Source organism: Leucoraja erinacea, chromosome 19, assembly GCF_028641065.1.
Source record: "Leucoraja erinacea ecotype New England chromosome 19, Leri_hhj_1, whole genome shotgun sequence".
Taxonomy (NCBI): Eukaryota; Metazoa; Chordata; class Chondrichthyes; order Rajiformes; family Rajidae; genus Leucoraja; species Leucoraja erinaceus.
Genome location: NC_073395.1, coordinates 8,503,866 through 8,942,353, shown reverse-complemented (window position 1 = coordinate 8,942,353; position 438,488 = coordinate 8,503,866). Strand labels below are relative to the sequence as shown.

Here is a 438,488-nt window from a genome sequence, read left to right as displayed (position 1 = left end):
CCAGATCTACAAAATGAGCGGCACGGTGGTGCAGAGATAGAGTTGCTTCCTTACAGCGCCAGAGACCCGGGTTCAATTCTCACTACGGGTGCTGTCTACACAGAGTTTGTACGTTCTGCCCTTGACCTGCGCGGGTTTTCTCCGGGTACTCCGGTTTCCTCCCAGACTCCAAAGACACACAGGTGTGTACAGTAGGTTGATTGGCTTCGGTGAGAATTATAAATTGTCCCTAGTGTGTGTAGGATGGCGTTAGTGTACGGGGATCGCTGGTTGGCACAGACTCGGTGGGCCGAAGGGCCAGTTTCCGTGCTGTACCTCTGCAGTTTAAAGTCAGCCGAACGACAAAATCAACTGGTGAGGCTCGCTGAAGTAAAACTATATTTTCTCGTGTATTCATCTGAGCAAATGTTCATGAAATTGTAATTAAATTTGTTAAGTCCCTAAGTGAGCATGTCTTCAGGCCTTGTTGACGCTTTAGAGACACACGTTCACTAATCCAAACAAAACAGATATTTGCAGAAGAAAGGATTTGTCGTTAGTTGTGTTTTAGATCAACCAATGTTCAAATGCCAAGAATTGCCATGGTGCTGAAAGGATGTGACACTGTGCGCAAATCACAGCAGGATCTCATACACTGCATATTTATTCTCACGGCAGAAATGAAATTAATTAACTCTTAATGTTTAGGAAATGTTTTCTCTAACGCAGAACATGTTCGCTGAAAAATGAACGGAAAGTGATAAAGCATCAAGAATTGTGCAAACGTAATCAGATTGTCACTTCTGGTTACTCACGCCCGACATCACCTTGCCCACCCCCCATCCCCCACACATGCACAATGACAAGGGATTTGGCCAAGAACCATAATGTGGTGTTGGCAAATCAAACCCAAATCCTTGCAGAACATTGGCTCATGACTGCCCACACGTTAGACCTTTGCCAATTGGCAAAGGGGTTCCAGCAGGTTTCATTGCACCTTGAGGGGTGATGACAGGACCCGAGGCTCTCTACTTCTCTGCTGTAAGATGGCGGACTTGCTAAACAGCGCTGAGAAAATGTTTGGCTGCGTGTGTGTATGCCCTTTTAAAAACAAAAGTAGGAATTCCCATCAAACTTGAAATGGGCAGAGCAAGAAGTAGATAGACACAACATGCTGGAGTAACTCAGCGGGACAGGCGGCAACTCTGGAGAGATGGAACGGATGACGTTTCGGATCGAGACGTAGAGAATTAGATCGGGTTTTGGTTTAGTTTAGGGATATAGTGTGGATACAGGCCCTCGGCCCACCGGTGCAGCCAGCGATTCCCGCACAATAACAACAATCTACGCGCACTATGAAGACATGGGTTTACGATTTTTGGTTTCGCTGACAAAATTAATCCGCACTTGCATTGTGCCTGTAATCAAAAGTTGAGATGTATCGGAGAGGGAGAGAGAGAGAGAGAGAGAGAGAGAGAGATATAAAAATTAATCAAGAAATTGTGTCTGAATGGCGCCAGCATTTGAATGATGAAGTTCTGCCAGTTTTCAGGAAGAGAATATTATTCCTCTCATAAATGTATCAATCTCGAATGAATTTATTTCACTGACAAGCATTTACTGATTTTATCAACGGAGAGAAGCCAGTAACTTAAGCTTTCAAGGAGATTGCCCGGACAAACAGTTCATCTATTTTACAGTACTTTTGAATGGAACCATAAAATGATATTTGAATAAATTTGGTAAACATTGAGAAAGCAATAAATCATTTGTGGTGAAACTGATGACCAAGATGAGTGCCGGTGATATTTTTTGGGGTACATTTAATTCACCTGACATTGGTCACTGAAAGTGAAACCTTAAATCTTATACAAGGGTCCAATATCTTCAATTATATAGAGGTGAATCAGACAGTACTCCAGTTTATTATTGAATCCTTTTAAACAAAGAAGTGTTTCACAAAAGATGGATACAAAAAGCTGGAGTAACTCTGCGGGACAGGCAGCATCTCTGGAGAGAAGGAATGGGGGGCGTTTCGGATGGAGACCCTTCTTCAGACAGAGAGTCTGGGGAAAGGGGGACGAGGGGGAAAATGCTTCAGGTCTTATAGAAACTTACAAAATTCTTAAGGGGTAGGACAGGCTAAATGCAGGAAGATTGTTCCCGATGTTAGGGAAGTCCAGAACAAGGGGTCACAGTTTAAGGATAAGGGGGAAATCTTTTAGGACCGAGATGAGGAAAACATTTTTCACACAGAGAGTGGTGAATCTCTGGAATTCTCTGCCACAGAAGGTAGTTGAGGCCAATTCATTGGCTATATTTAAGAGGGAGTTAGAGGTGGCCCTTATGGCTAAAGGGATCAGGAAGTATGGAGAGAAGGCAGGTACAGGATACTGAGTTGGATGATCAGCCATGATCATATTGAATGGCAGTGCAGGCTCGAAGGGCCGAATGGCCTACTCCTGCACCTAATTTCTATGTTTCTATGTTTCTATGAGAGATATAGAGGGTACTTCGGGAAAAATGAATGGAAGATTTGCAGAAAGCAACGGTAATCAAGAAAATGTGGAGCCCACAATGGTGCATTGTTGGCTGTGGGATAGGTGATAACGAGTTATACAGACAGTAGAACTCAATAGGACGACAGTAAAAATTGTATAACGACTAGGTTGGAGGAGGGACGGAGAGAGAGGGGATGCAAGGGTTACTTGATGTTAGAGAAATCCCTACATAGTCTTCAGACTTTAGAGATACAGCATGGCAACAGGCCCTTCGGCCCACTGAGTCCGTGCCGACCTGTGATCACCCCGTACGCCAGCACCCTCCTACACATGAGGGACAATTTTACAGAAGCCAATTAACCTACAAACCTCTACATCTTTGGAGTGTGGGAGGAAACCGGAGCACTCAGAGAATACCCACGCAGGTCACGGGGCGAACGTGCAAACTCTGTACAGACAGCACCCGTGGTCAGGATCGACCCTAGGGCTGTAAGGCAGCAACTCTACCGCTGCGCCACCGTGCCACACTGTTTTAAAACTTTTTTTAATGTTTGCAGCGTTTACAAAGTAAGAAATAACGAAGCAGTGGGCAGGTGCTATAGACCTGCACGGGAAGGTAGACGCTCCCGCCCCCACGAGTCTCGGGCAGATGGGGCTCGTCAGCCTGGGAAGGCGGTCCATCTAGGCGAGGGGAAACTCTGATTTAAAACCTCCACTGCCTTGTGGCCACATCCAGCCATGGCAAAGGCTCCAGGAGTAAACCTCAAGAAAATCCGGAGTCGGGGCCCCTAAGGGAGTTTGTCGTTGTCTACAACCTCCTGCGACGGCGCTGGTACCAAACTGTAATGGCCCTGCTGGTCCTTTGGATCGATCAGCGACGTGGAGAGGGGGGGCGTGCTGCATGGGCAACAGCCTGTCCTCCATATGACATCGATCGCCCAGGCTTGCATCCGACCGTAAGCGACGCTGCTCTAGCCCAGGTTTGGAGCAAGCCTCCAACAACTAGGATGCATCACCCATGGTCAGTCGTGACTGAGGGGGGTCTACAAATATTCCACACTTCTAGTAATGTTTGTTGTCAGTACGTAGAGGCTAAATATATCAAGCTCTATGAGGTTTGATAACAGCTGTGTAAATAATGCCACAAGTCATGACTGATAGATTTATTTCAAATTTAATCACTAGAGTGAGACATTTTAAACTAATTAACCTGTAGACCTGTGTAATACCTGTTATATGCAAAGCACACTCTCGTGTGACTGAATATAGAAGTGGATTTGGTTTTAAAGGTCTGTGCTTCTTCATTTAGGAGTGGGTGCTGGAGAGTGTGAATGGATTATGTTTAGTTTAGCGTCGGAGACCCTGGTTCGAACCCGACTACGGGTGCTTGTCTGTATGGAGTTTGTACGTTCTCCCCATGACCCTCGTGGGTTTTCTCCGAGATCTTCGGTTTCCTCCCACAATCCAAAGACGCACAGGTTTGTAGGTTAATTGGCTTGGTATAAATGTAAAAAACTGTCCCTAATGTGTGTAGGATAGTGTTAATATGCGGGGGTCGCTGGTCGGCACGGACATGGGCGGCCGAAGGCATATACTTCTAAACAAAACTTAACTAAACCTCAATTAATTCATTTCACTTGCACTTTATGCAAAGTGAATAACGAATATAAAACTGATATCGACTGATATTGACTGATATTGACTGATTAAACAGCAATTTCCTTTAATTGGTAGCCTTTTTTAACTGTTATTTGATACCAAGTTCATTAAAAAAACTCATTTAGGATTCACTATGAATTCAACCAAAGCAGTTCTCTGTTTTCAATGTCCCCATTTTTCACGTTACTTTTCTTTCCTGTGTTACCATGTACTATTAATTAGGTTTTTTTTAAATAAATGTATACTCAGATCATTTTTTAAAATACATACTCCAGAAGAAGGAATATAAACAAGTGTTACAGTATTGTTACTGTAATACTAGTGATGTAATTATGAAAAACTATTTTGCATAATTCAGTCTTCAGTCTTGGGCGGCATGTTGGTGCAGCGGGTAGAGTTGATGCCTTACAGCGCCAGAGACCCGGGTTTGATCCTGACTACGGGTGCGGTCTGTAATAAGTTTATACGTTCTCCTCGTGACTGAGCGGATTATCTCCGGATGCTGCGGTTTCCCCCCAAACTCCAAAGACGTACAGGCGTGCAGGTTAATTGGCTTCGGTAAAAATTGTAAATTGTCCCTAGTGCGTAGGATGGTGCTAGTGTATGGGGATTGTTGGTCGGCTTGCACTGGATGGGCCGAAGGGCCCGTTTTTCGTGCCGTATCTACAGTATCTCTAAGTTAACAAATCTAAATTAAAAGCAGTGTAGGAAGGATCTGCAGATGCTTGTTTACACCAAAGATAAACACAAAAAGATGGAGTAACTCAGCAGATTAGGCAGCATCTCTGGAGAAAAGGATTAGGTAACCTCTTGGGTCGAGACCTTTTCGGTAACGTTTTGGGTCGAGACCATTCTGCAGACCTCCAGAGATGCTGCCTGATCCGCTGAGAGGGGGAGTGGTGGAAGAAGGGGCAGCGGGAGGGATTATTGTTTACCTAAATTGTAGGTAGGTAGGTAGGTAGGTTGGTAAGTAGGTAGGTAGGTTGATAAATAGGTAGTTAGGTACTTTATTGTCACAGTAAAATTCTTTGTTCTGCATGCGGTACATACGTATGCAAAGAGCTTCCACATAAAGTGCGCTGACAACGTTACAAGAGCATTCAATATAGTTGATATGTTGGGGTGTAAGCTGCCCAAGTGGAGTATGAGGTGCTGTACCTCCAGTTTGTGTGTGGCCTCACTCTTGCAATGGAGGAGGCCTAGGACAGAAAGGTCAGTATGAGTAATGGGAAGGGGAGGTAAAAGTGTTAGCAACCGGGTGACCCAGCAGGATTTGGCTGACTGAACGCTGGTGGTCGCTATGCTTTGTCTCACCGATGTACAGGAGTCCACATCAGGAGATGGTGGATGCAGGATATAAAAGTGGTTGTGAATTCAAAGACTAGCCAAAAGAACCATTCAATTTTATCTACTTCAGGCACTAATAGATTGTGTTCACACTTGTGATGTTATTAATTAATACAATTTCCTTGTGTCTCCCAGTTTGCCAAATATGATCAAACTGTTAGTATGACCATAAGCAGGGCTACTTGAGATAATTTACGAACTGTAATGACGTTAGTGTACATGGGTTTCACAGGCAGAGTCTCCGCATTTAGTACGGAAGACCCGCCGGATCGCCGCTTCAAAGGGGAGCCGCCGAGCCAGTCCTCGCGGTCGAATGGAAGAAAGGAGCAGCACGCTGGCGCAGTAGGAGCAGGGGACCCGCTCAGTGACTTCCTCCTGCAGGCCATGGAAACAGGCCATCCGGCCAAGAACAATGATTCCTGCACACTGACACCATCCTACACACACTAGGGACAATTTACAATTTTACCAAAGCCAATCAAAATACAAACATGTACGTCTTTGGAGTGTGGGAGGAATCCGGAGATCCCAGAGAAAAGTCACGTGGGTCACGGGGAGAACATACAGACTCTGTACAGACAGCACCCGTTGTCAGGATCAATCCCGGGTCTCTAGTGCTGTAAGGCAGCAACTCTACTGCTGTGCCACTGAGCCTACCAGGTTTGTTCATACTCTACTGAACTGACTCGAAGATAAAGAATCTCGCTGTGTTAGCACTTTGCACATGTGACAATAAAAGTGGCATTGATTTAAATCCTCCATTTAACGTGGACACACAATTCTCCAGGACATTGCAACTACACCCATCACCCAAACTGCAGTTTGGATACATTGGCTAAAGCAAATTGGAAGATTAGAATTCAATAAAATCCAGGTTAAATTATTGGACATGGTTTCTGAACAATATAGAAGCTCATGACTTTGCACAAACTTTATTGAGGTTGGGAATAGTCTTAGACCTTGATTTGGTATTAATTAGACCTTTTGCAAAGCAATGAGGCAATGTACTCAACAATGTTCCCCACTCACTTTCCCCGAGTACACACCTGCCGAGGATGGATGCACTGGCTCAGGAGAGGAACCAGAGGAGGTTTACAAGAATGATCCCAGGAATGAGTGGGTTAACATATGATGAGTGTTTGACGGCACTGGGCCTCCACTCGTTGGAGTTTAGAAGGATGAGGAGAGGGACCTCATTGAAATGTACAGAATAGTGAAAGGCCTGGATGGAGTGGATGTGGAGAGGATGCTTCCACCACTGGGAGAGTTTAGGACCAACGGTCATAGCCTCAGAATTAAGGGACGTCCCTTTAGGAAAAAGATGAAGAGGAATTTCTTTAGTCAGAGGGTGGTGAATCTGTGGAATGCAATGCCACAGAAGCACGTAGAGGCCAAGTCAATGGGTATTTTTAAGGCAGAGCTAGATAGATAGATTCTTGATTAGTACGCGTGTCAGGGGTTATGGAGGGGAAGGCAGGAAAATGGGGTTAGGCAGGAGAGATAGATCAGCCATGATTGAATGACGGAGCAGACTTGAATGGCTTAATTCTTCTCATTCTTCCCATTTCTGAGGTAGGGGGTGATTCACCATTGTTATTCCTAATCCTGCATTGCACTGCTCCAGTTTCTACATTCCTTTACTAAGTATAATCAAAATGTAAACCCTTTTGGCTTGTATAATGCAAAGGGCCATCTGCTTTAACATTAGATATGTGACAAATGTGATTGGAACTGGTGGTGCGGTAGACATTCAATAGTCTTAGTTAGAGAATTAGTCTTGTAGAACATGACAATAGTTTTAGGAATAGTCTTAGAGAGCAGGGATTTTTACAGCCATTATATAAAATGGCATTATGCGGCCAATTTTTTTCTCTCTCAGAAACATGGTTAAACATTTGGACCTTGATCTGGTGTGATTTAAATCATTTGCAAAAGAATTAAACAATGCACTGAACCATGATTATCAGGCAGGTTTCCCATTCGATTTCCCAGAGAATATCTCTGGCAATCAGAATGAAGTTACACATGCAACAATTGACTTCAGCGCCTGTTCTAAAGTGACAATTGTTATTCCTAATCTATCCCACAATGATATTTGGCAGCATGAGAAATTGCAGGTGCTGTAATGTTGAGCAGAAACGCAAAGTGCTGGAGGAACTCAGCGGAGTCAAGCAGCATCGGTGGAAGGAATGAGCAGACAACGTTTTCGGTTGTATGGACATTTTAGTTTAGTTTAGAGATACAGCGCGGAAACAGGCCCTTCGGCCCACCGAGTCCGCGCCGACTGGCGATCCCCGTTCACTCAGTCTATCCTACACACACTAGTGACTATTTACATTATTGCTGAAGCCAATTAACCTGCAAACCTGTACATCTTTGGAGTGTGCGAGGAAACCGGAGCACCCGGGAAAAATCCACACAGGTCACGGGGAGAACGTACAAACTCCGTGCCGACAGCACCAGTAGTCAGGATCGAACCTGGGTCTCTGGCGCTGTAAGGCAGCAACTCTACCGCTGTGCCACCTTTGCAAAGGATTGGTTAGAACCAAGTCATAGAGCGATACAGTGTGGAAACAGGCCCTTCGGCCCAACTCGCCCACACCGGCCAACAATGTCCCAGCTACCCTAGTCCCACTTGCCTGCGCTGGGTCCATAACCCTCTAAACCTGTCCTATCCATGTACCTGTCCAACTGTCTCTTAAACGATGGGATAGTCCCAGCCTCAACTACCTCCTCTGGTAGATTGTTCCATACACCCACCACCCTTTGTGTGAAAAAGTTACTCCTCAGATTCCTATTAAATTGTTTCCCCTTCACCTTAAACCTATGTCCCCTGGTCCCTGATTCCCCTACTTCTTCTTGCGTATGGCGTGCACAGCCTAAAGTTGTAGGACAACGTGATTCCCCTACTCTGGGTAAAAGACTCTGTGCATCCACCCAATCTATTCTCATCCCTCCTGTTCCTGTATTGGACTGTACTATGTTTTATGTTACTTTGCTAAGTAATATTAAAATTCATACCATTGGGAGGAACTCATGGATTTGACCTTCGCATGATGAGTGTAAAGTTATTTCCTCGACCAAAGTCTCTGAAGCACACATCGTGCTAAGAAAAATCTAGTGTGTTGGCACCTCAGGGCAGTCGTTAATAGTTTTATACCAACTAATGCCTGCACAAAGATGTAATGCCTCAGACATCAATTCTATTATAGCCTCTGGCTGCATCTGTCTTTTCGTTTGGAGATTATTCTCATTGGGACTTTGAGTGTCACTCATAGATGAGATAAGGCATCAGTATGGGTGTAGCAAGGAATGTGCGTGGAAATGAAGGTCACAGTTTAATTCACAGTTAGTGCAGAAGAGAAATGTAGCAAAAAAAATCCTTCTGTCACAACAAGTGATGTGCACTTTCTAACTTTACCTATAGGTGGCGTCATGTAGCTATGCTTGCAGTCACTCTAACAGTATCTACACAGAAGTGCCAAAACAGCTTGGTCTGAAGAAGGGTCTCGACCCGAAATGTCATCTATTACTTTTCTCCAGAGATGCTGCCCGACCTGCTGAGTTACTCCAGCTTTTTGTGTCTACCTTTGGTGAGCCACTCTGTTATGTTCTGTGCTCCTCCTCTGAGCAGGTTATGAAATGGTTGTAATAAATGCTGGTGGACCCAACATTTGGGTGGCACAGTGGCACAGCTGCTGGAGATGCTGCCTCACAACGCCAGAGACCCGGGTTCGATCCCGACCACGCGTGCTGCCTGTGTGGAGTTTGCACGTTCTCACTGGGACCTCGTGGGGTTTCCTCCGGGTGTTCCGGTTTCCGTCCACATCTCAAAAGCGTACGGATTTCTAGGTTAATTTCCCTCTGTACATTGTCCCTAGTGTGTAGGGAGTGGATGAGAAGGTGTGATATCGTAGAACAAGCAGAGATGGTGTCTGACCTGCTGAGTTGTTCCAGCACTTTGTGTCTTTTTTTTGTAAACCAGCATCTGCAGTTCCTTGTTTTTACATTCTGAAGGCAGCATGAGAAGGTAGATATGGAATAGGAATAGGAATATTAAGGCTGCCAAATGTTGTGAACACTGCCCAGGCCATCACCGGCTCTGACCTCCCTACCATCGAGGGGATCTATCACAGTCGCTGCCTCAAAAAGGCTGCCAACATCATCAAGGACCCACACCATCCTGGCCACACACTCATCTCTCTGCAGCCATCAGGTAGAAGGTACAGGAGCCTGAAATCTGGTACATCCAGGTTCAGGAACAGCTACTTCCCCACAGCCATCAGACTATTAAACACAACTTCAAACAAACTCTGAACTATAACAACCTATTGCACCTTATCTGTTTATTTATGTGTATATATATATGGTCTATAGTATTTTGACACACTGATCTTTTCTATATTTATACCTACAATATTCTGTTGTGCTACAGCAAGCAAGAATTTCATTGTTGGTGAGCACAGTGAGATTCTTTGCTTTCATACACAATGTATACGAATAGCAGCCACCTACAGCGTTGGCATTGGTATGGTGGCGAGGAATGCAAAAAAATAATTTAATTAAAAAAGACACAAAGTGCTGGAGAGTTCAGCAGGTAAAGGAGCATCTCCGGAGGACATGGCTAGGTGATGTTTTGGGACAGGACCCTTTTTCATTATGTATTTCATTAGCTGGTCAAGACACAAAATTCAAGAGGAGAATGTCACGCTGAAACTACAAAACAGCCTGTCTCGCAGTGTGAGCGTTGTGTACAGTTCAGGTCAATAGACGATAGACAATAGGTGCAGGAGTAGACCATTCGGCCCTTCGAGTCAGCACCGCCATTCAATATGATCATGGCTGATCATCCCCAATCAGTACCCCGTTCCTGCCTTCTGCCCATATCCCCTGACTCCGCTATTTTTAAGAGCCCTATTTTTAAGGTCAAACTATTAGAGGAAGAAATTAGGGCACTGAAGAGGCTGGGAGGAACTTTAGGACAATGTTGTCACACTGAAGAGTTCTAGCTGAGAGAAAATTGGCTGGGTGGGAGAGTTTGCCAAATGAGGCAGAGTAGAAACGTAATCAAAGTGCACCAGGATATGGGAAAGCTGGTCAGAGTGGATATCTCACAGCAATGATGCCAACAACCAGGGTGCAGAGATCTTTAAGTGTTAGGAACTCAGGATTGGGGGAAGTTGAGGAAAATGTTTCCAACCCTGGTTTAGGTTTGATCGTCCAGCGCGGGGGAGCTGACATCCCCCCGATGCACGAGCAGAACGCCTCGACACAGAGGGCCCGACGTTGCCGGCTACGGGAGTCAAGATCGTCACGTCAACGGGGGCTCGAGGCCCACGACCGAGGAAGAACTAAGGGAAGGACTTGAACTTTATTTCGCCTTCTTTCACAGTGAGGAATGTGTAGGAGTCACTGTGGTGGATGTTCACTTAAAAAACTTACAAAATTCTTAAGGGGTTGGACAGGCTAGATGCAGGAAGATTGTTCCCGATGTTGGGGGAAGTCCAGAACAAGGGGTCACAGTTTAAGGATAAGGGGGAAATCTTTTAGGACCGAGATGAGGAAAACATTTTTCACACAGAGAGTGGTGAATCTCTGGAATTCTCTGCCACAGAAGGTAGTAGAGGCCAGTTCATTGGCTATATTTAAGAGGGAGTTAGATGTGGCCCTTGTGGCTAAAGGGATCAGGGGGTATGGAGAGAAGGCAGGTACGGGATACTGAGTTGGATGATCAGCCATGATCATATTGAATGACGGTGCAGGCTCGAAGGGCCGAATGGCCTACACCTATTTTCTATGTTTCTATGTTTCATGTTAAAATGAGTTTTTGTGTGATCTGTTCCTTTTAATTGTATGACTGACCTGGCCAATGAAATTCCTCGTATGTTGCAAAACATACTTTGGCGGATAAAGAATGATTCTAATTCCGATTCTGATATCTAGCCGTCTAGAGGGAAAGGGTTAAATTCTTAAGTTATGACAGTGATCAAATGAAGCGTGAAGCTTGGCTAAAAGCACTGAACTAAGCTGATCTGGCTAATATTAGATGTGTCAACTAACATTTTGTAGTCATATCCTTGAAAGATACTAAAACTGAGCTGACATCTGCTGTCACAGACAAACTGTAGGAAGCCTCTTTGGCTGAACCATACTAAAACTGAATTGGCGAATAGGTGTGCCATTTGGCCCTTAAGAGTAGGGATGCATCTCATCACAGCCTGGTTCGGGAACAGCTTCATCCAAGACGTCAAGATATTACGGAGAGTTGTGGACTTAGCCCAGACCACCACGCAAACCAACCCACCTACCGTTGACTCCATCAACCAGCATAATCAAGGACCAGTCTCACTCCCTCTTCTCCCCTCTCCCATCAGCTAAGAGGTACAGAAATTTGAAAACGCGCACCTCCAGATACAGGGATAATTCCTTCCCAGCTGTTATCTGGCAACTGAACGGTTCTCTCATCAGCTAGAGTGCGGGCCTGACCTCTCATCGAGCTGACCAAGGCTCCCGTTACACCGTCCACCCGATTTCTGCCAGTTACCCAATGAACTGGCGCCACTTGGTGGAAGCTTCAGGTTGTGCATGCGGTGACAGGGAGCAGCATGATGGTGGCATGAGTACTGGACCCATCACCCGCACACCACGTGTGAGGCCGGGAGCTCTTGCACCTCTCCAGCCTGTGAATACCCCAGGTTTTGTATTCAAGAGAGAGTTAAGGGCCTGTCCCACTTGGCGATTGTTTTCGGCAACTGCCGGCATCATTGACTGACGTCAGGTCACCAAAAAATGTAGATGTGACATGTTGGTCAGTGTGGCCAAGTGGGGCCAAGGGCCTGTTTCCATGCTGTATGACTCAATGACTCTAAAAGTTTCAGTAGAGTCTTAAAGAATGTGCAGGTGTCAGTGGTTATGGGGAGAAGGCAGGAGAATGGGGTTGGGAGGGAGAGATAGATTGAATGGCGTAGTAGACTTGATGGGCCGAATGGCCTAATTATACTCCTATCACATGATCTTCTGAATGTATCACGAGAGAACAAATGAATTGGAAGAATTACTAAATAGTTATCAGCAGAATCTGGCTTCCTCGGTTTATAAATATAATGCTCTTCCATTATTGAAAGAGGGATAAATTATTTACTGTTCATAATTAACCCAAGAGCTGTAGGGAAGTTTATTTCATTCACGGTTAAATCTGAAAAGATTGAAGTCAGGACTTTAGTCACAGCACGGGGAAATATAATTGAATTATATATTCATGATTATCCAAGTCGAGTTTCAACTCCTGCTTCAACAAGTGGGAAAAACCCGGAGAGTTGTTGCTTTATTTAGTAACAGAACGTGAGGTATGGTGGTGCAGCAGTAGGGCAGAGACCCACCATCGACCCAGACTATGGGTGCTGCCTGTACGGAGTTTGTTCGTTCTCCCTGTGACCACGTGGGTTTTCTCCGGGTGCTCCGGGTATCCCCCACACTCCAAAGACGTACAGGTTTGTAGGTTAATCTGCATCTGCAAATTGTAAATTGCCCCTAGTGCACAGGATAGAACTAGTGTATGGGTGGGCGGCACGGACTCAGTGGGCTGAATGGCTTCTTTCCACTCTGTATCTCTGAACCAAACTATTCCTTCAAATCTCACCCATTGACCAGGCTTTTGCTCATGTGCCCCCGATACCTCTTTAAGTGGCGGATAGTCACATTTTGTGAGGCACATTTGGGACCAAGTTAGAAGGTGCGGCAGAAATGCAAATTCTCGTTGTCATTTGCAGAGCACTCAAGCGCACAGTGCCGTGTTCCTGACCTTGCTGTGTCAGGTTAGGTTAGCTAAGCACTCAGTAAATGACATGCTTCCCAGGACAGTCCACAGCCAAACCACTCTGTAACCCATTCACTGTAGTTTTAGATAAACTTTCTATTCTCTCAATGTTAAGTGGCATTAATCATTCCAGGTAAAATCAAGGATTTTCATCGTAACGATGTGGATCTCACTGTAGTGTCTCTGATGCCCAAAGCATAAATCGATCTCGGTATACGAATAAAACAAAGCAACTTTGAGGCCCTATTCAATGGCCTGATACTATCATTTCTCTATCACCATAGTTTAGTTTAGTTTACAGAAACAGCGTGGAAACAGGCCGTTCGCCCACCGATTCCACGCCGACCAATGATCACCCGTACACTAGTTCTATCCGGCACAATAGGGACAATGGGTGGAGGCAACGGCTGGAGGCCTTGCAGCAAACCGAGTGTGTGGACCGGAATGGACTTTGGAAATGGCGCAAACCCCGGGCGACTCTTGCTGGCGGCCTGACTATTCCTGTACACTTTGTTAATCGGGGATATGGTAACACTTTACTGAAATGTATTCCAAAACAGAATTTCACTGTGCATTTGTACATGTGGCAATAAAGCACCGGTGTGCAAACTCAGAGTCAGTTAATGAAATTGTATTTCAACAGGTCTTAAAAGATTAATGTAGAAATCGATCACCTTTTGTTTTCCTAATCACCTTCCAGCAGCAAAATGTGGCCATTAACACTAATCTGGTGCCGCTTTTGTCAGTCGGAAGATTAAAAATCCTTGACTAAATTTAGAAAGGACCGTGAAAGCAATTGGTTTCATTGCCGAGGGGTGGACAGCCTTGTTAAATGCAACAGAATAAAGACAGAGAGCGGAGAAGGGTAGATGCCCAGAAAAAATCAAAACAATAACGGTAGAGTTGCTGCCTTACAGCGCCAAAGACCCGGGTTTGTTCCTGACCACGAGTGCTGTCTGTACGGAGTTTGTACGTTCTCCCCGTGACGTGCGTGCGTTTTCCCGAGATCTTCGGGCTTCTCCTGCACTTCAAAGACGCACGGGTTTGTTGGTTAATTGGCTTCGGTAAAAAAATTGTAAATTGTCGCTCGTGTGTGGCATATTGTTAGCGTACGGGGATCGCTGGTCGGTGCAGACTAGGTGGGCTGAAGTGCCTGTTTCCGCACTGTATCTCTAAACTAAACTAAACGACAACGAACACGAACATTTTAAAGTTAGACGCAAAATGCTCGAATAACTCAGTGGGTCAGGCAGCATCTCAGGAGAAAAAGGTTGGGTGATGTTTTGGGTCGGGAACCCTTCTTCAGACTGAAAGTGGTGGGATAGAGGTGGTGGGAGAGAGGTGAAGAGCTGGTGACGAGAAAAGACCAGGACAAGTTCAGCCACAAATGATCTCATGCAGGGCGGTGCCTGGTGGGTCCATTGTTGGGGGAAGGACTGATCTCAAGAGAAACAATGTGGGGAAATGTGGAATTGGTAAAAACAACTAGGGTGGAGGAAGGGAGGGGAGTAGGAGAAGTTACTTGAAATGAGAGAATTCAATGTTCATACCATTGGGTGTAGAGGGATATAAAAAGTGGAACCGCAAGGATGACTAGGGTGGAGCGGGGGAGGTGGGGGGGAGAGAGAGTGAATGCAAAATGGAGATATCAAGAGTCTTACCACTGGGTACTAAGCTGCCAAGCAAAATATGATGTGCTGTTCCTCCAATTTGCGATTGAATTGAATTGAATTGAATTTGACCAGAAATATATACAAGGAAATTGCCTTGGGGCTTTGCTCGCAAGTAACAACAGGATGTACAGTAGACAATAAAAAATAAAATATTATGATTTAAACATGTGGGGAATGAAATGGCCTCACTCTGACAGTGGAGGAGGCCCAGGACAGAAAGTTCACATCGGAGGTTGACATAGGTTGACATGCAGGAGTCTTGGTTAGATATTGTTTTTCGGCACTCAGCGAAGGGAACAGTAATAATCCTAACAATGTTTTAAGCAGTGTCGCCCACTGCGTGCCACTAAGTGTTTGCAAGGTCTAACTTGCCGTCTGCTATCGTGCAAAATCTGCAACTAGCAGCTTGTCATTTGAATGCACTGTCAACTTCTGGGGAACCATAGATAATTAATTTTACCTTTTAGTACGTGCTTGAACATTTCAGACATTTCCATCGTTTAATAAGGAGTTAAAAAAAAAATGCTTAAAAAGAGAACATTGCAGATGCTGGAATGCTGAAATAAAATCGGGATGTAACAGATACACTCTGCAGGACAGGCAGCATCTGTGGAGAGCAAATCAGAGTTACGGTTTCAAGTCGAGCACCAAGTCCACGCTGTCCTGTGAGCCCCGTCCACTAGCACTATCCGACACTCACTAGTATCACAATTTACAATGTTCGCCAAAGCCAATTAGCCTACAAACCTGTACGTCTTTGGAGTGTGGGAGGAAACCGGAGCACCCAGAGAAAACCCACACAGTCACGGGGAGAACGTACAAACTCCGTACGGACAGCGCCTGTAGTCAGGATCGAACCCAGATCTCTGGTGCTGTAAGGCAGCAACGTTACAACTGTGTCACCGTGCCACCCAGTCTTGGCATCATGTTCGGCACAGACACTGTGGCTGACGGGCCTGTTTTTGTGCTGCACCATCCAATGGTCTCTAATATAGTGTGACAAAATTGGCTCTTTTAAATTTGAGAAACAGGGCTTTAGTGTTTAATTTAGTTTTGTTTTGTAAAGGGTATCTTAGCTGAATAGATATGGTTATCTTGAGAAAGAGACGTGGAGGCGCGCGTGACATTTGGGTCAATTACTCTCTCATGTGAAAGGCTATTATTGAGCAAAGCTAAATTAAATATTTTTGTGAAGGGAATGGTTGTGAAAATCCCTCCCAACCTTCCTTCACATTTGAAGCTGATTTCCTGGCTGCCATCGGCATAGGTGGGACCAAAGACAATTTGGGTTAACAGGGTGTCATTAGTCCTTTGTGGAATTGTCAATGAGATCACAGGACTCTTTCAGAGACAAAGCTATCAGCAGCTGTAGCTGACACTAAACAGGAACATTGGCCTGTGTCACCGCGCCCTGTATTATCTGGTCAGCCTCGAAAGCTGCATTTATAAATGGGTTTGGCAAAAATGAAAATTGGGTTCAATCTTTAGATGTTAGGCTTTAGAGATATAACGTGGAAACAGGCGCTTTGGCCCACCGTGTCCATGCCGACCAGCGATCCCCACATACTAGCACTGTCCTACACACGAGGGACAAATTGCAATTTAGAGAATTAACACTCCGTCTTTGGAGTGCGGGAGGAATCCAGAGCACCCGGGGAAATCCCGCCTGGTCTCGGGGAGAACGTGCAAACTCCTTACAGACAGCACCTGTAGTCAGGATCGAACCCGGTTCTCTGGCGCTACCAGGCAGCAACTCCACCGTTGCGCCATCGTGCCGCCTTAACGTTTGCAGTGAAGAACTGCAGCACTTGGCACTTGTGAGGTTCGTTCCTAACTGCGGTGTTTGTACGTTCTCCACGTGACCTGCGTGGGCTTTCTCCGAGATCTTCGGTTTCCTCCCACATTCCACAGAAGTACAGGTTTGCAGGTTGATTGGCTTGACCGTGCAAATGTAAAAAAAAATGATCCCTAGTGTGTGTTGGGTAGGGTTAATGTACGGGGTTAGGTGCAGACTCGATGGGCAGAAGGGCCTGTTTCCCCCGCTGTATCTCTAAACTGAACTAAACTAAACGCCTTGCCTAGCGCAAAATGTTGCCGTCATTCAGTGCAGTCAAGAACACCAATAGCAAGGATATATTTCCTACACTAAAGACCTCCTTTGCTTTTGGAAGCATTCAAGTGTTTGGAGAATTTGGATCTTGGATTTATTTTAACCATATCGTAATATATTTCCAGTAATTTTTACTGCTTTGAGGAAACGCGTTAAAGCACATTGATTGTTTAATCCCAAAATACACAACAGTCATCTTTAGTGCTAAATATACTCAACATCCTCCAAATGGAGTATATTTAGGAAGTTAGCTAAAAATTCAAAGTATGCATACTGTAAGTTCCTTCAAGAAGCATAACATATATATACAGGCTTCTGGCTCAGAAATGGATTCATTGCAGTGCTTATAGTAGGAGTCACTTACCTCTACATCCATATTACATTTTACCTGGCGTACATTTCACTTCCCATTTTATATGCTATTCACCTCAAACGCTCAAGGGCAGCATGGTGGCACAGCGGTAGAGTCGCTGCCTCACCGTGCCAGAGAACGGGGTTCGATCCTGACTACGGGCGCTTGTCTGTATGGAGTTTGCAAGTTCTCCCCGTGACCACGTGGGTTTTCCCTGGGATCTCCGGTTTCCTCCCACACTCCAACAACGTACAGGTTTGTAGGTTAATTGGCTTGGTATCATTGTAAAAATTGTCACTAGCGTGTGTAGGGTAGCGTTAGTGTGCGAGGATCGCTGGACAGCACGGACATGTTGGGCCGAAGGGCCTATATCCGCGCTGCATCTCCAAACTAAACTAAACGGGTTTCGGCCCGAAACGTCGCCTATTTCCTTCGCTCCATAGATGCCGCTGCACCCGCTGAGTTTCGCCAGCAATTTTGTGTAGCTTCTCATGGCAGGCAGCAAGTTTAACGTTCAAATAAATCTTTGTAAAAAGATTTGTGTGAATTCAATTTAAATTTACTTGAGTTCAATGATGAATTCACAATCAAACAGCAGCTTTCATGACATCCATTCATCCACACATTCAGTCTCAGCCTCTGAAGTTCATGCATTTAGTAATCAAGAGAAACTTGATCGTCAATTTGCCCCACATTAGATTCCGACAGAAAAATCGAGTTAAATGTTCATATACTCTCTTTGAAATTTATAGATAGCTCAGTTTAGTTTAGCCCACCTAGTCCACACCGACCAGCGATCCCCGCACATTAACACTATCCTGCACACACGAGGGACAACTTATACTTATGCCAAGCCAATTAACCTACAAACCTGTACGTCTTTGGAGTGTGGGAGGAAACAGAAGATCTCCGAGAAAACCCACAAAAGTTTATCTCGGAGATGAAGAACATATAAACTCCAAACAGACAGCACCCATAGTCAGGATTGAACCCGGGTCTCTGGCGCTGTAAGGCAGTAGTTCTACCGCTGTGCCACCGTGCCACTGGTCTACAGCTCTACATTTATCGACAGCTTTTGTCATCCCCCATATAATTTCTGTGTATTTTTAATTTAATTGGCACTCTTTGAAGTGTTGTGCTGGGAATGATGGTGTAAGTCAAAGTTGTAGCTGTGAATACTCATCAATGTCACTTTATGATTGAATAATTGGTATTGGTAAATAAGAGACAAAATTGGGCTGATCTCTGGAGAATGTGCATAGGTGACATTTTGGATTTGGGGACCCTTCTTCAAAGAAGGATAGGATATGAAACGTATAGAAACATGGATAGGTGCAGTTTTGGGTAGAGACCCTACCCCAAAGAAGATAGTACTCGATGTCAGGATCAAACCTGGTTCTCAAGCAATGTGACGTAGCAGTTCCTGCAGGTTCACCACTTTGATGCCTAATTTTTAATGTTCTTAACAGCCCACCGAGTCCGTGCCGACCAGCGATCCCTGCACATTAACACAAGCCTACACACACTAACCTACAAACCTGTACGTCTTTGACGTGGGAGGAAAGCGAATATCTTGAAGTAAATCTGAATGCAATTGCAAGCTAATATTCTCCTAATAGACAATAGACAATAGACAATAGCTGCAGGAGTAGGCCATTCGGCCCTTCGTGCCAGCACCACCATTCAATGTGATCATGGCTGATCATCCCCAATCAGTACCCCGTTCCTGCCTTCTCCCCATATCCCCTGACTCTGCTATTTTTAAGAGCCCTATCTAGCTCTCTCTTGAAAGCATCCAGAGAACCTGCCTGGTATATAATACTAATTAATTAAATCTACTCCAAGTAAACTCTGAACTACGAACTGTTTGATTGCATGGGGTTTTGACTTTAGGTTTTTTGTTTTTTGCACCAATTGTGTATTTTTATAAATGTATTGAATTTTTGTTACATCTGTTTACCATGTTATCTATTGAGTACTCATATTATAAACCGGTGTGCTGCTGCAAATAACAAGTTGATTGTTCTGCTTCACTATACATGTCTGTAAACACTCTAGACTCTCTTGAATCTTGAACAATTACCCAAGAAGGAAAGATCATGTGGTGGATGAGCAAGAGAATTTTGGATCTTTTCAGTAGCAGGAAATCTGTTTTACTTTCTTGGCCATCTGAGAAGATATGACACGTCCAGGATAATTCCCTTGAAATTCAACAGATGCGCCAAAGAAAATATCTTGATGGTAGGATTTGAAAATTCAGCATTGACATCAGCCAAAACCAAATCGGCAGATCCATGGGTGTAAGTATGAAAGTCTGAGGAAGATTTAGAGATACAGCGTACGATACATGAGATATCAGTCTTCTTCTTCTTTTAGTGTCCATCTTGTTACAAATGTTGACCTTGCTGTCATTGTCCGTCCTAAAAAGGACCCAAACTTCCGGCGACAATCAGTGGAAGTCATCACTTGACCCCGCAGATGATGGGTTGTAGCAGAATTAGCTCAGGATACATCCAGTGGACGTGAACGCATCTGCTATGGGGCCAGAGGTATCAGTCAAGTTAAACAAAAGCTTGAGAAGAAACCAAAACAAAATCTGGTGGAGAATCTGTGGAATTCATTGCCACAGACGGCTGTCAAGTCAATGGATATTTTTAAAGCGGAGAATGACAGGTTAATTGAATATTACGGGCGTCAAAGGATATGGAAACAATGCAGGGGAATGGTGGTTGAGAGGGAAGGATAGATCGATTGAATAGGTATTGAATAGTGGAGTTGACTCGCTGGGCCGAATGGTCTAATTCTGCTCATATCTCTTATGAACGGGGATAAACACGAGCAGCAATAAATGCAATTGGTAAATCGGAGCTGCTGTAAAGATAATTAATTGATCCAAGTTTCCCGGCAACCATATAGCAACAATCTAACCTGGTCCCTTCATACTGAGTGGTGATCAGGATGGCTTATCGTTATGTTTACTTTCTTAGGCATCTTTAATTTAGTTTAAGGTAGGCAAAAATGCTGGAGAAACTCAGCGGATGAGGCAGCATCTACGGAGCGAAGGAATAGGTGACGTTTCGGGTCAAGACTCTTCTTCAGACGTCTCGGCCCGAAATGTCGCCTATTCCTTCACTCCATAGATGCTGCCGCACCCGCTGAATTTCTCCAGTATTTTTGTCTACCTTCGATTTTTCCAGCATCTGCAGTTCTTCCTTAAACTTTTAATTTAGTTTTGTTTAGTTTAGAGATACAGCGCAGAAACAGGCCCTTCAGCCCACCGAGTCCACACCGACCAGCGATCCCCGCACATTAACACTAGCCTACACACACTCGGGACAATTTTACATTCATACCAAGTCAATTAACCTACGGACCTGTACGTCATTGGAGTTTGGGAGGATATTAAAGATCTCGGAGAAAACCCACGCAGGTCACCAGGAGAACATGCAATTAAATTGAATTGAATTGAATTTATTTGTCAATCAAAAAAACAAAATGTGAGCGAAATGTCGTTACCATACAGTCATAATAATAAATAGCAAACATAACACACAATTACATAAATTTACACAAACATCCATCACAGAGACTCTCCTCCAGGCACCTCCTCACTGTGATGGAAGGTAAAAAACATCTTATCTCTTCCTAGTTTAATCTAATCTAATCTAATCTAATCTAGTTTCTTCTCCCGCGGAAGGCAGTCAAACTCCATACAGACAGCACCCATAGTCAGGATCGAACCTGGATCTCTGGCGCTGTAAGGCAGCAACTCTACCTCCACGCCACCGTGCCGCTCTGAGACGATATGGCAAGTCCACGATAATTCTCTTGAAATTCTACAGATGCGCTAAGGAAAATATATTGACGATACTATTTCAGTCCTGTTTGACAACTGCTCTGCCCTCGACTGCCACAAACCTACAGTGAGTGGTGAACACAGATCAGTCCATGACAGGCTTCCTGTTTTCACTTTAGAAACATAGAAACATAGAAAATAGGTGCAGGAGACGGCCATTCTGCCCTTTGAGCCATTCAATATGATCATGGCTGATCATCCTAAATCAGGACCCCGTTCCAGCTTTCTCCCCATATCCCTTGATTCCATTAGCCTTAAGAGCTAAAGAGAATTTCTGCCAATTCTATCGCAGGCTCGTCACTTCCTTCCACCCAGTCCATCTCCAGCTTCCTCCCACAAACAGACAAATAAATAAACAAAGTCATACACTGTGACTCCCGAGACCAAGTAGTTCAGAGCCTAATTGGAGGTTTGGTGTTTAATAGTCTGATGGTTCATAAGTTCACAAGTGATAAGAGCAGATAGGAGCAGCTTTTGGTGCCCACCAAGTCTACTCCGCCATGCAATCGTGACTGATCCACCTCTCCCTCCCGACCCCATTCCCCTGCCTTCTCTTGGTTCTTGGTTACTTGGTCCTCCAAAATATTCCAAATGGAATTTAAACTGGAGGTGGTGGAGGGAGGACTTAAGCCAGAAAGGGTTATTGGGAAGAAAGAGCTACCTTAAATTTAGTTGCATCTGGTTGTGTAACTATTAGAACTATTAGAGCATAGGTGCAGGAGTAGGCCATTCGGCCCTTCGAGCCTGCACCACCATTCAATATGATCATGGCTGATCATCCAACTCAGTATCCTGTACCTGCCTTCTCTCAATACCCCCTGTTCCCTTTAGCCACAAGGGCCACATCTAACTCCCTCTTAAATATAGCCAATGAACTGGCCTCAACTACCTTCTGTGGCAGAGAGTTCCAGAGATTCACCTCTATTTTAGGGTTGTCCCCATAGCCCCTGACACCCTAGTTGTAGGGAAGAAGCTACTCCTGAACCTGGGTGTTATTGTGTTCCAGCTCCCTTACCAGGGGGGAAATGAGAGCGTGGCCAGGATGGTGTGGGCCTCAGACGATGCTGGCTGCCTTTTTTGAGGCAGTGACTCTTGTAGATCCTTTGGATGGTGGGGGGGGAGGAGGTCGGTAGGGGAGATCCAAACTTTGCCTTCATGGCACCCTGGGTGACACCTCTTAAGACTGACGTAATTCCCAGCCAAGTAAATGAACAGCAGGGACTTCAAGGCACACAACAATGCTGGAGAAACTCAGCGGCTGCAGCAGCATCTATGGTCAGGCAAACGCCTCCGTTGCCATGCGGTGAGAACGGAGAGGTTGAGAAGGAGTTTCTTCCCAGAGGCAATTCGGACTGTAAACGCCTATCTCACCAGGGACTAACTCTACAGAACATTTTTCCTTCCATTATTTATTATGAAAAAGAATATGTGTGTTATAATTGTGTTTATAATTTGTTTGGTTGTTTTGTTGTTTGTCTTTTGCACAAAAGTCCGGGGGCATTGCCACTTTCATTTCACTGCACATCTCGTATGTGTATGTGACAAATAAACTCGACTTGACTTGACTTGACTTGACTTGACTTGACTATGGAGCGAAGGAAATAGGTAACGTTTCGGGCCGAAACCCCTTGGGTTTCGGCCCGAAACGTTACCTATTTCCTTCGCTCCATAGTTACCTATTTCCTTCGCTCCATAGATGCTGCTGCACCCGCTGAGTTTCTCCAGCATTGTTGTGTACCTTCAATTTTCCAGCATCTGCAGTTCCTTCTTGAACAGAAGGAACTGCAAGCTGGATTTGCCATGCCAAAATGTATCCCCCCCTGAGATACAGTGAAATAATGTTTGTCTGTCTGATGCAGAACCGTTACCTTATTTGTTGAGACGTCGGGCATTGCAGATGTAAGATCTATTTACGAACCCAGATTCAGTCGATAACGCTGATACCCAAAGGCGCATCACATATCACCCAGGCAGACCAGCAGATGAAGTGAAATGGAATCGGTCATCAGCCCACACAAGGACTGACACTTTGTATTAGCTGTGGCATCAGCAGCAATGCCCCCGGCATGTCGTGCAAATCTTGCCTTGCATCAACAGGAGCAGGAGGTCTGCAATGTTAAGGTAATAGACAACGCATCGCAGGAATGGATGACAGCCCTTCAGTCCACACAGTGAAGGTGCTGGTTCATCTGGGGAGACGGCAGGAGAGTGGGGTTAGGTGAGAGCGATAGATCAGCCATGATTGATTGGCGGAGTAGACTTGATGGGTCGAATGGCCTAATTCTGCTCCTATTCCTTATGACCTAATGATCAGCTGAGCCATGTCGTACAAGACACTTTAAGAGATTTGGCATTTAATAGTGGAGTTCAAAATGTTTTAACCCTTTGTTTTTGTTTAGTTCAGTTTACTGTCACGTGTTCCGAGGCACAGTGAAATGCATTTTGTTGCATGCTAACCAGTCAGCGGAAAGACTATACATTATAGTTCATAAGCACTAGGATCATATTTAGGTCGTTCGGCCCATCAAGTCTACTCCACCATTCAATCATGGCTGATATATCTTTCCCTCTCAAACCCAGGTTCCTGCCTTCTCCCCATAAACCCTGACACTCTTACTAATCAAGTTGTAATCAACATGATTACAATTGACTAGGCTCTCACTGGGGTCTACTTGATATCCCGCAGCTCCACTCTTGCTCCCCTTCTCCCCATTCATAACAAGGACAGAGTCCCCCCTTGTCCTCACCTTCCACCCCATCAACCGTCGCATACAGCACATGATCCTCCGACATTTTTGCCACCTCCAACGGGATCCCACCACTAGCCACATCTTCCCTTCTCCACCCCTTTCCGCTTTCCACAGAGACCTTTCCCTCCACAACTCCCTGGTCAATTCATCCCTTCCCACCCAAACCACCACCACCCCAGGTACTTTCCCTTGCAACCGCAGGAGATGCAACGCCTGTCCCTTTACCTCCCCCCCTCGACTCCGTCCAAGGACCCCGATAGTCTTTTCAGATGAGGCAGAGGTTCACTTCCTCCAACCTCATCTACTGTATCCACTGTTCCAGGTGTGGACCCCTGTACATCGGCGAGCTCAGTCCACCTGAACCTATCTGATCTCCCCGTTGCTCAACACTTTAACTCCCACTCCCAGCACCTCATATTTTCCTTGTGTAGCTTACACCCCAGTGGTATGAACATTGACGTCTCTAACTTCAAGTAGCCCTTCCTTTCCCTCTCTCTCCATCCCCTCCCCCTTCCCAGTTCTCCCACCAGTTTTACTGTCTCCGACTACATTTAATCTCTGTATCGCCCACTCCCCTGACATCAGTCTGAAGAAAGGTCTCGACCCGAAACGTCGCCAGTTTTTTGTGTCTATCTTCAATTTAAACCAGCATCTGCAGTTCTTGCCTACACATGATTACAATCGAGCCATCCACAGTGTACATGTACGGTACATGATAAAGGGAATAACGTTTAGTGCAAGATAAAGTCCAGTAAAGTCCGATTAAAGATAGTTTGAGGGTCTCCAATGAGGTAGATGGTTGCTCAGGACCACTCTCTGGTTGTTGATAGGATGCTTCAGTTGCTTGACAACAACTGGGAAGAAACTGTCCCTGAATCTGTGACCCTTCTGTGTCCCTTGTGTGATGGGAGAGTGGAGAAGATAGAGAAGGAAGAATAGCCCATTTCACCCCCACAAGCCTGGCCCATCATTTAATGAGATCGTGGCTGATCTTTTTAACTTTGGAGCCACTTTCCTGTGCTTACCTCAAATCGTGTGGCTGTCATATTATTTAAACTTGGCGTCGAAAATATACAGTGACAGGGCCCCTGGAGTCCACTTGTGCAGAGAATTAGAAAGGTTCACTGGCCTCAGCTAAATGAGACTGCATAGGATGTCTAAGAGGCTGGAGAACATGGACAGGGGGCGTTTTGGGTCATGGCTCTTCTTCAGACTGCTACATTTTGAAGAAAGGTCCTGGCCTAATACATCAGCAGCCCATTCCTTCGAGAGATGCTGCCTGGCCTGCTGAGTTCCTCCAGCACTTTGTGTTCTCAATACAATACAATACAATACAATACAATACAATACAATTTATTTGTCACTTGAACCTCATAGAGGCTCAAGTGAAATGTTGTTTCTGCAGTCATACATACAAGAAAAAAAAGACCCAAGACACAACACAATTTACACAGACATCCATCACAGCGCATCTCCACCTCGCTGTGATGGAAGGCAAAAAAAAACGTATCTCTCCCCTGCACTTCCCTCTCCCCCCGATGTCAGAGTCAAAGTCAGAGCCCCCGGCGGGCGATAACAATTGTCCCGCGGCCATTAACGCCGCGCCGGGTGATGCAAGGCCGCGCTCCGGGTCTTGTTGTTGGAGCCCCGGGCGGGCGCTGGCAAAGTCCCGCAGCCGTTGAAGCCACGCCGGGCGATGATGTAAGGCCCCGCTCCAGGTGATCTTCAACCCCGCTACTCGGGCGGGAGAAGTCGCCGTTGCGGAAGCCCCGAAAAGCGGGATTCTCTGTAAGATTCCAGCATCTGAAGTTCTTTGTGTGCGGATTTTCCATGCCAGCTGTCATAGGCTCTTAACTGAGCAGGAGTATTGATATAAAGCCAAGAAGACACGAGATAATTGAAGATTTTATCCATTATTTTTTGTATTTTTATCTCTGGCTTTTGTCCAGCCATCTGCCCATCAAGATCCCCCAAGGGCGTTTCCATTAGTGGGAGAGTCTAGAGGTCACAGCCTCAGAATTAAAGGACGTTCTTTTAGGAAGCAGATGATGAGAAATCTCTTTTGTCAGTGGGTAGTGAATCTGTGGAATTCTTTGCCACAGAAGGCCGTAGAGGCCAGGTCAGTGGATGTTTATAAGGCAGAGGTAGATGGATTCTTAATTAGTATGGGTATCAGAGGTTAAGGGGAGAAGGCAGGAGAATGGGATTATAGACAATAGACAATATTAGGAGGAAGAGAGATCAGCCATGATTGAATAGGGGAGAAGGCATGATGGGCTGAATGGCCTAATTCTATAATTCCTTGTTTCTGCCCTTTACAGCATTTTGTGTCTACCTTCGATTTAAGCCAGCACCACCTGCAGTTATTTCCTATAGAGATAGATAGATAGATAGATAGATAGATAGATAGATAGATAGATAGATAGATAGATAGATAGATAGATAGATAGATAGATAGATAGATAGATAGATAGATAGATAGATAGATAGATAGATAGATAGATAGATAGATAGATAGATAGATCTACAAACACACACAAAAACATTCAATAATAGGTCAAAAAGACAAAACCCCTCACGTCTATGTAGTTACAAGACACAGTATTTGCAGTAAAACTCCAATAATTCAGCACTCAATTGTTTACAACCCCTGATGGTTCAGTATCTGGCTGTCTTGTTTGTCTGAACTGTGAATGGAAATTGGCTGATATGATAGCTGGTATGATGCATCTGTTGTAAAACAACTGAGATACAGAGTTAAGTGATCTCTTCCATTCAAAGGGGTAGCCATTGTCTATTGTCTATTCTGTGCCTTCACTTAGCCTTGAGAGGAGAAAAATAAACTTGAGCCTAAAGCTGTGGATGAGGGTGGATGTGGGGCTCTGTGATCCTGCCTTCTTATCCACATCTACAAGGTGATCACATCTATAAGGTGATCACTTAGAGTCATAGAGCTTGGAAACAGGCCCTTCATCCCTACTTGCCCATGCCAACCAAGATGTGTCCACAGCAGTCTCACCTGCCCGTGTTCGGCCCATATCCATCTAAACCTTTCTTGTATGCTTGGGTGGAGGTGAATACTGTCTTGGTCTCATAACCTCCAAGGCACTCTGGAGAAACTCATTGCAGAAGCTTGAAAACTTCATAACTATTTGACGTCAGCTATTGAGGACACAAGGAACTGTGGATATTGATATTCAAAAAAACCCTACAAGTGTTGGAGTAACTCAGCGGGTCCAGTAGGACATGGGCAGGCAAGGTTTTGGGCAGGAACCGTTCTTCAGAATGGATGGGCAACGTTTTGGGTCGGGATCCTTCTTCAGACTTCTTCAGGCTGTTTGCATTAGTACCACCTTTAACTTGGGAGCTCCGCAACCGCAGCGCCATGATGTTGGTTGCAGCAGGGCCAGCACTCCGGGCTCCCCGACGGCGGGTCCAGTAGGAAATGGGCAGGAACCCTTTGGGCAGGAAACCGTTCTTCAGATGGTTAGGGGCAAAGATTTGGGTTTTGGGATCTTTCTTCCAGACTTTGTCCCCACCGCCAACCTCTCTTCCAGCCTTCTTCCCCCCCTACCACAATCAGTCTGAAGAAGGATCCCAACCCGAAACGTCACCCAATCTTGTCCTCCAGAGATGCTAACTTGGCCCGTTAAGTTACCTCGACGCTTTGTATCTCTTTTTTTGACATTTGCTGGGGAATCATTTCAGTAAAACAAGTTAGTCTAAAGTTTATTTGTCGATTTTCTTTTGCCACAGAAGGCAATATATGGTGGAATGCCCAGGAGACAGATGGACAGACTGTGACGCTGATCTTAAGGCAAACAGTTCAGAAGGCTGGGAATAGCTAATTAAGAACATCAAGGACATATAATAGAAATCACATATGCTGCCCTGGTGTTACTTTGTACAAGGTGCAGCTGCAGAGTAGATTAAGTTACATATGGCTGATTAATAAAGGAAGCTATGGTGTTGAAGGAACTGTGTGATTGATCTCTGTATGCTTGGCTCCAATACTCCAAGTGGTTTGTACACTTAATATACCACCCAAGAAAATTCTGAATGAGTGGAAATAGATCGGATAGACGCGGAGAGTCTCTTGCCCAGAGTAGGTGAATCGAGGGCCAGAAGACATGGGTTTATGGTGAAGGGGAAAAAATTTAACAGGAATCTGAGGGGTAGCTTTTTCACACAAAGGTTGGTGGATGTATGGAACGAGTTGCCAGAGGAGCTACATTAGACAGGTACGTGGATGGGACTGCATTGGAGGGATATGGACCAAATGCTGGTAGGTGGGACTGGGACATGTTGGCCGGTGTGGGCAAGTTGGGCCGAAGGGCCTGTTTCCACATTGCATCACTATGACCCTACAACTCTAGGACACCGACCTGGCTTCAATATCCCTGACACATTCTGCGTTTCTTGGGCTTAGATTAGAGATACGGTGCGGAAACAGGCCATTCGGCCCGCCGAGTCCACACAGACTAGCAATCCCCGCACATTAACACTACCCTGGTCACAATGTAGGGACAATTTACACTTATACCAAGCCAGTTAACTTACAAACCTGTGCGCCTTTTGCGTGTGGGAGTGGGAGGAAACCGAAGATCTCGGAGAAAACCCACGTGATTACGGGTGGAAACGTACAAACTCCATACAGACAGCACCCGTAGACAGGATCGAACACTGTCTCTGGTGCTGTAAGAGCTGTAAGGTAGCAAGTCTATCGCTGCGCCACCGTGCCGCCCAGTCCCATTGGGAATTTTCCATTTGGTGCTATCTATTGCCAAGTTCAATGTTTGACACTCTGGTATGTTATATTGGTAAAGGAATTTAGTTTAGTTTAGTTTAGAGGTACTACATGGAAACAGGCCCTTTGGCCCACCAAGTCAACTCAGACCATCGATCACCCTTTCACACAAGGTCTATGTTACCCCATGTTCATACCCTGCACACCAGGGGTAATTTACAGAAGCTAATTAACCTAGAAACCGTACTGGCCAGCATGGTGGGACAGCAGTGGAGTTGCTGCCTTTACAGCGCTAGAGACCAGGGTTCAATCCTGACCACGGATGCTGTATGATGGAGTTTGACGTTCTCCCCGTGACCTGCGTGGGTTTCCTCCCACACTCTAAAGACGTGCAGGTTTGTAGGCTAATTGGCTTATAATTGGTAAAATTATCAATTGTGCCTTGTGTGTGCAGGATTGTGCAAGTGCATGTGGATCGCTGGCCGGCACAGACTCGGTGGGCCGAACGACCTGTTTCCACGCTGTATCTCTAAACAAAAACTTAACTAAACCTGCACGTGTTTGGAAACAACGTCAACGTCACTGTATGTCGTTGCCACTTGCGGGCGGAGCACTAAGGCAAATTCCTTGTATGTGAATACTTGGCCAATAAACTTATTCAATCATTGATTGATTCATTCATTCATACATATATTCATTCATTCAAAGTGGATGGAAACCAGAGCACCCGCAGAAAACCCACTCAGTCAAAGACAGAACGTACAAACTCCAGCACAGGATTACACCTATGTCTCTAGCGCTGTGAGGCAGCAGCTCTACCTCTGCGCCACGGTTCCAACTGCGCCTATTTTCTCCAGCTGTTTGCCTCACAAACAGGCAAAAGTATTCAGCATGGAAATGGTCCCATAGTACCTAGATATTAACATTGATTCATATTTCAATTTCTTCAGACTGACTCAAGTTGAAAATGATATAAGGAAACTGATAGTATTGAAATGCCTTTCTCACAAGGAAACTAGCTTGAGGTTTTTTTTGTTGCAAAAATTTTGAATGATAAGTGCAATCATTTTTACAATTAATGCTGAGTAATTTATTTTATGATTTAGATATAGCCTATGATGCATGTTATTGCATGGAAAATAATTAAAAGAGGATGGGACAAATATTGCATCCTGATAAAAATCTACTGAATAATGGATAATTGTGCATTTTATTATTAAACTAATTCTGGCAATAAACTATCCATATAGCAACTTTCATTGTGTAAATGGCTAAGGCAGCGGTATCTCTGGTTCTATCTTGTTATTAATGACGCCGTTTGAGGGCAGCCTCTGCCTACAGTCTGTCTGTTTTTTTCATCTGTTTGTTATTTTTAGTCCGTATGTTTTGGAGGTTTTGTTAGTCTTTTTCTGTGGGGAAGGGGGTGCAGGGTAAAGGGGGAACCGTTTCTCAGTCTCTTCCTGGCGAGGATGCGACTATTCTCCGCCCCCTCGCATCTTCGCCCCCTCCTCGCGGCCTTTCCTGCCGGTGACCGGCCAAAGCTTCAGCAGCGGCAGCGCTGAATTAACATCGCGGAGCGGAGCGGGCGGTGCCTTACTGGGGATTGCTTGTTGAAGCTCCGGAGTATTGGGCCTGCTGCTTCAACATCGTGGAGCTGTGGCGCGGAGATTCCAGCTGTGCGGGCGGCGCCGAACAACATCGCAGAGTCCCGGCGGCCCCTTTGCCGAGGGCGCCAGTGTGAATCTCCGCCCAGCACGGCCTGTGGACTTCGGGAGCCATGGTCTCCGGTAGGAAGTGACCAATTTGGAACTCCTAACCGCTGAGAGTGTTCTCCGTTCCGACGTCGGAGTTTCGATCTTCCCGGCGAGAGGGCCTGAAACATCGGGGCCTCCGACCACGGGTGAACACGGAGGAAGATGGCTGGACTTTATTGCCTTCCCTCACAGTGGGAAACATTGATTCTACTGTGTGAGGATGTCTATGTTAAATTCTATCGTGTGCTGTGTTCCTTTTTTATTCGTGTGGCTGTATGACAAGTTTCACTGTATCAATGTGTGCATGTGACAATAAATGTCAACTTGAACTTGAACTTGAACTAATGTAAAGAAGACTTTCAATTATTAAAGGGCCTGTCCCACGAGCATGCAACCTGCATGCGGCAAGCACGACCAAACCGGAGCGGGGGCCGCGCGGAGGTCGAGTGAGTGACGTGAAGTTCGAGCGAAGTCCGCTGGAAGTTCGCGCGTGACGTACGGCGTCGAGACGCTGTGCACGCCCGTTGAGGCGGTGCGTACGGCGTTGAGGCGGCTGCGGGCTGGCAGGCCGTTGCCACAAGGAATTTTTGAACACGGTCAGTTTATCGGAGCCCCGCGCGATGTCGGGACCAGCTCCGCACAACTCCATACGGCTCCGGTGATCGAAGTGGGACCGGCCCCGCGAGGCCGTACGGCTCAAGCGACCACGTTAGGTCGCGCTTGACGCATGGAGTCGCATGCTCGTGGGACAGGCCCTTTAATGTTTTCAGTTACCATGGTTAATTAGTCAGTGCATTAACGCTGCAGTAAATATCATGGAACACAGAACAGTATAATCCGGAATAGGTCCATCGACCTACAGTGTCCATGCCGAAGCTAATGGTTAAGCTAATGTCCAGATTAGACACAAAATGTTGGAATAACTCAGTGGGTCAGGCAGCATCTCTGGAAAAAAAGGAATAGGTGATGTTTCAGGACGAGACCCTTCTTCAGACCGAGAGTCTATCTTCTGTTTAAATGTTGCATCTCAATCCATTGTCTTAGCTCAGTAGCATCCTTCTTCCATCTATAATGTATTCCTCTTCCAGACACTTCATTTGGTGTGGCACAGTGGCGTAGCTGGTAGAGCAGCTGCCTCACCATGCCGGAGACTTGGGTTCGATCCTGACTACGGGTGCTGTCTGTGTGGAGTTTGCACGTCCTCCCTGGGACCACGTGGGTTTCCTCCTGGCGTTCTCCACACATCACAAGGCTCAATGTCAACGTTTGAGACTGCAATTGCTAATATTTTCCTAAATTACATGGTATTGGGCAGCACGGCGGTGCAGCGGTAGACTTGCCAGAGCCCCAGGTCCCGGGTTCGATCCTGACTACGGGTGCTTGTCTGTACCGAGTTTGTACGTTCTCTTCGTGTCCTGCGTGGGTTTTCTCCGAGATCTTCAGTTTCCTGCCACACTCCAAAGGCGTACAGGTTTGTAGGTAAATTGGCTTGGTGTAAATGTAAATTGTCCCTTGTGTGCGTAGATAGTGTTAGTGTGCGGGGATCGCTGGTCAGTGCGGACTCGGTGGGCCGAAGGGCCTGTTTTCGTGCTGTATCTCTAAACTAAACTAAACTACAGAACGACACAAGATTCCACAACATGTGATACTCCTCCTACGCTACTAATGCAGCAAAGACACAATTGGTCTGACTCTGCTCAAATCTCTTGGGGGCAAACAGAAGAGCTGCAGTTTAGACAAAAAATGAATGACGAGCCAGCGTGGAGAGAAAAACATATTCAGGAACATGCCGTGGTACATATGTTAACAACAGTTAATAAATCTGACATTTAAAAATGGGACGTAGGAGAGATGGCGGAATTATGTGGTACATAGGCATGTTTCTTGAAAGTTTAAAATGAAATTACATTTGGAGTTGCATTACTGAATTCTTGCAAGTGGTATGGAGGAAAGCATCATAGAGTTTAGACTGTGTTCCATGGATTGATACAGCTGAGACTGGAAATGACACATGACTCCATTGAGTTCAGTCAAGGAATGACACTTCACGACAGCCAGCAACATAAATTCCTTTGAGAATGCAAAAGAAAGCCAAACAATAGATTCAATCTGTAGATTTTCAAAACTGGAATGCAGTGTAGCGCATGTTGCTGCAGGACATATGTTTGATGTATGCTCACACGCTCAATATGGATAGTCTGGTGTAAACAAGATGCATGTTTTAGCAGTTCTCTGTGTTTTTTTTAATCAATTAGCGATATTCCTGGCATGATCCTATACATACATTACAGCCGCATTACCAGATCCAATATTATAGAAACATAGAAATAGGTGCAGGAGTAGGCCATTCGGCCCTTCGAGCCTGCACCGTCATTCGATATGATCATGGCTGATCATCCAACTCAGTATCCTGTGCCTGCCTTCTCTCCATACCCCCTGATCCCTTTAGCCACAAGGGCCACATCTAACTCCCTCTTAAATATAGCCAATGAACTGGCCTCAACTACCTTCTGTGGCAGAGAATTCCAGAGATTCACCACTCTCTGTGTGAAAAATGTTTTCCTCATCTCGGTCCTAAAAGATTTCCCCCTTATCCTTAAACTGTGACCCCTTGTTCTGGACCCCTTGTTATGGTTTATAAGCGTGGTGGTGCAGTGGTAAGGTTGCTGCCTTACAGCGCCAGAGACCCGGGTTCGATCCTGACTACGGGTGCTGTTTGTGTGGAGTTTGCATGTTCTCCTTGTGACCCGCATGGATTTTTTATTAATAAGCAGATGGTTGGACAAAGTGCAGAGATTAAAACAGAAGGTCATAGAATCATAGAGTCTGACAGCATGGAAACAGGCCGATCGGCCCAACATGCCCACATTGGCCAAGATGTTCCCTCTACGCTAGTCCCACCTGCCTGTTTGGCCCATATCACTCTAAACCTATCCTATCCATGTACCTGTCTAAATGTTTCTTAAACATTGCAGTAGGACCTGCCTCAACTACCTCCTCTGGCAGCCCGTTCCACACACCTACCACCCTTTGCGTGAAAAAAAATCACTCCTCAGATTCTCATTAAATCTTTGGTCCACTGGTTCATTGTTCCACTACTCTGGGCAATAGACTCTTTGCATCTACCCAATCTGTTCCTCTCTGGTGTAAGATAAAAGGATTGAAGAGTTGTGAATCAGAATTTCCACAACCCGCTGAGTTACTCCAGCATGTTGTGCCCTTTTTTGTAAACTAGAATCTGCAGTTCCTTGTTTCGCCACCTACATATCACTTGCCATGTTTTGCCCCTACCTCTCTTTACAAGATTTTTCCCATGTCCTACAATCAATGTGAAGCAGTGTCCCGACCCAAAACATCACCTATCATGGTTCCCAACCCATCATGTCATCTGTCCATTCCCTCCACAGATGTTGCCTGACCCACTGCGTTACTCCAGAGCTTTGTGTTTTACTCATGATTTCAGCATCTGCAGTTCCTTATGCCTTGAAATCCATGCTAATATATTATTCCATTTCACAACCCCTCACCTTGTTTAGTACCTTGTTGGCTGCCCTTTGAAAGTCAGAAGCAAATATTTTCAATAACTTTTCCATATTCATATAGGCAGTTACACAATCAAAAAACAAAGACGGCACGGTGGCACAGCGGTATTGTTGCCTTACAATGCTTACAGCGGCAGAGGCACGGATTCAATCCTGGCTGCAGCTGCTTGGCTGTACGGAGTTTGTACGTTCTCCCCGTGACTTGCGTGGGTTTTCTCCAAGAACCGGTTTCCTCCCACTCTCCAAAGACGCACAGGTTTGTAGGTTAATTGGCTTTGGTATATATGTATCCCTAGTGTAGGATAGTGTTAATGTGCGGGGATCGCTGGTCGGTGCGGACTCAGTGGGCCAAAGTGTTCCCATGTTGTATCCCTAAACTAAACTAAACTAAGCTGGCCCTGATAATGAACAATGGGATAAAGGCAGTGAAGAAGAACAATTATTGCTCATAAAATCAAGTATTACAATCATTTTGGTGTTGAGTTTAATTTATTGTCACATGTACCGAGGTACTGTAAAAATCTTATGTTGAGTGCTAACCAGTCAGTGCAAAGACAATACATGATTACAATCGAGCCATTTATTGTGATTAAGGGAATAACGTGAATAGCGTCTAGTGCAAGGTAAAGCCAGTAATTCCGGTCAAAGGCAGTCTGATGGTTTCCATTGAGGTGGATAGCTCTCTAGTTGTGGTAGGATGGTTCTGTTCCCTGATCACAGCTGGGAGGAAACTGGATCAAGCTAAGAAACAGAAAGTACATACGTTCATGTGATAGGAGCAGAATTAGGCCATTCGGCTAATCAAGTCTACTCCACCATTCAATTATGGCTGATCTATCTCGCCCTCCTAACCCCGTTCTCCTGCCTTCTCCCCCATAACCCCATCCTCGTCGCCGTGATGGCGATCCCTCAACGTCGAGCATGATGTCCACGTTCTGTTTGCTTTTCCTTCTGTGGCAATGAATCCCACAGGTTCACCACCCTCTGAAATTCCTCCTCATCTCCTTCCTAAAGGAATGTCCTGTAATTCTGAAGCGATGACCTTCAATGTGGAACCCGAGCAGTAAATCTGAATAAGACAAAAGGCGAAGATTTGATGTTTAAAGTAAAACAAGAAAATACGTAGAATGTGGCGGCACGGTGGCGCAGCAGTAGAGCTGACGTATTAGACCCCACGTTGACTCCTCATGCGCCCTTTACTGAAGGAAAGGATAATGAGCCTTTTTGTTAGTACGGGTGTCAGGGGTTATGGGGAGAAGGCAGGAGAATGGGGTTGAGAGGGAAAGGTAGATCAGCCATAGTGAGTGACAGTAGACATGATGGGCCAAATGGCCCAATTCTGCTCCTATGAACCTATGAGCTTATGAACAAAGTCCAATGTCCACAATGGGGTCGTTGTGAATCGGACAGTACCTTCACTTATGGAGGGGCTGTACAGAAGCCTGATAACAGAGGGGAAGAAACTGTTTTGGAGTCTGGTGGTGTGCGCTTTCAAGCTTCTTGTCTTGTAGAGAGGTGGCCTAAAATATCTGGACTAAAATGGGTGAGGGGTGTTGGCACACACCTTCCTGCGTGCAAATCCATGGGGCTAGCATGGCATTTACATCCACTGATTCTCTACCGGGATGCGCCGTGGTGACGGCAGAAGGCTCCCGGGATGTGCCGTGGAGCCGAATGAAGAAGCTGCTGTGAAGAAAGACCCGGCGGGGCCGCAGCCTGCAGGGGAGAAGCTCAGAAGCCGCTGAGCTATGACCCCAGAGACCTGAGGTGGAGCGAACCGCTGGCGACGAAGGAAGCGGGGGGTGGGCCGGAAGGAGAGGGACCGGGATATTGCCTCCAGTATCTTCAAGGTCGGCTCCAGGACACAGAGGCCTTTGGTTTGGAAATGCTAAAGCTGTGTTGCCTAATTAAAGTTGCCTTGCCTAATTAAAGTTGCCTTGCCTAATTAAAGTTGCCTTGCCCAATTAAAGTTGCCTTGCCCAATTAAAGTTGCCTTGCCTAATTAAAGTTGCCTTGCCTAATTAAAGTTGCCTTGCCTAATTAAAGTTGCCTTGCCTAATTAAAGTTGCCTTGCCCAATTAAAGTTGCATTGCCTTCTATATAATTAAAAGTCTAATCTTGACCACTTCCTGTTTGTGCTTTATATTGATTTTAAGAAAAAAACGCTACTACGCACGGCTGTGATATTTGGCCATCTTACTCAAAGACCCCCTCCGCTCATCAGGTGCTGAGGATTTTTCCCCATCGATTAAAAATAAAAGAGTTATTAGTGTTTAAAAAATGTTGAGGTTCTCTCTCCTGTCAATCACGCCATGCAGGGCAGGCCCCTTCTGGTGGGAGGGGGGAGGGACTATAAAACCCAGAGGTGTGGACGTGGCTCAGTCTCTGCAAGATGGAGGAGGGAGAGATCACAACTCGCTGTCTTTAGTTGCCTTGCACCTGCTTGAAATGGTATGAAACTGCACTTGAATTTGGTGGCCTTGCACCCTTCTTGAAATAGAATTTCAAGGAATAGCCGTGAGTCGACTGCCAGCCCACCAGCCGTGAGTGAGCTGCCAGCACAACAGGCTTGAGTGACTGAGCCGCCAGCCCAAGAATCCATTCGGCCCACAATGTCCATACTAGCCCTCTGGAAATCGGTCCCTTCAGCCCACAACAACCATACCAGCGCTCCAGAAAGCCCCCCCACCCCCCACCAATATTGGAATTGGTGGATAGGTGGAATATTGCGTTGGGGGACTAGCCCTCCCGTGTGATGCTGGGACCCAACAGGTCCCACTTAGTCCAGTATCTATATATAAAAAACAAAACACCACTCATTCCTTCTCTCCAGAGATACTGCCTGTCCCGCTGAGTTACTCCAGCATTTTGTGTCTATCTTTACGAGATTTTAAAGTAATTCAATCTCGAATGATAATTGTCCGGACTCATAATTCGCATGGTTTTCCAGTATATGGTGGATCAGATTCAGCGAAGAGGCTACACACCTACTCTTTTGTCCTGCGTTTAATTGCAAGCTGTGTGCTACAGTAATATTGTTTTGGGAGATTTAAAAAAAAAAAAAAACAGGCAAGTGATTAAGATATCTTGCATGTGTTTAATAGAGCAGTGTTTCTCAGATGAGCGGCGAGGGAGAGGCTGGTGCAGGGAAGTTTAACACCAGCTGTGGGAGCTCCCTCCAGCGCTCAGTCACCACGTGTTGCGTGCTCACCAAAGCTACAGGTTGACCACCTGTGAGTGTGTTCTTCCTGCTCGGGCTTCATCCTCTGATAGGTTTGTGCCAGACACTCTCGGAGCACCAACTCCGCCCTATCGCGGGCTCCACTTTATTAAGGAGGCGCGCAGATACACAGAGGGAGAGAAAGGAGGGGGGTAGGAAAAGGAGAGTGAGAGAAAAGGGGATAGAAGAGGGGGAGAGAAGAAGGGAGAGAAAGAGAAAGGAGAGAGAAAAGGAGAGGGAGAGAGATAGAGGGGGGGAGAGAGAGAGAGAGAGAGAGAGAGAGGGAGAGAGAGAGAGAAGGGGAGAGAGAGAGAGAGAGAGAGAAAGAGAGAGAGAGAGAAAAAAGGGGAGAGAGAGAGAGAGAAGGGGGAGAAAGGAGAGCGAAAGGAGATAGAGAGAGGAGAGGCAGTGTGTATATATGTGTGTTCGTGTTGTCCTCAGAGTGACAGAGTGCTACAAGGTGCCCTCTTAAGGACTGGTTTCACCTTGGTGCCCTGTCCTTCTGCTGTTACTCGGGGATCAGCGAGAGAGAGAGGAGGGGGACAAGTACACGATGTTGGACCCGTCTTCCAGCGAGGAAGAGTCGGACGACTTGCTGGCTGGAGATTTCTCCAAGGAGCCTTCGCTGGGCGGTCTGAGCGGCGGCGGCGGCGGCGGGGGGACGGGATCGGGGACGGGGGGCGGCGGCGGCAGCAGCAGCAACGCCAGCGGGCGCTCCATGCCCCCCAGTCGGGGCAGCGGCTCGGGCAGCGCCCGCTCCGTCAGCCCCAGCCCCAGTCCGTCGCTGGCCAGCGAGAAGGAGAAGGAAGAGCAGGAGCGGCTCCAGCGGGAGAAGGAGGAAGACGCCAAGAAGAGGAAGGCGCTGCAGCTCTATGTCTTCTTGCTGAGGTGCATCGCTTACCCTTTCAACGCCAAACAACCCACCGATATGGCCAGAAGGCAGCAGAAGGTGTGTGTGGTCCCTTACCCCCTCCTCCTCTCTCCCCCCTCCTCTCCCACCCCACCCCCCTCTTCCACCCCCCCCACTCCCCTCTCCACCCCACTCCCCTCCCCTCTCCACCCCACTCCACTCCCCTCCCCCCCACCCCTCTCCCTCTCCCACTCCCCTCCTCCTCTCCTCCCCCTCCCTCTCTCTCCACCCCACTCCCCCCTCTCCCCTCCCACCCCCCTCCCTCCCCTCTCCACTCCCCCCTCCTCCACCCCACTCCCCTCCCCTCTCCACTCCCACTCCCCCCCCCTCTCCCTCTCCCCTCCCCCTCCCCTCCCCTCTCCACTCCCTCTCCCCCCACCCCACCCCACTCCCCCTCCCCCCCACCCCACTCCCCCCCCCTCTCCACCCCACTCCCCCCCCCTCCCACCCCACTCCCCTTCCCCCTCTCCACCCCACTCCCCCCCTCCTCTCTCTCCACCCCACTCCCCTCCTCCTCTCTCTCCACCCCCACCCCTCCCCTCCCCCTCCCCTCCCCACCCATCTCCTCTCCTCCTCTCCACCCCTCTCTCCTCTCCTCCTCCCACCCCCCCTCTCCTCCTCCTCTCCTCTCCCCTCTCCCCCCTCTCCACCCCACCTCACCTCCCTCCCCTCTCCCCTCTCCACCCCACTCCCCTCCCCTCCCACTCCGCTCTTCACCCCCCTCTCCTCCTTTTCCCACCCCCTCAGTTCAGTTTATTGTCACATGTACCGAGGTACAGTAAAAAAGCTTTTGTTGCGTGCTAACCAGCCAGCGGCAACACAACACATGATTACTATCAAGCCTTTGCAGTGTATAGATAGATACATGATAAAGGGATAATGTTTAGTCCAAGGTAAAACCCGATCAAAGATAGTGCAGGGTCACCACTGAGGTAGACAGTAGTTCAGGACCGCTCTCTGGTTGCGGTAGGATGGTTCAATTGCCTGATACCAGCTGGGAAGAAACTGTCCCTGAATCTGGATGTGCATGTTTTCACACTTCTATACCTTTTGCCGAATGGGGGAGGGGAGAAGAGGGAGAGGTTCTAATAAATAAGTCTCCGACGCAGTTAAAAACATTAATCACAAACAACAACAATAAGAATAATAAAGTTGTCTGCACTTGCAGTCTGGTCACAATTCCCAAATGCTCTTAGGGTTGTGCAAGTTTAATCTATTCGATGAGCACAAATACTATGGGTGTTGGGGAAATAAATGGGAAAGCAACAGTTCCTAGTGTCATTGTCCAGTTATAATGAAAGGTCAGTGACCCGAAACATTAACCTGCCACTTCACCCAACATCAATCCTGTCCGACAAAGGCACTAAGAACTGCAGGTGCTGGAATCTTGTACAGAACAGCCAGTGCTGGAGTAACTCAGTGGACAAGACCAACAGAGATGCTGCCCTTAGTTTCTCCAGCACGTTGTTCTACACAAGATGCCAGCCAGCATCTGCAGTTCATTGCGACTTCATTGGAAAGGAATGCTGTTGGGTGAAGTGGCAGGCTGTATGTTTCAGGTCACTGATCTTGATCTCTTGATCTCTGCCAAGAGGCACCCTGACCTTCCTGTTCTGATTAAATGTCGTCGACTTGAATTTAAGTTTAGATTTAGTTTATTGTCACGTCTAGCGAGGCACACGTGCTAACCAGCCAGCGGAAAGACAACACGGGATTGCAGTCGAGCCATCCACAGTGTACAGTAGAGATTTAAGAGTGTGGAGCGATTGTAATACGTGATTGTCGAGATCTCCTTCTGTGGCAAGCATGCAAATAGTTACCTGGATTGGACTCCATCAGGAAGGAAACTGGTCTGCCAACAGTCATAAAACACAACAAGATACATGAAATTAACGTGACCAGTGGAAAGTCCAGGATTGGAGATGTACAAAGATTGGGAGAGGGGTGGATGCAGGGAGTCAGTCTACCCCACGACGGAAGAATGAGGAGTTGTACAGTTCGATAGCCACTGGGGGAAAAAAGGATCTCCTGTGGTGTTCTGTGCTGCATCTTGGTGGAATCGGTCTATTGCTGAAGGTGCTCCTCAGGTTGACCAGTGTGTCATGGAGGGGGGTGAGCTGTATACCAGGAAGTTACCCGACTTCCTGAATCAGTGAGAACTCGTGAACCCGCTAAATATTCCAAGAATATGCTGTTTTTAAAAAAATATATATATTTCGCTTAAACACTGCTTGCCAACTTGAACTACTTATTTCCTGTCACTGAGGGAACTGTAGCGTGACACAACATACACTGTTCAGTTCATAATTTCCCTGCCAGCTCTTCAAAAAGCAATTCCATTTGCTGTACAATCTCGCTCTTCCTCTTCAATCCTGTGGTGTTATTCCTCTGAAATATTCATCAGTTCCTTTTTTTATTGTTTGTATCTACTGTTGACTCTGCTTCTGAAATCCTGTTGTGTAGGAAGGAACTGAAGATGCTGGTTTACACTGAAGCGAGACACAAAATGCTGGAGGTAACTCAGCGGGACGGGCAGCATCTCTGGAGAGAAGGAATGGGTGATGTTTCGGGTCGAGACCCTTCTTCAGATTGAGACTTGAGTCTGAAGAAGGGTCTCGATCTGAAACATTCCTTCTCCCCAGAGGTGCTGCCTGTCCCGCTGAGTTACTCCAGCACTTTGTGTCTTATCTTCCGTCCTGAACTTAGTAGATTCTACTGTAGTAATGAACAAGAACAAGATAATGTTGCAAGTACTCAGCAGGCCGATCAGCTTCTGTGTCAAGGACTCTTCATCAAGTCTTGGGGGAGGGGGGGAGGAAAGGGGGAAATGTAGTTTTACTTTGCAGCGAGGGGTGAAGTCACAGTGAGACTGTTTGTCATGGAATGTAAACCAAAATTGTCAAGATAATAACATTTAACATTGTGTCAAATGTGGAGGTGATGAAAGATTGGGACAGAAATGTACAATCACCTGTGGAGAGTGGATGAAAGGATTATTAGATTCTATAAGTCCACAGAGAATTTGGTAATTGTGCCATTCGATCGTGTAGTATATATTTAACCAATAACATAATTGTGATTCATGGAGTCCATGGAATAAGGCCATGTTTGCGTGCCTCTCACCCAATTCCTGGCACACAAACTCTAAAGTTGCCTCGCACTTCTCTGTCTGAAGAAGTGTCTCGATCCGAAACGTCACCCATTTCTTTTCTCCAGAGATGCTGCCTGTCCCGCTGAGTTACTCCAGCATTTTGTGTCGCACTTTCCCACTCTCACCTTAAAATTATGCCCTCCAGTAGTTGATTTTTCCATCCTGAGAAAAAAGGTTCTGACTGTCCACCCTATCTAGCCCCATAATTTAATATACTTCTATCGGGTCTCCCCGCAACCTCTGGCATTTCAGTTCCAAAGGATTAGTCAGTAGTAGTAGTATGTTCATCCAGAATAATATTAATGTTAATCTCCACCTAATTACTGCCTGTAGATTAACTAGTAATCTAGCTAGTGGATTACTATGTCTTTATTGCATAGTATTATCACTAAATTAACTATGCAGGGTGGGATTTAATATATCAGGTAACTGAATCGTCCTACAACAATCAGAGAGCAGTCCTGAAGTACTATCTACCTCATTGGTGACCCTCGAACTATCCTGGATTTGACTTTGCTGGCTTTACCTTGCATTAAACGTTATTCCCATATCATGTATCTACAGTATACACTGTAAATGGCTCGATTGTAATCATGTGTTGTCTTTCCGCTAACTGGATAGCACGCAACAACACACGTGACAATATCTGGAGAGTTAACCAGAGAGTTGTGAATCTGTGGAATTCTCTGCCTCCGAAGGCAGTGGAGGCCAATTCTCTGAATGCTTTCAAGAGAGACTTAAAGCCCTGTCCCACGGTACGAGTTCATTCCAAGAGCTCTTCCGAGTTTGCCCTGATTCGAACTCGGAGATTTACGGTAATGGCCACTCGTTGGTACTCGGGGCTCTCGTGGACATTTCCCAACGTGTTGAAAAATCTTCACGAGTCTTCCCGAGTATCTGCGTGTGACTTTGTGTCATCCGCAAACTTGGAGATGTTGCATTCAATTCCCTCATCCAAATCATTAATATATATTGTGAATAGCTGGGGTCCCAGCACTGGTGAAGGCAGAACAGGGTACTGATTGTGGATAATCAGCCATGATCACAGTGAATGGCGGTGCTGGCTCGAAGGGCCAAATGGCCAACTCCTGCGCCTATTGTCTAATAAACTAAACAAAACTAAACTCTGGATCATTAGTTCAAGCCTCTGAATTGTGGCCTGCTCAGAGTGAATGGAAACATTGTGATGAGGTGGAATTATTGATGTTGGTCAATATATTCTTCAAACAAGCTTTGAATTTAATGTGCATGTTTGAGTTGTCGTATGTAGTGCATGGTGTGGTCTCTGTGGAATAGCCAACCCCAGTGATGTTGAACTGATGTGGCGTTCGGTTGACAATACCAGCAAAGCAATTTGGGCCAGGGACGTGTTGACGAGGCAAATTAGACGGACAATCTTCCGTTTGTCTTCTGCATTCTGCACCTTCATCCACTCGTGGTGACTTCACTAATGCTTAATCATTCACCACAAAACCTTCACAGCAATCAACAGCAATGGCATCGGAATGAACATTAATTGTACCGAGTGTCTGTAAAAGTCCACGCTGATGTGGATTTGTTCTGCAGCTGAAGTGCAATGGTGTCAGTTCACTTAAAGGTCAGAAATGGATTGCTTTCCTGCATCGTAAGTAGTTGCCTTTGCAATCCATCAGTACCAAACTGCTCAAGATTCGGGTAAGTTTAATTCTAGCTCGTATCACGGCGATCAGTTTATCAAGAGTCAATTCTATTCTTGTCATAAGTACCGAAACCATAAGAAAAACGAGCTGACTTAGGTCATTTTTTTCCATCGAGTCTGCTCTGCCATTGAGTTTAGTTTAGAGAAACAGCACAGAGGCAGGCCCTTTGGCCCACCGAGTCCATGTTGACCAGCAATTCTAGCACTATTCGACACAGTAGGGACAAATTACAATCTTTACCAAAGTCAATTAACCTACAAATCTGCCCATCTTTGGAGTGTGGGAGGAAACCAGAGCACCCGGGGAAAACAAGATACAAGATACATTTAATTGTCATTTGGACCCCTTGAGGTCCAAACGAAATGCCGTTTCCATGCGGTCACAGGGAGAACGTACAAACACACTGCACTACAGTCAGAATCTGCCGCTGTAAGGCAGCAACTCTACCGCTGCGCCACTGTGCCACCCCTAACATGATCACGGCCGATCTATTTTTCCCTTTCAACCCCATTCTCTTGCCTTCTTCCCACAATCTTTGATGCCCTTACCAAATCGCGAACCGACTCAATCTCTGCATTAAAACAGCCCCATGACTTGGTTTCCACAGCAGTCCGTGGCAATGAATTCTGCAGATTCGCCAACCTCTGACTAAAGAAATTCCTCCTCGCCTCCATTCTAAAAGTAGGTCTTTATTCTGAAGTTGTGCCCCCTGGTGCTGGACTCTCCCAATACTGGAACCATCCTCTCTGCATCCACTTCCAAATGGAACAATGAAATTCTTACTTGCAGCAGCATAATTCGTTTGTGAATGCATTACCCTATGGATAATATAATAAACATGAAAAATTCAATAAATAAACCCAACCATAGCGCATGATCAAAACAAAGCATTCAGCATTTTGTGTCTATCTTCAGTGTAAACCTGCCTCTGCAGTTCCTTCCTACACATTTCGTCTGATCCACTGCGAAATCTCCGCAAGGTATGGCTACTTTGAAGACGTTCTTTTCCCATCTCCGACAAGGATTCTACAACACCCTCTCTCGCTCCTCCCCCTCTGTGCTATTCCACAATTTCCTTGATCTTCATCTCTTTTGATGTATCGTTGTCACACACTTTACCCTTCCTTATCTCTGTGTCGCCCTCACCTCTGACTCTCAATCTGAGGAAGGGTCGCGACCTGAAACGCCACCCATTCCCTCTATTCAGAGATGCTGCCTGCCCCGCTGAGTTAGTCCAGCGTTTTGAGTCTTATCTTCGGTATAAACCAGCATCTGCAGTTGCTTCCTACACAAATGCCCTAATGCAACAAGGCACTTCATAGTTGGGAGTTTATTTGGACTTTGTGTTGTTCAGAAGCCCGATGGTTGATGGGAAGAAGCTGTTCCTGAACCTGGACGTTATAGTTTTCAGACCTGCGCATACCTTCTTTCTGATGGGAGGATTTTTAAAGACTTGGTCTATGAAATCAGGTGGATGGCCATGGTGGCGCAGCTGTAGAGTTGCTGCCTTACAGCGCTTGCAGTGCTGGAGACCCGGGTTTGATCCCAACTACAGGTGCTTGTCTGTGTGGAGTTTGTACGTTCTCCCCGTGACCTGCGTGGGATTTCTCCGAGAACTTCGGTTTCCTCCCACACTCAAAAGACACACAGGTTTGTTGATTAATTGGCTTGGTGTATGTGTAAATTGTCCCGTGTGTATTAGTAGATAGTGTTAATGTGCGGGGGTTGCTGGTCGGTGCGGCTTGTTTCCACGCTGTATCTCTAAACTAAACATCTTTGTCTTGTTGACCTGCTGTTCCTATTATCAAATGCACGAGAGTTTTGTTTTTGCTGTTGCTCTCCTCTTGCGTATGGTGTGCACAGCCTAAAGTTGTAGGACAACTTGTTCTATTTGATCTTATTTGAGTGTGCATGCTGGGTTGATTGCATTTGTCGAAACAGGGCGGACCACGTGAAGGTTACAATCTTCCATCCCTTTAATGTTGTTAAAATCCTATTTCACATGGTATGTGGAATGTGAAGATAATATTCTAGCTACAGCATTGATAAGCGGCGAATCTGGAGTTCATGTTTCATTGATGCTTGCATAAGATTACTTACACCCGAGCTGTATCAAACTCTCCTTGATGAACAAACTGAAGTGTAGTATATGCAGCTCTATAGCATTGTTTGCGCCTGTTAAGTGTGTAACTGATAGATTGGTAATTAGCAGGCATGTTATTGGGAGCTCACCCTTACGAGAACTCATTATATTGTGTATAACAAAAATATTTTTCCAATTCACTGCTATTTTCGGTTTAAAATGTGATATTTACACCAGTTAAATGGAAGATCCATTAACAGGTTAGCACTTAAACATGTTGAGAATGTGTTGTCTACTGTATAATTAACAGGAAAATACCACTATTATTCACGGAATTAAGCACTTTCTACAAAAGTAAATGGAGCTCTTCAGCTTCGAAGGTATTATAGAAAAACATTTAAAAAAAACGATATTTAAATCTGAGGCAACTACTTATTAGCTCTTAATTAATATGCAGTTGTTGCTTCCTCTTGTCTTGACATATGATACAAATTGTTTCCAAATGCGAGCGGTGCACCCCATGGCATTGTTGAACGTGGGAGTTTTGTAGTAATTAAACTTTAAATGCCTTTAAAATAAGTCTCTTCAGAAACGGGACTTTGGGCAGTTGTAAGTTTTGCACTTCAGCGTTGGGTGGGATTGTACTTTATCTAAAACTCTGCGGGTCAGACAAGGAATAGGCAATGTTTCGGGTCGAGAGTCTTCCTCAGACTGTCTGTAGCAGTTTGAATAAGGGTCTCGACCCAAAACGTCACCTATTCCTTTTCTTCAGAGGTGTTGTCTGACTCGCTGAGTTACTCCAGCTTTTTGTGTCCATCTTCGGTTTAAACCAGCATCTGCAGTTCCTTTCTACACATCTCATGTACTTTACCTAAGCCAGTTTCAGTTTGCGTTAGTGTCACGTGCACCGAGGTACAGTGAAAGGCTTTTGTCGTGTGCTAACTAGGCAGCGGGAAGACAACATGGGATTACAAACCAGCCATTCACAGTGTACAGATGCATGATGAAAGAATAACGTTTAGTGCAGGTAAAGTCTGGTCAAAGATAGCCCGATAGCAGTTCAGGACTGCTTCCCGTTTGTGGTAGGATAGTTCAGTTGCCTGATTATAGCTGGGAAGAAACTGTCCTGAATCTGGAGGTGTGCGTATTCACACTTCTTTACCTTTTGCCCGATGGGAGAGGAGAAGTGGGAGTGGCCGGGTGCGAAGATCCTTCCTGCGTGCTCCTTTCCCATAGCTACACCACCCTTTGGCAGCTCTGAAGATCCTATTGAGTTAAGGCCTTACTGCCGTGATGTCCTATATCCACTCACAAGTCCATGGGTAGTGAAGCTGAGGCCCTGTCTCTTCACTGCCTCGACGGCCTTGTGAGAGTCTGTTCTGTAAAAGGGAAAAACAAAAAGTGCAGGTGCTGGTTTTCACACAAGGAGACAAAGTGCTGGAGCAACTCGGCAGGTCAGGCCGAATCTCTGGAGAACATGGATGGGTGATGTTTCGGGTCGAGATCCTTCTTTAGACCCCTTCAGTCGCAAGGGTCTCGACCCGAAACAATCTCACCTATCCATGTTCTCCAGCGATGCTGCCAGACCTGCTGAGTTACTCCAGCACTTTGTCTTAGTTTGGGGGTACGGTGTGAAAACAGGCCTTTCGGCCCCCTGAGTCCATGCCAACCAACGATCATCCTGTACACTAGTTCTATCCCCACAATTTACAGAAGCCAATTACCCTACATATCTGCACGTCTTAAGAATGTGGGGGGGGAGGTGGGAATTGGTGCACCCTGAGAAAACTCAAGTGGTCACAGGGAGAACATACAAACTCCATACAGACAGCATCCGCTGTCAAAATCGAACCCAAGTCTCTACCGCCCTGCCACCACAGATTCTTTTTAGTTCTGTAAAAGGTTTTTTGAACAGCTTCTGAATGTCTCTAGTCTTAAATGACTTTTTCTAATCAATTACATATTTGAAAATTAAAATCATTTAACAGCTCATTTTGATGTAAATTTTTAAACATTAATTTTTAAACATTACCAACAATTTGCCTCCACCTTTACATTCAGGCTTTCGCAAATATTACTCTTTCCAAAATTTATGTCAATAACTACCTGTTCTGTTGCCTCGCATTAATCTGGACTACCTGTTGAAAGTGATCCAAATAATGGCATCCAATTTCAAAAAGCATGGTTTATGTAATTTCTGAGTGGATCCTGAATAACAAATGCCTCGTCTAAATTGCATATTTTAAATAGAAAGAGACCACGTCCGATTTCATTTTATAATAAGCTTCTGACATGTTGGCAGAAATGCCACGTGTATGTATTAATACATCATCTGATTGCTTGCTTGCGTTCCATTTAGTCCACTATTATATTTGAAGAATAGCCCCATTTAATATTTGCCACCATTAAAATAGTCGTAAGAGCATTATATGAACGCATTAAATTTTAATATAACGCAATAAATTTGCTTAGAAAATCAGATAAACCTATTAATATGAGCCTGAACGAAAGAGTAGCTTGGTGTCAATAACTAGTCCTTGGCTGATTGCCCAAAGCTACTGCGGTCTCTGTGGGTGATGAAAACCTTTTGGTAGCAGAGCAGAGCAGGCACTGCACACTCCTTGGACTGTAAATGGTGTCTGGTCCTTTTTTCTTGAGGATGGCATTTGGCTACAGGACTGCAAGTTGGCAGCTTTTGAGGGGGGGGGGGGTGGCAGGGTGGGTTGTTACTGGGAGTGAACCTTTTTTTGGACTGAGATGAGGAAAAACTTTTTCAGCCAGGGATTTGTTAATCTGTGGAATTCTCTGCCACAGAAGGCAGTGGTGGCCAATTCACTGGATGTATTCAATAGAAAGTTAGATATGGGGCTAACGGAATCAAGGGATATGGGGGGGAAAAAGCAGGAACAGGTTGTGAACCAGCCAGCGGAAAGACAATACGTGATTACAATCGTGCCGTTAAGAGTGTATAGATATCATAGTTAAAGTAAGAAATGTTACTGTAGGAATAGAGATTTATGGATGTGGTGCAAATGTAATATGGGGTTTGTAGATAGGGTTGCCAACTGTCCCATATTAACCGGGACATCCCGTATATTGGGCTAAATTAGTTTGTCCCGTACGGGACGGCCCTTGTCCCGTATTTGACTGTTACTACTCGGGTCGAAGGGACTGTCGGGTCGGAGTGCCGCCTCACCCGTCCCGACGTAGTGCAGCCCATGGAGTGCAGCAGCAGTGGTGGTGTCGGACCTTCGCTTGCCGCCGACACCACCGCCCCTCCTTCTCATGGCCGATCATCGGTTCAGGAGTTGGAGGGGGTGCTGGACTTTGCGCGTGACAGTCGCGCGGCCCGGGCCAGGACTCCTCAGCTGGCCCGCCGGCTGGGCTTTGTGTGCAGTCCAGCACCCGGGCCAACTCATCATTCACCCAGCCACGACCGAGTCGGTCAACGAATTGCAGTTGGGAATTTGAGCCTTATTTTGACCTTTTTGTCCCTCATTTGGGAGTGAGAAAGTTGGCAACCCTATTTGTAGATCTGGTTCTGTGGCTAGAACGCAAATAGTCACCTGGACTGTGCACAATTTTGGAGTAACCATCAACTTTGTGATTCACACTAGATTGCCTGTTTGGCCTGTATTCCTGTATGAGATGGGAGTTCTGAAATTGCCGCCTGCACCTTGCCAGGCTTTTCCTGTCTATATTAATTCCCCAGTTGGGAAATCCACTCGATAGATAAAGTGCCAGTTTAGATCTGATAAATAAGCAACAAGTCCAAACTTTAATGGCCGCCGGAGACAAAGGCAAGTCTAGGGGAACTTGCTATTGATTTTAGATTTCGTCTTTAAGTGTTTTGCAAATATCCAATGATGCAAATACAATTTAGGAGAGTACGCTTAGACTAGGATTAAGACTACTTTGCCTTGCAATTAAATCATGACTGTTCTGATTGTCATCCCATATATATATTACACAATACATTATAATATTACCTAGCAATAATAATGCAAGGCCAAAACAATGTCTTGTCTATGTTGTTTGGAGCTTAATTGGAGGTTGTGATGTTTAATAGTTTGATGGTTACCATATAACCATATAACAATTACAGCACGGAAACAGGCCATCTCGGCCTTTCTAGTCCGTGCCGAACACTTACTCTCACCTAGTCCCATCTACCTGCACTCAGACCACAACCCTCCATTCTTTTCCCGTCCATATACCTATCCAATTTATTTTTAAATGATAAAATCGAACTTGCCTTCACTGGAAGCTCATTCCACACAGCTACCACTCTCTGAGTAAAGAAGTCCCCCCTCATGTTACCCCTAAACTTCTGTCCCTTAATTCTCAAATCAAATTGTAGAGAACAAGCTGGATATTATAGTTTTTGGGCTCCGATACATTCTTCCAGAGGGCAGGAGTGAAATGAGATGGTGGCCAGGGTGGTGTGGGTCTCTGATGATGCTGGCTTCATTTTTAAGGCAATGACTACTATAGATCCCATTTATGGTGTTGAAGTCAGTACTGGGCTGGGCGGTGTTCACGACTTTGTGCAATGTGGACATGAGTGTGGAGCTGCCTTTACTCCCATGCTTTTCAAGAACCCATCTTCCCGTTTCAAAGGTGCTGGTTCTTCAAAGTGTTCTTAAAGCCCCATGACCATTTTGGTGGGGGCCTGAGGAGTGGGAGAGGTTTTGCCTCAACTTTCTTAAATTAATTGTGTTACTCTAGCATTTTATGTCTTTCTTCGGTTTAAACCAGCATCTGCAGTTCCTTCATACACAGCCCATTCTAAGTGTTAGACAAATAACATTGTGGGGGAAGGAACTGCAGATGCTGGTTTACACCAAAGATTGACACAAAATGCTGGAGTAACTCAGCGGGTCAGGCAGCATCTATGGAGAAAAGAAATTGGGTAACGTTTCAGGTCGAGACATTTCATCAGCCGAATTACATCCCCTGAACTGCTTTCAGTTTGCTATTGTCTTTGTCTCAGATCCTGGACACAGTTTCCCAGTTTCCCAATTTGGTCTAACGATACCCTATTGCTTGTCTCCATGCTTCAGTTAATCTTTTCGGAAACACTTTGAGTTGTGGGACCATCATGACAGCCAGCTAAGCTGGTAGCATGCTCGACATTCTGTCCAAGCATTATGGATAGGAATTATCCTGACTTCCTTTTTAGTTTGTTATTTGTGTACACAAGACGTAGTTGTTTGGATGAGGATTGTAGTGCATTTGGTCAGAGCTGACTAGGCCCACCAAAGACAAATCTTCTATCAAAAAAACACAATAAATAAGTAGCAAGTACCGTATTATAAGCAACATGATCTGGGGCAACTTTGAACTAACTGTACAAGGGGCAAAACATTTTTCTCAAATGTACCAAGAAGCTGATTTTCTAGTTTGAAATCTCATGATGATTGATCGTAGGCGGACACGAGTGTGACACGTGTGTGACACGTGTGTATCTGACTGCATTTCCATTTCTCAGGCTTTTTAGCTGCTTGTCCTGCTGCCCCAGTGATTATGAAGTAAACGAGGCAGATGGAACCATGCTATCTAATTTTACAGTAAAGCTTATGATTGTTTTGGGCAGATGCTTGCATGTTTCCTTGTGGTTCAGTTAAGAGACACATCACTGAGGCCCACTGAGTGTGCACTGACTTTAAAAATGTCTTACTAAAGTGATCAAAAATCAGCCTTTTTGTATAGTTTGCAAATAAACTTCAGATGCGATTTTGTGCTTTGGTAGCTATGAATCTACACGGGTGCATTTGCACTGTATACTTTGCTGGGAATCCCATGCCATTTTCTTTTTCAGGTGGAACTATTATGTTTGATGGGGCAATGTTTTGTTTCTTTAGCATCTGAATCTAATTTATTGACTTCCATCTGAGTTTTCCCGCAGTGACAAAGTATTTCACCTTGCACTTTAGTTCTATGTTTCTCTCCAGAATTGCTGCCTGACTGAGTTTTTCCATGATTGTTATTTGGGTTTCCATTTACATTTTGCTGTTATATTGTCAAAAGCGATGCCCAAGAAAAGGACAGTTACATACATCTTTTACCTCTTTCTTCCCCCCCCCCCCCCCCCCTCATTTTTGAGCAAAACTTGTTTGAACAGCAAAACATCTTTCAGTTTTTAGTTTGGGATTTAGAGGTACAGAATGGAAACAGGCCTTTGGCCCACCAAGTCCGAGCCGATGAACATACACTAGCTATTCTACGCACTAAGGATGATTTACAGAAGCCAATCAACTTACAAACCTGCATGTCTTTGGAATGTGGGAGGAAACCGGAGCTCCCCGGGGTCAAAGAAAGGACGTACAAACTCCGTACAGACAGCACCCTTAGACGGGATGGAACCCGGGTCTCTGGCGCTGTAGGGCAGCAACTCTACTACTGTGCCACCGTGCCACCCTGCGATTAGACTTTGTATCTCAAAAATGATATTTTTTCACTGCTTATGGTTCAGTTTAGAGATACATCACTTTAGCCCACTGACTGTCCACACTGACTTTAAAAATGTTTTTAAGTCTTAAACCCGACCGTTTGAAATTACCACCTGATGCAGTGTTTGTATAGGAAGGAACTGCAGCTGTTGGTTTAAACCAAAGATAGACACAAAAAGCTGGAGTAACTCAGCGGGACAAGGCAGCATCTCTGGAGAGAAGGAATGGTTGACGTTTCGGGTCGGGACCCTTCTGCAGTATTTGTATCGGTGTTGGGAGAGTTGCAGGAAAGCTGCTGTGCAGTTGACCCAGCTAAATCCTACTGCAAGGTGTTGCCAGGTGGAGCATTTGTTTTCTCTGCACCAGCGACTATTATGCCAGTCCCAAGTGAGATTTCTTTCTTGCTGTCAAACAAATTCCAACCCATTTTCCATTGCATTAGCAGTTTGCACGCATCTGGGACCTCTTTTTCTCTTTGGAAACTGCACTCCTTGGCAGCTTTAGCCTTGCACTCCTGAGACTGACTTGCTGTTACCAGGAACTAATTTGGGGTGGCACAGTGGCGCAGCGGTAGAGTTGCTGCCTCCCTGCGCCTGAGACCCAGGTTCAATCCTGACAACGGGTGCTGTCTATACGGTGTTTGTACTGTACGTTTTCCCTGTAACCTCGTGGGTTTTCTTCGGGTGCTCCGGTTTCCTCCCGCACTCCAAAGACGTGCAGATTTGTAGGTTGGTTGGCTTCAGTAAAATTGTAAATTGCCCCTAGTGTGTAGGATAGTGCTAGTGTACGGGGTAATCGCTGGCTGGTGCGGAGTCGGTGGGCCGATGGGCCTGTTTCTGCGCCATATCTGTAAAGTCTAATTCCTGGAGAAAGGGACATGTTAATGAATTGGTAACAACTAGTAAACTTGACTTGTTCTCGTGTGTACAAATGTTTTGGTGTTAATATTGATTCGGTTTTGATCCCTGCAATGATGTTGTGTCATTATTAAAAACCAATGAATACAATAACTCGCAGCGATGTGTACTTCTGTGCATGGACCATTACGTAGATTAGAAGCCAATGGCTGACGTTGACTGACGCAGCTGTGAGCACATAATTCACCCAAGTGACTGGACCGTACATGTATTGATGGCACCTTGCGCGCAATTTACTTTTGTATTTGACTTGAAGCTGAAGGAGGTGCTGACTAGAGAGTTGAACCTGCCCTCTCAACAACCTCCAATCGCACCTCGTCTGCTTCAGTGCCACGGAGTTCTTTTAAAAAATATATATATATATTTATTAGAAGTAAGTACAATACAGTGGTACCTTTTTACAGGTACCCAAAATTATGTTAACAAATTACATTCTCTGAACAACTTTTTTTTTTTTTTTTTTTAAAAGGGAAAAGTAAGAAGAGAGAAAGGAAAAAGATGTTGTGGAGAGTGAAGGATAGACTAGCGGGCGTGAGTGAAAGGCAGATAAAGAAAATAGTGAAGAAAAGAAATAAGTGAGGTGGGAAAGCAGGAGGGAGTTTATTCAATCGCCACAAGGAGATGATGATTTTTTATATTCTAGATCATCTTTCACCCAGACCTGAAACTTTTAATTTTCACGATACTGTGGTACCACATGAATCCAAGAAATCAATAAATGGGGACCAACTCATTAAGAATTGATCTTGTTTGTCTAGTAGGAGGAGTCTCATTTCTTCCAGATGTGCTGTGTCCAGCATATTACTGATCCACATTTTACTTCCATGGAGTTCAATGCGACAAAATCCTACAGCAGAAGGAACTGCAGGTGCCGGAATCTTGAGTAAAACGCAAGGTGGTGGAGGAACTCGGCGGGTCAGGCAACATTTCTGGAGTACATGCACAATGTCTGCGCCGAACATGCTCCAAGACCAACTCTCATCTGCCAGCACACTATCCATATCCCTTCATTCCATGCATATCCGTGTTACAATCCACAAGTGTCTTGCATGTCATCATCTTATCTGCTTCCACCAACACCCATGGCAGCATGTTCCAGGCACTCATCATCATCTGTAAAGAGATGATATAACAGCTGGTGGAGCTGCTACCTCACAGCGCCAGAGACCTGGATTTGATCCTGGCCTTGGGTGCTGTTTGTGCGGAGTTTGCACATTCTCCCTGTGACCGTGTGGATGTTCCGGTTTGATCCCATGTCCCAGAGACGTGTGGGTTTCTAGGTTAAATTGGCCACTGTAAATTGCCCCCTAGTGTGCAGGGAGTGGATGAGAACATGCAAATAGTGTGGACATGTGAGCAATGGTCAGAGGACAGACATAAAATACTGGAATAACTCCGCAGGTCCGGCAGTATCTCTGGAGAAAAAGGATAGGTGACATTATCGGGATCCTTCATCAATGGTCAGTGCGGACGTGGTGGGTCGAAGGGCCTGTTTCCATGCTGTATCTCTCAAACTAACCTAATTGTGGGAAACCAGATTGAGCAAATTATTAAGTTGCAAAGATAGACACAAAATGCTGGAGTAACGCCCGCTGAGACGGGCCGTCCCGCTGAGTTACTCCAGCATTTTGTGTCTATGTTCGATTTAAACCGGCATCTGCAGTTCTTTCCTACAAATATTAAGATGCAAATGTTGCTGTTCAAGACTTTAAGAACTATATAGCCTGTTGCTAGTCCAGTTTCATCAGTTCTTTCCTACTTTTGGAGTAAAGATCTTCTTCCTTGCGTAAACAATTCCAGCCACCTGTTTGTTGCCTATGGCCAAGTCCCTGACCACCCTTAATGACTGAAAACCAATATTGTTCAAGATGGCCCTGACTGTCTTAAAGCTAATGTGGTGTGAATGCAAACAATCTGTTGTCCCTCATGCCTGCCCTATCTGATGCTGCACCTTGGAAACGTTCACCCACCAGAGTCCATCTGGGATCATAACTCCCCATTGTTTCCAAATCAACGTCGAAATAAGATCAAAGATAGGCACCAAATGCTGGAGTAACTCGGTGTCACATCACTGTCTCCACACTGTTAGCTCGATACCCAAATCTTTAGGGTATCTTCATAGGGTAGCTTTGGGGCAGCGCGGTGGCACAGCGGCAAGATTGCTGCCTTACAGCACCAGCGACCCGGGTTCATCCTGACCACGGGCGCCATCTGTGCGGAGTTTGTATGTTCTCCCCGTGACCTGCGTGGGTTTTCACCGGGTGCTCTGGTTTCCTCCCACGCTCCAAAGATGTACAGGTTTGTAGGTTAATTGTAGAAATTGTAAATTGTCCCTAGTGTGTGTATGATAGTTTAATGGCCCTATCCCACGGTACGAGTTCATTCCAAGAGCTCTCCCGAGTTTTCCCTGATTCAAACTCGGAGATTTACAGTAATGGCCGCTCGTCGGTATTTGGGGCTCTCGTGGACATTTTTCAACATGTTGAAAAATCTTCACGAGCCTTCCCGAGCTTACCTGCCATTAGCTAGTCTTCCCGAGTACCTGCCATTAGCTTTACGAGCCGCTAAGAGACGTCCCCGAGCTCCGACATACCCGCTAAGTTCATTCTCCATGCTTACCAAGAGTTTGATTTTTTTTTTACTCTGGAGAGCTCTTGAATGAACTTGCACCGTGGGACAGGGTCATTAGTGGCGGCCAAGTCAATGGATACTTTTAAGGCAGAGATATATAGATTCTTGATTAGCACGGGCATCTGGGGTTATGGGGAGAAGACAGGAGAATGGGGTTAGGAGGGAGAGATAGATCGGCGGTGATTAAATGGCGGAGTAAACTTGAGAGGGCCGAATGGACTCATGCTGCTCCTATCACTTATGAATTTATAACCTGCCCATTTTGGGAATGTTTCTTTTCGGATCCCAACAAGCAATGACTGGAATCACCGGATGCAAACCTGCAATAACAACTCCACGTAGACTGAATGCATTTGGTTATATCCCACTTGTTTTGCTTGTGACAACTTTAAATCTCTTGGTCCGGATGTCATGTGCAGGTTCCAATAATTCCAGGTGGATTAACAAAAGGTTTCAGTGGAGAAAAATCGGCCTCATAAATTCCACGTGCGTTTTCCATAAATAAGAAAAAGCCTCAATGACGCCCAGAGGTGATTTGTTGCTTGTAATCTTATCGAGGGATTCGGGTTACGTCGTAAACCAGTTCAATGTTTATTCAGATAATGTTTATCTGAAACTTGAGATAGGATTATTGACTTCTGTTCATTTAAGTCGGCCGAAACAAATCGACCTTTCATTTGAAACTCGTGAAAATAAATCAAATGAATGGCTCCTAAATGATCCTGGAATTTCTCCTGAGTCTGATTGTATTCCCACAACAACATACATAATTCTACTGTTTTGCTTTTAGGTTAATTAAGGTTTTTATTTATTGCCACTACCTCATGCTTTTTATTTGGAACCAACAACGTATAATAGCTTTCACTGTTGTAGGTTGTATGTAGGTAAAATGTAAAGGGAAAGTATAGCGTTAGTGGCAGGGATCTATATCTTAAGGGGTTGGACAGGCTAGATGCAGGGAAATTATTCCCGATATTGGGGAAGTCCAGAACAAGGGGTCACAGTTTAAGGATAAGGGGGAAATCTTTTAAGACCGAGATGAGAAAATCATTTTTTACACAGAGAGTGGTGAATCTCTGGAATTCTCTGCCCCAGAAGGTAGTTGAGGCCAGTTCATTGGCTATATTTAAGATGGAGTTAGATGTGGCCCTTGTGGCTAAAGGGATCGGGGGGGTATGGAGAGAAGGTAGGTACAGGATACTGAGTTGAATGATCAGCCATGATCATAGTGAATGGTGGTGCTGGCTCGAAGGGCTGAATGGCCTACTCCTGCACCTATTTTCTATGTTTCTATAATGACACTTGATGTACAAATGGATCTTGAGGTTCAAGGCTCCTATGGATCTTGAGGTTCAAGTCCATAGCTCCCTGAAGGTAGCAACATCTAGGCCAGGGGTTCCCAACCTTTATTTTGTCCCTGGCAACTTTAATAGCACATAACAATGTTATTTCACTTATTTATGCACAATTAATAATGAACGTATTCCAGAACCAAACACAGTCAAAGAGAAAAAATATGTACCAATCCAGAGTCAACAAATTCACCCCAGGTTGGGAACCCTTGATCTAGGCCTTTCACTATTCTGTAGGTTTCAATGAGGTACCTCCTCGTCCTTTTAAAATCTAGCGAGTACAGATCCAGTTCCTTCAAGTGCTCATCATATGTTAACCCAATCATTCCTGGTATCATTCTCGTCTACCTCCTCAACCTGTTACAGCTTGGTAAAACCTTTGGTAGGCAAAAATGCTGGAGAAACTCAGCGGGTGAGGCAGCATCTATGGAGCGAATGAAATAGGCAACGTTTCTGGTCGAAACCCTTCTTCAGACTGATGTGAGGGTGGGTGGGGGGGGGGAGAGAAAAAACCTTTGTTTGATTGTATTTGGAGTGTTGTGTACAGGTCTGGTCCCTTCATCACAGGAGGCTTTGTGAGGGTGCAGAAGAGGGTTAGCAGAATGCTGCCTGGATTTGGGTGTATTAACTACAAGGGGAGGTTGGACTAACTTGGGTAGCTGCCTGTGGAGTGTAGGAGGCTGTAGAGAGATCTTATAGAAGTTTAGACGATTATGAGAGGCACAGATAGAGCTGACAGTCAGAACCTTTTTTCTTTTTTCTCTGGGTAGAAATATCAGATACTAGAGGACAGCGCTATAAGGTGAGAACGGCAAAGTTTGATAGAGATGAGCACCAGAAGGTTATGGGGCCTGCATCATTGGCAATATTTAAAGAGGTGTAAACTTGGAATGTGAAACCTGATGGTTGGGTACAAAGGGCAGATAGATGGCTCATCCCCGACCTGTATCTCTAGCTCAAGGGTGCATGGTGTCTCTTTGAAATCACCCCTGCCTTGACGTGGCCTTTGGCCTTTGTTTCCCTGCACCATGAGGTATTGGCTGTCCAAAGTGAAGCAGTTTAAAAGAGGCTCTAGTTTCTTGGCACACTGTCTGTTCACTTTGTGGGTGTGTAAACACTTTGCAGCCACGCGGGACTCGTGGTGCTCTTGGCCTTGCTGCTGTGGCCCTTGCATGAGATGAAGCAATGACTTGGGCCTCGCCGGCTTCAACGCATAACCTGCAGCCCATGCTGGGCTTCTATGGTGCTCTGCTGGAACATGGAAGTCCGAACTCCATTCCAAGTGCACTGGTGTTTCACAGCAGTCCTGCGTGGAGCCACGGGCTAGCCTTTGCCCGATCTGGCCCCAGTTACAGTAATTATTGCAAAGAGCCTCAACGGAAAATGTCGCCATATCTTGGCATCGCAAAATTCTTTGAAACAATGGAAGGAAATGGTCGCAGTCTCGGATTTCCCCTCCTCACTGTTACAGCCTAGACACAGGCAGGAACACTCTACCCTGGATATGTTGAGCAGATTTGGATATTTTACATGCTTTTTTTTTGCATTGATTTGCTTTTGTAATTTGCATGTATGAAGGTTCATGCTTTAATTGTGGTGGTAGTTTGAACAGAATCCCACAATAACTATTGTTTCATTTCGTGCTGTGAAATAATTTAAGATCATGAGCATAAAATAAGATGCATTCGGGTGAAAAGAAGCAGTGGGAGGATTTGCATGCACTCTTCATTCTCCTGACTGTGGTTTATAATTGAATTTTCTTGTTTTTTTTCCATTTCTCTACGGTTATACCTACTGATTGATGGTCAAAGGCGTATCTTGGAGATTAAACCTTGTATCCTGACTTGTTGACCAATTTCTAGAGTCTTTGTCCATTTTTGTTTTTTTGTCAAATAACTTGACAGTAATTGTATTGACTGCATGACTGGACTTTGGTATTCTTGGTCAGGGTCCCACCAATACTTCCCACCTCAATTTTATTCTGTGATTTTTTGCAGTCACTGAATAGGGCAGATAAAAACGCGTTTAAAAACTGTACCTTGAACAGTGCAATTCCAATGTAATTTTTGGGGAGGACTAAGTGTTTGTTTTTTGAAGGGAAATGATGATTTGAAGGATGATGGACACAAAACTGGAGTAACTCAGCGGGACAGGCAGAATCTTTGGAGGGAAGGAATGGGTGACGTTTCCGGTCGAGACCCTTCTTCAGACTGGGTTACTCCATCTTTTTGAGTCTATCTTTGGTTTCTGCAGTTCCTTCTTACACATCATGATTTGGGGACACTACCTGAAGGGAGAGGACTTTAGACTTCAGAAATACTGCAAAGAAACATGCTCTTTGGCCCACCAAGCCAAACTGACTAGCTATTATCCCGTACACTAACACTATCCTGCACTCTAGGGCTAATTTTTTTTACAACTTGCAATAGACACTAAAAGCTGGAGTAACTCAACGGATCAGACAGCATCTCTGGAGAAAAGGACTAGGTGGTGTTTCGGGTCAAGGTCCTTCATCAGACCTTCTTCGGTTTAAACCAGCATCTGCAGTTCCTTCCTACAACCTATAAACTTGTATGTCTTTGGAGTGTGGGAGGAAATACACAGTTTAACAACAACTTGGGCCCGAGTTACTCTCCAGTTTAAAAAAAAAAAAAGCAACAGTCTGGATGGATTCAAATGTGTAGAATGGAACTGCAGATGCTGTTTTATGCTGAAGAAAGACTCAAAATGCTGGAGTAACTCAGCGGGTCAGGCAGCATCTCTGGAGAAAAGGAATAGGTGACGTTTCAGGTTGGAACCCTTCTTCAGACTCTGTAGGAAGGAACTGCAGATGCCGCTTTTATACGGAAGATGGATACCAAATGTTTTAGGCTTTGCCGACAACCCTAAACTGGGTGACGTTGTAGATACATGCAAATGAGCTTCAGTGTGACTTGGATGGGTTGAATGACCTTAAATACGAGGGACGAAACACAACCCTTTTGCGGTTGGACGCATAATTATAGAAAATAACATAAAATATTAATTCCTGACAGAAGTCCAGAACTAGGGGTTACAGTTTAAGGAAAAGAGGGAAGTCTTTTGGGACCGAGATGAGAAAATCATTTTTTACACAGGGAGTGGTGAATCTGTGGAATTCTCTGCCACAGAAGGTAGTTGAGGCCAGTTCATTGGCTATATTTAAGAGGGAGTTAGATGTGGCCCTTGTGGCTAAAATGATCATGGGATATGGAGAGAAGGCAGGGATGGGATACTGAGTTGGATGATCAGCCATGATCATATTGAATGGTGGTGCAGGCTCGAAGGGCCGAATGGCCTACTCCTGCACCTATTTTCTATGTTTCTATGTAAGTCGTGCATTTGCTCTTTGTAAACCATATCTCCTATCACAAGTGTCGAGTTACAATCTGCGCAAAGTGCAGGAAAAATTATCGTTTTTATACAAACGTTAAATTAAAAAATTTGATTTTGCGTTATGATAGAAATTTGACATTAACTTTGTAAATGCTCTTTTTTTAAGAACTCTTATACCCTTTGATTTGTACACATTGTGTATTGATCTTTGGAAATTATTTCTGCTCTTAATTGAAAATTATAATCTCCCATTTGACTACCGTGAACACAAAACTGTTTCACACATTCATTCTTCTAATGTTTGACACTTCACTCATGCCCAGGCAACCATTTATTGTTCTCGTGAGGTGCCCGTAGTTGCTTATTGGAAATGGTAACTAAAGTGTTATAAGCGCAGAAGAGATTCACACGCATGGGCCCCAGCTATGCCTGCCTACAAGGCGTAGCTATGGGCACACGCATGGGCCCCAGCTATGCCTGCCTATTTGTAGGTTACGTCGAGCAATCCTTGTTCAATACATACCAGGGCCCCATCCCCAACCTCTACCTCCGCTACATCGACGACTGCTTTGGTGCCACCTCCTGCACCCGCACACAACTGACTGACTTCATCCACTTCACCACTAATTTCCATCCGGCACTGAAATACACCTGGACCATTTCCGACACTTCCCTACCATTCCTTGACCTCACTATCTCCATTGCAGGTGATAGACTTCTAACCGACATACACTATAAACCCACTGACTCCCATGGCTATCTGGACTACACTTCTTCCCACCCTGCTTCCTGTAAGGACTCCATCCCCTACTCCCAATTCCTCCGTCTACGCCGCATCTGCTCCACGGATGAGGCGTTCCACACCAGGACATCTGAAATGTCCTCACTATTCAGGGAAACGGGGGTTCCCCTCCTCCACCATAAATGAGGCTCGCACCAGGGTCTCTTCCATACCCCGCAACACTGCTCTCTCTCCCCCCATCCCCGCACTCGCAACAAGGGCCGAGTCCCCCTAGTCCTCACCTTTCACCCCACCAGCCGTCACATACAAAAAATAATCCTCCGTCAGTTTCGCCACCTCCAACGTGACCCCACTACTCGCCACATCTTCCCATCTCCCCCCATATCTGCCTTCCGCAAAGACCGCTCCCTCCATAACTCCCTTGTCAATTCTTCCCTTCCCTCTCGGTCCACCCCCTCCCCGGGCACTTTCCCTTGCGGCCGCAGGAGATGCAACACTTGTCCCTTTGCCTCCCCCCTCGACTCCGGTCAAGGACCCAAGCAGTCGTTCCAGGTGCGACAGAGGTTTACCTGCATCTCTTCCAACCTCATCTATTGCGTCCGCTGCTCTAGATGCCAGCAGATCTATATCGGTGAGACCAAGCGGAGGTTGGGCGATCGTTTCGCCGAACACCTCCGCTCGGTCCGCAATAACCAAGCTGACCTCCCGGTGGCTCAGCACTTCAACTCCCCCTCCCACTCCGCCTCCGACCTCTCTGTCCTGGGTCTCCTCCATGGCCACAGCGAGCAGCACCGGAAATTGGAGGAACAGCACCTCATATTCCGTTTGGGGAGTCTACACCCCCGGGGCATGAACATCGAATTCTCCCAATTCTGTTAGTCCTTGCTGTCTCCTCCCCTTCCTCAGCTCCCCTGCTGTCTCCTCCCACCCTCCAGCCTTCTGGCTACTCCTCCTTTTCCCTTTCTTGTCCCCACCCACCCCCACCCCCGATCAGTCTGAAGAAGGGTTTCGGCCCGAAACGTTGCCTATTTCCTTCGCTCCATAGATGCTGCTGCACCCGCTGAGTTTCTCCAGCTTTTCTGTGTAACCAGAGATTCAAAGCATGTTGGAGCATGATAGTATAGCGTTACTGCAGCTTCACACGAAGACTTTGCTCCACAATGTCAGCTGGAGGTCAGTGGTAGATCACCTGCCTCAGAGCAGGGAGTTAGTGGAGCATCGACGTCCTGTTGCATTGTACAGTATTTATGTGCATTGCATGACTTAACTGCAGGTAACTGCAGATGCTGGAATCTTGAGCAAAACACACAAAGTGCTGGAACAAAACACAGTGACCTCAATGGGTCAAGCCGTTTCTGGAGTGAATCGACACGTGATGTTTTGAGACATAAAGTCGTACAGTTTAGTTTGTTGTCACGTGTACTGGAGGTACAGTGAAATGCTTTTGTTGCGTGCTAACCAGGCAGCAGAAAGACAATACATGATTACAATCAGTCAAGTCAAGAGAGTTTATTGTCATGTGTCCCAGATAGGACAATGAAATTCTTGCTTGCTGCAGCACAACCGAGTATAGCAAGCATAAATACAGAACAGTTCAGTGTGTCTATATAGCAAAGACCATACATATACACATAAATAAACAGATAAAGTGCAATAGGCTGTTATAATTCATAGTTTGTTTAATGGCATGTTTAATAGTCTGATGACTGTGGGGAAGAAGCTGTTCCTGAACCTGGATGTACCAGATTTCAGGCTCCTGTACCTTCTACCTGATGGCAGCGGAGAGATGAGTGTGTGGCCAGGATGGTGCGGGTCCTTGATGATGCTGGCAGCCTTTTTGAGGCAGCGACTGCGATAGATCCCTTCGATGGTGGGAGGTCAGAGCTGATGATGGACTGGGCAGTGGTCACAACATTTCTGCAATCTTTTCCGCTCCTGGATGCTCGAGTTGCCGAACCAAGCCATAATGCAACCAGCCAGCATGCTCTCTACTGTGCACCTGTAGAAGTTCGAGAGAGTCCTCTTTGACATACCGACTCTCCGTAATCTTCTCAGGAAGTAGAGGCGCTGATGTTCTTTCTTTATAATTGCATCAATGTGCTGGGACCAAGAAACATCCTCGGAAATATGCACGCCCAGGAATTTGAAGTTCTTGACCCTTTCCACCATCGTCCCGTTGATATAAACAGAATTGTGGGTTCCTATCCTACCCCTTCCAAAGTTCACAATTAGTTCCTTGGTTTTGCTGGTGTTGAGAGCCAGGTTATTGTGCTGGCACCATTTGGTCAATTGGTCGATCTCACTTCTATTCTCTGACTCGTCACCATTCACAGTGTACAGATACATGATAAGGGAATAACATTTAGTGCAAGGTAAAGCCAGCCAAAGTCCAATCGAGGATAGTACGAGGGTCACCAAAAATGTAGAGCATGGAAATGGGCCATTCGGCCCAACTAGCCCACACCGGCCAGCATCTCTCAGCTACACTGATCCAACCTGCCTACGCTTGGCCCTTATCCTTCCAAACCTGTCCTACTCATGTGCCCATCTGACTGTTTCTTAAACGTTGTGATAGTCCCAGCCTCAACTATTTCCTATCCCAGGTGGATAGGACAGGTTTGGAGGGATATGGACCAAACGCAGGGAGGTGGGACCAGTGTAGCTGGGACATGTTAGCAAATTGGGCTGTAGGGCCTGTTTCCATGGTGTATCACTCTATGACCATGACTCTATGATTTTAAATCATGGGTTGTTTACAATAAGGAAGATAATAAGTGGAGGCAGTGTGGCACCTACAGTCCCATGTTGATTAAACTATAGCAGAGCCTTGATCATATTCCAAAAAGAGTTTGGCATTGGTCCAAACAGATTAACGAAGCAGTCACAAATGGCACATTTGCTCTTTGTGTAAAGGGCTGAGCTGCCTTTCTGTTTAGGAACCTTTTACTTTCTGTTTATCATTTAATCTTTGGGTAATAATTTGCTTGGAACAGCAGGGGGAATGAGGAGGATATTTATCATCTGGGAAGCCGGGCCAAATTGGGTAGAGCAGCAAAAAACGGTTGAGGCGCAAGTATACAAATCACTGAGAAGTGACAGGTTAAAGAAGTCATTGGAACAACGAGACATTATATTTGGCATCTGTTGATTATTGCCACGTGTACTTCTACAATGGACGATTTTGTTTACATGCTATCCAGTTCAATCACACAATGCATGAACACAATCAAGCGAGTACATTAGTACAATAGCTAGTGCAAAGAGAAAAGTACCAGAGTACAGAACATAGTGTTGGTGTTAGAGTCACAGTTACAGAAATGATGTGGATTAAAAAGTGCAAATCAGTTCAGTTTAGTTCATTGTCAGGTGTACCGAGGCACAGTGAAAAGCTCTTGTTGCGCGCTAACCAGTCAGCAGAAAGATAATACACGATTACAAACGAGCCATCTACAGGGCTCGTTTGTAATGATACATGTTAAGAGAATAATGTTTAGTGCAAGGTAAAGCCAGTAAGGTCCGATCAAGGATATTCCGAGGGTCCCCGATTAAAGTTAGATAGTAGCTCGGCACCGCTCTCTGGTTCTGGTGGGATGATTCAGTTGCCTGATAACAGCTGAGAAGAAACTGCCCCTGAATCTGGAGGTGTGCGTTTTCACGTGATTATGCTGCTGGACTCAATAAAATGGAGGTTGGTTTGTGTGATGGTCTGGGCTACGTCCAACGCCTGCAGTGCTGAGTGCAGTGTTGAGTGTGGAACTCTCTGTCTCAGAGGGCGGTGGAGGCCGGTTCTCTGGATACTTTCAAGAGCGAGCTAGATAGGGCTCTTAAAGATGGCGGAGTCAGGGGATATGGGGAGAAGGCAGGAACGGGGTACTGATTGGGGATGATCAGCCATGATCACATTGAATGGTGGCGCTGACTCGAAGGGCCGAATGGCCTACCCCTGTTCCTATTGTCTATTGTCAAGGATTGAGTATATTCCAAAATTGAGTATAGAAGCTGGGATGTAATGTTAAAATTGTACAAGGCATTGGTGAGACCAAATCTGGAGTATGGTGTACAATTTTGGTCGCCCAATTATAGGAAGGATGTCAACAAAATAGAGAGAGTGCAGAGGAGATTTACTAGAATGTTGCCTGGGTTTCAACAACTAAGTTACAGAGATAGGTTGAATAAGTTAGGTCTTTATTCTCTGGAGCGCAGAAGGTTAAGGGGGGACCTGATAGAGGTCTTTAAAATGATGAGAGGGATGGACAGAGTTGATGTGGACAAGCTTTTCCCTTTGAGAATAGGGAAGATTCAAACAAGAGGACATGACTTCAGAATTAAGGGACAGAAGTTTAGGGGTAATATGAGGGGGAACTTCTTTACGCAGAGAGTGGTAGCAGTGTGGAATGAGCTCCCAGTGGAAGTGGTGGAGGCAGGTTCATTGGTATCATTTAAAAATAAATTGGATAGGCATATGGATGAGAAGGGAATGGAGGGTTATGGTATGAGTGCAGGCAGGTGGGACTAAGGGGGAAAAAATTTGTTCGGCACGGACTTGTAGGGCCGAGATGGCCTGTTTCCGTGCTGTAATTGTTATATGGTTATATGGTTAAGGCCTGCAACAAGCTAGGTTGGGAGATTGACACTGCACTCTTAATTTAAGAGAGGGCCGTTCAGTAGTCTGCTTACAGCAGGGAAGAAGCTGATGGTATGGACCTTGAGGGGAGAAGGGGGAATGACTGACGTGTAAGTGGTCCTTGATTATGTTGGCTGCTCTCCAGAGGCAACGTGAAGTGTAGATGGAGTCCATGAGACCGGCAGAAGGGATTGTGTGATGGACTGGACTACATCCGCATCTCCTTACAATTTCTTATGGTCTTGGGCAGAACAATTGACCAACCCAGAACATTGACGCATCCCGAGAAGATGCTTTCTAAGGTGCATCTGCAGAAAATGGTAAAAGTCATTGGAGACATTCCAAACCTCCGAGGAAGCAGAGGCGTTTGTGAGCTCTCTTGGCTGCAGTTTCAACGTGGTTAGTCCAATCATAGGAACTTGTAGCTCTAGATCATCTCCACTTTTAGAGCTGGGGTCTGTACTCCATCTCGCGTCCCAAAGTCAATAATTAACCACTTCGTGTTACCAACATTGAGGGAGTTTAGACACCAAAAGCTGGAGTAACTCGGCGTGTCAGGGAGCATCTCTGGAGAAAAGGAATGGGTGATGTTTTGGGTCGAGACCCTTCTTCGGACTACCTGACCCGACCCGAAATGTCATCTATTCCTTTTCTCCAGAGGTGCTGCCTGACTCGCTTTTTGTGTCTATCTTTGGTGTAAACCAGCATCTGCAGTTCCTTCCTGCACATTGAAGGAGAAGTTGGCGTCTTGACCCCATGTTACTTGGATCGCTATCTCTTTCTAATGTTCCAGACCATCAGTTGAGCTTAAACATTTGAATAAAAGTCTGAAAGGAAATCGGTGGAAAATTTTGCAGTGTTGTTGAACAACTATACGACGGACTGCAGTTCAAAGTCTCAAATGGAATTTTTTGTTGGCTGTTCTTGAATAAAGGAATTCCTTCCAGCGTAAAAGTTTGATTTTGGAGCTGGGTTTGTTGGTAAATAAACTTGCTCTCCTCATTTGATGAATCCATGACTTTTGGCTAAATAGTCTGAATCTGACAGCTGATGATGCTATCAACATTGTGAGTTACTCCCTACACAATGCCAGTCTGAATCACTTGCTCAAGTCATGAACACTTATGGTTTGGACCGTGGGATCGTGAGTATAATTTGCAAAAGTTGTAAGCAGCAGCAATTTGGGAGTTGGATGTAATGAATTAGATTGTAACAAAATGCAAAAAGGCATCAAACCAATTGGAAGAGCAGAGTAATTGGCAAATTAATTTCAATCTAGATAAATGTGAAGTTATGCATTTTTGCGATGCAGAATGAGTCGTGTATTCTCTTTGAAGGCAAGAACCCCAGCAGAGCAATGTGAAGCAATATAGGAAAATACAACTTGGAGTAACTGTGGGCCAGGCAGTGTTTCTGGATCGAGGGAAGAACCTTCTTTCCACCCAATGGGTCTGCACATGGTCTAGTATACATAAAAATTTAACACAAACATCCACCAAAGCATTCATCACTGTGGTGGAAGGCACAAAGTTTGGTCAGTCTTCCGCCATTTTCCCCCGTAGTCGGGACCACAACCCTCCGTAGTCGCAACTGCGGTCGTCCAGATATGCAGACAAGGTAAGTCCCGAATCGGTGCCTCCCCACCAGAGACGGCGGCTTCAAGATGGTGTAGGCCAGCAGTCGAAGATCTAAAGTACCTGCCGTGCCGCAGCCAGAAGCACCGATCCTCTATGTTAGGCCACGAGGGAGGCGACATGGAAAAATTGACGACCAAAGCGGTTTCAGCCTTGCGACCCCCCCCCCCCCCCCCCCCCCCACACACACACACACCGAGAAACATTAAAAACACACGTTGAGACACATTTTAAAAAATTGAAAAAAATTGAAAAAACGAACACGCTGCTGGCAGGGCAGCCGGCTCGCAAAGCCCCCGCCAACCAGTTGTGTCCGGATCACGCTAGAATTGTGATAGAAATTACATAAACATACTGTGCGTGATTTATTATCGAGAGCTGTGGGTTGACCATTTAGCGTCAAGAATATTATTCGGACATTTTAATTATTGTAAAACTTTTATATTTGCCAATCTTTCTCGACTGCAAAATTTTCATTTCGAATAATATCATGGGAGATCAAATAATTGCCTTATGATGACACTTTCTGAAGAAAGTACCTTGTTTTCTGTCGTTAGTGTGGGAAGAGAGGCAAGACTGCAATCTTCAATTTGTTTTCATTTTTAAGAAATATTTTGCCAATGAATAAATTCACTTGAAGCTGCAACTTAAACTCTGCAACAATTTAATTCCGCTCTTTGAAATTCTTAACATCATATGCCCTTAGTTAAAATGTCAATTTGGAGGATTAGACACTTCTACAGATAATCAGAAACTATTCTGACCTTAATATTTCCATAAAAATCGATTTAAATTGCATTATAAGATTGGAGCTACATATCCTTGGTTGTGGTAGTAAAAAATCTGGAGAGTAAAAGCAGGCAATTTGCTTTATAAAGATGTTAGTGATGCTAACCATGACCCATTTACTGATTACCCGGACAAGACCTTGATTCATTCTTCCATATTTTTTATAACCATTCTTCTCGTCATAATAAATGATGTAGTTATCTGTGACAGCACAGACCATGCATCCAATTTTATCACCATTGGAAGATTGGTTAAGAACTAAGTGGACGAGGGATTTTAAGATCGCAGTTTTTAAAACGGAAAACTATTAAATTTTGGAGCTGCCAATTGCCGGGATTGATATTCCCTTTCATCAACCGGTGAGATGACGGGACATTCATTGTCAATGATGGCTCTTCGCCTTTCCTCCGATTCGACGACCTCGAAAAGATCATCCACTCATTTATCTCCTCCTGTCTTGATTACTGCAACTCCCTTTACACTGGCATCAGCCAATCATCCCTGTCCCGCCTGCAACTGGTCCAAAACGCCGCAGCGAGACTCCTGACGGCCACTCGAAAAAAAAAGACCACATCACCCCGATTCTGGCCACTCTCCACTGGCTCCCAGTGCGGTTCTGAATCCATTTCAAGCTCCTTTTTTGTTTACAAAGCCCTTAAAGGGCTCGCCCCCACCTACATCATAAATCTGCTTTCCCACCATATCACTTCCAGGTCCCTCAGATCGGCAGACTTGGTTTTACTGACCATCCCGCGGTCTAGGCATAAGCTCAGGGGCGACCGCGCTTTTGCGGTTGCAGCATCTAGACTGTGGAACAGCATCCCTCTTCCCATCAGTACTGCCCCCTCCATCAACTCTTTTAAGTCTAGACTTAAAACTTATTTCTACTCTCAAGCAAGCCTTTCTTGAGGTCCTTTGAGGGAGCGCTGTATGTATTTATGTATGCATTGTTGATCTATGTACCACTGTATGTAGCAAGTTAGTAGCTGCACTGACGTAAAGCACTTTGGTCAACGAGAGTTGTTTTTAGATGTGCTATAGAAATAAAATTGACTTGACTAACCAGGCCATCCGCCAATCTACATTAAGCCTTGTATGTATCGCGCGGACTGGAAGAAAATTGTACAATTTGTCTCCTTATTTCAGTTGATTTTGGCAATGTTTTCCCCTCTGCGAGGCGTTAAACGAAATGTCATCCTTGCTGATGAGGGAGAATGGCAAAACAAAATGATTCTACATTACCGAGATTGGGTCAGAACATGTTGGAGGTATTGAACAGATCAGACAGCATCTGTGGGTGTCAGGGGTTATGGAGAGAAGGCAGGAGAATGGGTTTAGAAGGGAGAGATAGATCAACCAGGATTGAATGGCAGAGTTCAAGTTCACATTTATTGTCACTTAACCAATGAAGGTACAGTGATATTTGAGTTGCCATACAGCCATAATAAGTGAAAAGAACACAATATACACATAAAATTAACATAAACATCCACCACAGTGGAGTCAACATTCTTCCTCCTGGAAGGCAATAAAGTTCAGTCAACTTCCTCCTTTGTTCACCCCTGGTCGGGGCCTTTGAACCCTTCGCAGTTCGCCACTGCAGACGGTCCGATGTTCAGGCCCTCTCGTTGGGATGATTCAAACTCTGACGTAGGGACGGAACGGAACGCTCCACATGGCGTTCCCAAGTCGGCCGCTTCTTACCGGAGACAAGTGGACCTGATGGGCCGAATTCTACTCCTATCACTTATGAACTTATGAAACCTCTTAATACTTGGGTGGATGACCATTCGCCCAAAACTGGAAGTTGGTAATCCCTGTCACGTCATTCACTTAGTTCTTTCCATTACCCCTCACTCAGCCTCTGCTCTGATCAGTTTTTGAATTTAAAGTTTGTTTTTGTGTTGATGCTGAGACATCAACTTTGTTCTTTTCTCCATGGATGTTTGGTGACCTACTGAGTATTTCCAGCATTCTGTTTTTATTTCGTATACGTTGGCACCTGCCATGTTTTGCTTTTGTATAGTTTGGTTTATTATTGTCATGTGTACTGAGTAGAATAGGAAGCTTTTGTTTGTATTCATGTATAGTATTATATGATTTAGTTTTGTTCACTGTTGAGTGTACAGAGGTTGAGTGAAAAGCTTTTTTGTTTTGTTGCGTGCTATTTCGTCAGTACCAAAATTATACGTGATTACAATCAAGACATCCAGAGTGTACAGATACAGGATAAAGTCGCGTTTAGTGTAAAGTAAAGTCTGATTAATGATAGCCCGAGGGTCTCCAATAAGGTAGATGGTAACTCGGGATGGCTCTCTTGTTGGTGTTTAGATGGTTCAGTTGCCTGATAACAGTTGGGAAGAAACTGTCCCTCAATCTGGAGGTGTGCGTTTTCACACTTCCGTGATGGGAGACGGGGTAATGTAGATGGGAGGTTGTTTTGTGTGATGGCCTGGGCTGAGCCTACATTTCTCTGCAATCTCTTGCGGTCTCGGATGGAGCTGTTCCCAAACCATGTTGTGATCCATTCCGATAAAATGCTTTCTATGAGGCATGTATAGAAGTTGATGGGAGTTGTTGAGGAAATTACAAACTTCCTAAAGCCGTTCTAAGAAAGTAGAGGTGACGGTGTGCTTTCTTGGCCATTGCTTCAATATGGCTGGTCCAGGATAATGTGCTGGTGATATTTACTCTCAACCCTCTCTACTTTGGCGTTGTCATTGTCTACTGTGGTTTGTGTACCGCTTATTCTTCCTGAAGTCTATCTCCATTGTCTTGTTGATGGTGGTGGTAAAGAATGAAACGATAGTGGCATTTAAGGGGATCTCATGCAGACACATGGATACGCAGGTAATGGAAGGGTATGGATCGCATGCCAAACTTCCTAAGCCTTCTAAGGAAGTAGAGGCATTGGCGTGCTTTCTTGGCCATAGCTTCGATGTGGCTGCTCCAGTACAAATTGCTGGTGAATTTTATTCCCAGGAACTTGAGTCTTTCAATCATCTCTAGTTTGGCACCATCAACGTAGACTCGCGTTAGTACCGTTTCACTTCCTGATGCCAATTGCATTCTCCTTTGTCTTGCTGACATTGTGGGGGAAATTGTTGTTGTGGCATCAAGTTACAAGGTTCTCAATCTCCATTCTGCACTCTGCCTCGTCGCCTTACGATATCCGGCCCATTGCGTTGGTGTCTTCTGCGAACTTGTAGATTGAGTTGGATTGGTATCTGGCTGCACAGTTGTGAGCGCCTGAGGACTACAGTAGGGGGCTGAGAACGCACCCTTGCACGACCCTGGCATTAAGAATTATCGTAAAGGATGATTTGTCCACTATCCTCGCCGATTGTGGTCTGATGGTCAGGAAGTCCTGGATCCCATTGCAGAAGAGTGCTGATATCAAGTTCCACAAGATTAGATCTGAATACTGTGGAATATTAAGGAGGATTTTGCATCATTTGTGAAATTGTTTCCTTTTGTAAGACATTGGACATATCCTAATTTCCTCTGGGCACCTTCCAATGATCATTTGATTGACTATAATCTAACATAAAATATTGATACTATATATATATTTCCTGCAACATTTTTTTGATATTTCACTCGATACAACCAATATAATTTCTTATGAAAGTTTAAAAGCAGAATTCACTGGAGTGCAATACTTTATTTGTTTACACTGTGTGCACTGATTATTTAACCTGTTCAAAATTTACAGCTTTTCATTTACAAGATAGTGTAAACCTCCAAATTATTCATAAGCGCAGATAAATTCTTGCAATATTCTTTTAGTTTAGAGATACAGCGTGGAAACGGGCTCTTCGGCCCACCGAGTCTGCACCGACCAGAGATCCCCACACATTAACACTACCCTACACGCACTAGGAACAATTTGCAATTTTACCAAAGCCAATTAATCTATGAACTTGCACGTCTGTGGAGTGTGGGAGGAAACCGGAACAGCCGGAGAGAACCCACGGGGAGGATCTGCAAACTCCGTACAGATAGTACCCGTGATCAGGATCGAACCCGGATCTCTGGCGCCTGTCCCACTTGGGCGTAATTTACGCAACATAATTTGCGTGTCATGACGCACGACGCGTGCGTCATGCTGTGCACGTGATGTGCGTATGGTGCGTGGTGACGTAGGCAGTGACGTGCGGTCACGCGTGGTGCCCCAGAATTTTGGGACGCGCAAAATCTTCGCACGCCATCTGGGTGACGCGCAAATTACTCCCAAGTGGGACAGGCCCTTTAGGCAGCAACTCTTCCACCACCACCATGCCGCCCTATTTATTTTTAGTAGCTGTTAAACTCTGCTTTTTTTGAAATAGCAGCCTGAACAATGTGCAGTCCAAACTCTTCTGTTAATAACGCTATTTGAAATATTGATATTTGACAAAGCTATTTGACAAATGCTTGTTTGGAAAAAAAATTCTATTTGGAAAATTGATAATATTTACGAATGCTATTTGAAAAATGCCTCCATGTGAGCATCCAGCTTTTAAGTGGCAGTTGCACCCTTTTTCCTGGGATGGAGAAAATTAAATGTTACTTTACAGTGAGAGGTGCAAAGTTTAAAGGGGCTGTGAAGGGCAAGTTTATATTTTACACAAAATGCTGGAGTAACTCAGCGGGCCAGGCAGCATCTCTGGAGAAAAGGAATAGATGACGTTTCAGGTCGAGATGCTACATTGGAGTCTCGACTCGAAACGTCTCCTATTCCTTTTCCCCAGAGATGTTGCCTCATCCGCTGAGTTACTCCAGCATTGTGTGCCTATCTTTGGTGTAAACCAGCACCTGCAGTTTACTTCTGACACACTTTATTTTACACAGGTGGAGTATGCTGTTGGGAATGGTGGTTGGGGCAAATACAATGGTGGTATTTAAGAAACGTTTGGATTTGCTTGTGGACATGCAGGGAATAGAGGCATATGGATTATGCGCAGGCAGAGAATAGTCTTGGCATCATGTTCTAAAAGCTGTTTGTTACATCGTTTAATAGGCCCATTCTTTGCAAAGTGAACTAAAATGTCACACACGTCACCAAATGGCATCACATAAAATAATGCATGAGCAAAATATTGCAAGAGATTAATCTTATTCATTGCTATTTTCCTACCTACAGAACTATAATGCATGTCTGCTAAAGATATGAACATTCTAGCTTTTTAAAATTCACAGCTTGTAAAATGCTTCCGTGTGCTGTCACACACGTGGCCAGGCCTCTTTGGCCTCTGACCCTAAACAAACCTTGTCAGCATAACATATAAAAATCTCACTTGGTAAACCGGAAAAAAATATGAATCGTATGTACAGCACAAAACAATATACCTGTAATGCTTTCAGAATGAGAAGAGATGTATTCCACAATTTTTCATCTTTTTTGGTCACATACGTGACTAAGAATGTGGGGGGGCCTGTACGGTATCGATAAGCAATTGCTTGTCAATGTCAGTGGCCTCTCGCAGTGTAACTAGCAGCCTGCGTTCTTAAAGAGACAGCGGTGTCTCAGTACTGTGGTGTTGTGTATTTCTCCCCTTGTTTTAAACGCTGTCCAAACACCTAGTCTTGGAAAATAAGCCCCTGGGGAAGCTGGAGAACATTTCTGTTCACTGTATTCACGCTGCTTAACCTGTTGAGCACTCCTGACTTGTCTATGTTTTCTTTCAAAGAATTGGGTAGCTTAGTCAGAATTTCCAACTGAACGCACCATCTGTTTTGTTCAAGACGGTGAAAACGACTTGGCGTTAAACCAAAAGAACGCTGGCTGACCTGCTGATTCTTTCCACTTTTTGTTTGCTCTTTACATTTCAAGTTTCCAGCACTTCCTGCTTTAATGTTGTTCAGCATTGTCATCACGGTGCCTGATCCCGTGTGTAACTGAGTTCATGAACGTTGGAGGGGGTTGAAAGAACCAGAGTGTTTCCTCCAGGGTTTAGAAATATAGAAACATAGAAAATAGGTGCAGGAGTAGGCCTTTCGGCCCTTCGAGCCTGCACCGCCATTCAATATGATCATGGCTGATCATCCAACTCAGTGTCCCGTACCTGCCTTCTCTCCATGCCCCCCTGATCCCCTTAGCCACAAGGGCCACATCTAACTCCCTCTTAAATATAGCCAATGAACTAGCCTCAACTACCCTCTGTGGCAGAGAATTCCGGAGATTCACCACTCTCTGTCACTGTGTGAAAAATAATTTTCTCATCTCGGTCCTAATCCTTAAAAGAGATTTCATTGACCTTTGTCAAACTGGTGGTGAAATGCCTGAAAGGCTAGATGCACAAAGTATGTTTCCCCTAGTTTAATTTAGTTTAGTTTCTGAGTTACAGCGTGGAAACAGGCCCTTCAGTCCACCCTGCCGACCAGTGATCATCGTACACAAGCACTATCCTACACACTAGGGACAATTTACAAATTTTACCGAAGCAGATTAACCTACGGAGCCTGGAACCAAGGTAACAGTTTCATTGAGCACGGCACGGTGATGGGTCCTTCGACCCACAATGTTTGTGCCAAACATGATGCCAAGCTAAACTGATCTTATCTGCCTGTACATCATCCATATCCCTCTATTCCTAGCACTTCATGTCCCTCTATTCCATATGCCTATCTAAAAACCTCCTTCAACACCACTATCGTATCTGCCTCCTCCACCACCCCAAGCAATGCGTTCCAGGTCCTTACAACTCGGTTAAAAAAAACCCAACTTGTCTTGCAGATCTCTTATTAAATGTTCCTCCTTACACGTCGCAACCATGCCCTCTAATATTAGATATTTCCACTCTGGGGGGGGGAAAAGGTTCTGACTGTCCACCCAATCTGATCCTCATTATTTTCTTTCAGGTCAAGAGGTAGGAACGTTAGGATCGAGATGAGAAATTTCGGTTGAGAGTGAACCTTTGTAATTCTCTATCCTAGATACCGATGGAAACTCGCCAATGCGGTGATTACTAGATATTTGGGCAATAAGGGAATCTTGAGATATGGATAGAATGGAACCTCAGATGCTGGTTTACACCAAAGATAGACACAAAATGCTGGAGTAACTCAGTGGGACGGGCAGCATCTCTGGACAGAAGGAATGGGTGACGTTTCGGGTCGAGACCCTTCTTCAAACTGAGGAAGGGTCGAGACCCGAAACGTCACCAATTCCTTCTCTCTTGAGATGCTGCTTGTCCCGCTGAGTTACTCCAGCTTTTTGTGTCTATCTTGGGATATGGAGATGGGCTGGAAAATGTGAAGGAATGACAGTACATTTTCCAATCAAGACAGCAGATAATGTGCGGTACAATTTGAAAGTGGTGAATATTCTTGTGATATTCTCTTCTAAAAGAGTTGCGGAGGCTAAACTGCAGTATATATTTAAGGTAGAAAATGTCTAGACAATTCAAAAAAATGTCTAGAAAATTTCTAGAAACTAGAATATGGAGGGGTATGGGAGGACCATGAATATGGTATGGAGATGGAGAATCAGCATGGTTATATTGAACAGCGGGGTAAGCTCAATGGGTCAAATGGCCTAGTCCTGGTCCTACATTGCACCTTTTTGTACAGCATTCACCTGGTTTTGAAACCATAGTCTACTAGCTGTGAAGTGGAAGAGCTATCTACTTAAGCCACTGCAAGCATATGGCAGGTACACAAAAATACTGCTAGGGGCTATTAGTCTGAAGAAGGGTTTCGGCCCGAAACGTTGCCTATCTCCTTCGCTCCATAGGTGCTGCTGCACCCGCTGAGTTTCTCCAGTATTTTTGGCTACCTTCGATTTTCCAGCATCTGCGGTTCCTTCTTAACCGCAAGCATATGGCACGTGTGTGTCAGAAGTTCATAGGCGATAGAAGCAGAATGAGGCCATATGGCCCATCAAGTCTATGCCATTCAATCATGGCTGTTCTATCTCTCCCTCCAAACCCAATTCTCCTGCCTTCTCCCCATAACCCCCGACACCCGTACTGATCAAGAATGTCCTCCTTACGCCCTTAGACAATATCTGAAAACTTGCATCGTGCATCCAAGTCGTGCATCCCTGTTTTTGCCAGGTGTAAAAGAATTGTTAGTAAAATGCATAATTTAGCATTGCTTTCTCTGTAGAGCAGTGGCCAGCACAAAACGGCTGTGTAATCCTGTCATTTAACTAAATGGGAATAAACATGTGTCATTAATTTCACTGTTAATTGCTGTTTATTTTATGAAGAGCCAATTCTGGAAAATTAGCTTTTCTTAAAAAAAATTGCGCTTGTGCATGTGCTTGGAAGCTTTTAATGACGCAACAAAAGAGTGGGGGAAATGTGAGGCTACTTGTGGAGTGGAGATAATGTACTGCCTCTCACTTCTGCTTGTACTTAGTTTAGCTTAGAGATACCGTGCGGAAACAGGCCCTTCAGCCCATCGAGTCCCCACCGACCAGCGATCCCCACACAATAACACCAGCACACTCTCTCTCTCTCACACACACACACACACACACACACACACACACACACACACACACACACACACACACACACACACACACACACACACACACACACACACACACACACACACACACAGTTTACATTCGTACTATCCAATTAACCTGCAAACATGTACATCTTTGGATTGTGGGAGGAAACCGAAGATCTCGGAGAAAACCCACGTGGTCACGAGGAGAACTTACAAACTCTGCACAGATAGCACCCGTAGTCAGGATCGAACCTGGGTCTCTGACGCTGTAAGGCAACAACCGCACCACCGTGGACTGTTGGAATTTGATGGTTGTACTTCCTTTGGAAATATTGCCTGGCAGGTGGATGTAAAACATGGAGCTTAGACCTAGCAAGTGTGAGTTGTGGCACTTTGGGAGGTTATATGTAAGGGGGAAGTATACAGATAATGGTATGACTCTTTTTAATTATGTCCCTTGACATCTTTAACATACGATTCCCGTTCAATCAGTGGAAGCAAATTCATTCACAGGCAAAGCTGAGAAATTCATTAAGATGATGTGAGAAACTCCACGGTAACTTTGCAGGGTCCATAACATCAGAGAGCAACGCACGGAGCCCTGGCATTATGTCTAGTACTTGTGCAGGATAATGACTATAGACCATTCAACCAGACGGCACAGGAACTGGCCCCTTGGCCTACAATAAACCCAAGTTCATCTCATCTGCCCGCACGTGGTCCATTTGACTTCTTTGTAGACATTTGGAAAAGGATCGGCTTTGGGAACCGTACGGAAGAAATTCATGAGAAGTTCAGTAATTGTACTTTGTTCATGAAATAATTAGTTTCACATTTCAGGGATTCCCCACCATTGTTAGGTATTGTCTGTTCTGAAGCTGCTAATTAGCCCGAGCCTGATTTGTAGGTGACATGTATGCTCCTGTACTAATTGTTCTTTACTGGAATAAACTGGGAGTTTCACACACTAATCTGCTTGACTGCAAGTGCATCTTTAGGCTTTTAACTATCTGTCTTCTGCCATAAATTTATCACTGGCTGCCACCCTCATTGTTCACTTCATTCTCACCAACATCAACAGTTGCCCCCTCAGAAAGCTTTTTATCGGGATGCATCGCAGCATGGTTTGGGAACAGTCCCGTCCAATACCCCGCAAGGAAATTGCAGACAGTTGTGTATGTAGCCCAGACCATCACACAAACCAGCCTCCCTTCCATTGACTCCATCTACACTTCACGCCAAAGATCCTATAGCGGAGCAAGATAGACCACTCCTTTTAAATGCAATGGGCTGACGTGTAGTATGCAACGGAACGTGGGCCTTTTTTTCATCCATTACCGACCCGACTCGCAGTGTAATCAACGTTGTGGGGGAACAGTTTGTGTTAATAAATTATAATTCTGAAAATGAGGAGTAGATTTTTATCAAAGAACTTTGATTTTTACGAGGATGTTTCAGTAACCGGCTTCCGTCTCCGCGCTAGTTATCTTTGCTCCGCTACGGGATCTTTGGAATCTCGCGGAGACAGAAGCCGGTTACGGAAATGGGGCCGAAAATTACCCATGAATCTGCCCAGGACCGTACCACGTCTCTTTTTCGTCGAGTGATCTATCTTGCTCGCTGTAGGATCTTTGCTTCACGCTGCCTCGGCAAGGCCGCCAGCATAATCAAGGATGACTCTCACCCCCCGTCGCTCCCTCTTCTGCCCCTCTCCCATCAGGCGAGAGGTACAGAAGTGTGAAAACACACACCTCCAGATTCACCACCTGAACTACCATCTACCTCATTGGAGATGTTTGAAATATCTTTAATCAGATTTTACTTGACTTTTTCGTGCCCTAAGCATCTTACTTTTGTCCTGTATCTGCACACTGTGGATGACTTGATTGTAATCATATATTGTCTTTTCACCAACTGGATACGAAAACAAAATAGCTTTTCACTGTACCTCGATACACTTGACAATTATAATCTAAACTAAAACTAAACTTCAAGTTCAAGTGCAGTTCTGCGACGTGTCTTTAACACTTGATGCACTTAACAGCAGGTTCACAGTGACCTCTTTACAACAGAAAGGCACTGAAATGTTGCGTTTGAACAGTAATGGGCATGCAACAAATACCCACACTGAGTGTATTGCCTGTATGGTCATGAGTAGTCGCCCAAAGAGTCTTACCTTTTTCTGGTCGCCGTTAGATTTTCAAGATTTTGAACATTTTCGGCGACCTACTGCGACTATGACGGGTACCGGCAGTCACCGAAAAAATCGCGTAAGTGGGACAGGCCCTTTAGTTCCAATGATCCCTAGCAAGGAGTGATATCTCTGGATAGTTGCTTTAAAAAAATTCGGATACAATTCGCACATTGCAATAGGAATAATTTCCATGGGGATGTTTAGATCAGAGATACAGCACGGAAACAGGTCCTTCAGCCCACCGAGTCCGCACCGACCAGCGATACCCGCACACTAACACTATCTTACACACACTTGGGAAATTTACATTTATACCCAAGCCAATTATCCTACAAACCTGTACTTTGGAGTGTGGGAGGAAACTGAAGATCTTGGAGAAAACCCACGCAGGTCACGGGTAGAACGTACAAACTCTGTACAGATAACACCCGTAGTCAGGATCGAACCCATGTCTCTGGCACAGTAGGACAGCAACTATACCACTGCGCCACTGTGCGGCCCACAAGGCAAAATTCTTTGGGTTGGAGGGGGGGGGGAATGAGTCATGAATATGTGAGGTGGAGGGATATAAAAAGCCTCCAGAGAGAGATAAGCAGCGTTTCTAGTTTCTGCAGCCATCGAGGGATGAATTGCTATCTTCCACTGTCAACTTTTAAATAAAAACAGAAAATCTCTGCGGGTTTATAATGTCACCACCACAGTACAATCGTAAAAGGTCTTTCTTTATCATGTTAGCGATTGTTTTTCGAAAAATTCACAGCCGCATAGTTTTAGGTATGCAGCCCTTTTTATGGCATTCACATCATCTCATAAATTACACCAGTCAAATAAACTGTCTTTGTTTTCTGCTTGACAGCCTGATTCATCTGTTTTATCTTCGCCTATGGTATAAGCATCCTTCAACGCAGTCTGTGTGTGAAACATGCTGGTGCTAGTGGTGTATTTATTAATGAAGGTATTGGATGTGGATCATCTGTATACGTAATGAATGCACGGCCTCTGAGGCACAGACACTGCTGGAGGCTGTTGGCTCATTTGTTTTGTAGTCTGTTCTCACTCCAAATCATAATCTATTGATGTTTCCATAAGTGGGAAATCACTTCATTGATGCGTATGATTAAGTATTTTGGATGAGACCGTTAGGCCTGCCTTAAATGAGGCATTGACCCAGCCAGTCTAAGGTTGTGTAATCCTACTTCTCCCCTTCAACAGCTATTTTGAATGGTATAATTCTTCATGCTCGTCTAAGTCGGGCTGTTCTCTTATTGCTGCCAACTTGTGTCTACAGCCTCGCTACGGCATTAGGTTGGAGATTATTTTCGTTATAGCTGGCAGCTGGTGCCGATCCACTACATCATCTTCCACACGACTTCATTTCTTGTGCATTTCCCACGGGTATCTTAGTGATATCTCGCTTGGATTCACCATCCTGACCAGATAGACACAAAAAGCTGGAGTATCTCAGCGGGGACAGGCAGCATCACTGGAGAGAAGGAATGGGTGACGTTTCAGGTCGAGACCCTTCTTCAGACAGGTCTCGACCGGAAACGGGTCTGAGGACCAGTCCGAAGAAGGGTTTCGACCCAGAAATGACAACCTTGCATTCTCTCCAGAGATGCTGCCAGCCCCCTGAGTTACTCCAGCATTTTGCGTCTATCTATGGTTTAAACCAGCATCTGTAGTTCCTTCTCACCATTACTTGCATTCAGTTTTGGTCATTATGTGAAAACGCTCACCTCCAGATACAGGGACAGTTTGTTATCGGGCAATTCAATCGTCCTACCACAACTATAGAGCAAACACAAACTAAACTCAAACTCCTGACTGCTTCCCTTCCTTCTCCCTACTCAATGCTGGATAAAATATTTTTGAAGAAGATGTTCTTGGCCATTTTACAAATTTTACAATTGATCCGAGCTGAGGAAATGGTAAACTCGCTACCTGGTCTTGGCCAAAACCTCGCTACCTGGTCTTGGCCAAAACCTTGAATGCAAACTGAAGCTTTCAATGAGGGGGCAATGAAGATTGCAATATAATCTATAATTAAGGTGTGGCACAGTGGCGCAATGGTAGAGCTGCTGCCTTACAGCACCAGAGACCCGGGTTCAATCCTGACTACGGGTGCTGTCTGTATGGAATTTGTACGTTCTCCCTGTGACCTGCGCGGGTTTTCTCCGGGTGTTCAGTTTTCCGCCCACATTCTAAAGTTGTACGGGTTTGTAGGTTAATTGGCTTTGGTTAAAATTGTAAATTGTCCCTAGTGTGTGTAGGATAGTGCTAGAGTACGCCGCAGACTCGGTGGGCCAAAGGGCCTGTTTCCACGCTGTATCTCTCAACTAAACTACTCTCACAGCTATTGCATGTGTGTTGCTACGTCACCTAACCATGTTCTCTAGAGATGCTGCCTGACCTGCTGCGTTACTCCAGCACTTTGTGTCCTTTTGTGTATTAACCAGCATCTGCACAGTTCCTTGTTTCTGTTGTGAAAGTAATTGACTGGCAAAAGTTCACAGAAGCCTTTAACATGCAGACTGTTAAGTGACAGGAAGGAGTGATGTGTTATTTTGAAAAATAAATGGTAGGTAGCAGCATGGCTGGTTTCTCCCATTTGCTTAGCTTAGTTTATTAGTTGTATCTGTACTAAGTGGACGGCTCGATTGTAATCATGTATAGTCTTTCCACTGACTAGATAGCTTGCAATAAAAAGGCTTTTCACTGTAGTTCGGTGCACGTGACAATAAATTAAACTAATTTAGTCTAGCTTATTATTGTCGGGAAATAGGCACTGTTCGTTTTCGGCATGCTTTATCAATGATGTGGGCACTTTTAGCAGGAGCTGTTTATCCTTTAAATGTAAATTAAAATGGTCACCCTGCCGTGCAATAAATTTTACAATTGATCCGAGCTGAGGAAATGGTAAACTCGCTACGTGGTCAACCTGCTGAAGGCGAGTTAGCAGAACAAAGTTCTGATGTAATGCCATTTAATTATTGTACATTACTTTAATTGTTCTGTGATTTTTAATTGCAACAATTGGTCAATGTTGAATTGTACGTTGATGCAATTGAGCATTGCATCCCTGTTTGTAGATACCTGCTTTTAATTGTAGGATCCACGCTTGTAAGGCAGGAATATGCAGCCGTATGTTTTCAGTGTTGCCATGTAATCCAATCAAGTTTCCCGAAGAGCTCATACTTGAGACGTCTTGAATTTATTATGTTTAACCTCTTGGTTTATTAGTGGGTGGCAATTTAAGTACTGCTACTCTTGAGAAGATGAAATGTGGAAAAACAAAAGGAGGTTATGGTTTTTGTTTTATCAGCAGCGGGATATTACATGTGTAGGAAGAAACTGCAGATGCTGGTTTGAACTGATAGGCACAGAATGGTGGAGTAATTCAGCGGGACAGGCAGCATCTCTGGATAGAAGGGGTCGTAGGGGGGGGGGGGAGGTATAGGAACAGGCGTTGCATCTCCTGCGGTTGCAGGGGAAGGTACCTGATGAGGGGGTGGTTAGGGTGGGAAGGGACGAGTTAAACAGGGAGTTGCGAAGGTAACGGTCTCTTATGGAAAGTGGAGATGGGATGATGTGACTAGTGGTGGGATCCCGTTGGTGGTGGCGAAAATGTCGGATTATGTGCTGTATCCCACGGCTGATGGGGTGAAAGGTGAGGACTAAGGGGTCCATGTCCCTGTTGCGATTAGGGGGAGGGGGAGCAAGAGCGGAGCTGCGGGGTATCGAGGAGACTCTTGTGAGGGCATCATCTGCGATGGAAGCCCCAACTTCACATATTCTTTGTGACATTTATTTCGCTTGGAAAGTACAATGGAATTGTTTTCACTTTGTGACAAAGGATTAAGCCAATCAATAGGAAATAAATATGTTGTGAATATTGATATAAACTTTTGAAAACTTTTTTAGATTTTCACTTGATATATGGGAAGGCTATTTAGGACTTTAGAGATGCAAGGTGGACTCTCCCAAGTCCATGCCACCCAGTCATCTCCCCGTACACTGTCACTATCCTACACACTCGGGACAATTCACACTTTACAGAAGCCAATTAACCTCCAAGCCTGCATGTCTTTGGAATCTGGAAGGAAACCGGAGCACCTGGAGAAAACCCACGGGGAGAATGTACAAACTCTGTCCAGACAGCACCCACAGTCAGGATCGAACCCCGGATCGCTGACGCTATAAGGCAGCAACTCTACCACTGTTAGTAAGTTAGAAAGGCATGATCTGCTGCATACAAAGCCAGGCTGACTATCCCCAGTTTGCACATTCCCTTCCCAATGGGAGTAAGTTCTAACACAATTGTGAATTTTGACAACATTTGGCCACTGGTTCCTTCCCCATATCATCTCACCAGCAGCAAGAAGATAAGGAACTTGAGTGATGAAGCAAGTGATATTGCCGGATGCTTACAGCTAACACTTCAGCTAACAGCGTCAGCAGTGGAATGAGGCTAGGTGGGTCATGGTGGTGATGTCAGACTATCCGTGCCAATACAACAAGCCTTTAGCTTAAAGCAACAGAAACAAAATGTTCAGGAAGGTGTCAAACTGAGAATTAACCTCTAACCCGGCTCTTCAAGCTAATTACAAACAGTAGGTCCTTTTTTTTCTCTTATTTATATCACAATTTTCATCCAAGCTCATCAGAAGATGGAGCCTTGCTGTTGGGAGAAGCCTCGTGCTCCCCAGTATCTTGATCAAATATCTTTGGTCTCGACTGTGGCCATCACCAGGATACTTCAATGTCACAGATGCCATTGTTCAGGCAGGTCCTGGCTTTTAGAATTAGCTCTGGCCCCGTGACGGGGACTTCCCACAATATTCACTAACTCGCTCCCTGACTAAGAGGAGGCGAGGCAAATTGAAAGTTTCTTTCTTGCCATGATAGATGCAATCAGCTAATTTTGCACAGGCAGGCGATGGAAACTTGATCACTTTGCGGCTGAAGAGCCTGATCGTGTCCGAAGAAGGGTCTCGGCCCGAAACGTCACCCGTTCCGTCTCTCCAGAGACACTGCCAGTCCCACTGAGTTACTCCAGCATTTTGTGTCTTATCTTTGGTGTAAACCAGCATCTGCAGTTCCTTTCCATCCCTATCCCAAGATTCTGAAGCCAGGTCTTAAGAGGCAATCTCGGGAAAATTTAGGAATGACTTCTGTAAGTTGTAAATTGTCCCTAGTTTGTAGTGTAGTGTTCGTGTACGTGTGATTGTGTGGACTCCACTGGCCTAAGGGCCTGTTTCCACGCTGTATCCCTCTAAAGTCTAAAAGTGACAAAGGTGAACTGTGATGATTGGGTAGTGCATGGATTTTAGTAAAGCATTTAAAACCATACCTAATCTGTCTATGCAAACTGAAATTAGGTCGCAACCAGTCCCAGAAGCAGGCTGAGAATTAATTTGCTGGATTCATGCATTTAAAAAGAAAAAAATGCATTTACATTAGCAAATGAAATGTAATTAAACATTCAGTCTACCAGCAAACAGACGGCAATGTAATTTTTCATCATATGCTGGGTCGCTGAATAGAAATTCCAAGCACGCGTTGGTTTCAATTAGGTTGTTGACTGGCTGTCTGTATTTCACAATCAAACTTGTATTCCAATATCCTGCTTTGTACATAAAACACAATTTGCAGACTAACTTTATTCCCCAAGGCTGTTTGTGTGAAAATTTATGATCTCCTGGTGACCAGTGAAAGCAAACGACTCTCTCCAGCTGAAGAAGACTGTGCCCAGGCTGACAATGTCCCGCAACTCTGTAGAAGAACGGACAGAGCAGTCTGTACTTTCTGAGGAGGCTCCGCTTTTTATAATATAACCCACCCCCTCCATGACACACTGGTCAACCTGAGGAGTACATTCCGTAACGGACTGGTTCCACCAAGATGCAGCACTGAACACCACAGGGGATCCTTTCTCCCCGTGGCTATCAAACTGTACAACTCGTCGCCCTTCTGTCATTGGGTAGACTGACTCCCCAACCCACCCCCCCTCCCCAATCTTTGCACATCCACAATCCTGGACTTTCCACTTGTCTCTTTAATCTTGTTGTGTTCCATGACTGTTAGCAGACCAATTTCCCTCCTGGGATAAACAAAGTTCTATCGTAACACACAGAATCCACTTGAGTTTGTTGACTCGGGAAGGGAGCTTTATTTTTTTCATTATCACTTTAATGCTTGCGCAAGGATGATGCAGAAAATCATCATGCCCACTTTGCTTTTTTTATGATCCTCAAACTTGGCTTAAGAAAAATAATGTGTAGGAAGGAATTGCAGATGCGTTTTTGTGTCCACCGAAAGTGGACACAAAAACGCTGGAGTAACTCAGTGGGTGAGACAGTAGCTCTGGAGAAAGGTGTAGGGATGTTTCGGGTCGAGACCTTTCTTCAAACTGAGAGTCGGGAGAGGGAACCGAGATATAAGGAACGGTATCATGGAACGAATTAATGAAAGATATGCAAAAGTACAGCTCAAAGCCAGCAATGATGATCAATGAAAGGTGGAGCCCATAAAGGTCCATTGTTGGCTGCGGAGAAGGTGATACCGAGTGATACAAACAGTGAAACGCAACAGGACACCAGTGAAACTAGTTCACTGAGGGTGAGAGAGATAGGGAATGCAAGGGTTACTTTGAAGTTAGAGAGATTAAAACTCATCCCGCTGGGTTGTAAGCTGCTCAAGCGGTATATGATGTTCTGTTCTTGCAGTTTGTGTTTGGCCTCGCTCTGACAGTGGAGGAAAATAGTGATGTATGCATGATCGTTTTTGCAGAGTCCTTTTTAAGTGCAAAAAAACTGCCTGGTGGAAATTGGGGGGGAGGAGTTGGATAAAATGTTACGGCTAAAGCTCTCACAGAGGCCAGTAGGTGTGGTGAGCATGCTGCCTGGTAGCATCGCAGCCCGGTTAAGCAACTCGAATGATCAGGAATGAAGATTACAAAAAGTGGTGAGCACTTCCCAGCCCATCATGGTTACTGACTTCCCCACTGTCGAAGGAATCTAAGAGGCGCTGCCTTTCTGAGACTGCACCCCTTACAAATTCCTTTGATGGTGGGAGGGTCGGCAGGAGTGCGGCAGAAATGCTCAAGGGCTTCCAGCAATCTGGGCGGTACGGTGGCGCAGCGGCAGAGTTGTTGCCTTGCAGCCTCGGGGACCCGAGTTTGATCCTGACTACCGGTTTGTACGTTCTCCCCGTGACCTGCGTGGGTTTTCTCCGGTTGCCTCCCACACTCCAAAGACGTACAGGTTTGTAGGTTAATTGGCTTCAATAAAATTGTAAATTTTCCTTGGTGTGTAGGATAGTGCTCGCTGGTCGGCACGGACTCGATGGGCGAAGGGCCTTTTCCCCTGCTGTATCACTAAACTTAACTAATCTCCCAATTTTCACTCTTAAGGCCAAACCAATTCTTCAGAGATGGAGCAGTATTTGCTGCGTCAGTATTTCCCCATTTTATTTCTCGGTGGAAGAATGTTTAAATCTCTTGGTTTTATTAATTATTTCTATAGCTGGTACTGTAATTTCAGAGGTTATCTACAATGAAGATACACAGCAAGATTCTGTTTTCGGTTGGTTGCATTCATTTTATATTGAACAAAATATTGTGGTATCTGTAGGATCATTCAATATTCTGTATTAATGGGTGGTTAGACAGAATCGAGTCTTATTACATTGAATTGGATTTACTGTACGAAGATGGGGGGGAAAATCAAATTACATGGAAGATTAAAAATTGGGAAAGTGTTATCAAGGCCAGTCAAAAGATTGTCAATATCTCACAAGAAAGAAGACACGAGTCTGAAGAAGGGTGTCTGTACGGAGTTTGTGGGTTCTCCCTGTATGGGATTTCCCCGGTTGCTGAGGTCTCCTCCCACATTCCAAAGATGCACGGGTTTATAGGTTTATAATTGGCTTCAGTAAAAATGGTGAATTATCCGTAGTGTATAGCACAGTGCTAGTGTACACGGATCGCTGGTCCGTGCGGACTCAGTGGGCCAAAGGGACTGTTTCCGCGCTATTTCTCTAAACTAAAAGGTCTCGACCCAAAATGTCACCCATCCATTTTCTCCAAAGACGCTGCCTGACCTGATGAGTTACTCCAGCGCTTTGTGTCTTTCTCTCAAGAGGTTGTTGGATGAAATCATTCTTTTTGTTTTACAGAATAGTGAATGGCTTGGATAGAGTGGATGTGGAGAGGATGTTTCCACTAGTGGGAGAATCTAGGACTCGAGGTCATAGCCTCAGAATTAAAGGATGGTCTTTTAGCAAGGAGATGAATTGGAATTTCTTTAATTAGAGGGTGGTGAATCTGTGGAATTCTTTGCCACAGAAGGCTGTGGAGGCCTTCAGTGGATGTTTATGAGGCAGAGTTGGATAGATTCTTGATTAGAACAGGCGTCAGAGGTTATGGCAGGAAGGCAGGAGAATGGGGTTAGGAGGGAGACAGATCAGCCGTGATGGGCCGAATGTCCTAATTCTGCTCCCATCACATGACCTTGTGAAAATGGCTGTCGAATCGTTCCAGAGATTCCACCCCTCCTCTCCTCTTCCCCCCCCCCCGCCGCCTTCCTCCAGCTTGCAGACACTGATTGAGGCACACCACTTCCTGGTTTTATAGTCCCTCCCCCCTGCCGCCAGCAGGGGCAGCAGAGAGATTGGGGAATTTTGTAAAATCATTAATATCTCTGTCATTTTTCATTGACGGGAAAAATCTTCGGCACACATACGGCGGAGGGGGGCTCTGAGCGAGGTGGCCAAAAATGATGGCCGTAGGTGGCGGCGATCTCTCGGAAATCGCAGCACAGATGGCCATAACCGGTCAAGAACAGACTTTTAGTAATATAGATAACCATATAACAATTACAGCACAGAAACAGGCCAACTCGGCCCTTCCAGTCCGTGCCGAACACTTATTCTCCCATAGTCCCATCTACCTGTACTAAGACCATAACCCTCCATTCCTTTCCCGTCCATATACCTATCCAATGTATTTTTAAATGATAAAATCGAACCTGCCTCCACCGCTTCCACTGGAAGCTCATTCCGCACAGCTACCATTCTCTGAGTAAAAAAGTTCCCCCTCATGTTACCCCTAAACTTCTGTCCCTTAATTCTCAAGTCATGTCCTCTTGTTTGAATCTTCCCTACTCTCAATGGGAAAAGCTTATCCACGTCAACTCTGTCTATCCCTCTCATCATTTTAAAGACCTCTATCAAGTCCCCCCTTAACCTTCTGAGCTCCAAAGAATAAAGACCTAACTTGTTCAACCTTTCTCTGTAACTTAGTTGCTGAAACCCAGGCAACATTCTAGTAAATCTCCTCTGTACTCTCTCTATATTAATCTTATCAAGGCTTTCTTCAACCTCCGATGTTCCAGACTCTATCCAAGTCTATCCAACCTCTCCCTGTAGCTGAATCCCACTAATTCAGGCAGCATTCACTTAAACCTCAGCACCCTCTCCAAAGCCTCCACATCTTTCCTGCAATGGGGGCGACCAGAACTGCATGCAATACTCCAAATGTGACCAAACCAATGCATATTGCCCAAAATGATACGAGCGTAATCCACGCGCCCACTGTGATCTACGAGGAGGATGTATACTGCCAGGTCTTGGTGATTAAAATTCCCTACGTCTCATTCCATCTGCCCATCTAATCCCTCGCTCTACAATTTGGGAGGTTGTTAGAAAAATCACTCCGGTTTAAAATTCACACCACAAGTAGCAAGTTATTTTTGTGTGTGTGTGTGTGTGTGTGCTGCATTTATTGGTGACGGGTCTGTCCCCAGAGCGAAGAAGAATTAATGCAAGGCCAGCCAAAGAGCACTTTCCTGAACTCCAGTGTGCAGATAGAAACTGCAGATGCTGGTATACCAAAGATAGACAGAAATTGCTGGAGTAACTCAGCAGGTCAGGCAGCATCTCTGGAGAGGGAAAAGGACGGGGACGTTTCTGGGAGGGCTCCTCCTTCGCACCTGTTTCAGATATTGCAGAGTTTAGTTTCGAGATACAGCGCGGAAACGGACCCTTTCGGCCCACCGGGTTCGCACCGATCATTAACACAAGCCTACACACACAAGGGCCAATTTACACTTATACCAAGCATACAAACCTGTACATCTTTGGAGTGTGGGAGGAAACCGGAGCACCTGGGGAAAACCCATGCTGTCACGGGGAGAACGTACAAACGCTTTACAGACAGCACCAATAGTCGGAATCGAACCCTGATCTCTGGAGCTGCAAGGCAGCAACTGTACTGCTGCACTGCAGCCCAGCACTTTGTCTATCATCCCGGCTTTGCAATATATTTAAACAGGATCAAGTGATTTGGATATGTAGGGAAACGGAGTCTATGGTACAGGTTGGTATTGAACCAATTTAATACCAGAACAGACTCGCGGGCTTGAATAGCCTCTCCGGACGTGGTCTATTATTTGGTCATGGTTTTTAAAATGACTGTATGAGGTGTATCTTTCTTTCCTGTTATTAAAAAAAAAAGTGATCAAATGTATGTTTGTCCCGAGTTCTCCTTATTCAATTCCACCTCCTCTTTATTGGTGGTGCTTGTGTTGCCTGGTTGATAAGGCAAGTTGGCTGGCAGGGGATGTGAGCTCCCAACCCACAGATAATGTTGGACATGGACCAAATCCCGCTAGTTGGAACCATGCAGCAAATCGCGGCAGATAATGCGCCCACTTGGCACAAAGCTTCAAGTGTATTTCTAAGGTTGATCGGTGTTGAAGTCTGATGCGCCATAACCTCCATCATTGATCATGGTTAGTCATCATCGTAAAGGAGGCTTTGAAGCTGGCTTTTTGTGATAAGGCCGATATTTAGTTTTTAGTCTTTAGTTGAGTTCAGAGATATGGTGTGGAAACTGCCCCTTCGGCCCATTCAGCCCGTGCCAACCAGCGATCACCTGCACACCAGTTCTATCCTCCACACAACGGACAATTTACAGAAGCCAATTATCCTGCATCCCCGCACATTCCTGCTATTGAGGGAGTGCAGCGTTGGTTCATGAGGTTAATTCCCGGGATGGCGGGACTGTCATATGCTGATAGAATGGAGCGGCTGGGCTTGTACACTCTGGAATATCGAAGGATGAGAGGGCATCTTATTGAAACATAAGATTATTAAGAGTTTGGACACGCTAGAGGCAGGAAACCTGTCCCCGATGTTGGGGGAGTCCAGAATCAGGGGCCATTGTTTAAGAATAATGGTAAGCCATTTAGAACGGAGACAAATAAAACATTTTTTACAGAGAGTTGTAAGTCTGGGGAATTCTCTGCCTCAGTGGAGGCCGGTTCTCTGGATGCTTTCAAGAGAGAGAGTTAGATAGAGCTCTTAAAGATAGCTAGTCGAGGGATATGGGGAGAAGGCAGGAATGGGGTACTGATTGTGGATGATCAGATTGAATGGCGGTGCTGGCTCGAAGGCCCGAATGGCCCACTCCTGCACCTATTGTCTATTGTCTATCTTTGGAATGTGGGAGGAAACCGGAGAAAACCCACGCGGTCACAGGGAGAATGTATCTGGTGCTGCCAAGGTTACAAAAGTAATCATTAGAGTCCCGATGGTCCTTCTTTGTTCTTGCCACTTGAGTATGAATTAATTTAATGTGACATGCCAGGACATGGAGTTTATTTTGAGGTTTGGCCTGATCCTGTCGATTTGGGGTGATGGAGGAAACCGGAGCACCCAGGGAAAACCAAAGGGAGAACGTGCAAACTCCACACCGACACAGCGCCCGAGGTCAGGATTGAACCTGGGTCTCTGGTGCTATGAGGCAGCAGCTCTACCAGCTGTGCCACTCTGCTGCTTTGTTCTAATCATTCCAAAGACCTGTTATCTCAGACCATTTGATTTGATTTGTGAACAATGGATAGATGTGTCAACTTCAGAATGACAAAAGCTTAAAGATTTCAACTTACTGCTTGGCAGCAGAATTGTTCTTGAAGTGCTTGCTATTAGCTTGTAGTAAGTAAAGATTCTATGATCTTTGGTTGTAAGAACTTGCCTGTAGCTGTGTTGAGTGTGTTATCTGCATAACTCGGACTTGGGTGTAACCAATACTCCCTGAGCCAGCTTTGTAGAAAACGCCAATTTCTGTTGACAATATGCACCAATGTTGAGTCTTTCATTAGCTTCAGTATCTTAATTCAGATTCAGATTCAATTTTAATTGTCATTGTCAGTGTACAGTACAGAGACAACGAAATGCATTTAATAGATGCTGGTGGCCGTGTTAATTATTCTCGCTTCTTCCAGATAATATTAATTCGCAAGCCACTCATTTATATCTAATTTCTTTTGGAATAAGACTTATTTATGGAAGCTTTGACTTTTATTTACTTCGAGAAGCCGTGTTGATTTCCTATCATCGGTGATTAGCTTAATTTAGAGATACGGCGCGGAAACGGGCCCTTCGGCCCACCAAGACCATGCTGACCAGCGATCCCCGCACACTAACACCATCCTACACATGCGAGGGACAATTTATAATTTTACCGATTAGCCTATAAACCTGTGGAGTGTGGGAGGAACCTGGAGCTCCCAGAGAAAACCCACGCAGGTCATGGGGAAACCATACAAACTCCGTACAGGCAACACCCGTGGACAGGATTGGACCTGGGTCTCTGGTGCTGTGAGGCAGCAACTCTACCATTGCGTCGCTGTGCTGTTATTCAAACTGGGCAATTGTTAAATAATACATTTCCAATTACCTTGCTCAGGAAAATGCGATTGACAATATTTCTTCTATGTGCAGATCATTTAAGTCAGAAGGCTGAGCTGGTGTAATGGGACCAATCTGTTTCTTTACATGCCATGTCGAGCTTGCATTAGCAGCCGGTTTAACCAGTGTGATCTCTCCCTATAATTAACAAGAGATGGGTGTCATTGAGTGTAAGGCTTTGCCATGTACTCGCATGCCTTAATGTTGCCTGGGGAGATTTTCTTTCTTCATTCAGAGGATGTGGTTGTTCACAAGGCTGGCTTGTTCTTTTCTCCCTGAAGTTGCCGGTGTGCAATTGTCTTGAATTACTGCCCTTGGTGTGGTGAAGTGATTTCATGCAGTACTTTTGGGTAGGAAATCCCAGGGCCGTGACACTGGTGCCACAGGTTCAGTGGTGCTTTTGTTGCGAAGTGCAAACGCACAGCAAATTTATTTTCTCCCAAACAGCTGAGTGGAGTGTTCTCATACCTGAGCACATCTCCGATTTAGCAAGTTGTACCGAAATTGGTACACGAAATTGTAGTTGTACAGGGTCTTGGTGAGACCACACCTGGAGTATTGCGTACAGTTTTGGTCTCCAAATCTGAGGAAGGACATTATTGCCATAGAGGGAGTGCAGAGACGGTTCACCAGACTGATTCCTGGGATGTCAGGACTGTCTTATGAAGAAAGACTGGATAGACTTGGTTTATACTCTCTAGAATTTAGAAGATTGAGAGGGGATCTTATAGAAACTTACAAAATTCTTAAGGGGTTGGACAGGCTAGATGCAGGAAGATTGTTCCCGATGTTGGGGAAGTCCAGGACAAGGGGTCACAGCTTAAGGATAAGGGGGAAAAACCTTTAAATACTGAGATGAGAAGAACTTTTTTTCACACAGAGAGTGGTGAATCTCTGGAACTCTCTGCCACAGAGCGTAGTTGAGGCCAGTTCATTGGCTATATTTAAGAGGGAGTTAGATGTGGCCCTTGTGGCTAAGGGGATCAGGGGGTATGGAGAGAAGGCAGGTACGGGATACTGAATTGGATGATCAGCCATGATCATATTGAATGGCGGTGCAGGCTCGAAGGGCCGAATGGCCTACTCCTGCACCTAATTTCTATGTTTCTATGTTTCTATGAAATGGTCTGCCGATCCCACGTGCAAGAGGCACTGTTTTTTTTGCGGAGGTCCTACCGGTAGGACTGGTGGGCTCGCTCACCGCGGGACACCGAACTCGGGGCCCGAGCCACCGGCGATGACCCTGCTGCCAAGAATGAGGAGGGACGTGGAACACCGAGGTCGCAGTCCCCGGCGGGCTGAGGTTGCGAAGAACAAAGGGGACACATGGTAGCAGGGCCACCGAGAACAAAGGAGGGACCCGGTCGGTGTTGGGACAGGACGGGGAGGTGGGGGGGTCTACCCTACAAAATCAGTGCCCCGTTCCTGCTTTCTCCACATATCCCTTGATTCCATACTTTGTAATTTTCTCTGCACCTTGTGGCAACTCTTTTGTGTACTGTGTTTGCCTTTTGTGTAGTCCAGCCATTGCCTTTCCTTAGACATGCGTGTCATGCATGTCAAAAGATGCGTGTTAGATTTTAAACTAAAAAGGTTTAGTGAGATAAACTTGTCAAATAATAAAATGATAATTCTACTTATTGGTTGGCTGTCTGTTGTTCTGCTCCGCATATTGTTGTATTAAGGTCTTGCATCTTCCCTTTAGTTTAGAGAGACCATGCGGAAACAGACCCTTCGGCCCACCGAGTCCGCACCAACCAGCGATCCCTGCACATTAACACTATCCTACACACTCGGGACAATTTACACTTACACCATGTCAATTAACCTACAAACCTGTATGTATTTGGTGTGTGAATAAACTGAAGATCTCTGAGAAACCCCACACGGTCAAGGGGAGAACGTACAAACTCCGTACGGACAGTGCCTGGTTGGGATCGAACCCTGGGCTCTGGCGCTGTGAGGTTCTATCGCACCTGTGTGGGCGCACGCGTACACAGCTATGGCCATAGCGTGTGCGCTCTGTTACCCACCTCTCCCCTCCCTCCTCTTCCCATCCTCTTCTCCCCTCCTTGCTGTATTTCCCTAACACCCCCCCAAACCAGCCACTCCCATGAATAAAGTGGATTAACACCAATTAAAATTGGTCTAGATTTGTTTTGTTTAAAGAGATACAGTGTGGAAACAGGACCTTCGGCCGACCCATCCACACTAACCACTAGCACTATCTTACACAACTGGGAACAATTTACTATTTTTACCGAAGCCAAATTAACCTACAAACCTGTTTGTCTTTGGAGTGTGGGAGGAAACCAGAGCACCCGGAGAAAACCCACGTGGTCACAGGGAGAACGTATGGACAGCACCCGTAGTCGGGATCAATTGGGTCTCTGGTGCTGTAAGGCAGCAACACTATCTTTGCATCAGCATGCCGTCTGGTCAAGATGAATTGGCTCAATGAGGCATCAATGATTTTCTTGTTCATTATGGCACTTGCGCTCACTTGGATGAGCTCCTTGAGTGAACGCATCCTTCTGTCGTATTATGTGGCTGTCAGTTTCTCTGCTGCATGGGACTTGAGTGTGCTAAAGGTGCAAGGACAGATTGGAAACGGGAAATCTTGGCCCATGTAAATCTTGAGCAAGCTGCTCAGATGAGAAGACGAAGGCGACTTGTTTATCGAGCTGTTTCATTTCGGCTTCCCGGATACAGACAAAGATATGAAATTAGTTGCAATATTGTCGGAAAATTGCCCTTTGCCATAACGATGATGTCTGCAGAACGAGTGGCTGTTCCACCTAACGTTACATTCGAGAGAGCATGAACCTGATCACAATTAGGGCGGCACGGTGGCGCAGCGGTAGAGTTGCTACCTTGCAGCGCCAAAGACCCGGGTTCGATCCTGACTACGGGTGTGGTCTGTACAGAGTGTGTATATTCTCCCAGCGACCATGTGCATTTCCTCCCACATTCCAAAGACGCCCAGGTATGTAGGTTAATTGGCTTCTGTAAATTGTCCCCAATGTGTTGGACAGAACGAGTGTGTGGGTGATCATCGGTTGATGTGTACTCGGTGGGTTGAAGGGTCTGTTTCCATGTTGCGTCTCTCAACTAAACTTGTCTATTTTCTATTGCCATATTTACCAGACACCAAATGTCAATGTGCAGATAAGAGACAATGAAATGTTCAAGAAGGAACTGCAGATGCTGGAAAATCGAAGGTAGACAAAAGTGCTGGAGAAACTCAGCGGGTGTGGCAGCATCTATGGAGCAAAGGAAATAGGCAACGTTTCGGGCCCGAAACGTTGCCTATTTCCTTCTCTCCATAGATGCTGCCGCACCCTCTGAGTTTCTCCAGCACTTTTGTCTACCTAAGCGACAATAAGATTTAGGTGCACGCAGTTATGGGGGATTTATTTGTTATTTTTCATTCTGGCAAGTCTAGGTTTAGGTGACTTCTTGTCTTAGGTGGGTACTGAGGTACAGTGAAAAGTTTGTTTTCCATACCATCCAAACAGAACAGGTAAAGGGCCGGTCCCACCAGCATGCGACCTGCATGCGGCAAGCGCGACCTAATAGGCCGGTCCCACCAGCATGCGCCTGCATGTGGCAAACGCAACCGAGGTCCAGTGGAAAAACATTTGTTGCCTACTCAAACTTGCATATGTAAAATCTGACATGGGGTCCTTGCCCTGAAATGTTAATTCTTCTCTTACCGCAGATGCTGCCTGACCTGCCGAGTGTTTTCTGTTTTTGTTTCAGATTTTCAGCATCTGCAGTTTTTTATTTTTTTGAGCTGGCTTCAGTTAAATGTATGTTTTTTTTGCGGTGTGGTTGCAAAGTAAGAAACACCACATTTATTCACCATGCAATAACGCCACTCTGAACTGAAGTGGTTTGTGATAACTGCACTATACCTTGCTTTCCATTCTGCATTTCCGTGCAGAGACCATTGAAGATTGAATTCCATCATGCATAAGTTCATAAGTGATAGGAGCGGAAATAGGCCATTCATCAAGTCTACTCTGCCATTCAATCATGGCCGATCTATCTCCCCCTCTTAACCTCTATTCTCCTGCCTTCTCCCCACAACCCCTGCCACCTGTACTAATCAATAGTCTAATTTTCTGCCTTGAAAATATCCACTGACATGGCCTCCACAGCCTTATGTGGCAAAGAATTCCATAGGTTCACCACCCTCTGACTAACGAAATTCCACCTCATCTCCTTCCTGAAGGAACGTCCTTTAATTCTGAGGTTGACCTCTGGCCCTAGACACTCCTACTTGTGGGAACATCACATCCACTCTTTCTAAGCCTTTCGCTGTTCTGTACATTTCAACGAGGTCCCCCCCCTTCCTTCTCCCACACCCACCCATCCTTCTCAACTCCAGCGAGTACAGGCCCAGTGCCGTCAAACAACCCACATCCTAATTATTTTTTTTCACACGCGGGTTTATTTGTCCCTTGTTCCCTGAAAATGGATATGCAGAAAATAATTTATTTTAATTACCTTCAATGTAGATTGGTGAATTCCAGTTTGTAATTGTTTAATTAACAGCAAGTATGTGAGATAATAGTTTAATCAACTGAGAAGCCATCTAATAATGATCATGTTATTCATCAGGGCTCCAGCTCCTGGTTTTCCTGTTTTAAAAGAGTCCTGCAAATATGGTGAAAGTCGATCGATTTTTTTTAAAATCCCATTTTATATATTTTTTAAATTATATTGACCAACCCCCTTGATTTTCCATGTTTAGTTTAGAGATACAGTGTGGACACAGGCCCTTCAGCCCACCGGGTCCGTGCCGACCAGCTATCTCCGCACATTAACATTGTCCAACAGGCACTGGGGATAATTTTATATTCATACCAAGCCAATTAACCTACAAACCCGTACATCTTTGGAGTGTGGGAGGAAACCCATGCAGTTCACGGGGAGAATGTACAAGCTCCGTACAGACAGCACCTGTAATCGGATTTGAACCCAGGGTTGGTATAAATTGGCTTGGTCTAAAGTTGTCCTTGGTGTGTGTAGGATAGTGTTAATGTGCAGGGATCGCTGGTTGGCGCAGATTCGGTGGGCTGAAGGGCCTGTTTCCGCATTGTATCTCTAAACTAAACTAAACATCTCCATGGGGCTTCAGGAGTTCCATTCAAACACTGGTAACCTATAGGCCTACTGATTCTCCCAGTTGTCAACCGTTTTAAGTCCACTTCCCATTCCCACACTGACCTTTCTGTCCTGGGACTCCTCCATTGCCAGAGTGAGGCCACACACAAACCAGAGGAACAGCACCTTGTATTCTGCTTGGGCAGCTCACAACCCAACGGTATAAGCATTGACTTCTCCAATTTCAGATGAGGGGGATCTTATAGAAACATATAAAATCATAAATGGACTGGACAAGCTAGATGTAGGAAAAATATTCCCAATGTGGGGCGAGTCCAGAACCAGGGGCCACAGTCTTAGAATAAAGGGGAGGTCATTTAAGACTGAGGTGAGAAAAAACTTTTTCACCCAGAGAGTTGTGAATTTATGGACTTCCCTGCCACAGTGGGCAGTGGAGGCCAAATCACTGGATGGATTTAAGAGAGTTAGATAGAGCTCTAGGGGCTAGTGGAGTCAAGGGATATGGGAAGAAGGCAGGCACGGGTTATTGATAGGGGACGATCAGCTATGATCACAATGAATGGCGGTGCTGGCTTGAAGGGCCGAATGGCCTCCTCCACCTATTTTCTATGTTTCTATGTTGCTTTTAATGGAATACCTTAGAGAAGGAGAATGTTAGGGGTAGAGGTTTAGTGACAGGACTCTAGGTTTTGTTGTAAACGGTGGGGAATTTGAAATTGGAGATGCACGAGAAGAAAAATGTATCCCTTGGAACAGTTAGCATGAGGCATTAGTAGTTTATTGGTGGTCAAACAGAGCGCAGCATTATTACGAGTTTTGTTTATTCCTCTGCATCTTCTGAGGGTGGACTGATGCACCAATGAACAGTTACAAGCATTTCCTGATTTTGTTTCAGATTTCCAACATCTGCAAGTTTTTAATTTTTTTTTATTTTCTCTCTCACTAGTGAAAGCTTCTTTTGACTGTCAGCTGTGAAAGTGGTGTCAGTAGATTTACTTGTGGGTCCTGTGTTCTTGAAGGTCTTTGTGTGTGCTTGCGTGTGCACGTGTGTGTGCGTATGTGCATGTGTGTGCATGTATACACACTTGCAATGGTCTCTTATGTTTACATTTGCGTAACAGTACAAAATTTAGCGTAGAATTGACTCTAGTATCTCTGTGTGCCACCTTCACTGAGTTTAATCAAGCTTTACTTTCTTGCTAAAATACATTCTTTTTGCTTAAACTGTTTAATTGGCTTTGTGTGTGTGTGTGCATATGCTCACGATGTGAATGCAATACACTCGATGCATTAATATAATTTGATCTGGGCTGGAATTAAGATATCATTTTTCAATTGATCTCAAAACAAGCAAATAAATTGACCCTAGCATCTTTCTACGGTAAAGTTTGACAGGAAGACAAATATTGCGCTCAGAAGTGTAATTACAAAAGGCGGAAATATTGTTTAGTGTGATAGGAAGGAACTGCAGATGCTGGTTTATACCAAAGGTAGACACAAAGTGCAGGATTAACTCGATGGGTCAAGCAGCATCTCTAGGGGGAAAAGGATAGGTGGCGTTTCGGGTCAAGACCCTTCTTCAAACCCGACCAGAAACGTTGGCTATTATTTTCTCCAGAGATGCTGCCTAACCCGCAGATATACTCTACCAGCTTGTGTCCATCTTCAGAAAGGTGGTTTGTTTATCTTGATCAGAATTTGAAGGGGGAAAAAATTACAAAACAATTAAATATACTGTGGTAGTATTAATTTATTTGGCTATTTGGAAGGAGAATGAAAAACAATAATTTTGTACTTCCTCAGAAGCTGTCAGCAGAGGCTTTCTCCTGACAAAGAAAGATACAGAGAATAGTCCACTTTTTTCGGCCTGAGTATGTTGGCATGGAACCGATTTGACTCTAACCTGTCTGCATGGCCATTGATGGAGGAGTTCTAATACTGCCGAAAAGAAAAAGTATTTCCGACCAAGGACATATTAATTTAATTCATAAATAAACAGTAGCAACGTGTTTCTACATATTTTAAGGGTACAAGCTGTAGTTTTATGAATGCAAATTAGATGGGCATTGGACTTCCTTCAGCCAGTGACAGCTTCTTCCATCAAGTGCTTGTTTACTTGGCTGTAGCACAATTATCTCAAACTGTTTTATGAATGCAAAATCCTGCCTCCCACAGTAAACCAGATTATCTATTAATTTCTTCTGCATAAATCAACATATGAAACCGTGAAAGAGTGGAGTTAAATTTCAAACTTTATGAAGGAACGCTGAATTTTCTGCACAATAACCCTTGTGTAATTTATTTTAGTTTAGAGAGACAACGCGGAAACAAGTTATTTGGTCCACAAAGTCCGTGCCGACCAGCGATCTACGCACATTAACACTACCCTACACACACTAGAGCCATTTGTTTTACATTTATACCAAGCCAATTCACCTACGTAAAGACCTGTGCATTTTTGTAGTGTGGGAGCAAAAGGATTTGAGTATAGGAGCAGGGAGGTTCTACTGCAGTTGTACAGGGTCTTGGTGAGACCACACCTGGAGTATTGCGTACAGTTTTGGTCTCCTAATCTGAGGAAAGACATTCTTGCCATAGAGGGAGTACAGAGAAGGTTCACCAGACTGATTCCTGGGATGTCAGGACTTTCATATGAAGAAAGACTGGATAGACGCTGCTTGTACTTGCTAGAATTTAGAAGATTGAGGGAGGATCTTATAGAAACTTGCAAAATTCTTAAGGCGTTGGGCAGGCTAGATGCAGGAAGATTGTTCCCGATGTTGGGGAAGTCCAGAACAAGGGATCACAGTTTAAGGATAAGGGGGAAATCTTTTAGGACCGAGATGAGGAAAACATTTTTCACACAGAGAGTGGTGAATCTCTGGAAATCTCTGCCACAGAAGGTAGTTGAGGCCAGTTCATTGGCTATATTTAAGAGGGAGTTAGATGTGGCCCTTGTGGCTAAAGGGATCAGGGGGTATGGAGAGAAGGCAGGTACAGGATAATGAGTTGGATGATCAGCCATGATCATATTGAATGGCGGTGCAGGCTCGAAGGGCCGAATGGCCTACTCCTGCACTTATTTTCTATGTTTCTATGGGAGGAAACCGAAGATCTTGGAGAAAACCCACGCGGGTCACGGGGAGAACGTACAAACTCCATACAGACACCACCCGTGGTCAGGATCGAACCTGGGTCTCTGTCGCTGCAAGACAGCCACTCTACTGCTGTGCCACCGTGCCGCTCTGCACTAGCAGAGTGCCAGCTGTTAAAATGCAGCTTTGAAACCAAATTTATTGATGTGGTGTGAATTCTCAGAGATTCTCCAATCTTCGTGATGAAGTGGTAGAGAATATGGTTTGTTGGGTTTGGAAATGCTTAAGCGTAATATGCGTGAAATTTGAATGTTACAAACTAATGAGGCTAGGGCCTGCTATCCAGGCAGTGTCCATGTGAATTTTTACTACACCTTCAATCAATGGTATCTTTCCTGTAGTGTGCTGATTAGAACAGCACAATGCTTCCTGCAAGGAGGCATAGAATCTGTTCAATCTTTTGTTCAGTTTAGAGCTCTTTGCAATGCAGGTATTCTACACACCATTGGTATTTGCTGAATAAATGGCAAGCAATGGAGCAGATTTGACAATTGAACACGATTCTATAATTTTAGCATCAATATCCCTATTTATTTATTTTTAAATCCCCTTTGGGGGTTGACTTGAAGAAAAGGTTTGTTTCACCCAAAGGCTGAGGTTCACTGGTTTGCATTTACTGTCGTGCATCGGAAGACTAGCGGGTTTGTTGTTGATCGCTAAAGCAAGGCAATGTTTACCACATTTCTTCGCTGCCCATCTGTGCATCGCAGGCATTAAAGAAGCAGAACCTGTGGGTTAATCTAGAAGACAGATGGTTGGAGACATGTGGAGACTCGGCCTCAGTGATAATGCTGCACTTGATTCCTTTGGCGATGTTGGAATGGGCCAACGAGAGTCAAATAGCGTTGATCGGATTAGAAAATAACATTGCAACAATTTTTTTTTTTATTTTTTTTTTTAGCTAGCTTTTGGTACAAAATGACATTTGACCAGCTCACTGGTGCAATCACATTGAATGAGCAATTTCCTGCTGTGATTTTTTTTTTTTTTTTTTTTGGATTTTAAATGTCTCTATATGGAAAAAAATATAAAAAGGTCTTGATTTGATCTGTTATTTTTTTAAGTTATGGAATGACCAAAAGGAATAAGTGGTGTTTCGGGTCGGTTCCCTTCTTCAGACTCAAGAAGGGTCATTGTATTCGACAGCTCAAGTACAAAGTTCGAACATAATCTGAACCAGATCTGATTTTTCCCTCGGCCCAGTTGAAACTCTATCAGGACCCCTTAGCTCAGGTCAAGTTGCCAGATATTGATAAAGGCAGGAACATGGACAAAGGAGGTTGCTGCCAAAAGTATCCACGGTGATAAAGTTACTCGAATAGTAAAGTTATTTGCGGCTCATCGTTGGAGTCTTAAAGCCAGGGCAACTCTTGAAGGCCTCGTTGGGTGGCACTGTGGCGCGTCTATAGAGTTGCTGCCTTACAGCGCCAGAGACCCGGGTTCGATCCTTTTCTGTACAGAGTTTGTACGTTCTCCCCATGACCTGCGTGAGTTTACTCCAGGATCTTCGGTTTCCTCCCACACTCCAAAGACGTACAGCTTTGTAGGTGAATTGGCTTGATATAATTGTAAATTGTCCCGTGTGTGTGTGTTAGTGTGCGGGGATCACTGGTCGGCGCGGACCCGGTGGGCCAAAGGGCCTGTTTCTGCGCTGTATCTCTAAACTAAATTAAACTTAATCTAAACTTCAAGGCATATTTCATTGACATGAATTATTTTGTGCCTCCGTTTTGCCAATTTTTCAGAGCTCAATGGTGCTGTTATGGCTTTCTTGAAGCCTACAATGCATCAGCGCTGGCGGCTCCAAGCCCCATTTTAATGACGTGAGTTGCATTGAGACAAGAACTCCACTCAATATTGGCCAGATTGATTAATACAGAAATATGTTCACTCTGCAGACATGCTGCCCATAATGCAGACGCGTTGTGGAATACTGCACAATAAATTAACTCATAAGTCACAGCAGGTGATTTGATAGTATATCCAAGTGCCAAATGCATAACTCATCTGGCCACAGTATATAAGACTCAAATCTCATAAGTCTTTAGACTTTGGACTTTGGAGATACAGCATAGAAACGGGCCCTTCGGCTCGCTGAAGCCCATGCGATCACCCCGCGCACTAGCACTATCCTACACACATTGGGGGCAATTTACAATTTGCAGAAGCCAATTAACCTACAAACCTGCACGTATTTGGAGTGTGAGAGGAGACGAGAGCTCCCAGAGAAAAGGAAGAAAGTGCAAACTCTGTACAAACTGCACCCGTAGTCAGAAACAAATTGCGGTGCTGCAGCTGCCACTCTACCGCTGCGCCACTGTGCTGCTCGAAAGTCCTTGAGGATGAAATTAATGACCTGTCTTTTCACATCTATTTTCCTACTGGATTTGGTTTCCAAGCTATCATTTCCAGATGCTTTGATCCTTGAGCCTCCTGCATCCCAACCCAGCCTTGTTAACTCAAGCCTGCCGCTCATCTGTGGGTCAGTGTGGTACCTGTAGCAATCGGTTGTGCCTCCTCCTCTTCCTGCTGTGTCAATAGGTGTAGAAGTAGGCCATTCAGCCCTTCGAGCCAGCACCGCCATTCACTGTGACCATGGCTGATCGTCCCCAATCAGTACCCTGTTCCTGCCTTCTCCCCATATCCCTTGACTCCGCTATCTTTAAAAGCTCTATCTAACTCTCTCTTGAAAGCATCCAGAGAATTGGCCTCCACTGCCTTCTGAGGCAGAGAATTGCACAGATTCACAACTCTCTGGGTGAAAAAGTTTTCCTCATCTACGTTCTAAATGGCCTACTCCTAATTCTTAAACTGTGACCCCTGGTTCTGAACTCCCCCAACATCGGGAATATGTTTCCTGCCTCCAGCGTGTCCAATCCCATAATAATTTTCACCTTCAGTGGAAAGAAGTTACCCGAACAACGGATTACAGTTGGATTACCCAGAATAGGCGAATCGAGGACCAGAGGACATAGGTTTAAGGTGAAGGGGGAAAAATTTAATAGGAATCTGAGGGGTAACTTTTTCCACACAAAGAGTGGTGGATGTAAGGAACAAGCTGCCAGAGGAGGTGGTTGAGGCAGGGACTATCCCAACTTTTAAGAAAGTTAGACAGATACATGGATAGGACAGGTTTGGAAAGATATGGACCATATGTGAGCAGGTGGGACTACTGTAGCTGGGACATGTTGGCCAGTGTGGGCAAGTTGGGCCGAATGGCCTGCTTCCACACTGTATCACTCTATGGCATAATTTGTTTGTTGGGTGGAATCCAATTGGAGAATCAGCCAAATTATTTTTTTTAAAACATCATGCAAACCAACCTCCCTTTCATTGACTGCATCTCCACATCACGCTACCTCGGCAAGGCCAGCAGCGTAAAAGGACGAGTCTCACTCTGGACACTCCTCCTTCTCCCCTCTCCCATCAGGCAAGAGGTACAGAAGTATAAAACCGCATACCAGATTCAGTTACTGTTTTTTCCCAATTGAACCATCCCATCACCAATGAGAGAGTGGGCCTGACCTGCCATCTACCTCATTGGAGACTCTCGGTCGAGTCTTTCTGCTGACTGGGTGGTACGCAACAAAAAAGCTTTTCATTGTACCACGTAGTCAGGATCGAACCTGGGTCTCTGGAACTGTAAGGCAGTAACTCTGCCACTGTGCCGCCCTGCTACACCCTACAGTTCTGGCATCTGGATGCCACCACAAAAACTGGCAAAAAAACATTAAGCCGCGTTCTTGGGCAACTGCATCTGCTCTTACAGTGGGAGTGAGGGGACGAAGTGTCCAAACAAAAGATAAGACGCAAAAAGCTGGAGTCACTCAGCGGGACAGGCAGCATCTCTGGAGAGAAGGAATGGGTGACGTTTTGGGTCCAGGCCCTTCTTCAGACTCATGAATAAGATTCAGACTGCTGAAGAAGGGTCTCGGCCCGAAACGTCACCCATTCTTTCCCTCCTGAGATGCTGCCAGTCCCGCTGAGTTACTCCAGCATTTTGTGTCTCATCTTCGATTTAAACCAGCATCTGCAGTTCTTTCCTACACAGGTTAAATATGAGACTCTATTCATAGCCAGTGAAGCCTGTCTGTGTTTATTCTGGACTTGTTTAACTATATACGTCCAGAAATGCTATCAAATTTGTGTTGTTTCCTGTTATAATTTATGAGGTTTTTTTTTTTCTGTCAACCTCTGGATTGTACCTGCTAAAATCCAGACTTGAAGAGTTAAAACTGTTAAAGCTGACTGTTGGCATTGTGGTGGATACAATGAAAAACAATTGAAAGAAGCCGTTATAGCCCTGTCCCACTGTACGAGTTCATTCAAGTGCTCTCCCGAGTTAAACGTAGCGGGTACGTTGGAGTTTGGGGACGTCTCTTAGCGGCTCGTAACGCTAACGGCAGGTACTCGGGGAAATGCGGTAAGCTCGGGAAGACTTGCGAAGATTTTTCAGCATGTTGAAAAAAATCCACGAGAGCCCCGAGTACTTACGAGCGGCCATTACTGTAAATCTCCGAGTTCGAATCAGGGCAAACTCGGGAGAACTCTTGAATGAACTCGTACAGTGGGACAGGGCTATTACTTTCTTGGCGAGACCAGCTTGCATTGAAAAGATGCTGTGTAGCCATCTAGAGTCATACAGTGTGGAAATAGACCCTTTGGCCCAACCCGCCCTTACCGACCAACATGTTCATTTACACGTCCCATCTGTCTGCGTTTGGCCCATATCCTTCTAAACCTGTCCAGTTTCTTAAACATTGTGATAGTGCCCGTCTCAACTACTTCCTCCGGTAGCTCGTTCCATGCGCCCACCAACCCTTCCACCAAAAAAAATGACCTCTCGGGTTCCAATGACATCTTTTCCTCCCTCGTCTTAAATCTATGTCCTCTGGTTCTCGATTCCTCTTCTCTGGGCAACAGACTCTGTGCATCCACCCGATCTATTCCTCTCATGATTTTGTGCACTTTGAACTTGCTATCGTGCGGTGAAGGTACTCCCATTATGCTATTCGGTGGGAAGATCTTGATTCTGATCTTGCCTATTATTTGTAAGGAAAAATATCTTAGATGGTGCAGCGGTAGAGTTGCTGCTTTACAGCACCAGAGACCCGCGTTCGATACCGACCATGGGTGCTGTCCGTACGGAGTTTGTGCGTTCTCCCTGTGACCTGCGTGGGTTTTCTCTGAGATTTTGGGTTTCCTCCCACACTCCAAAGACGTACATGTATATAGGTTAATTGGTTTGGTAAATGTAAAAATAGCCCCTAGTGTATTGTGTGTCGGATAGTGTTAATGTGCGGGGATCGCTGGTCGCTGTGGACCTGGTGGGCCGAAGGACCTATTTCCCCACTATCTCTAAAACTAAAAACTAAAAAACTAAAACTCTTTCTCTTCTGTTTTGCAGATGAACAAGCAACAGCTCCAGACAGTTAAAGAACGGTTCCAGGGTTTCATGAACGGTGAAACACAGATCATTGCTGATGAAGCCTTTTTTAATGCAATTCAAAGCTATTATGAGGTATGACTCTTCATTTCCTGACCTTTGATCAGCACCTCTGTCCTCCCCTCTCCCCTCTCCTGATGACATTCATCCATTATTTTCAAGAGAGAAAATAATGGGGCTAAAGGGCCCGTCTCACTTGGCGATTTTTTTTTGGCGACTGCCGGCGTCATATATCAGCGTCGCCAAAAGGTTTTGAACATTTCAAAATCACGCGGCGACAACCAAAAATGTTGCGACACGTGAAGAAACAGCGTGTGTCATACGACATCACGCCGCGTCACATCGTGTATTTTTCGGTGACCTGATACATCAGTCAATGATGCCGGCAGTCGCCGAAAAAATCGCCAGGTGGGACAGGCCCTTAAAAGAATCAGAGGATATGGGGTAAAAAACAGGAATGTGGTATTGACTTTAGATGATTATCCATGATCATATTCAATGGCGGTGCTGGCTTGAGGGGCCAAATGGCCTACTCCTGAACCTATTTTTCTATGTTTGCTATGATGAAAATTCTTTAATCGACTGGGCTTATAGTCACTGAAATTTAGAAGGATGAGAGGAGATCGGATAGATACATATCAAATTCTTAAGGGATTGGACAGGCGAGATGCAGGAAAAATGTTCCCCATGTTGGGGGAGTCCAGACCAGAGGTCACAGCACTTGTGTAGAAACATACAACTTGTGCAGATGGAAGGAGAAGCAACTGATGTGGCCAAGCCTGCACCGCCATTCAATATGATCATGGCTGATCAAAAGATCTCATAAAGCTCTCATAGAGTTTCACAACTTGTGCAGATGGAAGGAGAAGCAACTGATGTGGCCAAGATTATTGCCAATTGCCATCAAGTTAGACTTGGACTTCTTTGTGAATCCAGAGATGATGCGTTGCACTTCTCAAAGCGTCTTGGCGAGGGAACGTTATTTAACTAATGAGTTCATTTTTCCTCTGAAATCTACGGTATTTCACAGTTGATTTAAATGGGTGTGCGCAATCTGTCAAACATCAGTTTTCCAACTGATGGCTTGCGCTGCAAGTTGCAATCCTTGTTGTGTCACTGAGTGGATAAAAAAAGAAAATGTCTTGTTCAGTATTTCAGAATTGATGCTTAAAAGAAATTGTGAGCAGTGGAAACGATGGGCCATTTTGCTTTTAATATTTTCAGATTAAAGTCTAATGGGGTTTGGAAAGTGTTCCTGTAATAACTGTGGCCACTGCTACTAATTTGGATATACCCGTGGAGAAGGAAAACGGAAGTCCATTTGAATAGAGACACAAAATGCTGGAGCAACTCAGCGGGACGGGCAGTATCTCTGGAGAGAATGAATGGGTGGCATTTGGGGTCGAGACCCTTCTTCAGACTGAGAGCCATGGTGTACAGATACATGATGAAGGGGATAACATGAATAATGTTTAGTGCAAGATAAAGTCCAGGAGAATCTGATCATAGATAATGGGTGGGTCTCTAATGAGGTGGATAGTAGCTCGGGACCGCTCTTTAGTTGTAGTAGCCTGGAGGTGTGCGTTTTCACACTTCTATATCTTTTGCCCGATGGGAGAGGGGAGAATATGGAGTAGCCAGGGTGCGACTCGTCCTTGATTAGTTCAGCATCTTGCTTCAGCACAGTTACCCCAGTACTTTGTGTCTATCTTCGGTATAAACCAGTATTACCTTCCTACCTTCCTCCGCTCCAGAGATGCCGCCTGTCCCGCTGAGGTTTACCCACTCCGCAGGTATATCCAAATTAGTAGCAGTGGCCACAGTTACCACTGTAACACTTTTCAAACCCCATCTAACATTACTCTGAAAATGTTAAAAAGCAAAAAAGCCGATCATTGTTGTCTTCCAACTTGCTCTCCAATATTCAACGGTGTGATCTTCAGGGATACGATGTACAGCTTCAAAGGGTGTCAAAGATGGTCTTGGTGGGATTTTTTTCCGTCTTCAGTCAGCTGGTGTTCAGAGCTGTGCCTTGATCTCCCAAGAGATTAGACACAGATTTTACAATAAGTTTCTTAAACAGGAGTGAGGAAACCACGGCCATCCCAGAGCACTTGATGTCCATCGATCCAATTGCAGTGGACAACAAGACTCTTTTAGTTTACTTTAGAGATACAGCGTAGAAACAGGCCCTTTGGCCCACCGAGTCCGCTCCGACCAGTGATCCCCGCACATTAACATTATCCCACACGCACTCGGGACAATTTACTTTAGAGATACAGCATGAAGACAGGCCCATTGAGTCTGCACCAACCAGCAATCACCCTATAATGTCAGCACTATCCAACACACTAGGGGCAATTTACAATTTGCAGAAGCCAATTAACCTGGACGTCTTTGGATTGTGGGAGGAAACCGGATCACCCGGAGAAAATACCCACACGGTCACAGGGAGAGTGTACAAACTCTGTACAGACACCACCCGTAGTCAGGATCAAACCCGGGTCACTGGAGCTGTAAGGCAGCAACTCTACCGCTGAACCTGGTGTAGGTTTGACACGTGCATTCCCCAGCCTAAGAGTTGAGTCATTGGCTAAATGGCACTGCCCTACTGATGAAACCCATGGGTTCACCAGCAGTCCAAAGAATGGTCCCTTCCCAAAAAATCACCTATCCATGTTCTGCAAAGGAAGCTGCCTGACCCGCTGAGTCACTCCAAGCATATTTGTGGCTCTCCTTCAGTTTGAACTAATTGCATTCATGTACGGTATTATCTGATCTGTTTGGATCAGATAATAGCTTTTCATTGTACCTCAGTACACTTGATGATAAGAAACCGAAGATAGACACAAAAAAGCTGGAGTAACTCAGCGGGTCAGGCAGCATCTCTGGAGAAAAGGAACAGGTGACATTTCGTGCCAAGGTCCTTCTTCAGACTGATGAAGTCGGGTCTCCTGTTCTTGTTCTCCAGAGATGCTGCCTGTCCCACTGAGATACTGCAGCTTTTTGTGTCGACGGTTTAAACCAGCATCTGCAGTTCCTTCCTACACAATTAGAAACCTACAGGTAGAAAGACCGTATTTCTGACTTATCAGAGACTGCTTGGAAGCAGAGCATCTTTGTAGCAGCTGCTCCTGTGAGCAGAAACACTTATTTGGAAATAATGATGTGATACTATTTCTGGTTGTAAACTGATGGAGTGTCTCACAGAGTAATTATCCATTCATTAAAGTATTCCACGCACATTTCTGCTTTGTCGCTGTTCTGTGACAGAAGTAAACATCTCTTCTCATTGATTACAGGAAACATGATCGCGGGTAACGTTTAAAATAAATATGGATTTTTCTACCTCAGCGATCTTCTTCAATCTAGCATTTTTTTTTTGTACACAGTGGCACAGCGGTAGAGTTGCAGCCTACTGCCAGAGACCCGGGTTCGATCCTGACTACGGGAGTTTGAACGTTCTCCCCGTGACCTGCGTGGGTTTTCTCTGAGATCTTCAGTTTCCTCCCACACTCCAAAGACATAGAAACATAGAAAATAGGTGCAGGAGTAGGCCATTCGGCCCTTCGAGCCTGCACCGCCATTCAATATGATCATGGCTGATCATCCAACTCGGTATCCTATACCTGCCTTTCTCCATACCCCCTGATCCCTTTAGCCACAAGGGCCACTTCTAACTCCCTATTAAATATAGCCAATGAACTGGCCTCGACTACTTTCTGTGGCAGAGAATTCCACAGATTCACCACTCTCTGTGTGAAATTTGTTTTTCTCATCTTGGTCCGAAAAGATTTCCCCCTTATCCTTAAACTGTGACCCCTTGTTCTGGACTTCCCCAACATCGGGAACCATCTTCCCGTACAGACAAGACGTACAGCTTTGCACGTTAATTTGGTCAGTGTGAAATGTAAATTGTCCCTCGTGCTTGTAGGATAGCGTTAATGTGGATCGCTGGTCGGTGCGGACTCAGTGGCCAGAAGGGCCTGTTTCTGTGGTGTATCTCTAAACTAAACTAAATTTAAAACATTTATGTCGTCTTAGAAACACGGCAAGCAAACAACCTCAAATCACCATTGTATACCATCTGGTACTCGAGTATTAGCTCAATTATAACATTTTAAACCTACCATTTCTCTGGACAGGGGAATATTAGACTAATTACCACCATGCACACAAAAGATTTTATAATTATAATGTTTGAGAGATGTTTTGCATCAATACTTACGTAAGTTATTCAATTGTTCAAATATCACCAGAATCTCTGAATATAGACACAGAATGCTGGAATAACTCAGCGGGTCAGGCAGCATCTGTGGAGAAAAAGGACAGGTGTCTTTTTGGGTTGGGACTGATCTTTGCACTGATTGTGTATTTGGGGGGGTTGTAGGAAGAGAAACTGGAAGTGTGGTTAAAAAAAAAAGTGGAACATATTGGGGTGGGCAACAGATGACCTCGAGCAAGGAGGTTCTCTGATAGGTTGATTGTTGGCTAGAGATGGTGTGACCACAGGAGAGATACGTTCTTGTGAATTGTGGAATTGGATGTTTCTAGTGGAGGAAGGGGGGGGGGGGGGGGGGGGGGGGGGGGGGGGATAGAGGCGAGTGTAGAAGTTACCTAAAATTAAAGGATTCAACATTCATACATCTGGGTTGTAAGATAGCCATGAGGAATATGAGCTGCTGCTCCTCCAATTTGTGTGTGCCCTCACTCTGGCAATGGAGGAGGCCCGGGACAGAAAGGTCAGAGTGGAAAGGGGAATGGTCCGTCAGTCTGAAGAAGGGTCTCGACCTGAAACATCACTTGTACCTTCTCTCCAGAGATGCTGCCTGTCTCGTTGAGTTACTCCAGCTTTTTGTGTCTATTTCAGGTTTGTAGGTGAATTGTTCCTTGTGTGTAGGATAGTGCCAGTATACGCGGGTGATCGCTGGTTGGCGTGGACTTGGTGGGCCGAAGGGCCTGTTTCCATGTTCTGTCTCTAAAGTCTAAAGTCCTGTGCGTGACTTCAGACCCACCAATGTGGTTGACCCTCAATCCCTTCAGTTGCCGGACAACTAGAACTAACTGTAATGTTGGTATCTTCTGCAGTTTCCAAGTACAGGAAACAAAATGCGTGTTGGTGACACTTTGTATGTTGTAATGATAATAGCTCCAAGTTTCCTACTTCCTTCAACAAATTCATCAAGCATTTTGTCTTTAAAGTCATAATCTTTTAAATGAGAATGTCACTTTCGGATCCAGATTGGATCCAATTTGTTTTCCCGAGGCTGAATTCGGATATATCTGGATTCGGATATAATTCACAGTTAGTATTCAGTCTGATTAATGAAGGACATTCTATCTGCTTTATTGAATAATCGTTAGGCCCTTTCTCTGAGGGAATAGTCTTCTTCTAAAGTAATATTATTAATAATAATAAGTGGAATATTTTATATTGAATTCAGTGAATTAAAGATAATCAGTTTTGGTGCTAAAATTGACTAGGGCATGTGAAATAGGAGTCGGATTTGAGTAAACACTTAATTTTTTTTCGGCACCATGGCAACAGAAGCACGATTATCACAGTTGTGGAGAGCTGATTAATTAAAACGACCTCTGGTGAAAAGTAGCCACCCAAGGCAAATGCTAGCAGGACCATTTATACATGACCTACCATTGCTTAATTGCACATCACAAGCATCTGAAAGGATTCGCTCACCCAGTATCTCCTGCACCTCTCTTCTTACATAACAGCTCCAAAGTTCAAATAAATTAACCTTTCACGGTTCCCAGCCTCTGTCAACCGCTTGTTCCTGACTTTTAAAGGCTTCGGCAGTGTCATTACACTGGCTCACGATGTGGTGATCCAGCAGGGTACTAAAGCCTTCAGGTCATGGAATTAAGGGTGCTTCAGGAATGGGCTCACCCACAAAATACTAGGATGTGGAACTGCAGATGCAAGTTTACAGAAAAAAAAGGACTCAAAATGCTGGAGTAACTCAGCGGTTCAGGCAGCATCTCTAGAGAAAGAGGGTTTGCGAGAATGATCCCAGGAATGATTGAATGAAGAGCGCTTGAAGCCGCTGGGCCTGTACTCGCTGGAGTTTCGAAGGATGAAGGGCGGGGCCTCATTGAAACTTACCGAACAATGATAGGCCTCGAGAGAGTGGACGCGGGGAGGATGTTTCCACTAGTGGGAGAGTCTAGGACCGGAGGCATAGCTGCAGAATAAAAGGACATTCCTTTGGGAAGGAGATGAGAAAGAATGACTTTAGTCAGAGGATGGTGAATCTGTGGAATTCATAGCTACAGACGACCAAATTAGAGAGGCCAAATTAATGCATAGTTTTAAGGCGGAGATTGACAAATTTGTGATTTGTAAGAATGTCAGAGGTTGTGAGGCAGAGATAGAAAGATTCTTGAATAGTACAGGTGTCTGGGGTTATGGAGAGAAGGCAGGAGAATGGGATTGAGGGGGAGAGATAGATTGGGATTGAGCCCGGGTCTCTGGTGCTGTAAGGCAGGCAGCGTATGGTTGTAATGTGACCTAAAGTGAACCATTGTCGTGTAAGAATGAACTGCAGATGCTGGTTTAAACCGAAGATAGTCACAAAATGCTGGAGTAACTCAGGGGGACAGGTAGCATCTCTGGAGAGAAGGAATGGGAGACGAAGGGATGGGGAGCCATTGTTCATCGGGCTGTATGAAGCATATTTAAATGCCTTGTGACCTTCTGTGAACTGTGCTTTATCAAACTATCCAGCTGTTGTAGCGACAGCCATAAGTCGCCGATGATGACACTCGCAGGAAACATTTTTCACAAGGATGGACTAATTACTGTTGCTTACTTGCCCCAAAGGATGTGAACCAATTTTCAGGTCAAATTGGTGGGCTGCCTGTTGTCATTTTCTTTTTGGAAGTAACAGCTGTACCTGGAAAAACTACACCAGATCAAATCATTATGTGGTAAACGCCATCGCTTTTTACCCTCGTCACGTTATTGAGTGCCTCTTTCCATGTCACCTTTTAGCATTTTGCTCTTTTGTCAATGGAGTGTTTCAACTTAGAAAGCTTTTTCGCGACATCTCTGGAGAAATAGGATGGGTGACGTTTCGGGTGACGGGTCGGAACCCTTCTTCAGACCTGACCCAACCCGACACAAAATGCAACCCACCCTTTTTCTCCAGAGATGCTGCCTGACCCGATGTGTTTACTCCAATACTTTGTGTCTATCTTTGGTATCAACCAGCATCTGCAGTTCCTTCCCACGCAAGCATTTGATTGGGATGCGTCGCAACATGGTTTGGGAACAGCTCCATTCAAGACCGCAAGAACATTGAGAGTTGTGGATGCAATCCAGACCATCGCACAAACCAACCTCACTTCTGTTGACTCCATTTACAATTCACGCTGCCTCAGCAGGGACACCGACAGAATCAAGGATCAGTCTCACCCCGGTCACTCCCTCGTCTCCCCTCTCCCATCAGTGCAGAAGTTTGAAAACCCACTGAAGATACACAAAATGCTGGAGTAACGCAGCGGGACAGGCAGTATCTCTGGAGAGAAGGAATGGGTGACGTTTTGAGATCCTTCTTCAGACCCACCTCCAGATTCAGGGACAGTTTCTTTCAAGCTGTTATCCTGCAACCGTGCCACCATTTCATCAACTAGAGAGTGGTCCTGATCTCCCATCTGCCTCATTGGAGACCTTCAAACTATCTTTAATCAGACTTTACTGGACTTCATCTTACCTACACGTACACTACACCCTTTATCCTGTATCTGTACACTGAGGATGGCTTGATTGTAAATCTCTATAGTCTTTTTGCTGACTGGAAGATAAGCAACGAAAAAACTTTTCACTGTACCTCGGTATACGTGACAATAATAAATGAAACTAACTCAGTAACCATGTTCGTGAATAAATCCGGGCTGTTCGACAGTAATCGATTAGTTAATTTTCAGAATATATAGGAGCATTCTTTAGTAGGCATTAATAGTTAGGCATTAAGTTGGTAGGCATTTGGCCTATTAAGTCTAATCTGCCATTCAATCATGGCTGATCTCTCTTTCCCTCTCAACTCATTCTCCTGCCTTCTTCCCATAACCCCTGACACCCTTACTAGTCAAGAATCTATCTATCTCTGCCTTAAAAATATCCCTTGACGTGGCCTCCAACCTTCTGTGGCAATGAATTCCACAGATTCACCACCCTCTGATTGAAGAAATTCCTCCTTTAGCTATATTAGTTTGTTGTTTTAGAGATACAGGCCCTTCGGCCCACCGAGTCCATCCCGACCAGCGACCCCTGCACGTTAACACTATCCTACACACAATAGGGACAATTTACATTTATACCAAGCCAATTAACCTGCAAACCTGCGAACACGCTTTGGAGTGTGGGAGGAAACCAAAGATCTCAGAGAAAACCCACGCGGCCACGGGGAGAACTTACAAACTCCGTACAGACAAGCACCCGCAGTCGGGATCGAACCCAGGTCTCTGGTGCTGTAAGTGAGCAATTCTATCAGTGCGCCACCGTGCCGCCCAACACCATGTCCCATTTCTAAAGGTACATCATTTTATTACAAGGACATGACTGGTCCTAGATGCTCATCCACTAGTGGAAACATCCTCTCCACCTCCAGGCCTTTCATTATTCGGCAACCTTCAATGAGGACAATCCCCCTCATCCTTCTGAACTCCAGTGAGTACTGACCCAGTGCCGTCAAAGGCTCATCATATATTAACCCACTCATTCCTTGTACACGGAAAAGCTTTTGCATCCTCTGCCACGATTCTACCTGGCAGTCTTATTTGTGGAGGATTGACACAAAATGTTGGAGCAGCTCAGCGGGTCAGGCAGAATCTCTGGAGAAAAGGAATAGGTGACATTTCGGGTCGAGACCCTTCTTCAGACGCAGACTCGTCAGTCTCGTTTGTGGACTTTGCTCGTGGCCCTCCTGAATCTTGTATCCTCGAGAAAAGACAAATATTCAGAGCACCTACTGCTTTGAGTACGTTTTGTGTCAATTACCACATGAGCGTGTAATGTTATTTACCTGTTCGGCCAGCTCTGTGACAGTTTAATTGGGGCCATGGAACAGTATTCCTGAAATGCAGTGCTCAGTGAAGTCTTTAAGACACAATGTGTATTATTATCTGTTGGCCTCTGACTGGGCGGGGTGTTGTTCCCAACAGATAACTTCTTTCAGGAGACAGAGCGCAGCTGCGGTGTGTTGGAGGAAATATTGGACAAAGCCATTGCAAATCGGCCTGTCTGTGACACTTAACATCAAGCTGCCATTTGAGATGTAGAAGTGGCAGTTGACATTTGCTACTTGCAGTGCTGTCACTGTGGCTATTAAGCCTCTCTGTATCAATATAGTGCAGGCAGCATAGCTCAGTCAACAAGCGGTGAATCTGTGGAATTCTGCCACAGAAGACTGTGGAGGCCAAGCCAGTGGATATTTTTACGGCAGAGGTAGATAGATTTTTGATTAGTGACAGGGGTTATGGGGAGAATGGGGTTAGGAGGGAGGAATAGATCAGCCATGATTGAATGGCGGAGTAGGCGATGGGCCGAATGGTCTAATACTACTCCTATCATTTACTACCTTATGACCTCACAAACTTCTCTAACTGCAATTGTTCTGATATCCAACTACCGCCTGCAATCTGTAGACACAGTTCTCACTTTGTGCATCCTTTTGTTTTAGTTTAGTTTAGTTTAGAGATACAGTGCGGGAACAGGCCCACCGAGACCGCACCGACCAGCGATCCCCGCACATTAACACAACCCAACGCACGGGAGGGACTATTTTAAATTCATACCAAGCCAATTAACCTGAGAACCTGTACGCCTTTGGAGTGTGGGAGGAAACCGAAGATCTCGGAGATAACCCACGCGGTCATGGGGAGAAAGCACATACTCCCTACTGACAGTACCTGTAGTCAGGATCGAACCCGGGTCTCTGGCGCAGTAAAGCTGCGACTCTACCGCTGCGCCACCCAGCTATGAAATGCTCCACATTTCAAGAAGGAGTCGCCAGCCTTTGAGATGCAGAGGGCCATCGGGACTTGCCCCTCGAATAGGCTTGTCTTGTCTGTTGAGCCACAATCCTCATGGATCTGCACTGCTGTTGTGTGAGTGAATCTTCTCACACAAACTGAGCAAATGGCTCATTTGCTGCTTGAAAATTGTCGGGAGAGTAATATTGCCAAAGTGTTTTGATAGGCTTTTTTCAGTTCAAAATGCTGCTTGTTTGTGTCTACAGCTCTGCGTGTGAGAACTCAATATTAATGGGAAATTTGATTTTCAAACTTCCAGAGAAGTGTTCCTCAGAGTTGGTCTTGGCATCATGTTTGGGACAGACATTGCAGTCCGTAGGGCCTATTCCTGTGTCATTATCGTTCTATGTTCTACATCCTCAATGGATTCTAATGCCTGTGCAGACTTGCAGTATACAGTATATAACGATAGTATATATAACTTATATGACTCCTGTAGTTTAGCCTCAACAATTAACCAGTGCTGAAGCAGGTTCTTCAGCCCATCGATGTCCGTGTCGACCAGCGATCCTCGCACAGTAATGCTATCCTACACACTAGGGACAATTTACAATTTTAGTGAAGCCAATTAACTTACAAACCTGTACGGCTTTGGAGTGTGGGAGGAATCTGGAGAACCCAAAGAAAATCCACGAGGTCACGGGGAGAAAGTACAAACTCGGTACAGACAGCACCCGTAGTCAGGATCGAACCAGGGTCTCTATCGCTGCACCACTGTGCCGCCCTTCTTCCCTGCTGTTATCTGACTCCTGATGGGCCTCTCACAAATGGGAAGAATGAATGAACCGAATTACTGTCTCTGTTACAATGGGCATTGGGAACTGAGAGCAGTGAATTTTATGATTGTGCGAGACCTCTGAAAACGTGCTTAAATTTTATAGAAGAATTGCAAACCAACACTATGAGGCCATGAGTTAAAAGGGGAACTATCCTCCAAAGATGACTCATTTAGTGCAAAGCTTTTGTTTTTAAGGGATCATTTTCAGAATGGGCTGCAGAGAGCAGGTGGACAGCAAGCCATTGGCCTCGGGTCATTCATCTTGAATCAGTGGAAGCCATCACGTCACAGTAGATGATGGTGGTAGCAGAATCAGCTCAGGATACTTCCAGTTTCCAGCCTCTGGTCCTTTTCAGGACGGACGATGACAGCGAGGCCAACATTTGTAACAAGATGGGCATGAAAAGAAGAAGATTCATCCTGAATGAGCTCTGGAATAAATAAAACAGAAGACTGGAAGAACCCGATGGGCCAAGCAGTATCTGTGGAAACAAGAGGTGTAAGTGGACTATTCAGGACGTGACTCTGCATCAGAGCTGATTCCAGCATCTACAGTCTTTTTTGGCTTATTTCATCAAAATAAGATTGAGAATTTATCATCTACCTGCCACTACCAGCTTACTTATTACTACTTTACGGGTGTGCGGTGGCGCAGTGGTAGAGTTGCTGCCTTGTAGCGCCAGACACCCGGGTTCGTTCCCGACTACGGATGCTGACTGTACGGAGTTTGTACGTTCTCCACTTGACCTGGGTGGGTTTTCTCCGGGTGCTCCGTTTTCTGTTTAGTGTGCGGGGGGGGGATCGCTGGTAGGCGTGGACGCGGTGGGCTGAGGGGACTGTTTCTGTGCTGCATCTCCAAACTAAACTTCACCAACAAGTGACACAAAATGCTGGAGTTACTCAGCGGGTCAGGCAGTATCTCTGGAGAACATGTCTAGGTGTTGTTTTGGGTCGCGACCCTTCTTCAGCCTCCAAAAATGCTGCCTGGCCTGCTGAGTTACAAACTCTGTACAGACAGCACCCGTCGTCGGGATGGAACCTGGGTCTCTGGCACTGTAAGCGGTGTTATGCCCCTGTCCCACTTAGGAAACCTGAACGGAAACCTCTGGAGACTTTGTGCCCCACCCAAGGTTTCCGTGCGGTTCCCGGAGGTTTTTGTCAGTCTCCCTACCTGCGTCCACTACCTGCAACCTCCGGGAACCGCACGGAAACATTGGGTGGGGCGCAAAGTCTCCAGAGGTTTCCGTTCAGGTTTCCTAAGTGGGACAGGGGCATAAAGGCTGCACTCTACCCCTGCTCACTGTGCCGCTTGGACCAGAGCAGACTGAAACAGATGTCGAGCCACAGATGCACAAAACAGCCTGGAAAGATGACAGACAATGTCTACAATACTCTAATGAGAGATTAGAGTTTGAGTTTATTGCATATTTGAATGAGCAATAAATTCCTACCGGAATGTTTGTCATTTAATTTACCACTACAACGTCATTACAACAATTTATGTTTTTTTTTCCTATTTTAATATTTGCCTGATTTAAAGCATAAAGTCTCCTTCTCGGCTCCAGCTGCATGATACCGTCTGGCATTTTAGAACGAAAATTAAATTACACTATATTCGTGTAGACTACATGCACTCGGTTTATTAACGGCGATGATTGCAGAACACGAACTACATTTTCAGACTATTTTTCAACCAGTACGACTTTTCATGCATCATTTATGCACCGCTTGAGCTGAAGAGCGTAGCAAAGCTGGCCTGAAAATTGGCCATTGAAATTGGCCCAGTGTAGGCTGGCGATGTCACAGATTATTTGGGACAATTTCAGATGGTCTCGAGAAGGGATAGCAGCTAGTTAATTCAAATGAGAACCAGTGCAACATCGAAAATGGCGTTATCTTCTCAATTTGTGGTAAAAGAAGGCTGTTCTGGGGGTCTGGACAACCAGGGCAGATGTTTGAATATGCAAAGATTTTCATGTCAATTGAGATGTGCTTCCATTGTAAATAGATCATTCTGTGGAACCATATATCTGCACTCGGAATGTTGAGGTTCATAAGTTCATAGGAGCAGAATTAGGCCATTCGGCCCATCAAGTCTACCCCGCCATCACGTGGCTCTTCTCCAGGTGTTCCGGCTTCCTCCCACATTTCAAAGACGTGCGCATTGTAGATTAATTGGCTTCTGTAAGCTGCCCCCTTATGGTTAAAAGTGGAATAACACTGAACTAGTGTACGATTGATCGATGGCCAACGCGGGCTCGGTGGGTCAAAGGGCACCCGGAGAAAACCCACGTGGTCATGGGGAGAATGTACAAACTCCACACAGGCAGCATCCATAGTCAGGATCAAACCCGGGTCTCTGGCTCAGTGAGGCAGCAGCTCTAGTGTTACGCCACCGTGCCGCCCCAAACTCAAAACTAAACAAAACTAAATATAGATTCTAAATGAAATGCACACTTTTGTCCTGGTGGATCACTGCTACCCCTACAACACACACCATAAACTTCAACGACATTAAATGGGTTGCGTGATTCAGCATCGATCCATTTGATGATGACCCGCTGTTGCCGATCAAGGTTCAACCCAGTCCTCAGATTATGTACCTTTAGTGCTTTTATAAAATGGATTTTTAGCAACAGTCTTATCTCAATTCATTCTGATAATTCTTCCTCTTTCGTGTCCATATTCCATGTTACAAATGTTGACATCGCTGCCATCGTCCGTCCTGAAAAGGACGCAAGCTTCCGGCGACAATCAGTGGGAGCCGTCACTTGTTGCAATAGATGATGGTGGTACTGTAGCAGAATTAGCTCAGGATACTTTCAGTTTCCAGCCCCGTGACGTGGATGTTTCTGCTATGGGGCCTCCGATAATTTATGCATTATTTCCTTTTTTTTTAAATTAGCTTGGTTTGAAAATGAATAAGATTAGTTACCTAATTTATTTGTTGACTTTTGGAACTGGATTTGGTCATCAAATTATTTTGTGTGTGGCAGTAAGCAGTCTGAGACAATGCAGCAGCATCTTCCTCCTCCAGCTACATAGAGAAGTTGCGCAATTCCCATATACTTTACACAGAGGGTGGTGGGTGCCTGCAACGTGTTGCCTGAAATGGTGGTGGAGGCAGATATACGATAGTGGCATTTAAGAGGCTTTCGGAAATAGACACAAAATGCTGGAGTAACTCAGCGGGGCAGGCAGTATCTCTGGAGAGAAGGAACGAGTGACGTTTCGGGCAGAGGCCCTACTTCTGACTGAGAGTTGGAGGAGGGGGAGTCTAGAGATATGGAAGGGTGAGGTGCGAAAACGAAAGATCAAAGGGGACGATGATCAAAGAAAAATGTAGAATGGTTCGTTGTTGGCTGAGTGGAAGGTGAAAACGAGGCATACGATCAGTAAAATTAATCAGGAGGACGGTGAAGCTGGTCGGAGAACTAGGATGGGGGACAGACGGAAAGAGAGGGAAAGCAAGGATTTTTTCAAGTTAGAGAAACTTATACCGCTGGGTTGTAAACTGCACAAGCGAAATATGAGGTGCTGTTCCTCCAATTTGCGTTGGGCCTCACTCTGACAGTGGAGGAGGTCCAGGACAGAAAGGTCAGTGTGGGAATGGGAGGGGGAGTTAAAGTGTTTGGCAGCCAGGAGATCATGTCGGCCGAGACGGACCGAGCGGAGGTGTTCAGTTAAGAGTTTTTTGGTTAGGCACATGGATATGCCAGGAATAGAGTGATATGGATCAAATGCAGGTAGAGGAAATGTGTTTATCTTGACATCATGTTTGGCACAGCATTGTGGACCCAAAGCACCTTTGTTGCACTGTTGTTCAATATTCTATGTTCATATTTGATAACTGGGCACTTTTCAGCTGGTCAGTCATGGACAGCTTATCATGGTCTTTGAAAGGACAAGACTGTTCCTTCCATTGCTTTGTGAAGCTCATTGCCTTTGGTCTGGGACTCTTAGGTTAGTTTAGTTTAGAGATACAGCGCGGAAACAGGCCCTTCAGCCCACCGATTCCACACCGCCCTGCAATCCCTGTACATTAACATTACCCTATATGCACTAAGGATCATTTTACCTTTATACCAAGCCAATTAACCTACAAACCTGCACGTATTTGGAGTGTGGGAGGAAACCGAAGATCTCGGACAAAACCCACGCAGGTGTCGGGGAGAACGTACAAACTCCGTACAGACAAGCACCCGTAGATGGGATTGAGCCTTGGTCTCTGGCGCTGTAAGGCAGTAAATCTACCGCTGTGTCACCGTGCTGACTCGTCTTCAGACTGATTGTGAGGTGGGGGAGAGGTAATCAGTCTGAAGATGTCCCAGATGTCGCCTATCCATGTTCTCCTGTGATGCTGCCAGACCCGCTGAGTTACTCCAACACTATGTGTCTTATTTTGTAAACCAGCATCTGCAGTTCCTTGTTTCTAAATTGCCTTTAGAGGTTGAGTTGCAGTAAACCCAGTCACATGGCCAACAAAATCATTGAACTCTGCAACAAAAAATTCAATTCACTTGCGTTTAAATGCTTTAATTGCACAGTATACATTCGACAAACCCACGAGAATATTTGGAGATATAATTAGAAGAGAGCTTGTAATGAAAAAAAAAAAATATATATATATATAGCAATTTATCAATGCATTGTGAAAGTAATCCTGGTATGGTATGATTTATGTGAAATACTGTGAGATTTTTTGATTTTGGTTCTACAAAGATGCAAGAATTAATTTAAAAAAAAAGCTCTGCTCTGAATATAAACAAATATTTGGATCTTGGTGTGAGAGGTTAAGTTTTGAACTTTGAGCCTGTTGGATTTATTTAAGCCTGTCATGCTGCACTCGGAGCAGTTAGCTGGTCTAGTTTAAACATGTAAGTAACATTTCAGATTCAGATTCAGATTCAGATTCAATTTTAATTGTCATTGTCAGTGTACAGTACAGAGACAACAAAATGCATTTAGCATCTCCCTTAAAGAGCGACATAGCAAACGATTTGAATAAATAATAATAAGTGTCCGGGGGGGGGGGGGGGGGGGGGGGGGGGGGGGGGGGGGGGGGGGGGGGGGGGGGGGGGGGGGGGGGGGGGGGGTGGGATTCACCGAGGTACGTTGTTGATAGAGTGACAGCCGCCGGAAAGAAGCGGTTCCTCGACCTGCTGGTTCGGCAACGGAGAGACCTGTGGCGCCTCCCGGATGGTAGGAGGGTAAACAGTCCATGGTTGGGGTGAGAGCAGTCCTTGGCGATGCTGAGCGCCCTCCGCAGACAGCGCTTGCTTTGGACAGACTTAATGGAGGGGAGCGAGGATTTGTTATTGAAAAGGGCAACAACGTGTGTCTTATTTTCATTATGTCAGTGCACACTGAATATAGAATTGTCCTCAAGAAAGTAATTTATTTTACTGTTATTCTGTGTCATTGAAGGCATGTTGCAGGGTTGCGGTTAGAAATGTCGAGTTGCTACAGGAGGCCAGTTTATGTTTAAGAAGGAACTGCAGATGCTGGAAAATCTGTCTGAAGAAGGGTTTCGGCCCGAAAACGTTGCCTTTTTCCGTCGCTCCATAGATGCTGCTGTACCCGCTCCAGCTTTTTTGTGGCCCTTTAGTTTAGTTGAGTTTAGAGATACAGCGCAGAAACTGGCCTTGCGGCCCACCGAGTCTGCGCCGACCAGCGTTCCCCGCACGTTAACACTATCCTACACACACTAGGGACGTTTTTTACATTTACATTACTAAGCCAATTAACCTACAAACCTGCATGTCTTTGGAGTGTGGGAGAAAACTGCAGGTCTCGGGGGGGAAAAAGGCCCACGCGGTCACGGGGAGAACGTACAAGTTCCATACAGACAACACCTGTAGACGCGATCGAACCCGGGTCTCCGGCGCTGTTAGCGTTCTAAGACAGCAACTCTACAGCTGTGCCACCGTGCCGACCCATGTGGGAATATTTCCCACCTGAGCCACTCTTTACACTTGCCCTCAGGAAAGTAATTTATTTTTCCGGTGTTGTGTGTCATTGAAGGCATGGTGCAGTGTCGGAGTTAGAAGTGTAGATTTGTTATAGGAGGACCTTTATGTGGGAATATTTTGGGATGGGGGCGATCTTCTGTTCTTCGGGCACAGCTTTCTCACTGGTCCTCTCGCATCCACCGCTGTGGCGTTGTCGTGGAAACACATTGAGCCAGGAAGCAACCAGACATGGAGCTATTTGAACTGCAATGACATTCAGGCAGGACCCCACTGAAAGAAAAATTTAAGTCCTCATAATACCAAAGAATAAGCACTTCTTAAATGGTCATGTCTGCTGTGTGTGTGTGTGTGGTGAATGCACATTTGGTGTACTAACTGTCTCTTAATTGGCAGAGACTGTTCAATATTGTGGTAACAACTGCACTCGGACAAGAGCATCATTTTTGTTATCTTGTCACCTCAGTGTGTCTGCAGGTATTGAAAAAGACAAATATGTACTTTATAAAATAGCAAGCCATGAATAGGTGCATTGATTTTTTTTAGTTTTAGTTGTTAGTTTAGAGATACAACGCGGAAACAGGCTCTTCGGCCCACCGAGTTCACGCTGACCAGCGATCCCTGTACACTAGCACTATCTTTCACACACCAGGGACAATTTACAATTTTACTGAAGCCAATTAGCCTACAAACCTGTATGTCTTTGGAGTGTGGGAGGAAACCGGAGCTCCCGGAGAAAACCCACGGGGAGAACGTACAAATTCTACAATAAAGCATCCGTAGTCAGGATCGAACCTGGGTTTCTGGAGCTGTAAGGCAACAAATCTAATGTGGTGCCATCGCGAATAGTGTGTGTTTGTTCAAACACTCCATTCTTCCTCAGTACACTAGACAATAGAAATATCTATCCTTTTTAATACATTATTTTAATAATATTTGAACAGCCGGAATCCAAAATTCAAGCACATCACGTCATGAACTACTTTTAAAGTCCAGTAAATTTACATAGGCTATTTTACATATAACAGTCCATTGGCGATACCATATTTAGTTTGTTTGTTAGTTTTAATTGAGAAAATGCTCTTCGGCCCACCAGGTCTAGACCGACCATCGATCACCCGTCCACACTAGTTCTATGTTATCCCACTTTCTCATCCACTCCCCACGTACTAAAGGCAATTTACTCAGGCAGATTAAACTACAAACCCGCCCGTCTCTGGGAACCGGAGCACTCAGAGGAAGCCCCTGCGGTCACAAAGAGAACATGCGAACTCCACACAGAGAGCACATGAGGTCGGGATTGAACCCGAGTCTCTGGCCCAGTGAGGCAGCAGCTCCGCCAACTGTGCCACCGTGATGTCCTTGTGATAATTCGACGCCCGAGTGCGAATATCTGTGCTATTTCTCTGCTCGGTATGGGATGTTAAACTGAACTAAGGATTGTTAACCTTAAAATATCAAGTCAACCCAAAATGTTGCCTATCCATGTCCAGCAGAGATGTTGGCTGACACAGTTACTCCAGCACTTTGTGTTTTTTGATCAGGTATCTCCCAACATCTGCAGTTCCTTGTGTCTACCTACGTCCGTATGTTCCTTTGTTTTACCCTTCTCTCCTCTCACCAGCTCTGCTTTCACAACTGTACCCCTCCACTATTCCCCTCTTCTGAGGAAGAGTCCATGACTCAAAACAAAGTCTGCTTTTTCCACAGATCCTGGAACTTTTATCTGTGCACGGTGAATGGTGTGATTGTATTTGTGTATAATCTTTTCTTTGACTGGAAAGCACACATACAGAAGCTTTTCACTGTACCTCAGTACACGTGACAAATATAAACTGAACTGCTTTCGCGGCTGAGTTCAACAAGCCATTCTGATTTTATTTCAGATTCCAGTTTCTGCAGTTTGATTTATTTTGCAAAATCGGTGGATTGGGTGAAGTAGGATGAGATGTGGTTGATGCCGATCGCAAACTAAATTTGGGAATTAGCATTTAAGATGCATGTTATTAGATCACAATTCAAGATACATGTTACTAGATAACAATTTAAACCATATGATATTAGATTACAATTTAATTTATATGTCACTAAATTATAATTTAAACTCCATGTCACTAGATTACAATTTAAACCACATTACTAGATTCTAATGTTACTAGGTTACATTACCTAGTTGTAACCTATATGTTACTAGGTTACAATTTAAAATACATGTTACAAGTTATGAAATGTCACTAGATTACAATTTAAACTACATGTTCCTGGATTACAATTCAAGACAGATGTTACTGGATTACTATTTAAAATACATGTTACTAAAGTACATTTTAAGATGCATTGTAACGAGTTAAAATACATGTATTTAGATTACAATTTAAAGTGCATGTTACTAGATTACAATTTAATCTACATGTTATTAGATTACAATGTAATCTACTTGTCACTGGATTGCGATTGACTTGTGCTTGTTCTTTGCTTGCACTCAACTAGATATTCCTCAAGAGTGACCGGGTGGCTCGCATGGTCAGCAGCGGAGGGTGCTCGGCAAACGACTTCCGCGATGTTTTCAAAAAGAACATCGAGAGGCGGGTCCGCAGCTTGCCGGAGATCGACGGGCTGAGCAAGGAGACGGTGCTGAGCTCCTGGATGGCCAAGTTTGACACCATCTACAGAGGGGAAGAGGATCTCCGCAGCAAGCCAGCACGGATGCCCATGAGTGCGGTGTCGGAGCTCATTCTCAGCAAGGAACAGTTGTACGAGATGTTCCAGCAGATCCTTGGGATTAAGAAAATCGAACATCAGTTGCTTTATAATAGCTGCCAGGTAAGATGCTAAATTAGGTTCCCATCCTGATCGTAAAATACACTGTTATAGTATTATACTATGGAGGAGTGCACATCAGTTCATCAGTTCATCATAACTGATACGTCACAATAGTTATCGTGCGTTTTGATTCAGTGTGTAGTGCGTAAGTTGCATCAACCAGAATATACGTCATGAAATACTTAAAGATGTCCTTATAGTAAGGAAAAGATTCTTATCTGTGCAACCTTTCAGGACTTGAGCGATCCCAAATGGCTTACAGTCCGCTGAATGTTGCTTAGAAGTAAAGTGTTCTATTACTCAGAGCAGGGAGGATTCTCTTCGTGACAAGGCCTTGCAAGCACCAGAGATATCAATTCTGAAATTGTTTATTTCAACTGCGAGTTGAAAAGTAAATGTAAGCCAGGCCCGCAGGTGAAATCCTGAACTCTCCTACAAGGCATTGCTTAGGGAATATTTATGCTTAGTGCTGGGTAGCGCAGCGGTAGAGCTGCTGTCTCACAGCGCCAGAGATCCGGGTTCGATCCTGACGACGGGTGCTGTCTGTACGGAGTGTGTACGCTTTCTCCAGGGTGCTCTGGATTCCTCCCACACTCCAAAGACCTACAGGTTTGTTGGCTAAGTGGCTTCTGCAAGATTGTTCCTCGTGTGTAGGGTAGAACTAGTGTACGGGCCAGCGCAGACTCGGTGGGCCAAAGGGCCTGTTTCCACGCCATACCTCTGAACTAAACTAAAGCTCGGCTAAGAGAACAGATGTGAGCAGAGTTTCTTGTCTGGTCTTCAAAGGGGAACAGCAGGAGGGACATTACACTGCAGTGCATTGAATCTGCCTGCCAATGTTTGATTCCCCACTGAGAAAGCAGTGAAGGCCAACACCAGGGGCAGGAGATAATCTGCATCTGCAGCTACTGTGGGGTCTGGCAATGTATGCAAACTCTATTGATTTGGACGCCTTTTCGCTCTATCTTTTGTACTTGAGATTGACTTGATTTTATTTATTTATAGTATGATCTGGTCTTTCTAGACAGCTTGCAAAACAACCTCTTCACTGTACCTCGCTACACGTGACAATAATAAACCGAAAGCTAAGCTAATGGGATATGTTGGTGGGTGTGGGCAAGGTGGGACGAAGGACCTGTTTCTAAGCTGTATAACTCTATGCATCTATGACTGTAGCTGTATTGGTTAGAGTAAATAACACTCGTTCTTTCAACTTTATGAGAGAGAGATGCTACACTGATTTCTTGATTAATAATAGACAATAGACAATAGGTGCAGGAGTAGGCCATTTGGCCCTTTGATCTAGCACCGCCATTCAATGTGATCATGGCTGATCATCCCCAATCAGTACCACGTTCCTGCCTTCTCCCCATATCCCCTGACTCCGCTATTTTAAAGAGCCCTATCTAGCTCTCTCTTGAAAGCATCCAGAGAACCTGCCTCCACCGCCCACTGAGGCAGAGAATTCCACATTCACCACTCTCTGGTGATAATGGTGTTTCTTGATTAATAAGGGTGTCAACGATTATGGGGAGAAGGCAGGAGAATGGGGTTGAGAGGGAAACATAGACCAGCCATGATTGAATGGCGGAGTAGACTCGATGGGCCAAATGGAACACCATGTTTAGGACCAGAGGTCATAGCCTATTTATTAAAGGATGTTCTTTTAGGAAGGAGATTAGGAGGAATTTCTTTAGTCAGGGGGTGGTGAATCTGTGGAACTATTTGCCACAGAAGGCTGTGGAGGCAAAGCCAGTGACTATATTTAAGGCAGAGATAGGTAGATTCTTGATTAGTGCGGGTGTCAGGGGTTAGGGTGGAGAAGGTAGGTGAATGGGGTTCAGAGGGAGAGATAGATCAGTCATGATTCAATGGCGGAGTAGACTTGATGGGCCGAATGGCCTATTTCTGCTCCTATCACTTATGAATGGCCTAATTCTGCTCCTGTGACATGGACTCCATCTTGCAGGGTGGGATGACAGGTTAATAACTCCAGAGTTTGGTGGCGTTTTGTGGGATGGTGACTGAGGGAAGGGAGGAGCATATGCAGGGCCGTAACTTTTTTAATTAGTTTCCACCCCCTGGCTTTTCACAATAGCCTGAGCCCTATAATGACCTGCTACTCCGCAGTGTAAAGGATGCCTGCAGAAACAATGACGTTGTGGCCTAGATCTCCAGGCCCGTGTCCCAGGTCAGGTCATGGTGTTCCAGACTGCAGCATTCTTTGATTTTTAAAAGTCGTTTTTATTTTTGGCCAACAGTGGAAGCGACAGCCATTCATCATGGGGTGACAGGCTGCTGGAGATTGGATTCAAAGGGCCCTGCTTGAGTATCATGTGAGAGACTTGACCTGTGCCAATGTGAATAAATCCCCACCTCTGAAACTACAGTGGCCTGTTAGACTGGTCACTGTATTGTGGGCAGTTTAGCACAGTCAAACAGGCACAGTCTCTCTCCATCCCATCCCTTGTACTGGTCTCACTGGCGTCCTGGTCTATAACTCATTTCTGCCTAGCCTACAGCTACCAATGGACTGTTCCCTTGATCATCGGTACATTTTCTGCACATCTTTCATTTCTGTGTTCTATATCTCTTTGTATCATCGTCTATATCTCTTGTTTCCCTTTCCCCTGACTCTCCGTCTGAAGAAGGGACTTGATGCTGCCTGCCCCGCGGAGTTACTCCAGCATTTTGTCTCTATCTTTGGTAAACCAGCATCTGTAGTTCCTTCCTGCACAATTTTAGGTTAGATAGACTGAAGATGGATCCCGATCCGAAACGCCACCCATCCTTTTCTCCAGAGATGCTGTCAAACCGGCTGAGTTACTCCAGCACTTTGTGTCTATCTTCGGTTTTTACAAGCATCTGTAGTTTAGTTTAGGAAAGAAATGCAGATGCTGGTTTAAATCGAAGGTAGACACAAAATGCTGGAGTAACTCAGTGGGACAAGCAGCATCTATTCAGATGAGGAATGGGTGACGCTTCTGGTCGAGACCTTGCTTCAGACTCAAGTCTGAAGAAGGGTCTCGACCCGAAACGTCACCATTCCTTCTCTCCAGAGATGCTGCTTGTCTAGCTGAGGTACTCCAACATATTGTGACTACCTTGTAGTTTAGTTTAGTTTATTGTCACATGTACAATGAAAAGCTATTGTTGTGTGCTAACCAGTCAGTGGAAAGACTGTACTTTAGTACATTTGAGCCGTCCCCTTAGTGCAAGGTAAAGTCCAATTAAATACAGTCATAAGTAATAGGAGCACAGTTATGTCATTTGGCGCATCAAGTCTACTCAGTAGTTCAATCATGGCTGATCTATCTCTCCCTCCTAACCCCATTCTGCTGCCTTCTCCCCATAACCCCTGACATCCGTACTAATAGTCTGAGAGTCTTCAATGAAGTAGATAGTATTCATCTTCTAGGTGAAGAAGTAAAGACTATATGGTAACAAGTACTATTCACAAAGGTTGTGACGGCTTGCTTGGGCATAAGTTCGATTATGAAAGCTGGTAAATTGGTAATTGATCAAGAGAATCAGTCCCCCCTTTGAACCTGCAAGGTTAGGGTTAGGGTTAGGGTTAGATTAGATTGGGGCAGGAACAAAGCATACTTGGAGTTGAAGGTCCACGTTGGACAAACTTGGATTATTTTCTCTGGATCGTCGGAAGCTGAGGGAAGACCTGATAGAAGTGTTGAAATTGTGAGAGACATATAGACAGGGTAGACAGTCAAAACCTTTTTCCCCAGGGTGGAATTGTCAATGAAAAGAGGGCATAGCTTTAAGGTGATAGGGACAAAGTTATAAGGAGATGTAGGGGGAATTTTTTCTTTACACGCAGAGTGGTGGGTGCCTGGAATGTGTTGCCTGGAAAGGTGGTGGATGCAGATACGATAGAGGCCTTGGAGAGGTTTTTAGTTAGGCACATGGATATGCAGGGAGTGGAGGATGAGTCAAGAGTTTTACTGTCATCTGTCCTGAAACAGAACAATGAAATTCTTACCTGCAGCAGCACAACAGATATGTAAACATAGTACTCTGTAAAACACATAACAAAAAATTCAGTATATATAAAAAATCAAACCGACAAATAGACGATAAGAGTCCAAACATAATGTCCCCAAGTCTAAATAGTTGGCAGCCTATATGGGAGGTTGTAACGTTTAATAGCCTGATGGCTGTAGGGAATAAGCTGCTCCTGAACCTGGACAATGCAGTTTTCAGGCTCCTGGATCTTCTTCCTAATGGAAGTGGATTATGGGCAGGCAGAGGTGATTTAACTTGGCATTATGTTCGGTGCGGACATTGTGGGCCGAAGGGCTTGTTTCTGTGCTGCACTATTCTATATTTGCTGTTCTACTAAAAACTGTAACTAAATTCAGAACAAAAGGTGTTATGTGAAGCACAAAATGGACTTGTAATAAATAACTATTTGAAGTTCTGGCAGTCCACCGGTTTCAATGAGCAAATATTTTCCTTAAGTATTCTTATATTTACCATTGCCTGGGGAGCATTTCTTCGATGAAATTAAAAAAATTCTCAAGAGGTAAGGGTGCCACGGTGGTGCAGCGTTAGAATTGCTGCCTTACAGCGTTTTCGGCAGCAGAGACCCAGGTTCGATCCTAGCTTGGACGTAGTTTTGTATGTTCTCCTCTTGACTCGTGTTGAGTTTTCTCCGAGATCTTCGGTTTCCTCCCGCACTCCAAAGACCTACAGGTTTGTAGGTTAATTGGCTTGGTGTAAAAGTAAATTGTCCCTGGTGTGTGTAGGATAGTGTTAGTGTGTGAGGATCGCTGGTTGGTGTGGACTCGGTGGGCCGAAGAGCCTATTTCTGCGCTGTATCTCTAAACTAAACTAAATTCAGACCAAAAGATGTTATGGGAAGCGCAAAATAGTCTTGTAATAAATAACTATTTGAAGTTCTGGCAGTCCACTGGTTTCAACGGGCAAATATTTTCCTTAAGTATTCTTATATTTAGCATTGCCTGGGGAAGCATTTTTTTTGGTGAAAAGTTTTTAATTCTTAAGAGGTAAGTTAAAACTTAATATCACATTTATTGCTTCTTCCTTTTCTCCTTCACACTCTGAGAATGTAATTCATCGAACATCAGATCACTGTGAGCTATATAAAAATGTCTTAATGAATGAGCATCCACTGCAGCTTTCATACCTCTCTGTATAAATTTATTGATTACAGTTTTATTTCTGACTGATTAAAATATTTTATTTTTTTTCATCCACGCACTACCCAGTTAATTTATCTCAATTAAACTTTAATCTTACAGATCTTGCTTCTTGGTGGGGAGTCACCATTAAGACAGGATTAGTATCAAACTGGAAAACGAATTGCTTGGACAACGAATTAAGCATCTATTTAATGGAACTGCTTTTATAACGGTGCTTCAGCAAGAATCTCGGAAGATAAAACAGGAGATGCTGGAAAAAAAACCCAGCAGGTCAAGCAGCGACTAGGGGGAAGAAATAATGTCATAGCTAAAGGATTTGAGTATAGGAGCAGGGAGGTTCTACTGCAGTTGTACAGGGCCTTGGTGAGACCACACCTGGAGTATTGTGTACAGTTTTGGTCTCCTAATCTGAGGAAAGACATTCTTGCCAAAGAGGGAGTACAGAGAAGGTTCACCAGACTGATTCCTGGGACTTTCATATGAAGAAAGACTGGATAGACTTGGCTTGTACTCACTAGAATTTAGAAGATTGAGGGGGGATCTTATAGAAACTTACAAAATTCTTAAGGGGTTGGACAGGCTAGATGCAGGAAGATTGTTCCTGATGTTGGGGAAGTCCAGAACAAGGGGTCACAGTTTAAGGATAAAGAGGAAGTCTTTTAGGACCGAGATGAGAAAACATTTTTCACACAGAGAGTGGTGAATCTGTGGAATTCTCTGCCACAGAAGGTAGTTGAGGCTAGTTCATTGGCTATATTTAAGAGGGAGTTATATGTGGCCCTTGTGGCTAAAGGGATCAGGGCGTATGGAGAGAAGGCAGGCACAGGATACTGAGTTGGATGATCAGCCATGATCATATTGAATGGCGGTGCAGGCTCGAAGGGCCGAATGGCCTACTCCACCACCTATTTTCTATGTTTTTATGCTTTCATTCCCCGAGTAGTAATGGTAATCAAAAGTTGGACATTGGAAAGTTAAGAAATGGCCATTACAAATACAGTCAACATTTTGGGTCAAAGAACCTTTGTCAGAATTGTTGACCTGTTGGGGTTTTGCATTATTTTCTGTTTCTGTTTCATATTTCCAGTGGCTGCAAGTGTATTGAATTGTCTTCATATGTTTTGCTTCAGTTAATTATTGTCACATGTACTGAGGTGCAGTCCTAAGCTTTTTGGTGCGTGCTATCCAGTCAGCGAAAAGACTAGACATGATTACAATCAAGCCCATCCACATGGTTCAGATGCAGGATAAAGGTTATTATGTTTAGTGCGAGATGAAGTCTGATTAACAGCAGTTCGAAGGTCTCCAATAAGGTAGGTCAGGAAGGTAGACAAAAATGCTGGAGAAACTCAGCGGGTGAGGCAGCATCTATGGAGCGAAGGAAATAGGCAACGTTTCGGGCCGAAACCTTTCTTCAGCCTGAAATGTTGCCTAGTTCCTTCACTCCATAGATGCTGCCTCGTCTGCCTAGTTTCTCCAGCATTTTTGTCTACCTTCGATTTTCCAGCATCTGCAGTTCCTTCTTAAACAGGTAGGTCAGGAAGTCAGGACCACTCTCTACCTGGTGAGAGGACAGTCAGTTGCCTTGGTACGCGTTACAATAAATTAAACCAGAGGTGGGGAACCTGCGGCTTAATGCCGCATCTAGGCCATTAAGTGCGGCCTTTTCAATGAATCCAAATTTTGTAAAACAAATCAGTTTATTTTTATTAATATGTTTTTGTTCGTTTTTTATTATTATTATTTTATTCTTAAAATGAACGTATTTAAAATACCAAAGAGTAAAAGAAGATTCAACAAAATAATCCTATATCTAATTGAAGTTTCTTGGATGTGGCCTTATTAGATTACAGCTAACTTAATGGGGCCTTCCAACATGAAAAGGGTTCCCCACCCCTGAACTAAACTAAGACTAAATTAAAACTCCAAAGACGTGCTGGTTTTGAGCCATTTACAGTGTATAGATACATGATAAGGGAATATGGTGAGGAATAGAGGCTTAAGAGTGTGTGTTGCAATTGTAATATGAGAAGGATTAAAATGACCAAGAGCATTAATGCAGTCTCAGTGGTGATGTGTTCCAACATCACAATAGTGACTGCACTCTGACAGAACGCCACAGGAGATCTTTCTTCCCTGTGGCTATCAAACGTTTCCACTCCTCCCCCTTCTGTCAAGGGGTAGACTGAGACTCCCTGACTCCCCCCCCCCCCCCCCCCCCCCCCCCCCCCCCCCCCCCCCCCCTCACATCTCCAAAGCCTTTCCCACTCGTCACTTTATTTCATGTTTCATGTATTTTGCGTTTTGTATGACTGTTGGTAAATTAATTTCCCTCCTGGGATAAATAAAGTTCTATCGAGTCATACCGTAAGGTTATTAGCTATGCAGTGTTTTGAAGCATTCATGGACACGGAAGCTTGTTTATAAATGTTAGACCTCCATCTAGTTTAGTTTAGAGATACAGCTCGCAAACAGGCCCTTTTGCCCACCGGGCCCACACCGACCAGTGATTCCCGCACACTAACACTATCCTACACGCACTCGGCACAATTTACATTTACACCAAGCCAATTAACCTACAAACCTGTACGTCTTTGGAGTGTGGGAGGAAACTGAAGATATCAGAGAAAACCTACGCAAGTCACGGGGAGAACATGCAAACTCCGTATAGACAGTACCCGTAATCAGAATCAGAACCCGGGTCTCCCCCGCTGCTCCACCATGCCGCCGTCTCTCCAATGATTCTGTACTTTGCTTGATTTCTTTTTAATTTGAAGTGTATAAAAAAAAACCCCTCTGACTACGCAAGCCGACACAGTTGAAATAGACTGGTAATTGTAGCTTTGCCTTGGGTTAAAATGGACAGTGAATTCAGTTACATCGCAAGAGGCGCCAATCTCATTACAGCAACTAATGAGCAGTGTCGCTATTTGAGGCCATTGATGCTGATCATCTTTAATAAATGAAAAGCTGTCCAAATTGGCACTGATTATCTTTCTAAGAGATTTTCTCAAAGGCCACAAAATGTCACACACACACTAGGCTGTACAACTACTGCTGGGTTTCAGCAGAGGAGTGAAAATGCTGTTTGCTCCCTTGGGAGAGAAGCAATTACTTCAGACTGTATTGATCTCCTGTTCTGCTGCCTCACCCCCATTAATCGACAGCATTGTAGTTAATGCTGTGTTACATTTGGAACAGAGGAATCGGGAGCAAGTATAGATCACCTCGCCCTTTATGTCTACGGAGCTAATCATTAAGTTCACGGTTGATCTTTACCCTGCTACCATCTCCATGTCCATGGATCCCATTAGTGTCCAGAAGTGTATCAATCTGTGTTTGGATTGCTCAAAGACTGAACCATCACAGCCCTTTGGAGTACAGAATGCCAAGAGTTTCCACTCTTTGAATGAAGTTTTTCTTCATCTCAGTCCCAAGTGGCTGACCCATTACCCTGAGACTCTGGTCACAAGATTTCTCACCCAGCTGAAACATTTTCCTTGCATTCAGCCCTGACGGCACTTTTCAATGAGATCTCCTGCTCTTCTCAAGACTGCACGGCAGTAGAGCTGCTGCCTCACAGTGCCAGAGACCCAGGTTCGATCCCGACTATGGGTGCTGACTCTGCGGAGTTTGCACGTTCTTCCTGTGACCGCGGGTGCTCCGATTTCCTCCCACATTACAAAGACGTGCAGATTGCTACATTAATTGCCCCTGGTGTGTAGGATACAAGATTGTGATAACATGGAACTAGTGTAGGATGGTTGTAGGTTGGCGCGGACCTGGTGGGCCTATGGGTCTGGTTGCATGCTCCATTTCTAAACAAATATGCAGGAGAACCCATATGTAGTCAATCTCTCCTTGAATGGCATGCAGTCTACTCAATCTACTGAATGGCATGCAGTCTACTCAATCTCTTCCTGCATGGCAAACCTTCCATGCACTTGCATCGTTCTCGCCAATCTTTGTTCATAAGGCCATAAATTATAGAATCAGAATTAGGCCATTCGGCCCATCAAGTCCACTCTAGCATTCAACCTTGGCTGATTTATCTTTCTCTTTCAACTCTCGTCCGCCTTCGCTTCATAACCACTGACACCCTTATTAATCAAGAATCTATCAATCTCCACCTTAAACATATCCATCGACGGCCTCCATAGCCTTCTGTGGCAATGAATTCCACAAATTCATCACCCTCTGACTATAGAAATTCCTCCTTACCTCCTTTCTAAAGGTACTTCCTTTTATTCTGAGGCTATGGCCTCTGGTCCTAGACTCTCCTACCAGTGGAAACATCCTCTCCACATCCACACTTATCCAGGCCTTTCACAATTCGGTAAGTTCCAAATATGGTCCCTCCTCATCCTTCTAAACTCCAGTGAGTAGAGGCCCAATGCTGTCAAACGCTCATGGTACGTTAACCCAATAATTTGTGGAATCATTCCCGTACTCCTCCTCTCGACCCTCTCCGATGCCCGCACATCCTTCCTCAGATATGGAGCCCAAAACTGCTCACACTACTCCAAATGTGGCCTGACCAGTGTCTTATAAAGCCTCAGCATTCCATCACTATTTTTGTATTCTTGTCCTTGGTTGCACTTTATGGGATGTATATCCTTTTTAAGGTATGGAGACTAAAAATGCATGCAATATTCCAGATACAGCCTACTGAATTGACATAAGAGCTCTTAATTTCTGCACTAAATCCACTCACAATAAAGGCCAACATACCATTTGCCTTAATTGCTTGCTTCAACAGCATGTTAGTTTGTTATAACTTGCGGAAACGGACCCTGTATTTCACCATTTCTTCATGTCTGAAGAAGGGTCCCGACCTGAAACATCACCCATTTCTTCTCTCCAGAGATGCTGCCTGATCCGCTGAGTTACTCCAGCTTTTTGCCTCTATCTGCCATCTCAAAAATACTGGGCTTTTCTGTTTTTTGACACTGAAGTGGATGATTTTACATTTTCCTCTTTATATTCCATCAATTGTTTTCTCGCCCACTCAGTTAGCTTGGCTATATCCTCTTGAAGCCTCTATATATTCTCCTTCATACTCCCTCTCCCACAATCGGCAAACTTGGAGAATGACACTAGGTCCCCTCAGCTGAACGTTTTGGTATGGATGCCAATGGCTAGGGTCCAAATTTTGGTCCAAATAGGCGCGGACAGGGTGGGCCGAAGGGCCTGTTTCCGCGCTGTATCACTAAAACTAAAAACTAAACACAGGAATTTAACTTGAAGAAAACGAATCAACCAGCTTTGTGTGGCATGTTTTTTTTAGGAGTGAGGGGGTGAGTTGGTGGGAGGTGGGAATAAAGAAGAGTGGCTTCAAATGGCAATCATAAGGACGAATGATTAGCATTCTGTACAGCGACATTTAAGTAATGGTATTGTACTAAATGATAATGACAATGCCTAATTAAATTCAAGCCTGCCATTACAGATTCTCGCAGATCATTTGAGCAGTTTTCCAATAATCCATGTTTTAGATTATTATTACAGGCAGAATAATGTGAGTGCAGAAAGGAACTGCAGATGCTGGTTTAAACCGAAGCTAGACACAAAACGCTGGAGTAACTCAGCGGGACAGGCAGCATCTCTGGAGAGAAGGAATGGGTGACGTTTTGGGTCGAGACCCTTCTTCAGAGTGTTGTTAAATGATTCCGAGAAGGGATCATCTGAAGCGACAGCATAAATATTTTATAGTCAGCACCACAACTGTCTTCGTTTGACATTTTAACCATTGAAACTCACATTACTTTCTCTATACATTGCAATGGCCCAACAGTCTGCAATCCCCCTAGAGGCTAGGATAGAATATGCAATTTATTCTTCTTAACCTCCCCTTGGTCAAAGCAATGTATTAGTGTGGCTGCAGTATATGATGGAGGTTTCCTCCACCAAGCCCAGTCTTGTGGTCAGTGGTCTGTCATAGCATGGCCATAGCACATCAAGCCACCAGGTCTAACATTTTGCTCAGGTTGTGCAAGAAGAATATTACACCACAAATGGAACTCATATCGAATCACCTCCCCATTCAATGTCAACTTTGCTGACCTGTGCTTCCTCCATTGCTAAAGTGAACCCACATACAAACTGGAGGAACAACACCACACATCCCACCACCTTCTGAACCTTCAGAATTGTTGTCGTTGGCAGGGCAGTACTTTGCATATCGCCAACTTGGACAATGTTTACATTTTTATCAATCCAGTTAACCTACAAATCTGTTCCTCTTTGGAGTGTGGGAGGGAACAGAAGATCTCGGAGAAAACCCACGCAGATCACGGGGAGAACGTACAAACTCCATACAGACAGCACCCGTAGTCGGGATCGAACCCGGGTCTCTGGTGCTGCATTTTGTTGTAAGGCAGCAACTGTACCGATGTGCCACCGTGACTGCCCGGGCAGCTTATGGCAATGTTATGGATTTCCAAGTAACACTCCTCCTGCCCTCTTGCGCTATCTTTTGCACCCTATCCCACCCCCCCCCCCCCCCCCCCCCCCCCCCCCCCCCCCCCCCCCACCCACCCCCCCCCCCCCCCCCCCCCCCCCTCTCCCACCCATGCTGGGCATCCATTTTCCCATCCACTCACACACCCTACTCCGTTCCTTCATCTCCCATCCTCAAGTACCTCATAACCATTTTAACAGAATCAAGGGATATGGGGAGAAAGCTGGAACGAGGGGTACTGATTTTGGATGGCGGCGCTGGGTCGAAGGGCGAATGGCCTTCTCCTGCACCTATTTTCTATGTTTGTATGTTTATCCCCCTGTCTCATCTCCCCCACCCCCTTCCCCTTCGACCCAAATTCCAACCTCTGCCTTTAATCTTCTCTCCATATCTGACACCCTTTTGTGTCCTTGATCACTTACTCCACTCATCTGCCTATCCACCCCCCTCACCTGAGTCCACATAACTTATAGTGAAAGGCCTGGATAGATTGGAAGTGGAGAGGATGTTTCCACTAGTGGGAGAGTCTAGGACTAGAGGTCAAAGCCTCAGAATTAAAGGACGTTCCTTTAGGAAGGGGATGAGAAGGAATTTCTTTAATCAGAGGGGGGTGAATCTGTGGAATTCTTTGCCACAGAAGTCTGTGGAGGCCGTCAATGGATATTTTTAAGGCAGAGAAAGATAGAAAATTGATTAGTACGGGTGTCAGGAGTTATGGGGAGAAGGCAGGAGAATGGGGTTAGGAGAGAGAGATAGATCAGTCATGATTGAATGGCGGAGTAGACTTGATGGGCCGAATGGCCTAATTCAGCTCCTATTACTTATGACCTGAACAGGTTTTGTCCCGCTCTCAGCTCCCTTTTCCAGCCACCCCTGCTACAATCAACCTGTAAAAGGCTCTCGACCCAGTGTCGTCTGTCCATTCCCTCCACAGATGCTGCCCGACTCGCTGAGTTCCTCCAGCACTCTGTGTTTTATTCCAGCTTTCAGCATCTGCAGTTCCTTGTGTCTCTCTCCAGTCATTAGCATCTGCTATGCATTCGGAAAGAGTGCCTTTCCCTTTAGACAAGAACCGATCAGCTTTTGATCATCTCTAAATTACTTATAATGCATTACTTTATTTCCCCCAAGCCTTTGATTGAATATTGCAAACTTTTATAAAGTTTCTTTTCTTTAGTATTTGTGCAATAATACTTAAATACATTCCTTTTCTCCCAATGGTAATCCGTTTTATCAGTTGTAGCAGTGCTCCTGAACACATGACCAAATGTCAATTTTGGCCAAATGTCAACAAAGCCGTCTGTAACTATTTGAGGTGACCTTGTTGAAAAGAATCAAAGCCTTTTTTGGTTTGGTTTAGTTTAGTTTAGAGATGCAGCGTGGAAACAGGCCCTTCAGCCCACCGGGTCCGTGCCGGCCAGTGATCCCGCACATTGACTCTAGGAACACACACTAGGGACAATTTTTATTTTTACACCAAGCCAATTTACTTACATACCTGTACGTCTTTGGAGTGTGGGAGAAAACCGAAGATCTCGCAGAAAACCCCCACAGGTCACGGGGAGAACGTACAAGCTCCGTACAGACAGCACTCGTCGGGATCGAACCCAGGTCTCCGGTGCTGCAAGCGCTGTAAGGCTGCAACTCTTCCGCCGTGCCACCCTAGTTCATATTTGGTTCATTATGACTTTTGTTGACCTCAACGGTTTAGCCAACTTTGTGTCTGTCAGCTTCCAAATACCTTTCAAAGTTTAACGTTACGTATGAAATCAGTTTGCTGCAACTTTTCAGGCAGTGGGTTAGAGGTCCTGTTAATGAATGAAGAAAGATCACCTTACTTTCTATGTATAGACACATATAGTGCTGGAGTAACTCAGCGGGATCAGGCAGCATCTCTGGAGGAAAAGGATGGGTGACGTTTCAGGTGGGGACCCTTCTTCAGACTGAAAGTAGAGGGGAGGGGAAACTGGATGTGGGAAAAGTCCAGAACAAAGCAGGACTGGCAACAGGAAGGGTGGAGGCCACAATGGTCTATTGTTGGCTGGGGAAGAGGTGATAACGAAGGGATGCAAACAGTTCTACATTATCCCACTTTTTCATCCACTCCCTTCACACACGGAGCAATTTACAGAGGCCAATTAACCCACAAACCTGCACATCTTTGGGACGTGGGAGGAAACCCGAGCACCTGGAGGAAACCCACGCGGTCACTTGTATCATACCTACTTCAATCTATTTATTTGATTAATTCTCCCTCCTTATTGTGGATATCTGCAACGTTGTGCCTTGGCTGATAGAGACTGCTTGTACATATTGGGATGGTGGAAAACCTTGCTAACAAATGCCAAATACATCAACAAATCTCCAGAGCACGTGGAACTTGGTGAACAGCAGAACAAACAATGTTTCTCCTTACTCAATGAAACTTTAGTGAGTTTAGGGCAGGTGAAATCTAATGGGCCCAACACACTTAGGCGATTTTTTTTTGGGCGACTTCAGGCGACTGCCACAAAATTTTCAACAGTGGCAACAATTTTTGCTGTCGTAGGTTGTCGCCAGGTGTCGTGGTTAAATTCCATTAAACTAGTCCCTGGCAGTCGCCTAAGTGGGACAGGCCCATAAGGAGGGCGATATGATAGCATGAATGAATTTGGAATCAAATCAGGTTTAGAAAGAAAAACAGAATGAAAGAACGTTTTCAATGAGTGAAGCAAAAAGAGAAATATAGGAATTTGCTTTTTACTTGGTCTTGAAATCGCTCACAATTTTAGTTTAGTTTAGAGATACAGCGTGGAAATAGGTCCTTCGCCCACCGAGTCCGGACCGGCAAGATATCCTCGCACATTAACACTATCTACACAGACTAGGAACAGTTTACATTCACCAAGCCAATTCACTACAAGCCTGTACGTCTTTGGAGTGTTGGAGGAAACCAAACATCTCGGAGTAAACGCATGCAGATCACGGGGAGAACGTACAAACTTCGTACAGGCAGCACCTGTAATTAGGATTGAACCGGGGTCTCTGGGGTTGTGAGGCAGCAACTCCACCGCTGCGCCACCGCGCCGCCCTGGGGTTTTGAAAGAAAAGCAGAGTGGTAGAAAGTTTGTCAACGAGGGAAGGAAAAGGCAGGCAAAAATGGAATAGTCAGAATTTGCTTGTCACGATCTCCTGAAACCGTTCACATTCTGCTGGATTGAGACACCACATAGGCCAAGGGAGGTCAGTTTCTGAAAAGATCAACTAACGTTCTTCCAGAGCGCTGTGAATGACCCCGCAATTTTGTAGAGTGGAGATAATGATGGTTCATAAACACCACAGCGGCGTGCGTGAGTCCCAGGAGCACTGATAAATGTCAGTCCTGAATGGTTCGCACAGTGTTAGGAAGATATTTATACTGTCAATTACCGAGCATTTTGTTTCAATTAAAGTTAAATCATAGCGGAATTCATGCGGGGATTGTGCACCAGACCCCCTGCTTACACAATCGAACAGTGGAAGAATGATACAATTCTTTCCGGAAAATTTGGAGCAATTCTCGAACCATAGGGTATCAACCCCTCACCACGAGATTGGTGCCGTAATCAGTGCAAATGAGTTCATTTTGCATTATTCTCACAGATAAAGCTGCCCCGTCATATTCCTGGTGTTATTATCAGGGACGGCGTTCTCTGGTCAATCAGAAATAATCCTTATAGTCTTTCTCTTCAGCTCCTTCAAGGGCGAAATGATTGATAATTCAAGGTGCTGTCACACAAGTAACAATTGCTTCCTGCTAAAAATTTTTTTCACTGGAATGGAAAAAAAAACCCTTCTGAATTCTCGTCGGGCTGGTGGACTATACACAGCACGAGAATAGACTAAAACACAAATAACTGGAGGAGAGGATTCATTTTTCCTCATTGACAGACGTTTATCTGGCCAGGGAAGATTGGAGAAAAAGAATGATGGGTAGCAATGGGCAGCGTTTTATGGAGAAGATTAGGGTACTGTCTAATTAGAGAACAGGTTGAAGGACAGATGCAAGCTTGATAATATGAGGGAGCTGAGCTGGAAGTTTAAAGGAATGATAGGGCAAAAATGCAGCAGGGTGGCGCAGCGGTAGATTTGCTGTTTTACAGCGCCAGGGACCCGGATTTGATCCTGACTATGGATGCTGTCTGCAAGGAGTTTGTACTTTCTCCCCGTGACCTGCGTGTATTTCCACCCATACTCCAAAATCGTACAGGTTTGTAGGTTAGTGGGCTTCAGTAAAGATTGTAACTTGTCCCTTGTGTGTAGTGTAGTGCCAGTGCACAGGGATCGCTGGTTGGCACAGACTCAGTGGGCTGAAGGACCTGTTTCCGCCCTGTATCTCTAAATTAAAACTACACTAAAATGTGAGAAAAGATTGACACTGCAAGGACAAGATAAAGCAACAGACTCTTATCTAGATGTTAACACGGAAAGGGTTTGCCAAGGGGTGAATAGAGAGCAGATTGAGCAGATGGCATCCAAGTTTAATGAGGGAGAGGACTTAAGTGTCACTCCAGCTGCAGCCTTAGTTCCTTGGATGTTAGATGAGATTAAAAGTAGGTAAAGAAGAGGCGTTAGAAATGTTGGCGACTTGTATAGGTTGTTCAACTGTGATGTGAGTTACTGAGTGGGGAAAATCTAGGAGCAGATTTATTTCACCCATCTTATTTCGATATGTGAGTGATGCTGGAATACTATAATTGTTCAAAGGTAGAAGGGCTAGAGGAAACCCCCCAAAAAGTGTCAGTTTAGCATCAGTAGTAATTTTTGGAAACATTATTAGTAAGTTCAAAACATTATTTTTCCCACTAAAAAAGTTTCCAAAAAACACTACTGATGTTAAATTGACCTAAGTTACATAAAGAAATCCCAACACAGAAAGGTTATGAGCAAATCGCATGTAACTTAGGTAGACAAAAATGCTGGAGAAACTCAGCAGGTGAGGCAGCATCTATTTCCGTCAAAGACCACCAAGAGATACTTCAGTTTATCATGAGATTTCTGATCCTAACCTAACACATTGGCTAATACATCATCCTTTACTTTAGTATTAGACTTTGCTTTAGAGATATATGCTCCTATACCTTCTTCCAGAGGGCAGGAGTGAAATGAGAGCATGGCCAGGGTAGTGTGGGTCTCTGACGATGCTGACTGCCTTTTAATGCAGTACTGAGGAAAAAAAAATTCAGCCAGAGAGTTAAGGATCTGTGGGATTCTCTTCCACAGAAGGCTATGGAGGCCAATTCATTGGATGTATTCAAGAGAGAGTTAGATTTATCTCTTTGGGCTAACAGAATCAATGGATATGGGGAGAAAGCAGGATATGGGAGTTTTAGTGTTCCCATTGAGACATTTTTTAATCCAGATAGAGCCTTCGTTCTTTCCTCCCTTATATATTTTAAGAACCCGGGCTCTATTTTATCTATGCGTTTATGCTATCTTTTAGTTCGTCCTCTCTGTGCAAGTTACTGTTTGGAATATTTAATATTTTTTAACCCTCAAAATCAAAATCTGTGCAATCTATTCTTTCGGAACAACAGGTACAAAATCTTTAGAGTCATAGAGTGATACAGCGTGGAAACAGGCCCTTCAACCCAGCTTGCCCACACCGGCCAACATGTCCCATCTACATTAGTCCCACCTGCACGTATTTGACCCTTATCCATGTACCTGTCTAAATGTTGCCTCCATATCCTACTGGCAGCTCGTTCCATACACCCACCACCCTTAGCGTGAAAAGGTTACCCCTCAGGTTCCTATTAAACCCCGCTCACAAACCTGTGCCCTCTGGTTCTCGATTCCCTTACTCTGGGCAAGAGACTCTGTGCGTAGACTCACTCTATTCCTCTCATGCTTTGGCACACCTCTCTAAGATCACCCCTCACCCACTTTAACCCAACTTGTCACTGTACTTTTGATCCCATGAGCTTTTATCTATACGCATCAATCTGCCATGGGCATTTTGCCAGGCGTCTTTCTGAAATATCACATGAACATGTTACTTTCTTCAACGCTTCTCATTGCCTCCGCAATAAACCCAGTCACCAGTTGGTCAAACATGACTTTCCATTGACAGATCCATGTCCCCCCACCCTTGACTCTAACCTCTGCTGCTCGCAAACTTGATTTGTTTTCCCTCAAAAATTTTTTTACAGTAATTTGTCTGCCGTCAATGTTTGTTCTGAATGACTCGATCTGTCTTTGTCACTTCAAGAGAGAGTCAAGAGTAGACACAAAGTGCTGGAGGAACTCAGCGGGACAGGCATCATCTCTGGGGAGGAATGGGTGATGTTTTGGGTCGAGACCCTTCTTCAGCCTAGAGTCAAGAGTGTTTTATTGTCCTATGTTGCGGATAGAACAATGAGATTCTTACTTTCAGCAGCACAACCGAATACGTAAGCATTGTACTCTGTAAACAATATATTAAATGAGAGAGAAAAAATAGTTTTGTGTGTATGTGTGTGTGTGTATATATATATACACACACATACACACAAATACACACATATATACACACACGCACACACGGGCACACACACACACACACACCCAACTTGCCTACACTGGCCAACACGTCCCAGCTACACTAGTCCCACCTGCCAGCATTTGATCCATATCCCTCAAATCCTGTCCTATCCATGAACCTGTCTAACTGCTTTTGAAAACCAGTCAGCGGAAAGACGATGCATGTTACAGTCAAGCGGTCCACAGTGTACGGATAGAGGATAAAGGAAATAGTGTTTAGTGCAAGATACAGAAGTGTAAAATCAAATACCTGCAGATTCAGGGACAGTTTCTTCCCAGCTGTTATCAGGCAACTGTACATTCCTACCGCAACCAGAGAGCGATCCTGACCAACAATCTACCTCTTTGGAGACTATCTTTAATCGGTCTTTACTGGACCTTATCTTGCACTAAATATTATTTAGAAATATTCTAAATATTCTAAATATTTCTAAACATTTATTTAGAAATACCGGTCGGTTTCAGAAGGGTTTCGACACGAAACTTTGCCTATTTTCTTCGCTCTATAGATGCTGCCTCACCCGCTGAGTTTCTCCAGTATTTTTGTCTACCTTCAATTTTCCAGCATCTGCAGTTCCTTCTTTAACAAACTAAATATTATTCCCTTTATCATGTATCTGCACAGTGTGGATGGCTCGATTGTAATCATGTATAGTCTTTTAGCTGACTGATTAGCATGAAACAAAAGCTTTTCACTATACCTCGGTACGCTAAACTAAACTAAACTAACTAATGTCCAGTAAAGTCCAATTAAAGATAGACCAAGGGCCAAAGAGTCCGAGGGCATTGAAACTGGGTCGGGACTCGTCTTCAGACTAAAGAAGGGTCTCAACCCGAAACGTCACCTATTCGATTTCTCCAGAGATGCTGCCTGACTCGCTGAGTTACTCCAGCTTTTTGCATATATCTTCGGTTTGCGTTTATCTGCAGTTCCTTCCTGCACACAGGGACATGTTGGAGGTGGGTCCCAGTTTGATTTCCTGCTGTATTTGAAGCTGGAAAGGTATCTCTTGTTGGTTTGGTTTGCCATTATCTGGCAGCACAGGATGAAGCTTGCAAAGCTCTTATGCTGAATACTAAACTACAGTGGCAATGAGCTGTGTGTGAGAGTCCCGATATGCTCTATTATCACTGATCGCCGCATGGCTCACGCTGAAGCTTATCAGAGAATATAAACTCCAGCCAAATGCCATTGGCTATTAGAAGCTGTGCATCTTAGTCTGGCTTCCTATCTTCAAATGCGATCTGCTTCTTTTTGAGAGGAAAGTCTTTCCCAGACAGATTATAATTCCTTCAAACTTGCAAGAACTGTGGAATCAGAAGATCAGAATGGCAGCAATGGGAACCGAGTCCTTTGAGTACTCAGTGATGTGTAGGAAGGAACTGCAGATGCTGGCTTACACTGAGGGGAGAGACAAAGTGCTGGAGTAACTCAGCTGGTCAGGCAGCATCTCTGGGGAAAATGGATGGGTGACGTTTCGGGTTTGACCATTTCTTCAGAAAATTATAAATTGGAGGAACAGCACCTTATATTTCGCTTGGGCAGCTTACAGCCCAGTGGTATGATCGTTGATTTCTCAAATTTCAAATAACCCCTGCATTCCGTCTCCCCTCCTTCTCCACCCTAGTCGTTCTACTAGTTCCGCTGTTCGCATCCCCATATCCCTTCATTATCACCTCTTCCCCAGCCAAAAATGGGCCATTATGGGCTCCACCAGGTGTTGATGAACACTGGCTGAACTGGAGATGTCTCAATCGACTGTCAGGGGTGACAATGCACAAATGGGGCTACATCGAGGGTACAACAACCTGTGACTGTGGCACACAGACCCAGACAATGCAACACCTACTGCGATGCCCATTGCTGGATAATCCATGTACCACTGCAGACCTTGCGCACTTCAATAGCGCAACGATGTGTACAGCAGTGGCGAGCCACTACTGTATATAGTATAAGGACAAGAAAGACGATGACCCTTCCTCTTTCATCTGTTGCCGGCCCCGATTTGTTCTGGCCTTTTCCTGCCACCTGTTCCCCCCCGCCACTCTACATTCAGTCTGAAGAAGTTCCGACCCTGAAAAGTCACCCATCTATTTACTCCAGAGATGCTACCTGAACAGCTGAGTTGCTCCAGCGCTTTGTGTCTATCCTTTGAGCACTCCATTCCCTGCATGTCCATGTTAAGTCAGCACAAACTCTTTGAGATCCTGGCTCGCCCATTCCCTGTAGATGTGGAATGTGGCAGGAAACCAGTGCTCCTGGAGTAAAGGCACGCTGCCACAGGGAGAACGTACAAATTCCACACTGACAACACCCGAGATCGGGATCAAACCCGGGTCTCTGGCGCTGTGAAGGGCCTGTCCCACGAGCATGCGACTGCATGCGGCAAGCGCGACCTAACGTGGTCACCTGAGCCGTACAGCCTCGCGGGGCCGGTCCCACTTCGATCACCGGAGCCGTATGGAGTTGTGCGGAGCTGGTCCTGACATCGCGCAGGGCTCCGAAAAACTGACCGCGTTCAAAAATTCCGCGCGGCAACTGCCTGCCAGGCCCGCAGCCGCCTCGATGCCGTACGCACCGCCTCGACGGGCGTGCACAGCATCTCGACGCCGTATGCAGCGTCTTGACGCTGTACGTCACGCGCGAACCTCCCGCGGACTTCGCTCGAACTTCACGTCACTCACTTGACCTCCGCGCGGCCCCCGCTCCCGGTTTGGTCGTGCTCACCGCATGCAGGCACATGCTGGTGGGACCGGCCCTGTACGGGGATCACTCAACCTCCGCGCGGCCCCCGCTTCCGGTTTGGGCGCGCTTGCCGCATGCAGGTCGCATGCTCGTGGGACAGGCACTTGAGGCAGTGGCTCGACCAGCTGTGCCACCGCGCCACTCTACCATACCCTAAATGATCAATTTATAGCTGTGATCACGATATGCTTGATGCTGCTCTCCAGACAATGGGAGAATGCAGAATTGGGATATTTCCTGTAAAGAATAATAAATGTTTCTTTAATGGGTATTTTAGTTTTGTCTTTTTGTCTCATCTTTGTTGCCGAAGGCTCTTATATGTACCTGTAAAAAGTCCAAAATCAAACAAATCTTGCAAACAAACTAGAAGCAACTATGATGAATGCAGGTTATTAATACCTGGGTTTTATGCATTTGATTTCCATATCTTAGTTTAATATGTCTTGTGGATTTGATTGCCTTAAGATATGTTTCACTGCCGATGTCTCAGCTTAATAGATTCCTCAGTTGCATTTGTCTTAGTCTGTGCGATGGTTTTGAATTCTGAACATTAATTTAAGAAGCTCACAAATTTGATCCCTGCACCTTGGTTCATGGTTCTGCTGGAGTTCTGTCTGAATTTGAGACATTTGTGATTTATTGTCTGGGCCTAAGGTTGCGTGGCTATAAAATACAAAAAAAGTGGACAATTCTTATAAATTGATCATCTCTTTGCAGATAGCAATGCTGAGAGCTGCAAATCCAATTATTCCCCCATTTTCTTATTAGCTACAGCCTTCAGGAGACGTGGTTGAATGATTTCTGCACTCCATTTTTATCATATTTTGCCTTCATGAATCACTTTCAGATAAGGCAGTCAGAATAACTTAAATCCAGCGCATCTTTCAAATGTCAATCAGCACATCCAAAGAAAATATTATCTTCCAGGCCTTGTATGAGGATTCTCAACTTTATATGGTTACTTTTGTCGTCTCTTGTAACTCAATTGCATTACAATGGATACTCAACATTAATAGCTGTGATATTATGCTTCCCGCTCTTTGTTGATATCATAGAAACATAGAAATTAGGTGCAGGAGTAGGCCATTCGGCCCTTCGAGCCTGCACCGCCATTCAATATGATCATGGCTGATCATCTAACTCAGTATCCCGTACCTGCCTTCTCTCCATACCCTCTGATCCCCTTAGCCACAAGGGCCACATCTAACTCTCTCTTAAATATAGCCAATGAACTGGCCTCGACTACCCTCTGTGGCAGAGAGTTCCAGAAATTCACCACTCTCTGTGTGAAAAAAGTTCTTCTCATCTCAGTTTTAAAGGATTTCCCCCTTATCCTTAAACTGCGCCCCCTTGTCCTGGACTTCCCCAACATCGGGAGCAATCTTCCTGCATCTAGCCTGTCCAACCCCTTAAGAATTTTGTAAGTTTATTGGAGTCATTAATTGTGACTGCTACCTGGTGGTCATATTAGGTGGAGCCAGTTCTGTGGGTTTGAGGGTAGATGTAGAGCCTTTATCGGACTCTTCATACACTGTCATATGGTTAGTAGACCGTGGGAGAAAAGGGGGAAGAAGGTAAATGTTATTTTCCTTCCATCACAGTGGGGAATGTGAGGTTGCCAAAAAACAAGATGGAGGTGCTGCCTGCACTGGTGAGGACTCGGAGGGAATGCCATGAGTGCAGTGATCCCGATGTTTGCGGGGACATGGCTCCATGAGGACATCCTGGAGTCTAGTGCGAGTGTGGACGGCTTTCTAACTGTTCGGGCGGACAGGGACTGCAGAGAGAGTGACAGCGGCCGGTACAACTCTGCTCACATCACGGTGAAGGAGCGTGTGTGTGGCCCGTACATTGAACTGATGGCTCTGGGTCTCCGCTTATGCTGTGTGCCCTGGGGATTGTCACAACTTGCCCAAACGACACGAGTCCCACCTGCCTGCACTTGGTCCATATCACTCCAAACCTGTCCTATCCATGTACCTGTCTAACTGTTTCTTAAATGTTGGGATAGTTCCTGCCTCAACTACCTCCTCTGGCAGCTCGATCCATACACCCACCAGTCTTTGTGTGAAAAAGGTACCCCTCAGATTCCTATTAAATCATTTCCCCATCGCCTTAAACTTATGTCCTCTGGTCCTCGATTCCCCAACTCTGGGCAAGTGACTTCTTCAAGAAGATCTTGAGAACATCTTTGAAGAGACTCCTATGATCTCCTGCAAATTTCTTGCCAGGAATGGTGGCTTTCCACTACTTCCTGTCAGTAGCTCCATGTTTCTAAAAGATTCAGGCGGCAGAGGATCAGAGAACCTTCCTGCTTCTTATCAAATTGTGAGTTTGTTGCCCAGTTCTGAAGTTTTGTCTTTGCATACGGTTTCTTTAGTTTTTCTCAGTTTTCGTTTTAGAGATACATCGCGGACACAAGCCCTTTGGTCCACCGAGTCCACGCTGACAGAGCGATCCCCGCACGCTAACACCATCTGACACACACACACACACACACACACACACACACACACACACACACACACACACACTAGGGGCAGTTCACAATTTTCCTGAAGCCAATTAACCTACAAGCCTGTATGTCTTGTGCGTGGGAGGAAACCCAGGCGGTTGCTCCTCTCTGCTAATACACTTGACTTGTTGGAATTGACTGTGCTGTGGGAGGACCATCTGGAGGAGGCCCACGAGAGGAAGGTGGCCAAGTATGAAGAGCTGGTCATAGACTGCCGCAAGCAGGGCTGGAAGGCAAGGTGTATGCCCATCGAGGTTGGCTGCAGAGGTTTTGCAGGGCAATCGCTCTACAAAGCCTTGAGTGCACTTGGCATAAATGGAGTGGCGAGGAGAAGGTCCATCAAGAACACCAGAGGCAGCGGAGAAGGCCTCGAGATGGCTCTGGATCAGGAGAGGAGGTCCATGGGGAGGAGCGAATGCCACCTGAACACAAGTCGTGGTCTGATCAACCACGGCTGGGTCGCCTGGGTGAGGGTGTCTGATGTTGAAAGACCCGAAACACCTAATGACCCCAGGTTACATCACTGATGATGTGTTCAGGAGCATTTATCGATGTATTTGTATCAATGGTCATGGCGGTGAAATTTGTCCTTAAGGAGTGAATGCATTCACCATGAGGACTGAAGATTGAAAAGACTAGGCTTGTATTCACTGGAGTTTAGAAGGATGAGGGGGATCTTATAGAAACATATAACATTATAAAAGGACTGGACAAGCTAGATGCAGGGAAAAATGCTCGCAATGTTGGGCGAGTCCAGAACCAGGGGCCACAGTCTTAGAATAAAGGGGAAGACTGAGGTGAGAAAAAACGTTTTCACCCAGAGAGTTGTGAATTTATGGAATTCCCTGCCACAGAGGGCAGTGGAGGCCACGTCACTGGATGGATTTAAGAGAGAGTTAGATAGAGCTCTAGGGGCTAGTGGAATCAAGGGATATGGGGAGAAGGCAGGCACGGGTTATTGATTGAGGACATTCAGCCATGATCACAACGAATGGCGGTGCTGACTCGAAGGGCCGAATGGCCTCCTCCTGCATCTATGTTTCTATGTTTTCAGAGGTTCAGATCGGTAGTTTTGTTTTACAGATACAGCATGAAGCAGGCCCTTTGGCCCACTGCCTCCATGCCGACCATCCATCAGCCGTTCATTCCCTGCATGCTTTTAGTTTTGTCTAGTTTGGAAATACAGCATGACCGGCGACCACCAACGTAATAGTTCTATCCTACACCGTAGGGACAATATATAGAAGCCAAATAGCCTACAAACCTGCACGTCTTTGGAATGTGGGAGGAAACCGGAGCACCCAGAGAAAACCCACGCGGTCACGGGGAGAATGTGCAAACTCCGTACAGACAGCACCCAGTCTGGATCGAACCGGGGTCTCGGGCGCTGTAAGGCAGCAACTCTAATGCTGCGCCACAGTGCCGCCCAAAATCCTTAATTGTGTTGCACTCAGAAAGGATAGCACAAAACACATTAGATACATTAGTGTCCTGAGAAATAATGAGAAGAAAAGAGGCTTAATGACTGACAGTGTGATTCTGAAACTTGCAACTTCTGCAGCCTGTTTGGAGAATCGGAGTGTCAGCTTTGTTATAAATAATTAGAAAAATACACGGTTAAAGAAACATGGTAAAATATTGCTTCTGGTTTGCTGTTTTTAACAAAGTCAAAAGATCTCAAAGGGCCAGATTTGCATGGATGAGATCAGTACAGTGTCACATTGATTCTGGGCCATGCTCCGTGATCTTTGCCAGCAACTCAGCGTGTTCACACTGTGGATGATGCTAACAACAACCTGGTGAAATGTCACCATTTGTGACACCATTGTACGTAGAATTTCTGACGATTCTCTTGCTTTCCAAATCCAGGCCACCAGCTGTTTGTTTCAATGGACTTTTTATTTGTTGGCATCTTAATGTAACTACACTACAGATCACGCATGGCACATGCAAATTATACATGAGGTGATGATGGTTGCTCTGTTCCGCAAAATCAGCTGTGTTTTTGATTCTCTTTGTGGCGATTATCGAACATAAACACTTATGCCCCTGTCCCACTTAGGAAACCTGAACAGAAACCTCTGGAGACTTTGCGCCCCACCCAAGGTTTCCGTGCAGTTCCCGGAGGTTGCAGGTGGTTGCCGGAGGTTGCAGGTAGTGGAAGCAGGTAGGGAGACTGACAAAAACCTCCGGGAACCGCACGGAATCCTTGGGTGGGGCGCAAAGTCTCCAGAGGTTTCCGTTCAGGTTACCCAAGTGGGACAGGGGCATTAGGAATGAGGTTTTGATTAGTACGGGTGTCAGGTGCTATGGGGCGAAGGCAGGAGAATGGGGTTGAGAGGGAAAGATAGATCGGTCATGATTGAATAGCGGAGTAGACTTGATGGGCCGAATGGCCTCATTCTACTCCTTTGACATGAACATATGGACGTTGGAACGTTGTCTGTGGAACTGATGCGCTACAATGCTGAGAACTATATTCTGCACTCTGTAATTTCCCCTTTGCTCTATCTATTGTACTTGAGTTGAACAGATTTTATCTAATGTATGATTTGCAGAGCATTCAAAGAAAATAACAATAATATAGAGATGCTGGAAATCTGAAATAAACACTGGGATGCTGCCATAGTGATGGCTGTTGCTATGATTCCATTATTCAAACTAGGTGTCTGGGAGACATTGGAGGCAATGCTAGCCTTTCATATGAAAGTCACAAAAGATCCACACAGTTTTATCTCCACCTGTAGTACTTTCTCCGTGGTGGTATTGTTCTGGTTGTACAGGTTCAGATAGACAATAGACAATAGGTGCAGGAGTAGGCCATTTGGCCCTTCGAGCCAGCACCGCCATTCAATGTGGTCATGGCTGATCATCCCCAATCAGTACCCCGAATGCCCTGAAAGTATGTATGATGGTGTGAAGGGGGGAGATTTACTGCGGGGAATGAGCAGGGAGTGAATTTTATTGCGTATATCTTTTATTGAGTCGCGGGAGGTATGGTGGGGTCGAATTGCCTTCTTCATCCAATGCCGTCCCATCATTCTGAGAAATGTTAGCATTCAAGTAATAGAGAAATCCCTTTCAACAACCTGTGCAGGAAGGAACTGCAGATGCTGGGTTCACACTGAGGATAGATGCTGCAGTAACTCAGTGGGGACAGACAGGCAGCATCTCTGAAGAGATGGAATAGGTGATGTTTCATGTCGACCCGAAATGTCACCTATTCCTTTTCCCCAGAGATGCTGCCTGACCCGCTGTGTTATTCTAGCATTTTGCATCTATCTTCACTTTCAACAACCTTCTCCTTTTGGTCGCCTCTGGCTTCACTGTATAAGGTCACTTCCTCCATGAGTGTACGTGAAAGGACTGGAAACATAGAAGTACAGATGCTGGTCCACAATAAAAGACACAAAGTGCTGGAGTAACTCTGCGGGTCAGGCAGCATCGATGGAGAACATGGATAGGTGACGTTTCAGCACGGGGCCCTGCTTCAGACTGCCCAACCCGAAACATCATCCATCCACGTTCTACAACAATGCCGACTGGCCCGTTGAGTTTCTCCAGCACTTTGTGCCATTTTCTTTGTGAAAGGCCCATACTGTAAAGAATTGGACAAGTACATGAAACGTGAAATGCTTTGGAATCTCTCCGTATGTTACCTTTTGAATGAAGTTTAACAGAATTAATTTTAATAGAACTAAGATTTGTTTGTTTGAAAACAATTTATATTTTAGTTTTCAGTTGTTAATCTGTCTTTAATTTAGTTTAGTGTAGTTTAGAGATACAGCGCGGAAACAGGCCCTTCGGCCCATCGAGTCCACACCGACCAGCGATCCCCGCACATTAACACTATCCAACACAAACTAGGGACAATTTACACATACACCAATCAATTAAACTACCAACTTGTACGTCTTTGGAGTGCGGGAGGAAACTGAAGATCTCGGAGAAAACCAACGCTGTCACGGGGAGAACGTGCAAACAGCACCCGTAATCGGGATCGGACCCGGGTCTCCGATGCTGCAAGCGTTGTAAGGCAGCAACTCTACTGCTGCGCCAACAGGCCACCCTGTCCTTGTAACTGAAGCAATATAACATACATGTGATTTATCTTAGCTATATTTCACACATGTTCGATGCTGTACCCTATCTCTGATATATTGGTGACAGTTTTCCTACCATGTATGGAATGTTTCAGAATTCGTGTGGGTTTCAAATTCATTGATAAATTGAGCTACTCAGTTAGGAGATACATAGATGACAGTTACATTCTGTATGTTTCAGGGCGAACCAGAAATTATCATTTCATATGTTGAATAATAACCTTACTCCAAAATAAATTGTTTGTCACTTAAGTCTGATGGATGATTGATGCTCCACTATAAATATTTAACACCTGCACCCACATAAATGTTGGTTTATGCCTGAGCAAGCAGATGGGACTAGATTCCCGACAAAATGCCGGCTTTAAAAATAATCTAAATATTTCACAATGCTGTGGTATTTAGTCAGTGGTGTTAAATATAATTCACAACTTTGAATGGCACTGTGGCACCTGGGTAGAGTTATTGCACTACAGCACCAGAGACCCGGATTCGATCCTGGCCATGGATGGCTCTCTGTGCGGAGTTTGCACGTTCTCGCTATGACCATGTGGGTTTTCTCCGGGTGCTCCGGTTTCTTCCCACGTTCCAAAGACGTGCAGATTTGTAGGTTAATTGGCTTCTATCAATTTGTCCCAGTGTGCAGCACAGAATTACAGCGTACGGGATTACAATGAGCCGAAGGTCCTGTTTGCGCACTGTATCTCTAAATCTAAACTAAAAACTAAAACTAGACAAAGAACATTGTCACGGGCATCTCTAAAAAACAGAACAAACCAACAAGAGGCTGGTCAAAGAAACTGAGAAAAAAAGATCATATTGGGAGAAAGGGAATGGGATTTGAGAAGGTATAAACAAAGGAGTATCTTAAGATAGGTCCCGACCCAAACGTCACCCATTCCTTTTCTCCAGAAATGCTGCCTGACCTGCTGAGTTACTCCGGTACTTTGTGTTTTATCTTCTGTTTAAACCAGCATCTGCAGTTACTTCCCACACAAAGTTTCCCACACAGTAGACTTTCGGCCTTACAGCGCCCGAGATCCGGGTCCAATCCTGACTACCGGTGCTTGCCTGTACGGAGTTTGTACGTTCTCCCCGTGACCTGCGAGGGTTTTCTCCGGGATCTCCGGTTTCCTCCCACACTCCAAGAACGTGCAGGTTTGTTGGCCTGGGTAAGAATTGTACATTGTCCCTCCTGTGTGTAGGATAGTGTTGGTGTGCAGGGATCGCTGATCGGCGCGGACTCGGTGGGCGTGTTTCCACGCTGTATCTCTAAACTAAACTGAACTAAAACAAAGGAGAATAAATCTTTGCAAATAATATCCGTGACTTATTGTTTTCTGAAATCTTTAAATTTCACACATCATTGTAGACATTTAGATTTGTTTCAGTCCAGGGTCATAGTTGAATGTTCACACGATTTCTCAGACAAGCATTTAATGCCCCGGAAGGTAGACAAAAATGCTGGAGAAACTCAGCGGGTGAGGCAGCATCTACGGAGCGAAGGAAATAGGCAACATTTCGGGTCGAGACCCTTCTACAGAATGCCCTGGAGGTCAGTTTCTTTAGTGAAGCTTAATTGCTGGGGGGGAATGGAAACGGATGATCATCAGACCACAGTGGACCCTTGATGCTCATTAACGCTCCGGTTCACATCTGTGCTGTTTACTCCTGCAAGAATCTGCATATAAACATCATTATTCATGCCGCGCAATGTTCCTCAGGAGAGCGAGGCAAAAATGAACGGTAACCAGGGACCAAATGAGGAATGAACCCCTCATGAAGGCTAGCGATGCAGTTATAGGGTGTGCGGGATGAGGCAAGATGTGGAGTATGTTTGCTCCGAGCACCGATGGGTGATTGTTTTGCCATGAGATTACACATCATTAAAGTGGCCTTTTTATTGAAACTCGTCAAAACGTCCAGCTTGCCTCGGTTATCACGGGGAGATTGCCTTGACACACAACATGGTTCACCATTTCCAGAAGCGCAAAGAAAAGCAGAGACGCTTTGTGAAATGGTAAAACAGAAGGAGTGCATCTGGTTTGCAAGGTCTCAAGGATGTTCCTGCTCCAGGCTTAACTGTTTCCAGGGGGATTCGGGGATAAGACGCACATTGCGAATGACAATAGGGAGAGGATGAATAGGCTGGGATTCTATTCCTTGGAGCGCAGGTGGATGAGGGATGAGTTATAGAGGAGTATAAAATCACGACAGGAATGGATCGGATGGATGCACACAGTCTCTTGTCCAGAGTAGGTCAATCGAGGACCAGAGGACACAGGTTTAAGGTGAAGGGGAAAAGATTTAATAGCCCGAGGGGTAACATTTTTCACACAAAGGGTGGTGGGTGTATGGAACGAGCAACCAGAGGCGGTAGGCGAGGCTGGGACTATCCCAACGTTTAAGAAACAATTAGACAGGTACATGGATAGGACAGGTTTGGAGGGATATGGGCCAAACGAGGTCAGATGGGACTGGGACATGTTGGCCGGTGTGGGCAAGTTGGGCTGAGGGACTTATTTTCACGCTGTATCACTCTTTGACTATGAGTCTATGAGAAGCATAAAACAGAAGGAAGTGCATCTGATTTTCGAACGTCTCAAGGATATTCCTGCTCCAAACTAACCTGTTTCCATGGGGATTTGAGGAGAAAGTGCACAATTTGAATGACGATACCATACTTACCACCAATGTCGGTCATGAAGTGGATGCAGAGAAGGTTGGATGGGACATAAATGGGCTAAAGAATGGGCGAAGATATAGCGGATGGAATATAATGTGGCAAAATGCCAAGTCAATACATTTTGGCATAAAAATGTAGAAAAGTTGAGTAAAAGCTGAGTTCAAAACAACGAGAGACTGAAACCTATTCTTGTTTAGAGGAACATGGTCTTTAGACTTTAGAGATACATCATGGAAAAAAGCCCTTCGACCCACCGAGTCTGCGCCGACCGGCGTTCACTCTGTCCATTACACAATGCTACACTAGGGATAATTTACAATTTTTACCGACTACCAATTAACCTACAAACCCACACACCTTTGGAGTGTGGGAGGAAACAGGAGCACCCTGAGAAAACCCACGCAGGTCACGGGGAGAATGTACAAAGTCCGTACAGACAGCACATAGTCAGGATTGAACCTGGGTCACTGGCACTGTAAGGCAGTAACTCTGCCACTGCGCCACCGTGCCGCACTGCTACACCCTACAGCTCTGGCATCTGGATGCCATCACAAAAATTGGCCATTAAGCTGCGTTCTTGGGCAACTGCATCTGCTCTTACAGTGGGAGTGAGAGGATGAAGTGTCCAAACAAAAGATAAGACACAAAAAGCTGGAGTAACTCAGCGGGACAGGCAGCATCTCTGGAGAGTAGGAATGGGTGATGATTCGTGTCAAGACTTCTTCTACAGAATAGTTAGGAATAAGGGAACGTAAAGATATAGACAATGATGTAGAGAGATAAAGAACAATGAATGAAAGATATGCAAAAAAGTAATGATGACAAAAGAAAAAGGCCATTGTTAGCTGTTTGTTGGATGAAAATGAGAAGCTGGTGCGACGGGTGGGGGAGAGACAGAGAGAAGGAGTGCTGGGGTTACTTGAAGTTAGAGAAAAAAATATTCATATCATCGGGCTGTAAGCTGCCCAAGCGAAATATGAGATGCTTTTGCTCCAATTTGCGTTTAGCCTCACTCTGACAATGGAAGAGACCTAGGACAGAAAGGTCTGTGTATGGGAAGGAAGGAGAATTAAAGTGTTTAGCAACGTGGAGATCAGGAAGATTCAGGCGGACTGAGCAAAGGTGTTCATCGAAACGATCGTCCAGTCTACATTTGGTCTCGCCGATGTCAAAACAAGTCAGGTTTGAATGCCCATGAATGTATTATGACAATACATTCCCCTAAGCTGCAAAGATAAGTCAGGTATCACACATCCCACTGTGCTAGGGAACATTTCATGTCGGCAATTTTTTTTCAAATGTATAATTAAAACACTAACCATACTTGACATATGATGAAAGAATGGGTCGACTGGGCTTGTATACATTGGAATTTAGAAGGATGAGAGGGTATCTGATGGAAACATATAAAATTCTTGAAGGATTGGACAGGCTAAATGCAGGAAAAATGTTCCCGATGTTGGGGGAGTCCAGAGCCAGGGGTCACAGTTTAAGAATAACAGGTCAGCCATTTAGGACTGAGATGAGGAAAAACCTTTTCACCCAGAGCGTTGTGAATCTGTGGAATTCTCTGCCACAGAAGTAAGTAAGTAATTTTTATTTATATAGCACTTTTTAAATCAAATCACGTGCTTTACAGAGAAAAAAATTAGATTCCCATACATCCATATACAATAAAAAAGAAGAGAAAAAAAAGACACAATACACTATAGGATTCAACATGAACGTCCCCCCACAGTAGAATGTAGTGGAGGCCAATTCACTAGATGTTATCAAGAAAGAGCTAGATTTAGCTCTGAGTGCTAAAAGAATCAAGGGCTGTGGGGAAAAAGCAGGAGCGGGGTACTGATTTTAGATGATCAGCCATGATCATATTGAATGGCAGTGCAAGCTCAAAGAGCCAAATGGCCTACTCCTGCACCTATTTTCTATGTTTCTTTGTCTTGATTGTATTTTAAAAGAATATTCTTTCTGAGAAAGAGATTAGCTCTTACAACAATGACTTAACACATGCCCAGTATAATTATGGGAAGGTTTGATTTGAAACAGTTAATTAGAAAACACAACACCAATGAGATTTCCCCTGCAAATAGCCCCTTTGATCTGTGAACGCATCCTGGTTCTTTTAACAAACTTTGCTGAAGGCTTTTTCATAGACATAAATGTGTGCTTTAGTAACTGGTATCGACTTTGATCTCTCAAAGAATTCAATGAAAAAGCATTTGGTATTGTGGAGACCTTCAAATGGAATGTCTGATGAGAAGTAACAGAAATTGTATCAAGGAAAAATGTTTGACTGGAGTTTGGAATATCTGTCTAATTTCAAAGTATCAATGTTCAGGGTCTAAGCTGAGCAATTATAGGGTTTAGTTTAGTTTAGTTAGAGATACAGCGTGGAAACGGACCCTTTAGCCCACCGAGTCCACACAGACCAGAGATCGCCACGTACACTCATACTATCTCACACACTGGGAACAATTTACAATTCTTACCAAAGCCAAAGAAAGTAAAAAAATTGTCCATCTTTGGTGAGAGGAAACCAGAGCACCTGGAGAAAACCCACGCTGTCACAGGGAGAACGTACAAACTCCGTCCAAACAGCACCCGTAGTCAGGATCGAACCCGGGTCTCTGGCGCTGTGAGGCAGTAACACAACTGCTGTGCCACTGTTCTGCCCTTGCAGAGAGATAGAGCATTGGAACAGGTCCTGCAGCCCAACAAGTGCCCAATGACCATCAAACACCCATCTACCTGAATCTATACTAAAATAATCCGACTTTATTCCAGTCAGTCTGAAGAAGGGTCTCGACCTGAAACATCACCCATTCCTTCTCTCCAGAGATGCTGCACATCCCACTGAGTTACTCCAGCTTTTTGAGTCTATCTTCGGTTTAAACCTGCACCTGCAGCTGCTTCCTAGCTATAATGGCATATCTGTTAACAGTTAACAATTTCTAAAACAGGCAGATTATGTCTTGACTTTGTCTGTAAAAAGATGGCAAAGTACTGAGCTGTGTGCTTATCTTTTTTTTCTTGACAGCAATAACAATTGATTAGAATTAAAAGAAGGTTCTACCTGTATTTTCAATGCTGCATACGGTTATCAGGTTTTCATTTGTAAAACTGAAATTTAAATCTGCAGTTTGAAATGGCACAGGAACAGAAGCAGCTGGAGATGAGTTTATTTTTATCCCAACGCTGGGATGAGCCGAAAAACTATTGAATGACTCGTCCTTTCATAGTCAAGAGTAAAGAATGTTTTATTGTCACATGTCCCAGATAGAACGATGAAATTCTTCCTTGCAGCATCACAACAGAATATGTAAACATAATGCTCTGTGAACAATATAATAAATGAGAAAAAATGTGTGCGTGCATATACAGTACTTTGGTGGTCTGGTAAACGACTCCTGGAGTTTTCAACAATACTTTATTCGAAAGTTCAAGTTGCAGCATACAGGTTTAACAGACACGTCTGGCCACATCGGTGGTGCGCTCAGCACTGAACTGGGTGATTTCACCAAAGCAAATGCGCGTAGATCCCCCCTCACATGGAAAAAACCGCGCAAAAACACGCACAGCTCCGGCCCGAGTCACGTGCTACTGCGGCTTTCCGAAAAGTAAGGCCGGGTTCGATCTGACTGCGTGCGATAGATCAGGCGCCGCTACAGTAAGTACTAATGTATATAAATAAAAACGCGATAATATATTTTGGATCTAGTTTCAGCTCATCGGCCGACCACACCCCCATTCACCCGATAGATAAAATAGATCTACGCTCACACAAATCACATACACACCCACACCCATAGATATAGACACACACACACACACCCACACACACACACATAGATACACACACACATAGATACACACACACACACACACACACACACACACACACACACACACACACACACACACACACACACACATATATTTATATATATATGCAAGCACACACACGAACAAACAAACAAACAATAATAGTGCAAAAAGACAAACCCAGTGCCCTCAAGTTTATGTAGTTCAAAGCTAATTTGGAGGTCGTAGTGTTTTATAACCTGATGATTGTAGGAATGAAGTTGTTCCTGAAGCTGGATGTTACAGTTTTAGTAGCCAGAACATTGCAGGCAGAACAGTGGATGCCATGTCAAGTAAATCCCAACAGATGCCGACTGGTTTGCTGGGTGTTTTCAGCGTTCCCTGATTGTGGTTCAAGTCAGCAGCAGCAGCAGCGGCACCGTTTTGCCTTTCTCCGCACTGACCCCCGTGATGTGTTCTGCCTTGTAGCTGGATAACTCGGACGAACAAGCAGCTCAGATCCGCAGGGAACTAGACGGGAGGCTGCAAATGGCGGAGCAGCTGGCTAAGGTAAGTCTTCTCTGCCGATGATTATCGATAAATAGTTTCGTTTATTGTCAATAAAGATAGACACAAAATGCTGTGCCGTTTTGGATGGCGAATGGATGACATTTCGGGTCGAGACCCTTCTTCAGACTAACGTCACCCATTCCTTCGTCATCCAGAGATGCTGCCTGTCCCGCTGAGGTATTCTAGCATTTCGTGTCTATCTTCGATTTAAACCAGCATTTGCAGATCTTTCCTACACATTTAGTTTATTGTCACGTGTACAGTGAAAAGCTTTTGTCGTGCGTTAATCAGTCAGCGGGAAGACAATACATGATCACCATCGAGCCATTCACAGTGTACAGATACACAGAATAACGTGAATAGCGCTTAGTAAAAGATAAAGTGCAGTAAAGTCCGATCAAAGGTAGTTCGAGGGTCTCCAATGCGGTAGATAGTCGTAAATGCACAGATTAGTCGGAGAAGGCGTTTGGGCCCTTTAAGACTGCTTCACTGTTCACTTCAAGTTCAGCGAATTTATTGTCATGCGTTCCTGTATAGGACAATGAAACACTTAGAACTGAGTCCACATTAAGTCTTTCACCACATTTGCTATCAAATACCTCGTCGTTTTCGCCTGAAAAATATTGAAAGAATCCGCCACTTTTTGAAGGGAGTTCTAAAGGAAAAACAATTTGCTTCATCTTCATGTTAAATGTGTTTTAATAATAATAATGACAAGGGCGGCACAGTGGCGCAACGGTAGATTTGCTGCCTTACAACGCCAGGGACCCTAGTTCGATCCCGACCGCAAGTGCGGTCTATGCGGAGTTTGTACGTTCTCCCCGTGACCACGTGGGTTTTCTCCAGACTTCCAGCTTCCTCCCTACAAGCTAAAGACTTACAAGCTTGTAGATTAATTGGCTTGGTAACACTGTACATCATCCCTCGTGTGTGTAGGATGGCGTTGGTGTATGGGGATCACTGGACTGTGTGGACTAGATGGGCTGAAGGGCCTGTTTTTCCTCGCTGTATCTCCAAACTAAAACTAAACCGCCCTTTTAAGAATCTCCCACAAAAACAAAAGATCCTCTCGTACATATACTACCTTATCAATACCTCTTCCAATCACCAGGGGGATTTTTTTTAACTTGGCCCCTCAGTACTTAGAAAATAGGTGCAGGAGGAGGCCATTCAGCCCTTCGAGACAGCACCATTCGGCCCATCAAGCCAATACTTGTTGAACGTGTAGCTGTACATTCACAGTAACAACTCTTTCTGTTTCAAGGAGCGCAAAACTCTCAAGTTTGTGCAAAAGGACATGGAAAACATGTACATCGAAGAGTTGAGATCTTCCGTCAACCTGCTCATGGCTAACCTCGAGAGCCTTCCGGTGGCCAAAGGAGGCCCAGAGTTCAAGCTGCAGAAGCTGAAGCGGTCTCAGAATTCCTCCTTTCTGGATATCGGAGATGAGAATGAAGTTCAGCTCTCAAAGTCAGACGTGGTGCTGTCGTTTACGCTGGAGGTGAGAAAGTTGTTCAGCCGTTGCAAATTGATAAGCTGTTATCATTTTTAAGCAGGTGCTGCCAAAATTGTTCAATGATTAACTTGCAGCATGGTGGCGCAGTGGTAGAGTTGCTGCCTTACAGCACCTGAGACCCGGGTTTAATCCCGACGACGGGTGCTGTCTGTACGGAGTTTGCACGTTCTCCCCTTGACCTGCGTGGGTTTTCTCCGAAACCTTCGGTCTCCTCCCACACTCAAAAGACGTGCAGGTTTGTAGGTTGATTGGCTTGGTCTAAAATGTAAATTGTTCCCCAGTGCGTGCAGGATAGTGTTAGTGTGCTGGGATCGCTGGTCAGCGCAGACTCGGTGGGCAGAAACATAGAAACAGAGAAAATAGGAGCAGGAGTAGGCCATTCGGCCCTTCGAGCCTGCATCGCCATTCAATATGATCATGGCTGATCATCCAACTCAGTATCCTGTACCTGCCTTCTCTCCATACCCCCTGATCCCTTTAGCCACAAGAGCCACATCTAACTCCCTCTTAAATATAGCCAATGAACTGGCCTCAACTACCTTCTGTGGCAGAGAATTCCAGAGATTCACCACTCTCTGTGTGAAAAATGTTTTTCTCATCTCGATCTTAAAAGATTTCCCCCTTATCCTTGAACTGTGACCCCTTGTACTGGACTTCCCCAACATCGGGAACAATCTTCCTGCATCTAGCCTGTCCAACCCCTTAAGAATTTTGTAAGAAGGGCCTGTTTACGCGCCTTATCTTTAAACTATACTGAACCAAATTTGTTAGCACGTTGACACTTGTGGATAAAACGCGGGTGAATTAGTCGCCTGCTTGAGTTTTCACTACCTGCTGCTGACAGCTGTCTAAATAACCGAGCACTACAAGACGTTTGATTTGGTCTTAATGGCTGCAAATCAAACAACTTATCAGCCCCAATCCACTCCACTCAGAATAGAGTGATCGGTTTGACATTTTTGGTGCTAATTTGATAGTTGAACTGTCGGAATGGAGAATGAGGGATGGAAATCTCTCACTTATAGAAACTTACAAAATTCTTAAGGGGTTGGACAGGCTAGATGCAGGAAGATTGTTCCCGATGTTGGGGAAGTCCAGAACAAGGGATCACAGTTTAAGGATAAGGGGGAAATCTTTTAGAACCGAGATGAGGAAAAACCTTTTCACCCCGAGGGTTGTGAATCTGTGGAATTCTCTGCCTCAGAAGGCAGTGGAGGCCAATTCACTGGATGTTTTCAAGAGAGAGTTAGGTTTAGCTTTTTGGGCCATCGGAATCAGGGGATACAGGGAGAAAGCAGAAATGGGGTACTGAGTTTGAATGATCAGCCATGATCATATTGAATGGCAGTGCTGGCTCAAAGGGCCGAATGGGATATTCCTGCACCTATTTTCTATATTTCTATTGTTCTATGATGCATGCTTCATTATCTTCCAAGATCTTCAGAGAAGAGATGAGGAGGTTAAGTGAAGACGAGGAATGGACTTCATACAGTTGACTGCAATCTCTTCATGTCTCCAAGAGAGATGCATGGAACTGCAGATGGTGGCGAACACTGAAGATAGATACAAAATCAGTGGGTCAGGCAGCATCTCTGGAGAAAAGGAATGAGTGACGTTTCGGGTTGAGGTCCGAAGAAGGGTCTCGACCAGAAAAGGTCACCTATTCCTTTTCTCCAGAGATGCTGCCAGACCCACTGAGTTACTCCAGCATTTTGTGTCTATCTACAGATGTTGGAAACTTGAGCAAAATGCTGGAGTAATTCAGCAGATCAGAGGCCATCCTTAGAGGGAATGGATAGGCTACGATTCTTCTTCATAGATGATGCCTCAGGTCGGGTCCCTTCTTCCGTTTTACACCAACTATTGAGTACAAAGAAGCGTCCCAACCCAAAACATTGCCGGTCCATCCCTGCCACAGATGCTGCCTGACCCGTTGAGTTTCTCCAGCACTTGGTGATTTGCTCTTTACATCTTCCTTAGCATGAAGCTACAATGTCTGAGGCAGAGCAGTTTGGTCAACCCACACTCGCTCCCTTTCGAACTAAGTGTTGTGCGTTTGCAATGTGTGAAATGCTTGCAAGCGGATGGAAGTTAGCAAGTTAACCTGGGCATAGTAGAACGGTCATGTCTGCACTCCTCTGAAGAAATTGCTTCAAGAACAGCAGCAATGGTCATCGCCTTCGCAATGTCAAAGGCCTGTCCCACTAGGCGGTTTTTTTAGGCGACTGCCGGTGACTACGACAATGAAATTCACCAAAGTCGGCACCGGCAACAACCTACTTCAGGCGAAGACAAGCTACGACAAACTCACGATCACCGACTGTCGCCGAAAAGTTTTGAACATTTCAAAATCCAATGGTGACCAGAAAAAATGCTACGACTATTTGGGCAACTGAGGAGACCACTCACGACCATACAGGCGACACCCCGTAACAACAGCCTAGTCACCGACAGTCGCCTAAAAAATAACCAAAATGGGACAGGCCCTTCAGACTTCTGAGTAATTGTCATTAGGGCACTAGCTCCCTAAGCCTTATGAGCAGGACATCAAAAGAATGGAAGGTACACAAAAATGCTGGAGAAACTCAGCGGGTACAGCAGCATCTATGGAGCGAAGAAAATAGGCAACGTTTCGTGCCGAAACCCCTTCTTCAGACTGAAGAAGAACTTATAGGGAAAGACTGAAGAAATCTGAAGAAGGGTTTCGACCCGAAACGTTGCCTATTTCCTTCGCTCCATAGATGCTGCTGCACCCGCTGAGTTTCTCCGACAGTTTTGTGTACCTTCGATTTTCCAGCATCTGCAGTTCCTTCTTAAACATCAAAAGAATGGATGTGGATCATCCCGTGTATTAAAAGGAAAGCTTGTCCATGTTTATGTTTATTGTGGAGATAGACACAAACTGCTGGAGTAACTCAGCAGGACAGGCAGCATCTCTGGAGAGAAGGAATGGGTGACGTTTTGGGTCGAGACCCTTCTTCAGACTGGGAGTCAGGAGACGGGTAGACGAGAGATATAGAAGGATCCTCCACCCCACCCCCGTCTGGTCTGCTTCAATGAGTCAATGATACTTTGATGCTTTCATGTCCGCTTGAGCCCAAGCCTCACCGTCTCGCCCCCCAGGTCCATAGGACTGCACCCCACAGGGTCCACACTCTATCACCCGGCCCTCACTGTGACCCTCCCCACCACACTGATCCACCGGCTGGCTCTCGCTTCTCTGCCCCCTTCATGCCTCCCTCTACTCGGCGCTCCGGCCCCTCGCCCTGCCCCGCTCCCCCCGCGTTTCCCCGCGTCACATTCCTGCTGCGCTCCCCCTTCTCTCTACCCGCCCCTGCCTCACCCTATAATTGTCCCTAGTGTGTGTGTGCGATAATATTAGTGTGCAGAGATTGCTGGGCGGTGCGGATTTGGTGGGACAAAGGGCCTTTTTCCGCCCTGTATCTGTAAACTAAACAAAACTAAACACCAATGAACCATTAAAGCATCATTGAACCAAAGGTGAAAGCAAACTAATGGATGAGGCGTTAAAACAAAAGGGGTGGAGGGGCCCTTTAGTTTTAGAATCCTCTGCCCAGGGGAGAAGCCTGCGTTTGTTTGTTTGTTTGTTCGGTCCAGTTAAGGCACTGTGTACAGGGCAGCCAGCCAACAGTCGCTTGTCTTTTTCTTTTTATTTCACTTTCAATTTAATTTTAATTTCAAGTTTTCGTGTACCTTGTGGCGTGTTGTGAATGTCGGCAGAACAATTTCCCTCCGGGGATGAATAAAGTTCTATCGTATCGTCAGGACTCTGCTTGGCCATACCTTGCAGAACAGCTGCCCCATCGCACTGATCATCCTGATGCCGTGGAGCAGATGAATGTTCAGCTCCTGTCAGTTTGGTTTCCTTGACGGATACGAACAGGTTTGAGGCCAAAGTGAAAACCGGCGCGGAGTATAATAACATGGCGTGAACAGCAAGTGGTGCATTACCATAGTAACTGGAGTGTTGCTGAATCCTGGTTACCAGTTAACAAGCTTCTCTTGAACTGCTACCTTACCGTTAAGAATTGTTAGAGCGTGTTGGAAGGAACTGCAGGTGGTGGTTTACGCCGAAGATAGACACGGAATGCTGGAGTGCCTCAGCGGGGACAGGCTGCATCTCTGGAGAGAAGGAATGGGTGACGTTTCGTGTCACGACGGGACCCTTCTTCTGCTGCAGATATAGAAAGCCACCCAGTGTATCTCTTGAGCTTATATGCAGCAAGCAGTTGACAGATAAATGTGTGCATGGAAACATAGAAAATAGGTGCAGGAGTAGGCCATTCAGCCCTTCGAGCCTGCATCGCCATTCAATATGATCATGGCTGATCATCCAACTCAGTATCCTGTACCTGCCTTCTCTCCATACCCCCTGATCCCTTTAGCCACAAGGGCCACATCTAACTCCCTCTTAAATATAGCCAATGAACTGGCCTCAACTATTTTCTGTGGCAGAGAATTCCACAGATTCACCGCTCTCTGTGTGAAAAATATATATTCTCATCTCGGTCCTAAAAGACTTCCCCCTTATCCTTAAACTATGACCCCTTGTTCTAGACTGCCCAACATCGGGAACAATCTTCCTGCATCTAGCCTGTCCTACCACTTAAGAATTTTGTAAGTTTCTATAAGATCCTCCCTCAATCTTCTAAATTCTAGCGAGTACAAGCCGAGTCTATCCAGTCTTTCTTCATATGAAAGTCCTGCCACCCAGGAATCAGTCTGGTGAACCTTCTCTGTACTCCCTCTATGGCAACAATGTCTTTCCTCAGACATTCTGGTCATCCCTGTTACTTTTGCTCACTACTTCCAGTGCCAGCTCATTTAAGAGCCACCCCCACCCAATATTTTGAGGTCAGTTTTTTTTGACTGATATTCTCTCAACACTGACAGAACAAGCGTGGCCCAGAACCACAAGTGCAAAGGTAATGTTTGCCCACCGTGCAAAATTCCAGCAGCTGCAGTTGCTAATTCCAACAGGTGTAGGTGGCACAGCGGCAGAGTTGCTGCCACACAGCGCCAGGGACCCGGGTTCGATCCTGACCACTGGCGCTGTCTGTATGGAGTTTGTGCGTTCTCCCTGTGACCATGTGTCTGGGTGCTCCGGGTTCCTCCCACACTCCAAAGACGTGCAGGTTTGTAGGCCAATTGGCTTCAGTAAGAATTGTAAATTGAAAAACTGAAGCTATGTAAGGAATCTGAAATTAAATTGTTGCTTACTATTATTTGTATACATGCTTCTAATAAAAGCTTAATTTAAAAAAAAAAAATTTTAATGTGTAAATTTTCCCCAGTGTGTAGGATAGTGCTAGTGTACAGGGTGATTGTAGGTCGGCGTGGACTGGGTGAGCCAAAGGGCCCGTTTCCCACACTGTATCTCTTAACATCTAACGTTTCACGTGTCTCCACTAGTTTGGGCGCTTCTACAGACTGCAAGATTCAGTATACATTCTTCAGGAGAAAGTGCATTTTACCCTCGTGCCCAGAAGTGTAGAAACGATGAAATCTGAGACTTACCGGGGCAACACTGTGGCACAGCTGTAGCGTTGACGCTTGTTGTTTAGAACATCGACCATTACAGCACCAGAATTGGCCATTCGGCCCACAAGGTCTGGACCAAACATGCTGCCAAGACCATGGATTATCGAGTGGAAAAAGAATACATTTTGTGTTGATTTACTTTGCTTTTTTTTTAACGCTAATTTACACACGAGAATGAATTTTATTTGGCATCTCAGATTGTTGGGTAGCAAATTGTGAATTTTGTACGGGATAATGTTTGTAAAGCAAATGGCTGCAACGCGAGGGATACCTCAACAAACCCACCACCCTCTTAGTGAAAAAGTTGCTCCTCAGGTTCCTATTAAATCTTTCCCCCCCCCGCACCTTAAACTGAATTCTTCTGGTTCTTGACATTCCTGAATTGGGGGAAAAGACTGTACATTCACCCTTTCTATTCTCCTCGTGATTTTATAAATTTCTATAAGATCACCCCTCAGCCTCCAACACTGCCCATAGCAATAGTCCTAGCCTGCCCAACATTTCCCTGTAGCTCAGGCCCTTGAGTCTTGGCAACATCCGCTTCACTTATTTAGTTTACTTTAGTGTAGAGATACAGCCGGGAAACAGGCCCTTCAGCCCACACTTGATGTTAGTTCCTGTGTTTAGTCTTGTGTTTAAAAGCCTGGAACAGTGAAGAATGCAGGTAAATAGAATGAAGAGAGAATTTTCTTACTGTAATTCTTTTCTCTTCACATTGTGTGAGGAATGGGTGACGTGGCTTATGAATTCATTACCCCACTCTCCGCACCATCCTGTTCGATCCCCTATACAATGGATCTAGTTATGAAATTCCACAATAAATGAAAGATTTAATTGGAACCAGGAAGCAGAGGACGTTGGTTTAATGTGTGATGGGAAAGATTTAATAGGAACCTGAGGGGAAACTTTTTCACACAAAGGGAGGTTTAGGTTTTAGTTTTAGCGATACAGCTCAGAAACAGGCCCTTCAGGCAACCGAGTCCACACCGACCAGCGATCCCTGTACTCTTACACTATCCTACACACACTAGGGATAATTTACAATCATACCAAGTCTATTCACCTACAAACCTGTATCTCTTTGGGGTGTAGGAGGGAATCGGAGGTCCTGGAAAATAAAAACACGCAGTTCACGGGGAGAACATGCAAACTCCACACAGGCAACACACGTAGTCAGAATCGAACCCGGGTCTCTGGCGCTGTAAGGCAGCAACTCTACCGCTGCACCACCATGCCTCCAAACATGTACTCTCTCCAATACAATGGGACATGTCCCGTATCCATGGATAGTTCCTTACTTACTATTATTACTGACTTGTAATATGCTTTGACAATGTATGGGAGAAAATGAATAAAGTCAGATTTCCCTGATCGGATCATTTCTAATCCAGAGAACCCCTTATATTAATACATGTAATATCGGCAGCTCGACTGTGTGTTTACAATATTATTGCTGATCAGATTGTTAGAATCTAAGGAATCTACAGTCCAAGGATTGAAATTGGTAGCTCTTAATCGCAGGAGCCCCTGCATTAATGCGTGTTATTTAGGCAGAAGATACAACACAATAACGCTGGAGTAACTCAGCGGGACAGGCAGTATCTCTGGAGAGAAGGAATGGGTGATGCTTCGGGTTGAGACCCTTCTTCAAGCAGATTGACTTAAAATTCCTGTGTGTGCAAAACTGTTGCTGATCCTAACGCTTCTGTGCTGCATTTTTTCAGATTGTTATAATGGAAGTTCAAGGATTGAAATCAGTGGCACCTAATCGTATTGTGTACTGCACAATGGAGGTAGAAGGTGGGGAGAAGCTTCAAACGGACCAGGCAGAAGCATCAAGGCCACAGTAAGTCGCTTTTCATTCATATTTCGCTTAGGTAGCTTACAACCCAGCGGTTTGAATATCGACTACTCTAACTTCAATTATTCTACCACCAATTAACACTAACACCATCCTGGCCACACACTCGTCTCCCCGCTGCCTTCAGGTTGAAGGTACAGGAGCCTGAGACTGCAATGACCAGGTTCAGGAATAGCTACTTCCCCACAGCCATCAGGTTATTAAACTTGGCTCGGACAAAACTCTGAACATTAATAGCCCAATATCTGTTATTTGCACTTTGTCAGTTTATTTATTCATGTATGTATATATTTATATAATGGTATATCGACATTCTGATCTGTTTTGTAGTAAATGCCCACTATGTTCTGTTGTGCTGAAGCAAAGCAAGAATTTCATTGTCCTATACAGGGACACATGACAAAAAACCCACAAACTTGAATTAACCCTTGCTTTCCTTCACTCTCCATCCCTCCCCCATCCTAGTTCTCAGACCATTCTGACTGTCTCTCTGATTACATTTTATCTTTGTATGCTTCGTTGTCAACTTCTCCTAGCTGACAATGATCTATTCTACATTTTCCTTGATCTCCGTCCCCTTAGGCGTCTCGTTTTTACACCTTCTGTAGCTCTTTGTCTCCCTCTCCGCTGATTCTCAGTCAGAAGAAGGGTCTCGAGCCGAAACGTCACCCATTCCTTCTATTCAACGATGCTGCCTGACCCGCTGAGTTACTCCAGCATTTGTGTCTATCTTGATTATAAACTAGCTTCTGCAGTTCCTTCCTACTCATCCACATTAAGTCATGCTGCCTTGATCTTGCACCCTCATCTCTTGATTATGATATTGAATTGAATTGTATTGAAAGATACAGAATGGAAACAGGCCCGTCAGTCCACCAAGTCCACGTTGACCATCGATCACCCGATTCTGCTGGTTCTATATCATCCCCACTTTTGCATCCATCGCCTACAGCACCAGAGACCCTGGTTCGATCCTGACTACGGGTGCTGTCTATGTGGAGTTTGCATGTTTTACCTGTGACCACGTGGGTTTCCTTCCACATCCCGAAGACGGTGGGATTGTAGGTTAGTTGACCTCTGTAAAAGTGCCCCCAATGTGTAGGGGATGGATGCAGTATTAGAGTTTGATAGCGCCTGAGACCCAGATTCGATCCTAACTACAGGTGTTGTCTGTACGGAGTTTGTACGTTCTCCCCGTGACCTGCGTGGGTTTTCTCCAGGAGCTGCGGTTTCCTCCCACACTCCAAACACACACACAGGTTTGTAGGTTAATTGGCTTGCCAAAAACTGTAAATTGCCTCGGGTGTGTAGAATTGTGTCAGTGTAGGCTAGGTTGGCCGATGGGCCTGTTTCCTTGTTGTATCTCTAAACCTAACACAAAAAAATCCTTTTATAAACATAGCTGTCAAACTGTTTAATTTAGAATCTTAAATACACCACCAGGAAGTGAAAGCACCTGATGGACCTCGGATAATTTAGCAATGTATAGCAGTTGAACAAATTGCGTTGTTTGTTCATCTCTGTGTTCAATAGAAACAGAAACCAGAGAGAGAGAGAGAGGTCAGATGCATCATGTTGTTCAATATTACATGTAAAATGACTGCTTGTGGCAACTGTTTGTACAACGATAGTCTTTCAGTATGAATGCAATGTGAATATGTCTCATCCTTTATCTCAACACACGCCAAAACCAGCAAATTGAAAGGAAAGAAATAAATAAATATTTATTTAATTACAATTTTCATTAACAGTCAGCTGTCGAAAGAAAACATCCTGCAATATTTGGAATTGTCGTGCTGAATGTGTTTCCTCGCGTGTAGGCGGATGAGATTAGTTTATCTCGGCATCGTGTACAGCACCAACACTGTGGGCCGAAGGGCCTGCGCCTGTGCTGTCCCTTACCATGTTCCAAAGCTATAAGATACCATTATTGTAATATTCTGAAGGGAACTAAATTTCAAGCCGTGTCATGCACAACGCAGTCGCGATTGTGAGGCGCAAGGATAACCTGGAGGAAACCCACGTGGTCACGGGGAGAGCGTGCAAACTCCACACAGGCAGCACCTGAGGTCAAGCTCGAACCTGGGTTTCTGGCAATGTGAGGCAGCGGCTATACCAGCTGTGCGACGGTGTTGACCTATGCGAGGTTCGTTCAATGGTCTGATAACAGAGGGGAAGAAGCTGTTCCTGAATCTGATGGTACATGCTTTCAAGCTTCTGTAGCTTCTGCCTGGTGGGAGAGAGGAGACGAAGGAATGACCAGGGTGTGAATGATCCTTGATTATGTTGGTTGCTTGAAGCAGCATGAAGTGTAGAGACCATGAAGTCTGAGATGGAGGTGGCACGGTGGCGCAGCGGTAGAGTTACTGCCTTTCTGCTCCAGAGACCCAGGTTCGATCCTGTCCACGAATGCTGTCTGTACGGAATTTGTATCTTCTCCCCGTGACCTACCTGGGTTTCCCCAGAGTTCCCTGGCTTCCGCTCACACTCCAAAGACGTACAGTTTTGTGTTTTAATTGGCTTCTGTCAATTGCAATGAGTGTGTAGGATACACCTGGTCAGCGCAGAACCGGTGGACCAAAGAGTAGATTTACATGCTGCATCTCTAAACTAAACTAAACTAAACTAAACTAAACTAAACTAAGCAAAACAAATTATTTAATCAACTAAAAACTAAGGGTGGCATGGTGGCGCAGCGGTAGAGTTGCTGCCTTACAGCGCTTGCGGTGTCGGAGCCCCCGGTTCGATCCCGACTGCGGGTGCTGTCTATGCTGAATTTGAACGTTCCCCTCGGGACCGCACGGGTTTTCTCCGAGATCTTCGGTTTCCTCCCACGCTCCAAAGACGTACAGGTTTGTAGGTTAATTGGCTTGGTGTATGTGTAAATTGTCCTCAGTGTGTATAGGATGTGCGGGGATCGCTGGTCGGTGCAGACTTGGTGGGCCTAAGGGCCTGTTTCCGCGCTGTGTCTCTAAACTGAACTAACCATCAAATTAGGTGAAACCTTTGATAAGAGGGCACGATTCTCACTATTTTCATGACGTGTCTGAAACGCCACTTCAATTCTCAATGGCCAATTTGAATGCACATACAACGTGACAGTTCTATATAGAATCAGCTCCTTGAAACTTTCCAACCACCAAACAACTGAGCATTTGCACTTTCTAAGCATTACTCACTGGTGTGAAATAAATTACCATAGCAATGTTCCAAATACCCACCGCTCTCTTGATTAAAAAAAAATGCCCCCTCAGGTTCCTATTAAATCTTTCCCCTCTCATCTTATACCGATGCTGTATGGCTCTTGATTAATCCCTGTGTAATGACCCCTATGCATTCCCTTTATCTATTCCCCTCTTGATGTTATACTCTTTTTATTAATAACTTGGCTGCAATTTTTTTCTGCCATGCAGGATGCAGTCTGAAGCGAAATGTTGTTCTTATTTGTGCGTATGGTGTGTGGCTTTATTCTGCAAATGATAAACTTAGCCCACTGATAAACATTGGCTAAATGGAATGTAATTGCGAGAGTAATCTTGTGTGCGTTTAGATTTTTTTTTTTGATGTGAAGAAAAAGCCTCCCAATAACTGTAGAATGGTCTTTTTGATGGAAAGATCAAAAGTTATCACAGTCAGGATGCCCTGTTGTGAAACTCTTCACAATGGAGCCCTCGAGCCACTCCGTTTTTGTTGTTGTAAATAAATGATGCATTTCTTTTTATTGAGAAGCCGCAGAAGGAGACGGAAGACTGTTTTTTCATCAGTTAACAGGACAGAAGATGAAGAGGCTCATCAAATGGAAATGCTGCGATGTGTAGGAAGGAACTGCAGATGCTGGCTCAAACCAAACTGCAGATGCTGGTTTCGACACAAAGTGTTGGAGTAACTCAGTGGGGACGGGAAGCATCTCTGGAGAGTAGGAAGGGGTGACATTTTTGGGGCGAGGCCCTTCTTCAGACAGGGGACAGGGAAACAAGGGACATAGATGGTGATGTAGAGAGATAAAGAACAAATTAATGAAAGAAATGCAAAAATGTTACGATGATAAAGGAAACAGGCCGTTGTTAGCTGTTTGCTGGGTGAGAGCGAGAAGCTGGTATGACTTGGGTGGGAGAGGGATAGAGAGAGAGGTGAATGCAGGTGTTACTTGCATTGATGATAGAAGTAACTAACACTTGATGTTAGTTCTAGCGATTAGTCTTGTGTTTCAAAGCCTGGAACATTGAAGAATGCAGGGAAATATAATTTAGATTAATGAAGAGAGAATTTTCAAACAGTAATTCTTTTCTCTTCACATTCTGTGAGGAATGGGTGACGAGGTTTATTAATTCATTGCCCCACTCTCTGCACCATCCTGTTCGATCCCCTATACAATGGATCTAGTTATGAAATTCCACAGTAAATGAAAGATTTAATTGGAATCGAGAAGCAGAGGACGTTGGTTTAATGTGTGATGGGAAACATTTAATAGGAACCTGAGGGGAAACTTTTTCACACAAAGGGAGGTTTAGGTTTTAGTTTTAGCGATACAGCTCAGAAACAGGCCCTTCGGCCCACCGAATCCGCACCGACCAGCGATCTCCACACACTAGCACTATCCTACACGCATTAGGGACAATTTACAATTTTTACCGGAGCCAATTAACCTACAAACCTGTACGTCTTTGGAGTGGGGGAGGAAACTGGAGCAGCCGGAGAAAATCCACGCAGTCACGGGGAGAACATAAAACTCCGTACAGACAGCGCCCGTAGTCAGGATTGAACCCGGGTCAACTCTACTGCTGCGCCACCTTGCTGCCTGTAAGGTGGGTATGTGGAACGAGCTGCCAAAGGAGGTCGTTGAGGCAGGTACTATCGCAACGTTTAAGAAATATTTACTTTACAACTCAACTCAACCATCATTGGCACATGAGTTAAGTTAAACCCCAGCTGTCATTTAGAAGGATGAGAGGAGATCTTATAGAAATATATAACATTGTTAAGGGATAGCCCAGGTTAGATGCAGGAAAAATGGTCCTGATGTTGGGGGGTGGGGGAGGAGAGTCCAGACCAGGGTTCACAGTTTAAGTATAAGGGGTAGGCCATTTAGGACTGAGATGAGGAAAAAACATTTTCACCGAGAGAGTTGTGAATGTGTGGAATGCTCTGCCACAGAAGCAGCGGAGGCCAATAAACTGGATGTTTTCAAGAGAGATTTAGCTCTTAGGGCGAACGGAATCATGGGATATGGGGAGAAAGCCGGAACGGGAGCCATGATCATCTTGAATGGCGGTGCTGGCTCGAAGGGCCGAATGGCCTACTGCTGGCACCTATTTTCTACGTTTCAATGTAACACCTGGTATGAAATAAACGAAACGTTGAATCGACGAGCAATTGAGTCAAGAGTTGCTGTGGAAACACAAAAGGCCACCAGGAGTGAAGGCTCCCAGCTACAAAATTGAAGCAGATCTTTTTAGATTAATCCAATATTGGCTCAAAATAGCTCACTGGGTTTTGAAATGACAGGATCACAAAAAAAAAGATGAAATGTGATTTATTAAACCCACAGATTCTGGAAACTAAATGGCAACTGGCGGCACTGTTGGTGGAACCACTGCCTCACAGCACCAGAGACCCGGGTTCAATCCCGACCTCGGGTGCTGAATGTGTGGAGTTTGCACGTACTCTATGTCTTCTTCTTCTTCTTGCGTATGGCGTGCACAGCCTAAAGTTGCAGGACAACTTGTTCTATTTGATCTATATGTTTGTGCATGTCATGTTGATTGCATTGGTCGAAACAGAATAGACCACATGAAGGTTGCAGTCTCCCACCCCACGTTCTCTCTGTGAAAGCGTGGGTTTCCTCCGGGTGCTCCCATTTCCCCCCGCATCCCAAAGGTGTGCAGGTTTATGGGTTCATTCGTTTCTGCAACTTGCCCCCTAGAGAGCAAGGAATGTATGCGGAGGTGGAATAACATAGAAGTAGGTTGAGCGCCAATGGTCAATGTGGATTTGATGGGCCGAAGGGCCTGTTTCCATGCTGCATTTTTCAATCTATCAATCAAAAAGACCGCAGTGTCAATCGCCCCCCAATGCTAATGGATCATCATTTCACTGCAAAACAGGCAGCATACCAATATTTCTTCTACTCTGGGTCCGTAAGCACATTAGATGGTGCTTTTGATGCCAGGTTTCAGTCCGAAGGTTACTTCCTAGTAAGGGGCGCCTAATTACTTGAACACTTCAGGGGAACTCGTGGCTGACTGGCCAAGCTGCAGGTTACAAAGATATTAGAGTGCGAATGGGCGATTGTTTAATCTCCTAACGCCAAAACAGCAGGCTTTGAAATATGAAGCGATTTCCTCCCCTAACTTTAAACGCTCAGTGTCCAAAGGCAGATGTAAAATATACATGAGAGGAAAAAAATTCCTTGAATTTAAGGATCAATTAACTGTTTTAGAAGGCCAACCTATTTTGAGGATGTGGCATTTTAATGTTAACAATCCCATTTTATTATGCTCTATTAACTGTATGCTGCTTTGGAAAATATTCTAGGTGACAATTTTTCCTCACCTTGCTTCAAACCATTCTTAATTAAATGTTTAATGTGGCTCTAATCCTCTGGCATGTTTTGAGGTCCATTTGACCAGGGAGGAACAGAGAGAAATTAGTGTCTCAAAATTGCAACATCTCATGATCCCTAAACATTGAACATGGAATTCTTTCATTTTAGGTCACCTCTAACAACCCTCCCCTCCTCTTTCTTCCCCACACCACCCCTTTCTTCCCACCTCCCCTCCCCTGTATCCCACCTGCACTTGCACATATTTCTTCCACCCCCCTCCCCCTTCTTACATTCCTTCCTCTGGCTTCACAATTTGCAACTCTTCAATCCTTTTGTCTCACACTTTACTTTTCAATCTCTGACCTTTACGTTCCAACCATCTGCTAATCAACGCAAACCATCGCCTGTATCCACCTATTATCTTCCACTGAATATTGTATAGGTTGGGTGAGTGGGCAAATGCATGGCAGATGCAGTATAATGTGGGTAAATGTGAGGTTAACCACTTTGGTGGCAAGAACAAGAAGGCAGATTATTATCTAAATGGTGTCAGATTAGGAAAAGGGGAGGTGCAACGAGACCTGGGTGTCCTTGTACATCAGTCACTGAAAGTAAGCATGCAGGTACAACAGGCAGTGAAGAAAACAAATGGCATGTTGGCCTTCATAGCGAGAGGATTTGAGGTCCTACTGTAGTTGCACAGGGCCCTGGTAAGATTGCACCTGAAGTATTGTATACAGTTTTGGTCTCCTACTTTGAGGAAGGACATTCTTGCTATTGAGGGAGTGCAGGGTAGGTACACCAGGTTAATTTCCGGGATGGTGGGACTGACATATGATAAAAGAATGGACCGACTGGGTGAGAGGGGATCTTATAGAAACATATAAAATTATTAAGGGATTGGACAGGCTAGATGCAGGAAAGATGTTCCCGATGTGGGGGGAGTCCAGAAGCAGGGGTCACAGTTTAAGAATAAGGGGGTAGGTAGGCCATTTAGGACGGAGATGAGGAAAAACTTTTTCACCCAGAGAGTTGTGAATCTGTGGAATTCCCTGCCGCAGAAGGCAGTGGAGGCCAATTCACTGGATGTATTCAAGAGTGAAAAATATACATCCTCTAGATGAGCTGTGATGCATCCTCAGTGATGTGACCTGGGGTCATTGGGTGTTTCGGGTCTCACAACATCAGACACCCTCGCCTAGACGACCCAGCCGGGGTTGATCAGGCCCCGACTTGCGGCCCAGCAGCAACCGCCCACGGATCCGCCATCTTAGTAACCACTCTGCGGTGGTTGGGAGATTCCAGTGCGTGGAGGGACTGGGCTCTGTGGGGTGAATCCTGGCCGGGCTCCTCCTGTGTCTCATCAGGTTCAAGGCCTATGCACTGCACCTCTTTCATTCCCTCACTCCAACCACCCCACCCCCTCCCCCCCTGCAATCAGTCTGAGGAAGGATCCCGACCCAAAACGTCACCTATCCATGTTCTCCAGAGATGCTGCATGACCCGCTGAGTTACTCCAGCACTCTGTGTCCCTCGTGGACCCCCAAGCACAGCACATTTGTAGACGCCACCACATTGACTTCAACCACTGAGTAAATGCTCCTTCGTTGCTTAAGCAGTCCGAGCTCTACAATATTTACTCATCCTGACACATCTATCATCTCACTCTCCCCTCTAGAGTCCTCGTCGACAGCCTTTCCAGACCCCAGCAATATTAAAACAGTATTTTGCTTTACTCCAGAGTCTTGCGACTGCTTTCAAAACCACTTTTGGCTCTGTGGTGTTGCCCCCCCATCCATTCTCAGAGCTGCAGCAATCTGCAGCCGTAGAAGATAACAACTCACTTAGTCCAGTAAACACAGGCTTGGTTTCCCCGTTCGCGCAGTTTATTTGGTTTTCAGGCCTCGTTGAAATGCAACATCCCCGCTGATCATAGGGATTCTCGGACCAACAAATCTTTCTTTAACCAACAGCAAACCTGGTTCCAAAAGCTTGTGCTGTATATGAGCTTTATGTGTATTTGTGAGTATGTGTGTATATATACACACACACACACACACACACTGAACCTTTTTTTCTCGTTTATTATGTTGTTTACAGTGTACTAATGTTTACATATTCTGTTGTGCTGCTCAATTGTTCTATCTGGGACATACAACTATAAAACACTTGCACCTTAACTTGCAGCTCAATTGCAAATAAATATACTTGGTGTCGTTTGTGAAAATTGATTTGCAGGTTCTGCAGTGAAGCAGGATATCGTTAATCATGTGCGGGTTTCAGCAGAATGTTTCAGGGAGGGGGGTTTTGTGTAATAACACCCGATATAGCCACTTTTAAATACATTAAGGAATTGGTCATCTGAAGAAGAAATGCAGCTACAATTGAGACGGGAAATAATTAGCTGCTGACTATTATTTTAATGACATTAAACGTACACTTGCTCGTCAAGATGATGGAGAGCAGTGCTCTCAATGCCACATTTCTGCTCTAAACGCACCTAATAGTAAATATTTCATGTTTTTAGCGTTTAGTTTTTTTTTAGTTTAAGGGTACAGCGCAGAATCAGGCCCTTTGGCCCACCGAGTCCCCACCGGCCAGCGATCAACCTGTACGCTAGCACCATCCTACACACTTGGGACAATTTACATTTATACCAAGCCAATTAGCCTATAAACCTGCACGACTTTGGAGCGTGGGAGGAAAACCGATCTCCTGCAGAAAACCCACGCAGGTCACGGGGAGAACGTACAAACTCCGTACAGCAAGCAGCTGTGGTCAGGATCCGTGGTCGGATTCGAACCGGGTATCTGGCGCTGCAAGGCAGCAACTCTGTCGCAGCGCCACCGTGCCGCCCGCAGTGGTTCCAAAGACATGGTTGGGAAAGGGGAAGAGGTCCAATGAGATTAAAAGGCCATGGGACATTGGGGCAGGATTAGGGCTGTTTCCATGCTGTATCCTTCAAACTGCTCGAGGAATTCAGTAGGATCAGGCAATAATCTCAGCAAATAATGCTGCAAAATATATTCTCCACTCTGTATCTTCCCCTTTGGTATACCTACCATGCTTGACTTTGGCTTGATTGCATTTATGTATAGGTATTGTCTGATTTGATTAGATAGCATTGGGCGGCACGGTGGCACAGCGGTAGAGCTGCTGTCTCACAGTACCAGAGACCCCGGGTTCGATCCTGACATCAACTGTGTGGAGTTTGCACGTTCTCGCTGTGACCGCACAGGTTTCACCTGGGTTCTCCGGTTTTCTCCCGCATTCAAAATACATGCAGGGTAGTAGGCTAATTGGCTTCTGTAAATTTCCCCTAATGTGTAGGGAGTAGATGTGATAACATGGAACAATTTATCGGCAAGGACTCAGTGGACCCACTGCCCACACGCTGCAGACTGCAACACCACGGGATCTGTCTCCCAGATCCTACCGCTTCCCCCCTCCCCCCTACAGGGAACCTCAGTAACGATTCCACTGGGTCTTCCCCCTCCCCCTCCTTTAATAAGGTAAGCAGAACTTTAAAAAATGAGCCTGAAGATGGGTCTCAACCTGAAACGTCACCCATTCCCTTCTGTCCAGAGATGCTGCCTGTCCCTCTGAGACCCTCCAGCATTTTGTGTCTACCTTCATTGGGCTGAATGGCCTGTTTCCACGCTGCATCTCTAAACTAAACAAAAACAGACCTTTTTACTCAACCTCGATAAAGTGCGGCACGGTGGCGCAGCAGCGTCAGAGACTCGGGAACGAACCAGACTACGGGCGCTGGCTGTGCGGAGTTTGTACATTCCCCTCGTGACCGCATGGGTTTTCTCCGAGATCTTCGGTCTCCTCCCACACTCTATGTTGGTTAATTGTGCTTGGTATAAGAGTACATTGTCCCACCCAAGTGTGTGTAGGATAGTGTTAATGTGCGGGTATCGCTGGTCGGGGAGCCGAAGGGCCGGATTCCGGTGCTGTACCTCTAAACTAGACTAAACACATGACAATAATAAACCTAAATTTAAACTGTGAGTGAAAATCAAAAAAACTGGAGATGCTGAAAATCGTTTTACATTTTGCATTTTGATTTGCCACATGTCCACATGTTTTACCAGATGCCGCTTTGGTTATTTACCATCTTCTTTATGCTCACTCCGCTTCCAAGTTTTGTCATGTTTGCAAATTGAAAATTGCCAACTGACCCGTGGGGAATTTCACTCTCTCTCTCTGCTCCTCCCGTCCAAGAGCACAATCTGACCATCGCTGTGCGCTTCCCGTCATTCAGCCAATTTTCTATCCAATCTGCTGCTTCCACATTTATTTCACGGCCTTCTGACTTGATGTGCAGCTCATCACTGGACGCCTTTTGCAGGTTTAGTTCAGTTTACTCTAGAGATACAGCGTGGAATCAGGCCCTTCGTTCCACCTAGTCCACGTCGACCAGCGATCCCCGCACACTAACACTATCCTACACACACTAGAGACAATTTACAATTTTTACCTAAGCCCACCATCCTATAAAAACCAGGGCATCTTTGGACCTGTAGGTCTTTAAGGAATACTATTTACCTCATTGTCCCTCTAATACTTCATCAAAAAATATATACATTTGGCTAATTACGATATGCTTTAACCAATTTATGCTGCCTTTCTTAAGTCAATTCACATTTATCCAAACGTCTGATAATTCTGTCCCTATTATTTATTTCTAACGCTTTCTACAATGCCAGGGTTACATTGATTTGCCTTTCATTGCTGGGTTTATTTACTAAAATGCCGATTTAGTGTCAGGCTACTGCCAGGCAAGATAAGAATACTGGCAGCTACAACACAGACTATGATCTAGAAATGTGTTGGAAGAAACTGCAGATTTTTGTCTGACTGTACCTGATTCCATTTTATTGATGTTTGCTGTGTTGTCTCCGACCAGTCTGACTGTCCCTGATTGCCTTTTATCTCTGGTAGACAAAAATGCTGGAGAAACACAGCGGGTGAGGCAGCACCTGTGGAGCCCTTTATCTCTGTTTGCTTTGTTATTACCTTCTCCTGGCAAACAATGATTTATTGTACATTTTCCTTGCTCTCCACCCTCATTAGAAACATAGAAACAGAGAAAATAGGTGCAGGAGTAGGCCCTCTTAAACATCTAACTCCCTCTTAAATATAGCCAATGATCTGGCCTCAACTACCTTCTGTGGCAGAGAATTCCAGAGATTCACCACTCTCTGTGTGAAAAATGTTTTCCTCTTTCCTCTTGTTGTCTCTTTCTCACACCTGACACTTCCTTATCTCTGTATCTCCCCCTCCCTGTCCCCGGAAGAAGGGTCTCGACCCGAAACATCACCCATTCCTTCCCTCCAGAGGTGCTGACTGTCCCATTGAGTTACCCCAGCATTTGGTGTCTATGATCTGGAAATTCGTGCAGTGGGCAAAAACTATTGATAGACACAAAATGCTGGTGAAACTCGCTGGGACAGGCAGCATCTTTGTAGAAAAAGAATGGAATATAGGTGATATTTCAGATTAGATCCCTTCTTCAGACCTCACTTCTAGACTTCACTCTGAAGAAGGGTTCTGGCCTGATTCGTCACCCATCCCTTTGCTCCAGAGATGCTGCCTGACCCGCTGAGTTACTCCAGCATTTGTGTCTCTCTTTGGATGGACTTGGATTGTTTTCTCCAGAATGTCAGAGGTTAAGAGGAGACCTGATAGATGTATAAAAGAATTATGAGAGGCATAGGCAAGTTAGACAGGCAGAACCTTTTTCCCGGATGGGTGGAAATGTCAAAGACTAAAGGGAATAGCTTGAAGGTAAGAGGAGGCAATGTTTTACAGAGATGTGCAGGACAAGGCTTTTTTACACAGAGGGTGGTGAATGCCTGGGACGTGCTGCCTGAGCTGGTGGCGGTTACAATAATGGCTGATACAATAATGGGTAAGATGCTTTTGGAAAGGCACATGGGTATGCACAGAATGTGTAAGAAGGAACTGCAGATGCCAGTTTAAAACAATACACACAAATAGCTGGAGTAACTCAGGGGGGACAGGCAGCATCTCTGGAGAGAAGGAATGGGTGACGTTTCGGGTCAAGACCAGTCTGAAGAAGGGCCTCAACCCGGAATGTCTTTCCTCTTGTGCAGAGAATGGAAGGATATGGATCATGTGCAGGCTGATGAAATTAGTTACAATGACATCATATTTGACATAGACATGGTGTGCTGAAGGGCCTGTTCCTGAGCTGTGCTGTTCTACATTCTATGGCACGGTCAACTCTCCAGCTCCCTGCCTCTGTGAATGTTCCAATATGATTTATTCCTTCAGCGCCCAATTCCTGAACCTGCAAGCTTACATTCAGCCATCTTTATTTCCAATTGCCACTTGGCAGAGCAAAACAAATTTGTTTAGGGTTAATAAAATTCAAACACTATGTGTAGTTACTCAAAAAATAAAACTGCAATGGGCGTGAAGTTACTTCAAACATAGGAACAAAGAAACATAGAAAATAGGTGCAGGAGGAGGCCATTCGGCCCTTCGAGCATGCACCGCCATTCATTGTGATCATGGCTGATCGTCCCCTATCAATAACCGGTGCCTGCCTTCTCCCCATATCCCTTGATTCCACTAGCCCCTAGAGCTCATCTAACTCTCTCTTAAATCCATCCAGTGACTTGGCCTCCACTGGCCTCTGTGGCAGGAAATTTCATAAATTCACAACTCTCTGGTGAAAACGTTTTTTCTCACCTCAGTCTTAAATTACCTCCCCTTTATTCTTAGACAGTGGCCCCCTGGTTCTGGACTACAAAGATATGTGTCAGTAGTTTAGTTTAGTTTATTGTCATGTGAAAAGCTTTTTTATGTTGTTGAGTGCTAAGCAGTCAGTGGAAACACTATGCATGATTACAACCAAGCAGTCCACAGTGCACAGATACATGATAAAGGGAATAACGTTTAGTGCAAGATAAAATCCAGCAAAATCCGATTAAAGATAGTCTGAGTGTTTGCAACGAGGTAGATCGTAGCTCAGGACCACTCTCTAGTTGTTGGGATGATCGTTCAGTTGCCTGATACAGCTGGGAAGAAACTGCAACATGAGGACTAGCAATGTAGAATTGTAAGCTAATCATGCATGTTAAGGGACTGAATTCATTGTGTACATTGCCAAAATCCTCCCTCCAATTTAATTATAACTGATGACCTCGATCAAACTGTGCATCTGCAGACACAATTGCATTTATTTCTTGGCATCAAAGTATTCTCTGATGTACAGACAGTGCTATTTGCCAACAGAAAACCTTGTGATTAATAGATATTTCAATGTCATACATTTTCACTATAATGTGGAAAGCTTGTACAGGTGCACTCGGCATTAAGAGTTAGACAAACCAAACTCCTGGGAGAAAATGTTTCTGCCGAATTACACACGCCAACAGTTCAGCAAATCTGTGCCCGGCATCGAAAACTAAATGAAAATTGTATTTGAAGGCAAAATTGGCAGAGTGACTTTAATTTTTCTGCCTGAGCCAAACCTATTTTTTCACCTAAACATACAATATACAAATTAATTATTCTGAATTCTGTTTGAAGTAAGTACAGTATTGGATTGTCCAGAGTTTTGTCATGCCTCAATACCTGCAAACAGAGGGATGGCGCCTTACAATACTTAAAGCGCCAGAGACACGGGTTCGATCCCAACTGCAGGTGCTGTCTGTACAGAGTTTGTACGTTCTCCCCGTGACTGCATGGGTTCTCTCCGAGAACTTAGATTTCCTCCCACATTCCAAAGACCTCCACCATTGTAGGTTAATTGGCTTGGTATAAATGTAAATTGTCCCTAGTGTGCAGGGCAGTGTTAATGTGCGGGGACTGCTGGTCGGTGCGAACTTGGTGGACCGAAGGGCCTGTATCTCTAGACTAAAAAACTAAACTAAACTAAAAGACATGGAAACTAGAAAACACGAGTTTGCAAATCTAAAGGAGCATTTGATAACACCTCATACTGGATCTTGGTGTTTTTCTATAGACAGTGCATTCAGAAATGCATTTCAGTTATTTCTTTTTAATTACTTTGCAAACATTTTTGTTTTTGCTTCTTCATTCCAGGGTATTGTGTGTAGATTGATGATTAGAAAAAAAAGAATTTAATCCATTTAAAAATAAGGCTGCAACATAACAAAATGTGTAAAAAAGTGAAGGCATCTGAATACTTTCTGAATGCACTGTACTTAGGGGAAGTGTTGGTCCCTTTAAGGGCCTGTCTTACGCGATTTTTTCGGCGATTTGCCGCCGCAGGTAGCCGAAAATCTTCAACATGTTGACATGTCGCGGGGTGACGCCTGTATGGCCGTGAGTAGTCGCCCAAAGAGTTGTGCCTTAATCTGGTCGCCGCTGGATTTTCAACATGTTGAAAATTTTCGCCGACCTGCTGCGACTATGACGGGTGCCGGCAAGTCGCCGAAAAAATTGCGTAAGTGGGACAGGCCCTTGAGTTTTACCCTGAGGATGTGCCACAATAGTCCAAGGACAGTTGGTCAGATGGTAAAGTCAGAAATATAATAAAAAGAATCTACAGATACTGGTTTATATCAAAGTTAGACATAAAGTGCTGGAGTAACTCAGCGGTTCCGGCAGCATCTCCGGAGGAAATGGATAGGTGACATTTTGGGTCGGGACGAGTCTGGAAAAGGGTGCCAACCTGAAACGTCATCGAAGGATTTTCTCCAAGAATGCTGCCTGACCTGCTGAGTTACTCCAGCATTTAAGTCTATCTTTAATAAAAACAGAAGGTTGGATACACTCTGCTAGGAAGGTGGCTTCATCGAACTAACATTTTAAAAGGTTTCGGCCCGAAACGTTGCCTATTTCCTTCACTCCATAGATGCTGCTGCACCCGCTGAGTTTGTCCAGCATTTTTGTGTACCTTCGATTTTCCAGCATCTGCAGTTCCTTCTTAAACATTCTAGCTCAATGGCTTTTCATCAGAACCTTGCATGAGTTCCTTTCTGCAGATGCTGAGTACTTCTCTTATTTCTTTTGGAAGTACTCTTATGGGCCTGTCCCACTTAGAGGACTGCACGAGACTATGTAGTCACCACATGTTCGCGGGTGGTTGCCAGCGAGTTCCTTTCATGGTCGTGAGGAGATCCCGCATTATGGCAACTAGTCGCGGCCTCATTATGGTCGGCGTGAATTTTTCAACATGCCGAAAAATTCACGCCGATCATAAAAAGAAGCCGCCATGGAGAGTAGCGAGAATTCTCGAGCCGTAGGTGGGTCGCCAGGAGGTCCTAGTGGGTTCGCCAGGAGGGCGAAGGCTCTCGGAGGTTCTCGTAGGTTGGAGCCGGTGCTGACTGGTGAATTTCATTGGCTCAATGGGGGAAAAAGTAGTTTACAGAATTAAGGATAATCGACCGGTAACGTTAAATGTCCACCAAGCTTCACAGCCGTGTATCTCTAGCTTCTTAAAAATTGTCTCCACTCCTTCACCCCCGTCTTATAAAGGACTTACCGTACACTGTGCTTTGGCCGTCTTTTTACAGCGCCAACCTTCCTGTTCACCGCAGTTTGTGTCTGTATCACCTTGGCTTTGCACTCTGTGATATTTTTGGACAGGGCAAGCGGGGGGAACGCTGTCTTAAAAAATTCACACGGGCTGGTGAAGGAAGCAATGTGTGTGTGTTCCGCTCTGACAGTCGCCGGCAGTCCGCTGAAAAATCGCCTAAGAGCGACAGGCCCATTAATCTTTCCCACCCTTTCTTCAATGATTTCTTTAATAATGTCTCCCACGCACACTTCCACACAAGCCTCTCTAGTTGTTGGTAGGATGGTCCGGTTGCCTGATAACAGCTGGGAAGAAACTGAATCTGGAGGTGTGCGTTCTCACACTCGTTCTCATTCTCACTACACCTTTTGCCCGATGAGAGGGGGGAGAAGAGGGAGAAGAGGGAGTGGCCAGGGTGCGACTGGTCCTTGATGATGCTGCTGGCCTTGCCGAGGCAGGGTGAGGTATAGATGGGGTGATTGGAAGGGAGGTCGGTTTGTGTAATGGTTCTGGGCAGCGTCCACAATTCTCTGCAATTTCTTGCGGTCTTGGGTTGGAGCTGATCCCAAACCAAGCTGTGATCCATCCCGATAACATTCTATCCATGGCATCACGTTACACACTATATTGTTACACCCCACAATGGATTGCCTTCTGCTCGACTGCACAACCGAGGAAAGGCGCAGATTTAATCTCTGTTATGTGGTTTGCTGCACAATTTGTTTGTCATGTTGTGGTCGATTTGATTGCAAGTCCTGATGGCACGAAGAACCGTAATGAACGGTGGTTTGTCAAAGCTGGCTGGCAGCCAACTTAGCCTCAACTCTAACGCGGTCGAATAGCCTCCCGCTGTTCCTGCACGGGAGGAATAGCCACTCAGTTGAGTTACCAGAGATTTGATCAATTCTGTGTATCAAGGCACACTCCACATAACGTCTGACAATGACGGGAATTGGCTCATTAGGTTTCTCAAGTTGCAGACCATTTAGCACTGTTGTCGACTGCAGGTTCACATGCAGCTGTTACAGTGGTTTCTTGACAAAGCCTTGAAGGGAATCATTTCTCTATCCCGGCAGCTATCAGCACGATCAGAGAATTAACCGCAGAGCTCTGCGGTGGAGCGACTGGTAGAGGCCGCTCAAGCTTATTATCTCCAACATGGTTTTGCGTTTAGAAAATTTGTGGGGATTGATGACTTTTGTGAAGTTTACGATATGGGAAACGTACCGAGTGACACTGAGCAGCGGGAAAACCTGCAGGTTTAATGAATCTTAAGTTGCTAAATCAGTACAATAAGCTGTGCCTATGTTCTTTGTAGTCTAAATGTGCCTGGATCCTGTCAGTAGCAACAAATTCTTTGCCAGCTCGTGCAATGACATCGTGGTGCAATCAGAACACCCATCACGCAATGGACTGCAATTGGATCCTGATCTAATTGCACTCATTAAGATCAATATCCGCTGCTCTCAATGGGGTGGTGGAATAAACTACATTTAGCTTTCTCTCTCTTTGATGTCCCATTGTAATTGTTCACTGCTAGTGACATAAATCTCCAGTTAAACACCACCCTTGCGTATCTCACGAACGATGATTAAAGATACAAGAGAGAGGTCTGGTGTGGTTGATAGTCCATGTACTCGATCGGCAACCTGTCTCATGGAACCCCAGATGACTGTGATGATAAACACAGGGCCCAAAATTTTCACACAGAGAGTGGTGAATCTCTGGAACTCTCTGCCACAGAGGGTAGTTGAGGCCAGTTCATTGGCTATATTTAAGAGGGAGTTAGATGTGGCCCTTGTGGCTAAGGGGATCAGGGGGTATGGAGAGAAGGCAGGTACGGGATACTGAGTTGGATGATCAGCCATGATCATATTGAATGGCGGTGCATGCTCGAAGGGCCGAATGGCCTACTCCTGCACCTAATTTCTATGTTTCTATGAACCCAGACCATCGCGCAAACCAACCTCTCTTCCACTGACTCCATCTGTCAGCACGGGTGTCAGGCAGGAGAATGGGGTTGAAAGGGAAAGATGGATCAGCCAAGATTGAATGGTGGGGTAGACTTGATGGGCCGAATGGCCTAGTTCTGCTCAAGGTTTCAAGGTCAGTTTATTGTCACATGTACCGGTTAAGGTACAGTGAAATTGGAGTTGCCATACAGCCATACTAAGTGAAAAGCAACAAGACACACAGCCACATAAAATAAAAGTTAACGTCAATATCCATCACAGTGGATTCCACATTCCTCACTGTGATGGAAGGTAACAAATTTCAATCTCCTTCCTCTTGGTCTCCCGCGGTCGGGGCAGTCAGACCATCCGCACTCAGGTTGATCCCCATTCTCCTGCCTTCTCCCCGTAACCTTTGATGCCCTTACTAATCAAGAACCTATCAATCTCGGCTGTACAGGCGACCATGAAGCAACATGTGTATTGTATCTTTTAGATGACCGGAATACTTTGTAGCCTTGTCGCCATCCTTTATGTGGCCACTTCTTGCATATTTGTGTATGCAAAACAAAGGCATGTCACGGCTAATAATAAAATATCATTCATTCATTCATAGTTAAGATGAACAAACTAAGATCAGTGACTAGATGTGTAGGAGGGAACTGCAGGTACTGGTTTACACCGAAGAAAGACACAAAATGCTGGAGTAACTCAGCGGGCCAGGCAGCATCTCTGGAGACAAGGAATGGGTGAGGTTTTGGGTCGAGACCCTTCTTCAGACTCAAGATAGACTTTTGTGTCTATCTTCAGTGACTAGACGTTGGGCATTGACACTCTGAAGTTCTCGATGTTTTTGATTATTTGTACTGAAAAATAAGTTTGATTTTGGTTGGAAATAAAGTCTAGTCTGTTACATTGGCCGTCTTACGCACCCAGGAAATTCGGCATGGCGTCGAAGACTCGTTCCAACCTCTATAGATTCACCCATCACGAAGAAGAAAGAAAAGTTGTAAAACGTGTTCCACCAGATTCCAGAACAGATTCTTACCTGCAGTGATCAAACTCTTAAACAGCCTCTCACAAACTAAGGGTGTATTCCCGATCCTCCAATCTACTTTGTTGGAACTCTTGCACTTTTTTAACCTGCACTTTCTCTGTTGCTGCAAGACTACAGCTTTTTACAGTCGGTAGAGATGAGGGTGGAGTATTGCTGGTTTTCAAATGAGAATGATTAGTTAGTCGAGAAAATGCAGCTGTGGGCATCTTGAGCAAAAGACAAAGTGTTGGCGTGTCTGTCTATTCCCTTCACAGATGCTGCCTGACCAGCTGAGTTCCACCAGCACTTTGATTGATCGATGTATTTCCTTTGTACAGCAGTATCAAGTTATCCATGTATCCATTGCATGCAGTGAAACATTGCAGTTCCTTCGTGAAACATTCTCCGTCTGATCGGTGAAATTACAAAGTCAAATCTAACCAGGCTAAAGCCGTAGCCACTAAATGATGAAAAATCTTTCAATTTTCAGATGGGGAACGCAGGGAGATTTTACCACCACTCATCCTCGTCCAGTTGTCAAGATTAAGTTCTTCACGGAGAGCACAGGAGTTCTTGCCCTCGAAGACAAAGAATTGGGGAAGGTAAGAGGAACTTTTGCATTTGTGACTTTCGCTCTCTGTCCTGAGCCATCCTGGTCTTGTCATTTTCTTGATCTGTAATCGACATTGTGTACAGTTCTGATCGCCCTGCTATAGGAAGGTTGTCATTCACTGGAAGAGGCACAAAAAAGGTTTATGTTTATAAGGATGTTACTGAGTCTGGAGGGTTTGAGTTATAAGGAAAGACTGGATAAGAATCTCATTCAGGGCAACACAGCAGATAGAACTGCTGCCTCGTGCCACCAGAGACCAGGGTTTGATCCTGACTTTGGCTGCTGTCCATGTCGAGTTTGCACGTTCGCCCTGTGATCGCATGGGTTTCCTCTGGGAGCTCTGGCTTCTTCCCACATCCCAAAGGCATGTGGGTTTGAAGAGTAATTGGCCTCCGTAAATTGCCCCAAGGGTGTAAGGAGTGGATGCGAAAGTGCGGTAACATAGAACTAGTGTGAACGGGTGATCGATGGTCAGCGTGGACTCGGTGGGTTGAAGGGCCTGTTTCCATGCTGTATCTTTCTATCGATCAATCAAGCCAGTACCTTTATCCCTGTAGCAAAGGCGGCTTTATAGAGGTGACCTTATAGAGGTTTATGAAATCATGAGAGGCGTAGATAAGGTGAATAGCCACAGTCTTTTTCCCAGGATAGGGGGGTCTAAAACTAGAGGGCATAGGATTAAGCTTTATGGTCAGAGGGACAAAGTTTAAGGGAAGTGTGCAGGACATGATGATTATGCTGAGGGTGGTGGTTGTGGAGGCATTGAATGGCATTGGCATTGAATAATGGCATTGAAGAGACTTTTAGATAGACACATGTAAATGCAGAGATTGGAGGGACCACCACCAGGGGGCGCCGCACGATTGGCAGCCCCGCCAACAGTCTGTCTTTTTTTTTGTCTTTTTTTTCATGTTTAGTGTGTTTTTAAAGTCTGTGTAAATGTTCTCCATGTGGGGGGGGGGGGGGCAGGGGGGGAGGTGGAGGAGGTCAGGGGGAACTTTTTTGTCAGTTTCTTACCTTGCCGGAGATGCAGTTGTTTTCCGGATCGCATCTCCGGTCGCTCTGCGGCCTACCATCGATGGAGCTGGAGGCCTCCTCGGACTGACTTTGGGCCCCACCGCGGGGCGTGGACTTAACATCGGAGTCGATCCCTTGTCTGGGATCGCTCCCACCTCGGCCTGCGGACTTTACATCGAGAGCTCGCAGTCTCGGGAGAGGCTAGTCGGGAGCTTCAACGACGCAGAGGCTCGACCAGCCTCGACTCGGGGTTCGATCGCCCGGCATGGGGGAGTTGACATTGCCCCGATGCGTAGCGCCAAAACACCGCCAGCTACGGGTCAAGATCATCCCGTCAACGGAGGGCTCGAGGCCCCCGACCACGCGAGAGGAAAGAAGGGAAGAGATTTGAACTTTTTTTACGCCTTCCATCACAGTGAGGAATGTGGAGGAGTCACTGTGGTGGATGTTTATGTTAAAATGGATTTTGTGTGTTCCGTTGTTTTTTATTTGTATGACTGACATGGCAAATGAAATTCCTCCTATGTTGCAAAACATACTTGGCTAATAAAGTATAATTGTATTGTGATATGGATTAGGTACAGGCAGATAGATTAGTGTATGTTCAGCCCATGGACATCATTAATTATAGCATCATGGTCAGTCCAGACATTGTGGGCCAAAGGGCCTGTTCCTGCGCTGTATTGTTCTTGCGTAAGAAAGAACTGCAGATGCTGGTTTAATCTGAAGATAGACACAAAAAGTCTGAAGAAGGGTCTCGACCCGAAACGTCATCCATGCCTTCTCTCCAGAGACGATGCCTATCGCGCTGAGTTACTCCAGCTTTTTGTGTCTACCTTCTGTACTGTTCTTTGTTCCTCAGGAAGCAAGAAATTGTATAAAAGGGGAAAGAAAGAAAGTGACAGAAAGGCAAATATAAGAAAATATATATTGTTTTAAAGAATTTTCAGCACCTAATCGAACAGGATTGATGCGAGTCTCAATCTAACTGCTGCTCAATGAGAAAGTGGTGATTGGCAATAACTCACATCGATGATATTGTTGAGGGTGTACTTCCATTTGGAAATTAAAGACATTAATTTAAGTGACAAATTCAGGTGTGAACTTTCTTGCAAACACAGCATCTATATTGCATGCCATTTCTGGGTGGGTTTTGCTGTAAAGGTACCACACTCAGTGAATCTTACAGACAATGGAGCAGGTTTGGCCATTCAGTCCATCGAGTCCACCCCACCATTCAATCGTGGCTGGGATCTATTTTTCCCTCTTAACCCCATTCTCCCGCCTTCCCTCTGTAGCCTTTGATATCTTTACTAATCTATCAATATCATGATCACATTGAATGGTGGTGCTGGCTCGAAGGGCCGAATGGCCTATTCCTGCACCTATTGTCTATTGTCTATTGTCTAATGTGTAGGAAGGAAGCGCAGATGCTGGTTTATACCGAAGATAGACACAAAGTGCTGGAGAACCTCAGTGGATCAGGTAGCATCTGGAGAGAAAGCCTGAGGAAGGGTTCCAATCCAAACATCACCCATCCTTTTTCTCCAGAGATTGTGTCTATCTAAGAATCTATCAATCTCTGCCTTAAAAATTCCCAATGACTTGGCCTCCACGGCCGTTTGTGGCAACGAATTCCCCAGATTCAGCACCCTCTGGCTAAAGAAATTCCTCCTCATCTCCATTCTGAAGGTACGTCCTTTTATTCTGAGCCCGTGCCCTCTGGTTCTGGACTCTCCTAGTACTGGAAACATCCTTTCCACATCCACGCTATCACGACCTTTCACTATTCAGTAAGTTTCAACGCGATACCCCCTCATCCTTCTAAACTCTTGCGGGTGCAGGCCCAGGGCCTTCAGTCCTGGCTGGATTTTTACTTTAACAATTAACTGTGGATCTGCACCTGGACTTGCAGCATAAATAGGACAGAGCGCAAATCCCACCCTTAGAAACATAGAAACATAGAAAATAGGTGCAGGAGTTAGGTCATTCGGCCCTTCGAGCCTGCACCGCCATTCAATATGATCATGGCTGATCATCCAACTCAGTATCCTGTACCTGCCTTCTCTCCATACCCCCTGATGCCTTTAGCCACAAGGGCCACATCTAACTCCCTCTTAAATATAGCCAATGAACTGGCCTCAACTACCTTCTGTGGCAGAGAATTCCAGAGATTCACCACTCTCTGTGTGAGTTATTTATTTATTTATTTATTTATACCAGCAGTTCTGGCTCACATACTGTCATGTATTTCCACAAAATTAATTTAGTTTAGTTACACAGAAACATAGAAAAGTAGGTGCAGAAGTAGGCCATTTGGCCCTTCGAGCCAGCACCGCCATTCAATATGATCATGGGTAATCATCTAAAATCAGTACCCATTCCTGCTTTTTCCCCCATATCCCTTGATTTCTTTAGCCCTAAGTGCTAAATCTAACCCCCTCTTGAAAACATTGGAGATGCAAATTCTCCTTGATCCCACCGAGTCTGCACCAACCAGCCATGCCCACACATTAACACTATCCCACACGCACCAGGGCCAATTTTACATTTACACCAAGCCAATTAACCTACAAACCTGTACTTCTTTGGAGTGTGGGAGGAAACCGATGATCTCGGAGAAAACCCGCGCAGGTCACGGGGAGAACGTACAAACTACGTACAGACAGCACCCGTAGCCGGGATTGAACTCGGGTCTCTGACTCTGTAAGCGCTGTAACGCTGCAACTCTACCGCAGCGCCACCGTGCCGCCACGGTCGGGAGAATGCCCTTCACACACCAATATTCTCAGCACAGGTGATGTTGATTGTTAGTAACGTATCATATTGGAAGTAAAAAATATCTTGTATACATTGCGTCGTCTATATATTTAGCGTGCCTATTCATAAATTTAATTAATTCAAGAGGCAGCTGCCTACACAGATGCAATCCTTCATCAAGTCAACAAACCACGAGGTGTGCTGAGCATAACGAAAGTGGGCTCAAAGATTCAATGGATATTTATTGTCACGTATGTAATTAAATATTACACAGTGAAATTCATTTTGCAAATAATACCAACACCGCCATGTTTGGTGGCGTTTTATCAAGGTCAATGTCTGGATTGCTGCAAGCTTGTTCTACTGAAGCAGCTCCCGATTCTCTCCATTGCCCACAACAAGCTCGGACCCCGATAGATTAAAACAATTCATTCCCTCTGAGATGGAGTCATAGTCATACAGCATAGAAACAGGCCCTTCGGCCCAGCTTGCTCACAATGGCCAACATGTCCCAGCTACACTAGTCCCACCTGCCTGCGTTTTGCCATATCCCTCCAAACTTGTCCTAGCCATGTACTTGTCCAACTGTTTCTAAAATGTTGGGATAGTCCCAGCCTCAATTACCTCCTCTGGCAGCTTGTTCCACACACCCACCACCCTTTGTGTGAAAATGATACCCCTCAGATTCCTAATAAATCTTTTCCCATTCACCTTAAACCTAATGTTCGAGAATTCATCAATTGCCAAACACCTTTAGAACAATTTGTCCGAAGAAGGATCCGGACCCGAAACGTCACCTGTCCATTCTCTCCAGGGATGCTGCCTGATCCGCTCAGTTACTCCAACATTTTGTGGCTGCCTTTGGCATAAGCCAGCATCTGCAGTTCATTTTGTTAGTTCTTTTGCAAATCTTCTACGTCCTTCAACTTGTTCACTTTCAAAGAGGTTTATAAAAAGATAAAAAAGAATAAAAAGGTAGAGTTTGCACGTTCTGTCCTGTGACCACGTGGGTTTCCTCTGGGTGCTCTGGTTTCCTCCCACATGGGCGGCACGGTGGCACCTTGGTAGAGTAGCTGCCTTACAGCGCTTTCAGCACCAGAGAGCCGGGTTCGATCCTGACTACGGCTGCTGCCTGTGCGGAGTTTGCACGATCTCCCCGTGACCTGCGTGGGTTTTCTCCAATATCTACGGTTTCTTCCCACACTCCAAATACATACAGGTTTGTAGGTTAATTGGCTTTGTATGAATGTAAAATTGTCCTTCGAGCATGTAGGATAGTGTTAATGTGCGGGCATTGCTGGTTGACGAGGACTCGGTGTACCGTCGAGCCTGATTCCGCGCTGTATCGCTAAAAACAAATGGCAGACCTCTACCGGTTTGTATGTTCATTTGCCTCTGTAAAATGTTCCTTGGCATGTCGGGCGCTGATGAGAAAGTGGAATAACAAAGTGGGTACGAGTGATCGATGGTCAGCATGGATCTGGTGGGCCATTTCCATGCTGTATCTATAAAAGTAAAAATATTTGCCAAGAAAGTTTCTCAAGCAAGCTTGGCAAAAATTCCGTAGTATGTCAATAACTACTTTCTGAACTTTCCACATCAGTGGCATGAGAAGTACTCTGTACAATCGTAAGAATACGAAAAATATTCATACATTCACAATCACAAACAAAACAAATCAATTTTTACTACCTAAATCCCTTGTTCCAGTATTTACATTTTATTGGCATCTAGTGTGGAAAAGCTCACCTGAATAATTCAATGTGTAGAAAGTTTATTGTCTTCAGTCAGCCTCAGAATATATTTTAAATCGCTAAATATCAAAGTAGTAATATTCACTGTTGTAATGTTTCATCTGTAAATGTAAACTTGACCCTGTTGTTTACAAGGGTTTATCATTTTACCCCCCCCCCCCACCCCCCCACCCCACCACCCACACCCCCCCCCCCCCCCCCCCCCCCCCCCCCCCCATGTGCTGTTAGTTTAGTTTATTGTCACATGTACAGTGAAAAGCTTTTGTTGCGGGCTGGCCAGTCTGAGCACTGAGCTGCCTCTGAATGAAATAGATCTAAATGTACCTTTATAGGAGCAATTTTTGTTATTGCGACACGATACGAGACGATATGATACAATAGAACTTTAGTTATCCCAGGAGGGAAATTGATCTGCCAACAGTCATAAAACACAAAATACATTGTTTAGAAATTGAAAGCACTTAAATGCCACGCTGTTGAGAATATTTATCATCATACGATTGCTTGGCAAACACGAGACCTCTAAACAGATATTGCACAATGCACGAATCTCCTTCAGCAATTGCCGTGGGCACAAGAAGATAGACTCAAAATGCTGGAGTAACTCAGCAGGTCAGGCAGCATCTCTGGAGAGAAGGAATGGGTGACGTTTCGGGTCGAGACCCTTCTTCGGACGTATCATCCCTGCCCCCACCTCAACGAGTTCCGGGTCCTCCACGACGTACAGCTTTTCTACCACTGGCTCGAAGGGCCGAATGGCCTACTCCTGCACCTAAGTAGTCAAAGTATCCTTTATTGTCATTCAGAGCTTTCGGTCTGAACGAAATTTCGTTGCCTTGCAGTCATACATATAATAAAATAACAAAACACACAATAAACACAAATTTAACAGTGGATGTTAAATTTGTCTATTTGTCTAATGTCTACCGTCGCGTCAACCTCCGTGCCTTCAGTTCAGTTTAGTTTATTGTCACATGTACCGAGGTACAGTGGAAAGAAAAGAAAACATGCTAACCAGTCTGCAGAAAGACAATACATGATGACAATCAATCCGTTTACAGTGTATAGATACATAATAAGCAAATAACATTTAGTGCAAGGTAAAGCCAGCAAAGTCCGCTCAAGGATAGTCTGAGGGACATCAAAGAGGTAGATAGTAGTTCCGCACCGCTCTCTGGTTGTGCTAGCATGATTCAATTGCCTGATAACAGCTGGGATGAAACCGTCCCTGAATCTGGAGGTGCACGTTTTCACAATTCTATACTTTTTGCCTGATGGGAGAGGGGAGAAGAGGGAGTGGCCAGGGTGCGACTGGTCCTTGATTATGCTGCTGGCCTTGCTGAGGCAGCGTGAGGTGTAGATGGAATCAATAGAAGGGAGGTTGGTTTGTGTGATGGTACGGGCTGCGACCACAATTTGCTTCCTTTTTCTCTGGGAAGGAGTCCTCACCACCCAGTGATGGCCCTTTCTCCCGTCTCCACCAGTCCCCCTCCTCTTAGAGTCTACCAGACGACCTTCTATCATCTTTGGACCTGTTCATTTCTAACTGCTGGCGTGACATCAACTATCTCAACGTTTCCACTCCCCTTCCTTACTCTAACTAAATATTAACTGCGTGCCTAATCACATTCTACCCTGCTGAATCTAATATCCAGAATATAGAATGATCGAATAATAAATTGTTCACTGTACCTCAGTGTACATGATAATTAACCAAAACCTAATTAACCATTATTAACACCTAAATAGACACAAAATGCACAAAGTAACTCAGCAGGACTGGCAGCATCTCTGGAGAGAAGGAATGGGTGACGTTTCGGGTCGAGACCCTTCTGATGTAATCTCCTCATTGCTTCACGAAGTTCAGTATTTCCTTTATTCCCTACTCTTAAGTATCTGCACTGGTTTCTCCCCAGCAAATTGATTTCACCTTCCAAGGTTACCTGCACAATCTTCAGTTCCTTTTCGCCATTACACCAGCTCCGCTTTTGACAGTGGCCGCAATTTCCGTCGATCAATTGGTTTCTGGGAACAGCGCAGCCAGTTTGATTTTTCACCTCACGGTTTTCACAAACCTTCCACAGACCCTTCCATTGAATTAACCTTCCCTCCACTTCTGAGACAGCCCTTGATGTCCGTGGAGCGTCGCGGGAGGTGTCTCAATGTTAACGGGCAGATGCAAGTTAGATTTGCTGCAGGAATATTAGAAGTCAATGAAAGAAACTGTGCTGATCAGAAAGGATGTTGTGGAGACTGCAACATCATCGCAGTGCACCTTTTGAAACTAAAGCCCCTGTCCCACTTAGGAGACCTAAACAGCAACCTCTGGTGACCTTGCACACCACCCAAGGTTTCCATGAGGTCACCGGAGGTTTTGGTCACTCTCCCTAATGGTCAAAAGTGGTCGAGGCTTCATCCAGGTTGCTGCTATTTTGCCATAGAGGGAGTGCAGAGAAGGTTCACCAGACTGATTCCTGGGATGTCAGGACTTTCATATGAAGAAAGATTGGATTGACTCGGCTTGTACTCGCTAGAATTTAGAAGATTGAGCGGGGATCTTATAGAAACTTACAAAATTCTTAAGGGGTTGGACAGGCTAGATGCAGGATGATTGTTCCCGATGTTGGGGAAGTCCAGAACAAGGGGGAAATCTTTTAGGACCGAGATGAGGAAAACATTTTTCACGCAGAGAGTGGTGAATCTCTGGAATTCTCTACCACAAAAGGTAGTTGAGGTCAGTTCATTGGCTATATTTAAGAGGGAGTTAGTTGTGGCTAAAGGGATCAGGGGGTATGGAGAGAAGGCAGGTAGAGGATACTGAGTTGGATGATCAGCCATGATCATATTGAATGACCTACTCCTGCACCTATTTGCTATGTTTCTATATTTCTATGTTCATCATGATTAAAACCGGCCTCGACTAAAAATAGGTTGCCGTATTAAAAATCGATATTTTTTAGTCGCAGGTCTAGTCGAAGCCGGTCTTCTTCATAGTTGAGGAAGGTTTTCAACATATGCGTGGGAGGTAGTAGGAGGTTGCAGGTCACCTCGACCTTGATTTTTCTTTTTTTTGGGTGGCGGGCAAAGTCACCAGAGGTTGCTGTTTGGGTCTCCTAAGTGGGACAGGGGCTTCATTAATCGTCTCGTTTCATCCTGCTGACGTGACGCTTTTTGTTTGCTGTCTTTCAGCTCGTTCTTTACCCGACTCCCAACAATCTGAAGACACCAGAATTGCTCACGATGGTGACACCAAAAAATAGCCAAGATTCAGATCTGAAAATGAAACTGGCGGTAAAGATGGATAAACCTCCAAACATGAAACACTGCGGGTAAGTCTGCAACGTGAGCAGGTTGGAGATAAAGCAGTGCATTGGCTCTGACAGAGCTGATTTTGGGTACTGGTAAAGCCTTGGGATAATGGTGAGGGAAAGACAGCACAGAGTGCAAGCACTACACATCGTCTGAAGCAGGGTCTCAACCCGAAACGTCACCCATTCCTTCTCTCCAGAGATGCTGCCTGTCCCGCTGAGTTACTCCAGCTTTTTGTGTGTCTGTCAAGGAACTGCAGATGCTGGTTTAAACCGAAGACAGACACGGAAAGCTGGAGTAACTCAGCGGGACAGACAGCATCTCTGGAGAGAAGGAATGGGTGACGTTTTTGTGTCTAGACCTTATTTCAGACCGAGAGTCAGAGGAAAGGGGAACGAGATATATAGAGGGTACTTAGTAAACTTAGCAAACGCCTCCGTTGCCAATCCTGTGAGAATGGAGAGGTTGAGAAGGAGTTTCTTCCCAGAGGCCATTCGGACTGTAAACTCCTATCTCACCAGGGACTAACTTTACTGAACGTTTTTCCTTCCGCCCACAATATTTAATATGTAAAAGAATATGTGTGTGTTTATGATTGTGTTTATAGTTTGTTTGGTTGTTTGTTTGTTTGTCTTTTTGCACAAAGTCCGCGAGCATTGCCACTTTTCATTTCACTGCACATCTCGTATGTGTGCGTGACGAACAAACTTGACTTGACTCGAATAAACTTGACTTGACTTGACAAATGAATGGAAGATTTGCAGAAAGCAACGATAATCAAGGAAATGTGGAGCCCACAATGGTCCATTGTTGGCTGTGGGATAGGTGATAATGAGTTATCCAGACACTGAAACTCAACAGGACGACAGTGAAACTAGTATGATGACCACACTCACCTGGAAGATTGTAGTGTGTATTAGTTTAGTTTAATTTAGAGATACAGTGCAGAAAGGCCCTTCAGTACACCGAGTCTGCACTGACCAATGTTCCCTGCACATTAGCACTGTCTTACATTTATTCCAAGCCAATTAACCTACAAACATGTACGACTTTGGAGTGTGGGAGGAAAGAAAAGATCTGGGAGAAAAGCCACGCAGGGGAGAACGTGCAAACTCCGTACAGACAGCACCCATAGTCGGGATCGAACCTGGGTCTCCGTCGTTGTAAGCCCTGTAAGGCAGTAACTCTGCCGCTGCACCACCGTGCCGTGTGTTGTGATATGTCCTTTCAAGAGATGGCCGCGTGATGTGTGTGTAAGTGATGTGTAAGCATTTGGGATAGTACAGCCTTATGGTGCATAGTGTTGTTCAGTATCTGACAAAGATAGACACAAAATGCTGGAGTAACACAGTGGGCCAGGCAGCATCTCTGGAGGAAAAGGATAGGTGACGTTTTGATCTGGGAGCCGTTCTTCAGACTTCCAGTCTGATTTCTGTATTACTGCCCAAGTTTCCTCTGCGGGCTCCTGTTTCCATCCACATTAGGAGGATTCAGAGGGAACGAGAGATCAGCCTTGATTGATTGGCGGAGTAGACTTGATGGGCTACCCATCATTGATCCTATCACTTATGACCTTATTCCAAAGACTTGGCTGCTATAAACTACCCCCTCACTGTGCATTAAAAGAATCAGAGAGGAATTGGCAGACATGTGAGAGAGAATCAGATGGAAGTAGAGATCAGAGGGAATGGAATTGATGGAATCTGGTAGCTGGTCCAAATAGCTGACCTCAATGTCATAATACGTAAGTGATAGATAAATAAATAATGTTCCAGTGAAGTGTAATGAGATGCTTGGCTCTGATAAAAAATATGGACCAATACAAGTTTTTGTTTTGCTGTGCTCAAGAGTTTGGATAGTACAAGACGTTATTGCAGAAGTGACATAACCGATTGGAAAACAACATGTAAACCCTTTCCGTTTTCCTCTCTGGAATTCCAAGCATGAGAAGCACTTAAAGTCCTGTCCCACTGTACGAGTTCATTCAAGAGTTCTCCCGAGTTTAAAAAAAAATCAAACTCGTGGTAAGCACGTAGAATGAACGTAGCAGGTACGTCGGAGCTCGGGGACGTCTCTTAGCGGCTCGAAACGCTAACGGCAGGTACTCGGGGAAACGCGGTAAGCTCGGGAAGACTCGTGAAGATTTTTCAACATGTTGAAAAATGTCCACAAAAACCCCGAGTACCGACGAGCGGCCATTGCCGTAAATCTCCGAGTTCGAATCAGGGCAAACTCAGGAGAACTCTTTGAATTAACTCGTACCGTGGGACAGGGCTTTAAGCATCCAAACGTTCATAGCTAATGGCATCATTTCAGATTCCACACAGTGGCTCAGCTACTCCTTCGTGGCTATCATTAGAGAAATACATCTCTCCACATACAATCCATTAGACCAACATTAGACAATAGTGGGTGGCACTGTGGCACAGCAGTAGAGTTGCTGCCTCACAGCGCCAGAGATCCAGGTTCAATCCTGACCACGGGTGCTGTCTGTACGGAGTTTGTGCATTCTCCCCGTGACCTGCGTGGGTTTTCTCGGGGAGCTCCGGTTTCCTCCCACGCTCCAAAGTCGTACATGTTTGGAGGCTAATTGGCTTGGAATAAATGTAAATTGTCCCTAGTGTGTTCAGGACAGTGCTAATGTGCCGGTAGGCTGAGGATAGACACAAAAAGCTGGCGTAACTCAGCGGGACAGACATCACCTCTGGAGAGAAGGAATGGGTGTCGTTTTGGGTCAAGACCCTTCTTCAGACAAGTTAAGGGTAAGGGGAACAAGAGATATAGATGGTGATGTGGAGAGATAATAAACAACGAATTAAAAGTGACGATGATAAACGAAAAAGGCGTTTCGGGTTGAGACCCTTCTTCAGACTAATTGGCTTCAGTAAAATTGTCCTTAGTGTGTGTAGGATAGTGCTAGTGTACGGGGGTCGCTTGTCGGCACGGACTCGGTGGGCCACAGCGTGTTTCTAGACTGTATCTCTAAACTAATAAAAACTAAACGAAAGAGTCAAGGACCAATTTTTAACGGGCTCCTCCACTGTGCATCTGGTTGTACAAGGAAAGTGAATCTTTGCCATCAATGCTGGCATTGACTATGAATGATGGACAGATTGACTGAACTAAAGGCTGGACCGATGTCATGGTATCAGGCTGAATAAGACAATTAAGGGTGATCGTGACGATGTCTTTCCTTGTGTCACCACAGGGAGTTTCCTCTGCAGTTACCACAATCACATTTGTTTCCTTTCATGACGAAGGCCATGATTATAGCCCGTCTCTTCCCGGATTAGATTGTGCAATTTGACCGAAACGTCAAGCATTTCTTCAGTCTCACTTAAAGGTTGCGGTTTGCCCACTGACCCGCTGAATTACTCCAGCTTTTTGTGTCCATCTTCGGATTAAACCAGCATCTGCAGTTCCTTCCTACACATTTCCTGTACGTGTTGTGACCTCATCACAACACCCTCACCAGAAACATTTCACTTTTGTGGGAAAGATACAAATGAAAGGGTTGGTCATTCATCACAGTCATGTACAGCCTCCACTGGTGAGAATGTGACACCATATACCATGTTGTCAGATCATTCTGAAAATACATCACAAGTGACTAAAGTCAGTGTCACTGACAATAATAGCAATGGATTCTTTAGTCAGACGGTGGTGAACCGGTGGAATTCATTGCCACAGAAGGCTGTGGAGGCCAAGTCAGTGGATATTTTTGAGGCAGAGATAGATACATTCTCGATTAGTACAGGTGTCGGGGGTTACGGGGAGAAGGCAGGCGACTGGGGTTAGGAGGGAGATAGATCAGCCATGATTGAATGGCGGAGTAGACTTGATGGGCCGAATGGCCTAGTTCTATTCCTAGCACTTATGACCTTATGATGGCAAAGTGTGACAATTCAAAATTAATTATGAACAAGGAAGGCTGGCGGGGAAGAGGATTTGATAAGCACCACTTCCAGTCTGTCTGAAATACTGTTTTTAAGTTTCAAGAACATGCCTCTCACAACAATGCTAATGGTTGTGGTGGGAAGAAAGGGGGGTCCGAAATATCCCACAAAGTACCGAGTGTTCTTCACATTGAATATTCTCAATGTGTAGTGCACTCAATTGCCACTCAGTCCGACTCATACAGACATGTTTAGAGGCAACCACTTGTATTTATACAAAGCCGTTCACATGGGAACACGTGGAACATCGGCAAACAAAATTTGAACTCGCAGCAGATGGGAGATAGTCAGGAAGGACGTGAAGAGCATATATAACATTTCAAAATAGCACAGAGGAACAGAGGCATAAAGGGGCAGGAAATTGCAGTCTGGTTTAGTTTAGTTTAGAGATACCGCGCGGAAACAGGTTCTTCGGCCCAGCGAGTCCGCGCAGACGAGAGACCCCCCCCTTCCATCTTATACACCAGGGACAATTTACAATCTTAACCAAAGCCAATTAACTTGTACATCTTTGGAGTGTGGGAGGAAACCGGAGCAGCCAGCTCGGAGAAATCCCACGCAGTTACAGGGAGAACGTGCAAACTCCGCACAGACAGCAGCACCCGTAGTCAGGATCGAACCCTGGACTCTGGCGCTGTAAGGCAGCAACTCTACCGCTGCGCCATCCACTGAAAGAGAAATTCACATCGAACTGCCTGATCAGAACAAGCGTTGGCACAGTTGAATATCTCATCCAAAGGCCGCAATTCTACAACGATCCTGCTGATCCTGCCTAGATATTTTATAACCCAAAGTACACAGATGGACCAGCAACCTATGACTAAGATGTGTCCGTGATGGTGAGCCGTTGTTGTCATTAGCAACATTTTCCACGAGTTCCATGGGTCAGATCGTGCTTTGTTGCAGGCGGCAGGTCAATTAGGCATTTGTCTCAGTCAAAAAATTGTGCCAGAAAAATTAATGGTAGCTGTACTAATATTCAACAAATGCTCGGGACCAACACAAAAAGATGTAACCATGGAAATCGTAAATGCATTGGTTTTCATTTTCAGAATTCTATGGTTAATGGAATAGTTATCACAATTTAGGGGGTGGCCACCAATTGTTAGAAAACATAGACATAGAATTAGGTGCAGGAGTAGGCCATTCGGGCCTTCGTGCACCGCCATTCAATATGATCATGGCTGATCTCCAACTCAGTATCCCGTACCTGCCTTCTCTCCATACCCTCTGATCCCCTTGGCCACAAGGGCCACATCTAACTCCCTCTTAAATATAGCCAATGACATGGCCTCAACTACCAACCTGTGGCAGAGAGTTCCTATTTTTACTCTGACTTTAAGTTCTCCCCATCTCGGTTCTAAAGGACCCCTCCCCCTTATCCCCCCCTCCCCCTGTGACCCATTTAGCTCGTAGGGTAACAGAATCAAGGGATATGGGGGGAAAGCAGGAGCAGGATTCTGGATGATCAACCATGATCATTTTGGCTTATTGATCATATTGATCATGAGCCCTGCTTGCATGAAAGGCAGAATGTCCTCCTCCTGCACCTACATACATGTCTCCCCATCTCTCATGGAAGACATCCGTACCCCCCCATATCTGACTTTACCCCCCCCCCCCCCCTATCTTTCCCCCCTCCCCCCCTCCTCCTATCTTGTTTTCCTCTCTTTCTTTCTCTCTCACATATGTCTTAAAGTCAGTTACAAGGAAGACGTTTCTTTGTGGAATCGTCTGTAGTGCCGGCCCGATGAATGGCAAGTCTCTCATTCAAGGTGAAAGTGCACAGTGTTCATCAATAAAATGTGGGGGAAAGAATTGTCATTGTCATTATGAATTTAATCTCCCAGCACAGGACGGTTTGAGAAGGTGATTGAAGGGAAGAGATTTGCCCTGAAGTTTTTTGTATGAAAGGGGAGAAGGCGGGGAGAGTCTTAAAGGGGGTTAAAGGGAAGAGGTTTCTTTGGGGAATCGTCTGTAGGGCCGGCCCGATGAATGGGGGAGGGGGAGATGGGAGATGTGAAAGGGGACACAGGGTTCATCAATAAAATGGGGGGGAAAGAATTGTCATTGTCAGAGGGAATTTATCTCCAGCACAGACGTTTGAGAAGGTGATTGAAGGGGAGAGATTTGGGGGGAAGTTTTGTATGAAAGGGGAGAAGGGGGGAGGGGGGGGGGGGGGAAAGGGAGGAGAGGGGTGGAGGAGAGAAGAGGAGGGGGGAGGGGGAGGGAGGAGGAGGGGGAGAGAGAGGGGGGGAGGAGGGAGAGGGGTGTATAAGTTCTCGGAGATGGGGGAGGAGGAGTCAATTTAATTGGAAAGGGACCCCTAGAGGTCCAAACGAAATGGGTTTCTGCAGCCATACATTACAGGGGACCCAGGGGGGAATTAGAGGGGATGGAAGGCCAGAAAAAAAAACTTATCTCCCCACTGCACTCTCTCCCCCCCCGATGTCAGAGTCAAAGTCAAAGCCCCCGGCTGGCGATGGCGATTGTCCCGCGGCCATTAAAGCCACGCCGGGTGGTGCGAGGTCGCACACCGGGTCTTGGTGTTGGAGCCCCCGGTGTGCGCTCGTAAAGTCCCGCGGCCGTTCCAGCCGCGCGGGGCAAGGGGGTTAGGCCATTCGGCTGAGCGTCTACTCCCCAATTCAATCACGGTTGATCTATCTCTCCCTCTTTCCCATCCTCCTGCCTTCTCCGGGTGCTCCGGTTTCCTCCTACACTCCAAAGACATGCAGGTTTGTAGGTGAATGTCTCCACCTAATGTTCAGATGTTGTAATGACACTTTTGTGACTAAAGCACAAGAGCTGAATTGCCCCATCCATTTGCTCACATTTGACCCATATCCTTTTAGTTTTTAGTTTACATTAGAGATACAGCGCAGAAACGAGCCCAGCGAGTCGGCGCCGACCAGCGATCCCCACACACTAAACACTAACACTGAATTTTCAAGAAGAAATAATAAATTATTTTTAAAAGGATGTTGGGCAAGCAAGTGCCCAAAATATCGGGCAATTGTTACATTTATGTCTGGCGGTACCCAGTGTTTGTAAATGTTACAACCTGATGAAATCGCAGTGCTTCGTATTCATGCAAATGAAAACAGTAAATGCTGAATGAACGCAGCAGATTATGGAATCTTAGTTTTAGTTTAGTTTAGAGATACAGAGCAAAAACAGGCCCTTCGGACACCGAGCCCGCACCGACCAGCGATCCCCACACACTCTCAACACACACTCGGGACAATTTACACATACACCAAGCAAATTAACCTACAGCCTGTACCTCTTTGGAGTGTGGGAGGAAACCGAAGACAATAGACAATAGACAATAGGTGCAGGAGTAGGCCATTCGGCCCTTCGAGCCAGCACCGACATTCAATGTGATCATGGCTGATCATCCCCAATCAGTACCCCATTCCTGCCTTCTCCCCATATCCCCTGACTCTGCTATTTTTAAGAACCCTATCTAGCTCTCTCTTGAAAGCATCCAGAGAACCTGCCTCCACTGCCCTCTGAGGCAGAGAATTCCACAGACTCACCACTCTCTGTGAGAAAAAGTGTTTCCTTGTCTCCGTTCTAAATGGCTTACTCCTTATTCTTTAACTGTGGCCCCTGGTTCTGGACTCCCCCAACATCGGGAACATGTTTACTGCCTCTAGCGTGTCCAAACCCTTAACAATCTTATATGTTTCAATGAGATCACCTCTCATCCTTCTAAACTCCAGAGTGTACAAGCCCAGCCGCTCCATTCTCTCAGCATACGACAGTCCCGCCATCCCGGGAATTAACCTTGTAAACCTTGGAAGAAGTCGGAGTATACCCACGCAGGTTACGGGGAGAACGTAGAAACTCCGTACAGACAAGCACGCGTGGTCGGGATCAAACCCAGGTCTTCTTGCGCTGATCTCTATTCCACCGTGCTGCCCTAACAGATGAATGAGAGACCTGTGAGTCACTCAAAATAGGTTACCAGGTTAAATGAAGCATGTAGTGGCTTGAAAAACTGTAACAAGCTCGGTTTTAGAAAGTGATAGGTAACGAATATCTTGACTTTACTTCAGACTTTACTTTAGAGAGACAGTACGGACACAGGCCCTTCGGCCCACCAAGTCCGCGCCGACCAGCGATCACCCCGTACACTAGCACGCTCCTGCACACTGGAGACAATTTACAATTTTACCTATGCCAATGAACTTACAAACCTGTACGTCTTTGGAGTGCGGGAGGAAACCGGAGATATCGGAGAAAACACACGTTGGTGGAAACCAGAGCACCCGGAGAAGACCCACGCAGTCACAGGGAGAACTTACAAACTCCATACAGACAGCACCTGTAGTCAGGATCGAACCCGGTTCTTTGGCGGCATGTAGCAAAATAAAAGATTCATTTGAATATGTAAAAGATTGAAAGGTGCTTTCGTGATCTACACACACATGATGTGGCTACGTACTTCTGATGCTTCGAAAGCCAGTGTTGTACTTGTTTAGTTTAATTTAGTTTGGAGATACAGCGCGGAAACAGGCCCTTCGGCCCAACAAGTCCGTGTAGAGATTGTTAACAAAATGATTAACTAACCTTCAAGTGTTCTCCCCATTACTGAGAACTCTGCTTCCACTGCAGCAAAGTGTGGTCTGTTGGAAGTCCAACTCAGTTCCTACCAGGAACAGTGAGGCCTGTTTGCATCACTGAGAATAGGAAGGAGTGATGGATAGATCTTGCATCCACCAGGATTCTGAGGAAGCTCCGGAAGAAGAAACATCAGAGGATAAAGTGATGGTAGAAACATCCAGTAGGGTGTGGCTCTTCTGCAGAACAAGGAGATAAGAGGAAGAGAAATGCAGGTCCACCACCACCACCACCACCGATTTTCCAGGATCGTTGGTTCCAGATCCTTTCTGGATTATCCCTCTTGCCAGCCCAACAGAGGTACCGGCTTCCGAGAGGAGTCCAACGGTACTGGATCTGTCCGCCTGGGCCACCGAAGAGCCGAGATATAGGCCCGCAAAGTGGGTGGCTATGCCAACAGATCTGCCGCTCCAGCCGAGCTGGAGTTCCAGAGTCCCGGCCGATTGGCTGCGAAAGTCCCGATGAATCGAGTTCGGCCGCCTCACCTGGCCTAGGCGCCACATTGTCGTGAGGACATCCGGGTGGGGGGGGGGGGGCGGGATTCAGGTGCACTCTCATAATTTTGTCCGGATGAAAGGAAGTGCCGGATCACCAGTTGACGGGCAATCGTTGATGGACCTGTACTTGATTATGAAGTCTTGTTGACTGTGGAGGTCATCTGCCTGGCAAATCCATGGACGTGAATTGAGAGATGAGGGTCCCTTTCACTGTTATGGTGGGGAGGGTTGTAGAAAGTGTGATGCGGTGAAAACCAAATCGCAAGACATCTTGGAAGGGAAGGCAAGGAAAATGTCAGAGATGACCCAATTGCAGATAATCCAAATGTCAGTTGCAAAATCAGAAAGACTGCGTGTTATGGTGATGTAACGCAGAATTATAAGAGCCCTCCAGAACGGAAAGGTCACGTCGGGGGGAGTTCCCCCCTGCCACGGGTACAATGTAATCCCGTGCTACCTGCTCCATGGTCGGATAGTTGGCGACTAAACCGTCTCGCACACCTGGTTTGCCAGGTGAGAAACCCCAGCAGGACCTGTCGAAGGGTGGATGAGCTTCTAGCGAGCCAATGGCCATCCACACTTCAGTAGAAGTTGCGATCACTGTCGTACATAGCATTGTAAGGAACGATGATAAAGCACACACGCCAAAATCCTATACTTCCAGCGGTGGAAGTCCGCAGGAACTGGAGAACAGAGATGTGTGGTGCGTCCGTCACCGTTCCCGTTGGAAATCAGCACCACTGCGTTGCTAATGTTGTCAACGATGAAGAATGGAGACTGGCCCTTCAGCAATAAACTCATCCTTGCCGACTAACATGCCCCATCCATTTGCCCACATTTGACCTATAACCTATTAGTTTTTAGTTGACATTGGATATACAGCGCAAAAACAGCTCACCGAGTCCGCGCCGACCAGCAATCCCCGCACACTAACACTACCCTGCACACACTAGGCACAATTTACAATTCATACCAAGCCAATTAACCTCCAAACCTGTACGTCTTTGAAGTGTGGGAGGAAACCGACGATCGCGGAGAAAACCCACACAGTCACGGGGACAGCGTACAAACACCGTACAGATGGCAACCACAGTCAGGATCGAACCCGGGTCTCTGACACTGTGAGGCAGCAGCTCTACCGCTGCACCACCGTGCCATCCCTCTAAACCTTTCCTGTCCATGTATCTGTCCAAGTATCTTATTAATGTTGTCATTGAACCTGTTTCATCTATGTCTGCTGACAGTGCTTTGAATGTACCCGTGTGTGTGTGAAAAAGTTGCCTGTCAGGTTGTTATTAAATCTTTCCATTCACCTCAAACTCTATGTTTGAGAAATATACTTTATTCGAGAAATATATATATCCAATACATGATCCTTACAAGACTCCATCCAACATTCTCGGAGGCTACACATACATTCAATACTGTTTACACAAATGTATCCCCCACCCTTGCCACTCATGTGGCCCACTGGCAAGGAATCCATTCCCTTATTTTTTATGGGGCATCTGGAAAATGAGTTCTAGTGCATCTCATACGTTGTAAACCTCTGTACCCGGGTTTGTGATTCACCTACTCTGAGTACGTGGTGATTGTGGGACAAAATTAATGTTCAACACGTCATAAAAGTTGATACACATTTGGGACTCATAAAGTGGCAACTTATGTTCATGTAAACTGGATCTTGTTCAGAGAAAGAGAGACAAGTTCAAGCAAGTGGAGGAGGATAATGGGCAAGGCTGACTCAGCCGATTGCTGAGTAGAAGCACAAGGTGGAACTAGAGTTTACATTTCCCATGGTAATGCTGGATCCTACCTTGTGGCTTTTAATGAGGAACATTCAGCTAAATGCTTAACGCTGGAACAAGAGCACCATCTAGGGTGCATCTGCAGATCTCGGTACAAATGCCTCTGTTTCCAATGTCTTGGTTTAATCTCCGATGCTCCGATGCAATGCTGTTCACAACACTCACAACATAGAAACATGGAAAATAGGTGCAGGAGTAGGCCATTCGGCCCTTCGAGTCAGCACCACCATTCAATATGACCATGGCTGATCAGCCAGAATCAGTACCCTGTTCCTGCTTTCTCCCCATATCCTTTGATTCTGTTAGCCCTAAGAGCTTAATCTAACTCTCTTTTGATTACATCAAGTGAATTGGCCTCCACCATCTTCTGTGGCAGAAAATTCCACAGATTCACAACTCTCTGGCTTGAATTTTTTTTCCTCATCTCAGTCCTAAGTGACCTACCCCTTATTCTTACACTGTGACCTCTGATTCTGGACTCCCCCAACATCGGGAACATTTTTCCTGCATCTAGCCTGTCCAATCCCTTAAGAATTTTAAATGTTTCTATAAGATCCTCTCTCATCCTTTTAAATTCCATGGAATATAAGCCCGGCCGATCTTTCATCATAACCAGCTAGAACCTATCAGAAAGATACGCGATCAATGTTCGTCATAGTGATCTGGAAAATGAGTTTTATTGCGTCGCAAACGTTGTAACCAATATTAAGTTCAATGCTCCAGAATTTCTTCCAGTAAACCGGTGGCGCAGAGTAGAGTTGCTGCCTTACAGCGCCAGACACCCTGGTTCGATCCTGACTACAGGTGCTGTCTGTACGGAGTTTATAGCTTCTCCCTGTGACCATGTGGGTTTTCTCCGTGTGCTCCGGTTTCCACCCACATTCCTAAGATGTACAGGTTTGTAGATTAATTGGCTTTGATAAAAATTGTAAATTGTGTGTAGGATAATGATAGGGATCGCTGGTCGGCGCGGATTCGGTGAGCCAGATGGCCTATTTCCGCGCTAATTAGATTCAATTTATTTGTCATTTGGACCCCTTGAGGTCCAAACGAAATGACGTTTCTGCAGCCATACATTACAAACAAATAGACCCAAGACACAACATCATTCACATAAACATCCATCACATTGCTGTGATGGAAGGCCAAAAAACTTATCTCTCCACTGCACTCCCCCCCGATGTCAGAGTCAAAGTCAAAGCCCCCGGCTGGCGATGGCGATTGTCCCGCGGCCATTAAAGCCACGCCAGGTGGTGCAAGGTCGCACACCGGGTTCTTGATGTTAGAGCCCCCGGCGTGCGCTCGCAGAGTCCCGCGGCCGTTCCAAGCCGCGCGGGGCGGTGATGTCAGGCCCCGCTCCAGGAGCTCTTCAACCCTGCAACGCGGGCGAGAGAAGTCGCCATTGCGGGAGCCCTGAAAAGCGGTCTCCCTCCAGGGACCCGCGGGCTCCCGGAGCCGCCGTCCGCCAGACCCGCATTTGCAGCCTCCGAATCTCCGGAGGTCGGGCCGCAGCAGCAGCAGCGCTCCAACACCGCTCCACCAGCTCTGGACTCGGCCAGCTCCGCGACGGTGGGGTGAGTCGTCGGCACCAGAGCCCCCGGTCTTCTCCTGTTTGAGGCCGCTCCTCGTTGCAGCCCCAACGACAACGGAGACCCGACAGAAAGGTCGGGACTCCCGTGCAGGGAGAGATTTAAAAGTTACCCCCTCCCTCCCACCCCCCACACACACACACACACACCAACAAAAAATAACAAAAACTACATAGAAACATAGACAAAAAATAATAAAAACGCAGACGGGCTGCAGAGGCCGCTGCTGACGAGAGTCGCGCCGCCTACCGTAAGTGGCCTATCTCTAAACTAAGCTAAACCCGAATGGGTTCTGCATCTGTTAAGAGTGAGAAAATATATATTTTTTATTATCACACACCCGCCTCCCCCCCCCCCCCTCCCTCCCCCAATCAAAGCAAAAAACAGTGATTCAGGAATATGGAAAAAATGTTGCCACGTTTTTCCCAGACTTGGACTTCTTGTGTGCCAAAGCAGAGCTTCATCTCTCTGGATTCCTGCAAGGATTCTGCCACACCTACCCCTGTAGGTGAAGCACTCACGCACCTCTCAGTTTCAGTAGACCAAGCTGTACAATTCATGTCTGCACATGTCAGCTATTTGCAGACTTTTCATGTGTAGGGAGGAACTGCAGATGCTGGTTTACACCGTAGATAGACACACAATGCTGGAGGAAGCAGATCAGGCAGCATCTCTGGAGAGAAGGAATAAATGACGTTTCGGGTCTGTGGTGATCTGTGGCCGGCCCTGTTTCATTTTATCTGACGAAGGGTTCCGACACGAAACGTCACCTATTCCTTCCCTCCAGAGATGCCACTTGACTTGCTGAGTTACTCCAGCATTTTATGTCTATCATACAGACCTTTCATCCTCTTTACTATGCGACTGCATTAAATTTAATTATGGAATTAAAAACGGTGCGGGAAAGGCCGTTCAGCCCACCATGCCAGATCTGGACGTTTGGAAGCATTGGCTCCAGTCATGATGGTCTTTGGTTATCACCCCTGTTGGAGTCATAGAGTCATACAGCATGGGAACAAACTCTTCAGCCCAATTTGCCCACACTGAATGCAGATGGGATGATTTGCTGTTGATCAAATAGAGTGATACAGTGTGGAAACAGGCCCTTCAGCCCAGCTTGTCCAAACCGACCAACATGCTCCAACTACACTAGCCCCACCTGCCTGCATTTGGCCTATGTCCCTCTAAACCTATCCAAATGCTTTTTAAACGTTGTGATAGTACCTGCCTCAACTATCTCCCTTGTCATCTGATTCCATCCTTTGTGTAAAACAAAGTTACTCCTCAGGTTCTTATTAAATCTTTCCCCCTTCACCTTAAACCAACTTAAACCTCTGATTCTTCATTTCCCTACTCTGGGTAAAAGTCTCAGTGCATTTTCCCCCACCTAACGCCCTTGGTCCTTTGTAATTGAGCTACGATGTGGACTTAAAGTATTGGTGTCTGACTGTAGATGCTTGCGAGTTGCATGGAGATGGATGGTAATTAATTTGAAAATGATTACCAGTCCAATTGAACAGCAGATAGAGCCCCCCAAGCCCGTGACCACTGTTGGCCCAGCAAAACAGATAATATGGTAAGGCTCTGGAACAAAGGGCATCGGAAAATCAGTAGTGGACCTGTACTTACAAATATGCCTTCATTTTCCCATCAATCAGTAAATGTTGACTCTGAGAGCTTTGATTATGTGGACTTTAATTGCAAGCGGTACAAATACAGGAGTTTCGCTCTGCATATGCAGTGGTTAGGACAATGTAAAGACCCTTGTAAACAAGAGGTCATTCTGAAGTCTCAAAGGCGTGGATAGAGTGGATGTGGAGAGCATGTTTCCACTAGTGGCAGAGTCTAAAGGCAGACGCCATAGGCTCAGAATAAAAGGACGTAGCATTGGAAAGGAGACGAGAAGGAATTTCTTTAGTCAGAGGGTGGTGAATCTGTGGAATTCATTGCCACAGACAGATGCGGAGACCAAGTCAATGGGTATTTTTAAGGTGGAGATTGACAGATTTTTGATTATTACGGGTGTCAGGGGTTATGGGGTGAAGGATAGAGAATGGGGTTGGGAGGGGGGAAAGATAGCTCAGGCGAGATTGAACGGCGGAGTAGACTTGATGGGCTGAATGGGTGGAACATCAAGATACGAACTAAGTGTGTACGAGAGAGAGCCAATTGTCTGAAATAACTCATTTAATCCAAATGGAGTAATGACAGCAACACTATAATAGAACCAAAACCCATTCATTGATATTCTGCTAATTGCAAATAATGTCACACTGGGACCTTGACTAACGTAGAGGACCCTGCTTGATACTAATTACCCATACAAGAGTCAACATCTTGTCTCATTATGTTGGCAGGTTGGGTGGTAGTGGATATGATGGGAGAATTTTGACTTGAAAGATACCTTGCCCTTAATGAAGTAATCACTGCATTCCTACACTATAGCAGGTTGTGTTAATAGCTCTAGGCAATAAAATTGCATTTTAAGTCATAACATGTCAAAAATGAACTAACCAGCTATCATACTTTCAACTGAGAGGAAGATATAGATTTTTTTCTGCATTCCAGGCAGGTCCAATTTAAAAGTAGTGAGAGAGGCATCACATTCAGATGGATCATGCTAAGTTTTGCTGGAATTTTAAATAATTGAAACTATAGACCTGGGCTCATGGGCCCATGCTGTGAAATGCAGAGAGCTAGGACTTACTGACTGGTGCAGAGGGCCAAATCTGCCAGTTCCCGCTTCATGTTTAACAAAAACTGTTAAACAAAGTGCTGCAATACAAAGTGCTGGAGGCCAAATCACTGCCTGGATTTAAGAGAGAGTTAGATAGAGCTCTAGGGGCTAGTGGAGTCAAGGGATATGGGGAGAAGGCAGGCACGGGTTATTGATAGGGGACGATCAGCCATAGAAGCATAGAAAACATAGAAATTAGGTGCAGGAGTAGGCCATTCGGCCCTTCGAGCCTGCACCGCCATTTAATATGATCATGGCTGATCATCCAACTCAGTATCCCGTACCTGCCTTTTCTCCATACCCTCTGATCCCCTTGGCCACAAGGGCCACATCTAACTCCCTCTTAAATATAGCCAATGAACTGGCCTCAACTACCCTCTGTGACAGAGAGTTCCAGAGATTCACCACTCTCTGTGTGAAAAAAGTTCTCCTCATCTCGGTTTTAAAGGATTTCCCCCTTATCCTTAAGCTGTGACCCCTTGTCCTGGACTTCCCCAACATCGGAAACAATCTTCCTGCATCTAGCCTGTCCAACCCCTTAAGAATTTTGTAAGTTTCTATAAGATCCCCTCTCAATCTCCTAAACTCTAGAGATTATAAACCAAGTCTATCCAGTCTTTCTTCATAAGACAGTCCTGACATCCCAGGAATCAGTCTGGTGAACCTTCTCTGCACTCCCTCTATGGCAATAATGTCCTTCCTCAGATTTGGAGACCAAAACTGCACGCAATACTCCAGGTGTGGTCTCACCAAGACCCTATACAACTGCAGTAGAACCTCCCTGCTCCTATACTTAAATCCTCTTGCTATGAAAGCCAACATGCCATTCGCTTTCTTTACTGCCTGCTGCACCTGCATGCCTACCTTCAATGACTGGTGTACCATGACACCCAGGTCTCGCTGCATCTCCGCCTTTCCCAATTGGCCACCGTTTAGATAATAATCTGCTTCCCCGTTTTTGCCACCAAAATGGATAACCTCACATTTATCCACATTAAACTGCATCTGCCAAACATTTGCCCACTCACCCAGCCTATCCAAGTCACCTTGCAGTCTCCTAGCATCCTCCTCACACCTAACACTTCCCCCCAGCTTAGTGTCATCCGCAAACTTGGAGATATTGCCTTCAATTCCCTCATCCAGATCATTAATATACATTGTCCATGATCCATGATCACAATGAATGGCGGTTCTGGCTCGAAGGGCCGAATGGCCTCCCCCTGCACCTATTTTCTATGTAATAACTCGGCGGGTCAGATAGCATCTCTGGAGAAGATGGGTAGGTGACGTTTTGGGTTGGCAACATCACCTACCCACATTCCCGAAACATCACCTATCCACATTCTCCAGAGTTGCTGCCAGACCCACTGAGGAGTTACTCCAGCACGTCGTGTCTTTCTTTCCAAACCAGCACCTGCAGTTCCGTGTTTCTCCATTTTACTATTCTACGTGGTATAGTGGCTTGAGCAAGCTCATCGCCAGGTCAGACCTGACACAGGGTCCAAGACTTTAAACTTCAGATACAGAGCGGAAGCAGGCCCACCGAGTCTCAGCCGACCAGCGATCACCCGCACGCTGGTACTATCCTACACACCAGGGACATTTTACAGTTTGACCAAAACCAATCAATGTACAATCCAGCACGTCTTTGGAATGTGGGAGGAAACCAGAGCACCCGGAGAAAACCCACGCAGGTCATGGGGAGAACATCAAACTCTGTTCGGACAACACCTGTAGTGAGGATCAAACCTGGGTGGCTGGCGGTGTAAGGCAGTAATTCTACTGCTGCACCACCGTGCCACCCAACTCATTCAGTGGAAACAGTTGGAGCAAAGGTTTACTGAAAAAAGGAAGGCAAATTATTTCCTCAAAATTATTTTACTTCAATATAATACATAAATATGAAAACTTTTGCATTATGTAATTTCTCCTTTACTCTATATATTGCACTTGATTTTGATTATTACATTTATGTATATTATCTGATCTACTTGCAAAACAAAGCTTTTCTCTGTACCTCAGTACACGTGCCATAATAATAAACCTAAACCAAATATCTATACTATTACTAAGTCTCATCTTCATCTCTTCCTGTTTACGTTGTAAATACATTTTAGAAAAAACGCTACGCTATATCGCTATGATTCTTTTACCATCTTACTCACCACCCTCCTCTCTTCCAACTGCCCCAAGGTTTGTTCCGATTGGTGAAATAATAAAAATGTTATGAATGTTTAAAAAATCGTGAGATCAGCATATTGGTCTTCTCGCCTGTCAGTCAGTGATGAAGGTAACGCCCCTTCCGGGGGGGCCAAGAGAATAAAGCCCCAGAGGCTGGACATGAGTCAGTCACCCCGGAAGACCGTGAGTAAGAGTTGAGTCCAGAATTGTGAGTCTACGCCGTGAGTGAACTGAACTGTGAGTCTGCAATGTGCTGCTTGAACTGAATTGAATGGTTGGTCTGCACTGTGCTGCTTGAACTGAATGTCACGCTCATTCCGGAAGTCCCGCTCACTGCAGAAGTCCCGCTCAGGGGAGAGGCCACGCTCAACCGCGTGAGTAGATTCAAGAGAGTTTTACTGTCATATATATGTTGGGTGTGAGTGTGTGAGAGTATGTGATGGATGGTGTGAGTGTGTGTGTGAGATGGAGTGTGTGTGTCTGTGTGTTGGAGTGTGTGTGTGTGATGGAGGGTGTGTGTGTGATGGAAGGTGTGTGTGAGTCCACCAGCCGTGAGTGAGTCAACTGCCAGTCTACCAGCCGTGAGTGAGTAGACTGCCAGCCCACCAGCTGTGAGTGAGTCAGGTGCCAGCCCACCAGGCCCGAGTGACTGAGTTGCCAGCCCATAAGGCCCAAGTGACTGAGCTGCCAGCCCACCAGGCCCGAGTTACTGAGCTGCCAGCCCACCAGGCCCGAGTGACTGAGCTACTAGTCCAATAATCCATTTGGTCCACAATGTCCATACTAGCCCTCAGGAAACCAGTTCCTTCGGCCCACAGCACCCATACTAGCGCTGCAGAAAGCCCCCTCTCCCCCACTGGCCACCAATATTGGAAGTGGTGGAGAGGTGGAATATTGCATTGGGGGACTAGCCCTCCCGTGAGAACATGGGATCCAACGGGTCCCACTTAGTCTCGTAGCTGTGTGAATATAAGCTCTTTGCATCACAGAATTTGCAGCTTTTTTGTGATTTCAGTTTTCCAAAATGGCGCTAGGGAGGGAGGTAACATTTTGCGAGCAGCATGTCAGAGAACACTTGTTAATTCAGCTACCAACCTTTCAAAGCAGCAATTTGAAAGCTGGAGGTATCGCGCGGAAACTACTGGGCTTTAAGTCTTTTTAATGCATTTGTGGTCTTATGATCGACTGGTGGATCTTGTGGACCCAACCTCTTGGACTGAAAATACAGCACATGGAAACATTGGGAGGGGGTTCCAATATGACAGAATATGTGGTGAGCAGGGCAGGTCACCAGCTAAGACAGAAGCGTTGGGGCATGAATCTGCTCCCACCCCTTCCTAGCATCTTTCTTGCCAACGTACGATTGTTGGAGAGCAAGAAAGAAGGCCTAAGAGCAATGCTGTTGTACCAGAGAGACGGGAGAGACTGCTGTATTTCACGTAGATATGGCTCACCCCCAACATCCCGGATGTGACGTTCCAGGCTGAGGGTTTTTTCCATCCACCGCATGGACTGGATGGTGAGGGAAAGATGTCAGAGGTTTCGGGGAGAAGGCAGGAGAATGGGGTTAGGAAGAAGAGATAGATCAGCCATGATTGAATGGCGGAGTCGACTTGATGGGCCGAATGGCCTAATTCTGTTCCTATCATTTATGAACTTATGAAGAGGAACAGGTGGAGGCATCTGCTTCATGTTAAACTCACCATGTTGCTCGGGCGTGGCGGGCTTAACCTATTCCTGTTCCCCAACCCTACAACATCCGACGGTCAAGGGCCGACCGTTCTACCCGCGGCCACTTCACCTACAAACCTGCGCGTCTTTGGAGTGTGGGGGGAAACCGGAGCACCCGGAGAAAACCCACGCGGTCACAGGGAGAACTCGCAAACTCCGTATGGACAAGCACCCGTGGTCAGGATCGAACCTGGGCCCCTGGCGCTGTGAGGCAGCAACTCTGCCGCTGCGCCACTCTGTAGAAACAATTTAACAACACAGAAGCACACTGTGTCATTAAATGACATTTCTTAATTACTTCGAACGTGCAATTCCTGCGATGAACATGCCCAGAAATAAATGCAATTGCTTTGATTATTTAAGGGAACGGAGAGATTTGGCTCACGGGCAGTGCCAGTGAAAGTAGCAGCTTTAAGCCACACAGTGGCAGCAGCTTGCAAGTTATTTTGCTCTGACTTTAAAAATATATATATTTTCCACCTTCCAAACGCATTGAAACCGCTTCTTGTCAGTTTAGCCCAGGGGCTGGGAACTACACTATGTTGTAACAAGTATCAAAAATGTAATTTTGATTTTAGTTGCCTTTTAATTCAATCTTTGTCCTCTTGGGAAATACAGTCTGGGCCTAATTCACGCCACAGGCCAGCAGTTTGCTGTGAGATTGTGTCGTCCGTGTAATTGTGGCAAAAATATTGAACTCTTGCCCACCAGTGTTCCATATTTAATGCTGGAGGATTGAAAATGATAAATCTGAGTTTAATTATAATATTCAGTTAAGAGCAAAATCTAATTTCTGCATCTTAAAATACTTGTGTCTATTAGTATTAATTCTCTTCACAATCTATTTCCAGTGTATTTTGTCATTGAGGAAGGTGTCTGCTCAACAACTAATAAGTTACCTTAAAGCCAATTTAATTTTAGTGCAAGGTATATAACTAGGAAGATTTTCTTTCAACCAGTCGATGCTGAAACGTCACCCATTCCTTCTCTCCAGAGATGCTGCCTGTCTCGCTGAGTTAATCTAGCGTTTTGTGTCTATCTTCGTGTGAATTTTATTATTTGGTTGTAAATTGCAAATTTGAGTTTTTCTCCGGTTGCTCCGGTTTCCTCCCACACTCCAAAGACGTGCAGGTTTATAGGTTAGAACTGCAGATGCTAGTTTAAATCGAAGGTAGACACAAAATGCTGGAGTAACTCAGCCGGACAGGCAGTCTGAAGAAATCTGAAGAAGGGTCTCGACCTGAAACGTCACCCATTCCTTCTGTCCAGAGATGTTGCCTGTCCCGCTGAGTTACTCCAGCATCTTGTGTCTACCTTCAGGTTTGTAGGTTAATTGGCTTCTGTAAACTGTAAATTGTCACTAATGTGTATGATAGTGTGTTGGCGGATGCTCGCTGGGCCGACGGGTCTGTTTCCGCACTGTATCTCTAAAGTCTAAAGTCTACAGTAATTTTTTCTGTGCATAAAACAATTAAACATATCTATTTTCCCACAACAGATAGGATGTGAGTTAATATGAGTGAGTGTTCGCTGATCAAATCATCACACAGAACAAAACAGTATTCTCTATACTTTACCTGGAAGTAGGGATGGTCTTATTTATGATGCCACATTAAATACATGCATGCTCTGTATGCTTTTATTGAGACCCAAAGGTAACATTTAACACACCATAATCCAATGTAGCAATAATCTGAAACCAGTCTTTCTCATTGACAGGTAACAGATGAGACTTTTTTTTTTTTTTGCATTTGATTGTCATCCAAACATTTCCATCGTGCATTTAAAATCTTAGAGTGAACAAAGGTGACACCAGATTCCAGTTCCACCATAAACTGGATGCTGTGTAGGGAAGAACTGCGGAAGCTGGTTTATACCGAAGATAGACACAAAGTGCTGGAGTAACTCAGCCGGACAGGCAGCATCCCTGGTGAAAAAGGATGGGTGATGTTTCGTGTCAGAACCCTTCTCCAGACTTCTGCTTCTGTCTAATGAAGGGTGCAGACTCGAACAGTCACTCATTTATACATGAATGAATGTGTAAATTTATACATGACCACTTGGGTTTTCCCCGGGAGCTCCGGTTTATCCCACACTCCAAAGACATACAAGTTTGCAGGTTAAAATGCCTTCTGTAAATTGTAAATTGTCGCTCGTGTGTAAGATGCGGTGTTCGGGGATTGCTGTTTGCCGCAGGTTTGCTGGGCCGCTGGGCTTTTATCCCAGCTGTATCTCTAAAGTATAAAATAAACAAATGACACATGATTGTAGCAGGAAGGAACTGCAAATGCTGGTTTAAACCGAAGATAGACACAAAAAGTTGTAGTGACTCAGCAGGACAGGCAGCATCTCAGGAGAGAAGGAATGGGTGATGTTTCAGGTCGAGACCCTTATTCAGAAGAATGGTCTTGACCCTAAAATGACCCACCGATACTGCCTGTCCCGCTGAGTTACTCTGGCTTTTTGCGCCTGTAGGCTGGCGGATGGGTAAACACTTTGCACTTAAGCTGTACTGACCCAGACTGTCAAAAATGATGGTGAAAATAGGCAAACGGACAGAAATAACTGCAGCGTTGGTCCACAGTAGACACTAATAACCTTGTTTTGTGCTTCATTAGAGTGTTGATGTAGATCGGTGAGAATGAGATGCATCGTCTCAGCTGAACCGCTGCCTCAAGGTGCCAGATTAGATATAGAACTGGGATCATTAGTATCATCTTCGCTTCCAGCATATAGAGTATATTGTGCCAAACAATCGGTATTTAAGCACTTTAGATTATGACTGACAAGCGTTTGAGCAATTCTTTATGCACTCTTGGATGTTTCTGAGTTAATTATAGATGTTCCTAACTATAACTAGTACAAAGGCGTCTTAAAAACACTCACAGTTTCCTTCCTTGATCGCACACCAAGATGTCCCAGTTGTTTTCAGCATCCATCAGGTGCTGATTTCAGTGTTTGTCAATGCTCTAAATGGCCCTGTTGTGACTGAGCATTTTATTGTTGATGTACTACTTTTATTTTGCTTCAGCAGTGTGACGGTTTACCTCATGGGTGACCCTTGGACGATCTCAGCTAGAATAGCAAACTCAATGCTCGCAAGAGGGCTCGTATACAAAAACAGGGATGTAATTAAGGATAAGCGGGAAATCTTTTAGGATGGCGGTGAGAAAAACTTTTTTCACACAGAGAGTGGTGAATCTGTGGAATTCTCTGCCACTGAAGGTTGTTGAGGCCAGTTCATTGGCTATATTTAAGAGGAGGTTAGATGTGGCCCTTGTGGCTAAAGGGATCAGGGGGTATGGAGAGAAGGCAGGTACAGGATACTGATGATCAGCCATGATCATATTGAATGGCGGTGCAGGCTCTGGAGAGGGTCCAGAGGAGGTTTACAAGAATGATCCCAGGAATGAGTAGGTTAACCTATGATGAGCATTTGTCGGTGCTGGGCCTGTACTCACTGGAATTTAGAAGAATGATGGGGGAACCTCATTGAAACATACATAATAGTGAAGGGCTTGAATAGAGTGGATGTGGCAAGGCTGTTTCCACGAGTGGGAGAGTCTAGGACCAGAGGTCACAGCCTCAGAATTAAAGAGTGTTCTTTTAATTTAAGTCTTTTTATTTGAATTTTGAATTTAACATCAATTTGCATACATACAGTGATAACAGACAGTGATAGTCAGGACATAATTGTACAACATAATTAAAGAGTGTTCTTTTAGGAAGGAGATGAGGAGAAATCTCTTTAGTCAGAGGGTGGTGAAGCTGTGGAATTCTTTGCCACAGAAGGTTGTGGAGGCTGAGTCAGTGGGTATTTTTAATACAAAAAATATATTCTTGATTAGTACAGGTCAGAGGTTATGGGGAGAAGGCAATGGGGTTAGGAGGGAAAGATAGATCCGACATGATTGAATGGCAGAGTAGACTTGATCGGCCGAATGGCCTAATTCTACTCCTATACCTTATGAGTTATGACCTTATGATCTTTGATCGGACTTTACTGGTTTTTATCTTGCATTAAACATTATTCCCTTATCATGTTTCTGTACACTGTGAATGGCTCGATTGTAATCATGTATCGTCCTTCCACTGACTGGTTAGCATGCATCAAAAGCTTTTCACTGTACCTGTGACAATTTCACGGTACACGGTACCTGTACACGGTGCACGTGACAATAAACTAAACTGAAACTAGATATTAGAAAGAATGGGGACAGAGCTTGGTAACATAGGGCAGAGCTGCCTTTCAGCATTGTTCACCGTTTTATCTTCACAAACAAAAATGAAACAACAACAGAAAAAAAAGGCCTGGATAGAGTGGATGTAGAGGGGATGTTTCCAATAGTGGGAGAGTCTAGTAACAGAGGGCACAACCTCAGAATAAAAGAACATACTTTTAGTTTGAGGTGAGAAGGGCTTTCTTTGGGCAGAGGGTGGTGAATCTGTGGAATTCATTGCCGCAGATGGCAGCGGAGGTGAAGACATTGGGTATTTTTAAAACGGAGATTGATAGGTTCGTGATTAGTAAGTACATCAAAGTTTGAAGTTTGACTTGTTTGGTGGAAGGGCCTAGTTCTGCTTTTTTGTCTTATTATCTTATGAAACATCGAGTGGATGTGAATATGAAACATAGTCAGGCAGCATGTGTTCCGGGTCAGGACTCTTCCTCAGATTCATCTCCACCCACTTTCCAATCACTCCTCCTCCCACCTATATCCATCGATCACTTGCCAACTTTGCCCCACTCTCACCTCTCTTCTCCAGCTTCCCCATTTCCCCTCCCTTCTCCGCTCGAAACGCCACCTGCCCATTCCTTCCGCAGATGCTGCCAGACTCGCTGAGTTCCTCCAGCAGTATCTTGTGTCTATAAAGCGACCATTAAATGAAATGAAGGTAGACAAAAATGCTGGAGAAACTCAGCGGGTGAGGCAGCATCTATGGAGCGAAGGAAATAGGCAACGTTTCGGGTAGGGTTTCGACCCAAAACGTTGCCTATTTCCTTTGCTCCATAAATGCTGCCTCACCCGCTGGGCTTCTCCAGCAGTTTTGTCGACCTTTAATTTTCCAGCATCTGCAGTTCCTTCTTGAACATTAAATGAAAGGATCTCGGGATACTCCATATAGAAACATAGAAACATAGAAATTAGGTGCAGGAGTAGGCCATTCGGCCCTTCGAGCCTGCACCGCCATTCAATATGATCATGGCTGATCATCCAACTCAGTATCCCGTTCCTGCCTTCTCTCCATACCCCCTGATCCCCTTAGCCACAAGGGCCACATCTAACTCCCTCTTAAATATAGCCAATGAACTGGCCTCAACTACCCTCTGTGGCAGAGAGTTCCAGAGATTCACCACTCTCTGCGTGAAAAAAGTTCTTCTCATCTCGGTTTTAAAGGATTTCCCCTTTATCCTTAAGCCTTGTCCTGGACTTGTCCTGGACTTCCCTTGTCCTGGACTTCCCCAACATCGGGAACAATCTTCCTGCATCTAGCCTGTCCAACCCCTTAAGAATTTTGTAAGTTTCTATAAGATCCCCTCTCAATCTTCTAAATTCTAGAGAGTATAAACCAAGTCTATCCAGTCTTTCTTCATAAGACAGTCCTGACATCCCAGGAATCAGTCTGGTGAACCGTCTCTGCACTCCCTCTATGGCAATAATGTCCTTCCTCAGATTTGGAGACCAAAACTGTACGCAATACTCCAGGTGTGGTCTCACCAAGACCCTGTACAACTGCAGTAGAACCTCTCTGCTCCTATACTCAAATCTTTTTGCAATGAAAGCTAACATACCCATATCTTTACCCGTTGAAGAATGGAAGATAGACACAAAGTGCTGGAGGAACTCAGCGGGCCAGGCAGCATCTCTGAAGAAAAAGGATGGGTGGCGTTTTGGTTTGGGACATTTCTTTAGACTGGGCGGGCAAGTCTGTGATCCTTAGTAGAGACCGGGTAGGCAAGGAAGCATTTGTGGAAGGCGTAGATCTGGCGTAGAAAGAAATAAAGTTTGGGGTTCTCCCCGCGGGCCACGGGGAGAACTTACAAATTCCGTACCGTAGTCAGGATTGAACCTGGGTCTCTGGGTCTGTAGGGCAGCAACTCTGACGCTGCACTATCTTTACTATCCCAATTAGACCACATTAGGGCCATATCCTTCCATAGCTTGCCTATTTAAGTATCGGCCCAAATGCATCTTAAATATAGTTGTTGTATCTGCTACCATCACTTCCAGTGGCTACCAATTCCAGATGTCAACCGTTCTCTGTCAAGTCAAGTCAACTTTATTTGTCACATACATAAAAAATCTTCCACAAATCCCCTTTAAAATCAGTCTGAAGGAGGGACCCCAACTCGAAACGTCACCCATCACTGTTCCCCACGGATGCTGCTTGACCTGCTGAGTTATTCCAGCACTTTGTCTATTTCCTTGGTAAACCTGCTTCTGCAGTTCTTGTTTCTACCCCTTAAAATTCCTTCATCTTAAGTCTACACCTTCATCTTTCTGACAATATTTTGGATAATATTCTCTGCAAGGCCGTCTGATTCATCATTTAGCACATAGATCCAGCAGTTTATTTCTTTGCCCAAATGAATTAATAAATAATATTAGACGGGGCGAGAGAGAGAGAGGGAGAGAGAAAGAGGTGGAGAGAGAGAGAAACAAAAAGGGGTAGAGAGAGAGAGGGAGGTGAGGAGAGAGAGGAGGGGGATAGAGATGGGGAGAGAGTGGGAGAGGGGGTGATGTGGAGAGAGGGAGGAGGGGGGGAAGAGAGAGGGAGAAAGAGAGAGGTAGAGAGAGAGAGAGATGGGGAGAGAGGGGGGATAATGGGGAGAGAGGGATTAGGGGGGGAAAGAGAGGAGGGAAGGGAGGAGGAGAGGGGGAGAGACGAGGGAAAGGAGAGAAAAGGGGGGCAGAGAGAAGGGGGAGAGAGGTGGGGAGAGAGCGAGGGAATCCAATTTAATATGAAAGATCAGCATCTCAACACAATACCATTTATTTGTCATTTGAACTTCACATCAGATTCAAACAAAATTTGGTTTCTGCAGCCATACAAGAAAAGAACCAAGACACACACCAACACAATTTCGACAAACATTCATCACAGTGAATCTCCTCCTCACTGTGATGGAAGGCAAAGTCTTGTCTCTCCCCTGCTCTCCATTCTTCTCCCGATGTCAAAGTCAAAGCCCCCGGCAGGCGCTAGCAAGTCCCGCGGCCATTTAAAGCCGCGCCAGGCGATGAAAGGCCCCGCTCCAGGTCACTTTCAACCCCGCAATTCGGGCGGGAGAAGTCGCCGTTGCCGGTGCCCCGCAAAGCGGTCTCCCATCGGGGACCCGCGAGCTCCCGGTGTCACCATCCACCGGAGTCGGGTCGCAGCGGCGCGCCACCGCAGCTCTCCACGCTCCGAACCGGCCAGCTCCACGACGATAAGTCCGCAGCCCCGCCGGCTCCGTGACCTGAGCCCCCAGGTCGTTCCGGTTGGAGGCCGCTCCACTGTGCTAGGCCCCAACGACAACGGAGACCCGAACAGGGAAAAGGTCGGGTCCCCATGCAGGGAAGAGATTTAAACGTTTCCCCCCCCCCCCCACACATACACATTTAAAAACCAACTACAAACTATACCCTCAACGGGACAAAAAAAGAAAAAAAAGACAGACAGACTGCAGAGGCCTCAGCGACGTTGGTCGTGCCGCCCACCCAGAGTCACTGTCGTCGCCCGCCCAAACTCCTTCATAAACAAGGCCTCACGATTGTGATTATACTATTCGTTACTTCAGTGAAAGTATCCTCCTGCTTCATCCGAATCCGAAGGGCAGCGTTGTTTTCCGAGTGAGGTTTCTCACTTCCTGATCATTGCTGGCGTTTCATGTTTTGTGACAGAAGTAATTGGCATCTGTACTTCTGCGGTGCTTGTGTTAATGGGTTGGCACTACTTGCGCCACATCATGAGGTCTTTTGACGGGCTGCGGTGGTGAATTGGATCGGCTCTCCGTGTCTATTCAAGCCGGGACACGCTCCCTACCTCCCCGTCTTTTGACCGCCTTCAGAATCCGCGTCTAAATGTTGAAACAAATGCAACGCCATTATTCTTTCACATGCACGGTGTATTATTTCTGTATAATTTGTGTATCTGGAAGTTTGCTGAACGCCACTGAAGGATGTGGGCTTACGTTCCATTGCGAGGAGCTCCATATGGTGCCTGGCCGACACTTAACACCCAACCATCAATAGTCAAACACTTACTTAATTGTCAATTATCGCACGTTAATATTTACAGTTTGGGGATCCTGTTTTACGCGTTGAAAGAAAATCCAAGCAGATAAGAAATTTGAAGGTTATGAAATGTGCCATTAAAATCTTTTTGGCGGGTTTTTGCATTCACGAGGCCAGTTGTCGTGAGCAGTTCAATAGGAAATATTTTAGCGGCCAACATTAGCATTCCTTCTCTCCAGAGATGCTGCCTGTCCCACTGAGTTGCTCCAGCATTTTGTGTCTACCTTCGATTTAAACCAGCATCTGCAGTTCTTTCCTGTACATTTTGTTCGTTCCACTGCAAAATCTCATCAAGGTATGCCTACTTTGAAGAAGTTCCCCTCCTCTCGCCGACGAGGGTTCAGCATTCCTTCCCTCCAGAGATGCTGCCTGTTCCGCTGAGTTACAAAAGCATTTTTTTTTTCAATTTAAAGGAATGAATAAGTTTATTAGCCAAGTATTCACATACAAGGAATTTGCCTTGGTGCTCCACCCGCAAGTGACAACATGATATACAGTGACAGTTAGGAATGATACATAAAACATTAAACATTAATAATAAAACATTATTGATTAAACATGTGCATTAAATAAAATACCAGAGCAAAAGGAGGCTACAGATTTTTGCTTATTGAGTAGAGCTACTACTCGTGGAAAAAAGCAGTTTTTATGTCTGGCTGTGGCAGCTTTGATAGTTCGGGGTCGCCTTCCAGAGGGAAATGATTCAAGGAGTTTGTGGCCAGGGTGAGGGGGGTCAGAGATGATCTTGCCCACTCACTTCCTGGCCCTTGCAGTGTACAGTTCATCAATGGAGGGAAGGTTGCAGCCAATAACCTTCTCAGCTGATCGGACAATTTGCTGCAGCCTCCAGATGTCGTGCTTGGTTGGTTAGCCAAAACAGACCATGATGGAGAAGGTGAGGACAGACTCTACGATGGCCATGTAGAATTGGACCATCATTGCCTGTGGCAGATTGTGCTTCCTCAGCTGCTGCAGGAAGTACATCCTCTGTTGTGCCTTTTTGACTGTGGAGTCGATGGTAGCCCCTCACTTAAGGTCCTTGGAGATGATGGTTCCCAGGAACTTAAAAGACTCCACAGATGTGACTGTGGTGTTGATGGTGAGTGAGGTCAGGGGAGGGGGTGCTCTCCTAAAGTCTACTACCAATTCCACTGTCTTAAGAGCATTGAGCTCCAGATTGTTGCGATGGCACCAGGATGGCAGTTGTGTCACTTCCTGTCTGTAGGCAGATTCCTCCCCATCCTGGATCAGTCCAATCAACCTTGTGTCGTCCGCAAACTTCAGAAGCTTGACAGAGGAGTCAGTGGAGGTGCAGTCATTGGTGTAGAGCGAGTAGAGGAGAGGGGAGAGTACACAGCCTTGTGGTGCTCCTATGCTGAGCGTTTGCGGGTCCGAGATGTACTTTCCCAACCTCACATGCTGCTTCCTATCTGTCAGGAAGCTGGTGATCCACTGACGGAGGGGTTCAGTCACAGTCAACTCGGAAAGTTTCGAGTGTAGTAGCACTGGCACAATGGTGTTGAATGCAGAGCTAAAATCAACAAACAAATTCCTCGATTTTGAATCTACCTTCGCATTCTCAAGTAGAGTATCATGCATCTATGCATTGTAAGCGGCTCGATTGTAATCATGTATTGTCTTTCCTGGATAGCATGAAACAAGAGCTTTCCACTATACCTCGGTACACGTGACAATGAACTGAACTGAACTGAATGCACCATTACCACGAGTAAGATAGGATTTTGGGGGGTGAAAAATATAATTGGTATATCCCTTTTTGCGGAGTTTTTTTTTTTCCTAATAGAGCGATTGTTACTCTTTCTTTCTTTCTTTCTTTCTTTCTTTCTTTCTTTCTTTCTTTCTTTCTTTCTTTCCTTTCTTTCCTTCTTTCCTTCTTTCCTTCCTTCCTTCTTTCCTTCTTTCCTTCTTTCTTCCTTCCTTCCTTCCTTCCTTCCTTCCTTCCTTCCTTCCTTCCTTCCTTCCTTCCTTCCTTCCGTCCATTTCTTAACTTTCTTCTTTTCTAATGGGCTTTCTTTTCCCAACACTTTCCTGCACCTTCACGACTCTTACTTCTTTTATTTCTATCTTTTTTAAAGTTCAAAAATGAAGGGGTACAACAAATGTAATGAGATATATGTGGTGTGTATTACTGCAACTTATTGTACTTCTAATAAAAATAAAATTAAAAAAATTTTTTTTAAAAAGATAGGATTTTTAAATTATATTCTCCCCGATGATTATATCATATCCTGTCTCAGAAAAGCAGACGTGGGATTTGGATATTTTGAATAATTTTATGTGATAGATGTACAAGTGAATTCGGAAGAAGAACAGCCTCAGGTAGACACAAAACACAGCAGATGCTAGAATCTGGTGTCAAAAAACAAACTGCTGGTGGAACTCAGCGGGTCAGGCAGCATCTGTGGGGGGAAATGGGCAGACGATGTTCCAGGTCAGGGGTCTTCCTCTGGACTGATAGAATGGAGGGGAGATGGCCAGTATAAAGAAGTGAGGCCACAAAGTGCTGGAGTAACTCAGCAGGACAGACAGCATCTCTGGAGTAATTGAATGGGCAATTTTCCGGGTAGAGACCCTTCTTCAGTATTAAGAAATGAGAGGACATAAAGTGCTGGAGTAACTGAGCAGGACAGGCAGCATCTCTGGAGAACATGGATAGGTGACACTTCGTGTTAGGACCCTTGGCAGCAGAGAACTTTTCTTAGGCTTCTCTTTATTTTAAAGTTACATGAAACTTCTCTGCGCTCATTTAAATGTTTTTTAGAATTGTCAGGTCTTGAATAATTATGTTAGCTTTGAGTACTCTTTTTTTTTTAAAGTAATTAAGTATTGGTGTTTAACAGGATAATGTGCGTGCTAAAACTACGATCTATTGCATTACTTGGTTTGCAATGAAAGATTGGTAGCTTCTTTCTGCATCTTTATCAGACGCAGAGTCTGCATGGTTCACAATAACGGTTTGCATAACACAATGGTATTTTTACCAAAGACACTACCTCACTGTCTAAGCTTGACATCTTCTGCTCTAGCTGATTAAGACACCCATCCTCCCTCCAAGTATAAACAAGGAACGGCAGATGCTGGTTGTGGGAGAAAGATCCCGACCCGATACATCACCGATCCATATTTTCCAGGGATGCTGCCTGACCCACTGAACTACTCCAGATTTTGTGTCTTTCCTTGCGTTATGTTTGGCAGTAGTAACTCCAAACGGAATAGAAAGGAGGGAATGTGTAGGAAGGAACTGCAGATGCTGTGGTGGACGGAATGCCATTCTCAGGATCACAGACGACAGATTCCCTGTTATGTGTAGGAAGAAACTGCAGATGCTGAAGATATTCACAAAGTGATGGAGTAACTCAGCGGGTCAGACAACATCCCTGGAGAAAATAAATAGGTGATGTTTCGGGTCGAGACCCTTGTTCAGACTGCTCCAGTCTCCAGTCTGAAGAAGGGTTTTGACCCAAAACGTCACCTGTTCCTTTTCTCCACAGATGCTGCCTGACCTGCTGAGTTATTCCAGCATTCTGTGCCTATCTTTCTTATATATATGAGGGAGATAGCATTTGTAAAACAAAGGCAAATAAAACATTATTTTGCTTTGGAAGTTACTGCTGATGCTGGTTTACACCAAAATAGACACAAACTGCTGGAGTAAATCAGCGGATCAGGCAGCATATCTGAAGAAAAGAACTAGGTGACGTTTCAGTCGAGATGTTTCTTCAGAAGAAGGGTGTCGACCCAAAACATCACCTATTCCTTTTCTACAGAGATGGTGCCTGACCCGCTGAGTTACTCCAGCATGTGTCTATGTTTGGTCCATTATTTTGCTGCCCTCTCCAATCAATATCCTTGTCCTTTGGGTTGTGAGGCTCTGTATCTTGTTATCTTGTTTATATCTTGTTTCAGAAATAAAAAATAAAATAATTGCTATCAAATGTGTAATTAAGTATAACAACTGACTTGTCCACTTTAAACAAGGGCGCGAGTGTGCAGCAGCCTGTTATGGCCCTTCCGCCATTTTGTCATCGGTTGCTAAGAAACAGAGGAAGAGCATTTCATCAAAGGAGCTTTGAGAGCGAGGGGCTCTATTTTTAACACTTTTACTTTTTCTCTCTCTCTCTCTCCCTCTCTCCCTCTCTCTTTCTCTCTCGCTCTCTCTCTCTCTCTCTCTCTCTCTCTCCCTCTCCCTCCTCTCTCCCTCTCTCCCTTCTCTCCCTCTCTCTCCCTCTCCTCCTCTCTCCCTCCCTCTCCCCTCTCTCCCTCTCTCTCTCACAGTGGAATTGTGGCAACCCAGTTTTAATGTCCATTCCCCCATCAAACAAGTGATGGCTCAAGTGGCCATTGTCAGTCCAAAGTATACTGTTCCCAATAAAAGTTTGCCTCAACTTTTCTTCCCAACACCACCTCGAATGTTTCAACGTGGTGGAACGGTTTTGGCGTCAACTATCCAGTGCCCTGGCCTTGTTTACGTTGCTCTCTCTCTCTCTCTCTCTCTCTCGCTCTCTCTCTCTCTCTCTGTCTCTCTCTGCCTTACTTTTTTTGCATCGGCAAAAATAAAGGAAGGAATGCAGTATCCGGATGGCTCCTTTCATGCAGCGAGTATAGAATGCGCTGTGAGGACTCAGGGTGCCCCCAGGCATTGGGTCCAACATTGAATGCTGCAATAGCCAGAGATATCCTGCATTGTTGTCAGCTAAATGGAATCATGAGAGCCTGAAAGGTATTTGAGAATGAAGTGAAAAATCATTTTCACAAGTGGATGATTACTTTTGCCAGCTGTTAACTGAACTCAATCAGAATGTCCTAGATTTCTTAGACTGCATTAATTGGTCTCTGGACCTTGACTGGGAAATTTGCGCTTCGGCAGAAGGAAAATAGTTCCAGGTATTGATTTCCCCGCGCATTGATTTTCTTTCAGTGCATTTTTTTATTTCGCCATTTGAGTTTATGAAACCTTGCACAAACAATGGGCCAATAATTCAAGTTAGATTTTACTGCATACCTCAAGAAAAAAAAGGGGAGTGCGAGAATAGATCATGGTGATCTACCAAAGAAAACAATCTTCTTTTAAACGCTGACTGAAATATGTATTTTGTACTTCTGACATATTTATATTCTCTTGATGAATATAACCTTGCTCCATAATGGTTTGAATCAATTACATGCAGCCAGTCTATCACAACAGGGCCGTTATTTCGATTAGAATCTTGGGGAGACAATATTGCAGAGCGAGACACAAAAAAGCTGGAGTAACTCAGCGGGACAGGCAGCATCTCTGGAGAGAAGGAATGGGTGACATTTCGGGTCGGGACCCTTCTTCTTCTGAAGGTCTGACGAAGGGTCTCGACCCGAAACGTCAGCCATTCCTCTCTGCGGAGATGCTGCATGTCCCGCTGAGTTACTCCAGCTTTTTGTGTCTATCTTCGATTTAAACCAGCATCTGCAGTTCCTTCTTACACAATAATGCCAAGCTTGTCTTTCCTGAGTCTAAAATGAGAAAGTGATAGTGGAAAGTTCCATTTAAATGGGTATCTTCTTCTTATCGAGTCCACACACAAGATTCGAAGTTGTTCAGCCGGAGCTGAACACACAAGACTCTCGGCATCGGCGCACATTGGTGTCTGTCTTGTCGCTTCTTGTGCTTGGTGGTGGAAAGACAAGGGCCGCGACGTGACCGCTCATTCCTTGACCCCCATTTAAATGGCAACTTTCACACCAATCGAGAGACCATTGAAATGGACAATGCTATAAGGTTGCAAGTTGATGTATTGATCACTTTAGTTCCAGTTTCTGTCTAGTGTATTGTCACGTGTACCGAGGTACAGTGAAAGGCTTTTGGTGCGTGCTAACCAGTCAGCGGGAAGACAATGCACAATTGCAATCGAGCCATTTACGGTGTATAGATACATGATAAGGGAATTACGTTGAGTTCAAGGTAAAGCCAGTAAAGTCCGATGAAAGATAGTTCGAGGGTCACCAATGAGATAGCTAGTAGTTCAGGACTCTGGTTGAGGTAGGATGATTCAGTTGCCTGATAACAGCTGGGAAGAAACTGTCCCTGAATTTGGAGGTCATAAGATAATAAGTGATAGGAGTAGAATTAAGTCATTCGACCCATCAAGTCTACTTTGCCATTCAATCATGGCTGATCTATCTCTCCCTCCTAACCCCATTCTCTTGCCTTCTCCCCATAACCCCATGACATCCATACTAATCAATAATAGTAAGATTAAACGAGTACTTACCAGTACGAAGTTTGATCTGTATTTTATGAGGAGTTACGATGAGGGATTACGTGAAGAACCCACCCAGCGCGCAGGCGCGGCATACTTCCAAGCAGCGGTGTGGAATCACAGATAGACACTAGTTGAAGTAAAGATAGTGAAGACCAACGAGACATTAGTCCGAATTTGATCTATATAATGAGGGTGGGAGCGGAGGGCACGTAATCCCTCATCGTAACTCCTCATAAAATACAGATCAAACTTCGTACTGGTAAGTACTCGTTTAATCTTACTATTTTACTTCGGAGTCACGTGAGTGACTACGTGAAGACTTCAAAGGTCTGTGATTTCAAACCGTGTAACAGTTATATCACTCACTGCCGAAAGATCATCGAGGGAGGAAGTGGTAGCTAGAGACCAACAAGTTTGTTTAGTTATAAAAGAAATATTTATTAACTATAACAAAAACAAAATAGCTCCCATGGGCTTTAAATCATAACTTTGCGGTTTTTAAAACGGTATCCGCAAAGACGTCCTGTTCCATCAGCGGTTTGTTGTAAAATCGTTGGAATGTCGATTCCCTTGACCATCCCGCTGCTCTGAGGATGTGGTCGAGGGGAACCTGCATCCTATCCGCCGCTGAGGTGGACGCTGCCCTGGTTGAATGGGATTTAAAAACATTTGTGTTAATCCCTGCCATGCTGAGGACCTGTTTCAACCATCTGGATAATGTTTGGCTGGTTACCCGTCCAAAAGGCTTTCTGTGGCTAACCCATAAGGCTTTCTCTCTCCCTCTTAGCGTTTGGGTTGTGTCTAGATAATGATGAAGGTGGGTCACCACACACAGCCTAGGTTCTGGAGGGTAAGCCCGGAAGATCAACGGGGAGTTTGATGTACCTGGTCTACTTTGTTTTACCAACCCCGGCATAGTGAAAGTAATGGTATCTGGGGTGGTCACCATGTAGTTCAGATTAAGCTGATGGAGCGACTGGACCCTTTGAGCTGAGACAAGCGCCATGAGCATGAGGGTTTTGTAAGTGGCCTGTTCCAGGCTCAGGGATCCCACCGGAGGCCAACCTCGAAGGTGTGTGAGAACTACACTCACATCCCACATGTGAGTGTATCTAGGTGTAGGGGGTTTGGTATTAAAGATCCCCTTAAGGAGTCTGATGACTAGAGGGTGGGATCCCACACTATGCTGTTCTATCGGCATGAGATATGCGGACAGTGCGCTCCGAGCCGTGTTGATGGCACTGTAGCTCATCTTGAGATCATGGTGCAGGTGGGCCAGGAACTCCAGCACATCCGAGATCGAAGTCGTCGTGTAGGATGTCCCTGCGTCCAGACAGTACTGTTCCCATTTCCTGATGAAGGTCAGGTACTGTTTCTTGGTGGAAACTCGCAGGGATGCCGACATGGTGGTGATTGTTCTGTCTGATAACCCCAATCCCCGGTAAGGCCTGTTCAAAATCTGGAAACCAGGAGTTTCAATTTTTGGTGGCATGGATGGCTAATGCCAGTTACCGGGTGAGTCAATAATTGGGGGTGGTGTTGAAGGACCATTGGTGTCTCTACCACCATGTCGTGGAACATTGGGAACCATGGTTGGGTAGGCCAGTCGGGCACGACCAGAATGCCAGAGGCTGAGTCTGCCTGAATTTTCTGGAGTACCCGACTAATGAGGCAGAAGGGAGGGAAAGCATAGAAAAAGAAATTTCCCCAGTCCAGCGTGAAGGCATCTACCGCTGCTGCCTCTGGGTCTGGTTCCCAAGCCACATACATGGGTAGTTGGTGATTTAACCTAGACGCAAACAAATCTATATCTGGCGTACCATATTGCTTGATAATTTTAGCAAATGATTTTGGGTCCAACATCCATTCGATGTTGTCGTTGAATTTTCGTGACCTGGTGTCCGCCACTAAATTTAGCTTGCCTGGTAAATAGGCAGCTGATAGCCAAATATGTCTCTCGACACACCATTGCCAGATTATAGCAGTTAATTTGTCGCATGATACTGATTTAATGCCACCCATGTGCTGGATATAAGATACTGCCGTAGTGTTGTCGATCATAATTCTAACATGCACGTGTCGCATACCAGATGCATATGCTTTTAGCCCATAAAAGGCGGCGAGCATTTCCAAAAAGCTAATGCCCAGTGATTGTAGTAGCGATGCCTCTGAGTTAGTCCATCTGCCACCTGTGCTGTCTTTGGAGTTAGTAGCTCCCCAGCCTAAAGCACTGGCATCCGTTGCAATGGTTATGTTAGGATTGGTTACGGTGATAGGACTGTGACTGTGCCAAATATTGTCAACCCACCACTGAAGTTCTGATTTGGCTTCAGCGGGTAAATCCATTTTGCGATCATAATGCCCCCTATGAAGGCGTAATGCATGAGTCCTTGCTCTTTGTAGATTTTGATAATGCAAGGGCCCATGTTGGGCAGCCGGAAATGCTGCTACTATAGAGCCAATAACTCTGGCTACATGCCGTATTCTAGGTTGCGGTGTGGCAATTAAATGGCTACAAGCTTCAATGAGTGAAACTGTTTTGTTTCTGGGCAGAGTGACAGTCATGTGAATCGTGTCAATAGTGAAGCCTAAGTAATCCATGTTAGTAGTAGGCTCCAATATTGATTTATCTGGGTGGAGGATAAAACCCAAAGTTTCAAGGAGTTGTTTAGTGGCTAACACTCCTGCGACAGCTTGTTCCCGTGTTCTTCCTAATATGAGAACATCGTCCAGATAGGCCACTACTAAATGTTTTAGTTCTCTCAATTTCTTCATGGCCACTTTAAGAATTTTCGTAAATAGTCTGGGAGCTGTCGTTAAACCATTGGGCAAAGCTCGGTACTGCCATAGCTGGCCCCTCCAGATAAATTTCAGATATTTAAAGTAATCTTTATGAATGGGTACCAAATAGTAAGCATCTTTGATATCTATGCTTGCCATGTAGTATCCCTTGGAGATCAGTTGTCTGGCAGTGACAAATGTCTCCATTTTGAAATGTTGATACTCAACAGACTGATTAAGTGATGTCAGATCAATAATAATGCGACATCCACCATCTTTTTTTGGTTTTGAGAGAAAAATATTTGATACAAATTCTTGCGGCTCGTGTGTGGTCATTTCTATGATGCCTTTAGCCACGAGCCGATCAAGTTCAGCTTGTCCTTCTACCTTCTCAACTGCCGAGGGAAGGAACACCCTTTGGGGCATGTGCTGAACTGGCGGTTCTACGCCTGGTTTGAATTCAATCTTGTATCCACTAATACTGTTGAGTATAAACTGATTGTTTGTAAGGGAGCACCACACATGCTTGAAGAACCTCAAACGTCCCCCTGTTAATACTACACCCTTTGTCTGTGTATGTTGACAGGAACCAGACCCACCTACCTCCATGTTCACTTGTGGGGTCGTTTCCGGTGGGTCTGGCCCAAGGTTGTCCGTGTTGGTGCTGCGGTGGGGCGGCGCATCTTCCCACGGCTCCGCCCTGGGCCCCGCTCTAAAAAAGAGCACTGGGGGTAGTGGGAGGCGGTCACCAGGCTTTCACCAGCTCGGTATCTGCTGGTGGCTGCCGAGGCGTGCGGCCAACTGGGTGTCTTCGCCCTGCTCGGTCCTGGCCCTGCCCTCATGAGGCCTACTGGTTTTGCCGCCTCTTCCAACTCCTTGAGCCTTTTGGCCAGATCCGCACCAAATAGCAGCGCCTGTCGTTCGGGCGCTGGAGCTTTACAGAGGCCCGCATATGTTGGGTTGAGGGCAGGCCTGATGTTGTCCCGCCGTAGGTTGTTTAGCTCGTACGTGGTGCCGCACATCAGTGCGAGGGCATCCTGCTGGGGTATGGTCAGGTCTTCATCCCCAACGGACCGAGCAAAGGCGGTGACGGCTGCTGAGTGGAGCTTCAGGACTCGCTGCATTTTGACCTCCTGAGCCCTTATGTGCTGCCCCAGCTGGTTCCAGATCTGCCCATTTACCGTCTTGACCCTCAGCGCCTCGCAATTTTCGGGCGCGATGTAGTTGTCAAGGGCCTGCTGGACAGCCTTGTCCTGCAGCGGGTTGTTGGACAGCCTGTTTATAGTTGCCGCCATTCTGGGTGGCAACACCATCCCAGTTGTTGGTGGTGCCGCATATCGGCCCACTACACCCAGTAGCTCTTCTTCCGGCACGCCCGGCATGCTGACGATATCCTCCGCCTGCCCTTGGGATAGGCCAGCCCAGTCCTGGCCTCCCTTACTGCCCTCGAATATAGAGGGTACAGAAGGGTGTGGAGAGGAGGAGGCCAAAGCCCGTCCTCCTGGGAGATGCCGCATCTCCTCATTAATCATACGTTCGAGGAGCTGCCTCATGCAGCTTATCCGAGCGTCTCCCCTTTTCGGTGGGGGAGAGTGTTCCCGTTCCTCCGAATCATCGGAGGACACCGGCCGGTCGGTTTTCTGTGTCGCCTTCCTCCCTGTGCGGGGCGTTGAGATCTGCAGCACTGGGGGCGGCTCGGTGTCGGGTGAGCGGGAGCGTTGAAAAAGCTCCTCCGCTGCGAGAGGCTGCCGTCCCGCTATGGACCCGTCCTCGGGTGGAGTAGGGCAGGCAGTCCTCCTGGCTGGTCGCTTGCGAGAGGCCATTATTCTCTCTAGCGCGACTCTGTAACAAAAAAGGCACTTACCTGAGGTCTCGTCTTTATGCTGCAGCTGGAGAGCCTGGCTCCAGCTGCTGCCGCTGTTGCACTGCTGACGTAATGCCGCGCCTGCGCGCTGGGTGGGTTCTTCACGTAGTCACTCACGTGACTCCGAAGTAAAATCTATCTATCTCTGCCTTAAATATATGCATTGACTTTGCCTCCACAGCCTTCTGTGGCAAAGAATTCCACAGATTCACCACCCTAGTGTGCGTATTCACACTTCTATGCCGTTTTGGGTCAGCACTCTTGTTCAGAAGAAAAGGGTGGGTGATGTTTCAGGTCGGGGTCCTTCTTTGAATTGGAGAGAGGGGAGAAGAGGGAGTGGTCAGGGTGCGACTCATCCTGAATGTGCTGCTGGCCTTGCCGAGGCAGCATGAGGTATAAATACAGTCAATGGAAGGGAGGTTGGTTTGTGTCACAGTGTGGGCTGCGTCCACGATTCACTGCAATTTCGTGCCGCCTTGAATGGAGCTGTTCCCAAACCAAGCGGCTCAGCATCCTGATCAAACACTTTCTATGGCGCATCTGTAGAAGTTGGTGAGAGTTGTTGGCAAATAATTAATCCTTATCCAACAACTGGATTGAGTAAACCTTAACCAACTCAAGGAGTGAATGTTGTTCATTCATGATTGGAAGGAAGTTAACAATAAAGATTTAGACAAAGATCGGTCTGGAGAGAATGGGTATAGAAGCTGGGATGTAATGTTAAAATTGTACAAGGCATTGGTGAGACCAAATCTGAAGTATGGTGTACAATTATAGGAAGGATGTCAACAAAATAGAGAGAGAACAGAGGAGATTTACTAGAATGTTGCCTGGGTTTCAACAACTAAGTTACAGAGATAGGTTGAATAAGTTAGGTCTTTGTTCTCTGGAGCGCAGAAAGTTAAGGGGGGACTTGATAGAGGTCTTTAAAATGATGAGAGGGATAGACAGAGTTGATGTGGACAAGCTTTTCCCTTTGAGAATAGGGAAGATTCAAACAAGAGGACATGACTTCAGAATTAAGGGACAGAAGTTTAGGGGTAACATGAAGGGGAACTTCTTTACTCAGAGAGTGGTAGCGGTGTGGAATGAGCTTCCAGTGGAAGTGGTGGAGGCAGGTTCATTGGTATCATTTAAAAATAAAATTGGATAGGCATATGGATGAGAAGGGAATGGAGGGTTATGGTATGAGTGCAGGCAGGTGGGACTAAGGGGAAAAAAGAGTGTTCGGCATGGACTTGTAGGGCCGAGAGGGCCTGTTTCCGTGCTGTAATTGTTATATGGTTATATGGTTAATGAGTAATGCGTCAGTTATTACTATTGTATTGAAATCAGAAAGCTGTGGATTCAAATCCCAAAGACAGTCTTGAAAGGGTTGTCTTTTGAGTGAATAATTAAAACTAAATCATGATGTTATTTCAAAGGAAAGAGATGATCTTCCTCAAGATTTTCCCCTTGCACCAAACGTTATTCCCTTTATCATGCATCTGTACACTGTGGACGGCTCGATTGTAATCATGTGTTGTCTTTCCGCGGACTGGTTGGCACGCAACAATAAACTAAACTCAAACTCATGATGTTGCGATGGTCTGCATTTCGTTGTCTCTGTACTGTACACTGACAATGACAATTAAAATTGAATCTGAATCTGAATCTGTCTGACCAAAATTAATTCCCTAACCATAACCATAAACTTCTCACTGTCAGATTATTCTGTGTTGGGCTCAGCGGTCGACAAAATAGCTGTTGTGTTTCCTACCAAATAATAGCCCCCCTGCTTCTAAAGTTTTTTTTTTGCTGTGAAACATATGGGGATATCACTTGGTCATGAAAGGAAATAACTCACTGTCGAATTATACAGAGGAAAAGCCTGACATGGACTTCAAAGTTAACTAGTAGAAAGGTTTGGATACAATGTGTATACTGATAACTGTTCAATTTAAGGGGCTGCACTTCTCCCAAATGTCAATAGTTTTAGAAAAGATTTAAGATTATTCTGAGAATATGCTATGTGCATCACCATTTTTATTTTCTATTTTTTTTAATTACTGTTTTTAATTGCTTTTGAATGTTTTTTAATGCTTTGTGTAAAGCACTTTGAATTGCCTTGTTGCTGAAATGTGCTATATAAATAAACTTGCTTGCATTAGTAGAATCTCCAAGTAATTTCAGGACCTTCAAAAAACTATGTTGAGAAGGTTACAGTCCTTCATCTTCCTGTATCATACCTGAAGTTGCTTCACTAGTGATCGATGCCCTCGGGAGATACACAAACAACATATATGTCAAAGATAAGGCACAAAGTGCTGAAGTAACTCAGCAGGTCAAGCAGCATCTCTGGAGAAATAGGATGGGTGACGTTTCAGGTCGACACCCTTATTCAGAAGAAAAGTGTGGGTGACGTTTTGGGTCGGGATCCTTCTTTGAATTGGAGATTAACAGATTTGCGATTATTGAGGGTGTCTGGGGTTATGGGGAGAAGGCAGGAGAATGGGGTTGAGAGGTAAAGGTGGATCAGCCAGGGTTGAAAAACGGAGTAGACCTGATGGGCCGAATAGCCTCCTTCTGCTCCAAGAACTTATGAATGGTATAAACCAGCATCTGCAGTTCTTTGTTTCAACAGATATGTCACACAACTTTCCAGACATTAATAATCTTGCAAGAATATGGAAAATGTTCCGAACTGCGATGGATTAGTCATAATTGGTTGCTTCTCAAACCATAGCCCGCCGATGGAACAATGAGTTCACCCATCGGACAAAAATGCAGTCACGTAAATTCCCTTTTAAACTGACTTAGAAACATAGAAATTAGGTGCAGGAGTAGGCCATTCGGCCCTTCGAGCCTGCACTGCCATTCAATATGATCATGGCTGATCATCCAACTCAGTATCCCGTACCTGCCTTCTCTCCATACCCCCTGATCCCCTTAGCCACAAGGGCCACATCTAACTCCCTCTTAAATATAGCCAATGAACTGGCCTCAACTAACCTCTGTGGCAGAGAGTTGCAGAGATTCACCACTCTCTGCGTGAAAAAAGTTCTTCTCATCTCGGTTTTAAAGGATTTCCCCTTTATCAGCTGTGACCCCTTGTCCTGGACTTCCCTAACATCGGGAACAATCTTCCTGCATCTAGCCTGTCCAACCCCTTAGAATTTTGTAAGTTTCTATACCCCTCTCAATCTTCTAAATTCTAGAGAGTATAAACCAAGTCTATCCAGTCTTTCTTCATAAGACAGTCCTGACATTCCAGGAATCAGTCTGGTGAACCGTCTCTGCACTCCCTCTATGGCAATAATGTCCTTCCTCAGATTTGGAGACCAAAACTGTACGCAATACTCCAGGTGTGGTCTCACCAAGACCCTGTACAACTGCCCCCCCTATAACTGACTTCTGAAATAACTGAAGGATTTTGTTTAGAAACACTAATGTTTGCAAGTTCCCCGGGTAAACCAGGTTAATCTATCTGATCATCTCAGCTTTGGAACTTCAAGGGTACCAGTAATACTGTGTGGGAAAGAACTGCAGATGGTGGTTTACACTGAAGATGGACACAAAATGCTGGGGTAACTCAGCGGGACAGGCAGCATCTCTGGATGGTGGGAATGGGTGACGTTTCGGGTCGAGACCCTTCTTCAAAACTCTTCAGAGATGCCGCCAGTCCCGCTGAGTTACTCCAGAATTTTGTAACTATGCCCAGTGGCAGACTGGCCAGGGTGTCAGCTTGCCCGATGGCAAGTAGGCCCCTAATGAAGTGGGCCCCCTTTGTCTCCTGGCAACCAATATTTTTAGACCCAGTCCGCCACTGACTATACCAGTAATATATTTTGTCCATGTAAATTGTTATTGTGTTGTGTCTGCATTACCTGGTGAAAGAATGTGAGAAAGGATTTGACCCCTGGGATTACCTTCCTATAATGATACTAAATTTGAAAATCCTTATGCTGTAAAGATGTGAGCCATGTTAAATCCCAGCTTTGTGTGGATGGTGCTAATTTCTTTGTTAGCTAATCCTGTGTAAAGTAAGCAGATTGCAGGCTTTAGGCAGCCTGCCATTAGGAATAAATGGGCACTTGAGACCAGTTATCTTAATCGGGCTGTCAAACAAAGGACTGGTTGGAATTGTGAGCTTTGTCTTTCTAACTTGAAGCAGGTCTGGGAAATGGCTTTTGGGCCCTGCGTACGGAATAGGGTTTGGAGATAGAATCTCCAATATATCGACAAAACCAAGCGCAGACTGGGCGATTATTTCGCTGAACAACTCCGCTCAGTCCATCTAGGCCTACCCAATCTCCCATTTTTTTAAATACTCCCACTCCCCCTCCCATTCCCACACTGACATTTCCGTCCCGGGCCTCCTCCACTGCCAGAGGCCCAACGCAAATTGGAGGAACAGCACCTCATATTTCGCTTGGGTAGTTTACACCAAAGATCCTATAGATAGGCCAAGATAGGCCACTCCTGCTAAATGCAATGGGCTGACGTGTAGTACGCAACGGAACGGAACGTGGGCTTTTTTTTTCATCCATTTCCGTAACCCGACCCGACCCGACTCGCAGTGTAATCAACGTTGCGGGGGAACAGTTTGTGTTAATAAATTAAAATTCTGAAAATGAGGAGAAGATTTTTACCAAATAACTTTTATTTTTACGAGGGTGTTTCCATAACCGGCTTCAGTCCACGCACTAGTATCCTACGGGATCTTTTGTGCGGAGACGGAAGTCGGTTACGGAAATGGGGCCTTAAATGACCCATGAATCTGCCCATGACCTTACTACTTATTTTTCGTTGAGTGGACCATCTTGCTCGCTGTAGGATCTTTGGTAGGAACCCGGCGGTATGAACATTGATTTCTCTAACTTGAAGTAACCTTTGCAAACCCTCTCTCTCTCCTTCCCCCACCCTAGTTCTCTGACTAGTTTCACTGCCCTGATTAATTTTACTGATTGGATGCCTCATTGTCACCTTCCCCTCAGCGAACAATGATCCACGCTGAGTTACTCCAATATTTTATGTCTATCTTCAGAGATAGAAATGTTTGAGGTAAAATCCAGTTTAGTAGGTATCGGGCCACCACCCTTGAATCTAGGTGCATTGCCTCTGGGTTACAAGGCAAGAGACACATTTAGTTCTCCCGGTGACAAAGACGATGCGTCTTCATTTGAGCTATTCTCAATAAGGCTTGACGCCTATATAAAAACATAGAAACATAGAAATTAGGTGCAGGAGTAGGCCATTCGGCCCTTCGAGCCTGCACCGCCATTCAATATGATCATGACTGATCATCCAACTCAGTATCCCGTACCTGCCTTCTCTCCATACCCTCTGATCCCCTTGGCCACAAGGGCCACATCTAACTCCCTTTTAAATATAGCTAATGAACTGGCCTCAACTACCCTCTGTGGCAGAGAGTTCCAGAGATTCACCACTCTCTGTGTGAAAAAAGTTCTCCTCATCTCAGTTTTAAAGGATTTCCCCCTTATCCTTAAGCTGCGACCCCTTGTCCTGGACTTCCCCAACATCGGGAACAATCTTCCTGCATCTAGCCTGTCCAACCCCTTAAGAATTTTGTAAGTTTCTATAAGATCCCCTCTCAATCTCTTAAATTCTAGAGAGTATAAACCAAGTCTATCCAGTCTTTCTTCATAAGACAGTCCTGGCATCCCAGGAATCAGTCTGGTGAAACTTCTCTGCACTCCCTCTATTGCAATAATGTCCTTCCTCAGATTTGGAGACCAAAACTGTACGCAATACTGTGTCCTAATATGTCCTATTACAGTACACACTTTAATGTGACAGATTTGGAAATAGAGATGGTCATATTATCTGACAGAATGTCAAGAGTAATTTATGCAGGAGTTGTCCAGGTGAGTAAAATAACTCCTGGAGCTTATTTCTTCTGGCAATGGGTCCGTAAAGAGACTAGCACAACAATGAATATTGTTTGATTATAATTAGAAAATGGTCAATGCACATTTGCACACATGTGCCCAGGCTACACATGTAGTTTATTGCGTTCTGGTTTAATTTATTTATTTGCATCGTTCCACCTGGCTGTTATCTTATTTGTGAACATAGACACAAAATGCTGGAGTAACTCTGCGGGACAGGCAGCATCTCTGGATAGAAGGAATGGGTGACATTTCGGGTCGAGACCCTTCTGATGTAATCTCCCCATAACTTCACGAAGTTCAATATTTCCTCTATTCCCTATTCTTAAGAATCTGCGCTGGTTTCGCCCCAGCAAATTGATTTCACCTTCCAAGGCTACCTGCACAACCTTCAATTCCTTTTCGCCTTTACACCAGCTCCGCTTTTGACAATGGCTACAATTTCTTCTGACTTCAGTCTCGATCCAAAACGTCACCCATTCCTTCAATCCAGAGATGCTGGCTGTCCAGCTGAGTTACTCCAGCATTTTGTGTCTATCTTCGGTGTAAACCAGCATCTGCAATTTACTTCCGACACATCTTATTTCTGAAGCTCCTTAGCCAATGTTGTCTTTTAAAGCAGTTATTTCAGCTTATGTTGCCTCTCATGGAATTGAAAGTGTCGTTGATAGAAGGATGCTGCTCTTGTCCGTCCTCTGTAGATGGTCCATTCATTCACCGACGGAACGCCACAGCAGCTCAGTGCAAGTGCCCGAGAGACCACTAGTCATTGCATTAATATTGGAGTAACTCAACGGGTCAGGCAGAGAGAAAGAATATGTGATGTTTCGGCTCAGAACCCTTCTTCAGTTCCGACCCGAAACGTCACCAATTCTATTTTGTTATATCATTCCTGAAATGTCGATACATGAGGCGTTTAAATGTCAGACTTTCACTATTGGAATAGGTATTGGTGCTGACTTTAATTGAACTGCACTTGTACCAAAGCAAGACTTGTTCATTGCTGCCAATATTTCTGAGTGTGAGGGAACTAGCAAGAAAATACAGATCATCTACTGCAATTTGTTCCACTTGACACCCCACCTTTCCCCTCCAGCCCACAAACATGACCATTCCTGTTGGAAAACTAATTAATCTTTAGATTTTAGAGATATAGTGCAGAAACAGGCCTTTCAACCCACCAAGTCTGCGCCGACCAGCGATTGCCCCGTATACTAGCACTATCTTACACACTAGGGACAATTTCCCAAGGGCAATTAACTTATAAAGCTGTGGAGTGGGATATGAAACCAGAGCACCCGCAGAAAGCCCACACGGGCACAGAGAGAACGTGCAGACTCCATACAGACAGCACCCGTCGTCAGGATCGAACCCCGGTCTCTGGATTCCACCGCTGCGCCACTCCGTTTCTAATGAAGATGAATAAAATAGCAGGCACAGACACCTCACTGCAGTTGCTCATACAACTAACAGTGGAAGAAAAAAGTGTACGAGAAGGCTCCAAAAATAGCCATGGAGCTGCGAACAGAATATTTTTGTTGTGTTCTCTATCTGCAGGCAAACCGCAGGGGTTTAGAACACCTATTGCATATAAGCAGGATGGAACCTAAAATTCTTGATTTGGAAATGAGTAACGAAGCTATCACCTCTACCATTTTCATATTTTAATAAAACGCGTGCCAATTTCAGCTTCCTAAAATTTCAATAGAAATCCACGATATATATTTCGAGATATATATTTAAAAAAATATATATTTTATTTGCTTTTAAATCCCTAACTGGTCTTGCCCCGCCCTACTTATCTGAGCTTCTACACCCTTATACACCCGCACGCTCTCTCAGGTCAGATAATCAGCTGCTCCTGAGTGGGCCTAAAACTAAGCGGAAGCTCAGAGTGGACCGTGCCTTTGCTGTGTCGGCACCCAAATATGGAACGATCTGCCTCTCCACATTAAACAGGCCTCTTCTCTGTCTGTTTTTAAATCACTTCTTAAAACCCATCTCTTCTCCGTGGCCTTTGATACCCAGTAAGATGTCGACTTTATTTACTTGATTTAATTTCTTATTTTGATTACTTTATTGCGTGGTTATTATTTTTACTCATGTTTTATGTCTTTTAATTGATTGTTATATTTCATATGTAATTTTTGCGCTTTATGTGAGCTGTTATGTTCTGTTCTGTTATGTTGTCTGTTTATGATGTCTTGTTTATTCTTCTGTACAGCACTTTGGTCAACATTGGTTGTCTTAAAGTGCTTAACAAATAAAGTTGGATTGGATTGGATATTTGATACAGAAGCCCAACCAAAGCACCTTTTTGCATCTTACTACAGTCCGTCGTCAGTGTGGACGTGAGACGTGGTACTTTTAATTCACACCCTGCCTGTGGGCATTGTTGGTTTAGGTTCAGGTATATCATTGTCACATAAACAATGGTCTGCATGACCTCGGTGGGCCGAAAGGCCTGTTTCCATGCTGTATCTCCAAACTGAACACCAGAATAGGCTAAGTGAAACAATATATCTTCTTCTTGCGTATGGCGTGCACAGCCTAAAGTTGGAGGACAACTTGTTCTATTTGATCTTATTTGATTATGCACGCTGGGTTGAATGCATTCATCGAAACAGGGCGGACCACGTGAAGGTTGCAATCTCCCACCCCAAGCAACATGTAATAATGCTGTTCTACATTTTCTCAACATCTCACAATGGGGCATGTTGGTCGGTGTGGGCAAGCTAGGCTGATGGGCCTGTATCAACACTGTATGACTATCTTTATAACTGGTTTGAAGTACAACATGAGCTGCAATAGTGGTGGTAGAGTGTCGTGTTTGATTAAAACTCCAACTTATTCGCTGCTTTCTATATTTTATGAATAAGTCAATGCTGGGTAATATATGGGAATGGCAGTGCGATCTCCGCAGATGCACAGATGTGGCACTGGCTGCAGCAAAGCAATGGCAGAACGTCGTCTGGTACACGAGCAATCGAAGTGTGATTCTTGCATCAAACATTATTTCTTCCGTCGTGGAAGCGGGAAGCCAAGGCCTCCACACAGGCCGACTGCCTGCCCTTCTTTCAGCTTACGTCTGTGCCCCGGTGTCCCTGGAGAGGGAGCATGCGGTGTCCAGAGGCACCATGGTCACTCTCTGGAATCTATGGGCACCATACGCACTTGAATGCTTCTTAGGATTTGTTTTTTTTTTGTGTTTAGTGATAGTCACGGCATTTTCTTCTTATCGAGTCCACGCACAAGATTAGAAGTTGTTCAGCCAGAGCTAGACGCACTTCTCGGCGTCTGCACACAATGGTGTCCGTCTTGTCGCTTCTTGTGCGTGGCGGTGGAAAGATTGGTGGAAACAGGGTTGCAACGAGAACGCTCTTTCCTTGACCCCCATAGCCACTGCTGCCATGTGCTAATTCAACTTCCTCTGAACAAAATCAGGTGTTGTGCATCAAGTAAAGGTGGGAATATTTTATCAAAGCGAAATATTGATCCTTGCTAATGCTCTTTGAACATTGTGTGAGCTTTCTCCAATTGTGTTTGATGGATAGGAGTTCAGTTTTGCTTAGCCTCCTAAAGCCTGAGACACTGAACGTTACCATTCTGATCGACTGACCTTTCCAAGGTTGATTGTTAGATCTGGTACCATTGCAGCCCGCATGGCTCAATAACCTGTTGGACCTTGCGCTGCACGGTGGTGCTGCGGCAGAGCTACCCGCATTACAGCGCCAGAGACCCGGGTTCGATCCCGACTATGGGTTCTTGTCAGTATGGAGTTTGTACATTTTCTCCGAGATCTTCGGTTTCCTCCCACACTACAAAGACCTACTGGTTTGTAGGTTAATTGGTTTAGTGTCAATGTAAAATTGTCCCTAGTGTGTGTAGGGTAGTGTTAATGTGCGGGGATAGCTGGTCGGTGTGGATTCGGTTTCCGCGCTGTATCTCTAAACAAAACTAAACTAAACCTTCAGAAAACTCCTCATATTATCACCTTAACATAAACAAATACCGTTGTATTACTCCAGATGATCTGTTTTTTCATCCCTGGAATAATCTATAACATATTGTGTTGAAAATGGCTGTTAATGCAAAATGTTGTTTCTCGATTTGCAGATATCTTCACGCACTCGGGCAGAAGGTTTGGAAGAGGTGGAAGAAGCGGTACTTTGTCCTTGTTCAGGTCAGCGTTCTTTCTTATTCAACATTTGAGATGTGGGCTTGGTGGCAAAATTGACATTTTACTGCTAATCTCAAACTGCCTGAGAGGAAACATAGAAACATAGAACATAGGTGCAGGAGTAGGCCATTCGGCCCTTCTAGCCTGCACTGACATTCAATATGATCATGGCTGATCATCCAACTCAGTATCCTGTACCTTCTCTCCATACCCAATAATCCCTTTAGCCACAAGGGCCACATCTAACTCCCTCTTAAATATAGCCAATGAACTGGCCTCAACTACCTTCTCTGGCAGAGAATTCCAGAGATTCACCACTCTCTGTGTGAAAAATGTTTTTCTCATCTCGGTCCTAAAAGACTCCCCCCTTATCCTTAAACTGTGACCCCTTGTTCTGGACTCCCCCGACATCGGGAACAATTTTCCTGCATCTAGCCTGTCCAACCCCTTAAGAATTTTGTAAGTTTCTATAAGATCCCCCCTCAATCTTCTAAATTCTTGCGAGTACAAGCTGAGTCTATCCAGTCTTTCTTCATATGAAAGTCCTGACATCCCAAGAATCAGTCTGGTGAACCTTCTCTGTACTTCTCTGTATGGCAAGAATGTCTTTCCTCAGATTAGGAGACCAAAACTGTATGCAATACTCCAGGTGTGGTCTCACCAAGACCCTGTACAACTGCAGTAGAACATCTCTGCTCCTATACTCAAATCCTTTTGCTATGAATGCTAACATACCATTCGCTTTCTTCACTGCCTGCTGCACCTTCATGCCTACTTTCAATGACTGGTGTACCATGACACCCAGGTCTCGCTGCATCTCCCCTTTTCCTAATTAGCCACCATTCAGATAATAGTCTACTTTCCTGTTTTTGCCACCAATTTATCCACATGATACTGCATCTGCATCAGGAAGTCATAGTAAACTGATTTAATGCAGTTTAGATTGGAGATATTCATAAGCATAATCATACTTTATTAGCCAAGTATGTTTTGCAACATACGAGGAATTTGATTTACCATACAGTCGTACCAATAAAAGCAACAGAACACACAAAATTGCAGCACCTAGACTGTGGAATAGCATCCCGCTCTCCCTCAGAACTGCCCCCACCATCGACTGCTTTAAGTCACAACTCAAAACCTATTTCTACTCCCTAGTGTTTTCGAGCCCCTCTGAGGGGTCGCTGTAAACAGTTTATTTATGTATTGTTGGGTCTGTCTACCGATGTATGTATCAAATTAGTACCTGCACTGATGTGAAGCACTTTGGTCAACGCGAGTTGTTTTTAAATGTGCTATACAAATACATTTATTATTATTATTATTAAAATACATTTTAACATGAACATCCACCACAGTGACACAGCGGGGGGTGGTCGGGAGAAACTTTTTCCCCAATCTCTTACCTTGCCAGAGATATGATTGTTTTCCGGTTCGTATCTCCGGTCGCTCTGCAGCCTAACATCATGCAGTTAGAGGCCTTGCTCGAGACTGACTTTGAGCCCCGCCATGGGGCCGTGGACTTACCATCGGAGCCTGCGATTCCCTTGCCCGGGATCGACGCCTGTGGATTCCAACATCAAGGAGCTCGCAGTCTCGGGTAGAGGCAGACGTCGGGAAGCTCCAAAGTCGCAGGAGGTTCGACCAGCTCTGACCCAGGGTCCGATCGCCCGGCGCGGGGGAGCTGAGATCCCCCCCAATGCGGGAGCTTGATCGCCCCAACGCAGAGGGCCCAACCACCAGCTACGGGAGCCAGGATCGCCCCCGGAATGTTCGAGGCCCCCGACCGCAGGAGAACAAAGAAGGGAAGAGATTTAACTTTTTTTTCGCCTTACATCACAGTGAGGAATGTGGAGGAGTCACTGTGGTGGATGTTTATATTCAAATGGATTTAGTGTGTTTCGTTGCTTTTTATTGGTATGTCTGTGTGGTAAATCCAATTCCTCGTATGTTGCAAAACATACTTGGCTATAAAGTATGATATGATAATGATCAGACAAATGTTTAGATCAATGTTTAATCTAATCTTTTTCTTCAGCCTCGCTCTCCTGTACATATCCCACTGGAATCTCACTCCCTTGGTATTCAGGTTGTTGTCGGAAGTGAGGAGCACCTTGAATTAACTCTGTTTATCTGGTGAATGATCATCTACTTACTGTCTCACAACAACATGACATAAGAAATACTATATACCATTGGGAGGGAGAAGTGATTGATGATTAACAAGGGTGACTTGGATTCATAATCAAAGCTCCTAAAACATTGGGCAGCATGGTGGTGCAGTAGTAGAGTTGCTGCCTTACAGCGCCAGAGAACCGGGTTCGATCACGACTACAGGAGTTTGTACGTTCTCCCCGTGACCTGCGTGTGTTTTCTCGGAGATCTTCGGTTTCCTCCCACACTCCAAAGACGTACAGGTTTGTAGATTAATTGGCTTGGTATAAATGTAAATTGTCCCTAGTGTGTGTAGGATAGTGTTCGTGTGCAGGGATCGCTGGTTGGTGCGGACTCGGTGGGTCGAAGGGCCTGTTTCCGCGCTGTATCTCTAAAACGAAAAAAAATAAAAAACTACATTTGTAAGCTCGGAAGAACTTGAAAAGTGTTAAAGTCCTCCTGTAGCACCGGGGAATTACACCGATACGTTTAAACTCTGTGCCAATCAGAGGTTCTAGCCCAAGGAGATATACTTACACACTGTAATTATTCCGTCTAATTTTGCAAATGGGAAAATGGTCTTGTGTTATTTTTTGTGCCATTTGCTGATCTTAAGGGAGCTGGTATCCTTGAGGCTAAATTTGCTTTGCCTGTTGTTTCAGGTTAGTCAATACACGTTTGCTATGTGTAGCTACAGAGAGAAGAAGTCAGAACCCCAGGAGTTAATGCAGCTGGAAGGATACACAGTGGACTACACAGAGCCGCAGCCAGGTATCACTGTCAGAGGGAAAAAACAATTGACTAATTTGTGCTCGGAAATCAGAATGTTTCAATGCAATAGAGGGAGGGGTGGGGGTGGAATCCATTGGAGAGTTTGCTTTCAAAAGTGTTTTTGTGTTATAAGAGGCATGTGGATCACAGTTGGGCTGTGCAGTTTCCGAGGCAAAGTGCAAATTGGCAGCCCTCTTCAGCTTCACACGTATTCTTTGCTGCTGCTGTTTTTGGATCTGTTTTAATCACGCACCGCGCGGAAAATAAATACAAACGGTACCTTTTGTGATGTTTCCAGTTCAACATGTGCTGTAAGGTCGCCTAGACTTGCGGCAGGATCTTGATCGGTTGGGCAAGTGGGCTGAGGAATTGTTGGTGGAGTTTAATGCAGAGAAATGCACGGGGGTTACATTTTGGGAGCATCAACGTGGGCAAAACCTACACTGTGAATGGCAGGGCTCTGGGAAGTGTCGGAGAGCAGAGGGATTTAGGAGTACAGGTGCACAGATTGTGGAAAGTGGCATCGCAGGTAGATAGGGTGGTCAAAAAGGCTTTTGGCACATTGTCCTTCATCAGTCAGAGCACTGAGGATAGAAGTTGGGGAGGTTATATTGCATTTAAATAAGACAATAGACTATAGGTGCAGGAGTAGGCCATTCGGTCCTTCGAGCCAGCAATGCCATTCAATGTGATCATGACTGATCATCCCCAATCAGTATCCCATTCCTGTATTCTCCCCATATCCCCTGACTCCGCTATCTGTGAAAGCCCTATCTAGCTCTCTCTTGAAAGTATCCAGAGATCCGGCCTCCACCGCCCTCTGAGGCAGAGAATTCCACAGACTCACAACTCTCTGTGTGTTGGTGAGACCACATTTGTGTTCAGTTTTGGACGCCATGTTTTAGGATAGATGTTGTCAAGATGGAAAGGGTGCAGAGAAGATGTACGAGGATGTTGCCAGGACTCGAGGCCTTGAGCTACAGGGAGAGGTTGAGCAGGAAGATGAGGGTGATCGAATAAAGTCTGACCAAGGCTTCAAAGTGGGGGATAAAGTCACACAACATTGAAACAGGCCGTCTGGCCCACTCCAGACAGCAGGAGTACGAGCTGAGGGCCGCACTGAAGCTCTGGTGCAGCCAACGTCAAGACTCCGTTGGGGGAGGACCACAGTCTAGGGCCATTCCGCTGCTGGACATTGAGAGGCAGATTATGGTGGAGATGACCCTCAAACAAGGGAAGAGATATCACCCTAGGAGGCCATATGAGTGGCAAGGGTGCCGGGTATAATGTTAGCTTGCTGAACACTACAATACGCATCAATGTATATATATATATATATATATAGCCGCTGTGGATGTCAGAGGGATTTTGCACAGTTTTTGTTTTGTATATTTCTTATTCTGAATAAAAAAAAATTTTTTTTTTTTTTTAAAAAAACTGATTGTTGATAAGAGAGAAGATGGGAAGATAGTTAGCACACAACAAAAGCTTTTCACTGTACCTCGGTACATGTGACAATAAACTAAACTGGAACTCCGAGGAACTCAACATAACATCACCTCAGGAAGAAAGCACCTCCGGCAGTGCTGCTCTTCCTTAGTCCCACGCAGAAGTGTTAGTCTGGATTTTCATGCTAAAGTCCCTGAATTGGGATATAAACCCTCTAGCTCAGCAGACAAGAGAGCTCCCCAGTGAATTAGAGGTGCTGCTTTGAGAAATGCAATGCTTATTCACATTGAATGTGTTGAGAACATGCAATGAACTACACAGGTTATGCTTGAAGTATTATGTTATTTTCATAAGCTCATAAATTCTAGGAGCAGAATTAGGCCATTCAGCCCATCAAGTCTACTCCGCCATTCATTCGTGGCTGATCTATCTTTCCCTCAAAGCTAGACAAAAATGCTGGAGCATATTTAAACCCACCTGGGTTTTAATTGTTTGGGGATTTTGTGATCCCTCAGGATGTTTTTTGAACATTGCCCTTCAATAAAGTTCTACTTAGGAAGAGCAAGGCATGAGCGCAGATTGGTAAGAGTGTAGATTTCACACTTACCGATTCACCCATTGAGTTCATTAGGCCATAAGTGATAGGAGAAGAATTAGGCCATTCGGCCCATCAGGTCAATTCCGCCACTCAATCGTGGCTGTGTAGGAAGGAACTGCAGATGCTGGTTTAAACCGAAGATAGACACAAAATGCTGGAATAACAGCGGGTGAGGCAGCATCTATGGAGAGAAGGAATAGGTCACGTTTCGGGTCGAGACCCTTCTTCAGACTAAAGTCTTTCTTATATATATCTTTCCCTCAACCTCATTCTCCTGCCTTTGCCCCATAACCCCTGACACCGTTACCTGCAACGGGCGGCACGGTGGTGCAGCGATAGAGCTGCTGCCTTACAGCTCCAGTAGACCCAGATTCGATCCCGACTACGGGTGCTGTCTGACCGGACTTTTTACGTTCTCCCCGTGACCGCGTGGGTTTTCTCCGAGATCTTCGCTTTCCTCACACGTTCCAAAGACGAACAGGTGTGTAGGTTAATTGGCTTGGTATAAGTGCAAATTGTCCCTAGTGTGTGTGTAGGACAGCGTTAATGTGCGGGTATTGCTAGTCGGTGCAGACTTGTTGGGCCGAAGGGCCTGTTTCTGCGCTGTATCTTTAAACTAAACTAAACCATCAAGGTGTTAAAGGATGTGGAAGATTTAAATACTGCAACAAATCCCATCCAGAGGAATAGATGGAGTTAATGTGTGGAACAAGAGCTGAATGTACAAAAGGAACCGTGCGTATGGAATGGCCGTGAGGGGGGGTAATAGAACAATGGGGACCGCTGTGGGGGGGCCGCTGTGGGGGGGGGAACAATGGAGGATCCGGCCTACTTTGTCACTCTGGCAGAGCCTTAGCGGGCCGCTATTTGTATACATTGGGTGGGCAAGCAAGGAATCTCACTGTGCCTTGTCACAGGTGGCAGTAAAGTATCTCTATTCCATACTTACAGGCCTCGATGATGGACGAGCATTCTTTAACGCTGTGAAAGAAGGTGACACCGTGGTGTACGCGAGCAATGACGAACAGGACCGAGTGCTGTGGGTCCAGGCTATGTACAGAGCTACAGGCCAGTCCTACAAGCCCACCCCACCATCCCAGGTCCAGAAGCTGAACGCTAAGAAAGGTAGCACACAGCTACCAGATGTACCCATCTCACAGTTCTGTAAGTATCCCAGGAACAAACTCAATTTCAATTCTCATTTAGCAGAAGCCTCATTTGCAGCCGCCGTTCTCCAATCTCACCGTATACTTCCTTCCTAATGTCCCAAGGCAAATAATAATGAGTGTTTGTTATTCGGTTTAATTACTATAACGTGTTTATGGCCTTCAAAGTTTCCATTTTTTAAACGTTGTGCAGAGATTATTTGCGACGAAGGTATGTAAAATTTTGCTGATTTAATAGTGGGTAGGAATATGGATATTAAAATGGGAGCACGGTGAAAGAATTTTGCACAGATCCTGAAAGAAGACCAAACAGTACAGAAAGCATGAGTGGGAAGGAACTGCAGATGCTGGTTTATACCAAAGATAGACATAAACAGCTGGAGTAACTCAGCGGGTCTGACAGCATCTCTGGAGAAAAGGAATAGGTGATGTTTCGGGTCGAGACCCTTCTTCAGACTGAGAGACGGGGGAGATGGAAAAGAGACATATAGACGGTGATATAGAGAGATATAGAACAAATGAATGAAGGATATGTAAAACAAGTAACAATGGTAAAGGAAACAGGCTATTGTTATCTGTGGACTGGATGAAAACGAGTTACAGACAGCGAAACTCAACAACGTCTTTGAAGCTGGTACGACTAGGGTGGGAGAGGGATAGAGAGAGAGGGGATGCAAGGGTTACTTGATGTTAGATAAATCAATACTCATACTGCTGGGTTGTAAGCAGCCCAAGCCAAAAATTAGATGCTGTTCCTCCAATTTGCGAGTGGTCTCCTCCATGAAGCAGTTTGGAGAAACATATTTAAGCCTCAGTGTTCTCTTTTAACTTCAAATGTTGTTAAAACTATGCTTTTGTACCATTTGATGATTCCTTGCACATTTCAAGCCTCACTGGTTTTGCCTATCAGATACAAGAGATATGAGGCCAAGGTTTATAATGGATACATAGGAGAATAGTAATTCTGTAAATCCCTAGCTTTGGGTGGCAAGGTGGCACAGTGGTAGAGTTGCTGCCTTACAACGCCAGAGACCTGGGTTCGATCCCGACTATGGGTGCTGTCTATACGGAGTCTCTACATTCTCCCCGTGACCATGTGTGTTTTCTCCGGGCGCTCCGGTTTTCTCCCACAATCCAATGATGTACAGGTTTGTAGGTTAATTGGCTTCGGTAAAATTGTAAATTGTCCCTGGTGTGTAGAATAGTCAAGTCACATTTATTTATATAGCACATTTAAAAATCAACTCTCGTTGGCCAAAGTGCTTTACATTTGTTATAAGAATAGTATAAACAAACTACATACATGTATACATTTAGCCCTCGCTCAGAGGACGTCAGGAAAGGCTTGGGAGTACAGTTCTTAGTCTAGACTTAAAGGAGGGGGCAGTTCTGATGGGAAGTGGGATGCTGTTCCACAGTCTAGGAGCTCTAGTGCTAGTGTATGGGGCGATCGCTGATCGATGCAGACTCGGTGGGCTGAAAGGACTGTTTCCGTGCTGCGTCTTTAAAGTCTAAAGTTATAGAAATTACATTGGCAAACACTGCAAACTTTTCAGCGCCATGCAATTGAAATCTAACTGAACCCGACTGCATTAATAATTGACTATGTGATTCAGATTCAGATTCAGATTCAATTCACCATGCCGCTCCAGGAATACTGTCTAGGCACATTCCAGATGATTTACCCTCGACCACCTGAGTAGGTGGCAGGGTGGTGCAGACGCTAACACTGGTACATCACAGCTCCAAGGACCCAGGTTCAATCCTGGCCTCAGGTGTCAGCTTGCAGTCTGTACCTTCATTCTGAGTGCTCCAGTTGCCTCCCATGGACAAAGAATAACCTAGTTGGTTAATTAGCAATTGTAAATTACCCTAATGTAGGTATGATTTGAAAAAAGGTTAAAGCGCTTGTCAAAATTTGTGTCTTGGCTCTGGTTGATAGGCAGGGTAAAAACGGAGTACTACATACAAGGTTACTGGGGAACGGGACCTTTGAGGTTGCTCTGATAGGGGTTAGCATGTACTGATGGGGGCTGAATGGTCTGTATCATTGCACATAAATATCTCCCCAACCCAGCCTCATTCTGAATGTTAATATCAAATTGTTGCAGCATTTTACCAAAGTTGTATTGCTTCCAGTTTTACTTTTAGCAAAGTTGCAAATGTGATTATTAAGGTATCATTGGATCTACTTGCCACATAAAGGATTGGGCAATTGGCTTTTACTTCTGATAACACGAGAATGATCCCAGGAATGAGTGGGTTAACATATGATGAGCGTTTGTCGGCACTGGGCCTGTACTCGTTGGAGTTTAGAAGGATGAGGGGAGGACCTCATTGAAACTTAGCTTATAGTGAATGACCTGGATAGAGTTGATGTGGATGTGGAGAGGATGTTTCCACTAGTGGGAGAGTCTAGAAACAGAGGACATATCCTCAGAATTAAGTAAGATGAGCAGGGGTTTCTTCAGTCAGAGGATGGTGCATCTGTGGAATTCTTTGCCACAGAAGGTTGTGGAGGCCAAGTCAGTGGATATTTTTTATTTTGGCGGAGATTGACAGATTCTTGATTAGTGCGGGCGTCAGAACTTATCGGGAGTAGGCAGGAAAATGGGGTTGAGAGGGACAGATAGATCAGCCATGATTGAATGGTGGAGTGGACTCGGTGGGCCGAATGGCTTAATTCTTGGACTATAACTTGTGAATAAAGTCTTAACCTGTTAGCTTAAGATTCACCATTTTCTTTTCCATCCATGTTATAACCATATAATATAACCATATAACCATATAACAATTACAGCACGGAAACAGGCCATCTCGACCCTTCTAGTCCGTGCCGAACACGTATTCTCCCCTAGTCCCATATACCTGCGCTCAGACCATAACCCTCCATTCCCTTCCCATCCATATAACTATCCAATTTATTTTTAAATGATAAAAATGAACCTGCCTCCACCACCTTCACTGGAAGCTCATTCCACACAGCTACCACTCTCTGAGTAAAGAAGTTCCCCCTCATGTTACCCCTAAACTTCAGTCCCTTAATTCTCATGTCATGTCCCCTTGTTTGAATCTTCCCTACTCTCAGTGGGAAAAGCTTTTGAGTGTTTGGCTGCGAAGGCAAATTTTTAGAGAAAGGCCTTGTGTGTCCAGGCACTTTGTACGAGCTGTGATTGCTTTTTGACATATTCCCAGGTCACTCATATCACAGCTGCAACAGATTGAAAAGGAAACTTGGAGAAACTCGTGTTGATCACAGAACTAGCGCTAGGTGGTTCTCATGTTTCTTCCAAGTATCCCATGTTATATCCGTCTCCAGTGTGATGGACAGTCCATAGTCTAAGTACTTTGCGTTGTTACCTATGGTATTCTATAGCTTCAAATATCGATTTACAAATGCACGGTGGCGCAGCGGTAGAGCTGCAGCGGACTGGACGTGCCTTCAGAGAGTGGTGAGGACAGCGGAAAAAATCATTGGGACTTCTCTTCCTTCCATCATGGACATGGGGTACAAGCGCTGATTTCTGAAGGTATCATTGGATCTACGTGATGTCTGATTAGAGCTAAGGGCTCTAATTACCAGAGCCCCCACACACCCACAATTTGGACTGTTCATACTGCTTAACTCTGGGAGGAGGTACTGCAGCATGAAGAGCGGGACAACCAGGTTCTGCAACAGCTTCATCCCCCAGGCCATAAGATTACTGAACAATCAACAAAACCGAGGCTAGAACTTTTTAAATATCGACACTTTTTAAAAACTTTTTATATATATTTATTTTACAGAACCATGCACATGAGGCATTTTTATGGACGCACCTAGAACTTTTAACTATTACCTGATTTTGGAGAGTAAAATGCAACGAAATTTTGTTCAAGGTGCACTGTGTCTAGGTGTATATCTGAATGACAATAAAGTTTTCATTCATTCATACAGCACCAGAGACCCGGGTTCGATCCCGACTATGGGTGTTGTCTGTACGGAGTTTGTATGTTCTCCACGTGACCGCGTGGGGTTGTCTCCGTGTTTCTACCCACACTCCAAAGACGTACAGGTTAATTGGCTTTGGTAAAAATTGTAAAGTGTCAGATTCAGATTCCCAGTGTGTAGAGACAACGAAATGCATTGTGTATGCAAGTGTACGGGGTGATCACTGGTCGGCGAGGACTCGAAGGGCCTGATTCTGTGCTCTATCTCTAAACTAAACTAATATAAACTAAAATGTCAACAGCCCATTTTGGAAACGCAACTATACAGCTCAGTTTATTAAGAATGTTTTCCCTTTCACTGAAGAAATATTAAATCCAGCTTCAGTCACGTGACCTCAATCATATGCAAGAGTAATGAGGCTTATTTGATAGTCGACCTATTCACCCTACAGAAAACCTAAAGCTCCTGCTCATTGTCCACCATCCCAACCAACTGTTGGTGCACCGCTTGTCAAGAGATAAATGATTACTGGGGTTTCTATTGGGAGAGAAAAGTTGAATCAACTTAGTCATCTTACAGAACTCCAGGGTAGACAAAAATGCTGGAGAAACTGAGCGGGTGAGGCAGCATTTATGGAGCGAAGGAAATAGGCGACGTTTCTGCTGAAGAAGTTCTCCTCCTCTCTCCGCCTACTTTACAGAAATCCAGTGTCATTGGGATGAAGGCAAGAGTAATGATGTTCATAAGTCATAGGAGCAGAATTAGGCCATTCGGCCCATCGAATCTACTCCGCCATTCAATTATGGCTGATCTATCTTTCCCTCTCAACCCCATTCTCCTGCCTTCTCCCCACAACCCCTGACACCCGTACTAATCACGAATCTATCTACCTCTGCCTTAAAAATACTCAATGACTTGGCCACCACAGCCATCTCTGCCAATGAATTCCACAGATTCACCACCTTCTGACTAAAGAAATTCCTCCTCATCTCCTTTCTAAAGGTACGTCCTTTTATTCCGAGACTGTGCCCTCTGGTCCAAGACTCTCCCACTCATGGAAACATCCTCTCTGCATCCACTCTATCCAGGCCTTTCACTGATGTGAGCAATGGAATGATTCACAGTAGTTCAGGAGAACAATAACCTCATGTAACAATTTGCCACAATTTCCTGTATCTAGCCTGTCCAATCTATGTATGAGATCTGCGAGAACCTATGGATTAAATGTCTAAATTAGCTGTTCATTTGCTCCAAGCTGTCCACTAGATCTCTGATAGCAGAGAGCCTGGCACAGTGATGTTGACTAGTCAAGGGCTGGGTCAAGTGGTAAGTATTAACCTGAGATTTTTAAGGCTTTGTTGCTCCATTTCGAATGATTATGAGACCAGAATATCGTATGCCAAATATGATAGGCTGCATCTTTGTAAATGCCACATGATTATCTCTATGTGTCTTGTGCTATGTCTTGGTAAATATGCCAAGTTTATTTTTATTGTATCTGTGTTTCACCCCTTCCTTTTCCAGGACTTTACATCCGCTGTTGGTAGGTCCGTGCACCAGAGGTGTCTTATTAGTCTGCTGTTGCTGAAGGATTGAATGCTGGTTCATTTTATTCTATAATAGGTTAAACTCTCTTGAAAATAGCTCAGTGCTGATTCTGCCCAGTGGTCATGTGTTTTCTATATCTGTGCAATGATGTCACACCAAATCATTCAAATACCATTTTCCCGGCACTGATGCACGTGAAGTTGTTTGAATTGTTAACATCACTGTAGCTCTGTTATTTGTGTAATAACTTTGAATTGTATGTGTGTGTGTGTGTGTGTGTGCACATGTTTGCGTGTGTATATGCGGGCTTGTGTGTATATATATTATATGTGTGTGTATATATATATATATATATAGAGAGATATATATATATACCATAGATATATATATATAGATATAATATAGATATGTGTGTATGATATATATATATATATATATATGTGTGTGTGTGTATATATACTGGTATATTTGTTTTACCTCCCGATATGTTCAGCCCACATCAACTAATTCTGCAACATCACTGCCTTGTTGCCAACTACGATGTTTGCTTTGAACATTATGGTACCCATAGAATATGTGGGGTTTAATCTTAGATTTTTCTTAAAGCAATGAAAAATATTTTTTTCTGGCACGAGTCACAAACATTGACTGGACATCTTTGAACCTGGCGGCTCATTGTGGCCACCTCTGTCCAAGCACTTGCCAAAGTGTTCTGCCAAGTACTTCAACCTGGCATCAAAGGCCTTTAATTAATTGAATCACGTCTGATCGGCACAGCCCTGTGTTTATCTACTGTTGATTTGTTTCACCTCAATATGCTTTATTCTTCTTGCTTTGCTAACATGTAGCTGGAGCCAAGGGTAAGTGCGAGGTGTGAGCTGCCAACTGTTCCATCCGTCTCTCTCCCTCTCTCTCGCTCTCACTGTCTCTCTGGTGGGCTGTGTGAGCTAACATTGCAGGCTCATGTTAACGTCTTGCTTTGCCACTGTGTGTTAAACACTGCATGCCTTTTCACATGTCTTCAGTGCTTCGTCACATTTGTGCTTTAAACTCGCTCAAGCAGCAACTAGTTCGCAACTTAATCCCTTGATAGTCATTTTAATTTTACTCAAAGACACCAATATTTACACGTCAGTTTGTAAGTCGCGTTCTTGTTTTTGTGTTTTCATTGCCATGCAATTTATCCGGAAATTGCCCGATAATCATCTTGTTGCTGTAGCCAATTCTAGGTTGAGTGAATCGTGATTGCCGTGAAGATTTCCGAAATATCAATAGAAGATGGATCGAGGTTTATGTCACACAGTGGCACAGCTGGTAGAGCCGCCGCCTCACAGCGCCTGTGACCAGGTTCGATCCTGACCTCGGGTGCTGTCTGTGTGGAGTTCTCATGTTCTCCCAATGATCGTGTTGGTTTGCAACGGGTGCTCCAGTTCCATTCCAAAGACGTGCGGGTCGGCTAATCGGCTTCTGGAAATTGACTCTAGTGCGTAGGGAGTAGATGCTAAAGTGGAACGACATAGAGCTACAGTGAATGGGTGATTGATGGTTGGGGTGGGGGCGGTGGGCCAAAGAGCCTGTTTCCATGCTCCAACTTACATTCAATCAATGAGTACATTTTTCAAATAAAATAAGTAAATGATCAATGAATTTGCAATCAAACTCTCAATTATCTTAAGATAGTAATTCAGTTCACCAGATAAGGGGATCTATCAAAACATAGGAGAATGATTCAGTAGGTGCAGCATGCAGAACATGTGTAGTAGAATCGTACCTGAACTGTACCCAATATATTCAAAACTTCTAAATCATGAAATAAAGCAGAAACTATCCCTGAAATAATAGGGACTCTCATATATGATTGCATACGACACGATATAATACGATAGAACTTTATTTATCCCAGGTGGGAAATTGGTCTGTCAACATTCATAAAACACATGAGAAATCACAGCTTAAGGATAAAGGGGAAATCCTTTAAAACCGAGATGAGAAGAACTTTTTTCACGCAGAGAGTGGTGAATCTCTGGAACTCTCTGCCACAGAGGTTAGTTGAGGCCAGTTCATTGGCTATATTTAAGAGGGAGTTAGATGTGGCCCTTGTGGCTAAGGGGATCAGGGGGTATGGAGAGAAGGCAGGTACGGGATACTGAGTTGGATGATCAGCCATGATCATTTTGAATGGCGGTGCAGGCTCGAAGGGCCGAATGGCCTACTCCTGCACCTAATTTCTATGTTTTCTATGTTTCTAAATGAAATTAAAGTGAGGAGTGCAAGGCCCAGGTTTGGGGGGATGTGCAAAGATTAGGAAGGGAGGGGGGAGGGGAGTCAGTCTTCCCCACGACAGAAGGGGGAGGAGTTGTACAGTTTGATAGCCACAGGGGAAAATGATCTCCTGTGGCGTTCTGTGCCGCATCTTGGTGGAACAGGTCTGTTGGTGAAGGTGCTCCTCAGGTTGACCAGTGAGTCATGGCGAGGGGTGAGCTGTATTGCCCAAGATGCGCTGCAGTTTGAGGAGCACCCTCCCCCACTCCAATACAGTCATTGAAAGTAGGCATGCAGGTGCAGCAGGCAGTGAAGGAAGCGAATGGTATGTTAGCATTCATAGCAAAAGGATTTGAGTATAGGAGCATATGGAGGTTCTACTGCAGTTGTACAGGGTCTTGGTGAGACCACACCTGGAGTATTGCGTACAGTTTTGGTCTCCTAATCTGAGGAAAGACATTCTTGCCATAGAGGGAGTACAGAGAAGGTTCACCAGGCTGATTCCAGGGATGTCAGGACTTTCATATGAAGAAAGACTGGATAGACGCGGCTTGTACTCGCTAGAATTTAGAAGATTGAGGGAGGATCTTATAGAAACTTACAAAATTCTTAAGGGATTGGACAGGCTAGATGCAGGAAAATTGTTCCCGATGTTGGGGAAGTCCAGAACAAGGGGTCACAGTTTAAGGATAAGGGAGAATTCTTTTAGGACCGAGATGAGGAAAACATTTTTTTTCACACAGAGAGTGGTGAATCTCAGGAATTCTCTGCCACAGAAGGTAGTTGTGGCCAGTTCATTGGCAGTATTTAAGAGGGAGTTAGATGTGGCCCTTGTGGCTAAAGGGACCAGGGGGTATGGAGAGAAGGCAGGTACAGGATACTGAGTTGGGTGATCAGCCATGATCATATTGAATGGCGGTGCAGGCTCGAAGGGCCGAATGTCCTACTCCTGCACCTATTTTCTATGTTTCTAATAAATCCAACTCCACTCCCAGGAACGAGCCAGCCTCCCTGATGCTTACATGCTTGTGTTACGTACGTACAATGCACCTCGAAAGTCCTTGGATCCAGATTACTGCAATGTGGTTAATTGTGTGGATAAAGGACATTTAAGTGGAGGTGTTCAGTGGATGCAAGAATGTTTGCACAACTTTGTCCAAAGATTGACATGGTCATGGTGGGCCCAATGGCTTTCCTTTTGTATTTTATGTATCAATGGTCTGGATCCAATCAAAGTGCCGACACTCTGCTATGAATTGATCAACAGTTACACTTATTTCAAGGACATATATCAACTACATTGATGACAATTCAAAGTCAAGTTCTTAAGTCATGGGAGCAGAAGTAGGCCATTTGGAACATCGAGTCTACTCTGCCATTTAATCATGGCTGATCTATCATTCCTTCTCTGCCCCTTTCTCCTGCCTTCCCCCCGTGACCCTTGACACCATTACTAATCAAGAATCTGTCTATCTCCATCTTAAAAATATCCAATGACTTTGCCTCCACTTCCATCTATGCCAATGGATTCTACAGATTCAACAACCTCTAATGGGGAGGCTAGGCTCTATGGTCCTAAAGTGGAAATATCCTAAGAAAATATAATGGTTTCTTTTGACAGATGTAGATGTGGATACAAAGGACTGCAGATGCTGGTTTACAAAACAAAATGGGCGCTGGAGTAACTCAGTGGGTCAAGCAGCATCTCTGGAGAAAAAGGATAGGTGACGTTTCGGGTCAGGACCGTCCTTAAGTCTGAAGAGGGTCCCGACCCGAAACATCACCTATCCATGTTCTGCGAAGATGCTGCCTGACGCGCTGAGTTACTCCAGCACTTTGGGAAGCATTAAAACACAGTGGATAATTTTAGGCCATTTGCTTGGCTTCAAGTGCATCCTTGTTTGCTTGTTAGTTTAAATCAGCAACGCCCGAGATGCCAAACAAGCACGTTGTGTGTTTTCATTGACTCGCCCTCATACCTGGAGTCTTATTAAGCCCTGCTGTTAATGCCGTCAGGAGCTTTTACATCCTACATCCATCCACCTTTGAAAGATCTGTCACATAGATTTTACTATATCAAACGTGTGGCACTGCAGATCCTTCAGATTACATGACACATGTCCTCCATCCTCCATGGTTGCTGAATGTTAGACTTGACATGGATCAATATGATCTGGGGCTAAATTTCTGAAAGTGACTAAATATGTTAACATCACATCTGCAGATCAATAATGAGTTTTATCGCAACATTTGCTATTATGGGTCCATCCTTAAGCTTTTTGTCTCCCTTTCTAAGAATTTTTTTATTCTGACGAGCACTTCAGTGCACTTTCAGCAAGCAATTATCGAGGAATCCAAACTCAGCAACGCTGCGCGGGTTACATTAAGGATTAGACTTTTTGAATAATGAACATATATTGACCTACTTTGGAATTAAAGGAAGAAGTCAGCTCGGCATTGAAAGAGAAAAAAATCAATTCAAAGCAGATCACAAATTGCCTTCTGCTAGGATGGATCCAATACGAGATGAGTTTCTCGGGAATAGCTGCCCCTTTTATGCAGCAGTGGAATGCATTTTCCCTCTTTATAAATTGGTTGACAGCTAAAGCGCATTTGAAGTGCGGACAAATAGGTAATGCCGAACGGAGCAATTATTGTGCTTCACTTTTTCCTTGATAAACACCGCGGGCGCTGAAAGCACCCACGACTATATCTTCAAAAGGCACAAAATCAATGGGAGTGTGTAAAGGCGCGGCAATGCTGGGCTGCTGCCATTTAAAGGACAAGAGTTGGAAGGAACTGCTGCACTGAAATGAATGACAATTTAAAGGTGTTTGAGGCAGACTAAACTAAGTTATATAGGAAATGTACAAAGGGCAGAAGATGTCCCGAAATTACTATTTTGTAATCATCAACTCTGAATTGGAGTCATGGCAAAGGCCACGGCTTCAAGGTGTTACGTACATTGGGGAAACTAAAAAGATATGAAGATCGACACAAAATGCTGGAGGAACTCAGCAGGTCAGTTAGTTTTTTCAGTGGGATTGAGCATCAAGGACGTTCTTAATTCATAGACGAAGGATACTAACCGCCAACACCGTTACTAATCAATAATATGTCAATCTCTGCCTTAAAAATATCCATTGGCATGGCCTTCACAACAATAGACAATAGGTGCAGGAGGAGGCCATTCGGCGCTTCGAGCCAGCACCGCCATTCAATGTGATCATCACCAATCAGTACACCGTTCCTACCTTCTGCCCATATCCCCTGACTCCGCTATCTTTAAGAGCCCTATCTAGCTCTCTCTTGAAAGTATCTAGAGAACTGGCCTCCACCGCCCTCTGAGGCAGAGAATTCCAAAGACTCGCAACTCTCTGTGAGAAAAAGTGTTTTCTCGTCTCCTTTCTAAATAGCTTACCCCTTATTCTTAAACTGTGGCCTCTGGTTCTGGACTCCCCCAACATCGGGAACATGTTTCCTGCCTCTAGCGTGTCCAAACCCTTAATAATCTTATATGTTTCGTCCTTCTAAACTCCAGAGTAAACAAGCCCAGCCGCTCCATTCTCTCAGCATATGACAGTCCCGCCATCCCAGGAATTAACCTTGTAAACCTACGCTGCACTCCCTCAATAGCAATAATGTCCTTCATCAAATTAGGGGACCAAAACTGCACACAATACTCCAGGTGTGGTCTTACTAGGGCCCTAGACAACTGTATAAGGACCTCGGAGGTTATACAGAAAAGCTGGAGAAACTCAGCGGGTGCAGCAGCATCTATGGAGCGAAGGATGTATAAGGACCTCTTTGCTCCTATACTATACTCCTCTTGTTATGAAGGCCAACAGGCCATTCGCGTTCTTCACTGCTTGCTGTACCTGCATCCTTACTTTCACAACGGTTTGTGGCAATGAATTCCACCTATTCTCCACCCTCTAACTACAGAAATTCCTTTGTTTAAGAAGGAACTGCAGATGCTGGAAAATCAAAGGTAGACAAAAATGCTGGAGAAACTCAGCGGGTGAGGCAGCATTTATGGAGTAAAGGAAATAGGCGACGTTTCGGATCGCGACCCTTCTTCAGACTGATGGGGGGGTGGGGGGGGGGGGGGAACGAGAACGCAGCGACCACCTGAAATTGGAGGTCAATGTTCACACCGCTGGGGTGTAAACTACACAAGCGAAATATGCGGTGCTGCTCCTCCAATTTGCGGTGGGACTCACTCTGGCCATGGAGGAGGCCCAGGACAGAAAGGTCGGATTCAGAATGGGAGGGGGAGTTGAAGTGCTGAGCCACCGGGAGATCAGGTTGGTTATTGTAAACCGTTTGGTCTCACCGATGTAGAGCAGCTGACACCTAGAGCAGCGGATGCAATAGATGAGGTTGGAGGAGGTGCAGGTGAACCTCTGACATGCCAGGAAAGACTGCTTGGGTCCTTGGATGGAGTCAAGGGGGGAGGTAAAGCGACAAGTATTGCATTTCATGGGACTAATTGACCAGGGAGTTACGGGGGGTGCGGTCTCTGCAGAAAGCTGAAAGGGGAGGAGATGGGATGATGTGGCCAGTGATGGGATCCCGTTGGAGGTGACGAAAATGTTGGAGGATTATTTGTTGTATGTGACGGCTGGTAGGGTGGAAGGTGAGGACAAGGGGAACTCTGTCCTTGTTACGAGTGGGGGGATGGGGAGTGAGAGCAGAGTTACGACCCTGGGGAGAGCCTCATCTATAGTAGAAGAGGGGAACCCCCGTTCCCTAAAGAATGAGGACATCTCCGATGCCCTGGTTTAGAACAGCTCATCCTGGGTGCAGATGCGGCGTAGACGGTGGAATTGGGAGTAAGTGATAGAGTCCTTAGGGGAAGCAGGATGGGAAGGAGTGTAACCCAGATAACCATGGGAGTCAGGGGGTTTATGGTAGATTTCGGTCAGTAGTCTGTACCCTGCGATGGAGATAGTTAGGTCTAGAAACGATAGGGAGATGTTCCAGGTGTATTTGAGTGCCGGATGGAATTTCCTTCTCATCTTTCTAAAGGTCTGTCCCTTTAGTTTGTACCCGCTTGTCCTAGACTCTCCAACTTGTGGAAACATCCTCTCCATATCCACTCCATCCTGCCCTTGCACTATTTGATGTAATTATCCTAAGTTGCATCAGAACGACAGTAACAGTTCAGATTGCATTGACTCGAAGCTGCAACGTTGCAGCCCGTGGAGACGAAGAAGCGCATTGACTGCACCCACGCATCTTCTGCATATCACTGCACGTGTGCAAGTACCAAACGTTGTCGTCAGTTCTGCCTTCTAATGATATTGAGAGACTTGCAAGTCGAATCGGTCGTAAGAAAGGCAGACGCAATGCTAACATTTATTTCCAGAGGATTAGAATACAAAAACAGGGATGAAATGCTGAGGCATTATAGGAGGTTGTGACTGGAGAAACTCGGTGGGTGCAGCAGCATCTATGGAGCGAAGGAAATAGGCAACGTTTCTGGCCGAAACCCTTCTGCAGACTGATGGGGGGATGGGCATTTTTGTGTACCGAGGCATTATAGGACGCTGGTGAGACCACATTTGGAGTATTCAGAGGAAGGATATGCTGGCGTTGGAGAGTGTCCAGAGGTTTAGGAGAATGATCCCAGGAATGAGTGGGTCACTCATCACTTATGAACTGATGGACTTATGAAGCTTTGCGTTGTTTGTACAGCAGTAGCTCAGCGGAGAACACACTATAGTGCATGGCGCATCACCTTTGCTGCTTAATCTTTGCAATAAATCCCAGATCAAGGCTGTTCCATCATAGTAAAAGCTGCCATAACTATATTTCGAATCAAGCTTCTCTTTTTGAAATCATTTCAACATTGCCGCTGCCGACATTTGAATCTGAATTTAAAAGGAACAAGTTTAGTTTAGTCTAGTCTAGCCTGGTCGCACGCTGACTTTCATCACTCACTTTATTGTTGTAGATGCCGACCGGGCTCAGAAGCAAGGGATGGACGAGTTCATCGCTGCTGATCCCTGCAAATTTGACCACTCAACCCTTTTCGAAGTGCTTCAAAGGAAAACGCTGGAGCACAGGCTGAACGATTCATACTCCTGTCTGGTAAGCAGCCCGCAGAGCGGAGGTGTTGGGGACAAAATTACTCATCTCACCAGACTCGTGGTTGAAAAACCTCCTGCCAGGAGTAAGATTAAGGATTTTCGCCAGTAGGTTTCAGACTTGAAAATAGTTGATGGCCACTGTTGTGTCACTGAACGGGGGAAGGTATTGAGCAAAGGGACGTACGTTAAACAGGGGGTCATACAAGGACTAAACATCTCGAAAGAACCAACAAAATTGCATTATTAACATCCAGCCTCAATCAGCAGGTTTATATCTTCTATAACCCTTTTGGTCATTGTAACTTTGAAAGGGAGAAAGGAAGGAACAATAGAATTTAGGAGATTGAGGGGGGATCTTATAGAAACTTACAAAATTCTTAAGGGGTTGGACAGGCTAGATGCAGGAAGATTGTTCCCGATGTTGGGGAAGTCCAGAACTAGGGGTCACAGTTTAAGGATAAGAGGGAAGTCTTTTAGGACCGAGATGAGAAAATCATTATTTACACAGAGAGTGGTGAATCTCTGGAATTCTCTGCCACAGAAGGTAGTTGAGGCCAGTTCATTGGCTATATTTAAGAGGGAGTTAGATGTGGCCCTTGTGGCTAAAGGGCTCAGGGGGTATGGAGAGAAGGCAGGTATGGGATACTGAGTTGGATGATCAGCCATGATCATATTGAATGGTGGTGCAGGCTCGAAGGGCCGAATGGCCTACTCCTGCACCTATTTTCTATGTTTCTATGTTTCTATGATTGATGGCACTGGACCTGTGCTCGCTGGAGTTTAGAAGGATGAGCAGGAACTTCATTGAAACTTACCGAATAGGGAAAGGCCTGGATAGAGTGGTTATGGAGAGGATGCTTCCACTGATGGAGGAGTCAAGGACCAGAGGCCACAGCCTCAGAGTAAAATGACGTACATTTAGAAAGGAGATGCGGGGGATTTCATTTGTTAGAGGTTGATAGATTCTTGATTAGTTAGTGTGTCAGGGAGAAGGCAGGAGAATGGGGTTGAGAGGGAAAGGTAGATCAGCAATGATTGAATGGCAGAGTAGACTTGATGGGCCAAATGACCTAATTCTGCTCCTAGAACATGAACATAAACTGCAAATGCTGGTTTATACCACTGTTAGCACAACCTAGCAGGATGGACGTTGATTTGGCTAATTTCTAGTAACTCTTCATGCCTTCATAATATCTGTCCCAACTACCTCCTCCAGCAACTTGTTCCATACACCTACCATCCATTGCGTTAAAAAGTTCCCCCTCAGCTTTCTATTAGATCTTTCTCTCCCCCCCCCTCCTCACCTTAAACCTATGTCCTCTGGTTCTTGATTCCCCAACTTTGGGGATGAGACTCTGTGCATCTACGCAATCCTTTCCTCTCATGATTTCTGTACACCTCTATATGTTCACCCCTCATCCACCTGCGCTGCAAGGAATAGTCCTAGCCTGAACCTCTCCATATAGCTTAGGCCCTCGAGTCCTGACAACTTCCTCGTAAACCTTCTTTGCACCCTTTCCTGCATAACAACATCTTTCCTATAACATGGTGCCCAGAACTGAACACAATACTCTAAATACACCCTCACCAATATACAAGGAATATATACACCTCTTATACAACTGCAGCATGACCTCCCAAGTGACGAAGGCCAATGTGCCCAAAACTCAGGAACTGTATCCAGTGGATAGTGGAAAGTCTTTGACGTGTCCCTGTCTGAATTGCTCACTGCTTTTTTAACGTACTGGGCTGATCCAGTTGAGTCTCTGATCAATGGCATATCGACCCAGGGTATTGATGGTGGCGATGATAATCCCTGTGAGATATGAGAAGTTGAGTTTAGTTTAGTTTAGAGATACAGCGCGGAAACAGGCCCTTTGGCCCACCGAGTCCACACAGATCCCCGCACATTAACACTATCCTACACAAACTAGGGACAATTCACATGTATACCAAGCCCATTTACCTACATACCTGTGCGTCTTTGGAGTGTGGGAGGAAACCGAAGATCTCTGAGAAAACCCACGCAGGTCACGGGGAGAACGTGCAAACTCCATACAGACAGCGCCCGTAGTTGGGATCGAACCCGGGTCTCTGGCACTGTTAGGCAGCAACTGTAACTGACGCTGGGCACTGTGCTGCCCGTGAATAGATAGCATCCACTAATTTGTTGCTTTATAATGGAGGGCCAATATTATCATCTCGTTATTTGCTGATCCGCAAGTACAGTATGAAAGTAATATTCAATTTCGCTGAAGTGCTGTTAATCCCCAAATACAGGGGATAATTGGTGTTAATCAAAATACAAGCACTATCTTATGCTCATGGGAGAGTAAGACTAACACTCTCAGCAGCTGCAGAGAGAAGAGGACCATTGTTACAAATTGGCTCACAAAACCACCATCATTATCAAGCAAATAATTGGCATCGGTGCTTGAGACATTGGAACAGACCAGGAGGAGTCTCGCTGTGTGCCATCCACCATGTTTCCAGAATGAGAACTGTCTGCCCGGCTCTCCAAAGAATTACTTTACAAAAGAATATACGGTCTTCAAAACAGAACTGATCAGGTGGTGGGTGTATGGGCCAAGCTGCCAGAGGAGGTAGTTGAGGCAGGGACGATTTCAACATTTAAGAAACAGTTAGATAGGTGCATGGACAGGACAGGTTTGGAGGGATATGGGCCAAATGCGGGCAGGTGGGAATAGTGTGGCTGGGACATGTTGGCCGGTGAGGACAAGATGGGCCAAAGGGCCTGTTTCCACACTGTATCACTCTGTGACTCTATCAACAAGTATTCACTGACATAATCAATCTGCCCAATCTTCCAAGGAAGTGAAGGTATTGATGAGCTATCGTAGGGATTGCATCAATCCTGGGCCCAGGCCAGATCGTCAGAGATATTAAGTCCCAGCAGCTTGAATCTATTGAATATATTGACTTTCTCCACTGCTGTCCAGTTTAGTTTAGTTAGAAACATAATTCAATAGAAACATAGAAACACATACATCATTGTAATGTACACTATTTCTAATAAAATACAAAAAAATAATAATTTAAAAAAAAAGAAACAAAAACATAGAAACATAGAAAGTAGGCGCAGGAGTTGGCCATTCGGCCCTTTGAGCCAGCACAGCTATTCAATATAATCATGGCTGAAAATCCAAAATCAGTACCCTGTTCCTTCTTTCTCCGCATATCCATATAGTTTTGAGAGAACAAGGAAACAGGCCCTGCGGCACACCGAGTCCACGCAGACCAATAATCACACATACAGTACACGAGTTCTATTCCACACACCGGGGACAATTTACAGAAGCCAATGAACCTCCAAAACCTGCACTTCTTTAGAATGTGGGGAGAGACTGGAGCACCCAGAGAAAACCAATGGGATCGTAGGGAGAACGTACAAACTCCGTACAGAGAGCATCCCGTGGCAAGATTCGAATCCGGGTCTTTGGGTTTTTTAATGCACAATATCATTGTGCCACTGTGACAGCCTACCTCTTTTCCAGCATTCGCCCTCTCCACTGCCATCCCCATCAGTATGAGAAGAGACCTGACCCGACTGTCATTTTCCCTGCTCTCCAGAGATGCTGCCTGACATGCTCCAGCACTTTTTGTCTTCTTTCAAAAATAATATAATCCCTGTCTATCAGATGGTTATCCTAAATTGTGGTTCCATCATAACATCCCTCTGTGGTGTTACCTGCAGAAAATTCGCATTCCACCTAAGTTATTGAACAGTTGAACAGGATTATTTATCAGTGATGTTAAATCTGAATTAAAGGATGTCTTGATTAACGTTTGCAAGTAAACATTGTCCTTTGACTAATTTACTCTTTAATCCCCTGCAGTTTCTTTGTAAAATATTATAGTTTTGAAATGTAAAGATTAAAACAGAGATAGTTAATTGCAAATTCAGGTGTAACAGTGGCAAGACAGCCTTTGAACGGAACACTAAGTGTTGGAATAACTCAGCGGGTCAGGCAGCATCTCTGGGAAACATGGATAGGCGACTCAACTTTTTTATGTTCTAATATGTTGTGTTCGGAAGTTTGAGACATAAATTGCCTTTGATGTGGAGTATGGCACAGATTACTGAGTGATAAGAGGGAAGGCCAAACGTAGGCAGATGGGACCAGTGTGGATGGGGCATGTTGGTCGATGTGCGAGCAAGTTGGGCCGAAGAGTCTGTTTCTACACTGTATAACTCTGTGAAACAAGGAACCATGGATGTTTGCTTACAAAATAACTGTCTGAAGAAGGGTCTTAACCCGAAACATCGCCCATTCCTTCTCTCCAGAGATGCTGCCGGTCCCGCTGAGTTACTCCAGCATTTTGTGTCTATCTTCGGTTTCAAACCAGCATCTGCAGTTCCTTCATACACGGTAAGAGGTTTAGCAATGTCATTAAGGGACAGAGAAGAGGGAGTTACAACTTAGGAAAAATGGCACAAAGCGGGTCAGGCAGCATCCCTGGAGAACATGGATAAGTGACATTCGGGTCAGGTCTCTTCTTCAAAATTATGTGGTCGGGTGTAGATAGGGAGAATGCTGGAAAAGGGTGGCACAGTGACACAATGGGTCGGCGCCCTTCTTCAGACAGGTTTTTGGTAAACCAATGTCTACGTTTCCTTGTTTAATAGAGTGATACAGCATGGATACAGACCCTTCAGCCCAACATGCCCCATCTACATTAGTCCCACCTGCCTGCGTTTGGCCCATACCCCACTAAACCTATCCTATCCATGTACCTGTCTAAATGTTTCATAAACGTTGCGATAGTACCTGTGTTTCAACAAGTTATATCTTGGCATGTTAGATATAATTCATAATTGTATAATTCTGATGTGATTCCACCTTTTAAGAGGAAATCTGACGAATATTTAAAATGGCGGTGGAATTATTGGTTGGTGGGGATGGGTGTTATTGAGGACTGGACTGCTCTACAATGTGGCAGAATACACACGATGGGCTGAAAAGCCAACTTTTGCTGTAAATATCTATGCTTAAAGGGCCTGTCCCACGAGCATGCAACCGCATGCGGCAAGCGCGACCAAACCGGAAGCGGGGGCCGCGCGGGGGCCGCGCGGAGGTCGAGTGATCCCCGTACAGGGCCGGTCCTACCAGCATGTGCCCGCATGAGGCGAGCGCGACCAAACCGGAAGCGGGGGCCGTGCAGAGGTCGAGTGATCCCGTACGAGTTGACGAAATTCGAGCGAAGTCCGCGGGAAGTTCGCGCGTGACGTACGGCGTCAAGACGCTGCATACGGTGTCGAGACGCTGCGCACGCCCGTCGAGGCGGTGCGTATGGCCTCAATGTGGCTGCGGCCCGGCAGGCCGTTGCCGAGCGGAATTTTTGGACAGTGTCAGTTTTTCGGAGCCCCGCGCGATGTCGGGACCAGCTCCGCACAACTCCATACGGCTCTGGCGATCGAAGTGGCACCGGCCCCGCGAGGCCGTACGGCTCAAGCGACCACGTTATGTCGCGCTTGCCGTATGCAGTCGCCCTTTTGTCTTCCTTTAAGTTTAGTTGTACCACTAACATGATAGACACATTTTATTGTCCTGTATGTAAGGTACCTAACAGAGAATGACATAGACAAGTTACTCCTATGTAAGAATGTCAGGAGCAGAAATAAACTTTTTGAAGTATGCGTGAACAGAACACCTCACGACTGCTACATCACCATGGCAACACCATTTGTCTTGCTGTGACTGACTGAAAGGTGAATATTAGCCAGGAAAGGGGGGTGAGGGGGACACAGCCCTGCTCAACTCTAAAATAATACACCATGGTCGGCACAGTGGCGCAGCAGGAGAGTTGCTGCCTTACCGCGCCAGAGACCCAGGTTTGATCCTGACTGCGGGTGCTGTCTCTATGGAGTTTGTACGTTCTCCCAGTGACCTGCGTGGGTTTTCTCCGGGTGCTCCGGTTTCCTCCCACACTCCAAAGACTTGCAGATTTGTAGGCCAATTGGCTTGATAGAATTGCAAATTTTCCCCCCTGAGTGCGTAGGATAGTATGAGTGCACCGGATATCGCTGGTCGGCGCAGACTCGGGGGGCCGAAGGGCTTGTTTCTGCGCTATATCTCTAAACTAAACGAAAGCTGCTGCACACTTAAACCATCAACAGGCCATTCAACCTTTAACTTCGCTCCACTTTACGACGAGTGTTTAGGATATGCAACACATTTTAATAAAATAATGTCAATTGCAAATGCAGCCCTCAGTTGAATGCCACAGCTTGCCATTAAAGTTGTGAAAGTTGAATGTTTTAAATTCAATACATTCCTGCTGCAAAGTATTGAATGTATTGTCTTATTTTCTATATATTGTCAAAATATCTTTTCTTTCTCTCCTGCTGTCCTTGGCATACAAAGAAAAAAATAAAATAAGTTGTTTCATTGATTGCATGTGTGAGATGATTAAGCTCTTTGTTCGATGTCTGTTATTCCCATGGCTCGATTAAATATCCAAATGGAAACACAGTCCCTGAGATACACGAACTTCATCACTGCTAATAACAACCCTGTTACAAATTACATCCTTGCTCCTTTTGTACTTTTATGAGTCTTGTGATTTTTTTGTTTTGCCCATTTTATTCTTTTCCCAGGTTTGTCAAGGTTGGGCAAAATAATAGTGATTCACTGAAGCTGCAAGGTACTTTTACACATAGAACAAATGTACCTCCAAAGTTTGTTATGCCAACATTTAATAAGCAGAAAGCTTACAAAGTATTTTTGGTAGTCACAGGGGAATTTGCCTATTTTTTAGTTTAGTTTAGTTTAAGGATACAATATGGAAACTGGCCCTTCGGCCCACCAAGTCCACACCGACCACCGACCACTGACCACTGACCACCTGTATACTAGTTCTATCCTTATCCCAGTTTCACAATCTTCTCCTGGTGGCTCATATCTCCCGGTGGCTCAGCACTTCAACTTCCCCTCCCACTCCAAATCGGATCTTTCTGTCCTGGGCCTCCTCCATGGCCAGAGTGAGGACCACCGTAAATTAGAGGGGCAGCATCTCATATTTCGCTTGGGCAGTTTGCACCCCAGCAGAATGAACATTGACTTCTCTAATTTCAGGTAGTCCCTACTCTCTCCTCCCCTTCTCAGCTCTCCCTCAGCCCACTGGCCACCTCTTCCTTTCTTCCACCAGCTTCTCGTTCTCACTCAACAAACAGCGAACAATGACCTGTTTCCTTTCTCATTGTTACTGTTTTGCATTTCTTTCATTCATTGTTCTATATATCTCTGCATCACCGTCTATATCTCTCGTTTACTTTTCCCGTGACTTTCAGTCTGAAGAAGGGTCTCGATCCAGAGCGACACCCATTCCTTCTCTCCAGAAATGCTGCCTGTCCCACTGAGTTACTCCAGTTTTTTGTGTCCATCTCCAGAGATGCTGCCTGACCCGCTGTTACTCCGGCACTTTGTGTCTTCTTCCATAAATCAGCAGCTGCAGTTCCTGAGTCTACTTTTTCCAGGCGCAGACGGATTGTATAAAGATGAGTCAAAAGAGGCTCCTTGGGCATTTCCCACTTCGATTTCATGTCCCCTCATGAATCGACACCTATTGACAAGAGATTATAAAGAACATTTTGTAGGCTTTTGCACAGACTGGGGAACAGTGGTGCTGCGGTAGAGCTGCTGCCTTACAGTGCCAGAGGCCCCGGCTCGATCCTGACTATGGGGGGGGTGGTTGCTGTCTGTGCGGAGTTTGCACGTTCTCCCTGTTTCCTCCGGGTCCTCCCATGTTCCAAAGACATACAGGTTTGTAGGCTTTCTGTAATTGGCCTCTTTAAATTTTTCCCAGTGTATAGGGTGGGAGAACATAGAACCACAGTCTGGGTGATCGATGGTCGGCATGGACTATCCGTGGGCCTAAGGGGCTGTTTCAATAGTGTATTTCTAAACTGAACTCGAGAGAGCTCTTGAGCAATGCCTAAAGGTTTAAGCGACGTTTTATTCTTTGGTTCATTTTGTACTCAGTACATGATGGCTGTTCAGAACTGTGCAGCCCTTTCTGATATTCAAGGACAGAACATACTTGCTGACAGGGGAATTGAGAGCGTGTTCTTGTGTGCCAAGTGTTCACAAGATTCTCAAGTGAAGGATGCGGATCAATGGCAGTTTCAAGTCTCAACATGGGGCGTAGAGTGGTGAATATTTCAATCTTTCTCGATAGACCGCTAGCCTTGTATCGGTTTTGCAGTTAATTCAAAGAACATCAGTTGGAAGTTCCAGAACCTGGAGATTTTTAAATGAGATGTCGTGTTTTATATTCTCAAACAAGAGGACTCCTGTTGTATGTACCCATACCAGAGATAACGTCTTATGTTTTGGTTGAAGGTTGGATGCATCCATCAAATGCACTACACACGTCACCCTTCACAACTGCGTAACTGAGCAGTGAATTGACCATGAACTTAAGTAGCATCTCTCACATACTCTGGCTGCATGAACTCAATGGACCACTGTTAATGTGTGCAGCAAATATGCATCAAGTAGGGTCCCCACATACAACACTGTCGTGGAGACCAGACTGAAGTACAATATGTAGAGCGAAAGGGAAGATGAGAGTCCAAATTGGAGAAACAGCACCTTATATTTCGCTTGGGCAGCTAACACCACAGCAGTATGAACATTGACTTCCCTAACCCTTGCTTTCCATCTCTCTCCACCACACCTCCTTCCCAGTTCTCCGACCAGTCTGTCTGTCCCCCGGGTTACAGTTTATCTCTGTTTCCTTTGTTGTCACTTTCTCCTCGCTAACAATGATCTATTCTACATTTTCTTCTCCTTTGACGTCTCATTTTCACACCAAACCCTTCCTTATCTCTGTCTCCCTCTTCCCTGACTCTCAGTCTGAAGAAGGGTCTCGACCCGAAATGTCGCCCATTCCTTCTCTCCAGAGACCCTGCCTGCCCCCGCTGAGTTACTCCAGCATTTTGTCTTTGCCTTCGGTGTAAACCAGCATCTGCAGTTCCTACCTACACATTGAGTACAGAATATGCAGGCACCTCGCGTTTCACGTGCGGTTAATGTGCTTGCAAAGCATTGCGCGATTTAAAAATGCATAAATTAAACATATATGCGATATGCCGTCAGCAGTAAATTTAAGTGCATTATTCCAAAATTGCCAGCGTGCAAAACACTTAGGTATTAAAGGAACAAACATGTTATTTTTTAAAATGCATAAATGAAACACACATAAAACGAGAGGTCCCTCAGCATCATAGAACATAATTCCAGAGACAAAGTCCAATGTCTGCAATGGGTTAGAGGCGACTCGGGCAGTACCCCAGCTTATGGAAGAACCATTCAGAAGCCTGATAACAGAGGGGAAGAGGCTAATTGACCCAACAGCTGTCTCAGTCATCCCCTTTGTTACTATGTTAAGGGTCCAAAGTAAATGCAAATATATTATGAATTCAGGTGTGGATTACAGATAAGCAGGAGAATAATACAAAAATCCATTATCCAGGGCGGCAGAATTGCTGCCTTACAGCACTTGCAGCGCCGGAGACCTGGGTTGCTGTCTGTGCGGAGTTTGTACGTTCTCCCCGTGACCGCATGAGTTTTCCCCCAATATCTTAGTTTCCTCCCACACTCCAGAGAAGTACACAAGTATGTAGGGAAATTGACTTGGTAAATGTAAACATTGTCCCTGGTGTGTAGGATAGTGTTAATGTGCGAGGATCGCTTGTCGGCGCGGACACGGTGGGCCAAAGGGCCTGTTTCCGCGCTGTATATCTAAACTAAACTAAACTCAGTGTGGCTATATTTTCCCACTGTTTAAATCTTCAGATTTGCTATTATCTTTTGAACCATGAGACTAATTGTAAAGTGTGCAGCACTCTTATAATTTCCGATCTCCTTCTGCTTTTTGCCGCAGGGTTGGTTTAGTCCCGGCCAGGTGTTTGTGCTGGATGAATACTGCTCTCGGTACGGGCTACGAGGCTGCCATCGCCATCTCTGCTATCTCAAGGAACTGATAGAGCGCGCAGAAGGAGGCACCATGATAGACCCCACTCTCCTCCACTACAGCTTCGCCTTCTGTGCCTCCCACGTCCATGGCAACAGGTAATCCATTAAGTCAAAGCTCACCAGCAAATATAGTGTGCGGGAAATGTGGTGACGTACGTGCAAGAGGAGGAAAGACTTGGAGATCCTCCACTCCTTCCCAGCTGGGTTGATCATGCAAGCAATTATGTAGGAAGGAACTGCAGATGTTGGTTTAAACCGAAGAACAACACAAAACGCTGGAGTAATCAACAGGACAGGCAGCATCTCTGGAGAGAAGGGATGGGTGACGTTCCGGGTCGAGACCCCTCTTCAGACTCAAAAAGGGTCAGTCCGAAGAAGGGTCTCGACCCGAAACGTCACCCGTTCCCTCAGCATCTATCAGGAGAATGAAGGTTCCATCAGCATTTGGATTGGCAATCTATTCAAATTTTGAGGTTACATTAACGAGGACTGATGAGGGTAAGGCAGTGGATGTTGTCCATATGAACCTCAGCAGGACCTTGACAGTCGTACATGTTAGGCTGGTCTGGCGTTAGATATGGTGTAGTATGGTGAGCTCAACACTTGGATTCACCTTTGGCTTGGAGGATAGTTAAATGTATTGAGGTTATTTTTCTGGTTGAGGCCTTCTCAACACATCCCCTAACTCCACTACATATAACATTATTAAGGGATTGGATAGTCTCGATGCAGGAAATATGTTCATGATGTTGGGAGAGTCCAGAACCAGGGGCCACAGATTAAGAATAAGGGGTAGGCCATTTAGAACTGAGATGAAGAAAAACTTCTTTACCCAGAGAGTTGTGAAATTGTGGAATTCTCCACCACAGAAGGCAATGGAGGCCAATTCACTGGATGCTTTCAAAAGAGAGTTAGATAGAGCTTTTAGGAACAGCAGTCAGGGGATATGGGGAGAAGGCAGGAATGGGGTACTAATTATGGATGTTCAGCCATGATCACATTGAATGGCGGTGCTGGCTCGAAGGGGCGAATGGCCTACTCCTGCACCTATTGTCTATGTATTTATGACTCTGACTACATTAATCTTCCTTCATTCAAATTGAGTGCAATACTGCTGTTATGCCCATTGTGCTGAGTGTGTGCTTATAACTGATTGAATAGTTTACACTGGTTTGATTCTGAATTAAACAATCTATGGAAGAAAAGAGCCTGAAATCATTCAAACTTCAAATGGAGCAGTGTTAACAAAGCTGAGAAACATGGTCGTAACAAGCTCTGGAGGCTAAAGCTACATTGTACCAACTTGCCTTTCCTTGGTGCTCTTGCAAGAAGAACATTTTAAGCCAGGCCTTTCAAACAACAGTGGCAGTGTTTTGGAAGCACAAGGGTTGCTGGAAACCTGAAGCGGGGCATGTACCTCTGCATCGGCTGCTGTGCACGTTAGAGAGGCCTGGGAGATTTTTGGAGGGTTTGGTGAAGACTTCAAATAACAGTTTCCAGCCACTTTCCCCATAGCCTCTCACACACCTGGCAAATCATCCATGCCATCAAACCATGCAGCTAAAATAGGTCCTTGCTTATATAATTTTATATATATTATAATTATTATTTTTATAATTTATTAATATAATATATGTTATATAATATATTATACATATAATAGCATAATATAATATATATGTATCATATTATATTATACATATAATAGCATAATATAATATATATGTATCTTATTATATTATACATATAATAGCATAATATATATATGTATCATATGTATGCTATTATGTGTATATCATTTTATATGTACACATATATGTATATTAAATGTATTGTTTCATGTATATTCTGATATACATATGATTTATAATTATATATATCAATTTTTCCAAGTTGTATTTTAACATAATTAGATATATTTTGAGCATACATATAATATATATATTATATTATATGTATGCTATTATATGTAATGTATATTATTATATGTATACGTATAATATTATTTATAATTATATATAATTATATGTTAAAATAGACGATGTAAAAATGGAAAGCGTAAAATGCAGAAATTGAAATCAAGGTGATTGCAGAAATGTGAACTTCACTTGCCTTGTTGCAGTGACAACAGTCCAAAAATACCATATAACCCTCTCCACCCTTTTACTCTCCCCTCCCCCCTCTTTTTTCTTCCCCCAACCCCGCTCGTCCTGTCTGGATGAGCACCCATTTCTCCCTTTCCTTTTTCTCCCTGTCCAGCCCCCCCACCCCACCTCTCTTCCAGCATTCTCGCCCCTACTATAATCAGTCCGACATGAAGCATTGCCTCGCCATGTTCTCCAGGGATGTGGCCTGACCCGCTGAGTTACTCCAGCACTTTGTATGTTTTTTTTGTTGTAAACCAGCTCCTGCAGTTCATTGTGTCTCAAAGGTACCTTGCCGCCTGCAATGAAATTTCTATTATCTGGCATTATAAAAGATGCTGTATCAGTGTGAAATCCTTTTTTTTTTTGTTCATCTTTTGCTGGTGATAAGTGTTGTGGGCTTTTCTGAACAATCAAAAGAAAGTAGTGCGTTTATTTTGAAGATATTGTACCATGGCAGAAACCCTTGGCTTCGTTACACGACATGACAATGCTTGTTCCAGGGGCAATCTAACTCTACAGCTGAGGTGACAGTATCTCAACACCTTGCTGATACTTGTTTCAAATGCGGGTTGTCTGAAGTGACATCTTCCTGGCTCACCTTCGTCACCTGTCAGTTCACATCCACTTCGCCGGCTCCTGACGGGCCTGGCTTGGAATTGTCGCCCACTGGAGGGATCTCGAGCGAGACAGTGTCCTCCAGCATCTTACCACTGACTCCAACCTTTGTTGACAGCTCAAAGCAGAGTGCGCGTCAATCGAGGATTACCACCTTCAGTTCGTCATTGAGCTGAAGAGAGGTGACACACTTCCACCTTCTCTACACCGGGACCCGCTTCAATCATATCATATTTGCCTCACCGTTTCGAAGCGGGGACCCGTCACTGCTCTGCTTTCACATCCTAGCTTCAACCTTGTCATTCCACTCGGCCAGGCAGGTCAATCAAGTCTGACAGAATGACATTTGCAAATAATAAAGCAGCGCGTCACGTTTTGTGACAAATGTTGCCGTTAGAAGGTGACAATCTGTGTCACCCGCGATGCCTTGCGGAGCTGAAAGGAGCATGTGTATCGCTGTCACCGGTTAACCTGGTGCCATCTCCTCTGATGTGCAACCCTGTTATTCTGACAGCAGAACTTTGCTTCATTTCATTGGCAACATTTCCCTGAATCAAAAGACAGACACAAAATGTTGGAGTAACTCAGCGGGACAGGCAGCCTCTCTGGAGAGAAGGAATGGGTGACGTTTCAGGTTGAGAGCTGAAAGTCCCAGAAAAGGGGAACGAGAGATATAGGCGATGATGTAGAGAGATGGAGAACAAATGAATGAGAGATAAGCAATAAAAACGTTGGTTCTTAGCTCTGAAATTTTCATGCACTGCAAATCCTGGTGTAGAGGTTAATGAGACTTGACTGTTGCCTAAATCAGTACAAATTGCTCTACAGTTGCAGAGTAGTGCTCAACCGGAGACCAAGATTGATGTCAGAGATTCAACGCCTACTTAGAATTAATAATTATTTTTTCTGCTGAAGATTTGTTTTGACAGACATCATGTACTGTAACCTGTTGAAACTAATTATTTTTAAACTGCAAAGAGGTCGGGTAGATCACTCTTAAGTGTTCCTGCATTTTAAATTTTTAAAACTTGATCTTGAATTAGTTTGGTAAATGGGTTATGCCAAGCAAAAAAGCTATGATTTTTTTTCCAGATAGTGGAAGTGATTTTATGTTTAAAATATTTGAATACATAGAAAACTTAGAAAATAGGTGCAATAGGCCATTCGGCCCTTCAAGCCAGCACCGCCATTCAATATGATCATGGCTGATTTCAGTACCCTGTTCCTGCTTTCTCCCCATATCCCTTGATTCCATTAGCCCTAAGAGCTAAATCTAACTCTCTCTTGAAAACATCCAGTGAATTGGCCTCCACTGCCTTCTGTGGCAGAGAATCCCATAGATTCACAAAACAATAGTATTTATTCCTGCAGAAGGATCTCGACCCGAAACGTCACCCATTCCTTCCCTCCAGGGATGATGTCTGCCCCACTGAGTTACTCCAGCATTTTGTGTCCATTTTCAGTGTAAACCAACATAAATTTTGAAATGTTAACCCCTTCCCAATCATGGTCGCATATCAATACCATTTTACTCACATTGATGTCAATGGTTCAATAATTCTTTATTATCACATGTACCGAGGTACAGTGGAATTCTTTTTTTTTTTGCATGCCGTCAATTATTACTACACATAAGCATCGATTAATCACAAATTGAGGACAAAGTGTATATAAATAGTCCATTGATAGCATTTGACAGAGTTGCCAGATTTTGGCGTCATTTTCAAAGTCCAAGCTGCATCTGGCCATAAAGTGCCGTTGCAGCCGTCACCTCCACTTGGATCGTCCAGTGAACCGTCGTCCCTCTCCTCGCCCGGCCGCCATTCAACCTTTGCGTCCCGGGGGCGCCTCCCGCAGCTAACCCGTGAGAGTGCGGAAGGTAAGGTCCCCTGTTTAGGAGCCAGGAGTGCATTGACACAGCGGAAGCATGAAGGACAATTGTGAGCGGCACGGTGGCGCAGCGGTAGATTTGCTGCCTCACAGCGCCGGAGACGTGGGTTCGATCCCCGACTACGGGTGCTTGTGTGTACAGAGTTTGTACATTTCCCCGTGACCTGCGTGCATTTTCTCCGAGACCTTTGGTTTCCTCCCACACTCCAAAGATGTACAGGTTTGTAGAACAAGGGGTCACAGTTTAAGGATAGAGGGGAAATCCTTTAGGACTGAGATGAGAAAAACATTTGGTGAATCTCTGGAATTCTCTGCCACAGAATGTAGTTGAAGCCAGTTCATTGGCTATATTTAAGAGGGAGTTAGATGTGGCTCTTGTGGCTAAAGAGATCAGGAGGTATGGAGAGAAGGCAAGATACAGGATACTGAGTTGGATGATCAGCCATGATCATATTGATTGGCGGTGCCAATCGAAGGGCCAAATGGCCTACTCCTGCACCTATTTTCTATGTTTCTATGCAGGTTAATTGGCTTGGTATAAGTGTAAATTGTCCCTAGTGTAGGATAGTGTTAATGTCCGGGGATCGCTGGTCGGTGTGGACTCGGTGGGCCAAAGGGCCTGTTTCCGCGCTGTATCTCTAAACTAAACTGAACTAAACTGATCTAAAAAACAAATCATGTCTACTATGGGATAGGATGACTGTAGGCATCAAGGACATATTAAGGACTCGTGTATCATTAAAAGTGGATAGACACTAAAAGTTGGAGTAATTCAGCTGGACAGGCAGCGTCTCTGGAGAGAAGGAATGGGTGACGTTTTGGGTCGAGACCTTTCTTCAGAACATAGCATGGACATGTTGGGCCAAATGGCCTGTGCCTGCGCCCTAATTACCACGTGACCCTATGCAATTTTCAATGGTGTTATCTTTTCTCTTTCAGGCCTGATGGAATTGGAACTGTAACGGTTGAAGAGAAGGAAAGATTCAATCAAATTAAGGAAAGACTTCTCAGTCTCCTTGAGAATCAGATCACTCACTTCAGGTAATCGGCCTTTTGGTTTCAGAATATTCACTCACTCGAGATTTGTGAACTTCACACATCTAAGCCTGGTGGCTGTGATTTTCTTTTCCGAGACTGGACGTGTTTGAGGCGAGCAGAGAGCGGGCACGATAACCACACAAACTCCTCAATGTAAACCCCATGTTAAGTCGATTTATTGGCCGTTCTTGATCTGCATCTCTACCCTTTGCTGCTTGCACAGACAGCAGGGCAGTGGGTGAATGTGCACAAAATGTACTCCCTGCATGTAACTGGTGTTGATTTTCAATGCAGTATATTTATCCTTGGGCTTAGTTTGAGAGTTCAGATTCTGCACCAACTTACTACTAAAAGTTGCCCATCCCCTTGATGTAACGTAAATATAATCTGTTCTAAGTCCCCCCCCCTCCCCACCCTTACAACTACCTCCCTCCCCATTTGCCCTCTCAATTCACTGCAGTCCTGAACTACTATCTACCTCATTGGTGACCCTCGGATTATCCATGATCGGACTTTGCTGGCTTTATCGTACACCAAACGTTATTCCCTTATCATGTATCTATACACTGAATGGCTCGATTGCAATCGTGTATTGCCTCCGCTGACTTGTGAGCATGCAACAAAGGCTTTACCCACTGTAACTGGGTATACCTGACAATAAAATAAACAGTAGAACTCTAGAACTGCGGGTTGGTCATAATTGCACCAGGTTTACGATGGACAGTCCAAACCTTTTCCCGCTGGGTGGGAATGGGAATGTCAAAGTCCAGAGGGCATAGCTTTAAGGTGAGAATTTAAAGGAGATGTGTTGCGGTATGGCTTTTTACACAGAGAGTGGTGGGTGCCTGGACCACGCTGCCAGGGGTGGTGGTGGAGGCAGGAAATCTGAGGCTTTTAGATGGGCTTGTGGATATGCAGGGAATGGAGGGATATTGATCGCGTGCAGGCAAAGATGAGTTTAACTCGGCATCATGCTCGGCATGGACATTGTGGGCCGGTTACTGTTCTGTTATGCCGTGTGCTCTATCCTATTTATGAGGAAGCTATATAATTTGGATTAAAAATATGAACGAAACCACTGATGTTACAGCGGCAACTATCAATTGCCTCCTTGCATTGTACGACAACTCACTCAAAGAATTTCATTGTCATTGAGTTCATTGAGTTGGGAAAAAAGAAAGATTAGTAGTTCTGAATCTTAAGATTAAGATGGAGTACATTAAGGTACAGCAAAATCACAAAATGGTGGAAATACCCTGCAAGTCAGACTGCCTCCGTGAATAACGAAACAGGGTCAACATTTCAGATTGGAGATCCTTCTCACTGTTTTTTCTTTTTGGAATTACAGTACAGTCATAGAGATATACAGCATGGAAACAGACCCTTCGGCCCAACTTGCCCATGCCGAACAACATGCCCTATCTACACTCGTCCCACCTGCCTGTGTTTAGCCCACATCGTACTAAACCCATCTTATCCATGTACCTGTCTCTAAATGTTTCTTAAACGTTGTGATAGTACCTGCCTCAACTACCTCCTCCGACAGCTCATTCTATACACCCACCACCCTTGGTGTGAAACGGTTACCCCTCGGTTTCCTATTAAATCATCCCCCCCAACCCACCCCCCTCACTTTAAACCCATGTCCTCGGCATCTGAAGTTTTGTTTTGTGATTTTGACTTACATTATATTGTAGGACCCGTACAATTTTATATTTCTCTGGATGCCTGTAATTTTCTCCGCTATGTTCAACTCTGATTAGCTTGTAACCCTGGAGATGAGAGCAGAATATTAGCGTTCGAGCAAACCAAATTCCTTGTATTTTACAAATTAACATCCTTTGGACAGAATGATAAGCAAAACAGGCTTGGCTAATAAATTATGATTATGATTAATAGAATCACACAAATTTCTCCATTGAGAGTTTTAACGAGGGCTTTGAGGGCATTTATTAAAATAACAGACAAAGTCATTCCATGTGAAATACAATTTTTACAAATCCACATCCTTTGGACAGAACGCTAAGCCTGACAGTGCACCGCTAAATTGTCTCGCCTCCACTCCAACACTTACCCTGGCAATTACACTAACACTAGACTTTCTGTCCAATTTAAAATAATGACAGACCCTGCAATCGTTGCAAGCAAAAGAGTTAGTGTGAATTGGAGAAGATTGAATGTTGTGTGCATCTCAATTTCAGCTCATTTGATCTCAATTCCATAATCTTTAGAAAATGAGCTTCAGTTTGGAGCTCTCTTTAGATCCAACGTTTTTGTGTCAGGTGAATGGATTTTTAATTCTAGCCATTTCAATACAGTCACCAGCCAGTGGCAGAGATTGTCTGAAAGCCTTGCATTGTGCCGACTATATACCTCAGTAGCCTGCCAGCCCAGCTATGCTGTGAGACTAGCAGAAATAGAGTGATAGAGTCACAGAGCACAGAGCACCGAAACTGGTCCATTGGCACAACTCTTCCAGTTCAGTTTAGTTTATTGCCACATGTACCGAGGTACAGTGAAAAGCTTTTGTTGTGTGCTATCCAGTCAGCAGAAAGACAATACATGATTACAATCGAGCCATTTACAGCGTGAAGATACATGATAAGGGAATAACGTTTAGTGCAAGGAAATGCCGGCAAAGTCCGATCAGGTCTGAGGGTCACCAATGAGGTAGATGGTAGGTCAGGACTGCTCTCTAGTTGTGGTAGGATGTTTCAATTGCCTGATAGCAGCTGGGATGAAACTGTCCCTGAATCTGGAGGTGCACTCCATGCCGACCAAGATGCAGATCCCATTGACCCAAAACATGAATCACGGTGGTGGCGGCACAGTGGTGCAGCGGTAGTGTTGCTGCCTTACTGCGCCAGAGACACAGGTTCGATCACAACTGCATTTGCTGTCTGTTCGGAGTTTGCACGTTCACCCTGTAACCTGCGTGGGTTTTCTCTGGGAGCTCCGGTCTCCTCCCACACTCCAAAGGCGTACAGGTTTGCTAATGGCTAATTGGCTTGGTATAATTGTAAATTGTTCCTAATGTGTGCAGGATAGTGTTAGTGTATGGGAATCGCTGGCTGGTGCAGACTCGATGGGCCGAAGGGCCTGTTTCCCTGCCGTAACGCTAAACTAAACCAAAAAAAATGTGATAAGTTCCTGACAGATTCAGAATGAAAGACACAAAAAGCTGGAGAAACTCAGCGAGTCAGGCAACATCGCTGGAGAAAAGGAATAGGTGACGTTTCTTGGTTTAAACTCAACTTTTTTCATCCCGTTCACCCCTGGCAACTTTAACAGCACATATCAATGTTATTTCACTTATTTAAGAACAACTAATGATGAACAGATACCGGTATATCAGAACCAAACACAGTCAGTCAATGAGAAAAAATATGTACAAATCCAGAATCAACAAATCTACCCCCTGGGGTAGGGAACATTTACCCCAGGTTGGGAACCCTTGGTTTAAGCCATTATCTGTGGTTCCTTCCTACAGATCCAGAATGATGATCAGGATACTTCATTGTCATTATCTATATACCGAGGCACAGTGAAAATCTGTGTTTGCGTACAATCCATTGGAATCTGGTATTATACACTTGAACTGGATCTGGGATGCTTATCTAAGATGTATCTAGTTGCTTATGTAAAGTGATACTTGTGTTGAACTGGACACAAAAAAGAATTCCACAGTTCCTCAGTACATGAAACCATTGATTGACCATTGAATCTTTGGTATAAACCAGCACCTGCAGTTCAATTTTACTACATTTCAGTAGAGAAAAAGCTATCTGAATACTTGACTCGGTGTAGTAATTTATTCTGACATACTTTTAACTGATTCTGACATAAGTTGCAGGTTGTTAACCAATCTTTGACTGCATTCCAATTTGTTTGTTAATTATTTTGTTGCAATTTTTCTACCATATGTGATAAACATTTTATAAAACAAAGGTCTAATGCGTTAAGTGTGGCCTAACTAACTTAGAGTTTTTTCTGCATTAATTGTTGTCTGATATATTTTTCAATCACTTGGTTAAGAAGAAACGAAAGTGTACTTTAGAGAGACAAATGTGGAAACATAGAAACATAGAAATTAGGTGCAGGAGTAGGCCATTCGGCCCTTCGAGCCTGCACCGCCATTCAATATGATCATGGCTGATCATCCAACTCAGTATCCCGTACCTGCCTTCTCTCCATACCCTCTGATCTCCTTAGCCACAAGGGCCACATCTAACTCCCTCTTAAATATAGCCAATGAACTGGCCTCGACTACCCTCTGCGGCAGAGAGTTCCAGAGATTCACCACTCTCAAACAGGTTCTTTGGCCCACAGAGTCCATGCTGATCATCAGTCAACCATTCACACAAGTTCGATGTTTTTCCACTTTCTCACCCACTCCCTGCACGCGAGGGCCAATATTACAGAGACCAATTAACCTACAAAAACCCGCACGTCTTTGAGATGTGAGAGGAAACTGGAGCACCCGGAGAAAATCCACGCAGTCGCGGGGAGAACGTGCAAACTCAACACAGACAGTGCCCAAGGTCAGGATCGAACCCGGGTCTCTGGCGCTGTGAGGCTGCGGCTCTTGCAGTTGTGCCACTCTGCCGCTCTACAAAATGCGTTGCTCGCAGAAGCGTTCACAATCTTTCAATGCAGCTGGAAATGAATGTCTTTCCTTCAATTGGAGAAATGATCATGTAAACCACCTTTCCTGCAGCACATGGAAATTCACCAACAGTTGTGGTCTGGAATATTAATAAAAAATTGTTGTCATTAAAATCAGAGAAATATCTATTTTCCTGTCATATGCTGCAAATGTTTTCACTTCACACAATGAAACTAATTTTGCAGGAAAAAGCCTTTCAGACATCGTAGGTGATTGTGTTGCTGCAATATTATTCCTCTCTATCTGCATTGTACATTTAGAATATGATGAAATAATCCTAATATTTAACTTCCATCTCTTTTTCTTTCCCAACTCTGCCCAATTATATTCCAGTAATTTTTTATTTTTTTTTTTTAAAACGAATCTAATATTTCTAAGGTGAAACTTCCTCACCAATTCATGAGGTGTTTCTGCTCCTAATGTCCATTTTGGTTCAGCTTAACTTAGCTTAGCATAGAGATGCAGTGCAGAAACAGGCCCTTCGGCCCATCGAGTCGGCGCCGAACAGCGATCCCCGTGCACTATCACCATCCGACACACTAGAGGCAATTTACAATTTTACCAAACCCAAGTAACGCTCAAACCTGTACATCTTTGGAGTGCGCGAGAACCGGCGGTCACGGGGAGAACGTAAAAACTCCATACAGACGGCACCCGTGGTCAGAATCGAACCTGGGTCTCTGGCGGTGTAAGGCAGTACCTCTAGTGCTGAAACCCCTTAGAAATTCATTGCATAACATATAGCCACAATAAGTGTTTGATCAGGTGTTAGATTAATTATGGTGAGCATTTCACAGGCCAATTGATGCAAAAGGCATTAAATACTGAAGATAGACACAAAATGTGGGAGTAACTCAGCGGGACAAGCAGCATCGCTGGAGGGAAGAAGTGGGTGACGTTTCGGGTCGAGACCATTCTTCCATTAAATACTGACATGCTGTTCATACTAAACAGGCTGCATAATTGAGAACGCAAGTCAGAAATAGGAGTAAGTCCTGCAGAGTTTCTTTGTAAAGCCACTGATTTTGGTCTACAGATCCATCAAGGTCAACACCTCACATGTAGAAATGAGTGGGTGTGGGTTGCCAATAAGACCAGAGTTTAGATTTATGACTATGTGATAATCTGAATATACCTAGAACAGTTCAGCTGCAAAGCCTCCAAATATCTAATTACTCTCATAGAAACATAGAAAATAAGTGCAGGAGTAGGCCATTCGGCCCTTCGAGCCTGCACTGCCATTCGATATGATCATGGCTGATCATCCAACTCAGTATCCTGTACCTGCCTTCTCTCCATACCCCCTGATCCCTTTAGCCACAAGGGCCACATCTAACTCCCTCTTAAATATAGCCAATGAACTGACCTCAACTACCTTCTGTGGCAGAGAATTCCACAGATTCACCACTCTCTGTGTGAAAAATGATTTTCTCATCTCGGTCCTAAAAGACTCCCCTCTTATCCTTAAACTGTGACCCCTAGTTCTGGACTTCCCCAACATCGGGAATAATCTTCCTGCATCTAGCCTGTCCAATCCCTTAAGAATTTTGTAAGTTTCTATAAGACCCCCCCCCCCTCAATCTTCTAAATTCTAGCGAGTACAAGCCGCTACAAGTGTGCCTTCAGGTAAATGAATCTTCCAGTTTTTGAATTATTCTCAAGATTCATGTTGCTATTCAGTCTCCAGGGATGTCGCCCTTCAAATTAACTATCTTATCATTAACCAATTTTAAAGCACATTTTTATAGACTATAATTATCATTGAGTTAATTTTTTGAAGTAAAAAAAATATACCCATGCAAACATAAATGTAATGCAATTTGTTTTAATCAAGTACAATCTGTTCCCTGGTGATTCAGTATTGGTGTAGCCTATTACATGGAAGTCTGTAGCAAGCCATGCTGAAGTCTGCCCTGACCCATGTTGTTTATTGCTGTTTAACTTTAAGACATCTCAATCCTTTTGTTACTCTCCTAGGTACTGTTTCCCTTTCGGAAGACCAGAAGGAGCACTCAAAGCCACCCTCTCGTTGCTAGAAAGGGTAGGTTCAAATTATCATGGAAAATGTAAATTCGATGTTTGTTTGCATGCTTTTTAGTTTTGTTTAATTCAGTTTGGTTTATTGTCACGTGTACCGATGCGTAGTGAAAAGCTTTTGTTGCCTGCTATCCAGTCAGCGGAAAGACTGCACATGATTACAGTCAAGCTGTACACACTCTACAGATGCAGGATAAGAGGCCTGTCCCACTTTCACGACCTAATTCACGACCTCTGCCGAGTTTGCCCTTGACTCGTACTCACAACATGGTCGTCATGTGGTCGTAGGTAGGTCGTAATGCTAGTCGTAGGTACTCGTGGCATCAAGTAGGTCGGGGCGTTTTTTCAACATGATGAAAAATGTCCACGAGTAAAAAAAGGTCGTGAATTAGGTTGTGAAATTGGGACGGCCCTTCAAGGGAGTAACGTTTAGTGCAAGGTAAAGTCCGATTAAGATAGTCCGCAGGTCTCCAATGAGGTAGATGGTAGCTCAGGACCGCTCTCTAGTTAGTGATAGGATGGTTCAGTTGCCTGATAACAGCTGGGAAGAAACTCTCCCTGAATTTGGAGGTGTGCGTTTTCACATTGCCAGAATTCTGATCCTTGCCATTGAGGGAGTGCAGCGTAGGTTCACAAGGTTAATCCCCAGGATGGCGGGACTGTCATATGAGGAAAGATTGGAGAGACTGGGCTTGTATTCACTGAAATTTAGAAGGGTGAGAGGAGATCTTATAGAAACATATACAAATATAAAAGGACTGGACAAGCTAGATGCAGGAAAAATGTTCCCAATGTTGGGGGAGTCCAGAACCAGGGCCACAGTCTAAGAATAAAGGGGAGGCCATTTAAAATTGAGATGAGAAAATACTTTTTCACCCAGAGAGTTGTGAATTTGTGGAATTCTATGCCATGGAAGGCAGTGGAGGCCAATTAACTGGATGAATTTAAAATAGAGTTTTAGAAACATAGAAAATAGGTGCAGGAGGAGGCTATTCGGCCCTTCGAGCCTGCACCGCCATTCATTGTGATAGAGCTCTAGGGGCCAGCGGAATCAAGGGATATGGAGAGAAGGCAGGCATGGGTTACTGATTGTGGATGATCAGCCATGCTCACAATGAATGGCGGTGCTGGCTTGAAGGGCCAAATGGCCTCCTCTTGCACCTATTTTCTATGTTTCAGCGCTGTATCTCTAAACTAAACCAAACTCCCTGCATGTGGCTATCCAAAAGCCTCTTAACACCACTATTGTATCCGCCTCCATTAACAGATGTGACAGCCTGTTCAGGGCACCCATCAGCCTCTTTGTAATAAAATCTTGTAATGCTCATCTCTATACGTTTTCCCCTCACATCTCCTTTAAACTTTGCCCCTCTCATCTTAAAGCCGTGCCCTCTAGTCTTTGACATTACCAATAATAAAACCTCACGTGATCTCACCCTTTTTGATTCAGGGACGTGTTGGATATAACTATCATGAAAATGCATGTCCTTCTTGACATGAGCTCACCTGCTGTTCTGTCCTGTATGAAACCTGTACTGCCTTATTGCTTATTGATTCAGCCAGCTGATATCTAGTAGTTAAGGGTCATTACACAACTTTAACTACAATCTTCAATTCCTTAAGTTCTTTAAAAGACCATGAAGTCTCGAAAGCCGGCATCTCTCATTCTCTAATCTTTTGTCATTGAAGCAGTTTCATTTTAATGAGAACGTTACTCCATTCCACTTACGATTGTCCCTGTCTTTCATTCAGCAGTTATGACCTTGTGCGTTTAGTTCTCAGCTCTGATTGACTGGCGATCCTGGTTCCATGACAGCGATCGTGACATCTAGACCAAATTGAATTTGTAGCTTTCGTTCTTTCATGGTTTTTCTTACACTTAATGCATCTGTAAAGAATTTTTGCTCGTGTTAAATATCCTGCTCTATAATTTGTTTTTGGTGAGAGATACAGCGCAGAAACAGGCCCATCGGCCCGCCACGTCCGCGCCGACCAGCGATCCCCGCACCATAACACTATCCTACGCACCCCAGTGACAATTTTACATTTATACCAAGCAAACCTGTACGGCTTTGGAGTGTGGGCAGTGGCGGTCTGGGTCTAAAGATATTGGTTGCCAGGAGACAAAGGGTGCCCACCCACAACTACAATGCTATCATTTAACAGGGGCCCACTTGCCATCACTTGCTATCACTTCATCAGGGGCCCACTTGCCATCACTTGCTATCACTTCATCAGGGGCCCACTTGCCATCGGGCAAGCTGACACTCTGGCCAGTCCGCCACTGAGTGTGGGAGGAAACCGAAGGACTCGGAGAAAACCCACGCAGGTCACGGGGGGAACGTACAAACTCCATACAGACGCTAAGCACCTGTGGTTCAGATCGAACCCAGGTCTCTGGCTGAAAAGCAGCAGCTTCACCGCTCGCCACTGTGCCAGTCATACCTTTCTTTAAATACAATTGATTGTTTCCTTTGATAAAGGTACTGATGAAAGACATAGCCACCCCAGTTCCACCTGAGGATGTCAAGAAAGTGGTGCGGAAGTGTCTGGAGAAGTCTGCTTTGATCAACTACTCTCATCTTTCGGAATATGCCAAAATAGAAGGTTGGTGTTTCTGATATAACTACCGCGTGCAGTCGAGAGGGAGAAACGGGTCCATTAAATGAACACTCTGTGACAGGCCTTTTCTCCCATTGAGCAAAACCCAGGCCACTGCAAATGCAAATGTCTCATTAAAATCCCAGCTGGTGAACTGTAGTATCTTCTATTCACAACTTTAATCTGCCTCATGGGGTTTACTTCCAGAGCTGAAACCCTTTCAACAGAGCTTTCCTCTTTTCCAGTCATTTGTGAAGACCTCGCTAAGTAACTTGTTCTTGTTATTTTACATGGCCTTACGTTATGGTCTTTTTAATCATTAATGCCTAATTTACATTCTCCTCTTTATCTTCCCTCTTTCTGCCACTTCAAGCAGCACATGGAAAAGACCCAGGTAAATGGAAGCCAGAATGCATCAATAGATGTATAGGGAGGAACTGCAGACGCTCGGTTAAACCCAAGATAGGCACAAAAAGCTGGAGTAACTCAGCGGGTCAGGCAGTGTCTCTGGAGAAAAGGAATAGGTGACGTTTCGGGTCGAGACCCCTTCTTCAGACCCGCTGAGTTACTCCAGCCTTTTGTCTCTATGCATCAATGGATGATTATACCTCCGAAGCAACTTCACTCAATATCTCCCAGATATTTCACCCGGATTGTATTTCAGCGTGTCTTTCTTTCAACTGAAGCAAGAATGTTATTAATATCTTGATGTCCCCAAATATAGAGGGCAGCATTTTGTGGAAAGATACCATGTACTTCTTGTTTTGGTTCCAGCAATATCCCCTAGCGAGTCCAGGATTTCCTTGCAAGTTCTCAAGGGTGTAGAAATCCCGAGCTTTTCAGAAGCTTTTCACTGTTCAATTTAGCAACTCGGAGAATCCAAAATGCCCACTCGGGGTCCGGCAGCAGCAAGCAAAACTGTGTCAGTTCCTCAGCGATTTAACTGGGTAATTCACCCGTTAGACTTGTGCAAGGTTACACACAAAGTGCTGGAGTAGGAAGGAATTGCAGATGCTGGTTTACACCGAGGATAGACACAAAATGCTGGAGTAGTTCAAAGGGTCAGGCAGCATCTCTGGAGATAATGGAGTGGTGATGTTTCGGGTCGGGACCTTTCTTCAGGCTGATTGTAGGAGGGGGTGGGAACTGGAAGCAAGAAAAGACCAGGAGAAATCAGTGCAGGCAACAAATGAATCCATGTGCAGGAATGAACTGCAGATGTTGGTTTAAACCGAAGATAGACACAAATAGCTGGAGTAACTCAGTGGGACAGGCAGCATCTTTGGAGAGAAGGAATGGGTGACATTTTGGGTCGAGACCCTTCTTCACACTCCATTAGGATAGTGCCCTGGTTAGATCTGGAAAATCTTGTTTTATTCCACTGCTGTTAGTGGACTAGAATAGTGGTAAGGTAGCAAGTTAGTGCTAATATATTTCAATTTTCTTAAAATTGATTTTGCGATACACGATTTGTTCATTAATGTTTTATTTTAATGTTGCTTTATTTTAATTTAATATTTTCATTCAGATTTTTTCAAATACTTTAATACATTTCAATTACTCTGCCTAATAATTTAAATTATATTTTCTTAAAATATAACAGTTAAGTCATTGATTAAGTCATCTATATAATTTTAAAACTAATTTGTCTGAAAGTTTTTAAATTATTTAAATTTTAAAATGATTAAATAATGTCACACGGGAGGTCTGGTCCCCCGACGTAACCCGTCCCCCCAACACAATATTCCACCACTCACCGTTCCCCAAACGCAACCCGTTCCCCCAAAGCAATATTCCACCACTCACCCATAGCCCCCAACTGCGCAGGGGCGGTTCATTTCCCCTTATCCCCCTGCACTTCCTCCTCTTCCACTTCATCCTCCCTCTTTTTAAAGTTCAAATAAAATAAAATAAAAGCACTTGCTGCTAGGACTTAAAAAAAATAAATCCAATTCCATTTCCCCTGCCTCCCCCAGCACTCCCTCCCCATCCTGTTCAACCTCCATCTACCAGGACTCAGTGTTCTGTGATTGTAACATTGTGACAAATGAGATTCCATTGTGACATCATAGCTGTAACTGCCATTGCAACTGCTGCTGCAGTGTTCAAGTCATTCTTTCCCAAACTGGATATTGTAAAGTTGAAAATGTGAATAACTTGTAAAATATAACATCAATCCGAACGAAACTTGATGAAAACACACCACAAGACAATTGTGAGCGCTATCGTGTTCCGTTTTGGCGTAATTTTCAGGATCTCACTCACACGCAGACATCCAAATAAACAAGATGAGAATTTTTGTAATATATAGAAAGGTTATTTACGGAGTTTGTACGTTCTTCTCGTGACCTGCGTGGGTTTTCACTGGGAGCTCAGGTTTCCTCCCACACTCCAAAGATTTGTAGGTTATTTGGCTTTGGTAAAATTTGGCTAATTGTCTCTAGTGTGTGTAGGATAGTGTTAGTGTGTGGGGATCGCTGGCTGACGTGGACTCGGTGGGCCGAAGGGCTAAAATATGCGTTGTTTCTCTAGAACTTAAACTAAGAAATAAAATTGAGTTTAAGGGTAATTTAAAAACTTTCCAAATAGCAGCTTCCTCACAATAGATTTCACTAAAATGAACATTTACATTTTGAGAAGGAATTACATATTTTGTGGTCCATAAGTAAAGAGGTGTGCATTTATCAATACTTTCACTTTAGACTTTTAGGGATACTATGTAGGAACATCCCACCAAGTCCGTGCCGACCAGCGATCAGCCGGTACACTAGCACTATCTTGCACACTAGAGACATTTTACAATTTTACCAAAGCCAATTACCACAAACCTGTATGTCTTTGGAGTGTGGGAGGAATCCGGAGCACCCGGAGAAAACCCACGCAGTCACATGGAAAACATACAAACTCAGTACAGACAGCAGCCGCAGTGCGCATTTGTACTATCAGTGAACATAGAACATAAAACAGTACAGCACAGGAACAGGCACTTTGGCCCACAATGTCTGAGCCGAACATGATGCTAAGATTATCCTTTTTCTGCCTGCACATAATCTCTCTGCCTCCATTCCCTTAACATCCATGTACCTCTAAAAAAGGCATCTTAAACGCCACTACCATATCTGCCTTCACCACCATCCCCCGGCAACGTATTCCAGGCACTCACCACCCTCTGTGTAAAAAAACATGCCCCGCACATCTCCGTTAAACTTCTGCCCCTCTCACCTAAAGCTGTGCCCTTCGATGCTTGCTATTTTCATCGTGGGAAAAAAGACTGTGACTGTCTACCCTATCCCTGCCACTCATCATTTCACAACACAGGAAATCTGTCTGGGCCATTGTAGAAGGATTGATAGTGGTCCTAATATTAACACAAGATTAATGCTGCAAGTGAAACACATCTAGATAATTCATTTGTAAACAGGATGCTCTGAGACGACATGTATAATTGAACAAAATCTACAGAGATTTAACAGCTAGGCATATTAACGACATCTCATGAGATCTACAAGGTGGAACGCACTGGGGCTAAAAATAGTAAATGCGAATCCATAATGAAAAGTAATTTGTTCCATAATGTGGAATAGGAAAATGATTTATGTGTGCTAATTGGCCAAAGCCAAAAATGTTATCAAATGATGTTAATTATTATCAAAGCAAATAAGAGCTTTGTGTATTAATGAGTGTTAGCTCACACTCTGATCCATTAGTGAGATTCAACTCATAACTTTCATTTCCTTTCAATAGCTTGCTACTTAACAGGTTTGTGCAATGTTGCTTTGCACACTGTTTCAACTCCCTCATCAGCGTGCTTAGTTTAAACAGGTTCACTCATCTTCTTCTTCTGCTTGCGTGAGGCGTGCACAGCCTAAAGTTGGAGGACAACTTGTTCTATTTAATTTATTTGTTTGTGCACGTCCGGTTGATTGCATTAGTCAAAACAGGTTGACACAGTGAAGGTCGCATTCTCACACCCCAACAGGTTCATTCAAGGTATTCCACATAGGAATTTTGACCACATTAAGTTCAACATCTACAAAAATAAAAACGGTTTGAAAAAAACATTTTTTTCCTAGTTTATCGCAAAGTATAAAATGCACCGAAATTGGTTCAAATAAAAAGATGCTAGGAATAATGCAAATGATAGACACAAAAAGCTAGCGTAGCTCGGCAGGACAGGCAGCATCTCTGGAGAGAAGGAATGGGTGACATTTCGGGTCGAGACCTTTCTAGTCCACCCAAAATGTCACCCGTTTCGTCTGAAGAAGGGTCTCAACCCGAAACGTACCCATTCCTTCTCTCCAGATACTGCCTGTCCCACTGAGTTACTCCAGCATTTTGTGTCTATGTTCGGTTTAAACCAGCATCTGCAGTTCCTTCCTACACATTAAAAGTAGTGCATATTGTCATCAAGCTGATAGTTTGGTTCCTTCTTTAATAAGAGGCATCTTTATTTCCCCCCACCCTACAGGGTGCTTTACAGCATTCATTTACCCCCATGGGGAATGAGCATTTGATAATTGTCTAGGATTTTACTCTTTTCATTATAATGACCTATTTGCGACAGTTACTCAGACTTGCTCTCCAACCCCCACTCAACATTTCCAGAGCAGGAACTCACCATGTTGGAAGTCTGAGGGGTGCAAGCACAATGCCATGGCTCCAGTTCATCTGAACGGCAAATTATTTTGCCACTTAAACCCAATTCATGTTCATTAGGCCATTGGGCCCATCAAGTCTACTCCGCAATTCAATCATGGCTGATCTATCTCTCCCTCCTAACCCCATTCTCCTGCCTTCTCCCCATAACCTGCCAGAGGTTTAGATTGGTTTATCACTGTCCTCTGAGGACCATTTTAGCCCAGAGTTCCCAGTGGCAGACCCCCTCACATCAAGTTCCCACACACAAAGTGCTACAGTGTGGAAACAGACCCTTCGGCCCAATTTGCCCACAATGGCCAACATGTCCCAGCTACAGTAGTCCCACCTGCTTGCTCTTGGCCCATATCCCTCCAAACCTGTCTGATCCATGTACCTGCCTAACTGTTTCTTAAACATTGGGATAGTCCCTGCCTGAACTACCTTCGCTGGCAAAAGTTAAAAATACTATTCCTTCCAAGAATATCCCGTGCCCAAAATATCGAGTCTTTCATGTCATCCAAATTCAGTAGCTCTTAGGGAAGTTTCTGAAGCACAAGCGACACGAGTAGCTGCCTTATAACAACAGGGACCCGGGTTCCATCCTGACCGCGGGTTCTGACTACGGAGTTTGTACGTTCTGCCCGTGACCTGCGTGGGTTTTCTCCGGAATCTCTGGTTTCCTCCCGCACTCCAAAGACGTTGCGGGTTTGTAGGTTAATTAGCTTGGTATAATTATAAGTTGCCCCTGGTGTGTGTAGGATAGCGTTAGTGTGCGGGGATCGCTGGTCGGCACGGACTCGATGGGCCGAAGGGCCTGTTTCCACGGGGTATCACTAAACTAAACGTCATCATCCAATAGCCGTGGGTCCAATCAATATGGCACGGATATCATAAAATGTAAAGAGGGTGGGATGTAGAACACCGTAAGGTATGTTCACACTCCATTCCGTATTGCGAATAGGATGATTCATATAACATATGTCTCTGCTGAGAACTGTTTCCCATTGACAGCCCCCTTTAACACGCCAGTCAGACAGGAGTGGTTTTGAACCCACAGTGTGGTCCCGCTGAATGCATTGAGGATTTCTGAAAAGTAATGCTATCTTTGTACTTACTCCAAGGTTGATCATTTGCACCAGCCACTTGAGCCTCGCTCTCTCCAGTTTATCGATTCAGCTGCACCTTTTCAATGCTCCTGCAGCCTTGCTATGTGGCCTGACTGGCCTGTTGTTCACTACCGGTCACCCATTTGCACGTTTAAGTGCTTTCCCCCCCCCCCCATTATTTTGTCCAATGCTTGTTTCACAATAATTGAACAGCTCTGTTGAGACTTGCATTTCCATTACTACAACTGTTCAAAGTGCCCTTTAACCAACACTCCCATTATACTGCCAACGCTGTTAATTGAACTGCCTGAGCTGCCTGGAGCCAGTGGTCTCAGTGCAGTTCAGCGGCGTGCATTCTTTTAAGATATTGTGCGTTTATGCTTCATTGCTTTCCTTTGCATCAGCCTCTTCATTATTCTATTACATGGTTGTCGTTTGTTCTCTCTCCCTCGTTCTTTTTTTTATTTTTTATGTACACATTAAAACCCCATCTTCCTCGCCGGAACATCACAGTGCTGTCACCCAAGTCAAAGCAGTTTCCCTGGCAGCTTTTGCCAGCCCAAAAGCAGACCAGCGCGGCCTATCTGAAGCAAAGTGGCATTTCCAGGCAAAACACAAGTACCGTACTCATTTCCTTTTTCTCTCCAGCAACCTTTGGCAATGTAGTTGACGTAGGGTGTAGTTGATCTGCGTGGCTTCTGCATGTTGGGATTATCTTAATTAAGCATTAAAGATCTTTCCTCCTATCCTGTTGCGTGACAGAAAACGCCCTTGTGTGAGGCAAGTGCCAAGGCTTTCTTTCCCTTCCGTTATTTCATTGCCACATCGCCCCAAGGAGATCTCTTAAAATCAATTGTTGTTTGAGATGACGTCTCGTTTCCCTATTGTTGTGCAGCGGTAGAGTTGCAGCCTTACGGCGCCAGAGACTCAGGTTCGATTCTGACTACCGGTGCCTGTATGTACGTTCTCCCCATGACCTGCGTGGGTGTTCTTCGGGTGCTCCGGTTTCCTCCCACGCTCCAAAGACGTGCAGGTTTGTAGGTTAATTGGCTTGGGTAAAGATTGTAAATTGTCCCCAGTGTGTAAGCATACTGCCAGCGTATGGGTGATCGCTGGTCGGCTCGGCATCGGTGGGCCAAAGGGCGCTGTGTCTCTAAACTAAACAAAGATCGGCCCAAAGAGGGCTCCACTACAGCGGTCTTCCCACACAGAGCAGTTTCTGGGGATTAGATTTTTAAAAGGTTAGTGTTAACAAGCTGGCAATTGGCAAAGATAATTGGGTTTTAAACCTATTGCTAATGATGATAAAATGAAGATTAGTGTCAGATTTGTAACAGCCTCACTAGAGTGTGCCTTTTGGGAGCTTAGTATTACTCATATCATAACCAAGGTCAGTGCTTATTTCATAGCTCATCTTAATGGGTTCTATGCATCTGTCTAGCAGTAGTAGTTTTGCACAGCAAAGATAGATGCCTCTCAGACTCTCGGCATAGCTGTTCCGAGAGACTGTGAACGAAAGCTGCCAGATATGAAGAAGCACAAAGGCTATTAACTGGCAAGAACAAAATGAAATGAAAGCTTATGCTAAACATAACATTGTTAGTCATGTCAGAGAATAAACATTGCTCGATTAACTAACAGTCTGACTGGTTAAGAACCAAAGAGTGTGTTTTCCTCAGTTGCATTGAAAAATAAACCGGTTTCCCCCCGCTTTATTCACATCAGTAGTTTATTCAAGAATCAAAATCACACCATAAAAAATGATTACAAATGCAAATCTTTGATCAATTGAACAATTTATTGTTTACATCAAATTATCTTGAGGTATAATATTTTAAAATGACTTGGTTGTATGGAGAGACAATGGTATGGAAATTTTTATGTCAAGTTTAGAGATACAGCATGGAGACAGTCTGTTCCTCTCACCGAGTCCATGCTGAACATTGACCATTTTACACTAGTTCTATGTTATCCTTCGTTCCCCTCCACTCCCTCCAGGCTAGAGGCAATTTTACAGAGGCTAATAAGTTTAGTTTAGTGTAGAGATGCATGGAAATAGGGCCTTCGGCTCACCGAGTCAATGCCGACCAGCGATCCCCGCACACGAACACTATCCTACACACACTAGGGACAATTTACAATTATACCAAGCCAATTCACCTCCAAACCCGTACATTGTTGCAGTGTGGGAGGAAACCGCAGCTCCCGAAAAAAACCCACGCGGGTCACAAGAGAACGCCCAAACTCTGTACAGACAGTAACCGTAGTCAGGATCGAACCCGGGTTTCTTGCGCTGTAAGGCAGCAACTCTATGGCTGTGCTATCGTGCTGCCCTGTGAGCAATTAATCATCGAACATGCATGTCTTTGGGATGTGGGAGAAAACTGAAATGCACGGATGAAACCCACGCGGTCACAGGCCCAGACAGCACCTGAGGTCAGGATCGAACCTGCGTCTTTGGCACTGTGAGGCAACAGCTCCACCAGTTGCACCACTGTGCCGCCAAGTTGAGCCTGACATTGGAAAACAAAGATCACAAGCTGCAGGTCAAAGTGCTGAAACAGGCACAGTAGTGTGAACAGCAATAGACTCTTATTTTATATTAAATTATTCCGAGGCCCAAATCCAATCTAACATAACGGGTGGAGTCACCCGACTTTACAGAAATTATGCATTAATCGCTTAGCTGTTTTTAGGTTAACTGGCCTCCTTAAAATTGTTCTTAGTGTGTGGGGAGTGGATGCAAAAACGGGATACCATAGACCTAGTGTGAACGGGTGTCTGTGGTCGGCATGGACTCGGTGGGCCGAAGGGCATGTTTGCACGCTGCATCTCTGAATTAAACTAATGAAAACTAAACTAATCAACAGTAAAAGATGCTAGTGCAGATCAATGCACGATGCCCATGGTGGTAGAAAATAAATTAATACAGGAAAATGCGGAGAAGGTGGAGTGGTCACAAATTAGGGTGGCACGGTGGTGCAATGGTAGAGTTGCTTCCTTGCCGAGCCAGAGACCCGGGTTCATTCCTGACCACGTCAGGATGGTCTGTACGGAGTTTGGACCTTCTCCCCGTGACCTGCCCGTTTTCTCCGAGATCTTCGGTTTCCTCCTGCACTCCAAAAACATACAGGTTTGTAGGTTAATTGGCTTTGGTAAAATTTTATTTGCCCTTCGTGATGGGGAAAAGATTTAACAGGAAGCTGAGGGGTAACATTTTCACACAAAGGGTGGTGGGTGCATGGAACAAGCTGCCAGAGGAGGTGGTTGAGGCTGGGACTATCCCAACATTTAAGAAACAGTTAGACGGGTACATGGATAGGACAGGTTTGGAGGGAAATGGACCAAACGTGGGCTGGTGGGACTAGTGTAGGAGACATGTTGTCAAGTTGGGACGAAGGGCCTGTTTCAACACTGTATCAGTCTATGACTCTAGTGTGTGTAGGATAGTGTTAGCGTGCAGGGATAGCTGGTCGGCATGAACCTAATGGGCCGAAGGGCCTGTTTCCCCCCCTGTAACTCTGAACTAAACTGAACAAAAGCAGATCCTGATAATTACATTAAAGCAAGAGAAGAGAAGAGCAAAACATGATTGAACTTAAAAGATTGCTGTTGTAGTCCCAGGATTGCAGCCTAAAGAGACAACAGTCTGAATATTGTGAACTTGCTTCAAGCAGGCCATTCATTGCCAGCAGTTACATTAACCCTGGAAATCTAGACAATCAACTGCAGATTGGTGCGATTATTTGAGTGGCTTTTCAGCCTTTCACCAAAATAGGCATGTGCTACAGTTCCACTGTTAAGATTCCTGTTTGAAAAGCAGAATGCTGTTCCTTACTATGGGGTAAAAAAATGGCATTTTCATTGCTAGTTTTGCAAATTCAGCCTTGTCACTTGACCTCTCATTACATTGCTGGAATGCTGTTCACTGGAACAGTTAAAGAAAAGCTGGAGTCTGGGCTGAGGTGCTTAGAATGTGTGCTGTTTAGTGCTTGCCACTGCGTATTATTGGCATTGAGATTGGTTATTATTCTCGGGCGCACCGAGATACAATGAAAAGCTTTTGTTTGCGTGCTGTCCAATTAAATCAGATCACTCTGTACACGAGTACGACCAAGCCTTACACACGTACATCAGACAGTGCAAATAGAAAAATATCAGAGAGCAGAATATAGTTTCATGGCATCGCAACGTTTACAGTTACTGGGGGGAAAAGTCCAGTGTCTGCAACGAAGGCAGGTTGGAAGATTGGGACAACTCCAAACATATGGGAGGTCCGTTCAGTAGTCTGCTTTCAGCCTTTTATATCTTCTCCCCAAGTGGACTGACCGAGGTGAAAAATGTCCTTGATTATGCTGGCTGCTTTTCTGAGGCAGCGTGAGATGTGGAAAGAGTCAACGGTGATTAGTCTGGCTGGACACACAATGTTGGAGTAACTCAGACCGCATCTCTGGAGAGAAGGAATGAGTTACGTTTTGGGTCGAGAACTTTCTTCAGAAGTGAGAAGTCTGGACTGTGTGATGGACTGGGCACCTCTACAACAGTGTGAAGTCTGGTCTGTGTTGGACTGGTCCAGATCCACAACTCCCTACAATTTCTTGCGGTCCAAAACGAGCCTTGATGCAACCCGACAGTACGCTTTCCACGGTACATCCATAGTTGTTGGTGAGAGTTGTTGGAGTCATGCCGAATTTCCTTGGTCTCCCGAGGAAGTCGTGGTGTTGATGTACGTTTTTTGGCTGTACCTTCAAGGTGGTTGGTCGAGGAAAGATTGTTGGTAATATTTACACCCAGGGACATGAAGCACTCAATCATTTCCTCTTTGGCACTATTGATGGGTGTTTTTGGAAGTCAATAACTAACTCCATCTTGCTGACATTGAGGGAGAGGTTGTTGTCTTGATACCATGTTACCACGCTCTCCACACCCTCTCTGTCGTCTATCTCGTCACTGTTCGCGGTCCGGCCCACTACAGTGGTGTCTTCTGCCAACTTGTAGATGGAGTCAGAGCAGAACTTTGGCCACACTGTCATGAATGTATGGGAAGTATAGATAGGGGCTGAGAATGCATCCTTCCAGTGAGAACTATGATGGGTGATGTCTTGTCTCCTAGCCTCACTGATTGCGGTCTCTGGGTCAGAAAGTTACGAGGAGGGGGGTACTGCCATATAGACAATAGTCTATAAATATGATTCTGTCCTGCTATCTAGATGTTCCAGAGATGAACGTAAGGCCATGGAGATGGAGTCTGCCGTGGCCCTATTGCAACAGTAATTTATCATTTGAAGGCCACTTTAGTAACACAGAATGTTCTTGACAATTACAGCAGGTAGCAATGATATCCATTAACTGAAAAGAATGACAAAATGTTGGTGCAGCAGTAGAGCTGCTGTCTTACAGCGCCAGAGACCGGGGTTCAATCCTGACTATGGGTGCTGTCTGTACGTAGTTCGTACCTTCTCCCAGTGACCTGCGTGGGTTTTCTCCAGGTGCTCCGGTTTCCTCCCACACTCTAAAGACATACAGGTTTATAGGTTTATTGGCTTCGGTAAAATTGTAAATTGTCCCCAGTATGTGTTGGGTAGAGCTAGTGGACGGGGAATTGCTGGTCGGCGCGGAATCGGTGGGCCGAAGGGCCTTTTTAACGCGCTGTATTTCTAAGCTAAACTAAGCTAAAAAAAGACACAAAGTGCTGGAGTAACAACAGCTCAGGCAACATCCCTGGGGACCATGGAAAGATGACATTTCGAGTCTGGATCCCCTTAATGCTGAATACCGCACAAAATCGAATACTTCAGCTGTGATGGTGTGAATTAGAAGTTGCGGTTCTTAAATATCTGACCAGGCGGCAAGGGTTCCAAGCCAAAGACAAGCCAAGTCCCTCAGCATACTTGTATAGTTTCGAATTGAGCTGGGCTTGAGTTCATTCAGGTCACGGGCTCATACGATAAGTGTGTAACCACAGTACAGCCGGTTCACACATGGCTTGCAGCCTCACCATGCCAGTGTTCTGTCTCCCCATGTTTAACCATGCTCAGGAAGACTCATACATGTTGTCCATCCCCATGCAATATACCAACACCTTGCCGCAAGATCTCCCTCTGCTCTCCGAGAGGGGACTTTTTTTTGTGCAGGAGCATGGACATGGTAGTCTTTATTCATTCCGAGATAGCTTCACATTTCCACTGTTAATATAGTCAGGGACCGCGTTCCGTGACCAGTTGAGTGCTTCTGGGCGTGACGTAAAAAGTAGCTTGGAGCGGCATAACAACACTTGCAGAGAAACCAAGTTAAAGTCTAAAGTTGAAGACCTTCCAGCCAAAAAGAAAATGTGTTTTTTTTATTGTGTAGTAGGTGCGAGATTGAGAGAAGAATGAGTCAATGAATCAATGCCACTTTATTCTCACATGTGTTCTGGTACAGTGAAATTCTTGGCATACAATCTGGTAAAATTACACTATGGATGAGAACAATCAAAAATAAATACAAAAGTGCAACAATTGTAGTGTAAGAACAGTAGACTATTCATGCAGTGGCGCTGAAGTAGAGTTGCTGCCTTACAGCGCCAGAGACCCACGTTCAACCCTGACTACGGGCGGTGTCTGTATGGAGTTTGTTCGTTTTCCCAATGACTGGTGCTCTGGCTGCCTCTCACACTCCAAAGACGTACAGGTTTGTAGGTGAATTGGCTTCTGTTAATTGTAAATTGGTCCTAGCGTGTGTAGGATGGTGCTAGTGTACGGGGTTATCGCTGGTCGGTGCGGACTCGCTGGGCCAAAGGATCTGTTTCCACGCTGTATCTCTAAATTAAGCTAAACTATACTTCGCTGAGGCAGTACTCAATGGGAATGATGGCACAGCCAATAGACCATTCGGCCCTTCGAGCCAGCACCGCCATTTAATGTGATCGTGGCTGATCAACCACAATCAGTACCCCATTCCTGCCTTTTCACCATATCCCCTGACTCCACTATCTTTAAGAGCTCTACCTAACTCAAGGATGATGCAAGGATTCCCATGGCGAAAAGGAGCTGATAAAAGCCAATTGATTAATGTTCCCCAATCCTGTAGACTTATGTGCAAATTAATTTTGCCATGTAGAACCCTTACATAAAAACTGCAATGAAGAATTGTCACATTTTCCAAATGGCTGGGAACAAAATCAGAATGTTTGAAGTACAGGCTCGAAAGAGTTAAGAGATGTTCTCTAATTAGAAAATTAGACTTTTGGACATTACACTAATTCTATTATAATCCTAGCACAAAAGGAGACAGATTCTTTACACTGTCAGAAGGTTAATGATCACTATCTAACTGAAGCTGAATATTTTAATGAGCCAATATTTGTTTAGCCTATCATTTTCAATTAACACCCGTCAGAAACATTCAGGGAACAATCTGTTCAAAACTTTCAAAGCTTTTGCTTGGAAAAATCATCTGCCTTGTATATTACAGACAGCCCTAATCAAGGCCTTTTTTAAAAAAATAATAAAAGATAAAAATATATTATTACCTTTGGAAGCAGATCGAAGGATGGGGAGGGATTGAAGAGAGGCTGTTGCTTGGGCAATTAGAGGAACATTAGGAAAACATAGAAAATAGGTGCAGGAGTAGGTCATTCGGCCCTTCGAACCACCACCACCATTCAATATGATCATGGCTGGTCATCCAGAATCAGTATCCCGTTCCTGCTTTCACCCCATATCTCTTGATTCCGTTAGCCCTGACGGAAACATTGTTCTCAGATAAATGTAGTATTACCGTCGTCGTTCGTGAGTTGTGACACTTGCTCATTCTTGCAACTCATAATGCGTTCAATGTCTTTTCATTTAAATGGTAACAGAAGCATTAAGCCAAGGGACTCCGAACAAGCGACTGGACGATGTCATTCGACTGGCAGAGCTCTGCATTGAGGTGCTTCAGCAAAACGAGGAACACCATTATGAGGTACGGATTCATTTTCCCTCAACGGAATAAATATAAAATATAGAAATATAATGCCATCAACAAGAACATTGCTCATTAATTATCTGAACCTTGCCAATATATAAGACCAACCTCGATTTTAATAGAAGCATTTTAGGGTGTCACGGTGGCGCAGCGGGTAGAGCTACTGCCTTACAGCGCCAGAGACCCAGGTTCGATCCTGACGACGGATGCTGCCTGTACGGAGTTTGTTCGTGCTCCCCGTGACCTGTGTGAGTTTTCCACGGGTTTCTTCCAACATTCCAAAGACGTGCAGGTTTGTGGGTTAATTGGCTTCAGTAAAATTGACCCTGATGTGCAGGTTAGAACTAGTGTAAGGGGATCACTGGTCAGTGTGGACCCAGTGGACCAAAGGGCCTGTACCCACGCTGTATATCTAAAACGAAAAACTAAAACTAATGGAGATAATGATTCAGTGCGGTGACCTCTCATGAGAGGCCACCTCAACCCCATATGCTGCTGAAAGATTGTTGGGCTGTAAAATATAATGTTTTACTCTCCACGGTCTTCACTTCCAGAGTATATTCCATAACATTTTGATCCACCTTAAATTTCCAGATCATGTTTAATTTTGTGGGCAGATATCTTTTGCTGAAATGGCCACCTATTGCGTTGAGTACCTTTTGTGCTGCAAGCTATGATTCAAACGACAGGTCGCTAATATAACAAGATCACTAATGATCTTTTCAAACGTGTTCCTACTAAATCGTGTTTACTTTGAAGGGTAACTCAGTGATCACTGACACTCGTTCAGAATCTGAAGGTGGTTCCTATGAGTTAAGGGCCTGTCCCACTAGGGTGTCATTTGCACGTAATTTACTCGACATCATTTACGTGTCACAACGCACGACACGCGCGTGGTGCGTGCATGTTGCGCATTATGCGCTCATTGTGATCATTACGCACGCATGGTGCGTGGTGATGTAGGCAGTGACGTGCGGCTGCGCGCAGTGCCACAGGATTTTGAGATGTACAAAATCTTCGCGCGCCATCTGTGTGGCGTGCAAATGACGCCCAAGTGGGACAGGCCCTTTAATAAACAACATCAGCATAATGGTTGTACCTTTGAACATGATGGTAAATTTATTTATTTTTTAAGATTGACCTTTTTCTAGTTCAGGCTAAAAAATCAACGTAAAAGATTGCAATAACAAGGAGCTGCAGATGCTGATTTAACAATGACAGACGCAAATGATGCTGGAGTAACTCAGCAGGTCAGGTAGCATCTCTGGAGAACGTGGCCAGGTGACATTTCTGGCCAGGACACTTCTTAAGACTGATTCAATGGAGGGCAGGAAGGAAAGGTGGAAGAGAGGAGGGGCAGGATGGGGCATGGCTGGTTAGAGGTGAATACAGACTAGAGGTTTTGTTTTGGTGGCAAAGGCCAGGAAAAAATAGATGAAAAGTACATCGGCGAGACCCAACGTGGACTCGGCAACCACTTTGCTGAACACTTACACTCTGTCCACCAAGGCATACTGGATCTCCCAGTTGCTAACCATTTTAACACCCTTGCCCGTTCCCACGCTGACCTTTCTGTCCGTGGCCTCCTCCATTGCCAGACTGAGGCCACATGCAAACTGGAGGAACTGCACCTCAAATTGTGGCCTCTTCCTGCTCTGTATTTTTAATTGTACCAAGTTCTAATGTTGATGCTGGGCACAAAGTGGCAAGTCTAGTTCTAATATTAATTGATATTAGAGTCAGTCAAAGCAGGACGCTGTCACGAGGCAGATATATGACTAGTATCCTGTGGCACTGTATTTTCCAAGACATCTACCAAATGTCAGCTGGCTTCAATTAGTAACGTCTTCACCTCTATGTCAGTGGGTTGCACATTCAAGATACAAATAGGCCCTGACCTTCTTGTGAACGTTTGTGTCATTGCATGATCCAAATCATTTCACAGGTCATGGAGTCATAGAGTCGTACAACGTGGAAACAGTCCCTTGGGCCCAACTTGCCCACACCAACCAACATGTCCCATTTACACTTGTCCCACCTGCCTGTGTTTGGCCCACATCCCTCCAAATCTATACTATCCATGTACCAGCCCAAATGTTTCTTAAACGTTGCGATAGTGCCTGCCTCAACTACCTCCTCTGGCAGCTTGTTCCATAACCCACCACTCTTTGTATGAAAATGTTACCCCTCAGGTTCCTATTAAATCTTTCCCCCTTCACCATAAACCTATGTTCTCTGGTTCTCGATTCCCCTAATCTGGGCAAGAGACTCTCGTGTGTCTACCCAATCTATTCCTCCTGATTTTACACCCTCTCTACGTCTAGATAAAGGTAATCACAAAATGGGAGCTAAGCAAATAAGGATCTTAGAGGAGGTGACAAAATGTATGTGGCGCAGCGGTAGAGTTGCTGCCTTCCAGCGCCAGGGACCCGGGTTCGATCCTGGCGACGTGCCCTTGTCTGTTCGGAGTTTGCACGTTCTCCCCATGACCTGCGTGGGTTTTCTCCGGGTGCTCCGATTTCCTCCCACACTCCAAAGACGTACAGGTTTGTAGCTTAATAGACTTTGGTAAATTGTCCCTAGTGTGTGCAGGATAGTGTTAGCCCGGTTGATATTATAATGGGATCTGTGGTAATATTTTCTTAATCTGTAGCGAGCTGCAAAAACCTGAAGAGAAATAAAATATTAATGTAAAATGCATATCACACACATTTTTTCATTTTTTGCCAAAAAATATAAAAGCTGCACTCTTATATATTTACCTGTAAAATGTGTACACTGCAAGGTATTGTCGAAATAATCTTCAGCCACGACTCTTAAAACGAGATTGATGAAGCTGTCCATATTTCAGTTATTCTATTATGCAATAATCAGTGTTAAAAATAATTACATTTTGAAAGTGTCAAGCAAATAATTAAATTAATTGAAACCATTTTAAAAAAATCAGCAAATATCAGTACTAATGGAAACTATTCATTATTTTTCTTGGCTGCATGCACCTCCACTGCATCTACTGGCAACAGAATGGAAGTGGCTTAACTATGAGGGATGTGCATGGAGGTTAATTGCGTTTTTGGTCTGGCTGAGGTCTTTCTTCACACAGCGCTTCATGTGGAAAACCTCAGAAAATGGCGCTGCTAAAAAAATTTGTATTAACGGCTGGAATTGGACTGGAATTGATATTCAGACCCACAATTGGTTAACAAATGCATGTTGACAGGAATGCATGATGTGATTCTAAAATTACAGCTATTAACCTTTGTTCAAATGTTTGGATTTTTTTCTACTCCCCAACCTCTTTCACAAATGCGGATTCATAAAGGGAAGAGAGGTACGTGACCCTTGGTGAACTCCACCATTGGGCATTTCTTCACGTTTGCTTTGGCGCGCGCTTTCTATTCAGAGCCATCGTACGGAGGCGAATCTCGGACAAGGGCAATACAATAATGTACAATATCATTCCGTGCCCTCAGTACGGGCCCACCGCCGATTTTCCGGCACCTCCTTTAATCTTGTTTCTTGGTCCTCCAAAATATTCCAAATGGAATTTAAACTTGAGGTGGTGGAGGGAGGACTTAAACCAGAAAGGGTTATTGGGAAGAAAGAGCTACTTTAAATTTAGTTGCATCTGGTTGGGTAACTATAGTTGGGTGGAGATTATTCCATGCTTTAATTGTGCGGGGGAAGAACGAATTGCTGTACGCATCTGTCTTTGTAGCTGGGATCACAAATTGGATCGAATCCGGACAAAATCACCAGAGCGCATTTGAAAGTCCCTCCGAAAATATGCCGCCTCGGCCGGGTGAGGCGGCCGATCTCGACCTCATCGGGACTTCCGCGGCCAATCGGCAGGTCGAATTTGCCCCCAGCAGCCAGGGCTCTGGAACTCCGGCCCAGTAGGAGCCGGATGATCCGTTCCCACAGCTGACTTCCACGGCCGACTTTGCGGGCCGGTATCTCGGCTCCAAGGCGGCCTAGGCAGAACGTTCCGGTACAGTTGGACTCCTCCCGGAGGCCGTGATCTCTGTTCGTCTGGCAAAACGGATAGTCCAGATAGACTCTGGAACCAAGGGGGCCGGAAAATTGGTGGTGGGTCTATATTGGTGTGATGGGCTCGAGGGCACTACACTGTGCTCTGTGAAAAAGCCTTGCCATGAGATATCGATTGACTTTGATTTAAAATAAGAAATACACTGATGAAAAGTAATTTACTTTCTCTAAATTGAATCTATATTTATTAATAAAGACAATTTAGTCCAAAGTTGTAACAGTGGTGATGGTGTCCCATTGCAACTTTTTAATGATGGTCCTATTTATAATTTATATGTGAGCACACACACGTGTGTGTGTGTGTGTGTGTGTGTGTGTGTGTGTGTGTGTGTGTGTATCACTCTCACCCCCGCACTCTCCTCCCTCTCCCTCTCAAGTCTCCCCCTCAGCTCTCCTCTTCACTCTCCCCCTCACTCTCTCCCTCACTCTCTCCCCTCACTCTGCCCCTCACTCTCTCATCAAGAGCAAAATACTTTATTGGGTTTATCATTGTTGTTCCTTCCCAGTCCGTAAATAGAAGTGTCATTGTAATATATAGCTGAAAATAGAAACCCTATATATCATAGCAAACCAACTTGCCTATTGACCAAAGGTTTAAAAAGCAGCATGCCATTGTGCACGACTTTAGGCAATTTCTAGTCAAGGAAGCCTGGCAAAAGTGATGAAAATGGGGACTCAGTATGAAGTGTTGTATAGCTCGAAGATGCTGCTGGATTTGGAAACGAACGTGCCGTTCTGCACTCGGTGGTATAAATTTAGAAGTGAATTGTGTCATTTTGTTTAATGTTATTTCCATGGCAGCGTAGCAAGTGGCAACAGAGACAAGGTATTGAACAATTAGCTGGCGTTTTTCCCATTGTGTAGGGAAGGAACTGCAGGTGCTGATTTACACCGAAGATAGGACACAAAATGCTGGAGTAACTAAGAGGGACGGGCAGCATCTCTGGATAGAAGGAATGGGGGATGTTTCGGCTCGAGACCCTTCTTCAGAATCGTTTGAGTAGGTAAGGGAAGTGGAAAAGGTCAGACGGTTGAAAGGTTGGGCCTTTTTATTTCTAACTGCTGGTGTGACATCAAACTTTGTGTCAACTTTTCCACTTCCTCTCACCTACTCGAGCACAAAGAAGGGCCTCGACCTGAAACGTCACCCATTCCTTCTACCCAGAGATGCTGCTTGTCTCCGCTGAGTTACTCCAGCATTTTGTGTCGATCTCCCACTTTGTTACCCTGGCTCATGGTTCCTAATTGTCTCCTAGGCTTTTTCTTGGTGGCCTGATCTGATGGCGGAGCACGCAGAGATATTTTGGTCCCTATTTGCAGTCGACATGGATGCCACCCTTGAAGCACAGCCCCAGGACTCCTGGGACACCTTTCCCCTCTTCCAACTTCTCAACAACTATTCGAGGAACGAGCGTGAGTACCTGGCGTTTTCCTTCTTGCTTTGCTCAATTCCTGCATTGACATTTTGCCGCAGATCTTTACAGAGTGTCTTTGTTTCAAAATCACCATTTGGTTAAGCGTTTCGTGAATTGCATTGTAAGCAGCATGTGAAGTAAAATGATGTTAGACACAAAATGCTGGAGGAACTCAGCGCGACAGGCAGCATCTCTGGAGAGAAGGCATGGAAGACGTTTCGGGTCGAGGCCCTTCTTCAGACTGAGAGTCAGCGGGGGGGGGGGGGGGGGGAGTCTTTTGGTTTGAATTGATTTGGTTTAGGATCATTATTTCCACATATACTGAGTTACAGTAAAAAGCATAGATTTCAAGTTCATTGTTGCATGCTATCTAAGCAGAACAGATATAGCCTTCATGAATACAATCAAATCAAACTCAAGAACAAAAATAGATAGAGCAAAGAGGAAGATGCAAAGTGCAGACTATGGTTCTCATGGTGGTAGCACATCAGTATTCATCGACAAAGTCCAATGTCCACAATGGTGTAGAGGTGAATCGGACAGTACCCTGGCTGTATGCTGGGTGTATCAGACAGTATCCTGCCGCTAGAGGCAGGAAACATGGTCCCGATGTTGGGGGAGTCCAGAACCAGGGGCCACAGTTTAAGAATAAGGAGTAAGCCATTTAGAACGGAGATGTGGAAACACTTTTTCTCACAGAGAGTTGTGAGTCTGTGGAGCTAGGTTCTCTGGATGCTTTTGAGAGAGAGCTCGATAGGGCTCTTAAAAATAGTGGAGTTAGGGGATGTGGGGAGAAGGCAGGAACGGGGTACCGATTGGGGATTATCAGCCATGATCACGTTGAGTGGCGGTGCTGGCTCGAAGGGTCGAATGGCCTGTTCCTGCACCTATTGTCTATTGTCTTATGGAAGGACCATCAGGAACCAGATAACAGAGGGTAAGAAGCTGGTTCTCACAAGTTGCCCACTCACTTCATGAGTGGCCCATTTTGTTCTTGTTGTGCTGGTGGTTAATGAGTTGCCCATTTGGTTTATGAGTTGTTTCATTGATTAAGTCCACAATTAATTTTCAAGCCTGGACGAATAGCAAATAGCTGGCCCCGCAAATATTCCTGCGGTTTCCACCCACACGCCAAAGGCGTACAGGCTTGTAGGTTAATTTTCTTCAGTAAAATTGTAAATGGCTCCTAGTGTGTGGGATAGTATTAGTGTGCGGGGTGATCGCTGGTCAGCACGGTCGGTGGGCCGAAGGGCCTGTTTCCGCACTGTATCTCTCAAGTCTAAAGGGCCTGTCCCACTTAGGCGAATTTTACGGCGACTATAAGCGACAGGGCTGCCGCCACGTGGGTGACGCCTGTGTACTCGTGAGTTCTCTCCTCAAATCGCCTAAAGAGTGGTAACTTTTTTTCTGGCCGCCGCTGGATTTCGAAACGTTCAAAACTTTTCGCCGACTGTGGGGCTTGACGTAGCTTGTCTTCTCCTGTCATAGGCGCTGTCGTGGGTTGTCGCCAGGTGACGTAGGTTGTCGGCAGGTGATGGACGGTGGGTTCCATTGGCGACTACCTACGCCAACGCACGTCAAGCGGCGACAGGTACCGATGACTGAATTGTCTTCAGTTGTCGCCGATAAGGTCGTAGCTTGTCGTAGCTTGTCACGTGGTAGACGTAGGTTGTCGTAGGTTTGTCGTAGGTGGACGTCCTAATGGGTCGCCGGTTGTGGGTAGCTTGCCGCACCTTAACGTCAACTAGGTGGTAGTTTGTCGTACTCATTGTCATAGGGGGAGGTCCAGTCACCGGTTTTTCGGCGACCTGCTACGACTGACTGTCGCCGCCAGCGGTCGCCGAAAAAAATCGCCAAAGTGGGACAGGCCCTTTGGAAAGTGATCTCACCACATTCAAGAACATTAAATACCGCATGATGCTAACCGTGAAAATGCATGGCAGAACACCTTCTTTACGATCATCAAATGACCATTCGTGAGGGACACAGCTCCCCAGTGTATCTGACTCAAAGACACATCTGTAATTAGCAGATTATTTTAACGTCAGTAGAAAACCAGGCAGTGTCGTTTTGAAGCCCTTAAAAACAAAATACTCATTGGACAGTTGTTCTCCCCTTTCATGCAGCATTTCAAAACCAGCATACATCTCCACTGCAGCATGACACTTAAAGCTATGAATAGGTGAATGATAAAAACATGTTCTCGTGACAATAAAGAGGCAAGTGTTAATAATTAGCTGGGAAAGTGAAGTGGAATCAAATTAGTCATAATAAAACCCAGAGTGACTGGGAGAGTCATCTCTCATTGACTGAATCTAATTATGAAAATGAAAAAGTCTTTCTCTCTGTGGATTACATTTGTGTTGAGACCGTGACAAAGATAATGCTGTTTTAAAGCAGAAACCAAGAACTGCAGACGCTGGTTTATACCAGCCTAATTCTGCTCCGATCACTTATGGTCTTACGATGATCTTATGATGAGCTATTGGATGAAAGCAAATGACCAAATTCTGATGTTCTGATTTTATAAATAGAAATGAAACTGCCCACACTTAAGATAGACACAAAGTGCTGGAGTAACTCAGCAGGTCAGGCAGCATCTCTGGAGAAAATGGATGGGTGACGTTTCGGGTCGGGACCCTTCATCAGACTGAAAGTGGGGTGGAGGGAGAGAGATAGAGATAGATCAGCAAGTGATCTAGTGGGTGACATTATGTGGAGAGCGTGGATGTGGAGGGGATGTTCCCAGTTTCAAGTCGGGACCCTTCGTCATCCAGAGATGCTGCCTGACCCGCTGAGGTACTCCAGCACTCTGTGTCTATCTTTAATACTTTTTCAAGTTGATACAGCTCGAGTTTCCGACTCGGATAAGTGTTTCAAATGAAAGTGTCTCAAATACAGACTTGTTTTCCAGAGTTGTGTTTAAGTGTTGTTGCTGAAATTAGGACAGTGAGCTACAGAGAAAGATAGATAATTAATTTGGAGACTGTGTTATAAATAATTCACTAATTTAGTTTAGTTTAGAGATGCAGCGCAGAAACAGGCCCTTCGGCCCACCGAGTCCGCACCGACCAGCAATCCCCGCAAATTAACACTATCCTACACACACTGGGGACAATTTCTATCTATACCAAGCCAATTAACCTACAAACCTGTACATCTTTGGACTGTGGGCAGAAACTGAAGATCTCGGAGAAAGTCCAAGTGGTCACGGGGACAACGTACAAACTCCGTACAGACAGCACCCGTAGTCGGAATCGAACCTGGGTCTCTGATGCTGTAAGTGCTGTAAGGAGGCAACTCTACCGCTGCGCCATCATGCTACCCCTGATTATTACAGATTCAATCTGATTATATGTTCATTAAGATTAAATAGCCCAACTACAGTACTTTACGGAAAGTTATGGAGTAATAATGTGAGCTACTTCAGTAGCTATTTGCATTATGCTAATAAGCACCTGTTAGAACTACGTCTATACTCAATTAAAATTAATTTCCAAACTTCCTTCTATAGTTTGTTGCTTAGTTTAGAGATACAGCATGGAAACAGGTTCTTTGGCCCATCGAGTCCGCGACGACCATCGATCGCCCGTTCACACTAGTTCCGTGCTATCCCACTTTCACACCCACTCCCCACACATTCGGGGCAATTGTAGCAGAGGCTAATTAATAATCCAACCCACACGTCTTTGGGATGTGGAAGAAAACCGGAGCACCCGGAGGAAACCCACGAGGTCACAGAGAGAGCATGTAAACTCCACACAGACAGTACCCAAGGTCAGGATCGATCCCGGGCCTGTGGCATTTTGAGGCAGCAGCTCTACCAGCCTTATACTACGCCTTAAACTCTGAAGAATACTTCAGTAGTGAAACAGAGAAAACCAAATTGGTTGAAAAGCATGTTTTATTTTCACCAATACTGTGATATAAAAAGAATGATTTGTTGAAATTTAAGAAACATTCCACATGCAGTTTGATTTTCCCAGCTTATCAAATAAATTAAAATGGACAGTAATGAAAGAGCAAAAATTGCTCGGCGTATGTATTTTATGATGACAATTATTACTTAGCCACGCTTCAGAATTGTGCAATTTCAAATGATATCTTTCTCATGATTTTTTCTCGCAAATACCAAATCTTTGTGACAGTTACTAATGAGGTTGTGGATTATTTAAGGTATAAACAAAAAACCTAATCTGATGTATTTTTCACTTAATTAACTAAAGGATCGCTTCATTTATTCTGTGCTCTGCATATATTAATTACCACTTCAAGTAAACAATGCAGTCTTCAATGGGAAGAGCAAAACTGTCACTTGAAAGGGAAAGGACTGTTGCTAAATAAATAAGGAGGATTGTAGAATACAGGTGCCTCGACACAAATACAGGGAATACTCAGAAATGAGCATTGACAGCAACAGAAAGAGCAGAGACAACCCGGGTTTCTATACAAGGGGCAGAGAGGGAGAGAGAGAGGGAGGGAGAGAGAACGAGCGAGAGAGAGAGAGAGAGAGAGAGAGAGAGAAAGAGAGAGGAAGACACAGAGAGAGAGAGAGAGAGAGAGAGAGAGAGAACGTGTAGCAGTCAATAAAGGGCTATAGGCCTATTGCAAGTTTATGTTCAGGGACATACCTATCCATACACTGTATACTTGTATTTATACTTCTGCATTTCAAGGTTCAAGGTAGGTAATTTTATTGATCACATACACCTGGGTGTAGTGAAATGCTTCTTGCCAATGCAGCACATAAAGAAAGAATACAGACATAACAATAATAAAGACATTTAAACATAAAAATATCCCCCCACAATGGTTCCCATTATGAGGGAAGGCACAGTGTCCAGTCCCCATCCCATGTCCACCAATAGTCGGGCCTATTGAGGCCTCCACAGTTGCCTTTAAGGAGGCCCGATGTTCCAGGCTGTTCTCGCCAGATGATTGTACTCCGGCGTCGGGAGAGTCCTCTCGGCAGCTTGGGAACCCTGGAACGGCCGCTTCCCTCACCGGAGACCGCGGCTTCCGAAGCCAACAAGGCCGTGCCTTGTATGTATGTCATGTTTTATACTTTGGCAATATAACAATGTTTTTTTATCATGCCAATAAAGTTTTTAAAATGAAAAAAAATTGAATTGAGAGAGAGAGAGAGAGACGAAGGCAGAGAGAGTGAGAGGAAAAAAGAGAGAAAGAGCAAGAGAGAGAGAGGAAGAGAGTGGAAGACAGAGATTGAGGAAAAAAGAGAGAAAGAGCGAGAGAAGAGAGAGAAAGAGAAAGGAAGAGAGAGAGAGAGAGAGAGAGAGAGAGAGAGAGAGGGAGAGAGAAAGAGAGAGGAGAGAGAGAGAGAGAGAGGAAGACAGGGAGAGGGAGAGAGAGAGAGAGAGAGAGAAGAGAGAGAGAGAGAGAAAGAAAGAGAGAGAGAGAGAGAGAGAGAAAGAAAGAGAGAGGAAGACAGAGAGAGAGAGAGAGAGAGAGAGAGAGATAGGAAGACAGTGAGAGAGGAAAAAAGGGAGAGGAAGAAAGAGAGCGAGAGTAAAATATTTGCATCTCAGCTTCCTACGAAAACCTTTCCCCTCCTCCCTTAAACCTGCGCACTCGGGTGCTTGTGGAAAGATTGAGAATATTGCAAACACAAGTGGCATCAGGGAGAGAGCATGAACATATGAGGAGACAGAGCAAGGAGACATGGAGTTGATGGGAGGATACAGACAGAAAATAGTTACAGGATTAGGCCATTCGGCCCTTCGAGCCAGCACTGCCATTCAATATGATCATGGCTGATTAAGAGGCTTCTAGACAGGCATGTGGCTATGCCGGGAATGGAGGGATATGGATTATATGCAGGCAAATTAGATCAGTTTATCTTATAATTATAATTAAAATTATAATCAGTATCAAAAATATAATCAAACACCTGTCTCACTCCAATCATTCCTCTTTCTCCCAAAGATCCTATAGCGGAGCAAGATAGACCACTCCTGCTAAATGCAATGGACTGACGTGTAGTACGCAACGGAGCGGAACGTGGGCCTTTTTGTCATCCATTTCCGTAACCCGACCCGACTCGCAGTGTAATCAACGTTGCGGGGGAACAGCTTGTGTTAATAAATTAAAATTCTGAAAATGAGGAGAAGATTTTTACAAAAAATAACTTTTATTTTTACGAGGATGTTTCCGTAACCGGCTTCCGTCTCCGCGCTAGTATCCTACGGGATCTTTGTTGCGGAGACGGAAGCCGGTTACGGAAACGGGGGCCGAAAATTACCCATGAATCTGCCCATGACTGTACTACGTCTTTTTCGTCGAGTGATCTATCTTGCTCGCTGTAGGATCTTTGCTTTCTCCCTGCTCCTGCCCAGCAGAATGTAAAGGCGCCTGAAAGCGTGCACCAGCAGACTCAGGAACAGCTTCTTCCCCTCTGTTAACAGCCTTCAGACGGGTCCTTCCATATACAAGGGTACTGTGTGATTCACTTCCACCCCATTGCAGACATGGAACTTTGCCTGCAGAAGTGATTCGTTCCAATACTGAGAACTAACTATCTTCTGCACACTATATCCTCAGATCAGATCAACACGGCATCATGTACGGCACAGACATTGTGGGTTGAAGGGCCTGTTCTCCATAGAGCTCTATGAAGGGCCTGTGCTCCATTGAGCCAGACATGGTGACATTGAATTGACATTTAGTTGATTCTCCACCCTTATAATTTGCAGCACAGGAATCCAGGAACTAATTATTATTTATCCATTGTCAATGGATGTCAAACCTGTATTCTGTAACCTGGCACCGAATCCTTACACCCAAATAAAACAAACATATGATTCCAGAAGTCTAACCTAGTAGAACATTACAGCATAGCTCAGTCAACCCCTTGCTGTGATTATTGTCATCTCCTGTCTATTTCTATTTTTGCTCTTCATTGTCTGTCATCAACCTTGTGGTTAGAGTTACCTTTAAAAATCTTTCCATCAGATTGCACTAGCACTATCCTACACAGACTAGGGACACACACACGCACACACACACACTTGCAATTATACCAAGCCAGTTAGTCTACAAACCTCTCCGTGTTGGGAGTATCCCGGACTGAGAAACCCCACGCAGGTCACGGGGAGAACGTGCAAACTCCGTACAGAGAAGCACCAGTCGTCAGGATCAAACCTGCTTCTCTGGCTCTGCCTTCTTCTTATCGAGTCCACACACAAGTTTAGAAGTTGCTCAGCCAGAGCTGAACACACCTCTCCGCATCGGCACACAATGGTGTCTGGCTTGTCGCTTCTTGTGCATGGTGGTGGACAGATTGGTGGAAACAGGTCCTCGACATGAACGCTCTTTCCTTGACCCCTCTGGCTCTGTATGGCAGCAACTCTACTGCTGCGCCACCATGCCGCCCACATAATAATCAAAGTTTATTAAATAATAACCGTGAAGCGAATGCCAAAAAAATAATTGTAGTCTTTGGTCTAATGTAAATGTAATAATCAAAATGTAATCAATTAATAACTGTAAATCTAATGCTAAGAAACAACTAATGACTGTAGTCCAACCAAAGATACAGTCCGTAGTAGCTCCTATGTGTAAATGTGGTACAAATGTTAATATAATAATCAAAGGTTTATTTTTTTATTTTTTATTTTTTTTTAGAAGTAAAGTACATTACAATAATCCAAGCCAAATATAACTTATTACATTTATTGTACCACTTCATTTTTTAAGCTTTAAAAAGAGAAACAAGTAAAGAAAATGAGAAAGAGTCGTGATTGTGTGAAAAAGTGATCAAGAAAAAAGACCCATTACGCGAAGAGTTAGAGAAAAACGTTAAGAAATAGGCCGTAGAAAAGAAAAAAGAGAAAAAGAAACAAAAGTTCTATTAAGAAAACAGAGCAGAATGGGATATACCAACTTTGTATTTTTCATCCCCCCTTGCCAGATCCTGAAACCATTTCTTTTCAGAGTACTGTTGCACCTTATACTTGTTGTAAGTCGATAGATGTCTTTTGTAAGTCGATCCATGTCTTTTGGAAGTGGTCTGATTTGCCTGCAAGAAGTTTATAACTTGTTAACTCTAATACTAATGCCAAAAACAACCAAAGTCTGGAGTCCATCCCAAGACACAGTACGTAACAGTTCATAGCTGAGTTAGTGTTGTGCAGTGTTCAAGTGTTCTGCTGGTTCATGGGAAGAAGCTCTTCTTGAATCTGGTGATCACGGTTCTTGAACATGGTGGGACCTGGATGGGTCTCCAAACTCCTTCACAAGATGTCCTGGTTACTTCCGACCAGGAGCACCAACACTGCATGCAAAATGGGCAAGTGTTGCAGGGTTAACTGGCACTTAAGTTGATCATGGGATTTATTTCAAGAGGGCTTGTATACGAAAACAGGGATGTAATGCTGAGGCTCTATAAGTCGCTGGTAAGGCCACATTTGGAATATTGTGAGCAATTTTGGGCACCATATCTGAGGAAGAATGTGCTGGCTCTGGACAGGGTCCAGAGGAGGTTTAAGAGGATGATCCCGGGAATTAGTAGGTTAGCCTATGATGAGCGTTTGTCTGCACTGGGTCCGTACTCGCTGGAGTTTAGAAGAATGATGGGGGGAACTCATTGAAACATACAGAATAGTGAAAGGCTTGGATGGAATGGATGTGGAGAGGATGTTTCCACTAGTGGGCGAGTTCAGGGCCAGAAGTCATAGCCTCAGAATTAAAGGACGTTCTTTTAGGAAGGAGATGAGGAGAAATGTATTTAGCCAGAGGGTGGTGAATCTGTGGAATTCTTTGCCACAGAAGGCTGTGGAGACCAAGTCAGTGGATATTTTTATGGCAGAGATAGATAGACTTGTGATTAGTGCAGGTATCAGAGGTTATGGTGAGAAGGCAGGAGAACGGGGTTAGGAGGGAGAGATAGATCAGCCATGATTGAATGGCGGAATAGACATGATGGGCCGAGCAGCCTAATTCTACTCCTATCACTTATGATCTTATGCATCGGATAGGCAACCTCATTTTCTGCAATTAATCTTTCTTTAAATGATCATAGGTAACTAAAGAGATATGTTACACAAGAGGATAGACACAAAATGCTTGAATAACTCAGTGGGACAGACAGCATCTCTGGAGAGAAGGAATGGGTGACGTTTCGGGTCGAGACCCTTCTGCTTCGACTCCTCCCACTTCATAGTCACTCTACACCTCCATCCCCCACCAAGAAGGTCTTAAAGCCCCTCCGTTTCTCCCTCAGCCGCAGAACCAGCCAATTTCCATCTACTAACACTCTCCCCTTCATCAAAAAAAAAATACAATACATACAAAACTGTACATGATTTTTAGAGATAGAGCACGGGAATAGGCCCTTCGTTCCCCCCCCCCCCCCCCCCCCCCCCCCGAAGCCCACGTTGACTATTGATCACTCATTCACACTAGTTCTATGTTACCACACATTTCTCATCTAAATCCTCCACAAACTAGGGGCCATTTTATAGAGGCCAATTAGCCTACACCTTGATCCACCTTTCATCGGCTAGCTCTTAACCACACACCTTCCCCTCACCTCTACTCCCCTCCACTTCATCCGGGTCACAACCCGAAACATTGTCCGTTTCGCTCCACTGATGCTGCCTGATTCTGCTGAATTCTCCCAGCAGTTTGAGAGATACAGCATGGAAACAGGCCCTTCGGCCCACTGGGTCCATACCGACCATCAACCACCCCTACACGCTATTTTTAATCCTATCCCACTTTCTCTCTCATCCACTCCCCACACACCTGTGGCCAATTGATCTTCAAATCTTTGGGATGTGGTAGGAAACCGGAGCACCTGGAGGAAACGCACACAGTCACAGTGAGAACGTACACCCTCCACACACAGACGCCATCCAAGGGCAGCATTGAAGCTGGGTCATAGTTGCAGCAAGACGTGTAACAATTTAAATTCTAACTTTGCGTTAGATTCGATACCAATGAACTTGGGTCCAAGTCAAAAGTCATGGGCACAGATTATTTCTATTTCTCATGCGTGGTTGAAATAGTAAACCCTAAATGACTCTTCACTGAGTGGCAATAGCAGAGTTATAAAACAATTAACTGTAACTCTCCTTCTTAGACTCAACATACAGAGCATCACAGCCCAGACCCCCCCCCCCCCCCCCTCGCCTCTACCCAGCCCAACCACACCAGTAGAAGTGATCCCTGCTCTAAATGATTGATCAGCACAATCACCTTCAACACCACACACAAGCTCGCTGGTTGTTTAGTTCAACTCCGCTCTGTGCCCTAATATGCCATCAGTAAAGCCGAGGGGGTGACTTGCTACTGCGGCTGTTTAATTCAGTCAGGGATGGCTTCAGAAATTGGACTCCAGGCTTGCCTTTGCACAGCAGAAGTAACATCTGTGCGGAAAATAATGTGTGCCTCCTCTGCAGAAGATCTTGTTTTGCCTGGTCTTAAGGGATGTGATAAGTAGTTAGAGCAACTGTGAAGGCAGAGCAGCAGTCACAATGTCTCAGCGGGTGGCAGTGGCAATAGTAATGACAGTGATACTCGCTGCTAAGCACAAAGCACATACAGTGTGCTTTTGTAGAAACAGCCCTGTTTTTATAACAATGAAGCGGTGTGCTTTTTACTGCCGGGGCATTCAGAGATGGAAAACAACACCTGAGGAAGAAAAAAAAACTCAACGACTCTTGTGATTTACCTTTCGTATCACCACATACCCAAACCTCCGCAGCCTCTTCACTTGCCCGCGAGGTTTATTGCAACGTACCGATCGTTGAGAATCAGAATCGTGCACAATTTGAAGAAAACACCAGTCGGCAAGAAAGAATTGACATCAGGAGGCAAAAGATAATTGACTGAGCAATAACGAAGGCAACATGATCAGAGTGTGATTATTAAAATAGCCTTATAAATGTGATTAATGTATTTAGAGAAAAAAAGATTCATTCTGTCTTAATTCGTTTAGAATTAAATCATCGAGCCTCTTTCAGTCCTTACTGTTTTTAATAATCAAAAGCATATCGCCGCTAATGAATCTAACGTAAAACGGGCTTAATGAACCAAGGGAGGGTTTTTGTGGTTTCTTTTATTACATTTCACCTTCTAACAAAGTGTAAATTATTTAAATGGATTACCTCACTTGCTTTGATCACAAATCTTATGTCTCGTGTTTTGACAATTTTTCCACTACCCTTTGTCTGAGAGTAGACAATAGACAATGGGTGCAGGAGTAGGCCATTCGGCCCTTCGAGCCAGCACCGTCATTCACTGTGATCATGGTTGATCATCCACCATCAGTACTCCGTTCCTGCCTTCTTCCCATATCCCTTGACTCCGCTATCTTTAAGAGCTCTATCTAACTCTCTCTTGAAAGCATCCAGTGAATTGGCCTTCCACAGAGTCACAACTCTCTGGGTGAAAAGGTTTTTCCACATCTCCGTTCTAAGTGGCCTACCCCTTATTCTTAAAATGTGGCCCATGGTTCTGGAACCCCCCCCCAACACTGGGAACATTTAGATAGGCCGTATAAGACCATAAAGACATAGGAGCAGAATTAGGCCATTCAGCCCGTCGAGTCTACTCCATCATTCAATCATGGCTGATCTTTCTTTCCCTCTTTATCCCATTCTCATGGCTTCTCCCCCTAACCTTTGAAGCCCTTCCTAATCAAGAACCCAACAAATACTCAATGACTTGGCTTCTCCAACCATCTGTGGTAATGAATTCCACAGGTTCACCACCCTCTGGCTAAATAAATTCCTCCTCATCTCACGATGAGAAACAAAACAGGCCATTGTTAGCAGCTGTGGATAGACACAAACAGCTGGAGTAACTCAGCGGGACAGGCAACATCTCTGGAGAGAAGGAATGGGTGATATTTCGCGTCGAGACCCTTCGCGAAGCGATATGTCACCCATTCCTTCTCTCCAGAGTTGCTGCCTGTCCCGCTGAGTTACACCAGCTTTTTGTGTCTATCTTCGGTCTAAACCAGCATCTGCATTTCCTTCTTACTGTGGCCTGGGTGAGAATGAGTACAGACAATGAGACTCACCAAGACGACTTTGAAGCTGGTATGACAAGTAAGCGGAGGGCTGGAGAGAGGGGGAAAAGCAAGGGTTACTTGATGTTAGGGAAAGCAATATTCATATCACTGCGATGTAAGCTTTCATTCATTTGTTCTATATCTCTATACATCACCGTCCCTATCTCTCCTTTCGCTTTCCCCTGACTCTCAGCCTGAAGAAAGGGTCTCGACCCGAAACGTCACCTATTCCTTTCTCCAGTGATGCTGTCTGACCCGCTGAGTTACAGTCCTTTTGTGTCTACCTTTCGTTTAAACCAGCAACTGCAGTTCCTTCTTACAGGATAGCTTGTCTATTTTACTGCTCCTCAGACTATGTGTGCTCCCCCACCCCCTCCCCCAGCTAATTATTTATCCATTTACTCCGCAGATTGCTTCTGATAACTTTCTTCCTCACGCACTTAAATAGCTCTGCGTGTCAAAGTGGCTCACCGCTTTTCTCAGTTCACAGAATTAATACATTTATCGTTTTTGAAAAGACAAGTACCTGTATGAAACTCCAAAGGCTTAGATGCGAAACCCTTGAACTCCTCATGAACTTTCAATCCTAGTGGATCCATTTTAGAAATAGGCTGTAACAAAGTCATCTGCTGTGATTTTTTTTTTCTTCTTTATTTGAGTGGAACACTCACAAAATGTTGTTGAATTGATGGGCTCGGCTTAGGTTTGCCAATGGCAACAATAGCACTTGAATGTTCCAAAGATGCTTCAGTTGCGATTTAAACTCCTGCAGTTTCCATTCCGAGTATAATTTAGACTGCCTTCATTTTCCTTGTGATAAGTTCATAAATTCTGGGAGCAGAATGCCGCCTGAGGAAGGCTCTCGACCTGTTCCTCTTCTCCACAGATGCTGCCTGACCCGTTGAGTCACTCCAGCTTTTTGTGTATGTCTGGTCATGGGCTGATCTACAGTATCTTTTCCCTCCCCTGCCTTTGCTCCATAACCCCTTGATTGAATGTTGAAGTAGACCCGACGGGCTGAATGGCCTAATTCTTCTCCTACATCTTATGGTCTTATGCGTACTCTACCCTCAGATAAAGGGTTGTGGAAAACTAGATTGGTAAATGCTGTCAAAACACGAGACATAAGATTTTACATCGAAACAAGTGAGGCAATTCAGTAATCCATTTAAATAATTTACACACCGCTAAAAGGTGAAATGTAAATACAGATTACCCATTGTTTTAACGGACCGTAGGGAAGGGGGAGGGGGGGGAAAGGTGTCCGTAATTGCCGATTGTCCGCTATAACAGAGTTGGGGTTCCCCGCCCCCCCCCCCGTTGACGTCACTGCCCGGGCATTGGGTTGCAATCCCAGTCGCCAGTGCCAGATTTAGATGAAGAGAGGCCCTAAGCTGTTCCACTTGTGAGGCCCCCAAAGACCGGACAGCCATGGCGGCCAAATCTCCCACAATTCAAAGCGAGGGAGAAAGTGCCCAGCGCCGACCAGTTGCCGTTGCAGTGCGCATGCGCAGGGCGGCCGATGATGTTTTTTTGTGACTGCAAGCTAAAAATACAAAAGACTGTTTGTTACGTTGTTTAATAGAGTTAAGTGTCGATCGAAGCAATTGCTTGTCAATGTCAATGGCCTCCCTCAGTGTGACGAGCAGCCTGTTTTCAAGGATTCTTGATTCTTCAAGGATCAGTGGTGTCTGATTACCATAAACCTCTGTCCACCATAAACAATAGACAATAGGTGCAGGAGTAGGCCATTCGGCCCTTCGAGCCAGTACCGCCATTTACTGTGATCATGGCTGATCATTCATAATCAGTACCCTGTTCCTGCCTTCTCCCCATATCCCCTGACTCTGCTATCTTTAAGAGCCCTATCTAGCTCTCTCTTGAAAACATCCAGAGAATTGGCCTCCACTGCCCTCTGTAGCAGAGAATTTCACAGATCCTCTGTGTGAAAAGGTTTGTCCTCATCTCCGTGCTAAATGGCTTATCCCTTATTCTTGAACTGTGGCCCCTGGTTCAGGACTCCCCCAACATCGGGAACGTGTTTCATAGAAACATAGAAATTAGGTGCAGGAGCAGGCCATTCGGCCCTTCGAGCCTACACCGCCATTCAATATGATCATGGCTGATCATCCAACTCAGTATCCCGTACCTGCCTTCTCTCCATACCCCTTGATCCCCTTAGCCACAAGGGCCACATCTAACTCCCTCTTAAATATAGCCAATGAACTGGCCTCAACTACCCTCTGTGGCAGAGAGTTCCAGAGATTCACCACTCTCTGTGTGTCCAAACCTTTATGTTTCAATAAGATACCCTCTCATCCTTCTCATAACAAAACCTGTTATAAAGTGGTCCATAATAACGAGAGTAGATTGTACACATCTTTTGTATGGTGTTTATTTCAAATCCTTATTTACGTAGATCCAGTTGTCATAGTGATACAGCGTGGAAACACGCTCTGTGGCCCAATTTGCCCACGCCGACCAACATGTCCCATCTACACTCGTCCCACCTGCTCGCACTTACTCCCTAACCCTCTAAAGCTATGCTATGCATGCACCTGTCCAACCGTCTCTTAAATGTTGCGATAGCACCTGCCTCAACTTCCTCATCTGGCAGCTTGTCCCGTATACCCGCCACCCATAAGTTACAAATTGTGTTTGTATCATAAATGCTTGTTCACAAATCTGCGCTGTAATTAATTTCACGCACTTTGTTTCTTCCGTAGCGCTTTTGTGCAATGGGAAATATCACAAACATTTGCAAGAATTATTTATTCCTCTGGTGGTGCGTTACATTGACCTGATGGAGTCGGCCATCGCCCAGTCCATTCATAAAAGCTTTGAACAAGAAACATGGCAACCTGTAAAGTAAGTCCCCGGAGATGCATCCGTTGAAAGATTTACATTATCCATACATGCCTGTATGTTGGTTCAGAGTTAGATATAGGATTGCATGCTATGGTGCCATGTTAAAGTGTGGCTCTATAATAAACAGAGTGACACTCTGCATCAAGTCACGATCACTCACGAGTGTGCCGGTGGTTTAGAGATGCAGCGTAGAGATGCAGAGTTTAAAGATGAGAGAGGCAAAGTTTAAAGGAGATGAGAGAGGCAAAGTTTAAAGGAGATAAGCATTGCAAGATTTTATCATAGAGAGGTTGATGGAGGCCCTGAACAGGCTGTCAGATTTGTAAGTGGAGGCAGGTACTATACAGGTGTTAAAAGGCTTTTGCAGCAGATACACACGTGCAGGGGATTTAGTTTGAGTTCAGTGATTCAGCGTGAAAACAGGCCCTTCGGCCCATCAAGTCCGTGCCGACCAGCGATCCCCACACACTAGCACTATCCTACATACACACGAAGGACAACCTGTACGTCTTTGGAGTGTGAGAGAAAACCGGAGCACCTGGAGAAAACCACGCATCTTACATGGAGAACGTACAAACTCCGTACAGACAGCACCTGCTCCGTACAGGATCGAACCCGGGTCTCTGGCACTGTAAAGGGCCTGTCCCACTTTCCCGAGTTATTCACGAATTCTCCTGAGTTATTCACAAGTTCTCCTGAGTTTTCAAACTCGCAGAATGTCCGTAGGAGGTCGCAGGAGTCCGTGGATATATCGTAGCGGCTCGTTATGCCAGTCGTAGCCGTCGGGGCTATTTTTTGACTCGTGGACATTTTTCATCATGCTGAAAAAACGTCCCGACTTACCTGATGCCCCGAGTACCTATGGTGGCATAACGAGCCGCTATGATATATCCACGGACTCCTACGGACTCGTTACGAACATTCAGCGAGTTTGAAAACTCGGGAGATTTTGTGAATAACTCGGGAGAATTTGTGAATAGCTCGGGAAAGTGGGACCGGCCCTTAAGGCAGCAGCTCTCCCGCTGCGCCACCGTGCCGCCCCAAAGTGTGCTTTATGTTAGGATCTTAGTTAGAGGATTCCAATTGACCCAACAAAAAGCTGTCACACATGGAGAGAACACAAAGAGTGTTTGGAATAGCGACCATTGGTAAAATGCTTGTTTTCATGCTTTGATTCCTTTCAACGGTATTAAGATATCAAAGATAAGTAGGGATATTAATATCCTGGCAGTGTTTGAGGGGGGTACTATTTTAAAGGGTGGTCAGTTTAATTTCATATCTTTGGAATATTGTTTCACAATGTATGAATTCTACAATAACAAGCCCTTAATTGTATTTTCCAATAATACATGCCATAGATTAATGTTCTTCCCTCCTCATGTGTTACTTGAAAACCAAATGATTAAGTGGAGCATTTCACACAGTGAGACAGCTATTAACTTTATTTTTGATAATCGAAATCAGCAAGGAAAGATGGCTGTTAGATTTTTATTGTTTATTTAAGATTCATAATTTCTAGATGCCACCACATTCCTTGCATACTCTATGATATCCAAATAAAAGTGTAGTGAAATGAAATGAAAAGGTATATGGACGGGAAAGGAATGGAGGGTTATGGTCTGAGTGCAGGTAGATGGGACTAGGTGAGAGTAAGTGTTCGGCATGGACTAGAAGGGCCGGGATGGCCTGTTTCCATGCTGTAATTGTTATATGGTTATATGGAAAAGGAATTTTAGACATTGATTTCTAGTTAGCATTATAACTTATCGCATATAGATCAACATAAAATGCGATGGGGGCAAATATATCCTCTGCATATGTTGCTGTGCTTTCTTGGTTAGATTTTAGAATTGTTGTTGCTTTTAAAATTGCATTGGTGGTATCACACTGATATTGCATTGGGGACACTTAGTTTAGTTTAGTTTTAGAGATGCAGCGCGGAAACAGGCCCTTCGGCCCACTGAGTCGGCACCGACCAGCGATCCCCGCACATTAACACTACCCCACACACACTAGGGGCATTTTACATTCATACCAAGCCAATCAACCTACAAGCCTGTACGTCTTTGGAGCGTGCGAGGAAACCGAAGATCTTGGAGAGAAAACCCACGCGGTCACGGGCAGGCACCGTGGTCTGGATCATCCCCGGGTCTCTGGCCCCTGCGAGCGCTGTAAGGCAGCAACTCTACCGCTGCGCCACCGTGCCGCCACTTAATACTTTCATTTAAAATGATTTCAAATCGATGTGAAAGTGACAAGAGAATGACAATAAACAAAATCCGTTATGAAGAGGTCCATGATCATGAAGGTAGACTGTGGGTTACGTAAGTTTTCCCCTCTCTTATAAGGTGGTGTCTTCTGACAGTCTGCATGTCTTTGCTCGAATAATCGAAACAACATTTAAATTGGAGGCGAGCCACGTTATTATGAAGAGGAAAGCGGTCACCTGAAGTGGAGAGCACGCACCCCTCCACAGCATCGATTGGATATCATTGTCACTTAATTCTTACAGTTTGATGTCTCTGATTTTGTCCTGGTTCTCTCTCCCACAGGAACCTCACCAATAACCTTGTTAACGTGAGCCTACCAAAGGTCCCAAGTCTGCCTCTTAACCTTCCACAAATGCCCAGCTTTTCTCCATCAACTTGGATGGCTTCCTTATATGATTCCACGTGTGTATAACGGCAGCATTGCCTAGCCTCTTGCATGTTGTGTATGTTTTTTTGTTGTTGTAGCTAAAGTGCATGTTTGGTTTGCAGGTATGGTACAGGCTAATGTGTTTCAGATCGTGCTTGAGTCTTTGTGGCTTCTGTGCACTTGGACGTAAATAGGTAATCGCTTGCTGTTTATCGAAGAAGTGGCGCATGCAAAAGCTACTGAGAGTAGAATAGAAATGAAATGAAATGGTTTGGACTGTTCCCATTTTTATACTGAATTGAAATAATTAAATACCCAGTTGTTAACAATGTTGTGTGAAGAACGGATTGAAGGACAGAACTGATTTTCACTTTATAGACTTTTACTTGACATATCTATCATAGTAAATGGAACCGTTTCACCTTGACTACCAAAGAGGCTTCAATTCGTTTTCATTTTGCACTTTGTTGAGCAAAAATTAAAAGGCTACCATGAAATTTTGATCTTCTCTTGAAGTGTGTCTCTTGAAGTGTGTTACCAACAAAGAGCTTCCATGCCTGTCCAGTTTAGTTTATTGTTACATGTACCGAGGTAAAATGCTTTTGTTGCGTGCTAACCAGTCAGCAGAAAGACAGTGCATGATTACAATCGAGCCATTCACAGCCATTTACAGGAACAGGCAAAAATATTTTGATCTTTGATGATGTCGGGGAAGCTCCAAATGAGGTCTGATATATGCTGAGGTAGGTTAGTAGTTGTGAAGGCCAGTTTACGAAGCTGATAGTTGTCGGAAAGAAGCTGTTTCTTGCCAAGTGATGTGGGGCTTCAGGCCTCTGTAGATCCTATCCAATATTAGCCGTGAGAAGGGGGAATGGCTTCATTCAAGATTCTTGATGATAGATGCAGCCTTCAAGAGGCAGATGTCTTGATTGTTTTAGTTTTAGTTTTCGAGATACAGGGTGGGAACAGGCCCTTCGGCCCCACCGAGTCCACGCCGACCAGCGATCCCCGCGCACTAACATGATCCTACACACACATTAGGGACAAATTACATTTATACCTGGCCAATTTACCTACAAGCCTGTACGTCTTTGGAGTGTGGGAGGAAACCGAAGATCTCGGAGGAGACCCACGCCGGTCACGGGGAGAACGTACAAACTCCGTACACACAAGCACCTGTAGTCGGGATTGAACTCGGGTCCCTGGCGCTGTAAGGCAGCAACTCCAGTTAAACGCCACCATGCCGATTGTGGGGAAGGCTGTGCTCGTGATGGCCCAGGCTCGGTCCACCACTCTCTGCATGCTCATACTCAATGTCCCTAAGCATTAGAATTGCTGTATCAGACAATGATGCATCCAGCCAAGATACTTCCTACAGTGCATCTGCTGTTGTTTGTTTGCATGCCAACCCTTTAAACCTCTAAGAACATAGAGGTGCTGGTGTGCCTTTCTGACCATCAAATCTACTCCCCCATTCAATCATGGCTGATCTATCTTTCCCTCTTATCCCCATTCTCCACGTGTACCAAGGTACAATGAAAGGCTGGACACAAAAAGCTGGAGTAACTCAGCGGGTCAGGCAGCATCTCTGGAGAAAAGGAATAGATGACATTTCTGATCGAGACCCTCCTTCGGACTGATCTGGGTCTGAAGAAGGGTCACGACCCGAAACGTCAACTATTCTTTTTCACCAGAGATGCTGCCTGACCCGCTGAGATCCTAGAGCGCTGCGCGATGATGCGCGCAACTCCACACTCATCCACGCCACTCCATGCGCCCGTCCCGTGCTACCCACTCACTACCAGGTCGAGTAAATGGCACGCAAATGACGGCCAAGTGGGACAAGTAATGAAGTAAAATCTTCAAAAATAATTAAAATTAGAATCAGATCCTTTATTTGTCATTCAGACCTTTCGGTCTGAATGAAATGTCGTTGCCTGCAGCCATACATGTAATAATAAAACAAAACACACAATAAACACAAATTAACATCCACCACAGTGAGTTCACCAGACACCTCCTCACTGTGATGGAGGCAAAAATCTTAGGGTTACTGTCTCTTCCCTCCTCTTCTCCCTCTGCGCTGAGGCGATACCCCACCGGGCGATGGTAAGTCAGTCCCGCGGCTCACCGAGCTCCGCGAACGGTCCGGTTCAAGCTCCGCGGCCCGGGGGTGGTCGAAGCTGCCGCCCTCCAGTCCAGCGGAAGCAGCTGTTGCCGCGGGAGCTCCGGAAAACGGGCACCAGCCTGTGACCTGCGAGCTCCCGATGATGTCGCCTGCTGGCCCGCAGCCGAGCCTCGGATTCAGGTCGCCGCCGCCAGAACGCCGCCTCAGCCACCGGAGCACCACCCCCGCGCCGGGCCGCCCTCACAGGAGTGCCGTCTCAGCCCCGCGCCGGGCCGCCCTCACAGGAGTGCCGTCTCAGCCCCACGCCGGGCCACCCTCACGGGAGCGCTGTCCCAGCCCAGAGCCGGGCCGTCCCCACGGGAGCACCGTTCCAGCCCCGCGCCGGGCCGTCCCCACGGTAGCACCATTCCAGCCCCGAGCCGGGCCGCCACAGGCACAAAAAGGAAACAAATAGTGAAAATCTAACTAGCTAGATGAAGTACACAGGGAGTTGAATTTGATAAGCGGTGTTACTGTTTTACACACTGCATGTCTGGTGTGCCAAAACATGTTCATTTGATAATGGCCAATTAAATGTGCCAACTACATGCATCTATTGCTGAAACAGTCTGCAAGAAAAAGTCCGTTCAAGATGTAATGCCATCGGGCAAAAGGTATTGAAGTGTGAAAAAACACACCTCCAGATTCAGGGACAGTTTCTTCCCAGCTGTTATCAGGCAACTGAACCATCCGACTGCAACCAGACAGCAGTGCTGAACTACTATCAGACGATCTTTGATCGGACTTTGCTGGCTTTACCTTGCACAAAACATTATTCCCTTATCACGTATCTGTATACTGTGAATGGCTCAATAGTAATCGTGTATTGTCTATCCACTGATAGTAACGAAATGCTGGAGTAACTCAGCGGGACAGGCAGCGTCTCTGGAGAGAAGGAATGGGTGACGTTACGGGTCGAGACCCTTCTTCACAGTCTGAGAGTCACAGGAAAGGGAAACGAGAGATATAGACAACGATGTAGAGAGATATTGAACGAATGAATGAAAGATATGCAAAAAAGTAACGATGATAAAGTGTTAGCTGTTGCTGCCTGTCCCGCTGAATTATTTTGTGCCTATCTTCGGTTTAAACCAGCATCTGCAGTTCCATCCTATGCATTTTGTCCATCCGCTGGCTGGTTAGCACACAACAAACGCTTTTCACTTCTTCTTCTTGCGTATGGCGTGCACAGCCTAAATGGCTTGTCCCACCTAGGCAATTTTTTGGGCGACTACAGGCGACTGCCTCAACATTTTCAACATGTTTAAAATTTTTCGGCGACAGTGGCAAAACATTTGCTGTCGTAGGTTGTCGTAGGTGCTACCATAGGTTGTCGACAGGTGTCGTAGGTGAATTCCATTAAAACTAGTCCCTGGCAGTCGCCTAAAAGCCCTGTCCCACGGTACGAGTTCATTCCAAGAGCTCTCCCGAGTTTAAAAAAAATCAAACTCGTGGTAAGCACGGAGAATGAACGTAGCGGGTACGTCGGAGCTCGGGGACGTCTCTTAGCGGCTTGTAGCGCTAACGGCAGGTACTCGGGAAGACTCGCTAGCGGCAGGTAAGCACGGGAAGACTTGTGAAGATTTTTCAACGCGTTGAAAAATGTCCACGAGAGCCCCGGGTACCGACGAGTGGCCATTACCGTAAATCTCCGAGTTCGAATCAGGGCAAACCCAGAAGAGCTCTTGGAATGAACTCGTACCGTGGGACAGGGCTTTAAAGAGTCGCCTAAGTGGGACAGGCCCTTAAAGTTGTCGGTCAACTTGTTCTATATGATCTATGTGTTTGTGCACATCGTGTTGATTGCATTAGTCGAAATAGGGTGGACCACGTGAAGGTTGCAGCCTCCCACCCCAGCTGTGCCTGTGGCAATAAACTAAACTGATAATAATCGTGTTGTTCACAGCGATCCATAACAGGGTGAACGTGCAAAGTCTGCCCTCTCTAGACAGATTAATATATGTAATCCTAATTTTGCGTGTTGCTCCGTGTTCAGATTCAAGCCCCAACCAGCCTGACATACAAGTCACAGTTGCGAAACATTTTATTTCTTAGTTTGAATAAAATTGAGACAAAGGCTTTCAACTGGATTGGCTGGTGATCAACATGAATTTTCGAAAATACCGTGTCAATGTGGTGCAAATATTTCAGATGCAGTAAAAAAGAACTGAAAGGAACAAAAAGATCGGTGATTTCATGGGTATTAGAAAAAGTCGACGATAATCCCTGAATGCTAAATCTTGGCTTGTTGCCTTCCTGTACAGATGTTTCACATAATTGCAAGAAGGAATTTAGTTGTTGCAGACACTTCCTGCACAGTTGATAACTAATCAAAACTGTGGGACTGCTTGCAATTAGAAGATGCTACCTCTCACAGCCAGCGACATGCATAATGCAAGAGCTTGAAACAACTTGGCGGCCTGCTCACCGGTTTGTTGGCTTGAGTTCTGTAGACCAGACTCCCCACCTAACAACACCAGAGAGGTCCAAAACCAAATATTCTACAATATTATTATGGGCTTGTCCCACTTACGCGACTATTTCGGCGAGTGGCGGTACCCGTCATAGATCGTTGCAGGTCGGCGAAAATTTTCAACGTGTTGAAAATTCAGCGGCGATCGGAAAGACGCTACGACTCTTTGGGCGACTGAGGAGACGACTCACGACCGTACAGGCTGGCGACATGCCATGGGGTGAAGCCTGTACGGTCGGGAGTAGTCGCCCAAAGAGTCGTACCTTGTTCTGGTCGCCGCTGGATTCTCAACATGTTGAAAACGACATATGACGGGTGCCGGCAGTCGCCGAAAAAGTTGCGTAAGTGGGACAGGCCCAATTCTCATTTTTCACCCAGCCCACAGCAAACAATGGATGCTTCCTTGATCATCATTATTTTTAGGCATGTCTTCCATTTCTTTGTGTAGGAAGGAACTGCAGATCGATACCGTGAATGCAGATCTTCTACAAGATAGATACCGTGAATTTTCTTTAAGTTAACCCTGCCTCCTATTGGAACTGGTTACTACAATGTCTTGATTTGTAAATTAATTAAGAATCGCCCCTATACAGTTTCCAGCATCTGTAGTATACGCAGGAAGGAACTGCGGATGCTGGTTTGAACCGAAGATAGACACAAGAAGCTGGAGTAACTCAGCGGGCCAGGTAGCATCTCTGGAGAAAAGGAATGGGTGACGTTTCGGGTCGAGACCCTTCTTCAAGTCTGAAGTCTCAAGGCTGAAGAAGGGTCTCGACTCGAAACGTCACCCATTCCTTCTCTCCGGAGATGCCGCCTGACCCTCTGAGTTACTCCAGCTTTTTACGTCTCTCTTCCATTTCTTTGTTCGATATCGCTCTGTATCGCCATCTATATCTCTCGTTTCCCTTTTCCCGAACTCACAGTCCGAAGAAGGGTCTCGACCCGAAACGCCACCCATTCCTGCTCTCCAGAGGTGCTGCCTGTCCCGCTGAGTTACTCCAGCACTTTGCATCCATCTTCGGTGGAAATTAGCATCTGCAGTTCCTTCCTGCACATACCACAGATGCTGGAACCAATTTTGAGGCGATTCTTAATTGATTCGCAAATCAAGACATTGTAGTAACCAGTTCCTAATAGGAGGTAGGGTTAACTTAAAGAAAATTCATGGTATCTATCTTGTAGAAGTTGCCAATCACCTGCTGTCACATGATATCTGTGATGTCTGCCAATTAGAACTATCAAGTATCCTTCTTTCACTGTGAAGAACATGACTCTGAATGTGTGTGCATATGTTTGGTATGTGCCTTTTGTCTTCTTTGCACGCTGTCTTTGCGAGGAAATTGATTGCTTCATATTTCCTTACACAAATCTGGATCTGTGTGGTTAGCAATTGTATTTTGCTGATCCCTTGCTGAATAGGTTTCAGTTCATTTTGGGAGATTTAGGTTTCCATTGTTTTCACAATGTTCATAAGCCGACAAAAGTTGGGCAAACTCTTAGTATGTTTGTCAACACAAAGATTGATCGCTGACATGAGGGACAATAAGCTAATTAAATATGAGGTTAAAAAAAACTCAATACTCTAATTAGTTCTCAATTCCCTGTTCCAAAATACAAACCCATGTGTGTTCCTCTCCTGTAGCCATTTCCCACATGCAGGTTGTTTGCCTCATATCCTTTAAAAAGTTGCAGAGGGCTGCATTTGAAATTTTACATTTTAATTTTCCTGGTCCTCCAAAATATTCCAAATGGAATTTAAACTGGAGTTTCTAAGGTGTTAGCTATACTTTATCTATACTTGTGCAGGAAGGAACTGCAGGTGCTGGTATACACCGAAGATAGGCGTAAACCAAGTGCTGGAGTAACTCGGTGGGTGAGGCAGCAAATCTGGAGAAAAGGAATAGGTGACGTTCCGGGTCGAGACCCCTCTTCAGACTCTTCGGCTGACTGAAGAAGGGACTCTTATAGAAACATATACAATTCTTAAGGGACTGGACAGGCTAGATGCAGAAAAAAAGTCCCCGATGTTGGGGGAGTCCAAAACCGGGGGCCACAGTGTAAGGATAAAGGGGTGGGCCATTTAGGATCGGGATTCATTACCAACAATTCTTGAATAAAAAGTTATTTAAAGTGAGGTGATCATCATCAGAAATACATGAGCACTTATGTTTCTAATCAGCAAATTTAACATGGGTTGCAGGCCTGGTAACATGGAGCTGTTTTTATTTTCAGGAGGGATAACCATTAAAATAAGCTGCAGTTTAAAATCAAAATGGATGATTGTTGTGCTATGTTTCTATTCTTTGGAGTTCTCTGCCATAGAAGAGAGTTGAGGTTAGTTCATTGGCTATATTTAAGAGGGAGTTAGATGTGGCCCTTGTGGCTAAAGGGATCAGGGGGTATAGAGACAAGGCAGGTACAGGATACTGAGTTGGATGATCAGCCATGATCATATTGAATGGCGGTGCATGCTCGAAGGGCCGAATGGCCTACTCCTGCACCTAATTTCTATGTTTCTATGTGCTCAATGTATTAAAATTCTTGTGAAGGAAGTAACTGCAGATGCTGGAGTAACTCAGCGGGACAGGCAGATCTCTGGAGAGAAGGGATGGGTGACGTTTCAGGTCGAAACTATTCTTCAGAGTCCCTCATCTTTACTATGGATGTTCAGTCACACTGCACCTCCACCCTCCACCACGTAGGCCTTAAAGCCCTCCGTTTATTCCTCGACCGCAGAACCATCCAATTTCCTTCTACTAACACCCTAGTCCTCACCCTTGACAACTTCTCCTCCCAAGTCCTCCAAGTGAAAGTGTGGCTATGGGCACCCGCATGGGCCCCAGCTATGCCTGCCTCTTTGCAGGGTGCATCAAACAATCCCTGTTCCAGGCGTACACTGGCCCTATACCCGAGCTCTATCTCCGTTAAAATTCTTGTGATGTTAAAGTGGATTACACTATAATAGACTGTCATGTCATACACTCTAGTCAACCAAACGTCACCAACTAACATGAACGTGCTTCACTCTGTGACCCTCCACAGTGCAGATTTAAACAATATGATCTGGAAATCACCATGAACAACATAATCGTCTGAGCTTTTAATGTAGTGGTATCAAATTCCTTGCTCCATTATTTGAACATATGCATTGAAAATAAATGGCCTAATGCTTTAATTAAAATAATGGAAATAGGAACTTGATAGGAGTGCATCAAGTGGTTATTTGAAAACATTGCCTGGGATAATTTGCACTCTAAAGAATATCAAAATCATCTGAAATTATTTTATTTGACTCGCTGCACCAATTTCTGTTTCATGGTAAACTGTTTTTACAGCCTGTACAAAAATCCTTCCTCTGCCACATAGACTTTGGAACGATCGCATTCTCTGTAATATAGTGGCAGAGGGTGGATAAAAGAAATATACAGAGCGGTCGTGATCTTATCACGTTTAGATAACCTAGTTCTAACAAGGAAATGGATAAATAGCTACGGTGAAGAATTTAAAGTATTAAACTTTCCAGACAATCCATAATTTTGGTATCACACCAAAGACAGACACAAAAAGCCACTTTTATCCACTTTGATAATATAACTGGAGCCAAGGAATAGGTGACGTTTAGGGTTGGAGCCCTTCTTCAGGCTGGAGAAGGGTTCCATCTGAAGAAGGGTTCTGACCCGAACGTCACCTGTGCCTGACCCTCTGAGTTACTCCAGTACTTTGTGTATAAATCTTTGGTATAAACCAGCATCTGCAGTTCCTTCCTACATATTGATAACGTAACTGTCTAGCTATAAAACAGTCAATTCAAACAGTGGGGGTAGTTGAGGCAGGGACTATCACAACGTTTATGAAACAATTAGACAGGTACATGGATAGGATAGGTTTAGAGGGACTTGGGCCGAATGCAGGCAGGTGGGACTATTGTCGATGGGGCGAGTAGGTCGGTGTGGGAAAGTTCAGCCAGAGGACCTGTTTCCACACTGTATAACTCTAAAATGCCCAGTCACTCAAGAACCAATGTGTAGGAAGGAACTGCATACACTGGTTTAAACCATAGATAGACACAAAAAGCTGGAGTAACTCAGCGGGACAGGCAGCATCTCTGGAGAGAAGGAATGGGTGACCTTTCGGGTCGAGATCCTTCTTCAGACCCAATTCAGGCACAAGAACCAATGCTGTCTTCCACCAGTGCAAAAGTGTCTGTGCTATTTCAGCAACCCCTCGGTGCCTAGGGTTAAGCAGCTGTACAGGGTTAAGTGGCACTTGCAAGAATTGTTCTTGCTCACTCAGTTTCCCTAAGGGTGCTTTTGGCCGACTTTACTAGTGAACTAGTGATCTTTAGATCTGGATTCATGCTCTACCTGCAAATGATTGTCATTGACTGATCCAATGGGAATCTGACCCACAGGGTCAGTTGCGAAGACACAACGAGCTTTGTGATTTATTGCCAGCTGTTCGCCGTGGGTGGGTGCTGAAGGCAAGAGTGTTGGGACCTATTGTTTAGTGCTTTCAATTTATCTTGGAGTGGAGTAATTATGTCTTATTTATGTTGACATATTTGTTCTGTAAATTTCCCACATGGGTTTATCGTCACATGTTTAATTGGAATTAGTGGGAGAGTCTAGGACCAGGGGGCCTTCGCCTCAGAATAAAAGGACGTACCCTTAGCAAGGAGATGAGGTGGAATTTCTTTAGGGTGGTGAATCTGTGGAATTCATTGCCACAGACGGATGTGGAGGTTGTCAATGGATATTCTTAAGGCAGAAATAAATAGATTTGTGATCAGTGCGGGTGTCCGGGGTTGTGGGAAGAAGGCGAGAGTGTGGGGAGAATGGGGTTAAGAGGGAAAGATAGATTAGCCATGATTGAATGGCGGAGTAGACTTGATAGGCCGAATGACCTAATTCTGCTCCTGCAACTTATCAATGTATGAATGAAATACTTTTTATTGTAGGAAAATAAAATGTCAAGTGATATATGATCAGAATTGAACCATCATTTCAGCATCTATAAAGATGAACATTTTTGTAAACTCCCAGCCAGTAGCATGAATATAGTTTAGAAACAGACTTCCTGGTGGGCTGGGAAAGAAGGGTCTGCAGATGCTGGATTACTCCGAAGATAGACACAAAAGGCTGGAGTAACTCAGCGGGACAGGCAGAATCTCTGGAGAGAAGGAATGGGTGACTTATAGAAACTTACAAAATTCTTAAGGCGTTGGACAGGCTAGATGCAGGATGATTATTCCCGATGTTGGGGAAGTCCAGAACAAGGGGTCACAGTTTAAGGATAAGGGGGAAATCTTTTAGGACCGAGATGAGGAAAACATTATTCACACAGAGAGTGGTGAATCTGTGGAATTCTCTGCCACAGAAGGTAGTTGAGGCCTGTTCATTGGCTATATTTAAGAGGGAGTTAGATGTGGCCGTTGTGGCTAAAGGGATCAGGGGGTATGGAGAGAAGGCAGGTACAGGATACTGAGTTGGATGATCAGCCATGATCATATTGAATGGCGGTGCAGGCTCGAAGGGCCGAATGGCCTACTCCTGCACCTAATTTCTATGTTTCTATTTGACATTTCGGGTCAATCGCGACACCCATCCCTTCTCTCCTGTCCTGCTGAGTTACTCCAGATTTTTGTGTCTATTTCTAGGTGGGCTATTGTTTCTCCTGTGTACACTGTTCAGTTTAGGGATACAGCAGGGAAACAGGCCCTTTGGCCCACAATGTCCTCACCTACCATCGATTACCCATTCACACTAGTTCTAGGTTATCCCACTTTCTCATCCACTCCCTACACATTAGGGGCAATTTTACATGGCCAATTAATCTACAAAGCCACAAGGCTTTGGGTCGTGTCAGGAAACCTTACCACCCGGAGGGAACCCATGGAGTCACAAGGAGAACGTGCAAACTCCACGCAGACAGCACTGAGGTCAGAATTGAACCCGGGTCTCTGGCGCTTTGAGGCAGTGACTCTACCGGCTACATTACAGTGCAGGGAACCTGAGAAACAAAGAACAATTGGTGAATATTAGGGACATCAATAAAACCTACAACTGGAACTAACATCAATTGCCAGTATAGACAGCAGCCGCAGTCAGGCTCGAACCTGGGGCACTGGCGCTGTGAGGCAGCGGTTCTACCAGCTGCACCACTGTGATACACTGGTGCATACTAAGGGAAGAAGTAAAATCCATAGCTATAACTAACAGCGATTGGCAATATACGAAAACAACTTAAAAGTTAAAATAACCTGCAGTTGCATGCAATTTTTATGATCCCTGTCCATTCAATACACAACAAGATCTGATGTTGAGTCCATAGTGTAATAGTGTAGTTTGGAGATACAGCACGGATACAGGCCCTTCGGCCCACCGAGTCTGCGCCGTCCAGCGATCCCCGCACATTAACACAAGCCTACACACACTAGGGACAATTTTACACTTATACCAAGTATACAAACCTAAGCCAATTAACCTACAAAACTTGTACGTCTTTGGAGTGTGGGAGGAAACCGAAGATCTCGGAGAAAACCCACGCGGTCACGGGGAGAACGTGCAAACTCCGTACAGTCAAGCAACCGTAGCCGGGATCGAACCCGGGTCTCCGGCGCTGCGAGCGCTGTAAGGCGGGAACTCTACCGCTGTGCCGCCGTGCATTGGCGATGCCTAGAGTTGCAAACCGTGGAGGTTTTGCACTTGTGGGTGTCGGACTCAGTTGATTAAATGGCTGCCTGATGATCACTTCCACTTGTTTCCCAGGCGAGCTGCAGCCCCACATACGTCTAAATAAGTAGCAGATGTAGACCAGTTATGCGGGCAGTATCTTTGACCACTTGTGTCTTTGGCTGAGATAAATAAACTAATACCGAACAACCAGGATATTGTTGTGGGGGCACTATAGTCCACAGATCAACCCTAACCAACCCTTCAATCATAAAGTCAAAGGAAGGTACCTCTCTTCACCAAAATGTAAATTGCTGCATAGATATGTCCATGATTAAGCTAGTGTTTGAATAACCCTGACCATTAAGTTAATCCTTTAATCCCTTAACACCTGCTTCTCAACATCCCTGAAGCATTCTCCCTCTCACATCCTTTATTTTACCTTGCACAATGCATAATATATATATTACCTAACGCTAAACATTTTTAGGCTAATTTGCCTTTTTCCTTATTCTGAACACCATCAATAAATAGACCTGATGGAACACAATGGCAAACAATCATTTGTTGAACCCATTGTTATTTAGAACTGAGAAAGTGGGTTAGTGAAAGGCGTGCAGAATTTGAGAAGAACGTTTGCATCAAGCATAAAACACAAAGTGCTGGAGTAACTCAGCGGGCATCTCTGGCGAAAATGCATATGCAACGTACCGGGACGGGACCCTTCTTCAGACACGCTGAATGACTCCAATACTTTGTGTTCTGTGCCCCAGAAATGCTGCCTGACTCGCTGAGTTACTCCAGCACTTGATGTTCTGGAGTCTGAAGAAGAGTCTCGACCTGAAACGTCGCCCATTCCTTCTCTCCAGAGACGATGCCTGTCCGGCAGAGTTACTCCAGCATTTTGAGTCTATGTTCGGTGTAAGCCAGCATCTGCAGTTCCTTCCGCCGCCTATCACTTGTCAGGCTTCGTCCCATCTCCTCTCCTTTTCCAGCTTTCTCTCCCCTACTTCGGTCAGTCTGGGGAAGGGTCCCGACACAAAACGTTGCCTATCCATTTCTCTCCACCGATGTCGCCTGACCCACTGAGTTTCTCAACCACCTTGTGCTTTACTCTGCAATTCTCTATCCTGGAGGACTGTAGGGACCAGGAGGTTATTAAATTGAGCTGTACACATTTTGTAGATCGCGTGATTTCCCTCGATCAACTGGCAGGGAAGAAACGGTGAGGCAAAGACAGATCAGCCATGATCGTATTGAAAGGCAGGGCAGGCGAGGAAACAGATGCCCAATTCTATCTCCTGTGGTCTTGCATTCTCATATTCCATCCCATGGTACCAGCGCTGTGTGGTACGTTCTCCCTGTGATGGCGTGGGTGTTCCCCGGGTGCTCCGGTTTCCTCTCACTCTCCAAAGACGGACGGGTTTGTAGGTTAATTGGCTTCGGTAAAGATTGTAAATGGTCCCTAGTGTGTTGGATAGTGCTAGTCTGCGGGGATCGCTGGTCAGCGCCGATGCAGTAGGCTGAAGGGGTGGGCAACCTTGTTCTTCATAGGGACCAGGACGCATGCATGTGAGCGGATGGCGGGCCACATCTATCACGTGTACACATGGATCCCACCCCGGATGGCAGGCATCAAATCACGTGTTCGCAGAAGGCAGACAAAAATGCTGGAGAAACTCAGCGGGTGAGACATGCAAGCATTTTTGTCGACCTTCGATTTTTCCAGCACCTGCAGTTATTTCTTAAACGTGTTCACAGAAGGTGCACGGCCGGGCCAGCGGCTTTGCGCAGAATGCAGGAGAGCCAGGGCTTGGCGCTCGGGGGCGCCCGGATGATTACGGGGAAACCTGCCAGCGGGCTGGATGATTTTGGGTTACGGGAGCATTCGGCCCGGGGACCATGGCTTGCCGACCCTTGATGTAGAGCCAGACAATAAAATCGTTAGTGAGGCCACTTGTAACTGCGTTAGAAAATAGAAAATAGTTCACAGCGAGAGAATTTGAATATAGGAGCAAGTAGGTCCTACTGCAGTTGGACAGGTCCCTGGTGAGCCCACACCTGGAGTATTGTGTGCAGTTTTGGTCTCCTAATTTGAGGAAGGACATTCTTGCTATTGTGGGAGTGCAGCGTATCTTCACCAGGTTAATTCCAAAGATGGTGGGACTAACATATGATGAAATAATGGATCGACTGGGCTTATATTCACTGGAATCTAGGATGTGAGGGGATCTTATAGAAACAGATCAAATTCTTAAGGGATTGGACAGGTTAGATGTAGAATGTTCTCGATGTTGGGGTAGTCCAGAACCGGGGGTCACAGTTTAAGAATAAGGGGTAGGCCATTTAAGACTGAGATGAGCTAAAACGTTTTCACCCACAGAGTTGTGAATCTGTGGAATTCTCTGCCACAGAAGGCAGTGGAGGCCAATTCACTGGTGTATTCAAGAGAGACATTCTGTAGCTCTTAGGGCTAATAGAATCAAGAGATATGGGGAGAAAGCAAGAACGGGGTACTGATATTTGGATGATCAGCAATGATCCATGGGACTAGGGGAGAATAAGTGTTCGGCATGGACTAGAAGGGCCGAGATGGCCTGTTTCCGTGCTGTAATTGTTATACGATCATATTGAATGGCGGTGCTGGCTCGAAGGGCCGAATGGCCTACACCTGCACCAATTTTCTATGTTTCTATGGAACAGTATGATAATACATTATTGTCATTTGTACCTAGGTACGGTGAAATTCTTTGTTTTTGCATACAATCGGTAATATCATTCAGCAGACCTCACTTTGACTTTGATTTTGACTTTGACATAGGCAGTACACAAAGAGTCGCCACATTTCTGGCACCAACAAAGTTACAAAAAGTTCTACGAACAGCCTTATCTACTCGCAGCGGAAAGAACTCAGGCTTACCTTTCATAACTGGATGTGACTGAAGCTCTGACTTCAATGGGGACTGATGGTTTGTCACGTCATCAGAAGCCTTTTCATTATTCGGGTACAACAGTACCACACGGGAACAGTCCCGTCAGCCCACAACCTCTGTGCCAGCTATGGCGCCAAGATACTGCGCGGAAACAGGCCCTTCGGCCCACCCAGTCCGCACCGACCCGTGATTCCCGCACACTAACGGTATCCTACAGTGGGGCCAATTTACATTTATACCAAGTCGATTAACCTACAAACCTGTACGACTTTGGAGTGTGGGACGAAACCGAAGATCTCAGAGAAAACCCACACAATCAAGGGGAGGATGTACAAACTCCATACAGTGAGGACCGAACCTGGGTCTCTGGCGCTGTAAGGCAGCAACTCGACCACTAGGCTACCATGCTGCCCGCTGTCTATGTTTGTATTGTGTGTAACTTTCCTGTTGTCCGCTCGTGGCCTCCCTGTTTTGATGTCTGGTTCCTCTTCAGTGATATCGCAGTGCTAAAGGTTTCATAGCCACAATGTTCTTTCGCTTTAGGAATGGTTCTTCCACATCGGAGGATCTCTTTTGGAAGCTGGATGCTCTACAGATGTTCGTCTATGATCTACACTGGCCAGAGCCTGAATTTTCCCAACATCTGGACCAAAGACTCAAACTCATGGCCAGTGACATGATTGAGGCCTGTGTGAAAAGGTAGGTGCAGCTGACTATACTAGAATTACATTGCAGATACAGGCAATAGCAGTACACTTCACAGCCTGCGTTCCAAACTTTTATTTTAGTTTAGTTTATTGTCACGTGTACCAGAGTACAGTGAAGAGCTTTTGTTATGCATTAATCAGTCAGACAATGCATGATTAAAATCGAGCCATCCACAGTGTACAGATGCTTGGTAAAGGGAATAATGTTTAGTGCTAGGTAAAGTCCAGTAAAGTCCGAGTACATTTTATCTCTGTACTGCCCACTCCCCTGACATCAATCTGAAGAAGGGTCTCGACCCGAAATGTCACCCTCTTCTCTCCAGAGATTCTAAGTTATGCCCCTGTCCCACTTAGGAAACCTGAACGGAAACCTCTGGAGACTTTGCGCCCCACCCAAGGTTTCCGTGCGGTTCCCGGAGGTTTTTGTCAGTCTCCCCTAATGGTCAAAAGTGGTTTCCGCTTCTTCTATGTTCCGGCGATTATTTTAAAAAATTAAAAACCGGCCGCGACTAAAAATAGGTTGCCGTTTTAAAAATCGGTAATTTTTTAGTCGAAGCCGGTTGCGATGCTAGTTGAAGGTGGTTGCCGGAGGTTGCAGGTGGTTGCCGGAGGTTGCAGGTAGTGGAAGGTTCCTGACCCGAAACGTCACCTATCCACGTTCCCCAGAGATGCAGCCTGAGTCGCTGAGTTACTCCAGCATTTTGTGTCTATCTTTGATGTGAACCAAGCCACGTATTATAAAGTCCAATTGGAGACTTTCTTCTCTCCCCCCAGATATGACAACAAAAGGGAAACCTTGTCTCTCGGGAATATAATCCTTTCAGTTGCAATTCCCATCGATGTGCTTAAGGAATGGTTGCATTAGAGTGACAACTTAATGAAAGCCTTAGGCTTCTGAAGCTTGGTTACGTGTATATAAAAAGGTGTTTGTTTCTGTTTTATTGGATTACTAAACTCCAGTGACAGCTCAGAGGGTTGATCCGTGAAGCACAGGCATGTTTGGTTCAGAATGGAGACCATGTGGTGCTTGATGTCTATACTGCTGGATTATGTTTTAGTTGAAGAGATCCAGGGCGGAAACAGACCCTTTGGCCCACCGAGCCCGCGCCGACCAGCGATCCCCGAATACTTATTAGTACGGCTGTCAGGGGTTATGGGGAGAAGGCAGGAGAATGAGGTTGAGAGGGAAAGATAGATCAGCCACGATAGAATTGCGGAGTAGACTTGATGGGCCGAATGGCCTAATTCTGCTACTATCACTTATAAATGCACTAACACTATCCTACACACACAATGGGGGCAATTGACATTCATACCAAACCAATGAACCTACAAACCTGCACGTCTTTGGAGTGTGGGAGGAAACCAAAGATCTCGGAGAAAGCCCACGCGGTCACGGGGAGAACGTGCAAACTCCGTACAGACAGCACCCGTAGTCAGGATCAAAGATACTGGAGCTCAATGATCTTTGGTCAGGATCGAACCCGGGTCTCTGGTGCTGTGAGGCAGCAACTCTACCATTGCACCACCGTGCCACCCTAAAGGATCCATTTTGATAAGCCACACTTACCAACTCCCATCCCACAGTCCTGTAGGTTATGGCTCATCACGTTCTCATCTGTGTAGACTTTAAAACAAAAGGCTTTTTGCCTGCGTCCCCAATTTAAGCAATGGGTTTTGGATTATTTGAGTGAGGATTTTCCTCATATCTCTGCTAATCCTACTATACATTATCTTAAATCTGTCCCCTTTGGTCATATATCTCTAGCAAGAGAAAAATCCCATTATTCTTGTCCTTTCCCAATCTTACAATTGCTCAGTCAAATCTATCTATTGTTTCAAAGAAATAATTTTCTAGCCCTGTTTAGCCAGTCTCTCCCCATTATGAAATTTCTCTTATCTTAACGACATCCTCTAAGTAACCATCATATATTTCAGGTTGCAGTATATAGTGACTGATAACATAAACAGCATACAAGCTGTGGCCTTAATGAAGTGTTTTATACAATACTACCATAAACATGGTAGAGTGAGCAGCACGGTGGCGCAGCGATCGAGTTGCTGCCTCACAGCGCCAGAGATCCGGGTTCCATCCTGACTACGGCTGCTGCCTGTAGGGTGTTTGTGTGTTCTCCCTCTGACTGTGTGGGCTTTCTCCAGGTGCTCTGGTCTCCACACTCCAAAGACATGCAGGTTTGCAGGTTAATTGGCTGTTGTAAATTGTCTGGGATGATCATTGGTTGGGATAGACCCGGTGGGCTGAAGGGCCTGTTCCCACACTGTATCTCTGAACTAAACTTCCCACTCACTTATTCTGCGCTTCAGCTGATGATGTAAAGTATCGTGTATGCATTCTTAATCACCTTACTCCCTTGCCCTGTTGCCCAACAAAGACATCCGTTCTAATTTGGCAAACCTTTTGTGCATTGTTATTTGTATTTTCCACAGGGAATAGTGTGCGCACGCTTGCACGCCACACGCACTACCCCACGACACATACTCTATAACACACATGTCACACCATAATACAACACACCCACATCACAATGGACACCGCAATGCAGCACCTGCACATCTAACCACAGCACCAGCCACCTCCCCACACTGTAAAGCACCATCACACACAACACATCACACTCCAATGTTTTATGTGTCATTCTTAACCGTCACTGTATGTCGTGTTATCACTTGCGGGCAGAGCACCAAGGCAAATTCCTTGTGTGTGAATACTTGGCCAATAAACTTATTCATCCATTCAAATCACTCAATTCCATAAGCATAATTGACACAAAAAGCTGGAATAACTCAGCGGCACAGACAGTACCTCTGGAGAGAAGGAACGGGTGACGTTTCGTGTCGAGGCCCTTCGTCAGACTGGAATTGATTTGCAATTGAAGCATCCATGCAGCCTGGAAACAGGTGCTTTTGTCCAACTCATCCATACCAACCAAAATGCTCCATTTGCCTGCGTTTCACCCATATTCCTCCAAATCTTTCGTCTCCGTGCATCTGTCTTTTAAATCTTTTATAATACCTGCCTCAACCACCTCCACTGGCAGCTCGTTCTGTATGCCCACCACCCACAGCGTGACAAACATTTCCCCTCAGGTTCCTAATAAATCTTGTCCCTCTTACCTTAAATCAAAGGTTCCCAACCTGGGGTAAATTTCACCTACTCGGGGGGTAAATTTGTTAATTCTGGAATTGTACATATTTTTTCTCATTGACTGACTGTGTTTGGTTCTGGTATACCGGTATCTGTTCATCATCAGTTGTTCATAAGTAAGTGAAATAACATTGTTCTGTGCTATTGAAGTTGCCAGGGGGTAAACGGGACGAAAAAGGTTGGGAGTCCCTGCCTTAAATAAACCTCTGGTTCTCGATCTCCCTGCCCTGGGTAAAAGACTCTGTGCATGCTTCACTGTCCTCCACTACTTGGCTTTGAGCGGCCTTGCATCAAATCAGTCATCCCTGAATGACCGTGCGTGCTCTCTGTGTTTTCATCAAACAGAACAAGAGTTGCGTTTGAAGCCAAGTTGCAAAAGCTGAGCAAGTCAACAGATCTGCGCGTCCCTTCTTCTGTCTGTACAATGTTCAACGTGCTTGTGGATGCCAAGAAACAATCAACTAAACTCTGCATTTTGGAAGGAGCGCAAGAGGTAGGCCTGGGTTGTAGGTTATCATTTCAATCATAATTTGTCTTTTCCACTCTGCTGTTTCTGCACGTGTTTGCTATCGCTGCCATTCCATGTGTCTGCTGTCACTCGCATCCAAACGTAGCACAAATCCGATGATTTTAAAATAACTCTAATTACAATATAGCTCTAATATGCTCCTCTTAATAAGGAATCATGAGAGGAATAGATCAGGTCAGAATAGTACAGTCTTTTACCCAAAATAGGGGAATTGAGTACCAAAGGAAATAGGTTCACGGTGAAGGGGAAAAGATTTAATAGGAATCTGAGGGGTGACTATTTCACACAGGTGGGTGTGTGGAACAGAAACAGTTGGACAGGTACATGGATAGGACAGGTTTGGAGGGTGATGGACCAAGCGCAGGCAAGTGGGACTAGGGTAGCTGGGACATTGTTGGCCAGTGTGGGCGAGTTGGGCCGAAGGGCCTGTTTCCACACTGTATCACTCTAAGATCATGGCTGGTCTGGCTCTCTCCTCAACTCTGTGTCCTCACTATAGAGTCATAGAGCCATACAGCGTGGAAACAGGCCCCTCGGCCCAACTTGCCAATGTTTGGTCCATATCCCTCCAAACCTATTCTATCCATGTACCTGTCTAAAGGTTTCTTAAACACTGCAATAGTTACTGAATCAACTAACTCCTCCAGCAGCTTATTCCATACACCCACCATCCTTTGTGTAAAAAAGTTAAATCTTTCCCCCCTCCCTCACCTTAATGTCACCTGGTTCTCGATTCCCCTACTCTGGGTAAAATAATCTGTGCATTTACCCGATCTATTCCTCTCATGATTTTACACACCTTATATGATCATCCCTCATCCTCCTGCGCTCCAAGAGGTTATCTCTAATAACCTTTCAACTACTTGTCCAGGGTCTATTTCAAATCTGCCATACAAATATTCAAAGACACTGTTTTGAGGACGATAGTTTCAATGACACACTAGTGTGTGTAGGATACGATTAGTGTGGAGGGATCGCTGGTCAGCGCGGATTCGATGGGCCGAAGGGCCTGTTTCTGCGCCGAACCACTAAATTGGGCTAAACTAACCGAACCGCCAGCACTAATGTAAATGACTGGTCAATTGCCCTATTAGACCTGGAGTCCTAATGTCAATTAAATCTGGGACACCAGAGACTGCACATGTTGCAATCTTGAGCAAAATACAAAGTGCTGGAGAAACTCTGCGGATCAGGCAGCATCTGTGGTGGGAAGTGGACACTTGAAGTTCCACCAACCATCTGTCCTTTACTCCATCAGTCTAATGAAAGGTGCCAATTGGGAATGTGGTCTGTCCATCTCCCCCACCCCCCCCGCCCCCTCCCCTCCCCCCCCACACAGATGCTGCCTAGTCGATTGAGTTACCTCCGGCAGCTTTTTTTCTCAGTCAATTAAATCTGGTTGATTTGCACATAATATTCAACAAGTATCGAAGATAGACAGAAAATGCTGGAGTAACTAAACATCTCCCGATAGAAGGAACGGCTGACATTTCAGGTCGAGACCCTTCTTTGGGCTGAGTCAGGGGAGGGGGAGAGACAGTTAAGATATAGAGATAAGGATGTGTAAGGTGTGAAAACAAGACAAAGGGGATGAAGATCAAGGACTATGTAGAATGCATCATTGTTAGCTAGGAGAAGGTAACAACAAAGCAAGCAGAGATAAAATGTAAATGAGGAAAGGATTCAGCCTAGTTGGAAAAGGGGGGAGGGATGGAGAGAGAGGGAAGACAAGGGTTACTTGATGTTAGAGAAGTCAATATTCATACTGCTGGTTTGTAAGCTGCCCAAGCGAAATATGAGGTGTTGTTCCTCCAATTGGTGTAAACTTGAATAAGTATTAAATGCTTAGCAAGTGCCAATGGATATATCAATGCACAATGTTATTCAACCCAAAATGTGTGGGGGCAATGGCAACAGGAGAACATGTCTCCCAGCACAGGAGTAATCCACACTGCTTATATTTAATGTGTCGGAAGGAACTGCAGATGCTTCCTCTTATATTTAACATTGTTGGGGTGAAAAGTGGAAAATTGTTCGTTTCCACGGCACAAAAGATGAAACATAATTTGTTTTTATCGCTTGCCCCTGTTGTGTCTGAATATGTTTCGTAATTTTTTTCATCCCGTTGCACTTTTAAGTTCATTATTTAAGAATATGCATTTTATTTTTTTAAGACGAACGCACCTGATTTGCAGATTGACTTGAATTCTTTTTTAATTTTTATCATTTTCCATTTGCTTTTCCCTGTGTTCTGGTTTGTTCTCTCCATTTATGTTTCCTGTCGCCAATTCCAGAGTGGTAAGCAATGGGTAAGTGCCATATTTTATCATTCATGTCATATATATTCATTCTTGTGAAACTTGCTCCTTAAAAAAAATACACTGCGCTGGGTGTTAGCTCATTAATTAATTAATTAATTAATTAATTAATTACTTAATGGGTGAATGAATGAATGATTTGAATGAATGAATGTATGTATGAATTAATGAATGAAGGATTGAATGAAGGTAGGACTGAATGATTGAATGAATGAATGAATGAATGATTGAATGAATGAATGAATGAATGAAATGAATGAATGATTGAATGGATGAATGATTGAATGAATGGATGAATGATTGAATGAATGAATGATTGAATGAATGAATGAATGATTGAATGAAGGATGAATAACTACTTTATTGTCACATGTGACAAATTCACAGTGAAATTCTTTGTTTTACACACCCAAGGTAAAACCCTGAAGAAGAGTCTCGACCCGAAACGTCACCCATTCCTTCTCTCCAGAGTTACTCCACCATTTTGTGTCTACCTTCAGTATGCAAACAGTCACCACATAAAGGGCACTAACAAAGTTACAAAGTATACCACGCCAGGTCCTCCTTTGTGTTCCCCCTCCCTCATGGAAGCCCCACCATGCCAGGTCATCCTTTGTTCCAGTGGAGGGAACTCCAGCTTTGAAAGGCTAAAGCCGATGCTTTGTGTTTCTGATAAGATGATCTGGAAATGTCTCACCCCAAGGAAAGTTCATAATAATTGGCTTCCACGAAAGCTATAGAGCAAAGAAACCAAACACTCATTTTTGTTTGACCCTGAATAATATCATTTTGTTACGAATTATGACTATGCTCCCAAGCCAATGAGCATTTTAAAGAGGAGATTGATGGGTACTCGATTAGTAAGGGCGTCATATGTTACGGGAAGAAGGCATGAGAATGGGGTTGAGAGGAAAAAATAGTCACATGGTGGAGCAGACTCGATGGGTTGAATGGCCTAATTCTTCTCCTATGTAAAACTTGCAGAATAAGATAAATTCAACATTTCATAACTGCATTTTATTATCATATTTATAGGGTCTAGAGAGAGTGGGTGTGGAGAGGATGTTTCCAATAGTGGGAAGAGGCTGGGGCCAGATGGCTCAGCCTCAGAATAAAAGGACGTATCTTTAGAATGGAGATGAGGAGGAATTTCTTTAGCCAGAGGGTGGTGAATATGTGGAATTAATTGCCACAGACTGCTGTGGAGGTCAAGTCATAAGGTATTTTGATAGCGGAGATTGATAGGTTCTTGATTATTACGGGTGTCTAAGGATACAAGGAGAAGGCAGGAGAATGGTGTGAGCAGAAGGGCATGTTTCCTTGCTGTATCTCTAAAACTAAAACCACATTTCAATGGACAACAGACAATAGGTACAGGAGTAGGCCATTCGGCCCTTCGAGCCAGCACCGCCATTCAATGTGATCATGGCTGATCATCCCCAATGAGTACCCCATTCCTGCATTCTCCCTATTCCTGCCTTCTCCCCTTTCCAGGGTGCTACGGATAGATATGGAAATAGACTGTTGAAGCAAACATCAAACCAAGATTACTATTAGTGTATAGTTTAATTTAGAGATCCAGCGCGGAAACAGCCCCTTCGGTCTACCGACACCACGCCGACCAGCGATACCCGCACAGCGATACTCGGGACCATTTACTATTATACCCCGCCAATTAACCTACAAACCTGTACGTCTTTGGAGTGCGGGAGGAAACCAAAGATCGCAGAGGAAATCCACGTGGTCACGGGGAGAACGTACAAACTCCGTACAGCCAGCACCCGTAGTCAGGATCAAACCCGGGTCTCTGGCACTGTAAGGCAGCGACTCTACTGCTGCTCCACGGCATGTGCAGGTGAAATTTTTATCCACTTGCAGAAATTCAAAACACATTATTTTAAAACTAGTCAGATATCATGGCTTTATTTACGAAACTTCTTCTGCGCTTAGCCTCAAAATAAAATGTCCAAATCTGTATTCTCACATCGTAAATGTTGTACGGGAAGGAGAAGAAATAAGGTTCCCCTTTTATGGAAGGGAAAGTTGTTTGGTTGTGTTTCAGTCGGCATGGTGGCGCAGCGGTGGAGGTGCTGCCTTGCAGCTGTGGTAACATTGTAAATTGTCCCTGGCGTGTGTAGGATGGCGCTAGTGAACGGGGATCGGTGGGCTCAAGGGGCCTGTTTCCGTGCTATATCTCTAAACTAAACTCAACTCTACAGTCTAGATTTGGCACAAAGTACTGGAGTAACTCAGTGGGACAGGCAGCGAGAGAAGGAATGAGTGACGTTAGTCTAGGTTTGGCCATAGGGCAGCAGCATATCTTTAAAAACTGGGTGTAGGCCTGTGCTTTTGGAACGTAAACTCCAACAAAAGGCAGCAACTAGCATTTGTATTCTGCTCCAAGTGTGAAAGAAACAAGTTCTCAGTGCTCAACAAGGCAGAAAAATGGACACAAGCCTTGAAAAGGAGGTATTAGCCAGCGAGGAATCAAAGGCACCAACTAAATGAAAGGTTCTTGTGCGGCTTTTGAAGGCAGGAAGGGAAGGGTTTGCGGAGTGGGGGGTAGAAAAACAAACTGATTTTTGCGGAGAAAATTGCAGAGGATGGATTCATACTGTTGAATGAACAAACTTTGATTTGACAGCAGAGAGTTGGAAACACACTGTTAAGTAGAGATGACTTCTGAGTAGCTGACCAATGTGTGTGCGTATAAGGTACTGACTGCTCTTAATTGTTTTGAATCACTAGACGTAAGGAGTGAAGATGAAGTTAAATGGTAGATTAAGTTTTTCAATATCCCCTCTCGTGAAAAGCATCCACGACCTGACTCTATAACGTTCTTCAGCTTTTGGCTGGTTAGCGTTTAGTAACAAACTTCACTGCAAATTATCGGTGGGGGGGGGGGAACAGACCGACAATGATGCTGCACCTGGTAACAAAAGATGGAGGCTTTTAGATTAGTTATTAATAATAACAATTTGAAGGCAGGCAGTTCACAGAGAAGATTGTAGATCTCGGGCAATGCTTTAATTCGTCGATGTATCACCTGTTAATTTGTTTCTGTCTGGTCAGCAGAAGAAGAAAAAAAATTAATTTCGCCTTAAACTATATTTATTGTCAGCAAGAATTCAGCGAACCCAAGTGAACTGCTGTTTGCTATCTGAATACACGGCCCCTTGTGCAGTTAACAATCAGGGTCTCCCATTTTTTTTTTTTTTCTCACAGAGCAGCTTAAATGACTTATGAATGAGAGTTGTCAGACATAAAATGTTGCATTAATTGAATCTTCTCCTCGCCTTTCACTCAGCCAACTGCACGGGTCTTTAGAAAAAAAAAACACATGGCAGTCCTAATTGCAATGAAGCCGACAAAAAGAGTATCCTTCACATTCCTGTGCCTGAATAAGGTCTACAACTCGATTCACTCAAATAATAGACCTATTAGCTGCTTAATACCACAGTGTACATGGGAAGCATTCTGGCACTGATTGTAAAACACCATTGGGTGTGGAGGTAGTGTTCAAGGTTTTCCATTTGAAGTTCTCCCCAATTATAGTTTTTAATTGTGTTTGATGTGATACAAGACATTGTTTTCACCGCCCTCCCCCCCCCCCCCCCCCCCCCCCCCCCCCCCCCCCCCCCCCCCCCCCCCCCCCCCCCCCCCCCTCTTTCCTCGGTCGTGTTGCAAGACGTCATTGTCGTTTTTTTAATTACAGCAGCAGTATCACTCAAAGATCGACCTTTTGATTGAAGAAACCTTCAAAGAAATGATTTCACTTCTGGTTTCAAAGGTAAGAAGTGGCTGGAGCACCTTGCCAATGTCATACCCGAGATATAGGAAGGTGCTGAGTTTCTATCTATCAGATAATGTGCATTCATCTAATGGTTTAAACCATGAGCATGCCAGGCCTCTAAATGATCCACATTTCTGCCTGGTACCTACCGTGTTAAGATATGAAAATTTATCTCGTTCTTATTCCTAAAGCCAAAACGGAAACCACAATGTTATACAAATCCTGGGATTGCTTGATATGAATTGGGGTCGGCACGGTGGCGCAGCAGTAGAGTTGCTGCCTCACGGTGACAGAGACCCGCGTTCGATCCTGACTACCAGTCCTGTCCGTACAGAGTTTGCACGTTCTCCCCGTGACCATGCGTGCTTTCCCCTGGTGCTCCGGTTCCCTCCCACACTACAAAGACATAAAGGTGTGTAGGTTAATTGGCTTAGGTAATAATTATAAATTGTCCCTGGTGTGTAGGATGGTGCTAGTGTACGGGGTGATTGTTGGCCGGCTTGGACAGCCAGTAAAGTCCGATCAAAGATAGTCCCAGGGTTACCAACGAGGTAGATAGTAGTTCAGGACTGCTCTCTAGTTGTGGTAGGATGATTCAGTTGCCTGATAACAGCGGGGAAGAAACTGTCCCTGAATCTGGAGGTGTGCGTTTTTACACTTCTGTACCTTTGACCGATTCAGATTCAGATTCAGATTCAATTTTAATTGTCATTGTCAGTGTACAGTACAGAGACAACGAAATGCATTCGTTGGGAGATGGGAGAGGGGAGAGCAAGGAGTGGCCAGGGTGAGACTGGTCCTTGATTATGCTGCTGGCCTTGCCAAGGCAGCATGACGAATCAATGGAGTCAATAGAAGGGAGGTTGGTTTGTGTGATGGTCTGGGCAGCGTCCACAATTTGCTGCCATTTCTTGTGGTCCTGGATGGAACTGTTCCCAAACTGAGCTGTGAAGCATCCTGGTAAAACACTGTCCAGGCAACTGCTTCCAACAAACATTATAATGTTTGAATTATTAAAACATTAAAACTTACATCTACAATATATTAATGTTTTTTATTACTGATCACTGACGCACAAAGAAAAGAACATTTGAGTAAGGTAATCGAGAGTTGTTGGTACAAACAGAACTACACCTCCTCAACGACACAAATACTAAACAATTTCCCTCTCACTATAACAGAAGCTATCGTAGATCTGGTACTTACATTAAGTCACAGTTGTACAAGACATTTGGAGGATTGTGTTCAATATGGTCATCCTGCAATAGGGAGGATGTCATTAAGCTCGAAAGAGTGCGGAGAAGATTTACGAGGAAGTTGCCAGTTCTCGAGGGCCTGAGTTATTGGGAGAAATTGGGCAAGCTCGGACTTTCTTCCTCAGAGTGTAAGAGTCTAGGGGGTGATCTTATAGAGGTGTATAAAATCATGAGGGAAATTGATGGGGTGCATGCAGTTTTTTTTAATACCCAGGGTAGGGCAATCAAGAATCAGAGAGCATAGGTTTAAGGTGAGAAGGAAGAGATTTAATAGGAAACTAAGGAGCAACTTTATCATTTAGAGGGTGGTGTGTGTATGGATTGAGCTGCCCGAGGAGGTAGTTGAGGCAGGTATGATAACAACATTGAAAAGATACTTGTTTTAGAAGGAACTGCAGATGGTGGAACAATGGAAGGTGGATAAAAATGCTGGAGAAACTCAGAGGAGGAATGGGTGAAGTTCCGGGTTGAGACCCATCTTCAGACTGATAAGGGGATGAGGGGGGGAAGAAGAAAGGAAGAGGTGGAGACAGTGGGAGAGCTGGGAAGGGGAGGGGAAAGAGGGAGAAAGCAAGGACTACCTAGGTCCTAGGCTCAGCACTGGGCCTGAAGTCTCCTTGCTGCAGACTATAACACCACGGGGTTTGACTGCAGCGTGGAGTCAAATATACTTGTCCAGTTTGATGGATAGAAAAGGTTTAGATGGATATGGATCAAACATTGACAAATGGAGATTAACTTCAATGGACCATCTTGATCAGCATGGACAAGTTTACTGAAGACCTGTTTCCATGCTGCACGACTCTATGACTCTACAGCAAGTTCTTGAGATGGAGGTAAATCCTTAAATGCTTCTCAGAGAAGAGGAATGCCAATCCCTAAGAAGAGATGGGAGCAGCGTGTTGCGTTCTAGGAAGGACCATACAAAAGTTAGCAGAGATGGGATCATCGAGAGAGGAAATTTGAGAGAACATAACAAATATCGACTTGGTACTCGGCCAAAATAACTTGTAAGATTAATATTCAATTTTAATGTCCAGGATCATACTCCACAGTCTATCCTTATTTGTAGCATTTTGCAATCAACTGAAATTATTAATTTAATGACTGCTGTTCATTCCCACCCACATTATGCATCTGGAGTTTCTGTGTTGGAAGAATCAGTTTGGCATTGCACTGAATTTCTTTTTCTCGTCTCTCTCCTCCCCCACCAAGTTTGTCTTTGTGCTGGAAGGCGTCTTATCCAAGTTGTCACGATATGATGAAGGAACCTTCTTCTCATCAATCCTATCGTTCACTGTGAGTAATCTGCGTGTCCACCGTGAATATGTGCATTAACTGAATGAAAGTTAATAATTATTTCATGCCTTCACACATATCCATGATCCCATGACTTGAGACTTTAGAGGTACCACAGGGAGACAGCAGATACAGCAAGTGAGTAGTGAAAGACCTGGATAGAGTGGATGTGGAGATGATGTTTCCACTAGTGGGAGAGTCCAGGACCAGAGGTCATAGCCTCAGAATAAAAGGACGTTCCTTTAGGAAGGATATGAGGGAGAATCTATTTATTCAGGGGGTGGTGAACATGTGGAATTCATTGCCACAGAAGGCTGCGGAGGCCAAGTCAATGGATATTTTTAAGGCCCCTGTCCCACTGTACGAGGTAATTCAAGAGTTCTCCCGAGTTTCCCCCTGATCCGAACTCGGAGAATGTCCGTAGCGGGTCCGTAGGAGTTTCGTCCGTGGATGTCTCGTAGCGGCTCGTAATGCCAACGGTAGGTACTCAGGACATCTGATAAACATTTTTTCATCCCTGCAAAAAATGTCCACGAGTAAAAAAATACTCGTGACGAAAAAAATGGTTACTTTTTACTCGTACGAGCCGCTGTTGCAACAGATGCAACCGTGCAGCGGCCAACAGGGAGCCCGAGGGCCACGAGAAAAGCAGTTTGGTGGAAAGGAGTTTAAGGAGTCAGCTGATTTCCACAGAGTTGCTGCCTAACAGCGCCAGAGAACCAGCTTTGACCCTGACCACAGGTGCTGTCCATGTGGAGTCTGCACATTCTCTCCGTGGCCTGCGTGGGTTTTCCCCGGGAGCTCCGGTTTCCTCCCACACTCGAAAGACGTAGAGGTTGGTGGGCTAAATAGCTTTGTTGGGACAGTAAATTGTCCCTGTGTGTACGAAGGAACTGCAGATGCTGCTTTAAACCAAAGATAGACACAAAGTGCTGGAGGATCTCAGTGGGAAAGGCAGCATCTCCAGAGAGAAGGGATGGGTGAGACCCTTCTTCAGACTTTATTTGTCAAGTTGCTTTTGTGTGTGTAGGATAGTGTTGGTGTGCGGGGATCGCAGGTAAGCACGGATTTGGTCGGCCGAAGGGCCTCTCTCCACGCTGTATCTCTAACCTAAACTAAATTATGACATTTTAGACTGTGGCCAATGTTTTGTTCCTTTCTGCCCATAGGTAAAAGCCGCTGCCAAGTATGTTGATGTGCCTGTGAGTATTGCTCTCTTTACATTTTCATTCTGGTTTATTGATATTAAAAGAACATTCGTTAGACTTGTGTAGGAAGGAGCTGCAGATGGTGGTTTAAAGCGAAGATAGATGGAGTAACTCAACGGGCCAGACAGCATCTCCGCAGAAAAAGGAAAGGTGACATTTCAGGTCGAGACCCATCTTCCGACCTTGTATCCATATGTAGATCTCACCATCCCAAACCAGCAATGGAGCTACCAGGAAACACCCTGGCAGAGGTAAATTTTGTGGCTGGCCCTGATTGATCCTGGACCCCTTCACATTCCTCCTCCCCCACCACCCCTTACTTTCAGCCTGAAGAAGGGTCCCGACCTGTAACATCACCCATCCTTCTTCTCCAGGGATGCCCTGAGTGACTCCAGCACTTTGTGTCTATCCCTAACCCAAAGGATAAGCCACCATGTCTTTGAACATAGATTGTGGATTGGGTTGATTCATCACCACTCTCATGAGAAGAACATATCCACAGTTCCAACCACCCTCGGTGGCACAGCGGTAGAGTTGCTGCCTTACAGCGCCAGTGACCCGGGTTTGATCCTGACTACGGGTGCTTGTCTGTACGGAGTTTGTACATTCTCCTCGTGACCGCGTGGGCTTTCTCCGAGATCATTGGTTTCCTCCCACACTCCAAAGACGTACAGTTTTGCCGGTTTATTGGCGGTATAAATGTAAAAACTGTCGGATAGCGTAGCGTTAATGTGCGGGGATCGCTGGTTGGTGCAGACTCGATGGGCTGAAGGGCCTGTTTCAGTACTTTGTGTCTATCTTAAGTGTAGACACTTTCATGTCTGTTCACAAAATCAGAACAGCAGAATTTGTCAATCACTTCCATTCAACAACTCATGGTTCCATACGCTTCCAACAATGTGAATAATTCATGTCTATTTCCTTTATGGTTTTAAAAACGTTATACATCCTCCTCTGGTCTAAGGAAAATAATTCCAGTTTCTCCTGTATACCGACACAACCGATACCCCCTGTACCTGATATAATCCTTGAGAATGAGTTTGTGAGTCACACAGTGTGGAAACAAGCCCTTCAGGCCAACAAGCCCACAATGGCCATCAGGCCCCATCTGCACTAGTCCCACCTGCCTGCCTTTGGCCCATATCCCTCTAAACCTGTCCTCTCCATGTACCTGCCTCAACTACCTCCTCCGGCAGCTCGTCCTATAAACCCACCACACTTTATGTGAAAAAGAGACCCCTCAGGTTCCCACAAAGTCTTTCCCCCTTCACCTTAAACCTGGGGCTTCTGATTTCTCAAAAAGTTACAGGGAAATACTTGGGGGAATGAGATTGGTGAGATTGATTTGAAAGCTGACAAAAACGTGTTAATTGTTCTTGGTTACTGCGGAGTTGACCAAGGTCCCAAATCTGAGGAAGGACATTATTGCCATAGAGGGAGTGCAGAGACGGTTCACCAGACTGATTCCTGGGATGTCAGGACTGTCTTATGAAGAAAGACTGGATAGACTTAGTTTATACTCTCTAGAATTTAGAAGAGTGAGAGGGGATCTTATAGAAACTTACAAAATTCTTAAGGGGTTGGACAGGCTAGATGCAGGAAGATTGTTCCCGATGTTAGGGAAGTCCAGGACAAGGGGTCACAGCTTAAGGATAAGGGGGAAATCCTTTAGGGACCGAGATGAGAAGAACTTTTTTCTCACAGAGAGTGGTGAATCTCTGGAACTCTCTGCCACAGAGGGTAGTTGAGGCCAGTTCATTGGCTATATTTAAGAAGGAGTTAGATGTGGCCCATGTGGCTAAGGGGATCAGGGGGTATGGAGAGAAGGCAGGTACGGGATACTGAGTTGGATGATCAGCCATGATCATATTGAATGGCGGTGCAGGCTCGAAGGGCCGAATGGCCTACTCCTGCACCTAATTTCTATGTTTCTATGTCCAAGACACCAAGATATTGTGCAAAGATTAATTGGTGAATGAGTTATGTTTTCATTGTGTAGATTGTCAGGTGGATGTTTAGGAAGATGAGACAGAAGTGTAAAGATTGATATTGGTACACAGTTGTATTATTCCCTGGAAGTCTGAAGTGTTCACTGTATTTGTAATCTTACAATATGTTTGATCATATTCCAATAGTTTTTATTTATCTCATATTTTACAAGAAAAAAGTAGTTTTAATTTTTTTGTTTAGTTTAGAAACATAGAAAATAGGTGCAGGAGTAGGCCATTCGGCCCTTCGAGCCTGCACCGTCATTCAATATGATCATGGCTGATCATCCAACTCAGTATCCTGTACCTGCCTTCTCTCCATACCCCCTGATCTCCTTAGCCACAAGGGACACATCTAACTCCCTCTTAAATATAGCCAATGAACTGGCCTCAACTACATTCTGTGGCAGAGAATTCCAGAGATTCACCACTCGCTGTGTGAAAAATGTTTTTCTCATTTCGGTCCTAAAGGACTTCCCCCTTATCCTTAAACTGTGACCCCTTGTCCTGGACTTCCCCAACATCCGGAACAATCTTCCTGCATCTAGCCTGTCCAACCCCTTAAGAATTTTGTAAGTTTCTATAAGATCCCCCCTCAATCTTCTAAATTATAACGAGTACAAGCCGAGTCTATCCAGTCTTTCTTCATATGAAAGTTCTGACATCCCAGGAATCATTCTGGTGAACCATCTCTGTACTCCCTTTATGGCAAGAATGTATTTTCTCAGATTAGGAGACTAAAAACTGTAAGCAATACTCCAGGTGTGGTCTCACCAAGACCCTGTACAACTGCAGTAGACCCTCCCTGCTCCTGTACTCAAATCCTTTTGCTATGAATGCTAACATACCATTTGCTTTCTTCACTGCCTGCTACACCTGCATGCCTACTTTCAATGACTGGTGTACCATGACACCCAGGTCTCGTTGCATCTCCCCTTTTCCTAAATGGCCACCATTCAGATAATAGTCTACTTTCCTGTTTTTGCTACCAAAGTGGATAACCTCACATTTATCCACATTATACTGCATCTGCCATGCATTTGCCCACTCACCCAACCTATCCAAGTCACCTTGCAGCCACCTAGCATCCTCCTCACAGCTAACCTCAACTTGGAGATGTTGCATTCAATTCCCTCGTCCAAATCATTAATATATATTGTAAATAGCTGGGGTCCCAGCACCGAGCCTTGCGGTACCCCACTAGTCACTGCCTGCCATTTTGAAAAGGACCCGTTTACTCCTACTCTTTGTTTCCTGTCTGCCAGCCAGTTCTCTATCCACATAGCTTAGAGACACAGCAAGGATACAGGCCCTTCAGCCCACTGAGTCCATACCGACTAGCGATCCCCGTACACCAAACCAATGGAACATACTAGGGACAATTTACGATTTTTACCAAATCCAATTAATCGTCAAACCTGGAGTGTGGGAGGAAACTGGAACATCTGGGGAAAACCATGTGGTCAGGGAGGAAAAAGTACAAACTCTATTCAGACAGCGCCCGTAGTCAGGATCGATCTCGGGTCTCTGGCGCTGAAAAGCAACAACTGTACCGCCGTGTCACCATGACACCCTTCATAAGTTGCATGAGCAATGGGAGGCAAATCATATGTTAATTAGCCCAGATGGAAGACCATGGTTTGTCAATTTAAAAGTATGATGGAATGAGTTCAAAAGTGAGATGGCTTTATAGATCCCCTTGACAATACAAGGAGAAGCAGAGACACCAAATGGCAATGTTGTGAGAGGTGTTTGTTTAACTACAACACCATTGCTGCTAACCACAGTGTGTTTTATGGAGTATGCTTTCATAGAGGTAGTTAAGTGAAAAATGGAATCACAAATTGCATTTCAAAACTAAACTTCAGGCTGAAGTTTCGGAAGATACAACACGTTACAATAGCAAACCTTGAACAGATCCTCTGAATGATTTCAGCCTTGAGATTGCAATTTGCTCATTCTAAGCTCCCCCCCCCCCAGTCTAGTTTCAGTCAAAAACCACTGAATCATGCACTTGATCATCTTTAATGAAACAAAACACAATTACAGTTGCCACCACTGTACCTAACCACTGAGGGTCCGATCCTCGTATCTGCCTCGCGGGTCCGATCCTCTAGGCCTCACTCAAACGGAGACACTACAGAAGGTCACGCAGTCCAAAGCGCTCTCCCAGGAGATCGACGCGGGACCTCGTGGCTGCAGACTTTTATAGGTCCCCGGACCTCGAGGGCCGAACCACATGGGGGTGGTCTCTTTACAATCCAATTACAGATATTGATTAACCCCATACATAACGGACATTTCCCTAACCCAATAATACAGCAGCTAGTACATTGTATTCAAACAGGGCTTTTCAAGGAAGCAAAAATAGCAACATTTACCCTGATCTGCAAGAAAACCAGACAAGGCTCAATACATCATCCAATCAACACTCAACAAAGTAGAACTCTGCAACATTATATACAATTATTTACAAGGTGTATGTATGTCTGGTTTGCAGTCATCCAATCCATTCTATGCATTTTGCACCTAATTGACAGGGTCTGCAGATGTTCCTGCAGCTTGGATCTAGGCTCTAGACAAACTGTCACCACTGCAGCTTATCCCATTTCTGCAGAGAGCACTCCCAAATTGACCAAATCTCCCAGTAGCCCTGAAGCTTTTAACCAATTTTAAAGCCCTAGCCTCTCCAATCAGGCCAGGATTAACAAGACCAGTGCACAACTTTGGGATCACTCTATTGTATTAATAATGGGGTTAACATTAATTATATCACACCCTAATTTATTTGAGTAATTGAGAGATACAGCATGGAAACCGGCCCTTCAGACCACTAAGTCCACTAAGACCTAAGACCACTAAGTCCTTGCTGACCATCAATCCATTCTTTACACTAATTGTACGCCAATCTAATATACATTTATTCTCAAGATAGACACAAAATGTTGGAGTCACTCAGCCAGACAGGTATCATCTCTGGATAGAAGGAACGGGTGACAAATTGTGTCGGTCCAAAATGTCACCCATTCCTTCGCTACGGAGATGCTGCCTGTCCCACTGAGTTACTTCAGCATATTGTGTCTTATCTTCGGTGTAAACCAGCATCTGCAGTTCCTTCCTATGTATTTATTCTCTCCATATTGTCATCAATCCCACCCTGATTCCACCACACACTTACGCAAGGGGGGCAATTTACCACCAGCCTACCAGCCCTGTACGTCTTTGGGATTTCCCCAAGATTAGCCACATCCCTGGGATAAAGTTCTAAGCAAAGGTAACCGATGGACAGAAGAGCATGAGACAGGTTGAATATTCCAATTGTTTCATCCGCAGAAGTCTTCTGTCACAGAAGGAGACGGAATTGATAGCATGATTCATAAGGTCATAAGTCATAGGAGCAGTATTGGGCCACTCGGCCCATCAAGCCTACTCTGCCATTCAAGATCTATCTTTCCCTCTCAACTCGATTCTCTTGCCGTCTCCTTGTAACCTTTGGCACCCATGCTAGCCAAGAATCTATCAATCTCCGCCTTAAAAATATCTATTGACTTGGCCTGTTCCTCCATCTGTGGCAATGAATTCCTCCGCAAAGTCCACTGCATGAGATTGGCTCCACACCCAATGTGGTTCAATGGTCCTTTCATTGGCACATATGCGAAGTGCTAACACAGTGAAACACGTTCATACAAACAGTCTAGTAGAGTATTGCCTAACCCCCTGATCCTCGATTAGCAAGGGTATGGAAATAGTCTACTGAGCCCGCATGCAATGGGCCCCATGTTTTGGCACCATTTTGGCAAATTCCACACTCTAGTTCTTATGAGCGGTACTTGCTGCAGGCGAGTCCCAGGCTGTTGGGGGCCTCCAGTAATCTCCTTCCTTGTACGTGACATCCCTATCCTCGCCCGTCCACCTTTGTTCCCCAGGGGGGCCTCCCGCAGCCAACTTCGAGGGTGCGGTGGGCCTGACTCCGGTTCCCTCTCCCCTCCTACCAGCCTCACTCCTGAATGAAGGAATTAAGGAATGATGATCTTATTATCACATGTGACATCACAGTGAAATTCTATGTTTTGCTTACCCAAGGTATGCAAAGAGTCACCACATAAAGGGCGGTGACAAAGTTACAAAGTCTTTTAGAAAGCAAGATCCGCCTTTGTTGTCCCACTCGCAGCTCCCCCCCCCCCCCCCCCCCCCCCCACAGCGGTTCGGTTCCCCCCCATGTTGGATCCTCCTTTGTTCCTGGGGTCGCGCCCTCCGGCACCCACGTGTCCCTTCCTCGACTGCCATCGCCCTCAACAACCACCTTGCCGCTCGCATCCGCCATCTCTGGCACCATCCACCGGAGTAGCACAATGAATCTGAACGAAACCTGCACACAAATCGCCCAATATCTTGTCAGTAAATCTTCGTTATACAGTAAGCATTTCCGCTCCCGTTCTCCCAACTTGTTTGCTCTCTTTGTTTGTTTGTGTGTGAGCTGCAAGCATGAACTGGTATTTGGAGCCTAATAATTAAGTCTGAGTATTACATTTCCCCAGGAGTTTGTTTTTTTTTCCCCCCATAAAAGAAACTTGGATTTCATTCCATGACAAGTTCAGTTCCTTTTAGCTGGGGTTGTACTTATCTTTCAATTTGATATTGGACACAGTCGGACTGAAAGACTAGAGTTTTCTGAAAGATTCCTCTTTCATTTGTGCCCATGGAAAACTATTTTGGGACATCATAACACCTTTAACCAGCTCCAGCGCCCCACGTTAGCTGGTTAAAGGTTTCTAATTACATGAACAATGTGCCCAATTTCCACACTCAGCGTGACTCCATGGACTTCCTGCACTCATCCCTTTCACGAGATGACTGAGTCGTGTCAGGTTATAGGTTTTGTGTTGGGGGGCTTCACACCCCCAGAATAAGGCAGGATGGAATCTTTGAAATTACTGCCTTTGGGGGCCATACACAAAGTATTCATCCAATTTTATTTTCCACTGGCGCTATCCATTTCTGCCCCATCTCCCCTGCTTTTTCTTTGTTGGAAGGAACTGCAGATGCTGGTTTAAACCGAAGGTAGACGCAAAAACTGGGGCAACTCAGCGGGACAGGCAGCATCATATAACCATATAACATGGTTATATGATGCTGCCTGTCCCGCTGAGTTGCCCCAGTTTTTGCGTCTACCTTCGGTTTATACCCGCATCTGCAGTTCCTTCCAACAAGGTAGACGCAAAAAACTGGGGCAACTCAGCGGGACAGGCAGCATCACTAGATGATGTTTTGGGTCAAGACCCTTCTTCCGACTCGACCTGAAACATTCCTTCTCTCCAGAGATGCTGCCTGTCCTGCTGAATTACTCCAGCTTTTTAACCCTTGCTTTTCTGTCTGTTTACACTCTTTATTTTAGAAAAGTGTTTCCTTTTGGCTTCAAGTGAGATTATAATATCTGACTGCAGCAGTGGCATTTCAGAGGCTGGATAGGCACATGGATATGGAGGGATGTGGATCATTTGGAGTATTGTGAGCAGCTTTGGGCCCCATATCTGAGGAAGGGTCTGCTGGTGTTGGACAGGGCCCAGAGCAGGATTACGAGAATCATCCCAGGGATGATTGGGTTAACATACGATGGGCGTTTGAAGATAGTGGGCCTCCACTCGCTGAAGTTTAGGTGGATGAGGGGGGACCTCATTGAAACTTAACGAATAGTGAAAGGCCTGGATTGAGTGGATGCGGAGAGGATGGTTCCACTAGTGGGAGAGTCTAGGACCAGAGGTCATAGCCTCAGAATAAAAGAACGTTCCTTTCGGAAGGATCGAAAATTGGTTGGCAGACAGGAAACAAAGAGTAGGGATTAACGGGTGCCTTTCAGAATGGCAGGCAATGACTAGTGGGGTACTGCAAGGCTCGGTGCTGGGACCGCAGCTATTTACAATTTACCTTAATGGCCTAGATGAAGGGATTAAAAGTAACATTAGCAAATTTGCAGATGACACAAAGCTGGGTGGCAGTGTGAACTGTGAAGAGGATGCTATGAGGATGCAGGGTGACTTGGACAGGTTGGGTGAGTAGGCAGATGCATGGCAGATGCAGTTTAATGTGGATAAATGTGAGGTTGTCCACTTTGGTGGCAAAAACAGGAAGGTAGATTATTATCTAAATGGTGTTAAATTGGGAAAAGGAGAAGTACAACGGGGTCTGGGGGTCCTTGTTCATCGGTCATTGAAAGTAAGCATGCAGTGAAGAAAGCGAATGGCATGTTGGCCTTTATAACAAGAGGACTTGAATATAGAAGCATAGAGGTCCTTCTGCAGTTGCATAGGGCCCTGGTGAGACCACACCAGGAGTATGCAGTGCGCAGTTTTGGTCTCCAAATTTGAGGAAGGATATTCTTGCTATTTAGGGAGTGCAGCGTAGGTTCACCAGGATAATTCCCGGGATGGCAGGACTGTCATATGTTGATAGAATGGAGCGGCTGGGCTTGTACACTCTGGAATTTAGAAGGACGGGAGAGGGGATCTTATTGAAACATATAAGATTATTAAGGGATAGGACACGCTAGAGGCAGGAAACATGTTCCCGATGTTGGGGGAGTCCAGAACAAGGGGCCATAGTTTAAGAATAAGGGGTAAGCCATTTAGAACGGAGATGAGGAAAAACATTTTCACCACAGAGAGTTGTGAGTCTGTGGAATTCTCTGCCTCAGAGGGCGGCGGAGGCCGGTTCTCTAGATACTTTCAAGAGAGAGTTTGACAGAGCTCTTAAAGATAGCAGAGTCAGGGGATATGGGGAGAAAGCAGGAACGGGGTACTGATTGTGGATGATCAGCCATGATTAAATTGAATGGCGGTGCTGGCTCGAAGGGCCGAATGACCTACTCCTGCACCTATTGTCTATTGATATGAGGGCAAATTTCTTTAGTCAGAGGGTGGTGAATCTGTGGAATTCATTGCCACAGAAGGCTGTGGAGGGCAAGTCAATGGATATTTTTAAGGCAGAGATTGACAGATTCCTGATTAGTACGGGTGTCAGGGGTTATGGGGAGAAGGCAGGAGAGTGGAGTTGGGAGGGAAAGATATATCAGCCATGATTGAATGGCCGAGTAGACATGATATTTTAATTGCTGCCAGAAGACAGCAGAGAGTAAATAATATGTAAAAATTGAGGACCCATGAAATAAGTAAATGTAATGGCACATTGCAATATCTCATGCAGAATGCTTTGTCCTGTCTATATTTGCACCATAATAATGTATTTTTAAAATGATATTGGAAATCTTCTTTGACCCTTGCATATGAATCTAAATGCAAGATGTGACACAAAGTGTTGGAGTAAGTCAGCCAGTCAGGCAGCATCTCCAGAGAACATGGATAGGTGACTTTTCGGGTTTGAAGAAGGGTCCCGGCCTGAAGCGTCACAATCTGTAGATACTGCCTGGTCTGCTGAGTTACACCAGCACTTTGCACCCTCTTTTGTAAACCACCATCTGCAGTTTCTTGTGAGACACCCTGATTTGGATCTTCAAAGTTTAAGCTGTTCACAACTATTTATTACCGCCAGTTTCATTGCCACTTTGCCCTCAGCTAACAATGATCCACGCTACATTTTCCTTGATCCGCATCCCCCTTGATCTTTCGTGTTCACACCTCACCCTTCCATACCTCTGTCTCCCTCTCCCCCCGACTCCCAGTCTGAAGAAGGGTCTCGAGCCGACACGCCACCCATTCCTTCTCTCCTGAGACACTGCCTGGTACTCCAGCATTTTGTGTCTACCTTCGGAGTTTTTTTTGACTTGTCTTTAATGAAATGAAAATTGATCTACTGCTAGTAACAATTCAATCTCTTGTGAAATAAAAATTAGGTAATCCTATTTGGATTTGTAAATGAATGCTTTCAAATTGTGATCCGTGAATGCAGGCAGGGATTGCCATGGTTCTAAAACAGTACACTGGTAGTTTCATCTGTTAATTAGTATTAAATATTCATTCAGATAAATGCAAGAGAATAAGAAACAATCATATGCACTTCACTCATGCTTTTGTGTCATTCTAATCTCTTGTGGTGTCTATTCTTAACAACGTTTTGCTTTTAATATGTGTTGCTGCATACCAAATGACCATGACATCTGTTTCATTCTGCCAGTAAAGTGTTCTGATCATTATTTCTCCAACATGCTGAATAGATCCTTAGAAAGTGCAAAAAAAAAAAAATCAACATTTTCCAGGCATTTTAATACTTAGTCCTGAATAATAAAAGTCAGGTTTTTCAATTTTCACAGTTCACTCTTTAGAAATCTCTTCATTCGTCTTTCATTCTTTGTTAAAAAAAACATGCTTTATTTTTCTAGATTACATTTTCGTTCCTATGGTTTGCAGCGGCACAATGGATAAGTTATAACAAAGTACCATACGTGCCTCTCTTTCAGTGGATCCGCTCTTTCACCTCACGCGCCTATATTTATTGCCTTAAAACATAGAAACTTCGAAAATAGGTGCAGGAGTAGGCCATTCGGCCCTTCGAGCCTGCACCGCCATTCAATATGATCATGGCTGATCATCCAACTCAGTATCCTGTACCTGCCTTCTCTCCATACCCCCTGATCCCTTTAGCCACAAGGGCCACATCTAACTCCCTCTTAAATATAGCCAATGACCTGGCCTCAACTACATTCTGTGGCAGCGAATTCCAGAGATTCACCACTCTCTGTGTGAAAAATACTTTTTTCATCTCAGTCCTAAAAGATTTCCCCTTTATCCTTAAACTGTGACCCCTTGTTCTGGAGTTCCCCAACATCGGGAACAATCTTCCTGCATTTAGCCTGTGCAACCCCTTAAGAATTTTGTAAGTTTCTATAAGATCCCCCCTCAATCTTCTAAATTCTAGCGAGTACAAGCCGAGTCTATCTAGTCTTTCTTCATATGAAGGTCCTGACATCCCAGGAATCAGTCTGGTGAACCTTCTCTGCACTCCCTCTATGGGACTCCCAGCTTTCCACGTATATACCCCAACCTTTTTCAGAAGGGAATAGCTGGCATACCACACTTGTCGGCATGGGCAAAGGTGAATTTTCGGACTCCTTCCCCAGCTGACGAAGGGCTAAAATTCAGGAGTTCGGGAGTGGCAAACCTCCGGAGCTATCAACAAACCAGGAACTGGCAGTAAATAATCACCCCCTTCTTGATTATAATCGGCAAATTACGGCGTGGACCAGTGAAATTTAGAACATAATAATCGAACAAGAGAGGTGCATTTTCTATTCCACGGCACTTCCTAGAAAAGAAAACCTTGACGAGGGCTAATCCTACAGTGTACTTTGACCTTCAGTGAAAGGTTAATCCATTAGTTCTCAAGCTAAATCGGTTGCTGTCAAAAGGCTGCATAGTCCAGCCCACCAAACAGTAAACAGCCTGAGATACAGAGGCAGCACCTGTGGGATTAGGTTTAGCAGCAGGAAGTGCGAGACTTTGCAGCATATAATTAAGTGGGAGATTTTTTTTTTTTTTGTGTTCTTTTGGACCGTGTGTTCATCTGGTCAGGTTAACGAGTGATTAAACTTCACGAAAGCTGCTGAGGTCGACACCCAGAATTAGATTCATGCGAGTCTTTCTACCTGTGCTTAAAAAAAAAAAAGCCATTCTTTCGGATAACAAGGCTGCTTAAGAGAAAAAGAAAGAAAACAAAAAGTTTTCCCATCTGACTAACAAAAGTTCATTCATGCTGGCAGCCTATCCACCGTGTTATTTAGACCCGTTTCCTAGTGACTACATCTGTGAATGAGTTAATTACTAATTAATACCCGAGATTCACAGGTGTCGTTAAGAAGTGCTGAAACAATATATTGCGTTTGGTCCAGATATAGTGTGACTGATATATGATGAAAAAATGGATCGACTGGGCTTATATTCACCGGAATTTTGAAGGATGAGAGGGGATCTTATAGAAACATATAAAATTCTTAAGGGATTGGACAGGCTAGATGCAGGAAAAATATTTTTCCGATGTTGGTGGAGTCCAGAACCAGGGTGTACGAATAAGGGATAGGCCATTTTGGACTGAGATGAGGTAAAACTTTTTCATCCAGAGAGCTGTGAATCTGCCACAGAAGGCAGTGGAGGTCAGTTCACTGGATGTTTTCAAGAGAGAGATGGATATAGCTCTTAGGGCCAATGGAATCATTGCTGTGGTGGCTGTCGATGGATATTTTTAAGGTTACGGGGAGAAGGCAGGAGAATGGGGTTAGGAGGGAGAGATAAATCAGCCATGATTGGATGTCGGAGTAGGCTTGATGGCCTAATCCCGCTCCTATCAATTATGAACGTGAATATTAGTTGCAGAAAGTATTCCCAACCCGAAGGATCACAAAGAAAAGATGAACTAATCATGGCTGTTCCACACACTAGCTCTGTGGGCTAACGGAATAATTGCCACTCTTCAAACAACTAAAATAACCAATCTTCTTATACATCCCACAATGAGAACAAGAGTTTCATATCAGCAATATGGAGTCATAGTCATAGAGTGATATAACCATATAACCATATAACAATTACAGCACGGAAACAGGCCATCTCGACCCTTCTAGTCCGTGCCGAACACATAATCTCCCCTAGTCCCATATACCTGCGCTCAGACCATAACCCTCCATTCCCTTCCCATCCATATAACTATCCAATTTATTTTTAAATGATAAAAACGAACCTGCCTCCACCACCTTCACTGGAAGCTCATTCCACACAGCTACCACTCTCTGAGTAAAGAAGTTCCACGTGATACAGCGTGGAAACAGGCCTTTCAGCCCAATTTGCCCACACCGGGCAACATGTCCCACCTTCCCACGGTGGGTCCATATCCCTCTAAATTGTCCTATCCATGCACCAAATTAATTTAACAGCATTTAACTGTTTACGTATATAACAGCTGTTTTTTTGGTAAACCGACATCTGCAGTTCCTTGTGTCAACGGCAATATATAACAATGTTGTTGACCAAGTGCGAGAATATTACACAACTTTGTGTGTTTTTCTTTCTACAGGAAGGAAAGAACTGCAGATGTTGGTTTACACTGAAGATGGACACAAAATGCTGGAGTAACTCAGCGGGACAGGCAGCATCTCTGGAGAGAAGGAATGGGCAGCGTTTCGGATCTGAAGAAGGGTCTCGACCTGAAGCATCACCTATTCCTACTCTCCAGAGATGCTGCCTGTCCCGCTGAGTTACTCCAGCTTTTTGTGTCCATCTTCATGTTTTTTTCTAATCTTTTTGGTTTTGTCTGAAATAGAACTGTCTCCTTCTGTCAAAGCAGTTCCTCCTTCGGGTCAGGACCTAAAACTCCCATTTATCTTCACTTACTCATGTTTGCTCATCGTCTCATTCAAAGTTTGGAATCTTAGTTATTTGAAATAAAGCTGATATTAGATAAGGAAAGGCATCATAAATTAGAAGGCGTAGAATGTGACATCTAGATTGCATCCATTCTCATAGACTCATAGAGACATACAGCATGGAGACAGGCCCTTCGGCCCAACTGGCCCATGCCAACAAACGTGTCCTATCTACACTAGTCCCAACTTCCTATGAAGTCTTTCCTCCCTTCACCTTAAAACTGTGTCATCTGGTCCTCGATTCCCATATCCTCCGGGCAAGAGTCTCTGTACGTCTACACGATCCATTCCTCTCTTGGTTTTATACACCTCTATAAGATCACTCCTCATTCTCCTGCATTGCAAGGCATAGAGTCCCAGCCTGCTCAACCTCAGACCCTCGAGTCCTGGCAACATCCTCGTAAATCATCTCTGTACGCTTTCCGGCTTGACAACATCTTTCCTACAACATCATCTAAACACAAAATTAAATATTCTTACAATGTGGAAACAGGTCCATCGGCCCAACTTGCCAACATGTCCCAGCTACACTAGACCCACCTGCCTGCGTTTGGTCCATATCCCTCCAAACCCTGTCCTATCCATGTATCTTAACGTTTCTTAAATGTTGGGATAGTCTGAGCCTCAACTGCCTCCTCTGGCAGCTCGTTCCATACACCCACCACCCTTTGTGTGCAAAAGTTACCCCTCAGATTCCTATGAATGAGTGGATCATTGCATTATCTTGAGCGTTGCAAATGGAGTTGAACCGTTGTAATCATTAGAATATCTGCACTACTAACCTTATGGTGGAGGGAGGATTAGAGAAGGAGCAGAGGGAACACTGCCCTGAGGAACATCTGCATCAATGTCCTCGGGCTGGGATAATCCTCCTTCAGCAATTGCAACCACTTCCTTTGTGCAATAATCAGTGTGTTTCTTTTTCCTTTAGTTTAGTTTAGTTTAGTTTAGTTTAGTTTAGTTTAGAGATACAGAACGGAAACAAGCACTTTGGCCCACCGAGTCCGCACCGACCAACGATCCCCACACACTAACACTACCCTACACACACTAGGGACAATTTACAAATTTACTAAGCTAATGAACCTACAACCCTGTACGTCTTTGGAGTTTGGGAGGAACCCAGAGCCCCCGGTGAATACCCATGCAGATCACGGGGAGAACACACAAACTCCGCACAGGCAGAACCCGTGGTCAGGATAGAACATAGAAACATAGAAAATAGGTGCAGGAGCAGGCCATTCGGCCCTTCGAGCCTGCACTGCCATTCAATATGATCATTGCTGATCATCCAACTCAGTATCCTGTACCTGCTTTCTCTTCATACCCCCTGATCCTTTTAGCCACAAGGGCCACATCTAACTCCCTCCCAATGAACTGGCCTCAACTACATTCTGTGGCAGAGAATTCCAGAGATTCACCACTCTCTGTGTAAAAAATGTTTTTCTCATCTCAGTCCTAAAAGATTTCCCCTTTATCCTTAAACTGTGACCCCTTGTTCTAGACTTCCCCAACATCGGGAACAATCTTCCTGCATCTAGCCTGTCCAACCCCTTAAGAATTTTGTAACTTTCTATAAGATCCCCCCTCAATCTTCTAAATTCATATGATATGCCTCTAGTGCTGTGAGGCAGCAACTCTACCACTGTGCCACCCAAAATGTACATTTCTACTGAGGCTCCTTAATGCCAACAACTTTGGCTGCCAAATGCTTCAGGGACTATCAAAGCCTCATATTTTTTTCTGAAACGATACATTTCCAGTCACATTAAAATATTCAAGAAGGAACTGCAGATGCTGGAAAATCGAAGGTAGTCAAAATTGCTGGAGAAACTCAGCAGATGCAGCAGCATCTATGGAGCGAAGGAAATATTTCCTTCGCTCCATAGATTCAGATTCAGATTCAGATTCAATTTTAATTGTCATTGTCAGTGTACAGTACAGAGACAACGAAATGCATTAGAGACAACGAAATGCATTAGATGCTGCTGCACCCGCTGAGTTTCTCCAGCAATTTTGTCCACATTAAAATATGAAGTGCAGGAATAGATGTAGATTGCGTTTGTTAAACATGAATAAATAATCTGCTTAATGTGTAGGAAGGAACGGCAGATGCTATCTTCAGCAGAAGATGGGCACAGAAATGCTGGAGTAACTCAGCGGGACAGGCAGCATCTCTGGAGAGAAGGAATGGGCGACTGAAGAGTCTCAACCCGAAACGTTACCCATTCCTTCTCTCCATAAATAATCTGCTCCCTGTTTTGTCTGGTGCCGTAGGATTTCAAGAAAGCATAACACAGGGTTTCAGCAGGGGGTTCAGGCCCCCCTGTGCACCAAGAGCATATTCAGGCACTTAATTGGAAAAGTGTGCAAGTACAAAGCAGCCCTCCACGGCAGTGAGCAACAGATCACTTAGCGTGTGAAATGAATGTTAGAAGTTTCACTTGCGATGCCTGTAAAAAAATAACTCTGCCAGTGTAGCTTTTTTGTTTTTCAATTTAGTTGAGAGATACAGGGCTGAAACGGGCCCTTCGGCCCATCTAGTCCATGCCGACCAGCGATCACCCATACTATCCTCTATCCTACATAGATCATCTAACCTACACCTGAGGGACAGTAGAGAGCAATCCTGAGCTACTATCTATCTCTTTGGAGACCCTCAGGCTATCTAGTTATCGGACTTTACTGGACTTTATCTTGCACTAAACGTCATTTGCATGATTCCCTTTGTCATGTATCTGTGCACTGTGAATGGCTCGATTGTAATCATGTGTAGTCTTTCCGCTGTTTAAGCTGGGAAATCCCAGGTACACAAAAATGCTGGAGAAACTCAGCGGGTGCAGCAGCATAGATGCTGCTGCACCCGCTGAGTTTCTCCAGCATTTTTGTGTGCCTAGTCTTTCCGCTGACTGGATAGCACACAACAAAAGCTTTTTACTGTACACACGACAATAAACTAAACTCAATCCACAGAATCCTATCAACCTATAAACCTGCATATTTTTGGGATGTGGGAAGACAAAGCACCCGGAGAAAACCCACACGGTCACAGGGAAAACGTGCAAACTCCATCCAGACAGCACCCAGAGACAGGATGGAATGCGGGTCTCTGGCGCTGTTGGAGTCAGCCCTACTGCTTAGACTCCAAGCATCCTAGCCTTTGATTTCTTTGCTGCCTGGCCCTCCACCTTAGCCATTCTGTTCACAAGTTGCAGGAGTAGAATTAGGCCATTCGGCTCATTTGGTCCACCTGATCTCTGCCTCCTAATCCCATTTTCCTGCCTTCTCCCCATAACCCTTGACACCCGTTCTAATCAAGAATTTGTCTACCACTGGCTTAAAAATATCCACTGACGTGGCCTCCACAGCCCTTTGTGGCAATGAGTTCCACAGATTAACTACCGTCTGACTAAAAATTTGTTTGATCAGCATTAAATTTGGTGGGCCACATCATTGGAAGTGCAAGATATTCCATCTCGTCTTGCAGCAACCCATACTGTAGGCTAATTGGCTTGGTATAAATGTAAATTGTCTCCAGAGTGTGTAGGATAGTGTTTGTGTGCGGGGATCGCTGGTCTTTGCGGTCTGGGCGGGCCGAAAGGCCTGTTTCTGCGCTGTACCTCTAAGCTAAACTAAACTAAACTAAACTAAAACCAACCACTGAAAACCAAAGGTTTAAGAAGGAACTGCAGATGCTGGAAAAATCGAATGTAGACAAAAAATGCTGGAGAAACTCAGCGGGTGAGGCAGCATCTATGGAGAAAAGGAACAGGCGACGTTTCAGGTCGAGACCCTACATCTGACTGATGTCGGGGTGGGGGGGGGGGAAGAAAGGAAGAGGCGGAGACAGTAGGTTATGTGGGGGAGGGAAGGGGCGGAAGGAGGGAGAAAGCAAGGACCAAAGAAAAGCTTATGCAGATCGAAAGTCCAGACCCTGAGTGGTGCCAAGCAGCTTGAACAGGCAAATGGAAAATTGCCAACAACAATTAAAAACATATTGGATTCACAATAAAAAATCGTGACTAAATTGTGGATCTCCATCTGCACCTCATTTGGATCTGGTCAGCAGGAGCACTGAATGGAGAGGTGAGCGGTACAAAGAGGAGGTCATTCCCTTTTATAATTGCGGTGTGCATTGCTCCTTCATGAGTTAAGACAGCAAACAAAAGACCTTGAGATGTATAGTGAAAGGCATCCTTATTTCCTTATTCAGCTAAGTGAAATGGCCAGTGAAAATACAGTTTTCAGCCAATGAACTATACTTTGCCAGCACTAAACGTCTGCTGCTTGCAAAAATCTCCGCACACACCATCATTTGGTGTTTACAGTGATTATTAATTCATTGATTTTTTTTGTTTGTCGTAAATTATCTATGTTTACAGGCCAGTTATTTTAGTTTAGTTTAGAGATACAATGTGGAAACAGGCTCACCGAGTCTGCGCCGACCAGCGATCCCCGCGCATGAACACTAACCTACACTCACTAGGGACAATTTACAATGATACCATGCCTATTAACCCATGTCTTTGGAGTGTGGGAGGCAACTGGAGATCCCGGAGAAAACCCATGTAGATCACAGGGAGAACGTACAAACTCCATACAGACAGCACCCATAGTCAGGATGGAACCCAGATCTGTTATTGTACCATAGGCTACATTTAAGGGTGGTGTTTGTAAAATGAAAAGGGTTTAGAAATAGAAATTGCATTTTTATTCATAGTAAATATTAAATCACAAAATGTCTTGAAACTAAACATTTTCATAAAGCAGACAAAAATGCTGGATAAATTCAGCGGGTGAGCAGGTGAAGGGCTCACTCCATAGATGCTGCCTTACCCGATCAGTTTCTGCAGCATTTTTGTCTCCCTTTGATTTTTCCAGTATCTGCAGTTCTTTCTTCAACATTTTCATAAAGCAACTCACCTTATATATTGTGTAGGATGGAACTGCAGATGCTGGTCTACACTGAAGATAGACATAAAATGTTGGAGTAACTAAGCGGGTCAAGAGGCATCTCTGGAGAAAAGGAATGGGTGACATTTCGGATCAAAATCCTTCGTCAGACTATTATTATATTATCTCAGAGATCTTTAACATGTTGATGTCTTATACAAAAAGATCTGCTCTAAACCTTCAAGTCTCCCTGTATGATTTTAGTTTAGAGATACAGCATGGAAACAGGTCCTTCAGCCCACCAATGTCCACGCCGACCATGGATCACTAGTCCTATACTATCCCACTTTCGCATCCACTCCCTACATACCAGTGGCAATTCAAAGAGGCCAATTAACCTCCAAAGCCGCACGTCTTTAGGATGTGGGCGAGAGGTGGGGCACCCAGAGGAAACCCATATTGTTACATGGCAAGCATGCAAACTCCCCATAGAGAGGACCCGAGGTCAGGATCGAACCATGGTCTCTGGCACTGTGAGGCAGCGGTTCTACCAGCTGCGCCACTGTGCCACCCTCAACATTGAAACCCCTCGTTATCTTTTAAGAGCCCACGCATCACGTTGATTCCATTTGGTAGAAACATTTATACTGATTATTCACAAGGACACAATAAGTCATGAAAAATAGGTGATAGATTTGAGATCAAAGTTCAAGTTGTTTGCAATTTTTTTTTGTTAAATGCTAACTCAGCATAAGGAAGAATTGGTGTTTCCTCGTCATCGCCCCTCTAATACAATAATGACCAGCGCAGTCTGATGAATCAAGCCATCAAGTTTAATGGTGTTAATAATGAAAAAGAGTTGTTTGCTTCTTATCTCGGTGCTCAGCACCTCCTGACAAACCAGAGAACATGACAGTTGCACAAGATGTGCGCTAACAAGGAATATATATCTCTTCCTTGTTCATTATAAATAATTACCCTTTGCAAGTTGCGATATAGAAGAAATTGTTTTAAAGAACTGCAATTCTAATTGGTAAATGTCACCAGCTGCTGCGATAAAGCTATCCAGGTTGTGTGCGTTCGTGCAATTATGAGTTACTGTCTCAAGACTGCAGACTGCATGTGAAAATCTATTCTCAAGGTGTGAAACTCCCATATGTCTCCTAGGCTGCGACAGGTAGATGAGCAGTGAGGAGAGGAAAATAGCTGCGGCAACAAAATAGATTCTGTTGGCTTTTATTAAAACAGAAGAGCACAGCTGTCATTTGCTTCGGGGAAGAGATTGAATGAATGTAGGACAAGAAACGGCACGGTGGCGCAGCGGCAGAGTTGCTGCCTTATGCCCCTGTCCCACTTAGGAAACCTGAACGGAAACCTCTGGAGACTTTGCGCCCCACCCAAGGTTTCCGTGCGGTTCCCGGAGGTTTTTGTCAGTCTCCCTACCTGCAACCTCCGGAAACCGCACGGAAACATTGGTTGGGGCGCAAAGTCTCCAGAGGTTTCCGTTCAGGTTTCCTAAGTGGGACAGGGACATAACAACGCTTGCAGCGCCGGAGGCCCGGGTTCGATACCAACTGCGGGTGCTGTCTCTACCCTCTCCCCGTGACCCCGTGGGTTTTCTACGAGATCTTCGGTTTCCTCCCACACCCCAAAGACCCTCTGGTTTGTAGGTTAATTGACCTGGTATAAGTGTAAATTGGCCCTAGTGTGTGTAGGATAGTGTTAATGTGCAGGGATCGCTAGTCGGTGAAGACTCGGTGGGCCGAAGAACCTGTTTCCGCGCTGTATCACAAAACTAAACTAAACTAAACCTTTTTTTTTCCATTGCCGGTGATCTATTTTGGTTTTTCTTTTGGAAACCCAACTTGGGATTTCACTTCCTCTCAAATATAGGTTGCTCAACTAGTTTCTTTATATTCTGAACCTGTCCTCTCAAAGTTGGCAGCACGGCAAGAGGCTCAGTTGGTACCAAAGATCTTCCACAAATGAATGTGCCAATGGATATTTTTTAAGGCGGAGATTGACAGATTCTTGATTAGTACGGGTGTCAGGGGTTATGGGGAGAAGACAGGAGAATGGGATTGAGAGGGGAAGATGGATCAGCCATGATTGAATGGCGCAGTAGACTTGATGGGCCGAACGGCCTAATTCTGCTCCTAGAACTTAGGAACATGAGGTAATCATCATGCCCATTTTAATATTGCAATGTGGAATTCTGTTGCCCTTACCTAATACTCCAACTTATAAGCAACCATTCCTCACAATTCTCCTCTTTAGTCTTACTCTGAGATCCACATTCAATATCTTCCACCTGGAATGATTTACGGCCTTAGAGATTTTTTAATTGACCTTCAATAGTAGCTGACAACCCAATGGTGTGAACATTGAATTCTGCAGTGCTAGGCATCGATCCCAAAACCCTCCCCTCCTCCTTCTCCCCCTCCAACCATTTCCCTGTGCCCCATTTGGATGAGCACCCTCACGCCTATCTATATTCCTTCCTCTGGCTTTTCAACTCGCACCTCATCTGCCCTTATCTCACACCATTTGTCTGTTCATCTCCGGCCTTTGTCCCATCCATCTATCTATCACCTGAACCCCTACCCTGCTCAGCCGTATCCACCCATCACTCACGAGGCTCTGTCGTGCCCCCCCCCCCCTCTCTCTTCTGGCTTTCTCCCCTCCACACCCACAACCACGAACAGTGTGAAGATAGATCCAAAGCCAAAAGGCCCCCCCCCCACTTGTTATCCAGATACTGCCTGACCCACTGAATTGTTCCAACAGTTGGTGCCTTATTTTCATGTACGTTCATGGGAGCAGAAATAGGCCATTCAGCCCATCAGATCTACTCTGCCATTCAATCATTCAATGCCAATAAATTGGATAGGCATATGGATGAGAAGGGAATGGAGGGTTATGGTATGAGTGCAGGCAGGTGGGACTAAGGGAAAAAAGTTGTTTGGCACGGACTTGTAGGGCCGAGATGGCCTGTTTCCGTGCTGTAATTGTTATATGGTTATATGGTTAATCATGTCTGATCCATCTCCCCCTCTCAACCCCATTTCCTGCCTTCTCCCCATAACCCCCGACACCTTTACTAATCAAGCATGCAGCTTCATTTTAGAATCTCTTCTTTGTGTCTGTCAGGAAAATGGTGACATGGGATTAACTGTGTTGTCCTTGTTTTAGATTAGTTTTAGTTTTTGAGATACAGCACGTAAGCATGCCCACCGGATCTGTGCCGACCAGCGATCCCCGCACACTAACACTATCCTACCTATCCGAGGGACAATTTTTTAACATTTATACGGAAGCCAATTAGCCTACAGACCTGTACATACGTCTTTGGAGCGTGGGGGGGGAAACCGAAGCTTCCCGTAGGAAACCCACGCAGGTCACGGGGAGCACGTACAAGCTCCGTACAGACAACATCCATAGTCAGGATCGAACCCGGGTCTCTGGCGCTATAAGGCAGCAACTTCACCACTGCGCCACCGTGCCGGGCGATGTGCATGAGATGGAAATGTGAAAACCAAGGATAGACATAACGAGGTCATTTACATTGAAGCAACTTTCGTTTTACTTTTCTATCTATTTCTCTACAGCAACCTGGAATGGATCTTGCAGATACCTACATCACATTTGTCCGGCAAAACCAGGACATACTTCGTGACAAAGTCAATGAGGAAATGTATATAGAACATCTCTTTGATGTAAGTATCTTCCCTTGCAAGGCATGCTGAGAAGGAAAATGAGGACTATTTTCTTACAAGAAATCCGCAAGAAATTGCAGTAAATTATGGATGCAGCCCAGACCATCGCACAAACCAAATTCTCCCTTCCACTGTCTCCATCTACACCTCACGCTGCCTCGGCAAGGCCAGCAACATCATCAAGGACCAGTCGGACCCTGGACACTCCCTCTTCTCCCCTCTCCCATCAGGCAAAAGGTATAGAAGTGTGAAAACAAACACCTCCAGATTCAGGGACAGTTTCTTCCCAGCTGTTATCAGGCAACTGATTCATCCTACCACAACCAGAGAGCAGTGCTGAGCTACTATCTACCTCTTTGGTGACCCTTGGACTCTCCTTGATCCGACTTTGCTGGCTTTACCTTGCACTAAACGTTATTCCCTTAGCATGTATCCATACACTCGATTGTAATCATGCATTGTCTTTCCGCTGACTGGATAGCACGCAACAAAAGCTTTTCACTGTACCTCGGTACACGTGACAATAAACTAAACTGTAAACTGTTGCATTTTGGTTTGGTTCATCATTGTCACACGTACCGAGATGCAATGAATTTGGATACCACGATGGCCTGCATGGTGTTAAATGTTCACAGAAGGAACTGCAGATCGACAATGGTTGGCTGGTCGGCAGAAGGCAAAGAGAGGCAATAATGTTTTTTTTTCTATTTGGCTGCCAGTGACTAGCAGAGTTCCACAGGGGTCGGTGCTGGGGCCGCTACTCTTCACGTTGTATATTAATGATTTGGACGATGGGATTGAAGGCTTGTGGCCACGTTTGCGGATGATACGAAAATAGATGGAAGGGCCGGTAGTGTAGAGAAATCGGGGACTCTGCAGAAGGACTTGGACAGGTTGGGAGAGTGGGCCAAAAAGTGGCAGATGGAATATAGTGCAGCAAAGTGTGGAGTCGTGCATTTTGGTAGTAGGAATAAAGGCGTAGTCTATTTTCCAAATGGGGAATGAATCCAGAAATCGGAGGTGCATAGAGGGAGTACAGAGAAGGTTCACCAGACTGATTCCTGGGATGTCAGGACTTTCATATGAAGAAAGACTGGATAGACTCGGCTTGTACTCGCTAGAATTTAGAAGATTGAGGGGGGTCTTATAGAAACTTACAAAATTCTTAAGAGGTTGGACAGGCTAGATGCAGGAAGATTGTTCCCGATGTTGGGGAAGTCCAGAACAAGGGGTCACAGTTTAAGGATTAGGGGAAAATCTTTTAGGACCGAGATGAGAAAAAAAAAATTTCACACAGAGAGTGGTGAATCTGTGGAATTCTCTGCCACAGAAGGTAGTTGAGGCCAGTTCATTGGCTATATTTAAAAGGGAGTTAGATGTGGCCCTTGTGGCTGAAGGGATCAGGGGGTATGGAGAGAAGGCAGGCACAGGATACTGAGTTGGATGACCAGCCATGATCATATTGAATGGCGGTGCAGGCTCGAAGGGCCGAATGGCCTACTCCTGCACCTATATTTTCTGTTTCTATGTTTCTATGCAAAGGGACTCTTATGAGTGCTGGTGCAGGATTCCCAAAAAGTTAATCTGCAAGTCAAATCGGTAGTTAAGAAAGCAATCTCAATGCTGGCACTTAGTTCAAGAGGATGTGTATACAAAAGCAGGGATGTAATGCTGAGGCTCTATAAGGTGCTGGTCAGGCCGCATTAGGAATAAATGAGCACATTTGGGCCCCATATCTGAGGAAGGATGTGCTGGCTCTGGAGCGGGTCCAAAGGATGTTTACAATAATGATTCCAGGAATGAGTGGGTTTGCATATGATGAGCGTTTTACAGCACTGGGCCTCTACTTGCTGGAGTTTAGAAGTTTGAGGGGGGATCTCATTGAAATTTATAGAATGATGAACGGCATAGATAGAGTGGATGTGGAGAGGATGTTTCCACTGGTAGGAGAATCCAGGACCAGAGGTCATAGCCTCAGAATTAAAGGGCGCTCTTTTAGAAAGGAGGTGAGGAGGAACTTCTTTAGTCAGAGGCTAGTTAATCTGTGGAACTCATTGCCACAGAGGGCTGTGGAGGCCATGCCAGTGGACAGTGGCCGACTGGGTCTAAGAATATTGATTGCCAGGAGACAAAGGGGGCCCACTTGATATAGAGGGCCCACTTCATCAGGGGCCCATGCTATCGGGCAAGCTGACACCCTGGCCAGTCCACCACTGCCAGTGGATATTTTTAAGGCAAAGATAGGCAAATTCTTGATTAGAACGGGTGTCAAGGGTTATGGGAAGAAGGCAGGAAAATGGGTTTAGGAGGCAGAGATCAGCCATGACTGAATGGCGGAGTAGACTCGATGGCTGAAAGGCCTAATTCCACTCGTCCAACTAGTGAACTTGGAAATGATGTACTGAGGTACAGTGACATTTATTTTTGTTGAAAGTTCAGTACAACGTTTTGGGTCGAGTCCCTTCTTCAGCCAATCTATTTGCTTCGTAACCTTTCAATTCCTGAGAATATAACACACATGAATACAACTCAAATTCTCTGCATAACTTAATCCTTGGACCCAAAATATATTACTGGTTAATCTACATTTCACTATCCCTAACATTAACTGCTCTCAGTACTACAGGTGTGTCTAACTAAGGCTTTGGATGGCTTCCGTATCCCAATACTTTAATTTTCTAAATATAAAAGCTTGCATTGCATTTTCTGACATTGCCTTTTTCAATGTCCTGGATGTCTTAACAATCTCTGTGCACAAAGATCTGATTCTCTCGAACCTCCACAGCTTCCTGCTTTTCAACTTTCAAAAAGTACTTTATTATAAATGTCCTTCAATGTTAAGGGGGGCACGGTGGCGCAACGGTAGAGTTGCTGCCATGCAGCGCCAGAGACCCAGGCTTGATCCTGACTACGGGCGCTGTCTGTACAGAGTTTGTACCTGCTCCCCGTGACCTGCGTGGGTTTTATCCGGGCCCTCCGGTTTCCTCCCACGCTCCAAAGACGTACAGGTTTGTCGGTTAATTGGCTTTGGTTAAGACTGAAAATTGTTTGTAGTGTGTGGAGAACAGTGCTAGTATGCGGGGACCGCTGGTCGCCACGGACTTGGTGGGCCGAAGGGCCTGATTCCGTAACTTTAAACTAAACTAATCTTTGAATTTTGTAGTGGCTGACTACACATTTGCCCCTCGATAGGCATTTTCCATAGCTTATCGAATTGCATACACGATTAATATAATTAATGTGATTAATATATTTGTAATTCAATGCTCCCATATATATATATATATATGTGTGATTTTCTGACCAGTTGCTTAGCTACAATAAGCCCCCCATACCTGTGGGACAAAACCTAAGTATCTCCACATTGTCTTGACTCTGTGACTTCTGCCTCTTTGTTGATTATCTGACCAGGGCAATAATTTCCTTTCTATTCCTTGCGTTTTAACATCACCCAGCTACCTCTTCTGAGACACTTTCTCGGGTATTTTCCTCAAAGTCCACATAAGAGCAAGTCCATTGATATTTCCATTCTAGTCAACTTTGCAAAATATTCATTCAAATTCATCAAAGGGACCCTACACTTTTAAAATCCTTGCTGGCTCTATCCGATCAGCAAAATATTGTTCAAGGTCTTTCTATCCTTAATTATAGGTTCCAGTAATTTCCCGGCAACAGATGTTAGGCTAACTGGTCTATAATTTACTCATTTCCCTCTCTCGCCTTGCGTAAATGGCGGACTGACGTGTATAATTTCCAATGTTAAGGATCAATTCCGAATTGAGAGAACTTTGGAAAATTATACTTTTGCAATGTTTCACCTACTTCCTTTAAAAACCCTGGCATGGAAATATCTGGCCTCAGTATTTGTTTAGTTTAGTTTAGAGATACAGCGCGGAAACAGGCGCTTCGGCTCACCGAGTCAGCGCCGGCCAGCGATCCCTGCACACCAACGCTATCCAACACACACTAGGGAGAATTTACAGTTATGGGGCTGTCCCACAGTGGCGACCTAATTGGCGAGTTTTTAAGTGTTTAGGAGAGTTTGAAAAAGTGTCATGTTGAAGACCTCCTTCGACTATATTGAAGACTAGCTTTGACTAGCTTCGGGAAAATTGGACACCGAATAGAGGAGAGTGGAGACGACCTCCTTCGATCTCCTTCGACCTCCCTTCGACTATGTTGAAGACTATCTACGACTACATTCGACTACCCTCGATTACCTATGACTAACATGCCGACTTACTACGGCCTACTTCGACTAAACCTTCGAGTAAAAAAAAAAAGATTTTTTTCCATGGCGACCTTTTTTTACTCGCGGCATTTCTCAGTATATTGAAAAATACGCCGCGACTTAGCTGAGGCCTCGAGTACGCGGGGACTACTCTCGAGCATGAAGGAGAGTTACAAAGACCTCCTCGGACCTCGTGTCTGCGAGTATGAGTCGAGGGCAATATCTTCTAAACTCGCCAATTAGATCGCCGCAGTGGGACAGCCCCTTTATACCAAGCCAATTAGCCTTCAAACTTGTACGTCTTTGGAGTGTGAGAGGAAACCGGAGCATCCGGAGAAAAGCCATATAGGTTACAGGGAGAACGTACAAACTCCGCACAGATAGCACCCGTAGTCAGGATCGAACTCAGGTCTATGATGGGTAAGGCCGCAACTCTACTACTGCGCCACTGCGCTGCCATGCCAACGCTCTTTAGTGCCGATATTTTCTTCAATAATGCCTTTCTGTTTACATTCAATTTTGCAAACTTAATCTCTGTGTCAGAATTTGTTTGATAGCACATAGAACAGAACAGCACAGGTACAGGCCCCTTGGTCTACAACATCCAACCCGAACATGACGCCAAGTTAAAATAATCTCTTCTGCCTGCACCTAGTCCATAGCCCCCCAATGATTCCTGTGTATAAGCCTCATCAATGTCATTGTTGTATCTGCCTCTACCACCACCCCTGGCACCCACTACATTGTTAAAACAAACTTGCCCTACACATCTCCATTTAATTTTGCCCCACTCATCTTAAACCTGTGCCCTCTAGTCTTTGACATGTTCACTCTGGGAAATGGGTTTTGACAGACCACCCTATCTATGCCTCTCGTAATTTTATATACTTCTCCCAGTTCTCCCCTCAACCTCTAACATTGCAGAGAAAACGTTACAAGTTTGTCTGGCCTTTCCTTATAGCTAATACCCTCTTATCCAGGTAACACACTGGTAACCTTTTCCAAAGCCTCCACAGCCTGCCTGTAAAGGGGTAATTGGGAATGGGAGGGGGAGTTGGAAGTGCTGAGCCACCGGGAGATCAGGTAGGTTAAGACGGGCTGAGCGGAGGTGTTCAGCGAAACGATCGGCGAGCCTGCGCTTGGTCTCGCCGTTACAGATGCAACACCCGTCCCTTTACCTCCCCTCTCGACTACATCCCATGGAAGACTATCTCCAATATCTACAATCCTATATTACAGGATACTGAGTTGGATGATCAGCCATGATCATATTGAATGGCGGTGCAGGCTCGAAGGGCCGAATGGCCTACTTCTGCACCTATTTTCTATGTTTCTATGTTTCTATCCAAGGACACAAATAGTCTTTCCAGGTGAGGCAGAGGTTCACTTGCACCTCCTCCAACCTCATCTACTGTATGTGCTGTTCCGGGTGTCAACTACTGTACATCAGCAAGACCAAACACAGGCTAGGTGATCATTTCGCTGAACACATTCGCCCAGTCTGTCTTAACTTACTTGATCTCCCTGTGGCTCAACTCCCCCTTCCATTCCCAATCTGACCTTTCTCCCCAGGGCCTCCTCCATTGTCAGAGTGAGACCCGATGCAATTTGGAGGAACAGCACCTCATATTTCGCTTGGGTAGTTTAAACCCCAGCGATATGAACATTGACTTCTCTAACTTCAGATAGCCCTTGCTTTCCCTCTCTATCCCCTCCCCCTTCCCAGTTCTCCCACTAGTCTTACTGTCCACAATTACATTCTATCTCTGTCCCACCCACTCCCCTGACATCAGTCTGAAGAAAGGTCTCGACCCGAAACGTCACCCATTCCTACTCTCCAGAGATGCTGCCTGTTCCGCTGAGTTACTCCAGCATTTTGTGTTCACCTTCGGTTTAAACCAGCATCTGCAGTTCGTTCCTCCACAGCCCTCTGTACATCATTGCCATTAAAGGCCTTGCCATTAACTTTACATTTACATCCACCTTACTTTTGACCTCCCAAAGTGCAACACCTCACATTTGCTCAGATCAAACTCAACTTCCTTGGGATAACCAGACGGTATCCTCTTCCTCTGTAGTAATTTTTCAACGAGTTGGCTGTTTCCGTATCGTTGCTTATGCTGTTGTTACTACCCGCTTTTAACATTGCTGATCCATCCTCCTTATGTTTGACGATTTTTTTGTGTTGGGTTTGTCATTGCTCGCAAGTTTCTTATCACATTCCCCTTTTTTTAGCTCTTACTGTCTGTGTTTACTGTTTTTTCTACTGTTTTCTGTGTCTCTCACGGTTGACAAATTCTCAGCTACCTTTTGTATCCTTTTCATTTTAATTGTATGTTGTCTCTTCCTTCCACAGTCATGCATGACTCATCTTTTCTGACAGGTCCATCACACCCTCCTGAGGGGAATAAACCGGTTCGGTAACAATCCCATTCATTTTGAGCACCTTTGTTGTTTTACCCGTTAATACGTTTGCTGTTAATCCCGTCTATATCTCTCGTTTCCCTTTCCCCCTGGCTCTCAATCTGAAGAAGGGTCTCAACCCGAAACGTCACCCATTCCTTTACAATACAATACAATACAATGTATTTGTCATTTGAACCCCTTGAGGTTCAAACGAAATGTTGTTTCTGCAGTCATACACACAAAAAAGACCCAAGACACAACACAATTTACACAAACACCCATCACAGCGCATCTCCTCCTCGCTGTGATGGAAGGCAAAGACTTATCCCTCCCCTGCACTCCCCATTCCCCTCCCGGTGTCAGAGTCAAAGTCAAAGTCAAAGCCCCCGGCGGGCGATGGTAATTGTCCCGCGGCCATTAACGCCGCGCCGGGTGATGCAAGGCCACGCTCCGGGTCTTGTTGTTGGAGCCCCCGGTGGGCGCTAGCAAAGTCCCGCAGCCATTCCAAGCCGCGCGGGGCGGTGATGTATGGCCCCACTCCAGGTACTCTTCAACCCCGCAACTCGGGCTCCAGAGATGCTGCCTGTCCCGCTGAGTTACTCCAGCATTTTGTGTCTATCTTCGGTGTAAACTCGCATCTGCAGTTCCTTCCTACACAATTTGTGATCACATCTAGTTTTTTTCACTGATTGGATAGCGTGCAACAAAAATCATTTCACTGTACTTCGGTAAACATGACCATAATAAGCTAAACTAAACTAAACTATGCAATGTAAAAGAGAGGAAGGCGTGTCAGTAATAGTTACATAGTGTACCTGGATAATTTGTAGGTATTCAGGCTGTAAGATGTGAGAAGTGAGAAGGAGGTTTGCAACAGTGCCATGTCATGATGAAGTGTGGTTGAGATTATAGACAATAGACAATAGGTGCAGGAGTAGGCCATTCAGCCCTTCGAGCCAGCACCGCCATTCAATGTGATCATGGCTGCTCATCCCCAATTGGTACCCCTTCCCTGCCTTCTCCCCATATCCCCTGACTCCGCTATCTTTAAGAGCCCTATCTAGCTCTCTCTTGAAAGTATCCAGAGAACTGGCCTCCACCGCCCTCTGAGGCAGAGAATTCCACAGATTGTTAGAAATGGGTTCTGACCAAATATACAGTGCAATATAGGAACAGGGCCTTCAGCCCACTAAAGGCCACAAAGTGCTGGCAGCAACTCCGGAGAACATGGAGAGGTGATGTTTCTGGTCAAGATTCATCTTCAGACCCAACAGGTGGGGGCAGAACAAAGTTGGATGAATACAAGTGAGGGTGAGGGTGAGGGGAGTTATAGGTAGGCGGGTGGACAAAGGATAGGGTGTGAGGTAAGGGTACAAGAGGTGTGAATTGTGAGGCCAGGAGAATGAATATAGGTGGAACGGGTTGGTGTAGGGAAGAAATGGGTGCAAATCCAGGTGAGCCACAGGGGAAGAGAGGGGTGAAGAGAAAGGTGTGACTGGCCCTTTTCTAAGCAGCTGGCGAGTGAAGATATTCTAAACAGCCAGGAAGTCCTTTCAACATGCTGCGCATGGCAAATTAACTACTGTCTTCTGGTTTCGGCCCCAAAACCCATCATTTTGAAAAGACAATTTGATTGGAAAGCGTTGCTTTTTATAAGATTACAACACAGATTAAATCATTTAGCATGTTTTGAAATAATTGCTTCGAGCGTAACATTAGACAAATAGCAGCATTTGTACGGCTGTGGATTAATAGCTATTTTCTGTCAAGAAGCCTCTTATCTTTTTTTATTATGGCAATTTATTTAAATATGTGCGCCATGGCAAATATTTTGATAACAGCGGTTCACAGCCATTACCTCAGCCTGTGCGTGCAAGGGGGGTTTGAACGAAATCAGTCTTGTTGACACTTGGAATACGGGCGACCAAAGTGAAACTTATCTCCCCGTGCCAACTTTTATTTTGTTAAACGACAGTACGAGGCAGTTGTAACGGAAATATTGTCAGCTGCTTCAAGCAGACTCGTCGTTAATATGTGCGAAGACAATGATTTTTTTTCTCTCTCTCTGGAAGTGGCGTGGCCCTGCAGGGTAGAATAATTAGCGGGCATCCAGCTGGCACTTCAGAAGACACCAACCTCACATTAGCAGCTCCAACTCGCGTTTGGTATTTCTACTGGATCTTGCAGGCATATGCTTCATCTCTCCAGCATTTTTTATTTTTGTCCGTGCGGCAATTTGTTAAGTGCCAAATTCTCAAGAGGCAGACGGGATAAACACATCGAGAAAACCAGAATAGATTTGGCATTTCCTAATTGTAACTGTCAAAAACCGCTAAGCACATAACTTCCGCGAAAAGTTGTTTTATCCACTTAACAGTGTTATCTGTTTAGGAGCTTAATCGCACCTTGTTTTGTTAGACAGCGTCTTTGTCGGAGAGAGAGAGAGAGAGAGGAAAAAAATGAGCTTGTTTATGCGGGGAATGGCACGCAGTTGTGGCCGCCCCGTCACGGGAAAGATCAGGAGGCTTTGGAGAGGGTGCAGAGGAGTTTTACCGGAATGACGCCGGGATTAGAGGGTTTCAGTTGCAAGGGGAGCTTGGACCAACTTGGATTGATTTTCTCTGGAACGTCGGCGGTGGAAGGGTGACTTGAAGGAAGTATGTAAAATGATGGGTGGCCAAGATGGGGTACTAGGCAGTCAGATTATTTTTCCCCAGGATGGAAACGTCCAACACTAGAGGGCATAACTATAAGGTGAGAGATTCAGGTAGAAGGTACAGGAGCCTGAAGACTGCAACGTCCAGGTTCAGAAACAGCTTCTTCCCCACAGCCATCAGGCTATTGAACTCAACTCAAACAAAACTGTGAACATTAATAGCCCGTTATCAGTTTATTTGCACTTTATCTGTTTTATTTATTCATGTGTGTATATATTTATACAATGGTATATGGACACACTGTCTGTTCTGTATTCATGCCTTCTATATTCTGTTGTGCTGAAGCAAAGCAAGAATTTCATTGTCCTATCTGGGACACATGACAATAAACTCTCTTGAATCTTGAGTTTAATGGAGATGTGCAGGACACGTTGTTGACACAGAGAGTGTTGGGGGCCTGGAACGTATTGCCAGGGCGGTTGTAGTAGAGTCTGATATGATAGTGGGTTTTAAGAGGCTTTTGGACAAGCACATGGAAGTGCAGAGGATAGTGGGATATGGATCATGTACAGGCATATGAGATCAGTTTAGAAAGGCATCACGTTTAGGGTAGCGCAGGAGGCCGAGGGGTTTAGCTTAGCTTAGAGATACAGCATGGAAACAGGCCCTTCGGCCCACATGGTCCATGCCGACCAGCGATCACCCCGTATACTTGCACTAACCTACACACTAGGGACGATTTACAATTTACAGAAGCCAATTAACCTGCAAACCTGTAGGTCTTTGGATTGTGAAACCGGAACCCACGTTTTTCAGGGAGAAAGTCCATACTACATACAGGCAACACCCACAGTCAGGATCGAACCCGGGTCTCTGGTGCTGCTAGGCAGCAAGCCTACTGCTGCGCCACCCTGCTGCACTTCCTTTCTCCCACAGTTCGAGGATGGGAGAGTAGCAAACATATGCAGCGCCATCATTAGAACTAAGACTCGGATTCGAGGGAGAAGCCACAGAAGGCTGTGGAGGCCAAGTCAGTGGACATTTTTAAGGCATAGATAGATTCTTACCAGTTGGTCACAGATAATTCTATTTTCTGAGAGTGCTGTTGGGTTGATGTTCGAGTTCACTGCAAGGATTGAGTAGAAAGGCAATTGTAGGGGAGGAGGAGGTGTGCCGGTGGGGTGGGCTGGCAAATAATAAACGCTGTATCATTGGTTTTCCTTTTGCACAGCAACCGGCCATTCGGCCCAACTTACCCATGCTAACCAAAATGTCCCATCTGCTAGTCCCACCTTCCCAAGTTTGGCCCATATTTCCCTAAACTTTTCTTATCCATGTAAATAGGTCACAAGCCATAAGGGGTAGTAGAATCAGGCCATTCGGCCCATGAAGTATACTCCGCCATTAAATCATGGCTGATCTATCTCTCCCTCCTAACCCCATTTTCGTGCCTTCTCCCCATCACATCTGACACCTGTACTAATCAAGTATCTATCTATCTCAGCCTTAAAAAATATCCACTGACTTGGCCTACACAGCCTTCTGTGGCAAAGAATTCGCACAGATTCCACAGACTCTGACTAAAGAAATTTCTCCTCATCTCCTTCCTAAAAGAATGTCCTTTATTTCTGAGAATGGGGTTGAGAGGGAAAGACTGATCATAGAAACATAGAAACATAGAAATTAGGTGCAGGAGTAGGCCATTCGGCCCTTCGAGCCTCCACCGCCATTTAATATGATCATGGCTGATCATCCAACTCAGTATCCTGTACCTGCCTTCTCTCCATACCCCCTGATCCCCTTGGCCACAAGGGCCACATCTAACTCCCTCTTAAATATAGCCAATGAACTGGCCTCAACTACCCTCTGTGGCAGAGAGTTCCAGAGATTCACCACTCTCTGTGTGAAAAAAGTTCTCCTCATCTCGGTTTTAAAGGATTTCCCCCTTATCCTTAAGCTGTGACCCCTTGTCCTGGACTTCCCCAACATCGGGAACAATCTTCCTGCATCGGCCTTGATTGAATGGCGGAGTGGACTTGATCGGCCGAATGGCCTAATCCTGCTCCTAGAACTTATAATATCGTCATATCATGAACCCTTCATGAGCTGTCCAACACAGTTGGCGGCATATTCAGAATGCCCGCCAATCTCCTTCATCCATCCATTCATCTTGCTGGAGTGGGGGCCGATCATGGGGGGTGGGGGGGGGGGGGGTGTTCCAGGGCAGTATTCCCAAGAGGCAGCGTTTCATTTAACAAGTCACTTGATTGTGAGAACTACCTGATGTAGAGGGTCAAGGTGGTGCAGCGGTAGAGTTACTGCCCTACAGCAAAATGCAGCACCGGAGACCCGGGTTCGATCCCGGCTACGGGCACTGTCTGTACGGAGTTTGTACAATCTCCCCGTGACCATTGTGGGTTTTCTCCAAGACAAGATCTTCGGTTTCCTCCCACATTCCAAAGACGTACAGGGTTGTAGATTAATTGGCTTGATAAATGTTAAAAAAAAAAATAATTGTCCAGTATAAAATTGTCCAACTTCCAGTGGACTCTGCGGAAGGTACAGGGTACAAGGTGAAGTCATTGTTCGATGCCAATGACTCAATCCCTCTGTCAGAATCCCGATAAAAATGAAATGCGATGGACAATATCAATCCCAGCTGCAAAGTACAATGAAATCATCGTTAGCGATTTAATGCTAAATTTTCCAAGGCACTTCAGTCCACGGACCCACATTCATTTCCAAGACCAAAGATTCATTTTACAGCCAGCATCCAGACCAGAAATAAATAAAATGAACTGAATGAGATAACATGCGTGTCTTGTTCACACTCATCTTCTTGTGAATTTACCCATTATCAACTCTGTAATTATTAACGCTTCATTAGCCTTGACCAGCGAAAATCCTTTAATCCTCCACACCTGTTCTTTATGAACCCTGTGATCTGTTTTCCTGTCGTTTTATTTTATCTCCTGTGAGCATGTTGTTTTGTACCTTTCAATATATTCACCTCCTCTTTTTGTTAGTCATACTTCCTGTGTTATAAATTTGGACGTCAGATTGCTCCCTGGCCATTTGCTTGGCACAGCGGGCGAGAGAGGCTATCGTCGTATACTTATGGATATATACAAGTATTGGATTTTCCTCCCCAATTCCACCCCAGGAATATCATTCAGAACCTCAGAGAATGGGTGCAAACAGCTGAAGTTTAGTTTTGTGATACACCGTGGAAACAGGCCCTTCGGCCCACGCTGACCACCCACCCTGTACCATCCTTCTATGTTATACCACTTTTGCACCCTAACCATGGGCGGCAAGGTGGTGCAGCGGTTAGAGGAACTGCCTTAGAGTGCCAGAGACCCGGGTTCAATCCTGACTATCGGTGCTTGTCTGCATGTGTCCACCCGTGACATGTGTGGGTTTTCTTCGAGGTCTTCGGTTCCACTCCAAAGATGTAGAGGTTTATCGGTTAATTGACTTGGTATAACATGGAAACTTGTCCCTCGTGTGTGTAGGATAGCGTTAGCGTGCAGGGATCGCTGGTCGGTGCGGACTCGGTGGGCTGAAGAGCCTGTTTCCGCGCTGTACCTTGAAACCAAAACTAAACCAAGGACAGCTTGGAGAAGCGAATTAACCTACAAATTTTAAACAGGCCCTTCGGCCCAACGCTTCCGCACTGGCCAGCGATTACCCCATACACCAGCACTATCCTACACGCTCGGGACAATTTACTAATTAACCAAAGCCATCTATCCTACAAAACCGCATATCTTTGGAATCTGGGAGGAGAGCGGAGCACCCGGAGAAAATCCACACGGTCGCAGGGAGAACGTACAAACTCCGCACAGACAGCACCCGTAGTCAGGAGCAAACCCAGGTCTCTGGTGATGTATGGCGGCAGCTCTATGGCTGTGCTACTGTGCCGTCGTAAAAAAATTTAAACGTTAAGTGGGAGATCAGAGAAAATCTGAAGGGATTACTGGAAACATTGGTCTAAATATTAACTTCTGAAATAATTTTACCTGGAACTAATTTTGTGGTAAAGAGCAAAAATATTTTACAGAAACCCAGCAGTGACAAATGAAGGCAAACCAGCAACAAGTATAATTGTTGAATTGTGCGATAGATGCATAAAGTCTATTACCGATAGTAGGGGATTCAAGATCTAGAGGACACAGTTTTAAGGTGAGATAAGGAGGTGAAATGTCCTAATTATGCTCCTACAACTTATGGAGAAGAATGAACCTAAGAATGAATGACTGATTAGAGCCCAGCTGATTGATCGGTCCTTCTGATCTGCGTGTTATATATCAGCGATAGATTCTGCTTTGTTTAACACTGTGTTCATAAGTTCTAGGAACAGAATTAGGCCGTTCGGCCCATTTAATGGCCTGTCCAACTTGGCGATGTTTTTCGGCGACTGCCGCATCATTGACTGATGTATCAGGTCACTGACAAATCCGTGGTGTGACGGGGCGGGATGACGTACTGACGCGCGGTGTCTTTTCAAGTGTCGCAACATTTTTTTTGTCGTCGCTGGGTTTTGAAATGTTCAAAATCTTTTAACGGCCCTGATATGACGCCGGCAGTCGCCAAAAAAAATCGCCACATGGGAAGGCCCTTAAGTTTACTCTGCTATTCAATCTCAGCTGACCTATCTTTCCCTCTCAACCCTATTTTCCCACCTTCGCCCCATAACCCCTGACAACCTTACTAATCAAGAATCTGGCAACCTCCGCCTTAAAAATATCCATTGACTTGGCCTACCCAGCCGTCTGTGGCAATGATGTTCCACAGATTCACCACTGACTAAAGAAATTCCTCCTCATCTCCTTTTTAGAGGTTTACAACATTTATTACAAGACATGACATTGAGTAACAGTTAACAAAGAAACACAAAGTGCTGGAGTAACACAGCACATCTATCTCTCCGCCACAACCCCATTCTCCTGCCTTCTCCCCGTAACCCCTGCCACCCGTACTAATCAAGAACCTCCGCCTTAAAATATCCATTGACACATTCAATTGTAGAAGATCTTTGGTGCCAACTGAGCCTCTCACCCTGCTGCCAACTGTGCGAGACCATTCGCGATGATATCCCTTTGATTCGGATGCCACGCCTGTAATGTAAACGTGCACCCCTCAGCTCAAGATGGTCTCATGAAAAAGTATGAGGCTTATTCAACTGGATGATGTGCATACTGCGGAGGCAGGAGTGTTTGTTTGGCTTGATAATGATCTTATAATTAGACAAGTGTCACATGCTGAAAGCAGAAGGATTGCTGCACTGATAAATAAAACAGCGGGGATTATTTAATTGTACTCTTCAGTGTTCTCAGTGTAGTTAGCTGGTCCTCTGCTTGTGTGTGGTGCTGTTGTTGCCGAATCAGCAACTTGCCTTACCACTCAACAAGGCACCAACTTGAACATACTTGATAGTTGTAACTTGTCTCAAGGTGGTTCAAGCAGTTAAAATGTCATAAGGGAGCCCTAGATGGTACTTTATTTTTCACATGTACCGAATATACAGTGAAATTTCATTGTTGTATACAGTTCAGTACGTATCACTCATTTTATTTGATCTCCATTCCCTTTGTCCTATTTTCACATTCCACTTCCTTATCTATTTATATCTATCTATCTTCCCCTATATATCCACCTATCTCCCCTATATATCATCCTTATCTATCTCCCCAGTCTGAAGAAGGGTCTCGACTAGGGTTGCCAACTGTGCCTTATTAGTCGGGACATCCTGTTAAAGGGGGTTGCACGTAAAGTCACCGACCGGGTCAACGCACGGAGCCGCTCAATCCATCTGGAGGACATCGCAGCTTCCGATATATGTTGTTAATACATGAAACACGTACTTTTCTACCTGTTAAAAACCGCACCAATGGTGAATTTTTGCGCTGTAAAAAATTGTGGAGGTCAGGGTGAGCGTGATAGACATGTACCCAACTTCAGAATTCCAAACGTGAAGCGAAATGAAGGTAAAGAGAAGCGAGAGCTGAAGGGGTAACAACAGCTAAAGTGCTTGGCGAACATTGGCCGTGCAGATATCAAAATTGAAAATATTGGGAATTATCGCGTTTGTTCATTGTATTTCATCAACAGTAAGCCATTATTTGGGTTTTTCTTGATTCTTTTGGTATCTAAAAAGTCTCAGAAGTGATAAATGTGGCTGTAAATTTTTTTAAATCGCCCATGGTTCTGAAGTGGGTTTTTACATACAAAAAGAAAACGCTTCTGAAGCTAAATTTATCATTAAAAAAATCTCCAGACTTACGAGTGGTGTGTGGAAAAGTAAGTTTTCTATCATTATGCTATTGAGATGTATATTTTGGCAAATAATAAAATGTCCTGACAGCTTAAACACCCACTCCCTTTCAATAGGATATTGTCAATATGCTGACGTTGATTATGTCCAATTAACAGCTAACAATTATGCCATTCCTTGGCTTGCATCTGAGTAAAATGTAATTCAAAACCCACATATGGTTTGCGATTTTTTTATAATGATAAATTTTGCTTCAGAGGCGTTTTCTTTTTGTATGTAAAATCCCACTTGAGAACCATGGGCGATTTAAAAATGTTACAGTCAAGGTTATCACTTCTGAAACTTTTTAGATGCCAAAGGAATCAAGAAAAACCCCCACAAATAACGTCTTACTGTTGATGAAATGTAGTGAGCAAACAGCCAATGTTCGCCAAGCACTGACTGTTGTTGTCCCTTCAGCTCTCGCGTCTATCTACGGTCATTTCTCCCCACTTTTGGAATTCTGAAGGAGGATAAATGTCTCTCACGCTTATCCCGATTTCCATAATTATTTACAGCGCAAGAATTGACCATTTTGGCGGGTTTTAACGGGCCCGCTACGCAGGAAACAATGATCAGTGCTTACCTGCTGTTTATCGCGTGTACTCCAGTTGGCGTAGCGTAGCAACAGTATGGGTCATGGGTCGTGACCCGACTGCCGTGCAACCTCCCTGTGTTGGGTTAAATTGGTTTGTCCAATACGGGACCGCCCTTGTCCCGTATTTGACTGGTACTACTTGGGTCGAGGGGACTGTCGGGTTGGAGCGCTGCATCCCGACGTAGTGCAGCAGCAGCGCCTCGCCCGTGACCCTGCCGCTCGGCAGCCCAGCCAGCAGTCCAACCTTCAGATCTTCGCTTACCGATGACACCACCACCCCTCCTTCTCATGGCTGTTCATCGGCTGATGAGTTGGATGGGGTGCCGGACTTTGCGCGCGTCGTCGCGCCCGGGACAAAATTCCTCATCTGGCCTTGCCGGCTGGGCTTTGTGTGCAGTCCAGCACCCGAGCCAACTCATCATTCACAGCCACAGCCGAGTCGGTCAACGGATTGCCATCAGGAATTTGTCCCTTACTTTGACCGTTTGCCCCTTATTTGGGAGTGAGAAAGTTGGCAACCCTAGTCTTGACCCAAAACATCACCCATTCCTTCCCTTCCAGAGATGCTGCCTCTCCCGCTGAGTTACTACAGCTTTTTGTGTCCTATCTTCGGTTTAAACCAGTGTCTGCAGTGCCTTCCCATTCACTACACATAAACACTTACACACATATGAGGTAAGCATCTCAGATACAGTTCAAGTGCAGAGCAGAAATACACTGCTACGGTACACAGAGTCGCCAATTTAGCGCCATTTTCAAGTCCCAGTTGGTGTAAGTGCAGGGATCTTGATCTGACCATGAAGGTCTGTTGTCCTGGTGGTGTTGCAGGGTCTGCCAGGCCAAGGTAGCCTTGTTGTCCTCTGCCGCTGCTCCACCGCTGTAGGCCATGTGCGGTCCGCGTGCTCGGCCTCGGGAAGAGGCTCATTAATGCTTAGGCAAAGAGAAGAATCTCTTTAGGGTGGCATGGTGGCACGTGGTAGAGTTGCTGCCTCACAGCTGGCTGTGAGCGCTCAGGAAAAGCAACTGGTGACTAAATAGTCTTAATAAAAGATGGAAATAATTCTCCTGTCTCAAAACTCAAAATGTGGCTTTCATTTAGTTGCATATAGTGTGTTGAATTCGATACATCCATGGTATTCAGAGCTGTGGACAGGTTTATTCTCAAGGCGTGACAGGAATGAATGCACTAAGGACATATGCAATCCTGACCAAGGGTGCTGTCTGTACGGGGTGTACATTCTCCCCGTGACCACCTGGGTTTTCTCCGGGATCTTCGGTTTCCTCCCAAATTACAAAGACGCACAGATTTGGAGATTAATTTGCTTCAGTAAGAATTTGACATTGTCCCTAGTGTGCGGGGATCGCTGGTCGGCGCAGACTCGGTGGGCCAAAAGGCCTGTTTAAGGACTGTATCTCCAAGCTAAACTATACCAAGCCAAGAAGGAAGTGTAGATGCTCGTTTACACCAAAGATAGGCACAGAATGCTGGAGTAACTGAGTGGGACAGGCAGCATCTCCGGAGAAAAGAAATAGGTGACCTTTCGATTGAAACCCTTCTTCAGACTCAAGAAATTGTACTCTTCAGTATTATGGGTATAGTTAACTTGTCTTCTACTGGTGTGTTGCTGTCAAGAACCTGATTCTGAAGAAGGGTCTCGACCTAAAACATCACCCATTCCTTTTCTCCAGGGATGCCGCCTGATCCGCTGAGTTACTCCAGCATTTTGTGTCCATCTTAAACTTAGAAGGGTCTCGACCCGAAACATCACCTGATGTTTTTTCAGAGTGAAGCCCCTCTTCTGGCTGAAGAAGGGTCTCGACCTGGCACGTCACCTATCCACGTTCTCCAGTGATGCTGCCTGACCCGCTGGGTTACTTCACCACTTTGCGTCCTTTTGTGTGTTAGCCAGCATCTGGAGTTCCCGCCTTCTAACGTATAGGGAGCTTCTAAAATGTGGTGGGGAAACGAGAGAAGATCAAAAAAAATCCTACTGCAAGGATTAATGATTGCTGCTGAAATCCTCTAGTTTGATGTCTTTAATACAATCATTCCTGTCAGGCCTTGAGAACAAACCTTTCCACAGCCCTGATTACCGCAGACGTGTCTTCTGCTACACCATATTCAATTAGGTGAAAGCCACATTTTGTGTTTTGAGATGGGAGAATTATTTCTGTTTTTTATCACGGTTATTTGTTCCTTTTTGTGAGCGCCCACAGCAAGCTGTTCTGCAGAGCTCATCCCTACTGCACTCCGTGGAAATAATTCTTACACCAGTGGAAAAGGTTTTAGATCGAGCTGAGAAATCGGTCAATTCCTGAAAAATCTGAGACGGCGTCTCTGGTTCGGAGCTAGACACAAAATGCTGGAGTAACTCAGTGGGACGGGCGGCGTCTCTTGAGAGAAGGAACGGGTGACGTTTCGGGTCGAGACCCTTCCTCAGACTGAGAGTCGGTGGAAAGCGCAATGTGATATTATAGATGGTGATGCAGAGAGATGTAGAACAATTGAATGAAAGACATGCAAAAAAAAAAATGATAAAGGAAACAGGCCACTGTTGGCTGTTTGCTAGGTGAGAACGAGAAGCTGGTGCAAGTTGTGTAGGGGGGGAGGTGGTGGAGAGAGAGGGAATGTAAGGGTTACTTGAAGTTAGAGAAATCAATATTCATACCACTGGAGCTATTATTTGGCATGAACCAGAAGAAAAAGGGAAAAAAAAAAACACAAGTCCACATGTTGCAGCTGGCCATATGTAGCATGGAAGGTAGAATTCAGCTAATTAATATGGCAGACTTAAACAGGCACCTCATCTGTCAGTGAGTTAGCTGCCTGTTGGTGCTCAGCAGGAGCTGATAGCACGTCTTATTCTTTGCTTCTGATGGTCTACTGCCCACCTAATTTCGCCGTATTGTCAGCCTACTTACCGCAGTTTGAGCCACTCCCTGGAGGCTAAATTATTATCAAAGGATTAAGTGAGATGTAGCCGTGTACCTCTGACATTTCTGCCTCCTTTTCTGTGCCAGAACACTAATTAGCTGTGACTAATTAAGAGAAATGTTCCCACAATTGAAAATCCGCGTGCAGGGGAGCCCCCCCCCCCCCCCCACTCCCCCCCGGAACAGCGAGGAAGACTGGGGGCTGCGGCTCTGATATGTGAACACTGCAAAAGATTTCTGCTACTACCAGGGTTAGCTGTGGCCCCAGCTCCTGCTTGCCTGTGAAGAGCTCAGAGGAAGCTCCGATACTGAAGACAAATGTTTCTCCTGCCACTTTCGACGTGACCACAGTTGCGTGAGCTATTTGTGTTTGGCTCTGCGTACGGCGCACAAGAAAACGTCATCTGCTGATCAGCATGGGCCCCGCTGCAAGAAATGTCCTGCCAGTTTTATGCCACCGCCACTTGGGGTTCAAACGCAATAAAGACTGAAAGTCCGGGACATGTTTTCCAAGTAAAACACACGGTTAACTTGCACCCATTTGGTGGAATGCAAACTAGCTTAGGAGTGATACAGCGTGGAAACAGGCACTTCAGCCCAACTTGCCCACACACCGCCCAATATGTCCCATTTACACCAGTCTCACCTGCCCGCATTTGGCCCATATCCTTCTAAACCTGTCCTATCCGTGTACCTGTCTACAATATATCTTAGACATTGCAATGTTTAAGTCCCTGCTTCAACTACCTCCTCCGGCAGCTCCTTCCAAATGCCCACCACCCTTTGTGTAAAAACAGTTACCGCTCAGGTTCCTATCAAATCTTTGCCCCTTCACCTTAAAGGGAGGCCCCTATTTGTGGGACTTCAGGGTCCATTCAGTGCTTGCGATGTGACTAATTGGCAGGATGCTTCAGCAGGGAGCAGGAGTTGTGAAGTGCTAAGGGGTTAAAACTAGCCTGCGCTTCTTAATACAAGCCTGTGTCACTTGGGAGGGAGGTTCTTTGCCGTGGGACGAGGTGACGACAGGTTTTCGATAAGAGACCTAATGTGCGTGGTCAAGATAATCGAAGGTACCAAGCGCACCAGTGGAGTTTCATCCTCATCGGAGGCTGCCTTGGAGGTGGCTCGGGTGTGGATGAGAGGGTTACCCACCTCCGTGGGGGCTGTGCGTTTGCCTCAAAGGTTCGGAGAAGGACACGATGATCTTTGCAGCAGTTAATGCAGAGCTCTTGTGTTCTATCGGCTGTTTCCAGGAAGGGCTCTTAAAGATAGCGGAGTCAGGGGATATGGGGAGAAGGCAGGAACAGGGTACTGATTGGGGATGATCAGCCATGATCACATTGAATGGCGGTGCTGGCTCAAAGGGCCGAATGGCCTACTCCTGCACCTATTGTCTATTGTCTATTGCAAATGACAATGGAGGACCCAGCTTGGGGCGACCGTTGTGTGGGGGGGGGGGGGGGGGAGAGCAAAGGGGGAACTAGCGCAAAGGGTCGGGTGGGGGGGGGGTGGATTTGTTACTTTGTAAGCACCCTTTATGGGCCACTAGTTGCATACCTTGGGGGGTGCAAGCAAAGAATTTCATGGTGACATAGTCACAGGTGACATTAAAATATTCAATCAATTCAAAGGATACTGAGGTGAGATGGCAACCCTTGAAATGCAGCTGACATGCACAATGACTTGTAGAAACTGCAGGTGCTGGTTTACACCAAAGATGGACACAAAGCGCTGGAGTAACTCAGCGGATCAGGCAGCATCTCTGGAGAAAAAAGAATGGGGTGACCTTTCGGGTCGGGACCCGTTTTCAATCTGACCCGACCCAAAACGTCACCCATTCATGTCCTCCAGAGATGCTGCCTGACCCGCTGAGTTACTCCAACACTTTGTGTCTACCTTTACGTACCACGACTTGCAAAAATCCTCAGACTAGCCACCCTTGAGGCAGCCCTATATGATTTGAGGCTCAGACTAAATTAGTAATTAGTGAATGCCTGGGGAGCATCACCAAATTAGGCTAACATTCTGTGGCCAGTCTCACAACTGTGATTTGCCTTTGTCAACTGTCCTCTTGAAGATTCATCCCCTGGATTTTTACAGAATAAATCTGGTGTATATTAATAGCCCTGTCCCACGGTACGAGTTAATTCCAAGAGCTCTCCCGAGTTTAAAAAAAATTAAGCACGGAGAATGAACGTAGCGGGTACGTTGGAGCTCGTGGACGTCTCTTAGCGGCTCATAACGCTAACGGTAGGTACTCGGGAAGACTCGCTAACGACAGGTAAGCACGGGAAGACTCGTGAAGATTTTTCAACATGTTGAAAAAATGTCCACGAGAGCCCCGGGTACCGACGAGTGGCCATTACCGTAAATCTCCGAGTTCGAATCATGGCAAACTCGGGAGAGCTCTTGGAATGAACTCGTACCGTGGGACAGGGCAGTAAGGAGGGTCAGTTTTCTGCTTGAAAACACACAGTAAAATCCATCCCCTGTCGGCAGAATGAGGCAGGAGATCAGTTTATCAAGCTTAAGGACAAAACAATCCAGCAGTGGAAACTTAGAAGACAGACACAAAAAAGCTGGAGTAACTCAAAGGGTCGGGCGGCATCTGTGGAGAAAAGGAATATTGTGACGTTTCGTGTCGAGACCCTTTTTCAGTTTGAAGAAGCAGCCCGACCCGAAACGTCACCCATCCTTTTTCTCCAGAGATGACCGCCTGACCCGATGAGTTACTCCAGCATTTTGTTTCTATTTTCGGTGTAAACCAGCATCTGCAGTTCCTTCCTTCACTGGGAACTTGGTGTTGGCATTCGCACTCTCAGTGAAACATCGGATGGGCATTTTTAGAAGCAGAACTGGCCCTCGATCTTCTCTGGCTTTTCAACAGAGCATGTTGGAGGATCCTTTTTCCTCCGCAGATGCCGCCTGACCTGCTGGGAAACTCTAGCACTTTGCCAAATTTCCTGCATCTGCTGTTCCTTCTGTCTCCATGCCTCCTGCTGCCCCTATTAATAGTTCAGTGTCGGGGAAAATGGATGATCAATGAACATATTTCCAAGTCAATGTCTCTCATCTGTAAATTATGAAGCGGGCATCATAGTGTTATGTACAAGGGTCTGCAAAAGTGGCCACATAGCTGACATGGTGAGTGATTGTCCATGTAGCTGAATTGGTGGGTGGTTGTCCATCCATGTTCGTTCTCCCCTTGACCATGTGGGTTTTCTCCAGGTGCTCTGGTTTCCTCCCACATTCCAAAGACATAAAGGTTTGTAGGTTAATTTTCTTCGGTAAAATTGTCTTTTAAAAATTGACCCTAGTGTCTTGGATAGTGCTAGTGTACAGGGTGATCGCTGTTTGGGCCAGACTCGGTGGGCCGCAGGGCCTGTTTCCGTGCTGCATCTCTAAACTAAACTAAACTGATTTATTGGGGCGACAGAGTGGTGCAGCAGTAGAGTTGCTGCCTTACAGCCCCAGAGACCCAGGTTTGATCCTGACTACGGGTGCTGTCTGCGTGGAGTTTGTACGTTCTCCCCGGGACCGCGGGGAAATTTCTCCAGATGCTCCACAGTTTCCTCCCACATCCATAGACGTACAGGTTTGTACGTTAATTGGCTTTGGTGAGTTTTTTTTATTTAATCGTATGTAGGATAGGGATCGTGTACAGCCATCCACTCAAGTCCCTCCCACCAACCACTCATATTTACTCAAACCACTGCATCAAACAGCAATGAACAGAAGCAGCAACAAAAAAAAGACTGTAGGACATCTGTACTCTCATCATTTTCTAATCAGCGTCATTTACCTATGAAGAGTGAATGCATTTCAGCTGTAATTAATTTGTTGTTTAGTGGCGATTGTCAAGGGTGCATTTAGAAAGGTCAGGGAGAGGGATAATCCAAATTAAAATAGATAATTGCCATGGTTTTTGATACCGAAGAAAGGTCAGAGTGAGGACTCCCAAAAATTAAATCCATGATGACTAAAGTTTTAATTTTGGTGGTATTTCTTGGTGTGTTTCTATTGGGTGAATACACAGCTTGCAGCAAAGGTGTTGTCGATAATTTGCATTGGGCGCCCCCCTGTAATCTTTGGTTGGGGGGGGGGGGGAATAGATGGAGGCTGGGTGCGACAAAGAGCTTGCCCCTGCTATTGTGCGACGCGTATGCTGCATGGGAAATCTCCTCCTCCGCAGCTGCAAGGGAGCCAAGCTGTTGCATTTACTCGAGTCTGCTGCCTTTGTCAGTCTCCACCGACAATAGCGGGGGAAAGTCTTTCGATGGCCGTGACATCAGTGAACATGGTTGGGATTCGAAGCCGATGCAATAGCTTCTTAATGCACAACTAAAGTTCGGCAGACTTACGGGGGAACACTGAGGGTGGTGTTGGGGTTTTATTTGCAATTCAAAATAAACTTTATTCAGTGTAAGAAAATATATACAAACCAGTTGTAGGAAGTAACTGCAGGTGCTGGTTTAAACCGAAGGTGGAAACAAAATGCTGGAGTAACTCAGCGGGGCAGGCAGCATCTCTGGGGAAAAGGAATGGGTGACGTTTCAGGTCAAGACTCTTCTTCAGTGTCTGAAGAGACCCGACTCTCAGGGCTAACGGAATCAAGGAATATGGGGAGAGAGCAGGAACGGGGTACTGATTTGGGTTGATCAGCCATGATCATATTGAATGGCGGTGCTAGCTGAATGGTGGTGCTAGCTCGAAGGGCCAAATGGCCTACTCCTGCACCAATTTTCTATGTTTCTATGAAATGTCGCCCATTCCATCTCTCCAGAGATGCTGCGTGTCCCGCGGAGTTACTCCAGCATTTTGTACACAAAACAGGTGCTGTGTAAAAAAAATTCTTCCACCATTCTCAGAGGCTATACATACATTCAATGCGTCCTAGTGCAGTGTTCCTACAAATTGCACAATTTTACTCCCTCGCCCTTGCCACTCGCGTGTCCCCCTGGTGTGAAGTCCCTTCCCTTGTTTAAGGGGTGTCTCCAACACACTCTGCTCCCCCAATGGCCAGCAGCGGAAACACCCTACACCCTGGTCGTCCCCCACAGAGCCATGGCGTTGGCTGCACCGAGCTTCACGCGTACTCCTGCAGTCTGGAATCGGGTGTGAAAGAGATGAAAGACGATGATGAAGTAATGGCGCTTGTTGCCCTTTTGATGCAATTCCCCTTCTCACTTCACTGTGCTATCCAATACAGCGGGCGAACATCGTCTGCTTTGATCTGTCCTTTTCACACCTTACATGCTCTTCGCACCTTTCCATGTACCTAATTTCCCTCTCCCCTGACTCTCGGTCTGAAGAAGGGTCTCGACCAGAAACGTCACCCATTCCCTCTCCCCAGAGATGCTGCCTGTCCCGCCGAGTTACTCCAGCATCTTGGGTCCACCTTCGCTATCCGCAGTTCCTTCCTACACATTTCGGGTGCCGTGAATTTTGTAAGTTTCCCCTGTTCTCTTTTTACATTAGTGATGCGTAAATGGCAACATTTGAGTCATCTTGTTCCACTTCACTGTCTCAATACAGCTCATCGTCTGCTTTGATCTTTCCTTTTCACACCTTACATCCTCTTCGCACCTTTCCATGTACCTAATTTCCCTCTCCCCTGACTCTCAGTCTGAAGAAGGGTCTCGACCAGAAATGTCACCCATTCCCTCTCCCCAGAGGTGCTGCCTGTCCCGCCGAGTTACTCCAGCATCTTGGGTCCACCTTCGCTATCCGCAGTTCCTTCCTACACATTTCGGGTGCCGTGCCCCTGTTCTCTTTTTACATTAGTGATGCGTAAATGGCAACATTTGAGTCATCTTTCCCTGTCTCGGCTCTTAAGCTGCCTCTGAAAAAACAAAAAAAACCTTTGGGCATACCAGGTTTTGAAAATGTGCCTTAAATGGATAGATTAGACTGATGTTCTGTTGTCTGCGCTCCTGTTGATTTGTTGGACCTTGCTGGACAGGAAAGCGAGTGCGGGTTTGATGAGGAAATGGGCTGCTAATGTGGCTTGCCAGCCTAGCGTCATGCACGGAATGGAGCGAAGAAATATAGAGGTCAGGCCGTGTCGAGCACAGCAACCCTTCCTTGCTTTCCATCGTTCAGGAGAGATGGGGCAAAAAAATGCCCTTTCAAATCATGACTGAGGAATCAGCAGGATAACTAGATTTTAATCATTGACAGTGTTAGATGTGATATATCACAGTTTGCATCCTTCATGTTTTTTTATTCAGTTGTGAGAAAAGTAGGTTGTAATATAAAAGTTATAATTGTCATTTATAACTTCGCATCTTTGATTTTGATCTCCTCAACGATTATAACACTGGACTGAAAGCTTGAAATGGAGGTATCAGTTACAGCTTGGTACTTACAAACCTGTCATCGTGTGTGTTCTGGGCTTCTTCTTCTTTCCGTGTCCATCTTGTTACAAATGTTGGCCCCGCTGTCACCGTCCGCCCTGAAAAGGACGCAAGCTTCCGGCGACAATCAGTGGGAGCCGTCACTTGTCGCAGGAGACGATGGTGGTAGCAGAATTAACTCAAGGTACATCCAGTTTCCAGCCCCGCCATGTGGATGCTTCTGCTCTGGGGCCGTGTGTTCTGGTCTGGTGCCCACATTGAGCTTGCCCTGAAAAGTATCATTGATTGGAACTTACAGTATGGGAACAGGCCCTTTGGCCCAGCAAGTCCATGCCGGCCATCGATCTCCCATTCACACTAGTTCTATGCAATCCCACTTTTCCATCCACTCCATGCACACGAGAGGCAATTCACGAAGTTTGCAACTCTGTCGAAGCCAAAACGTGACGACATTTGTCTACTGCCGTGGTGACGTCTGCTGTATGACCTTACGGCGTTGTTTGCAAAGCAAAGCATTTCACTGTACCTCGGCACATGTGACAATGAAGCTTCATTGAATCATTGAAAGTATCATTGATTCACTGAAGGCTAATGAACCTCCGAACCCACGTGACTTTGGGATGTGGTAGGAAACCAGAGCACCCGAGGAAAACCCACCTGGTCATGGGGTGAACGTGCAAACTACACACGCATAGCACCCGAGACCAGGTTCAAACCTAAATCTCATGCACTGTCTGTGAGGCAGCTGTTCCACCAGCTGTGCCCCCCAAGATCCACATGAGTCTACTATACATATTGTGCAAGATTGCAATTTGATTTTAACAATTTAAGCACTCCATTGATTAATTCATGAAAACTGTTCGGAGGTCACAATAGGAGTGAGATTTGGTTTCCATGTTAGGGTTATGTATTGGTGCAAGCAGATCTGGCCAATCAAATGTGGTTTGTCTTCTTTGTTAGTTAGTCTGGATTTGGTATAAAGATCATGGTCATGTTATAAAGAAAAAGAGATTGGGGGTAAATCTAAATCTGGTGGTGATTATCCTTTTTAATGAAATGCACCAGAGATGCTGCCTGAGCTACTCCAGCACTTTGTGTCGATAGTGTGTACATATTTTCCCATTTAAGATGACTCACCTTCATATAAGTCGATCAATCTGTCGTTTGACTGTTTTTGTGTCAGGTGTGGGCAGGGTAATTGAGTTGATGACAAATTCTAGATTTGTTAACAGATAATCTATCTATTCTAAAGAACTAACTCCTTGATTATCCAACGAGTCATAGCTTGCACACACAAGGAACTGCAGAAGCTGGAATCTTGAGCAAAATACAAAGCGCTGGAGGAACTAAGCGTGTCAGGCAACATCTATTAAAGGGAGTGGACAGGCAATGCTTCAGGTCGGGAGGGGGAGAAAGCTGAAAAAGTGAAGTGAGGGTGGGACAAGTGATGGTGGGTAGACACAAAACGCTGGAATAACTCAGCGGGACAGGCAACAGCTCTGGGTATAAGGAATGGGCGACGTTTCGGCTCGAGACCCTTCTTCAGACGGGTCATTCGCTCCAGCATTTTGTGTGTCTACCTTCGGTGTAAACCAGCATCTGCAGTTCCTTCCTACACAAGTGATAGGTGGATACAGGTAAGGGGCTGGCTTGATTGGCAGATGGGTGGAGTCAGTGACCAAACGGCCTGTCCCACTGTACAAGGTAATTAAAGATTTCTCCCGAGTTTCCCCTGACTCAAACTCAGAGAATTATGGAAACAGCCGCTCATAGATACTCGGGGCTCTCGTGGACATTTTTCAACATGTTGAAAAACTTCACGAGATTACCGCGTTTCCCGAGTACCTGCCGTTAGTGTTACGAGCCGCTAAGAGCTCCGAGCCCCGATACATACATTCCCGAGCTCCGACGTACCCAATACATACATTCTACGTGCTTACCACGAGTTTGATTATTTTTTTTAACTCGGGAGAGCTCTTGGGTAAACTCGTATAGTTGGACAGGCCCTTAAGGAGACAAAAGGGTGACAGATAAGGAGATAAGAGTGAATTGCAAAGTCAGAAGGAAGGATGTTGGTGCAAGGGGACTGGGTGAGGAGGTGGGGGAGGGGGGAATAAAAGGCCAATGAGATACTTGAGGATGGGATATGCAGGTATAAAGAAGAGGAAAGTAGCAGGGTGACTGTGGCTCGTACAAGGTAATATTAGTGTACCAATGAAAAGGAAATAGGCTTTCTGGTTCACTATGCTTTGTGTTCATTGCTGTATTTTTCTTTCCCCAGCGATGGTACACCACCACAATCAAAGTCGTCTGTGTCTGGCTGACAGACCGAATGGATCTACAGCTACATCTCTACCAGCTGAAGACGCTCATAAAAATAGTGAAGGTAGACATAGCATCTTTCTTATTTCTCATTAAGTCACTTGGAAGCATGAAATGATTTATCAGGATAAAAGCAACCTTAAAATCCAAAACAAATGGTAAACATCATACTTTGATACTCAAACAACTATCATAGAAGGCTGTGTGTGATGTTTCCTTTAGTTTTAGACATTAAAACATTTAGAGATATAGCATGAGAACAGGCCCTTCGGCTCACCGAGTCCACACCAACAAGCGATTTCCCCATACACATGGCACTATCTGGCAATTTATAATTTTACTGAAGCTAATTAATCAACACACCTGTACGCCTTTGGAGCGTGGGAGGAAACCGGAGCACCCAGAGAAAACCCACACAGTCACAGGGAGAATGTACAAACTCCACACAAACAGCACCCATAGTCAGGATCGAACCCGGGTGTCTGGCGCTGTAATGCCCCTGTCCCACTTAAGAAACCTGAACGGAAACCTCTGGAGACATTGCGCCCCACCCAAGGTTTCCGTGCGGTTCCCGGAGGTTGCAGGTGGTTGCCGGAGGTTGCAGGTAGTGGAAGCAGGTAGGGAGAATGACAAAAACCTCCAGGAACCGCACAGAAACCTTGGGTGGGGCGCAAAGTCTCCAGAGGTTACCCTTCAGGTTTCCTAAGTGGGGCAGGGGCATTACTCAACCGCCCAGAGTTGCTGTTCACGGTCTCGAAATGGAGGGTCGGATTTCACTTAGAGGGCAGAGAATCTTTGGATTTGTCCTCCTAAGTGTCTGTGGGGGCTCAGTCATTGCGTATCTTAAAACCAGAGATTAATAGCTGTTTTGGATACTCTGGGAATCAAGAGTTAAAGTGTTAGTACAGGAAAGTGGTGCTGAGGTAACAGATCAGCCATTACTTCATTGAACAGTAGAGTAGGCACAAAGGATTGAATTGCCTTCACGAGGGTTTCCCAACCTTTATCATCCCATTTACCCCCGGCAACTTTAATAGCACATAACAATGTTATTTCACTTATTATGAACAACTAATGATGAACAGATACTGGATATACCAGAACCAAACACAGTCAGTCAAATATGTACAAATCCAGAATCAACAAATTTACCCCAGGTTGAGAACCCTTGACCAACACCAACCTTTTGGATTGACTGGAGATACAGCGTGGAGACAAGCCCTTCAGCCCGCCAATTCCGCTCCGACCAGTACTATCCTACACAATAGGCACTCTTTACAATTTACAGAATCCAATTAACCTACAAATCTTTGAAGTGTGGAAGGAAACTTGAACACCCGGAGAAAACCCATGCGGTCACAGGGAGAACGTACAAACTCCCTACAGCCAGCGCCCGTAGTCAGGATCGGTCCCAGGTCTCTAGTGCTGCAACTCCACCATCGTGCCACCCCGAACCTCATATATTGATGTCCTCCCTTCCTCTAATAATGATATTGTGACTTCCTTATGACAGGTAGTCTTGTTCGTTAGTGCCATAGCTACTTGAGTTAATGCGTAAAAACATGTGGCAAACTTACCAAAACAGTTGTGGACTTTATATGGAAAAAGATCGCAAGTGGGAGAAATTGGCCACAAGCATCCATCTCGTTTGTAAAAGAAAGACATTTTTAGTGTCACGATTATGCATTACGTATTTCAACAAAGACGTGCAGGTCTATAGGTTAATTGGCTTCGGTAAAGATTGTAAATTGTTCCTCTTGTGTAGGCTGGTGCTAGTGTACGGGGACCGCTGGTTGGTGCAGACCCGATGGGCTGAAGGGCCTGTTTACGCCCAACTATCTCATTTAATAAAAACCTGTACACATCATTTTACTTGCTTGTGAACTGAGGAAGGGATTTGTCCAATGGTTTGTTGTTTAAAAGGAAGGTTAATTTAAAAAGGGGATGTAAAAAAATCAGTATTAATCACAAATTAAGTCACGCAGACCTTCGTTTATTCACAGTGGCAACAGTGCTACTAACGTCACAGACTGCATCTTGCATTCGTGATTAAGTTACAGTTCCATAGTCTTGTAAAGGTGCAGACATGTAATTGCATTTAGGAATTCCAGACAGAGCATTGACACGGCAGTGGGGAAATAGGTGAGTCATTACTATTACTATTGCTAACTGAGTCCATCAGTTGATTGATTATTCCATACAGTTGAACGATCGATGAGAAATATATATTAAAATGCCAGGGGTTATGCAGCCCACCATTGTACTTACACATTTGTGATCTTTTAAATTCATCGGGCAGAGGGAGAACTTCCTTCAGAGACACAAGTCAAGGCTCATGTTATAGCTTCACCAGTACAAAATCCTACCAACTCTGTGGCTGCCCACCAACAACTCTCACCTGTATCCACCCATCACTCACCAGGCTTGGTCCTACCCTCTCCCCTCCTTCCAGCTGCCTCGACACACCCACCACCGTAAAGGTCTGAAGAAGGGTCCCAACCTGAGACGCCACCTATCCACGTTCTCCAGAGATGCTGCTTGGCCCTTCTGAGTTACATCGAAACATAGAAAATAGGTGCAGGAGGAGGCCATTCAGCTCTTCGAGCCAGCACCGTCATTCATTGGGATCATGGCTGATCATCCCTAAACAATAAACCGTGCCTGCCTTCTCTCCATATCCCTTGATTCCACTAGCCCCGAGGTCTCTATCTAACTCTCTCTTAAATCCATCCAGTGATTTGGTCTCCACTGCCCTCTCTGGCAGGGAATTCCACAAATTCACAACTCTCTGGGTGAAAACGTTTTTTTTCTCACCTCAGTCTTAAATGGCCTCCCCTTTATTCTAAGACTCCGGAACTTTTTGTATCGTTTGTGTTTACCCGTGGAAAGCCCCCGTTTACAGATCTCCTTCAAAGCCCAAGGACAGATTCTCCATAGTCCACGAGTTGTACTTTTGCAACAGAGGAAAATAGGTAACTAATGCGTGCACAGTAAGTCCCAGAGGGTAACCGAGCATGATGCTGTGTGAATACTGGTTGGATGCTAGGGTGGACTATCCAGTTGTTCTTTCAATCTTCTCACCGGCCAACATGTCCCTGCCCTGCTACACTAGTTCCACCTGCCTGCGTTCGGTCCGTATCCCTCCAAACCTCTCCCATCCATGTCGGACACTTTGCGTCCTTTTGTGTGTGTGTGTGATCAGGTGTTGTGCACGGCTTTGGAAACTGGGGATGGTTTATTCCACATTTTGGCTTTGTACGATCAGCCGGCTGTAAGTTCTAAACCCCCCCCCCCCACAAATGTAAATTACAAATATGTTCTTCCCTTGCTTTAGAAATCCTACAGGGATTTCAGGCTGCAGGGAGTTCTGGAAGGGACGTTGAACAGTAAAACGTACGAGACGGTGCAAACCCGGCTGACAGTGGAAGAAGCAACAGCATCGGTGTCGGAGAGCGGTGGACTGCAGGGCATAACCATGAAGGACAGTGACGAAGAAGCCGAGGATGTGAAATAGGTGAAAGCGGGGACAAACACGGCCGCTCTCTTTGTCTGGCGACCTCTCAGCCATCGTTTGTACCATTTCTTCAGAGGTGATCAACATCATTCAAATTGACTAAACTCAAGTGTAAGTCATCCAACTTTCTCGCAGAGAGCAGGGAAGGAAAGGAGATGACATTGTTGAGTCCCAACTGGGTGCTGAGCCGCGCCCAATGTGCCCTCTGCTCCTGTACCATCTACAGCAGCGCCTTGTGAATGGATATCTCTCCACCACCATAAGAGAGAAAGGAGGTGGAGGGGGGGGGGAGGGGGGCAGTGGGAAAAGAAAGTTTGGGATCTGACAGACAAAAAACAACAATGGTATCAACAGTCAATCATGTCTGGAGAAAGTCCCAAAAGCCCAGGTGTCACAAAGACAGTGTAAACACTCTCAGCAGAGAAACCACCATCAAACACTACAGTCTCAGTCCTTTGGAAGTGAAGTGTGTAGGGCTATTTTGTTATCTGTGCTCTTTGTGGTCTTAATTGGTGAGATAAAGCGGCTTGGTAGAATACAACGAGCCGTGTTATATTGAGATGTCTTTTGTGCCTGATGTTCTGGGCATCGTTCTAAATACAGTAATGCCTGTAGAATTTGCTGTTCGATATAACGTGCGAGCCTCTGTGTGTTTAGAGATGCCCTTTTTTCCCCCGCCTTCTCCATTCTGCTGTGCCCATACTACCCGGAGTCATCCCAGGTCCGGCGAGCATCCCGCCTGGGGAGGCTGAGAAGATACCGAGAATCGTGGAGTGTTTCATCTCAAACCAGTCTGGGTGATCCCTTTACCCCCAACATGTCACAAGTGTTTGCTGCAGCATTTCAAAACACTGAGCGATGGCAAATATATATATATATATCTTCAATATTTGTTTATTTTGAGGCTTTGATTGTAATAAAGTCATCTGTATTTCCAATTTACATTTATGTTTATTTGACCTTCAGTCGTGAGTTTGTAGGTTTGGGATAAAAGTGTAATTTTGTATGTTTTTTGTTGGCTCTTTCTGTGCCTATGTGTGTATATATGTGTGTGTGTGTGTATATGTATATACGTATGTGTATTTATGTGAGTGTGTGTATATATATATATGTGTGTGTATGTGTGCGTGTGTGTATATATGCATATGTGTGTGTATACGTGTATATATATGTGTGTGCATGTTTATATATGTGTGTGTGTGCATGTATATATGTGCGTATATAAATGTATGTATATATATAAATATATATATATATATATATATGTGTGTGTGTGTATATACACAAAATGCTGGAGTAACTCAGGCAGCATCTTTGGAGATAAGGAATGGGTAACGTCGAGACCTTTTCATACTCAATATATATATATATGTGTGTGTGTGTGTATATATATATATTTCTGTGTGTGTGTATATATATATATGTGTGTGTGTGTGTGTGTGTATATATATATATATGTATATACATGTGTGTGTGTGTGTGTATATATATATATGTAATCGAGTTTGTGAGTGACCGTCGGCGGCGTGTGGGAAAATGTGTAAAATACATATGTCGATTTCTATTACAAAACGTGTTAATTGGTCAGCATTTGTGCAGTGAAAGAGGGGACGAGAGGGTGAAAATAGCTCTCTCTCATCTTTTGATTGAGCGCTCGAGAGCCGTGTCAGCGAGTTCGTATTCACATTTACCAAAGCAATATTAGAAATACCAGCTTGAATCCAGCATCCTGCGAGCGGAATAAAGTGATGCTTCGCACTGCCCTCGCTGCAGCGATACGCTGACTGATTATTCCCATCTCAATAAAATGTGAACAAACTCACATGCATACAAAAACTAGTGGAAAAATATGCAAAAGTTACTGGGCGAGATTACATTTGATATTTAAGTACTAGTTCGATCCCACAACTTCCCCGGAACCTGCTGCACACATTTTGTTTTCCTGTGCTTTGAATCCCTGCTGCAAATCCCATTGAGTTAAGGATACGATCAGAAAGTCTGTGCGTTTGGTCGAGGGCCACAGATTTACCATAAACAATGTTATATGAACATGTTGCCTAAACATTGTTGAATCAATCATTGGTTGTTCTTTTAATCCTGGAACAAAGTTCAGTGCAAGGTGCAATCGGAACATCACTGGGTTTTACTGTGAAGAAATTATTGAACTGAGAATGGAAGGGCCTCGACCCGCAACGTCACCTGTCCCTTTTCTGCAGAGATTCTGCCTGACCCGTTGAGACCCTCCAGCATGTTGTGTCTACCTTGCGTACTAAAATCATTCGTTTTCTCTGATGTTTAATAAACCCAGTTTAGGGAGAGAGAGATATGACTGTTGGCCACAGATACTAATTTATTAAACACAACACACTCATTTATTTGTTTAAGAAGGAACTGCAGATGCTGGAAAATCGAAGGTACACAAAAATGCTGGAGAAACTCAGCGGGTGCAGCAGCATCTATGGAGCGAAGGAAATAGGCAACGTTTCGGGTCCGAAACCCAAGGGTTTCGGCCCGAAACGTTGCCTATTTCCTATTTCTTTCGCTCCATAGATGCTGCCGCACCTGCTGAGTTTCTCCAGCATTTGTGTGTACACTCATTTATTTGGCTCCCAAGTGGGCAAAATAGCACCGAGTATTTTACTCGAGCTTTACTGATCACATTTTTGGTCGAAATATAATTGCAAAAAGAGGTGTCATTTTAGACTATGTTTGGCAAAGAGGGGTGCAGCAAAATAGTGGTGACAAGAGTAATTTAGATAATATTATGTAAAGTTTGTTTAATGAATGTGTTGGGAGGAACTGCAGATGCTGGTTTACATCGAAGATAGACACAAAATTCAGGAATAACTCAGCGGGTTAATTCAGGAATATAACTCAGCCTGACCCGCTGAGTTACTCCAGCATTCTGTGTCTATCTTCTGTTTAATTTAGGTTGAGCGACCATTGCCACAAAGAGTTTTATTGAATGAAGGAACATTCCAACTCGGGCGTTTATGGTAGGTGTCACAACGACAGTCCCGATCTATGTTGTTGATATCCTGTGTGTGTCTCGAAAGTCGAAAGTTTAAATCCTGTCTCTTTGCTGCGCGTTTTCCCAAAGTCTCGTCAATCGCCACTTATGCCGAATGATTCTATTGAACTTGCACCGAGGGCTGCGAGAACAGATGGGAACGAAAATGCAGCGACACCTCTCATACGTGTCAATAGCAACGCTTACCCTTAATGCCGTAAATATGGATTGCCCATACATCGAGTGTGATTTCAAACCAGAGTCCGTGGTAAACTGGGCTAAAAATGCCACAACGCCGGAGATAACGGGTTGCAATTGGAACACATGTGAAGTGTCTGTTTTCTGGTCCCCCTAATCAATGGTTATTCGTTGTGGTAAATTATTTGAAACCATCGAGGTTGAACTTACAACACCCAGGTTTACGATTCGACCTTACAGTATATTACCAGTGACTATTAATGCTCGTGAAAACCTTTCCTCCCTCCCCATCAGTCTGTCTCGTCTTCTATACCACCCTGTTCTACATGCTGGAACGGTTTTTCTTTAATTTGCCCGAACTCTTCTTTGTGTTAAGGATTTATTAACAGGAAAGCGGCAGATTGATTTCCTCTAAGGATCCGATCTCTGAATGAATGAAATTGTCACCGTTACATCTGTCCTTGATTCGAGTTCTAACGCAAATGCTGCAATAGGCCGCTTGTAAGGGCGTTATCGCCATTCGGGGCATGTTCCCATTGCTATTATAATGGTTCACGAAAGTTCCAACAAGTTGAGCATTTGAATTTGACTGTTTTGAATTTTAAAAGTGAATTACACTCGCAGTGTAAAGGTGGTTGATAATTCTCCCTCTCCTGTCTGAAATTACCATCCACACACTAGTTAGAAGCCGCACATGTTCATGCAAATGAGTGTGTATTTTCACTTAGTCCCTCGGCTTCTTCGCTAACTGCGATATTATAAATGTGATGGGATTAAACCCAGAAAACGGCACCAATTGTGTTGTCCAGGCACACGCCAAGGATTCACACAGGATGCCCACCACGAACAATGAAAAAGGGGGGGGGGGGGGGGGGGGGGGGGGCAAAATAAATAGGTTAAAAAATAAATAGGTTAAAAAAAATCAAGCCAACTTGGGTGTAATTGTTGCTGTGATCTAGAGCGCAGCATTTAATTTTGAAGAGATCACAACCGCTTTTGTGCAAAATAAACAGGACGGCTTAATCGCAGATGTATTGCGGCGACACACTTCCAAATCGACAGCTGATTACCTCAAAATGGACACATTTAGTGAGGGGGACGGAGTCAGGGGGAGGGCAAGGTATGGAAGCACACACACACACACACAAAATAGAAAGTTCATTAATACAACGGCGCAGACGGGCTCACTTTAAACAAGTCGGGCTCACTTTATTTCTGCACAAATTCGCATCCCTGTGTGTTGGTCCCAAACTGACTCACGCCTCAGGATTTTGACAGTTTGCCAAAATGTTGTAAATTCAGGTAAATGCTTATGATTCCTCGCTTTTGGCGTCGAAAAGTGACAAAATACACAAATAAGTACGTGGTCTTTTTTTTTTTAAAAGAAAAACGATGGACTCCAAGTTGTAATATTTCATGAGAAATTTGTATTATTATGTGTTGCGAATACTCGCTTTTTACCTCGGCTAAATTGTGTTTTATAGAAATAATTTTGGGGGATTACAGCGGCCGTGTGTTGATATGAAAGTAAGTCGTTTCATAGCAGAATTCATTCTTTCGTACAACCAAGTCGCTGCAAAGAATCTTATTGCAGAAGTCGAGTTATTTGCACATTTTTACCAACCGATTTTTGCAGCGTGAATGCGGTTAGATCTTTTCCCTGTCGGACAACAATGGTGAGAGACTGTTATCTGAGAGAGAGAGAGAGTGGAGCCCGGACGTATTTTTATTTGTTTCCGTGGAGTGCCTCTCTCAAAACAAAAAGGCAGAAGGATTTCAAACACAGCAGCACGTGTAAATGTCCCGAGGTAGAACATTGTATACGCGCAGCCTTTTAATTGTATTGTGTTCTCATTGTATAGGCGCAACCTTGAAACGGCGCCTTATAGTACAACTTGGAATGGCGCTGCAAGAACGTGCAATACAATGATGCGAGTCCAATAACCATCAGTAAGTAGATTCTTTTGTCAGCGCTTTGTAATTGAAGTGCTTCCAGTTCAACTGCATTGTCAGCTCTGGGACTCTAATGGGCTATCTATACATTTGGAAACTGGGGCAGCGAAGTTGTCAGATGCAAGGTATTATTGATGCTAACGGCGTTTGTGGTGCGGATGTAATCGCCCTGCTTGTTCCGACGGGCATCAACAATATCCAACATTTTGGTCTTCCAACTCGCTATTTGTTTTCTGTTGTTGCGGCCACGTACTGCGAGACTCTGTCAACAATCCCTTGTGTCAAACTTCCCGTCGAAGCGCGCGTTTCTGGTCCATATTCTTCGAGGTGTGTGGGGGGGGGGGGGGGGGGGGGGGGGGGGGGGGGGCATTTGATAGCTCTTCAGATGTTTAATTGGAAACGAGGAGAAGCAGCCGTGTTAACTCCACATTAAGGGATCAAACATAATAGACTTTTAATGCAAGATGATGGTGAACCGCCAATTTGATAGTGTTACATTCACAGCACGATGCCCAGAGAAATGGTATTTAGTCGGGGGGTAAATACGTCTTCAATTTAACAGTAAATGGATTGCTGACGAGCTGTATTGAAAAGGAACGCTCTGATACATTTTATTGTAGAAATCGACAGACAAAACGTTCAAAAAAAATGGTCGCAAGAATATCCTAATATTATGAGATCACACTTATAAAAAATCCTTCGTTATTATTTCATTATTATCCTCCTGAATTTGCAACCCTCGTTTATTTTCTATAATTAAGACGCCTAATTTGAGAACGTGACGTCTTGACATATGCCATTAATATAAGTGGTTGTCAGTATATCCACCCACACATCAAGCCAGTCCTTTCAGGCTGGTGTGTGTCTCGCTAAAAACTAAGGTCATTTAGCTTTATCAAACACAAAGCGATTGTCGAATGAAAATACGAAATTCTACAAACGCGGGTCGCCCTGTTTATTTCCAGCATTTCCTCAGTGGGCCGATTATTGCGGATGGCGGAGATTTGAAATCTCTGGATAGAGTGATTGTGGGATTTATAAGATGTTCAGTGTTTTAATATTCACCGCTGAGGCAAATGTGACCACACACAAAAAAACACCCTTAAGAAACGTTTCAATGCTGTGTAGGTTTTGTTAAGCAGAGTCGAAAACCCAGTCTGAAGAAGGGTCTCAACCCGAAACGTCACACATTCCATCTATCCAGAGATGCTGCCTGTCCCGCTGAGTTACTCCAGCATTTTGTGTCTACCTTCGAAATTGAAGATATATCTACACGGCCCGTGGTACACTGTACGCAATAATACATCCATCTATCCACTGCCTCCCCCTTCTCATCCCCTCATAGATAGTTTATATGGAAGATAGTCTATCTTCGGTTTAAACCACCGTTCCTTCCAACGCGATAGTTTTATGTGGCCGAGTCAAACAGCGATGAATTATTTGATGAATTTCGTGGTGAAATCACCACGCTTCTAGTTACAACCGACGGTGAAAACATCTCAAATGTATTTAAGAATCTTTGTTAGTGGGTCTAATCAATTTGGTCCCGTTTTCACGGTCAGGGGGTCGAATTCAAACGGAATTTTGCGGGGCCCTTGTTTCTCGGTTCGAGAAACTCCTTCAAGCTTGCTTTAATGCCCACTGAATTCAACAATGTTTTTTTTTTGTGTTGTTGATTCAGCACTGCTAATTAAACTCTGCCTTCTCTTGCTCACCCGGCTTGGGTTGAACTTTTTTGCAATACTTATGTCAACCTATTTCAGGCGTTCATTTTTTTTCTCTGCCCCTTAATGATGCTCTTGAGGCGTTAATTGGACTTTCAAACAAAACCGGCATGAAAACACGCCGCTTTCTAAAATGGACATCACGAAATCTTTGTTGTCATTCTTTTTTTCTCTCTTATTTTTACAAACCGTGGGACGCGTTTCAGTCGGGATGAAAAACGGGATACGTATTTAAATGCAAAATAAGTGTTATCAAATTGCGAACCACTCTTATAGAATCATTTGCCCTTTTAAACCATTGTGTCTTAACACGATCCTATTCCGTCGAAAAATGACATTTTAACATCGCAGAAGACAAATGAATACTGCGGATTGCGTTTTTTTCCTCCAAATATGTGTTGAACTATGAAGAAAACACACATCATCGCGAAAGCATCATTTATTTCAATTAGTGCACGTGAGTCTGAAGAAGGGTCCCGATTCAAAACGTCTCCTATCCATGTGTAGGAAGGAACTGCAGATTAAATCGAAGACAGACACAAAAAGCTGGAGTAACACAGCGGGTCAGACAGCATCTCTGGAGAGAAGGAATAGGTAACGTTTCCTTATCCATGTTATCCAGAAGTGCTGCCTGACCCGCTGAGATACTCCAACAATTTGCGTGTGTTTTGTACAATATTTTAGACTGGATCAAGATGTTTTTCTGAGTAGATTGGAGATTTTATTCGCCGTTTGCTGGTGTGGAGTTTTACTCCCCGTCACCCTTTCTCAGACCCGGTGTTAAACCTAGCCAAATGAAATCCGAAGACGCCAAGGGGGGGGGAAAATGTTATTTCATACATTAAATATGCATTACACTCTCAAAACAAACGAAATTCAAATGAAAACAGTGATGCAACATTTGTGAAAACGCTGGGGAAACAATTACACATAAGCTGTTTCTGCAGCTGAAATGTGGTAACGGCCTTTAATTAAGGATTGTTCGTTTTGTTAATAAGCCTCTCTCGTCCTGTTAAAGTTACCAGGTGTTAAGCTGCAGACTGCCAGCGATGGTGCCCAGGTGTAAAAGGTACAGCGGCCGGAACAAGTAACAAGAATGGAGCTGGCAAGGAGATTGAGGCGGGTTGTACCGAGACTTGTTTTTTTTTAAAGTCGTTGTTTGGAATCTGACACACGTTATTCCGATTACAATCAAGGCGCTGAAAGATCAGAAAATCTAGTTTTGTTTTTTTTACGCTTGGAATTCCCACAGATCTCTGCAATTTAGCGACCATCTGTTTGCAGACGTGTACGTGACATCACACTGAATAAACGAGGTGAATCGGGCAGAGCTGAACAGTTTATGTCTCCGTGTGTAGACTACGGGATTTGGGAGGAGGTGTGGTGGGGGCTGCAATGAAAATACTGATGCGTTATATTCGAGACAAGGAACCACAGATGCTTGGAGAGTCACAGAGTGATACACCGTAAAAACAGGCCCTTCGGCCCAGCTTGCCCACACCGGCCAGCATGTCCCAGCTATACCTGCCAGTGTTTGGTCCATATCCCTCCAAACCTGTCCCCTCCATGCACCTGTCTAGCTGATTCTTAAATGTTGGGATAGTCCATGCCACAACTACCTCCTCTGACAGCTTGCTCATAGTTCCACCACCCTATAGAGCCTCAGCCTTGCAGCTTGGGTCGGGACCCTTCCTCCTTCGGACTGATCGCTAAGCAAGAATCAGCTTCCATTCCACTACATCAGAGAAATAAGGAATTGTAGATGCTGGTTTACAAAAAAAAAATACACACAGTGCTGGAGTAACTCAGCGGGTCAGGCAGCATCTGATCAGTGTGAGGAACTTGGATCCCGACCCGAAATGTCGCCCATCCATGTTCTCAGAGATGCTGCCTGACTCGCTGAAACATAGCACTAAAACATACACTCACACTAGGTGTGTGTGTGTGTGTGAAACGTTGCCCGTTTCCTTCGCTCCATAGATGCTGCTGCACCCGCTGAGTTTCTCCAGCATTTTTGTCTACCTTCCATTTTCCAGCATCTGCAGTTCCTTCTTAAACATTACGCGCAAATAATGATACTCAATGATAAATGCTCGTAAGTGCGGTCCTGCCGCTCACTAACACAATTTGCCCAGAACATGTGTTCAGTTATAACTAAAGGACTGAAATGCTGACATCCCCGTTTGCCGGGCACCCATTCCAGTTACTGATTCGCCGCGGCTATTACACAATAATCAGCTACCATTTCACGTTAACAGAACTCTCCTCAGAGCTTAACCTTGAAATTACGCTTTGAAACACGGATACTCTCATTTTAATTGCGTATTTAATTATCGACCCGCAGAGACAATTTCATTCAAAGTGCAGAGCAATGACTGGATTATTATTCCAATATAGCATCGCCACACACCAGCTTCTCTTTCATCGCAAAAGTAAATCTTCCTCGCAAACACCGCGGTCTCACAATGTATTTCGTGGTTTATTCAACCTTGGTAGACAATATGTACAAAAACCTTGGAACGCGTTGAACCAGCAGCGTGGATTTTTTTTGTTAATACCCTGAGACTATTGGGGTAACAGTCTGAAATTGTATGGGGATTTCTTTGCAACTGGGCAACGCCAATGTTGTAGAACGGAGACGAAGCCAGACACAGAGTGCTGGAGTAACTCAGCGGGACAGGCAGCATCTCTGGAGGGAAGGGATGGGCGACGTTTCGGGTCGAGACCCCTCCTTCAGACTTCTCGATCCGAAACACCTTCTCACCAGCTGTCCCGCTGTTACTCCAGCATGTTGTGTCTATCTTCGGTGTAAACCAGCATCTGCAGACAGCTCCTTCCTACAAAATGTGATAGGACTGTAGTCCCGGTGAAGCGAGGGAGGGGGACGCGGAAATGTAGAAGCAACGAACTGCAAATGCTGTTTGACACAGTAAAAGGACACAAAGTGCTGGAGTAACTCAGCGGGGGTCGGGCAGCATATCTGGAGAACGTGGGTAGGTGACGTTCCGGGCAGCATCTCAGTCAAAGGTGGTGCCTTATCTGCCTGGTAATCACTATCATCCTCGGCATCCGCGAGCTCAACCAAACATCATAAAACAAAGTGCTGGAAGAACCTAGAAACTAGAAATCACAGATGCCGGTTTACACAAAGTGCTGGAGTAACTCAGCAGGTCTGGCAGCATCTCTGGAGAAGAGCAATATGGACGTTTCCAGTCGGAAATGTGCGCCCTTCTTCAGTCTGACTCCACCATGTTGTGTTATTTTTTAAAACTACACGAAGTCTTTATGAGGATGGATGAAATAAATTAAAATACGAGTGGTGCCGGAACAACTGTCTTGTTCTCAATGTTAGCAATGAGCTCATTTTGATTTCTTCAGTTTCTTCACTGCCCTACAAATAATTTCCCCTTGTGAGGTCTCAATTCCCTTTTGAAGGGCTTCTTTGACTTTGTTTCCATCATTTGTAGTGAATTCATCGCAATCACCCTCTATATAAAAGAAGCTTTCACATACAGAGTGCCGGACACAAGGAGTCCCTCCCCGAAACGTCACGTATCCATGTTCTCCAGAGATGCTGCCTGACCCGCTGAGTTACTCCAGCATTTCGTGTCCTTTTTTTGCAGAATGTAACCTGGCAGGTTAGGCAGCATCTGTGGAACAAATGGACAGACGATGCTTCGGATTGGGACCAAAAAGCTCAATGAAGGTGACGGAACATCAGCTTCTGTCAACAGTTTCCTGCTGAGCATCCTTCATTACTTTTGACCTTTTTATTTTAAAGTTTTTACTGTTTCTCAGAATTGATTCCAACTAGTTTCCCATCAACAAATGTGAACTTCAGTGGGGCTAAATGATATCATTAGTAACTAACTAATGAGCCCACTGTGTTTGTTGCTTGAACATCATACCCCAATGCTGGTCTGTGGCATTAAACTACCACTTAAATGTATTCAACTGAAGATTTAAATATCTAAAGTTTTGATTTGAACAAACCCCTTCTGCTTGTATTTACACACTTAACAAAGGCAAAATGTATATTATATGTATGTATAATGTGTGTATATATATTTATATATATATTACAATTAAAAAAACACGTATTATACCACAAGTATACACTTGTGCTATAACACCAGGGTAAGCGCTCAACCAAGAATACCAAGCTCAAAGCCAAAATAGTATCTAAACTGATTATACAAACTTATGCTAAGGGCAATAACTAACTCCATATACAACAATCAGCTACCAGCATGTTAACAAGCACAAAAAAAGGATCATGTAGATACAAGTATATCGTTGGGGTTATCAAGTGGGCACCTCCCTTCACTGGTGTTTCATTGAGTTAGGTCCACAGCACCTTGGGAAGGCTATAACTATAGATATACTAGACCAAGTGGGACCCGTTGGGTCCCATTCCCCCAATGCGGGGCGGGGCGGGACGGGGCGGGGGGGGGGGGGGGGGGGGGGGGGGGGGGCACAGCGTCACACGGTCACACGGGAGGGTTAGTCCCCGAAAGCGGCATCGGTACTCCCCCCGGAGACAGGTGCCCCCCCCCCCCCCCCGGGAGCCAATCACCCGTTCCCCCACGTAACCCGTTTCCCCAACGCACCTTTTTTTTTAAAAAATCAATATATGTATATATCTAATTTAAATTTTAACATTTAAAATATATAAATATATATAATTATTGTTACAGACAAATTAATTCAATTTTTGCTATTCCATTGCAGCATTACTGAATTCAACACTTTACCGAGTAACAGAATAATTAATTTATTAGTCACTGCCTTTCCCCTCTGTTGCCAGGATTCTGAACGGTCCCTCACTCACTGATATGATATGTTCTGTATTCGTGCCTACTATATTCCGTTGTGCTGATGCAAAGCACAAATTTCATTGTCCTATCTGGGACACATGGCAATAAACTCTCTGGACTTGATTTGACTCTTGACATAAGCATCGTACAAGCCAACCTCCCTTCCATTGACTCCATTTAAACCTCACACTCCCTCGGCAAGGCCAGCAGCATCATCAAGAACAAATCGCACCTTGGCCACTCCCTCTTGTCCCCTCTCCCATCAGGTAAGAGCCACAGAAGTGTGAAAACGCACACCTCCAGATTCAGGGACAGATTCTTCCCAGCTGTTATCAGGGAACAGAACCATCCTACCAACAACTAGAGAGCAGTCCTGAACTATTATCTACTTCATCAGAGACCCTCGGACTATCTTTGATCGGACTTTACTGGACTTTATCTTGCACTAAACATTATTCAAGCGATTCCCTTTATCAAGTATCTGTCATCTGTGGATGGCTCGATTGTAATCATGTAATGTCTTTCCGTTGACTGGTTAGCACACAACAAAAGCTTTTCGTTGTACCTCGATACACGTGACAATAAACTAAACAAAACAAAACTTCTCTACCCCATTGTGAACATGGGGCTTTGTCAATAGAATTGTTACAGTGCTGAGAACTAGATTTAGCAATCTTTTATCTTCCCTTTGAGTTTGACATGATTGCATTTTGTATAGCATTATCTGATCTGATGGAATAGCATGCTAAACAAAGCCTTTCACTGTACCTCATTGTATGTGACAATAATGCACCTAAATCTAACCTAGCCTCTTCTGGGCAGGAAATGTTATCACATGAGCCGAGTAAACTGATAACATTCACTTTAACAATCTCACCCTGTTTTATGTCTATGATTAGACACTGACAATTTATGCTTCTGGAGTTAATCTTCCCATGGACTGTGATGAACCAAGCATCATTTTCATGGACTGCAGACATTAGCTCAATTACCAGTTCACCTCACGATCCCAGCCTATGGCTGACATGGTGAAGCAAAAATGTGTAGGAAGGAACTGCAGATGCTGGTTTACACCCGAAGATCGACACAAAATGCTGGAGTAACTCATCGGGCCAGGCAGCATCTCTGGATAGAAGGAATGGGTGATGTTTCAGGTCGAGACCCTTCTTCTGTAGAAGGGTTTCGAACCGAAATGTCACTCATTCCTTCTCTCCAGAGATGCTGCCTGGCCCGATGAGTTACTCCAGCATTTTGTGTCTATCTTCGCTGACATTCAGCTCAGTGTTTAGCCTCAGGGCCTATACAATGCAAACTCAGATTATTGATGGTTTTACAGTTGGAGAAAAAAAATCAATCAATCAACACACTCACTGGTAATATGTGAAAACACCTTCTGAGATGCTGACAATGATCCGCAGGTCACAGCTTCATAATAAAAGGACATATCTTTAGAACGATGATGTGAAATATCTTTAGTCAGAGGGTGGTGAATCTGTGGAATTCATTGCCACAGAACGCCGTGCTGGCCAAGTCAATGGAGATTGATAGATTCTTGATTTCTACGGCTGTGAGGGGTTATGGGGAGAAGCCAAGAGAATGGGGTTGAGAGGGAAAGATAGATCAACCATGATTGAATGGCAGAGTAAACTTGATGGGCCGAATGGCCTAATTCTGCTTCTGTCTAGACTGGGTGCACTCTGGTTTCACAAATAAACTTTTCAAAGATCTTTTAATGTTGGCTTGAACTAAGTTGACCATCTCTTTGTACTCACACTAATTGGACTGCTCTTGAAGAACCAGACTCTATCATGGGTGTATCTAGAAAACATATTTATTGGCGAGGTGTCATCTTGTTCGAATACAGTCTGAGGATTGCTGAGTGGTTGTGTCTCACCGTTAATTGAGTTGCTTGGAGTTCAAGATTGACATTAACTCTGGTGTAAAATGAAAATAAATGTAATAAGTGGCATGCTCACCAAATGCATACATTATATACTATTACAGCATTAATAATGCCTTGACAAGACAATGTAAAGCATATCGACCATGAGCAACTATTCATATTATATTCATATTATTTATTCATATTCATATATATTATAATAATATATTCATATTATTGCTGGGGCTAATCTGTTCCTTTTTGATCCGGATTGTAAATGCATCGGAGAAACTGAGTGTCGCTAATATTATAAACCTATAAAATAGGACCAGCCTTTTGAGTCTGTATGTTAACTAGCCAGATTTATTCAGAGCCGAATTACTATATATCAAGCACACAGCTTTATACCATTTTTAAAGCAACTATTACTACCTGGGATTGCAGGAAAATTAAAATGTAATAGCTTTCAAAATGCAAAGAGGGTTACTTGAAATTAGGGAAATCAATAATCATACGGCTGGGGTGTAAGCAGCCCAAGCAATATATATGTGCTGTTCCTCCAATTTGCATTGGGTCTCGCTCTGGCAGTGGTGGAGGCCCAGGACAGAATGGTCAGTGTGAAAATGGGAGGGGAGTTAAAATGTTTGGCAACTGGGAGATCGTGTAGGTGGAGGTGTTCAGCAAAACGATCGCCCAGTCTGCACTTGGTTTTGCTGATATATAGGAGCCCACACCAAGAACAACGGATACAGTAGATGAGGTGGAGGAGTTGCAACTGACCTTCTGCTGCACCTGAAAGGATTGTTGGGGACCAATTTAGGCTCAGGGCACAAATCTCCGCATTTCAGTAAAATTTCCTTTAAATAGAAATTTGACAAGGGAGGATCACACGGCTGATCTGGTGCCCTAATTGATTAGAACTCACTGCACTTCCTTGCTAATCTTCTGTAAGTTGAAGATGGGACTTGGTTGTGTTGCCGAAACATAGACTTTAGAGATGCAGCATGGAAACAGCCCCTTCGGCCAACTGAGATGGCGCTGACCAGTACTACCTGCACTAGCACTATCCTACACGCTAGGGACAAATTACAATTTTATCAAAGGGATGAAACCGGGGCACCTGGAGAAAACCCACACGGTCACGGGGAGAATGTACAAAGTCTGTACAGACAGTACTCGTGGTCAGGATCGACCCCCGGGTCTCTGGCACTGTAAGGCAGCAACTGTACAAAAGTTTAAAATCGTAATCACAAAATGATGGCTGGATTACTCCCAAGGTCACAGGCTGGGAACAGATGGAAGAATCATCTTAAGACCTAGCTGGGGTGTTTAAATGTATTCTAAAGCAAATCCAGCTGGATTTGTTTATCTTACTTAAACTGAGCATTTGGTGAGTATGACTGCAAGGAAACTCTTATTCACCGGTCCTGAGTCTAAAATGATCCAATTAAGACACAAAAATAAGAATAAGAATAATACAAAGCATAACAATTTCAATTGCTGTCGATGGGATCTTGTTCAGATACTAACCCATTTATGCATTTTAGAAGCAGTTAGGATTGTGAAGGGGATTTGTCACTGGGAGACTATAAACCTATATTCAAATCTTCTCAGAGAAGCATGGAAATTTGAAATCTGTTTTTAAATGATTGAACTGAATAAAAGGTACAAGTGAAAAGAGTGGCCATGAAACTTTTGAATCTGAATGGTTTGCTAACGTCTTTACAGGAAGAACTTCTGACAATATTTGCCTTGCACATTTATTACAGCAGTGCCACAGCAACGTGATTGTGTCTTAGTTTTTCTGTGTGGCCACTTAAAGTCACAGTCATAGAGTGATGCAACGTGGAAACAGGCCCTTCAGCCCAACTTGCCCCCACTGATATGTCCCAGCTATACTAGTTCCACTTGCCCGCATTTGGCCCGTATCCCTCCAAACCTGTCCCATTCATGTGCGTGTGTAAATGTCGGAATAGTCCCTGCCTCAGCTTCCTCCTCTGGCAGCTTGTTCGACTTAGAAAGGCATTTGGTTGGCTTATATCAACATTGGTGCAGAGTAATTACGAATAGGCAAGGGATGCCTGCTGGCATTGATGCCTCAACAATAAATATTGTTTTAAAATTGTGCTAATGCTCTGGAATATCAGAACAATTGATAAAGTCGATGTGCATCGTCCTTTCCAATTGTGTTGATGTTTTGTTTGATGGCACATTCCACTAAAGCAATGCTATAGACACCTTCCTGTGAATGTTTTTTTGTTTATGATGGAATTCATATTGGCTCAGTAGAAGCATTTTCCAAGCACGCCACTTCGAAGACATATTTTGATTCAATGCTGGTGCTGGTATAATTGCAGTGTAAAATAATTCAGTATAGTTATAATGGTTCAAAACTACAATTGAGTTGGAGCATGCAAGAATCCAACAGGCTAAACAAGTACATCCTGTTCATGCCCAAACGCAAAGGATATCTCTGGACTCTTTACACAAACATTTGACTTGCCTGCACGCAAATGTATAAGAGGCAGAGAATAGTATTAATCAGAAAAATGAGTCAGTTTGTATTCATGTGTAGGAATGAACTGCAGATAGACTGGTTTACACCGAAGATGGACACAAAATGCTGGAGGAACTCAGCGGAACAGGCAGCATCTCTGGAAAGAAGGAATGGGTGACGTTTTCAGACGAGACCCTTCTTCAGACCCAGGTCTCGACCCAAAACATCACCCATTCCTTCTATCCAGAGATAAAATGCCCTAAAGAATCTTTCTGTGGTCTTTCCCTTCTCTGCGTTGATGTGATTAAGAAAAACCTCCATACACATACATGTATACAGAGTCACGGAGAGTCATAGAGTCATACAGCGTGGAAACAAGCCCTTTGGTTGGTGTTGGTCGGTGTGTGCAACATGGTCCATATCCCTCCAAACCTACCCAATCCATGTGCCCGTCTAAATGTTTTAAGTCTCTGTATTCACCCTACGTATATGCCATATATTTCATTTCTAATCTCGAACTAAACTACAAACTGCCTGGGATGCAATAGGGACATTGGGCTTGTATTTTCACTATATTGGGTTATCCATTTATTGAACTTATTTTGTGTTTGTTGTGTGTTATGTATTGAGTACTGTGTTAACAATCTGATGTGCTGCTGCCGCTGCAAGTCAAAAATCAATTATACCGTTACCTATGACAATAAAACACTCTTGACAATGTATAATCCAGCAACCTGCATATTATTCAATGACATTGCACCTGATCTAGGTGTTTCATTCTAAATCTCCACCTTACTTCAATCCTTCAGCCCAACTTGCCCACACCGTCCAACATGTCCCATCTACACTCGTCCCACCTGCCTGTGTTTGGCACATATCCCTATAAACCCGTCCTATTCATGTACCTGTGTAATATTTCTTAAATGTCGCAATAGTACCTGCCTCAACTACCTCCGAAGACCCACCATCCTTTGTGTGAATAAGTTACCCCTCGGGTCACTATTAAATATTTCCCACCTCACCTTAAACCTATGGTCCTCTGGTTCTCGATTCCCCTATTCTTGGCAAGAGACTCTGTGCGACTACCCGATCTGTTTCTTTCATGATTTTGTACACCTCAAAATGATCACCCCTCATCCTCCTGCATTCCAAGGAATTGAGTCATAGCCTGTTCAACCTTTCCCTACAGCTCAGGCCCTCAAGTCCTGGCAACATCCTCGTAAATCTTCCCTGCACCCCTTCCACCTTGACAACATCTTTCCAAAACATGGTGCCCAGGACTGAACACAATACTCGAAATGCAGCCTCACCAACTGCAACATGACCTCCCAACTTCTTCATTCATATAATGCGCACATATTTTGTTTTGTATGCCTAGCTTTCAATGTCAGTCCGGGTGGCAGTGTGAACTGTGAAGAGGATGCAGGGTGACTTGGACAGGTTGGGTGAGTGGGCAGATGCATGGCAGATGCAGTTTAATGTGGATAACTGTGAGGTTATCCACTTTGGTAGCAAAAACAGGAAGGCAGGTTATTATCTAAATGGTGTCAAGTTGGGAAAAGGGGAAGTACAACGGGATCTGGGGGTCCTTGTTCATCAGTCAATGAAAGTAAGCACACATATACTGCATGCAATGAAGAAAGCGAATGGCATGTTGGCCTTCATAACAAGAAGAGTTGAGTTTAGGAGCAAAGAGGTCCTTCTGCAGTTGTACAGGGCCCTAGTGCAACCACACCCGGTGTATTGTGTGCAGTTTTGGTCCCCTAATTTGAGGAAGAGCATTCTTGCTATTGAGGGAGTTTACAAGGTTAATTCCTGGGACTGTCATATACTGAGAGAATGGAGCGGCTAGGCTTGTATATGTTGACAGGATATCTTATTGAATATATATCCTCTCATCCTGTATATAGGATGAGAGGATATCTTATTGAAACATATAATATTATTAAGGGTTTGCACATGCCAGAGGCAGAAAACTTGCTCCCGATGTTGGGGAAGTCCAGAACCAGGGGCCACAGTTTAAGAATAAGGGGTAAGCCATTTAGAATGGAGACAAAGAAACACTTTTTTTCACACACAGAGTTGTGTCTGTGGAATTCTCTGCCTCAGGGGGTGGTGGAGGCTGGTTCTCTGGATACTTTCAAGAGAGAGCTAGATAGGGCTCTTAAAGATAGCGGAGTCAGGGGATATGGGGAGAAGGCAGGAACGGGGTACTGATTGGGGATGTTCAGCCGTGATCACATTGAATTGTGGTGCTGGCTTGAAGGGCCGAATGGCCTCCTCCTGCACCTATTGCCTATTCTCTATTGTCACTTTGTGTTTTGCTCAAGATTCCAGCATCTGCAGTTCTTTGTGTCTCCGGTCAATTTGTTATGTTGTTGTGATGTGGTGCTTCCACTTTATATTGATGCACACTATACAGTGGAAATCCAAATGAATGCCAGCAAGAGTGTTGACACCACAGACAGAATGACGTCTCACTTCAGTTTCATATCCAATACAGCATAATTCCAGCCAGTACGAAAATAGGAACTTATATTAAATTGCAACTTGTATTTGCATCACTGTGCATACAAGTGATGTGTGATGATACATACTGTCTGAGCCAAGACACCAACAGAGACTCGGAAATGTTGTAGGAATGAACTGCATATGCTGGTTTAAACCGTCTGAAGAAGAGTCTCGACCCAAAGCGCCACCCATTCTTTCTACCCAGAGATGCTGCCTGTCCCGCTGATTTACTCCAGAATTGCGTGTAGCTTCAAAGACTCAGAATTGACCGTGATATCAGATCCACAGAACCAAAACGTACCAAAGTAACTCTAAAAATCACACAGTACAAAGTGCCATCAAACCCTGAACACATTTCTGTTATAGGTGAGTTGAAGAAGGTTGTGAAAGGTGTAATCCTTCATATTGTATTAGTGCTGGACGAGTAGACGGTCATATGTGGATCTGAACATTGTCTAATGACCAATTGGCACGTCCGCCCCTTTTCCTCAAAAGTCTTTTTGGAGATGAATTAGCTCCATCGGCCAACACCGCCCGATTGAATAATGGAATCGCATCAGACCTTTGCTAGGCTTGATAATTGGATATCCAAGTTAGCTGGCATCTAGGTGATCCTGGTATCTAGGTGATCCAGTCACCGCTGGTGATTGACTAGGTAATCAGGTTCTTTGTTTGAAATCCGAGAGCCGGGGATAGTAATGGGCAGAAGACAGATGGGCTGGAGTAACTCAACGGGTCTCGACCCGAAACGTCACCCATTCCTTCTCTCCAGAGATGTTGCCTGTCCCGCTGAGTTACCCCAGCATGTTGTGTCTATCTTCGGTTTAAACAGCATCTGCAGTTCCTTCCTACACACAGTAATGGGCAGGGTGCTCCAGTCGAGAGAGGAAGATAGAAGATAAAAACACATGTATCCACATTAAACTGCATCTGCCATGCATCTGCCCACTCACCCCACCTATCCAAGTCACCCTGTAGCCTCATGGCATCCTCCTCGCAGCTCCCGCTGCCACCCAGCTTTATGTCATACGCAAACTTGATGTTACATTTAATTCAATTCAGAACAGATAGTTCAGAACGCTCAACGCTGGGTCGTATCACCGACACACCTTTGAAGGCTCGCAAAGTATTTTAATTTTGCAAACTATAGTCATTCAAGTGTATATAAATGTTTAGTTTAGCGATGCAGTGCGCAAACATGCCCTTCGGCCCGCCGAGTCCGACCACCGCGGATCAGCGATCCCCTTACAACTAGCTAGATCCGACACAAGAGGGACAATTTGCCATTTTACAGAAGCCAATTAACCTTCAAACCTGACACCGAAGCACCCGGAGAAACCCCACGCGTTCACAATGAGAACGCGCAAACTCCATACAGACAGCATCCGTGGTGAGGATCGAATCCAGGTCTCAGGCAGCGACTGTACCGCTGCACCACTATACCGTGGAGGCAAAGAGAGTCTGTCACCCCGACAAAGAGAGTCTGTCACCCCGACAATCACCCAGCGAAGTGATTTGTTCACCCTGACTGCGTCATCTTTTAAGATAAATGCTTAAGAATTGCGTAACATTCCTGGTGACCTGGTGATCTTATTTTAGCATTAATGGGGGGGGATACGTTGGCTTTAATCGATTAAACAGCGTTGAGAGGCGATGTCAGTTTCTGCTGTTCATCAACAAACCAATATGGAAACACAATGAACAAGGACACCAGATTCCAAAACGTTTTAACTGCAGCGATACCACCCAATGTATTACAATTATGCAGTGTTTTTAAAAGATCCAGACTCAAATTAATGTAAATACCGTGTAGGAAGGAACTGCAGATGCTGGTTTACACCGAGGATAGGCACAACATGCTGGAGTAACTCAGTGGGACAGGCAGCATCTCTCTGGAGTTTTGTGCCATCTGTGTCATTTTGTGTCTATCTTCATTGTAAATAAAGCGCCGTGCTCGCGTGGATGCTGGTGGAGGATAATTTCAACTGCGGGAAACTTCTTTCAAATACTTTTCCCTTTGACAGCGATGTGAAATATTTCGAAAATAAACGTAATTGCAGTTTTTTTTAACATATATCTGAACCAGTCTATATTTGCCGGGTAAACTGTTTAGTAAAGGGTGCAGAGCTGATGGATTAAATGGTGGCTTCATCTACTGTGAACTATGTGTTCGCCTCTCTGTGTATATGGACGGCAAAGATACACCTCTGTGACTACACATTAGACAAAATGGATCGTCGCCCTGAAGCATGTAATGACAGCTCACGTTTGAGACTATTTATTCATATTCTCTAGCCAGTGGGTGGCGAATCTGCGGAATTCATTGCCAAAGACGGCGGTGGAGGCCAAGTCATTGGGATTTTTTCTTTATAGGCCGCAGACACAAAATGCTGGAGTATTTACTCAGTGGGGACAGGCAGCATTTCTGGAGAGAAGGAATGGGTGACGTTTCGGGTCGAGACCCTTCTTCTGACATTAGTACGTGTGTCAGGCGTACTATGGAGTACGTCACCTGTTCCTTTTCTCCAGAGATGCTGCCTGACCCGCTGAGTTACTCCAGCCGTTTGTGTCTATCTTTGAAAACGGAACGTTTAATATATATATATATATATATATATGTGTGTGTGTGTGTGTGTGTGTGTGTGTGTGTGTGTGTGCATATATATATATATATATATGTGTGTGTGTATATATATAGACTGATATATCATATATATATATATGTATATGGATATCATATATATATGGATACTATATTCGTCCCGAAACGTTGCCTATCTCCTTCGCTCCATAGATGCTGCTGCACCCGCTGAGTTTCTCCAGCATTTTTGTGTACCTTCGATTTTCCAGCATCTGCAGTTCCTTCTTTAAAAAAGTGTGTCAGGGGTTATGGGGAGGAGGCAGGAGAAAGGGGTTGAGAGGGAAAGATAGATCAGCCATGATTGAACGGCGAGGGACACGAACGTGAATCTCTCAAAGTTATTGACATGGTGTTGTGTGATTCTCTGGCACCGTTTAATCATTCGAATAAAGAATGAGAATATCGATTTAATGGAGATTAAAACGATTTCTCCGACCGCTCTGTGGTTGAAACAACAACTGCAATGGGAATCATCGGCCGCAGTCGGGAGAATGAATGTGTAATTACCACGTTTCTATTTCTTGGCTTCCGCGTCGCTCAAAATACATATTTTTGCTGCCAAGCGCGAAACAACACGTTTCCTTATGGTTTTATAAATGGTCGTTAAAATGAAACATGCGGGATGGGGAATGTGTTCCGATCGCCATTGAAAACGGAAGGTTTAGGGAAGAACTGAAGACGCTGGTTTAAACCGAAGAGAGACACACAAAAAAAGCTGGAGTAACTCAGCGGGTCAGGCAGCGGGTCTGGAGAGAAGGAATGGGTGGCGTGTGGGTATGAAGAAGGGTCTCGACCCGAAACGTCACCTGTTCCTTTTCTCCAGAGATGCTGCCTGACCCGCTGAGTTACTCCAGCCTTTTGTGTCTATCTTTGAAAACGGAACGTTTAATGGGTGTGTGTTTATATATATATGTGTGTTTATATATATATGTATATATATATATATATATACGTATGTGTGTATATATATATATATATATGTGTGTATGTATATATATATATATATATATATACACATACACACACACACACACACATATATATATATGTGTGTGTGTGTGTGTGTGAATATATATGTGTGTATATATATATATAGACTGATATATCATATATATATATGTGTGTGTGTGTGTGTGTGTGTGTGTGTGTGTGTGTGTGTGTGTGTGTATATATATATATATATGTATATATATATATTATGTATATTATGTATATATATATTATGTATAAATATATATATTATATATCAGTCTGAAGAAGAGTTTCGGCCCGAAACGTTGCCTATTTCCTTCGCTCCACAGATGCTGCTGCACCCGCTGAGTTTCTCCAGCACTTTTGTCTACCTTCGATTTTCCAACATCTGCAGTTCCTTCTGAAACATTATATAAACATATGTGATCATATATATATATGACCACAGTTGTCAGAGGGTGGAGCAAAGATGTTCGAGCGAGCAGGAAACTTAGAATACGTTTACAAGCAAACAATTTCAGAGAAACAAACGCACGGTGATGAGAAATCTGAAGCTAACTGGTCCAGTCTGAAGCTGAAAACCACTATCGGTATGTGTAGGAAGTACAGACAGATGGGAGCTCTCAACGCCCAGATATTGCACCTTCAACAACACAGGGTCAAAGATATCCCACTGCAACACGCTGGCAATGAAAACTGAATGGGGGGGGGGGGGCAATTTACGTTGACCATGTTTCATTTTAGTCGCTTGGCATGTTTCTTTCATACATTCATCCATTCGGCCCATTAAGTCTACTCTGCCATTCAATCATGGCTGATCTATATTTCACTCTCAACCCCATGTTCCTGCCTTCGCCCCATAACCCTTGACACCCGTACTAATCAAGAATTTGTCTTTCTCTCTGCCTTAAAAATATCCATTGACTTGGCCACCACAGCCCTCCGTGGCAATGAATCCCACAGATTCACCACCCTCTGACTGAAATTCCTCCAAATCTCTTTCCGAAACGAACATCATTTAAATCTGAGGCTATAACCCCTGGACCTAGACTCTGCTGCTCTTCTTTCTTTGAAACACTAATTTGCTTGTATTTTGTTGTTTTTTTTGCTGCAATTTTTGTTTACCTCTGATCCAGTCGTAATTTACAATCTTGACTTGGTCGGTAATATTGTTGTATTTCATTTGCAATTGCACGTTGGTATTAAACAGGCTACATCTCTCAGGAAATCTCCGTAGAGTTTGCAGCAACGAAAATGAATTCTAGTTAACTGAGCAATTAAACGTGGCGGCACGGTGGCGCAGTGGTAGAGTTGCTGCCTTTAACACAGCGCTCACAGCGCCCGTGTGGCCCCACGGCTGCTGTCTGTACGGAGTTTGTACGCTCTCCCCGTGACCGCGTGGGTTTTCTCCGAGATTTTCGGTTTCCCCCCCCCACACTCCAAAGACGCGCAGGTTTGTAGATTAATTGGCTTGGGTTTGTATTCTTGATTATTAATGTAAATTGTTCCTAGTGTGTGCATGGGTTGTGTTAATGTGCGGGGATCGCTGGTCGGTGCGGACTCGGTGGGCCGAAGGGCCTGTATCCGCGCCGTATCTCTAAACTGAACCAAACTAAACTAAAAATCACAAGAGGTTAGTATCTTGTGATTAAGAAGGAACTGCAGATGCTGGAAAATCGAAGGTACACAAAAAGGCTGGAGAAACTCAGCGGGTGCAGCAGCATCTATGGAGCGAAGGAAATAGGCAACGTTTCGTCCCGAAACGTTGCCTATTTCCTTCGCTCCATAGATGCTGCTGCACCCGCTGAGTTTCTCCAGCATTTTTTGTGTACCTTAGTTATCTGGTGAAGCGTACTCCTCCCACTCTCGTTTAGCAGTTTAGATCAAACTGATATTGTTCACATTTTAACCCGATATGACGAAGTTTCACACCCACCCCCACTCAATGGGACTGCAATTAAAAAAAAAAATAAAGCGAGGACCATCTGTTCATTCTGCCGCTGCTTGGCTCTCCATTCAGCCCAGTGCCACAGAAACACCGGGGGCGAGGACCAACCGGCCACAATTCATGAGCAAGAAGCGCCCGCAGATGCTGGTTTCTAACCGAAGATAGACACAAAATGCTGGAGTAACTCAGCGGGACAGGCAGCGTCTCTGGAGAAAAAGGGATGAGGTGACCGCTTCAGGTCGAGTCCCTTCTTCAGACTGAGAGTCGAGGGAGAGGGAAACGAGAGATATAGACGGTGATATAGAAAGATAGAAAGAAATGGAACAAATGAATGAAAAATATGCAAACAAATGAAACCAGTTCCGTTGTAAACTTGACGGTGAATTAAAAATTTTGAACAAGTGTCATTTATCTTCAAGAAAACATTTATCACCGTAATTGCTTGAACTGGTTCATCTGTGGGATTCCACAGCGAAAGAGGCTTCGAGGCGTCTTTACTCCAGTATCTAAGGCCACGTCTTATTCGGGAGGTCGGTATCCTTGTGTATAAGCGGATATTGTGTAAGTTGTACTTGCTGTGTTTAATATTTGTGCCCCCAGCGCACTTATATTGATGCTTGTTGCTATTATTCCAAGGCAGAGGCGGCTGCTCGCTGTACATCATCAGCACCTGTCTTCATACACAGAGGTACATCTCTGGAATTCCTTAACGGGTGTTCGGTATTACAGTCCTCTCAATCTAATGCAGAATTTAGATACAAAATGCTGGAGTAACTCCGCGGGACGGGCAGCATCGTTGGATAGAACGAATGAATGGGTGACGTTTCGGGTCGAAACCCTTATTCAGACAGAGAGTCAGGGAGTTTAAGAAGGAACTGCAGGTGCTGGAAAATCCATAGATGCTGCTGCACCCGCTGAGTTTCTCCAGCATTTTTATGTACCAGGGGAAATAGTCTAGAGATATGGAAGGGTAGGTAAGGTTTGAATTGATGTGGAATGTAGAAGATTCGAAATAGACAATGCAAAGAGACAAACGTACAAAACGGTGCGTTCAGAAAACAATAAGAGGTGGTAAAATTTAACATTAAATGTCACATCTTGGGTTTTGCTCGCTTTGGTAGATTATGTTTACTTTAACACTGAAGAAGACGACAAGCGCTGGAGTAACTCAGCGGGCCAGGCAGCATCTCTGGAGAACATGGATAGGCGACGTTTGAGAATCAGAAGTAGGGTCCCAACTCCAAACGTCACCTATCCATGTTCTCCAGAGATGTACCCTGGTCCGCTGAGTTACTCCCGCACTCTGTGTCTCTTTGTGTTTTGGGAATTACATAGTCATGTCTGCAAGAGGACCAGGGCTGGGAACTGAATATTCGGGATGATACGTCCTATCAAAAAGTAAAACAGGTGGGCAGAGGGGGTGGGGTAGCTCTGTTGGTAGGGAATTAAATTCAGTCCATTCGGAGGGGTGACATAGAAACAGGAGATGTAGAATCAGTGTGGATAGAACTGAGGAATTGTAAGGGTTAAAAGGCCCTAATGGGAGTAATCTACAGGCCCCCATACAGTAGCCTGGATATAGGGTGCAAGTTGAATCAATTGTTAAAATTGGCATGTCGCAAAGGTAATGCTACGGTGGTCATGGGAGATTTCAACATGCAGGTATACTGGGAAAATCAGGTTGGTACTGGACTCCAAGAAAGAGAGTTTGTGGAGTGCCTCCTAAATTGATTCTTAAAGCAGCTGGTACTGGAGCCAACCTGGGAGAAGGCGATTCTGGATTTAGTGTTGTGTAATGAACCGGATTTGATAAGGGAACTCGAGGTAGAGGAGCCATTGGGAGGTAGTGACCATAATATTGTGTTTTAATCTACAATTTGAGAAGGAGAAGGGAAAATCGGAAGTGTCAGTATTACTGTTGAGCAAAGGGGACTATGGAGCCACGAGGGAGGAGCTGGCCAAAGTTGATTGGGCCCTAGCAGGGATGGTAGTGGAACACCAATGTTAGGTATTTGTGGGAATAATACAGAAGGTACAGGATCAGTTCATTCCAAAGAGGAAGAAAGAATCCCAGGGGTGTAAGAGGCGACTGTGGCTGGCAAGAGAAGTCAAGGACAGTATAAAGATAAAAGAAAAGTATAACATAGCAAAGATGAGTGGGAAAGTAAAGATGAGTGGGAAGCCAGAGGATTGGGGAAAAATTAAAGAGCAACAGAAGATAATAAAAAAAGGTAATACAGGGAGAAACGATGAGGTACGTAGGTAAGCTAGCCAAGAACATAAAGGAAGATAGTAAAAGCTTCTTAAAGTATGTGAAGAGGGAAAAAATAGTTAAGACCAAAGTTGGACCCTTGAAGACAGAAATAGGTGAATTTATTATGGGGAACAATGAAATGGCAGAGGAGTTGAACAGGTACTTTGGATCTATCTTCACTAAGGAAGATGCAAACAATCTCCTAGATGTACTAGTGGCCAGAGGACCTATGATGATGGAGGAATTGAAGGAGATTCACATTAGGCAGAAAATGGTGTTGGGTAGACTGATGGGACTGAAGGCTGATAAATCCCCAGGGCCTGATGGTCTGGGTCCCAAGGTACTTAAGGAAGTGGTTCTAGAAATCATGGACGCATTGGTGATCAATTATAATGTTCTATAGATTCAGGGTCAGTTCCTGTGGATTGGAGGGTAGCTAATGTGATCCCACTCTTTAAGAAAGGTGGGAGAGAGAAAACAGGGAATTATAGACCAGTTAATCTGATATCGGTTGTGGGGAAGATGCTGGAGTCAATTATAAAATATGAAATAGCGGCACATTTGGATAGCAGAAACAGGATCGGTCCAAGTCAGCATGGATTTATGAAGGGAAAATCATGCTTGGCTAATCTTCTGGAATGTTTTGAGGATGTAACTAGGAAAAAGGACAAGGGAGAGCCAATTGATGTAGTGTACCTGGACTTTCAGAAACCCTTTGATAAGGTGGCACATAGAAGATTAGTGGGCTAAATTAGAGCACATGGCATTGGGGGTAGGGTAACTGACATGGATAGAAAATTGGTTGGCAGACAGGAAACAAAGAGTAGGGATTAACGGGTCCCTTTCAGAATGGAAGGCAGTGACTAGTGGGGTACCGCAAGGCTCGGTGCTGGGATCGCAGCTATTTACAATATACATTAATGATTTAGACGAATGGATTAAAAGTAACATTAGCAAATTTGCAGATGACCAAAGCTGGTTGGCAGTGTGAACTGTGAGGAGGATGCTATGAGGGTGCAGGGTGATTTTGATAAGTTGGGTGAGTGGGCAGATGCATGGTGGATGGAGTTTAATGTGGATAAATGTGAGGTTATCCACTTTGGTGGCAAAAATATGAAAGTTGATTATTATCTGATTGGTTTCAAGTTAGGAAAAGGGGAATTACAACGAGATCTGGGTGTCCTTGTTCATCAATCACCGAAAGTAAGCATGCAGGTACAGCAGGCAGTGAAGAAAGATAATGGCATGTTGGCCTTCATAACAAGAGAAGTTGAGTACAGGAGCAAAGAGGTCCTTCTCAAGTTGTACAGGGCCCTAGTGAGACGACACCTGGAGTATTGTGTGCAGTTTTGTTCTCCAAATTGGTTCACAAGGTTAATTCCCGGGTTGGCGGGACTGTCATATGTTGAAAGAATGGAGCGACTGGGCTTGTATACACTGGAATTTAGAAGGTCGCGAGGGGATCTTACTGAAACATATAAGATTATTAAGGGCTTGGACACGCTAGAGGCAGAAAACATGTTCCCGATGTTGGGGGTCCAGGACCAGGGGCCACAGTTTAAGAATAAGGGTGGGCCATTTAGAACGGAGATGACGAAAAACTTTTCACCCAGAGGAAAAGTTATGAATCTGTAGAATTCTCTGCCTCAGAAGGCAGTGGAGGCCAATTATCTGGATACTTTCAAGAGAGAGTTAGATAGAGCACTTAAAGATAGCGGAGTCAATGGATATGGGGAGAAGGCAGGAACGGGGTACTGATTGTGGATGATCAGCCATGATCACAGCGAATGGCGGTGCTGCCTCGAAGGGCCGAATGGCCATCTCCTGCACCTATTGTCTATTGTCTATCGTGTCCTTTTGCGCAAACCGACATCTGCAAGGGAGACCCGTGCGGAAAGGAACTGCAGATGCTGGTTTATACCAAAGAGAGACACAAAATGCTGGAGTAACTCAGCGGGTCAGGCAGCATCTCTGGAGGAAAGGGATAGGTTACGTTTGGGGTCGGAACCCCGTTCTGAATTCTAAAGGTTGAAGGTAAATGTTGGACAAGGGAAAGGTGGGTGGTTGATTTCAAATGTGTGCTCACGGACGCATTTAAGACTGCCATTAACAGTTAAAGCACTGGACTGATTGTTATTGTTTAGGGGGCCGGGTCCTTCACACCGTTTATTGGGCACTTGCCAACACATTTGGAGCTCCACAGATCTGAACTGTAGAAACAAAGAACTTCAGGTGCTGGTTTATACCAAAGATGGACACAAAGTGCTGGAGTGACTCAGCGGGTCAGGCAGCATCTCTGGAGGAAAATGATAGGCGAGGTTTCGGGTGGGGCCCTTCTTCAGACCACAGAGTCAAGATATGTTTGCAATTATAGAGGCTGCCGAAACGCTCACTCACACCCACTCCACCAACTAGTACACCATCTCTTCCTCGACTTATCTTGCAAGAACAGCTACAAGATGTAACCAGGCCCTTCTCATCAACGCAGTGGTTGTTCATTGTCTCTCTGTTAATGCTCGCTTCGGGTTAAAAGCGGTTGCAGTGTTAAAGATAGACACAAAATGCTGGAGTAACTCAGCGGGAGAGGCAGCATCTCTGGAGAGAAGGAATGGGTGACATTTCGGGACTCTGAGGAAGGGTCTCGACCCGAAAGGTCACCCATTCCTTCTCTCTAGAGATGCTGCCTGTCCCGCCGAGTTACTCCAGCCTTGTGTGTCTGTCTCATCTTTGCTGTAAACCGGCGGCAGTAGTTCCTTCCTACGCGTTTCATATGTTATTACCTACCTGGACTCTCCGACCTGTCGCCCACTAGATGCGCTTTGTCGGGAATCCGGGCCGGCGGGTCAAGATGATCCTTTCATTGAGCGCTGCCTACACACACACACACACACACACTGAATATCCCACCCCTCTCTCTCCAGCACTGCAACACGCCGGCCTGTCCTCCAGGGATTCCGAGCGGTCCTGGTGCCGCCTCTTCATTACTGGAACGGGTTCCCTCCGTTTGTTCACGCAGCCCCTCGGGGCCGGGCTGAGGTCGAAGATAGGCACAAAATGCCGGATTAACTCGGCGGGACAGGCAGCATCTTTGGAGGTGACGTTTCGAGTCCAGATCCTTCTTCAGATTGAGAGCCAGGGCCGTGGGAAACGAGAGATGTCAATGGACAATAGACAATAGACAATGGGTGCAGGAGTAGGCCATTCGGCCCTTCGAGCCAGCGCCGCCATTCAATATGATCATGGCTGATCATCCCCAATCAGTACCCCGTTCCTGCCTTCTCCCCATATCCACTGACTCCGCTATTTTTATGAGCCCTATCCAGTTTAAATTCCAGTTGGAACATTTTGGAGGACCAAGAAACCAAGAAGCAAGCTCGCCCTTGAAAGCACCCAGAGAACCGGCCTCCTGAGGCAGAGAAATGTGATAAGGTACATAGAACAAATGAACGGCGGATATGCACGAAGACAGATCAAAGCCTAGCGATCAAGGAAAGATAGAGCCCACACTGGTCCATTGTTGGCTGCGGGGAAGAAGATGACGGGTGATACTAACAGTGAAACTCAGCAGGACGACTAGGGTGGGGGAAGGATGGAGAGATAGGAGGTGCAAGGGTTACTTGAAGCCAGATAAATCAATGTTTATACCGCTGGGGTGTAAGCTGCCCAAGCGAAATATGAGGTGCTGTTCTTCCAATTTGCGTTGGGCCTCACAGTGGAAGAGGCCCAGGACTGAAAGGTCAGTGTGGGAATGTGCCTGAACTGAGGTGTTGGCCAGATCATACCTGTTGATTTTTTATTTGTTCATT

The 438,488-nt window shown here is 45.0% G+C and overlaps 1 protein-coding gene across 7 annotated transcripts; it reads left to right on the top strand.

The window, feature by feature from the left end:
• Window positions 1–37,668: 37,668 nt before the first annotated feature.
• On the top strand, window positions 37,669–409,295 carry cadps2 (Ca++-dependent secretion activator 2). Of its 7 annotated transcripts, XM_055650230.1 has the most exons (30): window positions 37,669–38,255; window positions 104,709–104,822; window positions 124,035–124,367; window positions 158,891–158,971; window positions 160,236–160,472; window positions 167,774–167,895; window positions 187,456–187,567; window positions 196,299–196,438; window positions 244,729–244,795; window positions 247,609–247,717; window positions 250,716–250,928; window positions 264,631–264,767; window positions 274,676–274,863; window positions 280,359–280,460; window positions 287,101–287,164; window positions 289,644–289,767; window positions 290,135–290,155; window positions 303,349–303,452; window positions 308,762–308,918; window positions 323,681–323,822; window positions 326,375–326,494; window positions 341,247–341,402; window positions 344,922–345,069; window positions 347,400–347,414; window positions 351,139–351,213; window positions 353,688–353,771; window positions 354,941–354,973; window positions 376,834–376,941; window positions 404,721–404,825; window positions 408,096–409,294. In XM_055650230.1, exons 1-30 carry the CDS (start codon window positions 37,860–37,862, stop codon window positions 408,273–408,275), a joined length of 3,987 nt encoding a protein of 1,328 aa, XP_055506205.1. In that variant the 5' UTR covers window positions 37,669–37,859; the 3' UTR covers window positions 408,276–409,294. The 7 variants fall into 7 exon arrangements, with proteins under 7 accessions (XP_055506205.1, XP_055506206.1, XP_055506208.1 ...); XM_055650231.1 differs by lacking the exon at window positions 347,400–347,414 and having other exon boundaries at window positions 408,096–409,295; XM_055650233.1 differs by lacking the exon at window positions 326,375–326,494.
• The last annotated feature ends 29,193 nt before the right edge of the window (window positions 409,296–438,488 follow it).

Excerpts from the sequence above, each read along its gene's own strand:
- cadps2 (XM_055650230.1), top strand. The coding sequence starts at position 37,860 with ATGTTGGACCCGTCTTCCAGCGAGGAAGAGTCGGACGACTTGCTGGCT. Across the intron at positions 274,864-280,358 it reads TCCCACGTCCATGGCAACAG|GCCTGATGGAATTGGAACTG; the intron begins GTAATCCATTAA and ends TTTCTCTTTCAG. Across the intron at positions 287,165-289,643 it reads CCCTCTCGTTGCTAGAAAGG|GTACTGATGAAAGACATAGC; the intron begins GTAGGTTCAAAT and ends CCTTTGATAAAG.